At 43.8% G+C, this 510,939-nt stretch overlaps 2 protein-coding genes and 1 long non-coding RNA gene across 10 annotated transcripts; 2 read left to right on the top strand and 1 right to left on the bottom strand.

Moving 5' to 3' along the window:
- Nucleotides 1–76,485: 76,485 nt before the first annotated feature.
- Nucleotides 76,486–81,142, bottom strand: CYTL1 (cytokine like 1). Of its 2 annotated transcripts, XM_053567435.1 has the most exons (5): nucleotides 81,050–81,142; nucleotides 80,686–80,875; nucleotides 79,051–79,095; nucleotides 78,752–78,880; nucleotides 76,486–77,288 (listed from the first exon to the last, which is right to left on the bottom strand). In XM_053567435.1, exons 2-5 carry the CDS (start codon nucleotides 80,842–80,844, stop codon nucleotides 77,205–77,207), a joined length of 417 nt encoding a protein of 138 aa, XP_053423410.1. In that variant the 5' UTR covers nucleotides 80,845–80,875; nucleotides 81,050–81,142; the 3' UTR covers nucleotides 76,486–77,204. The 2 variants fall into 2 exon arrangements, with proteins under 2 accessions (XP_053423410.1, XP_053423409.1); XM_053567434.1 differs by lacking the exon at nucleotides 81,050–81,142 and having other exon boundaries at nucleotides 78,752–78,904; nucleotides 80,686–80,918.
- Nucleotides 81,143–81,245: 103 nt separating this feature from the next.
- On the top strand, nucleotides 81,246–98,317 carry LOC128569280 (uncharacterized). The gene is made up of 3 exons (XR_008375296.1): nucleotides 81,246–81,351; nucleotides 93,992–94,105; nucleotides 97,047–98,317. It is a non-coding gene; the product is annotated as an uncharacterized LOC128569280 (long non-coding RNA).
- Nucleotides 98,318–118,563: 20,246 nt separating this feature from the next.
- Nucleotides 118,564–486,800, top strand: STK32B (serine/threonine kinase 32B). Of its 7 annotated transcripts, none has more exons than XM_053567283.1 (12): nucleotides 118,564–118,766; nucleotides 219,124–219,179; nucleotides 232,367–232,518; nucleotides 346,789–346,962; nucleotides 395,471–395,508; nucleotides 417,781–417,870; nucleotides 436,914–437,017; nucleotides 447,700–447,816; nucleotides 449,805–449,930; nucleotides 455,114–455,245; nucleotides 456,443–456,507; nucleotides 484,925–486,800. In XM_053567283.1, exons 1-12 carry the CDS (start codon nucleotides 118,715–118,717, stop codon nucleotides 485,061–485,063), a joined length of 1,245 nt encoding a protein of 414 aa, XP_053423258.1. In that variant the 5' UTR covers nucleotides 118,564–118,714; the 3' UTR covers nucleotides 485,064–486,800. The 7 variants fall into 7 exon arrangements, with proteins under 7 accessions (XP_053423258.1, XP_053423261.1, XP_053423262.1 ...); XM_053567286.1 differs by lacking the exon at nucleotides 484,925–486,800 and adding an exon at nucleotides 457,878–458,055; XM_053567288.1 differs by lacking the exon at nucleotides 118,564–118,766 and adding an exon at nucleotides 119,035–119,045.
- The last annotated feature ends 24,139 nt before the right edge of the window (nucleotides 486,801–510,939 follow it).

Raw genomic sequence — 510,939 nt, forward strand, 5'->3', positions numbered from 1 at the left:
GAGTGCACCAGATCCTCTAGGCCTCTCTCTTGCTGCTGTTGTTGTCAGATGCTGGTGGAAGTTTAGGAAGCAAGTGAGAAATGTGTCTGTTCTGGGTTAGGTTGAAACTGGGCTGAAGGGCAGGTCGGTCTGGGGCAAGAGCTTGCAGGGCATTGGGGCATTGGCCCCTCTCTTGGAGGCAGGCTCTGGGCTGCAGCCCTGAGCTGTGAGATCCTGACTGTGTTCACAAGCTTCCCCAAACACCAGTGTCCACTCAGGAGGACTGGGTGACAGTGTGCATGGATAGCAGTAGTGGCACAGCCCGGCCCCCCCAGCACACCCTGGCTGTCCTTGGACCTCAATTTCTCCAGTGCTGGCATCGCCCAACCTCCCTGCTCACCCTGGCTGTCCTCAGGGCCTCAGTCTCCCAGGTTGCTTTCTCCTTCCTCTGCCCTCCCCCTCTGCCACCCCATGCACATTTGAAGACATCCGAGTTCTCATAAGGGCCCTCCTGCTCCCAGCCACCATCTCTGGTTCTCCTCTCACCAAACTTTCCCGAATTGTCTAGGCTCCAGCGTCCTGGAACTTTCCTGGTTGTGGTACTCACTCTAGGACAGTGATTTTCAACCTGTCTGCTCAGCACTCTGCTGTGCCACGAGAGGACCTTAAGTATGCCAGAAAAAAATTTTAATGATCATTAATTAAATTATTTTCAAAAGCCGTTCAAATCACAGGGAGTATATTCGTTTTTTACCTCTTTTTTGGATCAACATAATTTAAGTGTGTCACAGAGGTTTAATTATAGGTTTAAATATGCCATGAGATAAAAAATGTTGAAAAACACTGGTCTAACACAAGTGTGTGCCTCTGTTTTCTCAGCCTTCATCATCCTTCCCCACCCCCCTCACCTGGCAGCTCCTCTTCTTCCTCTGTGGCAGGAGATGGCAAGATGAGACTGTGGTCTCCCATCCACCCATGTCATGGCAGTCTCAGCTGGAATCACCTGCTCTGTGAAGCTTTCCAAAGCCTCATCTTCCTGCACCCTCCTCTGTGCCCCCTGGAGAGGTGCACACCCTGCCCCATGCCCCGTCCCCTGCTCTGTACACACCTCTGGCTTCTGCTATGAGCCCCGCACAGCAGAGAACCACCATGCAGGGGTGTCCTCCAGTGCTGTTCCAAAGGCAGATGGACTGACCGTGTCTGGGAGGCGCTAGCCTGGCAGTGAGGAGAGCGAATTTTCCACTGTCCTCCCCCCAATGTTTTGCCCAGACTTTGTCAGACCTTGGCTCTGAGAAGACCCAAATCAAACCCTGCTCAGCTGCCAGCTAAAAACCTTGGACCAAATCTTGAACATTGAACAGGCCTCCTGCAGTAATTTAACATGTAGATCATTATGGTGGGAGATGAGGGATGCAGTCAGGAGGAGACCTGAGAAAGTCACTGTGTTATTTTCACTGATGACAGCTTTTGACAGCTTCTATCTCGCATTGAGGGTGCATTTGCAGGGAGGTGTGGAAGTCACGTGCGTGGGTGGGGTCAGGGAGGCAGTGAGACACCTGAATGCTTATGAACATCTAAGAGTCTTCTGGACTCATTTTAAGTTAATCAAAACACCCCAAAGATTAGATTCCTGCAAATGGGGAAAGGGCTGGGTCCCAGCAACCTTACCACTCAGTAGCTGATTTGTCCAAGCCAGATCCTTATAATTTAGACTCTGCTGGGAGCCTTCAGCCCCTGGCTCCAGGCAGCCTCTGTTTCTTATCTGCATTGTCCTTCAATTGTCCCAGGATCCTTAATGGCTAGGAGGTGCTAGAGGCCTGTCTGGGCTTCTGTTTCCTCTCCTGGGAAATAGAGCAGTGATTTTCAACTGGTGTGCCATGAATATTTTTAAAGATCATTAACTAAATTATTTTCAAAAGAAATTCAAAGCACATTAAGTATATACTTTTTTTTTTTTGCAGTTTTTGGCAGGGGCTGGGTTTGAACCCGCCACCTCCAGACGCTGGCGCCCTACCCCTTTGAGCCACAGGCACCGCCCAAGTATATACTTTTTAAAACTCTCTCTTTTTTAAAATCAACATAAGTGTGGGATACTTATGTTGATTTAAGTGTGCCTATAAGTTTACCTATGGGTTCAAGTGTGCCATGAGATAAAAAGGTAGAAAAACACAGAAATAGAGAAATAGCCTCTCTATCATACTTATAGGGTCACCTTGAAGACGGAACAGGCTCAGACACGAGAAAGAACAATCTTTCTATTAGATATAAAATAGTGAGGAAGGAAAAGACAGTGGCTGGGAACTGGAACTCAGGGAGCTAAGCCCTGGCATCCTCAAGTTCAAGGAGGGCAGACCTTGGGTGAGTCACTCACCTTTCTGGCTCTGGCCTCCCTGATCTATGAATAAGAGTCTTAGACCTGCTGACTTCAGGGGGTTGCCAGCTGCAGCTTCCCAGTAGCCTGCATAACCCATTTCTTGAGTTAATGGCCCTCCTGGGGATGGGAGGTCCTATCAAATGAGGTGTCAGTTTCCTCCTGAAGGATGCAGTGTGGAGAGCTGGTTCAGGGCACAGCAGAGGCTCTGTCCGCAGCCCTCTGTCTACAACATCTCTTGGGCCACGCAGGCAGACTGGGGCAAGAGACCCCTTCTCTGAAACTGACTCGGTTTATGAAAGTTTCTCATCCCTGTTAATGGGGTTGGGCTCCCTGTTTAGAGTAGTTTCTCCCTGGATTGGTTTTTCAGAGCAATGGGTGCTTGCCCCAGTGCCAGGGAGGTGGCTGTGGGGCTGGAACCTGGGGACAGTCATGATATAGATAGGGACTTTCATTCCCCTCCCTTCCGGTCCTGTCACTTCCTAGCCGTGCAGGCTTCCAGAAGTCACGTGACATCTCAAGGCCCTGTGGGCAGAATGGCAGGAGAGAGGCCTCCCTGCCTGTCTCACAAGGTGATGTGAGGCTCAGAGGGCACAAGTGGCAGGCAGGGGCACTCTGATCTGGGCAGGCTTGTGGACTCATGTGAGGGGGTGCTGCTTCCTGGTCAAGGTCACCTGGCCATGATAATGGCCTCTGCTTCAGTGAGTCCTCTATCAACTCAGCCGCTAACAGGGGGAAAGGGGTAGTTACGCCCGGGGGAGCTTTCGTGATGTGGCACGGTGGAGGGAGTTTAGGGGTGGGTGTCAGACCTGCCTTCAGCTCCACTGCCACTCATCACCTCTGTAGCTGTGGAGGCCCCCAAACATGGCTGCCCTATTCGTAAAATAGGGGCAATAACAAGGCTGCCCAATAATTAGATTAGGGTCCCCCAAGGTGGACCCCAACCCATGGATTCAATTGAAGTGGTTTATTTGGGCAACAACCCAGAATACCCAAGGAAGGACAGAGAAGACAAACAGGGAGGGAAGGAGAGTCAGGCACCCGGGATGTGAGCAGAGCTTCAACACAGAACCAGGCTGGACCACTGAGCCTTGGAGGGTATGTGTGAACCCTGCCTCAGAGTTGTTCCAGGGGGGCCAGGAACCCACGATGATAGTGACCCAGGTTGAGGCATGGACTTGGGTGGTCTTTCTGGTCCGTGACACACAGTAGAGTCCCCTCACTCCTGAGAGAGGTTCAGGGAGAGGGTCTGGTGAAAGTGTGGCAAGACACCCACGTGTGTATGAACAGCTCAGGTTCTTCTGGATTGATTTTTTTCAGTTACTCAAAGATGTCTAACAACAGAACGTTTCTGTGTCTGGAGTCACTCCTGGGACTGGTGGCAGCTGTCTCCTCACAAGGTGGCCCAGCTGAGGCAGAGGTAATGTTCTGGTAACTTCTGAAAGCTGGGCCCAGTCTGACAGCTCCTCCCCTAAGATTTAGGGGAGTGCTGGCATAGGTTTGCCACCTGGGTAAGCTTCTAGCAGAGTCAATGTTGGTGTCTTTGCTTCTTTAGGACTTTTTTTAAAGAATGCTCTGGCATTTTTCCTCGTAGGACTGCCTTCCCTGTCTCCAGGGCCTGGAGGGAGGGGCTGGGATGAGGAAGGAGCCCAGAGGGTTGGTTGAAGCTTTTCACATTCTTGCAAATTCACACCTCCTCTGAGCTGTGGTTAGCAGTGCCCTGAGCATTTCAGCTTCTTCTGAGGGCCTGGGAGGCCAGCTGAGATCATTGGGTTATAAAACAATTTGACTTGGAAGGAATGGCAAGTTTTTTCCTTGGACAGAGAAACATCAGCGTGTATCTGGCCTATTTTTTCCCTTGGTAATTAATTTTAGGAAGGACTCTTCAATGCAATCAAGAGGAGGGTGGATAGGGTCATAGTTGGGGTTGTCTCAGAGCTTCTAGGCCAAGCATTGGCCATCATGAAAAAGGTCAAGTGGTCTTGGGGCTGGAGGGAAGCTTCACAACAGACCCAAGGCCTCGCTTGTGCTCACTCAGCTACTTGGGGGCTTCCTCAGCCTCTTCCCAGAGAAATGATGCCCTGGGGAGAAAGCCTTTCAAGTCAGTGGCTTTATAATGGTCTGGCAGGGCTGTGCGGACCCTCCTGGTAAAGTTAGGGCATTGGGTAGAAGACAGAAACACGGGCAGTGAGGGGGAGAAGTTAATAGTGTTATATAAAAAAAATCAACACATTGTACCCCACATATGCATAAATGTATTCATGATCTATGTGTAAATGACTTAATAAAAAAAATAGGATGGCTATTGTATACGTTATTACACCCATTTTTTTCCTGATACGGTTTTATTAGAGTAGGTAACTTATCATTTTTTTTTTTTTTTACAAATACACGTATTTATTTGGTTTCCTTCACAAAATTAAAAACGGTTAAAATTTAATAACAATAACAATGTTTAAGATAAGGACTAGAAACAAAAACCTCATAAAGAACGAACAAAGATAAATACATTCAGAAAAGAAATCAGACAATTGCTGTATCGAAATATTAAGCAATAATAATAATGCAAAGAAAGTAACATTCGCATTGTCAAATAAGAGCATGTCTACTATAGAATGCTCTGACTCTGAGGTTTAGTACGGAGTCATCAGTTAACTTCTTATTTTTTTCCTGAAGTGTCAAAAAATAGACAACCAACATTCACAAATAAAAGTAAAAAATAATTTCAAAAAAACACATCATGCCAAATTTTATTGACAATGGAAAAAGAAGAAATACTTCAAAATCATTCTACTTAATCTGGATACACCTGATATTAAAATTGGAGAAAAAAATATTATTATCAAGGGGAAATTACAAACATATTTCACTTATAAATGAGGATGCAATATCTTAAACAACATATTAACAAGTTGAATTAAAAATTAATATTTAAGTAATGTACTTTGGTCAAAATTAAATCCAATTTACATGAGAATGAGTCTTTTTTTTTTCTTCTTCTTTTCCTTTCCCTCACCCCCTCCCTCCTTCTCTGTCTGGTCTCCCCTTCCCCAATGCCCCACCATGTCATTAATTGTTATTAATTGTCCTCATATCAAAGTTGAATATATAGGATTCATACTTCTCCTTTCCTGTGATGCTTCACTAAGAATAATGTGTCCACCTCCATCCAGATTAGTACAAATGCTGCAGAATCTCCATTTTTTTAATGGCTGAATAACATTCTATGGTATACATATACCACAGCTTGCCAATCCATTCCTGGGTTGAAGAACATTTAGGCTGTTTCCACATTTTAGTGATTGTAAATTGGGCTGCAATAAACAGCCTAGTACAATTGATTATGCCCATTTTTATATGCAAGGAAACTGAGGCTCAGAGAGGTTGAGCAACCTAATGGAACTTGCGTCTGGTAGTACAGTGAGCAGCTGAGCTGGTGGGTCTGGTTTAGTGCATCTCCGCAAACCGTTAGCTCTGAGAAGACTAGATGAAAGCCAGGTTGCCACCCCCCATCCCTGAGACTGTGGCCCTCACCTTACACCACGCCAGCTGCTGCCTTCTGCCTCATGAGTGCCTCCCCTGTAAGGAAAAGATCCTTCACCTAAGGCCGCAGACAGGGGAGGCTGGTGAGGAAGAATTCAAACCTAGGGGCGGCACCTGTAGCTCAAAGAAGTAGGGCGCCAGCCCCATATGCTGGAGGTGGTGGGTTCAAACCCAGCCCCGGCCAAAAACTGCAAAAAAAAAAAAAAAAAAAGAATTCAAACCTAGGACTGTCTTTCTGTAAGGTCTGTGATTTTTTCACCAGGCCACCTCTGCACCTCACTGTTTACATGCATGGGCAGAAGGTTCCAGAATGCCTTTGGCCTTGTGGTGCTGCTGTGGACTGGCAGGCATGCCCAGCGGTTCCTCCCTTTCAGGGGTGGTGCACACACCCCTGAGCAGGAGACGCCTGTGTCTTGGCCACGTCTGCATCCTGGCGTGGTCCGGGCCACGCCTGGTGGGGAGCGGGTGCTCATTGAGCTTCAGGGAGTGTATGAGAGGGGCAATCACACACAGGGCTGCTCTCAGCTAAAGGGAAAACAATGACCAGCTGCTCAGTAATTGGCAGACATAAATACAAACATAAACAGGGACCAGTTTTAAGAGAGCTACAAACATAAGTACAATGTAGTAACTTTCTTCATCAGCATCAACCCCTGTCCCTTGTTATGTGGCAGGATCTGACTCCCATGTCCTTCCAGGGCTGAGGCTCTCTCTCCTTCTCTCTCTCTATACAGACATATACACACATGTAGAAACACAGATATGTGTATTATAACACGTAATGCAATCTATGTTATATGTAATATAATCTACAAATATTCTGTGACCATATTTATACTCACAGACATTTTTCAAGCTGTTTCTCTTTCCTTGAAGCTGTTTTGAATTTATGAGCAAACTGGAGTGGAAAACTTGCCCTCTCATTGTGGCTGGCATTAAACACACATTTAGCTGCTTGTCCTAATTATCCTAAGATTTGTTCCTAGGTTTTGCAACACTCAGCATCCTTGTCTTTCCAATCACCCTGGTTCCAGGGCCCCCATATCCTCATTCCTTGTAGCCAAGCAGAGTCGGATGGAAGGCCGTGTCAGCTGAGTCTGCTCTGAGCGACTCCTGCGCCCCGGCTGTTGGCAGCCTGTTGTGGATTTCAGTACCTGTTCTCCTCACTTTCCGTGGTAATACAAGCCTGACGTTTTGGCTGAGGCATACGTCCATCCTCAAAGTAAAGAATATATTTTTGCAGCATTCTTTACAGCTAGCTGTGGCTACTTGTCAAGGTTTTGGCCAAAGGCTATGAGAGTGGCTCACTGAAGCTCTGTGCCCTTAAAGGGAATGTTGTTCCGTTCCCAGTGCCATGTCTTCCCTTCCTGCTAGTTGGAATACAAGTATGGTGTGGGTGTGCTCCCTGGGAACATGCATTCACTCAACTCACATGAACAGCAAACGAGGAGTGAGACCGTGTAGATTAATGGAGCTGGACCTGCAGGGATACCAGATGTTGAGATTGTCAGAGGCAGGCTATAAATAACATCACAGTGAAGGCAGAATGACAGGCTCAGAGAAACTTAGGTCCCAGATACCAGGGCCCTGCCAGGCCAGCCTGCGTGTGTTAGGGAGGAATCAGTGCTCACATGGGGCCTCTGTGGTGGTAACTGATCCACATCCTAGTAACGTGTGGCTTCTCTGTAGCAACTGCCTGCACTCATAAGTCCTTGTCTCCCCTATGTGAATTACGTCAGGTCATAATATCACACTTTCTAGCTGGGTGTTTGAAATAGCTTAACTCACACACACACAACACCAAATGAAACTTCAGCTTCTAGGACTTCTTTGTTCAGAATGTTGATCAGAAATTGGCCACTCTTTTCTTAAACAGGGAATTAGGGGCAATTGTGGTGGTCCAGAAGGATCTAGAATTAGTTGGAGTCAGTAGAAAAAGAGAGGGGGAGATGACGGTGGAGAAGGCATGATGACATCAGACTTCTATATTGAGTGCCAACTGTATGCTAAGAGCTTTTGTATCTGTGCAGCCCTGTGAGATTCGGACTGTTAGAACGCCCATTTCACAGACAAGGAAACTGAGGCTCTACGTGCCCTCTCACACTGGCCTTCCTGCAGTTTCTGATGCCAAGCTTCTTCCAGTGACCCGCACTTTGCATATGCTGTTCCCTCTGTCCTGAACACTCTCCTACCTTGGGCTGCCACGTACTCAAACTAAACAAAACTAGCCAACAAGCAAACACAGGACCTGCAGCTAATCTGAATATCAGATCAACAGTGAGCAATGTTTGAGGATGAGCATGTCTCATGCAATGTAATAGCTGCCCAAAACATTGTCTGCTATATATCTGAAATTGAAATTTAGCTGGCATCTGGGAAGTGCCCTGGTTTATCTGGTTTTCTCTTACCTTTCCAGTCTCAGCATGGGCGCAACTTCCTCAGGGAAGCTTTCCTTGACACACAGCCCAGATCTGCCCCCTGGCTTCTCCCAGACTCACCCTCACTTCCCTTCTTTTTGACTGTTTGATTGACACCTTCCCCCTCAGTAGACTGCGATGCCCTTGATGGCAGGGTGCACACCTGCTTTTGCTCATCACTGCCTCTCTCTCCAGCTGCAGCACTGTGCCCGGCACATAGGCACACCATAAAAAGTTACGGAATGAAATAAAGTTTAGTGAGTACCTTGTGTAAGACCATCTGCTCAGCAAGTAGAAGGATTGTGGAAGAATTATGATTCAAATCCAAGAAACAATGGAAAGGGATGTTTTAAAGGAAAATATAATTCCTTCACTAGCCCTGTGCAGTCTTCTCCTTTGGAAGGAGCTCAACAGGTTAGGCACAGACCCTGGCTCAGGGCTGCCAGTGATGGAACCCTGGCTTGGCTGCTAATATCCTGGGGGGTCTTGGGATAGCCTGTCTGTGAAATAGTAACGCCCCCCCCAAACCTGCCACGCAAGTGCTCAGTAACTGTGAACGGTGGCCATGCCACTGCCACCTTGCTGGTAGAGTTCCAACCAGACCTGCAGAATTCTTTCCTGCCTCAGGGCCTTTGCACATGCTGTTTCTTCTGCCACTGAAGCACTTCTCATGCTTTTTGCCTGACCAGCTCCTTCCCATTTTCCAGAGCTCATGTCTCTTTTCTGCTGGGCCTTCCTTCCTCCCACCCACTGAAGTTTCCTACTCCTCCCTCTCCATCCCATCCCACAGGAGCCCTGATGCAAGATGTAATTTGCTGTGTGTTTGTTCAGGATTTGTTTTCTTCCACTGGACTCTAAGTTCCCTGAGGACATCTTCTAATTTTCTCACCATGGAATCCACAGAGGCCAGCACAGTACGGTTGTGCAGAAGGCACTCTGTGAGTATTTGCTGAACAAATAAATACATGATGACAAAGTCAGCAGGCGTGGTGGCTGATGACAGAGTAGAGAGGAGACAACAAGGAAAGGGCCTGGGACGTGTGTGGGGATCGACTATGCTTTTAATGGGAGAAGGGTGCAGGGGAGGGCCCCAGATCCCATTTAGTTCAGAAAATGTGTCCTGAGTATCTGGTTGGTGTTCTGCTTCCTTCCCATCAGTTCATCCCACAGGCTGGGACACAGCATGGAAAACATCTCATGAGCCAAATAACGCAGATGAAATTTCTTATGACTTTGGAAGCTACTCCCACAGTGGCTGCCTTGAGATCTCTATGCGTGTTTAGGGATGGATGGAAATAAGAATAATAATCTATGCTCACAATTGCCAATTTAAAAATATAAATTATAGAAAATGATTTTTTTAAATCTCACAATGGAGAGTGTGTGTCTAATTAAATATATGATTACTTGTTTTACATGATGGAGTTTTAGAAGGGAATAGAGATTTGCCCAAAGTCTCAGGAAGTAGCAGAACTGTTAGGATTTGAATTCTTGTTTGGCTCTAAAGCAGCAGTTCTCGACCTGTGGGTTGCAACCTCTTTGGGGGTCGAATGACCCTTTCACAGGGGTCACCTAAGACCATCCTGCATATCATATTTACATTATGATTCATAACAGTAGATGTTATGGCCAACTAGGGCCAGCTTTCCACAGAGGTTCCCATCCAGAAGGAGAATTAAAGGACAGAAGTTTATCAAGTAAGCTGATGGTTTGGAGCTGAGTCATGAGAGAGATCAGCCCATGGGGAGCAGGGTGTCTTAGTTGCTTATATTTTGCCACAGCTGAGACTTCAACCCAGAGTTACTGATTCACTAGGATTGGACAGAGACCAGCTGAAAACAAGACAGAGCTACCTAGCCCCATCACACCAAGCAGGTCCCCAGTGTCTCAGGCTGTAGTACTTGGCAAAGCTGTAAGGGAAAAGCTGCAGTCACTGATCCCAGCTCTTAGGCAAAGGCTGGTTAATCACCAGCCCCCAATCCAATTTCACCTTACCTGCTCATCTAGCCAAATGGTGAAAAATAATCATGGGGTGGAATCAGTGGAAAAACTCTGGCAACATGAATAATCGGAGACAATCACCTCTCCTAAGGAATGACAAGGAAGACACACCAGAAGATCCCATTCATAAACAAATGGCTGATATGCCAGAAATCAAGTTTAGAATTTGGATGACAAATAAGATGAACAGAATGAAAGTAAAGTTAGAATTAGAAATTCTAGGAATAATTCAAAAGTTGTCTCAAGAATTCAATGAATTCAAAGACAAAATCACCAAAGATTTTGACACATTGAGAAAAGAATTTGCAGCCCTCCAAGATATGAGAAATACAGTAGAATCCCTCAGTAATAGAATGAAGCAAGCAGAAAAAAGGATTTCTGACATTGAAGACAAAGATTTTGAAAACTCCCAAATGCTCCAAGAGGAAGAGAAGTGGAGAGCAAAAACAGAACATTCTCTCAGAGAGCTGTGGGATAATTCCAAAAAAACTAATTTTCACTTTATAGAAAATCTTGAAGGTGATGAGGTTGCTTAGAAAGGCACAGATGCTCTACTCCAAGAGATAATAGAAGAGAACATCCTAAACATGGCAAGAGATTCTGAAATTCAGATAGAGACAGTTTCAGAAACTCAGCACGACTCAATCCAAATAAAGCATCTCTCAGACACATTATAATTAACTTTGCCAAAGTTAATAGGAAGGAGAAAATTCTGAAAGCAGCCAGATGGAAGAAAACCATAACCTACAAGGGGAAGAATATTAGAATGACTACAGATCTCTCTGCTGAAACTTTTCTAGCTAGAAGAGGATGGTCGTTGACCTTTAACCTCCTAAAACAAAATAACATTCAACCCAGGATCCCGTATCCAGCGAACCTGAGTTTCATATATGATGGAGAAATTAAATAGTTTAATGACATTCATATGTTGAAGAAATTTGCCATAACTAAACCAGCTCTCCAGGATATTCTCAGACCCACCCTCCACAATGACAAGCACAATGCTCTACCACCAAAGAAAACCTGTGATCAAACTCCAACTTCCATGGTGGTGAAAGGATTAAAAATGTCCACTGGACTTTTGAAAAACTCAATACCCAAAATACTACCAGGCTTATCAATTCTCTCACTTAATGTGAATGGCTAAATTATCCTCTAAAAAGGCACAGATTTGCTTACTGGATACAAAAACTCAGGCCAGATATCTGATGCATACAAGAATCTTATCTTACCTTAAAAGATAAATATAGACTCAGGGTGAAGGGATGGTCATCTGTAATTCAGGCAAATGGAAATCAGAAAAAAAGCAGGTGTTGCAATTTTATTCACAGATACAGTAGGCTTTAAACCAACAAAAGTAAGGAAAAATAAGGATGGTCACTTCGTATTTGTTAAGGGTAAAACTCAACATGATGAGATTTCAATTATTAACATTTATGCACCCAACCAGAATGGGCCTCAATTTATAAGAGAGACTCTAACAGACATGAGCAACTTGATTTCCTCCAGCACCTCCAGACTCTAACAGACATGAGCAACTTGATTTCCTCCAACAATAGTTGGAGATTTTAGCACCCCTTTGGCAGTGTTGGATAGATCCTCCAATAAGAAACTAAGCCTGAAATGTTAGACTTAAACTTAACCATTCAACAATTAGATTTAACATTTACAGAACAGACATCTACAGAACATTTCATCCTAACAAAACTGCATACACATTATTCTCATAAGCCCATGGAACATCCTCCAAAATTGATCACATCTTAGGTTACAAGTCTAACCAGCAAATTTAAAGAATAGAAATTATTCCTTGTATTTTCTTGGACCATGATGGAATAAAATTTGAACTCAGTAACAACAGGAATCTGCATACTCATACAAAATTATAGAAACTAAATAACCTCATGTGGAATGATAGCTGGGTCATGGATGAGATTAAGAAGGAAATTACCAAATTTTTGGAACAAAACAATGATGAAGATAAAATTACGAGAACCTCTGGGATACCGCCAGGGCAGTCCTAAGAGGGAAATTTATAGTGTTGCAAGCCTTCCTCAAAAGAACGGAAAGAGAGGAAGCCAACAAATTAATGGGACATCTCAAGCAACTGGAAAAGGAAGAACATTTCAACCCCAAATCCAGTAGATGAAAAAAAGTAACTAACATTAGAGCAGAATTAAATGAAATTGAAAACAAAAAAATTATACAACAGATCGATCAATCAAAAAGTTGTGTTTTTTGAAAAGGTCAATAAAATAGATAAACCTTTCGCTAACCTAATGAGAAATAAAAGAGTAAAATCCCTAATTTCATCAATCATAAATGATAAAGACCAAATAACAACAGACTCCTCAGAAATTCAAAAAATCCTTAATGACTATTACAAAAAAAATCTATTCTCAGAAGTATGAAAATCCAAAGGAAATAGGCCAATACTTGGAAACACACCACCTTCCTAGACTTAGCCAGAAAGAAGTGAAAATGTTGAACAAGCCTATATCAAGTTCTGAAATAGCATCAACTATAACAAATCTCCCCAAAAAGAAAAGCCCAGGATCAGATGGCTTCACATCAGAATTCTACCAAACCTTTAAAGAGGAACTAGTACCTATATTACTTAACCTTTCCCAAAACATAGAAAAAGAAGGAATACTTCCCAACACATTCTATGAAGCAAATAGCACGCTGATCCCCAAACCAGGAAAACACCCAACAAGAAAAGAAAATTATAGACCAATATTTCTAATGAATATTGATGCAAAAATATTCAATAAGATCCTAGCAAACAGAATCCAGCAAAACATCAAACAAATTATACATCACAACCAGGTGGATTTCATCCCAGGGTCCCAAGGATAGTTCAAGATACGTAAATCTATAAATACAATACATCACATAAACAGAATTAAAAAACAAAGACCATATGATTCTCTCAATTGATGCAGAAAAAGCTTTTGATAATATTCAGCATCCTTGCTTAACCAGAATGCTTAAGAAAATAGGTATAGAAGGAACATTTCTTAAACTGATAGAGGCCATCTACAGCAAACCCACAGCCAATATTGTATTGAATGGAGTAAAATTAAAAACATTTCCATTCAAATCAGGAACCAGGCAAGGTTGCCTATTGTCTCCACTGCTTTTTAACATTGTAATGGAAGTCTTAGCCATCACAATCAGGCAAGAGAGGGAAATCAAGGTATCCAAATAGGATCAGAGGAAATCAAACTGTCACTCTTCACAGATGATACGATTGTATATCTGGAAACCCCCTGGGACTCAACTAGAAAACTCCTAGAAGTGATCAAGGAATACAGCAGCGTCTCAGGATACAAAATCAATACTCACAAATCTGTAGCCTTTATATATGCCAACAATAGTCAAGCTGAAAAAACAGTCAAGGACTCTATTCCCTTTACAATAGTGACAAATAAGAGGAAATATCTGGGAGTGTGCCTAACAAAGGACGTGAAAGATCTCTATAAAGAGAACTATGAAACTCTAAGAAAATAAATAGCTGAAGATGTTAACAAATCATGAAATATATATCATGCTCATGGCTGGGAAGAATCAACATTGTTAAAATGTATATACTACCCAAAGCAAGCTACAGATTTAACGCAATACCTATTAAAGCACCTCTGTCATACTTCAAAGATCTGGAAAAATTAGTACTTTGTTTTATATGAAAACAAACAAACAAAAAATCTCGAATAGCCAAGACATTACTGAGAAATAAAAACAAATCAGGAGGAATCATGCTACCAGACTCGAGACTATACTATAAATCTGTAGTGATCAAAACATGATGGTACTGGCACAAAGTAGAGAGGTAGATATATGGAACAGAATTGAAAACCAAGAGATGAACCCAGACCCTTATCGTCATTTTTGATCTTTGATAAACCTACCAAACATATAAACTGGGGGAAAGATTCCCTATTTAAAAATGGTGCTGGGTGAATTGGCTGGTGACCTGTAGAAGACTGAAACTAGGCCTACACCTTTCTCCTCTAACAAAAATTGACTGTCACTGGTTAAAGGATTTAAACTTAAGGCATGAAACTATAAAAATCTTGGAGAGAGTGCAGGGGAAACACTTGAAAAAATTGTCCAGGAAGGGGCGGCGCCTGTGGGTCAAAGGAGTAGGGCACCAGCCCCATATGCTGGAAATGGCGGGTTCAAACCCAGCTCCAATCAAAAACTGCAAAAAACAAACAAACAAAAAAATTGGCCTGGGAGAATACTTTATGAGAAGGACCCCCCCGGGCAGTTGAAGCAACATCAAAAATACATTACTGGGATCTGATCAAATTAAAAATCTTCTGCATGCCAAGAACACAGTAAGTAAAGCAAATAGATAGCCCTTAGAATGGGAGATGATTTTTGCAGGTTATATTTCTGACAGAGGTTTAATAACCAGAATCCACAGAGAATTCAAACTTATTAATAAGAAAAGAACAAGTGATCCCATTTCGTTGTGGGCAAGAGACATGAACAGAAGCTTCTCTGAAGAAGACAGGTGCACAGTCTACAGACACATGAAAAAAATGCTCATCCTTTTCACTCATCAGAGAAATGCAAACCAAAACCACTTTGAGATATCATCTAACTCCAGTAAGAGTAGCCCACATCACAAAATCCCAAAACTACAGATGTTAGCGTGGATGTGGAGTATAGGGAACACTTCTGCACAGCTGGTGGGAATGTAAGCTAGTATGTTCCTTTTGTAAAGAAGTTTGGAGAACACTCAGGGATCTAAATGTAGACCTGCTGTTTGATCCTGCATTTCCTCTACTATGTGTTTATCCAAAAGACCAAAAATCACTTGGCAACAAAGATATTTGCATCAGATTGTCCATTGCAGGTCAATTCATAATTGCCAAGTCATGGAAGAAGCCCAAGTGCCCATTGACCCATGATGGATTAATAAATTATGGTATATGTATACCATGGAATACTATGCAGCATTAAAAAAGATGGAGACTTTACCTCTTTTATGTTTACATGGATGGAGCTGGAAAATATTCTTCTTAGTAAAGTATCTCAGGAATGGAAAAAAAATCCAATATACTTGTACTACTATGAAACAAATTTATAATCACTCACACTTTCATATGAAAGATATATCACAACTACATCCCAGGATGAAGGAGGGAAGGGGAGGGAAGGGAAGGGAGGGAGGTGGTTTGATAGAGGGAGGGTTAATTGTGGGGCCACACCTATGGAACATATGACAAGGGTACAAGTCAAATCTATCAAGTATAGAACACAAATGTCTTAACAGTGTGATTAAGTAAATGAGGTGAAAGCTATGTTAATTAGTAGAATGTAAGCACTCCAATTTGTATAAATAATCAACACATTGAATCCCACAAAGGCATAAATGTATTCATGATCTATGTATATATGACTTAATAAAAAAGGTAGCTAATTACTCTGCTTCCGATATGAACAAATAAATTAATACTTTTGATCTGCTCAAAAAAAAATATCCAGCATCCTTTCATGATCAGAACACTTAAGAAAATACTATAGAAGGGACATTTCTTAAACTGATAGAGGCCATCTACAGCAAACCCACAGACAATATCGTATTGAATGGAGTAAAATTGAAATCATTTCCATTAAGATCAGGAACCAGGCAAGGTTGCCCATTGTCACCACTGCTTTTTAACATTGTAATGAAAGTCTTAGCCATCACAATCAGGCAAGAGAAGGCAATCAAGTGTATACATATAGGGTCAGAGGAGATCAAACTCTCACTCTTCACTGATGATATAATCCTATACCTGAAAAATCCCAAGGACTCAACTTCAAAACTCTTAGAAGTGATCAAGGAATACACCAACATCTCAGGTTACAAAATTCCTTCAATTCCTCTACTAGGTACATATCCATAAGACCAAAAACTACTTTATAAAAACTTCTCACAAATCTGTAGCCTTTATATATACCAACAATAGTCAAGCTGAAAAAACAGTCAAGGGCTCTATTCCTTTTACAGTATTGCCAAAGAAGATGAAATATTTGAGAGTTTACCTAACAAAGAACGTGAAAGATCTCTATAAAGAGAACTGTGAAACTCTGAGAAAAGAAATAGCTGAAGATGTTAACAAATGGAAAAACATACCATGCTCATGGCTTAGAAGAATCAACATTGTTAAAATGTCCATACTACCCAAGGCAATATACAATTTTAATGCAATCCCTATTAATGCTCCACTGTCATACTCTAAAGATCTCAAAAAAATAATCCTTTGTTTTATATGGCAACATAAAAAACCTCGAATAGCCAAGACATTACTCAGAAATAAAAACAAAGCAGGAGGAATCACGCTACCAGACCTCAGACTATACTGTAAATCAATAGTGATCAAAATAGCATGGTATTGGCACAAAAACAGAGAGGTAGATATATGGATTAGAATAGAGAACCAAGAGATGAGCCTAGCTACTTTCTGTCATTTGACCTTCAATAAGCCAACCAAAAACATTCAGTGGGGAAAAGACTCCCTATTTAACAAATGGTGCTAGGTGAACTAGATGGTGACCTGTAGAAGACTGAAACTGGACTCACACCTTTCACCATTAACAAAGATAGACTCTCACTGGATTTAAAGATTTAAACTTAAGGCATGAAACTATAAAAATACTAGAAGAAAGTGCAGGGAAAACACTTGAAGAAATTGTCCTGGAGGAATATTTTATATGGCAATTGAAACAACACCAAAAATACATTACTGGGATCTGATCAAACTAAAAAGCTTCTGCACAGCCAAGAACAAAGTAAAGCAAGCAGACAGCCCTCAAAATGGGAGAAGATACTAGCAGGTTATGTCTCTGACAAAGGTTTAATAACCAAAATCCACAGAGAACTCAAATGTATTAGCAAGAAAAGAACAAGTAATCCCATCTCAGTGTGGGCAAGGGATTTGACAAGAAACTTCTCTTAAGAAGACAGGAGCATGGCCTACAGACACATGAAAAAGTGCTCATCATCCTAATCATCAGAGAAATGCAAATCAAAACCACTTTGAGATATCATCTAACTCTAGTAAGATTAGCCCACATCACAAAATCCCCAAACTACAGATGTTGGTGTGGCTTTGGAGAAAAGGGAACACTTCTGCACTGCTGGTGGGAATGCAAGCTAATACATTCCTTTTGAAAAGATGTTTGGAGAACACTTAGGGATAGACCTGCCTTCAATTCCTCTACTAGGTATATCCATAAGACCAAAAATCACTTTATAACAAAGACATTTGTACCAGAATGTTTATTGCAGCCCAATTCATAATTTCTAAGTCATGGAAGAAGCCCAAGTGCCCATTGACCGGTGATGGATTAATAAATTGTGGTATATGTACACCATGGAATATTATGCAGCCTTAAACAAAAATGGAGACTTTACCTCTTTTATTTTTACATGGATAGAGCTAAAACATACTCTTCTTAGCAAAGTATCTCAAGAATGGAAGAAAAAATATCCAGTGTACTCAGCCCTACTATGAAACAAATTTATAAGCACCTACACTTCCATGGAAACCCAACTATAGCCCAAGAAGAAGGGGAAAGAGGAAAGGGTGGGGAGAATGGAGGAGGAGGATGGGGGGAGGGTAATTGGTGGTATCACATCTATCATGCATTTTACAAGGGTACATGTTAAATCTACTAAGTGTAGAATATAAATGTCTTAACACAATAACTAAGAAAATGTGGTGAAGGCTATGTTAACCAGTTTGATGAAAGTATTTCAAATTGTATATAAAACCAGCACATTGTACCCTATGATTGCATTAATGTACATAGCTATGATTTAATTAAAAAATTTAACAAACAATACAAAAGAGAAGAAAAAACAGTAGCAAAATTACAGTTATGAAGTAGCAATGAAAATAATTTTATGATTGGGGTCACCACAACATGAGGAACTGTATTAAAGGGTCGGGCATTAGGAAGGTTGAGAACCACTGCTCTAAAGCCTGTACTTTCACCCTCATCTACCCATCAGCCTCTGAGAGCTGAATGTTGACATAGTTGGTGGGGCTGCCAGTCCCAGCTCAGCATGAGGCAATGGGAGTGACAGGACTCACAGTCCCTGTGCTCAACACCAACAAGTCAACATGCCCACCAGGACCTGTTACCAGGGAAGCAGACACAGCAGTCACTGACAGCTCGGGTTTACTACTTTTTCCTTAACCTTTCATCTTTTGATTCATTGATTTACTCAAAAAAATAAATGAATGAATTCATTCATTCACTCAAGAAAATGAATTGCACAGGCAAAAGCATAAATAGCAAAATGCAAAGAGGCATGATTACCTGGGAATCACAATCGGCTCTTGTGCTACCAAGGTTCCTGAGATTGGGAGACCAGACAAGGCTTTGAACCTCCAGGACAGTGTCCAGGAAGGAAACCCACAGGAGATGTCAAGCAAGGAGGCTACTGCCATCTCACTTCTTGTTCTCCCTTCCTTAATTAAAAGCAGTTGCAGTGTGTGTGCATGTGTGCACACGCCTACATGTGTGAGTGAGTGTGTGTCTTTTAAAAGGAATGCCCACAGGGACTTAATTCGACAAAAGCACCCAAAGAACTAAGCATCCATTGGATAAGGATCAATCAATCCACTGGACAAGGGTAAAGAGAAGGCATCAAGTCAAAGGTCATCTGCTCTTTACAGACACTCACTGAGGACTGCTTGGTGCCAAGGCCCAGGTCTCAAGGGCCACAGTCCAGAGAGGGGAGAAGGATACTAAGCAATGATCATGGAGGCAGGAGGGATGCTGCTGAGCTGTGAGGTTGTAACTGTCCACCTCACCTGTGTCATCAGAGCGTGGAAGGAAGAGGATGCCTCTTGTCCATGTCTCTCCCCAGACAAGGCTAGCTAGTGTGCCAAGTGTAAGTGGGGGGCCTTTGTTCAAAAAATGGAAGAAAATGCTATTAGAGCTACTAAAATATAAAGGATATTTTCTCTGGTGGTTTTGCTCTTGCCTTGCCATGGTGTTCTTTAAATTTAGTATTTAATACCAATCTAAGTAAATAAAAACTCAGAATGATTAGCACAAATTTTTACCATTGGTCTTTAAGTTGCATGATGCCAGTCTTTATTATTATTATTATTATTATTTGGGATTCATTGAGGGTACAAAGAATTAGGTTACACTGATTGCATTTGTTTGATAAAGTCCTTCTTGTAATTGTATCCCACCCTCAAGAGGTGTGTCATACACCATAACCCCCATCCCCCACTCTCCAGCTCTCTCCCCACTTGCTCATTCCCCTATCCACCCTTGTATTAGCTCATCTGCTGCCTTCATATTACAGTTAAGTACATTGGATTCTTGCTTCTCCATTCTTGTGATGCTTTACTAATAATAATGTGTTCCAACTCCATCCAGGTTAATACAAAAGATGTAACATCTCCATCTTTTTTAGTGGCTGAAAAGTATTCCATGGTATACATATACCAAAGCTTGTTGATCCATTCCTGGGTTGGTGGGCATTTAGGCTTTTTCCACATTTTGGCAATGTAAATTGAGCTGCGATAAACAGTCTAGAGCAAATGTCCTTATGATAAAATGATTTCTTTTTCTTCTGGGTACATGTCTAGTAATGGGATTGCAGGATCAAATGGGAGGTCTAATTTGAGTTCTTTGAGGGTTCTCCATACTGCCTTCCAAAAGGGTTGTATTAGTTTGCAGTCCCAGCAGCAGGGTAAAAGTGTTCCCTTCTCTCGACATCACACCAGCATCTGCAGCTTTGAGACTTTATGATGTGGGCCATTCTCACTGGGGTTACGAGATGTCTCAGGGTGGTTTTGACATTTCTCTAATGATTAGGGATGATGAGCATTTTTTCATGTTTTTTAGCCATTTATCTGTCTTCTTTAGAGAAGGTTCTTGCTCATCTCACTCATCTCTCTTGCCCAGTGGTAGCCAGAGTTGTTGGGTCTTAAAATGTGGATGTAAGGGCACTGAGCAGATGTGGAGCCTCAGGATTGTGTGTTCCCATCAAATGCTGTAGCTCCTATATGCACGTTTCTTTCTTTTTCGCCAGAACAGTGGAAATGTGGCACAGAGCAGACTTGGCCATTCTTACTCCCCTTCTTGACACGCACACATCCTACCATGTTCTCTCCCTGCTCCATGCTGATGAGCAGAACTTCGAGGAAAGGAGCTGCTGTCTTCCTTTGATGCCATCATTTTCCGTGTCAGTGACTGGCTGACACAGGGAAGTGACAAGAGTAAGAAAGAACCTGGCAGGGTCCTCTGTCACTCATGCTTCTTGGAACATCCATTGCCATTTTTAGGCATTTGACCCAAGTTCTGGTTGTAACAGATATTATGGCCTCTGGGAGGAGCCCTTGCTGCTCAGTACTGGAGGCCACACACTTGCCTTATGGTTGCTTTGGGTCTGGCTGAAACCTTGTGCATCTTGGATCAGAATTCGAAGACTTCTTGGGAATGGGGTGGCAGGGAATAGCGGATGCACACGTAACATGTGTCTCTTCTGCTCACTTGTCCCCTTGGGCTTCGCTTACAAAACACGAGTTCCAAGAAAGCATCCTTAAGCTTTTCAAGATGGTGATTGAAGAACATTAAATCAAGGGTGGGGCCCAGGCTCCAGTTTTGCCAATGTATGAACACTTTCCAAGGATGATCATTTTGGACTTGGGATCAATAGACCATGTGGAAGTCTCCCAGAGGCCTGAAGAGCAGCAGGAGAAGGCCTAGCAGGGCGGGAATTGTGGTCACGTTGGCACAGCTGATGGCTCTTGTGCCAGGGAATGAGGGGTGAGGATGAGGCTGAGTAAGAAAGCTGGAGCCATACTGCAATGGTCTTTGTCTCCTAAACTGAGGGGCTTGGACTTCTACCCACTGGCACTGGGAAAGCACTGAACATGCCATGAGATGTTTGGCTCAGAAAGAGGAATTGGTTGCAGGGGAGACTGGACTGCAGAGAATTGGCAAAGGCTCATGCAAATGCAAGGCCAGGGGCAATGGACCTGGGTCCAAGTAGGGCTGCAGGGCTTGGAGAGGTAGGTGCCCACAGGGGGACATTAAGAGGTACAACCAGTGGAGCTGGGTGGGCAGTCGGGGGAGGTGTGGAAGACAGGTGGAAGCTCCCTGGCTTTCTCGTTTGGGCAGCTGGGTTCTCTAACTCCTTAACTCTGGAGCTTAGAGATACTATGAGTTGCAGGAACCTCTGAAAATTCCTACTTGATACTGCTGCCAGCAAACTCCTCCATTTATTGGTCTCTCCTGCTCAAGACAAGAGCATTTAAGCAAAGGAAAAGAAAACATTGTACAAGGCATGTCATTTTTTAGAAAGCCCACAGCACAAATAAAAATATAATATTTCAAGGCTTCATTTATTTGCAGGGAAGAGACTGTGTCTGCCTCTGGGCTCTGGACAGTGCCTCAAACCCCACTAGCCTCTGCAAACGCCCTGCATGATAGCAGGGCCAGTGTTAGGCCTACTTGTTAGGGTTTGGCAAGAGCATGCCATGAGTTCAGAGGTCCCTCTTGAATTCTCAGAGACAGAACTTAACTGACTGGGGTTTCCAAACAGAGTTATTGCTACAGCAAGGTGGAGAGGCATGTTTAGGCCAACGGACACTTTTTGTTGCTGTTATTGTTATTTATTTACTAGGCCATAAGCATTCTCCATACATTATGTTTGCAATATAAATTCCCTTATATAATTTCCTTCATGCTTCTGGGTTGTATCCTGGGTGACTTTCACAGCTAAGAAAAACAGAGGCACCTCCACTTACCTACAGTCATATCAGTGGAAAACACTAGAACTTTCTCCATGTGCTCCTTAGTCCAAGTTTAAACCTGGGCTTTTCCATGAAAGTCCTTCTGTCAAAGAACTAGGCAGTCTTGGGGGTCATGGGAGGAAAGTTTACAGGGGTCTCTTCAGATGAGGAAAATGTAATTAAAGTCTAATGTTTTATTTTGATTCAAGCATACCTTGCATTTTGCTGTATGTTAAAAGCAAGTATATTTTTAGCATAGAAATAATGCTTTGAATGACTTATCCAGTAAGATAGATGCTCCAAGATTACAAGTTGCATTTATCTTGTGTCTTATCCACTGGGTAAGTCCTTGGGATACTTACTGGTCCATACTGTGGCTGCAACTGTGGCCTAAAACCTGGGTGAGATAATGTGTGTTGCTGCCCAGTGAGCAAGCCCAGGGTCTCCACAGCACAGCACAGCAAGCATGCTCTTATCTTGCAGGCCAGATGAGGGGGACTGGTCTCGACCCCTGCTCCCAGCCAGGCACCCTGGGGCGGCTCAGCCCCACACACCTCTCATCCTCTTCCAGGACTCAGCCCTGACCAGGTATGCTCTTCTCGTGGTGATGGCACAAAGATCCAACTGTCCCGGCATGTCCTGGCCACTGGTCATGTCACTCCAGCCAGCACTCCCCTGACCAAAGCAAGCCATGTAGCAGCACAGAGTCGAAGAATGTCAAAGTAGCCTCTTCTTGAGGGGGAAAACCTAAAAAAAAAATTACATGGCATGTGCATGGATATAAGGAAGGGTGAGGAATTGTGGCTATTAACAAAATCTTCCGTAATTGGTTATCATGAGATAATCAATTGATTATCCATTGATTATCATGAGATAATCAATCAGGTTACTACTTTGGGGGCAGCACAGCCATTTGTTAACCGTGTGACCTCCGAAAAGCCCATTGCTCTCTCTGAGCCTTATTTTCCCCATTTGTATAATGGGAAAATAATTCCTTTTTCCTAGGGGTGTGGCCAGAATGAAGTTAGTGATTTTATGGAGAGGCACTTTACGGGAAGCGTCCTGAAGGTATTCTTACTATTACCATGTTTCATCAGTTTCTTCAGTTTCTGTATTTAGCTCTAAATAACTTTTGACATTAAAAATAATGAAACCCGGGCGGCGCCTGTGGCTCAGTCGGTAAGGCGCCGGCCCCATATACCAAGGGTGGCGGGTTCAAACCCGGCCCCGGCCAAACTGCAGCCAAGGAATGGCCGGGCATTGTGGCGGGCGCCTGTAGTCCTAGCTACTCGGGAGGCTGAGGCAAGAGAATCGCTTAAGCCTAGGAGTTGGAGGTTGCTGTGAGCTGTGTGAGGCCATGGCACTCTACCGAGGGCCATAAAGTGAGACTCTGTCTCTACAAAAAAAATAAAATAAAAAAATAATGAAACCCAAGGCGTGGAATGTTTTAGAACAGGGACAACGTTCTCTAAAATGATGAAAGCAATGACCACAACATCAATGGTAAGATCACAACAACAGTCATGCAGTCTGCCTTTCTGCCCATGGACAGGGGGTGCAGCACTGCCCTGGACACCAAAATCTGAGGCTGCTGGAGCCCCTCGCAGTCAGCTCGCAGTATCTGTGGTTCCCTGTGTGCACAGCGGGCACCCTCTACTGTGAGTTTAGAATTTGTTTCTTAATCATTTCAAAAACACTGAGACATGGTACTTGGATGAGCGTTTGCTGAAGGAATGGATGGATTACCGGCAATAGCGATGTATTTGAAAAACACTTCTCTCTCACTACAGTTGGTTTACAAAGGGGAACTCTAGAACAATATTTAGGGAACAGGGAACCCTGGGACCCTAGAGGGCTACCTGCACTAAAGAGTGATTTCTCGGTCCTGTGGACCCTGTAGGTGTTTTCTTCAGCACTCTTAGAGCCATACTTAGCATCCGTCTTTTCTCTTCAGCAAAATTAATCCTTTAAGCCAAAAGTTCTTGTCTTTATTCTCTGTGGCACAGTCAAGCCTCCAAACCTTGATAATCTGAGGAAAGAGAGATGGGCATATTATTGCTGACTACGGATGTGCCCAACACTTCCAAATGTCAATTCCTTCAGTTCTCACAAGCTCTGGGAGGTGTTTGTATCCACAGAAGGGTCTCTGAGCTCAGAGAGATTGTGGGATTTGAACTCACAGACAAGCATAGGTTGATTCTGGCTTTTTCCATGGCCCACAATGACATTAAATACTTGTGATTTGATTACTTTATCAGTTAACTGAAACTACTCTGAAGGTAATAACAGTTGGGCATGGGTCATAGGACCTCAGCTCTCAGGGCAACATCCTCTACCCTGCCAGGCTCGACAAATGTGAATTTTGACCATAACAATGATTTCTGGAATGGAATGGAATGGAATTCCTTTTTTTTTTTTTAAGGCAGAGTCTCACTAGGTCGCCCTCGGTAGAGTGCCGTGGCGTCACAGCTCATAGCAACCTCAAACTCTTGGACTTAAGCCATTCTCTTGCCTCAGCCTCCCAAGTAGCTGGGACTACAGGTGCCCACCACTACGCCTGGCAATTTTTTGTTTCAGTTGTCATTGTTGTTTAGCAGGCCCAGTCCCAACCCACCTGCCTCAGTGTGTGTGGCTGGTGCCCTAACCACCAAGCTATGGTCGCTGAGCCAGGAATGGAATTCTCTTTTTATCAAGCCCAGGATTTTAATTTAGGCCAATCACGTGAAGAAATTTCTAGAATTCTTCTGGGTTTGAAAATACCGATGTTGTCCAAACCTCTCATTTTTCCAAACTAAGCTTTTAAAATGTGAATGACTTTTTAGAGTCACTCAGGTAGTGAAGTGGAAGAGCTTGAGTTTGCAAGCTAGGGTAAGGTTTGTGAGGTGGGGGTGGGATACTGCCAGCTTCTTACTACAGTGAGTGACCGGGCCATGAAAAATGTTTCTTAGCCCCTCTGCCAGGATGACGTTGCACAGTTGGTGAAGGCTGGAGGCGAAGGGAACCTGTGAATACTTAGCACGTCTAACAGTAAACATTTATGTCAGCTTTCCCTGGGACTGGCTTCCCCCTGCAGGACCCCTACTAAAAGCATTGCTGAGCTCCCAAAGCAGCCTGGTGGGCAGAGGAGGACCATTAAGTGACAGGGTGGACTGTGGAGCTGTCAAAACAAGAAGCTGTTTGGCAATGGTTGTTTCAGGCTGGTTGACTCCGTGCATGAGGGAATAGCCCGTGATGGGACAGCCTGTCTGCTTGGCAGGCTGTGGACAGCTGGGAACTGAGACTGCACTTCTGTCACGTGGGTTTGGGTATTCACATGGTCCAGACAGCTGGCACTTTCTGCCTCTTGGTGAGAATGGCTAGGCTGAGGTGATTCCACTCAAGGACCAACCCGGCTTCCTAAGGGAGCGCTCCGGGCCTGAGTGCCACAACACAGCTGGCTTTACTCTCCTACTGTGCCTCCAATTCCTCCTCTTTAAAATGGGGACAAAATAAGAGGATGTTAAATTTAATGTGTAGTTAAATGACTCATGAACTCATAGTATGGAGATTATTAAGTGATGTGGAGCTTAGAATAACACAAACAATCAAACCTTGGTTGATGGTTCTCACTATTCCTGACCTTGGACCTTCTATCCTGGAGGCCAACGAGAGTGAGTTTTGGCACTTTAGCTCTGTCCCAGGATATCAACCCAGATTTTGTTTGGATCTGAGAATTTCTTCCTAACATTCACACCTATCACTCATCAGACAGCTGTGACACTCCTGGCATTGCTTTGGGCTCTTGCACATAATGCTTCATTTAGTTGAAACAACAAACCTAGGAAATAATAGTACTAAAAATAAAAACATCCACTGAGTGTTACTCGAACATCTGAGGTCCACACTTAAACACTGTGCATGTTATTAACTCTATTCATTCCATTCAGGGCTATTTTCTCACCTTTTGCTAATGGGGAAACCTGAGGCTCAGTCACCCTGAACAGACCAGGCTGACTCCCAGATGCTGAAGATTATGGAGACCCTTAATTTCTTCTGGATAAGAGTGCTCTCTCTCTCTCTTTCACACACACACACACACACACCCCCTCATGCATACCTGCCACTGTGCATGATATGCCACTATGTGAAAGGATGTCCCCCAGGCTAGTTACTACAGCCCTGCTTTGGTGAGCAAGATCCCTCCCCAGAGCCCAATGTAAGCACAGGCGGGCCTGGAGCACCAGGGGCAAGGGCCACACCATGACAGGTGGGCTAGAAACTGGAGCCCCATTGAAAGAAAGAAGACAGCAGGCTGAACATCACAGGAGGACCCGGCTCATTCCGATCAGCCAAACGACAGCCATTTTTCATTACAGCCTTTTCTCACTGGCTCCCTGTGCCCCATGCCCCCCAGACCTGCTCTCTTCCTGTTGCATGAACTCTTATTCAGGCGTCTATTTCCAGGTGGGGGTCTGTGAAGACTTCCCTGATGCCTCAGAAAAATGGTTCCCTGAGCTCCTGCAGCACTGATCGGAGCACCTGCTATAGTCTGAGTTTGCTCTTGATGGAAGGAACCCCCTGGGGCCAGCTCGATTCTGCCCCCAGCCAAGCATAGCCTCTGGGGCCTGATACGAGATGAATAGATGTTGGTTGACTGAAGAAAAAATAGAGTCTGGATAAGGATCCAAAAGGAGTTTTTAATCAAATAAAGAGAGAAAGGGACGCATAAACAATCCTAGTCAGAAGGCTGGGACTCCGTGTTTCCAGGCTGAGCTGTGAACCCCACAGTGCATATGCTGAAGCCCCCAGGACCTCAGAATGTGACAGGCTCTGGAGACAGGACCTTTAAAGGTAACTAAGGGAAAATGAGGTCATTGGGAGACTCTGATCCAATAGGAATGGGGTCTTCACACAAAGGGGGAATTTGGATACAGACATGCACGGAGAGATACTGTGAAGACACAGGGAGAAGATGGCCTTCCAGAAGCCGGGAGAGGCCTCCTGAACTGTGGAGATGCAGTTCAGATGCCGAGGCCACCCAGGCTGCAGCTCACTGACCAGCACAGTGGGCTGTAGTGACTGGCAGAGCTGGGCTTTGAGCCCAGGTACTGTGACTCCAAGGTCCATATGTTGACTTCCACTCTGCGCATCTTGCCCACCAGTTTTGCCATCTCCTTTTAGGGTAGGGACCATTCTTCCATACGCCCTATTTCTCTCTGCTGGCACTCAACTGCAGACGTCTGCAGTTTGGTCAGGAGAAGAGTGGTGACTCTGATGAAGGATGGTGAGTGGAAACCGGGTCAAAGTCCAGGAACATAAGGAGCTTAGTCTTCTGTGCTGGTGAAATTCTCATTGTGAAAACCATAACCCCCCATAGACTTTTTGCGAATCTTCTGATCTCAGGAATGAAAACTTTACTTCTGCATTGGAGCCAATGTGCCTGTACACACCCACCCAGGGTTCCAGCAGACACATAGTGTGGGGTGTCTGGGGCATTCAGATCAGGATGGCTCAGCTGACTGTGAGACAGACCATCTTGGTGGTTCAAATTCCACCTTCATTGCTGCAACCTCGGGCAAGATGTTCGATGTCTCTGCTCAATTCCCTCATCCCTTCGTCTTTGACACACAGACTGAGATATCACCTCCTTCCAACATTTCCTTCATGCTCTCTGGAGGATCAACTGAGGCGGCTAGTACAGACCCTGTGCCTGCAGTAGAGTGGGGTGTTCCCTGGGCAGTCCCCCAGAGCACTTTATTGTTGTTGTGGTTCTTATTAACATTAATATCAGAGGTTCTTGAATGTCTCAACAGGTCAAAAGAGCTAGAATAAATATTAAAATAATTTCAAAATCAATTCTGAGTCCAGCATATAAACACATTTAAAATGTTTGAATTTGGATTTTCCTTCCAAATATTGTTGGTAGAGGAATGCAGACATTTTGCATGGTAGGTATTCGCACTAGAAATGCAAATGCCCTGGGAACTCTGGGGTGGGGACTGGCAACCTGTGTTTCCATAAGCTCTCTAGGGCATACTAAAGCTCACTCAAGTTTGAGAATCTCTGGTTTTGGGAAAACATCTTGAATTAGGGAGCAGGAGAATTGGGATCTAGGCTCCAGCCCTCCTTAGCTGGTTTGGCTTATGCAAAGCACTCACTTTGCATTCTGTTTTCTTCCGTCTAGGGCAATGGTGGAGCCGAGGCTCCCAGAGCCCTGTCCTGCCCTGGTTGGTACCTGCTTCCTCACAGATGGAGGCACCATGCTGGGGGTCCCTCGGCACCATGCCCAGGAACAGGGAGCAGTCAGTGAGAGGAGGCCCAGGATGCTTCTGGTCTAGGCTTCAGCACTGCCGACTCCCTGCCACCCAGCCTGCGGGTCCCCAGCCAAGAACCAATGACACAGCACGTGCTGCCAGTTGGCCTTGCAAAGAGAGGTGGCCCAGAGCCAGCCCCTGCTAATTGCTAATTTGCACTGAAACAGCAAACAAAGCCCCTCATGTGAATGCCCTGATTATTTGGCCAGTTCTCCCCCAGACTCCAATATCACCTCCTGGGGGGCATCCCCTAAATCTGGAGCCATTCACCCCAGGATTCCAAGAGGCTGCTGGGGCCAAGCGCATGCACCACCCCCAGGAAAAACCAGTCTCTCTGTAGCTAATTGGGATGGGGGAGGAGCTTGCTGTTATTCTGTTCTTTTTCTTTCCAATGTTTGTGTTTTACCCTGAAGGAAAGAATATAATGAATGATTCCTCTCTTTTGAGAGAAAGTCGCAGAGAGGTGGCAAGAGCAAGACCCTCAGTGTCGCCTTGCAAGTCCTCAAGGTCTCCTTTCTAGGCCCCTCCTCGACACTGAGCCCTGGGATGAGGGCCTCTAACCGCGATTCCAAGGAACCCCAAATCTCCCCAGAAGTCTGTTATCCCCATTTTATGTCCTTGTTCTCTCATTGTCCCCAGGCACTCTGATGCACACAGCCCAGTGTCTTTACCAAGTCCCCAGGAAGCACCCCAAGCATTCAACAGTGTTGCAGCATAGACAGAAACTGGGTGGGAGGATGGAGGTCCGAGGTGCATCCCATATTCTGGATACCCAGCAGCTGTCCCAACCTTGTCACCCAAAGCTTCCCCAGGTCTCTAAAGTCCTGGAGCCAGTAGTTCTCTCGGGCGCCCTTCAGGACTCCCTGGCCCCAGCTGGTCTCGGCGGGCTGTGCGTCCAGCAAGGAGGACTGTCTTTTTCAGAGGAACTTGGTTCTGAGAGAATGAACTCGTCTTCATCTTGTTGTATGTCATTGATGCAAATGGACCAAGTCCTTGTCTTCCGAAAGCTCAGAGCCCATCGTAGGATCGGATTAGGTGGACGCCTTCATTCCTGCTGTCTGCTCTGAGTGCCACTAGAATGAAAGCTCCACAGGGCAAGACTTTTAAAAACAGCTTTATTGAGTATAACTCATATATGATAAATGGCATATAAAGCATACAGCTGGGTAAGTTTTGACAAATGTATTCACTCATGAAACCATCAACACCAACAAGGTAGTCAGCGGATCTGTCTCCCCAGGTCTCTCCCCCTAAGTTCCTCCCTCTAGCCCTCGGCTGCTTCTTTCTCCTCCTCATTCTGTCCCATCCCCAGACAACCCCCGTCCTTCTGTCACTATGGCGAACTCTGCATCTCCTAGTTTTAAGGAAATGTAATCATATGGGATGTATTCGTGTGTGTCTGCCTGCCCTCTTCACTGTGATTATTTTGATTTTCATCTGTGTTGACACATTCAGCGTAGTTCATTGCTTTTTATTTCTGAGTGCATCTCACTATGTGGACAGGGCACAGTTTGTTCCCCAATTTGCTTGTTGATGGATATTTGGATTGTTCCAACTATTTTTTTTTTTTTTTTGAGACTGTGTCATGCACTGGAGCGTCATGATGCTTAAGTAGCTCACTGCAGCCTAAAGTCCTGCGTTCACCTGATCCTCCTGCCTCAGCCTCCTGAGTACCTGGGGCTACACATACGTGCCACCATGCCCAGCTAATATTTTGTAGCAGTGAGGTCTTGCTGTGTTGTCTAGGCTGGTCTCAAACTCCAGACATCAAAAGATCCTCCTGTCTCCACCTCCCAATGTTCTGGGATTACAGGGGTGAGCCACCATACCCAGCCTCAATTGTTTTTACTATTAAACAAAAAGTTGCTATGAACATTTGTGTCTAAATCTTTGCACAGATGCATATTTAATTTATCATGGTTGAATCCTTAAAAGCGGAATGGCTGAATCTTATGGTAAAGTTATAACTTTTTTAAAATTGCTAAAATGTTTTCCAAAGCATTTGCACCATTTCACATTCCCACTGGTGCTGTATGAAAGTCCCAGTTCCTCCATGTCCTTGCCCAAACTCAGTATTACTGAGCTTACTAATTTTAGCCACTCTAATAGCCATGTAGCAGTATTTCATTTGCACTTCATAATAATGTTCAGCGTCTTTTCCTGTGCGTGTTTACCATCCAGATATCATCTTGGGTGAAGTGTCTGTTCAAATACTTGGTCCATTAAAAGATCTGGATACTCTAGCAGGCTGAGGTGGGTAGATTGCTGGAGTTCAGGGGTCTAGACCAGCCTGAGCAAGAGCAAGATTCCATCTCTACTAAAAATAGCAAAACGAGCTGGGCGTTGTGGTGAGCGCCTGTAGTCCCAGCTACTCAGGCGGCTGCAGGAGGATCACTTGAGCCCAAGAGTTGAGGTTGCTGTGAGCTAGGATGCCATGGCACTCTACTCAAGGCAACAGAGTGAGATTCTGTCTCTAAATAAATAAATAATAAAAATAAAAATAAATAAAAATTGGGTTGATTGTTTTCTTATTATTGAGGCTTGAGAGGAGAGTTCTTTGTATGTTCTAGATATAAGTCCTTTATCAGACACATGCGTTATGAACACATTTTTGGTTGTGGTTTGTCTTTTTTACTCTCCTTAACAGTGTTATTTGACAAGCAGGGGTTTTAAATTTTGATAAAATCCAGTTTATCAATTTTTTCTTTTTTTTTTTTGGCAGTTTTTGGCCGGGGCCAGGTTTGAACCCGCCACCTCTGGTATATGGGGCCGGCACCCTACTCCTTTGAGCCACAGGCACCGCCCTAATTTTTTCTTTTGTGGATCTTGCTTTTGGTATTATCAATAAAAAGTCTTTGGCTAACCCAAGGTCACAAAGAGTGTTCCCAGTGCCTCCTTTTAGCAGCTTACTGGCTTTAGGTATCACAGTCAGGGCTAGGATCCATGTATTTCATTATATTTTGAATCAGGTAGAGGTCAAATTCTGCTGGTTGCCTAAGGAAATCCAGTTTTTCCAGCACCCTTCTGGAATTGTCTTTGCATAGGACCTGCAGATCCGCTAACCACACGCGTGCGCCTCTGGTTCTGGGCTCTGTGTGCTTTGGTTCATTTGTCTTTACAGCCGTAAGGCACTCTCTGGATTAGTGTCTGTTTGTAAGTCTTGAAGCCAATTAGTGTAAGTCCTTCAAATTTATTTCAGCTATTTTAAGTCTTTTTCATTTATGTATGAATTTTAGACTCAGTTGGTCAACTGCTACAAAAAAATCCTGTGGGTAATAGATTAGGAAAAGATTGATTCTAGATCAATTTCGGGAAAATGAGCATCTGAACAATGTAGAGTCTTTTGTGAACAGGGCCAGTGAATCTCAGAGATTCACCTCATTTATCCTTTTATTTATTTAAATTTTCTTTAATTTCTCTTGGCAATGTTTGTGGTTTACATACTTTTGACAGACCTGTCCCCTATGATTATTTATGTTTTTGATGCTATTGTAAATGGTACTTTTTATTTCAATGACTGATTATTAATTCCTAGTATATAGAGATATGACCAACTTTCTATATTGATCTTAAATCCTGAAAAATTGATAAACCCACTGAATAGTTGCAGTAACTTTTTTTTTTTTTTTGGTGTATTCCATTGGATTTTATATAGAGAGGGTCATGTTATCTGTGAATCAAGACTGTTTTACTTCTTCCTTTCCCATCCAATTTATTTACATTTTTTTTTATTTGTTTATTTGCCTTGTTGCCCCGGCTACAACCACCAGTATAAGGTTGAATACAAGGGATAAATCTACGTAGTTTTAATTTCTAGTGCTCTTCACCCCTTTCTTTAGATCCAGACTTTATTGGTTATTGTTTTCTTTTTGTTCAAGGGACTTACTTTAACATTTATTGTTGAGGAAGTCTATTGTTGATGGATTCTTTCAGCTTTTGTATGTTTAAAAATGTTTCTATTTTGCCTTTATGTTTTGAAAGATATTTTTGTTCGGTATAAAACTCTAGGTTGACAGGTTTTTTGAGGGGTACTCAGAGATGTTGCTCCATGACCCTGTGGCTTTATTATTTCTGACCAGCAGCCTGTCCATAATGTCTTTTCTATATGGGACGTGTTTTCTGTCCTCTGTTATCTTCACTACTGGTTTTAAGTAAATAAATTTGTGATATTCTTTTAGATTTTTTGTGCTTAGACTGAGATGAGTTTTCTGTACCTGTGAGTTTATAGTTTTAACCAACTTTAGAAATTGGGGCTACTATTTTTTCCATTTTTTTTCTTCCCATCCTCTCTCTCCTCTTTAATGATTCTAATTACACACCTGATTTTTTTTTTTACTTTGTTCTCTTTTTGTGTCCATTTGGATAGTTTCTTATATCTTAATTTTCGCTAAGCATTTCTTTTATAATATCAAATCTGTCCTTAAGCCCATCCGGTGCAATTTTCATTTTCATCTTAGGGTGGTTTTAATCTCTAGAAATTCAATTTGGGTCTTTTTAATTTTATTTTGTGTTGTTTCTTAATATGCTTAATATTTTGTCTAGATTTTAAATAAGTGAAATATAGCTGTAATAATTATTTTGATGTCCTTGCCCACTAATCCTATTATCCATGTCATTTCTGAATCTGTGCTTATTGATTTATCTTTTTCCTCATTATGTATTCTATCTTCCTGCTTCTTTAAATGCCTGGTAATTTTTTATTTGGTACCAGACATGGTGAATTTTACTTTGTTGGGTGCTGGATATTTTTGTATTCCTACAACTATTATTGGGCTTTCTTTTGGGATACAGGTAAGTTACTTAAGAAGAGTTTAATTGGGTGGGGGAGGTATTTCTTTTAAGCTTTGTGAGGTGGGACCAGAACATCGCTTAGTCTATGGCACATTTCTCCCCATTACTGAAGCAAAAGCTTTCTGAATATCCTACCCGATGTTCCACAAATGGTAAGGTTTCCCACTTGGGATGGTAGAAAGAGGCACACTTGAATGAGCCCCACGTATGTGATTTTCCCCTCTAATCCTTTTCTGGTGATTCTTTCTCTAGCCTCAGGTAGGGTTTTTTTTTTTTTCCCCACATTGCTTACATTTTCTTACTCCTCCTTTGTAGTATTCTTTGTGACTCTAGCTGCTCTAGCCTTGTGGACTCTCCACGGAATCACTTTTGCCCAGGCATATCACTGGGATCATCTGCATTACTGTTTTCCTCGCCAGTTCCTGGGAATTCTCTGCACGGTGGTGTGGTAGGCAGGGAAAAGGCCTCCTAAGGATTTCCATGTCTTAATTCCCACTCCTGAATATGTTACGTTGCATGGCAAAAGAGAATTAAGGTTGCATATGAAACTGCGCTTGTTAATCAGTTGACCTTAGAAAGAGGAGATTATCCTGAATTATTTGAGTGGGACTTCGGTAATCACAATGATTGTTCAAAGCAAAAGAGAGAGGCAGAAGGTAATAGAATCAGAGAGATGGGGATGTAAGAAGGACTTGCACAAATATTATTGACTTTGAAGACAGAGAAATAGGACCATGAGCCAAGAAATGTGGGTAGTCCCTAGAAGTTGGGAAAGGTAATGAAAGGATTCTCCTCTGTGGCATCTAGAAGGGAAGAATATCCTGCCAACACCCCGATTGTAGCCCAGTGAGATCCACTTGGAGTTCTGACCTCTTGAACTGCAAGGTAATAGATTCATATCGTTTAAGCAGCTGATGTTATAGCAATTTGTGACAGCAGCAATGGGAGAGAATAATACAGATGTGGTGCTGCAAGCCAAGTGCTACTATAAGAAATATGCAAAAATGAGGAAATGGCTTTGGGGTCAGGCAATGGGCAGACTGGGAAGAATTTTGAGGAGCATGATAGAAAGGACCTGAACTGTGTTGAACACACTGGCAGGAGAAATATGGACGTTCATAGCTTTGCTGGTGAGGACGCAGGACCAGGTAAGGAGCACCAAAGAAGAAACCTATGGTGTCTCTTGGAGAAAGCTAGATCATCATAAACAGACTGTTGGTAGAAGTATGGATGCAAACTGTGTTGCTGGTGAAGACTCAACAGGAAGAAGCAGCATGCTGTTGGGAGCTGGAGTAAGAGGCTACTGGCTGCACAGTGTGGCAAGACGTCATGTGTCTGTGACCTGCAGTTACTGGAAAGCAGAACTTGCAAACTGTGCAGTGTACAAGGGGACAGTGAGCTGGGGAGAGCTCCAGTCAAGGAGCTGAAAGTCTGAACATTATCCCCTAATACTCCCTTCTCACCCTTTATGGTCAGTCCTTGCCCCCACACTGCTGTAGCCAACCTGTATGTTCCATCACGGATTAGACTTGCCTGTTCTAGAACCTCATATAAATGGAACCATGCATTGTAGAAGTGTGCCCTTTTCTCCACATCCACGCCAACATCTCTGGTTTTGGGATTTTGTGATGTGGGCTAATCTTACTGGAGTTAGATGGTATCTCAAAGTAGTTTTGATTTGCATTTCTCTGATGATTAAGGATGATGAGCATTTTTTCATGTGTCTGTAGGCCATGCACCTGTCAACCCATCAATGGATCAATAAATTGTGGTATATGTACAACATGGAATATTATGCAGCCTTAAAGAAAGATGGAGACTTTACCTCTTACATGTTTACATGGATGGAGCTAGAACATATTCTTTGTAGCAAAGTATCTCAAGAATGGAAGAAAAAGTATCCAATGTACTCAGTCTTATGAAATCAATTTATAGCTTTAAAGCTATAACCCAATTATAGCCCAAGAAGAAGGGGAAAGGGGGGAGGGAGAAGGATGGGTGGAGGGAAGGTTATTGGTGCAACCACACCTATGGTGCATCTTACAAGGGTACATGTGAAATTTACCAGGTGTAGAATATAAATGTCTTAACACAATAACTAAGAAAATGCCAGGAAGGCTATGTTAACCAGTGTGATGAAAACATTTCAAATTGTATATAAAACCAGCACATTGTACCCCATGATTGCATAAGGTACACAGCTATGATTTAATAAAAAATAATAATAAAAATAAATGGAATCATGCAATGCATTTTCTTTTGTGTCGTGGTCCTTCTTCCACATCATATTTTCGGATTACCAGTGTTTGGCGAATGGATCAGTCATTCTTCTTTTCTTAACTGGGAAACGTATCATTGCTTGTATAGCACAGTTTGCTTCTCTGTTTTCCAGTGAATGGACTCTTTCTAGTTTTGGCCATTATGAAAAAAGCTGCAGCCAACATTCATAAGCATATGTTTTTATTTTTATTATTTCACCTTAAAGTCGGCAAAAGAGCAGGAATTGAGAATTGGGATATGGACAGGCTCCAGTGGCAGGAGTTCCCCTCTCTAGGGAGGTTATCGTCTTCTTGCCTAAAACTCCAGTGAGATTTCCTGAGGCTGTTGCTAACCGGGGCACTGCTGAATCTCCTCAAGACCCTTCCAATGACCCCCTCATTACTCCTAAGCCAAAAACTTCCTTCAAATCTTGGTTTTATCCAGTGGGTCAGGGCAAAGTGTGGCCTAGGAAAAAGAACCATACATAACAAAATAAAGTTCAGGATTTTCCCAATATATGTAAGAGAATCAAAACCTGACATATTATTTTTTTCATATTAAAGAATCTGTGTAAATTTAATATTAAGAGAATTTGGTATTTTAGAGTGATGGTGTTTAAAATCCAACTAAATATACAGTGAAATAATTGATCTATGATTTTTTTTTATTAAATCATAACTGTATACATTGATATGATCATGGGGCATCATACACTCGCTTCATAGACCATTTGACACATTTTTATCACAATGGTTAACATAGCCTTCCCGGCGTTATCTCAGTTACTGGGCCAAAACATTTACATTCTACATTTACCAAGTTTCGCAAATACCCCTGTAAGATGCACCACAGGTATGATCCCACCAATCCCCCTCCCTCTACCCACCACCCCCCCCTTTCCCACTTCCCCCTATTGTTAGGTTGTAAATGGGTTATAGCTTTCATGTGAGAGCCCTAAATTAGTTTCATAGTAGGGCTGAGTACATTGGGTACTTTTTCTTCCATTCTTGAGATACTTTACTAAGAAGAATATGTTCCAGCTCCATCCATGTAAACATGAAAGAGGTAAAGTCTCCATCTTTCTTTAAGGCTGCATAGTATTCCATGGTGTACATATACCACAATTTATTAATCCATTCGTGGATCGATGGGCACTTGGGCTTTTTCCATGACTTAGCAATTATGAATTGGGCTGCAATAAACATTCTGGTACAAATATCTTTGTTATGTTGTGATTTTTGGTCTTCTGGGTATATGCCCAGCAGAGGGATTACAGGATTGAATGGCAGATCAATTTTTAGATCTCTGAGTGTTCTACATATATCTTTCCAAAAGGAATGTATTAATTTGCATTCCCACCAGCAGTGCAGAAGTGTTCCCTTTTCTCCGCATCCACGCCAACATCTCTGGTCTTGAGATTTTGTGATATAGGCTAGTCTCAGTGTAGTTAGATGATATCTCAAAGTAGTTTTGATTTGCATTTCTCTGATGATTAAAGATGATGAGCATTTTTTCATATGTCTGAAGGCCGTGCGCCTGTCTTCTTCAGAGAAGTTTCTCTTCAAATCCCTTGCCCAGCCTGCGATGGGGATCCCTTGTTTTTTTCTTGCTGATGCATTTGAGTTCTCTGTGGATTCTGGTTACTAAACCTTTGTCAGAGATATACCCTGCAAATATCTTCTCCCATTCTGAGGGCTGTTTGCTTGCTTTACTTACAGTGTTCTTAGCTGTGCAGAAGCTTTTTAGTTTGATCAAGTCCCAGTAGTGTATTTTTGAAGCTGCTTCAATTGCCCGGGGGGTTCTCCTCATGAAATACTCACCCAGACCAATTTCTTCAAGGGTTTTCCCTGCATTCTCCTCTAGTATTTTTATAGTTTCATGTCTTAAGTTTAAATCTTTAATCCAGTGAGAGTTTATCTTAGTTAATGGTGAAAGGTGTGGGTCCAATTTCAGTCTTCTGCAGGTTGCCAGCCAGTTCACCCAGCACCATTTGTTAAATAGGGAATCTTTTCCCCACTGAATGTTTTTAATTGGCTTGTCAAAAATCAAATATCGGTAAGTAGCTGTATTCATCTCTTGGTTCTCTATTCTGTTCCAGATATCTACTTCTCTGTTTTTGTGCCAATACCATGCTGTTTTGATCACTATCGATTTGTAGTATAGTCTGAGGTCTGGTAGTGTGATTCCTCCTGTTTTGTTTTTATTTCTGAGTAATGTCTTGGCTATTCGAGGTTTTTTTCTGATTCCATATAAAACGAAGTATTGTTTTTTCAAGATCTTTAAAATATGACAGTGGAACTTTAATAGGGAGTGCGTTGAAATTATTTATTGCTTTGGGTAGTATGGACATTTTGATAATGTTGATTCTTCCTAGCCATGAGCATGGTATGTTTTTCCATTTGTTAACATTTTCAGCTATTTCTTTTCTTAGAGTTTCATAGTTCTCTTTATAGAGATCTTTCACGTCCTTTGTTAGGTAAATTCCCAAATATTTCATCTTCTTTGGCACTACTGTGAATGGGATAGAGTCCTTAACTGCTTTTTCAACTTGACTGTTGTTGGTGTATATAAAGGCTACCGATTTATGGATGTTGATTTTGTAACCTGAGACGCTGCTGTATTCCTTGATCACTTCTAAGAGTTTTGTAGTAGAATCCCTAGTGTTTTCCAGATACACAATCATATCATCTGCGAAGAGCGAGAGTTTGATCTCTTCTGACCCTATATGGATACCCTTGATCGCCTTTTCTTCCCTAATTGTGGTGGCTAAAACTTCCATTACAATGTTGAAAAGCAATGGAGACAATGGGTAGCCTTGTCTGGTTCCTGATCTGAGTGGAAATGATTCCAATTTAACTCCATTCAATATGATATTGGCTGTGGGTTTGCTGTAGATAGCCTCTATCAGTTTAAGAAAAGTCCCTTCTAGACCAATTTTCTTGAGTGTTCTGATCATGAAGGGATGCTGGATATTATCAAAAGCTTTTTCTGCATCGATTGAGAGAATCATATTGTCTTTGTTTTTTAATTTGTTTATGTGCTGAATTACATTTATAGATTTACGTATATTGAATCAGCCTTGACACCCTGGGATAAAACCAACTTGGTCATGATGTATAATTTGTTTGATGTGTTGCTGGATTCTGTTTGTTAGGATCTTGTTGAATATTTTTGCATCTATATTCATTAGTGATATTGGTCTATAATTTTCTTTTCTTGTTGGGTCTTTTCCTGGTTTGGGGATCAGGGTGATGTTTGCTTCATAGAATGTGTTGGGTAGTCTTCCTTCTTTTTCTACATTTTGGAACAGGTTGAGTAATGTAGGTACTAATTCCTCTTTAAAGGTTTGGTAGAATTCTGACGTGAAACCATCTGGTCCCGGGCTTTTCTTTTTAGGGAGGTTTTGTATAGTTGATGCTATTTCTGAACTTGATATGGGTCTGTTCAACATTTCCACTTGATTCTGGTTAAGTCTTGGAAGGTGGCGTGCTTCCAGGTATGGGTCAATTTCCTTCAGATTTTCATATTTCTGAGAATAAAGTTTCTTGTAATATTCATTAAGGATTTTTTGGATTTCTGATGAGTCTGTTGTTATTTCGTCTTTGTTGTTTCTGATTGATGATATTAGAGATTTTACTCTTTTTTTTCTGATTAGGTTGGCCAGAGGTTTATCTATTTTATTGACCTTTTCAAAAAACCAGCTTTTTGATTTATTGATCTGTTGTATTATTCTTTTGTTTTCAATTTCATTTAATTCTGCTCTAATTTTGGTTATTTCTTTTCTTCTACTGGGTTTGGGGTTGGAATGTTCTTCCTTTTCCAGTTGCGTGAGATGTCCCATTAAGTTGTTATGTCCCATTGAGTCCCATTAAGTTGTCTCTTTCCGTTCTCTTGAGGAAGGCTTTCAGTGCTATAAATTTCCCTCTTAGAACTGCCTTAGCGGTGTCCCAGAGGTTCTGATAGTTTGTGTCTTCATTGTCGTTTTGTTCCAAAAAATTGGCGATTTCTTTCTTTTTTTTTTTTTTTTTTTTGGCCAGGGCTGGGTTTGAACCCGCTACCTCCGGCATATGGGACTGGCGCCCTACCCCTTGAGCCACAGGCGCCACCCGGCGATTTCTTTCTTAATCTCATCTCTGACCCAGCTATCATTCAGCATAAGGTTATTTAACTTCCATGTTTTTGTATGATTATGCAGATTCCTGTTGTTACTCAGCTCAAGTTTTATTCCATGGTGGTCCGAGAAGATGCATGGAATAATTTCTATTCCTTTAAATTTACTGAGGTTAGACTTGTGACCTAAAATATGGTCAATTTTGGAGTAAGTTCCGTGGGCTGATGAGAAGTATGTGTATTCAGTTTTTTTGGGATGAAATGTTCTGTAGATGTCTGCTAAATCTAAATATTGGATGGTTAGGTTTAAATCTAAGATTTCTTTGCTCAGCTTCTTGCTGGAGGATCGATCCAACACTGCCAAAGGAGTGTTGAAATCTCCGACGATTATGGAGCTGGAGGAAATCAAGTTACTCATGTCTGTTAGAGTTTCTCTTATAAATTGAGGTGCATTCTGGTTGGGTGCATAGATACTAATAATTGAGATCTCATCATTGATCTATGATTTTAAGTGGAGCTATTTCTAAGCATGGTAGAGTGTTTTTATAGTTTTTTTGAGGGGGGTAAGTATTAGTTTAGTGTTGGAAAAGTTTGTCTGACCATTGAAATATTAAAAAACCAAATTGAGTGTAAGCAATTTATAAATTTAATGCAAAGTTTTCAAAGATACTTAATTATTTTATTTGGTTAATGGGACCCAACATTATTTTTGGATCCCTCAGAAGTGATTATTTTGTGCTATCACCTAATTGAGTGCCATCAGCTGATCAAGCATAACAAAGTGTAAGAAAAGATTAAATGTTAGTGAGCAGGTGTGGTGGCGCATACCTGTATTTCTAGCTACTTGTAAATAGACTTTCCTTGGCACAGGAATTACCCTTTGCATTTCACACTGTCAGTGAATTTTTTTTTTTTTTTTTTTTTTTTTTTACAATTTAAGTTCACTTATCTCTTTTTTCCCTTCATTAAGTTATATACACATAGATCATGAATACATTTATGCATTTGTGGGGTACAATATGTTGATTTTTTATATAATTTGGAATGCTTACATAAAACTAATTAATATAGCTTTCACCTCACTTATTGTGTTAAGACATTTATGTTCAATACTTGATAGATTTGACTTGTACCCCTGCCATATGATCCATAGACAGTGAATTTTAGTTGCAGGCTCGTAGATAACAGATCCGCTGGAGAATGTCACCTCTTCCCTTCTTCTCCTGTTTTGGTTCTCCATTTCCTCCCACGACAATTTTAAACCCTGCTATAAAGATCAAGAGTAATGGTGAAGAGGACGTAATAATAAAATCCCTTTCAATTCTTAAAGGTAATATACTTTAAAAGAAAGAACATTTGGAAAACAGAAAAGTGAGAAAAATCATAGTAAGTCAACTATTGCCAATTTTTTAGTACTTAATTTTTCAAGCTATGTTTTGTTTTATGTAGTTGCTATCATATCCGAAAGGTTATTCTTATGTTGCAGTTTGAGGAGCTTTAAGTTTGGAAACTTACATTTGAAAAGAGATTCAGGGGTCAGACAAACCTTTATTCCTGACTCTGCCAAAATAGCTGGAGACTCAGTCCACGGCATGGGCATTCGCCTGGCAGCAAGGGGCAGAACCTGCTTCTGTTCCATCCATGTTTGACTGCTGACAGCTTTTAGGCCTTAGTCCTCTCTCTTCCCTTATTGGGGTGAGTTGACAAGAAAACCTGGGTGCTCAACCCGTTGACCCTGGAGGGAAATTCAGCCATGTGAATCTTAGCACATGCTGGTCCTCCTGATGGTCAGCATTATTATTAGATGACAGCCAGAGTTAGGAACAGCATGTGCTGATAGGTCTCCATCCTCCTTGACATTACTCTTGATCACTATAGCAGGGTTCAGAATTGTCTGGCCAGACAAGAATATGGCCAGGGGGGTTGGGGACCCTTACCAGCCTTCATGCAGCCACAATAAAACCTGAGCCAGTCTCCTTTCTTGCTTCAGAGGCTGGCCCCACTCTGCCTAGAGACATCCATGATGTCCATAATAAATCTTTTTATACCCTTCAGGCCTGTGTGTGACATGACCAGCTTCAACATTTGAGCATCTTCAATGTTTCCTGAGTGGTCTCCATGTGCCAGAGCTACAGAGTTCAGATGACCTCTGCAGATGACCACACATGCCCTCTCATCAGGCAGACATGTCACGTGCATGTGTGTGTGTGTGTGTGTGTGTGTGTGTGGGAGGGTGTGCATACACATGTGTCTATCTTGCTGACACTGTTCTCGACCACGCTGTGCATACAGTCCAAAGGCATCCTTGGACTCAGCTGTGCTCCCACAGGGTGGTTTGTTAGAAGGGGAGTTTGCAGGGAAGGGTCTGACTGTGTTGAGGTTCTTGAGATGTATTGCCCAATAGCTTTTCAAAATGCTTTGTCAAGTCAAGGGAGTCAGACAGTGAGTGTGGAGTCACAGGAATGTGGCTCAAAGACCTCTGATGACAAGGATCTCATGCAGCAGGGACCCCAGCACCACCAGTGGTTGTATTCTGAATGAATTCCATCATGTCTTGGAGAAGCTTAAGTTTTCTGATGCTGATTTTGGCTTGAGAGTCACAAGTGGCGTTGCTGAACCCTCTTTAGACTGTACCATCTGGGGCTCTTCCACCAACAGCCCTTACCTCTCTCCTCCAGGGCAGCCCATGGTGGTGTGGCTCTCTCAGCCTTCCTTCCTCCTCTTGCAGGTGATTTCCATAACAAAGTTTGTTTTTTAGAGGATCTGGCCCCACACAGAGAGAGGAATGAACAGAGGGGCAGCTCAGGAACCTGAGATACCAAGTCACAGGCCCAGCTCTGCCCAGCCCCAGCTGTGAGAATATGGCCTGACCTTCCCTCTCAGTTCCTGCATCTGAAGAATGCTTATTTATGATACATGTATGCATTCGACAGGTTACTATGAAAACTAAGTAAAGCTCTACAAGTTAAAGTCTGACCTATTTAAATATGTGCAACAGAATACACAATGGCGCAGAGGCACCCAGGTACCCAAGATTTAGTTTGAAACTGAACTGTCACTGCAGGGCACTTTTTGATAAGAAACTTCAGGACTTTGCCCTCCCAGTGTTAACCTTGGACCAAGCTTTTGTGACTCATGGGTTCTTGGTCCACACCTGGCTCTGGGCGCCTCATTAGGGTGAGTCAGGAGCAGGAGTCTCAGCCCATGGCCTTTGGCTCAGAGCCTGATGACTGACTCGGGTTGGGGTCTCTAGGAGAGGCTGTTTGGAAGGCAAATTGGCATGGTGGTAAGATTCATGGAGCAGCATAACAAGGTTAACAGAATCTATGCTAAAAGTAGGGCAGAGATCTGTCTAGATCTGTCTAGATTATTCTAGTTCTTCCAAATCTCATGCTCCATAACTTTTGGCAAGTCACTCTCTGAGGCTCAAGTTTTAAATCTGTAGCCTGAGATTTATTCGTTGCTGTCCTCCATTGGACAGCATACATAAGAAGTCCTAGGGTTTGACCTTCAACCAGAGAGAGGAAGGTCATGGATGAAGAGAGTGTTTACCACACCTGCTCCCGCTGGTTTTCCTCTTCCTACTTGGTAAGTACCTGGGATAAGAGATGATAGCCAGCAGAAGGACCAGCGTGTGCTGAGAGGTCTCCATGTGCTGGAGCTGCAGAATTCAGCCCACTTAATTCTCAGCAAACAGGTCCAAGTTTATGGCTCACTGGACCTAGAAGCACTTCTTGGTTTTTTTTTTGTGGGGCTTCAAGCTTCACACAGGGACTGACTGCAGGTGGCTGTGATCTGTTCAGGAGGAGGGCCCTGGACACCTCGGAGAATACACCTTTCCTTTTTTTGTTCTTCATTAAAAATATTCAAACACTAAAAAGTACTGAAAGCAACATAACATACATGCTCCACAACGAGAATTTTCAAATGTTAAAATTTGTCATATTTGCTCAGATTCTTATTTTCCAAAGGTATTAAATGCTACAGATACTATTACAGAGCCCTCCCTCCCCTCTGTGAGCCTGTTTTCTCTCTAGTGTCCCGAGGTGACTATTTTCCAAATATGAGGATAACCCTCCCACCCAGGCTTTCATATTGTAAGTGCATGAGGTCAGACAATTAAGTTCACAAATTCATCCTAGAAAATAATTGTTGAATATTGTCACCAGGTAACCAAGGGGAGCCCTTCAAAGATGACCAAGGTGACATCCAGCAATGAGGTACGCAGCACTTCCTGGACGAGTCCGTGACTTCATACACATGCATTCATAAGCAATACTGTATATAATGCTGCTTTCTGGGCTTCTGGTTTTACAGAAATGGTGTCTTGCTGTGCGTGTCTTTGTGCAACTTGTCTTGCTCCTACCTGGCCTTGTTCTTGCTCTCTAACCTTGCTGATCCAAACACATCTGGCTCAGATATGTTAACTGTTATGCAGTACCCAGTTACACAGATAGCCTGCCACTGGTCTTTCCACTTCCATACTGATGAGTGCCACAGCTCACAGCAACCTCAAACTCTTGGGCTCAAGCGATTCTCCTGCCTCAGCTTCCCAAGTAGCTGGACTACAGGTGCCCCGCCACAATGCCTGGCTATTTTGTTGTTGTTGTTGCAGTTATCATTGTTGTTTAAGTGACCCAGACTGGGTTTGAACCCACCAGCCTTGGTGTATGTGGCTGACGTCCTATCCACCGAGCTACAGGCCCCGCCCATGTCCCTCTCTTTTTCTTACTTCTTACATTAGTGTACAGAGCCAAAATATTTAGAATGCTTGTTTTACAACAAACTCTGATTATTGGTCCATGCATTGCCCACATTTTCATTTATTCTATCTATCTATCTATTAATTATCTGTCTATCCATCTATATGTATTTGGGTCTGAATGTGTGCATTAAAATTTAAATGTTGAAACTTAATCTCCAACGTAGGCATCACATTACCAGACTTCAGTCTATACTACAAGATTACGGTAACCATGAGATTGACACAAAAATAGAGACACAGACCAACAAAACAGCACACAGAACCCAGATAGAAAACTATCTTGTACAGCTACGAAGACAACCTTACACACTGGGGGAAAAGAAGCTGTATTCAATAAATGGTGCTGGGGAAATTGGATAGCAACATTTAGAAGAATGAAACAGGACTCCTATATCTCACCAGTCACAAAATTTAATTTAAGATGGATAAAAGACTTAAATGTCAAGCATGAAATCATAAGATTCCTAGAAGAAAATGTAGGAAAAACTCTTCTATGTATTGGGCGAGGCAAAGAATATGACTGAAACCTCAATGGTCATCACAGCAACAACAAAAATAATAAATGGGGATTGATCAAACTAAAAAGTTTCTGCCCTGCTAGGGAAATAATAAACAGAGCAAATAGACCACCAATAGAATGGGAGAAAATATTTTCATGCTATATATCTGATAAAGAGCTAATAACAAGAATCTACAAAGAACTCAAGCAAAACACCAAGAAAAAACGAACAACCCCATTAAAAAGTGGGCAAACCACGTGAGCAGAAGCTTTCAAAAGAAAATAGACAAATGGTCAGTAAACATATGGAAAAAATGCTCAACATCACTAATCATCAGGTAAATGCAAATTAAAGCCACAATGAGATACCACCTTACCCTAGTTAGAATGGCTTCTATTAAAAAGTCCAAAACACGATGCTGGCATGGATGCAGAGAGAAAAGAATGCTCATACACTGCTGATGGTACCAGAAATTAGCACAACCTCTACGGAAAACAGTGTGGAGATGCCCCAGATAACCAAAAGGAGACCTACTGTTTGATCCAGAAATCCCTCTACAGCATATTATCACTTTATTAAAAAGACATCAGTAATTAAATGTTTACTGCAGCACAGTTCACAATTACAAGATGTGGGATCAACCAAATGCCATCAATTCATGACTGGGTTAATGAAATATAGTATATGTATACCATGGAATACTACTCAGTCATGAAAAAGATGAGTTTGTGCCTTTCACAGCCATTTGGAACAAAAGACCATTCTCCAAGCTTGTTATTAAATCAGTACTAACCAGTGAGCACACATATGCACAGAGGAAAATAGAATGCAGTGGAAATCAAGTGGGATGAGAGGAGGAGAAAGGGTTGAAAACTACCTAACAGGTACCATGGACACTTTCTGGGTGGTGGGTGCACTTACAGCCCTGACTCAGCAAAAATGATCTATGTAACCAAAACCAAACTGCCTATAACATTTTGAAATAAAAATAAACCATCCCCCCAAACAAATAAACAAAAAGAAACTGAATCTCTATTGTGATAGTCTCAAGAGGTGAGACTTTTAGGATAGAATTGAGTTATGAGGGTAGAGTCTTCATGGATGGGATCAAGGCTCTCTAAATCTAGGAATAAACAAACGCAGTTGGGTGGCGCCTGTGGCTCAGTGAGCAGGGCGCCGGCCCCATATACCAAGGGTGGCGGGTTCAAACCCGGCCCCGGCCAACCTGCAACAAAAAAATAGCCGGGCGTTGTGGCGGGCGCCTGTAGTCCCAGCTACTCGGGAGGCTGAGGCAGGAGAATCACCTAGGCCCAGGAGTTGGAGGTTGCTGTGAGCTGTGTGACGCCACGGCACTCTACCAAGGGCCATAAAGTGAAACTCTGTCTCTACAAAAAAAAAAAAAAGAAAGAAAAAACGCAGTTTTTAATGCACTCTTACAACATACTTCTGACATAAGATACGTGGGGTTCTCCCCCTACCACATACCCCAGCAGACACTAGCTGGTGTCCCCTAATTCAATTAAATTCTGATACTACCTACCTGGAGGCAGGGTGAGGGCCCAGTCCCACAAGACTGCCCGCCTTCCCATGCCAAAGGCAAGCCCAGGCTGTTTCACCTGTGCTTCTGACCAATGTGTCATATATCAGGAATCCCACAACCCCCTCCTTAAAGCTTGATTAATTTGCTAGAGCATCTCATAGATCTCAAGAGAAATAACAACTTAGATTACTCAGTTATTATAAAGCATATTGCAAAGTGGGGAAGCATGGGGACAGGGGACAGGTCCCATGCCAGGACCCTCCTCCATGTGTGCAGCTATCCCAAAGCATTCCCAACCCTGTTTGGGGAGGTTTGTATGGAAGCTTCATTCCTAGGCCTGATTGACTCAATCATTGGTCATTAGTGATCAATTTAACCTTCATCCACGCTCCATTTCCTAGTAAAGACCCAACCCTGCAATCCTGCCTTGGTCTTTGCGACTGGTCCCCAGCCTGAAGCTACCTAGAGGCTGACAGCCATGGGTCAACTCATTAGCATACAAAAAAGGCACTTAACCGTTTTGATGATTCCAAGGATTTTAGAAGTTGTACACTAGGACACTGGGACAGGACAAAACCAAATATATATTTCACAGTATTATAAAAGCCCTGATAAAAAGGTACGAGGCCGTGGGCTCATTCCCTTCCCTCTCTTTTGCCTTCTGGGGGTGCGGCAACAGGGTGAAACAGGCATCACCAGACACCAGCACCTTGACCTTGATCTTCCCAGCCTCCAGAACTATGCAAATTAATTTCCACTGTTTACAAATTACCCAGTCTCGGGTATTTTGTGATAATGGCTCAAATGAACTAAAACACTATACTAAAACACTATCATCTATCTTTTAATTATGTAACAAGAAATTGGAAATCTGTCACTGAAACACAATCTCATGTCTTTCTCACAATATGTCTCTGTCTTCTCCCACTTTAAGAATCCATCTAGCCGGAGACAGAGGAGCATCCTGGTTTTCCTGTTGGAGACTTTGGGCTTCAGGAAGAATCAGAGAGTGGCTATGAGGTAGATGGTTTTGTGGGTACTGCTGCAGAGCTCTTCACGTATTTTTGGTACAAGTCCTTTGCCAGTTATGTATATTGCAACTACGTTCTCCAAACTGTGTGCATGCTCCATGTTGCTAGGTCTTGCTGGGTTGCTCCCGAGCAGCTACATCAGCAAACTCCATCATGGGGAAGTTCCCACATCCCAGTATTATTAGACTTAATACTATTTACTGTCACTATTATCTGGTGACAGTAATATGGCATCATCAGTGTTTGATCTTGCACTTTAATAATTCCTAGCAAAAATGAGCATCTTCTTACATGCTTATAGAACATTTGAACTTTTTGTTCTGTGAATTGCACCCTAATATATTTTGTCCATTTATTCTCTATTATGAGACATGGCTTATCTTTTTCTTACTGACTTAAAAACATTTTAATTCATTGCCTATTCTAAAGGTTGCTAATAGTTTCTCTAAGGCTGGGTTTTGTCTTCTAAATTTTAGTCACGCTTTTTGTCAGAGCCATTACGTTTCTGTGTAGTCATAAGTATTCGTATGTTTGTGATTTGTATTACTTGTGTTTTTGAATTGTTATAAAATATACATCACATAACATTTAGCATTTTAAACATGTTGAAGTCTGTAGTTCCATGGCATTAAGGACATACAGATGTTGGTGCAACCACCACCAGCCATCTCTAGAACTTTCTTCCTCTCCTCCAGCTGAAACTTCATCCCCATTAACTCTTCACTCCTGCCTCCTTCAGCCTCCCACCCAGCAATCTATGTGCTGTCTCCGTGGATTCAGTGTTCAGGGATCCTCAGTGGAATTGTGTGCTGTTTACCCTTTGGTGACTGGCTTTTTCCCTTAGCATGACGTCTTCCAGGTTCGTTCATGTGGCAGAATGTTTCAAAATGTCCTTTCCTTCTGGGCTGAGTAATCTTTCGGTGTGCGTGTGTGCAAGTGCATGGGCTGGACCACATTTTGTTTATTCATCTATTCATGGATGGTTGAGTTGTCTTGGATATTGGGAATAATGCTGTGGTGAAGACAGGTACACAAGTATATAGGTATACAGGTATACAAGGTGTCAAAGTCCTTGTTTTAGGGATGTACCCAGAAATGGAACCAATAGATCATATTTTAAAAAAATTTATTTTTTTGAGACAGAGTCTCACCATGTCACCCTCAGTAGAGTACCATGGCATCACAGCTCACAGCAACCTCAAACTCTTGGGCTTAAAAGATTCTCTTGCCTCAGCCTCCTAAGCAGCTGGGACTACAGGCGCCCACCACAACACCAGGCTACATATTTTAAATTTTTTTTAAGCAATTGTCATTCCATCTTCCACAGTGGCTGTACCCTTTTACATTCTTATCAACAATGCACAAGGGCTCTAATTTGCCCATATTCTCACCAACATTTGTTATTTCTGTTTTTTCTAATAGCCATCTTTTTTTTTAGTTTTTTAAATTAAATCATATACACATAGATCATTAATACGTTTATGCATATGTGGGTTACAAGGTGTTGATTTTTTTATACAATCTGACATGCTCACATCAAACCAATCAACATAGCTTTCGCCTCATTCACTTGATTATTATGTTAAGACATTTACGTTCTACACTTGACAGATTTGACTTGTACCCTTGCAATATGCTCCATAGGTGTGGTCCCAGCTTTTACCCTCCCTCTATCCAACCTCCCCCCTCCCATTCCCTCCCACTCCATTTCTCTCCTTCATCCTGGGCTATAGTTGTGTTCCATCTTTCGTAAGAAAGTGTGAGTAAATATAAGTTGGTTTCATAGAAGTACTGAGCACATTGGATACTTTTTCCTCCATTCTGGAGATACTTTCCATAGGAGAATATGTTCCAGGTCCCTCCATGTAAACATAAAAGAGGTAAAGTCTCCATCTTTTTTAAGGCTGCATAGTATTCCATGGTGTACATATACCATAATTTATTAATCCATTCATGGGTCAATGGGCACTTGGGTTTCTTCCATGACTTGGCTATTACAAATTGAGCTGTGATTCTAACAGCCATCTTAATCGGTTTGTAGTGGTATCATATTATGATTTCGATTTGGGTTTCCCTAATGATAAGTAATGTTGAGCATCTTAAGTGTTTATTGCCCATTTGTGTATCTTCTTTTCCAATTTTTGAACTTTGTTGTTCGGGGGTTTTTTGTGGTGTTTGTTTCTGAGTTGTAACAGTTCTTTGTTCTGGATATCAATCCCTTGTCAAGTATATAACCTGCAAACTTTCCTCCCATCACGTGGGTTGCCTTTCTTTGATACAGACTGTATCAGACCTCAACATGGTGAATTTGGGATGCAGCACCCCCATGCCCCAAGGGTCAAGTTTTAAATTTTGATGAATTAAACTTATCTATCTTTTCTTTTGTAGGTTGTACTTTTCAGGCAATGTCCATTGTCAAATCCAATACCATGAACTTTTCCTTTAGTTTTTCTCCTTTTGTTTTTTGATTTTTAAATATCCTTACCCTTACTAAATTTATAATTTACTTAAAACATTTATTTTGGTTTTTATATTATAGTCTTTTGGGGGGAAGTAATATATATATTTTTTATTTTTGTATATACATGTGTTTATTAGGTTTCCATTTTTTTGCCTTCACAAAATTAAAGAGGCTCAAATTTTTTAACAATAACAATGTTTAAGATAAGGACTAGAAACAAAAACATCATAAAGAATGAATGAACATAAATACATTCAGAAGAGAAATCAGAGAATTGCTGCATCAAAATATTAAGCAATAATAATAATGTAAAGAAAGTAACATTCACATGGTCAAATAAGAGTATGTCTATTATAGAATCCTTTGACTCTGAGATTCAGCATGAGTCATCAGTTAACTTCTTATTATTTTTTTAATCTCAAAAAATAGACAACTAATATTTATAAATAAAAGTAAAAATAATTTCATTGGGAAGGAATATATTTTTATAAATGAAATAAGAATGGGATCTAATTTTATTTATTTTCATAAGGCTTGCTGATAGTTACAAAAGCATTTCTTGAATAATACCTTCTTCAATGATTTGTAATGCCAGTTTTGTACCTGTATGTGGGAGTGGGGGAGTCCCCCTCTGGGATTGTCTCTTTTCTTATGTAGGAGCTTCTATCTTGTCCCTGGGTCAACACTACACTCTATTAACACAGTGTTATTAATAGTAAGTTTTGCAATCTGTTCATGTCCCTCCCAAATCCATGTGCTGAGACCTAATTGCCAATATGGTTCTTAGAGGGTGGGATCCTTGGGAGATGATTAGGTCACGAAGGGGGTGGACGAAGCCCCAGAGAGCTGCCTGTCTCCTTTCTCCACCTGTGGACGCAGCAAGAAGGCCTCGTTCATGAACTACAGGGCAGGGCCTCTCCAGACATGCAATCTGCTGGAGCCTTGGTCTTAGGCTTACCAGATTTCATAACCACGAAAAGTAAACTCCAGTTGTTTGTAAGCCACCCAGGCTATGGTATTTTGTTATAGCACCTTGAACCAACTAAACAACACAGCTTATGTGAGTTTTTCCTCCTTCCCTCACTCCTTTTTCCTGCTTACTGAGATCGTCTTCCCTAATGAAAGTCTCATGCCTAAATCCTTGCCTCTGCTTGAAAATGACCCACACTGAGACACACACTCACTTGGGCCACACTGACAATGGTGTTCACCCTCAGCAGGGCATCGGTGGTGCTGAAAAACTATCACCTCTCACCCCCCACATCCCCACAGTGCATCTGTTTTACAAGCAAGGAAACCAAAGCACAGAGACCTGAAATAACTCAGTTAAGGTCAGAAGACATGGGACTGGCAAAGCCTGGTTTCTAGCTGGGACATCTGACACCCATTCTTTGACCTTGTCCCCACAGCTGATTTCAAGGCCCAGGTCCTTCCATGATTGTGTTTTATGACCTTGGCTGTGTCATTTTAAATCTATTAACCCATAGGATCGAACTGGATGATCTCCGAGTTTCTTTCCAGCAGACTGTGATGTGGTGACTCCAGGATACAAGACGCCCCATGCCCTCAGGGGCCCCTCCCCAGTAGTTTACACAGAACTGAGGATTCCATCTGCAGCCCTTCAAATCCACTACCCCTTAGCTGCCCTGTGGATAAAGGCGAGAGCCAAAGTCTGGAAATCCACAATCCAAGCAGAAAGATGGAAGGCGCCTGGAAAGAAGGAATGAGCTCCCTTCCTGAGGCCCAGGGGCACTAGGTGCCCCTTGCCGTCCCCACCCCCACAAGGATGGCTTTCTGCTTCCTTCAGAGGGGCAGCCTTGCAGCCTGCACAAATTAAGTGTGGTTCAGTATTTATTGCCATGCAAAGCCTTGCAAGGACCATTTTATATGTCTCTGTTTGCATGGCGTTAGCATCATATAGGCTGAAATTAATTCCACCAGACGGGCTACTCACAAGCAGAGCCAAGAATTTCCTGGGAAGGGGCTAGTTCTGACTTTGGCAGTCGCTGTGTGCAGTGATAAAGGCCTCTCAGACGGTCTCACACAGCCAGGGGCATCCAAGGGTATTGTATTCTTTGGACTCTGAGGGTCATTTTTCCCTTTTGCAGAAAGCAGGGTGTGGAGTATGGGATTGGTGCCAAGGCAGATCACAGATGGGAGATGGGCCCTGGCACCCTCCCTTTGCCCCCTGCTTCATTTGCTCGATGAACAGGCCAGCTATCGGCCATGTCCCAGAGTGCCAGAGCCACTGGGCCTGGTCCCTTGTCTGGCTCGCCTGTCCTGACCCCACAAAAGATGATTCCCTGAGCCCGATGTCCTTGTTCCTGCCTCGGTTGTGTTGGTCTTAGAATTTCTAATGTGTCATCCTATTTGAGACCTTCCGGAGCCCTGGAAGCAGACTAGATGATGTACTGTTCTAATGGCAAGACCGTCACTTAGCAGGTGTGTCCTCTGGGCCACCTCCTGGAAGCAGCCTCACCCCTGAACGTACTGCTTTGCAGATGAGACTCAGAGGGAAGAATCAAACTACCAGGGAGGACAGAGACACTCCCAGAGCATCTGGTGGGCGCCGGCCACCTCCCCCAGAAATTTCACAATCCAGAGCCCTCAAAGCTTGCCACTTGCCAGACATAATGTGCTAATCTCCATAACTTTGCTGAGGCTCTTCCATTTGTCTAGCATTCCCTGGAAAATGCCTCTCAAAACTCAGCTCAGGAGGCGCCTCCTTCAGCAAGCCCTTTCGGATCACCCTGGACTGATTACATCGTCCACTCAGCATGTATTTATTAGGGAAAATGAGTGAAGCTCCGAGGGAGCTGCACAGGCGCTGTGGTTAGTGGTGGCTGAAGATTGTTGCCTCTCTCTTCAGGATCCTGCCTGCCTGCTTCGGGATGAGGCATCTCATGGTCCCAGCCGTCTCCGGGCCCTCTGCCTCCCAGCAGATCTGTGTGGGGAGAATGAAGATGGGTTTCTCTGTGCTGCAAAAACCTTGTCTTGTATTGTCTGTGTTCTGGGGTTCTGGCCTTCGAAGCCTTGCTTACTCTGGACCAACCACCCCTCCCAGGGCTAGGTGAGCTACAGATGGAAAATGACACTCAGGACCGTGCTCTGCAAGTGCAAACCGACCAGCCCAGAGTCCACACCCTCGGCCACCTCCTCTATGGAGCTCTCACACTCCAGCCACTTCCACCTGCCCTGACCATCCCAGGGCCAGTCACCAGACAACTAGGGACAGATCTATGCTCCAGAGTAGCAGCAATGCTTCAAACCAGCAATCCAAAGTCTGCTTACCCTGCCTTCCCTACAGAAAACACAATGCAGGCCGTGATATTCTCCCTGTCTCCTTACTGACCCTGGGGACACCCCCAGCATGGGGCATCCATCCTTCTGGGAACTGTGAGTGACAAGCAATCTTTTTAGTAGCAGCCTCTCCTTATCTGTTGGCTTTCTCACACCTGAACAATAATGTTCTATACAGTGGCAGGTATGTGGCAGCAGGCTGGCTGCGTCCCTCTCCTGCAGCCCCCAGTCTGGTCTGTGGCCCACGCTCCTGTCTCTGCTCCAGGGACCACACCCTGTTCCCTCTGAGGCCTTCAGGGGGTTCTGTGAGTTCCCTTGTTGGTCACCCAAATCTCCTCCACTCCTTTAGGTGTAGTATTTGTGTTCAAGTCTTCTCAGTTACATTATTGGGCCTCAGATCCAGAGTAGGGGATCATAACCTTTATTCCCTCATCCCCATCAGGCTGGGGAAAGTCTTTCTTTCCAGTGATTTCTCCCTTTTTCACCCTCTGCCCCTCCTCCATTTCTGCTTTAGGTGACCATTCTATGGTTTTGACATGTACCCTTTTATGACAAAATGTGAGCTGCTATTTGCATGGATATATTTTTAATTTTTTGTAAATTGTATTCGGTGTGTATCGGGTCATACATTTCATTTTCTCCCTTTCTTCTTTGCTTCCTTCCTCTCTCTCTCCCTCGCCCCTCCTTCCCTTCCCTCTTTCTTCCTTCTCAGCCCTGCGTGAGGTCTTAAGCTCCACCATGTTGCAATGTGCTGGTGAAATCAGTCCCTTCTTTTTTTTTATTTACTTAATTTTTATGAAATCATAACTGTGAACTTTTATGGGGTTCAATGTGATGATTTTATATACAATGTGGAATGTCTGAATAAAACTAATTAACATAACCATCACCTCACTTATTTATTTTTTGTGGCAAGACATTTTTAATATACTCTTAGTTGTTTTGAAACGTACCCTTGTATTGTGCTCTTTAGATGAGAGTCACCAATCCCCTCCCTTCACTTACCACCCTTCCTTCTCCCCCCTCTTTCTTCCTGGACTATCTTTGTGTTTTATCATTCGTATGAATGTGTAAGTGATTGTATATTGGTTTCATAGTATTATTGAGAACACTGGATACTTACTTTGCCATTCTTGCTATACTTTACTAGGAAGAATATGTTTCAGCTCCATCCAGGTAAACATAAAGGATGTAAAGTCTCCATCTTTTTATGGCTACATAGTATTCCATGCTATACATATTCCACTTTTTTTTTTTTTTAAATCTATTCATGGGTTGATGAGCATTTAGGCTGCTTCCACAACTTGGCTTATTATTAATTAGGCTGCAATAAACATTCTGGTGCAAATGTCTTTGTTGTAAAATGATTTTTTGTTCATCTGGGTAGATACCTAGTGATGGAATTGTAGGATCAAATGGTAGGTCAACTTTTAGTTCCTTGAGAATTCTCCATACTTCTTTCCAAAAAAAGCTGTATTAGTTTACAGTCCCACCAGCAGTGTAGAAGTGTTGCCTTCTCTCCACATCCACACCAACGTCTGCAATTTTGGGGGTTTGTTATATGGGCTACTCTTACTGGAGTTAGATGATATCACAAAGTGGTTTTGATTTGCATCTCTCTGATGACTAAAGATGATGAGCATTTTTTCATGTGTTTGTAGGCCAAGTGCCTGTCTTCTACAGAGAAGTTTCTGTTCAAGTCTCTTTCCCATAAAGAAATGGGGTTGCTTGTTCTTTTTTTTTTTTTTTTTTGTAGAGACAGAGTCTCACTGTACCGCCCTCGGATAGAGTGCCGGGTAGAGTGCCGTGGCGTCACATGGCTCACAGCAACCTCTAACTCTTGGGCTTACGCGATTCTCTTGCCTCAGCCTCCCGAGTAGCTGGGACTACAGGCACCCACCACAACGCCCGGCTATTTTTTGGTTGCAGTTTGGGCGGGGCTGGGTTTGAACCCACCACCCTCGGCCTATGGGGCTGGCGCCCTACTCACTGAGCCACAGGCGCCGCCGGGGGTTGCTTGTTCTTTTCTTATTGATTAGTTTGAGTTCTTTGTGGAGTCTAGTTATCAGACCTTTTTTGGAAACATAACCTGCAAAAATCTTAACTACTGCCCCCTTATGCCCCAGGGCATTGCATCCCTCCCCCTGCCCCTGGTTTAGTTCAGAGTTGGTAAGGGACAGCCAGCACCTTCCAGAACACCCTTCCATTCCACCTGTGAGTTGGAAGGCCAAACTGAGACTAGCTAGTTGCTCTGCCAGCCGACTGGCTGGTATCTCTTCACCAGATTCTCTTTAAAAACTTACCAAATGCTTATTTGGTGGGGTGTAGAGAGGAACTTACTTTTATTAAGAAAAATTACATGCCTCTCTATGTTCAAAATAAGAGATTTATTATGTGCATTTATTATAGGCGATTTTCCAAACCAGACAGCATCTTAGGAGGCATATTAAAGAGTCTAAAACGTAGATAATAAAATAAAGCCCTCATCTGGGGTTAGAAGCCCAACATAATGCTCATTGTTTCTGCTTCTCAGCCGGCTGGGATTTGCGACTTCTTGTTGGCTGGAGCCAAGTGGATGCAGAGCCAGGCACAGAATTACATGGCAGAGGTACATCAGCGGGGACAGCGTGGTTTAGTTTTTGCTCTAGGCAGTGCCAGCGCTCAAGTTCCCATGTTCCAGCCCTTTAAGCTACCCTGTGCATAGCCCTGCACTCACTGGTCAGGCGCGTCCGCCCCGTGCCAGTCATGTTTTCATGCCCTGTGGGCGGTGTGACCTGCAGATGCCTGGCTGACACTCTCAGCACACACCAGCAGCAGCTGCTGTCACCCTCATTCTATAGCCGATGGGACAGAGACTCAGCAGCTAGCAACTCGCTAAGAGCCACACAACTAGTGAGCAATGGGGCTGGGATTTTAACTCAGCTGATGCCACAGAACTATTTTTGCACCGGGTTTTGTGGTGTCTTTGCACGGCCTTTATTTTTCTGTCTCCTGATGCTTTGATGTCCTGGTAGACCTCGGGAGGACTGCTCCTTCCTGGGGCCGGCCAGGAAGTGTTTAGTGTTTAGTGATAGTAAACCCCTCCCCTAAGCACACCTGTCAGGTGCCGACGAACCAATCCACAGCCCACCTCACACCCTTCTCCAGGAGTCTCTCAGTCAGGCCACTGTTCACCTGGACACCCCAGGGCCAGATAATGAAGGACAGCTCCTATGTCCCAGAGACTGCTACAATGATTGGAACCACCTTGTCCCTGGCTGGCTTACCCCACTTTGCCCAGAATGCCCACTCCTCTGCCTCCTGCCAAACCCTGGTGGCCCTGTGAGGCTCTGTGGGGAGTGCTGTGCCGCCTGTCTTGAGATTTGTGACATAAAAGCCGTTCATCCAAGACAGTAACTTCTTGTGTCTGAGCATGGGAGCCTTAACACACACGGATCTCCCACCCGTCACTCTCCTGTGGACACCAGTGCTTGGCTCCTGCCTTGCTGTCTCCTTTTCACATCCAGACACAGACAGTAAAATGCCACATGCCATGTCTCCATCAGTCCTGGCACCATTGTCCCTATTTGCCCACAAACTGGGTGACAGAGGGGCCAATAACTTGTCAGAGACACAGAATGAATCAGCTGCAGAGGAGGAGCTCAGATAACATCCCACCGATCCCCCTCAATCTCTGCCGCCAGAGGGAGACTCTTGCCATGGTGTCCCCTGGTGTCTGCCTCGATGCACCTGGCCACCCCTCTTCTCAAGCCACTTACTCATCTCCCATTCCCTCATGTGTTCCTTCTCCATTGCCAACTCTGTGCCAGGCCTGGTGCGAGACCCCTAGGAGTAGAGAAGTGACCCCAGTGTGGTTCTTGCCCTCAGTCCCTCCAGCCACCGGGGACACACACAGAGCCTGGCCCTCTCAGCACAGGGTAGCTGCCGCTGAGGTGGGGAAGCCAGCCCCGCTATGCCCTTGTGGTCAGAGCCCCCCCATTTCCTCTCTCATTTAACATGCTGGCATCTCCACATCTTCTACCACCTAGAAGGTCCCCCCGCCAGCCCTTCCATCCATTGCTCGCCCTGTCTCCCCAGCGCTGTCTGTCTGTCTCCCCTGGTCATGAGGGCTTGGTCAATGCTGTCTTTCTAAGCCCTTTGTTCTTCTCCCTGGGGCTTTACTGCTGGGGGCTGGGCTTGGCAGTTAGGTTCTCTCCAGGGAGGTCTGGAAAGAGACCCCCAAGACAAGCTATTACCAAGCTTAACCATTTAAACCCATGGCAAGAGGAATGGATAGATATCCCCACTTCACAGACCGGGAAGCTGAGAATAAAGTAGTCACACACCTACCAAGCATCTGAGAGGGGGTCAAACACACAGATCCTGAGGTCTCTGCACGCAGGAGGTGGCAAATGGTTCTGATTTTTTTGGAAGTCAGGTTCCTTCTGGCCCTCCCTGCCATGCTGACTATATTTAAAGGCTTCGCGCAAGTGACAACAGGCAGCTTACTCATGGGGGTGTCCAGCCCAGCCATCCAAATCATGACAAAATATCAAAAGTAATCTGTGTCCAATTTATCTCCTTATATGCAGGGAATATGTTCCAAGACCCCCAAGTGGATGCCCAAAACAGAACCCCAAAAAACCTGTATGTACATATCTACCATAAAGTTTAATTTATAAATTAGGCACAATAAGAGATAAACAACAATAGCTAATAATAAAATAGAACAATTGTAATAATAAACTACAATAAGGGCGGCACCTGTGGCTCAGTAGGTAGGGCGCCGGCCCCATAGGCCGAGGGTGGCGGGTTCAAACCCAGCCCCGGCCAAACTGCAACAAAAAATAGCCGGGCATTGTGGCGGGCGCCTGTAGTCCCAGCTGCTCCGGAGGTTGAGGCAAGAGAATCGCGTAAGCCTAAGAGTTAGAGGTTGCTGTGAGCCGTGTGACGCCACGGCACTCTACCCGAGGGCGGTACAGTGAGACTCTGTCTCTACAAAAAAAAAAATAAATAAATAAACTACAATAAAGTTGTATGAACATGGTCTCTCTCGGTGTCTGTATATACCTACAGACATATACCTTAGTGTACTAACTTACTGTTGGAGCTTGGTTGACTTCAGGTAATTGAAACATAAAACCAAGGAAAGCGCAACTATGGATGTGGGGACCTCTGCAAAGGGAATGGTTAGACAACGTCAATGGCTGCACTCTGGAATTCCCTGTCGTCACTGCAAATGCCACACAGGAATATTGGAGGCAGGCATGGTGGTGTGCAATTATCATCCCAGCTACTCAGGAGGCTGAGGTGAGGACAATTCAAGGTGAGGGGGTAAGGGGTCCAAGGGCGCAGGTCCAAAGGTACAGGGTCTAAGGCTGCACTGATCTATGATCATGGATCATACCACACTATGCTCCAGTCTGGGCAACAGAACCCCACCTCAGCCTTAAAAGAAGAGAAAGGATATTAACTGACACGGAATGTTATCCCTCATCATGACTTATAAAAAAAAAGCAGAACTTGCAGACAATGTAATATGCATCAGGATCCCCTTCGGCATAAATATCTGGAAGTGGATCGACTACATCTGTGGGTTCAGATTCCAGTGATTTTAATTTTCTCTGAACACATCCATGGACTTCCCTATTTCTGTAAAATGTATTATGGAAAATAAACACTTTTCACTGAATGTGTTCCCACCATGCTTTCTTAGCAGGCACAGAGATGGTCTGAGGGTTTGCCCTCCTGTCCCAGGTGATTCTGCAGGCTGGGCTGGGGACTCTGCCGTGCACGTCTGGGTGGTGGCACACGTCCACCCCAGAGTTTCCACAGTAGAGAGTCTATCTGCAAAGTAGAAATAACAGTCTCTGCCATCCTTGCATGAAAGTGGAATGGCTTCGTGCCCAGAAGGCACCAGGCTGAGGCTGGCTGCCTTTTCTCCAATCGGTGGTCTTCCCCGCACCGTCCAGCACATCTCCCTCCTTCTGCCTTCTTTCTGCTCGCTCTGTCTTTTCCCTGTCACAAGTCTTAACACCCCAAATCCCTTCTTCAGGGCACTGTCTAGGCTGAAAGGGAGCAACCCTCCATAGTCACAAACCCCAACATGGACAGAGTCCTTTTTTCCTCATTGAAGCTGCATAACCTGACCATAATATGGACAAGGAAACTGAGGCCCTGCATGATGTGCTGTCTGAGTCCTCAGTGAGCCTGTGAGCTCTGAGGGTAAAGGCCCTGACCCTTTACCATCTGCGTCAATCCCCCCCCTCCCCATTAAACACAGCCCGGGGCTGCAACAGGTGCTGACTGACTGTGTGATGGTGGTGGGAGGGCTTTGACCCAGTGTAGACAGAGCAGTTAGGTTCAGACCTCCTACCCACTGCTCCAGTGGCTTCGAGCATCAAGCCCAGTTCCTTCATCTGGGATAAGGGGATGATGGCGGTGCCCACCCCTACAGGCTTTTGTGATGATTCACTGAGACGTACGCAAAAGCCTCACAGGAGAGCTGGGAGGCCCATGGGTGTGCAGGACAGGCCAGCAGGGCGGCACAGTTCAGGGGCTCTGGACTGGAGGTGGGTGGGGGCCCCTGGCTTCCTCATTTGGAGTGATAACCCCACACCCATGTTTCTGGTCTGGTGCTCTGGGTGCTGCTGGAGGTAGGGAGAGTACTCCCCTGGGTGGGGGGCTTCACAGCAAATTCATTTCTAGCCACCCTGACCATCAACTGCGCCCTTCTTACCAGGACCCATGAAAACCCAGCCACGTTCTCCCTTTGCTCTTGAGGAACCAATAACCTTGAACATTTGAAAATAAAATGTCTACGGCCCTGCAGCCTCCTGAGGTTGTGTGGCTTTGCAGACATCATAAAACATCAAATTAGATGGAAAATTGCCCGGGGTCCCTGTAAACGAAAATTACTCTTTTTTATAGGGGGAAAAATGACTCTTATAATCGCAACAAACAATTTTGGACTCTTCCTTTTATTAACTGGCTCACATGGCAAGCAGTATTTGTTCATTCCACTGCCCTGGCCCCAGCCAATGTTTTTACAACATTTTGCTTTGTATGTTTTCACAGCACTGTAACATGAAAACGAGGCTCTGTCTGTGTCTTTGGTTCCTGTTGAAAGGGGAATTTTTGCCTCCCCCAGATTTTAGCTTCCTGGCTGGTGTCAGCTGGATCCAAGCTTGGTGTGGGGCCGTGAATGCACCCTAAGCAGGGAGCTGGATGACCCGGGCTGACTGTGTGGCTGGTTGTGACTGTGTGGCTGTGACAGTGAGAACTTTCTCCTGTTTAAATGGAAACAACCACCCACACTCCAGCTCTCTGGGCTACACGTTCCCTCTCCATGATAGGAGAGGGCTGGACTGGATCAGGGAGGGCCCCCTTGATGACTCTATGTGCCAGCCAGGTGATGTCCACGTGTGACAGCCATGTGTGAACCACCCCTTACAGAGGCAAGCCAGGGCCTGTGTCTACCCTTTATTGTACACTTTCCAGCGTGACAATGTAGAATGCTTCTCTCTGCACCAGGATCTCAGGAGAATATTTAGGGAACAAGACAAAGAGGGAAGATGCTGTTGACTGCAGCTCAGAGCTTCTCTTCTGGGGGGTGATTTTGCCCTCATTTTGGCAATCTCTGGAGACATTTTGGGTGTGATGCCTGGGTGGTTACACCCCACAATGCCTAGGACAGTTCCATTCACCAGGGATTAACTGCCCCAAATATCCACAGTGCTGAGGCTGAGACACTGCACCAGGGTAGGACGGGATTGGATTTGGGGGCTTAGGCTGCTGTGCATGGCTTGGTCCCTGCCACTAGTTTGATTCCTGTCATGCAAAAGGTGCCAGTGGCTCCCATGACGTGAGTGTTCCATGACACGCACGCAGACAGACCTTAGTTGGGGGCAGGAGATCCTCAGATGCTTGCTACCAAGCACCTGTGTGGAGGGTTGGGGGTGATGTGCCAGTGACAAAGGTGGGCCTGGACAGCTGACTGTGAGGAAGACCAGCCTCTGACCCCTCCCAGTTTAGACATGGTGAGAACTTTCTCCTGTTTATTTATTTATTATTAAATCATAGCTGTGTACATTAATGCAATCATGGGGCACCATACACTGGTTTTATATACCATTTGACATATTTTCATCACACTGGTTAACACAGCTTTCCTGGCATTTTCTTAGTTATTGTGTTGAGACATTTACATTCTACATTTAGTAAGTTTCACATGTACCCTTTTAAGATGCACCGTAGGTGTGGTACCACCAATCACCCTCCCTCTACCCTTCCTCCCCCCACCCTCCCCTCCCTCTCCCCCTATTTAGAAATAGAAACACCTTCCCCACTCCCTCTCATATCCCCCTTTCCTTCTTGCTGACAATAGGAAACAAACTTGACCAAAAATCTAAAGCGAAAACTAGGGAAGCAGAGGGAGTGAGGGCCTGACCATGAGGGGCGGAAGCCCGGGTCCTGGGGGGTGGCGGGAATGAGCTGGAGGCTCTGGGGAACCTACCCTGCATCCCTACCCTATCTCCCAGTCTGCAGTGCAGGGTGGTGAGCAAAGGCTCCTCAGCCCTGCAGCTGTGATAGCTGTGACAGCTGTGGCCTCTCCTGATGCAGACTGTGAATCCAGGGAGGTGGTGGCTCCCCAGTACTGTTCAGGTCACTCAAGTTGGAGTTGCAGATTGGGAATCTGCAATTTGGGGAAGATGTCTAAAGGTTACCTTGTTCAACCTCAAATGCAAAAACACCCTCTGCTTTCTTCTGTAAAGGTGATGGACATCTGGTCTCCTCTTGATCCTGGCTGGGATTGGGGGGCTCACTCCCATGCCCAGGTTAGTCAATGCCATTCCTAGGCAGCTCTGACTGGGGGAAGGTCCTTCACAACAATGTGTGCTCTTAATTCCATATTTTGGGACCAACCAAAACAAAGCTAATAATAACTCCCAAATGGAAAAGAGGCGCACAGCTACAGAGCTCTTGGGTATTTTATTCACTATGATTCTTCCTCTTTTTAGGCTGAACACCCCCATATCCTTCCTCTAACCCTGCTAGTGACTGAGTATTTCGGGGGGGGGTGTAGGAGGCCCTCCTCTCACACACAATATGTCAGCGTCCACTCTGGATGGGTCACATGCTGGGACAGGTGCCTCTAACTGTATCCTGTGGGTATCATCTCCTTTATTCTGGCCACTCTGTTCCTACTGATTTGGCCCATGATGCTGCTACCTTTTATGGCATACCATCCAATGCATTGACAGTGATATTGGAGAAGCTCCCAGGATTATGATGTTTTAAGTAGAACTAGGACCCAATCTCTATGGAGTCAAATCATATGAGTGGCTGATGCTTCAAAGAGTCATGGGCAATGCTACAGATAAAAAGTGATTTAGAGACATGGGAGTAGCTTCTATTCTAATCATTCAAGTCACAACCAGGAGTCATCATTGTCACTGCACTGCCCCTCTGGGGACACATCTGGTCTGTAGGCTTCTTGTCCCCACCTGTCACCTCCTCTCCAGCCCCCTTGCTACAACCCATGGTCTCCAGCCTGGACTGGTGCAGCAACCTGCCCTACACGGCACACTTGAACCTAGAGTTAAATTTCCGTGGTACACTTTAAATTATGGTGATCAAAAAAAAAAAAGAAGAAGAAAGAAAAAGAAAAGAATAGAATATACTTACCATTCTTTGAACTTCTTTCAAAAATAATTTAATTAACAATCTTTAAAAATGTTCTGTGCACAACTAAAGCCTCTCACGGCACACAGGTTGGAAACTACTGGCCTATAGGATAACGCCCAACCTCTAATGCAGGGCTGGAAGCCCCTGGCCAAGCGTCTACCTGCCTTTCTCCTCCTTTCCTCCCTTGGGTTCCTGGACCCCCAAGTCTTTGGGGCTCTGCCCCCTGGCGAGCTGCTGCTCCCTGGTCACCCTCCTGTGACTTTCTCACTTGCCCCTTCCTGTGCCTGGACACCCACCCCACCTGAACACACGCTGTCTTTGCATCCCCTCCCCTTGGGAGGCTGAGATTGGGCGCTTGTGGGCCCTGCAGAGTACAGCACCCCCTCTCTCTCGGTCATTTCACATTTTCTTTAGCCAAGAGCAACAACAGGAGGAGTTCCCATTTGCCCTGCCCAGACTAAGCTCATTTGGTCCTGCTCCAAACCCTGTTCACTCATGCATTTATTGATTTATGAAACAATACATATTTATCAAATTCCTGCAATAGGTTATGTATTATAAGAGATTCTTATAATACACAATGGGCACAGAAAGGGACAAAAAAGAAGTCCCTGTCGCTGCACAGCTGATGTCCTCGTGGTGAAATGTCTATTAACAGCGATAGTGGAAAGCGGGGGACGAGATCAAGGCACCAAAGGAGATGGCGGCAGGCTGGGAGCTGCAGCTGGAAACTCACGTGCCAGCGGGGAGGGCGGCCTGCTGTCCCCAGTGGGGAGGGATGGAGGCCCCGAGGTCCTGGAGGAGTTGCCCAGACCTGCAGGATCTCGGAGGGCTGCGCAGAGGGTTGGGGCAGTGTGACTGCCCTCGGGATCCTCCGGCCAGTGTGTAGAAGGGGCCTCGTGGGGAAGGGCCAGAGCAGGGACACCAGGCCGGGAGGCTGGAGCCCTGGTCCAGGGTGGCAGCGGCCAGTATGATGAGAAAGAACCGAGTTTATGACATAGGTACAGAGGAGGACCAGCTGCAGCTGGGTGTTATTATTCTTTTTTTGTTAAATCATAGCTGTGTACGTTAATGCAATCATGTGGTACAATGTGCTGGTTTTATATACCATTTGAAATATTTTCATCGCACTGGTTAACATAGCCTTCATGGCATTTTCTTAGTTATTGTGTTAAGACATTTATAGTCTACATTTAGTACATTTCACATGTACCCTTGTAAGATGCACCGTAGGAGAGGGGGGAGGGTGGGTGGAGGGGGGTAATTGGCGGGACTACACTTAAGATTTTTTCTTTTTTAAGCCGACTTGGTCACATCGCTACAATGATCTAAGTGTAGTGCCCAGATAGTCCACACAGTTGGAGCCTCCCAAAGTCTAGCATGTCTGGCGGATGCTGCGCCCCTCACCCAGCGCTGGGGGTCCCGCCGCTCAGCAGGCACGGCTGTCAGAGGGGCCTCTCCAGGCATCTGGAGGAGCCCAGGCCCGGCCCGGCGCATTCTGGCGTGCGGCCGCTAGAGGGAAGCCGCGCCTTTCCGTGGGCGCGAAGCTCGCGGGAGAGTCTGCTGGAGCCCCCGCAGTCCCTGGCTGCTCAGGGCCACTGCTTAGGGAAGGAGCTGATGATGAGCTCACTACTGATGAACACCCCTCCGTCGGCCCCACTCCTGCCCCAGCCAGAGGGCCCAGGAGGGAGGCTGGACGTGTCCAGCCCTCAGTGGTCCCCTCTGCGGCCTCCTCTTAAACCTGAGAGTGGGGGGGAGACTCACCCAGGTCACTAGAGGCCTTGCCACCCTGGGACCCTCCATCAATGCGGGGCATCCCGGGAGGCTGTGCTCGCGCTGGGTCAGATCAGTGTCCAGAGAAAGTCCCTCTGGCTTGGCTGGACGGAGGCCCAGCAGAAGTCCTGGGGTTTCATCACCAGAGGAGAGCAATAGTCAATAGTCCTGAAAGGCAAACAGCGTTCAGCTTCAGGGCTTCAGGGACTGGTGGGGTTAGGGAGTGACGATTGGCTCTGAAGCAATTATATACCAGTACAACTTGACCTTGAAGAGCCTCACTCCAGAAGGGCACAAGGAAATGTCACATCAATGCTTTGCCTAACATTCACTAGTTGGGAGCCTTATTTGCATGTGTAAATCTGTTCATAATTACATTTGGCAGGGCTTATCTCCCCTGCTGGCCAGCGTCAGCCAGGGGCACCATCTTTGGTCAGCCTGTCCAGGCTGAGCTTCCAGTCTTCTCTGAGATGCGACAGGTTTCCCTGACCCCTTTCCTGAGAGGCTGTGCCCCTGCAGCCCCTGCAGCCCCTGCTCACCCTCCTGCCACCTCCTGCTGGAGGAGCTGGTCCCAAACCGTCTTGCCCAGCCTACCTGTGCTTCCAGGTGAGTCACTGCACCTTCCAAAGGCTCCTTTTTGTCATCTTTAGGATGAGAGTCATCTGCTGTCTTCTGAATGCATCTCAGGGTTGTTTTGAAACACAAAATGTAACATGGGCCATTCCGCCTACCCATGCTCTGGAAACTGCAGAGCATTAGAGGAGAAACTAGAGGGACAGTGAGGGCAAGTGTGATCTACACCTGTAAGGCTGGACCAGGGATGGGTAGTCTGGGAGAGGTATCCCCTGGCGATGTCTGCTTTGAAGGGGACACTCAAGCCTGGGGCTGGGCCTCCTGGAGGAAGCACCACCTGTGGCCAGAGATACGCAGGGGCCGTGGAACCCTTATACCAGGTCTCAGAGCCCAATGTGCCTCTGTGGGGTCTGCAGCAGGGAGAGCCTGCTGGGTGTGAGGGAAGCTTATCAGCGATTTCAGGTAGTCTGTGACACTCACTGATAAGAGAGACACAGGCCTCATCACTGTTCACAACTCCAGAGCAGCCGTGCTGAGAGCTGGGAGGGACAGGCCAGGAACTGGTGGCCAAGAGCTCAGCAACAATGGAAGGGAGAGGGTGTCCTGTCCCTGGTGACCCATAACCCTTACAGGTGATTCTCTTCAGAATAGGGTTTTCGATTTGTCCATGGTTCCAGGGCTCTAGTGCATTTTCCAGCACCAAAACTGTGCACACAAATTTCTTGGAAAGATAAATGTCTTAACCATGACATCACGCCTTCCAGAAAACGAGTTGCTATATTTGGCTAATTTTACAGTACTGACTCCTTCATTGTCTTCTCAATTTTAATCAAAGTAACTTTTTTTCTTACAAAATATGTTACTAGAGAGTAAGACCTTGCTTCACATCGGACCCTCCCATCTGAGGCTGAGTAGAGGAGAAGTGGTCAGGACAGGAGGGAGAGGTAGGTGCTGGGCATTGGGAAAGTGTAAGAGGCAGAGTCTTGGAGACCCTGGCCACATGGCGTGGGACTCAGATGGATGGTCTAGAAGTACAGCTTTGAAAGGGGAGGGATGGCCAAGGGGTAGTAACACCCCATGAAGCCTGTGAGTTGCAGCACAGAATTCTCACCTGTGGCAATAAAAGATGCCAACAGGAAGGGAAGACACAGGGAAAATATATATGGGACCAGAGGGTTTGTGAGAATGGCAAGATGACCAAGGCTGTGGGAGTCATTTCTAGGCCTAAGACCCTCTGACCTTTATTTTTTCCCTTTTCTCAGGGAGCAGGTAGGATTGGCTGCTGGAACTCATGTCTGATGCAGTTAATGAGGCGATGGGGGTGTCAGGCAGTGAGGCAAGGAGACAGTCTCTTCTGGTACTTTCTAGTAGTTCAGATAAGACTCTTGCTATGGCAGTTTGAGTGGATGGCTGGCAGGGAGGAATGGTACAGAGTAGCATTGGCTACTCCAGACCAGCCTGGGGAGGGGAGGAGGTGCAGGACAGGGGAGGTGGACCCAGGCTTTGGAGGTTCCACATCAAGCAGTTGTGTGGCCTGCTCTCTATCTCTCTGAGCTCCTGCCCAAGGTCCAGCCCTGCCACCTGAATTCCTGCAGGCTCATGTCAGTCCTGAGAAGTCTTCCAAAGGAGTCTGGGTAGGGAATCAGCTATGCAGCTATACAGATGTTACCAGAATTTCTTTCTTCAGTAGGTCCTTGGTCTTGGGGATTTGAAGAATGAGCCCACAGACCACAAATCAGTGATAGGATAGGATTTGATTAGACAGAAAAGAATACAGAAGGAGTAAAAAAGCATCAGAGCTTCTGGCAAGGGGGAGGACCTAAGTTGGAAGTCTCTCACACTTGGGGCCTTTGTCATATCCATTAGGGTTTGCTTTATGAATTGAGAAGATTTCTGGTAGGGTGCATAAACGTTAATTATCGAAATCTGTTCATGTTGGGTGTTTCTCTTCACAAATATGTAGTGATCATCCTTATCTTTCTTTATCTTTGTTTGTTTAAAGCCAATTCCTCTGCAACTAAAATTGCAACCCCTGCCTTTTTCTGGTTTCCATTTGCCTGTATTATAGAAGTCCGTCCCTTCACTCTAAGTCTATTTTTATCCTTTAAGGTAAGGTGAGATTCTTTTATACAGCATATATCTGGTCTGAGTTGATGTATCCAGTCAGCCAGCCTGTACCTTTTTAGAGGAAAATTTAAACCATTCACATTAATTGAGAGAATTGATAAGCTTGGTTGTATTCTGAGGGCTCATGATTTTTGGATATCCAGTGGACATTTTACTCCTTTCACCACTGTGGAAGTTGGGTTTTGCTCAAAAATTTCTGTGTGAGTTTACTTTGGAGGTAGAGCATTGCGCTGGTCATTGTGGAGGTTGGGTCTGAAAATATCCTGGAGAGCTGAATGGTCAACAGGTATAAGAAAAGATGCTCAGCATCACTAATCTTGAGGAAAAAAACCTAAAACCACAATGAGTTATCACTTTACTTGTTAAAATGGCTGTTATCAAAAAGGTGAAAGATAGCAAGTGTTGGTGAGGGAATAGAGGAAAGGGAACCCTTGCACATTGTTGGTGAGAATTGGTTCAATAATTATGGAAAACAATATGGAGTTCTGTTTAATTTTTCCTTGAAAAATTAAAAATAGAACTACTGGGGCGGCGCCTGTGGCTCAGTCAGTAAGGCACCGGCCCCATATACCGAGGGTAGCGGGTTCAAACCCGGCCCCAGCCGAACTGCAACAAAAAAATAGCCGGGCGTTGTGGCGGGCTCCTGTAGTCCCAGCTACTTGGGAGGCTGAGGCAAGAGAATCACTTAAGACCAGGAGTTGGAGGTTGCGGTGAGCTGTGTGATGCCATGGCACTCTACCGAGGGCCATAAAGTAAAACTCTGTCTCTACAAAAAAAAAAAAAAAATAGAACTACTATATGATCCAATAATCCCACCACTTGGGTCATATCCAAAGGAAAGGATGTAAGTATGTCAAAGAGACCCCTGCACTTCGTGTTTCTTTTGTCATTTTTGCTGTTGTTGTAGTTGTCATTGTTTGGCAGGCCCGGGCTAGGTTTGAACCTGCCAGCTCTAGTGTATGTGTCTGGTGCCCTACACACTGAGCCACAGGTGCTCAGCCATGCACTTCGTGTTTCTTACAGCATCATTCACAATAGCCAAGTTATGGAATCAACCTAACTCCACTGATGGATAAACAGACAAAAAAATTAAATGACCAAGGCAAAAAAAACCCTCAATCAATGGAGGTCTATAAGCCAAAGTTGAGGACTGTGCCCAGGAAAAACACAGCCCACTTTCAGTGTTTAAAACAAAAAGCAAGGCTGCAGGGAGCTGATGAGGCAAAATTATTACATTCTCAGGAGATGCAAGAAATCTACATTTTACATAAAATAAGGGAGTGGAGGAAGCATCAATTACATAGATGCCCCGTGGTAGATTGGAGAATGTCTGATTCTGTCCTGTCTCCCGTTACCTGTGAGATAAACCTGTCACTCATTACAGGTGGGATGGGACCTTAGTGTTAGGTGCTAAATGGTAATTACCATTTGCCTGTCCTTGCTTATTGGAGGTCAGCAAGGAATTTCCTGAGCGAGTGATCTGTGGGACCAGCTCGTCAGAGGAATCTGAAGCCTTTACCTTCTATTTTACATGAGGAGTTGAGAGGGTGGTCCTGTGACTTAATTTCCTTTTTAAACACAATGGAATACTATTCCACCATAAAAGGGGAGATTTTGTCATCTGTGACAGCATGAACAAACCTGGTGGGGATGATGTCAAGTGAAATAAGCCAGTGACAGAAAGATAAATAGCACATGACTCACCATGTGGAATCTAGACAAGCTGACTTTGTTGAGCAGAAAGTGGAAAGGTGTCATGAGATGGGGAGCTGGCTGGCCCTGCTCAATAAGCAGTTACAAGACTGGAGCCCCCAGTCTCTGATAAAATAGGAGCCACTGAGAAACCAGCCCAAACCAGCTGGCACCCAGATGGCCATGGAAAAGTGACGTTAGGGCACCCTCACTGATCATTATCTCCTGCTTAGAATGCATCAGGTGCTAAAAGAAATTCCCACCAGCACGAGGACAGTTTACAGATGCCATGACACCTCCCAGAAGTTACCGTCAGAAAAAGAAGAAATGCTTGTTTGGGGGAACTGCCCACTTCTTTCCCAGAAATCTTATGAATAATCCTCCCTCTGCTTCAAATAAAATTAAACAAAAGGCATAAAATAAGGTCCCAGAAACTCACCAGGTGCTACTCTCTGTTGCTCTGAGAGATAGGCAGCTCCTTTTTTCTTTTCTTACTTCAGTAAACTTGCTTTTGCTTTACTCTGTTGTCACACTTTTGAATTCTTTTCTATTCAAAGCCAAGAACCCACTGGGACTTCAAATGGACCCCAGATTTGAGGTCCACATTTCTGTACAAGTTAGTAGAGTCTTGGGTGGGAGGTTGGTAAGATGGCAAAGGATACACAATTTCATTCAGACAAGAGGAATAAATTCAAGAGATCTGTTGTACAACATGGTGAATATGGTTAAAAATGCACTATGTACATGAAAAATTGCTAAAGGAATACATTTTAAATGTTCTCGCTGCAAAATATAACTAATGAGGTAGTGGATATGTTAATGAGTTTGAGTTAGTCTTTCCACAATGTATACATATTTCAAAACACCATAAATATATACAATTTTTATCTGTCAATTAAAACAAATAAAATTTTAAAAAGAATTTATAGCAATTTACTCTCATAAGGACAGCACATGGGAGTTCCTATTTCTCCTCATCTGCACTAACAGTTGGTATTGTCAGACTTTTTTCCCCCATTTGATGAGTATAAAATTTTATTGCATTATTTTAATGTGCCGCTCTCTAGTTACTAGAAAGTTTCAGCATCTTTTCATATACAGATTTTTTTCATATACCTCCATGGTTGACCAGCTCCCTACATTGACCACCTCCCTAAGTTGGCCTAACATGGTCATGGTGTTGACCAGACATGCACCTCATGTACTCAATGGAAGACTGGCCTCTGTATATTGACCACCCAGGTAAGTTGTATCTTGGCCACTTGGACTGTGACACATAATACTAACTTACCCTCTATAACTTGGCCACTTGAGTCCACTCTATACCAAAGAGTAGCAGGTGTGGGCTTTGCCCCTTAACTGTATTATTTTTTCTTTAGTATAAGTTCTCTTTTCATGTTTTATTATTACCACATGTTGGATTAGGCCTCATGTCCTATTGTTTATCACATCTTGTGGAAGATCGTTTTAATGCGAAGGACTAGTTTGAATTGTAGGTATGTCCTACAATTACTGAAAAATTTTACAGTTCATCGAGACATGGTGGCCCGAATGAAAGAACTCAAAGACCTAACACTGAAGGGAAAGGTTGATCTACATTTTCTGGAAAGCAGGAGCCAAAGAAAAACAGCAGAACACTTTGGTATTAGCAAGACCACAGTCAGCAACACCCAAAAATGTAAACATGAGTAGTTGGAGAGATACAGTAAGAAAAGTGGAGATCCATGGCAGAAAAGAAGGAAAACTTCCCTCCATGAGATCAGTGAGGCAGCATTCAGCTGGCTCAAACTAAAGAGGGCAATAAATCCCAGTATTTCAGGCTAATGATCCAAGAAGTTGCTAAAAATTTGCACAGGAGTTTGAGGTGGTAGAATTCTAACCATCAAGTGGTTGACTTGAGAAATTTAAACTACAACATGAGATCTCCCAGAATGTCTTGCATGGTGAATCCAATGAAGTTGTGGAAGAGTTCATCAAAAAGTTCTCTGACTTTGACAGAGGTGTCAAAGATGACAATATTTTTAATTCAATATTGACAAGCTGACAGGTGCAGACTCTATTTCAAGGTAGTGCCTGATAGGAGCCTCATCCTAAAGGGTGACAAATGTAAGAGTAGAAAACTTTCCAAAGAACATTTCACAGTTCTGCTTTGCAATAACTCAACTGGAGAGAAACTAAAGCCCTTGGTGACTGGTTAATCAGCAAAATTCACATTCAAGAACCTGAAGCCCAAAGACCTCCCCATCACTTATAGATCAAACAAATGCACATGGATGACTGGTGCCCTTTTTGAGGAGTGGACAAAGGGTATTGACTAAGAAATGAAGAAGAAATGGTCTATTCCATTGACAGTAGACAGCTGTCCTAGCCACCTGCAAGTGAATCATCTCACAAACATGACACTGAAATTTCTACCTCTCAACACAATCTCAAAAATCCAACCTCTTGACCAGGGCATGATCAAAAACATTTAAAATGCACTACCGAGCCCAGCTCCAGCAGTGGGTTGTTACTAAACACACACCTGTGGTCTGCCTGTGGAAACAAGTGTGCCTGCCGTGTCCGCTGACATTCCACCTGCTGTCCTCATCAGCTCTGCTTGGAATAAAGCTCAGCCAGAAATAATACAGAAGTGTGTAGAGAAAGTTGGATTCATCACAACAAAAGAGCATAATGTTTTGGCCCCATCAGGTAGTCCATCTCCTATGGCAGAATTCAGAGTAGATTTTGAAGGTTTTGTTGCAATGGGTGATGAGGTGGCAATGAATTTGTCATAATAAACCTGACCCAGAAGCAATTTTCCAAGCAATATCGACTGAAGGGCTGACCAGTCCAAAAGTGCAGGAAGTAGCTGATGAAGTGGAAGAAGCAAGTGAGGGCGACACAGAAATTGCAGAGACTCCAAAGGGAGAAGAATATCAGGCATATGAGAATGCGGTTGAGGTTATTTGCTGTGGAAAAGTGCCCAGGTTTGCAGAGTGGTGTAGCCAGCTTTGAGAGGGTTTTCTCCACTTACATTTGTGATAAGAATAAGAAACAGACCAAGATTGACTGTTTTCAGGAAGTGAGATTAAACCATGAGAAAACAGTAAATCTATTGATTTTATATGATACTGTGTGTATGATTTTACTGTGTTTTGATCATGCATGATTTTGTATGATATCCTCTGATAAAAAGCTGTACAAGTCATCTTGGGCCACACATTAAATATACAAACACTAATGAAAGCTGATTAGCAAAGAAAAAAAAAACAGTGTATACATACTTTTCATGATCTCTGAAACCACAGATAAGCGAAATAGTCCTCAGAAAATCAGCATGCAGGTATATTTCAGGGTTAAAATTTGCTGGATCAGGGGCGGCGCCTGTGGCTCAGTGAGTAGGGCGCCAGCCCCATATGCCAAGGGTGGTGGGTTCGGACCCAGCCTCAGCCAAACTGCAACAGAAAAATAGCCGGGCGTTGTGGTGCGCACCTGTACTCCCAGCTGCTCAGGAGGCTGAGGCAAGAGAATCGCGTAAGCCCAAGAGTTAGAGGTTGCTGTGAGCCATGTGACACCACGGCACTCTATCCGAGGGCGGTACAGTGAGACTCTGCCTCTACAAAAAAAAAAAAATTTGGTGGATTATAGGATATGTACATCTTTAAATTTATTAGGTAACACCAAATGGTGTTCTAAGGAGCCATACCGGTAGCAGGACTTCAATGTCCTGGTTACTTTGTGTAGCATTTGCTATTGTCAGATTTTAAAACTTTAAGTATGTTTGTAGGTATAAAAAGACATTTAATTGAAGCTTTATTTTAAAATCTAAAAATAGAAATAAACTGTCCTAACCCACCCACTGTCCAGTTGTTAGCCTAAGAGCTGAAGTTAATAAAAGGAAAAATAGATCTGAAAATATTTTATAAATTGCACAATTCTCCACGTACGGAAGATGTTGTCATCATCAGCAAATAAAGAAGAGCTTGAAGCATTCATAGGCAATGAGAGTTGAATGATTCACAACCGCTCAGGCCAGAGTAAGGGCGTCCTGTGTCAGGGCAGTGCTGACACCTGAACCCACCTTCTCAATGGAGAGATCGGGAGTGGGTTGATGCTGCAGAACTGGGATCAAGACTAAGTGTGATGATTCTGGAACAAGTGCCCTTGTCTTTGTATGTCAATCAGAAAATCATTGAAAAACTCAGAACTGCATTTCAGGAATTTGACTGCAAACATTTCAGAGATGTATATTCAGTGCCCAAGTAATCCCCAGCATGCCTTCACCATGAAGGGACACAAATCTGAGTTACGACTGCTGACTCGACCATTTTCCACATGTCTGTGCTCTATTTTTCTATTTTTTTCTTTCTTTCCTCCAACTTTTAATTGATGTCAGGACAGTCCCTCCCTCCACCCTGTGTGTTCTTGTTTTTTTTTTTTTTTTTTTTTGTAGAGACAGAGTCTCACTTTATGGCCCTCGGTAGAGTGCCATGGCCTCACACAGCTCACAGCAACCTCCAACTCCTGGGCTTAAGCGATTCTCTTGCCTCAGCCTCCCGAGTAGCTGGGACTACAGGCGTCCGCCACAACGCCCGGCTATTTTTGGGTTGCAGTTTGGCCGGGGCCGGGTTTGAACCCGCCACCCTCGGTATATGGGGTCGGCGCCTTACCGACTGAGCCACAGGCGCCGCCCTCACCCTGTGTGTTCTTGATCTGACAATCTATATACCTGAACATTCTGCAAGTGCAGAGGTGATTTTGCATTTTTTGCAAATCAGCTGGGCTTGAACGATGGGGATTTTTGCCTAATAATTCTCAGTTGGTTTAAATCGCCCCTGGGTGTGAAGGTACAATGTTGATTTCAGCAAAGTGCTCCTAGACAGCCAGAACTGGAGATTTAGCTTTGAGATGTACTCAGGAAGAGAAGATAAGGGCTTTGTTCAGGTCTCTGCTGTTGGTATCATCCAGACAGCCAGACAGTCAGTCGTATTTTACAGGAAGAGCTCAGGGCACTGTGTGAATAAATGCATACAAAATTGGATCGGTGCATACGTGGAATGTTGAAGTTAACCCCAAACCAGCAAGTCAGCCGTCCCTGAAACATATATCAGGCTTCTGGAGCTCTACGTGCCTTGGTGTGTGCAAACAGCATGTAGTTCACAAGGAGGCATGGGCATGGACCATGCAGTCTGACTGGAGACTTTTCTTAGTCCTTCACGTATCTGTGAATGTCCCAAAAATACTTATTGAGCATCTATTAAGTGTCAGGCATGGTGCCAAGGACTGGAGATAAAATGGCGAAACAAAATGACCTTGTTCCTGCCTTCCTATAGCATAGCCCTGGAGAGGAGGTATTAGACCAGGGGCATCTGGCGCACCAAGGTCCAGACAGGCTCAGAGATCAATTAAGGTGAGGGCAGAGAGTGACCGTGGATTTGATAGTGTAGAACTCCTGGGTGGCAGTTTCCTGGGTATGGTGGTGTCTGGAGTTACACTGCAGGGTCCCAGAGATGACTGGGAGGCGATATGGTCTGGATTTTCTTCCGAGCAGTGAGGAACCACTGCAGATGGTAAGAGTGTGTCACCTGCTCGGGTCTTGCCATTTACGCAGTACAAGGACAACAGGTTGTGGGGCAGTGAATCAAAAGACACCATGGAGAATCATGAGGCACCACCGCTCAAGATGAGGATGTACCATCACAATAAAAATAAAACAAGAAGTATCAAAGTGAAATGTCAGAGATATCAACTATCAAACTTAGTTTGTAAGGAAATTGGACATTTCCAATACTTATACTTAATAACCTAATAAATCAGGGTTAACTCATCCTGCAGTGTCATTGTGAAGGGTCAGTGGGTGAGTATATGCCACCATGCCTGGCATTTACTATCTGCCAGGAAGTCGTAGATGGCCGTGGTGATAAAAGAAAAAGGCTGTGGCATAATCTTCCTTTGAGAAGGGGTTCTTTCTTTCTTTTTTTCTTTTTAACTTGTAGATTAAAATGAGGGTACAAATGATTAGGTTATGCTGTTTGCATTTTCTAGGTAAAGTTCATGTTGTAGTTGAGTCTTTCACCCAGGGAGTGTGCTATACATTGTGCCCATTAGGTGAGAGCACAGCAATCCTCCCCCCCTCCCCTCTCTTCCTCCCCCCACTTGAACTTAATTGTGTCTTTCTCTTTAGCCATATTGTTGTTTATTTATTGCTTTCAATACATTATTGTAACACTTTACTAAGGAGAATGTTCTCCAATTCTATCCAGGTTAATACAAAAGATGTAAAGTCTGAATCATATTCCATGGTATACATATATCACGGTTTATTAATCCAGTCATGGGTTGATGGGCACTTGGGTTGATTCTACATGTTGGCCACATGAATTGAGCTGTGATATACATTCTAGTGCAAATGATCTAACCTAGTAATGGGAAGGTGAAGTCAAATGGAAGGTGAGAAGGGTTTATTTCTTTAAAAAGTGATTGTTGTGGACTAAATTGGGTCTCCGAAAAAGACCCTTTGTACTTGTGAACATGATCTTATTTGGAGATAGGACTTTTGCAGATGTTAGTTACCAAATTAGGCTGACATCTGTGAGGTTAGAGGGCCCAATCCAGTAATTAGTGTCCTTACGAAAAGAGAGAATTTTCGACACTGAGACACAGACACTTGGAAAACACTAGATGTTGATGGAGAAAGAACAATTTCTGTGAACTTAGTGATGTGTCTAAAAGCTAAGGAAAGCCAAGGATTGCTGCCAACCAGCAAAAGCCAGAAAAAGATAAAGAAGAATCCTGCCCTAAATCCTTCAGAGGGAGCACGGCCCCACTGACACCTCTTAATATATTCCTCTTCTTTCAAGCTACCCAGTTTGTGGTACCTTGTTGTGGTGGCCCTAGGAAACTAAAACAGTGATTGTGTGGCCCTGTGCTTCTAAACAGAAAATAAAAACTCAATAAATCATTTGAGTGCATCATTTGAGAAGCTGGGGGCATCTAAGATGAAGGGGGGAAAACCTGGTCTATATATACAGAAAGAAAGAAAAGAAACAGAAAAATCCCAACAGAACATGTGGAGTGTAGCAAAATCAACATTTGAGATATTTTTCCATCGTGTAGTTACTTAACTGAAATTTTCTTGGGCTTTGGAGTCACGTAGGTTTAGGATTCTGCACTCATCCCTGGAGGCCTCAGGCAAATCACCTAAATCATGTGACCTCAGCCTCCTGGGCGCCCATCTTCGGGTTTGTTGGGCAGAGTCAATGAACCGATTCTTGTGGTAAGTGCAGGGTGCTGCCATGTCTGTGGATATGATGCAATCAGTTCCTCACATCTATTCCCCCAAAGCACAATCTGTCCCCAACAAAATCAGAACACCTCCCAACACTTGAAGAGCAGATGTTCATGCAGGTAGATAAAGCCGACTGAGAGACACCTGAGTTTGATAGAAAGGAGAAAGATGCATCCTGCTCAGAGCAAAAGCAATCCAGGGAGTGTGAAGATGCTCCCCTGGCATCCACCTTGGACAGACACAGCAGGACACGCTTCCCACCATGAAGATATTCTTTATTTGATTTTTATCACCTTTCAAAGAAAGAGTGGTTCCTGTCAGCAAATATATCCTAAAAGGAGTAACTTTTTTTAAATGAAAGACAGGAAAGTTTGCCTTAGGAGAAGGTATAATAGAAGCTTAGTAAAGGATAAGCAGGTTCCTATCAAGAAAGAAAAATAGTACCATTACTTGGTTAAACTAATCATAAAAACACACTATTTTGTTTGTTCTCAACCTAGTTATTTATAAAAGAGAAGCCGGTTAGCCTTTTTCTTTTTAGTGACTAAACTGACACATTTGTGTATCTGACCACCCTGGCAGTACATAACTCAAGGGAGTGAGAAGCAAGGCTTCTGACTCTAGCTCTGAGGAAGGTACTGGGTAGAAGCTCCAGCCTGCGACCCTGGGTAGACAGGGAGTAGCGTCAGGTGCTACAGCCACACAGAAACGGGGGACGTGGCTCCAGCTCTGTCAGGTGCTACAGCCACACAGAAACGGGGGGCGTGGCTCCAGCTCTGTCAGGTGCTACAGCCACACAGAAACGGGGGGCGTGGCTCCAGCTCTGTCAGGTGCTACAGCCACACAGAAACGGGGGGCGTGGCTCCAGCTCTGTCAGGTGCTACAGCCACACAGAAACGGGGGGCGTGGCTCCAGCTCTGTCTGGGCCACCGATGCGACTGCGATTCTTCCAGGGTCCTTCTCTGGTCTGGGCAGCTTTAGCGCTGATGATCTGGCAGGATCGTGGTCACTGGGATTGGGTATTCCAAGGCACCGCAGTCATCTGACAGGAATACCAAATCCTGGAAAAGATGTGCAACATCCGGGGAAGTTCCTGAAGATTGCTATGGCTCACAGAGGCAAATAGAGGATGCCTGTTACGCTTAACGGCCATTCTTATCCCCTTTGCGTGAAAACCTCCCATCTCTCACTCTCCTAAGAAGAGTGAGTCACTTTCTTTACGTTCCCCTAGGGTCTCTTGCTTTATAATTAGTATTATTTCCTGGGTCCATGCATATACCAGTTGACCAGATGGACACACAGATGGATGGGCAAGAAAGTCAGGGAATGAATGAATCTTAATTGCTGAGCAGCAACTCCAGCCAGGCTTTGGGAATGCGGTGAGGAGCAGCAGGGTCCCGCCTTCGGGCACCTCAGAGTCCACACCAGAGTCCACGCCACCAATTACCTCATGATAATGTGATCAACTTCCCATCTCTCCTCCACAGACTGGGGAAGGGAGCAGGGACGGGGCATGGGTCGGAAATGTACAGCTAGTCATTAAAGTTTCTCGGGGACTTATTCTTGGCCAGGTAGGATGCTAGGTATTCTGCTTATCCCTGTTAGGTTTCTTAGGATCAAGGAAGGTAGTACAGTGCCTGGCACAAGATGGCTCCGATTATGTCTCCTGTTTAGGAGTGAGAAAATGTGCCACAAAGCTATAAAGGGTCACTGATATGGTGTGAATGTGTCCCCTGAAAGTTCATGAATTGGAAACTGAATCCCTCTGTCTTCATGATGTAGTAATGTGTGATCTGCCGTAATGAATGGTTTAATGGATTAATGAGGTCCCTGGCTCCTATGAGAGGATTAATGTCACTATCCCTGGAGTAGGATCCTTATTTCAGGGGTGGCTTTGATTTACAAGCAAGCAATCTCTGGCTCTCCTACCCCTCCCCATGCGATGCCTCCACCAAGGCCCTTGGCCAGATGCCAGCACCATGCTTAGACTTCCCAGCCTCCAGAACTGTGAATTAAATAAACTTCTCTTTTAAACTCAATTACCCAGTCTGTGGTATTGTGTTACAGCAGCAGAAAACAGACTAAGACAGCCTTCCCATCTGGGAGGCAGGCTCAGTGCTATGTGAGCTGAAGTCTGCACCTCGTATCACATTAACTCTACTTCCCTCATCTCAACTGCTGCTGATTCTCTCTCTCCCCTCTCCTTCCAGAATCATCCTGTCACAAAGCATAATCCCCACCCCCAGAAATCTCTTCTGACCTGCCCCTCTGGCTCCAAGGGGGTCTGTCTGTGTGGCTGTGTGTGGCCTTGGGGCAGGGCTCCAGCATCAGTGTACGGCCCCTGGAAGTGGGGGGCCTTGTTCCCAACCAACTACGCGACAGGGTGACTGTGGCTGGGAAGGGCTTTGTGAACTGGCAGTTCCTCCCCAACATTCCTGTTCCTCTTTCTGCTTCCCCTCTCTGAAAAGCTCAGAAGATCTCAGCTGACAGCAAGTTCAAAGGAATTCGCAGCGGCATCACTTACCCTCCTGCAGTACAAGTTCATGATGGTGTACAGCTTCCTCACTTTCTCCTTCAGAGCATCAGCCTGGGCCATTTTCCAGCACTGGGGAGAGGCCACAAAATCCCGCAGCTTGGCCAGCACACAGTAGTTCTGGGAGTGGGCAGCAGGAAGGAGCTTGTGGGAGAAGTCAGTAGCCAGGGGACAGGAGCTGGGCTTCACCAGCTTTCTCCCACCCCCATGCCCTGCAACCACAGCAGAGGTTCAGACTGGAGTTCCCTCCACCCCCACCCCAGGACTCCCAGCAGGCAGAACCCTCTTACATGTATGTCCAGATACAGCTTGGGCAGGTATCTCACACATGGCTCCTGTGGAAAGGGATACAGGCTGCCGGGAGGCCTGCAGGACACACCTGGATACTGGAGGCTCCCTGCCCACCCTCTCAACAGCCAGACCAGCCCAGATCCCTGAGATCTTTCTTTCTTAAAGCCACAGCATACACAGTACTTCCTTGTACCCTGTCATGATCTGCCAAAAATAGGCAACTGTTATTATAAAATACAACTTTTAGAGCTCAAACTTTATGTTACTTACTATGAGTTAGGGGACTGTTTTAAACACACACACACACACAAACATATATCCATCCATATATGCATACACATTAAGTTCTATAATTGTAATATATAAATACTATAGTAATATGAAAGTATATGTAGTATATATGAACATATGTAAAACAGTTCTATAACTAGTTATATGATTGTTCTATAAGTTAGTGTTATAGATAATTACATATAAATAAGTATATATCATGTGTAATTATATATATTGGTTATTAGCAGTTCCATAGCTACAATATAGATATGGAAATACACAGTATACAATATAGCAATATAAAATGCACATATATGCATACTTTTATGCATTCACATGTGACAAATTGGGGTATAAGTCTGACCTACGTATGACAAAATGTTAAAAAAGAATGTCGTTTAATGTCATTAAAAAGCTGTAAAACTGCTTGTTTTGTTTGATCTAAATTTTGTTTACACACATATGTATTTTAACACCTATGAGTAGACAGAAAGCTGAAATTCCATCTCCCAGAATGTTACAGCAACAGTTACCTCTAGGTGGTAGCATTACAAGCAATCTTTGTCCTCTGCATCTTTTCCAAACATTCTACAAAGTCATTACTTCTATAATTAGGCAAAAGAACCCAAGTGGAACCCACTTAACTTTTAAGAAGAAAATATAAAGAGGGTGTAAGGATATTGTCAACCCTAACATTTGAGAAACGTTATGTTCTGTCGAGCATCTGCAAGCGGTTAAGACACACTTTTTAAGTTTTTAGCGATGTGGAATGCATTCTGTTCTACAGATGAGCAGTCAGAGCCCCTCTGCAGCCCGGCTCTGAGGCCCCAGGTCTTCCTCTTCAGACATGGCTCACAGCAGCAGCAGCTGCTTGGGGCTGTTCCCTGGCTCAGGCCTCCACTCCTGCAGGCCACCCCATGGGGAGGAGCATTTTTGTCATCTCAGTTTATAGACAAGGAAACTGAGACACAGAGCCTGGGGAATATGTCTCCCCCAGAAGGTAAACAGGGGGAGGCCAGCTCTGGCAGCCACGCCCTCTTGGAAAGTGATGAAGATGGACAGGATTCTTTGGCTCTTTAATTCTGAAGTTATAGACTCTGGGGAAAGCCTTCTTTTTTGTTTTTGTTTTTGTTTTGTTTTTCTTTTGTTACATTTTACAACAGCAGATCATCTGATACAATTAAACAGTATTTGCTAGAAACTTACAAAAATTGTGATGTCTTTGATCACAATACCCTCGAGATTAACATGTACTAGAAAAGAAAAAGAGCCTTTCTTCTTCTTCTTTTCTGGTTCTCAAGGCAAGGTTTTGAAACACTGGGTCCCCTTTGCACCTCCCGTCGGGCGCGGGGGACACTCACCTGGGACTCTGCGGCCAGCAGTCTCTGAAAGTCCCCGGTGACCTCCCGGCTCAGGGACAGCATCCGGGAGTAGCAGGTGGGGGGCGCGGGCCAGGCAGGGGGCGCGGCCAGCAGCAGCAGCAGCAGCGCGGATCTCACCAGCGTCCAGGCCATGCTCATGGTGCCTGCGCGCAGCCCCGCCACCGCGCTCCTTTAAGCAGAGGCTGGGGGTGGTCCGGGGGGGGGCTCCACGCCCCCTTTTCCTGTGCGGGAGGGTGGGGGGGAGGGCCAGCACCGGGCGAGGATAGGAGAGAGCGGCCAAGCGGGAGCACTGGATCCCTTCCCACCCATGTGGACAGGAGGGGCTGTCCCGGGGAGGGGGTACCCTGGCAGAAAGCAGGTTCTGCCTCCCGGGCACTTTCAGCCAGACGTTGCTTTCTCTGCGGGGACTTTTCCTGGAATGGAGAAGGGCTGAGGACACCAGGAAGACAGGCCCCTGGAAGGAATGAGGGCTGTTTGTAAACCTGGCTGATCTTCAGGAGCTGAACTGGGAGCCCAAAGTGACTGGACAGACTGACCAGCTGAGCACCATTCCCTAGAGCCAGCCCAGGGTGGAACAGTGACAGAGAGCTGGGGTCCAGCAGCCACCCAGCAGGCAGGGGAGCCTGGGACAGGGCCAGGCACGTGGTGAGTTTCCAAGCGGTCTGAAATAATAATACAAATATTACTATCCCTCTTAAATCCTGCGAGTGTCCCTGAGAGGTGTATGCCACAGCAAATAGTCCCGTTTTGCAAGTGGGAAGAGTGAGACTCAGTTGCAGCAACTTGAGGTGCACAGGTCCAGACGAACTCCATACCCTGTCCTCCTTCTGTTCATCCATCCACAGTGTGAAACAGGTGAGGAAGGAAGTGCTTACAGTCAAGGACAAGTTTGAGTATCAGTTTGGGTACTTGAGTTGCCTGAGATCAGGGAAAAAGCAAGGAGAAGAGAAAAGCAAAAAAGAGGGGAGGATTCTTTCTTAACACTGAGCATTGCTTGTACCCCAGTAACCACCATCGCAAAAGCCCCAAGCCTCACAGACAGTTGGGTTATTCCCATTTCCCAGGAGAGGAAACTGAGTCTCTGGGGATATGAAGTTGGGGAGGGGTATTGAAGCTCCAGCCCTGTGTCCAGGCCTGCCTGTGTCCAAAGCCTCCTTAGGAGGGCAGAGGAGGGGCCTGGGCCAGCTGAACATTCCTAGAACAAAACAACTGAAGACAAAGCCTGCAGGGAGGAATGAACCAGAGCACAGTGTCCTGGACACAGGCAGGATTAAGGATCAACAACAGCCTGAAACCGAGCTCCAGAACATCCCCGTGGTACTTGCCATGAGCAATTCCTTCCCAGCTCTGGCACCCATTCCCTGTCTGTAAGCAGCATGGCATCACCCTGGGTAATGTCTGAGGTCTCTTCCAGTCCTGGGTTCTGTTTTTCTAGTTTGTGGTGTTAAAAGTTCTGGGCATTAGCCGGGCGTTGTGGCGGGCGCCTGTAGTCCCAGCTGCTCGGGAGGCTGAGGCAAGAGAAACACGTAAGCCCAAGAGTTAGAGGTTGCTGTGAGCCGTGTGACGCCACGACACTCTACCCGAGGGCAGTATAGTGAGACTCTGTCTCTACAAAAAAAAAAAAAAAAAGTAAATAAAAAAAAAAAAAAAAAGTTCTGGGCATGGACCGCAAGCTGTGGCTTCCTGTTTTGTAGGTGAGAATGTGTTTTCTAAACACCTTAGCAAGATGACCTAGGAACCACCTAGGACAGGACAGAACTGTGTGTGCTTTGAGGTGTCAAGCAGAAGCACAGATGTGTTTTTCTTCTGCGTGAAGGAGGCTCTGCACTCCCTCTGTGGTGGGGCCTGGGGCCTGAGTGTCCCTGGAGGACAGCTGGCCCCAGCCAGGGGCTCCAGAGCTGCTTTGAAACGCTCCTGGGCTTCTGGATTTGTCCATCAGATGGGCTCCAATTCAGGACAGGAAAGAAAAACAAGCCCATGCACCACACAAACTTCACACCATTTAGGCCATGGAGACATCACAGTGCTGGAAAACAGGGCTTGCCTGTGTGTTTGAGTTGACGTAAATGTGTTGCTGGAAAATTTGACCTTGTTCAACTCTATTCACTGTGTGCAGGAATTGGGCAAATCAGATAAGGCCAGAGCTGTAAGGAGGCTTATAGTCCTTCACGTTGTGAGTTCACGGCATGTGCTTGTAGAATCAGTGAGTGAGAGGCTGTGACTATCAGCGGCCCCTGGTACCAAAGGAGGCATGATGGGTGTTGGGCTGAGGAGTCACAGTCCAGTGGGGAGAAGACCAGGGGTCAGGCGGTGTGCTCACGACCAGGCCCAAAGGAAGTAGGACCTTTTTAAACTGGCAGAGCAGGAGCGGGGTTATCAGGAAGCTTCCCAGAGGAGAAGGTGCCTCGTACTGATTCCCAGGCAGAGGAAAACAGAAAAGGCAGCCCACACTGACCCCAAGGAGTGCAAGTGTGCCTCCAGGAATTCAGTGTGTATGCCGGTCCTCACCAGCTTCACCTGTGCCCTGAGCATGACGCACCAACTCCATGTCTGACGTGTCACTGACCATGCTCAGGGCAGAAGGCTGGTGATCTTCATCTCTGTTACCACCCACCACCCCTCCAGGCAGAGGGAATGACCAGTAAGGCATGGCTGAGTTGACTTGGTGACTATTCCTGTTATTCAGAGATAAGACACAAGCCCATTATGACGCCCACACAGTACAGCCCAAATCAGCTCTGCCTATGGGGTTGCTGGATGCGGGCGGGTCTTGGTGGAGCCTTGCACACCATGTGTTATTTTCTCAAAGGTCTCCTTTACCTCTCACTCTGCTCTGCAGCCCCTTCGCTGGCCCCTTTAGTGGTTCATTCAGCAGCCAGCTGCTCTGAATGATAAAAATCCAGGCACAAATTTTCCCACAAACCAAGTAAGGCTTTTGTTTTCCCCAAAGATTTTTCCTGGCTTAGTGTGTTAGATCAGGCCTGGACCCCATCCTGGCATGGTGCCTGGTTATGCCAGCAGAGCTAAGCAGTCAGATTTAATGAGGGGGTGACGATTCTCAGCTAGATCTCAGGCATTGTGTCTGGATGGATTCTTCATTCATTCACAGACACATATCTGTCTGCTTACTGAAGGTCTATAGTGTGCCAGGCACAGAGATGGATGGGGAAACAGTGGATGACAGAGATGGTGTTGCTGTCCTCACAGGGGAACAAAATGAGTGCAGTTAACATACTGGGTAAGTGGTGTGATGGCAGAAATCTTGGTGTTTCCAAAACACAAACCTTATCTCCAGCAGCCATGCTGTGTCAGGTAAGACCTGAGAGTTCAGGCAGGCAGTGGGGTGGCTGGTTAAACATGAAAGTGTGTGTGAGTGTTAGAGAGAGAGGCGAGAGAGAGAGAAAGATTGCTAGATGCTAGTTGGAGGAAGAGGCCATAAGCCAAGGAATTCAAGAGACCTCTAAAAGCTGAAAATGCAAAGAAAGATCCTCCCCTACAGACTCCAAAAAGGAACACAGCCCTGCCAACACCTTGTTGGCCCAGTGAGACCCATGTTGGACCTCTGACCTCCAGAACCATAAGATCACAAAGTCATGTTGTTCTGAGCCAGTCTGTGGTGATTTGTTATAGCAGTAGGGGAAAATTAATACACCATCTCCCTGCAGTTCAGTAAAATGACAGAAATTAAAGTTGGAGTGAACCTTAGAAATTATTTAGATCAACCTGCCTGATGTTCACACTTTCTTTACAGAAGAAACATGTTCATCTGGAATCTGCTTGCATACTTCCAGTCTGGATGGGGAACTCTGTGCCCCTTAAGGCTGCCCTCCAGTCTCTGGGAAGCTCGGACTAACACAAATTCCTCCCAGTGTGAGATGTGATGGTCTGATTTTGCATATGCCATCCTTGGCCTAAAAATCCTGAACCTTCTTACACAGAACAGTCCTGTGGTGATTGTAAGCCCCCTTTTATTTCTCCATCTATCTGTGCTTCCACTCATTCCTTCCTCTCAAAACAGAGTTAACTCTTTCACAGAAAACATCCCCCACTTTTGAACCCTTTATCATGGGAAGTGGCTCCAAAACCCTATAACTGCATCATGAGTTATGTCTCTCTGCCCAGAGCCCTTTCTCCTCCCTGCAGCCATTTCTAAAGCAGAAAGTCAGTCTTGCCACTCCCAGCTTCTAACCCCCCTTGGCTTCCAGAGGCCTGGAAGATAAAGTCTGAAGTCTTCAGTTGGTTCTGGCCCAGCTCCCAGCCCCCTCTCTTCCAGGCCTTTCTAGTACTTTGTACTCAAGAGTGTTGATGATGATGAAAGTAGCTAACTCTTAAAGTGCTGCCCTTTACAATTATTATAATTATTTTTTAATGTTTTTATTAAATCATAACTCTATACATTAATGTATTTATGTGGTACAGTACAATGTCCTGATTTTATATACAATGCAGAATGCTTACGTCAAACTGGTTAACATAGCCTTCACCTCACTTACTTAATTATTGTGTTAAGACATTTATACTCTGCTCTTAGTATATTTCACATGTACCCTTGCAATGTACACACAGGTCACCAATTACCCTCCCTCCACTCACCGTCTTCCCTCCCATGCCCCTCTGCTTCTCTCCTTCATCCTGACTATAATTGTGTTTTATTTTTCATATGAAAGTGTGGGTGATTATATATTGGTTTCATAATAGTACTGAATTCATTGGATACTTTTTCTTCCAGTCGTGAGATACTTTACTAAGAGAAATATGTTCCAGCTCCGTTTATATAAACATAAAAGAGGTAAAGTCTCCATCTTTTTTTAAGGCTGCAGAGTATTCCATGGTATACATATACCACAATTTGATAATCCATTCATGAGTCGATGGGCACTTGGGTTGCTTCCATGACTTGGCAATTATGAATTGGGCTGAGATAAACATTCTGGTGCAAATAACATTGTTGTAAAGTGATTTTTCGTCTTCTGATATACCTAGTAGAGGAATTGCAGGATCAAACAGCAGGCCTACTTTTAGTTCCCTAAGTGTTCTCCAAACTTCTTTCCAAAAGGAACGTATTAGCTTGCATTCCCACCAGCAGTGCAGAAGTGTTCCCTTTTCTCCACATCCACATCAACATCTTAGTTTTGGGATTTTGTTATGTGGGCTACTCTTCCTGGAGTTAGATGATATCTCAAAGTGGATTTGATTTGCATTTCTCTGATGATAAAGGATGATGAGCATTTTTTCATGTGTCTATAGGCCATGCACCTGTCCTCTTCAGAGAAGCTTCTGTTCAAGTCTCTTGCCCACAATGAAATGGGATCACTTGTTCTTTCTTTTTAATAAGTTTGAGTTCTCCATGAATTCTGGTTATCAGACCTTTTTCAGAAACATAACCTGCAAATATCCTCTTCCATTCTGAGGGCTGTCTGCTTGCTTTACTTACTGTGTTCTTGGCTGTGCAGAAGCTTTTTAGTTTGATCAGATCCCAGTAATGTGTTTCTGGTGTTGCTTCAATTGCCCTGGGTGTGTGTGGGGGGGTCCTCCTCATAAAATACCCTCCCAGGCCGGTTTCTTCAAGTGTTTCCCCTGCACTCTCTCTCTAAGAATCTTTATAGTTTCATGTCTTACGTTTAAATATTTTATCTAGTGAGAATCAATTTTTGCTAATGGTGAAAGATGTAGGTCCAATTTCAGTCTTCGCCATGTCGCCAGCCAATTCACCCAGCACCATTTGTTAAATATGGAATATTTCTCCTAATTTATGATTTAGATAGGCTTATTGAAGATCAAATGATGAGTAGCTGGGTTCATCTCTTGGTTCTGTATTCTGTTCCATACGTCTAACTCTCTATTTTTGTGCCAGTACCATGCTGCTTTCATCACTATAGATTTATATTACAGCCTGAAGTCTGGTAGTATGATTCCTCCTGATTTGTTTTTGTTTCTGAGTAATGTCTTGGCTATTCAAGGTTTTTTCTGTTTCCATATAAAACGAAGTACTGTTTTTTCCAGATCTTCAAAGTGGTGCTTTCCAGATCTTCTGTCATCAGTGGTGCTTTAATAGGGATCGCATTAAATTTGTAGATTGCTTTGGGTAGTATGGACATTTTAACAATGTTGATTCTTCCCAGCCACGAGCATGGTATGTTTCTCCATTTGTTAACATCTTCAGGTATTTCTTTTCTCAGAGTTTCATAGTTCTCCTTATAGAGATCTTTCACATCCTTTGTTAAGTAAATTCCCAAATGTTACATCTTCTTTGGCACTACTGTAAAAGGAATAGAGTCCTTGACTGTTTTTTTTCAGCTTGTTTAAAAGCTATTGATTTGTGAATATTGATTTTGTATCCTGAAATGCTTCTGTATTCCTTGATCACTTCTAAGAGTTTTGTAGTTGAGTCCCTGGGGTTTTCTTTTTTTTGCAATGCAAATATCTAATTTTATTTTTTTACAAGCCATGTTCAAAAGAAGTAAAAAGAAACTTTTGAAACTAATGTTAAAAATAGATTTGATCTGAGCCAATATAACTTAAGTATTACCATTTCAACATCTTATCAATTAAAATACGATTGATATTCAGATATTTTCCATTCTTTTGTTCATACTCAGTGTTAGATAATCAATGTGTTTTTTACACTCACCACATTTCTTTCTTTTTTTTTTTTTTTAAAAAAAAAGAGTCCCTGGGGTTTTCCAGGTATAAAATCATATTGTCCGCGAAGAGTGAGAGTTCGAGCTCCTCTGACCCTATTTGGATACTCTTGATCACCTTCTCTTGCCTGATTGCAATGGCTAAGACTTCCATTACAATGGTGAAAAGCAATGGAAACGATGGGAATCCTTGTCTGATACCTGATATGAGTGGCAATGTTTTCAGTTTTCTCCATTTAATATCATATTGGCTGTGTATTTGCTGTACATGGCCTCTATAAGTTTAAGAAATGTCCCTTCTTAACCTGTTTTCTTAAGTGTTCTGATCATGAAAGGATACTGGATATTATCAAAAGCTTTTCCTGCATCAATTGAGAAAATCATATGGTCTTTGTCTTTTATTTTGTTTATGTGATGTATTGTATTTATAGATTTATGTGTTGAACCCATCTTGAGACCCTGGGGTAAACTTGATCATGGTGTATAATTTGTTTGATGTGTTGCTGGATTCTGTTTGCTAGGATCTTATTGAATATTTTTGCATCTATCTTCATTAAAGATATTGGTCTATAATTTTCTTTCATTGTTGAGTCTTTTCTGGTTTGGGGATCAGGGTGATACTTGCTTCATAGAATGTATTGGGGAGTATTCCTTCTTTTTCTATGTTTTGGAAAAGGTTATGTAATATGGGTCCTAGTTCCTCTTAAAAGGTTTGGTAGAATTCTGATGTGAAGCCATCTTGTTCCCAGACTTTTCTTTTTTGGGAGATTTCGTATAGTTAATGCTATTTCAGTACTTGATAATAGAGCTATTCAACATTTCCAATTCTTTCTGGCTGAGTCTAGGAAGGTAGCGTGCTTCTAAGTATTGGTCTATTTCCTTCAGATTTTCATATTTCTGAGAATAGAGTTTTTTTGTAGTATTAATTAAGAGTTTTTTGAATTTCTGAAGTGTATGTTGTTATTTAGCCTTTTTCATTTCTGATTGATGATATTAGGAATTTTGCTTTTCTGTTTCTGGTTAGCTTAGCCAAAGGTTTATCAATTTTGTTAATCTTTTCAAAAAAGCAACTTTTTGATTCTTTTGTTTTCAATTTCATTTAATTCTGCTCTAATTTTGGTTATTTCTTTTCTTCTGCTGAGTTTGGGATTGTAATGTTCTTCCACTTCCAGTTGCTTGAGATGTCCCATTCAGTTGTTGACTTCCTGTCTTTCTGTTCTCTTGAGGAAGGCTTGCAACACTATAAATTTCCCTCTTAGTGCTGCCTTTGCATTGTCCCACAGGTTCTAATAATTCATGTCTTCATTGTTATTTTGTTCCAAAAATTTGGTAATTTCCTTCTTTTTTTTTATTAAATCATAGCTGTGTACATTGAGTTAATTTCCTTCTTAATCTCATCCATGACCCAGCTATCCTTCAGCATAAGATAATTTAGTTTTCATATCTTTGTGTAAGTATGAAGATTCCTGTTGTTGTTGAGTTCAACTTTTATTCTGTGATGGTCCGAGAAGATACAAGGAATAATTTCTATTCTTTTAAATTTGCTAAGGTTAGACTTGTGACCTAAGATGTGATCAATTTTAGAGGATGTTCCATGGTGGATGAGAAGAATGTGTATTCAGTTTTATTAGAATGAAATGTTCTATAGATGTCTGTTAAGTCCATCTGTTCTAGGGTCAGGTTTAAGTCCAATATTTCTTTGCTTAGTTTATTGTTTTATTTATTTATTTATTTATTGTAGTTTTGGCCAGGGCCAGGCTTGAACCCACCACCCCCAGTATATGGGATTGGCACCCAACTCCTTGAGCCACAGGCACCACCCTGTTTAGTTTATTCTTGGAGGATATATTCAACACTGCCAAAGGGGTGTTAAAATCTCTGACTGTTATGTTGCCAGAAGATATCAAATTATTTATGTCTGTTAGGGTTTCCTTTATAAACTGAGGAGCATTCTGGTTGGGCACATAAATGTTAATAATTGAAATCTCTTCATGTTGAGTATTTCCCTTGATAAGGATGACGTGACCATCTTTACCTTTCCTTACCTTTGTTGGTTTACAGCCTATTATATCTGCAAATAATGTTGCAACATCTGCTTTTTTCTGATTTCCATTTGTCTGAATTATAGATGTCCATCCCTTCACCCTGAGACTATTTTTATCCTTTAAGGTAAGATAAGATTCTTGTATGCAGCGGATATCTGGTCTGAGTTTATGTATCCAGTCAGCCAACCTGTGCCTCTTTAGAAGACCATTTAAACCATTCACGTTAATTGAGAGAATTGATAAGCTGGTAATGTTTTGGGTGTCAAGTTTTTCGAATGTCCAGTGGACATTTTTAATCCTTTCACCACTGTGGAAGTTGGGTTTTGTTCAAAAATTTCTGAGTGAGTTTACTTTGGTGGTGGGGAGGATGAGTCTGAGAATATCCTGAAGAGCTGGTTTAGTTATGGCAAATTTCTTCAACATGTGTATGTCATTAAAGTGTTTGATTTCTCCATCCCAAATGAAACTCAGTTGAGCTGGATACAGGATCTTGGGCTGAAAGGTGTTTTGTTTTAGAAGCTTGAAGGTTGATGACCATCCTCTTTTGGCTTGAAACATTTCAGCTGAGCGATCTGCTGAAATGTTCATTCTAATACTCTTCCCCTTGTAGGTTATGATTTTCTTACATCTGGCTGCTTGCAGAATTTTCTCCTTCACATTAACTTTGGCAAAGTTAATTACAATGTGTCTAGGAGATATTTTATTTGGATTAAGTCATGTTGGGGTTCTGAAACTGTCTGCTATCTGAATTTCAGTATCTCTTGCCATGCTTGGAAAGTTCTTCTCTATTATATCTTGGAGTAGAGTATCTGTGCCTTTAGGAACATCCTTTTCTCCTTCAGGAATTCCTATAAGGTGAATGTTTGCTCTTTTGGAGTGGTCCCACAACTCTCTCAGGGAATGATCTGTTTTTGCTTTCCACTTCTCTGCCTCTTTCAGCATTTGGGAGTGTTCAAAAGCTTTGTCTTCAATGTCAGAGATGCTTTTTTCAGCTGACTGCATTCTGTTACCGAAGTATTCTACTGTAGTTCTCAGATTTTTGAAGGCTGCAATTTCTTGCTTCATGGTATATAAATATTTGGAGGTTTTATCTTTGAATTCATCGATTTCTTGAGACAACTTTTGAAGTACTCCTTGAATTTCTAATTCCATCTTTATTTCCATGCTATTAATCTTATTTGCCATCTATATTCTTAACTCGACTCTGACATCTCAACCATTTGTTTATGAATGGCATCATCTGTTGAGTCTCCTTTGTTGTTCTTTGGGGGAGTTGATCTACTTTGATTATTCAAGTTGCCAGAGTTTTTCCACTGATTCTGCCCATGATTATTTTTCTCAGTTTGGCTAGAGAAGCTGGTAAGGTGAAATTGGATTGAAGGCTCCTGGAGTTGTAATTAACCAGCCCTTTACCAAAGAGCTGGGACGGGTGACAATGGCTTTTCCCCTACACCAGTGGTTCTCAACCTGTGGGTCACGACCCACAGGAACTGTATTAAAGGTTTGCGGCATTAGGAAGGTTAAGAACCACTGCCCTCCAGCTTTCAAAGGTCCTGTTCAGTTCTTCAGCCTGAGATTCTGGGCCCTGCTTGGTGTGATGGGGCTAGGTGGCTCTGTCTTATATTCAGGTAGTCTCTAACCAATCCTAGTGAATCAGTGGCTTTGGGCTGAAATCTCAGCTGGGGAGAAATACAAGCAACTAAGACACCCCATCCTGACAGGCAACACCTGGAAGAGGAGAATCAGACCTCCCACAAACAACACAACCAGGGCTCAACCTTGCAGGGTCCCTGGGTGACTGGCCCAGGTTAAGAGTTCCAAACCGATTGCCCCAACCAGCACAATCACAGATTAAGTGGGAGAGTTCAAAAGGTGTTCAGCAACTTGACAGCTGGGAGCCATTGGCAGCTCAAGTGTGACTTGCTTGGGTGCTCTGTGAAGTCAGAAAGGCCTGCGCAACAAAAGGTTAGTCCAGGGGGGCTGGCACCTCCTTCCCCACCTTGCACCTCTGGCCATGCCCAATCACTGGTAACCCTGCAGGGCTGTGGCCCAGTTCCCTCCAGTGAGCAAATATGCCAGGGGTTTGCACCTGCCAGGGTCAAAGGGGAGTCAATGCCTCCTTGGTCAGGCTGCCACACTCTGCCACCAGCCAGCTGGGGGAGCTGAAGCCTGACTCCCTCCAGTGCTCAATGGAAACTGGGGAGTGTTCCACCTGAGTTTGTTCCAAGCCAGGGGTTAATGATGCAGCAAATGTTTTTCTCCCTTAGAGACTATGCCTCTGCCCTAGCTACATTGCTCCTCTGGTACCCAGCCAGGGCAAGGTCTGGCTCCCTCTGGTAGTCCGCAGAATTGGGGAGGTGTCTCTCCAAAATTTGACCCTGGTGGGATCACACTACTATCGCTGCTACATGGCAGGTGCCTCTGTGGGGGTTCCCCAGCCTCCACACCCCACCCCAAGGCTTCCTGTACCTCGGCTCTCCACTTATATGAACTTTCATGGTGCTGGGCCAGTTACCCTCCCCCCCACCCCATGCCTCTCTTCCCCCTACTACTCAAGTTACAGTTTCAGTGCAGCTGCACTGCTGTTCCTTCTCATCCTTCCAGACTGAGCCCTTGCAATGCCCAGCCCTCACAAGGTAACTCAGACACTCTGGTCTCTGCAGGGGGTGGGCTTCCAGACTGCCAAAATGGGAAGGGTGGACTGGGAGTTCAAATTGGCAGGGAAGATATTTGTTCAACTTTTATGTGCAAGAGAATCCCCAGGCTCACAGCAGGGTCTCTATGGAGAAGGAGACCCAGCCTCCAGTGACTCTCCTGGGGGGTGAGACAAGAGGTCTTCTGTTCACTGCTCGCTTGTAGAAGTCACATAGCAAGCCATTCTCTTGGGGGAGGGGACAAACTCTCGTCCTCTTTGGGATGGGTTTTGTACCTGAAATTTGCTTCCTTGGAGTTGCAGCTTGCCTCAGCAGAGATGACATGTAGTTATCCCTGATAACGTGTAGTTATCCCTGATAACGTGTAGTTATCAGTCTTGTCTCTCAGGTCAGCTCCAGATATTCAGCTTTATTGGGTTCTTTCTGGCCATTATCTCTCCCTCTGGGCAGGAGCTTCTGTTGAAAGGTAGCTCCAGTTGGCCATCTTCCCCCTCGTCCTAATTATTATAATTATTAATTCATTTATTCTACTATCATTTCACAATTGAGGATACTAAAGCACAAAGATGTTCAGTAACTTCTTCCAAATCACACAGCATTAACAATCCTTAGCATTTGTAGTTGTCAGACCCACATGGCCTTTGCACAAGCCATTTCTTCTTCTTAGAACATCTTACCCTGACCTAGTCTTCCTGGTTTGTTCCTTCTCATCCTTCCAGACTGAGATTAAATGTCACTGCCTCCAGGAAGACTGCCTTGGTCCACAGAGGCTAAATAAGGTCTTCTCCATCCCAACGGGCTTCCAGGGCTGCTGTGCTCTCCTCTGTTCTACCATGGCATTGGTCTGGCCACTGTCTATTTGCTTGTCTGTACTCCTTGGGCAGAGAAAGTATCTTCTGTGTTTGCAGTACAGAGCCCAGGTATAACACAGCATAGATTCTCAGTAAATGACTCCTTACTGAATGAAGTGACCACCCCATTTATCCACCCTGTTGTGTGTCAATGGGTCTCACGCTATGTAGGACCCAGACTAGAACATAACCCCCCTGTAGGGGTGTGTCTGGTCAGAATGAGGCTGTCACCTCCTTGTGTTTTGGGGACCCTACCTGTACCAGTTGCATGTTACAGAAAACCCAGCATGAGATGTCAGAGACTGTATTTTCTGGAAAGTACACTTTGAAAGGACAGAGGTAGCATGGAGTTCTGGAATGGTTGTATCTAGGAACTCAGTGAAGTCACCAAGAAACTGTCTTTCTCTCCATCTATTCTATATCATGATAGCCTTCTGATGTGTCATTTTGAGTAGGCTACAGTCCTAGTTATACAATCAAACACTAATCTGGATGTGACAGCGACAGTGTTTGTAGAGGTGATCAACATCCTTTTTCAGTGGGCTCTAAGTAAGGGAGATTATTTTAGATATTCTGGGTGGGCCTGATCCTATCAGTTGAAAAGTCTTAAGAGTAGAACTGTGGCTTCCCTGATGAAGAGGAAATTCTGCCTGTGGAGCAGTTTTGGCCTGTTCTGGAGAGTTCCAGCCTGCCCTTCCTAACAGCCTGCCCTACAATTTCAGACTTTCTTCACCTATCTCCACAATCATATAGGCCAATTTCTTGCAGCAAATCTGAAAGATTTGTCTTATTGTGTCTCTTCCACTGGTTCCGCTGCTTTAGTTAAACTCTAAATGTCACAAGTACCATTAGCTCCGCCCCAAAGCTGGGTCCCTATGGGGCCACAAAGCGCCCACCAATACAGCCCAAGACATGCTTTCCCACCCCTGTCTAGAGAGGTAGCATCTTCCCTGTAACCCTGAAGAAAGTCTCAAGCTTCACATTGGAAGCAGCCCCTGGCCATGTACTGTCCTCTCAGGCCCAGATCTCAGGGTAGGCAGCTGGACTTCACCTGCCACACTGACCCTCTGCCTTGGGCTTTCCCCTGGCTGTAGGTGCCTGCATTGCTCATGGACCAGAAGTACTGGGGACCCTTCATGCACCCCAGAACCAGCTCTCAACCAGTGCCTGATGCAACGGGAAGGAGTCTGGCTTCTGATTACAGACTGGTGAGTGATTTTTTCAGGCCTGAGGTAGGGAGCTAAGAAGACTTCACCCAGTAGTCCCCACAGGGGCAGGGGAACTGCCCTCCCCACTCCAGACTGAGGGCACAGCCAGAGCTTCTTAGGCAGTGTCTGAAGGACTCAGGCCTCCAAGTCTGGCCTAGCTCTTCATATATTTGCCTGGCACTTTCATTCCTGGGTCTCTTTATCTGAGGCCTTGGGCCAGGTTCCCTCCACATAGGGGAGTGGAAGGGGGATCTCAAAGGTACTTCCTGCCTCTGACTCAGGACCTGGCACCTTCCACTCCGATCTTTCCCCTTCCTTCTTCCCTCGCCCAGGCTCTGTAGGCTCTGCTGGGACTTTTTGTTGGGACTCCTTCAACAGTGAGACAACCCCCACCCCCAAGTCTGTGCTGGCTCCCTGACCTTCCCTGATAGAGTGCCAGGTCCTGGGTCACAGGGAGGGGGATGGAAGGGGGAGGGGGCATCCCCAGTTCACCTCTTCCCTAGACCACTGTGGGAAGTCATGGAAAACTTAGCAAAGTTCCCTGGTGGGATTAAGCTCCAGGGTCACCCTGTGGGAACTTGATTGATAGCACAAGATGGATTAATGGGCTTCCTTCCTTCCTCCATCTCATTTTTCCACTTCTCTACAGGTTTTTTCTGGGGTCACTCCCAAATAAACTGTTTTCACTTAATTCTTCTCTCAGAATCTGCTTTAAGGAAAACCCAAACTGAGACTACGGTACCGGCCCAATATAGGTGTCCACCCCAAACAATAGCAGGATAGATGTGATCGCACACAGGGCCATACTGGCCACAGAACAGGGACACCTGGGGCCTGGGGACAGGTGCAGTGGAATCTAAGAGGTCACCACAGTGCCCACTATGGTTACCATTCTCTGGCCCAGCCCAAGATGGTCCACGTTGCTATGTCCCATGATCGAGGCCTCTCTAAGTCCCCCTTCCACCATGAGTCCCTCCAGCCAGGCCCATCTCAGCTGCTGACATACATGGAACAAAAAAAATCCATCTAGCAAATACCAAATCTCAACAGACCATGGCTTAATTCCTGTGCATCCTGCTTTGTGACCTAGTATTTTCATGGTCCGAGACATTTTTGTGACATTTCTGGAGAAGGTGCATGTAACCCTTTCTCCCCAGCTTTCAGATGGGCATGTTCCAATAAGTGATGAAGATGATTGGGAAAATGGTCTTGGTTCTTATTCCTGAGGGTCTAGGCTGTGGTCCCCAACCCCTGGGCCGAGGACAAGCACTAGTTGTGGCCTGTTGGAACTGGGCAGCACAACAGAAGGTGAGCACCAGGCAAACTAGCTGAGCTTTGCCTGGGTTCACAGCTGCTCCCCAATGCTCGCTTCACTGTCTGAGCTCCACCTCCTGTCAGATCAGCAGCAGCGTCAGATTGTCTTAGCAGCGCGATTCCTACTATAAACTACATATACGGGGATTGAGGTTGCACACTCCTTATGAAAATCTAACACCTGATGATCTGAAGTGGGGCTGAGGCAATGATGCTAGTGCTGGGGAGTGGCTGCAAATACAGACTATTGTTAGCAGAGACGTCTGACTGCACAGAGCCCATCATACATCAGTTGTTTGCAGACTCATATCAAAACCATCTTTCCCCCTCTAGTATGAGGAAAAAATGTCTTCCATGAAACCAATCCCTGGTACCAAAGAGGTTGGAGTTTACTGATCTGTGGGACATCTCTGAGCTGACCGTAAGAAACAGGAACTCATGGTAGGCTCTGGCCTCTGTGTCTTGGCTGGAGCATAGACCAGCACTTCTCCTGACTCTTCCTTGTTCCTGTCCTGGGCCCACTTAGGACAGCAGCCAGGGCCGAAATGGCTGTGGCCCGTCTTGGATCTCCTCTGTCACCCGACCTCCAGCCAAGAGCTGTTGTTGCCAGTGATGGAAGAATCCAGAGGCAGCTTCCATTTTGCTGTCTTCTGTGGAAGATGCTAGCAAAGGCGACACTCATTGGTTTCCCCACTTCTGCTAGCGTTTGAGGTCAGCATATAAGAGCCAGTGGCATCTGGGCTGCCCTGACCCAGCAGTGACAGCCAGGAGGTGCTGGGCAGGGGTGCAGGGTGACCCTCCAGCCAGCGTGCTGCCTGTAGTGTTGGCGTCGATGTCGGTATTCCTTTGGTTAGAAGCAATACATCTCCTGTTGATATGACGTGTTGTTGAGCTTGTTAACTTTTGCTTTTGGCAAACCCAAGTGGAAAATTGGCCCTACTGTCCAGAGTAGAGGAATGAAGACCAACACCAACACAGCTTTGCTTTTGAGCAGGGATTATGAAAGGAGTCCAGTGTTTTAGAACAGAGATCCCTCAATAAGCCCCCAATATGTGGATTTGAGATTTAATGGGAAACAGCATTTGGGAGGAGCTCTGTCTCAAACATTCCCCCTGGGCCTGTTTATGCAGAAAGAACTCAGGAACAGTCTTTCAAGGAGAGTCCCAGCTTGGCTTAGCTGGGAGGGCTCAGGCTTGGAGTAATGCAGACTTCAGTTTACGTCCCACTTTTGTTATGCGAGGCTACAAATCTTGCAGTCTCTCATCTCCCTGATGCATGGGGCTTACAGTGTCTACTGTGCAGGGGATGACCGTGGACAGCTGCAGTGACTGCGGCTTTTGTTTTTTATTTCTGGTCATAGGCTCTGCTGTTACCCCCTGCTGTGGGAGTGGTGAGGGAACATGGCCCAGGGCAGATCAGTCAGAGTCCTTCCCTGGAATTAGTGGATGGGCACAGGACAAAAGCTGCCCTCTCATTCCATTAACCTAAAGTCTCCTGTCCAGGGTGGGCCTCTGCATGGGGAGCAGCAGGAACAGGAGGCACATGGAGGATGTGGGAGGAGGTGGGAAGAGGAGGATGTGAAGGGGCTGCACCAGATCCAGAGGCCCGTCTTTCTTCCCTCTCTCAGCTGCTCCCTCTCTCAGCTGTTGCAGAGCTAAACAGACTTCCTTTGGCTTGTGCTGGGAAGATTGGAGATTTCCTGACAGCAGGAGCTGAGCTGGTCACCTCTGAGTCCCCCTGAACCTAGCATGGACACTGGATGGGTGCTCTGAGGAGAGGTGAGCTGGCATCTGGCAACATTGCAAAGCTGATGAACCTTTTCTGCCAGACTCATCTATCATCTATCCCATCAAGATGATTTGGGTATCAAGAAACAAATGAAAGCTAATGTGGGCACAGCATGGCAGCTGGTTTTCTTTGAGGACTGTCAGTCTGAATTCCCCATTTCCTCGCTGATTGTCAGCCAGGGACCACTATCTGCTTCTAGCAGTCACCACATTCCTTTTCCTTCTCCTTTGTCCCCTCCACCTTCAAGCCAACAAAAGCAAGCTGGACCGTTTCCATACCTGGAATTTCTCTGACTCCCTCATCTGGTACCAGCCTGCTGACACTTTCTGGTTTTAAAGGATTCATGTGATTGGGTTAGGATCACCTGGATTCTCTCTCTTTTGATTAACTTGACCTCTTTTCTTAGGTCATTAGACACTTTACTCAAAGCAATCCTCATAAAACACCCTACCAGGTAGTTGCCGGTATTACCACAGCCCTGGCTTTCAGAAGAGGAACCAGAGGGTGAGACAGTAAGTAACTTGTTCAAAGTCACACCATTAACTGATTGTGGAGCCCAGGTTCAGACCCAGATAGCCTGGCTCAGTCTGTGTCCCTAACCACAACACTATCCTGGCACTTAAGACAGGACGCTCAATATGAATATATATTCTCTGAGGGTAGAGAGAAGACAAGATGGAAACAGCAATTTACACAGATGCTAACAACCTAGTGTTTGCAGTTCCCCAGAGAAACAGAACTGACAGAGTGTGCCTGCGCATACAGAGAGAGGGCTGCAGTTCTATTCCAAAGGCAGAATCCTTTCAGTATTACTGGGTCTCGGTCAACTGATTAGATGAGGCCCACCCACACTGTGGCCTATAATATGTTTCACTCCGAATCTATTCATTTAGATGTAATCTCATCTAAAAATGCCTTCACAGAGACATTTTGAATAATGTTTGACCAAATATTTGGGTACCATGACCCGGTCAAGTTGAGACATGAAATTAACTATCACCTTGTGTGTGACTCAGAGAAAGTCCATACCCTGTCTTTGATCTTTACTTTCCTTGGAAAATGAGGGGTGTCCTTGTTTATACTGATGTCCAGGATTTATTCTCTCTCCCCCCCACCTTTTTTTTTTTTTAGAGACAGAGTCTCACTTTGTCACCCTCCATAGAGTACTATGGCGTCACAGCTCACAGCAAACTCCAGCTTGTGGGCTTAGGCGATTCTCCTGCCTCAGCCTCCCGAGTAGCTGGGACTACAGGCACCTGCCATAATGCCCAGCTATTTTTTTTGTTGCAGTTTGGCGGAGGCTTGGTTTGAACCTGCCACCCTCAGTATATGGAGCTGGTGCCCTACTCACTGAGCCACAGGCACTGCCCCTCTCTCTCCCTTTTAATGAGCCAGTCACTGGACTTTGGGTCCTCTTTCCCTGGGGAAGCACGACGGTGCAGGCACAGTGGTCAGAGCACGGGCCATGGCCAGGTCAGCCTCACATCCGGTGCCAATGTTTTACAGGCCTGTGATGTCTAGAAGGTGCTTGGCCTCAGGTCCTCAGGCTTCCTGCAGAGCTAGAGTTGTGAGTATTTGAGTGGGGTGCCCATTTCAGGCAGAGAGGTGACTGTTCAATGAAGGCTACTTTCTCTTCCCAGACCTGTATGTCCAGACTACTTAGAAAATTCCCCAGCTGGGAGCAGGTACCACCTTGTATTAGAGATTGCACTTAAAGAAATTGTATATTTTTTACTCTTTGTTTGGGTGCTGAAGTAGTCACTTAAATTCTTTCCAACAAATTAACAGAATTGACTTAGCTGAACAAATGTTTGTGGTATCAGTGTTATGCATATATAACCATATATAGGTTATTTTTAATTAGAATCTGAGACCAGTACCTGGTTACAACTCTAGAGTTACAACCCTTCCCCCAACAAACAAATCCCCAAATTGCAGTTTTCATCTTCAATGATTTCTGTTATAATGAAAGATGATCCATTTCTAGAGCTCTACCTTATTCCTATGAACCTATGAAACTTTTTTTCACTGTAATAAAATATGCATAACATAAAATGTATCATGTTAGCCATTTTTATAGTTTAGTGGCCTGAAGTACATTCACTTTGTTGTATAATCACCATCTATCGCCAGAATTTTCTCATCTTCCATCTGAAACTCTGTCCCCATTAAACACTAGCCCTTCACTCTCCCCTGCACCCACCATTCTACTGTCTGTTTTTTAGAGGCCCAGTTTGATTTAAAGGTTTAAGCTCAAGCAGAGAGCAAAATGGTCTGGGCTCCCGGGCCAGCTCTGTCATGTCTTAGCTATGTGACTTTTATCTATCTCTTTGTGAAACAGAGACGACAGGCTTACCTTCCACATAGGCTAAGGGAGGACAAGTGGTCAATATGGACAAAGCCCTGAGACCAGTGCCTGTGGAGGGTTTTATGATCATTATTGATGTAACTTTCAGCCCCATAAACATCACTCCCAGCTGCCAAACATACACACACACACACACACACACAAACATACACACGCCGGGGCCGCGAGAGGCTATCGCAGGACGAAGGCCTTGCAGAAGGAAGAAAACACTGGCAGAATATGTGAATAAGGATGCCCTCTGTTGCCTTTGTATGTATAACATGAGTGGTAACTTGGACTCTGCAGCTGAGGCACTGTCACCATAAACAAGCATTTTCTCCAGCTGGACCCTGGATCCTGGAAACCCTCCTCTCCCTCCAGCTTCTGGAATTTAAGGCTTCCTCCCTCGGGAAGCATTTTGAGTGTTTTGGCCTGTGTCCTGTCAGGAAGCCCTGTAGCCAGCACACACCCAGGGCAGGAAGTGGGAGAGCGTAGCTTACGGATCCAAGGCATTTCAGAAACTGGCTCAGCATTTTCACGATGCTGGCACGAGAAGCTGTGTTAAGTGTTACCTACTTTTTTTTTTTTTTATTTGAATGGTTCCTTTTTCCGTTCATGAGGAGGCCATAGTTTCTGAGAGGGGCTTGTGTGTGGCGTAGAATGAGGAAAGGCAGGAGGGCAGGGACATTCTTGAGCACTTCAGGGGCAGCCCCCAGCCACTTTCTCTTTACAACTGCCAGAGATAAGGATGAAACATGCAGATTTTTTGAAACCCCCAGGCTGGAAGAGGTAACAAGATGGGCTAAAGTTACACTGCTGGTATTCTTTAAGGCATGGAAAGTCTCTAAACCATCTTCAGTTGCTTCATAGAGGATCCTGAGGTGTGGAAACTCACATGGACTGTGTTTACTTATCACACACTTTCCAAAGGTATTTTACAGATTGAGCTAAATTCACTGCTGCACTGGAAATGTAAGGCCCTAACCAGCAGTTCTCAACCTGTATTTTTACATGCCTAATGCTGCAATGTATTTTTTTTTTGTAGAGACAGAGTCTAACTTTATCGCACTTGGTAGAGTGCCGTGGCATTACACAGCTCACAGTAACCTCCAACTCCTGGGCTTAGGCGATTCTCATGCCTCAGCCTTCCGAGTAGCTGGGACTACAGGTGCCTGCTATTTTTTTGTTGCAGCTTGTCGGGGCCAGGTTTGTACCCGCCACCCTCAGTATATGGAGCTGGCGCCCTACCCACTGAGCCACAGGCGCCACCCAAGCTGCAATGTATTTTTAACAATGAAAATACATTGTGGCATTAGGAAGGTTGAGAACCACTGCCCTAAACACATTATAAAATTCGATCATGGAAAAATTTCAAAACAAAGAAGTCAGTGGGGGGAAAGGCAGACGGAGGAACATCAGGAACATGGTATGTAGATTTCATGCTGTGTCGTAAGCTCTCACTCATTCCATTTCACTCACATGGAGCTTTGGGCTCTTATTCATTTGTTTGGCAGAGATTGTTTTAAGCAGCCACTGCAACATTCACCACTACAGAATTGGTCCTTCAGTAAATGAACTGGAAAACGTATGGAAATGAATTCTGTCTTTATCTCCAAACAATGATAACCTCATCATGATGGTCTTGGTTCTTGTGGAGCACACACGGCCATCATGTCTCGGCGTGGTGGGATGCGAAAGCGGGAGCATTCTGAACTTGGTCAGCATTGGGAATGGGGCAGGGCCCCCTTCCGGCTGAAGACCTGGCTGAGATGAACTTGGGGCCTTGGTGGGGCAAGCAAAGTGCCAACAGGCCTACCCAGCAGAGCTGTACACACATCTTCAGCAAGCCAAACAATCTTTGAAAATACTTGTATTTGAAGTCTATGAAATTAGGATGTATTTTCATCATAAAATTCAATTTTTTTAATTTCTATTTTTTTGAGGCAGAATCTAACTCTGTCACCCTGGCTAGAGTGCCATGGCATCATCATAGCTCATAGCAACCGCTGTGTCTTGGGCTCAAGCTATCTTGTAGCCTCAGACTCCTGAATAGCTGGGACTACAGGTGCCCACCCAGCTAGTTTTTCTCTTTTTAGTAGAGACAGGGTCTTGCTCTTGCTCAGGCTGGTCTAGAACTCCTGAGTTCAATCAATCCACCCACTTGGGCCTCCCAGAGTGGAGAAGAGAAATACAAATTAAAGTAATTGTAAAATAATATATATATATATATTTTTGCAGTTTTGGGCCGGGGCTGGGTTTGAACCCACCACCTCCGGTGTATGAGGCTGGCGCCCTACTCCTTTGAGCCACAGGCACCACCCTGTAAAATAATTTTTTTAAATGGTTCTTCATGTATGCTTTCAAAAAGTGTAACCTTCTCAGCTGTAACAAACACCATTCCCACCTGTGTCAAAGTTTGTATAATGACAGATGCTAAAGCTGTCTGAAGCCACTGGGTACCACAAACAGAGGGACTGCATTTGTTTTATTCCCCACCAAGCACCCAGCACTTTGCACAGCCCTGACATGTACTAGGTGCTCAGTTAATGCTGGCTGAGAAAAATGCTGCAATCATCACCATTTGTCCTGGAAATAATCATCAGCATCCATCCCTCCCTCCTCGGCAACACAGCAGGTCCCTTGTGGTTCTGATTATGCAAATTGGGTCCAGGTGTCTCTGAAGTCAGCCCATGCTCCTCACAATTGCAGGCCACGCTGGAAAATGGAGATGTTTCTTGATGACTAATCAAGTAGACCTGAGAAATTAGAATTAGGTTCTGCTGGCAGCAATTCCTGTATGGATAGAAGGAATTAAAGCTTATGTGGCTGGTATTTCAAGGCAAAAGCGTCTAAAAGTCCAATTAACAGTCCTAGAAATACTGTTTTATAATTATATATTAAATACTAAGGCAAGGGTGGCATTTAAAATTGCACACAACAGATCTCTATTGGGAGTTTGAGTCTATCATGTTGAAATTGGCATATTTTTTTCTTTTTGAGACAGAGTCTCATTATGTTGCCCTTGGTAGAGTGCCGTGGTGTCACAGCTCATAGCAACCTCAAACTCTTGGGCTTAAGTGATTCTCCTGCCTCAGCCTCCCAAGTAGCTGGGACTACAGGTGCCTGACACAATGCCTGGCTATTATTTTTCTTGTTGTTGTTGCAGTTGTCATTGTTGTTTAGCTGGCCTGGGCCAGATTTGAACCTGACAGTCTTGGTGCATGTAACCAACATCATAACTACTGTGCTATGGGCACAAAGCCTGAAATTTTTTGAGGGGCCAGAATAGGGCTTCTCAGAACTTACTCTGCTGACACATTGGGAGGGATATTTCTTTGATGAGGACAGCTATTCTGTGCATTGTGGGTATCAAGCAGCGTTCCCTGTCTCTGCACTAGATGCCAGCTGCTCTGCTCAATCACCTTAGTCTGCTACCCTAGTCACGACTGTCAAAAACAGGTCTAGACATTACCAAATGTCCCTTTGGTGGGAGTTCTCCCAGGTTGAGAATTATCAGGCAAAAATAATCCATCCTGAGTACTACCAAATCAGCACCCATCTATATTCATCAAGCGCTGTGTGGATGACAAGCACTCTGCTGGGTACTTTATGAAAGCTCAGAGTAACACTGTGAGGCAGGAAAAGTTATCCTTGTTTTACAAATGAAGGAAGAAGGGAAGTGATATGTTCCAGTGGAATCACTGAATAAATGAATGAATGTCCACCAGCTAGCTCAGACTTGGCATCACAGCCAGCTGTTCTGATTGCCTGGCTCGAGCCCTGACCCCCACAGAAGCCCTGGTTCAGGGCGAGTCAGTGCAGATGGTTCTGCCAGCAAGTGGATCTGACTGGAGATGCCTGGAGAACTCTGAGAATGCTTCCCCCAAGCAAAGCAAGCACACCTAGCCACATTAAAGTCAATGAAGACAAAGGTGGGAGACTCAAAGATTAAAATGTCACTGTGCTTCAGCCTGTTCCAGATTCCACTCAGCACGTCACTGCTTCCATTCACCATTGCTGTTTTCTTCATTTGTTTGTGAGTGTCGTTGGCATGGGGACCTGCTATTCTCTCCGTCCCCGCGGGTGCCTGGCACGTAATAGGAAGTGGGCGTGTGTAACATCTCTTTGCTCCCTCTGAGGCCACCTGCCTCCATGCTTTCTTTGGAAGACACTGGGTCAAGATAATGACAGGCAACTCTGTGTTCTCAAGCGACCCCTAGTTCTGAGAAAGAAAGTAGCAGTAGTTTAGAATTGGAAGAATATTTAGACATGACCTCATCCGCATCCAGGCTGGTTCGTGAATCATCCCCACGGTACTCCCCACATGCCCTTAAAACCATTCAGTTCATTTGTTCCTTTATTCTTCAGTCTTTGCATGCCTCTCCCGTACCTGTGTTGCTCTGGATGGAAGGGAGGAGGGTGACGATGACGACCGTGGCCTCATCTAGTCTGTATTGTTTAGATCCGGACTAAGCTGTTACGCCAGAAAAATCTGCACATTCAGAAGACAGTCTTGCATCACTTTACAGCAGGGATCTGTTTCAGGAAACGTGCTGTGAGGCACTTTCCTTGTGTGAACATCGCAGAGTCCAGGGCACAGCCTACCACACACCTGCGCTGCTGACCTGCCCGGCTTGCACTGTACTGAGCTGTCAGGGCCTGGGACTGGTCAGGTCTTGGGCCCAGCTTAACTAGGTTCCGGATGCTGACCGCTAAGCTACCTTGCTCAGGAACAATTTCTCTTAGGTGTCTGAGGCCTATCTACTTCAGCTGATGGGAAAGAGAGAATCTTAGAGAGAGTAAAGCAGTCTTCCTACAATAGATAGATCTTAGTCTTTAGTAGAGCTTGGTAATCTTCAGCAGAGAGGGGGCAGCAACTGTGGCTCAAAGGGATAGGGCACCGGTCTCATATGCTGGAGGTTGCAGGTTCAAACCCAGCCCCGGCCAAAAATTGCAAAAAAAAAAATAATAATAATCTTCAGCAGAGAGATGCTGTGCTGGTGTTCTGCAGGCAGGAAAGGAGACAGAGTCAGAGTAAGCAGGTCCATGATAGACTGTGGATGCTCCTGACTGCCTTCTCCTCTAGCCTAATATAAGGCTGATCTTGTGCCGCTCAACACCACAGGTGTAGAGACTGCCAATTCACCATTGCTCACATCTCGCGAGCTCTCATGCTTGTTAGGAGAGCTAAATCCCTCTCCATGCCCTTTTCACCAAGGTGTTTCATTATTGAGCTATACAGGTATTTCTTATAACTCTCACTCCTCTTACCCATAGGCTATATGGGCTGCTACACTGAGCACTGTAGGTAACTGCAGCACATTGGCGAATATTTGTGTGTCTGATCATCTCTACATACAGTGTCAGAGATGAACACTGGCACACCTGTGCAGCAACTTACCCTGGATGCAGCTTGCAAGGATGGAGGTGCTCTGGGTAGGTCAGTGAGTGGTGAGTGCATGTGAAGGCCAGGACGCCACTGTGCACCACGGCAGACTTTATGAACTCTGGAAACATAGGCTATATTGCATTTATTGCTAAGCAAAGAAATTTTAGATTTAAACTTAACCATTCAACATCTGGACTTAACAGACATCTACAGAACATTTCATCCCAACAAATCTGAATACATATTCTTCTCATCAGCCCATGGAACATACTCCAAAATTGACCACATTCTAGGCCACAGATCTAACCTCAGCAAATTAAAAAAAATAGAAATTATTCCTTGCATCTTCTCAGACTATCATGGAATAAAAGTTGAACTCAATAACAACAGGAACCTGCATATCCATACAAACATGGCAGCTAAACAACCTTTTGCTGAAGGATAGATGGGTTATAGACGAGATCAAGAAGGAAATCACCAAATTTTTGGAACAAAACAACAATCAAGACATGAATTACCAGAACCTCTGGGATACTGCAAAGGCAATCCTAAGAGGGAAATTTATAGCACTGCAAGCCTTCCTCAAGAAAATGGAAAGAGAGGAAGTTAATAACTTAATGGGATATCTCAAGCAACTGGAGAAGGAAGAACACTCCAACCCCAAAACCAGCAGAAGAAAATAACCAAAATCAGAGCAGAACTAAATGAAATTGAAAACAAAAGAATTATACAACAGATCAATAAATCCAAAAGCTGGTTTTTGGAAAAGATCAATAAAACAGATAAACCTTTGGCCAACCTAACCAGGAAAAAAAAAGAGTAAAATCTCTAATTTCATCAATCAGAAATGGTGACGATGAAATAACAACAGACCCCTCAGAAATTCAAAAAATCCGGGCGGCGGCTGTGGCTCAGTGAGTAGGGCGCCGGCCCCATATGCCGAGGGTGGCGGGTTCAAACCCAGCCCCGGCCAAACTGCAACCAAAAAATAGCCGGGCGTTGTGGCGGGCGCCTGTAGTCCCAGCTGCTCGGGAGGCTGAGGCAAGAGAATCGCTTAAGCCCAGGAGTTGGAGGTTGCTGTGAGCCGTGTGAGGCCACGGCACTCTACCCGAGGGCGGTACAGTGAGACTCTGTCTCTACAAAAAAAAAAAAAAAAAGAAATTCAAAAAATCCTTAACTAATACTACAAGAAACTTTACTCTCAGAAATATGAAAATCTGAAAGAAATCGACCAATACATGGAAATACGCCACCTACCAAGACTTAGCCAGAATGAAGTGGAAATGTTGAACAGGCCTATATCAAGTTCTGAAATAGCATCAACTATACAAAATCTCCCTAAAAAGAAAAGCCCAGGACCAGATGGCTTTACGTCAGAATTCTACCAAACCTTTAAAGAAGAACTAGTACCTATATTACTAAACCTCTTCCAAAATATAGAAAAAGAAGGAATACTACCCAACACATTCTACGAAGCAAACATCACCTTGATCCCCAAACCAGAGAAAGACCCAACGAGAAAAGAAAATTATAGACCAATATCACTAATGAATATTGATGCTAAATACTCAATAAGATCCTAACAAACAGAATCTAACAACGCATCAAAAAAATTATACACCATAACCAAGTGGGATTTATCCCAGGTTCAATATACCTAAATCTATAAATGTAATTCAGCACATAAACAAACTAAAAAATAAGGACTATATGATTCTTTCAATTGATGCAGAAAAAGCTTTTGATAATATCCAGCATCACTTTATGATCAGAACACTTAAGAAAATTGGTATAGAAGGGACATTTCTTAAACTAATCAAGGCCATCTACAGCAAACCCATAGCCAATATTGTATTGAATAGAGTTAAATTGAAATCATTTCCTCTTAGATCAGGAACCAGGCAAGGTTGCCCATTGTCTCCATTGCTCTTTAACATTGTAATGGAAGTTTTAGCCATTGCAATTAGGGAAGAAAAGGCAATCAAGGGTATCCACATAGGGTCAGAAGAGATCAAACTTTCATTCTTCACAGATGATATGATCGTATATCTGGAAAACACTAGGGATTCTACTACGAAACTTTTAGAAGTGATCAAGGAATATAGCAATGTCTCAGGCTACAAAATCAACACCCATAAATCTGTAGCCTTTATATATACCAACAATAACCAAGCCGAAAAAGCAGTCAAGGACTCTATTCCTTTCACAGTAGTGCCAAAGAAGATGAAATATTTGGGAGTATACCTAACAAAGGACGTGAAAGATCTCTACAAAGAGAACCATGAAACTTTAAGAAAAGAAATAGCTGAAGATGTTAACACATGGAAAAACATACCATGCTCATGGCTGGGAAGAATCAACATTGTTAAATTGTCTATGCTACCCAAAGCAATATATAATTTTAATGCAATTCCTATTAAAGCTCCATTGTCATACTTTAAAGATCTTGAAAAAATCATACTTCGTTTTATATGGAATCAGAAAAAAACCTCGAATAGCCAAAACATTACTGAGCAATAAAAACAAAGCAGGAGGAATCACGCTACCAGACCTGAAACTGTACTATAAATCCGTAGTGATCAAAACAGCATGGTATTGGCACAAAAACAGAGATGTAGATGTCTGGAACAGAATAGAGAACCAAGAGATGAATCCAGCTACCTAACGTTATTTGATCTTTGACAAGCCAATTAAAAACATTCAGTGGAGAAAAGATTCCCTATTCAACAAATGGTGCTGGGTGAACTGGCTGGCCACCTGTAGAAGACTGAAACTGGACCCACACCTTTCACCATTAACTAAGATAGACTCTCACTGGATAAAAGATTTAAACTTAAGGCATGAAACTACAAAAATACTTGAAGAAAGTGCAGGGAAAACTCTTGAAGGAATCAGCCTGGGTGAATTATTTTATGAGGAGGACTCCCCAGGCAATTGAACCAGCATCAAAAATACACTACTGGGACCTGATCAAACTAAAAAGCTTCTGCACAGCCAAGAACACAGTAAGTAAAGCAAGCAGACAGCCCTCAGAATGGGAGAAAATATTTGCAGGTTATACCTCCGATAAAGGTCTAATAACCAGAATCCACAGAGAACTCAAACGTATTAGCAGGAAAAGAACATGTGATCCCATCTCAGGGTGGGCAAGGGACTTGAAGAGAAACTTCTCTAAAGAAGACAGACGAACGTTCTACAAACACATGAAAAAAAGCTCATCATCCTTAATCATCAGAGAAATGCAAATCAAAACTACTTTGAACTATCACCTAACCCTAGTAAGAGTAGCCCACATAACAAAATCCCCAAACCAGAGATGTTGGTGTGGATGTGGAGAAAAGGGCACACTTCTACACTGCTGGTGGGAATGCCCACTAATACGTTCCTTCTGGAAGAATGTTTGGAGAATACTTAGAGACCTAAAAATAGACCTGCCATTCGATCCTACAATTCCTTTACTAAGTTTATACCCAGAAGACCAAAAATCACAATATAACAAAGACATCTGTACCAGAATGTTTATTGCAGCCCAATTCATAATTGCTAAGTCATGGAAGAAGCTCAAGTGCCCATCAACCCACAAATGGATTAGCAAATTGTGGTCCATGTACACCATGGAATATTATGCAGCCTTAAAGAAAGGTGGAGACTATACCTCTTTCATGTTTACATGGATGGAGCTGGAACATATTCTTCTTAGCAAAGTATCTCAGGAATGGAAGAAAAAGTATCCAATGTACTCAGCCCTTCTATGAAGCTAAATTATAGCTTTCACATGAAGGCTATAACCCAACTATAGCACAAGACTATGAGGAAAGGGCCAAGGAAGGGGAAGGGAGGGGGGAGGTTTTGGTGGAGGGAGGGTAATGGGTGGGGCCACACCTATGGTGCATCTTAGAATGGGTACAGGCAAAACTTACTAAAGGCAGAATACAAATGTCTACATACAGTAACTAAGAAAATGCCATGAAGGCTATATTGAACAGTTTGATGAGAGTATTTTAGATTGTATATGAAACCAGCACATTGTACCCCTTGATTGCACTAATGTACTCAGCTATGAGTTAACAATAAAAATAAAAAGAAAGAAAATAAATTAACTTTAGCTTACTGTAACTTTTTTCTTTATAAATTTTTTTCAATTTTTTTAAACGTTTTGACTCTCATTATAACCCAGCTTAAAATACAGCTATGCAGAATATTTTCTTCCTTTATATCCTTATTCTATAAGCTTTTTTTTCTATTACTTTTTTTTGCCCTGTAAACATTTTTGCTAAACACAAACAGACCCAGTGAGGTGGCTAACGCCTGTAATCCTAGCACTCTAGGAGGCTGAGGCGTGAGCCACCTAGCATGCTAGTATTGCCTTAGCTCAGAAGTTTGAGACCAGCTTGAGCCAGAGCAAGACCCTGTCTCTAATAATAGCTGGGCATTGTTTGCAGGCACCTCTAGTCCCAGCTACTCGGGAGGCTGAGGCAAGAGGAACACTTGAGCCCAAGAGTTGCTGTGAGCTATGATACCACAGCACTCTATTGAGGGTGACAAAGTGAGACTCTGTCTCAAAAAAAGCCCCCCAAGCACCACAAAGCCCACAAATGTACACCTTAGCCTGGGCCTACACAGGGTCAGGATTACGCTATCACTGTGTTCCATTTACACCTCTCATCCCAGTGGAAGGTCTTCAGGGGCAGTGACAGGCACAGTGCTGTCAGCGCCAGTGGTGGCAATGCACCCTTCTGCAGTGTCTCTTGAAGGACCTGCCTCAGGCTGGAAGGTCTTCAGGGGCAGTGACACGCACAGAGCTGTCAGCCCTGGTGGTTTCTGCAGTATCTCCTGAAAGACCGCCCTGAGGCTGTTTTACACTTGTTTTTTATAAGTAGGAACACACTCTTACAATTAAAAAGTATAGTACATAAGCCAATAACATGGTTGTTTATCATCATTATCAAGTATCGAGTAGTGTATGCAATTGTGTGTGCTAAGCCTTTACACACCGGCAGGGCAGTGGGTGTGTTTGCCTCACATCACCACAAACACAAGAGTGATGTGTTGTACCATGATGTTATGATGCCTGTGCCTTTAGGAGGAGATGGAAACTTTTATTATCATCTTATAGGACTGCCACCACATATATGGTCTGTCTCTGACCAAAATACCACTATGTGGCACACTCCTGTTTAGTCCCATAACTGAGATAATATGTTTTTCTCTCTGAAGAGTCCAAGGTGAGTGGGAGGCCCAAGTCAAGTAGGACATTCTGCTCCTTGTGTTTGTCCTGGCCCACAGCTGCTTCCATCTGCTTGTGCTGCTGCTCCTGAGGGTGCCATCCCCTCCAGTGGAGCTGCAGCTGGCTCTGGTGGTCCCACAGGCACCTGCAGGAGCTGGGCCACACACCTGGGCAGCAGGTTACTGTGCTGAATTCTGTAGGCAGAGGGAAGACAGTGGGAAGTATTTGTGCATCTAAACAGATCTAAACACAGATAAGTGACAGTAAAAATACAGTATTATAATCTCACAGGACCACTGTCTGTCATTGATGGAAGAGTTGTTTTGCAGCACATGACTGTATACAGTGCCGCTTAGTAACTTCTGCTACATGTGGTTCCCGTTTCCAAGAGCAGGATCTCTTCTCCCTGCTGCGGGCCGTTCTTCACATCAGTGTTTCTGAGTCCTTTTGTTCATGGACTCAGTGTTTCTGAGTCCTTGTGAGTTCATGGAGCTGTTTAAGGAAGTGTGAAAGATTTTGACTCTCCATAAACATATTCCAGTGGGTGCCTGTACACAACACATAGGCACTCACAAGTTCAAGTCCAGTTTCAGAGTGTTCATGATGACTCTCTTAAGGCCCTAAGAATCCTTGTAAAACCAGCTCAGTTACAAGGAAACACTTGTATGGGTGTTGCTCTTAGAAGCTGTGGAGCCTTTCTCCTGACCCTGCCTGGTTCACATTACAGCTAGAATTCTCCACAAACATTTAAGTTGAGGTCACTATGGAGCTGCTATGCAAATTGTTTTAATGTAAGAACAAGAAACTCAGAATCACTGGGCTACCAACTCTCAACTACAAAAAATGCCTCTAGGGAAGTTTTATAATGCCAAGAAATGCAGACACACCACATTAGCAGCAGTTTATGGGCCCTTATTTTGAGTGAGCATTGATGCACACACACACACACACACATACACACGAAGACCCACCATAAAAAACTGCTCTCGAAATAATTTTTTAACCATTAGGGATAATTTGCTGAGTGTGATGATTTTTAAAGACACAAGTGGAGTGAAAACTATTTCTTAGCTTGGCTTTATCATTTTTTTCTTTATAATGTACAAGGCTGCCAAACAGAACATATTGAAACAGAGTACAAGCAGACAGTATTTACTCTAAGAAAACCAGACTCAAGTTTTAAATAAAATAGGCTTAACATAAACGATAACAAAACCTGATAAAGTAGATTTGAAAAAAATGGCTTGGCACACAGAAGACACCCTGATTTGGGGAATCACATTAGCTTCTACAGCGGGATCCCATTACATAAAGTTAAATGTAACAGCCATTGGGGGTTATAGCTTCAAATGCAAGCCTGCTGGTTACTTGGTGGTGTCTCAGTAATAAGAAAAGCAGTCACAAGACCCTACTCATGTAAATTTTTTAAGTCAGGAAAAGACTTCCAGTTCATAGTTCTGTACCTACATTTGGGATTTGAAAAGTAACCCATTGAATGTATTCATGTTCGTTCATTCTTTACGAGGTTTTTGTTTCTAGTCCTTATCTTAAATATTGTTATTGTTATTACATTTTAAGCCTCTTGAATTTTGTGAAGGCAAAAATGGAAACCTAATAAACACATGTATATGTAAAAATAAAAAAAATATATATGAAAAGTAACCCAAAACCATATGCTCAGTCCCCTGTCAGGGTCATACAAGGACCCTCAACCATAACTTGCATGATATCCTCACCATGGCCCTTCTAAAAATCTGAGCAGACCTAGTGCAGAGAAGTAGATGTTTTCTATTTTATTTTTTTCTGGACAGTTAGAAGACCTTAAAAAACGTTGTCAGTATGTGAGCCAGGCAAGTGGACAGGCCCTAGAGCTGGCTGGTCTGGAACAGAGTAGACCCCAAGTGCAGCCATTCTCTCTTGAGGAGCCTGCAGGGCACCCAGAGATGTAGAAGAGGAGGGCACTTACTTCAAAATAATTCACCCAGATTGTGTCAGTGTGATGTGAACAACTCCTTCCGCCGTGAAGAATCGTGGCTAGGGTTTCCAGAGGAGGAGACCAGCAGTGGGATAGGTAGAGACCCACCTTGTAATTTGTCCCCACTTGGCACATCTGGAGACTTCCTGATTGAAAAGAGCCTTCATGGTAGTGGGAAGGAGTGACCCCAGCTCAGGGTGGCCAGGTTAATGTGTGATCCTGGGCCCCTGACTAGTGATGTCTTCAGCCAGGCACCAGTACACAGCAGAGGAGAATGTGGCTCTTATCTGCCTTCCTTGGTCAGGAGGCTTCTTTTTTTTTTTTTTTTTGAGACAGAGTCTTACTCTGTCACCCTAGGTAGAGTGCCATGGCATCATAGCTCACAGCAACCTTAAACTCCTGGACACAAGTGATCCTCTTGCCTCAGCCTCTCAAGTAGCTGGGACTGCAGGTGTGTGTCACAATGCTCAGCTATTTTTTCTATTTTGGGTCTCACTCTAGCTGGTCTTGAACTCCAGAGCTCAAGCAATCCACCTGCCTTGGCCTTCCAGATTGCTAGGATTACAGGCATGAGCTGGGGCAGCAGGCTTTTGACTCCAAATGTCCATTGAATCTCTTTGGTATCAGTTCTTCCCAATAATACCTAAAACTTTTCTTTCTGTGGACATTTTACAGAGCTCTGTAAAGTAGGAACAGTTCAGAACTGAACCCTCTATTTGGAATGAAAATACATATTTAATTTTCAAGCACATTTACTATGTATTACAGTTTTGTTTATATCTGTAATGTAGTCCTTGGAATGAATGATTATTTTATATGTGACTAGAGACAGCAGAATTACAAAGCTCCTGCTCTGCCTCCACGGTCCCTGGCAGCCTTCTGTCACAGGAGGTGGTATATAGATTCACTTATCTCTCTCCTTGGGGCTCCCAGCCCCATGTCTGGCTTGTAATACAAGTTCAGGGCGTGTTGGCCAAAGGAAGAAATGACAGTGAGGAAGGTTTTTTGCCAGAAACAACCTAGACATTACCTCTGTCCTTTATCAGGTTTGCTCTCATGCTGTCCTCATAGCCAATAATAACCACGTACTGATGGTTTGCAATATTGAAGGTGCTGGTGTTCTGTGCATTTTGCAGGCGTACCATGTTTAATTCTCACAGCCGCCCTGCAGACAGGCCCTCCTTCAGACGCTCTGCCCCTCCAGGGTGTCTCAGACTCTGGGAGCTCCCGTCCTGGTTGGCTGCCTTCTCCATCACCTCTGTTTGATGCAGCACGGGCTTGCTACTTGCATCTCCAAGATCTTCTGTTCTAATCTTAGAACAGGGCTTTAAACTTATGCTAGGGATTCCTGGGTTTAAATTTCCAGTATCAACTTACCCCTAAACCTCAGACACTGTGCAAGGGATGGATGCTACACACTCAACACAGAATTCTTCATTTTAACATGTTCCATATGGGACTCCCAATTGCCAGCTGCCCTTCCCTTGCCCCACCACATCGAAGCTCAGGGTCCTGCCCTACCCTGTCTTCATATCCTTCTGATTGTTCAAGCCCAAACCTCTAAGTCATCTTCCATTACTTTTTTTCTCTCCTTTGACCAATCCACCAGGAAATCCCACTTGCTCTATCTCTATCCAAAATACATCCAGGACTGATGGCTTCTTACTCCCACCCCTGCCCCCATGGACCGGACAGCACCAGCGTCTCCTGCCTGGGTTACTGTAGTAGACTCACAGGTGGTGCCACTGGCTTGCACCTTAGCCTTGCTTCCATCTGTTCCCCTTTTAAAAGATGTCAGTCACATCACTTCTCTGTTCAAACCCTCTGACGTGTCCCTATTTCATTTAGAAGGAAGACCCCAGTCTGCAAAGCCACTTGCCAGACTTGGCCAGACTTGGCCTGACCGTGTGCTCCGGACCTTTCGGCTTCACTCCTCGGGCTTCACTCCATGCAGCACCACAACCCCGTGCAGCCGCTGGAGCAAGCCAGGTACACTCCTGCCTCAGGTTTTCCCACTGGCTTCTTCCTCTAGCTGTTCCACTTTCATTCCTGCCATCAGCGCAGCCAACTCCTTTGCTGCCTCTTGATTCTCCTGTTTTACCTGCTAATGAGAGACAACCAGGCTTCCCCAACTGCCCTGCTTAAAAACTCAGCGTCCTTCCATTCTTGATCCATTCATGGGTCGGTGGGCACTTGGGCTTCTTCTATGACTTAGCAATTATGAATTGGGCTGCAATAAACATTCCGGTACAAATATCTTTGTTTTGGTCTGACTGACTTTGATTTTTGGTCTTCTGGATATATACCTAGTAGAAGAATTATAGGATTGAATAGCAGGTCTATTTTTAGATCTCTAAGTATTTTCCAAACATCTTTCCAAAAGGACCGTATTAGTTTGCATTCCCACCAGCAATGTAGAAGTGTTCCTTTTTCTCCACATCCATGCCAACATCAGTTTGATGAAAATATTTCAAATTGTATATAAAACCAGCACATTGTACCCCATGATTGCATTAATGTACACAGCTATGATTTAATCAAATAAATAAATCAACAAACAACAACAAAACTCGGAGGCCTGACTGGTGTGAATAGAGATGGGGCTCGAATCACCCAGACTGAGGGCCTATCAAGATCTTGACTTTAGCATATCTGAAACCATCTTCTTTCACTCACTTTGTCAACAAATGTTTGTGAAATGTCAAGTCTGTACCAGGTACTGAGCAAGACCCTGGGGACACCCAGCCCTGGCTACCCTGGAGGGCTCAAAGGTCACAGAAAGCAGGGGAGCAGTCAGAGGACAGTGCAAGGTGGCCGGTCAACACAGTTCAGAGACAGACAGCTTTGCCAGTGGGTGACTGTGAGGGATTGAATGGTGGCATGTGTCTAAGTCCTAACCTCGGGATCCTATAAATGTGATTTTATTTGGAAAAAGTATCTTTGTAGACAGTTAAGGATCTTGAGATGAGATCATCCTGAAATATCCAAGTGGGTCCTAATCTAGTGGACATGTTTATAATGACACAGGGAGACAGAAATGGCCACGTGAAGATGGTGGCAGAAACTGGAGTTCTACAGCCACAACTGAAGACAGTCTGGAGCCACCAGAAAAACTGACCCTTCCTAACAGCCTCCAGAAGTCACCAACCCTATCTTAATTTTACCTTCTGGCTCCCAGAACAGTGAGAAAATAAAGTTTTATTGTTTTAAGCTATCAAGTTTCTGGTAACTTGCTACAGCAGTCCTACGAGTGAATTCAATAATGTGGTATTAAGGTCAAGCCATTTGACTCCTTGCACTTGCTCTCTCCGTCTGTAAGATGGGGACTATTGTACCAACAGCCCCAGGCTAGACACTAATTGTAGTGTCAAACCATGAAACCTATGTACACAATCAGGTGTACCTACTTTAGTGTCTGCAAGATATTTTTTCAAAATAAAAATGCTAATCATTGTTTTTAACGATTACTAAAATAATATGTAAAATAAAGAGAAATCACTTGAAAAAGGAAAATAATAATAATCTGAATTTCACAACTCCAGGAATAGCCACTATTTTGTTTTCCATTATTACACATTTCCTTTCTTTCATATTTAATATATGTGTTTAATTTCTGGATTTAAATCTTAGGTCTATGCTCTTCTCAGCCATTTGACCTTGGTTCAGCCTCTTGGTGCCTCTGTCTCCCTCGGTACAGGAACGGTGACCCATCTGCCTGTCAGTTGTGTGAACCTAAAAAGGGTGGCTCAGGTAAAACACTTGCAATACCAGGGCCTGACCCGTTCTCTATAAATGGAGAGAGGATGAGTAAAGGAGTTACTGGGGGGTCCAAGTAGCCCAGGAAGGGTTTGCACAGAGCTGGGCATGCAGAAAGCTCTCAAACATGGGCGTGCAGTTACCGACCACTCTATACACCAACCCTGACCCAGCCACGTGGAGTTCTGTGAAGTGTCTGTCTGCCTTGGCCTGGGGGGTTTGCACATGCAGCCCCCTTTCTTCTCCCCTGCTGGTTTCTCTCAGCCCTTCCAGTCTAGCTCAAGCACCATCTCTTCCAGGATGCCTTCCTGGACCCTGAGCATGGTTCAGGTGTCATGCTGTCCTAGTTCTGGGCTCACCACCTGCTGCTGCCTGCCATTCCACACTCTGCTCTATACTCTGCTAAACTTCTAAACTTCAAACTCCATGAAAGCAGAGCCTCTCTTACCTCTGTGGTCCCAGAGGAGCCTAGCTCAGAACCTGGCCCTCAATAAGTGTTTGGAAAATGCCTCTCGAGCAAGGGCAAGAGGGAAGGAACAGTTAGATGCTCATCACTCAGGGCTCTCAGGACTGCCACCAGTGCCTCCTCTGCTCTAGGCCCCCCAGGGATTCTTCTACCACTGCACACGTCACAGTGGTAGTCCTCGTTGGCATATGCGCCTGTGAATTTCACACATACACATTCATATATATTTTTGTTGCTTATAGGCTTGCAGCTGCTCCTTCTCTCACTGTGGGAACAGAGGCTACCCAGGGCCAGTTCTGCTTGCAGGACAGCAGAAGTGGTAGGGAGATGAAATGTTGGCTCTGAAGGCCTCGCTGGGTGTGGCTGCACTGCTAACTTCTTTTCACACACTATGGGAAGGACAGGGAGAGATGAATTAATTGTGAGTCAGCAGTACAACGGACACAATAGCTTGTCACTGAAGATCACAGCTAACACAATGTATGCTGTGTTAGCCACTCTGCCACCAATATCAGTTCATTTATTCTTCCTACCAAGATTAAAGAGGGAAAGTAGTATTATTGCAACTGAGGCCAGAAGAGGTTAAGTAATTTATTAACCTGCTAAGGAGTGGCAAAGTGGGTTGAAAGCTGTAATATGCAGTGGTAGAAGGATTCCCAGGGGACCCAGGAGTAGAGGAGGCACTTGGGGCACAGCCCGTGTGCCTTGAGGTGGGGGCTGTCTCCTATATCCTGCATGTAGTAAGTTGCCTGGTGTAGACTGGCCACTGTGTCAATGCTTGCTGGCGGAATGAGAGGCAGGAAATACTTAATCACTCATTACATGCCAGACACTGTTGTCTGCTTTTATAAACATTACTTGATACAATCCTCAGAGAAAACCTGGGGAGTTGATATCCACCACCTCATTCTACAGAGGAGAACTTCAAGGCAGCCCACACAGCCCATAAGGGCAGAGCCAGCTCAGAAATTAGGTATTTGCTTCTGCATTAGTTAGGCCATGCTGGATGGACAGGGTCCAGTCTTCTTTGTTCTTTCCGACTGTGTCTGGGAGGTAGGGGTGTTAGACAGATAACCCCCCCCCCCACACACACACACAGACACATACACACTCCCCAGAAGGAAGACAGGAAAAGACAGAGAGAAGTAGAGAGAGAGGTGGGGTAGGGGACGGAGTGGGGGCGAGACAGGACGGGGAAACTCAGAGTAAGGCTTAAGCCACAAAAGCAGTCAGAGGCTCGAGGCATCCAGCAGATGGCAGGATGTGGCCGAAAATTCTCTGCAGCGGCGCAAGGCAGAACTGCGTGGTTCGGTCCCCGCGACCCTCCAGGAGTGAACTGAGTCCGCACTTGCCCCACTCGCACCGCGTGGGCCTCAGACGCACCTGTAGCTTCCCGGAGCTTAGACGCCCGCAAGGCCGGTGCCTGTCCCCCACCCAGTCTCCCCAGGTCCCGCCGCAGGAGCAGCCCCAGGACCCAGATGAGAACCTCGCCCCTAAAGCCAACACGGGTGAGCCACAGTTTGGGGGGATTACGAGGCCCACGCCCGGCCATTCCCAGGGAGAACGATTTTGGGCCAACCACTGCTCTCTTGGGCCTCAGTTTCTCCAAGTACAAAGAAGGGGTCAGATTAGGCTCTAAAGGGTTGACTTTCATTCATTAAACGTGTAGTTCATTTAAGTATTTCAAATTGTACATTGTACCCCATAATTGCATTAATGTACACAGCTATGATTTAATAAAAATAAACGTGTAGAAAAACACCCAGAGGGAAGGCGTCTGTAGGAGAAACAGCAGACACGCCGGTGCCCGCCCCAGTCCCAACAGACGAAAAGGACAACTAACGAGAGACCCAAGGGCTCCTGCCCCCCGGGCCTCAGTCTACCGCTCTCTGAAATGGGGCCGGATGCTTTCTAGCTGTGGGGTTGTGTGTTGGGTGGGTGCTGCCCAGGGGGCGCTTCACCAGGTGACACAAAGCAGGTGCTCGCACCTCCCTCATTGTTGCCTGGGGCCGTCCTGGGCGAGCTACGTAGGGGGTCCTCCAGGAGGGTCCTCAGCCCAGGGGTGGCCCTTACGCCCCCGCCCGGCCGCGCCCTCTCCTTGCGGCCCGCGCCCGTCCCCTCCTCTCCTCCCTCCTCCTCAAGCTCCCGCGCCGCCTCCCGGCTCCCGCCCGCTGCAGCCGGCGAGGCGCGCGGAGCTCGGGGTTCCCGGGCGGGCACGGCTGGAGGCGCGGCGGCCGGGCGAGTGCAGCCCCGGGGACGCCGTCCCCGCCCCGCCCCGCCCCGCCCCGCTCCGCGCGGCTACGACCCGGGCCGGGCGCGCTCCCCGCACCCGAGCCCACGGCGGAATATGGGCGGGAACCACTCCCACAAGCTCCCGGCGTTTGACGAGAATGAGGAAGGTAAGGGACCCGGGCGCCGCCACTCCCGCTCCGGTGTGGAGGGGGGCGGGCATCCCCGCCTTCGCCGAGCGCTGCCCTGGGGCGCGCGCTGCCAGGGGACCAGCCACAGCCGCGTCGCCGAGCGCCGCCGGTCCCGATCCGTGCCCGGGCGGGGATTCTGCCGCGACAGCTGCCCTGCAGCCAGTGCCCCTTAGGGGCCGGGCGGTGCCAGCGCAGGGCCTGGGCCGCGGATTCTGAGAGAGCTGACCTGAAGCCTGCACTCGGGGTGTGAACGGAGGAGTAAGGCTGTGGCCTGGGTGGGCGGATTGCTCCGCGCGTGTGCGTGTGCCTGTGTGCGTGTGCATGTGTGTATATGTCCACGACGCACTGGGCTCGTGCAAGGCAGGTTGGCTGTAGCTCTCTTTGTTCGCCCAGGACGCCGGCCAAGGGAAACTTCGTGGCTAAACTTCGGGGCTCCCAGGACGGCCGATGGCCACTGCAGCCTCCCCCAGAGCGGTGGTGTAGACTGTCCAGCCTCATCTGAACTCCAGGGCTGAGGGTCCTTGCTGCTTAGGTTGATAGAGCTGGGCATTTGGACTAGCAGAACCCTATTTCCAGCGCTGTGTGTCCGTGGGCAACTTTCTTTTTTGTTATTTTTTAAAACTTAATTCAAATTAATATGAGGGTACAATATTTAGGTTTCGTTGTTCTCACTTACAGGGTAAAGTTGCATTTGTAGAAGAGCCCCTCACTCAAGGGGGAGTGTTACACACCCCCCCCAGTGTGCACATTAGGTGAGATCTCTCCTCAGGCCCACCCTCCTCCCCTACGTCCTCCCCCTCTAACCTCTACCTCTGAACTGGACTACTGTAGTGTTTATTCTTCTTAGAATCGTGTAATTGTTTATATATTGAATTCATATTAGAATGGAGTATATTCGATGTTTATTTTTCTATTCTTGTGATACTTTACGAAGAAGAATGTATTTCAACTCCATCCAGGTAAACGTAAAAGATGTAAAGTCTCCATCTTTTTTAATGGCTGAATAATATTCCATGGTATACATATGCCACAGTTTGTTGATCCATTCATGGGTTGATGGGCACTTAGGTTGCCTTCCAGGACTTGGCAATTATGAATTGAGTTGCAATAAACATTGGAGTGCAGATGTTTTTGTGGTAAAGTAATGTATGTTCTTCTGGGTAGATAATCTAGTAATGGGATTGCAGGGTCAAATGGAAGGTCTACTTTTAGATCTTTGAGGATTCTCCATACTTCTCTCCAAAAGGGCTGTATTAGTGTGCAACCCCACCAGCAGTGTAGAAGTGTTCCTTTCTCTCCACATCCACACCAGCATCTGGTGTTTTGGGACCTTGCGATGTAGATGGGGTTAGGTGATACCCTAGAGTGGTTTTTGTTTGCATTTCTCTGATGATTGAAGACCATGAGCATTTTTTCTTGTGTTTGTCTGGGGCAACTTGCTTAACCTCTCTGAAACCTTAGCTCTCTCACGTGGTTTAAAGCTTAACCACTAGAAATCCATGTGAAAAATGCCTTATGATACAAGCTGAACAGATCTGTCCAAATATTGGTTGTCTGTCTCTGACTGCTAGTTTCCTACTGTGCTGACTCTCCAGTCTCCACTGTGTCCCTAGTAAGAGCTAAGGCCGTTCCTATTCTATCACTGAAGAAAAAGACCTGTTCTAGTCACAGCTAGTAAGAAGCAGAGCTGGCCTTGAGGCTGGACAGTCTGCCTTGGAAGCTGCCATCATCACCCAAGGCACAGACTTGTGTGCACAGATCATAGTTTCTAGAACTCCCAAGGCTGTGGGTGTTGCTCAGATGCCCACCCCGACATCCCTTCTCAACAGGACAGATGAACACAGTCCATGTAAAGTTAAGTGAGCACCTGCTGTGAGTCAGTGTCAGAACCAGTGGGGCGAAGGGGAGTTAACCAGAGTGCAATGGGTGGGGAATGAGAAAAATACAGCACCGGAGAAGACACGGAAACAAAGGATGGGATCGGAAGGGCTGACCAAGCTGACGGCTGCAGCCAGCACAAAGCACACAATCAGCTTTATTTTATAGTATCCGTACACGGTTGTCCGGGGGGAGGCAGCATAGACAATATGGGGAAACAGCATAAACAAAAGACATAGTTTTGGTCTTACAGTGCAATAGGAAAATGTTAATGACTTTAACAAAGATAAACCATCTTGTTAATGGTTTCTACTCAACTTGGTTAACATAGGAAAAGAAGCTAGAAGGTGAGGATCTCAGCATAGTTAACAAAACAAAGGAAGAACATGTGACTTAGTGGTTATCTCAACTTTGTTAGCATATGACAAGGAGAAAGAAGGGGGCGATCTCAAGGATCTCTGCATAGTTAACCAAAGAAAGGGCTAAGTGACTTCTGGCAGAGGGAGCAGGAAGAAAGGAATATGGCTGTTTGGGGAATGGAGAAGCAGTTGGGGATTCGTTCCTTGAATGTTCCTCTGGCTGTGAGGGCCTTGCTATCTCACAGCCTGCTCTCCACAAGTCAGACCCATGCTGTCCTTTCTTAAAAGGGTTCCTAGTCTGGTGGCACTGAATGACTGTCCTTGGTAAGTGCTGTGAAGGCCCTGGGCAGGGCTTTGGGGGGACTGGAAGGCCCAGATCTTCTGGTCGTTAGACTGGAGTACAGGCAGGGGAGGAGTCGGCTGGAAATTGAAGAGGCTCTTGTGTGTCCCAGTAAGTTTGAACACCATGTAGTGTTACCCCCAGCCTGAGGGGTTTGCAGTGCTAGCCTGGGTCAAAGGTCATACGTTTGGTAATTTTCTTAGCATCTTTCTTATTTGCAGAAGAAATTCGTCAGTCTTATATTAACAACTCTTTCTATCCTTTATCTCAGAAAATGTGCTTTATAATATTTGTTGGAAAAATGGTTATCTCATTCTGAAAGCAGATTGGGCCTACCGTAAACTGCCTATTTTAGTGCTTGTTGAAATATACAAGGTTAAGGCTTTTCTCACTTTGCCAGCTTCCAGCTCAGTGAAACATTAACTTGTTGATTTTGCCAGTACATTTCTCATTTGCTTGTGCAGGTAAAACAGCGCTATTTGCCAGCAGCTGATTCATCTCATGGGCATGTATTGATCATATTTTCTCTGCCCACCTCTGTACGGGACAACAGGAGTATGGAAAGATGAGGACAGATGCTAACCCTTGAAGAGCTCCAGAGAAAGAACAGCACTGAGACTAGGGTGTTTAAATTCCCTGATGTGGGCGAGTTCAGGGGACTGTGGCTTCCCAGAGGAGGGTATCTAACCCTGTCAGCGGGGAAGAGGGATTTGTCTAAAAGGACTTGAATTTTGCAGAAATGGCAGGAGAAATAGTTGGTAGGGGGGAAAGACGCTTCGGAGTGGAGGGAAGAAAATGTGCAAAGGCAGGCTTGGTGCCTGTGGCTCAAGCGGCTAAGGCACCAGCCACATACACCTGAGCTGGCAGGTTTGAATCCAGCCTGGGCCCGCAAAACAACAACTACAATTGCAACCAAAAAATAGCTGGCGGTTGTGGTGGGCACCTGTAGTCCCAGCTACTTGGGAGGCTGAGGCAGGAGAATCGCTTGAGCCCAGGAGTTGGAGGTTGCTGTGAGCTGTGATGCCACAGCACTCTACCCAGGGTGACAACTTGAGGCTCTGTCTCCAAAAAAAAAAAAAAAGTATATATATATGTATATTTATATCATTATAAGGGCGGCACCTGTCGCTCAGTGGGTAGGTCACTGGCCCTGGCCCCGGCCCCGGCCAAACTGCAACAAAAAAATAGCCAGGCATTGTGGTGGGCGCCTATAGTCCCAGCTACTCGGGAGGCTGAGGCAGGAGAATTGCTTGAGCCCAGGAGTTGGAGGTTGCTGTGAGCTGTGATGTCACACACTCTACCCAGGGCAACAGCTTGAGCTCCGTCTCAAAAAAAAAAAAAAAAAAAAGAAAAAAAAAAGAAAAGAAAAGAAAAGAAAATGTGTAAAGGCAGATGGTAAAGAATAAGCCTGGCTCACTTAGGGGGCCTGAGGAAGTTTAGTATTCCTACACTGTGGAGTGTGAGGCTGGAAAGTGCCAGAGACGAACTCTGAATTCCAGGCCCAGTGGCCATGTCAAGATGTTTGGACTTGATCTTAGGGGCATTCTGGAGTCACTGAAGGATTTTAAGCAGGGAGTGATATGGTTCAGTGAAGAAGCTTTTGTAAACTATCGTCTTTGGGGTGGTTGAAAATGCAAACATGTACCTGATAACTCTGACTTTCAAGTGATTTTAGGCTAAACCACAGCTGGGATTTACCATTGCATTATTATGCCAAGACCATCCACATTCTCGTGGCAAGAGTTGTTCAACCACGTGCAGGTGGGATAGCTGTTCACGCTCACATGGAAGTCAAGTAGGAACCCCGTTGCGGGTTAGTTGGCAGCATTCTTTTTTCTTCCTGGTGCATGAAACAGTGGTGTTTTTACAGTGAGTGGCATCTGAGATGTGGTGGGGTAGGGAGCATTAACTGAGGCTCCTCCAGCTGCAGAGGAAGGAAAAGCAACCCAAAGTGCTTTTAAGGGAATTAATTGAACGTGGCCATTTCTCATCGATGGTCATGGCTCGTGCTTAGATTATTACTAAAGCTCTTTAACGAGTCTCCTTCCAGTGTCCCTACAGTGCAACGGCCAGAGTGATCTTATTAAAATGTACACTGGGCATGTCATTTTTCTGCACAACTCCACCCAACCCCACCTCTTCCCTCCGAGCACCAGGCACAACTTGCATCCTTAAGAGACTAAAAGCTGAAGTCCTCACAGATACCCGTCAGGCCCTCCCCTCTGGGACTGCTCCTCCTTCCTTCATTCTCTGCCCACCTGGCTCTCTCCTGCTTCTCAGACCCTCACACCTCAGCCCTGGCAGCTGCTCCACTAGCCTGAGAACATTTCACCCACTCCCACCTGCACCTTCCTCAGGTCTCCAGGAAAATGTTACTGTGTCGCGGAGATCCTCGCTGACCACTTGACTTAAAACGTCACTCCCACTCTCCTTCCTTGCTTCATTTTGGTTCATGTCACTTGTCACCATCTACAATACTATTAATTTAACTTATTTTCTTCGTTATTGTCTGTCTTCCTCCATTCAGTTGCAACCTCTTAAAAGCAGAAATTTTATTGGATTGTTTCCTCCTAAGGTATTAGAGGTTCCTTAAAAGTAGAGATTTCGTGTGACTTATTCACTGCTGTATCCTCCAGGTGTAAAACACACCCGGAACATAATAGATGACTGATAAATTTTGGCTGGATAAATGGGAGAATGAACGTGTCCATCTCATCAGCTGTGGCTGGAAACGGGTTCCCTTCCTTCCTGGATTCTCTGCTGTCCTCTGTGTGACCTTCCTCTCAGCGCTCCCACCTCCTCCACGTTCACAGCCTCTCAACCAGAGTTTGGAAAGAGAGGCTCTTTCTCACTGGAGTTGGAAAAATGTCCCAGCTGAGCTCTTCCAATTGGTTCTGAATGAGCTGTGGTCTGTTCTTGGAATCAAGGACTGTGGGCAGGGATAGGTAAGGCTCTAAATGGCCAGGTGCGGTCACGTGACCACCCAGAGAGGGCGCCAGGTGAGGCATTTGGACGAAGGGGGTATGTGAAGAGTCTTCCCAAGGAATATTGGGTATCAGCAGAAGGGCACGTGGTTGCTGGGCAGGTAGTGAAAACAAAACCCATTTGCTCTGCACTCTGATTATCACTCTGTCCTTGGAAGGTGGGTTGGAACACTTATCTAATTTGATTGATTCCATGCCCATCTTCTGCATTACACTGTGACCTCCTAAAGAGCAGCAATTATTTCTTTTTCATGTATCTACAAATGACATTCAGCAGTGCTTTGTTGAATGAAAGATCAGAGCAATCACCTACTGCAGGCCAATGTCTTCCATTTGTCTGGGTTCTGAAGCTATTGAGAAAAACAATATAGAAATTTCAGATTTACTTCTGGTAAAGTTGGTTTAGAGACTGTTACTTGGACTTGAGATTAGAATGGCCTTCCTACTCCTCCCCCTTGGCACTGACTTGGCAGAGAATTAGGTCTGCAGAGTGGACCCTGCACTGCCAGCAGCTTGGTTGCTCTCAACGATGGTGCACAGCTCATCAGCTGCGGCTGGAAATAATAATTAATAATAGTTAATAATTCACAAGAAATTCCTAACGTGATAGGAAATATGTAAATAGCAATGTGTAATGATTAATGGATATCAGACTCTCACATACCATGACTTGGGATATCACTTTTCTTCTTGTTAAGAGAGACGGCAGAGCTTTTACCCATTGTGTTCTGGGTAAGACAGAACTCCTGCTTTATGAGATAGCAAAGCACTGGGGAGAGGAAGTATGAGCTGGAGTGAATAAAATGTTAGGATGGAGGCAGGATTTAAAGGAAGGGTTTAAATGCCTCAAGAGGTAAAAGATTAGTATTTTAGGGAGATCAAACAGCATCAGCTAGCACTGAACTTATGCATTTTCCTGAGAGAATTAAAAGGAAAAAATACTCCTAGCAATACAGTTATGTAAAATACGGGCTTTGAGCAATGGCAGGCAGAGATGAAGAAATTATTCTACAAAGAGCACTGGGGTCCTAACACTCTAAAAGGATATTCCAGTTCACACGGCAGTGAGGACAAATAGGATACCACAGGAGAAGGCCTAGTGCAGGCCAACTTGAACTACTTAAGATGAGAAAAACGGATTGTATTAGACCATGAAGGGAGGCCACACCCTCACCTGGTGTCACCAATAAAAACACAGAGGTCAATGTCATAACCAACCCTGGAATCTTCCTCCTTGGATTGCTCTTACTCAGTGAAGGGTTCGGCCTCTGGTTCATCTTCCAGAAATACTCGACCTATAAAACCATTAATTTAAATGGCCATTCTCTCAATGTAGGACGTTATCACTGCCCACCAATATCCTGTTCTCCTTTTTTTTGGTGCATATAAAAAAGTAAGACCCCTTGAAGTTTTGTGGGGCCATGCAACATGTTTCGGTCAATGTAAGCAGAGATGATGTGTGTCGCATCTTAAGAATAGTGGGTGTTACTTCATATCCCTCTATATTGGGGCAACGACGATGATCTACGGTTGGAATATTTCAGTCTTGTTCCTGGAGGAAGAACAAAATAGATCAGAGGTCACACCCACTACCAGCCAGCCGACAGTGAGACACGGCATGAGTGTTACATATACACCACAGTGAGATGAGGCATGAGAGTAACATGTACACCTGCAGTGAGATATGGTATGAGAGTAACATGTACAACAACAGTGAGACGTGGCATGAGAGTAACATGTACACTGTAGTGAGACGTGGCATGAGAGTAACGTACACTGCAGTGAGACGTGGCATAAGAGTAACATGTACAACAACAGTGAGACGTGGCATGAGAGTAACATGTACACTGCAGTGAGACGTGGCATGAGAATAACATGTACACTGCAGTGAGACGTGGCATAAGAGTAACATGTACACTGCAGTGAGACGTGGCATGAGAGTAACATGTACAACAACAGTGAGACGTGGCATGAGAGTAACATGTACACTGCAGTGAGATGTGGTATGAGAGTAACACGTACACTGCAGTGAGACGTGGCATGAGAGTAACATGTACACTGCAGTGAGACGTGGCATGAGAGTAACATGTACACTGCAGTGAGACGTGGCATGAGAGTAACATGTACAACAACAGTGAGACGTGGCAGGAGAGTAACATGTACACTGCAGTGAGACGTGGTATGAGAGTAACATGTACACTGCAGTGAGACGTGGCATGAGAGTAACATGTACACTGCAGTGATACGTGGCATGAGAGTAACATGTACACTGCAGTGAGACGTGGCATGAGAGTAACATACACTTCAGTGGGACGTTGCATGAGAGTAACGTGTACACTGCAGAGGGACGTGGCATGAGAGTAACGTGTACACTGCAGTGAGACGTGGTATGAGAGTAACATGTACACTGCAGTGAGACGTGGCATGAGAGTAACATGTACACTGCAGTGAGACGTGGCATAAGAGTAACATGTACAACAACAGTGAGATGTGGCATGAGAGTAACATGTACACTGCAGTGAGACGTGGCATAAGAGTAACATGTACACCTGCTGAGAGACGTGGCATGAGAGTAACATGTACACTGCAGTGAGACGTGGCATGAGAGTAACATGTACACTGCAGTGAGACGTGGCATGAGAGTAACATGTACACTGCAGTGAGACGTGGCATGAGAGTAACATGTACAACAACAGTGAGACGTGGCATGAGAGTAACATGTACACTGCAGTGAGACGTGGCATGAGAGTAACGTACACTGCAGTGAGATGTGGCATAAGAGTAACATGTACACTGGAGTGAGACGTGGCATGAGAGTAACATGTACACTGCAGTGAGACGTGGCATAAGAGTAACATGTACACCTGCTGAGATACGTGGCATGAGAGTAACATGTACACTGCAGTGAGACGTGGCATGAGAGTAACATGTACACTGCAGTGAGACGTGGCATGAGAGTAACATACACTTCAGTGGGACGTTGCATGAGAGTAACGTGTACACTGCAGAGGGACGTGGCATGAGAGTAACGTGTACACTGCAGTGAGACGTGGCATGAGAGTAACATACACTGCAGTGAGACGTGGCATGAGTGTAACGTGCACACTGCAGTGAGACGTGGCATGAAAGTAACATGTACACCTGCAGAGAGACGTGGCATGAGAGTAACATGTACACCTGCAGTGAGACGTGGCATGAGAGTAGCACATGCACCTTTGAGTCTTAGGCCACTGGTATTTGGGGTTGGTCATTACCACAGCATAAACCTGCCTATCTGTCAGTCACACTTATGCAAACCAGCCCTCTCTCAAGCATAAAGCAGTCACTGTTTTTCAATTCTTTGTTATGTTGGCTGTATTGTTATTATAGATACTCTTTCTCACATTGCGGAAGTTTTTTTCTATCCCAATTTGGTGAGTTTTTATTACCAATGGGAATCAAATCGAACCAAATTATTTTCCTTCATCTATTGAGATAAGATATGGCTTTTCTCCTTTTTCTAATGAAGTGAAGAATTACACTGATTTTATTTATTTATTTATTTATTTTTTGCAGTTTTTGGGCTGGGCCAGGTTTGAACCCGCCACCTCCGGTATATGGGGCTGTCGCCCTACTCTTTTGAGCCACAGGCGCCACCCTATACTGATTGATTTTTAAAATTTAAATAAACTTTTCAGTCTTGGGATAAACCCAACTTCATGATATGATATATACTTGAATTTGATTTGCTAATATTTTGTTTATAATTTTTTCATAAGAATGAAAAAATATGAATGCTATGACAATACATTTGAAACAGAAAAAATAACTACCCTGTAAAAGCACAACTTACCAATAATAATACAGGGGAAATTTAAGTATTAGAATAGCTCTGTACCTATTAAAGAATTGCATCTGTAATAAAACTTTCCTGTGGAAAACATTCTAGTCCTAGATATCATCATAAGTGTCTTCTTCCTAACATTAGAAATAATATTAATCCTCTGCAAATTCTTCCAGAGAATAGGAGGGAAGAGTACATTTTTAATGGCTTTATTGGGTTTTTGTATTGAGATTATATGGACCTCATTAAAAGAATTTGGAAGTATACCAAACTTGTGAAGGACTATTATTATTTCTAAGTTTCACAGTTATTGGCATAATATGCACATCCTTTTATTACAGGTCCGACTATCCGTAGGATCTGTAATGATGTCTCCTTTCTCAATTCTGATTATGGTAATTTGTTCTTTTTCTTGTTTATATTCCTTAATTGGTCTTGCTTAGTTTATCAGTTTTTAAAGTTTGAAAATAACTTGTGGCTTTAACTTTTGTTTGCTTTTTGATTCACTGACTTATGTGCTCATTATAATTGTCTTCTTGTGTATAATTTTTGTTTCACTTCTCTTTTTTTAGGTTTTTGAGATAGAGTCTTGGATCATTGATTATATTTACTCACATGTTCTAGTCTATTTTGCTTATGGGTTTTCACTGAAATTATTTTTCTTTGACTGAAGTATTTTCTTTAGAATTTCCTTTGGGGTATGCCTTCTGCTGCCAAATTTTCTCACTTTCTATTTGTCTGAAAATGTCTTTGTTTAGACTTTACTCATAAACAGTTATTTTGCTGGTTACCAAATTCTGTGTCAGCGATATTTTCTTCATCGTTGTGAAACTATGATTTTGCTGCCTTTTGGCCTCCATTTTTTCTGATTAAGAAATAGCTGTTGGGCGGCATCTGTGGCTCAGGAGAGTAGGGTGCTGGTCCTATATGCCGGAGGTGGTGTGTTCAAACCCAGCCCCAGCCAAAACTGCAAAAAATAAATAAATAAAAAGGTGTACATTAAAAAAAAAAAAAAGAAATAGCTGTTAGTACAGTTTTTGCTTCTTTGAAGCGTATTGTGTTTCTCTTATCTGGCTGCTTGTAGGATTTTACACACAGGTGCATTTTCTGTCTGCTTTCAGCCTGTGGAGAGTGGTGTTTGAGTTTGTGATGTAGTGGACTTTAGTTTTGGGGTCGTTGCTTCTGACGTTTTCTCTTTCTCCTCACATTATGAATCTCAAATTGCAAAGGCTTTACCTTATCATTCTGACCCATTTGGCTCTGACAGTATTTCTATATTTTTTCCTTAGCCTCTGTTTCTAGTATGAATATTATCTTCTGGCTTATTTCTTTTTTTAATCACGGCAGGGAAGTGTTTCTGCTATTAAGGATGACCATGAAGTTTTTGCAATTATTGTGTTTTTCAGTTCTAGAATTGCCAGCTAGTAGTCTTTAATGGCTTTTAGATCTCAGCTGAAATTTGTAAAATGTAGCTTTTAATTTCTTAAGTATGTTGGTTAAGTTCTTTCAGAAGATGTGTTGGATAAATCCATTATTTGGTGACCCTATAGGCCTATTTCTATCATCTATTATTTCCTTTATACATACTTTGTCTTATAATTTGCCTGTTTCTTATTACATGCTGGACATTATATAGGAAATAGTCTAGAGATCATTTGAAGCTTCGAATGATATTCTATTTCCTCAGAGATGTTTTCTCTTTGCTTTTTGCAGGCAGCTATGCTAGAGATGGTAGGAATCATGTTGTATCTTAAATCCTCACGGAGATTCAGGTAGTTTGAAATACTGAAGGAGCTGATCTAAAACTATTTTACACTTATCATTACAATTTAAACTGTGTTCTTATATAAAGCTTGGGGTGTTTAACCAAGCCTCCTCCTCTTTGGTAGATCCTTTTTGTCCCCTCCCCTAAAACTTTGGAGGCTTCCAAAGCCTCCTTGGTGTCTCAGCTTCTTGGAATCTGCTCCCAGATCCGGTAGGTGCCACTTTAGGGGTCTGTTTCTTTGAGCCTTCATTTCTCCTGAATATTTGGCCTCCAGTTCCTTCTTCTCTTGATAATCCTATAATTCCTTCAAATAGATTTCTTAAAAATAAATTTTATATAGCTATTATATTTTTTCTTGGCAGGCAGGGTAACCAAAAATACTGAAGCTGAACTCCCCTCCTCAGTATTATCTGTACGTAAGAGCGGTCTATTTTAAAAGTAAGCGCTCCTTAATACCTGTGCCACCTTAGCTCCACTACCAAGCTCTCCTCACTTTCACAATGGCAGTTCATGAAAAAACGGGTCCTTACTTGGTCTCTTCACTTTCTCAATGATAACTTATTCTTCAAATTACTATGCCTGGCTTCTTTTCATCATTCTAGCTCTGACTGTGACCCTTTTTGTTTGAAAATAGCAGATAACTGTAAGGTGTCTTTCTGGGACACAAAAAAATTAACTCACTCAGTAACTCACCACCCAGCAAAAGAAATAGAGCATGTCTAGTTCTGTTGAGGCTCCCTGAACATGCCTGCTCCACTCCATCCCCTTTCTCATGCATTTTTATGCCTAAACACCACAATGTTTGGTTTTTATACTTGTTTTTTTTTTTTTTTTTTGAGACAGAGCCTCAAGCTGTCACCCTGGGTAGAGTGCTGTGGCATCACAGCTCACAGCAACCTCCAACGCCTGGGCTCAAGCAATTCTCCTGCCTCTGCCTCCCAAGTAGCTGGGATTACCGGCACCTGCCACAACGCCCGGCTCTTTTTGTTGTTGTTGTTGTTGCAGACATCATTGTTGTTTGGCGGAGCCGGGCTGGATTTGAACCCTCAGGTGTATGTGGCTGGTGCCTTAGCTGCTTGAGCCACAGGTGGGGAGCCTATAGTTTTGAAATTTATAAAAATGGTAGCATATTTTATGTGTTCTTCTGAAGTTTTATGTTTTCGCTCAAGATTGAGTTTCTAAGATTCATCCATGCTGCTGTGAGTAGCTCCATGCTGTTCATTTTTGCTAGTCTTTCATTATGTGACTGTCTTCTGACACTGAACTTTGATACTGTTTCTGAGTTTTTACTATCAGGAGCAATACTGCTGTGAACAATTTTGTATATGGTTTCCTGCTGCACATACTGCAAGATTTTCTTTTTTAATTAATTTTTAAAAAATCAGATTAAGATGAAGGCACCAATGACGAGGTTACATTGCTGGTGATGCAAGATTTTCTCTAGGATATATTCCATGGGAGAGCTGCTGGGTCCTAGAGTGGGTACATGTCCAACTTTATAAGATAATGGAAAATTGCTCACCAGAGGGGTTGTATTGATTCACACTTGGACAATCCACGTTTAAGTTTTCCCATCGCTCTACATCAGCACCGTTCTGTACAAATATGATTTAGTTGATACAAATATAAGCCACACATGCAATTTTAAATTTTCTAGTAGTGACATCATAAAAGTAGAAATAAGTGAACTTAATTTTAATGACATATTTGACTTAACCAGATATACCCCAAATATATCATTTCAGTGTGTAATCATGTTAAAATTATTAATGGGGGTTTTTACATTATCTTATTAACACTAAGTCTTTTGACATTGAGCAAGTATTCTATTCTCATTGCATGTGTTAATTTAGGCTCACTACATTCAAAGTGTTGAAAAGCCACCTGTGGCTAGGAGACACCATCTAGTACGGCATGCATTTATTTCCTTGCCAATTGAAGTCTTTTTTTCCCACCCCCCACCCGATGCCCATTCAGAGAGAGCACCCCAGCCCTCTACCCCTTCTCATCACCTCTCCCCCAAACTTGAAGTGAGTTTTTCTTCTATTCGGGCATGCATTGGATTGTCTACTGCCTTCACAATACGAAGTCTTACTGACTTTTTCATCTTTTCCAATTAAATGAGCATAAAATAGTATTTCATTGTTGTTTTAAATTGCACTTCTTCACTAAGAGGTTAAGCTTTCTTTCTATTATTTACTTACCAGTTATGGTTCTGCTTTTGTGAAGTGCCTGTTTATAGCTTTGGTAATTTCCCTATTTGAAGTCTGTCTTTTTGACTGATGTGTATTTCTTTATATAATTGTGATGACATTTCTTGGTTAGTTCTCTTGTTTTATGATTTCACTTTTTAAGTGCTTTTTATTTCTCTCTATTGATATCATAATTGTCTTCATACTTGTCAGACTATCCTTGTGGTTTATATTTTTGTGTATAAGAAAACCTATTCTACCTTAAGATTTATGTTTATTATTTATCAAAGCAGTATGTTCTCTTTACACTTTTCTAGGCTTCCCTCCACTTTTGCAGCTGTTCCTTGTCAGCTGCTTTACAAGGCTGGCTTCCTTGTGTTTGCAGTAGAGCTTGGAGTTTGTCAGGACTGAGCAATTTGACCTCTTATTTAGCTCTCTGCACCATCTCCCTAGGTGATCTTGTCAACCTCTGTGTGTTCAATCATTCTGTGTTGGGAGCCAGAAACTACACTAGTTTTCAAAAAGGGAAAATGTAATACAAAAGCTTGTCAACCAGTAAAATGTTTAGCTATAAATGGGGTCAGAGAGGACTCTAAAAAATAGAGTCCAACTATTTTGCAACTCTATGTAGCAACTCTAGCAATCAGCTGTTCCATCTAGGGCCAAAGGGGAGCAAGAAGGGAGAAAAGGCTCAGACCTCGAAGGAGGGCGCTTTATACAGAGGCTGTGAGCCTCTGTGATACAGATGTCTTTGGAGAAGGTACTGCTGCCAGAACAGGCAGCCCGCTGGACAGCAGAGACACTTGCTGGAAAGTACTGGTTGCACCTGACCTTTGAGTGCCACAAAGGTGAGGGCTACCAGGCCCCCTGCACATGGATCTACTGGGTGGCAGTTGGAACACAGCTCACTGCAAGAAGGAAGGTAGGTCTCATCCTCGCTCTGCTCTCCCAGCAGTGTCTCCCCTGCTTACCTTGAAGCCCTGTGAAGAAGGAGAAATGTCTACAGGGTTCAGCTCCAGTATCACACATTTGTTTCAGGGCTGAGAGACAGTAAATTAATAACTGCCACTCCATATTCCTATATGGCAGAAACTCAATAATTTATTACCTTAATCCAGATTTTTCACCTGGTTTCCAAACCTCTGGTTTTGTATTCATAATTTCTCTTGGATGTCTCAATAGAATTGGTCAAATTCAACATGATTTGACCAGACTCATTTTTCCTGCAAAGTTTCCTGGTTTAGTGCACAGAATCATTACTTATCCAGTTGCAGAAGTCAAAATATCTCAGGTTTTCCTTGATTCTTCCATCTTCCTCTTCCCCATAAATCCAATGAGGCACCTAGATAGGTTGATTCTGTCCCTTGAATATCTCTCCGGTATGCCCCCATCTTTCTGACCACACTACCAGCACCTCACTCTAAACATCACACCCATTTGCTCCTCCACGGGCCTCCTGACTCATCTGCCTTCACTCCCCACCTGCTCGATGGCTCTCAGGACAAAGATCAGAATCTGCAATTTAGTTTTCTTTCTTTTTTTTTTTTTTTTGTAGAGACAGAGTCTCACCCTATGGCCCTCAGTAGAGTGCCGTGGCCTCACACAGCTCACAGCAACCTCCAACTCCTGGGCCCAAGTGATTCTCCTACCTCAGCCTCCCGAGCAGCTGGGACTACAGGTGCCCGCCACAACGCCCGGCCATTGCAATTTAGTTTTCAAGGCCTTATATGGCCTGAAACCTGCCCACTTTCTCATCTGCATTCTCCTTCACTGTGTGAGTTAAGATCATCAATGTACCTAAAGTTCTTACCCAGACCCTGGCACATGGCAGCTTTCTCATAGTTAGCAATTTCCTTCCTCTTAGATCAATGCTGCTGCTTTGTTCTTCAACCACATGACCATTTTCTTTCAGTCTCTTGGAAGATTATTCCAGCCTCAGGCCTTACCATGAGTTGTGCTCTCTGCCTGAAATACTGTTCTGTACTACCTGATTTGGCTTAGTCACCGCTGTCCCCACTCATTGCTCTAAAGTGCCTCACTTGGCTCTTAGATTGGGTCAAGTCCCCCACGAAGACCCCCTTAAATGACCATATGTCCTTTGTTTTCATTTATCACAGTTATAATTCTGCATTTATCCTTGTGGATATTTTGTTAATGTTGATCTCCCCTATGAGTCTAATGACCCTGAGGACAGGGTCTGTAACCCTTGTGGTGTCTACCATGGGTCCCCTGCTTTAGAAAGCGTCTGTCATGATAGCCTCTTGTCCATGACTGTCAGAAAAGACAAGGAAAATACACTCTGTAAACTTTGAAAGGTTATAGGCCCAGTATTTAAAGGAGAAAGGCGGGTGAAAGGGAAAATAAAATTATATTTGATAAACACCTACTCTGGGCCAAACATTTTTTATACACAACATTATTTGGTCTTTAGCATGACAGTGTGGGAGAGGGATTGCTATCTCCATTTTATACCTGAGAATATTGGGGTTCCAATAGGTTAACTAAATAGTTTCAGGTGATAAAATTGTGGCACTTGGGAAGCCGAGATGGGTGGATTGCTTGAGTTCAGGAGTTCCAGACCAGCCTGAGCAAAAGCGAGACCCTATCTCTACTAACGATAGAAAAAACAAGTGGGACGCTGTGGCATGTGCCTGTAGTCTCAGCTACTGGGGAGGCTGAGGTAAGAGATCACCCGAGCCAAAGAGTTTGAGGTTGCTGTAAGCTATGATGATGCCACCGCACTCTACCCAGGGTGACAGAGTGAGTGCGACTTTGTCTCAAAAAAAAAAAAAAAAAAAGTGGTGTTTGGTCTCACTTATTTCTGTATAACTGTGAAGTTCTTTACCTCACATCAGCCTTTCCAAGGACTCAATAATTTGCATCCCCCCTTGCTGAATTATTTTTTCCCGTATCCATGTAACCTGAACTATTTGATACCTTTGTCTATGTTGATTATTACTTTATAGAGCTTTTTACAGGGGAATTTTTGTATCTCTGCTTTCAATTGAAAATGTATTAAGACTTCTATACATAAGAAAGATAAAGATTAAAAATTAAGTAGGAAGTATACAAAACAGTTGTGTTCAGTGTGGTAAAATTTTTTTCCTAATGAACATATTCCTCTCCTTACATAGTTACTGTGTGTGTGTGTGTGTAGTGAGAACACTTCAAAAGTCTACTCTATGGGCAAATTTCAAGTATGCAGTACACTGTTATTAACTTTTGGAGACCCTCAATTTGTGACTCATTTGTAGATAATTTTGGAATGGATTTTGTGGATGAATGACCAAGCAGTTGTACTGGACGACAGCTGTATGGATGCAGGATGCCGCCGTGCAGAGGTCTGCGGGTGTCAGCTAAGGTGTTATGTGTTAGTTCAAAGAAACAGCAGGTTCTTTTTTTTTTTTTTTTTGGCCGGGGCTGGGTTTGAACCCGCCACCTCCGGCATATGGGACCGGCGCCCTACCCGCTGAGCCACAGGCACCGCCCAGAAACAGCAGGTTCTTAAAGGAGTGTGAGCACCACATGTGCTTCCTGACAGTGGAGCTGCAAGCATGAGCTTCTTCCAAGCACTTCTCCAAAACCACACTCCACCTTCCAGCCTTTCTTGGAGACGGCTGTGGGCCTGGGCTTATGTGTATCTGGGATGTAGCCAGAACCTGCCCAGGTCCATCATGGTGTCTTCCAGTGGGAATGAACCTTTCATAGCACAGTGGGTAAGGGACAGACTGCCTGGGTCTGATGCTGCCTGTGATCCTTACTAGCTGAGTGATCCTGAGTATGTTTCTTCACCTCTCTGATCCTCAGTCTCATCTGTAAAATGGGGGTTAAATGGTATTTACTTCATTAATTGGCGTGAATAGTAAATTGAGTCAATGTATGTAAAATGCTTATGTAATCTGGCAGTAATAAGAGCAGTATAAGGTTTATTAAAATTTTGTGACTGAAGGTTACTACATGGAGGTTAAAAGCACAGCTTTTGGAGTTGCCTGGGTCTCGGTTCAAATCTCGCTTGTTCTATGTATTGGATATGCCACTTTGGGCCAACCTCTTAACCTCCTCAAGCCTCAGTTTCTTCCTTTGGAGAATGGGGTGCCCTTGACATGGGAGAGAAGGGAGAGAGGTGGCCACATGTCCACAGTCTCCTCGTACCATGCCCAGCTCTGAGGACAATGGCAGGCCCAACTTCCAGGGGCACATGACGTGCTGAGAAGTCAGGTGAGGGAATGCTACACCCACAGGTGGCTGTGACTTTCTCGGGCTGCCTCTCGGTCCTGGGGCAGAAGCGTCTGTCTCCTCTCTCTCTTGGGAACAGCCCACTGCATGGACTCTGCTCTCAGAGCCCTTTTGGCTGAATCCTCCTTCTAACCGTCAGCAAGGCCGAGGCCTGTTTGTAGAAGACTCTGCAGGTCGCGTGGAACCCGTGCCTGGAAACTGTTCTCTGTGGCTAGTCGGTGTTGCTGATGTGGCTTGAGCTGACTTATGTGTGGTGGAGTCTTGCTTGTACTAAATTTCTCTGTGGCCTCTGTGATGAGACTGAGGCTAGCATATGGGGCTCAGGGAGGATGGCTGTTGGTCCCTGTCCCTTAGAAATGTCCTTCATTTTAGGTACTTGAGGAGAAAAAAAAAAAAACACCTTGGATGCCTGGTAGTGTGGGTTGAAATGTCTCTTGAAATAAGACATGTTCAAGCCCTGATGCTCCCCACACCCCTTACTTCAGAACAGGACCTTATTTGAAGAAAGGGAGGGAACCAAGTTGAAATGAGGACATTAGGGTAGGCCCTAATACAATAAGATGGTAAGACAGGTATCCTTACAAAGAGGCGAGATCTGGACACAAAAGCAGGCCCATGTGGGAAAGGACAGCTGGGTCTCTGCACTAGCCTCATCTCTCAGAACAGCAGCCTCCCCCTCTCCGTGTGTGAAGCCAGAGAGGTCTGGTGGGAAGAGGACCGCAGCCTGCCAGGTGTCAGTGCCTGGCTCACCCAGCTTAGCCAAAACTGCTGACCATGCGCCCCAGCGGGGTTCTGCTGAACCTGCACGCATCCTGGGTCCGCAGAAGGCTGTGCTCCTTGGGCACTGCAGAGCGTGCATTGGGCATATGAACGAGGTTGGCAACAGCACCTGTGTTTCTGCCTTGTAATCTGCCCAAAGATGAGAGAGCAACAGTGGGCAGTACCCTGGCGCCTGGCCCTGCCGAGCCAGAGTGCCCTAGGACTGAACGGGCGGCCCTCCTTGTGACACCAACTCTATTGGTAGAAGAGGCAGAGAGCTAACAGTTTTAATCTGGGGGAGTGAGGTGGCGGGTTTGCCTATCAGAAGGCTCATGCTAGCTGCAGACTGGAGAACGGATTGGCAGGAGAGGAAACTGGTGGCCAGGGAGGCATTCTAACGCTGATTGCTGCACTGGGGGAAAAATGTTTTTCCTTGGAGCTAATGTGGCTCCTAAGGTAAAGAGATGTGTGAGTTATACATGCTTTGCGGGGCCCAGGGCCCAGACCTGGCCTGAGTTACACAGAACGTCCATGGCTGTTAATGTGTTAATCCAGGGAGGAAGGACGGAGGGCCGTAAATGCACACGTGTGGAATGTGTCTGCATATGTGTCTGGGGTTCTACTTAGTCACTGAACACTGATGTACATATGAACACACCTGCAGATGCTTTATAAATCTTCCAGCCCCTTGATCCTGTAGCAGATGCCAGCGAGCCTCCACTTATCAGCAATATAGTTTATCAAACTCAACAGAATTGTGCTGTATCAAATCGCTCAACCGTTGACTTAAGTGGTATATTTATAAATTCCATTTAAAGTGCAATTATTTTAAGTACACTTTTCCAACAAAATCAAAAAGTCATATTTAATAAGTTTCAACACAGTTTCTTAACCCTCCTCTCTAGAGTATAATTAGGCCATCAATCTCCCTGGAGAATAAAAGGAGCTTAGTAGAATGCACCTTCCATGCGTTAACCAGAATTATGCTTGCTTTGGATTTGCATTTGAAAATGATTTGCTTTGGCGTTTTATTTCTTCTAGAAAATAACAAATGTTTCTGATCTTTCTGAGGTATCATTGTGTTAAACCGTGGTTATGAATTGTTCAGAATTTCTATTTTACCAATTCCTTTAATTTCTGTGATGTGATAGATAGGAAGAAAAACAGAACTAATTTAGGATGATTTTTCTTTCTTAGGAAATAAAACACAAGATCAGGTTCTGGTCTTCAGGCTGGCAATTTGGTTTGTTTTTTGGCTTGTGCCTCTGACTGACCCCTGTGGGAGATACCCTACTCCTGGCCCCTCTGGATGCCTTTATCTGTTTGCCGTTAATGGGGAAACTGTGCTAGATTCTAGTGTAAATGTATGACTAAAGCCTTCGGGGAAGAGTTTGTCAACTACGGTGTTGAGATGAGTTGAAAATAATGTGTATGTTAAAAACCCCTAGTATGTTATATGATTTCAACACCCTCTTTTTTGCTGTTTGTTTGCAGGCTTCGACCTATACCCTGCAGACTCACATTCTTAATTTGCAATCCCAAGTTTTTAACCTGGACATCTAGTAAAATTCCTCATATTCCCTTTGCACCCGAGCTTCTCTTTCCAGTCCCACATTTGCTTCTTCCCCAGTCCTACTAACCTCCATTCTCTCAGTTCATCAGGCTAACACTTGGCTTTCATCCTTGACTTTTCTCTTTTTGGCATGTTGCACATACCCCCTGGCCTGATCTCCTCTTGGTCCTGTTCCTGTCTGTACGCTGATCTTTCACCTGCACCATTTCAATACCAAGACACTGGGAAATCTAGCGCAGGAGTCCAGAAAGGCTCACCTCTCTCATTTGTCTCAGGCTCCCACTCCCAATTCTGTTTCTTTTCAATCCTTTGGAATGTATTGAGGCTCATGACTTAGCATTTGATCTGCCTTGGTAGACGTGCCTCATGCACTTGACCCCTATAGTTATTGGTGTGTGTTCCATAAACATCACTTAGGGTTGTTTGAGTCTCTTACATCTATTATGGAATTTTCTTGCCTTTAAAACAGTTAATTACCAAGACAGGAGTATTTGCATCTTCATGTAGGACTGTGAATTTTTCTATTCTCTTCAGTTTTGTCAGTGATTATGTATTTTCCATTTATGTTAATAGTTATATGCACATTTAGGATTCTTATGTCTTCCCAAATTGAGGCTTTTATTGTTATGGAACGTTCTCTTTATCTCTAGAAACATTCCTTGTTTTGAAATCTACATAGCTGTAAATGTGGCTGCAGCAACTTTTAAATTGAGTTGTAGGTATGAATTTAAATATCACTTTAAACAAGCGATAGTTGGGTCTTCTTTTTGTATTTTGCCTGTAAAACTCTGCCTTTTAATTAGAGTATTTAGTACTATCATTGATGTAGCTGGGTTTAATTGAACCACCTTACTAATTTGTTTCCTCTCTTCTTTGTTTTTCCTTTGTTCATTTTTGTATTTTTTGTTAGTCTAATAGTTTTTGTTTTTCATTCATTTCATTTTAGCTAAATCTCTTTGTATTTTTAAGTGGTTGCCATAGGGATTACAATATACTTGTCACATTCTAACTGGCATTCTTATACCACTATATATGTAATGAAGAAATTTACAGCAGTGTAATTCTGTTCCTCAATGTTTTTGTCATAATTTTTATTTCTACATGTGATATAAAATTTATGGTATGTGGTCATTATCATTTTTTAAATATTAGTTGTTTTTAGGAAAAAAAAAGCTTTCTGTTTACACACATATGTAGTGTTTCCGGTGCTCTTAATTACTTCCTGTAGAGTCAAAGTTTTACCATATACCATTTTCCCTCCAGTCTGAAAAATGTTCTTTATCCTTCTGATAATGCAGGTCTTCTAATTACAGATCATTTCAGCTTGTATTCAATTAAAATATCTTTATTTTACTTTCATTTTTGAAGGGCATGTTCATTGGACATAAAATTCTAAGTTGACGAATATTTTTTAGCACCTTAAAGGTTTCATGTCATTATCTCCTTGACTTTTTTGTCATCATTAAAATAATAATCGTTCTGTATATGATTTTTTTTATCCCAGAAATTTTTGAGGATTTTTCTTTGTTTTGGTTCTTGTCGGTTTGCCTGTGATGGGTAGAGGTGTGGTTTCTTCCCATTTTATTCTTTGCAGTGTTTTCAGACTGTGGATTGATGTTTTAAATCAAATTTGGAAAACTTTCAGACAACCTTTTTTTCTATTTCTAGCCATATTTTTTCTATCTTCTCTTCTTACTTCTTCCCTTTTTCTCTCTCCTTTTAGCATCCCAATAACGTGTATTTCACACCAGTTGATAGCATCCCAGTGTTATTTGAGATTCTGTTTGTGTGTGCCTATGTGTATCTGTGTGTTGAAAGCATTTTCTTACTCTGCTTCAGTTTGGATACTTTTCTATTGCTCTGTTTTCAGGTTCACAGAGACCCTTTCTTCTGGATTATTCAGTCTGCTCTTTCCATCCAATAAATTTTAAAATGTAACATAGTATATTTTTTAGTTTAGTTTCCATTTGTTTCTTTTCCAGGTTTTCCATATCTATCCTGAAATTCCTTGTGTTTCTTTGTCTACATTTATTTATTTTTCCAATAAACTATTTTTTAAAATTTCAGATTAATAGGAGGGTACAGATGATTAGTTTACAAATGTTACAAGCATTTGTTAGGTAAAGTCCAAGTTGGAGTTGGGCCCTTCACCCAGGAGGTGTGCTGTGTACCCCTACTTTGTGCCTGTGAGGTGGGAGTAAACAACAGCCGCCCCGTCCTCCTCCCCTGTTCCCCCCTTCTCCCCTATCCCCCCCCACTTGAATTTAATTGTTTTTCTCTTATGTGGGTGTGTTTTTGTTTATCTACTGGTTTCATATTAGTATTGAGTACACTGGATACTTACTTTTCCATTCTTGTGATACTTTACTAAGGAGAATGTTTTTCAATTTCATCCAGGTTAATACAAAAAATGTAAAGTCTTCATCTTTTTTATGACTGAGTAGTAGTCCATGGTATACATATACCATAGTTTATTAATCCACTCCTGCGTTGATGGGCATTTGGGTTGATTTTACATCTTGGCAATTGTGAATTCTTTCAAGACTCTGTAATTGGAATGAGTCCTATATAAACTCATTTTTTTTTTTTTTATTAAATCATAGCTGTATACAGTAATGCAATCATGGGGTACAATGTGCTGGTTTTGTATACAATTTGAAATATTTTCATCAAACTGGTTAACACGGCCTTTGTGACATTTTCTTAGTTATTGTGTTAAGACATTTATATTCTACACTTAGTAAGTTTCACATGTACCCTTGTAAGATGCACTTGTAGGTGTGATCCCACCAATTGCCCTCCCTCCACCCATCCTCACCCCTTCCTTCCCCTCCCTTTCCCCTTTCCCCTTTCCCCATATTCTTAGGTTATAACTGGGTTATAGCTTTCATATGAAAGCTATAAATTGGTTTCATAGTAGGGCTGAGTACATTGGATACTTTTTCTTCCATTCTTGAGATACTTTGCTAAGAAGAATATGTTCCAGCTCCATCCATGTAAACATGAAAGAAGTAAAGTCCCCATCTTTGTTTAAGGTCGTGCATCGGGCCCTGGGTCTAGTCCATTCGTCTGTGGTTGGTGCGTGGTGGAAAGCACAGGTGGGGGGCAGTGCCAAGCACAAACCAATTTCAGCATTTCAATCATGTTGCATTTATTTCTATGGATGTTTTATTGTGTCGTTTTATTTACTATGGAACACATTCTTCTGTTTCTTCACATATCTAGTTATTTTCTTTGTGTGTTATACGCTGTAGCTGGCACATTGTAGAAGATGGCAGACAAGGCACTAAGCACATGCCTGACACAATAAATATTAACTAGCATTGTTGTTTAAGAATGTTTTTTATGAATGCTACACAATGTAATCCAATAAACGTTCTTTCTTAAAAAATTTTATATATATATATTTTTTATTTTTACACATACATGTGTTTATTAGGTTTCCATTTTTTGCCTTCACAAAATTAAAGAGGCTTAAAATTTAATGACAATGACAATGTTAAAGATAAGGACTAGAAACAAAAACCTCGTAAAGAATGAACAAACAAATACATTCAGAAAAGAAATCAGAATTGCTGCATTGAAATATTAAGCAATAATAATAATGCAAAGAAAGTAACATTCACATTGTCAAATAAGAGTATGTCTATTATAGAATGCTTTGACTCTGAGATTCAGTATGGAGTCCTCAGTTAATGTCTTATTTTTTTTAAGTCTCAGAAAATAGACAACTAATATTTATAAATAAAAGTAAAAGATAATTTTAAAAAACAGATCATGCCAAATCTTATAGACAATAGAAAAAGAAGAAATACTTCAAAATCATTCTACTTGATCTGGGTACACCTGATATTAAAATTGGAGAGAATATATTATTATAAAGGGGAAATTACAAACATATTTCACTTATAAATGAGGACTCAATATCCCAGACAACATATTAACAAGTTGAATTAAAAATTAATGTTGAAGTAATGTACTTTGGTCAAAATTAAATCTAATTTATGTGAGAATTAGTCACTATTTTCTTTGCTTGTCTTTTTTTTCTTCTTCTTCTTTTCCTTTCCCTCACTCACTCCCTCCTTCTCTGTCTGGTCTGCCCTTTCCCCATTACCTCATAACATTAACAAATGGAAGAACATACCATGCTCGTGGCTGGGAAGAATCAACACTGTTAAAATGTCTATACTTCCAGAGCAATTTACCAATTCAATGCCATCCCTATTAAAATACCAACATCCTACTTTCAAGTCTTAGAAAAAAATGATTCTGCATTTTGTATGGAACCAGAAAAAACCTCGCATATCTAAGGCAGTTCTTAGTAATAAAAACAAAGCTGGGGCTATCACCATACCAGATTTCAGGCTGTATTACAAAGCCATAGTGGTCAAGACAGCATGGTATTGGCACAAAAATAGAGACATAGACATTGGAATCAAATAGAAAACCAGGAAATGAAACCAACAACTTACAGCCAACTAATCTTCGATAAAACAAACAAGAGCGTCCACTGGGGGAAAGGCTCCGTATTCAATAAATGGTGCTGGGAGAACTGGATGTCCACATGTAAAAGACTGAAACTGGACCCACACCTTTCTCCACTCACAAAAATTGATTCAAGATGGATAAAGGACTTAAATTTAAGGCATGAAACAATAAAAATCCTCAAAGAAAGCATAGGAAAAACACTGGAAGATATATAAGCCTGGGGAAATACTTTATGAGGAAGACTGCCATGGCAATAGCAACAACAGCGATAATAAACAAATGGGATTTAATTAAACTGAAAAGCTTCTGTACAGCCAAGGAGACAACAACCAAAGCAAATAGACAACCCACCCAATGGGAAAGGATATTTGCATATTTTGAATCAGACAAAAGCTTAATAACTCAGATCTATAGAGAACTTAAATTAATGCACAAGAAAAAACCAACAATCCCATACATCAATGGGGAAGATAGATGAATAGAATCTTCTCTAAAGACGACCGATGAATGGCTAGCAAACATATGAAAAAATGCTCATCATCCCTAATTGTTAGAGAAATGTAAATTAAAACCACCCTGAGATAGCATCTAACCCCAGTGAGAATGGCCTATATCACAAAATCTCAAAACTGCAGGTGTTGGCATGGATGTGGAGAGAAAGAAACACTTTTACACGGATGGTGGGACTGCAAACTAATACAACCTTTTTGGAAGGAAGTATGGAGAAACCTCAAAGAACTCAACCTAGACCTCCCGTTTGATCCTGCAATCCCATTACTGGGCATCTACCCAGAAGGGAAAAACCTTTCATTATAAAGACACTTGTACTAGGCTGTTTATCGCGGCTCAATTCACAATCGCCAATATGTGGAAACAGCCTGAATGTCCTTCAACGCAGGAATGGATTGGCAAGCTGTGGTATATGTATACCATGGAATATTATTCAGCCATAAAAAATGGCGATTTTGCAGCATTGTACTAACCTGGATGGAGGTGGAACTCATTATTCTTAGTGAAGCATCACAGGAATGGAGAAGCATGAATCCTATGTATTCAATTTTGGTATGAGGACAATTAATGACAATTCATGACAGTCCAATAAACTTTCAAGTTCATACATTATATTCTTCATTTGTAGGATTTCCAGTTGTGAGTTTTTCTCTGAAGAAGTTGAATTTTGTTCCATTAGGAAATTAAATTACTGGAAGTTTATTTTGATCCTTAAATCTTTGGTTTCAGGCTTTGTTAGGATCAATATCTTTTGATTTTGCATTTCATTCTAGACTATAGCTTTTGCTTGGTACTTATTCTTACTAGGATTTGGCACTTGGTATTTAATGGGCTTCATTTGAAGTCCAAATTCTGTGTCTCCAACACGCGGGAAGCTGTTGAAACCTTCGTTCAGCCCTTTCAAACTTGATCTGTTGTTTTACTAGGCTTCTTGGAGTTTCATCCCACTAATACCCATTTCAGCAGTCAGCCAAGGATTTGAGGATGGTTTACATGAACATTTTGGGGCGCTGAAATTAATTTTTGTATATTGTTATTTCTTTAGTATGAATCTCCAACAATGTGATGATTGGAACAGAGGGGGTGTCCTTATAATTTATAACTGATGAGACATTGGCGTTCCTAATGTCTGTCTTAAGTTTTGTTGCCACCTGCACAGCACAAGTATAATTCTACCATAACTTCTCTTTAACAAGTGTTAGCGTTGTGGAATATGTTTTCTTAATTTAATGGATTTGGAATGAAACTTCAAAAGTTTTGTTAAATTTCCCTGATACTAATTCTTGGAATGTATCTTTTATTTGCTTCTTAATATGTCCTTTGTGAAAATTGCCTTTTTAATATTTATTTTTTTCTGCTTGGTTTTGATTTTTAAGAAATATATCTAAATAGGCTTTTAGGCTGGGTGCAGTAGCTCACATTCGTAATCCTAGCACTTTGGGAGGCTTAGGTGGGAGGATTGCTTGAGGTCAGGAGTTTGAGACCATCTTGAGTAAGAGCAAGACCCATCTGTACAAAAAGTGGAAAAAGTAGCTGGCCTGGTGGTGCATGCTTGAGGCAGGAGGATCACGTCAGCCTAGAAGTTTGAGGTTGCTGTGACCTCGGATGATACCATTACACCTTAGTAGCCTGGCTAACAGTGAGATCCTGTCTCAATAAGTAAATAAATAAGATTTTAATTCATTTTTGACTACTAACCCTGGTGTTTATTTTGAGACCAATTTTATTTCCTTCTCCTTTTAAGGTTACTTTATCTTTGGATAAATTGAATGCTAGCCAAATTCAGTTCTGCTGCAGTATTTCTTTATGTTGTTAATTCATGCTTGTTATAAAAAAATCGAGAAATTTAGGAAACTTGAAAATTTTGTCAACAATCATCACTTTGATGGACTTCATAGTGTTCTCTTTCCAAGCAGAGATCTTTTTCTCTTTAGTCTCCTTTTCACATAACAATGTCACATAAACATTCTCCTGTTCTTTCAATAAATATTTATTACTCTGTCTCTATTTCACATAGCGCAAGGGTCCATGTAGCTGCACATTTTTTTAACTGTATCAGTCAATTTTTGGTGCATAACAACCCAATTCTCAGTGGAATAGAACAGGAAGCATTTATTTCTTGCTTATACATCATGGGACTGCAGAGACACATTCCACACCTGGGCTGAAGAAAGTCACATCAGGACAACCCAAAGTCAGTATACTCTACTGGCTAAGAGGCCTGACAGCCACTCAAATGCAGAGCCCAGCTATGAGGGAGTGAAGAATTGGGACCAATAATCCAGTCTACAACAGTAATAGATGTTATATTTTATCAACTGAATATCATTCCATCATAAGGACATACTGTAATTTTCTTAACTTGTCCCCTATTTGAGGAGCAGTCAGCTTACTCCAATTTCTTTTTCTTTGCTTGTAATTGGCCATCTTTGCTTATAATTTTTTTCTTACTGTTGTCGGTTACCCAGAGTAGAATTACTGGGCCAAAGCATCAGGGAATTTTTAATAACTTCTGAGTCACAATTATTACAGGATGGATGCGAGATATCAAGACCCAAAGTCAATTAGGAAGTCTTTATTAAAGAAAAGATTGAACGGCCGGCTGTTCCTCCTATATGGAGAGCAGCCCAGGCCACTGGTAGAGTTCAGCTTATATAATGTGGGCTGATGGAATCTTGGGTGAGTTTGCGTGGTTAGAAAATTGCAGAGGCAGGTATTGTTTAAATGCTTACAGGGTATACAATAAAAATAATCACAGACATCCAGTCACCTTGGTTTTAGTCATTCCTTCTAACAATATCCTTCTAGCCACCATGTCTGGTTGGGCTGTCAGTATGATGGGGTCTCGGAGGGTAAATTGGGAAGTGTGGACCAGTTTCTGCAGCTCAGACTTCTCAGCACCGCTACCTCTGCTTCCCCCCTCTTTTTCCTTCTGTCTCCTTTAACATTTCATTAAACAGTAAACAATTTATTGTGATTTCTTACACACTTATACTATACTTCATGGCTAATGCTTTCTCCCGTGTATCATTTATTAATCTTTTTGTTATGTGTTTTACCTACTCCTAAACTATTGTTAAGCTTTAGTAACTTCCCTAAACTACTGCTAAGCAGTCTCCCTTCCCCCCTCCTACTATTGATTGTGTATTGCTGATTTAGCAAGAATTTAAGGGTGAAGCAAAGAGGAAGGCAACAAAAGGTGGGGTGAGAGTGACGGTACTTTTATCCCATCTCACGATATGTTAATTGTGTATCGCTGATGAGTATTTTTCTCTATGTCATTTTTTTTCATTGACCAGTAAATTCTGCAAGGCTGATCTATACTGACATAATTTGCATTTTGCATCTTTTCAGCCAATGCTATGGAAAACATGCTAAAAAGATGTCGCCTTTTAAATGGGTGAACTGTGCACATGGTAATTGCAGGTTTCAGAAGGCTAATGATGCGATAAACCCTGCATGTGTAAATCTCTGCCACAGTTACATGGCCACCCTTATGGGAAGAGATACTGATATCTTAGGGTACTAGGACCTTTTATGTAACTAACTCTCAATCAAAAGAGAAATCTTTATTCGTTCATTGTAAAATTTTGCTGGGTGGGGATTTTTCTTCCTTTGAGTTGTTATGAGAAGCTAGGTCACCAGGGGAAGAAGGTCAAGGAGAGGAGACAAAGAGAAGGTGCTTCCTTGGCTCAGGTCCTCTGCAGGGACAGCTGCAGGACAGCTGTTCTCTTGTGCTGGAGGACTCCAGAGTTTCTAAGCTGCATCCCTGAACTGTGAGCTTGATGTGAGAGGATATGTTTCTCTCTTTACCCTCAGAAACTAGAACAGTGTGCGGCACCCAGGAATCCTTTCATTGTGTTTGTTAGGTGAATAAAGGAGCCTGCGGGAGTTTGTTACACTTTGTGTGGTCTGCTCCACGTCTGCTTACCAATGACAGGACAGCGTCTCCACTACCTTGGCCAGCTCCCTGGTGCACTGAGGCATTTCCTTTTACAGTCCAGCCTTCACGTTAGGGCTTCCTGACCCCCCAGTGTTATCCCAGGCACTCAGACATCATGCCACAGTTTTCCCCAGCCGGCTGTGAGGCAGACAGCCCAGACTCAGGTCAGCTTCAGAATCTTTAAGACTTCTGGGCAGCTCCTCTACCATGGTGAGAGCAGGCCCTTACGGTGAAGCCTCTCCTGGTCTGTCCTGTGCACCTCCCCCGCCCTCTGTCCAAGACCTCTTCTGTTCTCCCTCCCACCCGGGCCAGGATGCTCGGAATGGCTCTTGCTGGTTTCCTAGCCTGAGACACCTGGCAGCTTTACATAGAAACTCAATTTCCTCACAGCCCTTGTGAAACAGGCTGCTGGGAACGCAAAAACCTGGGCCTCCCTCTTAAAACTAGGGGGCTTTTGGGCCCTGGAGCCTCTGACACCCTAATACCTCACACTTGGATGCGTGGTGCTTCTGCCTCATGTGCTTTTCTCCCAGACACTTGCATGACTGGATTCCGGGCTCTCTTGAGGTCTTTTCTGAAGTGCCATTTTCTCCCTGAAGCCTTCCCTGGCCTTCCTACCTCAACTTCTCACCCACGACATTTGTCCACACCCTCATCATATTCAGCTAATGTACATTGTACTTATTTATCTTAATTGTTGTTGGTAACCCTACTAAAATTAAGCTTTATTGAGATGATTAAGAAGTGAAAAATCCTATGTATTTAAGGTATACAATGTGATGTTTTGCTAGACAAATTCGTTGTGAAATGATTACCACAATCGAGGTAACTAACCTGTCACCTCACGTAGTTGTCTTTTGGTGTGTATGTTGTGAGAAAACTTGAGATCTGGTACATTTCAAGTATATGAGACATTATTATTAACTTTAGTCACTGCACTGTACCAGCATGTCTCCAGAACGTTTTCATCTGATTTCTGAAAGTTTATGCCCTTTTTAACCTAGCCCTTGTCCCACCTCCCAGCGCTTGGTAACTGCCGTTTTACTATTCCTGTGAGTTTGATTTATTTAGATTCCACAAGTAAGTGAGATGGTGTTGAGTTTGTTTTTCTTTGTTTGATTTACTGCACTTAGCGTAACATCCTTCAGGTTCATTTATGTTGTAGCAAATGATAGTATTTCCTCCTTTAAAAAAAAAAACAAAACTGAATAATATTTAAGGATGAAAAATATGTATACTTTATATGCACACCACTTTTTTTATTCATTCAGCCATCAGTGGGCACATAGGCTGTGTGCCTGCTTTGGCTACTGTGAGTAATGCTGCAGAGAACCTATGAGTGAAGATGCCTTTCAGCACGGAGATTACTTATATGTATGCCCAGAAGTGGGATTGCTGGATCAAAAGGTAGCTCTCTGTTAATTTTTTGAGGAAGCCTCATACTGTTTTGCATAATTGCTGTACTAATTTATGTTCAGTCAGCAGTCTACAAGGGTTTCCTTTTCTCCACAGCGGCACTTGTTATCTTTGTCTTTTTGGTAACAGCTGTACTAACTAGCGTAAGTCAATTATCTCATTGTGGTTTTAATTTGCACTTCTCTGATGATTACTAATGCTGAACATTTTTGCCTCTACCTGTTGGATATTTGTATGCCTTCCTTGGAAAAATGTCTACTCAAGTCCTTAGCCCATTTTTAAATTGGGTTATTTGGTTTTTTTACTATTGACCTATGGGAGCTACTTATGTGTCTTGAATATTAACCTCTTATCAGAAGCGTTACAGATGTATTTCCCCATCCCCGAGGGTTGCCTTCGCATTTAAAAAATTTTCTCCTTTGCCGAGTAGAAGCTTTTTTGTTCGATGTCCTCCTACTTGCTTAGTTTTGCTTTGGTTACATGCTTCGGGCGTCATATCCAAAAAATCATTGCTGAGACCAATGCCGTGGCATTTCCCCCCTACATTTTCTTGTAGAAGTTTATGGTTTCATGCCTTAAGTTTCAATTTTTAACCCATTTTTTAGATTTTTGTGAAATAAGGTCGAAGTACATTCTGCCTACTCTAGTTTTCCAATAACATTTATTGAAAAGACTATCCTTTCCTCACTGTGTGTCTGTGACGTCCTTGTCAACTATTAGTTGACCGTGTTCCTTGGCCTCCACTTTGGGCGTATTTCTGGCTTTATTTTGTGCCATGACCAGTGTGTCAGTATTTATGCCACACTGCAGTGTCAGGGTCACTGTCATCTGAATCAGGGCGTGCATGCCTCAAGCTTGGCTCTTTTTGCTCAATTTGCTTTAGCAACTCAAGGTCTTTTGTGGTTTCCTATGGATTTTAGGATTTTTTTCCTATTTCTATGAAAAATACTTTTGGAATTTTGACAGGATTAAATCTGTAGGTAGCTTTGAGTAGTATGAACACCTTAGCAGTATTGATTTTTCCAGTCCATAAGCGCGGACTGTCTTTCCACTCAAATCTGTAGGTAGCTTTGAGTAGTATGAACACCTTAGCAGCATTGATTCTTCCAGTCCGTAATCGTGGACTATCTTTCCACTCATTTGTGTCTTAGATTTCTTTTGTCTCTGTTTTCTAGTTTTCGGCGTTGCAAAGCTTTCCCCTCTTTGGTTAAATTTATTCGTATGTGTTTTAATCTTTTTGAACTACTGTCAATGGGTTTATCTTAAATTTCTTTTTTCAGGTAGAAATGCAACTTCTTAATATTATTTTGGTGTACTACAATTTTTTCTAAATTCATTTAGTAGTTTTAACAGTTTTTTTGATGGATTCTTTAGGGTTTTCTATTACATATACTATATATATGTATATATTTTGCAGGAAGACGAGGCCCAACGAAGAGAAAGAGCACCCAAACACCCCGTTTATAAGAGGAGGGGCTTTATTCACCAGACTGGAGCTTATGGCATAGAAGAATTCCAAATGGCCACGCTTTCCAACTGACTTTTTGACTGTCACTCCTTTTTTAATGACAGTCAAAAAGTTCCACCCCACAGGTATCCTTTTCACTGGCCAGTTTGAATCCAGCAGGAGATGCTATTCCAGCCCCTACGGAACTACAGGATTTCACAGAACTTGGAAATTTCCAAGTTCCAGGAAGTTAAGTTAACAAATTCTCAAGAGCTGAGTCACCATGGAGAGGACCCTGCAGGTGTATCCTTGTGGTCTCCTTGAGAAGACCTGTTCTTCTAGACCTCAATCTTCTTGGGTATCCTCTCTCAATATAAAGATGGTAGGATACAGAGACAATTTAATTTTTTTCTTTCCAAATTGGGTGCCTTTTGTTTCTTTTTCTTATCGAATTGGTCTGGCTAAGACTGCCAGTACTAAGTTGAATAACAATGGTGAGTTGAATATCTTTGCCATGTTCCTGCTAAGCTGTGGGTTGCCATGTGTAGACTTTATTATGTTGAGATACCAATTCCTTCTATTCCTAATTGGGTGCTCTTTTACCATAAAAGAATGTTGATTTATAGCAAATGCTTTTCCTGCATCTATAGGGGTGATTGTAAGATTTTTATCCTTTATTCTGTTAATTGGTGGGATCACGGGTTATTGATTTGTGTATGTTGAACCACTCTTATGGCCTGGGGATAAATTCAACTGGATCCTGAAGTATGACCTTTTAATGTGCCCTTGAATTCAGTTTGCTGGTGTTTTTTGGAGAATTTTGCATTTTTTGTTCTTGTAATTTTATTTTCTTGGAGTGCCCCTTTCTGGCTTTGGTATCATCGTAATCCTGACCTTGTAAAATGAGTTTAGAAGTGTTCCTTTCTCTTTAATATTTTTGTAGGAATTTGAGGAGCATTGTTACTAATTCTTTTTTTAATGGTTTGTTAGAAATTCAACTCACACTGGTGAGTGAAGCAATCTGGACTTGGAATATTTTTTGTTGAGAGGTTTTCGGTTACTAGTGGACCCTCCTTATTATTATTGGTGTTTTAAGATTTTATTTCTTCATGACACAGTGTTGGTAGGTTGTATGTTTCTAGGAATTTATCCATTTCTTTGAGGTTTTCTAATTTGTTGGCAGTTAATTTTTCATAGTAATCTCCTAGGATCCTTTGTATTTCAGTGGAATCATTTGTATTATCTCCTCTTTCATTTTTTTTTTCAGCATTATAAGGACACAAGTTTCAATGTAACAAGGAGAAATTTTATTTAAGAACAAAGAGAAAACTTAGAGCTCTTCCAAATAGAGTTGGAAATGGGTCTTATGAATGAGAAGAGATGAGAGAGACCTGGTTTTGTATTTTGTTCGACTCTTTTTACTTATTTTAGGCTAACTAAAGGATTATCAATGTAAAAACATCTTTTTAAAATATAACTTTTGATTTCCTTGATGTTTTCGATTATTTTCCTGGTCTCTATTTTATTGACTTCTGTTCTTAGGTTTATTTTCTTATTTCTGCTAACTTTGGACTTGGTTTGTTTTTGTTTTTCTAGTTCCTTGAGGTGTAAAGTTCTGTTGTTTATTTGAGATCTTTCTTGTTCCTTAATTTATTGCTATGGATTTTTGTCTTAGAACTGCTTTTGCTGCATCCCATAAGTTTTGTTAACATTTCCATTTTAATTTACCTCAGATACTTTTTATGTGCTTTTTGAATTTTTCTTTGATCCATTGGTTGTTTGGGAGTTTGTTGTTCATATATTTGTTAATTGTCAAGCTTTCTCCTATTTTTGATTTCTAGTTTCACAGCATTGTATCAGCAAAGATATCTGAGGTTTCTGTACTCTTAAATTTTTTTTATTATTATTTTTATTTATTTATTAATTATTATTATTATTATTATTATTTGCAGTGTTTGGCCGGGGCTGGGCTTGAACCTGCCACCTCTGGCATATGGCGCCGGCACCCTACTCCTTTGAGCCACAGGCGCCTTCCTAAATTTGTTAATACTTACTCTGTGGACTCACATAGTCCTAGAGAATGTTGCATGGGTGCTTGAGAAAAATGTGTATTTTGCTGCTGTTGATGGGACTGTTCTATAAATGTGTATTGGATCCATTTGGTCTAAAACATGGTTTATTCATAGCTTACATAATTGATTTTCTGTCTCTTTTATTTATCTGTTATTTGAAAGTGAATATTGATGTCCCCAACTATTATTGTATTACAGTCTATGTTTTCCTTCAGATCTGTTAATTTATGCTTTATGTATGTGTATTTGGCTGCACTAATGTTGGGTACAGATATATTTGCAATCCTTGTATCTTCTTGATGAATTAACTCATTTATCATTAGATACTGGCTATCTTTACATCATGGCACAGTTTTTTTTTTTTTTTTGTAGAGACAGAGTTTCACTTTATGGCCCTCGGTAGAGTGCCGTGGCCTCACACAGCTCACAGCAGCCTCCAACTCCTGGGCTTAAGCGATTCTCTTGCCTCAGCCTCCCGAGCAGCTGGGACTACAGGCGCCCGCCACAACACCCGGCTATTTTTTGGTTGCAGTTTGGCCGGGGCCAGGTTTGAACCCGCCACCCTCGGTATATGGGGCCGGCACCTTACCGACTGAGCCACAGGCGCCGCCCATGGCACAGTTTTTAACTTATAGTTTATTTTGCCCGATACAGGTTTCCTTGTTTGCATTTTCTTAGAATATCTTTTTCCATTTGTTCATTTTCAGCCTATACTTAAAGCTTAATTGAGCATCTTGTAGGCAGCATATGATTGGCCATTATTTTTTAGTTCATTTAGCCACTTGATGTCTTGATTGGAGAATTTAATCTATTTACATTTAAAGAAATTATTGCTAGATAAGGATTTACTATTGCTATTTTGTTAATTTTTTTTTCTTTTGCAGTTTTGGCCTGGGCTGGGTTTGCACCTGCCACCCGTATATGGAGCCAGCGCCCTCCTCCTTGAGCCACAGGCGCCACCTATTTTGTTAATTTTTTTTCCTACCTATTTAGTACTTCCTTTTCTCCTTTATTCCTCTCTGACTATTTCCCCTTGTGATTTGATGACCTTCTGGAGTGGCATGTTTTAGATGTCTTTCCCCTCATGTTTTATGTATTCATTATGGGTTTTTGAGTCATTGGTCTTACTTAAATCATAGTTATAACAGTGTATTTTAAGCTGATAAAAACTTAACTTTGATTGCGTATGAAAACTCTACTCTTTCCTCCTTTTGATGCCACAATTTACATCTTTTTATATTGTGTAACCAGTAAAATTATTGTATTCTTTATTGCTTTTCATAGTTTTGCCCTTTAACCTTCATTCTAAACGTGTGTTTCATACACCACCATTACAGTACTATAATATTCTGAATGTGACTGTGTACTTACATTTACCAGTGAGTTTTATACATTCATGTGCTTTTGTGTTACTAATTAGCATCCCTTTCTTTCAGATTGAACAGCTCTCTTTAGCATTTTTTCTAAGGCAATCTGGTAGGGATGAAGTCCGGTAGCTTTTATTTGTCTGGGAAAGTATCTTTCCTTTGTGTCTGAAGACTATCTTTGCCAGGCACTATATTCTTGGTTTCTTTGTTGGCAGTTTCTCCCCCCTCCCCACCCCCTTTAGCACTTTGAATATATCGTCTCACTCTCTCTCACTCTCTCCCCACCTGTAAAGGTTTTGCTTAATGTCTCATGGGGTTCCTTTTGTTTAGTGAGTGTCTTTTCTCTACCTGCTTTCAAACTTTTATCTTTGTTTTTGGTAGTTTTATTATAATATGTCTTGGTAAAGTCTTGTTTGGGACTTTTAAGCTTCATATATCTGTATCTTTTCCCATATTTTGGAAGTTTTCAGCCATTATTTCTTTAAATGAGCTTCTTCTCCTTCTGGTATTCCCACAGTGCTTTTCTGAGTTTTCTTAGTGGTGTTTCATAAATCCTCCTGTAGAATTTCTTTCTTTGAAAAACGTAAAATCTAGTTTTAAAAAATTATGTTTTTCAGGTAATTTTCTTAAACTAGATTTTCCGAAGTAGAAAAAGTGGATGAGTGTTTTAAGGCTGTAACATTTTTTCAACTTTAAGATTCCCTGCAATGATTAGTGGCGATTGGTAAAATTCAGCTTCGGTTAATAGTTCCTTTTCAAAATGCATGTAGAAATTTGTATTCTCTTTGCTTCAAGTGCTTTATGAGATGTTTTCATTTCCCTTGTGGAGTGTGTTGGAGAATGGCCACTTGTTACTGTGAAAGGAAACAAGCTTTTAACTGAATTGTATTCTCAGTTCCGGCTCAGTCACTGGCTGCTAAAAGACCTTGGGCAAAGTACTCAACTTTTAAGCCTAATTTTCTACATTCATCAGTTGTTGATGATCTACTTTGTTATAGAGTTAAATGAGATGGAGTTCAAATAGGCACTCATACACATACTGGCAAATAATGCATGCTCAATAAATGGAAATGGGCATCACTAGTATTTTAAACTCTTACGGAATAGAATTATCATTAGTATTCAGTACATCCGTAAATAATAATTGGAGCACTGTTTATTGAAACAGCAAAAGAAACAGATGACATCTATTTTGATTCCTTGGATATAGAGTGCTCATCTTTTACCCAGTTCATTTCTGTGTCTGTTTCTGCAAGACTGTGCTTTTTAGGGGTTCCTTCAAAAACTGTGTGTAGATACCTATAGTTTTCTTGGCTGTCTCACATTTTAGATATAATTTGCTTGGGTGAATTTGTGATTTTTTTTTTTTTAAGTATTTCCCAAAACTTCTTTGTATTTTGTTTGCCTTATTTTAACTTGACTTCTCTGCATGAGAAAGGTGGCTTCCACATGTACCCTTATCAACCGGCATCCCAGTATGTGTGTGATCCAACTGTGTGGACCAACTCTGTGTTGCAGAGAGATAATAGCAATTTGTGTATCAACCAGAACTGTTTATTGCAGCATTCTTTACAATAGTGAAAGATGGTTAACAACCTAAATTGTCATCATAAGTTGAAAGGCTTAATAAATTGTGATACTTCCCTATAATGGAATGTTTTTTGTATTAAGGGGGTAAAATATTTTAGGTTACATGGATCACTTTTGTACTGCTCGAGTCATGGCTATAGATGTGTCCATCACCCAAATAGTGTTTATCATACCTATAATATAGGTTTTGTCCCTCCTCTTTTCCCTGTTCCCCCTGCCTCTTGATTTTTACTGATTTTGCTTCCCTCTTTGCACATGTGTCTTCATTGGTTGATTCCAATTTCATACTGAGTACATGTTGTGTTTGTTTTTCCATTCTTGAGATTCTTCACTTAGGAGAATAGTTTCCAGCTCCATCAGATTGTTGCAAAAGACATTAATTCACCTTTTTTGTGGGTAAGTAGTGTTCCATTTTATACATATACCACATTTTATTAATCACTCATGAATTGATGGACACTTGGGTTGATTCCTCATCTTTGAAATTTATAAATTGCACTGCAAAAAACATTTGAGGGCAGGTTTTTTTTTGGTAGCAAAAGTTCTTTTCCTTTGGGCGGATATCCAGTTATGGAATTGCTAGGTTGAATGGTAGACCTTCTTCTAGTTCTTTGAGGAATCTCCATACTGTTTTCTGTAGAGGTTGTACTAATTTTTAGTCCCACCAACAGTGTGTAAGCATATCTTTCTGCATCCACATCAGCATCTACTGTTTTTAGACTGTTTAATAAACGCATTCTGTCAGAGCTAAGGCGATAGCTCATTGTGGCTTTAATTTGCATTTCTGTGATGGTTAGTGATCTCGAGCACCTTTTCATATGTTTATTGGCCAGTTATCTTCTTCTGAAAAGCTTCTTTTTATGTCTTTTGCCAATTTTTCAATGGGGTTGTTTATTTTCCTTTTCCTTTTTTTTCTTTTTTTTTACTTAAAATTTTTTTGAAGTAGAATTTTCTATTGCCTTTTTATTTGTTTAATTTTTTTATTAAGTCATTTGTACATAGATCATGAATACATTTATGCCATTATGGGAGTCAATGTGTTGATTATTTGTACAAATTGGAGTGCTTACATCCCACTAATCAACATAGTCCTCACCTCATTTACCCAATTACAGCTCCATACTACTGTGAAACCAATTTATAATCACTTACACTTGCATATGAAAAGTGTTATTTTTCTTGATAATTTGCTTGAATTCTTTGAAGATTCTTGTTATTTTCCCTGTATTGGATTACAGCTTGTGCATATTTTCTCCCATTCCATAGCTTGTTCATTTGTCCTGTTAATTGTTTCCTCAACTAATAGAATATTTTGAAGGGATGAAAAAATGATTCTTATGAAGATTTTGTAATGTAATGAAAAATAATTATAATAGAAACTAAATTGGGGCGGCTCCTGTGGCTCAACGGAGTAGAGCGCTGGCCCCATATGCCAGAGGTCGTGAAAGCCAGCCCCGGCCAAAAACTGCAAAAAACAAAAACAAAAACTAAATTTCTGGCAACATTATGAGGATGAAAAAAAAGTGCTAGAAAAAGATGTGCTGACAGAAACTGGCATTAAATTTTTTATTTTTTATTCTTCTATAAACTTTTGTTTTCACGTTTTTCTATACTAAAAACAAATAACTTTCTTTGTTGGAAAAATTGATTTCTGTAAAAAAATGTAGGAAAAAATATTTGAGATGAACTTAGTCTACTTAGTTCTATTAGAGTTTGACAAATTAAAATTATGTTGTTAGACCTTATATCTAGGGAGAATCCTTTTTTTAAGGGAATCTTTAATGTCTACACCACAGGAGACACTAAAATACAGAAAGTCAGGTGTTTTGGTAATTTGTAGGTTGAAGGACTGTTTCCCACTCTTTAATCAATATTTAATCTTGTAGCAAGGGCCTATGGCATGCTTTATGACAGGAAAAGTGTTGAGAAAAGCACAAAACAGTTCATTTTCTATGCTTTAGCTCAGCATTTTCCAGAATGTAGTCTGAGACACATTAATTCTCAATATTCTCTGTGAACTAATGTTTTTGTGATCAAATTAAATTAGGGAAATTTTGCAGTAGGCGTGTACTGGTTTTGGCTGGAAACTGCTTTGATTAAATTACTGACTCTGGAAATTACTGCTTGTGAAAATTTACTTAAACATTATATACTTCTTTTTCCTTGCTTATAAAATAGGAAATACATTGTATGATGACATGAGTAACAAATGAGATAATAAATATAAAATGTCTAGTCCACAAGTTACCTGCTGTAATAATTTTTTCCTCTGTAGTAATTTTTATGCTCCATCCTCCTCTTGAAGTTACTTAGGATTAATAAAATACGATATCAAGGATTCTGAGAAATCATGCAGCAAGGAAACGCTTTTCCCTTTATTTAAGGAACGTGTCACAAACATTTCACCCTGGGATTTTATACCAGTTATCTTTCCATGAAACTGGTGTTTTGGAGGACACACACTGGAAGCATGGCTCTGGGGAAGCACTCTGTAAGAGCAAGTGCCCTTTGCAGCATGCTCAGAACAAACACCAACAAGGCATTAGTGAAAATGGCAAAGTAAGGAACTCTGAAGTTCCAATTTTCCATAAAGGCAATGAAAAAAATGATAAAATATGCCATAGATAACTTTTTTTAAACTCTGGAAGTTAACTAAAGGCTTAGACAACCCAAGGAGCATTTATTAAAGAAAAGCAGCTGAACCTTGTTAGGAACAGCAAGCTTTCTGGTCTTTTAACTTACTCCAGTTTTATTCTCCGCTTCCTAGCTCATCGATCGCCTTGAAAATAACAGTTCACATTCTTTGTGTTGCAGAGAGCACCTAGACTTTATACATACTGAATTGTAATTATTTTGTATGCATGTTGGCTCCTTGGAAGAAGACTGGCTGGAAAGGCTTCTCTTTACTTCACCTGACTTGGAACTTGCTCACTGTTACCTGGGGGGGAGAGAGAAGCATTTATAGTATGGGTGGCACCTGTGGCTATAAGGAGTAGTGCCCTGGCCCCATATGTCGGAGGTGGTGGGTTCAAGCCCAGCCCCAGCCAAAAACTGCAAAAAAAATACAAAAAAAAAAAAACATTTATGTAAAATGTTTAAATTATTTACGCTGCAGTAAGTGATAAATAATGGTGCAAATAATAATAGACTAAAAATCTCTAGAAGAGAGGCTGGGGAATGAGATGGTTAGGGGAATAGAGTTTCAAAAACTCGCTTCCTATTCTTGGGGAGCAATAGGGCCATGCGGATGCCAAAGACTGTACACATGGTCAAGAAATATTTGAGGAGGCCATAAACTCTCACTTCTGGCTAACCTTGAGGGTCTATGCCAGTAGGAAGTGAAGGCTAAGGCAGAACTGATAACTCTGTAGCTGGGTTTGTAGCTCCATGTACACACAAAGCCATTCTGCAAAAACTAGGAGATTTTTTTTATTTGTTTTGTATGGATCCAGAAAAAAATCCCATATAGCCAAGGCAATTCTTAGTAATAAAAACAAAGCCAGGAGTATCACTCCACCAGACTTTCGGCTATACTACAAGGCTGTAGTGATCAAAACAGCATGGTATTGGCACAAAATGGAGACATTAGATGAAACTAACATCTTTCAGCCACCATATATTTGATAAACCAATCAAGAACATACCCTGGGGCGGGGGGGGGATCTCCCTTTTCAATAAATGTTGTTGGGAGAACTGGATTACCACTTGTAAAAGACTGAAACTGGACTCGCACCTCTTACCACTTACAAAAATTGATTCATGATGAATAAAATACTTAAATCTAAGACATGAAACAATACAAATTCTTGAGGAAAATGTGGGGAAATCATTTGAAGATATCAGCCTGGGGAAAGATTTTATGAAGAAGACTTAGAGCAGCAGTTCTCAACCTGTGGGTCGCGACCCATAGGAACTGTATTAAAGGGCTGCGGCATTAGGAAGGTTGAGAACCACTGCCTTAGAGGGAAAGGGAGATTTATAATGTAAAATAAACATGGAATTGTCAATATTAAAAAAAAAAGAAAGAAAGAAAGTTTCCTCTGGGGCCCTTCATGATGCCTGCGTGACCCTTGCAAGTGATGTCAGCGTTTTTCCTGACCTCTGAGGTCTCATTCTTGATTCTCGCAGTAGACAGGGTGAAAGAGAACCTTTTGCTGTGCTTTTCCTTCTCATGTGTAAGATGGGACATGCTGTAGCTCTGACCTTGCAGGCGTGCTGGGAGAATCGAGTTCACGTATGTGGACAGCGCAGAGGGCGCCTGGCATGCAGCAGGTCTGCGTGTCAGCTTGATGATTTCACTGTATCAGTCTGCGACTCTTGGACAAAACTCCAGACCCTTCCTGGGCTGCAGCCAGACCACACTTTGAGGCCCCACGACCACCCAGGCCTTTCTGGGTGCCCGCCGCCCCCGCCGCCTCAGAGAGTCCATGAGGCAGAGGATAAAGTCTGTCTTGTGACAAAATGTATTGAGGCTCCAGATGAAGACATTGAATTGAATGCATGCGTCTAATTTAAATTTCTAGAGGCAGCACCCCAAGGACACAAAGTGAAAACATTGGCACCTTGGAGACAAAGTAGATGCCCTTAGAGACTGGTAAGCTTCCGTGGCAGCCACACAACTTTATATGCTAGTTGACTAGCGGGTAAGGTGCCAGAATTTCTTTATATGAGGCTCTGGATCAGGAAGCCGAGAGACCTGGCGGGAAGCCGTCTACACGGTGAGCAGGGTGTGCTCAGACTCCTGGCCACAGGCAGGGGAGCTGGAAGGTGCTTATGGATTTGTGGGGGAGGCGAAGCCTCTCATGCTACAGGGGACTAGCAGGACACTAGCTTTGTCTCTTATTTGGGGACACTAGGCCACTGAGTTGGCCTGATCACAAAAAGGTAAAGGATGAAGGAATGTTGGAAAGTTGGAAATAGGCTCTGGTTTCTATATTACCTTTTACTGTTTTCAAATTACTTTTTATTGTGGTAAAAGATGCACAAAATAAAATACCGTCTGAACCATTAAAAAAAAAAAGAAGACTTCCATGGCGATTGCAACAACAACAAAAATAAACAAATGGGACTTAATTAAAGTGAAAAGCTTCTGTACAACTAAGGGCACAATACCCAAAGCGAATAGACCTTCAGAATGGGAAAAGATATTTGCATATTCTGAATTGGACAAAAGCTTGATAACCAGGATCTGCAGAGAACTCAAATTAATCAACAAGAAAAAGAGCCAACGATCCCATATATCACTGGGCAAGAGATATGAATAGAACCTTCTGTACAGAAGGCAGACGAATGGCAGCAAACATGAAAAAATGCTCATCATCCCTAATCATCAGAGAAATGCAAATCAAAAGTACTCTGAGATATCATCTAACCCCAGTGAGAATGGCCCACATCACAAAGTCTCAAAGCTGAAGATGCTGGTGTGGATGTGGAGCAGGTTTTACACTGCTGGTGGGAAGGCAACCTAATACAGCCTTTTGGAAGGAAGTATGGAGAACCCTCAAAGAACTCAAACTAGACCTCGTTTAATCTTGCAATTGAATTACTGAGCATCTACTCAGAAGAAAACAATCCTTTTATCATAAGGACACTTGCACTAGACTGTTTATTGCAGCTTAGTTTACAATCACCAAAAATGGAAACAACCTAAATGCCCACCAACCCAGGAATGGATTAACAAGCTCTCGTATATGTACAGTATGGAATACTATTCAGCCACCCAAAAAGATGGAGACTTTACATCTTTTGTGTTAGCCTGGATGGAGATACAGCACTTTCTTCTTAGTAAAGGTTCACAAGAATGGAGAAGCAAGAATCCAGTGTACTCAATTCTAATATGAAGGCAGTAGATGAGCTAATTCAGGGGTGGGGTAGGGGAATGAGGGAGCAGGGAGAGGAGAGGAGGGAGAGGGATGGGGGGTCACGGTGTATGGCTCATCTCTTGGGGTGGGACACAATTATAAGAGGGAGTTTACCTAACAAATGCAATCAGTGTAACCTAATTCTTTGTACTCTCAATGAATCCCAAAGAATAAAAAAAAAGCCATAAACACAGAACAAAAATACCTCAGTAAAATACTAGCAACCTGAATTCAACAACACATCAAAAAAATAATAATCCACCAGGACCAAGTGGACCTCATCCCAGGAATGCAAGGATGGTTCAACATATATAAATTAGTAAATGTGGTTCCCTACATAAACAATAGCAAAACAAAGACCATATGACCATCTCCATAGATGCAGAAAAAGCAGTTGACAAAACCCCGCACTCTTTCATGATAAAAATCTTCAATAAACTAGGCGTGGAAGGAGTATATCTAAGAATTATAAAAGCCATATATGATAAACCCACAGCCAGAATCATACCGAATAGGGAAAAGTTGAAAGCATTCCCCCTAAGAACTGGAACAAGACAAGGATGCCCACTGTCACCACTTCTATTCAACATAGTGTTAGAAGTTGTAACTACAGCAATTAGGCAAGAGAATGAAATAAAGGCTATCCAGTTCAGGAAAGAGGAGGTTAAACTATCACTCTTCACTGATGATATGATCTTATAACTGAGAAGACCCCAAAGATTCCACCAAGAGTCTTCTGGAATTGATAAATAACTTCAGCAAAGTCTCATGATACAAAATCAATGTGCATAAATTGGTAGCATTTTTATAGAGCAATAACAGTCAAGGTGAGAGTCAAATCAGAGACTTAAGGCCATTCACAATAGTGGCAAAGAAAATAAAATACTTAGGAATATACTTAACCCAAGAGGTGAAAGATCTCCATCAGGAGAGCTACAAAACTCTGAAGAAAGAAATTGCAGAGGATACAAATATATGGAAAAGTGTATCATGTTCATGGACAGCTAGAATCAACATTGATAAAAATCTTCACACTACCCAAAGTTATTTATAAATTCAGTGAAATCTCTATCAAATTACTAGTATCATACTTCATAGATCCAGAAAAAAAATAATTCTGTGCTGCATTTGGACCCAGAAAAGAGCCCAGATAACCAAAGAAATCTTAAGTAAAAAGAACAAGTCTAGAGGAATCACATTACCAGACTTCAAAGTACACTATAGGTCATAGTCACCAAATCAGTGTGGCATTGTTACAAAAATAGAGAGACACAGAACAATGTAAAAGAACAGAGAATACAGATAGAAAACCTACAACCAACTGATCTTTGACAAAACAGACAACATACACTGGGAAAAAAAAAAACTATTCAATAAATAATGATGATAAAATTGGATAGCCACATGCAGAAGAGTGAAACAGGACCCCTTCTTCTCTCACCACTCATAAAAACTGATCAAGATGGATAAAAGACCTAAACATAAGGTATGAAGCCATAAGAATTTTAGAGGAATATGTAGGAAAAACCCTTTTAGGTATCAGCCAAGGCAAAGACTGTATGATTAAGATCCTAGGGACAATCATGCCAACAATAAAAATTAATAAATGGAATTTGATTAAACTAAAAAGCTTCTGCATCTCTTAAGAAATAATTAACAGAGCAAACAGAAAACCTACAGAATGGGAGAAAAAGCTATGCACCCAGTAAAGCGCTATTGTCCAGAATTCACAAAGACCTCAAGCAAATTATCAAGAAAAAAACAAACAAGCCCTATTGAAAAGTGGGCAAAACACACGAGCAGAAGATTCTCAAAAGAAGAAGGACAAATGTTCAATAAATGTTCGAATAAATGCTCAATTGTCACTAATAATCTGGGAAATGCAAATTAAAGCCACAGTGAGATATCACCTTATCTCACTGAGAATGGCTTTTATTTAAAAAGTCCAAAAGCATTAGATGCTGGCATGGACACAGAAATGAATGCTTATGCACTGTTGATGGGACTGAAACGTAGTACAACCCCTATGGAAAACAGTGTGGAGATTCTTCAAAGAACTAATAGTAGACCTACCATTTGATGCAGCTTCCCACTACTGGATATCTACTCAAAGGAATAGAAGACTTTTCATCAAAAAGACACCTCCAGTAGAACGTTTATTGCAGCACAATTTGCAATTGCAAAGATTTGGAATCGACAAGCGCTCATCAATTCATGAGTGATTAATAAAATATGGTATATATACCTTGGAGTACTACTCAGCCAGGCAAAAAGATGACTTAATACTTTTTGCAGCAATTTGGATGGTACTGGAGACCATTCTCCTCAGTGAAGTATCTCAAGAACAGAAAAACAAACACCACATGTCCTCACTATGAAATTGGAATCAACCAATAAGCAGATGTGCACAGAGGGAAGTCAAACTCAGTGAACACCCAGCAGCTGGGGAAGAGGAGAAGCAGAGAGGCAAAAGCCTATCTAATGGACATAGTGAACAGTATTTGGGTGATGGGCATACCTTTAACTGGGACTCAAACATTATGACAGTAAGCTACGTGACTGAAAACATTTGTACTCCATAATATTTTGAAATTAAAAAAAATAACAAGAAGGGGTTGGCTTTGGGGGCTCCTACTTGTAATCCTGTTATTCTGGGAGGCTGAGATGGGAGGATTGCTTGAGATCAGGAGTTTATGATTAGACTGAGCAAGAGTGAGACCCATACATATCTACAAAAAATAGAAAAATTAACCAGATGTGGTGGTGGGTGCCTGTAGCCTCAGCTGCTCGGGAGGCTGAGGGAGGAGGATTTCTTGAGCCCAGGAGTTTGTTGCTGCAGTGAGCTGTGATCACAGCACTGCACCCTAGCCAGTGTGATGGAGTGAGACTCTGTCGCAAACAAACAACAAAAAAAGAACAATCTCTAGTCAATAACTTAACTTTGACTTTAAAAATCTAGACAAGAAAAGTAAACTAAATTGAACACAAGCAAAAGGAAGGAATTAATAAATATCAGAATGGAAATAAATTAGATAGAGGATAGTAAATCAGCAGAGATAATCAACAAAGACAAAAGTTTGTTCTTTGAAAAAATCAACAAGATTGCCAAGTCTTTAGCTAAAATGACTTGAGGGAAAACTCAATACTAGAATTAGGAATGAAAGCAGGAACGTTACTACCGACTTTACAAAAATCAAAAGGTTTATGAGGGAATATTATGAACAATTCTATGGCAATAAATTAGATAACCTAGATTGAATGGACAGTTTCCTTGAAATACAGTGACTGCCAGAACTGATTTAAGAAAAAAATCAAAAATCTAGATCAGCATATAATAAGATGAGATTTTTCTATCAAAAAACTTTCAGGAAAGGAAAAATTCAGGTACTTTTTGGTAAAAACATTAGAGGAGGAAACACTTCCTAACTTATTCTGAGGCCAAAAATACCAAACTGGGCAACTGTTCCTTATAGATGAATCCAAAAACACAAGTAGCCAAAGCAATAGACAAGTTGGATTTCATCAGAATTAAACACTTTGGTGTGTCAAAGGACTCTACCAAGAAAGTGTAAGAAAAAGCCATAAAATGGGAGAAGCTGTTCACAAATTATATATTTGTTAAGAACCCAGTGTACAGAATATATGAAGAACTGTTGTAATTCAATAATTAAAAGACAAATAATGTAATTTTAAAATGGGAAAAGGATTTGAATAAACATCTCCAAGAAGATATATATATAAATAATAAATGATAACATGAAAAGATGCTTAACAAAAAAAAAGAAAGAAAAGATGCTTAACATTATTAGTCATTAGAGAATGGAATGATAATGATAATAATGATAATATTATAATGTTATACAGAGAATAACAAAAGTTAGGAAAAACACGAAGCAATTGGAACTTTGTATATTGTTGATGGTGGTGTAACATGGTGCAGGTGTTGTGGAAACAGTTCGATAGTTCCTCAGAAAATTAAAAGTCAGATTAGAATATAATATGAAAATTCTAGTCCTACACTGAAGGGACCTGAAAACACGTGTGCACACACACGCGCAGGATTATCCACGGTAGTCGAAAAGTGGGGGCCACCTGAATGTTAGATGAGTGGAGAAGCAGAATGTGGTTTACCCAAAAACAGAATATGAGTAAGCCATGAAAAACGAAAGTCCTGGTGCATGCTGCGATGTGGGTGGACTTTGGAAACATCATGCTAAGAGAAGGATGAATGTCAGGAAAAGCCAGATCTGGTGTGATTTCACTTAAATAGACTGTTTAGGATAAATAAGTCCATAGAAACAGAAAGTCGATTAATGTTGGAGGAATGAAGAGGGGTGGAATTTATAGTGATTGTAAACAGGTGCAAAGCTTTTTGTTGGAGTGATGGAAATGTTCTGTAATTTGACAGAGGTATGGTTGTGCAATATTGTAAACATACCTCTATCCTGCGACTTGTCAACTTTAAAATGATGAATTTTTATTATGTGAATTCTATCTCAATAAAAATATTATAAAAAATAATAAAGGGAGAGGGTGGCACCTGTGGCTCAAAGGAGTAGGGCACCGGCCCCATATGCTGAAGGTGGTGGGTTCAAACCCAGACCTGGCCAAAACTGCAAAAATAAATAAATACTAATAATAGAGGACACGAGAAAAACAAACAAGAACAACATAGGTTTGGACTGTGCAGGTTCACCTAGATGCAGATTTTTAAAAAATATATTGTAAATTGTTTCTGGAAATTTGCAACAATTCGAAAAAACTTACAGATGAACCACATAACTTACAAATATTGAAAACTTAAGACAAAGGTATGTTATGATTCATAAATACATGTTGACACCAATGTATTTTATCATTAACCTCCATCATACATAAATCTATTCTAAAATGTTAGAATGTATTAAAACTTACACACAGAGTTACAGACTTATACACTATACCGAAGTTGAGAGAAAAGAAAAAAAGCAAACATGCCATAATAAGTCATAAGTAATGACCTGTTTTGGAAAAAAAATTGCAGAAAGGACATTTATCAGTAAGGAAGAGATGTGAGCACCAGGATTTGGGAAGGAGGGGATATACCAACTCTACTACATTGTGAAAATGCGGTTGGATTAATGATCAGGGCTGTCCTTTCTATAAAGCTACTAACCTGAGCCTTGAAAAGAAAAGATTAACACCAGCTGCCAAGAACATCTGTTGTTTAAGAAGGCCTGGACAGTGAAAACACTTTCTGAATTGGTTCCATTGGTGCATTGTCCTTGGTGTCAGTAGGGACTGTCTTTTTAAGTTCCTTTGATATTGGACAATGCCCTGGGCCACCTGGAACCCCATGAGTTCAACTCTGAAGGTGTTGAACAAACTCATTTTCTTGCCCCCCCCCCACCGAGCATTTCTAATTCAGTCTCTAGATCCCAGAATTATAAGGATCGTGAAGTCTCATTACACTCTAGAAAAGTTTGTCATGCTCTGAAAGAGAAGCCCTATAAAAAAATCATGAAAATCTGGAAGGATTACACGACAGAAGATGCCATCTCTGTTATAGAAACAGCAGGGAAAGCCGTCAAGCCTGAAATAATAAATTTCTGCTGGAGAAAACCGTGTGCAGATGTGTGCATGACTCCACAGGGTGGACAACACAGCCAATCAAGGGAATCATGAAAGGAATTACATGCATGGCAAAAAAGGTGGGAAGTGAAGTGTTTCAAGATATGAATCTTGGAGAAATTGAAGACGCCACACTGGAGGAGTGAGCAGAAGACGGTCCCATGGAGATGAGAGTTCCCAAACCAGTGCCTCATGGTGAGGAAAGGATGTGGAAGAAACAGTGAATTCACACCAGGCCGTCTGGCAGAGGGGCTCGGTGTTCAAGGCTGCTTTTAACTTCCGTTATGACACGGACCCTTCTATCATACAGGAACTGAAGCTAAAGGAAACAGTGGAAGAAGGATTGGTACCACACAGAAGCATCTTTACAGAAATGAAAAATCAAAGCCAAAGGAAAAAAAAGACAGAAATTATGATGTGTTTCTGTGAAGTAACAACCTGCCTTTTGTGCCTCCCCTTCCACCACCTTCACCCCTCCTGCCTCTGCCACTCCGGATTCAGCCCCTCTTCCTCCTCCTCAGCCTCCTCAACGTGAAGACGCTGAGGATGAAGATGTGGATAACGCTGCACGCCACTTCACAAATAGTGAATATATTTTCTCTTCCTAATGATTTTTTAATATCATTTTCTTTTCTCTAGTGTACTTCACTGTAAAAATACAGTATATAATACATATAACATGTAACATGGGTGTCAGTCCATCAAGAGAGTTTATGTTACTGGGAAGGCTTCAGGTCAACAGTAGGCTATTAGTAGTTAAGGTTTTAGGGCATCCAAAGTTAGATGTGGATTTTTGACTGCATGGGAAGTTGATGCCCTTAACTCCTGCAGTATTCAAGGGTGAACTGTATTTTCTGCTCCAAGTTTTTTTTTTTTTTTGGCTGGGGCTGGGTATGAACCCGCCACCTCTGGCATATGGGACCGGCGCCCTACTCCTTGAGCCACAGGCACTGCCCTCCAAGTTTTTTTTTAATTAATTTTTTTATTAAGTCATTTGTACATAGATCATAAATACATTTATGCCATTATGAGATTCAGTGTGTTGATTATTTGTAGAAATTGGAGTGCTTACATCCTACTAATCAACATAGCCTTTACTGCATTTACCAAATTACAGCATTAAGACACTTGTGTTCTACACCTGATAGATCCGACTTGTACTTGCAATGTGCTCCATAGGTGTGGTCCCCTTACTAACCTTCCCTCTATCAACCCATCCCCCTCCCTTCCCCTCTCCCTTCCCTCCTTCATCCTAGGCTATAGTGTGTTTCATTTTTCATATGCAAGTGTGAATGATTATAAATTGGTTTCACAGTAGTACTGAGTACATTGGATATTTTTTTCCATTCCTGAGATACTTTACTAAGAATATTTTCCAGCTCCATCCATGTAAACATAAAGGAGGTAAAGTCTCCATTTTTTTTTTTACTGCTTCATAGTATTCCATGGTATACATATACCACAATTTATTAATCCATTAATGGATCAAAGGGCACTTGGGCTTCTTCCATAATTTGGCAATGACGAATTGAGCTGCAGCGAACAATCTGGTGCAAATATCTTTCTTGTCAAATGATTTTGGGTCCTTTGGATATACCTAGAAGACGCATTGCAGGATCAAATGGCAGGTCTACATTTAGATCCTTGAGTGTTGAGGAGGACACCCCGGGCAATTGAAGCAACATCAAAAATACATTACTGGGATCTGATGAAATTAAGAAGCTTCTGCACTGCCAAGAACATACTAAGTAAAGCAAATAGACAGGCCTCAGAATGGGAGAGGATTTTTGCAAGTTATATTTCTGACAAAGGTGTAATAACCGGAATCCACAGAGAACTTATTAGTAAGAAAAGAACAAGTGATCCCATTTCATTGTGAGCAAGAGACATGAATTGAAGCTTCTCTGAAGAAGACAGGTGCATGGTCTACAGACACATGAAAAAATGTTCATCATCTTTAATCATCAGAGAAATGCAAACCAAAATTACTCTGAGATACCATCTAACTCCAATAAGAGTAGCCCACATCACAAAATCCCAAAACTACAGATGTTGGCGTGGATGTGGAGAAAAGGGAACACTTCTGCACTGCTGGTGGGAATGCAAGCTAGTATGTTCCTTTTGGAAGGAAGTTTGGAGAACACTGCTCCAAGTTTTATCTGAATCAACCGTGCAGTCTTAGGCAAGTGGTGCAATTAATTAATTCATCCAGCCTGCATTTCTTGCTAACCTACTTGCTGCCAGACTCTGAGCTGGGGTCTAGAGTACAGAGAGAAATGAGACTCAGGCCCTTCCTTGAATAGCTCACCATCTGGCAGGTGAGGCGGACATATGGTGGGACTAACAGCCTTGGAACAGCTGCTGCTGGGGGGCTGAACTCAGGGGCAGCACCAGCTCTTCCAGGGAGGGGAGGATTCTAGGAATCAGGGATGGGGACGTCTTCACAAAGATGGACATTTGCATGGTTGGGGTCCATGGAGAGGTGGTGAAGACCAAGCTGGGTCAAGATCACACAGACCCCAGAAGACAGACTGGAGGTTTGGACTGTGACGTAATGCTAGGAGGCTTGAGTGGGTTTGGTTTCAAAATAGTAAGAAAAATTGTGTTCTAAAAATGTAACAGTAGCCGGGCGTTGTGGCGGGCGCCTGTAGTCCCAGCTGCTCGGGAGGCTGAGGCAAGAGAATCGCTTAAGCCCAGGAGTTGGAGGTTGCTGTGAGCCGTGTGGGGCCACGGCACTCTACCGAGGGCCATAGAGTGAGACTCTGTCTCTACAAAAAAAAAAAAAAAGAAAGAAAAAATGTAACAGGATTTGTTTATTGAAATAACACATATCGACTCCAACTGGGTTCCAAGCACTGTCCGTGATTTAGGGTAAATGTTACTGAGTGAAAGAGACACGGTCACTGGCCGTGTGGCGCATCAGTTGCTGCTGCTGTGGCCTTAGTGGCAGTGTGGCCTGTCCTGAGCAGCATGCGTCATACGTCTCAGAACCCAACATCACTGGAATGGTTAAGTCATTTGGGGCCGTAATAGGATGAAATGTTATTAATCATTCAACATAATGTTTGTTCAATAGAGATGTTCAAGATGTGAGTAAGAAGGAGGCATATCCACTGGAAAAAGTTACTGCTGGGAATTACACTGATCATTTCCTGGGGTGGTGGGATTACAAATGGTTTTCATTTTCTTCTATTGATTTTTTGGTATTTTCTAGGTAAAGAAATATTTTCTACACAGTAAAAATCATTGTTTAAAACATCTTTCCAGGAAAGCTAACAAGTTGGGTCTGCCCTAAAATACTCTGTTAGAATTTTCAGACAGCTGGGATGAGGTGTAAAGAGAGTGCTATCTTAGCACTTCAGATTTTCTGCCCTTTCCTGTTTAAAAAAAAAAAAAAAGTCCTCTCCTTTCCCAGCAGGGTTAGCTGTTTGCTGCAGGAACCAGCAGTGGATCCACATTTCTGCATCTCTGCTGTTGGTAGTGTCCACAGGAAAATTGATCTGCAGCTGTTCCTGCCTCCAGGAGGCCTTTTGACAACAAAGAGAAAACATTCCTGCAGTCACAGCACACATTCTGCATCCTCTTGGTACCCTGGATCTAGGTCTTCACTTTGAATTTGAAATGTGACTTTGGGCAGGCTATAAGCCTCCGTGGTGTTTTCTGTTTGGTAGTTTTTAGGAACTTGGCATTTTTGGCACCTGCTGAAGCGAGTTGGGAGTGCTCTCAGTCTGAGCTTGTGGGAGGGGGAAGATGATTTCTTGTTTGTCCTGTGTGTTCAAAGACTACTCCTCTCTCATTGTAGACAGCCACTTCTCTCCTGTCACACAAAGAGCCTAGGTGACTGCCAGTGTACAGAAAGACAGGAGCAAACATTAACACTCATCTAAGTTTGATCTCCACAGTGTTGACATCTGCTAACATTTGTGGTGCTCCTGCAGGGAAGCTCACTCAGTCCTACCCTACTACAGGGTCCCTAGTAGGTAAGTGCTTTTATTTCCACTCTACAGAAGAGGAAGTGGAAGCTGAAAAAGTAAGAAACTTATCCGACCTATAAGTGGCAGAGCTGGAATTTGAACCCAAATCGGTCCAGTTCCAAAGACATTCTTTCTTCTTGTCCCGACTATTGCTTTTTGAGTGTGAAGCATCATTTTTTCAAATTGCCTTTCTTGCCCATGACATTTTTATTGTGGGATGGAAAAGAGAACATAAAAACTGCTATCGTGGGCGGTGCCTGTGGCTCAAAGGGGTAGGGCAATAGCCCCATATGCTGGAGGTGGTGGGTTCAAACCCAGCCCCGGCCAAAAACCTCAAAAAAAAAAAACCCCCAAAACAAACAAAAAAACCCCCTGCTATTGATGGACCAGGGCGGCCTGCCTGGTTCCTGCCGCCGTAAGTGGAAGAAGATGGTGCTTCATCACTCTTTGTTGGATGAATGAGTGATAAGCTTGGAACGCATGTCTTAAAAATGGTACAAATACCACCTCTGGTCATTACCTGTAACCACTTTCACCGTTTGTGACGTGTGAATGAATCCATCCAACTCTTCCCTTGGTGAAGAGGGTGCGTTTGCTTCTTCCACAAGGCTGCTGTTTTGACATTCTCATTGTGAGAAATGTCTACACATGAGCAAAGAAAGAGCCCTTCTTACTCCCTGCAGACTGGTGGGTGTTGCCGGCCGGTCCTGTTCTCACTCAGGTGTTGATCCTGGTGCTCTGGCTTCTGGGCGCTTGCGGATAGTGGAGAAGGGGAGCTCGGAGTGGTCTCCAATCAGACTCTTTTCAGAGGTCATTTTCATAGTTTCTGAAGAACTTAAAATTAACCTTCAAAATGGGACTCTGATCACTCATGCAGAGGTCATGCTGATAGGTGATTTTAATTTTTCTCCAGCTGCTAAGGAAGGAGGGGAGAGTATTGCTGCACCCCAAACCTCCATGGCTTGAAACAATAAGCTGGAGCATTGCTCGTGTGTCTGTAGTTCTGCTAATCTGGGCTCAGGTCTTCTCAGAGGGGTTCGCGGTCATCTGGCTGGTCTAGCATGGCCTTGGCTGGAACAAATCATCTTTGCACAATATGACCGGGACCAGCCTGAGCGTGGTCACAGATGGCGGTAGAGAAACAGCATAACAGTGCAAGTTCTCTCCAGGCCTGTGCCTGGGCCCCGGACTGCTATGACATCACTCTCATTATATTTCATTGGCCACAGCAAGTCTCCGAATCAGCCCAGATGCTAGGGAGGCGGAGATGGACTTCTCTTGATGGGAAGAGCTGAAACGCTGCATTGCAAAGGGTGTTGTGTGGAAAACAGTGAAAATATGAGTGTTAAAGTCAGCTATTTGGAGCAGAGAGAGTTGTTATGTTTACACCAGGGCAGGAGAGGACAAAAGGAGTTAGGATCTACAGGTATTACTTATGTAACAGGAGGGCTTGGGAACAAGTATAGCCCTGGGGCTCACCACCCTGGTATTTCTTGGCTGAGAACCCAGAGCTATTTCCCTGGTTATAAAACCTACTCTTAACAGCAGAATGAGGGTAGAAATGCTGCCCTAGGGGTTTTATCAAATGTGGGGATTATGTGTGTGCATGTGCTTTGCATTTGAAATAAACCTCATGCTCAAGAGTGCAGGGACTAGTAACTTCTCCCAATAACTCTGCAGGGAGGTTCTGCTAGCCCTGCTTTACAGACAAGGAAACGGAAACTTCTCAGAGTGAAGTAACTCACTTAAGGTCCCCGTGACAAGGTCTTGGGACCAGGAGTCTTAACTTCCATCTTCTGATGCCAAAGGTCATGCCCTCTTCTTATGTCTGGCCCTTCTCCCTTTCTAAGCTGGTTTCTTATCAGGAGTGCAGTCGTGTGCCCCCGTAACTCTGCAGAGTGGGTGACATGCAGTATCGCCCTGTTCTGATGGGACTGTGGGACCTAGGGAAAGAAGTAGACACACCTGCCGTGTGAAAGAGGGTGTATTAGTTTCCTATTGCTGCCTCACAAATTACCGTTACCGTCACCAGTGGCTTATAACAACACACATTTATTTTCTTACACCTCTGGAGGGCCAAGTCTGCAGTGGGCTTCACTAAGCTAACATCACAGCAGCATAGCAGCAGGGCCAGTTGCTTCTGGAGGTTCTGGAGGAGGGTCCGCTCAGCCTTCTGCAGCCTCTAGAGCTGCCCGCACTCCTTGGCTTGTGGCCTCCCTCTGTCTTCAAAGCCAGCAATGGGCGACTGAGTCCCTCTCCACATCTCATCACTGACTCAGACCATTACGTTTACACTGGGTCCACCTCTCAAGACCGGACAATCCATCCGGACAATCCATCTCAAGACCATCTGATTTGCAACCAACCTCAGTTCCACCTGGACCCTTACTTCCCCCTTGTCAGGTAATGTAACATTTGCAGTTTCCAGAAAATAGAATAGTAGCATCTCTTGGGGCCTCAGTCTGCCCCCCATGGAGAGATGGTGCTAAATTAGGGAACACAGACAAATTAGGGCCTCAATCCTCAAGACTTCTGCAGTGTGGCATGTACGCTTAGTGTATGTGGGGGTGTGTGTGTGCACACGGGACTTCCTAACTAAGTGGAGGAAAGGGCTTTTCTTCTTCTCTTTCTCCTGCTTCTTTCTTCCCTCCCTCCTTTCCACAGCATGGGAGGACTGTGCCCGGGAGTTAGAGAAGGCAAGAAAAGAAAGATTGCTTCAAATTGGGTGGGATAATGAAAGGTTTGGTGGTGGAGGCAGTCTGTGAACTTGGCCTAGAAGGATGGATAGGATTTCAAAGAGTCAAGCTGGTTGGGAGAACATTGTAGGCAAAGGGAATGGCCCAGAAACACAGGAGGGGTGCTAATCCCCTGCTCAGCTGCCCTCTGGGGACAGCAGTCACAGGAATGAGAGGCGCCCCCTTCCCACTTATAGACCTCTATGTTTCCAAGAGGGGGCTGGTCCAGCCAGAGTGGACAGCCACCACCTGTATCCGGAGATGCTGTTGTCCTGTAGGAACCTGTGCTGGAGGCGGCCAATCGGTTTTCTGAAGAAGCCAGAAGTCTGGTTCTTTATGTGCCATGTTCAGATTTCAAAAGTTTATGTCTGATTCAGTTTTTGTTTTTTAACACTAAATAGATCAAACAGAAATCAGAGACTCTCCATTTGTAGCCTCTGATGCGAGGTGCAGCCGGCAGAGTCAGCAGTCCTGGGCTCTTGACACCAAGCAGATCACATGGCTACCGGGAGTGTCCTGGGGAGAGGTGGACCAGCTCCTGCCCCTGGGTCACAGGAGGTGTTCAAACAGAGGGAAGGCGGCCTCTGGCAAGAGAGGCAGCCTTGAAAGAGCACTGGGGCAGGAAGACAAGATTGCATTCTACCCTACGATGCTGTCACTGCAGGGAAATTTGAGGCGTACACCGTGGCTTACTGTGGCTTCCCAGGAGGGCCCGCACCTCCCTGCAGCATGGATCTGGAGCATCCAGTCCAAGTTTCTGTCCTGCAGGTTTTCCCTGAAGGAGAGGGAGGGAGGGACGAAGAAGCAGGAGAAAGAGAAGAAGAAAAAGAAAGAAAAACTAAAATTCCATTTTTCATCAATGATCAAAGAAAAGGCATTCGGCTCACCAAAAAGGGGGAGTAATTAAGCCTGTCATGGATATGAAAGTTCCTTGGAAACTCTGGTATTTTTTTCAATAATGGAATGATGGAAATATTCTTTTATCATCTTCTCTAATACAATAGAAATTTTATCCCTTCTTGTACCCCAATTACAGAGTATAATGATGGAGGCTTTGAAAAGAGTTTCATTTTCTTTTTTTAAATTCAAAGCATTTCTTTAATTTGCATTTCTACCCTCTGGGGCCGAATGACAGGTTTTGTGATGATAAAACTGCAACCCAAATTCCTCCCCTCTGTGAATTGCTATAGATTACATTTCTGAGCATGATTTTTAAGCAAATACATCCTGTAAGTAAAATCAGGTTTTGCAAATATGCCTTGCCCAGTGTTATGCGGTGGCTAAAAATCCAGGGCTCGAGTGAGACAGCCGTGAGCTCATACATTTAACAGATACTACTGATGAAGTAAGCTCACATGCTGGTTTTCCCAGGACTGTCCTGTTTTTTTAGTGTCCCCTCAAGTTGGTGTCTTCTTTTATTTTCAAATATGTCCTGGTTCAACAAGTAAGTACACAGGCATGTCTTTTAATCTGGGCTAGGGATTGATCTCAGCTCAGGTAAGGGCTGAACAAGACAGTCTCCACCCTATTCTGATACAGCCACCTTATAGTGCTGCAACATTACCGCACCTCAGTTTCCTCATCTGTAAAATGCAGGTACTTGTAGATACAACCTGGAAAAGTTACCATGAGGAGCAGGTGAGCCTGTCCCCCACGAAACGCACTGGAGCGTCCTTGGCCCAGGCAGAACTGGGCAAGCATTACCATCAGTGCCTGCTAGGATTTCTTCTGAATGGAGCAGGGAGCTCCAGGTAGGGTGTGTGTGTCAGAGAGGGGAGCACTCCTAGGTCTGCTGTTCACCAGCAGCAGAGAAAGCAAAAATCCAAAGGTGTTTTTAAATTTGTTTATTTGGCAAATAATTTATATCTTCTCCACAAAATTCCTTCAGGCTCTGAGCTAGGGTCTGGGGGTTCACTGGTAAATGAGAAATACTCCCCACTCTTTGGGAGAGTGGAGGCCTGAGACTTCACCAGTGCGGGCAGGTTGCCTTGCTGGGTCAGCACAGGGGGAAGGCTCCAGTAGGAGCTAGGGAGGCCTTATGTTATGGGTGAATAGTTTCCCCCCAAATTCATATGTCAAAGTCCTAATAGCCAGTGCCTGAGAGTGTGACTACATTTGGCGATCAGGGTAAAATGAGGTCATTAGAGTGAGACTTAATTCGATATATCTGGTGATAATATATCTTATAAAAAGGGTAAATTTGGAGACAGCCATGCACACGGGGAGCATGTCATGTAAAGCTGAAGGCAGAGATCAGGATGATGCCTCTACAAGCCAAGGGATGCCCAGGAAGCCAGAGGAGGGGCATGGAGTGAGAGCTTCCGGAAGGAACTTCTGGCCTCCAAAACTGTGAGGGAGTGCATTTCAGTTATTTAAGCCACTGAGTTCCTGGTACTTCTGTTACAAACAAGTCCTCCTTTCCAGAGGATAGCATGCCGAAGCCCCTGTTTCTGGAGGATCCAGGGTCATCTGCACTGGTGGGTGCATCCCCACTGCGTGGCCAGTGTTCCGTGGGGCTGCCCCACCCCCTTGTCCTCCAGTAGGGATTAGATTCCCATCCCTGAGCTCAATTCCAGCCCACTCACTTAAAGTGCCTTCAAGAAACCAGTGTCCTAGGGTGACAAAGAAGAGAAAAAGCTCCAGAAGCTGCTCTGGGAGAGAAAGTTGGAAACGGTAGCTCTCCGGAGCCAAGTGGTGGTCCTGGAGCCGCTTCAGGAGGGAGGAGCAGAAAGGAGAACCACACATGGGCCTTCTCAGGACGGTTGCTACAGCAGGTGCCTCTACCATAGTCTTTTTTTTTTTTTGTAGAGACAGAGTCTCACTTTATGGCCCTTGGTAGAGTGCCGTGGCCTCACACAGCTCACAGCAACCTCCAACTCCTGGGCCCAAGCAATTCTCTTGCCTCAGCCTCCCGAGTAGCTGGGACTACAGGCGCCCGCCACAACGCCCGGCTATTTTTTGGTTGCAGTTCAGCCGGGGCCGGGTTTGAACCCGCCACCCTCGGTATATGGGGCCGGCACCTTACCGACTGAGCCACAGGCACCGCCCTCTACCATAGTCTGGTTGGAAGGACTAATTCTGGAAGCTAGCATCCACGACTGGCCATCACTCACAGGAGGAGAAATGATCCAATGTACCATCCTGGTCTCTACATTTGTGGGTAAATTGTGAGATGTCAAGTGTGACCAGCTAAAACTGACCTTAACACATGTGCCAGGGAAGTGTCTAAAGTCCTTCATGAATTTGAGAATCCGTGAGCAAGGTCACTGTTTTGTAAACTGCTTTTAAATGAACTGTGTCAAACATATACACAAGTGTGTGTATAAAAATAATATAAATCACACTAGTGTACCCCCCCAGTCTAAAAAATGAAACTCTGTAGATAGAATCAAAGCCCAGGGTCAGTTGCGTCCCAACCCTCCCTGTGCATTTCTTTCTTTCTTTCTTTCTTTTTTTTTTTTTTTTTAAAGAGACAGAGTCTCATTTTATCGCCCTTGGTAGAGTGCCATGGCGTCACACAGCTCACAGCAACCTCCAACTCCTGGGCTTAGGTTATTCTCTTGCCTCAGCCTCCTGAGTAGCTGGGACCACAGTCACCCGCCACAACGCAGGGCTATTTTTTTGTTGCAGTTTGACCAGGGCCAGGTTTGAACCCGCCACCCTAGGTATATGGGGCTGGCGCCGCCCCAGCCTGTGCATTTCTAAGTAGGTTTTTATTCTTTTTTCCTAATATAATGTGCTCCAAGTAATATAGACTTATTTTTAGACTATACCAAAATGAAATGACATCATTATGGACCTTGTTTTTCTCACTCACCATTATTTCTAATGTTTATCTATAGGATGAAGTTCATTTAATTTAAATGCTCTGCAGTATTCCTTATAATTAGACCATGATTTATTGAGCCGTTTCCTTGTTGATGATGGATGGGGACCTTCTCGTCTGGGGAGTTTCTGTAAGGTACATACACAGGGTACATACTGAGACATGCTGGAATTGCTGGGTCATGGAATTTTCACATTCTTCAATTTATAAGATATTGACAGATTACTCCCAGAGGAATAATTTGCACTTCCACCTGTATTTTTTTTTTTTTTTACGATTCCTGTTTGTTCATACCAGGCTACACTTGGCATTATCAGGCTTTAAATTTTTTTTCAGTGTAATGAATATGAAATTATACCTCATTATGTATGTTTTAAATTGAATTTCCTAATATTAGAGTGGTTGAACCTCTTTTGAAATATTCATTGTCTACTCAGATATCACAAATGGCAAAGCTGTGACCATTTTTTCCAACAATCGTCAAGTAATGCAGAGGCCTCCTTAGCCCCCTGGAGGTTTACTGAAAATCACTGACCTTAGTCAGATTGATTAATAGGAGAAAACCCATGCAAATTTATTTATTTAACATGTATGCGCAGATGACTTCAGAATGTTAACCTAACCACCCAATGGGGTGCAGAAGCTTATATATACCATCTTGAGGTTAGAGAAAGAATGAGGGCTTGGATCCTAGCAAAACAGGTTATGGGGAAGGGGTAGGAAAAGGGGAGATGAGGAATTCCATTGGGGGCAATAAATGATGACTAGGGAAACTGAATGGACTCTAAGTACAGACAGTGGTCTGGGGCAAAGCTCGTTGGGCCTGCAGAGTGAACAGTGGTTTGGGACAAAAGTCCGTCTAGGTTAGTTGGCAGATGTTAGTTTCCGTTCCTGCAAAATGGGTTCAGTTAATGAAAACTCAAGGAAGGGAACACAGGTAATTGTTTTTCTTCTTTGGTTGATTTGGACTTTAGGCAGATAAGGGAACTTCAGAGAACAACTCAGGAGAGACAGTGGAGATAGAGGGAAGTCAGAAACCCCCAGGGTTCTGCAGTTTAGTATGTCAAAATGCCATAAGTTGGGGTACCAGTTTCTGAGCTCCAGCATTAGCATTGATAATAGAGGAAATCTTTGTCTTATTCCTGACTTTAATGCATTTCCATGATTTTGGCTCGGCGCCTGTAGCACAGCAGTTAATGGCGCCAGCCACATACCCCAAGGCTGGCGGGTTTGAACCCAGGCCCAGGCGAACTAAACAACAATGACAACTGTAACAAAAAATAGCCAGGCGTTGTGGGCACCTGTAGTCCCAGCTACTTGGGAGGCTGAGGCAAGAGAATTGCTTAAGCCCAAGAGTTGGAGGTTGCTGTGAGCTGTGACACTACAGCACTCTACCAGGGTGACATACTGAGACTCTGTCTCAAAATAAATAAATAAATAAATAATGATGTTTATTGTAGGTTTTCCATCATAGTTAGCCATTTGCAGTTTGATAAATGTCTTTATAAAGAACTACAAATGGGTACTAATTTTAACTTTTTAATTAAAGCATTACACACATGAAAGTGCACAAGACGTAAGTAAAAAGCTTGACATATTTTCAGAAAATGAACGTGTCCACCTGATCAGTGACCAAGCAAAGAATAGATTATTAATGGTAACCCAGAAAACGCCTTCAGGCCTCCACCTTCTGACTTCTTCTCAGAGGTAATTCTTATCACGGTTTATCACACCAGACATTAGTTTGATCACTTTTTCAACTCTCTATAAATAGAATCACAAATATGGACTATTTGTGCCGGGCTTCATTTGCTTAACATGTTCGGAGATCTTCATTGATGTTGCTGCACCAGGCTTTACTCCATTTATTTCCACTGTTGTTATGTTCCATTTGTGACTATACTAAATGACGTTTTCTGTTCTGATCTCAGAGCACATTTGTTGCCAGAGTAGCTCCCATTGTTTACGTATATGCTTAAGACTGATATTTCTTGGTCACAAGATCTGCCTGGGCTCAGTTTCCTAACGCAATTTACACTTCCATCCTTGGCCTAAGAGGAGTCTGTTTCTCCTTATCCTCATGGACAATGGTGATTGTCTGTCATTTCCATTTCAGCAAAACTAGTCGGTGTATAATAATACTTGATTGCCATTTTGATTTACCTTTCCCGTCATTAATTAAGTTGAAAACCTTTTTAGGTGATTATTTGGTTTGAGATTTCCTCTTTTGTGAAATCCTTGTTCAAATCTCTTTGCAAATTTATTTCTAACTAACAAGAGTTTTAGAGTTGGCTGTGTCTTCTGCTGCGCAGGCCTGGTTCTGTGACAGCAGTATCTTGCATGCTCTGCAGTTTTATTCTCTTATGGATATTTTGATGAACAGATATGCTTTGACTTAATCTAATTTAGTGGACTTTTCCTTGATGGTCTCTTTGCTTGCTCTAAGGCTGTGAAAGTATCCCAAACAGCCAGAGTATTGCAGTTTCATATTCTTGTCTCTCTTGCAATAGGTGGAATCATTGAGTAGCATCAGGGTCCTTGTGCGATTCCTGTCTTCAGTGGAAATACTTCAGAAGTTTTAACATTATAAATGGTCTTTGTTCAGAGTTTTCGATTGTTAACTATTACCACTTTAAGGAAGTTAATATTACAACTTTTCCTCTAGAAAACATATGATTCTATCATTCATATTCATAATTGTAACCTACTTGGAATGGATTTTCGCATAAGTATAGCATAGAGGTCTTTATCAGACTTAATAAAATGAACAGTTGTTACTTCATATCATTCAGTCCATATTCATATTTCCTCCAGGTTCTAAAATATGCCTTTCATAGGTTGTTTTTGAGCAACTGAAATCAAGTCCAAAGGAAGACCCATTCGTTCTCTGTTTTTTAGCTGCTATCTCTTAATTTTCTTTCTTTCTTTTTTTTTTTTTCCTGAGACAGAGCCTCAAGCTGTCACCCTGGGTAGAGTGCTGTGGCAACACAGCTCACAGCAACCTCCAACTCCTGGGCTCAAGCGATTCTCCTGCCTCCACCTCCCAAGTAGCTGGGACTACAGGTGGCCACCGCAATGCCTGGCTATTTTTTGGTTGCAGCTGTCATTGTTGTTTGGCAGTCCCAGGCTGGATGCGAACCTGCCAGGTCAGGTGTATGTGGCTGGCTCCTTAGTCGCTTGAGCCACAGGTGCTCAGCCTGTCTCTTAATTTTCATAGTATTCTTTTAACCTGTAATAATTTTTCTTTAAAAATTATTTTTTCATGTTACATACTTGTAAAGGTGGTCAGGTGTCCTGAAAAACACTTCATTACCAGATTACTTACTTGTAGTGTCTCTTAATTTTATCTCCTGGCCCTTACATGTCCTATAGATCCTGAGTTACATATGGTATGGGTCAGATTTAAATCGAATAATTCTTGGCATGAACCCTCCCTTTGGGGCTATGCATGTGTCCACTCCTGGGTTTGCATCACACTTAGTGATGATAAAATTGATCATGGGGTTAAGGGAGGGATAATCTGATGAGGGGAAAATCCCTTATCATCCTTCCACCTCGTAATTTTATCACCCATCACTCCCTTGAAGTGGCTATTAATTGAAGAATACAAAATGGCAAAATTTAATGGTTATTCCTTTTTTATTCAGTTAGAGAAAGAACTCTCCATCATCTTCTGCTATTTGGTTCCAAAATGGCAGAATAAAATGCTTACCTCTTTACATTTTATTCATCACATTTCAAAATAGTAGTTGGTGTCATTGTAAACTACAGTGTCATCCAGAGAATTTCATTTCTCTCTCTCTCCTTTTTTTAATTAAGTTTCGTGTAAACTCATTTTTTTTTGTAAATCCCATGTATTTTCATAAATTGAAGTCTTATTTCTATATAAATTGTACTGAAGTCTAACAATCACAGAGATGACTGCACAGATTATTAACATGCAGCTTGAAGGAGTTTCAGTGTGGACTCCCCTGTGCAGCCACTGCCCAGGTCAGTCAATGCAATGTTACCAGACTCCAAGAAGCCCCTCACCCACTCCCAAAGAGAGCGCTGCCCTGAATTCTTGGTCATCATTTGGTGTCTTCCAGGTTTGGAGCTGTATGTGAATGCAACTCTTCTGTTTCAGGTACTGGTAGATTGTGAGTTCTTGACATTGATTTGTGTTCCACTGGGTTAACATGCTGAAGTCTATCCATTTTTCTGATGGTGAGATTTGGGTTGTTTCTAGTTTGAGGCCAGAATAAGTCTTGCAATTATTTTTTGATGCACCTGCAATTTTGGGCGGTCTGAACTTTGTAGACAATAACTAGGTCCATGTGAAATGCCAGCCTTGGTTGGAACTGTTAAATAGTCTTCCAAAGTGTTATCCTGATGTGTTGGTATCTAGGTTATACTAATCTCATAAAACATGTTGGGAAATGTCCTCCTTTTGTGTTTTCTAGAGGAGTTTCCTCGATTTTGGTGCTCTCTCATACTTGAGTGTAGGAGTTTGCCATTGAGATCACCAGGGCAGCATAGTTAGGTGTCCATTCGTCTTCCTGATGGATATAGCACCGTTAGATTTTCTACTCATTTTTTTGTTAAGTGGTCAAGTGCCTTGCACAGTGGGTGAATCAAGTTCCTATGGCATTCCACTTCTTTGCATCCTGGGCTCCAGGATCACCTGACAACTTGAAGCCTGCCAGTGTTGCGGGTCTGTGGATTTGATGAAGTAGGCTCATTTTTTGTGCTCCTATGAGCACAAGAAGAAATTATGAGGACAAACAGAGAGTGACTAGAACAGTAATTTGGAAAGAATAGTTATGTTTAAGTCTGCAGCACCCATTACTCTTGAAGAATGAAAACCTTAAAAGGCAATTTATATGCAAACATTCCCAAGGCTGTACCGGGCTGCATTCTACTATTGGCCTGCCAAAGATCACTGCTAAGGGAGATTTTTTTCCCCCTCCCTCTTTCTTCCCTTCTAATTGCCATGGTCTCCCCAGCTTCCTTGTCCAATTAATGCACACTGGAGCCACATTCTTATCCAGAGCCTTGATTGACAAAAACACCAATAGCTTCACTATCCTAAGAGCACTGGCAGTTCAGAATCTCAAGATGTAGGATCCGGAAGTAACCTTCCAGGTGCCGAACATAACTGTCTCATTTTCCCAGCAAGGAAGCTGACATAGGGAAAGGGGAAGGCAAAAGTCTAGGGCTGGTTATTCATTCATTTTTTACTCAGAAGGACACAGAGATAGACCTTGTCATCAGACGGTGAGATAGCAAATGAGTATGGAAAGAATTAGGGAATATGACACGTGTGAGGAAGGAAGAATACAGGGTGCTGTGATGAAAAGTGACGAACATCATTCATGGGGATGCTTCAGTTTGGGTTTCTGTAGAAGAAGATGCAGAGACGAGGATTCGCATGTTGGTAGTTTGTTTGAGATGTGGGTCCCAGGAAACACAGGTAGAGAGGAGAGGTGGGTTGAAGAAGGGAAAGCAGTCCACGAAGGGTGCATGATCATGCAGGTGCCACTGTGCGCACCCGTGGACCTTGAGAGCTGTGTAGTGTAGAACAAGGCTCAGATCCTCCCAGCCTATGTGTGATGCAAGTGCCACTGTGCATACCTGTGGACCTTGTAAGCATATGACTGGATGCCACACTGTGCCTGGACATGTAACTGGATGCCACACTGTGCCTGGACGTGTGACTGGACACCACACTGTGCCTGGACATATAGCTGGATGCCACACGGTGCCTGGACATATGGCTGGACCCCACACTGTGCCTGGACATGTGGCTGGATGTCACACTGTGCTTGGACATGTGACTAGACACCACGCTGTTCCTGGACATATGACTGGATGCCGCACTATGCCTGATCCTATGGCTGGATGCCACCCTGTGCCTGGACATTTCACTGGATGCCACACTGTCCTGGTCATATGGCTGGACACCACACTGTGCCTGGACAATACAGATAAATGTGCTACTTCCTAGAAGGAGTGCTCAACAATAACCAAGAGGTGAAATATGTGGTAGATGAGATGGGACCTGTCACCTGGTCCCTGAGAGCTGGTGTGTGAGTGTTTGTGTCCCTCTCAAATTCATTTGGTGAAGCTTCACCCCCAGTGTGATGGTATTAGGAGGTAGGGACTTTCAGATGAAATCATTAAGTCATTAGGTCATGAAGATGGAGCCCTCATGGATGGGATTAGTGCCCTTGAGCCATGTGTGGACACAGCAAGGTCATGGCTTGTGAGAACCTTCATCTTGGACTTCCTGCCTCCAGACTGTGAGGGATAAATGTCTGCTGTGTACAAGCTCCTTAGTTTGTAATGTTTTGTTATAGCAACTCAAATGGACCAAGACCATGAGTGCAGTAAGCAGAGTCCACACTGGCTGACCTGTGTGGATATGTAGTACGAGGGAAAAGTAAAGATTTCTCATAAGCTAGTAAGATTTGGGCTTGGTTTGTAACGCAGTGTAGCTGAGCCATACTGATTGATGAGCTATTTTTTTTTTTTTTTTTTTTTTTGGCCGGGGCTGGGTTTGAACCTGCCACCTCCAACATATGGGACCGGCGCCCTACTCCTTGAGCCACAGGTGCCGCCTGATGAGCTATTTTGTTAAATGGAAAAACAGATCCTTTCCCTCCACTTGTTTAACACACGCACACACACACAAACACACACACACACACTCTTTTATGCTTCCTTTTACCCTCAGAGTTCCCCATTGCCTCTGGATACGGAATAACATCTTTATCAAAGCTCTGTGGCCCAGCATGGGCTGCCCTGCCTCTTCCGTATCATCACTACCACCACCCTACCCTCTCCTGGACCAGGCCCACCTGAATATCCACCCTTGCCCGTCCCTGTGTCTTTGAATGTGCTGTTCCTTCTGCTTGGAATCATCTTCCCTGTTCTCCCAGTTCTGCTCCTCCTGAGAACACCTTCTATTCTCAGAGCTGAGTTCGCTTTCTCACAGGAGCCTCCCTGGCTCCACATACATTGCTTCCCAGGATACATTATTATTATTATTATTTTTTTCCTGGAGACAGAATCTCACTGTGTCACTCTTGGTAGAGTGGCCTGGCATCATAATACCTCACTGCAACCTCGAACTCTTGGGCTCAAGTGATCCTCTTGCCTCAGCCTCTGTAATAGCTGGGACTACAGGTGCCCGCCACCACAATGCCTGGCTAGTTTTTTCCATTTTTAGTAGAGATGGGGTTTTGCCCTTGCTCAGTTGGTCTCCAACTCCTGAGCTCAGGTGATCCACCTGTCTCGGCCTCCCAGAGTGCTGGTGTTACTGGAATTTCTTTCTTTGGTAGGTCCTTGGTCTCAGGGATTCGAAGAATGAACCCACCCACCACAGTTCAGTGGTAAGATAGGATTCACTACCCAGAAAGGAATACAGAAAGAGTAAAAATTAGCACCAGAGGTTCTGGCAAAGGGAAAGACTGAAGTTGGAAAATCTCCACCTGGGTCCTTTGTCTAGGGGTATATATAGACTAACACTCTCACTAAGGGCAAGGTTAATGAGCATGTTAACAAATGAATGGATACAGTCCCTTCCACTGGGGGTAAAATGTCAGAGCATCCCTTCATGAAATCGCCCAGGCCTTGGAAATGGTGGTGGTGGTGGGGGGTCCCTGTTCAGCCCTGAATGGGGTAACCCCGTATCATGGTCATCTTCAGCTTCAGCAGTTGTGTGTGCACTGCAGAGCACAGCTTCACAACGGTGGGTACTGCACTTTGAAATAAGGGGAAACAAGTGGTGGCTCGATCAGCAGCACGGCTGTGCTGTGGTCTCCCTTAACTTCCTAGGGACCCCTGGCTTTGGCTGCGCTCTCCACACAGGCTTGGTTCTCCATCCCTCACTTCCCACGTCCCCCACATTAACAGTCCCAGGACTGCAATGAAGAAGGCTTGGCAGGTCCTCCCCAGTGGCCCTGCATGGCTGGAGCGGGCACCACAGGCCCAGTATCACTGGATCACAGACGTGAGCCACCACGCCAGATCTGGTGATACATCTTCTTAAAGCCTTCAGCGTGTCTCCTCCAAATTCCCGGTGAAGTTCCTATCTAGTGTCAGGCTTCCTGTGAGATTTTAGGCTCCCCCCAGACACCAATGATATCTGCCTTATTTCTTCTGGCATCCCCAGCACATAGCACTGACAATGACAAAGAAGGAGCTTCCAGTAAATACATAGTGAATGGATGAATAAAAGGTCTTTCTGATACTTTCCCCGAGAGTGCTTTTATTAAATGCCAGATTTTCTTTTGAAAGGAGTCTCTAGTTTAGACGTAGAGCTTACTTTGTTCAGTTCCAATCTCTTCAGACAAGTTCTTCCCATCTTCCAGTAAAAGGAGAGACGTGTTCCAAGGAGGTCATCTCCTTTGGAGTGTGCTGTTGTCTTGCATGGCTGCTTGGGAGACTTGGAGCTCTCTACTAGGGAGCAGTGCAGGCTTGTAATTCCACAGGGTGGTGGCATGCCGCATGCCACAGGAGAGCCTGTCATTAGTTCATCATCACTCTGAAGCCTCAGTGTTTTCCTGCACCCCAAGCCCACACGATTAGCCAAGTCAGGGACAGATGACCATCCATGCAGCTTTGTAAGGCTGTGGGCTGCAAGCACGCTGCCTGCCTGGGAGTCCCTGGAAACATTCCTTAGGATTCTATTGTCTATTTGCAAAGATAATAGTGAAGTTATGGCTTTGTTTGTTTGGAGGCTAAAGGATTCAGGCAATTTTCAGCAGGTGTCATGTCTCAAGCCGCCCTGCTCTTGTTGCCCAGCGCTGTGCCGTCAGCACAGCTCACTGCAGCCTCAGACTCTGGGCTCAGCTTCCTGAGCATCTGGACTACAGGCGTGCACCCCGCTGCACTTGGTTCATTTGTTTTATTTTTTGTAGACACAGGGTCTTGCTATTGCCCAGTCTGATCTCAAGCTAATCCTAAGCTCAAGCAATCCTCCCACCTCAGCCTCCAAGAGTGCTAAGATTACAGGTGGGAGCCACTGCTCCTGGCTGTTTTATTTTATTTTTTGAGTTGACATATATGAACTGTATATATTTATAGTATACAATATATACATACCAGACATGCATGTCTTGTATTTCACATATGCATAACTTGTGGAATGGCAAAATCAAGCTAATTATCGTACACATCATCTTGTACACTTATTTTGTTCAAGGATAGAACACTTAGCAACTACTCTGTTAGCAATTTTCAAGTCTACAATGCCTTGTTATAATTATCGTCACTGTAATGTACAATAAATCTCTTGTACCATATCTACCCTCCCCACCACCTTCTCCTCCATCTCTAATAACCGCCATCTACTCTCTGCTTCTTTGACTTCAGCTTTCTGTGAAGATTCACATAAAAGTGAGATCCAGGGTGTTTCTTGTTTTCTTTTTTCTTTCTTTTTTTTTTTTTTTGGCCAGGGCTGGATTTGAACCCACCACCTCTGGCATATGGGGCCAGTGCCCTACTCCTTTGAGCCACAGGCACCGCCGGATCCAGGGTGTTTCTCTTTCTGTGTTTGGTTTATTTAAATTGACATAATGTTCTCTAGGTTCATTCCTGTTGTAAATGTCTTCTAGTTTTCCCCTCCTTGCTTATATTTGTGACTAAGCATTTTATTCTTTTTGATGTTATTTTAAATGGGATTGTTTTCTTAGTTTCTTTCTTGCATAGTCTCTTATTGTATAGAAACACAATTGATTTTTTTTTTTCTTGAGACAGAGTCTCACTCTGTTGCCCTGGGTAGAGTGCCCTGGTGTCATAGTTCAGAGCGACCTCAAACTCTTGGGCCTTCGCAATCCTCTTGCCTCAGCCTCCCAAGTATCTGGGACCACAGGCCTGCACCACTAGGCCTGCCTAGTTTTTCTGTTTTTAGTAGAGACAGGGTCTTGTGCTTGCTCAGGCTGGCTTTGAACTCGTAAGCTCCAATGATCTACTCACCTTGGCCTTCCAGAGTGCTGGGACTGTAGACATGAGCCAATGCTCCTGGCCAACACAGTTGATTTTTGTATGTTGGTTTTATATTTTGCAGATTTACTGGATTCGTTTATTAGTTTTAACAGTTTTTGATGAAGTCATTAGTATTTTCTCTAGATAAGACAGACTCCTTCAAGCAGAGATAATTTAACTTTAAGCTTATTTTCCAATTTGGATGACTTTTTATTTCTTTTTCTTGTCTAATTGCTCCAGCCATGACCTCCAGTCCTATGTTGAATCACAGCAGTGAGAATGGACATCCTTAGAGAAAATACTTTTCTTGGCCTTAGAGAAAATACTTTTAGTTTTTCACCATTGAATGTTATGGTAGCTATGGCTTGTCATACATGGCAGTCTTTATTATGATGAGGAACATTTATTGTATGCATAATTTTAATTCATTCATCCTGTTAATGTGGTGTATCACAATTACTACTTTGTACATATTGAACCGTCCTTGCATCCCAGGGATAAATCCTACCTGATTGTGAGATATGATCCTTTTAATGTGCTGTTTAGTTTGATTTTCTAGGATTTTATTGAGGATTTGTGCCTTTATGCTCCTCAGGGAGATTGGCTTTTAATTTCATTTTCTTGTAGTGTCCTTATGGGACTCTGCTATCAGGATAATGCTGTTCTTATAAAATGAGTTTGGAAGTGTTATTTTCAATTTTAGGGGAGAGAGTTTGAGAAAGAATGGTTTTAATTCTTCTTTAAATGTTCCATAGAATTTGCTTTTGAAGACATCAGATCCTGGGCTTTTCTTCATTCAGAGTTCTGTTGTTTTTGTTACTGATTCAGTCTCCTTACTTATTATTGATTTGTTCAGATTTTTAAATTTTTAATGATTCTGTCTTCATATGTGGCATGTTTCTAGGAATTTATCTATTTCATCGAGGTTAGTCCCACAATTGTTCATAGGTTTCTCTTAGGATCCTTTATTTCTGTGGCGTTGGTTGTTATGCAGACATGCAAGCTTTCGGCAGATTCTCAGAAACACCAGACTCACTCCTGCCCTGGGCCTTTGCATGTGCCTTCCCTGTGTTGAGCATGAAAGAGCTTCTCATTCAGACATGGCCTGGGATTCTCCCCTCTAGGTCTTGTTTTCAAAGGAATTTTCTCAGGGGGGCCTGCTCTGGCTGGGGGACACTTCACTGGGTAAGTTCACCTCTACTGTCTCTCCTGCATGCCACGTGGGGCTTATGTCACCCTTCTTATTTGCTTACTTTTCTGGGTCTTCCTCGTTAAAGGTAATTTCTAGGCGGGGCTGGGGACTTGGTCTCCCCTAGTCACTGCTCTTTCCTGAGCACTTGTGCATCAATGGCTAATGTGACTTTTACAAATGTTTGTCTGAACACCAACAGAGGACTGGGCATTGTGGTGGCCCCCTCACCATACGGGCCTGAACCCTGAAGAGAAGTGATTCTCAACCTTTCTCCCATCACCGCCCAGGAGCCTTTTTTTTTATGTTTTTTGGCCGGGGCTAGGTTTGAACCCGCCACCTCCGGCATATGGGACCGGCGCCCTACTCCTTGAGCCACAGGCGCCGCCCTTGCCCAGGAGCCTTTTTATACCTTGTTTTTCTTTTCTTTCTTTTTTTTTTTTTAATTTTTAATTTTTATTATTTTTTTTTATTATTATTTTTATTGTTAGGGATTCATTGAGGGTACAATAAGCCAGGTTACACTGATTGCATTTGTTAGGTAAAGTCCCTCTTGCAATCATGTCTTGCCTCCCAGAAGGTGTGGCACACACCAAGGCCTTACCCCTCTCCCTCCTTCCCTCTGTCTGCTTTTCCTTCCCCCTATGACCTTAATTGTCATTAATTGTCCTCATATCAAAATTGAGTACATAGGATTCATGCTTCTCCATTCTTGTGATGCTTTACTAAGAATAATGTCTTCCACTTCCATCCAGGTTAATATGAAGGATGTAAAGTCTCCATTTTTTTTAACAGCTGAATAGTATTCCATGGTATACATATACCACAGCTTGTTAATCCATTCCTGGGTTGTTGGGCATTTAGGCTGTTTCCACATTTTGGCGATTGTAAATTGAGCTGCAATAAACAGTCTAGTACAAGTGTTCTTATGATAAAAGGATTTTGTCCTTCTGGGTAGTTGCTGGCGTGCAAACTTGTATGGAGAAACCTCAAAGCACTCAAGCTACATACCTTATTTTTCAAATTGTCTCTGCCACCCCCACCTACGGTGAAATTTGAATGGCACAGGCACCCTGTATTTGTGTGTTTGTTCTCTGCATGTAACAGTAAAGTTGTTTTGCCCCCAGAACCAATCTTCACCTTGCTGCAGATTCAGCAGGCTGGTGGTGTGGTGTCATTTCCACAGAGTTTAGCCATTGCTTTCTGTGCCTTGTCACGTGTGACATTCTGTGGATATTAGACTCCTGCTATCTCCTTAACTGGAAAGGCTCAAGGGCGGGACGAGAGTTCCTCTTATTCCTGGTGCATTGGAAGCATTCGAGTACCAGCCCAGAATGTTTTCCATTTCCATGTGAAAAAAAAGGAAATAGTTTGACCTTTTTCTTAGCAATTTTCTGAAAATGAGAGATTGGGAGCTTGCTTGACAGTGGGAAGCCTGGCAATCCCAGGATGTTTTCATTCCATTTTTTTTCCTCTCTCTCACAAGTATTGTCATTTCTTCAGACTTCTGTTCTCAAGAATTATCTCCTTCTAAGAATCTGACAAAAACCAAGCATATGCTCAGCCATTCGTGCTAAGACTGTTGCAAAATGTTCTACTTTTTTTCTTCTACTGTTAAAATTGATTAAATAAGTACATTTTCAGTTCTGAAGGAATGCGTGCAGCTCATAACTATGAGGAAGGAGCATTTTATGTGAGCAAACCAAAGTTAAAGGGCAGGATTTTACGTTCTGAAGCTGGTGTGCTGGCTACAGTTACTCAAGTTGCTAATATATATATATTTTTGCGTACACTACTATTTTTTACAATGGCAATAATTTTTCTCACATCATGTGATTTCAGTGTGCAGTCATTTTAGAGTCTTTTTGCAGATACCCAGGACGCAGGTCCAATCCCCCCCACACCACGTTCACATCTGTGCTTTCATTTTTCTACATTTTAGTTAACTTCAGTCAACTGCAACCCAAAAGTGTTAAATGGAAAATTTCAGAAATGAACAATTCAGAAGTGTTACATGGTGGTGTCTGAGCAGCGGGATGAGATCCTGTGCTGTCGCACTGTAGCCTGTCTGACATAGTGTGCAAGCTCTCGAGCAGTGTTTTCCACAGCACACTTGAACCTTTACAAAAAGAGCAAAAAGAAAAAAAAAGAATATATTTACTGTGCTTGCAACTTTTTTTGAAAATAATTTAATGATCTTTAAAAGTTTTCACTGCACACCTGAAATCTTCTCATGGCACGCTGCAACTCACCAGCTGAAAATGTCCACTCCAGATGCTGCCCCCTGGCGTCTTCCACATCATTTGCGTGACATCTAGCCATTGACTTTGTCACGGTTTGATGATCCAGGATCACTGAAGCAGTCGGCTCAGGGGACCTGTCCTGGACACCATGTGGCGGCCAGCCCCTATAGAGGGTCCAGGAAGGCTGAGATACAGCCTGGGCCTGTCTGCAGATCTCAGTTGGTGAGGGAGACTGTGAGGAGGGACTGACCCCCCTAGGGGTGGCAGGGATCCTTGTGTTCGGTGTTTTACCATTGACTCACCCTCTCATTCACCTGCCCACCTCTTACCACTGCGTGGGGGGCTTGCATTGGGGACCCTGCTGGCATTTGACTTTGTGGACTCCTCCCTTTCTGCGCTGCCCCCCACCCCCCTCCATGTTGCGTGACCTGAGACGCGAACGAGCAGCAGCTTTGCTGTAGGTGTAAACTCGCTCCTGTAATTATTAAGTCAAGAAACAGACTATACACTGTGGGATGGCATATAGCAAAGTTCTTTATTCCAAGTTTAAGTTTTATACTCTTCCAGTCATGTACATACCTAATCCATTATCTATTAGCTGAATTTTAACTTGGAAGGAAATATTTATCATATCAATGTAACCACTAGTGTAGTAAATCCCTTCCTCTAAACAGTGACTAGTTTTCCGAGCAGGGCACAAAGACGAAAGCAGCTATAGAGGAACAGAGTTAATAGAAGAATATCTTCAAGCATTCACTCAGTTTACTCTGTATGAAGTAATGACTGTGTCTTTCCCTCAGGGCAGAGTACCTATAGACCTCTGACGATATGTTGTTAACATACGTCAACCCTCTGGCCTGTATGTCTGAGGAAGGGCGGCATGCCCTTGGATCTCAGGCTTCATGGGGTGTACTGCTTCAGAGAAAAGGCCTAAGGAATTTTTACAATTCCAAAAAAGCCTAACTCTGTGAGTAACCCAGGGGGGTCCAAGCCTCTTAAGCCTCTGGAAGAAAAGCATGTCATTTTAAACTCACACTGAATTTACTTTGTGTGTTTGATGTAGGATAAGTTTATTTCTAAATATGATCCTACACTCCACGGTTCCTAGTATCTCCCTGGTTGGTTGTCCCCCACCTTCTCCACGTCCTTCCTGCTGTGGACTCTGCACACTCCATCTGCACCAGCTCGTCCTTCCCCCAGCGACTGAGCCCAGGCCCAGCTCTCCTCCTCTGTTCCTCTCACCCTGGGGCCTCCTTCCACGTCTCCACAGGGATCTCAAACTCAGCAGGCCCCAAACCAAACTCGTTACCCTGGCCCACGTGTGCCCATCTTTGCCTGGTGGTCTCTACCCCTCAGGGGCCTTCAATGCCTACATCTTATAGTCCCCCTTGCCATGGAGCCAAAGCTGTGGGCCCAGCCTCCCCCAAACAGGCCCAGTGGTTCCACTCATCAACTTTCTGTGAGTCTCTCAGGTCCTCTCTGTTTCTCCCTCCCATCCCTGGCTCCAGTCCAGGCACTCAGCCTTTCCTGCCTGGACCTCACACACCTGACCACTGTTCTCTGCTCCTGGCCTCCTCTTCCTCAGAGCCTCCCTGTGGCCAGTGTGGATGGGGACTGAAAGTGGGGGTTTTCCTCCATAATCTAGGGTCGCGGTGACACTCAGGCTTTTTTGGCCACAGCACCCACACCAGCACTGCTCTCACATTTGTCCTCTGAGGTGGTCATTGCATGTGCCTCTATCTTGTTTATTATGGATCTCATGATTCTGGAGGCCAGGAGCCTGACATGCACATGTCAGTAGGGCTGGTTCCTTCTGAGGCCTCTCTCCGTAGCTTACAGATGGCCACCCTCTCTTTTTTTTTTTTTTTTGAGACAGTCTCACCCAGTCGCCCTGGGTAGAGTGCTATGGTGTCAGAGCTCAGAGCAATCTCCAACTCTTGGGCTTAAGTGATTCTTTTGCCTCAGCCTCCCAAGTAGCTGGGACTACAGGTGTCTGCCACAATGCGCAGATTTTTTGGTTGCAGTTTTCATTTTTTTTTACTAAATCATAGCTATGTACATTAATGCAATCATTGGGCACCATACAGTGGTTTTATATACTATTTGACATATTTTCATCACACCGGTTAACATAGTCTTCCTGGCATTTTCTTAGTTATTGTGTTAAGACATTTATATTCTACATTTAGTAAGTTTCACATATACCCTTGTAAGATGCACCGCAGGTGTGGTCCCACCAATCACCCTCCCTCTACCCATCCTCCCTCCTCCCCTCCTGTCCCCTCCCTTTTCCCTTTCCCCATATTCTTAGGTTATAACTGGGTTATAGCTTTCATATGAAAGCTATGAATTAGTTTTATAGTAGGGCTGAGTACATTGGATACTTTTTCTTCCATTCTTGAGATACATTGCTAAGACGAATATGTTCCAGCTCTATCCATGTAAGCATGAAGGAGGTAAAGTCTCCATCTTTCTTTAAGGCTGCATAATATTCCATGGTGTACATATACCGCAATTTATTAATCCATTCGTGGGTCGATGGGCAGGAGCCAGGCTCGAACCCACCAGCCTTGGTGTATGTGGCTGGCGCCCAACTCACTGAGCTGTGGGCGCTGAGCTGGCCACCCTCTCCTGTGGCCTCCTATGGTCCTTCCTCTATATGTCTGTGTTCTTATCTCTCATAAGGACACCCGTCAGATTGGGCGAGGGCCCCATGTTTTTGATCCATTTAATAATAGTTATCTCCTTAAAGGTCACATATTCAAATAGTCATATTCCAAAGTACTAAGGATTCAACATAAAAATTTTGGGAGGGTGACACAGTTCAGACCGTAACAATGTAGTTATGCCATCGTCATCATCAACTCCTCACCCTCACTGGTCATTTCTGCTCAATAAAACTGTTTTATCGATCACTTAATGTGTTTGGGGCTCTGACTCAAGCCTTTTGGCCTTTTAATGCATAACCTCAGTTAATTTTCACAGCATACCCGTGATCTGTATTTTACAGGAGTAGAGAAGAGAAGGGCAGTAGATTCCCCACCTCACCTTCTCAGGACAGGAGCCCTCTCGTGCCCTGGTCCAACCAAAGGGTCTTCATTTTTTCACTGTGTAGGCCAGGGGAGCTGCCATGTGCCCCATCAACTTGTAAAATCGCAGTTCCCCAAATTACATGATTTTGCTCTCTGGCTGGAAAAAATGTCATCAAACTTTTGTCTGTTCAGGGTCCAAGTGAACTTGTCCAGAGCTGTGTGATCTCTGCTCCATAAAACCACCAGCATTTCCTCAGCTCGGAAGCCTCCCTGACTCCCTTCTCTGTCCTCAGCCCAGGGCTTCTGGAGCTCCATCCTGTCTTCCATGTCTCATGCAGCATTTGCTCACCTGCTGGATGGGACTGGGTTTGGTTTGTGGATGGTAAGGAAAGAATCACAAAATAAATGACAGATCTTGTAACCCTAAAAGACCACAGATACAAAGGACTGCACCAGCCTTCCCATCTCATCCTTCTAGTTTGTGTAAGGAACAGAGTATGCGTGTGCGTGTGTGTTTTGGAGGATGTCCCTGCTCTTTAGCATTCCATAGCAATGAATTAGTCATTTGTCGGGCCCTACAGGAGGCAGAATTTTCAAATGACCCATGAACTTTGTCCTCTGACCTCACTCCTGTGCTTATGTTGCATTCTACTACGAAGAGATTACCCTCTGACCTGGTCACAGGACTCCTCTGAACGCAGAGACGTTTCTCTGATGGGCAGCATAAGGAAGGTGAGGGAGGTCTGAAGTATTCCATGGTTTCTTGTACCATCACTAGAAAGAGAAGCCTCTAGCAGTGACTTTAAACAGGGTGCTGCAGCAACTGGCTTGCTGTGAGAGGATCTTAGGTGTGCCTCAAAGTTTTTAAAGATCATTAATTAAATTATTTTTAAAAGACGTCCAAAGCACAGGAAGTATATTCTTTTTTTTTTCTAAACTCTTTTTTTTTTTTTTTTTTGGATCAACATACTTTAAGTGAGCTGTGGAATTTTAACTGTAGGTTCAAGTATGCTGTGAGATAAAAACACTGGTCTAGACACCACAGCTCACAGCCAGCAAAGAAGCAGAGACCTCCCTGAACCTTAGGACCCGGGATTCTGGCAATAACCCTCACGAACTGGGAAGCAGATTCTCCCCCAGGATGTCCAGGAGGCACCACATGGTCAGCGTCTGGAGCTGGGCCTCCTGAGACCCGAAGTAGAGAGCCCCCTTGACCCTGCTCTGATTTCTGACCTGCAGAACAGTGAGCTGGTAGATGAGTATTGTTGTAAGCTGCTATGTTTGTGATAATTTATCACGCAGTGTAGAAAACTCATACGAGGCCTTCCTGTGTGTGGCCCTGAGCTAGAAACTGGGGATATGGAAGATGTGGAAAGTTAACATGATAGGCCCCTGCCTAGCCCCTCCTAAGAAGCTTGTGGTCAGAGTTAGGAATCCAGACATTCTGGCCGGAAATCTCAGTTGGAAGTGGCAGGCACGGGTGGCTGCAGCCGCATCCTGTGTGGGTGAGCGTGGGGGCACCAGCCAGTCCCACCCGACCTACACCTGACCCCCCCCCCCACCAAGCTGGGAAGCTGTGCGGCGGCCCCCTGCATACATTGGGGGTCAAGGTTGCTGGAAGGCTTGTCCCCAGCTTTCTTCCTTACCACCTTCCCCACTTGCCTGTTCTCACTTCCCTCTTGCCTTCAGGGGCACAACATGAGGCTGTGCCCCAAGGTCCTCCATATGTTCCTGTCACCCCTCTGCCACCACCACCCAGACTCAGAGTTGGCCTTGGGACTGCCCGGAGGGGCCTCCCGCTGTATTCCTCTTCCACCCTTGCCCCAGGATAGTTCTCGGACCTGTCCTCCTCTCCTTCCCTCCCTACCTCTCCCTCTGATCTCTTGGTCAATAGTGTAACCCAGAAGCTCACCCTGGAGCTCAGCAGCAGCTCCAGTGAGCCTTTGGCCTCACTCTGAGCTCAGCTTGGCTGTCAGGAGTATGGAGATTGGCTGGTTGTCAGGGTCTGTGATGGCCTTGCTTGGGACAGCTGGGCCACTAGGGCTGTCCAATGTCTCTCTGTCCGGCACTACCTGGGCATGTCCCCCAGCAAAGTTAGATGGGCAGGAGAGGAAGTGGACACACACAGCGCTTTCTCAACCTCAGCTTGTCTCAGGGCCGCTGGCATCCCACTGGCCAGGTCAAGCTGTGTGCTAGGACTCAGTGGAGAGTAAGCGGATACAGAAATGCACTCAACCTCTGAGGCATAGGGTCCCACTGCCCAGGGCTTGAAGCCAGGGAGGGAAAAGAATTGGGGCAGTTACTACCGTCTATCCACGTAACCCAGACTCCTCTCTGCCTTTCACCCAGCTGCCAGGCCCTCACATCAGCCCACCCTTACCAGTAGGGTCCCAGAAGTCGGTGTTTAAAGTCCTTAATGTGGTTCATATGGCTGGGGCATTTACATTTTCTAAAACCCTCAATGAAACAGCAGCTGATGGAAGATGTTTGCTTGTGTTTAAAGAGAAGGTAAATCAAAATGGTATCTTCTGCATCAAGAGGCTAGCTTGTCGACTCGGCGCCTGTGGTTCAAGCGGCTAAGGTGCCAGCCACATACACCTGAGTTGGCAGGTCCAAATCCAGCCCGGGCCCACCAAACAACAATGACAGCTGCAACCAAAAAATAGCCGGCGTTGTGGTGGGCGCCTGTGGCCCCAGCTACTTAGGGAGGTGGAGGCAGGAGTTGGAGGTTGCTGTGAGCTGTGATGCGACGGCACTCCACCCTGAATGAAAGCCTAAGCCTCTGTCTCAAAAAAAAAAAAAAAAAAGATGCTAGCTTGTTTATTACTGTCTGGCTAAGCTACCTTCACAGCTCATGAATAAAGCGGTTAGGCAGTGCCAATGTCCAATGTTCAATGCCTTTACCTTAGCACTGAGCTTGTGTAAGTGGTGATGTCATCTGTGCAAAAGAAGAAGGGATATACATTTTCTTAACTGTCACCACCTTCCTGTTCTGCTACATAGTGGGTGAGTTGAAAAATACCAGTAATCTCTAAACCACAAACTAGGTCCTGGATCTTGTACTATTCTTTCCATAAAAACATTAGGAAATCCATTACTTGGTTTCCAGCAGAAATGGCCATGTTTTACATATCTGTGAGCTTCCCTTTGAGTAAGTGGGAAGACTTCCCTTGCTTATGTGGTGTTGTCACTTTCCATCCGTGTGATTTGCGCTGCATAGCCACAGGTTGGCCTGATAAGCAACCAAAGCCTCCCTCATCCAGAGCTGGTTAGCTGCAATTCTACTCTACCAGAATGAAGAAGTGAGTGACGAAATTTTGTTTCCAAAAAATCTTTTTGTTTCTACAAATCAGACAGATACAGGTGTACACACAGGTGTGAACTGACAGGTGCACACGCCTGTGGCTCATTCCTTTGGCCATATAGTCATCCATCTGGTTATAACTGGTTGACCCTCTCCTCTGTGATAGGTGCTGGGTTAAATAGTTTCCCCCCCAAAATTTATGTCCCCCTGGACATAACCATATTTGGAAACAGGCTGTTTGCAGATGTAATTAGTTAAGGATACTGAGGTGAAATTACACTGGATTTAGGGTGGACCCTAGATCCACTGGCTGGTGTTCTCATAAGAGGACAAGGGCGGGCATAGTGGCTTATGCCTGTAATCCCAGCACTCTGAGAGGCTGAGGCAGGTGGATTGCTTGCTCAGGAGTTCAAGAGCAGCCTCAGCAAGAGCAATACCCTGTCTCTATTACAAGTAGAAAAATTAGGCTGGCATTGTGGTGGGCACCTGTAGTCCCAGCGATTGGGAGGCTGAGGCCCGAGGATCACTTGAGCTCAGGAGTTTGAGGCTGCTATGAACTGTAACACCAGGGCACTCTACCATGAGTGACAGAGTAAGACTCTTACCACCACCACCCCCCAAAAAGGAAGAAGAGTTGGACAAGACCCAGACATGCAGGGAGAAGGCCATCTGCACATGGAGATGGGCTGATGCTGAAAAGAGGCTAGGATGCCAAGAACTGCTGGCAACTGCCAGGTGCTGGAAGGGACAAGGGAAGATTGCTCCTGAGAGCCTTAAGAAGGAGCAGAATCCTGCTGACACCTTCACTGTGGACTTCCAGACTCCATCAATGTCTGTTGTTTCAGCCCTCTATTAGGTGATGGTTTGTCGTGGCTGTCCTAGAACACAGATACGCGAGGACGCAGGAAGGAAGTATGGAGAAGGTGGCCTTTGCTTTTGAGGAGTTGAAAGCTTAATTGTCATCTTCTCTCTGAAACGTTCGTTTGGTACTTCTCTTATCACGGATTCCACATTTCTACCAGCATCCAAATCAGCTTCTGTCCTGAGGTTACTGCTGTATAATATTTTCCTGTATGAATTAGGATGCAGTTTCACAAATGCTTATAGATCCAGTGTTTTTGTTGAGAAGAGCGTAGAGTGAGAAAATAAAAGGTTGTGAGGCTTTATGAAATGCATTAATTAACTAGAAAACAAAACAATGTGTTAATGAGGCTGCAAGAAGTGGTTGTAGCTCTATTCAGCAGACAGGGGCTGTGTGCTCTGTGCCAGGTAGTGCCTTGGGCATGGGGGATAAGCAGGGAGCGTCTGAAAAGTTTGTGATGAATGGCTGCTGCAGTCCTGGCCCAGGCTAACCAGAATGGACATTGGCCAGGAGCTGGGTCTCTCTCTGGCTCATATCAGTTCTGGATGTGAACATGAATGAGTCCTGCATGGTGCCCCAGACAAGCTAGAGGGAAGGGAGGAAGACTGTCCCTGTCAGGGCTGCCAGCGCTAGGATCCACCCAGGAACAGAGTGTGGTTGGAGTTCTTGGGGTGAAACTAATCACCTTTGACATTGAGAATGAAGTATCTGTGTGTAGTTCCTTGGTCCAGTGCCTCTGTCTGGGTGGAGCCCTGTCCATTCCAGCCCTGGCTTGTGGCTGTGAACTAAGCAGGTTACCTACTGAGAGAGCCTTCTCTGTGAGTTACGGGGAAGGGAAGTGACTGGTATTTATTGAATGCTTCCCTGGTCAGCCATTGAGCTTTATGATGGTGATGTTATTACACTGAAGCCTGATCCACTCGAGAATTTATCTTGGAGTCTAGTAAAAGAGGCACTAATATGATTTTATTTCTTTCCAAATAAGCTAACCACTTCTCCAGCCCTGCTCAATGAATACCTCTTCTCTTTTGGATTCCCTCCCAGATCTCTTAACCTCCAAAGCTGTGTTCTTCCCTGCACACGTTCCTGACTTTCTTGGACATTTTGTGGTATGGTTTCTGGTAAAATACGCTGCCACAGGGTCTATTCCTTGACCCTCACTGTAACCGCCTTGCATACGATGATTAACTGTTGAGGGAGTGGATAAACTGTATTGCCAATTTGGGGAACAGCCTCGATTATGATTATGTGAAACGGGACCATGAATTTGACAATCTCTTCTTGGGTGCCTTTGCTGTCTGACCTCATTAATTCCTCAACAATCCCACAAGGCAGGTGCCCGTTTTGCAGATGACTGTGGTGAGGTCTTGAGAAGTCAAGGGCTGCCTCCTCCCTGAGGTTATCCTTACTGCCCAGGCAGAAGTCACCCTCTCTTTGCTGCTGTGTATTTCCAGCACCTGCTTGGACTTCTCCCTTCCAGTGTTCATTTGTTTATTCATTATCTTTCACTCTGTAAGTATTTGCTGAGCACCTACTGTAAGACAGGCATTGTTCTAAGTGCTACGGTCACCACGTGAATAAAACAGGCAAAAATCCTTGTCCTAAGGATTTGACATCCAACAGTGGGGCTGCAGACAAAAAATAAGTCACCAGGCTCGGCGCCTATGGCTCAAGCGGCTAATGCGCCAGCCACAAACACCTAAGCTGGCGGGTTCGAATCCAGCCTGAGCCCGCCAAACAACAATGACGGCTGTAACCAAAAAAAAAAAAAAAATAGCCGGGCATTGTGGCAGGCACCTGTAACCCCAGCTACTTTGGAGGTGGAGGCAGGAAAATCACTTGAGCCCAGAAGTTTGAGGTTGCTGTGAGCTGTGATGCCACAGCACTCTACCCAGGGTGATAGCTTGAGGCTCTGTCTCAAAACAAACAAACAAACAAAAAAACCCCAATAAGTCAACAAAAGAGAAACCCCTATTTCAGATCATGATGCTTCCCACAGAGGAAATAGAAATGGCTGTGAGGTGAGGGAGTGCCGAGGGGGAGATGGCCCTGGAAGGGTGGTCAGAAGAGGTCTTGCACTTTCGCCAGGGGGGAGAGCCCCAAGGGGTTGTAAGCAGGGGTTGTTGGGGCATTAGGGTTGGGTGTTCCAGTTCCAGTCAGAGAGACAGCAGGCCTAAGGTTTGGTGGCAGCAGAGTGCCTGGGAGGGTGGGGCCGAGCCAGGATCCCCCACAAGGCAGGGAAGAGTGTGGTGGGGGTGCTGCGAGGGAGCACGACCAAGTTTTAGATTCTTCGGGGCCCTGTTGAGGAAGGTGTTTTATTTCAGACCCAAGGTGATGGTGCTGAAGAACCTGGACAGAAGGAAGGATTCTCTGGGTGTTGGACCTATAGACTAGCACAGCACTAGCAAACCTGGAGCCAGCAGGTTTGCAGGAAAAGTGAATCTTCCGGGGAACTGCAGTGGTCTGATCTCCTGTCCAGAATAATCCCTTTCCTTGTTTATCAGTCATCAGAGAGCGGCCTGGTAAACAAGGGGCCATGAACAGTGTTGTTCCGGGCTCTGCTGAAGCCTGACCCCCCTCATACTGAGGAAATGTTTATAGTCTAGGGGGTCAGCTCTCTGCCTCTCCACTGCACTCACCTCTCCCACTCCTGCCCCAACTGGCTGTTCCCAGAACTTACCCTCTGTCTCATGCCCCAGGGATCTTACCTTTGCTGAGCTTTTCCTGGAATATTTCCTTCTCCTCAGCCCCCAGATAATCCTTATTATTCCTCACATCTGTATTCAGGGTCTTGGGCTTTTCAAAATTTTCCTTGATAGTCTGGACAGGATGGAGAGGATTCCTTTCACCAACCTCTGCTTCTGCTGCCATTGCCCCGTTTTGGTGTCTGCCGGGACCTGGGTGTCTCCCACTTGCAGGTCCTTGGAAGCAAGGCCACAGCACATCTGAAGTCCTCTGCTCCTGCCAGGATTAAAGAAATTGATTAAAGTGGGTGGAGTTTCAGTACTGACAGCTTAACATCTTAAAAAAATAGGAAAAAAATCTTGGAAAAAAATAGGTGAATAAAATCAAAATGAGAAAAACTTCACAGAGAGTGATCAGACATTTGGGGAATGGGTTCCCAATAGCAACTGAAAAATCATTTTTGTGCTACCAGTGGCCTTAAGAAAATATCGAGACTGTATTTAAAGTGGAAACACGCAGGAGTGTGAGGATAACGGGCTGAGGAGAGGAGATGCCCCTGTCCCTGTCTCCCACGTGCAGACAGGCTGGACCAGCGCGGCTGGGTCTGGCTTTGGTCCTCCTTTTCCAGGCTGACATCTGACCATCCACCCCAGCTTTTCAGATCAGAATCCTTCAGCCAGGTAAACCACTGAGGTCCTGAGTCCTTAATAACCTTCATGTGGCAGCTTTATCTCTTTCAGATGTTATCTGAGATCCTTTGGTTGAAGTTTGGGTATGAGGTCTGAAAACTAAGTTTGTGAACTTGTCCTGGAAAAAGTGCTACACACCTTGTTGCTGAATATCACTGTGGTCTCTTTGAAGCACTCCCTTAGGAAGCTGTGCCCTGCTGCCAGTGCCTAAACCACCCTTCAAAGCAGTTTTGGAACTCTGTTTCTGCAATGGCCATCAAAGCTGAGATTTTTTTACCCATGATGTCCTGAATGTCATCAAAATCTCTCCCTTTCAATATTTTCTTTATTTTTAGGTAAAGAAAAAAGGCATGGGGGGCCAAATCAGGTGAGTACGGAGGGTGTTCCAATACAGTTATTTGTTTACTAGCTAAAAACTCCCTCACAGACAGTGCTGGGTGAGCTGGGGCACTGTTGTGATGTAAGAGCCACGAGTTGTTGGCCAAGATTTTCAGTTAAGATTTTCCTGACTGTTTCTCAACGTTTACTTGGTCTGCTATGCTTCTCACAGTCAGCTGATGATTTCAATGCACAATTTGAGAGTTTTTGCAGTGTTTTATTTTTTCAGTTTTGTTTGTTACTGGCCACACTGACCTCTCTCATCAGTGACGCTTTCTCTCCTCCCAGAAAAATGTTTAATCCATTTGTAGACTGTCATTTTCTTCATGACATTATCCGCATACACTTGAACTAACACATCCCTGATTTCACTTCTACTCTGGTCAAGTTAACGAGACATTTATGAATGTTTGTTTGTTGCTCTACTTCAAGCTCTGACATTCTCATGATGGCATAGAAAACCAATGAACACCACTCAGCGAGATACCGCCACACGTTGACCCTGATGTACCAAGGTTATGAAACTTTACTAACTTGTTTCTATAGTGCTACCAACGTATGGTGGCAAGTTTGTGAACGTAATTGTCGGATCTCATATTTCCAAACAGCTTAAACATACATCGACATTTTTCTTTCTCTTCCTCAGAACCCTCCAGCACCTTCTCATGATGTTTAGAAAACTGCCCAGAGCCCGCACCCCACTTCTAGAGCCTTGCTTGGGAGGCTCCTCATCAATGCCCCTCACCCTGGCTCACTTGGTCTCTCTCCTTCCCATATGGCACTCTAGCCATCCTTGCCTGCCTGCTGTTCTGGGGACGATAATGCATGTTCCTGCAATAGCCTTTGCACCTGAAGGTTTTTGTGGTGACCATGCCTCCCTCTCCCCCCTCCCCCCCACCGTATCTGTATGGGGAGTTCTCTCACTTTGTTGGTTCTCTTCTACCAGCCTCTCCTCCTCTTAAATAGCATCACCTGTTCCCAACACAGTCACCATCTATGACCTTGGGTGATGTGACAGGCAGAATAACTGCCCCCCAGAGATAGCCATGTCATAAGTCTTGGAACCTTCGTATGCGTTACATCACATGGCACAGGGACTTTGCAATTGGGACTAAGTGAATGATCTCAAGATGGGAGATTATCAAAGATTATCCAGGTAGGGACTAAATGTAATCACAGAGTCCTTGTAAAAGGGAGGCAGGATGGTCAGAGAAGGAGACAACAGAAGCAGAGGTCAGAGCAATATGGGGTTACAAGCTAAGGGGTGAGGTTGGCCTCTATAAGCTGGAAAAGACAAAGAAATAGATTCTCCCTGGAGCCCCCAGAGAAATGCAGCTGCTCACAGTGAGATCTTAGTCCAGCAAGAAGTCAGACTTCTGACCTCCAGGACTGTAAGACAACACATTTGTATTATTTAAGCTCCTGAGTTTGTGGCTATTTGTTACAGCAGCCCTAGGAAATTCTTATGCTTGGACTGACTTGCTTTGTAAAATTTACCACTTTCTATCATTGCATTGGAGATTTATTTGTCTCCTTACACTGGAAGGTTGGCTTCTGATTGCGGGGTCATCATGTGTCTTGTTCCTAGCACTGAGGATAGGGCCCAGCCCACAGTGCACTCTTGGTCACCGTCTCTGCTAGTGTAGACCCAGTCGCGAGAAACATATTTATTCACTTGATAAACAGAGGGTACCAAAAAAGTGTATACATTTTCAGAAAGGAAAAAACTATATTAAAATTTTAATACTCAGTACATACTGACAGCCTTTTAAATCTTGTATATTGAATCTTGTATCTCTTATAATTGTAGAAGTCAGCTGTGACTCCAGCATTACAATTGTAATACAGTTTTTCTTTTCTTAAATTGTGTATACAGTTTTTTTAGACCATCTGTATTTATTGGATGAGTGACTAATGGAAGCTGTTTATGGTGGACATCTGCCACAGTTGAGTCATCCTCCCTTTCTGTGTAGACGTCAGCAATTTTCTGTAGAGAAGGTGACCTCATTTCCCAGTCCCTGGGAGACCCCAGGGACTCTTGTGTGTCACTTTTCACGCATGCTCTGCATCATGTGGGCTGAGTGCCTGTCAGCCACCTGCGATTCAGTGATGAGCAGAACTGCAGTCCTGTCCTGAAGGAGTCACCTGGACACCTGTATCACATCTGTACTAAGGAGAGATAAACTCAGAAGTGAGTTCTTTCCATCACTATGTGCTAATTATACTTTAGTCATATCGTGAGAAAAAAAATCTTACCAGATGAGTATCATCCCCCTTACATGAAGAACCTGAGAGTCCGAGGTGTTAAGTAACCAGGTTGTGGGTCCATTGCTGGGTGGACCTCATTAGAGGATTGGATGGACACTCTTTGGGGCTGCTGCTGGCTGTGATCCTCGCCCTGACTTGGAGAGGTTGGCATCCCTACCTCCATTTTAGTAGTAGGAACATTAAGGCTCAGAAGTTAATTTATTTTCTCAGGTTCAGTGGTAGGTCTGAGTTTAGATCTAGCTCTGTGGGACACCAAACCCTCCTTCCCACCCCTCACTGCCTCTCTGACAACAGATGGGGCCCCTTCTTGCTGTAGCCCAACCACCAAATCTTCAGATGCTCATGGAGTCAGGCAGGACATGTGCACACTCTGGGCCGGGTGTGAGAGTGGTGCGTCAGAGAGACTATCGTGGAGGGCATTGCAGGCCAGTGTTGGAAAATCTCCTAATTCCTTAAATGATGTCACAGCCACGGAGCATGCCATGGCTTAAATGTGTCCTCCAAAGTTTATGTGTTGAGAATTTAATCCCCGGTGCAGCAGTGTTGGCAGGTGGGGCCAAATAAGTGATGATTAGGCCATGAGGACTGCCCTCATGAATGGATCACTGTCAATACCTTGGAGGTGGGTTCATTGTCCCTTGTCACAAAGCAAGTTCCGTCTTGCTCTCTTGCGCTCTGGCCCTGTGATGACCCAGCAGGAAGGCTCCACCAGATGCCAGCACCCTGATTTTGGCCATCCTAGCATCTAGAACTGTGAAAAATAAATTTCTTTTCTTCTTTTGTTATTTTAACAATTTATCCAGTCTGTGGTATTTTGTTATAGCAACACAAAACAGATTAAAACATGTCAGAAATCAGAATTTCAGGTGCAAATATCTGATTTTTATAGACTGTAACTTAACCAAAACAACTTTAATCACTGACCCAGAGCAAAGACTTGTGTGACCTGCCCACATGCAGCCCTGTGCCTGGTGCCAGTGTTGCAAGGAGGTCGCTCTGGCTTTGGCTTTGTAGGGGCTGCCCCCTGCCCTTGCTTGCTGTGTGCAGTGCTCACATGCATGCGTTTGTGATTTTCCATTGGAGATTGCCATCTTGAAAGTTCACACTTGGCTCTCAGAATAAACTGCCTCACAGATACCACAGTGTTGGAGGAGCGCCACGAAATTCATTAGGAATAACTGGTCTAGAGGAAATGTGACCGGCCCTCCTGGCACTCAAGGCAGGGGACCTAGATTTACCCAGTGTGATCAGTCACCAGCAATAACTAACTGGCAGTAACACACTTCTAGCTTTATCACCTGGGGGATGTCGTGTCTCAATTTAATCAGACTAGCATTGTATCACAAGGGTGAAAAATGAGAACAAGACACTCACTAGGAGCAGTGTGGACAGTGACACCTCATACTTGCAGCCAGTACTACCCTAAATATCTATATTAATTCATGCACTATTTACAAAGGCCGAATGAAGTAGTTACCTTATTGTACTGAGCAGATAAGACAGAAACTGAGGCATAGACAGGGCAAGTGACTTCCCCAACTTCACTGAGCTGCTGAATGGTGGAGACAGAATTTAAATCCAGGCAGCCTGCCCCCTGTGTGGATGCCCCAAACAACCCTTGTTCTTTTGCCGCTCAGTAAAAAAAATCACAATAGGGCTGGAAATTCAACAATAGAATAGTTAGCATTTGCTAAGCCTCTGCATGTGCCTGGGTTTGCATATCAGAAAAGAATGTTTTGGCCCCATGTGGTGGCTCATACCTATAATCCCAGCACTCTGGGAAGCTGAGGTGGGTGGATCTCCTGAGCTCATGAGTTGGAAAACAGCCTAAGCAAGAGCAAGACCTGGTCTCAATAAACAGCCGGGCGTTGTGGCAGGCAGCTGTAGTCCCAGCCACTTGGGAGACTGAGGCAAGAGAATCACTTGAGCCCAAGAGTTTGAGGTTGCTGTGAGCTTTGACACTACGGCACACTACCCAGGGTGACAAAGTGATCCTGTGTCTCAAAAAAAAGGAAAAGAATGTTTCTGGTTTCTAGTAATAGCATACCTGACCCACTGAGCAAATAAAATTGTTTTGTTCTTTTTTCTAACATATTAAGTGCAGAGGTAGGAGGTTGCCATCACAGCTTCAGGACTCACAACAGTGAGTCCCTTCTCACCTCTGTCCTGGACTTTTGATGGTGTTTGTTGCTTTGTAGTCACAATATGGCTGCTGCAGGTCCAGACATCATGTCCACATTCAAGGCAGGAAGAAATGAAAGGGTGAAAGGCCCACTCAGCTTTTCTTTTTTTTCCCCCCACTCAGCTTTGTCTGTCCTTTTCAATCAGGAAGAAATGCTTTCCCAGAAATCCTATATCAATGCTCTGGATGTCTTTGTTTAGACCTGGGTCTTAATGTCACTGCTGAGTGTGCACAGGACTGGGAAAGTGGGGAATGCAATTATCCAGATTAATGAGATCAGTGGTTCTCAAAGTATGGTCCCTGAACCATTAACTTGTTAGAAGTGCACATATTCTAGCTCCTCCTTAGAAACTCAAGAGGTAGAGCCCACCGATCTGTTTGAACAAGGCTCCAGGAGGCTCTAGAAATGCTTTGGCTTTAAATAATTATGATTTTAGTAATGATGAACAAATTGTGATTCATTGCCTAGAGTTGGCTACCCCTAAACAGAGCCAGGGCTTTGTTATCAAGAAAGAAGGGGGAGTTGAGCCTAGCAGAGCAGATAACACAGTATTTGGTGAGGAAATAATGCCCAGCACCTTGTGTATTTCATTGTTGGTATGACAGCTCTCGGGGCGGGCAGTACTATTCTCATGAGTGTGGGTGTTGGGTGAGGTCACTGTCACTCTTTGGCTTTGCTTTTGGTATCATCCCTTATAACTCTAAGTGTCTGGGGGTCCAAAAAGACACTGCTTTTGTACCTCCCAACCCACCCTGTCCCCCCAGCCAGCTCTGGCTGTGCTTGTGTCTTCTTCACCAAGCCTGACCAACTGTCTGGTTTTCTCCAGACTGGGGGATTTCCAGAGACACAAGAATTTTCATGCTAAAACCAGGAAGGTCCCCGGTGAACCCAGACAAGTTCCCCCTAAGAAGTGGCTCTTTGGTCCTCCCACATCCCCAACCAACTCCTCTTGCTCTGAGGAAACAACCCCATGGGACAGTGTGGTTCTGAGACCCATCTTTGACCCGGCATCCTCATTACCTAAAGTCATTTCCGCCAGTTTTCCAACCAGTTGTTAACTTTATTCAGATTGTATTCTTTTAGGCACTGTTATCTAGGTATCAATGTGCCATGTCCCAGGAAGATGCCAAATAAGTAAGAAACACGAGGCCACATGCTCTAAGTCAGTTAAATCCAATCTGGCAGGAAGCATTTGTTATTTCTATTTTGCCCCATATAGCATGTCAGTCTTCCCCAAGGAACCCAGGTCTTTTTTTTTTTTTTTTTTTTAAATCTTAGCCGTGTATAATAATGCAATCATGAGGTACAATGTGCTGCTTTTATATATACAGTCTGAAATATTTTCACCAAACTGGTTAATATAGCCTTCATGGCATTTTCTTAATTATTGTGTTCAAAGCCTTATACTCTACACTTAGTAAAATTCACCTGCACCCTTCCAAGATGCATCCTAGGTGTGGACCCACCAATCACCCTCCCTCCACCCTCACTCACCCTCCCTTCCCCTCCCTTGCCCCCTTTCCCATATTCTTGTACTGAGATTGGGTTGTAGCCTTATTATGAAAGCTATAAATTAGTTTCATATTAGGGCTGAGTACATTGGGTACTTTTTTTCCTGTTCTTTGGATACCCTGCTAAGAAGAATATTTTCCAGTTCCATCCATGTAAACATGAAGGAGGTATAGTCTCCTTTATGGCTGCATAATATTCCATGGTGTACATATACCACAATTTATTAATCCATTCATGAGTTGACGGGCACTTGGGTTTTTTCCATGACTTAGCAATTATGAATTGGGCTGCAATAAACATTCTGGTACAAATATCTTTGTTATAGTGCAATTTTTGGTCTTTTAGATATATACCTAGGAGAGGAATTACAGTATCGAATGGCAGATGTATTTTTAGATCTCTAAGTATTCTCCAAACTTCTTTCGAAAAGGACCATATTAGTTTGCATTCCCACCAGCAGTGCAGAAGTGTTCCCTTTTCTCCACATCCGCACCAGCATCTCTGGTTTTGGGATTTTGTGATGTGGGCTAACCTTACGGGAGTTAGATGATATCTCAAAGTAGTTTTGATTTGCATTTCTCTGATGGTTAAGGATGATGAGCATTTTTTCAGGTGTCTGTAGGCCATGCGCCTGTCTTCTTCAGAGAAGTTTCTCTTCAAGTCCCTTGCCCAGCCCAAGAGATGGGATCACTTGTTCTTTTCTTGCTAATACATTTGAGTTCACTATGGATTCTGGTTATTAAATCTTTGTCAGAGGCATATCCTGCAAATATCTTCTCCCATTCTGAGGGCTGTATGCTTGTTCTAATTTCTGTGTTCTTGGCTGTGCAGAAACTTTTTCGTTTCATCAGGTCCAGTAGTGTATTTTTTATACAGATTCAATTGCCCGGGGGGTCCTCCTCAAAAAAATATTAGCCCAGGCCGATTCCTTCAAGAGTTTTCACTGTGCTTTCTTCTAGTATTTTTATAGTTTCATGTCTTAAGTTTAAATCTTTAATCCAGTGAGAGTCTATCTTAGTTAAAGGTGAAAGGTGTGGGTCTAGTTTCAGTCTTCTAAGGTCGCCAGCCAGTTCACCCAGCACCATTTGTTACATAGGGAATCTTTTCCCCATTGAATGTTTTTAATTGGCTTGTCAAATATCAAATAACTGGAAGTAGCTGGGTTCATTTCTTGGTTTTCTATTCTGTTCCATATATCTACCTCTCTGTTTTTGTGCCAGTACCATGCTGTTTTGATCACTATTGATTTATAGTATAGTCTGAGGTCTGGTAGCATAATTCCTCCTGCTTTGTTTTTATTTCTGAGTAATGTCTTGGCTATTTGAGTTTTTTCTGATTCCATATAATATGATGTATTATTTTATTGAGGTCTTTAAAGTATGACAATGGAGCTTTAATAAGGATTGCATTAAAATTTTGTATTGCTTTGGGTATTATAGACATTTTGACAATGTTGCTTTTTCCCAGCCACAAGCATGGTATGTTTTTCCATTTGTTAACATCCTCAGTTATTTCTTTTCTTAGAGTTCCGTAGTTCTCTTTATAGAGATCTTTCACATTCTTTGTCAGATAAACACCCAAATATTTCATCTTCTTTGGCACTACTGTAAATGGAATAGCATCCTTGATTGTTTTTTTCAGCTTGGCTATTATTGGTATATATAAAGGCTACAGATTTATGGGTGTTGATTTTGTAGCCTGAGACATTGCTGTATTCCTTGATCACTTCTAAGAGTTTTGTAGTAGAATTCCTGGTGTTTTCCAAATATACAATCATATCATCTGCGAAGAGTGAAAGTTTGATCTCTTCTGACCCTATATGGATACCCTTGATCACCTTTTCTTCCCTAATTGCAATGGCTAAAACTTCCATTACTATGTTAAAGAGCAATGGAGACAATGGGCAACCTTGCCTGGCTCCTGATCTGAGTGGAAATGGTTTTGATTTAACTCCATTCAATACGATACTGGCTGTAGGTTTGTTGTAGATGGTCTCTATTAGTTTAAGAAATGTCCCTTCTACCCATTTTCTTAAGTGTTCTGATCATGAAGGGATGCTGGATATTATTAAAAGCTTTTTCTGCATCAATTGAGAGAATCATATGGTCTTTGTTTTTTAATTTATTTATGTGCTGAATTATATTTATAGATTTACGTATATTGAACCAGCCTTGAGACCCTGGGATAGAACCCACTTGGTCATGGTGTATAATTTGATGTGTTGCTGGATTCTGTTTGCTAGGATCTTGTTGAATATTTTTGCATCAATATTCATTAGTGATATTGGTTTATAACTTTCTTTTCTTGTTGTGTCTTTTCCTGGTTTGGGGATCAAGGTGATGTTTGCTTTGTAGAATGTGTTGGGTAGTATTCCTTCTTTTTCTATATTTTGGAAAAGTTTGAGTAATATAGTTACTATTTCCTCTTAAAAAGTTTGGTAGAATTCTGCACCCTCCCCCCCCCCCAATGTGAAGCCATCTGGTTCTGGGCTCTTCTTTTTTAGGGAGATTTTGTGTAGTTGATGCTATTTCAGAACTTGGTTCAACATTTCCACCTCATTCTGGCTAAGTCTTGGGAGGTGGTGTGCTTCCAAGTATTCGTCGATTTTCTTTAGGTTTTCATATCTCTGAGAATAAAGTTTCTTCTAATATTCATTAAGGATTTTTTTAATTTCTGAGGAGTCTTGTTATTTCGTCTTTACCACTTCTGATTGATGAAATTAGAGATTTTACTCTTTTTTTTTCCTGGTTAGGTTAGCTAAAGGTTTATCTGTTTTATTGACCTTTTCAAAAAACCAAGTTTTTGATTTATTGATCTGTTGTATAATTCTTTTGTTTTCAATTTCATTTAATTCTGCTCTAATTTTGGTTATTTCTTTTCTTCTGCTGGGTTTTGGATTGGAATGTTCTTCCTTTTCCCATTGCTTTAGATGTCCCATTAAGTTGTTAACTTCCTCTCTTTCTGTTCTCTTGAGGAAGGCTTGCAGTGCTATAAATTTCCTTCTTAGGACTGCCTTTGTGGTATCCCAGAGGTTCTGACAATTTGTGTCTTCGTTGTTGTTTTGTTCCAAAAATTTGTTTATTTCCTTCTTTTCTTTTCTTTTTTTTTTGTTTATTTCCTTCTTAATCTCGTCTATGACTCAGCTATCTTCAGCATGAGGTTATTCAGTTTCCATGTTTTTGCATGAGTACATAGGTTCTTGTTGTTACTGAGTTCCACTTTTATTCCATGATGGTCTGAGAAGATGCAAGGAATAATTTCTATTCTTTTAAAATTGTTGCGGTTAGATTTGTGACCTAAGATGTGATCAATTTTAGAGTATGTTTCATGAGCTGATGAGAAGAATGTGTATTCAGTTTTGTTAGGATAAAATGTTCTGTAAATATCTGTTAAATCCATCTGTTGGATGGTTAAGTTTAAATCTAAACTTTCTTTGCTTAGCTTCTTTTTGGAAGATCTATCTAACACCACTAAAGGGGTGTTAAAATCTCCGACTACTATGGACTTGGAGGAAATCAAGTTACTCATGTCTGTTAGAGGTTCTCTTATAAATTGAGGTGCATTTTGGTTGGTTGCATAAATATTAATAATTGAAATCTCATCATATCGAGTCTTGCCCTTAACAAATATGTAGTGACCCTCTTTATCTTTCCTTACTTTTATTGGTTTAAAGCCTATTGTATCTGCAAATAAAATTGCAGCACCTGCTTTTTTCTGTTTTCCATTTGCCTGGACTATAGATGACCATCCCTTCACCCTGAGTCTATATTTATCTTTTAAGGTAAGATGAGATTCTTGTATGCAGCAGATATCTGGTCTGAGTTTTTGTATCCAGTCTGCCAGCCTGTGCATCTTTAAGGGACAATTTAATCTGTTCACATTAATTGAGAATATTGATAGGCCTGGTATAGTTTTGGATATCGAGTTTTCCGAAAGACCATTGGACATTTTTAATCCTTTTGCCACTGTGGAATTTGGAATTTGATCAAAAGTTTCAGAGTGAGTTTACTTTTGTGGTGGAGAGTTGCGCTGGTCATTATGGAGAATAGGTCTGAGGATATAGTGGAGAGCTGGTTTAGTTATGGCAAATTTCTTCAACATATGAATGTCATTAAAGTATTTAATTTCTCCATTATAAATGAAACTCAATTTATCTTGGTACAGGATCCTGGGTTGAAAGTTCTTTTGTTTTAGGAGATTAAAAGTTGATGACCACACTCTTCTGGCTTGAAAGGTTTCAGCAGAGAGATTAGCAGTCATTCTAATATTCTTCCCCTTGTAGGTTATTGTTTTTTTACATATACCTGCTTTTAGGATTTTCTCCTTCATATTAAGTTTAGTATAGTTAATTATGATGTGCCTGGTGATATCTTATTTGGGTTGAATCGTGCTGGGGTTCTGAAACTATCTGCTATCTGGATTTCAGGATCTCTTGGCATGTCTGGAAAGTTCTCTTTCATAATCTCATGAAGAAGGGCCTCTGTGCCTTGTGAAGCTACTTCATCACCTTCAGGAATCCCTATTAGGCGAATGTTTATTTTCTTCGTGTTATCCCAGAGCTCTCTGAGAGAATGATCTGTTTTTGCTGTCCATTTCTCTTCCTCTTTGAACATTTGTGATTGTTCAAAAGCTTTGTCTTCAGTGTCGGAAATCCTTTCTTCTGCCTGTTCCATTCTGTTACTGAGGGATTCTACTGTATTGTTCATATCATGTAAGGCTGCAACTTCTTTTCTCAATGTGTCTAAATCTTTGGTGATTTTGTCTTTGAATTCATTGAATTCTTGAGACATCTTCTGAATTAATTCTACAATTTCTACCTCCATCTTTACTTGCATTCTGTTGATCTTGTTTGCAATCCAAATTCTAATTCGATTTCAGACATCTCAGCTATCTGTTTGTAAATGGGATCCTCTGGATTGGCTGTTTTGTCATTCCTTGGGGGAGTTGAACTGTTCTGTTTATTCAGGTTGCCAGAGTTTTTCCGCTGATTCCGCCCTGTGATTGTTTTTCAGTGTTTACTTGATGAGCAGGTAAAGTGAAATTGGACTGGGAATGTCTACGGTTGTGGTTGACCAGCCCTTCACCTAGGAACTGGGTCTGGTGACTGCAGCTTTTCCTGTACAGTTTTGCAAAGGCAGTGCAGTACTACAGTCTGTAACTCTAGAGGCCTGCTTGGTGTAGTGGGGGTAGGTGGCTCTGCCTTGTATTCCTCTGATCTCTGTCCAATCCTAGTGAATCAGTAACTCTAGGTTGCCGTCTCAGCTTTGGTGTAATACAAGCAACTAAGACATCACTTACCCCACCGGTAATATCTGGAAGAGGACAATCAATCCTTCCCACTACAGTAAAACCGGGGTCCCACCTTGGAGGGTCCTCGGATAATTTGTCCAGTTCAAGAGTTCCAGACCAATTGTCCCAGACAGCCCCCACTCTCTAGCTGGAGAGTTGAAGAGGACTCCAGCAACTAGATGTTAGGTGTCTATTGGCAGCTCAAGTGTGATATGAGTGGCTCTGGTGCTCTAAGGGGTTAGAGAGGCCCGTCCAGTGGGAGGTTTAGAGCCAGGGGGTTGATGCCTCTTATCCCACTTTGGTCGCCCCAGTGTCTAGTATTCCCACCGGCAGTCTCTATTAACCCAGTCTCTGTGGCCCTGTTCTGTCCAATAAGCAAATGTGCCAGGGCTATGTGCCTGCCAGAGTCAAAGTGAGGTAGTTGCCTCCTTCTTATGGTTACCACAGTATACCACCATCCAGCAGGGGAAGCTGAGGTCTGCCTGCCTCAGGTGCTTAATGATAGGTGAAGAAAGTTCCACCTGAGCTCAGCCCAAACCTGAGGATATCCAGATAGCAAAAGAATTTCTCCCTCAGCCATTGTACCTTTGTTGCCGCTGTTCTGGAGCTCTGGAATCCCTATAGGGTGAGGTCAGGTTCCCTCTGGCAGGCCACAGAGTTGGAGAGATGACTCTCCAGAGTTAGACCCCAGCAGGATCACTCTACTAATGCTGAAGTTGGGTGGGAGGTGCCTCTTCTTGGGTTTGTGCATCTCAGCAGTTTCCGAGCCTCCTCCTGCAGCCAGGAACCCCAGCCTCCGTCTGCTGCTGAGATACTCTTTTTGGGGCCTTTCCCTCTACGTCTTTCTGTGCAATTACTGGATTCACAGATACAGCACAGCTGTACTGTCACCATGTATGCAATGCCTGATCCTAGCCAAGAAATGCAGACATTCTGGACTGTGGAGGAGTTGGACTTCCAGACTGCCAGGCTGGGGGAGGGCAGGGGGTGTGGGTAGACTGAGGATCAAGGTGGCAAGGCAAATATTTGTTCAAATTTCCTGCCAGACAAAGGAATTCCTAGACTCACTGCAGGGGCTCTCTTGAGAAGGAGTCCCAACTTTCAGCAATTCCCTTCGGTGGGGTGAGGAAGGAGATCCTCAGTTTATCGCTCACCAGTAGAGATCCCACAGCAAGCAAGCAACTCTTTTAGGGGAGGTGACGGCCACACAACCTCTTTGGGATGAGGTCTGTACCTGAAAATAGTTTATTTGGAGTGGAAGCTTGCCTCAGCAGGGAATACGAGCAATTATCTACCTCATCTCTCAGCTCAGCTCCCCTCCTTCGGCTTTGTTGGGTTCTTTCTGGTTGTTATTTCTCCCTCCGGACTGGTGCTTCTATTGAGAGCTGGCTCCAATTAGCCATCATCCCCCATTCCCCCTTGCTCTTGTTGAATGTGAAAATTGGGGTTAGGGAAAATAGCCAACCCGAGGATTTAGCAAAACGCCAAGCACATTGAGAACAAATGAGAAAATAAACAGATAGAAAGGCTACCAGACACACAAGCTCACAGATGCACAAACAATCAGAAACACATAGACATACAGACAACAAAAAAACCAACTACAATAAAAATAGTGATAATCGTAAAATAATTGGGAAAAAGGTAAAAAACAAACAAACAAAGAAACCTCTAAAAATCTGATGTAATCACTGTCAGAAACCATAAGGAGGGAAGAAGCGGAAGAGAGAAGGGAAAAAAAGTGGTGTTCATAAAAAAGTTAAAAAAGAAGAAAGAAAAAATTAAAAATAGAAAAAATAAAAATAAAAAAATTAACAATAGCTCCTCCAAGAAAATGATGAGAGAAAAAAAAGGCACCAACCACAAAAATATTATTTTGTATATATATATGTGTATATATATATACACACACACACACACAGAGAAATATACATCTATATGTATGACATAGGGATCAACTTTCGGAGGAATGTATTTATAATGCAATATACGTTCTGAACACCAGGTGGCGCTGTGAGTCGTTCCCAGTCTTACACCTGATTCACAGTTTACATTATTACCACGTAACCACTGTACCTGGCCCATCGCTATTTTAGAGTTTCTATAAAAGTTTATTTCCTAATTGTTGTCCAACCTGGCTGCTCTGTTCCAGACAGCACTCTTATCCGACTTCCCAACTCAGTGCAGGAGTCCACGCTTCACAAACCTTCCACTCTGCTCCCAAGTTCTCCCACAAACTGGCAACTGCGATTGGCCGTGTGGGAGGGGCTGGCTGCCATGGGCTCCTGCTGCTGCTGTCTCCCGCCTGTGCTGCGCACAGTCTCAATTTTGAATCTGGACTTTGGAGTCCAGCCACCGCCAGTTCGCCGCACAGCCTGAACTGCCATCCCACACCAATATTTCTCACCAGGATTGATCTGGTCTATTTCATGACTCCTGTTGTTCTGGGAGAAGGTATCCACCATTTTGGACAATTCAAAATGTCTATTTCCAGGGCGGGATCCCTTCCCTTCAATTTTCCATTGGGCTGCTTAGCCCCTTGTGGCTCTGAGCGGCACCCCTTTCTGGTCACCAAACTCAGCTCAGGAATAAATTTTCATCAATTGGGTTTTGCCAGGAATTGTGAACTGCTGTCCTCCGTGAGAGAAGGGCTGGCTGCTGGCCAGCGTGGCCAGGCAGGCAAAATCTCTACAACAGAGTCCATGGTTTTAAATTACACCTCATATACAGCAATTCGCCAATTCGCTGCACATCTCCAGCTGTCTGTCCACACCAATAATCCACGTGGGGAAAAGATCCAGACCCCTCCCTTCTCCCCTGATGACTTGGGAGAGGTGGGCTACACGTCCGTCCAGTCTGCCATCATGCTCCGCCTCCCAGGAACCTAGGTCTTTTCAGGTGATATGGATGTGTGGGAACACAGTAATCACTAAAATCGTAATGGTTCCTGGCATTTGACGGTTTGCTCCATAACTATCAGAACCTTTGTGTTAGGAGACAGGACAGTAAGCCGGTCAGTGGGGAACCCAGTCTTCCCTCTCAAGTCCCAAAGCTGGGGTTGGGGAATGGTGCTTAGGACAGCAACCCTGGGCTCCCTGGTGCTGAAGCCCAGGATTAGCTGGTCTCACCGGCCTGGTCAAAGGCAAGTCTAGACCCCACAGACCTCTCCGCATCCTAGCTGGTCCTGAAGAGCTTCCGGTGAGGAGGAACAGAGGAGAGCCTTCCTCCCTAGAGATTGACACTCCAGAGAGAAGGTGGAACCTGTCTCAGGACACCCATGCCTTCCCTCTTCCAGCTCACCACGGGGCTAACAAACACCACCTTGGATGGAGCAAGAGCTACAGATGTGTAGGGCAATATCCCTCCTAGAAGAAGCCAGAAGAGAGGGAGATGTTTGCCTCTCACCCCCAATACTAGTAGCTGCATGTTCTGAGAGACTGCGGTGTGCCAGGCACTGTTTGGAGCTCTTCTGGAAGCCAGACACCACTCCTATATTTTATGGATGGGGTGACTGAGGCACACAGAGGCTAAGTGATGTGTCCATGGGTGCAAAGACTGTGGCAGAGCTGGACTGTGGACCTAAGTGCTCTGACTGCAGGGCACATTCTCCTAAACTATTAGATGCTTGCAGAGGTTCAGAGGGAGCTTTAAGGAGACAGTGGTTGCAACCCCATGAGCTGTGCGTCAAAGACATCCTGTCCACGAGACTTCATGGTCCTGTGAGACCCCTCTCCAGGGAGTAAGGCCCCTGCCCCTCATCCCACCTCCCTTCCCTACTTCTCCTTCTGAGCAGCACTCAATGAGTTTTCTCCAAAATAAGGAGTGTTGGGGTAACAGCCCTCCAGGCAAGGGACACAAAAGCCTGAGCCATGGCAGCATGGGCAGCATGAGCCTTCAGGGCAGCAGTGATTCCTGATTTCAGGGCAAGTGGCAAGTGCCCAGCGGTACCTGCCTCATGGGACTGTGGGGTCTCATGGGATGGGGGGTTCTCACAGGATACGGGGTCTCATGGGACCAGGGGGTCTCACAGGACCGGGGGGGGGTCTCACGGACTAGGGGTTCTCACAGGACTGGGGAGTCTCACAGAACCAGGTGGTCTCACAGGTGGGGGTGGTGTCTCATGGATAGAATATAGACATTTCCTGGCATGCTACTGGTTACCTAACAAGCCACAGTCCAGGGTCGCTGCTTTTTTCCTTTCTTTTGACATTTTATGGGTAGGTAAGAGGTGAAAATATGGAATTTCTTTTATTGAAAAAGGAACTCTGCGAGGAAACAAAGCTAAGCCAAAGAAACAAGATTTTGCCAAGTTGACCACCAACCCCATCTCTCTATTCTAAGCATGCTGGACATTTGAAGGAATGCTGGATTCTGATTGTGGGTTGGCAGGAATACAACTCAACGTAATTATCCCCCATCGTGTAAGTTCAATATACAGGGAATTAATTATATTCATTCACGTGCCCAATCCTTGCTTCCATATGTGGTAAACTAATCAATTCACTTCGTCTTTTATAAATAACTTGTGTTTCCTAGTTATTGGAAACTGGCTGTAATTCAATCTAATTCAAAAATATTTACCGAACACTTGTTATGTACCAGGAGTTGTGTTTGGCACTATGAATATGGAGATTAGTCCATTCAATTATTTCTTTAGTTAATGAATATTTATTGAATACTAACTGTGTGTTAAACGGTGTGCTGAGGGTGCAATAGCAAAAGATAAACATGCCCCTTGACGTCAGGGAACTTAGAGTCTAGTAGAGAAAAGTCAATTTAATGAAATATACAAATACATGTATAATTGTGAAGAATGATACATTTTGGAGTGAAGTCCTGTGAGAGCTTTCATAGGGCGCAAGACTCAGTCTGGAGGGCAAGGGCAGCCTTCCTGGTACGGATGCTGCAGAGGTGACAGGCAGGGCCTGGAGGAGAGTCCCAGGAGGGACTGGGAGTGCCAGCTGTCCTGCTTAGGAAGGAGAGTGGGGAAGGGGAGAGGGAGTGGGATGAGTGGCAGGGGTCTTATTCCCTGGGGAGGGGTCTGCACCTACCACTGACAGCAGTGGAGGGGTGTTGGCCAGGAGCATGCTGGGATGTGCAGGCTACCCTGCTCATCACACGTATCCCAGCCCAGGAGGGTTTGGAGAGGGTACTGGGAGGCCTCTGTAGTGGTGCAGATGATAGAAGATGGTGGAGTGGGGCCACAGGAGGGGCAGATGTGAGGGGCAGTGAAAAGGCAAAGTGGACCTAAGTGATGAAGGACTGGACAGGGGGATGGGAGAGAAAAGAGTCCACGTTGAGTCCCAAGGCTTTGAGTGTGAGCTCTACTTTGTATCTGTTGAGTTCAAGGTGGCTTTGAAACCTCCAGGGGAGCTGTGGGGTGGGCATTGGTATACACAGACTCCAGGCTGAGGATACCTTGGAGATCTGTAGGCAGTTGGGTGGTAATCAACGCCACTGGAGCCCACAGAAGACAATGGTTGTAGGATGGGGTGGGCAGACCTCAGGCCTGGGAGGACAGGCTGAATGTGCACAGGGAGCTGAAGCATGAGGGAAAACTAGAGAGGACATGCTGCCAGGGAGGCCCAGAAGGACTTCACAAAGGAGGGGGTGGTCAGGAAGGCCGGCAGAGAGATGTCTGTGGGTTAAGGGCATGGGGGAGTATTGTTGGCTTGGGAAGAGCTTAGAAGCCAGACAGGTGGTTAGAGAGAGAAAGCAGAAATGGCAGGGACCAGCTCCATCGGGCAGTGTGGTGTGGAGGGAAGTCATGAGATGGAGCAGTGTGTGTGCTGGAGAGAACAGGTTGTGCCAGCAAGGTCCTTACCATGTGCATTTGGGGTGAGTGCTGTGATGGCAAACACCCACATGTCACGTGGTGGAAACCAGGACACTTGCTAGGCCGTGGGTATACACATAGGTAAGGATGTTCAAGAAGCAATACCAGGTTATCAAATCTGACTTCTTTTCTTTTTTTTTCTTCTGCAGTCAACTTTGACCATTTTCAGATTCTGCGGGCCATTGGGAAAGGAAGTTTTGGAAAGGTAAGAATGGTGGATTTTTAAAATACTTGTGAACAAAATATAGAAGTCAAGACCGCTGGGTAAAAGTAGATGTGTGTATTTGTGTGTCTGTTTTTGTGTTGGTGGGGGGCACTGAGAGTTTCCTGTTGGACAGAAAGATTTCGATTTGACAAATTTGAAACAGGAAAGGAAGTCTGAATAGTTTCCTTTGGATCTGGGTTAATTTTATTCTGAAAATTAAATTACCAGAGCAGCCCTGGTTAGGTGAATTACAATGGTAATTATTTCAAGATTGCTAATGCTATTTCTTCCTTGAAATTCTAAATGAGGAAAGTGGGAAAAAACAACCCACAAACTTATCACAAAAGCAGCTCTTTCCAGCAGTGGAGGTGTTTGTTGTTTTGGAAGGTTCGTATTTGTGATCCTTGACTGATTTTGGTAAAAAGCTGCAAAGAACTGAGAGGTAGCTGGGGGTGGAAGTTAGAAAACAAGAAGGTCCCCGCCCCCCCCACCGTATGTTCCCACTTAGAAATTTCCTTTGGCAAGAATGGTTTTGAGGACCTATTGAATGCCAGATCTTGTCTAATATTTTTATAAAGCTCTTATTATTTCCATTTTATAGATGGAAAATCTTAGATGCAAAACTTAGTCTTGGTAACTGATGAAGACAAGGACTTTACCCAGGCAGGCAGTGTCAGAGCTGGGATTTGAACCGAAGGCCCACATACCAGCTGCTTTAGCAACCCCACGCTCTTGATTGAAAACTCACAGAGTTGAACTGGATCATTTGACCTAAGAAGTTGGATCATTTCAAATAGCCTCCTTATTTGAATTCTTACTAGATACAAACTCTGTAGCAGGTGCTAGTTCATCACTAGTAACCAAATCAGACCCAAGTGCCTTTTCTTGTGGGGCTTCCATTTGGAAATGAGAGGTGGCAAACAAGTGTGTCTGTGCCTGGAGCACTAGCTAAGGTTAAGTGTACTCAAAATACAGTCAGATCAGGGAGAATGGACTTCTGTGGAGAGTGGCCGGGAGAAGTTGCTATTTTATGGAGCTGAGCTGTCAGTAGGCTACCCACCAATCACATGTGGGTATTTGAATTCAATGACAACAGTTCAGTCCCTCAGTCGTACTAGCCACATTTCAAGTGCTCACTAGACACGTGTGGTCAGTGCTACCGCATTTGACAGCTCAGATGATTATGGCGTGTTTCCATCACCATAGATGAGTGATGTCAACCGGTGTGCCACAAAAATTTTTAAAGATCATTAATTAAGTTACTTTCAAAAGAAGTTCAAAGCATAGTAAGTATATACGCTTTTTTTTATCAACGTGATTTAAGTGTGCTGTGGAAGTTCAACTACAGGTTCAAGTATGCTGTGAGATAAAAAAAAAAAAGGTTGAAAAATGCTGTCATAGATGGTTCTACTGGACACTGCTCTCAATGGTAAGAAGGTGTGAGATGAGATGAGCTGAGACCTGGAGGAGGAAGACCGGTCCCAGGCAAAAGGACCCGCAAGTGCAAATACCCTGAAAGGGAGTGTGCTGGTGTTTTGAGGAGCATTCAGCAGTGGAGGGTGGGGGGAAGACAGGGTCAGGGAACTCTGCAAGGACCTTGAGGACCATGTGTCTATGGTAGAGACTTTGGCCGCTCTCAGAGTGAGGAGGAAAGGGAGGCTCTGGGGAGTTCTGAGCAAAGCAGCAGCGTGATCTGTTTGGAGAAGTTTGCAGCAGGTCATGTTGGCTGTTGTGTTGAAGGCAGCCTGGGAGGGGCCCTGGCAGAAACAGGGAGACCGGTGAGGAGAGGGGCTGCTGGCTTGGACCAGGTGGCAGTGCTAGGAGTGGTGACAGAGAGTCACAGTTGGGATAGATGTTGAAGGTGCCACCAAAGCAAGTAGTACATGGATAGGGGTCTCCACAGTGGTGTATCAGCTCTCTGATGTCATCATAGGTCTGGACTCTTTCCTTACCCACCTGCTCCACCCTCCTCAGTGGAATAAGATTTTTCTCCTCAGACTTCTTACCTAATAGTGTTAAGGGGTTGCCAAATTTTCCACTCAACTGGTGCTCACTTTTGTGACTTTGCAGAGAAGAGCATCCTTTCAGAATCCAGTCAGCTGACTTCTTCTGTTTCATTGTCTACACCCCAGCTGCTGAGGATGCTGGAAAAATAAGTATCTTCGATTTTCAGGCTGTAGTTGGGAGACAGGTTCTTCTAGACGTGCAGGAGAAGTGCTTCCCTGACCCTGTCTTCCCCCTTTCCCTGGGTGGTCTCACAGAAGTGCCCTTGGAGATGTTCAATATACCAGCCATCTTTGAGCTTGCTGCTTGGGAAGCAAAGGGGAGGAAGATGGGGTCCTTCCTGACCAGGAACTCATCTCCGATGGGGTGGATGGTTATATGGCTAATTCCATTCCTGAGGAAAAGTCACCTGGGGAGTATTTTCTGATGACTTCTGCTTTTCTTTTGCTCATATGGTCTGCCATGGACCTCCCCTCTCTAAACACGGTGTATTTGGATTCATTCACTCAGCAGAAGGTTACTGAGTTGATGCTGAGTTCTCAACTTCAACTAGTCTTTCTTCTCCACACAATCCAGGTCTGGCTGTGGACACCCTGGGGTAGAATAGAGCTTCCTACCTTTGCAGAATCTCATATATGAGGACCTCAACATGCACACTTGAAAGTGTCAGTTATTTATATTATCAAGTGAATTGGGTCACTTGATAATTTAGCAGACAGTCCCTCGGCCACTGAGTATGGCCATATGCTGCCTTAGTCACTGACTTCCTAATAAGACTTGGGGCTTTCTGAGGGCAGAAATCTTGTTTAGAAAGCAAGCATAAAAAACAGTAAATTATGACAAAACATGTGATGGTTTAATTTTGTGTGTCATGTTGGCTGGGCCACAGTACCCAGATATCCATCTACATGTCCCTATGAAGATATTTTTTAGATGCAGTTAACATTTATAGCAGTGGACTAGAGTAAAGAAAGTGGCCTTTTATAATGTGGGTGGGTCTCATCCAAATGGTTGAGAGATAAGGGCTGACCTCCCCTGATGAAGAAGAAAGGCCGTCTCTAGGACTTGGGCTGCAGATTCAACTCTTCCCTGGATTTCCAGCCTTCCAGCTTGCCAGACAACACTGTTATGTGAGCCAGTTCTTTAAAATAAGTCTCTGACTCTCTCTATCCATCCCTCCATTCTCTCACATCCCACTGGTTCTGCTTCTCTGAAAAAGCTTGACTAATACCTGGTGTGATGGCAGGACAGTAAGAACAGGTGTGGTGGGAAGCAGAGGATCTGGGAAGGAGTCGTAGAAACAGTAGAAGAGTAAAGAGCCCACAGGCATAGGAAACTGTTTCCCATGAGTTTACTCTTTTTCCCTTGGGGCTCTTTGAATCCAATCTGACTCTGCAAATGATGATTCAGAAATACTCTTTTATATCTGGTAGGTGCCATTTTGCAAATCCTAGTGAAACCACCAATGTTCACATTTATTCTGGAACCCACTTACCATGCCAGCACCCCACTTGCCTTTCCTCCTGCTTCTAGACTTCTGGAAAGTTTTGGAGGAAGAACTATACTCAGTACTCCAGGCCTGGACTGTAGGACCAGAGTTGGGGAAGTTTTCACCCTGGGGTCTGTGATCAACCAGACTCAAAGGCATTTCTGACAATACCTGTAGCCCATCTTCCTCCACCCCTCTCAGCCGCAGTCCTCCCTGCATGGCATTCCCACACTGGCCGTTGGCATTCCCTGCCTCCACCTTGGATTTCATGAGGACCCAGACTCTGAGTCTCCTTGTTCCCTTCTCTCCTGCACTTCTGCAGTCTAAGAAGTGCCAAGCGAGGCCAGGACCAAGCTCCCAGAATCCTCAGAGCTCCAGGGGCCTCCGGTCACACAGGGCTCTGGCCTTCCTACTGCCCTCTGGCAGGGTGGCCTGGGTCCTTCTGCCACCTTCTGACCTTCCCTTCTGCCTCTGACCTTCCATAGTTCATGCTGGCTCTTCCTCCTTTAAGGCCCTTCCAGAAAAGTGTCTCAAATGAATAACTTGCCTGTTGCACACCCACGTTGGCCCCCACCAGCCAGGATGCTCTGGGGCCAGTGGTGCTTCCCCCTTGAAGCAAGTTCTCCATCTGTACCTCCATCTACTCTCCCCACCTGGATGGCTCAGGTTGTCCCTCAGAGCAACAGTTGTCAACCTGTGGGTCGCGGCCCCTTTGGACTATATTAAAGGTTTGCAGCACTAGGAAGATTGAGAACCACTCCTTAGAGCACTTTCCAGAGGGGATACTGATTAGTTAGTGTTAAAAGCAGTCTTCCATCCTTACACAGCATCTTTGCGCAAATACAAATTTCCCCTGGGGCCGTCATACCACCACTGGGGAGTCAGCTCAACAAGTGTTTATGAGAGAGCACAAGGCAGCCTGTCATGGCACAGAGCTCAGCCACTTCGAGAACCAGACAAGGTTCAAGAGCAGGTGCTCTGAGCCTAGCCTTGAGCTTCTATTTCTTCACCTATAAAATGGGCATGCCAGTGACATCTGCATAGGGCTATTGTGAGAAACAAATGATTCAGGGTAGCAGAGTGCCTAGCACAGAGCCCCAGCTGGTATCAGGATGTGTTGATTCTCTCATTGCTTGAGTTTTTTTTTTTTGCCCTTGGGTGGGCATCAGGGAGTAAGGAAAGGAGACTTAAACTGAATGTGCTTTTTGGAAGTGTGAAGAGCCCCTTGCTTGGAGGGACAACTGTTTGGATGAATCTCTGACAGCCAGAGTGTTGTGTACACTTCTGTTCCTAGAACATTCCACCATGTGGCAGCTGTCATGATTGACAAATGGTGGAACAGGTCCTGGCCAGGCTCATAATCTTGCCTGACACTTAATCTTCTTATAAAATTCATAGCTCTGGTCCCAACAGTGGCCTTGTCATTGCATTTTCTCTAAGTCTATGCCTCCGAGTTGGCATTTTGTGTACAGTTTACATAAAATCATCCAGCTTAGGTTCCTTTGTTCCCATGCACTCCTTCCATCTATCCATCCATCCATTCCGTCCATCCATCCATCAATTCCGTCCATCCATCCATTCATTCCGTCTGTCCGTCTGTCCATCCGTCCATCCATCCAACATATGGAGAGGCTACTTGCTCTGGGCCCTATTCTAGGTTCTAAGGTTACAACATCATATTTCACAGATCTAGAAAAATTAATTATATGCTTCATTTGCAACCAAGAAAGAGCCCAAATAACCAAAGAATCTTAAGCAAAACAAACATATCTGGAGACATCACATTACTAGCCTTCAAATTATACTTCAAAGGTATGGTAACCAAAACAGCATGCTATTGGTAAAATAGATATACATAACAATGGAATAAAACAGAGAACCCAAATATAAAATCAACCACCTATTACATAACCAAGTGATCTTTGACTTACACTGGGGGAAAAATATCCCTGTTCAATAAACGATACTGGGAAAATTGGATAGCCACATACAGAAGAATAGAACAGGATCCCTACCTCTCACCTTATACAAAAATGAATATGAGATGGATAGAAGACTTAAATGTAAAGCATGAAGCCATAAAAATTGTAGATGAAGGGCAGTGCCTGTGGCTCAAAGGAGTAGGGCGCCGGCCCCATATGCCGGAGGTGGTGGGCTCAAACCCAGCCCCAGCCAAAAACTGGGGAAAAAAAAAAAATCTAGATGAAAATGTAGGAAAAAAATTTCTACATATTGGCCTGGCAAAGAGTTTATGACTACGAATCCAGTGACAGTTACAGCAACAGCAAAACCAATAAAGGAGACTTGATTAAATTAAAAGATTTTCCAAAGGAAATCATCAACAGCAAATAGACCACCTACACTTAGGAGAAAATATTCACAAACTATACATGGAATAAAGGGCTAATATCCATAACCTACAAAGAACTCAAACACATCAGCAAGGAAAAAACAAGCACCCTCATTAAAAAGTGGCCATAAGATATGAAGAGAAGCTTTTCAAAAGAAGATATACAAATGGTCAACAAACATATGAAAAAATGCTCAACATGACTAATCATCAGGGAAATGCAAGTTAAAACCACAATGGGATATGACCTTATCCCAGTTGGAAAGGCTTTTGTTAAACAACCCCAAACAATAGATGCTGGTAGGAGAAAGTAACACTTATACACTGTTGGTGAAACTGAAAATTAGTACCACCTCTAGGAAAGATAGTGTGGAAATTTCTCAAAGAATGAAAAGTAGACCTGCCATTAGACCCAGTAATCCCACTAAGGGGTATCTACCCTAAGGAAAAGAAGTTATTTTGTCAAAAAGACGCCTGCTCTAGAATATTTGTTGCAGCACAATTCACAATTCAGGTGCCATCAATTCATAAGTGGATTAAGAAAATGTGGTTATATGTATACCATAGAGTACTACTCAGCTATAAGAAGAAATGAATTAATGTCTTTTACAGCAATTGGATGGAACTGGAAACCATTCTTCAAAGTGAAATATCTCAGGAATGGAAAAACAACCAAAATGTGTACTTTCTAATAATTTCGATCTAATTGATGGGCGCACGTAGGCAAAGAGAGAAATAAAAGGCATTGGAAATCAAGAAGTGTGGTGGGGAGGAGATGTTAAAACCTACCTGACAGGTACCGTGAACACTATTTGGGTGATGGACACACTTACAACCCTAATTAAAGCATTATAAAAGCTATCCATGTAGCAAAAAATCCACAACAATTTGTCCACCCCTAATATTTTGAAATAAAAAAACTATGATGCCCTTGCTACAGAGAGCAGATTTGACTGGATACCCATATGTTCTTTTTTTTCTACCACTTTAGTATGAAAAATTTTAAACATAGAGTGAAGTTGAAAACATTTTCAATAAATACCTATGTTTACCACCCATGTGCTACATTAACCTGTTACCAAACTTATTTTATGAAATGCCTATTCTCCTACCCATCCATTAATTCATCTTAATTTTAATCCATTTCATAGTGAATTGTAAATATCTGTACACTTTCCCTAAATATTTCAACTGGAAATTTGTCTATTGTTTTTCTTCTGATATAAAATGTATGCAACAGATCTTAAGTTTACATTTGCTGAGGTTTTTTTTTTTTTTTTTTTTTTCCAGTTTTTGGCTGGGGTTGGGTTTGAACCCGCCAACTCCGGCATATGGGGACTGTGCCCTACTCCTTTGAGCCACAGGCGCCGCCCCATTTGCTGAGTTTTAAAAAGTGCATGCACCTGGGGTAACCTAAACCCTTACCAAAATACAGAATATGGGCACCATCCATAAGTCTCCTCTTCATTTTTTCTAGTCAAAACCTATCCCTCAGCTTACCACTGCATTCAGCATACATTTTCCTGTTCTAAAATATAATATCAAGTGGAATCTTTACAGTGAGTACTCTTTTCTTTTCTTTTTTTTTTTTTATTGTTGGGGATTCATTGAGGGTACAATAAGCCAGGTTACACTGATTGCAATTGTTAGGTAAAGTCCCTCTTGCAATCATGTCTTGCCCCCAGAAAGTGTGACACACACCAAGGCCCCACCCACCTCCCTCCTTCCCTCTTTCTGTTCTCCCCCCATAACCTTGATTGTCATTAATTGTTCTCATATCAAAATTGAGTACATAGGATTCATGCTTCTCCATTCTTGTGATGCTTTACTAAGAATAATGTCTTCCACGTCCATCCAGGTTAATATGAAGGATGTAAAGTCTCCATTTTTTTTAATGGCTGAATAGTATTCCATGGTATACATATACCACAGCTTGTTAATCCATTCCTGGGTTGTTGGGCATTTAGGCTGTTTCCACATTTTGGCGACTGTAAATTGAGCTGCAATAAACAGTCTAGTACAAATGTCCTTATGATAAAAGGACTTTTTTCCTTTTGGGTAGATGCCCAGTAATGGGATTGCAGGATCAAATGGGAGGTCTAGCTTGAGCGCTTTGAGGTTTCTCCATACTTCCTTCCAGAAAGGTTGTACTAGTTTGCAGTCCCACCAGCAGTGTAAAAGTGTTCCCTTCTCTCCACATCCACGCCAGCATCTGCAGTTTTGAGATTTTGTGATGTGGGCCATTCTCACTGAGGTTAGATGATATCTCAGGATTGTTTTGATTTGCATTTCTCTAATATATAGAGATGACGAACATTTTTTCATGTTTGTTAGCCATTGGTCTGTCATCTTTAGAGAAAGTTCTATTCATGTCTCTTGCCCATTGATATATGGGATTGTTGGCTTTTTTCATGTGGATTAATTTGAGTTCTCTATAGATCCTAGTTACAAGCTTTTGTCTGATTGAATATGCAAATATCCTTTCCCATTGTGTAGGTTGTCTCTTTGCTTTGGTTATTGTCTCCTTAGCTGTACAGAAGCTTTTCAGTTTAATGAAGTCCCATTTGTTTATTTTTGTTGTTGTTGCAATTGCCATGGCAGTCTTCTTCATGAAGACTTTCCCCAGGCCAATATCTTCCAGTGTTTTTCCTGTGCTTTCTTTGAGGATTTTTATTGTTTCATGCCTTAAATTTAAGTCCTTTATCCATTTTGAATCAATTTTTGTGAATGGAGAAAGGTGTGGGTTCAGTTTCAGTCTTTTACATGTACACATCCAGTTCTCCCAACACCATTTATTGAATAGGGAGTGTTTCCCCCAAGGTATGTTCTTGTTTGGTTTATCGAAGATTAGGTGGTTGTAAGATGTTAGTTTCATTTCTTGGTTTTCAATTCTATTCCAAGGGTCTATGTCTCTGTTTTTGTGCCAGTACCATGCTGTCTTGAGCACTATGGCTTTGTAGTACAGACTAAAATCTGGTATGCTGATGCCCCCAGCTTTATTTTTGTTACAGAGAACTTCCTTGTCTATACGGGGTTTTTTTCCGGTTCCATACAAAACACAGAATCATTTTCTCCAAATCTTGAAAGTACGATGTTGGTATTTTGATAGGAATGGCATTGAATAGGTAGATTGCTTTGGGAAGTATAGACATTTTAACAATGTTGATTCTTCCCATCCATGAGCATGGTATGTTCTTCCATTTGCTAATATCCTCTGCTATTTCCTTTCTGAGGATTTCATAATTTTCTTTATAGAGGTCCTTCACTTCCTTCGTTAGGTATATTCCTAGGTATTTCATTTTCTTTGAAACTATGGTGAAGGGAGTTGTGTCCTTAATTAGCTTCTCATCTTGACTGTTATTGGCGTATACAAAGGCTACTGACTTGTGGACATTGATTTTATATCCTGAAACATTACTGTATTTTTTGATGACTTCTAGGAGTCTTGTGGTTGAGTCTTTGGGGTTCTCTAAGTATAAGATCATGTTGTCAGCAAAGAGGGAGAGTTTGACCTCCTCTGCTCCCATTTGGATTCCCTTTATTTCCTTGTCTTACCTAATTGTATTGGCTAGAACTTGCAGCACTATGTTGAATAGTAAAGGTGACAGAGGACAATCTTGTCTGGTTCCAGTTCCAAGAGGAAAAGCTTTCAGTTTTACTCCATTTAGTAAAATATTGGCTGTGGGTTTGTCATAGATAGCTTCAGTCAGTTTCAGAACTGTGCCACCTATGCCTATACTCTTCAGTGTTCTAATTAGAAAAGGATGCTGGATTTTATCAAATGCTTTTTCTGCATCTATTGAGAGGATCATGTGATCTTTATTTTTGCCTCTGTTAATATGGTGGATAACGTTTATGGACTTGCGTATGTTAAACCAGCCTTGCATCCCTGGGATGAAGCCTACTTGATCATGATGAATGACTTTTTTGATGATAAGCTGTTAACTATTGGCTAGGATTTTGTTGAGAATTTTTGCATCTGTATTCATGAGTGAGATTGGTCTGAAATTCTCCTTTTTGTTTGGGTCTTTTCCTGTTTTTGGTATCAGGGTGATGTTTGCTTCATAGAATGAGTTGGGGAAGATTCCTTCTTCCTCAATTTTTTTGGAATAATTTCTGCAGTACAGGAATAAGCTCTTCCTTGAAGGTTTGATAGAATTCTGGTGTGAAGCCATCTGGACCAGGGCATTTTTTGGTTGGAAGATTTTTTATTGTTTCTTTGATCTCAGTGCTTGAAATTGGTCTGTTCAGGAGCTCTATTTCTTCCTGGCTGAGTCTAGGGAGAGGGTGTGATTCCAAATATTGATCCATTTCCTTTACATTGTCAAATTTCTGGGCATAGAGTTTCTGGTAGTATTCAGAGATGATCTCTTGTATCTCTGTGGGATCAGTTGTTATTTCCCCTTTATCATTTCTGATTGAGGTTACTAGAGATTTTACTTTTCTATTTCTCGTTAGTCTGGCCAATGGTTTATCTGTTTTATTTATTTTTTCAAAAAACCAACTCCTTGTTTCATTAATTTTCTGAATGATTCTTTTGTTTTCAATTTCATTGATCTCTGATTTGATTTTGGATATTTCTTTTCTTCTACTGAGTTTAGGCTTAGATTGTTCTTCTTTTTCCAATTCCATAAGATGGCTTGTGAGATGGTTGATGCGCTGTCTTTCTGTTTTTCGAATGTAGGCATCTAATGCGATGAATTTTCCTCTCAAAACTGCTTTTGCAGTATCCCAGAGGTTTTGGTAGCTTGTGTCTTCATTGTTGTTATGCTCAAGGAAGTTAATGATTTCCTGTTTTATTTCTTCGTGCACCCATCTGTTATTCAACAGAAGATTCCATGCCTTTGTGTGTTGTTGAGCGTTTTTGTTAGAGTTGAGTTCCACCTTTAGAAGATGTTTCAATTCTAAATATTTATGCACCCAATTTAAATGCTCCCAGATTCTTGAAACAGGCCGTACTCAGTCTGAGCAATATGATATCTGATAATACCATAATAACAGGGGAGTTTAACACTCCTCTTACAGAGCTGGACAGATCCTCTAAACAGAAATTAAGCATTTTGCATTTTCAAGTTCCCATGAAATGGAAGTTCCATGAGCCTTCAACCTTATACCACTTATTTTACCATGCAGAAAAACATCTTTTTGGTGCTTTTATAAAGTATACTATTTGATACATTGAGATTCAGGTGACAGTTATTAACCACCACTCCCGCCCTGTATTTCCACTTGCTCCCCCTTGTTGAGTTCCACCCCAGTGGTATAGCATAAGTTTTGTTAACTCAGTATGGACAGGTGCTAAGATTGAGGCCCAGAGAGCAGCAAGAACAAAGCTGGAGCTGGAATTCAGGGTTCCTCCACGTCCTGGATCTGTTTGCACAGACCCACAGCATGTCAGGGCTGAAAGTGGTCTGTTTCCAAGAGAAAGCCACCTGTGTTTTCAGGAGAAACCCTGAGCTCCCCAGCTGGGTATCCAGCCCACCATCTTATTATTACTTACTAGCTTTTCCAAAGTTTCTTTTTCTCAGGGAGGCCATGCGTGGGGTGAGCAAGGACAGGTGAGAGGCAGAGAGAGCTGGGGGTTGAGGCTTGAGGCTTGAGGAGGGCCTGGAAGCTGCCTGGGGCTCTCCTTCCTCTGCCTGCAGAGCGGGCACAGTGACATCACGGTAGCTGCGCCAGGTTGAATGGTCAGCCCCTGCCTCCATGTCACGGCCTCCTGGAATCTCAGATGTGACCTTATTTGTAAATAGGATTCTTGCTGATGTAATTAGGTAAGGTGAGATCATATTAAGAGTAGGGTGGGCCCTGAAACCACTGTAACTGGTGTCCTTACCTGAAGATAAAACTGTGGAAACAGTGACGCAGGCATGGGGCAAGGGAGGCAGGGACAGAGGTCCTGCATCTGTGAGCCCAGGAGCACCAGGGGCTCGGGCGGCAGCCTGAAGCTAGAAGAGGGGAGCAGGGATGCTCCCTGGGGCAGCAGAGGGAGCACGGCCCTGATGGCACCTTGATTTTGCATTCCAGACTCCAGAACCATAGACAGTTCTGGTCTTCAAGCTGCCCATTTTGACAGTTTGTTGTAGCAGCTGGAGGAACAGTGAATTATGTCATCCTTGTTGATGTCCCTGTCACGTGCTGCGTCAGCCCTGGAGATATTTTCCCACCATACCTCTCCTCAGACTCAAGTCTTCTGTCCTGGAGTCCCCTTCCCCCAGAAGCCTCTCCCCTTGGCCATTGCTGTCTTCCCATCCCTTAGCGCTCACCCTCTGGCATTGATTCCTGGGGCAGATTTCTCCCAGGGAGCTGCCCTCACCTCTCCACCCCTCTTGCTCCCCAGTGAGGAAGTCACTCAGAAGTCAGACGTGGGTGGGTTCAGTCTTGTCCTGCTATTTAACAGCTAGTTGAACTCTGGGCAAGTTAATTCATACACTCTGGGCTACAACCTCTTGTCCTGTATCCAAAATGCTCTAGTGCGGAATAAGTGAGATAATCGAGGAGATGGTTTGTCCAGTGCGTGGCCTGCAGTAAGTGCGCAGTACACAGGCATTGTCATCACCGCTGCTACAACTCCTGTGTTCCGCCAGAGCCCATGACCCTTTGGGTTTCCCCAAAGGCAGGTTGCAGGGCAAGTATTAGAGTACAGGGAGCTGGACAGGTAAAGAAAACACAAGCAAGTGAGTTGGAAAGTGAGGCAGAGAGGGCGGGAAGGAAAATAGCCAGGAAGAGGTGCGCCATGAAGCTGAGCAAACTCTGGAAACCAGTCAGACTTATTCACCCAGTGGGCAAGGGAGCTGGGGTATTGGTACCCTCATTTCTACCAGTTAGGGTCCAAGGTCCAAGTTGTGGATGCTAATTCTCCAGCTTTGCTTGTCTGTTGTATGGGCCACATAAAACTCAGGCTAACTGATGCAGAGCTGGGGAGTGGAGGTCAGGCAGGTGTGCAGTGAAGTGGGAGGAGAAAAGACCCTCAGGTGGGCAGAGAGGGTCTGTAGCTCTGTGCCAACCACACATCTCAGGGTTCTGGTCACTCGTGCATCAGTTTTGCTAGGCTGTGAGCTCCCTGAGGGCAGGGCAGCTCCTTCCATTTCGTGCATGAGCAATTCCTTTTCCACACTTAGGATGTGGCCGATCCTAGTGCAAACATTCAGTAAGTGGATGAATCTGACCCAACTCCTCCCTTTTACAGATGTGGGGAGGTTGTGGGACTAACTCGGCCAGAGCTGCTCTGCTAGTGAGTTTTTGAGACAGACACTTGAATCCAGGAGGAGAAATGAGGCAGGGGATTGATTTTTCTTCTTCTTTTTAATTGTCGGCCTGAACGTTGTCCCTTGGGTCGTCTCGCAGGTGTGTATTGTGCAGAAGCGCGACACCAAGAAGATGTACGCCATGAAGTACATGAACAAGCAGAAGTGCATTGAGCGTGACGAGGTTGGCAACGTCTTCCGGGAGCTGCAGATCATGCAGGGGCTGGAGCACCCCTTCCTCGTCAACCTGTGGTGAGTGGTCTGTGCGGCTCCTGCGCCTCCCAGTTGCGGTGGGTGCAGACTCGGCTCTGCTGGGAGGAAGGGTCTGCACTGTAAAGAGAAAGGAGTGCACCTCCGGGTTCAGGCTTCCTGAGCGCATGGCAGAATGCAGTTTCTGACGGGATCTGCCTGGATGTGCTTCATTTTAATTCCCTTCTCTTATCTGATGAATGAGAATTGAAAATAAATTCAGGAGAGAAGGCGTTGTGTGTCTCAGAAGATACGTTGTAATATCCTAGGAGAATGCTAAATAGAGGCTATAAGGGGAGCTCAGTGTTTTGCAAAATCACATCCACAGAGCTGATGGCAATAAGGGCCACTTGGAACCTGTGTTTTATTCTACTTAGCGTAGCTGTGCAGCATGGACACGCTAAATTCTGATTCTGAGTGCAGCCCAGAAAGCTTGCCATGATTTGTGTTCCAGAACTTTCTCTGTGTTCTATTGTTGGCTGTTACACCACTTTACATCTGCACCCTAGAAACACCCCTGCCTCTACGCCTTTACACGTGGTGTGTCCCACATCCACCAGCGTCTCCTCACCCACTCTGGCAAGTTCTAGGCACCCGGCATAGGAAGCCCTTAGGCCAGGAGCCTTTGCTGACAGGGTGACCACACCTCTTGCTCTTTGCCTTGCTGTGCACTTGACCCAAACAGCCTTTATCAGAACAAACACAAATTATCAGACTACTCAGAGATTTTTCTCTAAGAAATTACTCGCTGCTTACAAGCAAGTACTGTTTGTCAGTTCTGTTTCTGGGGTCTAACATAGTGTCAGACACATCAGAGGAACTTAGCAAATGTTTCCTAAGTGGGATTTCATTGATGGGGAGGGGACAGGCCATCTAATTCTGACAGTTTCATTTGGCAGCTCTGCTGACTACTGATCTTGAGAGCTACAGCAGCGATTCTGGAAGGGGGAAGAGGGTCTTTGCCCATATTCACTCTTGTCACAGCTAATTTCTGTCTCTGCATATTTAGAAATACTTTGAACATTGAGTGATAGGAGAATAGGAGGAAGATGAATGTTCTGTTTGAGAAAACCAAGGTGTGCATGGCAGATGCACAGATTCAGGCATTTGCATGGGGAAAAAGCAAACTGAATGTTGTACATTTGCATCTGAGTAACACTTGAATGTTCTCTGAGTCTCCCCCCAGCGACATAAACACTTCAGTTGTTAGGGAGAAATATACTCGTTCATGTTTAGATTACTACAAAATAGAATATTTTTAAAATTAAATTTCTAATCAGAAAAGCATCATATGTTCCTTGCAAAACACAAACAGTAAAATACATAAGAAAACAACAATTACCCAGAATCTCATCATGCCCAGATGACATTTTGATATGTAATTCTTTTTGTACTTTTCTTATATTTTTTATATCAATGACATGTATAGTCACAATGATTTTGTCTTCTGCGTCTTCAAATTAATAGTGTTGTAGGAACACTGTCACCTTAAGTTTGCAAACCCTTTCTCAATCGTTTTTAATGGCCTACCCGTCCACTTTAGAAAAGTACATAAGCCATTAAATCTTTATCCTGTCTTCTAGGTTACTTAGGGCTGTTTCTAATTATTTAGCCCATGTAAATACTGCTTAGATGAGTATCTCTGAGCCTAAACATTTCCAGGAGAGACTCCATGGAGTGGACTAGCCAGCAGGTGCATAACTGAGCTTGTATCGGGGTGTTAAAGGTGAAAGCTTAGGTTGGAGCAGCCCTTTGTTGAGCACTGTTTTTTTGGTACTCTATTCATGTTCTCTAAGACACCAGCAGAGTAAGGACCAATATTCTTTGGTTATATGAAAGAGCTGGGTAAACACAAAAATTCTCCACAGGTGTTGGTCTACTAACTAGCATTGTGTTCCCACTATAACCAAGACAGGAGTGAACTATTGCTGGATTATGAGGTCATTTCTAAGCTGTCTGAGACTCAATTTCCTCTTGTTAGTGAACTATTTTTAAAATTTTTTTCCTTTTATTAAGTCATATACACATGGATCATGAATACATTTATGCATTTGTACAACGTGTTGATTTTTTTTTTTACAATTTGGAGTGCTGACATCAAACTAATTAATATAGCTTTCACCTCATTTACTTAATTATTGTGTTAAGACATTTATGTTCTACACTTGATAGATTTGACTTGTACCCTTGCAATATGCTCCATAGGTGTGGTCCCACCATTTACCCTCCCTCTATCAAACCTTCCCTCTCCCCTCCCTTCCCACTTCATTTCTCTCCTTCATCCTGGGTTATAGTTGTGATCTATCTTTCATAAGAACGTGTGAGTAATTATAAATTGGCTTCATAAAAGTACTGAGTGCATTGGATACTTTTTCTTCTGTTCTTGAGATACTTTACTAAGAAGAATATGTTCCAGCTACATTCATGTAAACAAAAAAGAGGTAAAGGCTCCATCTTTTTTTAATGCTGCATAATATTCCATGGTATACATGTACCACAATTTATTAATCCATTCATGGGTCGATGGGCACTTGGGCTTTTTCTGTGACTTGGCAATTACGAATTGAGCTGCAATGAACAATCTGGTGCCAATATCTTTCTTGTAATGTGATTTTTGGTCTTTTGGATATACTCCTAGTAGAGGAATTGCAGGATCAAATGGCAGGTCTACTTTTAGACCCCTGAGTGTTCTCCAAACTTCTTTCCAAAAGGAATGTATTAGCTTCCATTCCCACCAGCAGTGCAGAATAATACCCTGTTTATAACTGTGTCAAGAATTAACTGAAAATGCATGAAAGTATATTTTCTGTAAATAAAAACATTGTTCACTTTAAGAGGTTTACATGTATATGTGTAATATATATATGATAATAGATGGATGATAAGATAAATGGACGGTAGATAGATAGATACAGAGATGATAGATACACAGATGATAGAAAAATGATATACGATAAATGATAGATTAGATAAAGATGATAGATAAAAATAGATGATAGATATAGATGACCGATGACAGATGGAGATAGATAGATAGATAATAGACAGATGGATAGATAGATATAAATAATGGTCCTTCAAGCTACAGGTTAAAAGGAGAAAAGTCACATTCCATTGGTCAGTACTGAGCACTTTATATACTGTATGGGTTGGGAATTATTTAGTTATAGGGAGGAGAAACAAATTTGCCAAAGTACAAAAAGGAATTTCTTGGCTTTTGTAACTTAAAAGTCTAGAGCAGGGGTCCTCAAACTTTTTAAACAGGGGGCCAGTTCACTGACCCTCAGACCGTTGGAGGGCTGGACTATAGTTTAAAAAAAAAAAACTATGAACAAATATGAACACTGCACATATCTCATTTTGAATAAAAAAAAACAAAACGGAAACAAATACAATATTTAAAATGAAGAACAACTAAAGTTAAATCAACAAACTTACCAGTAATTCAATGGGAACTATGGGCCTGCTTTTGGCCAATGAGATGTTCAATGTCTGGTTCCATATTTGTCACTGCTAGTCGTAACAAGTGATACGAGCGTGCATCAGTTAGGCCCTAGACTGAGAGGAGTCATCGAGAGACAGAGAGGAGGGGAGTCGGAGAGTGCCACACACATTCCACACATGCGCACTGTAGCAGGACAGGCAGTGGTGGCAAAAACACCCGGAGGGCCTGATCAGTGTCCTCGGTGGGCCGCATGTGGCCTGTGGGCCATAGTTTGAGGACCCCTGGTCTAGAGTGATAGCTGACTCTGGTCTCTCTCTGTTTCTCCTTCTTTTCAGAGCCATAACTTAAGTCCAGTTGCTCCTGCCAGCTGAACAGCCCTGCAGAGGCTGTAGGTCATGGGCAGTGTTGACCTAGCTTGGGTCACGTGCCCATCCCTAAACAGTGGAGGAAGGGCAGGAGGTTGCACCCACTGAGTCTCATGGGCAAAGAGTGGGAGCAGGGGGCTCTCCAGAGGGAAATTCAGAGCTGTTTCCAGAAGAAGACAAGTAGAGTCTGTTTTGGCCACATGATCGGTAGCCACGACACCTATGCGATATCCTTGTTTGGAGTCTTTGTGACAGCTCTGCCCATGTCTCAGAGATAGAGAGCAGGGTCCCAGATAGCTCAGCCCCTGGCCTGAACCAAGGGACTTTTGATTCAGGCTCAATACCACCCCTCCCCACTGCCATGCCCTAATGTTTTTGGTTCTTACCAGGAAATGACGTCTAGCACTCACTGGGTACTTGTTTGATCCTCCTGATGGCCTCATTAATTTCCTGCTATTATCTTACTATTATTGGTCCCATTTTACAGAAGGGGCAACTGAGTCTCACCACTAGTAAGTGGAGGCTGTCTGGGTTTGTGGCCCACACTTGTCATATGTCTCCCACAGTGCTTGTGATGGGGTCTGGCCCTCCCCTGCTGAGCCCACCGCACCCCACCTCTTCCTGCTGAAGTATCCCTCCCGGGCTTTGTTTTGGCTGCCTCTCTGGTGCCTGTTGGAATAGTACACAGTGTGGCATTATCTGTTGGTTCAAAAGGACCCCCCCGCTTTATATTAATCATATGTAGCCTTTCATCTTGTTACATGGGAGGTGAATTATCATAGCCTTAGAAATCCAGACTGTGCACCTTGTCATTATTCTTTTCACTGGCATGCTCTGTAACTAGCACCAGCTAAGGCCCTGTATTGATTACTTTTCATGATAATTTTGCCTCTATGATTTGTGCTCCCAAGCCTGTGATGACCCAGGCTGAGTTGTCAAGTGCAATATTTTCACCTGTTTTAATGAAAAGCTGTTTCACTCTTGGGGGCTTAAGACAATCCAGGCAAAGGGGACAGAGAAAGAAAAATTACACCTCAGAGAGTGAGGCTGGCTCGTTACCAGGAGCCCTGGTGGGGTGGAGGGTTGGACAGGAGGGAATAGTGGGGGAAAGCTGAGGGAGGAATTTCTAACACACTCTGCTCTGAGAATGACTTCCCAGATTCTTATCCCAGCTCTGCCTCTTGACAGCTACAAGGCTGCTGTGAACAAATTGTGTTATTTGGCTCCAGATGCACATGTTGAAGCTGTACTCTCAAAGCAGCCGTATCTGGAGATGGGGACTTGAAGAGGTAATTACAGAAAAACGAAGTCATAAGAGCAGGGTGCTAATCTGATAGGACCATGTGACCTTGTAAGAAAAGGAAGAGAGAGAGAGAGATCTGATGGTCAGACAGCAGGAAGGTTGCCGTCTGTAGGTTGGGAAGAGAGCCCTCACCAGATCCCCACCATGCCAGCACCACCATCATGGACTTCCAGCCTCCAGAACGATGAGATGTAAAATTTTATCATTTAAGGCCCCCAGTCCGTGGCTTTTTTGTATATCTGTTTGAGCTGAGTAATATGGAGACCTTGAGAGCAAGTTGATTTGCCCCTGTGTGTTTCAGGTTGCTTATTTGCAAAATGGAAACCAAAGGAAAAAGACGTCATAGTGTTGTTCTAAGGATCAAATGGTGTCACACAATGAGCACCCACGTGGTCTTGGACATGTGCTAACCGCTCCATGAAGAATCTTCCTTGTTATTGCCAGTACAGGCATTGATGAAATTGCAGGTTTGATTCCAGACCATAGCCCTGTCTGGCCTGGAATGGGGAAACCCTGTATCAGTGCCACAGGGAAGTTATCCAGTCACCTACTAACGGACATCTTGGCTGCTTTCAGGTGTTCGCCCTTATGAATAAAGATGCTGTAAATATCTGTGGACAGCTAAATACCAAGGAGCGTGAGTGCTGGATCTTATGGTGAGAGTAGGTTTGGTTTTGTTAAACTCCCAGACAGCCTTCGAAAGCTACTGTGCCATTCTGGATTCCCGCAGGCAGTGGCAGGGCGTTCCTGCTGCTCCACATCCCTGCCAGCATGGTCAGCGTTCCGGGCTTTGGCCATTCTAACTGGTGTGGAGCAATATTGCATTGCTGTTTCAATTTGTGTGCTATCTGCACTTTCACACTCAGCACCCAACTTTCCGAGTGTGTCTGGCCTCTAGTGGGCAGTCAGCAAGTGCTTGTTGAATAAATGAATGTAAAGAATGAATGTCCTTTGCCCTGAGTCACATGCAGAGTGAGCCGTATGTGGTCAGCTCACGAACTCTTTGCTCACACCGTCCCACACTGAACTGAAACCCAAACCAAACTAGAACCCTTTAGTCCTCTAAACCCAATATAAATTATTCTGCTAATATGTACATTAACTAAAAAAATATATTTCAGATTCTCTACCTCTGATCCAGAGTAAGTAAAGTCTGTGAGGCTCAGGACAGGAAGTAATCTTCTATATTTGAAGGACAGCAGCAGCAATGACACTCATAGCTGACATTTATCGAGCCCGTGCTGGTGCCTGGCGCTCTGCTGAATTTCGCAGGCATCATCTCCTTCGTTCTGCATGGGGCCCCTGCCAGGCCTGTCCTTCTGTTTCTTCACTTTACGGAGGAGATGACTGAGGCAGAGGAGGACCCACACAGGAGCGGACCATGCACTTGACCGGTGCCATCAGCTGTACCCTGTGCCACCTGACTCGTGCGAGGTCATGAGTTCATTCATTGAACACAGGCTTGTTGAGATTATTAGGCTGAACACTCCTAAATACCGGTGACCCAAGCAGAGCAGAAGAGATGTGGCTTCATTCCATGGAATGTCTGCCTTCCAATCTGGATGGGAAGATGGGCAAAAATCAAATAAATGTGAACAGATGTCTAATTCAGAATTCTGGCCAGTGCTAAGAAGGAAGTACCCAGGGAGCTCTGTGAGAGGAAGTACGTCATCCCTTTGAGATCAGGGAAGGCTCTCAGGGGATGTAGAGCCTTCTGAGTTTCATGATGCTGAATGCCCAGAGCACATCTCCAAGCGTGTGTTGTTACAAAAGAAGAAATTGAGGTTCAGAGAATCTGAGAGATTCTCCGGAGCCACACAGTGAATGGGGGTGGTGCTGGCTGCACCCCACACCGCAGGCACTGCCTGCATCTTCCTTCCTGGAGCAGTAAGAGTTAGAAATTGTTACGGGATTTCAGAGGGAAAGCTGAGCCTGGGTCACTGGGGTTTTGTTCACTAACACAAATTTTGACCCTGTCCTTCTCTGGGCCATGGTTTTCTCAGCTTGAACTGAAGGCCTTAGCCTCTTTCCATTAGTTTCTCCCAGTCCCCGCACAGTCCTAGGGACCAGGAAGCTCTTTGCGCTCACCTGGGAGCTGATGGGGCTGGATCTCTCCCTGCTTCATTCTACATCCCTTTCCTTACAGGTTGGTATTCTGCTTTTGACTTCAATTAAGGAAGGGTTTCTGCTGCTCAAACATTTTGACAGCCTCTGCTCTAGACAGTCTCTCCTGCTCAGTGAGTCTGAGATTTGACAATCCACAGCCTGCCTCATGGGCTGAGAATTGGGCCCAAGCACAACCAAATTCCATAAGCAGAGGTGGATGACTCACGATGTGATCAAATCAAAAGAAGAATTGCACATAGGCTTAATGACAATAAATTTCACCTTGTAAAATCAAAGAGCAGTACATGAATAGTTGAAGAAAGCACCCTGTTCCAAATCCCTATTAACCACTGTGTTCCCAGACCAGCGACAGGCATGACTGTGCCAGTGGTGGGGGACAGAACAGGACATGGCACATGCTCCCAGCCCCACACTCACCCCCCACCCAGCCAGAGTCTCAGGATGTCCAGATTTATGCCCAACTGTGGAAACAAACAGAAAACAGAAGGGGGCCAGCATCTACCAGCAGGGAAGCATGCTCTCCACAGAGTAGCCACTTGGGCTTCCATTGTGGAGAAGAGTTTGAGGACAGACTGTAAATGTATCAGTATAAGGGGTGCAGTACCAATCTTCAGTCCAAAATGGTGACAGTTTCTTAGAAGACCCACCACAAGGGAATGTTCCCGATATGAAACATTCTTCATGCTACCGAATTCTCAGGCAGCCCCTGCTGTGCTCAACATCAGGACATGGTTGTTGATACAGCAATTGCCTGGTCCTCAGGGCCCTGGAAGATCAAGTTGAGCCTTCCCCCCTCCCGCCCCCCCGCCCCACAGTCATAGTGGTGGTTTATTAACAAAATCACGGTGGTAGATGCAATTTATTTAAAAGACATAAATTGTCAGAAATTAAATCACTGAACAAAACAATGAACCTTCCTCAGGAAGTGAAAGTTTAAACATGTCCATCACAATGATCACAATAAGATATTCTCTATTTTTTTCCAGCTACACTGAAGTGTGATTGACAAATAAACAGTACATATTTATGGTGTACAACATTATGCTTCAATATATGTATACACTATGCCACAGTGATCAGCCTGCCCATCACTTCACACAGGCACATTTATTTGGGTGAGAATACTTAAGTTCTACTCTTTTGGAAATTTTCAAGTGTATAGACATTCAAGTATGCATCTTTAACTGAAGGTTTGTTCCCTTTGAAGGACATACCCCACCCCATCTGCCCTGCCCCTGAAGCCTCCAATCTGCCCTCTGTGAGTTGACTGTTGCAGGACCTGTGAGTTGACTGTTGCAGGACCTCACAGAAGAGGAAACAGCAAGCCCAGCCTGGTGACGGCCTTTTCTTCCTCCTCTTGCTGGGGAGGATGGAGCCCCATGCCCTCCCCTCCCCTGTTTTGCCACCCCTGAAGAAGGGGAGCCCTCACACATGTGCTTTCTCCTGAGGGAGGGAGGCCAGAGAGAGGGTGACAGGTGACAGGTGACAGGTGTGGGGCGGGCCTGCTGGCACCATCTCTGAACCTGACTTGAAGGGTGCGTTGGTGGCCAGTCTCCACAGCTATCACTTGTCTGTCAGCCCCTTCTCTGCAGAGGACATGAGCTGTACTCCCCTGCACAAGGGAAGGAAAAGGAGCACGGGAAATAGGCCAGCTGGGGTTAGCAGATGAAAAGAGTGAGGCTTGGAGATGTGGGGCCCTTCCCTGGTGCCCTCCGCTTTCACACACAGGAGCTGCATCTTAGGTCCAGGGAATAACGGGGTGCTGCTGGTTCTCTCAGGGACCTTCTCTGGCTGGGCTTCCAAGTCCTGGGGCCCTGGTGTCATCGTCATGGCCCCGCCCTACGTGGAGCAGCCCGCACCTCCCCCAGGGACTTCTTCACAGAGACGATTGGGTTTTTATTTCAAGCCACACATTTGAAACCGTAAGTAATTATCTTGGAAGGTGGTCACAGGAGGGCCATTGTTCCCAGTAAACAAGCATTTGCTGGATTGTGGACACAGGGAACTGCAAACTTACCCGCTGAGTTCGGAAACCCTTGTCCTTCAGGGTTCCTGAAGGAACCTGTGCTAGGTTCCTCCTGCCAGAAGCAAAGACCTCCCTGCTCCAGCCCCAGGGGCCCTTGGTGTGGCACTTGGTTCAAACTCCTGCATCTTTTCTCACCCTTTGACCTGCAGTTTTTCCTTCTGAGTACCTTGAAAGAGGGTCCACAATTGGTACGTGTGAGGGAAACCATTACAGACCAGCCGGCTGTGTCCACCCCTCGTGTTACACCGCCCTGCTTGCCTTCACCACCACCCTCTCCGTCTCTGATGCCAGGGTGCTTGCTTGTTTCTTTTTATAGACTTTCATCTCCAGAAAATTTGTGAGCTCCCTGAGGCCAGGCGTCCAGTTTATCTTGTTCTTTGCTGTGCTCTCAGGACCTAAAAGGGTCTGGCACATGCGGGCACTTGATAACATATTTATGTTCAATTAGATATTTGCAGCTGGTCTGTGGTTTGGGACCTAGGAGGTTCAGAAGTTTGGAGAAGCATAGAGGAAGGAATGGAGCTGCCTGTTCTCCCAGGGGCCTGTGAGACCCTGGAGGGCAGGACCTTGCCCTTCGCCTGTCCTTACCTCAGTTCCCAGCACAGGGCTATGCTCTTGGCATGGATGATGAATTATCTCATAACATGTTGAGTCTGCTCTGCCAATGTATGTGCTGGAGCAATTGAATGATGAACGTAAATGTGTCTTAATCTCAGAAGTCTGCCTCAGCTTTTATTCTTAATTCTTCTCTTCACACTTGGTAATACAAGTGCAATTTCTTTTTGATTGGCAGGGCATGGACCTCCGATTTGCCAGCACGTTTTGCAAGATAGATCTGTGACTGTGCACACTGAGGCCAAGAAAACAGGCCTTGGTGCATTTCCCTCAGATCCATGCTTGCCATGTTACCTGTGTCTCTCCCTCCCTCTCTCCCTCCCTCCACACCTTGCTTCTCAGCTAGAGACCTGCTAACAAAATGATTAACTCAGGTTCTAGGCAATGAGTGCTTCAGCCCTGGAAAAGGAACGTTACATCAGTTCCACTCGGTCGTGAGCACACCACCTTCCTGTCTAGAACTACCTGCCTACTATGGATTTGACATTTTATAGCAGTTCACTTTTTTTTATTTATATAAACTTGATTTTTAGCCACTGGGATAAAAATGTGTCAAATGGTTTATGAAGTGAGTGTATGATGCCCCATAATCATATCATTGTATATACTTATGATTTAATAAAAAAATTTAAAAAAAAAAAAAAAGAGAATAGAAAGAATACTTGAAGAAATAAAGACTGGAAACTTCCCACAAAAAAAAAAAAAAATAAACTTGATTTTTAAAACTTGATACTACCTCCATAAATAAAAATAGAAAAAAGACCCAGCTTCAATTGTCTTAACTAAAAGGCAACCCTAAAAATATATGTCATAAAACTTGTGGAGTGTCATTAAATTCTAACTACATACTTTCGCCTGCCAAGATTCTGAAGCTGAGATCAGCTCTTTGTTTGAAATGGAGACGGACAAAGGGCAGGACAGTGTCAGAAGCAGATCAGCACCAAACCGACGTTCTCCATGTAATCAGAGTGAGATGCTATTGGAGCAAGAGGACGTGGCGTCCTTGCTCTGGGTCTATGCTTTGCCAAGGCCTCTGAGATCAGCTCCTGGGCAGTGCCCAGTGGCACACAGTCTGCATCCTTCCCCACTGGCACTGAATGTGGAAGGCCTGGGCCACACACCACCTGCAAGGTCCTTTCATTCTCTCTTTGTCCTCCCGCTCTTCCCTTGTCTTTCTTCCACTTCTTTCCTATCCAATAGTTGTGTTTCAAAACTCAGTTAATTTTTTAAAATAATTAAAAATAAGATATTATTGAGTAAGAAAACACAATTAAAGTAATTAAAAATAAGTAATTAAAGTAATTACTTTAAAACAAGTAATTAAAAATAAGATAGTATTGGGTAAGAAGAAGAAAGAACAATTGCTGGGAATGTGGGTGTGAAAATGCACCTAGGAATAAACCCAAGTGCAGATAAGCATAGAATCCTGTGCTCTGGCAGCCAGGGCTTTGCTCTCAACTGTGCTCTGCTGTGACATCAGCAGTGATGGAGGGTGGCACGGCACATCTGGTCCCTCATCTCCCCTTCAAACCTCTTTAGAAGTAGCAGGTACACAGCCTCTGTTGGTCCCTTCCATAAGCAGGTAGACTTGAGAAATGTCTTTACCTTCATGTCTTTGAGGGCTGCACCCAATCAGAGCGCACAAACTCATTCACCTGCAGGGGCAGGCAGATAACAAGTGGATGAAGGGGGATGGGAGGGACATTAGGGAGTGGTGGGGACTGTGGCCAGAGATAGCTCATGTTGCTGATGAGCCTGGGCACATCATCACCCTGAAGGTAAGGGTGCAGGCTGGGGTTTGGGGTGGAGCTGGTAGCAGGTCACCAATTCTCCAGATCACCTTTGGTCATGACTTATCATCCTCCTGGTCTCACTTCGCTACATGGCATGGCTGTAGAGTGACTGCTGGTCTTCCTTCCTTCCTTCCTTCCTTCCCTTTCCCTTTCCCTTTCCTTCTCTCTCTCTCTCTTTTTTTTTTTTTTTTGTTGCAGTTTGGCCGGGGCTGGATTCGAACACACCACCCTTGGTATAGGGGGCTCGCACCCTACCCACTGAGCCACAGGTGCTGCCCTGACTGCTGGTTTTCAAGCTGAAGTCTATGGCCCCTGTGGAAGGAGTGAGGGAGAATGTGCAGCAGGAAGGTGCCAGGGCTTCCCAGACCTTCCAATCTGCTCTCCACTCTTTGTGTCACTTTCTTCAGGGTGAATGTCACCATTAGAAACTGTTCCTGTTGATTTATTTGCTTAGCTATCTGCTTATCTCCACCAAAATGAATGCACCATTTTTGGGCCTGTAGATTTGAACACAGTGAATTCACTCGGGAGATACTGGGGGGTGCTGAGTAACTGAGTGAAGAGTAAACGTGTTTTGTTTTCCCAGTAGCTGTGTCTCTTTACTAGTTCCCTTGTTTGGGGGTGTGGATAATTTTAAGGATGCTATCCTTTCATTCTTGTTCTCTTACGGGATTTTTATCTTTAGAATTGATTTTAAATTTTCTCAGATGCCTTTTGAAGAATCATCAAAATGCTCTGATGTTTAGTTTCCTTCATCTCAAATTATTGTTAATTATATTATTAAATTTCTCAATAGTGCCCTGTCCTACCTAGAATAAATCCCACTGTGTTATGTTTCATGGTGGAGCATGTGGTTTTATTTTCAGCATATGACAATGACAATAATGACAATTTCTGAGACTCCTGCATTCTTTCTGTAGATCTGATCAGAATGCTTGACATCTGCTATCTTGTGTCATCCAAACTGCACCCTATGGTAGACTGTTTCTATTTCCCAAAAGTAGAAACTTTACAAACTCTATATAAAGTGAGGGCATGGTACCCAAAAATGGCTCGTTCACAAAATTATCTTTTATTATTTCCCAATTTTGTCTGTATCCCCGATTCTTTGCTTTGAATATAAATCCCTAGATGTCAGTCAACACTCTGGATCAAAAAGTCTTGAAGCATCCACTGATGATGCATTTCAGCATTTATGCTACTTGACAAGTAATGTGTGGGAACACTTTCTTCAGAGCTTCCTCACCTGCTGATTTGCTAATGTGATGGAGGGGGATGGTACCTTCAAGTTGTGTTAATATACGCTCCTTTGATTCCCAGTAATACTGAGAATGTTTTTCAGGTCACTGGCTGTTTGTTCAATAAATACTTTCTGAAGAAATGAATATTTGAGTTGGGTCCTGATAAGCAAATGGGAGGAAGGCACTACACTACACTGGGGCAGGCGGCTGTCTGGCAGGAGGGGGGGGTAGACATGGACCCTCCCTGCTCCCTCAGTAGCACATTCAGCCACATGGTCCACATTCTACCCTGGCGCCCCGGGAGGTGATCCATTATGCTCTGTCCTAAAGAGGCAGGAAAGAGGAGGGACAAGGCACCAAGCCTGGGTACCCATGTATCCGGGAAGTGTGGCCTCCATGCAGCATCCAAGCCCCATGCCTACTCCTCATTTAGGTGGCCCTGGCTAAGTGACAGGTCCTAGTTAGTGTCAGGCTGGTTGTAATGCTCTGCCATGCACAGCATTTATCCAGAGGTGGCCGATCCTGCCTTTCCCTCCTAAGTCCACACTTCTTTGTGCCGCACCATGAAGGGAATCAGCCTGGACCTCTCTGACAACTTCCTTTTTGACCCCACCCTTCAGCTCTGGACTGGGCGTAATGGAATTCCGGACCAGCCATGAGTGAGTCCCAGGCTTTGTGTCTGGGTGTTCATCACGTGAGAATCGGGCCCTTGCAGCCATCCTTGCAGGAAGTTATAAAGGAGATTGGTGGCCAAGGGTGCCCTTCTCAACCGCAAGTCCAGCTAAAGGCAGAAGCATGAAATGAGTATCATTTTAGTGAAGGATGCAAGGTGGCAAACAGAAGCAACCCAGCAAGGCAGGTCTCAACGCTGTGCAGAAAGTACAAAGTCTAATAAGGTGCAGACTGGGAAGGTACCGTGGGGACCTATGTTAATGAGTATAGTAAGTGCTTGTCATTAGCATATCTTTGTTGCTATGTGAGCAAGTACTCCTGAATGTTTAAAAACCTGTTGGTGTCTTCTGTGGTTTGAACGGCTGCCTCCAATCTTGCTGAAGTCAGCTCTGCAAAGCCTTTTACTTCTCCCAGTCCCTCCACGTTCCAAACTAGTGGAGCCCACTTGTAATAAGATTTAATTCTGCCTCTTTAAATTAAATGTTCTATTCATTTATCTTTGGTTTTCCAACTTGACTAAGCTTCAAAATGTTATTAAAGTAGTTAACCTCACTTTGTGTTCCACAAACCCTGGCCTGCTCATAGTTTCCAACACCAGGTGTTAATTGGGGTAGATGATGAAATGCTCCTTATGTGCTGGTCCATTTTTCTGAATTTCCTCCCCACCCCTCCTCACCTGGTGAGCTTCTATTTATGCCAGAAAACCCTGCTGGCTGTTCCTCTGTGAAGCCTTCCCTGCTTCCATCTGAGATATGCCTTCTTTGAATTGAGTGCTTGCGGGGAAAAAATTGATTTTTCTGGGAACCTGGAATGCTTCCTCCTTTGTGATAGTGAGCATTGTATGCCTGGCTGTGTCATCCTCTTCCTTCTGAATGAAAGGAAGCTTAGAGCTCAGCTACTTGTAGGGCACGGGAGCCGTGGGAACAGAGACCCACAGATGGGCAGGTCTGAACAGAAACCTCAGGTCACTGGTTGCAAGACTTTGAAAAAAATAGCGAGTCTCAGTTTCATCATCTGTAAAATGGGAATCATGTCCAGTTCTCAGATTTGAAATGTGTGTTGTTAAATGCCTCGTCACTCATGATGCCGTGAAGAATGTCCATCCGTGTGAGTTGCTGCTTTGTTTTTGATCTGTTTTCCTTTGCTCTTTCATTACCTTGCTTTCTACTTGACGTTATAATTCCTTGGTCCAAAAATCTGGTTGGGGTTTAGCATTGTTTTGTTTTCTATGTTTACATTGTAAGCCAGTTGTGGGATGGCTGAGAGACACTTTGAAAGTCTTTTAAAGTGGCATAGTTTGCCAAAAACAGGTTTGGAAAACCTGGCTTAGACCCAAGGCCAAAATGCAACCATCTTCCACCAGCTCAAATCTAGTTGCAGGATCCAGGAACTCAGATGTAGCTACAGAAGCAGGAAACCTCGGGGCAAGTAGACCCTGAGTGTATTCACCCTGACAGCCCCTCGGCAGCTCTGACTTCCCTAAGCATCATATCAAGGGGGCCCCTTTACACACTGCAGGTTCTGGGACTCCATTGCTTGGGTTTCTGTTGATCTGTAAAGCCCAGGCATCAGCAGATGCAAGGCACCCGGGTGACCCCCAGGTGACCCTCAGGGGCAGCCACCAAGCCCCTCAGTGTGTGAGTGGCACATATAGAATGGGGACGGTGGTAGAGACCAGGCCTCTTCTGGGGACCCTGAGAAGGAAGGAACAGCCAGCAGGAACACACCCCACCGCTTGCTTTCTGCAGCAAGTGATGCCCTCACCAGCAATCCAAGGCTCAGCAAGTGGCCATCGGGCTCTGATCAACTGTGTAGGGCTCCCCTACCCTTTTAGGGGGATGTGACTGAATGGGGGACAGAGCAGGACTGTGTTCTTCACGGTATTCTGGAGTGAGGAGTCCTAGCTCCTTCCTACACAGACCGGCAGCATTGCCCATGAAGATGCCTGTGTCCTGTCCCTGTGACCATTTCCCCTGTACTCCCATCTAGCCCTGGGACATCTCAGCCCTGGGGGTCTACATGGGCCCCTGGGTTGAGGGGCCCCTTGCCTCTGTGGGGGCGTACCATGGAAGCTTTCAGAGCAGCAGCTTGCTCCAGGAAAGCTCCCTTTCATATCCACACACAGCTCAGTGCTGGGGTGCCAGCTGTACTCCCCGGTTAATTGCACCCTCTCCCTATGGGTGGGGAGGGTAAGAAAGGAGGCAGAGGCTCTTGGGAAGTGGCCATGGGGCTGACCTCCACTGTGCTGCTCCAGTGGCCTGCGGGTCACACACAGCTGCTTCTGACTGGGAGGCTTGTAGTTCCTGAAATGCAGGGACCAGCCTGGAAAGTGACTGCACGTCAGCCCCAGCTATTAAGGGATCCATCCCCTCCTGGTTCTGTCATCTCAGGAGTCCCCTCCAGGGACCTGAGGAGACATATGTTTTGTTCATCTGGGGTGTGGGTGGGTGCTCAGCTCTGGATGCCTCCTGTGGCCAACAGTACCTTGTTTTGGGAAGCAAATTGCGCAGTGCGGAATTGTGGAAAGGGCTTGAGTGCTGGCAGATGGGAAACCTGAATAGAGTCTTGGCTCTTTCACCTGGAAACTGCAGGGCCTTGGGCAAGTTAGCCAACCTCTCTTGCTTCAATTTCGTTCTTCTCCAAAAAGAGGGAGGTATTTATTCTGGCTGTGATGAGTAATAATCTATGAAGTGTATCCTACTAAGGACAGAAGTGTCTGACAAAGGTTCACCCCCCCCCCAATCCTGTTTTTCCCAGTCTGTCTCTTTAGATTATCTTTTGGTGATTTTCCTTCCCGAAAGCTTAAATTACTAGAATTTTCATTTCTGACATTCACTCACTTTTTCATTCCTTCCTCTGCTCACTAATTCACGTAATAAACAACTTGCACATTGTTCTCCCTGTCTGGAAGGCAGCTCTTTCCTCTCCCCTACCCACTCTTCAATGCCAGCTGGCCACTCATTTCCCCACCTTGCCCCTCAAGCGTTCTTCCACCACACCCTTGTCTTCTGTGGTGAGCTCACTAGAGTTGGGCCGTTCTTTCGTTAGTGCTGTTTCTCGTACTGAGTTCTGTGAGGCAGGAATACGTTCCTTTGCTCTTGTTGTTGTATCCTCGGTGCCCAACACACTGCCTGGCACACAGCAGGGACTCGGCCACCACTCACTGCAACCCAGATGTTCCATGTCTTCATTTCTAATTTTTATATTTCCAGCCAAATTTGTTGGTTCTCCACCCAGATCCCTTCAGGTCATTCCTTCTGTTCTGTATGCCCACCTCCCCCAGTTCTGTAGGTCTCACCTCCAAGGGTGCCACCTGCCACCTTCTTCAGGGACCACCTGTGCATTCAGGCAGTCACTTTGGCAGCTCACTGCACACCCTCCCCAGCAGCCCAGCTGGCTCCCCTGTATCCGGGGGCAAGGTCATCACCCACTCCAGGGCTCCCCATTGGGTCAGGCTGAGGCTGGGGCTTCCTGACCCCATCCTATCACTCTTTTGCCCTGCTGATGTCCTGGAAGCCCTCCTTAGCAACTTGCTCGTGGATGCACCCTCATCTTTTCAGGGTTTGCACTGGGAAGAACCCCACCAAGAAAATTGTGTATTTGAAAAGTCAGAGTCCTGGTAGAATTGGAGATGCCCAGACCTGTCTGGAGGAATCCTGCCTGTGAGCTCTGCACAGCTCGTCAGGCAATGGGGTCTCTGTGCTTGACTGTGCTGGGCTGAAGATACACAGGTGGCAGTGACAGGATGACAGCCTGAGTCCCCTGGCTCTGGTTGTTCATCCTCCTCTATGGACCAAGTGTGGCAGGTGTAGAACAGAGGGGTGCTCAAGCCTCCCCCTTCTTTGCTTCTTGTCCTGGCGGATTTTAAGTGTCATCCTGGCTAGGCTAAGGGATGCCTAGGAAGCTGGTGAAACACTCTTTCCGGGTTGTCTGCAAGGGTGTTTCCAGAAGAGACAGCATTCGAATCAGAAGACTGAGTAAAGGTCACCCTCACCTTCAGGGGGCACCTTCTAGTCCCTGGAGGGCCCAGTGGAACAGAAGGAGAGGAAGATGTGAGCAGGGGGATGCACCTTGTCTTGCATCTGGACGTCAGAGCTTCTGGGTCTCAGGCCTTTCCCTCAGACTGAGTTCCCTGCCAGCGTTCCTGATTACTAGCTTGCAGATGACCAGACTCCTTGGCCCCCATAATCCTGTGATCCTATCTCCTCTTATGGCTGTATGTTCTATTTCTCTGGGGATCCCTCACTAATACACGTCTCCTCCCCCTTCTCTCCAAACACAAGGTGACGTCCAGGACCTGAAGACACCAGTGGGGTGGCCAGTAGCCTCCCTAGTTCTGGGTCTGGCAGGTGTGGGTTTTCATCTTAGTTGAGCTGTAATTTCAGAGATAAGGGTGGAGGTGACAGGGGAGTGGACGGTGGCAGCAGGGACAGTGGTAAACCAGGGGAGTGTGTGTCTGCCTGCATGCTTAGGACGACTTCAGTTGCGAAGGCCTGGAACTGTTCACGTCCTCTACTCAGGGCCTCAGAGAGAAATTAACTCCTGCCTTGGAGGCACTCTCTCTCACCTCTGCCCTTTCTCCATCTCTACTGAAGCAAAAGGAATATTTTTAACACCAGGTGGCCCAGCCAAGTTCAGTCAATGCAGGGCCAAGGCGTTCCAGATGGGCCTTGTGGCCTGCCGGCGTGGGAGGGAGGTAATTACCCCCGTGTGCGCAGATATCTTCCCATATCATCATGCCCAGCACAAACTGCCCTCACCACCCCGTGAGAGCTGTGACTTTCTTACCTCATGGTTGCTAACGGCATCTCACTTTGACCCCTGACTTCCCTCCACAGAAGGACAGCTCTAGCGGCAGGGCAGGCAGTGACTTCCCAGGTGAGCATATCTGCAGGAATATCCCACTACATATTCACCTCTCAGCATCTCCTGTTTCCACGGCTCTTCCATGGAGCTGCCACGCTCCTTGGAAACTGTAATGTGGTCAGTAAAATGATTTTTCTCTTCTCGGTAGACGCCTACTAATGGAGTTGTCTGATCTGATAGAAGGTCTATTTTTAACTCTTTAAGGATTCTCCATGCTTCTTTCCAAAAAGGCTGTATTAGTTTGCAGTCCCACCAGCAGTGTTCCCTTCTCTCCACGTCCACACCAGCATCTGCAGCTTTGGGATTTTGTGATGTGAGCCAAAAGCATCATAAGAATGGAAAAGCAATCTTCCAAAGGACTCACTATTAATACGAAACTAGTAGATGAACACCACATACCCACACAAGAGAGAAATACATTTAAATTCAAGGAGTGAGGGGGACTAGTGTGCTCTCACCTGTGATCACAAGGTAGGGGCGTACGGCACTCTCCTGGGAAGAGGGCTGACCTGCAACTTGGACTTTACCTAACAAATGGAAAAATGTAACCTAATTGTGTGTACCCCCCACATTAATCTGATAAAAACAATAGTAATGCCCTCAGTAGTTTGTGGTAGTTGTTGCTCAGAGAGATCACAGCACTTGTCCTATTCTGAGCTAATAACAGAGGCATCCTCTCCCCACAGCAGTGATCTCCTCCCAGCAGGGTTGCTGGGCTGGCACGGGCGCCTGGCAGATGGAGGGGCTGGTGAGTGGAGGTCATTGAAGTGATGGGTGGTGAGTCACGCTCACACCAGCAGAGGGGGAGCAGCTGTGGAGGTGGGAGAAAAGGCCTATCTGCAAAACATTTCCATCAGCACAGACCTCTTTCTGCTGAAATGAGGCAGCATCTGCCAGATGCACCCCAGGAAGGAGGCCGCCCTGGGTCTGAGAGAGGACATGCCCGAGGGTTGGGTGTCTGCTCTTCTGCTACCCCCTACCCTTCTCCCCTTTTCCCCTTTTCCTCTTTAGCTTTTTAACATCAATCCTCTCACCCTGCCCAGCTGGTACCCAGGCCAAAGTGCCACTCCATATTCAACCCATTCCAACTGCTTTGCAAGCTTCCAGGGTCAGCAAACTATGGCTTGTGGGCCCAATTTGGTGTGCCTTCGATCTTCATAAACAAAGTCTTATTGGAACAAATCTCCTGCTTCATCCACACATCTCCTGTGACAGTGTGGACCACAGACCCAGGCTGCTTGCTTTTGTCTCGATGTTCAGGATTCCCCATAACAACTGTGCTGACTCCTCTCATGGACAGCCCTCAATCCCCACTCTCTCTCCATCTCCCCGACATCCTAAAGACCCACTTCCCTCTGGATCTGCTCTGGTCCTGGGACACCTGCCCACCATCTTGTCCCACAGCAGACTAGTTAGTGGCAGTAGACCAGGGAGGGGAGATGGTTGGTGGTGGCCCGCTGGAGCCTTGTTTAGAGAAAGAGTCTGAGGCTGCATCTGAGAATGAGAGGAGCTTCAGCTGGAGGGAGGACCAGGACTGGCCTGCTGCCTGCCCTGAGAATGAGAGGAGCCTCAGCTGGAGGGAGGACCAAGATTGGTCTGCTGCCTGCCCTGGGAGTTGGAGGGAGGACTGGGACTGGCCTTCTGCCTGCCCTGAGAATGAGAGGAGCCTCAGCTGCAGGGAGGATCAAGACTGGCCTGCTGCCTGCCCTGGGAGTTGGAGGGAGGACCGAGACTGGCCTGCTGCCTGCCCTGAGAATGAGAAGAGCCTCAGTGGGAAGAAGGATTAAGACTGGCCTGCTGCCTGCCCTGAGAATGAGAGGAGCTTCAGCTGGAGGGAGGACCGGGACTGGCCTGCTGCCTGCCCTGAGAATGAGAGGAGCCTCAGCTGGAGGGAGGACCAAGAATAGCCTGCTGCCTGCCCTGGGAGTTGGAAGGAGGACTGGGACTGGCCTGCTACCTGCCCTGAGAATGAGAGGAGCCTCAGCTGCAGGGAGGATCAACACTGGCCTGCTTCCTGCCCTGGGAGTTGGAGGGAGGACTGAGACTGACCTGCTGCCTTCCCTGGGAGTAGGAGGGAGGACTGGGGCTGGCCTGCTGCCTGCCCTGGGAGTGCAGAGAAGGGGATTAGGGACCTGTGTCATGTGTTTGTTGTCTCTTTTCTGGACACTTTTATTCCCTTTTGTTCTCTCCCCCATACCCCTCTCCCTTTGCTTTTTAATCCTCACTTCCTTCTTGATACATTTACTTAGAAAGAAAACATCTTCTAGGTTTCCATTATGTTACAGGAACTCCTGTCAGGCAGGATGAGCTCAGCTGTGCTGGGGTAACACACAACCTCTAGTTCTCAACAGCTCAAAACAACCAAGGTCTTGAGAGAGATTAAAGATGGCGGCAGAGTAACAGCTTCCCTGCAGCTGGGAACAGCGAGTCTGGGGAGACAAGACTACAGGCATCTCTGGCCGGTGGGATCTGCCTATAACCATCCCTTTGAGGATACAGGGAGCCAGCAAGGGACTTCTGGACCCCAAGAGGAGGACAAAAACAGTGGAAAACTGGCAAGTGGTTGCGTGTGTTCGATCGACCTAATCACGCCGAAACTGTAAGTACAAGCAGCAGTGAGACTACAAACCGGAAAGGCCTTACCTGTGAACTGTTTTGGTGTTCTTGGACTTGGCACTCAGTCAGACACCCTGGGGAGAGCTTGAGCAGGAGTGTGGAGAACTTTGGGCATTGTCTGGGGCCCCAGACTGAGCCACTGAGCTGGGCGCAGGAAGCCACTGTGAAAGAACTTCCCCGGCAAGCTCCGCCCTCAGGGTCTCAGAGCAAGGATTGGGCGCGTCAAAGTAACCTACTGACTGAGCAGCCTAAAGGCGGGGACTGAGCTGCCTTACAGTCTTAATCCTTAGGGGCAGAGTGAGACGGTTTTGGCACACTGGAGCCTTGGGCTGTTGCCCTGGGTAGAGTGCCGTGATGTCACAGCTCATAGCAACCTCAAACTTCTGGGCTTGGTGCCACCCGGACCTCCATAAGAGCTGTGCAGCAACCCCCGACCGGTGACCCACACCCACGGGGCCTCCGCATTCCCTGACCAGGAACTGTGGGAGCCACGTAACCCTGTGTCCTCCCTCCTGTGTCCTCCCAGCTTCCACACTAGCCCGTTCATCTGGACAAGGACTCTGGCAGCTGTGTGCCCTTTGGAGCCCTCCCTGCCTCTGCACAGAGCTCTTCTCCTGGCCAGAGACTGCTGGAGCTTTGGGCTCTCTGTGCCAAAGTCACTGGGCGCCTGGCACTCCCAGAACCGTGCACACCTCCCCCAGCCCTGTTGCTAGATCTGGGTGTGTCACAAACCGGAGCTGCTTCCACAACCAGAACTCCCTAGCTAGAGCAGCCCCAGAGGAACTACACAGGGTCACTCCCTACAAAGATCCAGCAACAATAGAGTGATCCCGCCGGGGTCTAATCTTGGAGAGACACCTCCCCAACTCTGAGGACAGCCAGAGGCAACAGTGAAAAACAATCATGAGGTGAAATCAACAGAAAAACTCTGGCAATATGAATAATCAGAGTAGATCAACTCCCCCAAGGATCAATGGGGCAGAAACAGCGCAAGACCCCATGCACAAACAAATAGCTGAGATGTCAGAAATTGAATTCAGGATCTGGATAGCAAATAAGATCGAATTAGAATTCCAAAAGTTATCTCAAGAATTCAATGGATTCAAAGACCAAATGACCAAAGATTTTGACACATTGAGACAAGAAGCTGCATCCCTCAAAGATCTGAGAAACACAGTAGAATCCCTCAGTAACAGAATGGAGCAAGCAGAAGAAAGGATTTCTGACATTGAAGACAAAGCTTTTGAACACTCCCAAAGCCTCAAAGAAGAAGAGAAATGGAGAGCAAAAATAGACCACTCTCTCAGAGAGCTCTCGGATAATTTGAAGAAAACCAATCTTGGTCTTATAGGGATCCCCGAAAGTGATGAAGTGGCTTCACAACGCACAGAGTCTCTTCTCCATGAGATTATGAAGGAGAACTTTCCAGATATGCCAAGAGATTCTGAAATTCAGAGAGCAGACAGTTTCAGAACTTCAGCATGACTCAACCCAAATAAGACATCCCCCAGACACATCATAATCAATTTCACTAAAGTTAATATGAAGGAGAAAATTCTGAAAGCTGCCAGACGAAAGAAAACCATTACATACTAGGAGAAGAATATCAGAATAACTGCAGATCTCTCTGCTGAAACCTTTCAAGCTAGAAGAGGATGGTCACCGACTTAATCTCCTAAAACAAAATAACTTTCAACCCAGGATCCTGTACCCAGCTAAACTGAGCTTCATTTATGACGGAGAAATTAAATACTTCAATGACATTCACATGTTGAAGAAATTTGCCACAACTAAACCAGCTCTCCAGGACATTCTTAGACCTATCCTCCATAAAGACCAGTGTAATTCTCCACCACAAAAGTAAACCCACCCCCAAAATTCTTCATCAAATTCCAACTTCCACAGTCGCAAAAGGATTAAAAATGTCCACCGGTCTCTCGCAAGGTTTATCAGTACTCTCAATTAATGTGAATGGTTTAAATTGTCCTCTAAAGAGGCATAGGTTGGCGGACTGGATACAAAAACTCAAGCCAGACACCTGCTGTATCCAAGAATCGCATCTTACATTAAAAGACAAATATAGACTCAAAGTGAAGGGATGGTCATCTATATTCCAGGCAAATGGAAAGCAGAAAAAAGTAGGCGTTGCAATCCTGTTCGCAGACGCAATAGACTTTAAACCAACAAAAATAATTAAGGATAAGGATGGACACTTCATATTTGTTAAAGGTAATACTCAATATGATGAGATCTCAATTATTAATATTTATGCACCCAACCACAACGCACATCAATTTATAAGAGAAACTCTAACAGATATGAGCAACTTGATTTCCTCCAGTTCCACAGTAGTTGGAGATTTTAACACCCCTTTAGCAGTCCTGGATAGATCCTCCAAAAAGAAGCTAAGCAAAGAAATTTTAGATTTAAACTTAACCATTCAACATCTGGACTTAACAGACATCTACAGAACATTTCATCCCAACAAATCTGAATACACATTCTTCTCATCAGCCCACGGAACATACTCCAAAATCGACCACAACCTAGGCCACAAATCTAACCTCAGCAAATTAAAAAAAATAGAAATTATTCCTTGCATTTTCTCAGACCATCATGGAATAAAAGTTGAACTAAACAACAACAGGAACCTGCATACCCATACAAAAACATGGAAGCTAAACAACCTTATGCTGAAGGATAGATGGGTTATAGACGAGATTAAGAAGGAAATCACCATATTTTTGGAAGAAAACAACAATCAAGACACAAATTACCAGAACCTCTGGGATACTGCAAAGGCAGTCCTAAGAGGGAAATTTAAGCACTGCTAGCCTTCCTCAAGAAAATGGAAAGAGAGGAAGTCAATAACTTAATGGAACATCTCAAGCAACTGGAGAAAGAAGAACACTTCAACCCCAAACGCAGCAGAAGAAAAGAAATAACCAAAATCAGAGCAGAATTAAATGAAATTGAAAACAAAAGAATTATACAACAGATCAATAAATCCAAAAGCTGGTTTTTGGAAAAGATCAATAAAATAGATAAAACTTTGCCCAACCTAACCAGGAAAAAAAGAGTAAAATCTCTAATTTCGTCAATCAGAAATGATAATGATGAAATAACAACAGACCCTCAGAAATTCAAAAAATCCTTAACAAATACTACAAGAAACTCTACTCTCACAAATATGAAAATCTGAAAGAAATCGACCAATACCTGGAAGTACGCCACCTACCAAGACTTAGCCAGAACGAAGTGGAAATGTTGAACAGGCCTATATCAAGTTCTGAAATAGCATCAACTATACAAAATCTCCCTAAAAAGAAAAGCCCAGGACCAGATGGCTTTATGTCAGAATTCTACCAATCACTTAAAGAAGAACTAGTACCTATACTACTAAACCTCTTCCAAAATATTGAAAAAGAAGGAATATTACCGAGCACATTCAACGAAGAAAACATCACCTTGATTCCCAAACCAGGGAAAGACCCAACAAGAAAAGAAAATTATAGACCAATATCACTAATGAATATAGATGCTAAAATACTCAATAAGATCCTAACAAACAGAATCCAACAACACATCAAAAAAGTTATACACCGTGACCAAGTCGGATTTATCCCAGGGTCTCAAGGCTGGTTCAATATACGTAAATCTATAAATGTAATTCAACACATAAACAAACTTAAAAATAAAGACCATATGATTCTTTCAATTGATGCATCAAAAGCTTTTGATAATATCCATCATCCCTTCATGATCAGAGCACTTAAGAAAGTTGGTATAGAAGGGACATTTTTTAAACTAATAGGGGCCATCTACAGCAAACCCACATCGTATTGAATGGAGTTAAATTCAAATCATTTCCACTTAGATGAGGAATGAGGCAAGGTTGCCCATTGTCTCTATTGCTCTTTAACATTGTAATGGAAGTTTTAGCCATTACAATTAGGGAAGAAAAGGCGATCAAGGGTATCCACATAGGGTCAGAAGACATCAAACTTTCACTCTTTGCAGATGATATGATCGTATATCTGGAAAACACTAGGGATTCTACTACAAAACTTTTAGAAGTGATCAAGGAATGTAGCAATGTCTCAGGCTACAAAATCAACACCCATAAATCTGCAGCCTTATATACCAACAATAACCAAGCCGAACAAACAGTCAAGGACTCTATTCCTTTCACAGTAGTGCCAAAGAAGATGAAATATTTGGGAGTATACCTAACAAAGGACGTGAAAGATCTCTACGAAGAGAACTATGAAACTCTAAGAAAAGAAATAGCTGAAGATGTTAACAGATGGAAAAACATACCATGCTCATGGCTGGAAAGAATCAACATTGTTAAAATATCCATACTGCTCAAAGCAATATATAATTTTAATGCAATTCCTATTAAAGCTCCATTCTCATACTTTAAAGATCTTGAAAAAATAATACTTCATTTTATATGGAATCAGAAAAAACCTCGAATAGCCAAAACATTACTGAGCAATAAAAACAAAGCAGGAGGAATCATGCTACCAGACCTGAGACTGTACTATAAATCCATAGTGATCAAAACAGCATGGTATTGGCACAAAAGCAGAGATGTTGATGTCTGGAACAGAATAGAGAACCAAGAGATGGATCCAGCTACTTACCATTATTTGATCTTTGACAAGCCAATTAAAAACATTCAGTGGGGAAAAGATTCCCTATTCAACAAATGGTGCTGGGTAAACTGGCTGGCAACGTGTAGAAGATTGAAACTGCACCCACACCTTTCACCATTAACTAAGATAGACTCTCACTGGATAAAAGATTTACACTTAAGACATGAAACTATAAAAATACTTGAAGAAAGTGCAGGGAAAACTCTTGAAGGAATCGGCCTGGGTGAATATTTTATGAGGAGGACTCCCTAGGCAATTGAAGCAGTATCAAAAATGCACGACTGGGACCTGATCAATCTAAAAAGCTTCTGCACAGCCAAGAACATAGTGAGTAAAGCAAGCAGACAGCCCTCAGAATGGGAGAAAATATTTGCAGGTTATACCTCCGATAAAGGTCTCATAACCAGAATCCACAGAGAACTCAAATGTATTAACAAGAAAAGAACATGTGACCCCATCTCAGGGTGGGCAAGGGACCTGAAGAGAAACTTCTCTAAAGACTACCGACGCAAGATCTACAAACACATGAGAAAAAGCTCATCATCCTTAATCATCAGAGAAATGCAAATCAAAACTACTCTGAGAGATCACCTAACCCCAGTAAGAGTAGCCCACATAACAAAATCCCAAAACCAGAGATGTTGGCATGGATGTGGAGGAAAGGGCACACTTCTACACTGCTGGTGGGAATGCCCACTAATACGTTCCTTCTGGAAGGATGTTTGGAGAACACTTAGAGACCTAAAAATAGACCTGCCATTCGATCCTATAATTCCTTTACTAGGTGTATACCCAGAAGACCAAAAGTCACAACATAACAAAGACATCTGTACCAGAATGTTTATTGCAGCCCAATTCATAATTGCTAAGTCATGGAAGAAGCCCAAGTGCCCATTGACCCACGAATGGATTAGCAAATTGTGGTACACGTATACCATGGAATATTATGCAGCCTTAAAGAAAGATGGAGACTTTACCTTTTTCATGTTTACATGGATGGAGCTGGAACATATTCTTCTTAGCAAAGTATCTCAGGAATGGAAGAAAAATTATCCAATGTACTCAGCCCTGCTATGAAGCTAAAGTATAGCTTTCACATGAAGACTATAACCCAACTATAGCACAAGACTATGGGGAAAGGGCCAAGGAAGGGGAAGGGAGGGGGGAGGTTTTGGTGGAGGGAGGGTAATGGGTGGGGCCACATCTATGGTGCATCTTAGAATGGATACATTAGTGTACATTAGTATACATTAGTGCAAAGATGACAGATGAATGGCTAACAAACATATGAAAAAATGTTCATCATCTCTATATATTAGAGAAATGCAAATCAAAACAACCCTGAGATATCATCTAACCCCAGTGAGAATGGCCCACATCACAAAATCTCAAAACTGCAGATGCTGGCGTGGATGTGGAGGGAAGGGAACACTTTTACACTGCTGGTGGGACTGCAAACTAGTACAACCTTTCTGGAAGGAAGTATGGAGAAACCTCAAAGCACTCAACCTAGACCTCCCATTCGATCCTGCAATCCCATTACTGGGCATCTACCCAGAAGGAAAAAAATCCTTTTATCATAAGGACACTTGTACTAGACTGTTTATGGCAGCACTAATGTACACAGCTATGGTTTAACAATAAAAATAAATAAAATTGGCGAACTAATAAAAAAAAAAACAGCCAAGGTCTCTTTCTCCTGTGGCACATCTCCCCGGGGCTGGCAGAGGGCCCTGCTCACCGGCTGCCTCTGGAACCCTGTCCACGTCAGGGCCACAGGGAAAAAGCACTCAGCCCAGGGGTGGTGACTGCCCATTTCTGTGCACAGTTGACGGTTAGTTGTTACAGGGCTCTTCCCAGCACAGAGGGTCAGAGAGTGAACTTCTGCCCCTGCCACATGCCCAGAGGGGAAGGAGAACAGTTATTGTTAAGTAGAACGAGGTATCACCAAACACTGGTGCTGCCGAGACAAGTCAGAACAGAGCAGTCACTGGTCCTTATCCTGCACACAATCTGTGATAGTTGGGATGTTTGATCTTCTCACTAGTCACGAGAAGTTTCCCTGCTTACTTCAGTGTCTTGGAAGAAAACTGAGTCCCAGCAAGACGGAATGACTTTATATTAGAGTCACTTAGCTGGTAGGACCTGCAGGCAGAATTCTGTCTGATGCCCCAACGTCCCCGGCTTTCCCACTGAAGCCGTGGCTTTGGACAGCTTGTAGTGACTGATCAGAGAGGTAATCAGTCCTAGGGCCTATTACAAACCCTGCGTGGGGAAGGGAGGAGATCTACTTAAGAATTTACAGGTCACCCCATGGTGGGGAGGTAGAAGAGAGACCTTAATACCCAGCCAAGCCCATCTGGTAAATAGGATTGCTTTGTCCTAGGCTGGATCAGAATGCCTCACAAGCAACCTTCATTAAATTCCATTCTTTAGAAACCATTTTCTCTCCCCTGTGAGACTCATAGGACTCCCCACTGACCTCAGAAAGAAATCTAAATTCCTTTGTTTGATTTTCAAAGTCCTGCTCAGTTGGGCACTGCCCTCCTTGTTCACAGTGCAGTCTCTGGACTCCTCGTCTGATCTGCCCACCTGCCGAGGTCCCTTGGCAGAGAGTACATCGGGGCTAAGACTGCAGGGTGGTTAGAGAGGGACAGACACTGTGGGGCTGTGTACCACTGGGAGGCAGAGTTTACTTTTCTCTATGTGAGAGGAATGGCAGTGAATGGGGGAACAGCAAGAGAGTAACTTAGTAACCCACTTCTGTCCCTCACCCTCCCCTGCATTCCATGGAAGCAGGGACCAGTCTCCCAGTCTTTTCTTCTTGTCTCTTGTATATGTGACTTTTTAGGGAACCAGTTGTAGCACACATAGCTCATGGAGTCACTCTGTGGACAGCTGGTAAACTGACATGAATGGAACTTATGGTGTTGGGAACATCATAGCTCACCTTTGGTGATCATCTGCTGCCCGTGGTGAACACCTGCTGCCTGTGGTGAGCACCCGCCGCCCGTGGTGAACACCTGCTGCCTGTGGTGAGCACCCACCGCCCGTGGTGAGCACCTGCTGCCTGTGGTGAGCACCCGCCGCCCGTGGTGAGCACCTACTGCCTGTGGTGAGCACCCGCCGCCCGTGGTGAGCACCTGCTGCCTGTGGTGAGCACCCAACGCCCGTGGTGAACACCTGCTGCCTGTGGTGAGCACCCGCCGCCCGTGGTGAGCACCCGCCGCCTGTGGTGAGCACCTGCTGCCCGTCTTGAGGACCCACTGTTTGTGGTGAGCACCCGCTTCCCATGGTGAGCACCTGCTGCCCGTGGTGAGCACCTGCTGTGCACTGTTTCTGTGCTAGGTCCCTGCTCGGCCACCTAATTATTATAAAACACCTGGGCCTGGGAAGCTTGAATAATACCCCTACTGGACATCTAAGGAAATAGTTCCAATACTTGAACAACCTTTTACAAAGTTGCAATGTTGAAAAGAAGCAGAATCAGAATGTGCCCCCAGCTGGCCGCTCCCCAGCCTGTGCCTCAGCCTCTCTGAGGATGTTGTGCTGGATGTTGCTGACGCAGGAATGTAGGTCAGATGTGTGAATTGCTGAGAGCAATAGGTTTCCTGCTACTGACGCAGGAATGTAGGTCAAAAGTGTGGATTTTAGAAGCCAACTGCCAGATTTGGATGTAACAGCACAATTCCTGGAAGGTTTGAATTATGCATCACTGAAGCATTTCCACTACAAAGTGAAAATGTCAGACACCCACGGCTCAGCACATGTGCAGCACAGCAGCCATTTCCTTGAAATTAGCTTTTGTCACAAAGGCATCGAATGTCAAAGACAAGTGTAGCCTGGGTGTAGTGTGAGCCCCCCCTTCCCGTCATCTCCTCCTCCACCTCCTCTAACTCCTCCTCCACCTCCTTTTCTTCTTCCTCTTCCCGGCTCCAGGTTTTGCATGGCCTGGACCCCTCTGGTGGGCTGTGCTCACCTGCCCCGTCTCACCTCCACCTCTGCCCTCCCCTTCAGCCACGCTCAGCACCCTGGCCCGGTCAGTGCTGCGGCTTCTGTCCTCTGCCTCTGCGGGTGCACACTGTGGCCCATCTGACATGAACACTTCCTTTGCCGTGAAGACTTTTCTTACCCTGCTTGCACCTGAAACAAACCTGGACTTTTGTGTTTTTGTGTCCTTTAATGGGATACATTACAAATTCCTTCCCTGTGAGTCATTCCCTTCTTAGACTTGGAGCTCCACGATGGCAGGGTCAAGGTGGTGGAGGCTGTTGCCTGTGCCCTGCCCTACAGCAGGCATTGGCAGGCTTCCAAAAGCAGACAAATGTGCATTTAATATGTTTTAAAATCTCTCCCTTGGAGCACTGACACCACAGCATGCAAAAGTGTTTTCTATCAAGAAGTTGGTGAAGTAGAGTAAGCTTTGGAAGTATTCCTTCCATCTCCCCTCTTGAAGATTCTCATGAGTGGTGGCATGCCAAAGGCTCTGAGAAGTCTTGCAGTAAAGAAGCTCATTTTCATTTTTTAATGCAGTAAAAACCAAACATAATTTGTCCACTGACTTCCTTTTCTGCAAATATTCATTACTCCTCAGAACCCTCCCCTAAGAAGCAAAGGTCTTCTTCCATTAGTCCAAGGCTAATGGAAAGGATTTGTGATTCTTGCCTGTGTGTGTGTGTGTGTGGCCGGGGTGGGTGTGGGTGGGGGGTTGACAGTAGAGCTACCATGTGGGGAGAAAAATCTTCATCAGCAGGCACAGAAGTAGTCTATCAACAATAAATGACCAGGAGAAGCTCTACCCTTCCAGTGACACCCTTCCAAAATCTCAGGAGGTTCCCAGGATGACTGCTGGGAGGAGTCCCTGGGTGCTTTGGCATCTAGGACTGTGTCAGGGGAGACAGAGATGGGTGGTGGGAGTTCCTGGTGGGCGCGTTTCTTATATTTTTTAAACCTCTCCTCCAAGCCAGCCTGTCTCCCGTGTTCACTTACCTGCACCCAGGAGGCAGGCATAATCCACTCCCGGAACTAAAGTCAAACACAAACAAACAATCTTGTTTCATAGTTTAATATGCAAGTTTGGTCGTTTAAAAAGTAAGCAAGCTTGAATTTTGAACTGTGACTCACTCAAGCTCTAAAACAGTCAAGTGACAAGTCTCAGAGTTTGTGCCTACCTCAGTGAAAGGTGTGTGTAGAGCTCATTTTGTAAACTGTCACTGATTGGGCCTTTGCCATAGCATTTCATCTTTGTGACAGCCCTAGGAGTTAATATTTACCAGTGAAAACTGAAGCTTGTAATGGTACTTTATTCAACATTCATGCAGCAAATATTCTCTTAGCCCTTACTGTGTGCTGGGCACTGTGATAGAGCCTGATGTAGATGACTATTTAATGATACTGTTACTTGCTGGTCTTTATTGAACATATATTATGCATCCGACCGTTCTGGTGTTTTAAATAGGCCATTATTTTTAATCCTCACAATTCATAGGCAAGTGGATGTGATTATTGTTGAGACTTAACGGGTGGGTAAGCTGAGGCATGGGACGCAGAAAAACATGCACAGTGTGACACAACTACAAGGGGCTCACAGGAATCCAACCAAGGCCATCGGGTCTGTTTTGCTACTTCACACTCCTATGTGACACCTCATGAAACAAATGATGGCTCCCCCCAGCTTGCGGCTTTGCTGTCAGCCTAATTAAGAGCTATGGAACATAACTCCTGATTCTCTGTACTGTGGTGACGTGAGGGCCACGTGGGTGTGGGTGAGTTCCAGGCCTCACCAAGGTCACTCTATAGAAACCTGTGTTAGCTGCTTCAGAGAAAACTGGCACCCTGTGAAGTCAGGATGCCTTCTACATCTTGTGATTTCTTCCACACTTTCCAATCTTGTCATCTTAGCAAAGACCACCAGGCAATTTCTCCCACATCTGCCATCATCCCTTACAATATGATATCATTGGAAGTCACTGTGCTGGTGAGGATAGGATGACATTTTATGCAATTTGGACATAAATGTCATATTTGCAACAGACTGGGGCTGCTGGCTATAAGAATAAAATGTTCGTAAGTGATGAGTTGACTTGCAGGAGATCACAGAGAGTGAGAAGAAGCCCATTCTTTATGACTCTGGAAGAGCGCAACCAGTGATGGCAGGCAGCAGGCTGGCGTTGTTCTTTTATTTTTACTTATTTTTTTTTTTTTTTTAGCAATGCACAACTTTAATATTTTGGTTGATAACATGCCATGGACTCAGAGTATTTTCCATTTCCTCTTTGTCCCTTTTCCAGCAATTTCAAAGGCCTTTATTAAATCTATGAAAGTCTAAATATGAGTTGTGATGGTATTAATTAGGTGACTTTTTCCCTAACAAACGTGCTAGGACAGTGTAATCATGCATATGAGTACTGTCCTCTTCAAAGTAGTTTCCTGTATGAGACTTAGACTTATTCCAAGTCTTCAGACTCTCCCCAAAACATGCACACACATGCACATGGTCAGTTATCTGTGTGAGAAATTCTTTTGCAATTGCATTCAGCATGGGCACATCATTTTGAATATCCTTCATGGTGATAGACTGTGATTTGTGGGGCAAGTCCAAGGCATTGAGTGCCATGTCTGATTCTTTTAAAAAATAATTGAACTGGAACATACTACAAAACTCTTAGAAGTGATCAAGAAATACAGCAGCATCTCAGGATACAAAATCAATACTTACAAATCAGTAGCTTTTGTATATGCCAACAATAGTCAAGCTGAAAATATAGTCAAGGACTCTATTCCTTTTACAGTAGTGCCAAAGAAGATGAAATACTGGGCATTTATCTAACAAAGGATGTGAATGATCTCTGTAATGAGAACTGTGAAACTCTGAGAAAAGAAATAGCTGAAGATGTTAACAAATGGAAGAACATACCATGCTCGTGGCTGGGAAGAATCAACATTGTTAAAATGTTGATTTATCCTACTATACTACCCTGGCATTGTTCTTTTATTTATTTATTTATTTATTTATTTTTTATTTTTTTAATGTTTTTATTTATTTATTTTTATTTATTTTTATTAAACCATAGCTGTGTACATTAGTATGATCGTGGGGCACCATATACTTGGTTCATAGATCGTTTGACACATTTTCATCACATTAGTTAACATAGCTTTTGTAGCATTTTCTTAGTTATTTTGCCAAGACCTTTACATTCCACATTTACTAGGATTCACATATACCCTTGTAAGATGCACCGCAGGTGTAATCCCATTAATCCCCCTCCTTCCCCCTCCCTCCCGCCTCCCTCCCCTCCCTTGCCCCTTTCTCCCTATTCTTAGGTTGTAACTGGGATATAGCTTTCATGTGAAGGTCTTACATTAGTTTCATAATAAGGGTGAGTACATTGGGTACTTTTTCTTCCATTCTTGAGACACTTTACTAAGAAGAATATGTTCCAGCTCCATCCATGTAAATATGAAAGAGGTACACCATGGAATATTATGCAGCCTTAAAGAAAGATGGAGGCATTGTTCTTTTAAATGCAAGTGTTTTCTCTCTTTGCAGGTTCTTGTTTTATCTCTACATTCATATGCTCTGCATTCTCTGCTGTAAAGCTCGGATAAAACCTATGAGCATGAATTCCCTATATATATATATATATATATATATATATATATATCTCACATAAAAATATATATATATTTTATATCAGTCACCATAGTGCAGAGAATCATGTGTTATGTTTCTATAGCTCTTAACCATCATTTATTTCATGAGGTGTCACATAGGAGTGTGACTTGGCAAATATATATATATAATACATATATAACATATTTATGTATATATATGATATATTAATATATCGTAAGAATATATGATTTTAAGGAGCTGCTGTGCATTAGTAGCACTGTATCTCAAAGACACTTCATATATGTGATTCCCTTTGATGCCTTCCCCTCCCTTGCCAACCAGCCTCATTCAGGACCCTGGCGAATCTTGTCGGCTCTGACAGCTTGTGATCCTTCTGCTCCTGCCACAGAGTGACCGTCATCCCTACCCTGGGTTAGACGAAAGCTGACTGGTGTCTGCTTAGCTCCCTCCTCATCGCCTACTGGCTGCTCTCCACGCATCCCTGGGGCTGGACCTCAAAACAGCCTAAGTCACATCATGTCCTACTTGTCCAAAACCATCCACAGTGAAATCTGAATTTCTTTCTGTTGGATTCGGAGCCTAATAAATAATACCCAATCCTTGAAAGAGGATTGAACAAAGTGTTAAATTTTAAAAGGAAGCAAAAGAACATTTTTATCCTGGGAGAATCAGAGAAGAAATTTGCATCTCTAGACCACTTAGTCACATCGGTCTTTCTTGTTGATAAATGAGCTACAATCAAGCACAGGAAAGGTTGGATCATCTGTTTAAAAATATGACACAAAGACATCTGGAATTGATGGATAAGTTAAAAACCAAAACATCATTTTTATTTATTTTTATTTTTTTGAGACAGAGCCTCAAGCTGTCGCCCTCGGTAGAGTGCTGTGGCGTCACAGCTCACAGCAACCTCCAACTCCTGGGCTTAAGCGATTCTCCTGCCTCTGCCTCCCAAGTGGCTGGGACTACAGGTGCCGACCACAACTCTTGGCTATCTTTTGGTTGCAGCCGTCATTGTTGTTTGGTGGGCCTGGGCTAAATTCAAACCCGCCAGCTCAGATTTGCTATATAGGATCATCATTGAACTATTTATTTCATGAACAATTAGAAAAATACATGGAATCCTTTCAAGAGTTCTGACAAAAGAAGTGTTTTAACCAGATTCTGGTTGGGAGGTGACCTGCTTGGAGTCTGTGAAGACGAAGCATGAACACACTTTCTCAGAGAGCAGTCATGTTGATTGTTGTAGTTTAAAGTAAAGATACTCGTCATTTCAATCAGATCTCACATCTTTCTCTGATCTGACTGCAGGACTTCTGGCATCATCTGCCTGCGGATGGTTACTATTCAGTCAGTCCTAATTAGGACGGGAAGGGTGAAGGCAGAGCAGAGCCCCTTTCCACGGGGAATGGCTCTTTTGATTTCTGATAGAGGTGGCGTCTCCTCTTAAGTCTCCTGGAGGCAGAGTCTTCTTTGTTCTGTCAAAATAGCCTCCTATTTGAATTTAGGGGGATAAATTTACAGTCATTTATAAAATCTTCATTGCTTGGATCCCCATGGTAATATGGGTGTTGTTTTTATTTTTTGTTATCTTTATTTAACATCAGACATTGTTTTAACCTAAGCCAATTGCTTTATTACAATGCTTTGCGTCCTCAGAGCAGGCCAGAGTGTGGTGTCTCTGTGAGACTTGGGGATGAATGGGAGCTGAGAAACAGCTAACTTGACTCAGGAACCTCCTTTCTGCTGTTCAAGAGAACCTGTGTTGAGGTGCTGACTCTGAGCCAGAAAATGGCCTATGTGAGGAAGTGCCTATGGTGGGCTGCTCACGCTTACTCAAGGGCATTTTGTGATGAGACTTTCCTACCCTGTTTCCCCGAAAATAAGACATCCTCCGAAAATAAGACCTACTTACAGGAAAGATAAGATGTCCCCTGAAAATAAGACATAGCACATCTTTGGGAGCACACCTTAATGTAAGACACTGTCTTATTTTCGGGGAAACGGGGTAGTTGTGAGAAAACTCCACCTGTCCTTACCTGGAATCAGCATGGAAAGAATGTCTGTCTGCTCACTGACCCTGCCTGCTAGACTGTGTGTGCCTCCATGTTCTAAACTCCAGAGTGCATTGAATTTGCCTGGGGGGCTTGGTAAAGCTCAGATGCTTGCGCCCCACTTCAGAGTCAGTCTATGCTAGGACTAGAGAATTTGCCTTCCTAAGGAGTATCCAGGAAATGCTGATGCTGCTGGTCAGGGAACCACAGCAGGAGAGCTGCTGTGAAGGACAAGGAGAGTCTCTCTATTGTGGCATTTTGTTAGGTGTGAGGACACAGCAGACAAGACAGACACTTAGCCCCCTGGCGTTCATGGTCCAGGAAGATTTTTTTGAAATATAAATAATACAATGAAGTGTTTGTTACGACAAAGAAAGGTTAAGAAACTGAGAATGTAAACTAGAAGACCTTATTTGGACTAAGACTTAGCGTCAGGGAGGCCTCTTTGCAGAACCCCGAGAAATAGATGGGTTTTTTTTTTTTTTTTTTTTTTTGTAGAGACAGAGTCTCACTTTATGGCCCTCGGTAGAGTGCCGTGGCCTCACACAGCTCACAGCAACCTCCAACTCCTGGGCTTACGCGATTCTCTTGCCTCAGCCTCCCGAGCAGCTGGGACTACAGGCGCCTGCCACAACGTCCGGCTATTTTTTGGTTGCAGTTTGGCCGGGGCCGCGTTTGAACCCGCCACCCTCGGCATATGGGGCCGGCGCCTTACCAACTGAGCCACAGGCACCGCCATAGATGGGGGTTTTAAAGACTGACGAGAGGAGAGTGGGGCAGGGAGACAAAGACGTCCTTGGGAGAGCACGGCCGAATGGGACACAACTGGGCAGGACACAGAGCCTGGTCCGAGAAGATGCAGCAGACACCAGGGTAGTGGACGTGCAGGACGTAGAAGAGGGTTAGCGATGCTTCCTGAACTTGCAGAAGTCACTTGGCAGCCTGAGGTTAGCAGGGAGCCAGTAAAGCCCCGCTGAGTTTTAAACCAGGTGGGGCAGGTTCCACATGAACAAATTGGTTAATTTATAAAATAAAGTCTTACTTGGCTCTATTTCCAGTGCCTATCATCATAGGCATGAGTGCGTGTGACTCTGGAATGCTCTTTGCCTTGTGCGTAGTGAGTACTCCATAAATATTAGTTCCTGGTAGGTGGTGTATGTGTAACACAACAGCATGTCAGGGCATCCGTGTGTGTGTGTGTGTGTAACATGACTGCATGTCAGGGCATCCATCTGTGTGTGTGTGCATACGTGTGCGTAACACAACAGCATGTTAGGGCATGTGTGCATGTGTGTGCCAGGGACACAGCAAATGAACAGCTTCAGCTCTGAGAATGCAGTAGTGTGACCAGCCAGGGCTTGGCTTCCTCTAGGCTGGTGACACATTGCCTGTGATGACAGGGGCTCTGGTCCTGTTACACAGCATATAATTTAAATTATAGATTAAGTTGCTTTGGAGGAGGCACAGTTTTGCATTGCTTCAGACTTAGAGGTAAGATTATGATTGACGGATATGATTTAAAGTTCATAAAATGCCTCTGACCTATAGAGCTGAAATAGTTTTGATTATACCTTGCTGGGAGATCAATCTGAATTTCATGAAGATGGAGGGCTGAGAGGTGAAGGAGGCCGAAGGGGAGTGAGCATTTGGAAACATGACGTTGACCACAGATTTTGCTGTTACTGATGTGATGCGGAATGCCAGGCCCCTTTTTCCTCGTGGGCATGTTTTGAAGAACAAGGGTATTTGCAAGAAGGGAGTGTGCAGGGTATTTAGGGCAGCAGTTGACATATGGTTTCAATTATAATGTTTGGCCCTTATACTTACAAGGAGTTTCTTCGGGCAGAACAGATATTACAGTCACAGAGTGTGGCATCCAAGACCCATCTGACTTACTCTTTGAATAATTTGGAGAAAATATGATCTCATCAACAATTGGACTCGTGTCTGACATGTAATGCTTGAACATGGAGAAGAGCAGTTGTCGTAGTCCCCACATAGAAAGGAAGGAAGAGGTGAGGATTTCCAACCCAGCAAGGGAGGTGGAAGGAGCAAGGACGCAGAGAAGCAGCATTAGTTAGGCCTCTATTTGAATTTGGATCTTGGTTTATCGAGAAAATTGTCTACTAGAGGTATAGTCTTCTCATGAGAAAAATATGGCTTCTCCTCCCAAGCTTACAGGATTAAGACACATAATGGAAATTATATAGAGAGGAAAAACTCAGGAATTCTCAAAATTCTTTTTAAAAGCTGTTGTTACTATAAGTCATTACTGTTGCAAAACTTTTTATCCTGTGTGATGTATCAGTGGGTCAAGTGCCTCATTACCAGCCTTTCAGGGCTCTGGAAGCTACTTGAATCTGTACAACTGTGATTCAAGACCCAGCCCTGGAAGTGACACCGAGACCCCTCTGCTCTGTTTACATGGCTGCAGGGCCAGACACACTCGAAGGGAGGGGAAACGGATTTCACGTCTTGATGGGAATAGTGGCAAAGAATTTGGCATTCATCTTTAATCCACTGAGCTTATTTGTACACGAATTTTCAGAAGGTCAATCTGACTGGTCTGAGAAGCATGGATGGAGATGTGAGAGCAAGCAGCCTATTTAGGAAGCATTTCTGGTGGCCTAGAACAGATTATGGTGTCCTGGGTTAGTCTTGTAACAAAGAAATGGAAAGTAGATATATTGAGACATGTTTTGGCTGTAGATCCAGCAAAAGGACTGAGTCTCAAGCGTAGAGCTGTAGAGGGATTTGAGGGATCCCTGACAATTGAGAGTCCCAAAGAGAAAACGAGATTAACCCCAGTACATGCAGAAATCTTCAGAGCAAAGGTCCTCCTAGGAACTACCCAGGGTCCTGAAGTATTCACTCTGCTTTCATCCACTCAGCTACCCAGCCAAGTCTGGTTTCATGCCAGTCACTGCCAGGTGTACAAAGAATTGTGTGATAGATCTTTTAGTGAGCTCACTGTTCTTCTGTGATGATTGGCAAGAAATGCCAGGACAGTGTGATAGACAAGGGACATGGGGGTCAGCCTGAAGAGGTCAGATAAGCCGTTCTGGGAGAGGTGACCTTTGAGCTGGATAATGAAGAGTGAATGACACATTTCCAGGTGAAAGAGAGACAAGGGGAAGGCTTTTCATGCAGAAACTGCTTGTAGTAACAAAAACATAAAATGCAAAAGGTCAAATGACTAGGGCTTATGCGAGACTTAGGAATCTAGAATTCACCTTGGAGACAAGGAGGAGGCACAGAGGGGTTTTAGGTAGGGAGGAGGCCTGGGACAGTGAATGCCGTGTCTGTGTCTCCATGGGACTGCAGAATTGAATGGAGCAGAAAGAACGGAGGCAGGGGGGTCAGCGAGGTCCCTGTTGCAGCAGTCAACTAAAGTGGTGGCACTGGGGATGGAAAGTTTAAAGAGAACTATCTTTTTCCTCTCTGCTTTATCAAGCTGACTTCTCAGATAAGAATTTCTACTAAAAATTCTATTCTGACTCAATAATGGGAACTTCTTGGAGAAGGAGCTGCTACCATCTCTTCCTACCTCTCAACTCTCATTACTGGATTTGTGAGTGATTGAATATTTAACATCACTTGGGCCTCTGTCATAGAATTGTCATATTGAAAGCAAGTGCCCCTTGAGGGTGTCTGGCCCTCTCTACTCCTTGAAGATGACCTTCCTGGAAGAGGTTGACGTCTTTCTCTCAGTTACTGCCTTCTTCTCCCAGATGTGTTCTCTACACCCAATTCTTAATGTTGACGTTTTCACATCCGCTGCTGGATGGAGGAAATAGGTGGCACCCCTCCTTTTACCAGTTGAATAAGCTATATTATTCTCCCCAATTTTGTAACAATAAAATGCATCCACAACTTTTACTTGGTATGTATTCCTGAGATGTCAGGGAAATAAAATTGACATGAGTTGGTGGCCACAGTCCTATAGGAGATAAGAGAGTAGACAGAGTCTTAGATAATACCTATGTTTAAGACTTGGAAGGAGGTATTATTGTTATTATTATTATTATTTTTGCAGTTTTTGGCTGGGGTTGGGTTTGAACCTGCCACCTCCGGCATATGGGGCCAGTGCCCTACTCCTTTGAGCCACAGGTGCCACCCTGGAAGGAGGTATTCTTTACTGGGATGCATAATACAGATGATAAATAACACAGATGATGTGTCCTCTCAGGGAAGACAGATTTGGGCTAGAGAGAAATAACTTCCCTCAGATGTGAAATTGGGATGTAGTGATGCTGTCGGGGTTCCGTGCCCATGCTCATGCCTCCTTGGATTCCTGGTGTGTTCAGAGTGTGTCCCCTCCAAAGTGCAAGTGTTGTTAGTGTTATAGGGTAAAGAAGTAGGGCCTTTGAGAGATGAAGGCTGTGAGGGCTCCTCCTGCATGAATGGGATTCAGGCTGTTATAAAAGAGGCTTCACACCTCAAAGAGATTTTGCTTGTGTGGGTTATATCTGCCAATATGTACAATTTTAGAAATAAAAACCTACAAATAAGAAGATATCTGTTTACAAACGCATTTTTTTTATTTCTTTTTACTAAGTCATACATACATAGATCATGAAATACATTTATGCCTTTGTGGGATTCAATGTGTTGATTATTTGTACAAACTGAAGTGCTTATATCCTACTAATTCACCTCATTTACTTAATCACAGTGTTAAGACATTTGTGTTCTATACTTGATAGATTTGACTTGTATCCTTGCAATATGTTCCATATGTGTGGTCCCACCATTAACCCTCCCTCTATCGAATCCCCCCCTTCCTTTCCATCCCCCTCCCCTTCGTCCTTCATCCTGGACTATAGTTGTGATTCATCATTCATATGAAAGTGTGAGTGATTATAAATTGGTTTTATAGTAGTACTGAGACATTGGATTTTTTTTCCCATTCCTGAGATACTTTACTAAGAGGAGTATTTTCCAGCTCCATCCATGTAAACATAAAAGAGGTAAAGTCTCCATCTTTTTAAATGCTGCATAGTATTCCATGGTATACATATACCATAATTACTTGGCAACAAAGATATTTGCACCAGATTGTTTATTGCAGCTCAATTCATAATTGCCAAGTCATGGAAGAAGCCAAAGTGCCCATCGACCCATGAATGGATTAATAAATGCATTTTTAAATCCAGTAGTGTCCCTGTATCAGAGCCTTTATCTCTGTGGTCCCAGTTGCCTGTGGCCAACCAATCTGCATCTTCTTCCAGGGAGATCTGCTGTCCGTACCCTGATGCCTGTCAGATTCAGCGCCTCGGCAGGATGGTGCTGGGACACCATTATCACCACATTATTGAGTCGGCACTTTCTATGCCTTGCCCAGGTGTGAAATTCTGTGTGTGTTCCACAGAAGACACATGCTATCCTGTTAGCTGGAAAGGCTGAGGAAGGAGTGAGGGCGCTGAGCATTAGAAGCATTTTAGTTCCAGGCCAGAACATTTTCTATTTCCCATGGAAAAAAGAATTGATTTGGTCTTTCTCTTAGCAACTTTCTGAAAATGAGTGCTTGGGACCTTTACTCAACAATGGGAAGCATGGGAACTCTGGAATGCTTTATTTCATTCAATTTTTTACTTCTCAAATACTGTCAGCTTCTTTAGACTTCTGTTTTCAAAGTTTCTCTCCTCCTAAGAATCTGACAAAACCCAAGCATATGCTCAGCCATTTGTGTTACAATACTAAGATTGTTAAAAAAAAATCCCATTTTTAAAATCAATTAAGTTCTGAAGAAACGCGCTCAGTTTGTAAGTATGAAGACAGAGCATTGTATTAAGCAAAGCAAATGACGGACTTTTATGTTCTAAAGGTAATGTGCTGAATAGCTACAAAATTTGCTAATATTTTGTATAGATTCCATTATTTCCTTAAAATTTTAATACTTTTTCTCTTCTCCATATTGCATTTATTTCAATATCCAATTATTTTATAATCCCTATTTAGAGACATCCAGGACTCAAGTATAGCAGCCCTTTCCTTATCTGCAATTTCCCTTTCCACGGTTTCAGTTACCCTCTTTTAAACAACTGTCTGAAAATATTAAACGAAAAATTCCAGAAATAAGTTTTACATTGCATTCCATTCTGAATACCATGCTTAAATGTTCCACCACCCTCTGGGGCATGACTCTCCCCTTTGTCCAGCGCACATTACCCTCAAGTTCATTAGTCACTTAGAAGTCTTGGTTATGAGACCTACTGCCAACAGTATCACAGTGCTCATGTTCAGTCATCCTTATTTTACTTAATAATGGCCCCAAAGCATTGCTGCCAGAGGCCAAATAAATGTATGCCAAAGAGAGGTTGTTAATCTTTTCTGGTCCTAATTTATAAATTAAGCTTAATCTTATGTATGTATAGGAACAAACATAGGAAAACAGAGAGAGTTGTGTGCTTTCCACGGTTTCAGGCTCACACTGGAGGTCTTGGAACATATGCCCTGCAGATGAAGGGGTCCTATGGTAACAATAATAAAAATTCTACTTCTGGAGGAAGGTAGATGGCCAACTAGAGGCAGCTTTCCCAGAGGCTCCTGTCCAGAGGGAGAGATACTGGACAGAAGTGGACTCAGTGAAGCTGAAAGTGGGAAGCTGAGCTAAGAAAGAAGATAGACTAGTGCTCATAATTTTTGCTGAGACAAGCTGCAATTCCAAGAAAGGATCAAAAAAAAAAAAAACAAACAAAAAAAAAAACAAATTTCAGGTACAAAGCCCATTGCCAAGAGGACCAGAGACCCCTCCCCCAAATGGGAGGCTCACTGTGTGCTCTCTGCAAATGAGCAGGGAATAAAAGACCTCTCATTTTACCCCACAGGAGAGAGCTGCTAAACACCAGGCCTCCTTCTCCAGGGAGGTCCCACTTGTGAGCCTCGGTATCATCCTGGCTGGCATAAAATTGAACAAAAATTTTCCCCACAATTCTGAATTTCCAGTCCACCCTTCGCCTCTCACCTGACAGTCTGAAGGTCTGCCCCGGCAGAGCCCTGAGTGTTTGGCAATTCCCTGAGAGGCCTGGGTATTGTGTGGGCTGCTGGACAGTAGCACAGAAACACTGACTTGAGTGGAAGCTGGGGGTGCAGGGGAGACAGGGACGCTTGGGAGAGGAGGCTGCGTGGTGATGGTGTGTGGTGGGTGGAGGCACAGATGCCCCTGGTCTGTCTTTGGCAGTCTAACTTTTCTGATTCTGTTGCTCACTGTTGGAGACCAGGCTCCAGCCCCTCAGGTTTGCTGGATGGAACTGCCTATGGATTCCTACTATTTGGCTGCTGGAGACCCTTTGAACTTTCCCTGCTGAGCAGTGATTGTGCTGTCTGGGACAATCTGATTAGAACTTTCACCCTGGGGTGTCCACCTGGGGACCCTCTGAGTTTGAGTGGCAGTTGTTTTGTAACAAGGAGGGATTAATTTTCCTTCTCCATCTGTTGATGGTGGGGGGTGGGGTGCCGCAATTGCTTGTATCTCTCCCCAGGTGAGATTTCAGCCTAGTACAGCAACTCATTAGGACTGGGTAGAGGCTGGCTGACTTTACGACAGAGCCAACTTGCACTATCTCAGAAAGCAGGTTCTCAGGGTCTCTGGCTGCAGCTCTGAAACAGACCTTTGTAAGGCTGTAAGGGAAAAGCCACAATCACAAGCCCCAGCTCATTGGTAAAGGGCTGGTTAACTTCACTTCCTGAGGCCCCAAATTCAATCTCAAACTTCCAGTTTTAATTGGCAAATTGCAGAAAATATTCATGGACCGGAATCAGTGGAAGAACTCTAGCAACATGAATAATCAAGAGTAGGCCAACTGCCCCAAGGGATGACAGAGGAGATCCAACAGAAGACGCCATTCATAGACAAATGGCTGAACTGACGGAAATAGAATTCAGAATATGGATGGCAAATAAAATGAACAGAATGGAGGAAAAGATGGAAATAGAAATCCAAAGAGTAGTTCAAAATCTGTCTCAAGAAATTCCAAGGATATGGACATAATGAGAAAAGATATAGTAGAGCTCAAGGAAGTGAAAAAGTTTTTTGAGGAGCTTCAAAATATGGTGGAGTCACTGAGTAATAGAGTTGAGCAGACAGAAGGAAAGATCTCAGAAATTGAAGACAAGGCTTTTGAACAATCCTAAGTATGCAAAGAGGCAGAAAAATGGAAACAAGAATAGAACATTCTTTTTTATTATTATTAAATCATAGGTGTGTACATTAATGCAATCATGGGGTACAATGTGCTGGTTTTATATACAATGCAAAATGTTTTTATCATTAACATAGCCCTCACTGCATTTTCTTAGTTATTGTATTAAGACATTTATATTCTACACCTAGTAAATTTCACATGTACCTTTGTAAGATGCACCAGAACATTCTTAAGAGAGTTGTGGGAACATTCCAAGATATCAAACATCTGACTTACAGGGATTCCTGAAGGAGAAGAGGATGGTCCTAAAGGCACAGATGCTCCTCTCCAAGATATGGAGGAGAACTTCCCAAGCATTGCAAGAGATACAGAAATTCAGTTAATACATAGTTTCAGAACCCTAGCATGACTCAATTCAAATAAAGCATCTCCTAGACACATTGTAATGAACTTTTCCAAATTTAATATGAAGGAGAAAATCCTACAAGGTGTTAGATGTAAGAAAAGCTTTACCTACAAAGGGGGAAATATTAGAATGACTGCAGATCTTTTAGCCCAAACTTTTCAAGATGCAAGAGGATGGTCACTGACCTTCGGTCTTCTAAAACAAAACAACTTTAAGCCCAGGATCCTGTATCCAGTTAAACTGATTTTCATTTGTGATGGAGAAATTAAATAGTTTACTGACATCCAAATGTTGAGGAAATTTGCCATAACTACACTAGCTCTCCAGGAAATACTCAGACCCATTTTCGATAATGACCAGCACAATGGTCTACCACCAAAGTAAATTCACCCAGAATTTATTGAGCAAACCCTACCTTCCACAGTGGTGAAAGGATTAAAAATATGCACTGGACCTTTGAAAAACATGACAGCCAAAACACTACCATACCTATCAATTGTCTCAATGTAAATGGTTAAACTGTCCTCTAAAGAGGCACAGGTTGGCTGATTGGATACAAAACTCAGGCCAGGTATCGGGCTATAGCCGACTCAGCTGACTCCTCATCTTATTTGTAGCTCAGCCTTTCATTCCTGGGGTGACTACACATTGGAGACTGGTTGTGCTGGGATTTCTCTTGCTGGCTTTTTGCCCAGGGTCATGCCAACACTTGGCTTCACCAGCCCAGCCACCCTTTGTGCCCGTCCAGAGAATGTGATGAGATGAGTCACCCTGTGCCGGGCCTTGGTAGCCTTCTCACTTATAGTTTAACAATGTTTGGGCTTTCAAGGAACTTGTTTTGTCTACATTTAACATACAGGGAAACCTTGGAGACACACAGGGTCATTTACAGACCACTGCAATAAAGCAAACATTACAAGAAGGTGGGTCACACGAATATTCTGGTTTCCCAGTGCATGTGAAAGCTACGTTCACACACTGCAGTGGTCTGTTGGTGTGCAATAACATTATTCCTAAGAAAACAATGTGCATACCTTAATTAAAAATACTTTATTGCTAAAATATGCTTTTGGAGAGACTTGCTCAATGCAGAGTTGCCACTAAAAGTCCATCTGTAAAACTGCAACAATAAATCAAAGTGCGATGAACAAGATATGCCTGTATTCAGTTGTGTTTGTTTAAACTCTGAATAGTTGGTCTCAAAATGATGCCACAAAATGATTCCAGAATGCTCTATTCCATAAAACCCACAGACATAAATTATTAATATCTATGAAGGTGGAGGAAGGAAAGTAGTTTTGTTTGTTTTCTGGCCCAGTTTCTTTGGAATCACTTCCTCTGCTCCAGAGCTGAACTATCTGATGTGTCTGTGTCACCTTTTTCAGCATCTTTAGACATAGGTTGTAACAGCTGTGGTCTGAGGAAGTGCATGTTCTAGATTTTCTAAAGCTAGTGAACTATTCGTAAATATAAGAAAAATTACTGTAAATAAATGTTCACTTATTTTAAAGTAAATTACAAATTAAATTATAAAATAAGAATGGTTTTAGGTAAAATATATTTTTATTTTCTAGAAATATTGAAATTACTTTATAAATATTATCATAAAATGAGATGACAAAGTATAGTTAGTTTTTGTGTTTCTGAGTAAGTATAAGGAAAACTTCGATTTCAAATGAACAATTTATTGGGTAGTAAAGAGGTTACAGAGAGTGAGCAAGTATACCAAAGGCAGCTAGTAAGAACTCAGTAGAAGTTTTGAGAACAAACTGAGAAAATCATTGAAAATATACATATTTATTTTCCAAACATACAACCGTAGAAAACACAAGAATACACGTGTGTGCAATCCATGTTTACATGACATCACATATGCCCTGCAGCCTCCGAAAAACTACACTGTACACTCATGAGAGGAAGTTTTGGAAATACAGTCTTAATATTAAGAAAATAGTTTCAACATTGTGCATACCTTTCAAGGACCTTTGAGGTCCCCAAAGGACTACACTCTGCATGCTGGCGTCACACTGAGAGCCAGGGACATGGCATTTAAGAAGCACCTGTGTGCAGAGCACATCACACAGGTGCTTCCAGAGAGAAACACAAACTGCTGTTATGATAGAGGAAGATGAACCCACAGAAACTTTCCCAAGAATAAGACAGCAGAGAATAAGGTGAGAAAGTGCTCAAGATGGAACCCTCAGGAGTGCCAACACTTAAGAAATGAATTGGAAAGAGGTTCCTGGAAGGATAGAGGTCGGAGAATCAAAGAAAGAGCATTTGGATGTCTCAGTGATGAGTGGAAAAACCAACAGATGTATGTGCAGTCAATGGAAAAGGATATGGAAACTTGTGGAGAGAGATACAGGAAAGCAAGAGATAATTCAGCAAGGCTGCAGGTGAAGGCACAGCCCTGTGGGGTTGGGCAGCAGCCAAGGCAACCTGCCAGAGTTGGGACCCTACCAGGTGGAGGGGTCTCCATTGTCACTCTCGTGAGGATTTGATGCCTTCCTTTCGTGTTCTCACACACCTGCTATTCCTGTCTGATGCCTGCCTTCCTGGAGCTCCAAGATGGAAGAGCTCGTAGCTGTCTTCTGACCTGCCCTGGCTGCCCTGCCTGCTACACAGCAGATGTGCAATGAACATGGATTCACCACAGTGGACAGACTTGACCTTAGGAAGAATAGTTCTCAAAGGAGTAAGTGTGGGTGGAAAAGAGAAAACATTACCAAGGGCTGAGGATTGACAGAGGGGAAGCTGGTGTAAACAGATCCTTTTAGAAAGGTGACTGTGAAGAATTGACAAGAAATCAATATCCCCATGAGAGTCTGGGGACAATGGGGTATTGTCTGAGAGGGGAAGGATTAGCAGAATCACAGGCTGAAGACAGAAGATCCACTGAAGAGAGAGAGGACAAAGTCACAAAGGACAGAGGAGCCACGGGGAGGGTGGTAGAAATTCACCCTTTCATTCATGTGTTCTTCATGCAACAAGCACCAAGTGCATGGCTGCCGTGTGTGGGGTCTTATGCTGGTTGCCTGAGGTGTAGCAGCATGAACAGAGACACACGTCCCTTCTGTCACTGAACCTACAGCCCAGAGCCCTTAGCTCTTCCTAAGTAAGTGTGGCCTGGACCTTTGATGGTCCAGCGAGGACTATGGATCCTCTCTCAGAATAATGCTTTTAATTGCATGTAACAGAATGCACAGAATTACAAAGGAAATCAATAACTTTATATTGAGATAATGTTATTGAAATGTCAAAAATAAATTTGCAATTTAATAATAGTGGACTTTAAATAATTTATACATTAAATAAGAAGCTTAAGAACATGGCAAGAGATGACATGTTTAGAGATAGGTTTGTGTGTGATAACTAGGGTGTGATATGAAAATATGTACACTTTGAGCTTATTTTTTTTTTTTTTGAGACAGGGTCTCACTCTGTTGCCCTCCTGTACTGCCCACTACAGTACAGTGGTATCATCATAGCTTACTGCAACCTCAAACTCTTTGGATTCAAGTGATCCTCCTGCCTCAGCCTCCCAAGTAGCTAGGACTATAGGCCCCCACCACCACGGCCTGCTAACTTTTTCCTGTTGTTTCATAGAGACTGAATCTCCCCATGTTGTGCAGGTTGGTCTCTAACACTTGGCCTCAAGAGATTCTTCTGCTTGGCCTCCCAAAGTGCTAGGATTACAGGTGTCAGCTACTGCACCCAGCCATACACTTTCAGTTCCTGCCAGAATCAGAGACACTGCTAATATACCATGTTAATTTCCAGGGGATGTGAAAAAATTCATCTTCATCATCCCTTCTAAATGAAGGGACTCCTTAAATTCTATCTAAATACTCCCTCTAAGGGCCCCAGGTGGAGGACCCCTGGTGGGGTGTGGGATATGCTGAACCTCTTCAGGGGGCCTGGAAGGGAGGGTATCTAGGATGGCTGTGGTGTGGGGCATGGGTAAGTACCAGAGCCGTGAAAGCATTTCCACATGGTGGGCAGGAGGCAGGGATGGCCCCAGTGCTCCATACCTCCTTATGGGTGGGCCAGGCCAGTGGGGCCCCCAGCAGTGGGTTGGAAGTTGGAAGCCAGTGAGGCTTGGGCACTTATTCCCCAACTCCCTGCACCCGAAGTTCCCTGAGCCCTTGAGCCATTCTTCGTCTGCCCCTGTGCCTCTGGCTTCCAGTGACCATGCTCTGTCTGTTCCTAGTCCTGGGGACCTGTGGTTTCCCTATCTCTGCCCACACCTTTGTAAATAGTCCATTTATTTATTTATTGTTAGAGACAGAGTCTTACTTTGTCACCCTCGGTACAGTGCTGTGGCGTCACAGCTCATAGCAACCTCCAACTCCTGGGCTTAGGCGATTCTCTTGCCTCAGCCTCCCGAATAGCTGGGACTACAGGTGCCTGCCTCAATGCCTGGCTATTTTTTTTGCAGTTTGGCTGGGTCTGGGTTCCAACCCATCACCCTCAGTATATGGGGCTGGTGCCCTACCCACTGAGCCACAGGCACCACCCAGTAGTTCTTAAATTTAAAAAACAATGTGATGCATCAATTTTGTGCCTGCCATGACCTTGACTGAGTAGCTGTGGAAAGTTACAGGGCTTGTCAAAGGCCAGGGTACAGCCATGGGGAACAGACAGATCCATGGGCCATGCTGAGGTTTGGAATCAGGGCTGTGGATTTACACTGACACTGGTTGTGTCCTGTGCTCCAGCAGCGTTAACTTCCAAGAGGTCATTAACCAGCACCATGGGGTGGACCTGAGCTGAGGGCATCTGCGTGGCAGGAAATGTAGGGATGAGCACGAGAAAGACTGACAGCATGGGTCAGGGGCCCCACCCTGTGGGAGCGCCTGAAATGCGAGGAGGGGCGAACCATTGGAAGACCGCAGAAGGCTGGCAGACTCTGAATGAGGTTGGAAAGGAGTGGGTGCAGGGGAGATAGAAGGATAGGCACTGTGGTCAGAGAAGGGAGAGTTTGAATAATAGATCAAAATGGATGGTAAACTCCAAAGGGTGGCCACGGTAGGGGATGAGTGGAGCGGAGGAGAGAAGTCACTGGAGAACAGGCAGCAAGCAGCCCAGGCCCGAGTGTTGGCTCAGCAGCGTCTGTACATGGAGGCTGGGCCCACTCACTCTGGAGGAGGACCCAGGGTCAGGCCCATGGGTACACAGAGGAGGTTGGGAAGTGGCACAAACAAGAAGGGCTGCACGTGGAGCAGACGGCTGGTAAGGGCCCCCAAGGAAGGTGGGTGTTTGTTAAGGGGGCGGTAGAGCAACATTTGGGGATGAGGAGATGGTCAGAGTGTGGACAAGCAGCACCCCCCCACCCACCTGACCTGACTTCTGTCTTATTCCCTTAATGCCCCTGAGTCAACTTCTTGCCCTAACCTAGATCTGCCTTAATTGTGGTGTAGTCCCACCTGCCTTGCTTCCCTGGTTTTATCTGGTGAGGCTGGTTCTGAACTATTTGCCAAGTTCTTGACACAGTTCCTTTATAAATGTACATGGCACTCCAGGAGGAGGTGGTTTTGGAAGTGCAGGGTACAGCAAGGGCTGGCTCTTTTGAATCAGTGCTATTGCTCGGTAGCTTATGGAGAAGTGTCTGGTGTTCCTCATCTGCAGGTGGGTGTACTGATAACCTCCCGGAAACAAGCTGTTGCATACAGAGTGCACACAGCACCTCGCCTGGCACATAGGAAGCACTCAATACGTGGCATTTTTAACTCCACATCTTTTATAGATACTAGCCCCTCCAGGAGGACCTGTCTGTCTTGGCCACTGCTCAACTCTTTAGCGCAGTGTCTTACACATAGATGTGCTCAGTGAACATAGGTTGGTTGAATTAGAGCCAATTAAAGCTCATCAAACGGCCTTCTGGGCTTATACATGCTTTCCTTTTTACTTCTGTATTGTAAGTGAAAAAGTAGATACAGAATGAAATGATTCTTTTCACTCTTTGGGGCTTTATTTTTTATTTTTTCACCTGAGCTTCAGTGTTGGCACCACAGTCATCCATACGAAATAGCAGGGAGGATGTTATCACCTTTGAATGGGATAAAACTGGAACAGAAAAGTTTTATTTCTTGCCCAAGGGCACACAAAGCATAAATGGTTGAGTTGGATCCATTTTTCCAAGAAATCTTTATCCCCCAAAGAATTTGAAATGCTTTGGAAATACTTTCAACCCACAGGTTGTAACAGAAGGATGAGTGTTAACAACACATAATCAGAAAGGAAAGAAGTGCCTTGAGAACTTTCTAGAAATCAAGCACAGTGCCAGAAAATTTTATATATGACAGTTGACTTTGTTGTGAATTTAAATAAACCAGGACATTTCATTTCTCACATGCTTTGTCATGGAGTGGGAAGGGCATAGGTTGGAGTATGTAGCAGATATGGCTCCATCCTTGACCCACAGGTCATCTTGTACAAGAAGTTCAATTTCTGTAAACTTCACCTTTCTCATCTGCAAAGGGAGGGCAGTGCTGCCTGCCTGTTACACATGGTTGTTCTGCAAAGTGCTATGTACAATGTCCAGCACTCAGCCGGTGCCAGGCAGCACAGTGCTGTGGCCCAACACACACCATCAGCAACCTGAGCATCTGATTTTGAGTCCCCGCTCCAGTTTCCCAGTTGCCTGGATAAGCCACCTAACCTGCACATGTTGGAGAGGGGACGACAGTGGTGTGACTGTCCTGCTCTGGCGCACTTAGACTCGCACAAGGTACATAGGTCATTCTAGATTGCATGTCTCACTCAACTCAGCAACTTTATCTGAGAATTTCAAACAAAAAGAAGGTCATTCTTTTGCCAAATATATCAGAAATTTGCCCAGATGTAGAATTGCTGGGTGGTAGGGTGCTTCTGTTGAGTTTGAATAGCTACTGTCAAACACTTTGGCAAAGCAGCTGTCCCAGCATCCTGTTCCCTTCACGTGTCACTGAGTGTTTCATGAGAGGCTCCCTGATGAGCTCAGGTTGTAGGAGGAGAAGGGGACACACAACCAAGAAGGAGAAAAATGAAGGCCTGGAACCTCCAGGAGTCAGTTGTCGGGGAGCCCAAATTCTGCACCCCTGGAAGAGGGTCTTCTAGCCACGCCTGGCCATGTGCCCGACCCCGAGCCCTTCTGTGATGAGGGGGTGGGTATCCCACTGGCCTCATGCCGATCCCCACTGGTCTGCCAGGGTGGAGCACTGTGACTGACACCTTCCCGGGACTGGGAGTGACTGGGAGCATCAGATGAGGACTTGAATATGACAATGTTCTGTGGACAGGAAAACACTCTGCAGATGTTCATTATTAGCATTCTGCTTTCATTGCATTACTGCAAAGAATTTTTATACTCAGGAGATTAATAAGAAAGAAACCCGGCTTCTTAAATGAGGTCTTCAGGCCCAGCTGCATTTAATTGATGGCAAATAAAGAATTTGCAGATGTTTTCTCTGAGGCCAGATCAGAACTATGAAGACAACAAATCCAGAGTGAGGGAAAGGACTTATTAAAAAGAAAAAAAGGAAATGTGCGCAGGAAACTTTAATGAGATGGTGTGTGCCTAAGGAGAAGCAGGCAGCCAGCACAGTTTCACCAAGAACACATCGTGCCAAAGTAGCTTTCCCCCATGACCAGCTAGCTCAGGGTGGCGAAGTCCATGCTGGGTGTGTGCTGCCAGCTGCTGTGGGTAGTGCCATGGGAGATTGACATTGGGTTTTCCACATATGGCTTTTTATAATTTTAAACTGTTTCTTCTCTGCCTAGTTAGTTGAGGGTTTTTATCATAAAAGGGTGTAAGATTTTTATCAAATGCCTTTTTCTGCATCTGTTGAGCTGATCATGTGGTCTTTGGTTTTGTTTCTCTTTATGTAGTGAATCATGTTTATTGATTTCTGTATGATAAATTTTCCTTGTATGGCTGGGATGAGCCCACTTGATCATGGTGAATTAGCTCTTTGATGTGCCATTGAATTCAGTTTGCTTATGTTTTGTTGAGTATTTTGTATCTATGTTCATAGAGATGTTGGTCTACAGTTTTCTTTTTTTGTTTTGTCCATTATGGGCTTTGGCATCAAGGTGATATTGACTTCATAAATTGAGTTAGGGAAGATTCCTCTCTTCTTGATGTTATGGGATAATTTCTGAATGATAGGTACCAGTTCTTCTTTGTAGATCTGATAGAATTCAGCCATGAATCCATCTGGTCTGGTAAATTTTTTTTTTTTTGTTTTTTTTTTTTGTTTTTTTTTTTTTTATTGTTGGGGATTCATTGAGGGTACAATAAGCCAGTTACACTGATTGCAATTGTTAGGTAAAGTCCCTCTTGCAATCATGTCTTGCCCCCATAAAATGTGACACACACTAAGGCCCCACCCTCCTCCCTCCATCCCTCTTTCTGCTTCCCCCCCCCATAAACTTAATTGTCATTAATTGTCCTCATATCAAGATTGAGTACATAGGATTCATGCTTCTCCATTTTTGTGATGCTTTACTAAGAATAATGTCTTCCACTTCCATCCAGGTTAATACGAAGGATGTAAAGTCTCCATTTTTTTTAATGGCTGAATAGTATTCCATGGTATACATATACCACAGCTTGTTAATCCATTCCTGGGTTGGTGGGCATTTAGGCTGTTTCCACATTTTGGCAATGGTAAATTGAGCTGCAATAAACAGTCTAGTACAAGTGTCCTTATGATAAAAGGATTTTTTTCCTTCTGGGTAGATGCCCAGTAATGGGATTGCAGGATCGAATGGGAGGTCTAGGTTGAGTGCTTTGAGGTTTCTCCATACTTCCTTCCAGAAAGGTTGTACTAGTTTGCAGTCCCACCAGCAGTGTAAAAGTGTTCCCTTCTCTCCACATCCACGCCAGCATCTGCAGTTTTGAGATTTTGTGATGTGGGCCATTCTCACTGGGGTTAGATGATATCTCAGGGTTGTTTTGATTTGCATTTCTCTAATATATAGAGATGATGAACATTTTTTCATGTGTTTGTTAGCCATTCGTCTGTCGTCTTTAGAGAAAGTTCTATTCATGTCTCTTGCCCATTGATATAAGGGATTGTTGGCTTTTTTCATGTGGATTAATTTGAGTTCTCTATAGATCCTGGTTATCAAGCTTTTGTCTGATTGAAAATATGCAAATATCCTTTCCCATTGTGTAGGTTGTCTCTTTGCTTTGGTTATTGTCTCCTTAGCTGTACAGAAGCTTTTCAGTTTAATGAAGTCCCATTTGTTTATTTTTGTTGTTGTTGCCATTGTCATGGCAGTCTTCTTCATGAAGTCTTCCCCCAAGCCAATATCTTCCAGTGTTTTTCCTATGCTTTCTTTGAGGATTTTTATTGTTTCATGCCTTAAATTTAAGTCCTTTATCCATCTTGAATCAATTTTTGTGAGTGGAGAAAGGTGTGGGTCCAGTTTCAGTCTTTTACATGTAGACATCCAGTTCTCCCAACACCATTTATTGAATAGGGAGTCTTTCCCCCAAGGTAAGTTCTTGTTTGGTTTATCAAAGATTAGGTGGTTGTAAGATGTTAGTTTCATTTCTTGGTGTTCAATTCGATTCCAAGTGTCTATGTCTCTGTTTTTGTGCCAGTACCATGCTGTCTTGACCACTATGGCTTTGTAGTACAGACTAAAATCTGGTATGCTGATGCCCCCAGCTTTATTTTTGTTACTAAGAACTGCCTTAGCTATACGGGGTTTTTTCCGGGTCCATACAAAACGCAGAATCATTTTTTCCAAATCTTGAAAGTACGATGTAGGTACTTTGATAGGAATGGCATTGAATAGGTAGATTGCTTTGGGAAGTATAGACATTTTAACAATGTTGATTCTTCCCATCCATGAGCATGGTATGTTCTTCCATTTGTTAATATCCTCTGCTATTTCCTTTCTGAGGAGTTCATAGTTTTCTTTATAGAGGTCCTTCACCTCCTTCGTTAGGTATATTCCTAGGTATTTCATTTTCTTTGAAACTATGGTGAAGGGAGTTGTGTCCTTAATTAGCTTCTCATCTTGACTGTTATTGGTGTATACAAAGGCTACTGACTTGTGGACATTGATTTTATATCCTGAAACATTACTGTATTTTCTGATGACTTCTAGAAGTCTTGTGGTTGACTCTTTGGGGTTCTCTAAGTATAAGATCATGTCGTCAGCAAAGAGGGAGAGTTTGACCTCCTCTGCTCCCATTTGGATTCCCTTTATTTCCTTGTCTTGCCTAATTGTATTGGCTAGAACTTCCAGCACTATGTTGAATAGTAAAGGTGACAGAGGACAACCTTGTCTGGTTCCAGTTCTAAGAGGAAAAGCTTTCAGTTTTACTCCATTCAGTAAAATATTGGCTGTGGGTTTGTCATAGATAGCTTCAATCAGTTTTAGAAATGTGCCACCTATGCCTATACTCTTCAGTGTTCTAATTAGAAAAGGATGCTGGATTTTATCAAATGCTTTTTCTGCATCTATTGAGAGGATCATGTGATCTTTATTTTTGCCTCTGTTAATATGGTGGATAACGTTTATGGACTTGCGTATGTTAAACCAGCCTTGCATCCCTGGGATGAAGCCTACTTGATCATGATGAATGACTTTTTTGATGATAAGCTGTAATCTATTGGCTAGGATTTTGTTGAGAATTTTTCCATCTATATTCATGAGTGAGATTGGTCTGAAGTTCTCCTTTTTGCTTGGGTCTTTTCCTGGTTTTGGTATCAGGGTGATGTTTGCTTCATAGAATGTGTTGGGGAAGATTCCTTCTTCCTCAATTTTTTGGAATAATTTCTGCAGTACAGGAATAAGCTCTTCCTTGAAGGTTTGATAGAATTCTGGAGTGAAGCCATCTGGACCAGGGCATTTTTTAGTTGGAAGCTTTTTTATTGTTTCTTTGATCTCAGTGCTTGAAATTGGTCTGTTCAGGAGGTCTATTTCTTCCTGGCTAAGTCTAGGGAGAGGGTGTGATTCCAAATATTGATCCATTTCCTTCACATTGTCAAATTTCTGGGCATAGAGTTTCTGGTAGTATTCAGAGATGATCTCTTGTATCTCTGTGGGATCAGTTGTTATTTCCCCTTTATCGTTTCTGATTGAGGCTATTAGAGATTTTACTTTTCTATTTCTAGTTAGTCTGGCCAATGGTTTATCTATTTTATTTATTTTTTCAAAAAACCAACTCCTTGTTTCATTAATTTTCTGAATGATTCTTTTGTTTTCAATTTCATTGATCTCTGATTTGATTTTGGATATTTCTTTTCTTCTACTGGGTTTAGGCTTAGATTGTTCTTCTTTTTCCAATTCCATAAGATCTCTTGTAAGATTGTTGATGTGCTCTCTTTCTGTTTTTCGAATGTAGGCATCTAAAGCGATGAATTTTCCTCTCAAAACTGCTTTTGCAGTATCCCACAGGTTTTGGTAGCTTGTGTCTTCATTGTTGTTATGCTCAAGGAAGTTAATGATTTCCTGTTTTATTTCTTCCTTCACCCATCTGTTATTCAACAGAAGATTGTTTAATTTCCATGCCTTTGGGTGGGGTTGAGCATTTTTGTTAGAGTTGAGTTCCACCTTTAGTGCCTTATGGTCTGAAAAGATACAAGGTAAAATTTCAATTCTTTTGATTCTGTTGATATTTGTTTTGTGTCCCAGGATATGATCAATTTTGGAGAATGTTCCATGGGGTGATGAGAAGAATGTATATTCTTTATCTTTGGGATGGAGTGTTCTATATACGTCTATCAAGCATAGTTGGTCTAGGGTCTCATTTAAATCTCTTACATCTTTGTTTAATTTCTGTTTAGAGGATCTGTCCAGCTCTGTAAGAGGTGTGTTAAAGTCCCCTGTTATGATGGTATTATCAGATATCATATTGCTCACACTGAGTAAGGTCTGCTTCAAGAATCTGGGAGCATTTAAATTGGGTGCATAAATATTTAGAATTGAAATGTCTTCTTGTTGTAGTTTTCCCTTGACCAATATAAAGTGACCATCTTTGTCTTTTTTGACTTTAGTTGCTTTAAATCCACATGTATCTGAAAATAAGATTGCAACTCCTCTTTTCTTCTGAATTCCATTTGCCTGAAAAATTGTCTTCCAACCCTTGACTCGGAGCTTTAATTTGTCTTTTGAAGCCAGGTGTGTTTCTTGCAGACAGCAAATGGATGGCTTGTGTTTTTTAATCCAGTCAGCCAATCTATGTCTCTTCAGTGGGGAATTCAAGCCATTAACATTTATTGAGATAATGGATAAGTGTGGTAGTATTCTATTCGTCTTATTTTGTGAGAGTCCATTGCTTAGTTTTATCTTTTGCATCAGTGTGGAGGTTAGGTTCTGTCCTTTGGTTTCTGAGTTCTTACTTTGCTGCTGATCCATTGTGGTGGTCAGTGTGCAGAACAGGTTGAAGTATTTCCTGTAGAGCTGGTCTTGTTGTGGCGAATTTCCTCAATGTTTGTATATCCGTAAATGATTTGATTTCTCCGTCAATTTTGAAGCTTAGCTTAGCAGGGTACAGAATTCTGGGCTGAAAATTGTTCTGTTTAAGTAGATTAAAGGTAGATGACCATTGTCTTCTTGCTTGGAAAGTTTCATTAGAGAAGTCTGTGGTAACTCTGATGGATTTGCCCCTGTAGGTCAACTGGCGCTTACTCCTGGCAGCTTGCAGAATCTTTTCTTTTGTCTTGACTTTGGACAGGTTCATCACAATGTGTCTTGGAGAAGCTCGGTTAGAGTTGAGGCGACCCGGGGTCCGATATCCCTCTGAAAGCAGTGTGTCAGAATCTTTGGTGATGTTTGGGAAATTTTCTTTTATAATATTCTCTAGTATGGCTTCCATTCCTCTGGGGCATTCTTCTTCCCCTTCTGGAATTCCTATAACTCGTATGTTGGAACGCTTCATAAAGTCCCATAATTCTGACAGTGAACGTTCTGCTTTCTCTCTCTTCTTTTCTGCCTCTTTTACTCTCTGAGTTATCTCAAGAACTTTGTCTTCTACCTCTGAAATTCTTTCTTCTGCCTGGTCTAACCTGTTGCTGATACTTTCCATTGCATCTTTAAGTTCCCTAATTGACTGTTTCAGTTCCTTCAGCTCTGCTATATCCTTTTTATATTCTTCATATCGTTCATCTCTTATTTGATTCTGTTTTTGGATTTCCTTTTGGTTATTTTCCACTTTATTAGCAATTTCCTTCATTGTTTCCATCATTTCTTTCATTGTTTTCAACATGTGTATTCTAAATTCCCTTTCTGTCATTCCTAACATTTCTATACTGGTGGAATCATCTGCAGTAGCTACCTCATGGTCCCTTGGTGGGGTTGTTCTAGACTGGTTCTTCATGTTGCCTGGAGTTTTCTGCTGATTCTTCCTCATGAGTGATTTCTTTTATCTGTTTGCTTGCCCTAATTTTCCTTTCACTTCCTCTTGCTCTTTAAGTTCTTGTGCCTGTGGACTAAAGGTTACAGGACCAGAAGGGTGAGAAGGTTGAAGAGCAAAAAAAAAGGGGATGAAAGAAAGGAGGACCGAGTGATAAGAAAAAAAGAAAGATAGAGAAAGGAGAGGGGGTGGGTATAAGGAATATTGACAAAAAGAAGAGAGGCACAGAAAGAGGGAGACAGGGCAATATAGGTGTACCGTAGGGTACTTTGACACAACCTTAAAAAACCCCACCTTCTGGGGGTGCCCAGTTGCGTGGTTCCCTTGAGGTCAGCAGCTCTTTGCTAACCTGATCATACACAGTACCCCACCTCCACCAAGTAGAGAGGAAAGACAAAAATGCTATAAATCAAACCAAAAGAAGCAAACAGAAAACTTTACAGGGATAAAATTGGGTGAAAAACCAAATTATATCGGTAGAAACACTAGCAAAAATGAAGTTGAAGTTATTAAAAAAAGCAGCAATGGGAAATTATAATTAAACTAGGAAAATTGAGAAAGAAAAAGGGATCTGTGTGGAAAAGATTGAAATTAAAAAAACAAAAGAATATCAGCAACGTCAAAATAAACAAACAAAAAAAACAACCAAGCAAAAAAAGAAAGAAAAAAATACACAACCAAAAACAAAGCAGTTTGTATATGTTATTGAATATTGTCTGGGCAACACGTGGTCTTCTGGGGTATGAGATGTTAGTCACAGTTCAGATACGACTGGAGGCTGCTGATTACTCAAACCCCAGCAGGTAGACACCCTGAATCTCTCTTCAGCCTACTTAAAAGGCACTTCGAACTTGTAAACTTGTTGAGCAGAAGCTTTCCCAGCTTTCTTGCTAGAATCGCTGCTGAAGTGGCTATCCACTTACTCAGTGTGCCAAAACCGGTCTCACTCTGCCCCTGAGGGTTAGGGCTGCAAGGCGGCTCAGACCCCACCCTTAGGCTACTTGGTTGCTGGGTTACCAGCTCCCACCCGTTTCTAGCTCTGCGACCCTGAGGGCGGAGCTTGCCGGGGCAGATCGCTGACAATGGATCCGTGTGACCCACCGCCAAACACTATTAGCTCCGTCTGGCTCAGCGGCTCAGACTGGGGCCCTAGACAACAGCCAAAGTTCTCGCACTCCCGCTCAGGCCTTCCCCAAGGCAGTTCAACTCAGTGCCAAGTCCAAGGACATCAAAACAGTTCACAGGTAAGGCCTTTCTGGTTTGCAGTCTCGCTGCTACTGAACTTACAGTTGTGGGCGGGTTTAGACGGATTGAACACACGCGACCACTTGCCGGTTTTCCACGGATTTAGTCCTCCTCTTGGGGTCCAGAAGTCTCTCCCTGACTCCCTGTATCCTCATAGGAGTGGTGATAGGCAGTTCCCACCAGCCAGAGACGCCTGGAGTCCTATCTCCCCAGACTCACGGTGCCCAGATGCAAGGAAGCTGTTACTCGGCTGCCATCTTGCTCCGCCTCCGGTCTGGTAAATTTTTTGTTACTACTTCAGTTCTTCTGCTCATTTTGGTCTGTTCAAGATTTATATTTCTTCAGGCATCAGAGGTTGTTTATTTCTGGGAAATTATCTATTTCATTTACATTTCCTAGCTTGTGTTCATGGAGATTTTCATAGTAGTCACGGATGGTATTTTGTATTTCTGTGGCATCACTTGTAATATCTCCTTTTGGCCATTTCTTATTGAGCTTATTTGAGTTCTTTTCTTCCTTTTTTAATTTCAAAATAATTAAGGGGGTAAAAATATTATTACATGGATACCTTTTATAAAGCTTCAGTCAGGCATTTATTGTGCTGTCACCCAGATAGTGCTTATCATACCCAATAGGTAAGTTTTAACCCCTCCTTCTGTGTCTGCCCATCCATTAACTCCTGGTTATTAGAAAGTACATGTGTTTCCTTTTTCCATTCTGAGATACTTGTCTCCAGATTCCAGTTCCTTTTCCAAGTTGTTGCTAAAGACATTATTTTATTTTATTCTTTTTTATGGCTGAGTAGTACTCCATGGTATGTGTATATATACCACATCTTATTTATCCACTCATGAATTGATAGGCACTTAGATAGAGTCCACATCTTTGCAGTTGTTAATTGTGGTGCAATGAGCATTTGAATGTAGGTAAAATGACTGATTTTCCTTTGGGTAGATCCCCTGTAGTTGGATTGCTAGATTGAATAGTAAATGTACATTTATTTTTTTTTCTATGGAGTTTTCTATAGAGTTTTGTACTAATTTTCAGTTCCACCAACAGTGTATGAGAATTCCTTTCTCTCTGCATTCATGTCAGCATCTATTGTTTATTGACTTTTTAATACAAAGGTCACTATGAAAGTTTTGAGATAGACTATGTTATGGTCACTTATTTTACTTCCAAGAAATACAGTCAACAGCACCTCACAAATTGATGTGTAGTGTTTTAATTTCATTTAGTTTAAAATATTTTAAAAATGTCCTTGTCATTTCTTATTTATATGATGGTTTGAATAGTTGACAAAAGAATTAGGTCTAGTGCTTAATTTTAAATATTTGGTAATTTTCCAGACAAACATCTATTATTATCTTTTAATTAATTGTGTTGTGACCAAAGAACATAGTCTTCTGGATAAAAAATGTATAAGCCAACTATCTGCTGTCTTCAGCAAACATATCTAACCTCTAAGGACAAAACAAGACTCAGGGTGAAGGACTGGAAAACACTATTTTAGGCAAAATGGAAACAAGAAGAAATCAGGGGGCCACAATTTTATTTGCAGATACAATTGAATTTAGAGCAAAAAAAGAAAAGAAAGATAAAGATGGACACTGTACTGGTCAAGGGAACAATGCAACAAGAAGACATTTCAATCCCAAATATAAATGCACCCAACTTAAATGCTCCCAGATTTATAAAACAGATCCTAATCAGTCTGAATAATATGTATCCTACAACACCATAATAGCTGAGGACTGGTCTCTAAAGAGAAACTAAACAAAGAAACAATGAACTTCAACATGATCCTAGAAAAATTGTGCTTAATAGACACATACAGCACATACCACCCAATATTACTGAGTATATATTATTCTAGTCAGCTCATGGATCATTCTGCAAAATTGATCATATCCCAGGACACAAATCAAACCTTACACACTTAAAAGGATATAAATTATACCTTTTATCTCAACTCCAAGAAAAACCTTAATCTTCACACAAAGTCATGTAAACTAAACAACCTACTGCTGAAAAATAGCTGGGTCATAGAAGAGATAAAGAAAGAAATCAGTAGATTCCTCAAACAAAATGACAAGGAAGCCACAAGCTATCAAAACCCATAGGACACTGCACAAGTAGTCTTCAGAGGGGATTTATCTCATTAGATGCCCCATCCAAAGCCAGAAAGAGGAGGCATCAACAACCTAAAAAGTCATCTCAAGGAATTGGAAAAGGAAGAGCAGTCCAATCCCAAACCCAGCAGAAGAAAATAAATGACCAAAATTAGCCTAGAATTAAATGAATTTGAGAAGAAAAGAACCATTGAGAAGGTTAACAAAATAAAAAGTTGGTTCTTTTTGGAAAAGGTAAAATTGGCAAACATTTGACCAAGCATAGAAAAGTAAGAGCTCTAATATCCTCAATTAGAAATGAAAAGGGGGAGAGAACAACAGATATCACAGAAACACAAAAGACCATCTCTGATTACTAAAAAAAAAATTCTATGCCCAGAAATTTGAAAATGTGGAGGAAATAGACCACTACCTGGAATCATACTACCTCCCTAGACTTAACCAAGAAGAAATACAACTCTTGAGCAGACCAATATACAGCACCAAAATTACAACAACAATAAAAATGCTTCTAGCAAAAGCATCCTGGAACAGACAGTTTTACACCAGAATTCTACTGAACCTTCAAAGAAGAGCTTATACCTATATTGCAGAACCTATTCCAAAACATTGAGAAGGAAGTAACCTTCCCCAACTCATCCTACAAAGCAAAAATCACACTGATACTAAAACCAGGAAAAGACACACCAAAAAAGGAAAGCTACAGACCAATTTCACTAATGAATATCAAAGCAAAAATAATAAAATCCTGGCTAATAGAATACAGCAACAAATTAAAATAATTATATATCACAATCACTTGGGCTTTATCTCTGGGGTGCAAGGTTGTTTCAACATATGCAAACCCATAAACATAATTCACCACATAAATAGAAACAAAAACAAATAATATATGATCCTTTCAATAAATGCAGAAAAATCATTCAACAAAATTTAGCATTCTGTTCTGACAAGAATGGTCAAGAAAATAGGCATAGATGGGACATTTCTTAAACTGATAGAGGCCATCTATAACAAACTCACAGGCAGTATCACATAGAATGAAGTAAAACTGAAAGCATTTCCACTTAGAACTAGAACCAGGCGAGATGTTCACTGTCACCACTACTATTCAACATACTGCTAGACGTTCTGGACAATACAGTCAGGCAAGAGAAGGATACCAAGAGTATCCAAATGGGAAAAGAGGAGGTCAGTTTCATTCTTTATTGATGTGATCTTAAACTTACAAAACCCCAGGGACTCAACCATGAGACTTGTGGAAGTGATCAAGAAATACTTTCTCAGGATATAAAATCAATGTCCACAAATCAGTAGCTTTCATATACACCAATAACAGTTAAGTTGACAATTAATACCCTTCACAGTACCTTCAAAGAAAATGAAATACCTGGGACTATACCTAACAAAGGGTGTGAAGGAACTCTACAAAGAGAACTATGAAACCCTAAGAAAAGAAATAGCAGAGGATGTTAACAAATGGAAGAATCTACCATGTTTATGGTTGGGAAGAATCATCATTGTTAAAATGTCCATACAACCCAAAGCAATCTGATTCAGTACAATCCTCATTAAAACACTAACATCATATTCTGAAGAACGTGAAAAAATAGTTCTTCATTTCATATGGAACCAGAAAAAAAAATAGAAACAATTATTAGAAATATAAACAAATCTGGAGGCATCACATTACCAGTGTTCAGGTTATACTACATGTCTATAGTGATCAAAACAACCTGGTATTGGTACAAAAATAGAGATATAGATCTATGGAACAGAATAGAAAACTTAGAGATCAAACCAGCTTCATACCATCATCTGATCTTTGGTAAACCAAACAAAAGCATACATTGGGGGAAAAAAATCCATTTAATAAATGGTGCTGGGAGAACTTGTTAGCCACATGTAAAAAACTGAAACTGGGCTTGGTGCCTGTAGCTCAGCGACTAGGGCACTAGCCACATACACAGGAGCTGGTGGATTCGAATCCAGCCCGGGCCTGCCAAACAACAATGACAACTACAACCAAAAAATAGGCAGGAGTTCTGGTGGGTGCTTGTAGTCCCAGCTACTTGGGAGGCTGAGGCAAGAAAATCACTTAAGCCCAAGGGTTTGAAGTTGCTGTGAGCTGTGATGCCATGACACTCTACTGAGGACAACAAAGTGAGACTCTGTCTCAAAAAAAAAAAAGAAAATCTGAAACTGGATGTGCATCTCTCACTTACAAAAATTGACTCACAATGGATAAAAGATTTAAATCTAAGACATGAGATGATAAAAACTCTAGAAGAAAGTGTGACAAAAATCTCTTGATATTGTCTTGGGGAAAGGTTTTATGAAGAAGACTCTATTGGCAATCACAGCAACAACAACAAAAAAAATCAGACCTGATCAACCTAAAAAGCTTCTGCACAGCTAAGGGCACAACAATTAAAGCAAATAGACAACTTTCTTAATGGGAGAAGATATTTGCATGTTACAAATCTGAAAAAGGCCTAATAATCAGAATCTACAGAGAACTCTAATCAACAGGAAAAGAGCAACCAACCTTGTTTATCAGTTGACAAGAGATACGAACAGAACCTTCTCCCAATGAGACAGACAAATGGCCTAAAATCACATGAAAGAAAATGCTTATCATCTCTAATCAGAGAAATGCAAATCAAAACCATCCTGACCATAGTGAGAATGGCCCACATCACAAAATCCCAGAGTTGCAGATGCTGCCATGGGTGTGGAGAGAAGGGAACACTTTTGCACTGCTATTGGGATTGCAAACTAAGAAGTTTGGAGAATCCCCAAAGAGCTAAAAGTAGACCTTCCATTTGATCCCACAATCCCATTACTAGGTTTCTACCCAGAAGCAAAACTATAATTTACCATAAGGACATATGCACTAGAATGTTTATCACAACTTAATTCATAATCACCAAGATGTGGAAACAACCCAAGTGCCCATCAAAGCACAAATGGATAAACTATGAAATATGTATACCATGGAATACCATTCAATCATAAAGAAAGAAAGAGACTATACATCTTTTGTAGTTACCTGGAAGGATTTGGAGAATATCTCCTAAGTATTACAAGAATGGAAAAGCAAGTATCCAATGTATTGAATACTACTATTTGAAACCAGTAAATGAGCAACTACATGCCCACATAAGAGAAAAATACAATTAAATTCAAGTAGGGGGCGGTGCCTGTGGCTCAGTCGGTAGGGCGCTGGCCCCATATTCTGAGGGTGGCGGGTTCAAACCCAGCCCCGGCCAAACTGCAACCAAAAAATAGCTGGGCGTTGTGGCGGGCGCCTGTAGTCCTGGCTACTTGGGAGGCTGAGGCAAGAGAATCGCTTAAGCCCAAGAGCTGGAGGTTGCTGTGAGCTAAGTGAGGCCATGGCACTCTACCGAGGGCCATAAAGTGAGACTCTGTCTCTACAAAAAAAAAAAAAAAAGGTAGGGAGGAGAGGAAGAGAGAAGGGCTTGGTGTGCTCTCAGTTAATGGGCACAGTATAGGGCACACCTCCTGGGTGAAGGGCTCAACTACTAATTGCTTTGCCACACAAATGCAAACAATGTAACCTAATAATTTGTACCTTTATATTAGTCTGAAATTTAAAATAATAAAGATATTTTTAAAAAGAATATAGTTTTTATCATTTCCGTTCTTTAATTTCTTTTATATTATATATATTTTTGCTGTTGTTGAGACAGAGTCCCACCCTGTGCCCTGAGCAGAGTACAATGGCATCATAGGTCACTTGAACCTCAGACTCAGGCTGTAGGCATCCCGCTGCCTCAGCCTCCAGAAGATCCTGGGATTACAGGCACTGGCTGTGGCACCCAGCTGGGTTTTTCCATTTTCTTTTTCTTTTTTTTTTTTTTTTTTATGAGTCAGGGTCTCACTCTCGCTCAGGCAAGTCTTGAACTTCAGAGCTCAAGCAATTCTCCATCCTCAGCCTCCCACAGTGCTGGGATTACAGGCGTGAGCCTCCGTGCCTGGCTATATTATACGTATTTTATGGCCTATAATGTGACCCATCCTTGTTGAAATAAGCTGTTGAATAAAGGATTCTGTAAGTGAAAATTAGGTTAAGTTGGTTGATATGTTGTTCATGTCTTCTTAAGCTTTATTACAGATTTACTTGTTTTAAAAACTATTGAAAAAGGACTGTTAAAAATCTTCAATATTTTGTGGATTTATCTATTTTGCCCTATAATTTTGTCAAATCATTTCATGCATTTTGAAGTTCTTTTATTAGATGCATATAGAGTTATAATTGCTATGATTTCTTGAATAATTCATCATTATGAAATGCCCATTTATCACAGGTGATACACTTTATCTTAAAGTCTATTTTGTCTGTTATTATTATAGCCATTTCATATTTTCAAAGGCTAGATTTATGTGGTGTATACGTTTTTATACTTTTGTACTTTAAAACTTTTCTTGGTTTAACATATTAAGTTTCTTATAATCACTATGTAGTTGGGTCATGCTTTGTTGTTCAATCTGACAATTTATGCCTTTTTTATTTATTATTAAATCATAGCTGTGTACATTAATGCAATCATGGGGCACCATACACTGGTTTTATATACCATTTGACATAATTTCTGCCTTTTAATTGGAATGTTTAGTCTGTTTGCATTTGATGTTCTCATTCATAGGGTTGGCTTAAAGTGTCTCATTTTGGTAATTGCTCAATAGTTATCCATTTTTTCATTATTTTTTCTCCTGCTTTCTATTGAGTGAATTACAGTTTTTTAAATTTCACTCTACCTTCATGACTTTTGGTTTTAACTATAGTCCGGCCCTCCAACGGTCTGAGGGACAGTGAACTGGCCCCCTGTCTAAAAAGTTGGAGGACCCCTGAACTATGAATTACATCATGAAAGCATCATAATCTGCCTTCAAATTATAGTATAATCTGATTGAACAATTCAAGACCCTTACAATATTATACATATATTTGGATAGCAAATAAGATCAACAACATGGAGGAAATGATGAAATTAGAATTTAAAGCAGAAATTCAAAAGATGTCTCAAGAATTCAAGGAATTTAAAGACAAAATGACCAAAGATTTTGACACATTAAAACAAGAATTTGCGGCCCTCAAAAATCTAAATAATATAGTAGAATCCCTCAGTAACAGAATGGAGCAGGCAGAAGAAAGGATCTCCGATTTTGAAGACAAAGCTTTTGAATGCTCCCAAACACTCAAAGAGGAAAAAAAAGTGGAGAGCAAAAATGGATCATTCTCTCAGAGAGCTCCGGGATAATTCGAAGAGGTGTAATATTCACCTTATAGGAATACCTGAAAGTAATGAGCTTGCTGCAAAGGATACAGATGCTTTGCTTCATGAAATAATTAAAGAGAATTTTCCAGACATGCCCAGAGATTCTTAAATTCAGATAGCAGACAGTATTAGAGCACCAGCACGACTCAACCCAAATAAAATTCTCATAGACACATTATAATTAATTTCACTAAAGTTAATATGAAGGAGATAATTCTGAAAGCTGTAAGACGGAAGAAAACCGTTAAATACAAAGGGAAGAACATTAGAATGACTGCAGATCTCTCTGCTGAAACCTTTCAAGTTAGAAGAGGATGGTCATCAACCTTTAATCTCCTTAAACAAAATAACTTTCAACCCAGGATCTTGTACCCAGCTAAACTGAGTTGCATCTATGATGGAGAAATTAAATACTTTAATAAAATTCACATGTTGAAAAAATTTGCCATAACTAAACCAGCTCTTCAGCATATTCTCAGACCTATCCTCCATAATGAACAACACAATCCTCCACCACCAAAGTAAAATCACTCAGAAACTTTTGATCAAATTCTAACTTCCTGCGAAAGGATTAAAAATTTCCACTGGACTTACGAAAAACTCGATACCCAAAACTCTGCCTGGTTTATCATTACTCTCAATAAATATGAATGGCTTAAATTGCCCTCTAAAGAGACACAGGTTGGCTGACTGGATAAAAAAAACTCAGGCCAGAGATCTGCTGCATTCAAGAATCTCACCTTATCTTAAAAGATGAACATAGACTCAGGGTGAAGGGATGGTCATTTATAATTTAGGCAAATGGAAATCAGAAAAAAAGCAAGTGTTGCAATTTTATTCACAGATACAATAGGCTTTAAACCAATGAAAGTAAGAAAAGACAATGATGGTCACTTCTTATTTGTTAAGGGCAACGCTCAACATGATGAAATTTCAAATACCAACATTTATGCACCCAACCAGAATGCACCTCAATTTATAAGAGAAACTCTAACTGACTGAGCAACTTGATTGCTGGAGACTTTAATTGCTGGAGACTTTCATACTCCTCTGGCAGTGTTGGATAGATCCTCAAAAAAGAAGCTAAGCAATGAAATTTTAGTATTAAACTTAACTTTTCAACATTTGCATCTACTAGACATCTATAGAACATTTCATCCTAACAAAATCGAATACACATTCTTCTCATCAGCCCACGGATCATCCTCCAAAATCGATCACATCTTAGGTGACAAGTCTAACCTCAGCAAATTTAAAAGAATAGAAATCATTCCTTGTATTTTCTCTAACCACCACAGAATAAAAGTTGAACTCAGTAACAACAGGAGTCTCCACACACATACAAAAACATGGAAACTAAATAACCTCATGCTGAACAGTAGCTGGGCCATAGACAAGATTAAGAAGGAAATTACCAAATTTTTGGAACAAAACTATAATGAAACAAACTATCAGAACCTTTGGAATACAGCAAAGGCAGTCCTAAGAGGAAAATTTATAGCATTACAAGACTTCCTCAAGAGAACGGAAAGAGAGGAAGTCAATAACTTAATGGGACATCTCCAGCAACTGGAAAAGGAAGAACTTTCCAACCCTAAACCCAGCAGAAGAAAAGAAATAACTAAAATTAGAGCAGAAGTAAATGAAATTGAAAACAAAAGAATCATACAACAGATTAACCAATCCAAGAGTTGGTTTTTTTGAAAAGATCAATAAAATAGATAAACCATTGACTAACCTAACCAGAAGTAGAAGAGTAAAATCTCTAATTTCATCAGTCAGAAATGATAAAGGCCAAATAACAACAGACTCCTCAGAAATTAAAAAATTCCTTAATGAATACTACATAAAACTCTACTCTCAGAAGTATGAAAATCTGAAGGAAATAGATCAATACTTGGAAACATGCCACCCTCCTAGACTTAGCCAGAAAGAAGTGGAAATGTTGAATAAGCCAGTAACAAGCTCTGAAATAGCATCAACTATAAGAAATCTCCCCCAGGTGGCGCCTGTGGCTCAGTGAGTAGGGCGCTGGCCCCATATGCTGAGGGTGGTGGGTTCAAACTCAGCCCCTGCCAAACTGCTACAAAAAAATAGCCGGGCGTTGTGGCGGGCGCCTGTGGTTCCAGCTGCTTGGGAGGCTGAGGCAGGAGAATCGCGTAAGCCCAAGAGTTAGAGGTTGCTGTGAGCCGTGTGACCCCATGGCACTCTACCAGAGGGTGGTACAGTGAGACTCTGTCTCTACAAAAAAAGAAAAAAAAGAAATCTCCCCCAAAGCAAAAGCCCAGGACTAGATGGCTTCACATCAGAATTCTACCAAACCTTTAAAGAGGAACTAGTACCTAATTCCAAACATAGAAAAATTACCTAGTTCCAAAACATAGAAAAAGAAGGAATACTTCCCAACTCATTCTATGAAGCAAATATCACCCTGATACCCAAATCAGGAAAAGACACAACAAGAAAAGAAAATTATAGACCAATATCTCTAATGAATATTGATGCAAAAATATTCAATAAGATCCTAGCAAACAGAATCCAACAATACATCAAACAAATTATATACCACGACCAGGTGGGTTTCCTCCCGGGTCCCAAGGATGGTTCAATATATGTAAATTCATAAATATAATATATCCCACAAACAAATTAAAAAACAAAGACCAGATGATTCTCTAAATTGATGCAGAAAAAGCTTTTGACAATATCCAGCACCCTTTCTTGATCAGAACACTTAAGAAAATAGGTATAGATGGAACATTTCTTAAACTGATAGAGGCCATTCCTTGTACAGCAAACCCACAGCCAATATCATAGAGAATGGAGTAAAATGGAATTCATTTCCACTCAGATCAGGAACCAGGCAAGGATGCCCAGTGTCTCTACTGCTTTTTAACATTGTAATGGGAGTCTTACCCACTGCAATCAGGCAAGAGAAGGCAATCAAGGGGATCCAAATAGGACCAGAGGAGATCGAACTGTCACTCTTCACAGACAATATGATTATATATCTGGTAAACCCCAGGGAATCAACTACAAAACTCCTAGAAGTGATCAAGGAATATAGTAACGTCTCAGGATACAAAATTAACACGCATAAATCTGTACCCTTTATATACACCAACAATAGTCAAGGGGAAAAAAGAATCAAAGATTCTATTCCCTTTACAATAGTCCCAAAGAAGATGAAATATCTGGGAGTGTATCTAACTAAGGACGTGAAAGATCTCTATAAGGAGAACTATGAAACTCTGAGAAAAGAGTCACTGAAGATGTTAACAAATGAAAAAATATACCATGCTCATGGCAGGGAAGAATTAACATTGTTAAAATGTCTATACTACCTAAAGCAATTTACAGATTTAACGTTATCCTTATTAAAGCACCACTCTCATACTTTAAAGACCTGGAAAAATTAGTACTTTGTTTTATATGGAAACAGAATAAAACGTGAATAGCCAAGACATTACTCATAAATAAGAACAAATCCGGAGGAATCACGCTTCCAGACTTCAGACTATATTATAAATCGATAATAATCAAAACAGCATGGTACTGGCACAAAAATACAGAGGTAGATGTATGGAACAGAATTGAAGACCAAGAGGTGAACCCAGACACTTATCATCATTTGATTTTTGATAAGACTATTAAAAGTATAAATTGAGGGAAAGATTCCCTATTCAATAAATGGTGTTGGACGAATTGGCTAGCAACTTGTAGAAGACTGAATCTGGACACACACCTTTCTCCTCTTACAAAAATTGACTCTCACTGGTTAAAGGACTTAAAGTTAAGACATGAAACTATAAATATTCTTAGAGAGAGTGCAGGGGAAACGCTTGAAAAAATTGGCCTGGGAGAATACTTCTTGAGGAAGACACCCCAGGCAAATTGAAGCAACATCAAAAATACATTACTGGGATCTGATCAAATTAAAAAGCTTCTGCACTGCCAAGAACACACCAAGTAAAGCAAATAGACAGCCCCCAGAATGGGAGAGGATTTTTACAAGTTATACTTCTGACAAAGGTCTAATAACCAGAATCCAAAGAGAACTCAATCTTATTACTAAGCTAAAAACAAGCGATCCAATTTCATTGTGGGCAAGAGACATGAACAGAAGCTTCTCTGAAGAAGACAGGTGCATGGCCTACAGACACATGAAAAAATGCTTATCATCTTTAATCATCAGAGAAATGCAAACCAAAACCTCTCTGAGATACCATCTATGTCTAGTAAGAATAGCCCACATCACAAAATCCCAAAACAACAGATGTTGGCATGGATGTGGAGGAAAGGGAACACTTCTGCACTGCTGGTGGGAATGCAAGCTAGTACATTCCTTTTGGAAGGAAGTTTGGAGAACTCTCAGGGATCTAAATGTAGACCTGCCTTTTGATCCTGCAATTCCTCTTCTAGGTGTATATCCAAAGGACCAAAAATCATTTGGCAATAAGGATATTTGCACCAGATTGTTCATTGCAGCTCAATTCATAATAGCCAGGTCATGGAAGAAGCCCAAGTGCCCATGGACTCATGAATGGATTAATAAATTGTGGTATATGTATACCATGGAATACTATGGAGCAGTAAGAAAAAATGGAGACTTTGCCTCTTTTATGTTTACATGGATGGAACTGGAAAATATTCTTCTTAGTAAAGTATCTCAAGTGGTCAACAAATGTGGCAGCCATGGATCAGCTTCAACTTGCTTTTCTTTCTTTCTTTTTTTTACTTAATTTTTATTAAATCATAACTGTGTACATTTATCGGCTACAATGTGATGATTTGATATACAACTTGCTTTTCTTATTCTCAAATCTGTCCACATTGTTGGCATCCTCAGATGTGAATGTGTTTTCTCATTCAACATTTGTAGGGTGACATCGTGGGTCTTTTCAGGATGTGTAATCTGCCGTCTTACTGAAAATTCAGGTCCTAATGTTCCCATTTATAGGGGAGAAAGTGAGGCTGAGAGTGCCATTCATCACCCTCCTGAGGGCTGCAAGTCGGTTTCATAGGAAGAAGACTCTGAGGTGGAAATTAGCAAGGAGGAGGTTTGCAGGGTGGAGGCTGATGAGGGAGTGCCCCAGGCATCCCCATCAGTAGGAAGACAGAGGCAAAGTCAAGCAGAGGGGATGTTCGGCCTTGGCACAGGTGCAGTGAAGCTCCTGATGACCCCCCAAGGAGTGCTCTGAAGCTGGACAGCTCTTCACAGTTATCCTGAGTTGGGGTGAAGGTGCCAGGGTTTTATACACCTGTGTTGACCACCCAGTTGCTGTGGGGTGCTCATAAAAGGGGGCATACCTTGGCGAAGGCAGCTTTGTACAGCTGAGGCAGTTCTAAACACAGCTGAGAGTAAGAGCTGTCTGCTGTCAGACACCAAGCCACAGGGGGATGAGCCTGCAGTCGGGCAGGGATGTCCAAGCAGCGCTCACAGCATCCATCACCACAGCCTGGCGTTGCTCATGGAGGCTTTGTGCATCAATGATGAGGCTAGGGATTTGTTTTGAGGCTGCAGGGAGCCATCAAATGTCTATCAACATGAAAAAGACATGTACCCAGACTTGCATTTTAGCATGACTGGCTGTGTTTGGTCTGGAGGAGAGAGGAAAGGGCAGCAAGAGCAGTTAGGAAGCTATTGCATCCATCCAGATGAGTGGTGGTGAGGCCCTGAGCAAAAATTGTGGCAATGGAGATGTACAGAGTTTCTGGGTAAAGGGGAGCAATAAGAGTCACCATTTATTAAGAACCTGCTACACATCAGACTCTTTAACCTATTGTTATTAGTCAGCCCAGTAGTTCTGCAAAGTATCCATTTTTTAAGTGAGGATCAGAAATGTTTAATAACTTGACTAAAATTACACAATAGAAGTCAGTTAGGAATGACCCCCAATGCTATCAAACTTCAAAGTCTGTACTCTCTCCTGTGACCTAGCAGCTGGGACATCTCCCTAAATACATCAAACAGTCAGACCAGTATCATTATTATTACTGTTATTAATACTGTCAGCACCTCTGTTGCCATTATTGTCTGGATAAAATGAGGGCCTGGGTGGCAGACCTGTGCTTCATTACCAGAAGCAGCACTGGGGAATGCTGACAGCTCGTGCTGACCTTGACAGGACTAGCATTTAAATCAAATGCAATTAAAATCTGCAAATATTATAATCAAATGTAAATGAGCAGCAGCCAACAATTACTGGTACATATACAATTAGCACATATGGTAATTTACCAGGAGGCATACCTCACTCCGTTTCATTGCCTTTGACAAATTGCTGATTTCCCGGCCTCGCCCTCCCTTTTACCATACCTCTTTTTTGCTGCTAACAATTTCCACCCATGTTTGTCCACTCTCTCTGTTGGTACACACGGGTCTCATTAACTGGACTCTCAGAGTCAGGATGCATCCAGTTGCAGCTCCGAGGAGCAGGCCCATTGCTTCTCTGGGGCTGGGCGTAGGCACAGTCTGAGAACATACAGTCTTCTCTCTCTCTCTCTCTCTTCTCTCTGAAGAACAACTCTGCTCTTAAAAGGTGTTGATCATTTTCATCCTGGGCAAACACTGGCAAGAACTGTGTACCAGGCCCTTTGCTGGGGACCAGGAGAGGCAGAGATGCGTGTGTTCACCCTTCTTTTATTGATTTGTGAATCATTTACTGAGCACCTGCTGCATGTCAGCACCTGGGCTAGACTCGGAGGACACTAAGAGGAATAAGACCTTGCTTTTAGGCACTTACGGTCTTTTGCAGAAAAGCAGAAACACAAGTAAGTGACTTCCCTTAGAACAAGCCGTGCTGCTGCAGAGGGTAGGTGAGTGCTAGAGTGTGTGTGCAGGGCACCTGCCCAGGACTTGGATCCCACATCATCTTTTTACAAGCTGGGTGACATTGGTGGTTTACCCACTCTGTATGCGTTTCAGGTTATGACACTGACACGCATAACTGACTTATAAAGGTGGTTAAATGTTAAATGAGTCAGTACATGCAAAGCACTTAGCACAGAAACTGGCATGTGGTAAGTGCTCAGTAATGTGAGTTATTCATCCCTATTGCTGTTCTTGGAACTCGTCTTGGGCTGAACCTGTGCATGGATGTTACCAAGCTCAGGAAAAACAAGGGAAAGTCTGGGGGAAAGTGGTTGAGTTGGATGTTTATTGTGAAAGGAGCCTTGTCTGCCACTTACTTGCTGGATGACATCATAACCTCTTTGAGCCCCAGTTTTTGCATCTACAAAGTGTGGTTAAGAATACAGTTGATTGACCAGGTGCCACTGTGGCTCACACCTGTAATCCTAGCACTCTGGGAGGCCAAGGTAGGTGGATCACTTCAGCTCAGAATTTGGAGATTAGACTGAGCAAGATCAAGACTCCTGTCTTGATAAAATCAAGATCTAGTACTTGTAAAAATAGAAAAACGGGCTGGGCATCATGGTGGATGCCTACAGTCCCAGCTACTCAGGAGGCTGAGGCAGGAGGGTTGCATGAGCCTAGGAGTTTGAGTTTGCTATTAGCTAGGCTGGGGCAACAGACTCTGTCTCAAGAAAACAAACAAACAAAAGAATATAGTTGATCCTCATTATTTAAGGATTCTGTGTTTGTGAATTTACCTACTCACTAAATTTTATTTGTAACCTGAAAACCAATGCTAGCATAGTTTGGCAGTCATTTGCAGATATGCATGGAATGGCCTCAAAATAAGAGTCATATAGCATGGGGACTTACAGCTGGAAGGGTATGATGTGCCTTACAGAGAAAATATGTGTCAGGTAAGCTTTGTCTAGACATGAGTTTAGTTCCATTGGCCATGAGTTCCATGTTAATTAATTAATAACAGATTTTATATAAGGTATCTTCTAAGCTCATCAACAAGGTTGTGTATTAACTGGTTGACAAAAATGTGATGAAGGGATCATATCATAGGAACTTAAGCTTGTGTTTCCATTACTAGCAATGGCTGGGTAGCCTTTAATCCGGTGTCCATGATGGGTTTATAGAACAAAATTACCACAAATGATGAGAATTGACTGTATCTTCTCGACAGGGTTGTTATGAGCACACAGCAGACTCTCAGGAGATCTGTTCAAATTGACATTGGTTTTATGCAGGAAGAAACTGAGACCCAAAGATACCTTATTTGAAATCTGTGAATCCCTGTGTTGGGTGACTCAGATTTTTTGGCCACTCCCTGCATGTCTGCAAATGACTGCCAAACTGCCCTCGTATTGATTTTCGGGTAAAAATAAATGTTAGTACAGTAGAAAATGATGTAACATTTTTTAAGTGCAGAAAAAAAGGAACTGTCAACCAACAACTGTACATCTGGTGAAACTATCCTTTTGGAAAAAAAGGGAAATAAAGATATCCTCACATGTAAGAAAATCAAAAGTATTTGTTAATTAGCATTCCTAACCTACTGTTTACAAAGTCCTCCAAACAAAAATAAATAAAAATATATTTGAGCACTGGGAAGGAAAAAGTAATAACAGAAAGAACAAAACTGTAGGTACAGATAATGACTGTCCTTTTCCCTGGGAGTTTTATAAATCATATTTGAAAATTGAAACAAAAGTCTTAACACCTCCTAACATTCACAACAATAATTAAAAAGTGGGGAAGGTAAGAAGAAAACGGAGATTTCATTTAAAGTGGAAAATTTATTGTACCAGTGGACCGTGAAAGTCACATGAGTATGTTGCAATACCCAGAGCAGCCACCAAGAACCTACACAGGAAATAAACTCACAAATGGCATAAATATAAATCAAGATAGAATCTTAAAAAGATGTTCAAGTAACCCCACACAATAGAAATAGAGGATAAGAATAAGAAGCAAACATAAAATGAATAAATGCAGATAAAGTACTAGCATACTGATAATTACCTTAAGTGTAAATAATGGACATATACCAATCAAAAAAAGAATGACAGAGTGGATTAAAAAAAAACTCAATTATATGCTGTTTATAAGAAATTTCAAATCCAGCAACATAGGTTGGTTAAAAGTAAAAAGATAGCGTAGTAAGTACAACACAAACATTAATTTTAAAAGCAGGAGTAGCTATATTAACATTTCCTAAAGCCAATGTTAAAGCAAAGAAAATTACTAGATTTAAGGATATATACTACTTAATTACAAAAGAATCAATCCAGCAGGAATGCATGACGACCTTAAATGTGTATATACCAGAGTCTCAAAACTCATGAAACAAAAGCGAGTAGAGCTAAAAGGAGAAACCAACATGTTGGTACTTCAGTGCCCGTCTCAGAAAATAACTCCCTTACCAGATAGTCAGCTCAGCATAGAAGATGTAAGCAAGGTGGTCACCAAAGGTGGTTACAGCACCATGATCCACAGCTGTTGAATATGCTTTTCCTAAGTACCCATGGAAAATTCACCAGGTTAAATTATATCTATGGCAATAAAACAAACTTTAACAAATATAGAATAATTAAAGTTACTCAGCACATTTTCTCTGACCATAATGGAATCGAATCAGAATCAATAACAGAAAAATGAAAGGAAAATCTCAAACACTTGGAAATTAAACTGCAAACTCCTAAGATAGTTGGTGGATCAAGGAGGAGGTGTTTTTTTTTTAATTATTAAATCATAGCTGTGTACATGAATGCAATCATGGGGCACCATACATTGGTTTTATAGACCATTTGACATATTTTCATCACACTGGTTAACATAGCCTTCCTGGCATTTTCTTAGTTATTGTGTTAAGACATTTATATTCTACATTTACTAAGTTTCACATGTACCCTTGTAAGATGCACCCTAGGTGTGGTCCCCCCAATTACTCTCCCTCCACCCATCCTACACCCCCACCCCAAGGAGGAGTTTTTTAAGGACAAAAACTTAAATGTATTTAGCTGAATGGAAATAAAAGTGCAATATATCAGTACTGCTTTAGTTGTTGGGAAACTACTAAGGCAGTGCTGAGAGGTAAATTTATAGCACTCAATGCTTATATTAGATATAAGAAAAAGTATCAAATTAATAATCTAAGTTCCTAGCTCAAGAAACTAGTGAAAGGAATGCAACCTAAACTCAAAGCAAGCAGAAGGAGGGAAATAATAGAGATAAAAGCAGAAATCGATGACATCAAAATAGGAAAATAGTAGAGAATAACAATAAACAAAAAGCTAGTTTTTTTAAATAATCGATAAAATTGAAAAACTCCTAACAAGACTGAAAAACATAAACTGAAATCAAAAGTATTTGTTAATTAGCATTCCTAACCTACTGTTTACAAAGTCCTCCAAACAAAAATAAATAAAAATATATTTGAGCACTGGGAAGGAAAAAGTAATAACAGAAAGAACAAAACTGTAGGTACAGATAATGACTGTCCTTTTCCCTGGGAGTTTTATAAATCATATTTGAAAATTGAAACAAAAGTCTTAACACCTCCTAACATTCACAACAATAATTAAAAAGTGGGGAAGGTAAGAAGAAAACGGAGATTTCATTTAAAGTGGAAAATTTATTGTACCAGTGGACCGTGAAAGTCACATGAGTATGTTGCAATACCCAGAGCAGCCACCAAGAACCTACACAGGAAATAAACTCACAAATGGCATAAATATAAATCAAGATAGAATCTTAAAAAGATGTTCAAGTAACCCCACACAATAGAAATAGAGGATAAGAATAAGAAGCAAACATAAAATGAATAAATGCAGATAAAGTACTAGCATACTGATAATTACCTTAAGTGTAAATAATGGACATATACCAATCAAAAAAAGAATGACAGAGTGGATTAAAAAAAAACTCAATTATATGCTGTTTATAAGAAATTTCAAATCCAGCAACATAGGTTGGTTAAAAGTAAAAAGATAGCGTAGTAAGTACAACACAAACATTAATTTTAAAAGCAGGAGTAGCTATATTAACATTTCCTAAAGCCAATGTTAAAGCAAAGAAAATTACTAGATTTAAGGATATATACTACTTAATTACAAAAGAATCAATCCAGCAGGAATGCATGACGACCTTAAATGTGTATATACCAGAGTCTCAAAACTCATGAAACAAAAGCGAGTAGAGCTAAAAGGAGAAACCAACATGTTGGTACTTCAGTGCCCGTCTCAGAAAATAACTCCCTTACCAGATAGTCAGCTCAGCATAGAAGATGTAAGCAAGGTGGTCACCAAAGGTGGTTACAGCACCATGATCCACAGCTGTTGAATATGCTTTTCCTAAGTACCCATGGAAAATTCACCAGGTTAAATTATATCTATGGCAATAAAACAAACTTTAACAAATATAGAATAATTAAAGTTACTCAGCACATTTTCTCTGACCATAATGGAATCGAATCAGAATCAATAACAGAAAAATGAAAGGAAAATCTCAAACACTTGGAAATTAAACTGCAAACTCCTAAGATAGTTGGTGGATCAAGGAGGAGGTGTTTTTTTTTTAATTATTAAATCATAGCTGTGTACATGAATGCAATCATGGGGCACCATACATTGGTTTTATAGACCATTTGACATATTTTCATCACACTGGTTAACATAGCCTTCCTGGCATTTTCTTAGTTATTGTGTTAAGACATTTATATTCTACATTTACTAAGTTTCACATGTACCCTTGTAAGATGCACCCTAGGTGTGGTCCCCCCAATTACTCTCCCTCCACCCATCCTACACCCCCACCCCAAGGAGGAGTTTTTTAAGGACAAAAACTTAAATGTATTTAGCTGAATGGAAATAAAAGTGCAATATATCAGTACTGCTTTAGTTGTTGGGAAACTACTAAGGCAGTGCTGAGAGGTAAATTTATAGCACTCAATGCTTATATTAGATATAAGAAAAAGTATCAAATTAATAATCTAAGTTCCTAGCTCAAGAAACTAGTGAAAGGAATGCAACCTAAACTCAAAGCAAGCAGAAGGAGGGAAATAATAGAGATAAAAGCAGAAATCGATGACATCAAAATAGGAAAATAGTAGAGAATAACAATAAACAAAAAGCTAGTTTTTTTAAATAATCGATAAAATTGAAAAACTCCTAACAAGACTGAAAAACATAAACAGAGAAGACACAGATCATCAACATCAGGATTAAAATAGGGTCTGTCACTACGGATCTTGTCAGAGGGTAATAAAGGAATACCAAGGGCAGCCTCACACTCGTAAGACTAGCACCGTAGATGATGTTCAACAATGCTTGAAAAACCACAAAATGTCCAAATTCAGCTAAGATGATATAGATAATCTGAATAGTCCTATTGCCATTGAAGACATTTAATTTGTAATTTTGTATTTCTTTTTTTCCACCTTTTTTATTACAAATTAATACGTGGGTACAGATATTTAGGTTACATTGGTTTTAATTCTAAGGTAAAGTTCAAGTTGTCCTTGAGCCCTTCCCCAGGGGTTGCGCTGAACATCCTCACATTGTGCACAGTAGGTGAGATCCCACCAGTCCCTCCTCTTCTCCCCTCCCTTCTCCCTGCTAGACCTACTCGTGTTTTTCTTTCGTGTGGGCATTTAGTTGTTTATATATTGGTTTCGTATTAGTATTGAGCACATTGGATAGTTGTTTTTTCAGTCTTGCGATACTTTACAAGAAGAGCGTGTTTCAGTTTCATCCAAGTAAATACAAAATATGTTAAAGTCTCCACTTTATGCAGAATAGTACTCCATTGTATACATACACCACAGTTTGTTAATCTGTTCATGGGTTGATGGGAGTCTGGGCTACTTCCATGTCTTGGAAATTGTGAATTGAGCTGCAATAAACATTCTGGTGAAAATGTCCTTCTGGTAAAGTGAAGCACCTCTATAATGAAAATTATGAAACCCTAATAAATAGCAGAGGATATTAACAAATGGAAGAACATACTGTGCTATGTCGCTATGTCTGGGAAGAATCAACATTGTTAAAATGTCTATACTTTCCAAAGCAATCTACAGATTCAATGCCATCCCTATTAAAAGAACAACATCATACTTTTAAGACTTGGAAGAAATAATTCTTTATTTCGTATCGAACCATAAAAAAACCTGTGTAGCTAAGGCAATCCTTTGGAATAAAAACAAAACTGGGGGCATCGGCCTTCCAGACTTTAGGCTGTACTACAAGGCCATAGTGTTCAAAACAGTATTGTCCTGGCACAAAAATACAGAAGTAGAATTGAATAGAAAACCAGGAAATGAAACTAACATCTTGCAGCCACCTAATCTTTTATAAACCAAACAAGAACAAGAAAGAATCCCTATTCAATAAATGGTGCTGGGAGAACTGGATATCCACATGTAAAAGACTGAAACTGGACCTGAGCCTTTCTCCACTCACAAAAATTGATTCAAGATGGATATAAGACCTAAATTTAAGGCATGATGTGATAAAAATCCTCAAAGAAAGTGTAGGAAAAACCCTTGAAGATATCAGCCTGGAGAAAGACCTTATGAAGAAGACTTCCATGGCAATTGCAACAGCAACAAAAATAAACAAATGGGACTTAATTAAACTGAAAAGCTTCTGTACAGCTAAGGAGACAACAACCAAAGCAAATAGACAACCTACCCAATGGGAAAGTATATTTGCATATTTTGAATCTGACAAAAGCTTGATAACTAGGATCTATAGAGAACTCAAATTAATCCACATGAAAAAAGCCAACTATCCCATATGTCAACAGGCAAGAGAGATGAATAGAATCTTCTCTTAAGAAGACAGATGAATGGCTAACAAACATGAAAAAAATGCTCATCATCCCTAATTATTAGAGAAATGCAAATCAAAAACACTCTGAGATAGCATTAACCCCACTGAGAATGGCTCACTTCACAAAGTCTCAAAACTGCAGATGCTGGTATGGATGTGGAGAGAAGGGAACACTTTTACACTGCTGGTGGGAATGCAAACTAATACAACCTTTTTGGAAGGCAGTATGGAGAACCCTCAAAGAACTCTAGCTAGACCTTCCCTTTGATCTTGCAATTCCATTACTGGGCATCTACCCAGAAGGAATAAAATCTTTTACCATAGGGATACTTACACTAGACTGTTTATTGCAGCTCAATTTACAATCACCAAAATGTGTAAACAGCCCTAAAGGCCCACCAACCCAGGAATGGATGAACAAGCTGTGGTATATATATACCATGGTATACTATTCAGGCATTAAAAAAGATGGAGATTTTATGTCCTTTGTACCTGAACTGGAGAGAAGCGGAACACATTATTCTTAGTACAGCATCGCAAGAATGGAGAAGCAAGAATCCTATGTACTCAACTCTTACATGGGGACAGTTGATGACCTAGTACACAGTGAGGGGTGGGAGAAAGGGCTTGCAGAGAGAAGGAGGGAGGAAGGAAGGTGTGGGGGGGGTCGCGGTGTGTGACACACCTTTTGGGGGCAGGCCACACAATTTTAAGAGGGACTTTACCTAACAACTGCAATAAATGTAACCTGGTTCTTTGTACCTCCCAGCAATTAAAAAAAAAAAAAAGAAAAGAAAGAAATGCAGGTAGATATTCAAGAGCAAATGAAACCCAAAATTACTTTAAAAAAGAAATAATAAAGATCAGAACAGAAATAAATGAAACTGAGACCAAAAGTTATAAAAGATTAATAAAACTTAAAGTTGGTTTTATAAAAAACATAAACAAAATTGACAAACCTTTAGCCAGACTAAGGAAAAAAGAGAGAAGACCCAAATAAAGAAAATCTGAAATGCAAAGGAAGACATTACAACTGATACTACAGAAAGTAAAGGATCATTTGAGATTATATGACTAACTGTATGACAATGAATTGGAAAACCTAGAAGAAACGGGGACAAATTCCTAGACACAGGCAACCTAGCAGGATTTAACCATGGAGAATTAGAAAACCAGAATAGACAAATAATAGTAACAATATAGACACAGTAATAAAAAGTCTCCCATCAAGGAAATGTGCAGGACCTAAAGCCCTGTTTGAATTCTATCAAACATTTTAAAGAAGAAGTAATACCAATCCTACTCAAAATAGTCCAAGAAATTAAAGATGAAGGAATACTTCCCAACTCATTCTGTGAGATCAAAATAACCTTGATACCAAAACCAGATGAAGACACAATAGCAACTATAGGCCACCACTATCTGTGATGAGCATATATGCAAAAACCTTCAAGTATCTACTATCAAACCAGATTCAAAAACATATTTAAAAAGATTGTTCAATATGATCAATTGTGAGTCATCTCAGGGGTTTAAGAATGGTTGAACATAGACAAATCAATAAACATGATACATCACATCAGCAAAACAATAGACCATGGGTCCTCAAACTTTTTAAACAGGGGGCCAGTTCACTGTCCCACAGGCTGTTGGAGGGCTGGACTATATATATTTTTTAAAAAACTGAACAAATTCCTATGCACATTGCACATATCTTATTTTGAAGTATAAAAACAAAATGGGAAGAAATACAATGTTTATTTCTTTCTTTATTTTTTTATATTACAACCTTTTATTCCTCTGCAGCTTGGACAAGTGTGTATTCATTTCTACGTTATTACAAAAAAAATCTTACAAAGATTCTGAGCTAAAAACACATTAAATCATCACTTTAATTATATCAAAATAGAACACTGAGATTCTGTCACTAATCTAGTTTAATCTTGGCATCTCAAGCTCATCCAATATTTTATTTCTAGTCAGGTCATATTAGTCCATTGGGCATAAGCTAGCGGTGTTTATATATCTTTTTCTTTCTTTCTTTCTTTATTTATTTTTTATTAAATCATAGCTGTGTACATCAATATGATCATGGGGCACCATACACTTGGTTAATATACCATTTGACACATTTTCATCACATTAGTTGACATAGCCCTCCTGGCATTTTCTTAGTTACTTTGCTAAGACATTTACATTCCACATTTACCAAACCTCACATATACCCTTGTAAGATGCACCACAGGTGTGATCCTTTCAATGTCCCTCCCTCTACCCAGCTCACCCCTCCCTCCCCACCCTTTCCCCCTTCCCTCTATTCTTAGGTTGTAACTGGGTTATAGCTTTCATGTGAAGATCCTAAATTAGTTTCATAGTAGGGGTGAGTACATTGGATACTTTTTATTCCATTCTCAAGATACTTTACTGAGAAGAATATGTTCCAGCTCCATCCATGTAAACATGAAAGAGGTAAAGTCTCTATCTTTCTTCAAGGCTGCATAGTATTCCATGGTGTACATATAACACAATTTATTAATCCATTCGTGGATCGATGGGCATTTGGGTTTTTCCCATGACTTAGCAATTATGAATAGGGCTGCAATAAACATTCTGGTACAAATATCTTTCTTATGATGTACCTTTTGGTATTCTGGGTATATGCCCAGCAGAGGAATTACAGGATTGAATGGCAGATCTATTTTTAGATCTCTAAGTGTTCTCCATATATCTTTCCAAAAGGAATGTATTAATTTGCATTCCCACCAGCAGTGCAAAAGTGTTCCCTTTTCTCCGCATCCACGCCAACATCTCTGGTCTTGGGATGTTGTGATATAGGCTAGTCTCACTGGACTTAGATGATATCTCAAAGTAGTATTGATTTGCATTTCTCTGATGATTAAAGATGATGAGAATTTTTTCATATGTCTGAAGGCCGTGCGCCTGTCTTCTTCAGAGAAGTTTCTCTTCAAATCCCTTGCCCAGCCTGCGATGGTATCACTTGTTTTTTTCTTGCTAATGCGTTTGAGTTCTCTGTGGTTTCTCGTTATTTAACCTTTGTCAGAGACATAATCTGCAAATATCTTCTCCCATTCTGAGGGCTGTCTGCTTGCTTTACTTACTGTGTTCTTGGCTGTGCAGAAGCTTTTTAGTTTGATCAAGTCCCAATAGTGTATTTTTGAAGCTGCTTCAGTTGCCCGGGGGGTCCTTGTCATAAAAAACTCGCCCAACCCAATTTCTTCAAGGGTTTTCCCTGCACGCTCTTCTAGTATTTTTATAGTTTCATGTCTTAAGTTTAAATCTTTAATCCAGTAAGAGTCTATCTTGGTTAATGGTGAAAGGTGTGGGTCCAGTTTCAGTTTTCTACAGGTTGCCAGCCAGTTCACCCAGCACCATTTGTTAAATAGGGAATCTTTTCCCCACTGGATGTTTTTAATTGGCTTGTCAAAGATTAAATAATGGTAAGTAGCTGGATTCATCTCTTGGTTCTCTATTCTGTTCCAGACTTGTACTTCTCTGTTTTTGTGCCAATACCATGCTGTTTTGATCACTATCGATTTGTAGTATAGTCTGAGGTTTGGTAGAGTAATTCCTCCTGCTTTGTTTTTATTTCTGAGTAATGTCTTGGCTATTCGAGGTTTTTTCTGATTCCATATAAAACGAAGTATTGTTTTTTCAAGATCTTTAAAGTATGACAGTGGAACTTTAATAGGAATTGCGTTGAAGTTATATATTGCTTTGGGTAGTATGGACATTTTAACAATGTTGATTCTTCCCAGCCATGAGCATGGTATGTTTTTCCATTTATTAACATTCTCAGCTATCTCTTTTCTTAGAGTTTCATAGTTCTCTTTGTATACGTCTTTCACGTCCTTTGCTAGATAAACTACCAAATATTTCATCTTCTTTGGCATTACTGTGAATGGGATAGTGTCCTTAATTGTTTTTTCAGGTTGACTATTGTTGGTATATATAAAGGCTACCGATTTACGAATGTTGATTTTGTAACCTGAGACGCTGCTGTATTCCTTGATCACTTCTAAGAGTTTTGTAGTAGAGTCCCTAGTATTTTCCAGATATACTATCATATCATCCGCGAAGAGTGAAAGTTTGATCTCTTCTGACCCTATATGGGTACCCTTGATCGCCTTTTCTTCCCTAATTGCAGTGGCTAAAACTTCCATTACAATGTTAAAAAGCAATGTAGACAATGGGCAGCCTTGTCTGGTTCCTGATCTAAGTGGAAATGATTCCAATTTAACTCCGTTCAATATGATATTGGCTGTCAGTTTGCTGTAGACGGCCTCTATCAGTTTAAGAAATGTCCCTTCTATACCAATTTTCTTATGTGTTCTGATCATGAAGGGATGTTGGATGTTATCAAAAGCTTTTTCTGCATCAATTGAGAGAATCATATGGTCTTTGTTTTTTACTCTGTTTATGTGCTGAATTACATTTATAGATTTACATATATTGAACCAGCCTTGAGACCCTGGGATAAAGCCTACTTTATCATGATGTATAATTTGTTTGAAGTGTTGCTGGATTCTGTTTGTTAGGATCTTGTTGAATATTTTTGCATCTATATTCATTAGTGATATCGGTCTATAGTTTACTTTCCTTGTTGGGTCTTTTCTTGGTTTGGGGATCAGGGTGATGTTTGCTTCATAGAACGTGTTTGGTAGTCTTCCTTCTTTTTCTACCTTTTGGAACAGGTTGAGTAGTATAGGTACTAATTCCTCTGTAAAGGTTTGGTAGAATTCTGATGTGAAGCCATCTGGTCCCGTGCTTTTCCTTTTGGGGAGGTTTTGCATGGTTGATTTTATTTCCGAACTTGATATGGGCCTGTTCAACATTTCCACTTGATTCTTGTTAAGTCTTGGAAGGTGACGAGCTTCCAAGTATCGTTCCATTTCCTTCAGATTTTCATATTTCTGAGAGTAAAGTTTCTTGTAATATTCATTAAGGATTTTTTGGATTTCTGAGGAGTCTGTTGTTATTTCGTCTTTGTTGTTTCTGATTGATGAGATTAGAGATTTTACTCCTTTTTTCCTGATTAGGTTGGCTAAAGGTTTATCTATTTTGTTGACCTTTTCAAAAAACCAGCTTTTTGATTTATTGATCTGTTGTATTATTCTTTTGTTTTCAATTTCATTTAGTTCTGCTCTGATTTTGGTTATTTCTTTTCTTCTACTGGGTTTGGGGTTGGAGTGTTCTTCTTTTTCAAGTTGCTTGAGATGTCTCATTAAGTTGCTAACTTCCTCTCTTTCCGTTCTCCTGACGAAGGCTTGCAGTGCTATAAATTTCCCTCTTAGAACTACCTTTGCAGTGTCCCAGAGGTTCTGATAGTTCGTGTCTTCATTGTTGTTTTGTTCCAAAAATTTGGCAGTTTCCTTCTTGATCTCATCTCTGACCCAGCTATCATTCAGCATGAGGTTATTTAGCTTCCATGTTTTTGTATGTGTATGCAGATTCCTGTTGTTACTCAGCTCAAGTTTTATTCCATGATGGTCCGAGAAGATGCATGGAATAACTTGTATTCCTTTAAATTTACTGAGGTTAGACTTGTGACCTAACATGTGATCGATTTTGGAGTATGTTCCATGGGCTGATGAGAAGTGTGTGTTTTCACTTTTGTTAGGATGAATTGTTCTGTAGATGTCTGCTAAATCTAAATGCTGGGTGGTTAGTTTTAAATCTAAAATTTCTTTACTCAGCATTTTGTTGGAGGATCGATCCATCACTGCCAAAGGAATGTTAAAATCTCCGACTATTATGGAGCTGGAGAAAATCAAGTTGCTCATGTCTGTTAGAGTTTCTTTTATAAATTGAGGTGCATTCTGGTTGGGTGCATAGATATTCATAATTGAAATCTCATCATATTGGGTATTACTCTTAAAAATTTGAAGTGACCATTCTTGTCCTTCCTTACTTTTGTTGGTTTAAAGCCTATTGTGTCTACAAATAAAATTGCAACACCTGCTTTTTTCTGATTACCATTTGCCTGAAATATGGATGACCATCCTTTCACCCTGAGTCTGTATTTGTCTTTTAAGTTAAGATGTGACTCTTGTAAGCAGCCATATCTGGTCTGAATTTTTGTATCCAGTCAGCTAACTTATGTCTCTTTAGAGGACAGTTTAAACCATTCACATTGATGGAGACTATTGATAAGTTTGGTGAAATTTTTGGAATCGAGTTTTTCAAAAGTCCAGTGGACATTTTAAATTTTTTCACCATTGTAGAAGTTGGAGTTTGATCAGGAATTTCTGAGTGAGTTTATGTTTGTAATAGAGGATTGGGTTGGTCATTATGGAGGATAGGTCTGAGAATATCCTGAAGAGCTGGTTTGGTTGTGGCAAATTGCTTCAACATATGAATGTCGTTAAAGTATTTAATTTCTCCATCATAGATGAAACTCAGTTTACCTGGGTACAACATACGGGGTTGAAAGTTACTTTGCTTTAGGAGATTCAAAGTCCATGACCACCGTCTTCTGGCTTGAAAAGTTTCAGCAGAGAGATCTGCAGTCATTCTAATGTTCTTACCTTTGTAGGTAATTGCTTTCTTTCACCTGATAACCTTGAGAATTTTCTCCTTCATGTTAACTTTAGTGAAGTTAATTATGATATGCCTGGGGGATGTCTTATTGGGGTTGAGTCGTGCTGGGGTTCTGAAGCTGTCCGCTATCTGAATTTCAGAATCTCTAGGCATGTCTGGAAAATTCTCTTTCATAATTTCATGCAGAAGGGCCTCTGTGCCCATCGATGCCACTTCATCGTTTTCCAGAACTCCTATTATTCGTATATTGACCTTCTTTGAATTATCCCAGAGCTCTCTAAGAGAATGATCCGTTTTTGCTCTCCATTTCTCTTCCTCTTTGAGAGTTTCGGAGCATTCAAAGGCTTTATCTTCCATGTCAGAAATCCTTTCTTCTGCTTGGTCCATTCTGTTGCTGAGGGGATTCTACTGTATTTTTCATATCTTTGAGGGCTTCAAATTCTTGCTTCAGTGTGTCTAAGTCTTTGGTGGTTTTGTCTTTAAATTTGTTAAATTCTTGAGACAACTTTTGAATTTCTCCTCAGATTCCTAATTCTATGTTATCAATCTTGTCTGCAATCCAAATTCTGAATTCGATTTCTGACATGTCTGCCAGTTGTTTATGAATGGGATCTTCAATTACATCCGTCATATCTTTCCTTGGGGTGGGTTGATCTATTCTGGGTATTCATGTTACCACAGTTTTTCCGCTGATTACACCCCATGGTTGTTTTACTCCCTTGGATTTTTCCCCTGGGGTTTAGTTGAGGGCCCATTCAGTGTTGTGGCCTGAGAGACTGGGGCCCTGTCTATTGTGGTGGGGCTAAGTTGTTATGACTTATTTTCAGTTGGCTTCTGTTTGAACCCAGTGAAGCACTTTTTCTGGGTTGAAGTCTCAGTTCTCTGAGTCGTCCCTGCCCTGTAAGTTTCCTGGGTCTGTGAGTCACCTCAGGTAAATCCTATACTCAGGGGTGACCTCCTCTGGTTGCCCAGGGAGGCAGGGGGTGTGGCTTCAGCCGCCTCAGGGAACTGCTGCTCTGATGTGGTTCTCCTCCAGCGTCACTCCTGTGTCCCAGAGTCAGGACCAACCAGCCACAGTTCGGGCTCTGTCCACGCCCTGACAAATCCCCCAAGAATGTGGACTCCCGGGGGACAGGCCTCAAGATCCCAGAGTGAGGGTTGGGTGGGCCACCGGGAGCCCAGAACCCCCAGCAGTGAGCACACCCAGTTTCTCCCAATCTTTAGCTCTGCCGCACCGCCGCAGCCCAAGCCTCCAGGTTTTAGAGTGAGGGCGGGGTGGGGGGAGAAGTGGGAGCCCAGGGCCGCCAGCAGTGAACACACTCAGTTCCACTTAGTTCATTGCCCGGCTGCCCAGCATTCGCTCAGGTCTCCAGATCACAGAGCGATGCGTGGGGAGCACTGGGAGCACAGAGCCCAGAGTCTCTTACTCGCCGCACCACCACAACTCAAGCCTTCATGCTTTAGAGTGAGGGCAGTATGGGGGGAGCAGCTGGAGCCCAGAGCCGCTGGCAACGAACAGACTCAGTTTGACCCAGTTCCTTGCCCAGCCACACAGCAGGCGCTCAGGTCTCCAGACCACAGAGCGAGGGCGGGGGGAGTGCCGGGAGCCCAGAGCCATCGGCAGCAATCATACTCATCTCCTTCCCATTCTCTCACCCGGCTGCACCGCCGCAGCTCAAGCCTTCAGGCTTCAGAGTAAGGGGAGGGTGGGGTGAGCAGCTGGAGCCCAGAGCCGCCAGCAGCGAACAGACTCAGTTCGACCCAGTTCCTTGCCCGGCCACACGGCAGGCACTCAGGTTTCCAGACCACAGAGCAAGGGCAGGGGGAGCGCCAGGAGCCCAAATCCACCGGTAGCTAGGTCACACATTTCCGCTCAGTTTTATGCCTGGTTGTATTGTTGCCCAAGGAGGGCTGCTGCGCCATGCCTCAGGGAAGCGCCGCCCTGGTGAGGGTCGCCTTCTGCTGACTGTCCTCACCTCTCTCCCGTGCCCCAGAATCAGCGCTGACCAGCTGCATCTCGGGGACTGTCCTCTCCCCTCTAGAAGTCACCCAAGAATCCGAACTCCTGGGGGACAGGCTTTCAGACCTCAGAGAGAGTGGAGGGAAGTGTTGTGAGCTCAGAGTTGCAGGCAAAGGATATTTACAGTTTTATGTCTGGTAGGAGAATGCCTAGGCACCCTAGTAAGAGAGGTAGGTCCAGATTTTAGTAGGTCTCTCTCGTGAAGTGTAGTGGGAGGGCCTTTGATTTCTGCCTGTTTGTGCGGTTCTTTAGCCGATCAGTTGGGGGAGGGGGGACTCCCGTCCGCTTGGTGGTGGATTTTGTTTGCATTCTTGTGGTCTCAGCTCTCCTCAGCGGGGTTGATGTGCGTTCTTCAACTTTCTCACTTGGTGCTGCTTGAATCCATGAGGTTACTTGCTAAATTTTCATCCTTTAACTATCCTTCAGGACAAGAGCCTCTGTGGAAAACTGGCTTCAGTTCGCCATCTTGTCTGCACCCCCAGAAATACCATATTGAAAATGAAGAACAAGTAAAGTTAAATAAACAAACTTACCAGTATTTCAATGGGAACTAGGGCCCTGCTTTTGGCTAAATAGATGGTCAATGTTCGGTTCCATTTTTGTCACTGCTAGTCGTAACAAATGATGCAAGTGTGCATCTGTTAGTCTAGATCTGGTTGGAGATTTCACATGTTTCATTCTGGAAAACGTCTGTTCACAGACATAAGTGCTGCCAAAGATGGTTGCCATTTTGAGTGCATGGTTCCTAAAATTAGGATATGTCTCAGAGGGGAGAGATGCATAGAAATTTGGAAGGCTGCTTGACTTGAATGCGTCTTTCAGAGAGTCACAATTCTGCAGTTCAGCCAGATCCATTTGGTAAATTGTATCCACATTTTCAATGTCAGTGGAAAATGGGTTATGGAAAAGCTGTATGTCCTGTTCATGGAGATGAAGCTCTTTAAATTAGAACTCCTTTTGCAACTTTTCCAGTGAATTCACATATGTTTGTTTGGGTATGCAAACAATGGTTTTTCCGCTAACAGATTTTGAGTTGTGGGGAGATGGCAGAATTTTTCCTCCTTCACTTGTTTGATGAGGAGACCTAATTTTACTTCAAATGCTTTCATGTGTGATTGCATATCACAGATGAGTTTCCCCTTTCCTTGAAGTTGCACATTGAAACTGTTGAGTAGCTCTGTTACATCTGTCAGAAAGGCAGGGTGCCATTTCCATTCTGCATCATTGAGCTCTGGTACTTTTTTGTTTTTTGAAAGCAGAAAAGCTGTAAACTGTGGAAGTAAGTGATAGAAATGTTTTAAAACTCTCTCAACTCAGCCAATTGACTTTTGTGTGGTATAGAACATCTTCATTGGCAACATTTTTTAGCTCAGACAGAAATTCCTGAAATTCCAGTTCACACTACCCTGTGCGAACCGCACTGTAATCTGTGAACTTGCACAGGAATACAATCGTATGGATGAGAAGACCCATGTGATCAGATTCCAATGCAGGAAAAAAGAAGGCATGTATGCCTTTTTTCTTCTGAATCTAATGCGAGTTCAGCCATATGCTTGTATGCTTGTACAAGCATATGCTGAACTTAACACTGCTCAGAGATCGCAACATTATGAACCAGGGGTTACACAGTACACAACATACAATATCATACACAACTGAATAGCACTCAGAATACAAATGCACTTACTGTCAATTAAATTGGGTTTCCTACTCCTCGGCTGTCTGCAGATCCGGATTAAGTTCCCATGGGGCCCTAGGCAGATTACCAGTTTGGGGCCCCCATGTGATAACACTGAGCACTGACCATTTGCATTAACATTAACAGCTGACTATTTGCATTAATATTGAGCGCTGACCTTTTGCATTAACACTGAGCACTTACAATTATCATTACCACTGAGCACTATTTGCATTACTTCTGAGCACTGACCATTTGCATTACCTCTGAACACTGACAATTTGCATTAGCACTGAGCTCTGACTATTTGTGTTATCACCGTGATGCAGCCCCCCTAGAAACCACCCCCAACCAACTAACTTTAAAAAAAGGCTCTCCTAACTTAAAAAAAAAAAAAAGGCGGTCCCGTCTGCAAAAAAAAAAAGACCTCCTAACTTCAGAATAAAAAGGTCCCCCTTAACTACAAAATAGGCCCTACTAAGTGCAAAATAAAAAAAAAAATAGACTTCCTAACTTGCTCTTATCTCGGTCCTCAGGCAGCAGTAGGCTCTGCACATGCAAGGTCATGACTCATCTGATCACACCCGAGACTGAGAGAAGGAGTCTAGAGACAGAGATGAGGGAGGTTTGAGAGTTCGGCGCACATTTTACACATGCGCACTGTGGGCCCAGGACGAGTTGGCTGCTAAGCAGGACAGGCAGCGGCAGCAAAAATACCTGGCAGGCCAGATAAATGTCCCCGGCAGGCTGCATGTGGCTCATGGGCCATAGTTGGAGGACCCCTGCAATAGACAAATACACTACAATTATTTCAATAGATGCAAAATAATTCAGTAAAACAACATACATTTATCATTAAAACACGCAACAAACTGGGTGTTGAAGAAACATAGCTGAAAATGATAAAGATCATACACAACCCATAGCTAGTATCATACCAAATGGGGAAAAGTGAAAGCTTTTCCTCTAAGATCTGGAACAAGATAAGAATATTAACTTTCACTACTTTTATTTAATACACATATAGTACTGGAAGTCTTGGGCAGAGAAATTAAACAAGATAACAAAATAAAAGGCATCCAAACTATAAAGGATGATGTCAAATTATCCTTGTTTACACATGATTGGGTATTATATTTAGAAAAATCTAAAAATTCCACCCACAAACTTTCAGAACTGATAAACAAATTAAGCAAAATTTCAGGATACAAAATTAACATACAAAAAATCAGTAGCATTTCTATATAGCAATGCCATGATCTATGGAAAATATACCGAACATTCTTCCCATACACCAAAGGAGTACAAAAACCTTGCCATCCACTTGTGGAATAGTGGGAAATTTTCCTAACTGACATCAAATCTGCAATTCTGCACCAACAAGTTAGAGGGAAAGATTTATACTTTTTCAGAACAATCTGAAAAAGAAACTAAGGTAGCAATCCTACTTATAGCAGCTATATACGTGAGTGAACTTAACCAGAAAAGTGAAAGATTTCTATAATGAAATATATAAAGTACTGGTAAAAGAAATGGAAGGAAAACAAAAAAAGGAAAAACACCCCATGTTTGTGGATTGAAAGAATGAATATTGTTAAATTGTCCACAGTGCCCAAAGCAATCTACAAATTCAATGCAATCTTTATCATAATACCAAAGATATTTCTAATGGAGATAGAAAAAAACAATCCTAAAATTTATTTTGTGGAAACACAAAAGTCCCAGAATAGCCAAAACAATCCTAAACAAAAAGAACAAAGCTGGAGGCATTACAGTCCCTGACCTCAAATTATACACAAAGCTATAGTAACCCAAACAGCTTGGTATTGGCATATAAACAGCCACACAGGCAAAGAGAACAGAATAGAAGACCTGAAGGTAAATCCATGCATTTATGGTCAACTTATTTTTGACAGAGATGCCAATACAAACTTTAGGGAAAGAATAGTCTCTTCAACAAATGGTGCTGGAAAACTGTATGTCTATAGAAGTATGAAATTAGATTCTTTCTCTCACCATACTTAAAAATCAACTTAAAATGGATTAAAGACTTAGGTGTAAGTCTTTAGAGAACTGAAACTATGAAAATATTAGAAGAAAAAAATAGAAAAATGCTTCATGACATTGATCTTGGTAGGCAATCAAAGCAAAAATAGACAAATGGGATCATATCAAACTAAAAAGGTTCTGCACAGCAAGGGAAAACATCAGCAAAGTAAAGAGACAAACTGCATCCTGAGAGATGATATTTGCAAAACTATTCAACTGCCAAAGAATTAGTAAGCAGAGTATCTAAAGAACTCAGCTCAGTGGCAGAAAACCTAAACATGTGATTAAAATGTGGATAAAAACACCGAGTAGACGTTTCTAAAAAGAAGACATACAGATGGCCAACAGGTATGTAAAAAAATGCTCAGCATCACTAATCATAAGAGAAATGCAAATCAGAACCACAATGAAATATCAGCTCTCCCACTTTAAATAACTTCATTGAAAAATAAAAACAGATCTATCAAGGGGGCAGAGAAAGTGGGAACACTGATACACTGTTGGCGGGAATGTAAATTAGTTTCACCACTATGGAAAACAGGACAGAGGTTCTTCAAAAACCCAGAAGTAGAGCTACCATAGGATCCAGCATCCCACTCCTGGGCATAGCCCCAAAAGGAAAGAAATGAGTTTATCAAGGAGATATCTACACTCCCATGTTTATTGCAGCACTGTTCATAGTAGCCTATGTATAGACTCAATGTGGGTGACCATCAGTGAAATGACTGACATATTAGTCTATTTTGTGCTGCTGTGAAGGAATACCTGAAGCTGGGTAATTTTTAAAGATAGAGATTTATTTGGCTTACATTTCTGCAGGCTATACAAGAAGCATTGCACCAGCATCTGCTTCTTCTGAGGGCTTCAAGGAGCTTCCGATCTGGATGAAAGTTGAAGGGGAAGCAGGTGTGTGGCATGGTGGAGAAGGAACAGGAGAGGGAGCAGGAGGTCCAGCCTCCTTAAACAGCCAGGTCTCCCATGAGCTAACAGACTGAGTGCTCACTCACCACTTGAGAGCACCGCCCATTCACAAGGGACCCACCAGCCCCCATGACCCCAAACCGGGGTGGGGGGCCGGCAGTCAAAATTCAACACGGAATTTGGAGGGGCCAAACTTACAAACCATATCAAATGGGAGAGGAAAATGAGGTGCACGCACACACTGACCATTACTCTGCCCATAAAACAATGGGATCCTGCCATTTGCAACAACATGGATGGAACTGAAGAGAATTATAGTAAGTGAGATAAGCAGGCACTGAAACACAAAGATTGCATGTTCTCACTCATGTATGCGAGCTGAAAATTAATTTCATGCTGGTAGAGAGTAGACGGCTGGCCAGAAGGGTAGAGGGGAGATAAAAAATGGGTTGTTTAAGACAGTCGAAATAGATCGAGTGTTCAGTAGCTCAAAAGTGTGACTAAAGTGGATAATTTGTTGTATGATTTAAAATTCTAGAGGAGTGAATTTGGAATGGTCCCAACACAGGAAAGAAGTGAATGTTTGAGACACTGAATGTCCACCCCAGTTACTGTCATCTGATCACTGTGCATTGCATGCTGATATCAAAATAGTGTATGTACCCCACAAATATGTACAGCTATTATGTATCCATAAATATTTTAGAAACAAAAAGGCATACAGATTAGAAAGGAAGAAGTTAATTTGTCTATGTTTATAAATGGCATCATTTTATACACTGAAAACCCTAAGACTCCACAAAAAACTATTGCAATTCATAAACGGGTTCAGCAAATTTTCTGGATGCAAAATCATCATAGAAAAATTAGTTGTTTTTCTGTACATTAGCCATTAACTATACAAAAAAAAAAAAAAGGAAAATAATAACCTGTAAAATAGTACCAAAAAAGAATAAAATACTTAGGAATAAATTCACTAAGGAGGTAAAATATCTGTACATTAAAAACTACAGATGTTGAGGAAGAAACAATATAACGATAGCTCGTGTTAATGGATTGGAAAAATTAATACTGGTAAAATGTGGCTGAAGTTTTTGAGTGATCGCTAGCAGATTTTCTTTTTTTTTCCTGAGCAATTTTCCTCTTTTTTTTTTTTTATTAAATCATAGCTGTGTACATTGATATCATTCACTAGCTTCACAGACCGTTTACCAAGTTTCACATATACCCTTCTAAGATGCACTGCTGGTGTAATCCCACCAGTCCCCTTCCCTCGACCCACCTCCACCCTCCGTCCCCTCCCTTTCCCCGTTCCCCCTATTCTTAGGTTGTAACTGAGTTATAGCTTTCATGTGAAAACCCTAAATTAGTCTCATAGTAGGGCTGAGTACATTGGGTACTTTTTCTTCCATTCTTGAGATACTTTACTAAGAAGAATATGTTCCAGCTCCATCCATGTAAACATGAAAGAGGTAAAGTCTCCATCTTTCTTTAAGGCTGCATAATATTCCATGGTGTACACATACCACAATTTATTCATCCATTTGTGGATCGATGGGCACTTGGGCTTCTTCTAAAACTTAGCAATTATGAATTGGGCTGCAATAAACATTCTGGTACAAATATCTTTGTTATGATGTGATTTTTGGTCTTCTGGGTATATGCCCAGTAGAGGGATTACAGGATTGAATGGCAGATCTATTTTTAGATCTCTAAGTGTTCTCCATATCTCTTTCCGAAAGGAATGTATTAATTTACATTCCCACCAGCAGTGCAAAAGTGTTCCCTTTTGTCCACATCCGCGCCAACATCTCTGGTCTTGAGATTTTGTGATATAGGCTAGTCTCACTGGAGTTAGATGGTATCTCAAAGTAGTTTTGATATGCATTTCTCTGATGATTAAAGATGGTGAGCATTTTTTCATATGTCTGAAGGCCGCACGCCTGTCTTCTTCAGAGAAGTTTCTCTTCAAATCTCTTGCCCAGCCTGCCATGGGATCCCTTGTTCTATTCTTGCTAATGCGTTTGAGTTCTCTGTGGATTCTGGTTATTAAACCTTTGTCAGAGACATAATCTGCAAATATCTTCTCCCATTCTGAGGGCTATCTGCTTGCTTTACTTACTGTGTTCTTGGCTGTGCAGAAGCTTTTTAGTTTGATCAAGTCCCAGTAGTGTATTTTTGAAACTGCTTCAATTGCCTGGGGCGTCCTCATCATAAAATACCCAGACCGATTTCTTCAAGTGTTTTCCCTGCACTCTCCTCTAATATTTTTATAGTTTCATGTCTTAAGTTTAAATCTTTGATCCAGTGAGAGTCTATCTTAGTTAATGGTGAAAGGTGTGGGTCCAGTTTCAGTCTTCTACAGGTTGCCAGCCAGTAAACCCAGCACCATTTGTTAAATAGGTAATCTTTTCCCCACTGAATGTTTTTAATTGGCTTGTCAAAGATTAAATAACGGTAAGTTGGTGGGTTCATCTCTTGGTTCTCTATTCTTTTCCAGACATCTACTTCTCTGTTTTTGTGCCAATACCATGCTGTTTTGATCACTATCGATTTGTAGTATAGTCTGAGGTCTGGTATCGTAATTCCTCCTGCTTTGTTTTTATTTCTCAGTAATGTCTTGGCTATTCATTGTTTTTTGTTATTCCATATAAAATGAAGTATTGTTTTTTCAAGATGTTTAAAGTATAACAGTGGAGCGTTAATAGGGATTGCATTGAAATTATATATTGCTTTGGATAGTATGGACATTTTAACAATGTTGATTCTTCCCAGCCATGCGCATGGTATGTTTTGCATTTGTTAATACTTTCAGCTATTTCTTTTCTTAGAGTTTCATAGTTCTCTTTTTAGAGATCTTGCATGTCCTTTGTTAGATAAATTCCCAAATATTTCATCTTCTTTGGCACTACTGTGAATGGGATAGAGTCCTTAACTGTTTTTTCAACTTGACTGTTGTTGGTATATATAAAGGCTACCGATTTATGAATGTTGATTGTGTAACCTGAGATGCTGCTGTATTCCTTGATCACTTCTAAGAGTTTTGTAGTAGAGTCCCTAGTGTTTTCCAGATACACAATCATATCATCTGCGAAGACTGAAAGTGTGATCTCTTCTGACTTATATGGATACCCTTGATCGCCTTTTCTTCCCTAATTGTGGTGGCTAAAACTTCCATTACAATGTTAAAAAGCAATGGAGACAATGGGCAGCCTTGTCTGGTTCCTGATCTGAGTGGAAATGATTGCAATTTAACTCCATTCAATATGATATTGGCTGTGGGTTTGCTGTAGATGGCCTCTATCAGTTTAAGAAATGTCCCTTCTATACCAATTTTCTTAAGTGTTCTGATCATGAAGGGATGCTGGATATTATTAAAAGCTTTTTCTGCATGAATTGAGAGAATCATATGGTCTTTGTTTTTTATTTGTTTATGTGCTGGATTACATTTATAGATTTACGTATATTGAACCAGCCTTGAGACCCTGGGATAAAACCGACTTGGTCATGATGTATAATTTGTTTGATGTGTTACTGGATTCTGTTTGTTAGGATCTTGTTGAATATTTTTGCATCTATATTCATTAGTGATATTGGTCTATAATTTTCATTTCTTGTTGGGTCTTTTCCTGGTTTGGGGATCAAGGTGATGTTTGCTTCATAGAACGTGTTAGGTAGTCTTCCCTATTTTTCTTCCGTTTGGAACAGGTTGAGTAATATAGGTACTAATTCCTCTTTAAAAGTTTGGTAGAATTCTGACGTGAAACCATCTGGTACCGGGCTTTTCTTTTTAGGGAGGTTTTGTATGGTTGATGCTATTTCCAAACTTGATATGGGTCTGTTCAACATTTCCACTTGATTCTGGTTAAGTCTTAGAAGGTGGCGTGCTTCCAAGTATGGGTCAATTTCCTTGAGATTTTCATATTTCTGAGAATACAGTTTCTTGTAATATTCATTAAGGATTTTTTTGATTTCTGAGGAGTCTGTTGTTATTTCGTCTTTGTTGTTTCTGATTGATGAGATTAGAGATTTTACTCTTTTTTTCCTGATTAGATTTGCCAAAGGTTTATCTATTTTATTGACCTTTTCAAAAAACCAGCTTTTTGATTTATTGATCTGTTGCATTATTCTTTTGTTTTCAATTTCATTTCATTCTGATCTTACTTTGGTTATTTCTTTTCTTCTACTGAGTATGGGGTTGTAATGGTCTTCCTTTTCCAGTTGCTTGAGATGTCCCATTAAGTTGTTAACTTCCTCTCTTTCCGTTCTCTTGAGGAAGGCTTGCAGTGCTATAAATTTCCCTCTTAGAATTGCCTTTGCCGTGTCCCAGAGGTTTTGATATTTCGTGTCTTCGTTGTTGTTTTGTTCCAAAACGTTTGTGATTTCTTTCTTAATCTCATCTCTGACCCAGCTAACATTCAGCATATGGTTATTTAATTTTCTTGTTTTTGTATGATTATGCAGATTCCTGTTGTTACTCAGCTCAAGTTTTATTCCATGGTGGTCCGAGAAGATGCATGGAATAATTTCTATTCCTTTAAATTTACTGAGGTTAGACTTGTGACCTAAGATGTGATCGATTTTGGAATAAGTTCCATGGACTGATGAGAAGTATGTGTATTCAGTTTTGTTGGGATGAAATGTTCTGTAGATATCTGCTAAATCCAAATGTTGGATGGTTAGGTTTAAATCTAAGATTTCTTTGCTCAGCTTCTTGTTGGAGGATCCATCCAACACTGCCAAAGGAGTGTTGAAATCTCCAACGATTATGGAGGTGGAGGAAATCATGTTGCTCATGTCTGTTAGAGTTTCTCTTATAAATTGAGGTGCATTCTGGTTGGGTGCATAGATATTAGTAATTGAGATCTCCTCATATTGAGTATTACCCTTAACAAATATGAAGTGACCATTCTTGTCCTTCACTTTTGTTGGTTTAAAGCCTACTGTATCTGCAAATAAAATTGCAACACCTGCTTTTTTCTGATTACCATTTGCCTGATATATGGATGACCGTCCTTTCACCCTGAGTCTGTATTTGTCTTTTAAGTTAAGATGTGACTCTTGTATGCAACAGATATCTGGCCTAAGTTTTTGTATACAGTCAGCTAACCTATGCCTCTTTAGAGGGCATTTTAAGCCATTCACCTTGATGGAGAATATTGATAAGTCTGGGGAAGTTTTGGGTATCGAGTTTTTCAAAAGTCTAGTGGGCATTTTTAATCCTTTCGCCAGTGTGGAAATTGGAGTTTGAGCCAAAGTTTCTGAGTGAGTTTACTTTTGTGGTATTGCATTGGGCTGGTCAGTATGTAGGATAGGTCTGAGAATATCCTGAAGAGCTGGTTTGGTTATGGCAAATTTCTTCAACTTATGAATGTCATTAAAGTATTTAATTTCTCCATCATAAATGAAACTCAGTTTAGCTGGATACAAGATCCAGGGTTGAAATTTATTTTGCTTTAGGAGATTAAAAGTCGGTGACCACCCTCTTCTGACTTGAAAAGTTTCAGCAGAGAGATGTGTAGTCATCTAATATTCTTCCTTTTGAAGGTAATGGTTTTCTTTCTGCTGGCAGCTTTGAGGATTTTCTCCTTCATATTAACTTTAGTGAAGTTAATTATGATGTGCCTGGGGGATGTCTTATTGGGGTTGAGTCGCGCTGAGGTTCTGAAGCTGTCCGCTATCTGAATTTCAGAATCTCTAGGCATGTCTGGAAAATTCTCTTTCATAATTTAATTTCTGTGCCCAGCTAGGCCAATTCATCTGTTTCTGGAACTCCTATGATTCGGATATTCACCTTCTTCGAATTATCCCAGAGCTCTCTGAGAGAATGATCCGTTTTTGCTCTCCATTTCTCTTCCTCTCTGAGAGTTTGGGAGTGTTCAAAGGCTTTATCTTCGATGTCAGAAATCCTTTCTTCTGCCTGCTCCATTGTGTTGCTGAGGGATTCTACTGTATTTTTCATATCTTTGAGGGCTGCAAATTCTTGCTTCAGTGTGTCTAATCTTTGTTGGTTTTGACTTCAAATTCGTTAAATTCTTGAGACAACTTTTGAATTTCTCCTCGAATTCCTAATTCCACTTTGTTAATCTTGTCTGCAATCCAAATTCTGAATCCGATTTCTGATATCTCAGCCAGTTGTTTATGAATGGGATCTTCAATTGCATCTGCCATATATTTCCTTGGGGGTGGGGGTTGATGTATTTTGGTTATTCATGTTACCAGAGTTTTTCCGCTGATTCCACCCCATGCTTGTTTTACTCCCTCTGATTTTTTCCCCCGGGGGTTTTTTCGAGGGCCTGTACAGTGTTGTGGCCTGAGAAACTGGGGCCCTGTGTGGTGTGGTGGGGCTAAGTGGTTCTGTCTTGTTTTCAGCTGGTTTCTGTTCCACCCTAGTGAAACAGATAGTCTGGATTGAAGTCTCAGCTGTGAAGAAATATCAGCAATTAAGTCACACACACCCCCGGCAAACAATTGGAAAAGAAAAATCAAACCTTCCTACCACCGTGCACCCAGGGCACCACCTGATTTGTCCTCAGGCAATTGGTTCAGTTCAAAAAGTCCAAATCAATTGTCTCAGTCTGTACCTGTTTCTGGTGAGAGACTTTAAGAGGTCTCTGGGATCTGGATCACAGGGGTCTTGTTACTACTCTGACGTGGCTTGCTCCAGTGCTGCGTGGAGTCAGGTGGAGCCACCCAGCCAATAGGTCAGTCTGGGAAGTTTGATGCCTCCTTCCCCACCTTGCATCGCTGTCACACACAGTCACTGATAGCTCTGCAGTTGGCTGACCCAGTTGCCTATAGTGAATCGGTACTCCAGGAGTTTGCACCTGCCTGAATCACAAGGAATTCTTCCAGGCCGCTGTGCTCTGCCTCTGTCTAGCAGGAGGAGGTGAGTTCTGACAACCTCGGGCGCTTGATGAAGGTTGGGGTTTTCACTCAGGTCCAGTCTCGCCCCTGATTAATGTTAGTGGTAGAACAGAACAGAACAACTCTGAGGTTCCCCTGCAGAAGAGATGCGGAATTGAGTTCCAAATCAGCTTGTCTTTGCTCTTGTATTGTCTACAGGCTGACGATCCCCTGAGTAGGGCGCCAGCCCCATATACCGAGGTGGCGGGTTCAAACCCAGCCCCGGCTGAACTGCAACCAAAAAATAGCCAGGCTTTTTGGTAGGCACCTGTAATCCAGCTGCTCGGGAGGCTGAGGCAGGAGAATCGCAGAAGCCCAAGAGCTAGAGTTTGCTGTGATTCCTGTGACGTCATGGCACTCTAGTGAAGGCGGCAAAGTGAGACTCTGTCTCTACAAAAAAAAAAAAAAATTAAAAAAAAATATCCTATGTTACCACTAAAAAAAAAAAAAAAAGAAGAGAGATATTAAAAATGAAAATCCTTCGTTAGGCCATGTAAGGCCCAGTGTGTTTTGGCCCTTTCACCCGTTTTGCCTTCTTTACTGCGCACACACCCTGTGCCCTCGGCTCATGAAATAACTTCATCCCCACGTGCCTGATGCCTTCTCCCTGCCTTTACGTCTGAAGTCTTCTCTTTCTTTTCCCCTCTCTCTTTCATGGAAGCACCTCGTTCTCCAAGGCCAACTTAAACAATTTTACTGTCATGAATAGTCATCGATAACTGAAAATAATGGTAAATGACTCAGGAGAAGTTTGGTTAAATAAAGACATAGCTTCTGGAGCCATTAAAATGGCAATGTGGACTCATTCAGAGGCAAAGAGGTAGCAAAAACATATGCTTAAGTATTAAGCATACTTTTTATGTGTGAGATTGTAAGTACACTCACATAGCAAATTCTCGCTTAACGTCATTGATAGGTCTTGGGAAACTGTGCCTTTAAGTAAAACAGCATATAACAAATCCAACTTCTTTTTCTTCACTTAACATTGTAACAAAACTTGAGTAAAGGGAGATTTCCAGAACCTGCTGTAAGTTGTTTGGGTAGAAGTATCCATGTAACCCACATGCTTATCAATAGAACATTTCTACAAACCCCTAGATGTATTTTATGTACTTTCTTTGTCATTCCCTATAAACCACCTTCCAGGAAACAACTGTGGTTATTTCTATTACCATGAATTATTTTTGCCAATTTCAGAACCTCCAGCAAATGAAAAAATTACACCTGGCTTTTTTATGCAACATAATGATTTCAAGATTCAGGGATATCATTGCATGTGGTGATAATTTATTCCTTTTCACTTTGTGGTATTCTGCGATATAAAAATACCACATTTGATAATTCATTCTCTTATTGTTAGCCATTTAGTGTTATTATGAATAAGGCTGCTATTAACATTCTTATACAGGGTGGACAGAAAGCTCATGTGCAATTTAAAATAGTTTAACATAGTAAATTGCACAAAACTTTATGTCCACTCCATATAAGTCTTTTTGTGAACATATGCTTTCATTTCTCCTGGGTAAACACTTAGGAGTAGAATTGTTGGTTTATAGAGAAAGCATGTGTTAAACTTCAAAGGAAACTGACAGTGTTTCAAAGCTATCATAAAATTTTACACTCCTAATTCTGTAAATTTTACGAGAGTTCTAGCTGCTCCACATCTTCATCAACGTTTGGCATTCTCAGTTTTTCTTACTTACAGCTATTCAAGGCAGTGTGTGTTGTTTTTTCTTTGTTGTTTTAATCTCTTTTTATCTAATGACAAGTGATATTGGGCATTTTTTAAATCTATTTTTTAGTATTTATACATCTTTCTTTATCCAAATATTTTGCCCATTTTCTAAAATAGTTTTTGTAAAATTTGTGAATTGTAAAAGTCTTTTACATATTCCTGATAAAAGTTCTTTGTCAAGGCTGGGTGTGGTGCCTCAGTCCTATAATCCCCACACTCTGGGAGGTCAAGGAGTTATAGACCAGCCTGACCAAGAGTGAGACCTGTCTCTAAAACTAGTCGGGTGATATGGCAGGTGCCTGTAGTCCCAGCTTCTTGGGAGGCTGAGGCAAGAGGATCACTTGAGCTCGAGAATTTGATATTGCTGTGAGCTGTAACACCATGGCCCTCTAACCAGTGTGACAAAGTGAGACTCTGTCTAAAAAAAAAAAAAAAAAGTTCTTGGTCAAGAATATATTCTGTGAATTGCAATCAGTATAACCTGGCTTATTGTACCCTCAATGAAGCCCCAACAATAAAAAAAAAAAGAATATATTCTGTGAATATGTTATCCCAGTCTGTGGATTGTTTGCACTTTATTAATGGTGTCTTGGGGCTGTCATGAGTAAGACTTCAATTTGGATGAATTGCAATTTTCCTTCTTTATGTCTATTGCATACTATCCCCTGTCTTAAGAATTTTTACCTACCCCAATCACAAAGATCATCTTTTACATTCTATAAAATGTTTGATTCATCAATCTATTATCAATATCAAATTATCTTTTATGGTATGAAGTGGCAGTTAATTTTTATGTCCCATATAATCAGTCGTTCCTGTCCTAAATGTTAGAAAACCCTCTCTCTAGTGAATTTATTGGGTCCTCTGTTAGGATCTAAACAATGCTGCAAAACACTCACCTCAGAACTACATTGCCTGAAAGATAAGAAAACTTGAGCATTTCTACACCTCCAGAGAGTAGTTGAAGGCTATTCCCTGGAAAGAGTCAAATCTTTGGTTCTTCAAGAGGCCATCATGCATACAGGGATTTCTGCAGGTCCAGATAAATGTGGTCAGGCACAGATGTGAGTATTGGTAGTTGGAAGTACCTTAGAGCTGACCGAAGTGTGGGATCTCAAGTTTATGGACAGGTACTAACACATTGCTATAGAGAAATACTAGAGCAAATATCCAATGTCACACCATGGACATTCAGACGCTTCCAAAGTACTCAGAGTTACAGTAATCTTGCTTTTATTTGTTGCATATATATTAACTTATAATTAAACATGCAAATAAACCTTTCCATAATCTTGCAATGCTGAATTGACTGTTTTCTTTTTTTCCTGGTCATTTCAGTCTTTGGCCTAGTTTTATGTAATTGTTTGGAAAGAAGTTTGGAGGACACTCAGGGATCTAAATGAACCTGCCATTTGAATCTGCAATTCCTCTACTAGGTGTATATCCAAAAGACAAAAATCACTTGGCAACAAAGATATTTGCACCAGATTGTTCATTGCAGCTCAATTCATAATTGCCAAGTCATGGAAGAAGCCCAAGTGCCCATCGACCCATGAATGGATTAGTAAATTTTGGTATGTGTATACCATGGAATACTATGCAGCATTAAAAAAAGATGGAAACTTTACCTCTTTTATGTTTACATGGATGGAGCTGGAAAATATTCTTCTTAGTAAAGTATCTCAGGAATGGAAAAAAAATATCAAATGTACTCAGTAATACTATGAGTAATACTATGAGTAATACTATGAAACCAATTTATAATCACTCACACTTTCATATGAGAGATGAATCACAACTATAGCCCAGGATGAAGGAGGGAGGGGATAGGAAGAGAAGAGGTGGTTCAATAGAGGGAAGGTTAATGGTGGGACCACACATATGGAGCATATTCAAGGGTACAAGTCAAATCTGTCAAGTATAGAACACAAATGTCTTAACAATGTGATTAAGTAAATGAGGTGAAAGCTATGTTAATTAGTAGGATGTAAGCACTCCAATTTGTACAAATAATCAACACATTGAATCCCACAAAGGCATAAATGTATGGATTATCTATGTATATATGAATTAATAAAAAAATTACTTAAGATTAAAAAAAATTATCCTGTTTATTTTCCACTTGTAATGTGTTTATTTTATTTATTTATTTATTCATTCATTTATTTATTTATTTATTTTGAGACAGAGCCTCAAGCTGTCGTCCTGGGTACAGTGCCATGGCATCACAGCTCACTGCAACCTCCAACTCCTGGGCTCAAGCGATTCTCGTGCCTTTGCCTCCCAAGTAGCTGAGACTACAGGTGCCAGCCACAATGCCTGGCTATTTTTTGTTGCAGCCATCATTGTTGTTTGGCAGGCCCCAGCTGGATTTGAACCTGCCAGCTCAGGTGTATGTGGCTGGCACCTTAGCCACTTGAGCCACAGGCACTGAGCCCATAGTGTTGATTTTAATGGCAGCATAATATGAATATACCAAAATATATTTACTCATTCTCCTATTATCAGATAATAGAATCAGATAGGTTATATATGAAATAATGATCATCTTGGTTCATAAACATTTTCCCTCATTTTGATCCTTTTCCTTAAGGTAACTTTCTAGATGTTGGTTTCCAGCATTAGGAGAGATAATGTATGAGAATTTTTAGTGTCCTGAAATATATGTAGTTTTTTAATAATCCAATACATTAATAGGTTTAGGATTTAAGCCAAGAATGCTGCAGTCAGTTTCAGCAATGGTTTTTCTAATTACCCAGTAATATTGACAACAGCATCAACAGCATTTGGAGGTGATTTCTTGTGTTTTGATTTTGACACAGAAAATTGAGAACTGGCTTACAATCTGCTCCTGAAGAATTTAAGTTTGGGAGATAGTGCAGTTATAAAACTTGCTCTGCAAATGGCGCATGTAGCATGAGATTAAAATGAACAGCTCTCTTCAGAGCTACACAGACATCCTCAGGGGGTGGCTGAGGGGAAAAGGGTGAAGTCTTTTTTATAAGAAGATTTTAATTAATGATTTGGAAGATGTTATGACAGCACCTAGTAAATTAAATTCACAGATGGGTCTTGATTGAGAGGTGGTGTAAACTCTGGGAAAAAGTGAAGAAATGACATAAGAAACTGTTGCAATGCCAATGAACGCAAAGAAAAGGCCTTAAGATTGACTTGCTTAAAGGACCGCTGTCCAGGCTTAGCACCTGTAGCTCAAGCAGCTAAGGCACCAGCCACATACACCAGAGCTGGCTGGTTCGAATCCAGCACGGGCCTGCCAAACGACAACAACCAAAAAATACCAAGGTGCTGTGGCGGGTGCATGTAGTCCCACATACTTGGGAGGCTGATGCAAGATAATCACTTAAACCCAAGAATTTGAGGTTGCTGTAAGCAGTGACACCAGAGCACTCTACCCTTGGCGATAGCTTGAGACTCTTTCTCAAAAAAGCAGGACTGCTGTCTGTGGGCTGGGATTTGGGGTGATCTTTGTGACCTTTAGCAAATCCCCTGACCTCTCTGAGGTCCAGATTTGTCCACTTTTTTTGTTGATTTCAACAAAATCAACTGTGAATAATTTATATATATAATTATATCCTTCATTCTTCTAAGGAATTTGCAGTGGTCTTAGCTGTGTAAAAGCTTTTCAGTTTCATTAAGTACCATTTGTTTATTTTTATCATTGCTGCAATTGCCATGGAAGGAAGTCTTCTTCATAAAATCTTTCACCAGGCCAATATCTTCAAGTGTTTTCACCATATTTTCTTTGAGGATTTTTATTGTTTGATGGCTTACGTTTAAATCTTTTATCCATCTTGAATCAATTTGTGTAAGTGGTGAGAGGTGCGGGTCCAGTGTCACTCTTTTATATGTGGATATCAAGTTCTCCTAGCACCATTTATTGAATAGGGATTCTTTTCCCAATGTATATTCTTGTTTGATTTATCAAAGATCAGGTGGCTGTAAGAGGTTAGTGTCATCTCATGGTCTCCTATTTGGTTCCAAATGTCAGTGTCTCTATTTTTGTGCCAATACCATACTGTTTTGATTGTTATGGACTTATAGTATAGCAGAAAGTCTGATAGGGTGATAGTCCTGGCTTTGTTTTTATGACTAAGAATTGCCTTGGATATATGTTTTATTTCTGGTTACATACAAAATGAAGAGTTATTTTTTACAGTTCTTCAAAGTATGATAATGATATTTTAAGGGGGTTTGCATTGAATCTGTAGATTGCTTTGGGTAGTATAGACATTTTAACAATGTTGACTCTTCCAAGACAAGAGCATGGTATGTTCTTCTGTTGGTTAATGTCTTCTGATATTTCTTTTCTTAAGGTTTCATAATTCTCTTTGTGGAGGTCCTTTACCTCCCTTGCTAACAAATAGACAACCTTCAGAATGAGAAGAGATATTTGCATGTTGCGAATCTGACAAAGATTTGATAACCAGGATCTATAAAGAACTCAAATTAATCAACAAAAAAAGAGCAAAGAATCTCATCTATCACTGGGCAAGAGACATGAACAGGACCTTCTCTGAGGAAGACAGACAAATGGCCAACAAACATGTGAAAAAAGGTTCATCATCCCTAATCATCAGAGAAATGCAAATCAAAACCACCCTGAGATATCACCTAACCCTAGTGAGAATGGCCCACATCACAAAGTCCCAGAGTCGCAGATGGTGGCACAGCTGTGGAGAGGGACACTCTTACACTGCTGGTGGGACTGCAAATTTATACAGCCTCTTTGAAAAGAAGTATAGAGAATCCTCAAAACTCAAATTTGATCTCCCATTTGACATTGCAATCCCACCACTAGGCATCTACGCAGAAGAAAAGAAATCATTTTCTCATAAGGACATTTGCACTAGAATGTTTATCACAGCTCAATTTACAATCGCCAAGATATGGAAACAATCTAAATGCCTATAACTCAAGAATGGGTTAATAAGCTGTGGTATACACATACTATGGAACACTATTCAGCCGTTAAGAAAAGATAGAGACTTTAAATCTTTTGTTTTAACCTGTATGGAGTTGAAACACATTCTTATTAATAAAGTTTCATAAGAATGGAAAAGCAAGTATCCAATGTACTCAATTTTATTATGAAGCCAGTAGATGATCTAACACACACACACACATATTAGAGAAAAGCTTAACTATATTCAAGTTGTGGGGGAAGGTGAATGCCGAGGGAGGGAATTGGTGTGCTCCCACTTAAAGGGCACAGGTAGCGTATGGGACAACTTTGGGGTGAGGACACAACTTCAAAGGGGACTCTACCTAACAAATTCAAAAACTGGGACCTGGTTCGCTGTACCCTGAACAATAACCTGAAATTAAAAAAAAAATGAGTACAGAGTTCCAGTTTGAGACAATGAAAACATTCTGAGAGTAGACAGTAGCAATGTTTGCACGAGAAAGTAAATGTACTTACTGCCACTGAATTATACACTTAAAGGGGTTTAAATGTTAAATTTCATTTTATGTGGCATATTTTTACCACAATGAAAAGTAGTAAACACATTTACAAAAAAGAATTTGCAGTGGCTGTCAAGGGATAAGTAAGACTGGTAGCGGAGAGGAGAGGAATGATGTGGTACTCACAGGACAAACAGGTGGTGAGCATGAGATGGAAGCTCCCTCCACCTCCACAGGGCAACACAAACAAACAAACAGCAGTAACAGCAAAGGGCAATGCAGATCTGACCACCCAGGTCTCAGAGCCAAGCTAGTTCTTTTGGGTTGAGCTCCAAAGAAACATATAGCTTGCATTGAGGAAGGAATGGGAAGGAAGGTTTCTTATTTGTGATCTCCACCATTTCCCTGACAATGTGCAGCACTATTATGAGAAAGTAGTTATAATTCTAGGATAAGAAGATGCAAAAGTGACAATGGTACAAAGCTGTGGAATAGCACCAAACTACAGAGAGACAAATCGGAGGTCATTCTCTGTTCTCCAGTGATAATGTGGCGTCTCTTTGGGAATGTAGTTTCGTGGCCCAGGGCGAGATGTGCATCTGTAGCAGGACAGAGTCACAGTCTGAATTATTGCTTAAATCATTGTTCTCTTTGCATTTTTGTTTTCCTTTTTAGAATTTATTCCAGTGAGCAAATTCCCTCTGAAAATTCATGTTGCTCCTCCAAAGAATTCTGATGAGAATATTGAATTAGATACCCTTTGACAGTTAGCTGGGAATTGAGAGTGCAGAACTTACTAGTTATTAATGTAATGTTTCAATAGTCCATCAACTTTCAGAATGCAAATTGAGCATCTGTAGGAGACATATCATATTTTATTCCTGTGGTTTATTTTTGGGTATCTAACCCTTCTATTCAATAACAAATACAGGAAAAGATGTGTCAAGCAGCTCTTTCAGTTCCAAGTCACAGAAATACAATGTAAAGTATCTTACATCATTGTCCATGCACACATAAAGTTCAGGGATGGAATTTTCTTCTGGCCAGATTGGAGTTAGCACCCCCCAAGAGCACCCCTCTATCTGTATTTAGCCTTCCTGCCCTCTTGACTCCCTGACTTCACTCTACAGATAGGCCTTATTCAGAGTTGGGGCACAAGGACTTCGGTTGGGCACGCTCTTAGTCACAGCCTCTAGCCTAGAAAACTGGAGGCCTTTCAACTAAGGTTGTCTTTCAGCATCTACATTTCAATCCCAGGGAGCACTCCAGATAGTCCAGATGGTCATGGTTCTAGGCCATCACAATACACAAATATTAATAATAAAGCAAGTCACACATAATTTTTGGTGTCTCTGTGCATATAAAATTTATTAGTCTCGGGCGGCGCCTGTGGCTCAGTGAGTAGGGCGCCGGCCCCATATGCCGAGGGTGGCGGGTTCAAACCTCAGCCCCGGCCAAACTGCAACCAAAAAATAGCCGGGCGTTGTGGCGGGCGCCTGTAGTCCCAGCTACTTGGGAGGCTGAGGCAAGAGAATCGCTTAAGCCCAGGAGTTGGAGGTTGCTGTGAGCCGTGTGACGCCACGGCACTCTACCCGAGGGTGGTACAGTGAGACTCTGTCTCTACGAAAAAAAAAAAAAATTTATTAGTCTCTAAGGTATATGATGGCATTATTTCTAAAAAACAATGAAAGCTATAACCCAGCTATAGCACAAGAATATGGGGAAAGGGCCAAGAGAGGGGAGGGGATGGGGGAGGTTGGGGTGGAGGGAGGGTACTGGGTGGGCCACACCTATGGTACATCTTAGAATGGGTACAGGCAAAATTTACTAAATGCAGAATACAAATGTCTACATACAATAACTAAGAAAATGCCATGAAGGCTACTTTGAACAGTTTGATGAAAATATTTCATATTGTATATGAAACCAGTGCATTGTACCCCTTGACTGCACTAATGTACACAGCTATGATTTAATAATAATAATTTAAAAAATCAGGTTTTTTTCTTTTAGAAGATGCAGAAATTTTCTCATACTAAGCAAGCATAAAGCATCAATGGAAAAAGAATGAGAATAATAACTAGGAGATCAGACAAGTTTCTACACAGCATAGGCATGGGCAATTTCAGAGTGCACGTTTACCTTTGCAATGACCATTGAGGAAGCTTTTTTTAAAGAAGACTTGCATTTACAATAGCAATAAAAACTATTTTCAAAATTTTGAAATAAAAATACATACATGCCAAGCCTTGAAGCAGAAAATTGTAGAGCTGTATTAATAATCCAATAAAAAAAATCAGAATAAATATTCCATGTTCATGGTTTAAAATGTCCAATGTTATAAAAATGTTAATTCTCTTTAAATTAATCTGTAAATTGCATATAATTCCAACAAAAGTCAAAGGAGAATTTTTCAGTCTGGTTGTGGCCTGGGCCCAGACACCTTGACCAGATGGTCCAACTAGAAACAATGTTTTGAAAAATGTCAGTGCCTCCAGCCTGGGGGAGGGGAGAAAGGTGGGGCAGCTTCTTAAGACAGCTCTACGTTGTAATCTTTTGGTTGATATTTAGCCATTCCTGCAATGCATCGCTGGAGCAGAGCTCCTGTCCAAAATGGGATTATATTTCCCTGAAACAGAGGACCCTGGGCCACCCAGCAAGACCCCGCCCCCGCATTCTTGCCCAAATAGGCACAAACAAGAGGAAAAAAACTGGTCCAGGTCACCGCCCTTGGATGGACAGTGGCTCAGGCACCAGCCATGGAGAATGGGAGGGGATGTGCCCAAGACCCCCTTAGATTCCTGGCCCCCCAGTGCAGAGGGATGGCCGTGGTGTTGCGCCCCTCCTGGCTTTGCTTCCAGAGGCCTCTCACATCCATTCTCCACCCTGCGTCCAGGAGGTCGTCACACAGAGGAAGGAGCCAGGTCAGTCCTGGCGTGACTCTCAGCTGACTCTGCATCTCCTGGAAATGGAGTCTTGTCTCCTCCCTGGGCCAAGGCCCCAACTCTGACCTTGCTCATCTCACCAGCTCTGCTGTGGCCATGCTGGCTGTGTTCTCCCCTCATCCTCTCTCAGCGTTTTTGTCTTCCAGCCTTTGCATTTGCCCGGGATATTCTGTCCACACCACCTCCCCCACCCCCCCCCTTCTGTGCTGGCTCAGCTCAAGGGGCCTATGCCCAGAGCACCCTCCTAAGCCGGCCCCACCTCCCTGCTGGGCTCCTCCTCCTGCCTTCCTTTCTCCGTGGTTTTTATCACTGAACAAGCTCCTCATCTGGGCCTGGCCCATGCGGCTGGGACCAAGCACAGCACCTGGAGGCTCTTGGTATATGTATGTTGAATGAATGAATGATGTTAGCTTAGTGACTGGCAGAGAGACTGGGGGAACAGAATAGAAATTAGAGCATACTTTTCTGTTTGTTTTTAAATTCTTGATGTAGTAAAATACAAAAAATAGAATTAAAAAATAAAGTTTTCTTGGCAAACAAAAATTTTCTCACTGAAATTTCTACATTTCTACATTCCATTACATGGAAATATTGAAGAAGTCTGTGCCACCCCCAGACATTCCTGGTGGCCTTACCCCGCAGGCTGAGGTAGCCTGAGAAGTGGTGGCTTTAGCCCCTGTCCTCTGCTCTGGGAGTACTTCTGTGGGCCTGCAGCAGGGGACACATCATCCCAACCTATAGGTTTGTTCCTATCTCTTGTTTCCATGTGAGGCCAGGACTGCATCTTACACTGCTCTTGCCCACCCATGTCAATATGGTGACTCCCAAAGGTGGATAACAGGCCATGCTGGTCCCGTTTGAGTCACAGGTGTGCTGTATTCCTGACCCAGGGAACCCTCATCCACAAAGACCTCCTCGATTATTCTCACCCACTTGCACCTGTTGAGCCCTGACTTCTGCTATCCTCATGCCCCCTGCACCTCAGAAAGACTCCTAGAGCACCAGCCCAAATGTCCCCGAATGTCAGGTTGTGCGCCTTCAGGGTGAGGACACTTCCTTTGTCCCTGTGTCCCCAGTACATAGCCCAATGCCTCTCACAAAGAAGGCGTTCTGAAACTGTTTGGTAAATTTGTGATTTTAAGGGCACAGTAAAAGCCCCCTATTCCTTGCCTCAATTCTGAACAATTATACAGTGGGTAAGACAAACAAGGAGGGCGGCGACTGCCAGCCAGCTGTTTCCTGTCTCCTGGATCCCAGTCTCAGTCACTTGGGGCTGGAGTTCCCTGTCCTGTAAGTGTGTGGACCTCTCCTGGGACCAGATCATGCACGAGGCTCCCTCCCTGGGGCCACACACTCAGGCTACAGAAGCACAGGCCACATGCATTCTAGCAACGTCCCAACAGAGTGCGGGCGAGAGCCAGAGTCGGGGATCTGGGTCCTCACCCCAGCCCTGACACTGGCCCACTGGGTCCCTTCTTTCCCCTGGGCCTCAGTTTCCTGTTCTGTCAAGTGAGGCGAATGGCCTGGATGATTCAGATAACGATATGTGAGGATCTAAGACACAGGTCTAAGCTTCCCTGACCACATTCTGAAATTCTGTGATTATATTACATGATTGTGCCATTACATTCCATGAATCTATAAGGAGCTTGACAACAATTTGTAATACAGTGCTATTCAGCAACTGCTTAACAACATTCTGAGATTCTAGATGTGGACCCTTCTGTCCCTAGGAAGCCCAGATATATTTTTTAAAAAATTAATTAAATACAGTATCAGTTTTTTATTGCTTTGGAAGCAAAACAAAACAAAGTATCACCCTAACTTATGTAGCAATAGAAAAGTAAATCTGTGAATCTATGTCCTCTTTTGTATGAATTTCAACAGATAGAAAGAAGGCTGGGACAACACTCCCTTCGTGTTCACACTGGCTGCTTCTTCAGGGTGGGCACGGGGGTGCTGTGACATAAGGAGAGAACGTCGCTGTATATAACCTTCCCACATCCTCCGTATGCTTAAAATCATATCTAGGTTACGTATAATACCTAGTACAATGTAAATGTTATACTGTTTTTTATTTGTATTGAAAAAAAACTTATTGGGATAGTTTTATCATGTCATGTTCTGTGGGGTAACTGGGCTCAGCAGGGCACTTCCTCTGATCAATGTGGCTCCAAGGAGGCTCTCTCCTGTGGCTGTCACTTGTTGCTCAGGTGGGGCTATTGAGCAGAGAGATTTGGTTTTCTTTCTCATGGCCTTTCCTTGTAGGTTGGAATCTAGCCAGGTTCCAAGAAGCAAGAATTATGAACTACTGGTCCCCTTAAGACCTAGGCATGACTATCCCAGAACATCACTGTATACAAAAGCAAGCTCTGTGCACAGAGAAGTGTGCACATGCAGAAAAACAAGGCGTTCAGGAGGAGGGGGTGAAGCTTTGGAGACAAACTTATAAATTCTGATAAACGAGTAATGAAACATTTGTTAGAAATAGTTGGGTTTCAAACTAATACATTCCTTTTAGAAAGATGTTTGGAGATCACTTAGGGATCTAAAAATAGACCTGCATTCGATCCTTCAATTCCTCTACTAAATATGTAGGATAATATTTAGAAATAAATATATCCTACATCAAGCACACAAAGTGAACTCAGTGTGAGTTTAAAACAGCTTGCTATTCTTACAGAGGCTTAAGGGACCTGGGCCCCCCGGGACATGCACAGAGTTAGCTTGCCTGGAGTTAAAATTCCACAAGCCAATTCTCTGAAGTTGTGCACCCTGTTAAGCCTGAGGCCAAAGGGCATGCTGCCCTTCCTCAGAGATACGGGCCAGAAGGTTGACGTACATTAAAAACATATTGTCAGAGGTCTATAGGTGCTCTGCCCCGAGGAGAGACACAGTCGTTACTTCATGCTGAGTAAACTGAGTGAACACTTGAAGGTGCACTTCCATTAACTCTGTTCCCCTGTGGCTGCTTTCTTGTTTGTGATCTTTATTTAGATACCTGCCCAAGAGATTAGTCAGTGTCTAGAAGAGGACATTTACTGCAGAAGTGATTGTGTTGATGTGGTAACAGGATATTTCCTTACAAGTTAATTTCAGATAGGTAAAATGAGGTAATGGTGAAACTAATAGATGACAGATTAAGTGTGTTTGTGACTAGAAGTGTATAAAATCAAATCCCCAAATAAAGAACTTTGCTACATGCCATCCCATACCGTGTAGTCTGTTTCTTGTTTACCCTTAATAATTGCAGGAGCAAGCTTACACCTGTGGCAAAGCTGCTGTTCTTTTATGTCTCCGGTCACGCAACAAGATATATATCCAGAAGACCAAAAATCACTTTATAAAAAATATATTTGCACCAAAATGTTTATTGCAGCCCAATTCATAATTGCTAAGTCATGGAAGAAGCCCAAGTGCCCACTGACCCATGAATGGAATTGTGGTATATGTACATCATGGAATATTAGGCAGCCTTTAAAAAGATGGAGACTTTACCTCTTTCATGTTTACTTGGATGGAGCTGGAACATATTCTTCTTAGCAAAGCATCTCAAGAATGGAAGAAAAAGTATCCGATGTACTCAGCCCTACTATGAAACCAATTTATAAATACCCACACTTCCATATGAATGCTATAACCCAACTACAGCCCAAGAAGAAGGGGAAAGAAAAGAGGGAGGGAAGGGGAGAGTGGAGGATGGGTGGAGGGAGGATAATTGGTGGAAACATACCTGTGGTGCATTTTACAAGAGTACAAGTTAAATCTAAGTGTAGAATATAAATGTCTTAACACAATAACTAAGAAAATGTGGTGAAGCGGGCAGCGCCTGTGGCTCAGAGGAGTAAGGCGCCAGCTCCATATACCAGAGGTGGGGGGTTCAAACCTGGCCCGAGCCAAAAACTGCAAAAAAAAGAAAATTCAGTAAAGGCTATGTTACCCAGTTTGATGAAAGTATTTCAAATTGTATATAAAACCAGCACATTATATCTCACAATTGCATTAATGTACATAACTATGATTTAATAAAAAACAAAAGAAAAAGAAACAGTTGGAGTGACATGTTGGAGTCCAATACTGGTTAGAGTTCCCAGGGCCTGGAACCAGTGCTGGGCACTCCTACTGGCCTTTGCTATACAAGGAATTCAGGACCCTGCTTGGTCCCCACGGTGTGGACGAAGCCTGGAGACTGAGAGCCTCTTGCCCCTGCCCTGGTACTCTCAAATCACCATGGCTCAGCAACATCGTGCCTCTTTCTGAGCTTCAGTTTGCTCTCCTGTAAATGGGCATGTCGGTCTAACCTTCTCTGCTCCTCTGTGCTCCTAGGTACTCCTTCCAGGACGAGGAGGACATGTTCATGGTGGTGGACCTGCTCCTGGGGGGGGACCTGCGCTTCCACCTGCAGCAGAACGTGCATTTCACTGAAGGGGCTGTGAAGCTCTATGTCTGCGAGCTGGCACTGGCCCTGGAGCACCTGCAGAGGTGCCACATCATGCACAGGTAATGGCTGCAGGCGGGATGCCTGGGACGGTGGAGTCCGTGGGGACAGTGTTGGCAGCAGTCCACAGCAGTGGCAGAGTGCATTGTCCCTGATGTTGTTTAGAAGTGGCAGTGCATGAGGTAGTAAAAATCAGGATACCTTTTCATTTCTTAGGCATCCTCTGTGCACGGCATATGGTCTTAGGCCTGAATCTGGTGGATCAACATGGTCTCCTGTTGACTATGGACGCACACCCCTGAATCTCATTGCTAGAGACAGAGCTGGTAGTTGGCCTTTGCTTCTCTGCCCCAGCCTTGGGGAGGCTGGAACATACTGTCCCCCTGTCCCAGGCCAGAGGGGCACAGCAGCATTATTCTACCAATGAGTCAGGCGTGGGAGGGAGTCTGTTCTCTTCCATACTTTGGGATCAGTGCTGTGCACAATGGAAGGTTTCTGTTGGGAAGCCTCGGCTCTGGGCTTTGTGTCAAGCTCTGAGTTTCCACTGCCCTGCAGGGACCTTGCTTCTCCCTGCCCGTGCCCAGCACAGGGCACAGAGTGAGCGTGTCTGTAAGAAGCAGGAGCTCATCGAGAGGCTCTGGGAAGTGAGGGCCTCATTAGCAGATTTGTTCACGTGTGGCTTTGTGCTCTTCTCTAGCTGATTTTTTAACTTAACTACTTTTGGAAGATTTGTGAAAGACAAGAACTTAGACTTCTAAGTAAAGATGACAGATTAAGCACACGCACACACACCTATTTACCTTTTCTCCCTTCTAAAACTCCATTAAATGACAGGAAGGAATGTCTGGAAAATGATAAATGGATGAGAGGGAGAACTCGATAGCAATTATAGCAAAATGTCAAGGGGAGCTGGGAAGAAGATGTAGAGTGATTAATGACGTAGGGGACCAGAAACTCAATTTTATGTAGCCACTGGGGAGAGTTAAGAGCTGACAGGCGCTGAGGAATCCCTGAAGGCTCAGGAACTGGCAGCACCCAGTATCTACAGAATGGGAGGAGGGGCTAAAATAAGAAGAAATGGTTGGAAACTTCTCAAGAACCCCAGACCCACTTACCCACTCTGCAGAGCCAGAGGGATGCCCCTCCATCACCCGGGAAGCAGACAGAGGCTTAGTCCCCTAGGGACGGTAAAACAGTGTCTGGGCTGAAAAACATCAAACCTTCCTGGGTTGGGATACTGCCCCAAACATGGCAGGTGCTAAAATAACACCCTCCCACCCCAACTGGGATCAAAGGATGATGCCTTGGTGCATTCACATTTCACTGGGATTGTGACTGAATGAAGAGAAAAGAGATTGTGGTGTCAGAGGGTGCCCAGGACACCCCCGAGTGTAGTTCATAGTCAACATGCGTCATTCATGGTCAGGTTACTGACAACGTAGATTATAGGCATCCCAGCAAATTTTCTAACATGAACATCAAGATCTAAATAATCAAATAGACAGAACAAAGTTTAGAATAAATAGAAACTCTGAAAACATTGAAATAACTGTATCCGTGTTTTCAGAGGGATACGAAGATGTTTATAACTATAAACCAAGAAATACCATTTTTTTAAATTTGGAGAACCAACCTCAGAGCTCACATAAAATTAAAGGTCTAAAAGCAGAAATGAAAAACTCAAAAGATATGTTGGAAGGTAAGGGACTCTCCTATAAAGCAGGATAAAGAAACCAAAAGAAAATATGACAAAAAAGATAAGAAAATTAAAAGACCATTTCAGAGACATTAACATCAGAAAGAGAGAAAACGCAGAGGAAGAAATCATCAGTGAAATAATGAGACCCCTGAAATACACGAGTTTCCAGATCGAAACCCCCAAAAGGTCCGGAGCGGTGGTTTGAAATGACAGAGACCAAGACAAATTTCAGGTCTGATGAGCTCTCATAGGCTGAAGAATCAGAATAGTTTTGAATTTCTCAAATGCTAGAAGGCAGTGCTCAGTCAATTGTGAGAGTGTGTATTTCCACAGGTTCCAGCTTTCAAAATTGCACGTGCCATGGACTTTTTCTCAAGTATTAGGAAAATGAGGTGGAGGGAAAATGAAGAAATAAATCAGGTAGGAGAGAGACATGGCGCACAGGGGCTGTGGCCCCCACAGGGTGATGGGTACAGGAGATCTGGGGTGCATGCTGAAGGGGTGTCAGCTGCACCTCCTGTGTAGACTTGACTGTTCCAAGCGGAGTGGGTCGTAAGACCCTGGGTGAGACTTCTTCAGGAAGAGTAAAATGCTACAATTCCTGATGTATCCTTGAGAGGTTTATTCAGTTGGTAAAGCATCTGAAGTTAAATTAATGAGAAGTTGAGAAAAACTCTTAATAGAAAAGACATTATTAACTCCAGAGAATGGAGATGTTGTTCAGGACATCATCTGTGCATAGTAAGCCTTACTGCATGGGTCATCTCTCTATGTGATGCCTAATCATAACCACCTAAACCCTGAAAATCGATCTAATAAAAAAAAAAAAAACAGTAATACTCCATGAGGAAATGTGGGAGTGAAACAGATGTGGGGGTCTCTGGGGGACTGGGGAGAAGAAGGACTGCTAGAACCCCTGGAGCGAGAGGTTTACCATTCAGAGACCAGGACTGACATACCAACTTTGTGACCTGAAGGAGGAGAGTGGATGGGGAAGGACAAATGGACAAGAAAGTGGGTGGGATTGTTGGAACAAAACTTGCAGAGCTATTTAGTTCATTGAACTATTTTCTGTATAACTTTGATACAAATAGCAATAACAAGCACAACATGGTCACCATGAAGGAGGAGACGGGAGCAGCAGTAAAGGGACTTAACGTGGCGTACACTGTGCGCGCACCCACCGCTCAGACTGCCCATGTGCTGTGCACTGTGCATTCACCCACCATTCACTAGCCCTTGAATGCAGGCATTCTGCTTCTGGGATCATTGCTGGCAGCACAGTGCTGCAATTGGTGAAGAAGTTCACACCATGGCGGAGCATGCCTCTGCTGGCTGGCTGGCTGCACTTCCGTGAAGGTGCTGAGAAGAGAGAGTTTCTTTACCATCAGTTGTGCATGTGCCATTCATGAATTACTGTGGCCATTCCTGCACTGGTGTATGACAGATGACCCGGTTGCCCAAATTCCCTCACACACTAAGTCATGTGTGCATTGGTGAGATTGATGCCAGCTTCCCCAAGCTGACCCAGGGATAGACAAGGCATAAATGGAAACTGTTGGATTTATAGCATAGCTGGCTGGGAACAATGTCATTAGACTTCAGGACAAGTTTTTAAGTCACTTTCTCAAAGACCCTTCTCTGGTGGAAGTCATCTGCTCTTAGATTGCAGATCTACCCTGGAGAAAAGGAGCTTTCCAGTAATTTAGGGAACTTTTCTTAAAGTCTGGTAATTAACTGTGTGATGATTAATTTTAATGTGCCAGCTTGACTGGGCTAGGGGCTGCCTACATAGCTGGTAAAAGATTACTTCAAAGTATGTCTGTCAGGGTGTTTCCAGAAGAGATCAGTATTTGAATAGGTGGACTGAATAAAGCAGATGGCATTTCCCACTGTGGGTGGCTTCAGCCAATTTGTTAAGGGCCTGGATGGTTGAGGAAGAGAGAAGTCACTATCTATCCCTGCGTGAGCAGAGACACCTGTCTTCTCCTGCCCTTAGACATCATTGCTCCACCAGGACTTACACCATCAACCCCTGTTCTCAGGCCTCCAGATTCAAACTGATCATACCTCCACTGTCCTGGCTCTCCAGCCTGCAGGCAGCAGGTGGCAGAACTTCTCAGCCTCCATAGCCACCTGAGCCAAGCCCCATAATAAATCTCTCTTACATACAATATCTCTCTCTATATCTCCTATTGCTTTTGTTTGTCTGGACAACCCAGACTGCTATAGTTACCTTACCAATTCTAAAATCTCAGAATTGGTAGAGATTTGAATAACACTCTCCACCCTTTCAGATGGCTCATAAATCCCTTTTGCTATGTGCATATGTGTACAAATTTGAAATTCTGGGTCTGTGCACAACTACATACAAGGCTATGTGGTAGTGCTGTGTGGTGTTTTGAATTAATACAGCAACAGAGTTATACCTCCCTGCTGCATAGGTGCCTGGAAATTTTCAATGCCATATTCTATACCTAAGATGAATGTCACTAGTTTCAAAGCAGCCACACTTGGAAGTGGAAGTTTTATTCCACAAATGGAAACCTGGCTGGGTTGCCCAGGACATTTGTCTTCCTCCTTGGTGGGCTGGAGTCACCTAACTCCTTCTGTATAACTTTTTACACTGCAGTTTCCTAATCTGAAACAATGAGCCTGTAGTACCTACCTCGCTGGGCTGTTATGCAGATTTCTCCCTTCCCTTCCTTCCTCTCCCCTCCCCTTCCTTTCCCTCTCCTCTTACTCTGTCACCCTGAGTAGAGTGCTGCAGTGTCACAGCTCACAGCAACCTCCAACTCTTGGGCTCAAGCAATTCTCTTGCCTCAACCTCCCAAGTAACTGGGACTACAGACACCCACCATAGCGCCCAGCTAGTTTTTAGTAGAGATGGGGTGTCACTCATGCTCAGGCAGGCCTCGAACTCTTGAGTTCAAGCAGTCCACCTGCTTCAACCTGGCCCTTTGGTTTCTTTAACAACCATCTTGGCCAAGCAGTAGACCAGCCCCTGGGAGGAATATAATGGATGAGATTCTGCCCTGCATCTGAGCAGCTGTGTAGGTGGAAAAGCTGCTGTTCTAGGGGCCAAACAATTGCACCCAGGATGAGGTGTGACTGAAAATCACAGGGCAGCCTGCAGGAGTGCCAAGTGGAGCTCCCAGCCCAGCCCAAGATGGGGGCTGGGCAGCCACATGGAGTTGGCAAGGCAGCTCTCCTCTGGAATGCTTAGTCTGTGATTTGTGGGCTACGTAGGAATGAGTCTGGCAGGCAACGGGGAGAAGCATGGCAACTTAAGAGAGGCCTGTGGGGGTGAAGCCTGTGTTGCGTCCCTGGTAGGGAGTGTATAGTAAAGGGCTGGGTTTGCTCTTCTTATTGATGGATTGAAACTCGGAAGTGACGGTCCAGTTTGTTATTGAAGGAGACATTTATGAAGGCCCTGGAAGTGCTTTCCAAGAAGATTCTTCATCCAGGGCAGGATTACTGAATCAGGTATACAGAACGGACAGGTCATACAAATTAAATAAATAACAACAAGGAGTCAAGTTTATGAAATTCATATGAGTCAACATTGCTGTAAATACATACATATGTGTGTTTACATATGGATCTATACCTGTGCATGTGTGTGTGTTTACAGACACGCATACATACAATACACACACACACGAAAGTATCTCACTTAATCCCCACAGCAATAAAATGAGCTAGGTATTATAACAATGCCCAGTTTTGCCGTGAGATTGGGTGATTTGCCACACACGCAGCTGGCAGGCCGTGGGGCTGTGACCTTGGACCCTGGCATTCAGACCCCAGATCCCACACCGTGACGACTGAGCCTGCAGCTCCCTTATTGGTAGAATTGCACTGAGCTGTTTACGGAATGTTTCTGTGAGTGAGTGCCTACGTATATTAACACACCAGTAATGCACAACTGCTCACTAACACCTCCCGTGGTGTGGAGAGGGCAGTGGACGTTTCTGGTGTTAAGCCTCTCACCCAAGGTAGCACAGCTAGTAAGTAGTGGAAATGGGGCTCTAAATTGCAGTCTAACTTGTAGTCAAAGGGTTCACCCACTATTCTTGCTGTCTTCCAAGATGCAAAAGAAAAACTGAGGCTGTGTCCTGTCCAAATTCGCATGTGGCTAATTGGTAGAGCCAAAGCAGGAGCAGGAACCCCATTTCTTCACCATTACTGGTGTGTTAATATACGTAGGCACTCACTCACAGAAACATTCCGTAAACAGCTCAGTGCAATTCTACCAATAAGGGAGCTGCAGGCTCAGTCGTCACAGTGTGGGATCTGGGGTCTGAATGCCAGGGTCCAAGGTCACAGCCCCACGGCCTGCCAGCTGCGTGTGTGGCAAATCACCCAATCTCACGGCAAAACTGGGCATTGTTATAATACCTAGCTCATTTTATTGCTGTGGGGATTAAGTGAGATACTTTCGTGTGAGTGTGTGTGTGTGTATTGTATGTATGCGTGTCTGTAAACACACACACATGCACAGGTATAGATCCATATGTAAACACACATATGTATGTATTTACAGCAATTTTGACTCATATGAATTTCACCCATATCCTGTGCTACCTTTCCACCCAAGTATTCCTTGGTAGCTGAGGTGCCAGCTCTTTAAAAGTTTGGGGAGTTCCCAAAAGAGCAGATCACAGCACAAACTTTCTTTGAAGCCTTTTGTGTGGTATTAAACTTTCTCCGAGTTCTTTTGCGCCACTCTGTTAGGTAGGCATGAGTCTTTCACTGCATGGAGTGACACTTCACACTGTTGCTCATCACCAGGTACCGGAGATCACAGGAAGACCGCCCAGAGTGGTCTCGGCCCATGAACAGGTGCTGTTGCATTATTCCTGCCTCCGTGGGAATGCAAACTGAGGTGAAGAGGACTCTCACCTCATGTCTCCAGCTGTTTAAAATCCAAATCCAGAGTTACATAAATATGAAGCTATAAACGGCAACCATTTGTCCAACAGAGCAGTGATCTGCATGCTAACCAAGGCTGGTTTGGTACGACACCTTCAGGCTGCTTTGGGTGAAACTTTTCACCAGTGGATTTATCCACATCAAATTGTGTTCTGAAAATATCTGAAACCCGTTGGGTGGTGTCTCTTACTATCTTGGGAGAAACCTGCTGGTAAGTCTTGATGACCTATTCAATTCAGGTGCATTGAATTTTGCTCCTGACTCTTGAGTTTGCATGATATTCAAGTTAACTAATAGTCTCAGGTCTGACGACCCCCTCCTTGCTGCATCAGACACACAATCTTTTTTTGCCAGTGCAGGAAGCTTGCTGCCATGTCTGGGGAAAGCTCTGCCTTGGAGTTGTTGTCTGAGTGTAGTAACCTTGGAAAAAAACCTGCTCACTGAGTCAAACATTTTGGAAACTTTCTTCATCATTAAAATGAACTATGAATCTTCTCTGAGGTTTTTTCCTTTTGTGGGGGCAGTAAGAAAGATTTGTCACACATCTTTTTTTATCTCTTAATCATCAGGATAACACTAATCCTGAAACACCAGCAAGAACCTTTCTTCAGTTAAACCAGTATCATCTATGTAAGCATTCAAAGACATTTCACACTTCTCCACACAATTGTCTAAAAGTGTACAAATTCTAATTTTTTATGAATTTTATCTTTTTATCCCTTTTTAAAGTTCAGTAAGAAAATTAAAAAGTGAATTCTTTTTTCTTGCTATGACCATATAACTGGGTTTAAGCTCAGATCTTATTTTTATTTTTTAAATTTCAGATTACAATGAAAGTACAAATGATTAGGTTACCTTGTTTGCCTTTGTTAGGTAGAGTTCAAGTTGTAGTTGAGCCCTTCACCCAGGGAGTGTGCTGTATACACTTACTTTGTGCACATTAGGTGAGAGCTCACCAATCCACCACCCTCTTCCCATCTCCCTGTTCCCTCCTCTCCCCGCCCCCTGCTTGAATTTAATTTTGTTTTCCTCTCATCCACATGTGTGGTTGTTTATCCATTAGTTTCATATTAGTACTGAGTACACTGGATACTTGCTTTTCCATTCTTGTGATACTTCACTAAGAAGAATGTCCTTCAACTCCATCCAAGTAAATACAAACGATGTAAAGTCTCCATCTTTTGGGGGGCTGAATGGTACTCCATGGTACACATGTACCACAGTTTATTAGTCCATTCATGAGTTTATGGGCACTTGGGTTGATTCCATGACTTGGCAATTATGAACTGAACTACAATGAACCTTCTACTGAAAATGTCCTTATAGTAAAATGATTTTATTTCTTTTGGGTAGATGCCTAGTAATGGGACTGTGGGATCAAATGGAAGTTCTGTTTTGAGTTCTTTGAGGGTTCTCCATGATTTTTCCTGTGAAGGTTGTATTAGTTTGCAGTCCCACCAACAGTGAAAAAGTGTTTCCTCTCTCCACATCCCCACCAGCATCTGAAGCTTTGAGGCTTTGTGTTGTGGGCTAATCTCACCAGGGTTAGGTGATATCTCAGGGTGGTTTTGATTTGCATTTCTCTGATGATCAGGGACAATGAGCATTTTTTTCATGTGTTTGTTGGCCATTCATCTGTCTTCTTCAGAGAAAGTTCTGTTCATGTCTCTTGCCCACTTATTAATGGGATTGTTTGCTCTCTCCTTGTTGATTACTTTGAGTTCTCTGGATTCTAGTGAACAGTCCTTTGTCAGATTGATAGCATGTAAATGCCTTCTCCCATTCTGAAGGTTATCTGTTTGCTTGTATCTTATTTTTAAAAATAGCATGTGTACATATTATAAAGTTTAAAAGATTCAAAAAATGTGAGCAACAATTTTTCAGCATTTATATAGATTTAAAGTATGTGCTTCAAATGTTCTCTTTAAATTCCCCATTCATGTTCCCCATGGACAACTTAACATTAAGAGGCAGATAAAAACCACTCTAAAAGCACATGCACACACACAAAAAAATTGATATATTTTGTATCTTTGATTAGGAATGAGGTGAGAAAGGCAGGACTTGAACCCAAGCTGTGTTCTTATTTATGTGTAGTGGGAATGTAGACACCTACTTGAAACATGAAATGGGAAATTAGAAAACACATCAAAATGTCTGTGAGATGCAGTGCTGGGCTATCTCAGGAGCTCTGCAGGTGTGACTCTACTGAGGAACAAAACGTCTGTGAGATGCAGTGCTGGGCTGTCTCAGGAGCTCTGCAGGTGTGACTCTACTGAGGAACAAAACGTCTGTGAGTTGCGGTGCTGAGTTATCTCAGGAGCTCTGCAGGTGTGACTCTACCTAGGCACAAAATGTCTGTGAGATGCAGTGCTGGGCTGTCTCAGGAGCTCTGCAGGTGTGACTCTACTGAGGAACAAAACGTCTGTGAGATGCGGTGCTGAGTTATCTCAGGAGCTCTGCAGGTGTGACTCTACCTAGGCACAAAACGTCTGTGAGATGCAGTGCTGGGCTGTCTCAGGAGCTCTGCAGGTGTGACTCTACTGAGGAACAAAACGTCTGTGAGATGCGGTGCTGAGCTATCTCAGGAGCTCTGCAAGTGTGACTCTACCTAGGCACAAAATGTCTGCGAGATGCAGTGCTGGGCTGTCTCAGGAGATCTGCAGGTGTGACTCTACTGAGGAACAAAACGTCTGTGAGATGCGGTGCTGAGCTATCTCAGGAGCTCTGCAGGTGTGACTCTACCTAGGCACAAAATGTCTGTGAGATGCAGTGCTGGGCTGTCTCAGGTGCTCTGCAGGTGTGACTCTACCTAGGCACAAAATGTCTGCGAGATGCAGTGCTGGGCTGTCTCAGGAGCTCTGCAGGTGTGACTCTACCTAGGCACAAAATGTCTGCGAGATGCAGTGCTGGGCTGTCTCAGGAGCTCTGCAGGTGTGACTCTACCTAGGCACAAAATGTCTGCGAGATGCAGTGCTGGGCTGTCTCAGGAGCTCTGCAGGTGTGACTCTACCTAGGCACAAAATGTCTGTGAGATGCAGTGCTGGGCTGTCTCAGGAGCTCTGCAGGTGTGACTCTACCTAGGCACAAAATGTCTGCGAGATGCGGTGCTGAGCTATCTCAGGAGCTCTGCAGGTGTGACTCTACTGAGGAACAAAACCTCTGTGAGATGTGGTGCTGAGCTGTCTCAGGAGCTCTGCAGGTGTGACTCTACTGAGGAACAAAACCTCTGTGAGATGTGGTGCTGAGCTGTCTCAGGAGCTCTGCAGGTGTGACTCTACCTAGGCACAAAATGTCTGCAAGATGCAGTGCTGGGCTGTCTCAGGAGATCTGCAGGTGTGACTCTACTGAGGAACAAAACCTCTGTGAGATGTGGTGCTGAGCTGTCTCAGGAGCTCTGCAGGTGTGACTCTACCTAGGCACAAAATGTCTGCAAGATGCAGTGCTGGGCTGTCTCAGGTGCTTTGCAGGTGTGACTCTACCTAGGCACTAGCTCCTTTTGCAGGTGAGGCCACTCATCTCACACAGGGCAGATAACTTGCTCAAGGCAAACAGGAAGTGGCCACCATCGGTCACTCAACTCATTAGCCCGAGCCTTACTGTCTCTACTCTGTGGGAGTCAAATTCTATTTACCCACAGACTGTCCACTACCTAAGTCTTCATGCAGCAGAAGTCACAAGGATCACTCTCCTGAAAAAGTGAAACTCTTTTGCTTTTGCTTGTGCTTGCAAATAAAAATAGATTTTAAGGGACACTATTCAACTTCCTCCCTCCCTGAAATTCTTTACATTCCCAGCGCTAGTTTCCAGTTGGGGTTGTGTGGACTGATGGGAATGGCTTTTGTGTCCTTACGTGGGAAGGCCTGTGTGTGTGTGGCTGTCATTTTGTGTGTACACATACTCCTTCCTATTTGTACCCCTAAATTTTGGAAAGACAGACTATCTCAATGCTTGATAATTTGGCAAAATTCTCTGTGTGTCTTTCTCAGAAAACTGATTGCAGAATGAGGCTGGGGTAATGGCTCCCATTTGCTGCTGCCACCTTACTGGGGACAGGGATTACACAAAGGTGCGATGTGATCAGGCTGCCAGTCCCATGTCCTCTTCATCACTCATGGAGGGGAAATGTAAGTGACAAAATGAAAGATTTCAGATTTTAGTTGGGTCTTGGGTGGTATTCTGCCCTCTCTGAGTCCCAGTCTGGGTTCCTTTGATGAGCTGTGGAGTTGATAAAAAACAAACCCAAACCTCTCACCTAACTCCCCCCCCCAAAGTAGTGGGGTACAGGGAGCAAGATCATAGACCCAGACTCCATAACTGACAGCAGGGAGGGTGGCAGGCAAGGCCCCAGCCTGGCCACCCACTGAGAAGAGCCATGCTGAGAGCTCTGAGGCCTTGGGTAAGTTTATTACTGCCCCAACTCAGTTTTGCTACTCTACTAACAAGGAAAAGTGAGCACCTCCCATAGTTGTTGGGGGATTGAATAAGATGAAGTGAAGGCCGGGCACAATAGAAAGTGCTCACCAAGCAGCTCATCTGTCCTGGGGAGCTGGAAAGCCCTGTGGTTAAAAACCTGGATTCAGCCGAGGGCAGCCCGGCTTGCTGGATTTGGCTACAGACAGACCAGCTCCCTTGTTGCAAGTTCAGGCACATCATCTATTCTGTGTGAAGCTCTGGTTTATTTTCTATCTATAAAAAGAGTAGCTATGGTGTACAGAAAAATACCCAACCCTCCCAACGATGTCCATATCCTAATCTCTGGGAGCTGAAGACATGTATGTTGTGTGGCAAAGGGGAATTAAGATGCAGGTGGAGTTAAGGTTGCTCCCCTGCTATCCTTCAGATGGGGAAATGATCCCAGATTATCTGAGTAGAACTAAGATAATCTCAAAGGGCCTTAAAGGTGAAAGGAGGAGGCAGAAAAGGGGTCACAGTGATGCAACATGAGAACCTCTGCCCTGCCACTCCTGGCTTAGATGGTAGCCAAAGGGGTCTTGAGCCAAGAAATAGAGGCCCCTCCAGACCCAGAAAAATGTGAGAAACAGTTTCCCCAAGAGCTCCCAGAAGGAGCACAGTCCTGCCAGTTATTCATGTTGGACTTCTGACCTCCAGAACCATAGGATAATCCATTTTGCTATTTTAATCCAAGTTTGTAGTAATTTGTCACCTCAGCAGTAGGAAACTCTGTCTTAGGGACATTGTAAGAACAAGCTGAAATAATGTGCTGCAGGTTTAAACTTGGGGAGAGCCCGATAACCATGCAGTTCTGCTGTGATGATCACTCTGTTAGTATCATAAAACATGAGGGCCTCACATAAGCCTGCCCCACGCCCTCCGCAGCCAGGGCTCTCTCAGTGCCCTCAGACCACAGAGCATGGTGCTCCAACCACAGCCTCAGATGTCCACTCGGCTGGACTCGCTGCTCTCCTCCCAGCACCTTCAGACCACAGAGCACGATGCTCCACCCGCAGCCTCAGACGTCCACTCGACTGGACTAGCTGCCTTCCTCCCAGGACCCTCAGACCACAGAGCACGGTGCTCCACCCGCAGCCTCAGATGTCCACTCGGTTGGACTTGCTGCTCTCCTCCCAGGACCCTCAGACCACAGAGCACAGTGCTCCACCCGCAGCCTCAGATGTCTGCTCGGCTGTACTCGCTGCTCCCCTCCCAGACATGCTGCTCTCCACCTGTGTTCTTCCCCTTGCGTGATGGCCTTTGGAAATGGCAATCCTTACCCCTCTCTTTCTCACCTGTCAGAACTCACAGTGGGATTCTGAAGGCATTAGCAAAATTTCTCAACCTCAACACTAGTCACATTTTGGGCCAGATAATTCTCTGCTGTGGGGTCCTTGCTGTAGAGTGTTGGGCCACATCTGTGGCTTCTCCCGCCAAATGTCCCAAGCACTCCCATCCCCCAAGTCAAGACAATCAAAAATGTCTCCAGATATCATCAAATGTGCCTCACCTCTGGTGGAGGGTCACTGCTTTCAGGGGGGCTATAATGCCTGAATTCCCGCCCCAGACCACAGCTGTGCCACTCCCTCAAGGAATACAATGCTACAGAAACCCCAAGTGCCACTTCAAAGCTAGGCTTGCCCCCCAAACCTCAGTAAAGACATTTTTAGGAACAGTGCTGGCAGACATGGAGCCTCGTCCTGCGTCCTGTGAGCCGACTCTACACCCTCACACTGGAGGCCAGGGCCCTGCACCTCACCCGTCAGTGCTCAGGAGGGCGCCCTTAGGGAGGCAGGCAGGGGGGACGGTTGGCCCCTTGGCAAATGCTGAGCTCATTCCTAAACAGTGCCGCAGAATCAGGGTTCAGATCAGGGAGGAGGCCACTTCATCTCAAGGAGGGAGAGGCAGGTAAGAAAGAGCCAGAGCTGCAGGCTCAGTGTCCAGCACCTAGGGACCAGCCCAGGAGGGACTCTGCCTCAACCCATGCCCTGGAATCTGGCCTCTCATAACAGAGGTCTGGAGAAGACAGGGAAGGAACCTGCAGGGAACTCACCTTGAGTTTTCCACATCACCATGTTAGTTTCTTATGGCTGCTACAGCAAATTCCCATAAACTTGGTGGCTTAAAACAAGAGAAACTCATTCTCTGATGGGGATGGGGGTCGGAAGTCTGAAAAAAGGTGTCAGCAGACCCTGGGAGATGCCTTCCTTGCCTCCTTGTCTTCTGATAGCTTCTTGTTTTTGAGACAGAGTCTCACTCTGTCACCCTTGGGAGACCCATGGCGTCATAGCTCACAGCAAACTCAAATTCTTGGACACGAGTGATCCTCTTGTCTCAGCCTCTCAAGTAGCTGGGACTACAGGTGCCCAATGCCTGGCTACGGTTTTTGGTTTGTTTGTTAGTTTGTTTTTATTTCTTGCTCAGGCTGGCCTTAAACTCCTGAGTGCAGGCAATCCACCCACCTCAGCCTCCCAGAGTGGGGGATTACTGGCCACCACACCCAGACCTCCTTCTGATACCTTCTTCTGGTGTCCCCTGGTGCTCTTTGGCTGGAGGCAGCATCGCTTCAGTTTCTACCTCTATCTTCTCATGGACCTACCCTCCCCGTCTTCCTGCCTCAAATCTCTCCTTTCCGTATAAGGACACCAGCTACTGGATTTAGGGCCCACCTGACATCCAGGATGATCTCATTTCAAGATGCTTAATTTAATCCCATCTTCAAATACTCTATGTCCGAATGAGGTTGCATTCACAGATACGGGGGTTAGGACTTGGAGATAGATTTGGGAAGATGCAATTTAGCCCATTACAATCATGGTCCAGCTCCAGGGCTGCCACTCCTTTGAAGACTCCCCAACTGCTGTGAGGAGAGTGGGGCGGGATGGTCGCCTCCCGAAAGCACCCACGTGAGCCCCACTCACACTTCAGTGGGGCTTCCCCCATTCACACGTCGTGTGTGAAACGAGGCTCCTCCAGAAGATGTTTTCAGGATTATCTCTATTTCCTAGTTACCTATTGCAGGTCCTGGCACACAGCATGTGTTTAATAAATATATATACCTTGACTGAATGCTTGAGGCCCAAGAAATCAAAAGGATATTGCCAAGCAGTGAGATCTGTCTGCCCTGCAGCCTCTGAAGTGAACCAACGGCAAATCCACAATCAGTAAGTATTTAGTTGCCATTTACTGTGTGCCAGGCAGTGTCACTGAAACTATGATATATAACACATAGCCACTTTTTTCAAAACCTGGATGCCCCATAAGTATGCATTAAGCACCTGCTGTGTGCCTGCCATAGGGCTTGCAGTTGGCTTGGAGAGATAGATGAGTGTGTATTGATTATCTCAGTTGGTTTGGGAGGTGCTGGTCAGGGTGTGCTCAGAGTCCTCTGTAGCACAAAGAAGCAAGGACAAGATTTGGCATTAAGGGAAATGATGACATGTAGATGGAGCTTTGCCTTTTGAGGAAAGAGGACATTCCCTAAGAAAACAATCTAGAAAAATGTTCTGCGGGCAGTCTGAATGCATATTTGCTAATGGCAGCAGAAATTGTTATAACCCTTCTAGAAAGATATTCGGAAATAAGAACTGAGTACTTTTTAAATATTCATATACTTTGACCCACTAATTTCACAAGGCTCCAGTGTAAGGGCTCCTTCCTATTTCTTGGCCCTCTGACGTTCACTCAGGGCCCAGCCTGTGTGCAGTTTTCAGCGCAAGGATACCCATTATAGCACTGTTTATGACAACCAATATTTTGAAATAGCCTAAAGGAAAGGAATTGGCTTAGTAAACTGTGAGACTATAATGCATCCAGATATGTATAAATCTTACACAGCAAATCTTGCTACATTGAAAACAGTTATTTTTATAATCTCAAAAGAAAAATCACAGCTTATAAAATTGTAGGACTATGTCAGGAAATGTCTTCCTATTAAACAAACAAAAATAACCTAACTGAGAAGCAGTTTCCCAATGCATTTGGGTTGCAAGGAGATTCCATGTGATTTCCCTTTTCTTTGTTCTATTTTCATATTTTCTTTAATGAGCACATCATCCCTTTAATGAAGAAAATCAAAGCATGGTTAACTTTCTCCCCAAAGAGGTGTTTTTCAAGTACAAACTTTTTATAACTTGGGTTGTAATGGTGCCACCACCATTTTTTAAGCCAGCTGTGAAAGCTCAGAAAAGTTAATCTCATGACTCAGTTTTACCATCTGTAAAATGGACTATGTGAGGATGATAGGAAATGATCTACGGAGAACTCACAGCACAATTTCAGCTACCACATACTGAGCTCTCAATAAAATTGGTAATATTGAAAATTGAACAATAAAATTGAAAAATCATGCTTGATAAACAGAGGCTAAAACTGATAAAGCCTATTTTTGTATCCTGGATATTTCCTCCAACACCCCTCTACCTGCACTGTGCAAAAAAAAAAAAAAAAAAAGAATAATTGCTAATTCTCATCAGGCCAATAATCTTTTTCATTATTAACTCTGTGGTATAGAGGTCATATCAAATAAAAAGAAATAATCAGGTGGAAAATATTTGAAGACATGCAGAAGTCATTTAGGATGAAAATTCCAATTCAGTTTTAGGGATAACCTTGTTATTTCTAAGCGTGGAGCTTTGTTCTGTTACAAGCTGCCAGTTAGAGAATTTACGGCTTTGTGGTGATAAAAAGTGAGATACAAGAGAATCCAATTTATTCCTTACAGGGATTTTTCCATCTCCGAGGTATAAATTGCACCCACAACTGGGTAGAGAGTATTTATGTGTTAGTTAATAAATTTTGGCCATAGGGACCTAAGTCTCAACATCAAAGAAATTAGAATAAAATCTGTGAGCAGAATAAGCAAGCAGAAAACAAATGTCTAAAAGGATCCAATAAATTAGAAACTATCTTACAGAAGATGTTCCAAAGCAAGATGATAAATACGGAGGCAGGAAATTGGGTCAGCATTTCTGGAAATGTCGGCAAGCAGTGAGAACACCACGATTAAAGCCAGACTCCTACGCTCTCCCTACATCTCCCAAAGTGGAATCTTTCATTCATTAATTCTGTCACTGAATGCAACCTAACATGGAAGTTTCAAAGCTTGGGCATTAAGGACAAAGACATTAGGACAAAAAGTACTCTCCCCTTGAGAAGGCTTTATTCTTGTGGGAGGCCAGTGGTTATTAATAATAACAGACACTTTGGGCTCTTACCTCCACGTGCCAGGACAGATGCACACACACATGCACACAATTGCACATATTAGAATCTTATTATGATCCAGTCCAGCACCTCCACATTTTGAAAGTGAGGAAAATACAGGGCTGGGAAGAATATGAATTATGAAAGAGATGTAAAGACTGAGTGGTCTCAGAGTTCCAAGAAGTGAGGCCCCACACATGTTTCTGCTCTGCCTGGGCTCATGGAGGAGCTGGCCTTTGAAATCTGAAGAGAATTTTGACAGGTGCAGATGGCAAAGAGCATTTTTCCAGGAGGAGGAATTAACACAAAAAGGTGTTGGCAAATTCCCTGCCCAGTAAACATTCTACTTGGGCTCCCTTCAGGTCTTCTTGTGCAGGGCCTTGAGTGCAAGGCTACTGACGTGAGCTTTATCTTGTAGCAATAGGATTGTTGTAATAATTCCTTTAAGTCAGCTGGGGGTTGAGATGAGGATGTAGAACAGGAAGGTGGTGTAGATATCCCATATTTACAGGGTGGTGATACTAACCGTGGAACTTGGCATTATCTTCTTGTGCTGGACCTGACAGACCATGCAGGCTTCATTCTACCCCTATCCATCTGTCCGCCCACTCCATGATGCTTTGCCCAGTCCCTATGTCATGCCAGGCTGAGTACTGAGTCTCTGTCTCTTCAGGGTGTGAGTTCTGGTGGTGGGATCCAGACAACAAAAGGCTCTGTGCATATTTGCTGGCTGTGCTGAGTGTGGGGAGGTGCTGCAGAAGCCCAGGGAGCCCCACATGTGGGTGTCCAGTTTTTTGCTGGTTTACTGAGAGCAGAAAAGGACCTCCCTGATACAGGGACGTGTGCGCAGGGAGCTGGAGGGAGTGAGGGGCAAGATGTGGCAACCTGGGGCAGTGTTTCCAGGCAGAGTTTCCAAGATGGGAGTAAGCTCAGTGTGTCTCAGGAACAGCGAGGAACAGCGAGCTTACCAGCACACCCCACACAGCATGGACAGTGGGAGATGGCAGGGACAAGACACAGGGAGAGGTGAGATGTGGAGTAATAGGAATTTATTAGCCTCTGCTTTTGTCCTGAGGGAGGGGGGAGCTCTAATCAGGTTTTCAGCAGAGAAGATATGATTTGATCTATGTTTTCAATAGAGATACACAAGGCTGCACCTTACAAGGTCATTCTGGCTGCAAAGGAAGATGAACTGACTATAGGCAGGAGTGAGGAGGGTGTGGGAGGCAGGCTCTCCTCCTACAGATGAAGAGTCAGAAAGACTCTTGCCAAGGATCAGAGGAACATTCAACCTGAAGCTCAGATAACTTGCCTCTGCCCCTGTAGCTCTTTTAGCCAAACCAGCCACTGTTCAGTTGTCTGGGAAGAAAGACTCAAAGAACACTTCACTATTTGAAAAATTCCACATGAGATGCCAGATCTAATGCCACATTCTGCAGTGACAGAATTGGGGCAGAATCATGCCAACCTGCAAAGCACTTCACACCCAGCAGTAAAAAGATCAGATGTGCTCACAGACTGCAGTGACTGGGAAGAGATTGCTGGTGTCCTGCATCAGGGCAGTGTCCCCAGGGACCAGTCATGAGGGGCCACACAACCCTGTGGGCCTAGTTGGGAGTGTGCTTTGCTGGGAGGGGCTTGCTATGTCCTAATAGTGGCAGGGTGGTACAGGTTGGAGGCATTACTGATGCAAGAGCCCAGGCTGCCTTTGGTGACCTCATAGCTGGGTAGAGAATGAAGCTGAAAAGCTGGGCTAGAGCTTGGGGGTTTTGTAGCTGTGGTAGAATATACCTAATACAAAATCCACCACCTTAACAATTTCAAGTGCACAGCAGTTGAGTGTTAAGTACGTTCACAGTGCTGTGCACCTCATCTCTAGAACTCTCTTTGTTTTGTAAGAATGAAACCCTCTACACTCTAAACATCAGCTCCTCACTCACCAAGCCACCTTTTTACTCTCTGCTCCTGTGGCTTTAACCCTTCTAGGTACTTCACGTAAGTGGAATTATACTGTGTTTATGTTTTTGTGACTGGCTTAAGATAATGTCTTCAATTCTAATCCTTATTGTACCATATATCAAAATTTCCTTCCTTTTTAAGGCTGAATGATGCTCCAGTGTAAGGATGTACCACGTTTTGTTTATCCATTTAAGTGTTGATGTATACTGCAGTTACTTCTACCTTTTGGCTATTGTGAATAATATTGCTATAAACTTGAGACCCTGCTTTCAACTATTTTGGGTATCTACTCAAAGATAGAATTGCTGACTCATGCAGCGATTCTATTTTTAATTTTTTTAAGTGTTTTTGTAGAGACAGGGTTTTGCTATGTTGCCCAGACTTTTCCTGAACTCTTGGCCTCGAGTGATCCACTTGCCTTTCCTGCCTCAGCCTCCCAAAGTATTGAGATTACAGGTATGAGCCAGAACGCCAGGCCCTCTTGATGCTTTTAAGAACAATCTGGGCTACAATTCTATAATGAAGAGCTTAGACTGATAAACTAAAGAAGACAGACTTTATTATACAGGACATACGACAGCACTGGTGTGCTCTGGGAAGATGCATCCAGCCACCACACACAGCAGGTATTCTGAGAGGGGAGAGTTTTAGGTCAGGGCAGCCCATTAAAAGATGCCTACAAATGTTAATGTTGTTCATATAAAATGAAAGTCAAAATAGGCACTGCAATTTGGAGGATGCTAACCATTAGAATTAACCTTTGGCAACTAACTGAGATGCTTCCCTTTGATCATCAGTATGAAAGAGACTTGCAGATCATAACTGTTTTGAGATAGAAACCAGATTTCTCTCTGCTGTAGTAAATAAGCTGTTCTTGATGTCTGAGAGACTCTGTCATCATCAAGACACAGAGAACACTGTGGGGGGTTTTTTCCCCTTTAAGCAGTAAAAATTGTATATTGTGGGAGAGAAGCTTTCTGTCATTCTGAAAGTAGAACATTTCCTTGTATTTGGTCACTTGAGGTTGGAATCGCAGACGTGAAGGCACAAATAAACTGCGGACGGTCGACTAAGATGCATTTCAGTCCTTATGCACTCCCAGTATCTTTGCAAATTGGTAGGTTCCCTGTCTCTTCCTCTCTCCCATTCCTGCATCCGCAAGAGTTCAAAACTCTCCTGGTTCATCCTCTACCTCAGTCCATCCGCATCTCTCCCTCTGGCAAATTCTCTGGACTTTATGTAAGTCAGGATGCAGGCAGAAGACAGAAACCACCTGGAGTCTTTCAAACCAAGCGAACAAAGTGCAGGGGATTCACAGCACAGATGCACTTCTGTATTGAGCAGCAAACCCGGGGAGGATAGAGCAGATATTGGCAGCACCAGGGAGCTGCTATACACCCCAGAGCTGGAGGGCCACAGAGAGGGAGGGAAGGTGTGACCTTGGAGCCAGGAGTGGAAGCTTGGCCTTCAGGAGACCTGCTCAGGAGACCAGCAATGACTCAGGGACAGCATGGTGAAAGCCGTGACAACAGCAGGGGAGGCAGCTGTGGCCGGGCCAGCAACACAATTCAAGAGAGGAGGGTGCCCTGACATCTGCCCAGCTCCCACTTCCTGGCCTCCCACCCATGCCTTCCATGGAGCAAACACACCTAGAAACCAGGAGATGAGGATGCTGGGGAATGCATTTCCCTGTCAGAGAAAGGAGCAAGAAATGGATCTGATCACTGACAGGCACCGGGCAAGTGCGACCTTGGCCATGGTTGTAGAACCCTAGTTCCACCATTCCACTCTGCACACTGCCTGGGAGATTCCCATAAAGCACTGGTATTGTCCTGTCCATGACAGCTGGCATGACCTCAGAGGGCAGCATGCTGGATACCTGGTTGCTTTGCCCCCCGCTGCCAAAGTACCTGGAGCAAACACGCACAGTCACAATGACCATATTCCTATAGCCTTCAGCTAACACATTTCCCCTACAAGGTTTCTTTTCCTAAAAACTTGGAACATTTTCTCATAATCAATATACCCCACAGGGATCTTTGAGGGATAATCATAGAATGTCTGCAATAAAAGTGGACATCTTTTATATAGTTGTTTTGATGGGTTGAATTTTAACAGCAAAGGGTCTTCAATTTGTGCAACTCTTCCGTAGCTTGGGCTTTATTTTATGATTCCACTTATTCCATAGATGGAAAAAGCAGCGCTTCAGAGGCTGAACAACCAAGGGCACAGAGTTAGCCAGAGTTGGTCCCAGATGCTGCCACCAGTTATGTGAGCCAGACTCCAGGGCTTTAGTGCTGTGTCTCCTGTGGGTTCCAGGCAGATTTGGGGCATTCAAGGCAAAATCTAGACTTGGTACCAGGTCCAAGGCCTTGGCTCATTTACTAAGCCTGGCACTGCTTCTTTTAGTAACCATAAAGGTATCAAAGGCCGAGGTTTTAGGGCCAAGACAGACTGACTTCCAGGCCAACACTATGAGGAATGAAATCAGCCAGAGCAGAGCTGCTCTCATCAGCCAAAGAATTACAGGTGGAGGAAACAATTTATGAGCCTCCTTATTATGACTAGATCTTTTGTTCCTTTATTAATCGATGTGCTTATTAATTGTAACACATGTTCTATTACTTATGGGGGTTTTGCCATGTGAGAGATGTTTCTTTGAAGCTTTTACCTTTTATTTACCAAGAAGAACTACTCAATTTTTCATTGCTATTTAAATAATCTTAGTTACTAAGGAGGAAAACTGTCTCCTGGCATAAAATGGGTGGTTTCAAAATAGGCATCCCCTCTCTCTCTCCACTAAGTAAGTTGAGGCTCTGTCAATATTTACATAAACTAATGAATGAAAGGCATACTGGCCCATCCTCCTGCTGGAGATGTCTTTCTGAAACAAAATCAAACCATGGCACTTTGCTTCTTCAAAAATATCCTCTGACTCTTTGTTGCCTACAGGATAAAGTCCAAATGCCAGTGATAGCTCTGTTATTCAAAGCTCATAATGTTCTGACCCTTAGTGGGCAACGTGACAATTTTGATCACTGATGTTTTAAGCTACTGGGGTATAGCTATTTGTCATAGTTGTTTGGATGTAATAGAAAGTTGTTTCAGAGTGATAGAAAGGCAAATCAAACACGTTTAAGAAAAAAGAAAATTAAAAATTTGGAAGTTTAGCATATCTAATATTATTACACCTCAGAGAGAGAGACAGAGAGCTTGCTTCATAGACCTCTGCTAGCTTTATTTGGTGTAAAGACTCTTCAGTATTTTCCAGTGTGCCCAGCGACCCCACAACAATGGAAGGGATCTTCTCTTTCACCAAATTCATTAATCAACCACAGGGAAGCCTATTATTGGTTCTTCTTGAGTCACATGACTGTCCCAGAGAAGCTTCTGATTGGTTCTGCCTGGGTCACATGACTACTTCAGAATGAAATCCTATACCCAAAGGGATGGAATATCACAGTTTCGCCACATTGAACCATGTACCACCTTGTTGGTTGGCTGAGCCCCGTGGACAGCCATATTCAATAGGGAAGGAAATGTTCAATGAGGAAGGGGGTCCTCAAAGGAACCCCTTGTTCTCTGTGTATCTAGCAGAAGTGAGGAAATTGAGCAGTAAGAACCCTAAGATTTCTCTAAATGAAACTCTAAATATAACCTGCTTTCATTCTTATCTTGGAATCCCTTAAGTGTTCTCACCATTCATCCTGCAGTTTTTAAAACTGTCTATCAAGTAACACTCTTTTGTAGCAGTGAAACCAGATGTAGGCTGGAAAAGAAACTTCCATGTTTGAAAACCTTCAACCCCACTAATTGCATAAAAACACAGAATTTCTATCGCGGGTGAAAGTAGGTGGCATTCTTAGCATTTCAGCACACATTTTCCTGTGGAGTATTGAAAAGTTAACTTATGGGCTTGTCTTTGATGTCAATATTACTCATTTTTCAAAAGGGATTCCTCTTGAAAAGGGAAGAGGAAGTTAGCATGTGTGTGCATGTTGCCAAGGTGTGCTGCTAAAATCTAGACCGCCAACAGTGTTCTCATTCAGATACTGTGACTCAGTACTCCTCCCTCAGCAAGGTTTACAGAAGTCTTGAAGAGCTGGTGAGTAACTCACATCATGCAGACTCAGGATATATTCCCCTGCCATGTATTAATTTCTGTAAGATGTGTACCTACCCAGAGGCTGTGTCCACGAAAGCCTGGACTGACCTCTCATGGAAGGAGAGTGTGAGAGTCAGTGACCAGAGAGTCCCCTAAGCGATGGAGTCCCTGATCCTCCCCCTTCTGTCTGTGCTGTCTATGGAAAGTGGCTTCAGTCCCCTAAGCCTTGATACAATCCTCTCCCCTAAAACTGGGCATGGTGGTGAGAGCCTCCGAGTTGCTGTGAGTCGTACAGATAAAAGACAGGTGAGCTAGACTTGGTGTGTGCTGTCACAGGTGTCTATTTGACCCCTCTCCCTCCTCTTACTGTCTCCCAAATGTTCAGCAAGTAAGATATATTAAAACAGAGTGAGATATTTATTAAGTAAAACTGAATTTGGTGCCTGGGTTCAAACTAATCTCTGAGTCACAGGAACAAGCTTACTAATCTCTTGGATCTTCACTTCCATCATCTGTAAGACAAGGTGAGGATGTGGCCTCCCCACCCCCGGTGGCAGTGAAGGTAGGGGAAGCTTTGGAGATGCCAAGGCAACACATAGGCAGAGAAAACATGCAGGGCCATGCCCCCACGGGGGGCAAGAGGCATGAGTGGTCTAGTCACCTGACCCAGGTGGTGACTCAAGTGGCAGTTGATGCACCTGTCTCCTTAGGACCTTTTTGTAATATTTTGCATTGAGTAGAAGCACTTGGCACTTCACATAGATGGACTTGGGTCCAAATCCTGACCTTGTCTTTGTTGAAGTTGATGCCAAATTCCTTGACAACTAAGTCTGAAAGACAAATCTGAGTCAAAATGTCAACCGTGTCCCTATGACAGCTGCCGTCTAATCATGTCTAATGGGTCACAGGGCTCTGTGAGGTGTGCTCCATAAGCACTGTTAGCCTTGTCCCTCCCATTTTGCAGCTATGAGCATTGCAGCCCTTGGGGTTGCATATCCTGAGGAAGATTATGAGGAGAGTACCTGGTGGAGGGAGTTTGAACTTGCATCTGCCAACTCCAGTGTCCCGCATTTCCTCTTCACAACAAGATTTTGATTTTGGAAGAAAGAAAGAAAAACATCCTTATCTCTTAGAAATGACTCATATTTCCCCCCTGGAACTAAGCTGAACTGGAAAGGTAACACGTAGGCTTTTTATAAGACTTTGAGGATGCTCTTGTCAGTGTCCAGAGAAAGGCTGTTCACATCCAGGGTTCAGAGATGCCACAGGCAGCACTGGGATAGCTCTGTAGGTGTTTTCTTTGTCCAGTGGAGGAGGAAAGAAGCTTCTCTGCATGGTCTCAGGGGGCAGAGCTTGGACAAGGGAATGTGACCGGGGGCTGGCTGTTGGACTCAGTATTACTGAAGAAAAATTTGGAGCTGTCCAACCCTGTGGCTGATAGCCTTGTGACAAGTAGTCAGTTGCCTTTCACCAACCCCAGTTTAGTGGAGGCTGGGAGATCACTAAGTCATGCTGGAGAGAGGATGGATATAGGGACAATAGTCCAGAGGACCTCCCGCCTCTGCTGCCTCAACACTGAGGCTTCCCCTGGGATACTGACATCAACACAGCTGAGCTATCTGGGGCTGCTACCCTCAGCTGAGCACATGTCAACTTTAAAACAGAAATGTGAGCATAGCCACTTTATTATGGGATCTCTGATATTGGGCTATTTATTTATTTATTTGAGACAGAGTCTCACTCTGTGCCCTGTTATAGTGCCTCTGGCATCAGAGCTCACAGCAAGCTCAAACTCCTGGGCTCCATCAATCTACCTGTCTCAGCTTCCTGAGTAGCTGGACTGCAGGTTCCCACTACCATGCTCAGCTAGTTTTCTATTTTTAGTAGAGACAAGGTCTTGCTCTAGCTCAGCAAACTCTGGAGCTCAGGCAATCCACCCATCTCAGCCTCTCAGAGTGCTAGGTTTACAGGTGTGAGCCACTGTGCCTGGTCTAAATAAAATAGTTTTTGATTTTGTCTCATCCTTGCTCATTTGTGGTGCGGTGAATTGCAGATGCACATATGAGTACCAAAGGGAAAAGTCATACCTTGATGTGTTTGCATTGCTAGAAATGATGATTTAATAAGCTTAAAACAAATATTCAATTGTTACTTGTAAGTAGGTTAGGAATTGAATTAAGAGAATGATTGCAGGTGATGGGCAAAAGGGAACAGAGACAAGAGAGAAGTGGATCAGAGAAACCCAAAATCTGGTGCAAAATGCACTGGAAGCCTGGCCCTTTAAAACTAGGAGGAGACTACCTTGCTGGAACTTCACCTCTGCCCCAGCGTGATTCCGAGATCACTAGCAGGCTGCCCTCTCAGGGCGAGTAACTGCTTTGGGGGAGGTAGGGAATGCAGAATGTTTAAACCCTGTTAAAGAGAGAAACAGTCTCTCAAGACTAGATAAGGAGAAAAATATCTCCTTTCTTCTGTCACCTCGGTATGGTCAGAAGCACCATCTCGTCTGAACACAAGACTTCTTGAGTGTCAGTTACCACTCCTGAGATCTATGTCTGCTTTGACATCCTGCTACTGGACTGTGTTCCCTATCCGATGCCCTGTTTGTGTTAAGATCATAAATAACTTAGAGCAGTGGTTGTCAACCTTCCTAATGCCTCAGCCCTTTAATACAGTTCCTCTAGGTTGAGAACCACTGACTTAGAGCAATAATAGTAAAAGGTGAGTCAGTTTAATTAACATAGTTATTTAAAGAAATCGTTTGGTTAGAAAATGCAAGCCCAGCAAGAACAATGATATAAGGATTTAGCCTTTAATGGGGTTTCCTATTAAATTGATGATTAAAACATGATGTATACAATAAAAACGGAGCTAGCCTGGAGCAAGGGGCTGTCCATGCCATTCTCATGGAGGTGTCCGAGTGATAACAGCAGTACACTTACCATTTGTCAGGTCTGGTTCTAAGGGCTTAGAATTCAACCACCTCCTGAGTTAAGCCTGTCGTTCTTCCCAACTAGAAATGAGGATGTGTAGACACAGAGGGCTGCAGCAATGTGCCAAGGTCAGACAGGGTGTAAGTCCAGCCCATCTTGGCAGCCCATGGCCTTGTTTCTTATGAGCCAGGAGGGAGTTCTTAGGAGGGCTGAATCCCCAACATGGGAATTCCAGGGTGGACTCTCCTCCAACCCTCCTTTAGTTCTGTCCTCAGAAAAGCACTCTCAAAGCTCACTACTGGCGTTGCCTTGCCTAGGGACATGGTGAAAGCCCAGCTAAATGGTTTTGTTTGCTGCCCAGGGAACTCATGCATCTTTGCAGTACCAGATGCTGGGTGGGAGAGGAGTGGCCTTCCTGCTGTCCCCTTGTTCTTCCCTGCTGTAACAAAGACAGCAGTTGTTCCACCAGCTGACTCGTCTTTGTATCACAACCAGAATGGTGTCTGGGTGTGTGGCTGGGTGGCTGTCTGGACTCACCACACTGCCTGCCTCCCTTGCATCAGCTGTGGACACACAACTGGGTCCTGGCAATGAGGTGTGAGCAGGAAACTGCCAGACAACTTCCAGGAGCTTCCTCCAGACCCAGCTGCCACTTTCTCTTTGCCTCCTCTTCCACCCTTCTTCCATCTGGCTTCATAGATGGATGCCTGAGTCTTGGAGGAGCTGCCTCCAGGGCATGGAGAGCCACACCCTGAGGCTGAGCCTGGTTTTCCCGAAGGATTTATGTGCCCAGCTGCCCTACCAGCTCTGCACTGGCTGCCTCAGATTGCTACATGGAAGAGAAAGAAACTTCCTTCTTTAGGTGAGCTGCGCTTATCTAGGGGCCACACCTGGTTCTTGCTAATCTGTCTGCATCTCGCATGCTCATGCTTTCTCCCATCGTTCGGATCAGCAGAGGCCCCCTGCCTGTGCTGCTGCATCCATGGGCCAGAATTGTGTTTGTCAATTCTTGCAGCAGCTCTAGTGTCAGAGCTATGGGCTCTTAAACCCCTTTCTTGGCCTCAGACGGTAGCGATCACCCCTCCCATCCTCAAGGGTGGGCAAATCACACCTGGTGGTTTGTGTTCCTTGGCTCTCATGGTCTTTTGAGGGTTTGGAGGGGGGATGAATGGCTGTAGTGGTCAGACCAATTGTGCCAGCACATGGAGAGTCCACCCCTTGAGCCTAGTGGCCAGTTCTCAGGCAACTTGAGGTCTCAGTTTCCAGCTGTGGGCCACGCTTGTCCCTGTAGCTGTGAAGTAGCATAGCGAGCAGAATCGTATTCAGCAGCTCACCAGACTGGAGGGTTGTGCAGATGTTCCCGCTGGCTGACGTGCACCTTCCACATGGGGTGAGCCACATTTGTAACTGAATGAACAAGTAAGTGAACACAGTCTTTGGAAACCCTTCCAAGAGTGTTAAATCCTAAACAGTGACTAATAAAACAACAATGAGTGATGATATTGATGAACAGAGTAAGTCAGAGGTTTGTTTAATTTCAGTAGGAAAGAACAATCTTTTATTCAAATAAATGGGACACCAAAATCCAGTGTGTAAAAGGAACTTCTGCATTTAGGTTCTTCCCAGAGAGGCAGGTGACAAAGTCTTCAGACTTTGCTACCACTTCTTGGCCATGGGACCTCAGGCAAGGTATTCATTCTTTAATTCATATTGAATTATTCACTCAACAATTGTTAAAAACAATTATTCTGACACAAGTTAAAATGGTAAGGGAGACTTTATTCTGGACTACAACAATGTGTGTCAAGACTATCACAGCAGCAGAGAGACCTGCTGAACTTGTAAGCAGCAGAGACAACAGGGGGTTTATAGCCAGTGAGGAGAAGGAGGGTTCGGTGGACAGAAAGTGACAGAGAGAAGACATCAGGGGTAAGGGATTCTTGCCAAACTGACTTGCCAGGATTCCTACTAAAAACAGGCCAAGGACCCAGACATCAAAAGCAGGGGAGGAGGAATCTGGTCAATCAGATAGTGAGGGCCAGCACACATCAAAGGTGGAGGATTCTCAGTGGGCTGACTTAGCAGGTGTCTTGATAAAAACAGGGTTTTGGCAGACTGAAGACAGGGCCCAAAGAGGAGGTCTGGGCCAAAAGAGGGCTCTGGAACCTGCTAAAGTTCAATGAAGGAAAGGGCCTTGTCACTCTTGAGCATGATTCTTAACTTCTATCCTGCTCAAGAGTATTGGGAAGATGGCACAAGGCCTTGCCAGCTGCAGGAGCACCATATGGCAGGAACCCAGGCCTGGTCTGCTCTGCACACTATGTGGACATTTTGCCTAAAGGGCCGGAGAGTAAATATTTCAAGCCTGCAGATTATAGGGCCTTTGTTGCAATCACTCAACTCTGCCACTATGGTGTGAAAGCAGACATAATGAGCAATATATGATGAATGAGAAACAGCATTCTAATAAAACTTTATTTACAAAAACAAGATGTGAACTCCAGAACATAGTCTTCTGATCTCTGTCTAAAGAGGGAGGCTTTCTGATTAATGTGAAGGTACAGGGTAGGCTAGTGGTACAACTTTGGCAGGTCTTGTATGCTATCCCCGCCACATTACTCATCACTGTCATCGTCATCACTGACTGTACACTCCAAGGATTAATGCATGTGTAGTGTATTACAAATCATTTTGGAATAAAGTAGATATAAATGTTTTCGCAAATGTTACCTTGTGTGACTTTCACAAGGTTCTGGTCTATGTGGTACTTGGGGCAGGGATATAGGGAGGGACAGTGTCTCTGTTGGTGGCAATACCCCAGGAAGATGAAAAATGCCTCTACACAGAACACACATGGATGATCCCAGAGATGTCCTGGGAAACAAGCCTCTCCTCTCCAGCCCTGGAAACAGAACAGAACTTGGTTGCATTGGCCCTACTCACTCCTGAAGATGGGCAGTTAGACACAGCAGAGAAGAGGAAAACATCACGAAAGTAGCCAAGGGTTGGCCAGCCCCATAGAAGGGAGATGCAGACAGATGGCTGGAAGGTCTCACATTTAAGAAAATAAAGACAAGCCACTGGGGACAAGAGCAATCAGCAACAGAATGAAAAATGTGGGCACACAGGGTCAAATGCAGATTTTGGTGAATTTCTGACCCATGAGTGAGGCAGGAGCTGCATTCTTTGAATTATGCCGCAGCCTTGCTACTCCCTCAGTTCCCTCCACTCCCATGTGGAGGTTTGTTGGATTCACTGCAGCACCACCATGGTGCTAGCATTCTCACTGCAGGAGACCTGAAGCTTTAGGAAGCCACAACTGCTGAGGTCTCTTCCACTTTGCACGCTTCATATTTGAGTCATCACCCAATCTATTCAGTACTGACATCCTATTAAGGAAAGTGCCAGTAATCTAATAGCTCATCCTATCCTAGACCAAAAATTTCAGAATGTTTAAAAAGAAGACAACTCTGCTCCCACCTTTTCTGGGTCAATGGACTATTTTATAAAATGTCAGCTTCATCTCTATCATTACAATAATAACTGCAATGACATGCTTTAAGCTCTTTGCTCAGCCAGAGCTCTTTCAGCACATCATTGCAGTTATTATTGTAATGATAGAGATGAAGCTGACATTTTATAAAATAGTCCATTCCAGATGAATATTTCCAGCTGTTCCTCTCTTCCACACATCTGTATTTCTTTCTTGAATTCAGACTAATTTTTGTATGGGAGCATGAAAGTTCAATCAAGTTTGAGACTGGGTTCAGCACAGGTAAGTAAGCCCCTTGGGTACACAGGGCCTCTGACAGATGGTGAACTCTCATTCCATTCATCTAAGGTCAACAAAGACTAACATTGGGGCTTCTCCCAGGTTACAGAGCCCAAGGCTGGAGGAGCAGTGTAGGGATCCCAGGCCTGCCTGATGTCACAGGCAAATTGCTCCGTACAGTAGTTTGAAGATTAAACGAGATGCCAAATGCAGAACCTTAGCACATTATCTGGCACCTAACAAGCCTTTAGTAAATTAAAAGTCTTCTCAGATCTCACAGGTAGAAGGTGACAGAGCTGGGATTGAGACCTTGGCTTGGATTCTAAAATCCCTCCCATTAACTACAGATTAATCACTGGCCTTTCGCGTTTTGGTTGAGGCCTAAGCAATGTCACAGGGGAAGTATGATGTCCTCTCCACCATGCCCTGCTTAGGGGTGCATTTCATTCTTGGATGCATTAATTCACTCACTCATTACATGTCCATCCATCTACCCATTCATTAATTCTCTCATTCATCCACTTCTTCATTCCTCCATCCTTCCATCTACCTATCCATCCAATAAGCATTCATGGAGCATGATCTTCCAGTGTAAGAAACACACAGTAAACAGCCCTGAAGTGGCCAGACTGGTGCTGAAATGGAGTTAGGAATGGCAGGGATAAGGCACTAGAAATTGTGAGGTAAGAGCACCTGAGTGTCTGATGAGGTGACACAGGATGTACCAGGTTTGGGGACTTGGAGGAGGCAGAGTTCACCAGAGAAGGAAGAGCTGTGGAAATGCACAGATAGCCGTATTCACACAGCACAGAGTTGGGAGGTGCCTGGGAAATGCTCAGCACTCAGGAAAGCCAGAGAGTTAACTGGACAGCTGGGCAGCAGCAAGATCTTTCAAGATGTCAGAGAATGGGCAGAACAGCCGGGCATGTACCCTTTTGTCAATGTTTTCCATGTAGTGGAGCACACGATGCTATACCTATGGAGTTAGACCAAGCAGCAAGGTACCCTCTTTCGTGTCCTCAGAGGCTGAAGGAATTTTCTGCTGAGTAGCTGTGTTTGATCACTCTGCTTCAATCTCTATGTCAAGTGTCATGGAGGCAGATGGGCTCTCAGTTCCTTCCCTCGTACAGTTTCCCTGGATGGGTTCAGAACAAGGTCCCACAGGGCTCCATGCCCTCCATGGTCTCACCCTTCCCAGGGCTGCATGCCCTCCACAGTCTCATCCCTCCTGCTGGTCCAGCCCCATCTCCCACACTCCTTCCACTTAGTTCTAAATCATTCTCACCCCTCCAGCTGGACCAGCCCCGTCTCCCACACTCCTTCCACTTAGTTCTAGATCATTCTGGATTCTTAGGGACACCCTTGTGTCACCCACCATTGTGCCTTTGCAGACTCAGTCCCAGAACTACCTGCAGTCTTTCCCAGGAGCACACAAACCCTACTGCTTTCTCTGCCCTCTTTCTCAGACTCCTCTTAGTTGGTGATAGACTGACAAGACTGACTCCTACTTTTCTTTGTCATTTTTGTCTTATTTTCTATCTTTGTGATTCTTTACTCCACCCTCTGGGAGATTCCTTGACTTCAAACCTTCTCTCTGTGTTTGGCCTCTGTTTTTCATTTTGAAGGTTGTCCTCAAATGCCAACTGATCACTGATGATTATTGGTTCACCCTCAAGAAGAGACAGTGAAAGCAGGTTGGTCAGCCTGGGGAGAGGTGATCTCCACAGTGGAGAGCCCAGCAGCAGGGGACTGGGACCAGGCTCCTCTGTGGAATGACATGGCACCTGCGACCATGTCAGGGTCTGAGAGACTTTACTCTGGGCCTCTAGTCTCAAGAAGGGTGTTGATGTTGGCCTTAGCCTGGCCATTCAAGATGTGGGCATAGGGCATAGGAGGGAATCAAGGTTGGGGACACCATTTGCGATTTAGACCACAGTTGATTCCAACTGCTTTTCAGCTCTTTTCTGTGCACAGCACAGCTGCATGGGGCTGCAGAGTGGGCTTAGGGACCTGATGCTTTGGACGCAGATTGTCCCTGATTCAGCTTCCAGCACTGCCGTTCAGTGGTCCCTGGCCCTCCTAGGTTGGAGATTCCCCACAGTCCTGCGGGGTACACTGTTTTGTGGGGATCCCCTGACATAGGAGATTCCTGCACTCCACTAGTCCAGAACCTCCATCTATTTTTGTCTTTGCAAGGGTACAGGTCAAATCTATCAAGTATTGAACACCAATTTCTTAACATTGTGATTAAGTAAATGAGGTGAAAGCTATGTTAATTAGTAGGATGTAAGCACTCCAATTTGTACAAATAATCAACACATTGAGTCCCACAAAGGCATTAATGTATTCATGATCTATGTATACATGACTTAATAAAAAAAGTAAATAAAAAGAAAAAAAAAAGGTGACGCAAGAGTTCACCCTTCGTTCCTGTGGGTTTAACCATATCTTGCTTAGGACTCAGTCAGTCGCCAAATAAATATCTAGTCTGTGCCAGGTGAACAGCACTGAGCAAAATGCGAAATACCTCTGCCTGCCCAGGGTTTGCATTGTAGCAGTTCTGTGTGGGTTTTGTCAGTTCCATGCAGGAGTTTCAAACCTCCTCTCACCACCACCACCTCACCACCCCACCCCCTGTCTGTCTCTTTCCCCAGCCTCAGCTGCACCTGTCAGACAGCAGGTCAGAGAGGGATCCACACAGGGCACTGGCAGGACACAGGAGCCGGGGACCCTACTTGTCTCAGAAAGGCTGACATTTAGAGACTTCCCTCCTTTCTCCTCCATAAGGACACAGGGATCACTGCCACTGGGGCCATTTGTCAGCCAAGCAGAGCCCCTGGGACATTCCACCCCTTTTCTGGCTGTTGGTCAGAGTCTGCATCCACCTTACACCTTTCCACCCCATTCCCACTCCTTACCCATCCCTGGGTCTGTGCTCTTCCCCACATTCCTTCAGTGCTCACTTCTCTCCCAGTTTAGTGACCCCCCCACTCCCAGGTCTCCCTACCCCCCTCAGGGTGGTCTTTTTCAATTGCTAAATAGATAAGTCACTCCCTAGTAAGAAATTCTCCAATGGAGCAAGTGCCCCCTCCTGCTTCCAGCTGCTTCTGAGCTCCAGGAAGTCCCCTCAGCCTCTCCATTAGGCAGGGCCTCTGCAGTCTCTGAGCTTCCTGAGGACTCCGGTGCTCTATCTGTGACCAAGTGAGTCTCAATTCTAGGTGTCACTGGGCTTTTATCTGGAATGGTGTGATGTATCTAGAAACATCCTCAGATTCAAACATACCTAACTCAATGCTTACAACTTCACTGTTAAAAATTTACTGTTTTAAAATTTAAGCATATCAAAGAATCTCAAATTAAAAATACCTACAAAAGGGATCAGACATTAAGAACTTACCTCCACAGGTTAGCGTCTCCTGTTGTGTTCTAAGCTGCCAGATGACTTAGAGGCATGTTCCCAGGTTCAGATCCTTCATAATACACATTTGTCTGATCCCACCACCAATAAAGTCCTCCTCATTATTATTTTTTTTGTCTACTCCTTTTCTTTCACTTAATGCATTTATTTTTAAAGAAGGACTTTGTATATAGGATCAGTGTCTTAAATGGCAAAACAACATAACCTGTTTTAAGGTAATTGTAAAGAAAAATAAATAAAACCAAAATAGATCAAATTCTGGTTTGACTGAGTGTCTACCAAAAGTTTGAGCTGAGTCCTGCTTTCTCTTTGTATTAACAGGGGGGCTTATAGAGATGTTAAAGACTAAGTGGAAAAGCCTTCTTCCTAAGATCAGGAGGACTGAAGGGAACTGGAAAAGGAGTAACTGTCTCTCCATCTACCTGCATGGCCATCCGTGTCCTATCCCCGGCACCCATTGGTGATGGCAGCCACTTTGCGAGAGATGGGCCTTAGAGAGGATGGAATGGATGGGAGGGGCCAGAGGCAACTCAGTGCCTCTCAGACTCGAGGCTACAGATCAGTCATTCAGAAACTCATGTAAACAACGTGGCAGCTCAGCAACCACGTTCCCCAGACTCGGGTCCTGTGTGTGGGTAGTAGGCCCAGACCTGCCTTTTCACCAGCATGCCTGCCACTGGAAAAGTCTTTGAGAAACACAGGCCTAGCAGACGGCGCTGAGACGGGTGTTTCGTGAAGCCCAACCCTGCAGGCCTAGGGGTCATCACTGCCTCTTGTACCCCTGACTGGGACCCTGGCACATTGCTGCCATCACCTGAGCAACAGAGGCCTCATGTGCAAAAGGGGTGACAGGTCAGCCCTGGCACTGTAAGGGACCCATGGAAATGACTGATGACAAGCCAGGCAGAGCACTAAGGGAAGGAAAGAAACCCTGAGATCAGCCCTGACCCAGGGTCCCTCCTCCCTGCCTTTGCTGGCCAGTGACGACGATGAAGTTGGTGTTCCCTATGATTCAGCACCTGCTGAATTCCTCCGGAGACCACTGGCGGGGCTGGATCTGAATCCAGACCTCTAAAGTGTGCAGCACTGACCTCTGTGCTGGCCCTGGCCATCTCCCCTGACCCCTTTCCTCCCAGAACTTTCACCAGGCCCCTGGTACCCTGGTATCCAACCCTCAGTTCATATTCTCGTGCCCCTGTTTTTGTGCTGACTCCCTGATTTCAGGATTCAGGGACATGGCTCTTCCCGGGCTCCCTGTTCCCTCCCCCAATAACTTGTCCAGAGGACGCACTGCCCAGCCTCGCATGCTGAAGTCTGCAGGGTTTGCATCTTTTCACATAATCCTGTGAGACAGTGCCAAGTACTAAATTATGTTCCCCAAAATTTATGTATTGAAGCCCTAACCCCCAGCACCTGCAAATGTGGCTATACTTGAGAACCAGTCTTTCAGAGGTGATTAAGAAAGGCTGAGGTCCTTAAAATGGGCCCTCGTCCAGTCTGGCTGGTGTCCTTCTAGGAAGAGGTCAGGACACACATGCATGTGGGCAGGGAGAAGACAGCCATTCGCAAGCCAAGGAGAGAACGTCAGGAGAAAGGAAGGCTGCAGGCACCTTGGTCCTGCACCTTTGGCCTGCATAGCTGTGAGGGACAAAACCTGCTGCTGAAGCCTCACCTTGAGGTGTCCATCACTGTGGCTCTGTCCTCCCAGCGCATGTGATAGAACTTTAGGGTCGACATGGAGATGACTTCCATCCTGGGAGTATTCAGAGCAGCTCCAGGGCTGAGGGCATTGTGGCTGCCAGGTTACAGCTGGAGCCATCCTTGGAGACGGGATACAGTGAAACCCCAGAGCTGCCAAGATCTCGCATCTGCCAGGCCCAGTGCTTGTTTCTCAGGGATAATCCGAATGTGTTCATTATTCTGGTGAAGCCGCTCCTAATCAGACCGCCCTGCAGTTGGCTGTGAGCTCATGATCTCTTCACTTAGTACTTGAAAGGGGGCATAGAACTGAACGGGCTGCATCAGAGCCACTCAGGCTGTGGCCACCCCCACCGGATGCCCCCGATCCTGTCCTCACTCTCTTCCTGCCACCCCACCCGTCAGCATCTCCAGGGTTATCCAAGGGAACGCAGAAGCCCGACCTGCATTTGAAATGTGATTCTGAGACAGCGGAGTGCAGCTCTGAAGAGGCACAAGAATGTTACTGATGCCTCTGTCTGCCTTTGTGAACAGACAAAGCGACCTGGGTAAGAATTGTGTCCTAGTCCCTCTGTAATGCCACTTTGAACCAGTGACATCTCACTAAGTCTCCTTAGTGTGTGCAAAGCAAGGAGAGTGACTCCCCTCCCAGGACCAGCACCTACAACACACAAGTGCCTTTTCCAGGGTGGCACAAGACCCTGCTCTGCTTTTGACATTGCATTTTGAATGCATCTTGACATTCTTTTTTTTTTTTGTGGTTTTTGGCCGGGGCTGGGTTTGAACCCGGCACCTCCGGCATATGGGACTGGCGCCCTACTCCTTGAGCTACAGGCGCCGCCCGCATCTTGACATTCTTTAAACTGTTTGAACATGGGTCTTGGATGTTCTTTTTGCACTGAAGCCCACCAATTATGTAGCTGACCCTGCCATCATCCCCAGTCACCCTCTCCCTACACATCTCTTGGCGTGGGGAAGAAAGTGAGGCTCAGAGAGGCTGAGGTACCTGCTCATGGCCCACTGGGGCAATCGGCGACTTTACTGTCTCCATCCTCACCATCATGTCCAGAGCCTGTTCAGGGTCCCACAGTGCAACATAGTCGTCATCATCATCTCCTTCCTGTCCTCTCCATTAGCCCACCCCACCCCAACCCCCTGCTCTGTCCTGTCACCCAGGCTGACTTGACTGCCCATGTGGATCATTTGTTTTCTTTTCATTCCTGTCTTTCTCTCCTGGGGCATAATCTCCATGACAGTGGGGACTTGCTGCAGTTTTGTCCTCTATTCTGAGCAGAGAGCAGCACCTGGCATTTAAAAGCTCTGAATATGGTCAGGTGCAGTGGCTCATGCTTGTAATCCCAGCACTTCGAAGGTCTAGGTGGGTGGATTGCCTGAGCTCACAGGTTCCAGACTAGCCTGAGCCAGAGCAAGACCTCATCTCTAAAACTAGCTGGGCGTTGTGGAGGACACCTGTTGTCCCAGCTACTTGGGAGGCTGAGGCATGAGAATCGCTTAAGCCCAGGAATTGGAGGTTGCTGTGAACTCTGATGCCACAGCACTCTACCAAGGTTGACAATGTGAGACTCTAATCTCAATAATAATAATAATAATAATAAACTCCGAATATGGTGTTGAGTGAATGGAAAAAATGGATGATTTCCCAAGATGCCGCTACTGGGAACTGAGCTGCGAGCCCAGTTCCTTTATCTGAATTATTCTTATGTCTCTCCCAATAGCAAGAAGGGCTCCTGTCCCCACTGACGGAGGGGGAGGCCAGGTTGAATTCCTCATTGCCGCAGGGCCAGGTTGAGAACCAGGGCTGTCTGGCGGAGCAGGTGCCTGTGGTGTCCTTGGCCACATGTGCACCAAGACCAGGTGGCAACAGGCTTCTCATCTGCAGCTTGAGCACTGTGCACTCCCCACCCCCACCCCACAGGGCTTTAGATTAAATGAAATCCCGTGTGTGCAGCAGCCAGTGCAGTGTGGCAGGGAAATGTGGTCAGTGCAAGTTGGGGGGCTGGCCTCATTGTACCCCTGTGCCCCTTGTGTCATCCTGTACAGGGACTCTGCTTGCCTCTTGCTGGTCTGCCCCAAGGGGTGGATTTCAGGAAAGAGTGCATGGACCATTTGCAATAAAATTACTTTTCTGAAAGTGACTGTGCCCATGCCTGCCAACACCTTCCTGCCATCCTGTGTCCTCAGGACCTTGTTAATAAGGTAATGGGTGTGGGCTCTGGAGGAAGCATCTGGGCTTCTAATCCTGACTCCCCCATTGCTCACCTGTTGGGCACAGTAGTCAGGATTCTCCAGGGAAACAGAACCAACAGGGTGTGTGTGTATAGGAGAGAAAGAACTCTAAGGAGCTGGATCATGGGATCGTGGAAGTTCAAGTCTAGAATCAGGTCAACCAGCAGGCTGGAGATCCCAGGAAGAGCCGATGTTGGAGTTCAATTCGAAAGGCAGTCTGCTGGCAGAATTCCCCCTTTCTTCTGTTAAGGCCTCCAATTGACTAGACATGATGGGAAGCAATCTGTTTTACTCAAAGTCTGCTGACCTAAATGTTAAGCCCATCCCAAAATACTCCCACTTCTGAAACATCTAGAATAATGTTTGACCGAATACCTAGGTGCTATGGTCAAGACAAGTTAGCACATAAGATTCACCATCCTACTGGTGATAAAGTTTCACCCCTCCAAGAGCACAGAGTCTTATGCCCAATGAGTCTTTGGTGTAAGACTCGTTGTCTATAAAACAGTTGGCAATATCATCTACCCGGCACAAGTGCTCTGAGAGCTGAGTGAGGTAGAGCATGTGCAGTGCTGTGAGCAGGTCCAGACAACAGGCTGCAGTGTCATCCCATTCCCGCCAGGGCGTGGCTCCTTCCCTCTCACCTGCGTCCTCCTCGCCTTGGGCAGCAGGAATGGAGGGAAATGAGAAATGGTGGCCACGTCCCTTTCCGTAGTCTTCCTGAGAAGCAAAATTCTTAACAGCTTATAGTCAAAAGACCCCAGCTTCCCATGTTCTCAGTTCTACTACTTTCTGTAAGACCCTCTGCCCAGGCAAGGTTTTCTTACTTCGAACTTAAGCATTTTATAGATGGCTGGTGTATGAAGCCCTCATCCTTAGCCAAGCCTGGGCTAATCCTTTCATATGTATCCTTGCATTTAACTCTCACAACCATCCTTTGAGGTGGGCATAGTGTTATCCCACATTACAGATGAGGAAACTGAGGCTTTGAAAAGCTAGAGACCCAAAGCTTGTTTGTTTCGGACAGAGTTAAGGTCTCTGCCGGCATTGGCAATGTAGGACTCTGACTCTTACACATTTTGGCAGCATGCCCCCTTGGATAATGCTCACAGAAAGATTGGCCCTAAAAATAGCAGCTCTTAAAATATTAATTCTCTGTGCCATCACCACATTGATTCTGCTTTCAAACCAAGGCTCCTACATGCCTTGTAACAACTGAGAAAAGGAATTCCTCCCTCTGCCAGGGCCCTGCCATCAGCCGTGTGAGCATCGGGCAGCTGGTTTCCTTTCCAGCTGAGCTGTACCTGCCAGGCTGCCACCCTACATGCATAACCATGCCGTGAGTCCAGGTGGTCCCCTCTCCATGCCCGTCAAACTGAGCATGACAGGCTCTGTGGGACCAGCCAGCTCAAGAATGGTCTTCCTGAGTGGTTCCCAGAGGAATCAGAGCCCACTGCTGGAGCTGGTATTTTAATGAGGTTGGAGCCTAAGAATTCCAAAAACTTCCTTCCTGAGTGAGCCCAGGACTCAACCTCCCACTCCTGTGAATGGGGTTGGGTCCATCAGGAGAGAACATTTGGCCAGAAGCCAAGCTAGTCCTGGGCATGCCACTCGACATGGTTAGGCTCAGGTCCCACCACCTAAAATGAAGAAGATTCTGCTGGCTCCAGGGCTGCCGCGAAGAGAGACTGTGTTTGTGAGCAAGGTGTATCCTTTCCCCCTCAGAGATCTCAGGGACATTTCACAGTACTCAGAACATGGGCCGCGGCTCCCACCCTTCCCATTTTTGCACCCTCTCCAACTCTGGGCCCTGTGCCCTCCTCCTTGCCCAAACCACGGCTTCCACTTCTGTCCGTCCTCCCAGACTCTTCTCAGTCACCTCTGTCACACCGCCCCTGTCACCCTCTTTATTTTCATCATGGAACATGTCACAGTTTTGTCTCTGACTAGTTGTCCCTCCCAGCTAAAATGGAGGCTCTGCTCTGGGGGTTCCTGGGTACGCTCCTGAAGGAGGATAGTTCTCCCCTATGTTCTCAGCACCAGGACGACCCTGGCAGAGGGCTGCACCCAAGCATGGATTGCCTGGAAGGGCCCCATAAGTGTGGATCTGGAGCCTGGTGCACCACAGGGTGGCGGGTGGGGGGCCAGAGGGAGGTGGCCGTAGGATCAGGGCAGGAGGGAAGAGTGACTTCTTACTGGTCAAAAGAGCATGTGGGGAAAATCAACTCAGACCTGAGCCAGCTTTAAAATGAACATATTTGTAATTTGTAATTGAACATCTCTGAGCTTCATTGTCTTCAGTAAGGAGAGAGAACACAATGATTTCTTAATTCCTCAATGACTCAGATAAAACCTGTGCTTTGAGAGGTTTACACCATTCAGGAAAGTGAAGCTCAAATCCCTGTGCTGGTGCTGACTTGCCTGGCCACTCAAGGGAAGCTCTCCTCTCTGAACATTGGCCTCTTTGTCTGGGAATGACCCAGTTACTGCAGGTGGGGGCCTCCACTACCTCCAGGATTCCTGGATTCCAACAGGACAGATTCAGACTAGGTCTTGATATGGACTTGAACTCCTCCCAGCGTTTTGTTCAGAAATCTGGGTTAAGGATGCATGTATAAGGCACTATCTGAGCATCTCAAAGAAAGGGACGCTCACAAAGTGTGACACGGTCTTGCAGGCCTGGCCACCTCACCCAGATGACTGGATCTAGGAGGAAAATCGAAGATCAAATTACTGTGGCAACTTGCACACTGCAGAAAGTGAGCGAAGTAAAAGGAGAGCTATGCCAGGGGCTCTGGGAAAGTCTGGTCTCATGATTCATTGTGTTAACAGAGAGTGTTGGGGGATCCCCTTCCTGGACCACCCACTGGCATCACCTGCCCAGGTCCCAAGCTGGGACCTGACACTAATTGGCTGCACACATGAGCCTGGACTTTTCCTGGGACCTTTGAACGCAAATGTTATGGAACGCTGGCCAGCGTTCACCCAGTGCCTCATGACAAGTTTATATTTGGTAACACCAATGGTGGTTCCTGAATACCTACTGTCTGCTTGGAACTACACAGGACTGAAAATCTAGTCATATGTGGGCCTTGCTTTGCTGGAGCTCAGAGCCAGTTGAGAAAGACAGGCATCCATCAGATGATCACATTAACATACACACCCACACAGTCACTGCCGTGCCAATGAAGGAGGGGGAGTAGAAAAAATGCAATGACCTGGTGCCCAAGCAGAGAGCTCATGGGTGCAGCGGCGTTGGCTGGAGATGAGCACTCGGGCTTGAGGACATTGCGTGCAGACACATTGGTGTATGTCACGCACGCCCAGCTTGGCTGGTGACTCTAATCACCCAAAGGGTGGGAAGGACAGTGTGTGGGTGGTGTCCAGGGAGCTGGGTTCAAATCACCCTTTGGCCACTTTTTAAGTGTGACCATGAAGAAGTCACTTCAACCCTCTAGGCTGCTGTTTTCCTCATCTGAAAAAAAGAAGATAATGCTGGTTCCCAGGGCTGGCAAGTGGATTAAATGAGTTTCAGTATGGGAAGAGGCTTTGTGGACTGGAGAAGTATACACGTGTGAGAAATGCTCATAATCAGGCTTGTGGACTGGTGAATTATACACGTGTGAGAAATGCTCATAATCAGAGGCTTGTGGACTGGAGAATTATACACGTGTGAGAAATGCTCATAATCAGGCTTGTGGACTGGAGAATTATACACGTCTGAGAATGGTCAGCTCCTCCATCATCCTTTCTGCCACTTCTTGTTCCTTCTAAACCGCCTGCTAAATGGGAGTAGTGCAGGGGATGGGAAAAGCAATCACCACTTACTGAGCACCTACTATATGCTAGGACATAGGTGGGTTCTTCATGTTTCATTTTATCCCCATTTTTTAGATAGGGAAAACTGAGACCTTCGCAGTAGTTGAGTAAGGATTAGAACTATTGCTCTTGTGTGAAGGGTGTCTTGCAGTCACTGTCTTCACAAGGTGTCTGGAGTCACTGTGGGCCAGCAACCTGCTCTTCCACACCCCCAGTTGCTCCATATGTTGCTATAGTTGCCCCTGCCTTGAGGAGCTCGTAATCTGGTGGGGCAGGCTGACTCGAGGGCAGCCGCTGCAGGTCAGTGTGCTAAGAGCAACTGGGAAGAACCTGAGCGGGTGGATCTGTGCAGGCCATGTGGACTGGTGAAGTCTGAGCTTCCCGGGAAGGTGACCCTCAGTGTGCCTACAGGGTGTGCTATACGCCTCACCCACCCATGAAGGAATTAATTGAACCAAGCACATCCTTGAACATGTCTGTGAATCCTGAAAGCTTCAACGTGTCCTGCTAGATACACTAGGTGATAACTAGCTGAATGCAATTGCCCTAGTAACCAAGTTAACATCTGAGCCACCCTCTGGAGTAACACATATTTTGAGCTGAATTAATCAATGTCAACCATACTGATGTGTGTTCTTTGCAAGATTAAAGAAAACAACACCCCTGAGCATGGCTTAACCAAAGGCACCTTCTCTCCTTAAAAATAAAGCAAGAGGGAAATTATTTGAGTGGCAACGTGAGGCTTTTTGTTAGATCCAAGACCGCAGTAGACTCTGTGTACCTTTAAAAACTTGCTTCCACGCCTTCAAATTACAGGTCTCTACCTGGTATATTCTGGGTGTACTGTGTACTGAGTCTGCAATGCAGGAAAATGCTTACCACCTCTCAGCCTTAGCACCATCGTCCAGCATAATAGGGGCAATAATATAGTCTGCCTGTGTTACTCTCCTGGAGTTACAACACAAAATATCACAAAATGGGTGGCTTAAACAACAGAAATCATGTCCTGCAGTTTCTGGGGGCTGGAATCCAAGATCCAGGTGCCGGCAGGGCTGGTTTCCTCAGACGCCTCACTCCTTGGCTTGCAGATGGCAGCCCTCTTGCTGGAGCTCGTGTGTCATCCCTCTGCACACAGGCCCCTGCACGTACCCTAATCTCCTCTTGTAAGGACACCAATCAGACCGATTTGAGCCCACCATGGTGTTCTCTTTTCACCTCAATCACCAATTTAAAGACTCTGTCTGCAAATGCAGCCATATCCTAAGGCACTGGGGGTGGGACTTGAGCATATGATTTTGAGGGAACATGATTCTTTCCATAATACCACCTACAAGGGCTGTGTTGAAGAGAATAATGAGCCCCCAAAGGACATCCTAGTCCTCAAAACCTATAACTATGTCACTTCACCTGGCACAAGGGACTTTGCAGGTATGATCGAGTTAAGGATGAGCAAGATTGCCCTGGATGGTCCAGGTGGCCACAAGGCTCCCACAGAAAGTGGGCAGCAGCAGGAGTTGGGATGACAGAAGTGAGGGGTCCCAGTGTTGCGAAAAAGGGACTCTAAGTCAAGGAATGTGAGCAACTTCCAGAAGTTGAGATGACAGAGACACACTGTCCCTGAGAACCTTCAGAAGGAGGGAACGCAGCCCTGCGGACTCTTGATTTTAATCCCCAAAGACTCGTTTGGACTTCTGGCCTCTGTACTGTAAGAGTAAATTTGTGGTGTTTTTTTTTTTGTTGTTTGTTTGTTTGTTTTTAATTTTTTTGGCCATGACCGGATTTGAACCCACCACCTCTGGTATATGGGGCCGGCACCCTACTCCTTGAGCCACAGGCACCACCCAATTTGTGGTGTTTTAAGTCACTGTGATTGTGGTAGTTTGTTAGGCAGCTGTGGGACACTAACATAGGCTGTTATGAAGACTGGATGGGTAATGCATGCAGGTGACTGGCCAGTCATGGGCATAGTGTAAGCACTCAGCAGCAGTCAGCTCTGCAGGCCAGATCCCACCCAGCACCACCCTGATGGCAGTTTGGGCAGAGAGACCACATCCACAGTAGCGGCAAATCTTCCCCATTCATTTTGGTCTTTCCTGCCCTACTTGTCAAGGTAAAGTCATGGTCACAGAGCACTGAGGGCAGTTGTGGCGGGGGGTTGGGGGGGGGAGTTTCTAGTCTTCAAAGTCCAAGGACACATTATGTCCTTACCTAAGGCCAGAACTCTGAAATCGAGGCATCAGCCTGTTTGGGTCCTCTGGAGTCTCTGAGGGACAGAGAGACTCCATCTCTCCCCGCTGCAGTGGTCCCAGGCCATCTGTGCTACTCCGTGGCCTGTAGCTTCATCACTCCTATGTCTGCCTCTGTGTACACTCACCTTCTCTGCACGTACCTGTTTCCTATCTTCTTATAAGGGTACAAGTCACTTGTGTGTGTGTGTGTGGGGGGTGTTAGACCCCCACACAACCTCATTTTAACTCAGATGCAAAAACGAACCACCTCACTGGCAAAGAAATAGCTTGCTGGCAAAGACACTATTTGCTGGCACAAACGGACATGCCTGTCTGCCAAAAACACTATTTCTAAATAACGTCCCATTCAAAGGTACTGGGCACGCATGAACTTTGTGCACACGCTCTTCAACCCACTACAGTGTTCTAGGAGGAGATTGCCACTGAGCTGTGTCCTAAAGCCCTAGTCAGGTGTGCAGCAGAGAGAAGGGCTTGCCGTCAAGAGATAAGGCCAGAGACACCCTCAGGTTCCTGGGTTGTACAAAGCGGCCTGCAACGGCTGGGCCACAGGACAGAGAGGGCCAGGCTGACGGGCCAGAGCAGGAGACACCCTAAAGACTTCAGACTCTGTCATTGGGACCGTGCTTTCTAAACACTTGTCCACAATGGGCTGAGCATGTGACAACTCTGCTTCAGTCTAAAACTATCCTTGAGACTCTCCTGGGTTGAAATGGCTCCCTTGGTTTCCACCTTCATTTGCTTACCATGGTCGTTCTTGGTAGTTAGGTTCAGTGTCCTTAGTTGTCAGATTTAAAAGTTGATAACCACATCTCAGTGTTCACTTTTCATCTCTGAGATTATATTAGAACATAGAATCCCATAGTCTGGCACCAGCAAGCCATTAAGGGGATTTATGTGGACAACGGACAGGGTCAGATTTATGTTTTGGAAAGCCATTTGAGTCCTATTAAAAAGAAAAATGTAACCCTTACATGTGGGTATTGTAATAAAATGAAAACTATCCTGAAATGAGAATAATATAATTTTAAAAAATCAAATCAGGTATTTATTACAAACATGTTCCTCAAATTATTGCTGCCTATTTTAGGGTTCTGGGAACCCTAATTCTTTTATTTCTTTTGTTAGTTCCCACCTATAGGCAGAGAACATTGATCTAGATTTTAACTTGAGACAAGGTCTTAACAGACCTTTGACAAATAGCAAAGAGGAAACTGGCACGTCATTGACCCTCTGTAGATAGTATTTTCTTCATCAATAAAATAGGAGCTGCAATATTTGCCTGTATGCATTGTGTCAGGATTGAATGAAGTGACGCAGAAAGGGCTCCTCTCCATGGTACTCAACACTGAGTAGCCACACTGCACACTGTCAACTCCAGCCACCCTGGCACATAATAAGCGCCCCATAGGGGTCAGCTGTGGGCACTCTGGGTGCTGCCATTAACATGGAGGTGTCCTGTTGAGGGCTGGGACTTGTGCCTGGTCTGCCTCCACAGAAAGCAGGAAACAGGTGAGAAAAACGCAACATTTCCTGAGTGGTGATGACATGTAGTTTCTTACTTGTTACAGTTTCTAGCTGAACAATCTATGCCAATGTGGTGAGAAATTTCAAAACTTGAGAACCAAGTTCCTTAGTGTCCTGGCCCACTTGGGTTTGCTGCTGGATGAGGACAAAGTCTTGTTCAAGCTGAGGTCACATAGTGAACCCTCCGATCACTCTCCAGCCTCAGTAAATGCCCTTGGCCATCCTTGTCCAGTACCTGTGGGTGCAACCTGAGTACGGAAGGAAATAGGTTGCCTCCCTCTCTTATCAATGGCAGTCGTGTCTCCTGTGTGCTGGGTGTTCCCATAAGAACTGTCTCATCAAATCCTCACTGTAACCACATGGAGAGCATATTATTATCCAGTTATGGCTGAGGAAACGGAGGCTCACGGGGACAGTGTCCTCATGTCTACGAGCAATGGGCGGACTCAGGACTGGAATACAGTCTCTCCCATGTGTCTTTTGCCACCCCCACTCCCATGCACATGGGCGGTGTGTACCCTTTGCCAGCAATAAAAGAGCAGTAAATGTTCACTTCCCCAGCCTGACTTGCTTCAGGTTTTTAATTGATTTTATTGCTGCATAAGGTTGCCAGCAAAGAATAATAAGAAACCCCCTGCCAAGGGACACGGGCAGAAATGTCCTCCTGGTCTTCCTCTGTAGCCTGTGCATGGGCTACATGAGGTCAACCTAAAGGTCAGAGGTCAACCTAAAGGTCGGAGGCCTTGCTGACCACCTGCTGAATCCAAGTCCCTTCTTTTCTAGACTTTGATTTGCTTTTTTCAAGCTGAAAATAAAAACAAAATCCTAAGCTCCCCATCTAACTGAACAAAGCCCTCTTGGGCCAAGGGCACCTAGAGAAACCTTAAAAACTGAAATCTCAGCCCTGAGAGGATGAGAGGTTGGACACACCTCTTTATACCCTCTCCTTCACTAATTGCCATGAAGCTTTCTTCTCTAAGGGCTAAACAGGGCCAGCCTTTGGGAAAGCTTGCTTCATGGATGATTGCAACCAACCTCATGACTGCCCCTTCCATTGTGAAGTTTGGGCACAACTGAGCAGCATTCCTCCTGACTGGCGTCCTCTGCTCACCTTTCAATGTCAGAGGGCCGAAAACTCCACCCTCAGATCAGGCTAAACCCACTATCTTTAGGGGCATGAAGCTCAATTGTGCATTTGCGTGTTACTTCTTTCATAAATACATAGTACTCATGACTCCTTCTATAGCTCATTAAATACGTATTATTAAGTCTAAATTCCTGTTCCCTTTACCATTTACTGGGAGTGCTTGTTCTTGGATTCTGCCCAAGGCTATGCTTCCCAGCCTATGCGATGGCCAGTCTGCAGGCCGAAAACCTTTATGAGAAATAAAACTGTCTTTCCAAATTTGTGAACCTTATCACTCTTCCATTGACAAAGCACTTGTCCCATCACGCAATCATGTCATTTATTGCTGTGCTTGTTGGCCTGCCTCTTCTCTGGAAGGCAAGCTCCGTTTGGCTAGATGGGTCCACCTTGTTCACTATGTGACCACAGAGGGGACATCCCTTAAATAATTGAGATTCTGTTTTGGGCTAAGGTTGGCACAGAAGGAACATGTGTTATGTATCAGATATTTAATCCACACAGCAAAGGGACCAGGCACAGACAAGGATCATGCAAGTAGTTGGAGAGGGGGCTGGAGGTGGAACACAGGCTGTATATCTCCTGAACTGGACTCTTCTGGATGGTGCAGCCCCTTTCCTGGGAGCTGTGGGGTCTAATGACCAAGCCGGACACACCTGTGCCCCTATTTTGTTCTTAAGATATGAGGTGCTGTGAGCAGGGCCTGTTTGATGTGGAAGCAGGCACTTGGACAGCTGAGGTGCTTGTCCAAGGCCGTGCTATGGTCATCAGGGACGTTAGCTATCCCTTGCTATTGGCCACCCCCCTCTGCTGGCTCTCCTTCCACTATGCCTGCCATGTTAGCTTCCTGTGGCTGCCACAGCAAACTCACAAAATTGGTGGCTTAAAACAACACCAAAGATGTATTGTCTTCTACTTCTGGCCAGATGTCCAAAATCAAAGCATAGTTAGGACTGAGCGTCCTGTGGAAACTTTTGGGAGAGTTGCTCCTGGCCTGTCCCACCCTCTGGTGGCTCCAGGAGATCCTTGGCTCTGACTGCATCACTCCAGTCTCTGCTTCCATCTTCCCATGGGGTCTTCTGTCTCGCATATCCATGCATCCAAACTGTCATCTCCTTTACCCCATAAAGACATGAGCATTGGATTTAGGACACAGCCTAAATCCATGATGACTTAGATCCTTAACTAATTACATCTGCAAAGATGACATTTCCAAATCAGGTCCCATTCTGTGGTTCTGGGTGAACATGAATTTGGGGGAGATACTGTTGAACCCCGTACACCAGATCACACCTCCTTAGGATCCCCTCACCCTTCCCACCTGTGTCTTAGTCTGTGGCCCCAAAGACATTTCTTGGCTCATATGCCGTGGGCCACAGCCACCTCCCCCCTCATGCCCACACCCCACATGACATCACCCCAGTCCTAGGGAAACCTTAAGGAATGAGCTTGAACATAAGTACTGTGTTTTCATTCTTTTTTGTGTGTCTGTCATTTGCTTTGTTTCAATATTAACTTTATTGTGATGTTCAGAAACTGAGCCTGTAATATCTCTGTGGTATGCCTATGCATCTTTATCTTTATCCAAATAACATATAAAAATATTTGGGCTATGATGTTCGAGTTTTGTATATATATTTTTTCTTGACATATTTTCCCCCCTGTATCACCTTTTCTTAAGAAACCTGCTGGTAACCACCCTGGGCAGGGGCCAAGAGGAGTGTCTGCTGACTTGATCTACAAACACTTGACTGTGGGTCTTCGGCTTTTTGTTCTGTGTAGGTTCTCAAGTTCATCACTCCTAAGCACCTCCACAGCAATCTCATTGTTCATAGTGGATATTTAGTGACCTCAGCAACAGAGCCCACTTACTGAATGCTCATCAAAATCACAGGCTTCAAATCTTTGTCTTTGAAGTAAAAACAAAAACTCACAGACTTAAAAAGTCACAGTAAAAATAAAAATTATAAGATACAAATGAAAAAAAAAAGATACAAATGAGTGTTTCTTCCTTCCTCAAACCAAAAGACATTGTACTGCATTATTACAAATAACTCCAGCGTCTTCAGGATTTGATGACTTCAGGAGCAATGACTCTTTACTTTGAAGAAAGCTATCATTAGTCGCAGTAGATTTGACATTACAAATGAGTGAAAATCTATGTCTTTGTGAAATATTTGTAAAAAACACCATGTTATAATAATGAGCAAATTGGGGGTGAAGTTGACTTCTCTTACTTCACTTTCTCATTCTTGCACCCTGGTGTCACACGTGTGTCTACTAGCAATGAGCACCGTGTTAGGCACAGCCATGCAGGGATGAGGAAACCAAATCCCCGGCCATTAGGAAGTACCTCTTGTGCTGGGAGACACTTTGCTATGATGATGATGTGGAGCAGAACTTTCCAGAAGCTCCCTGACCAGCCTTTGGTAAATGTGTTTCATTGTATTACCCTAAAAAGAGGTTCGCAGACTTTCTTCACAAGAGGCCAGATAATTAATACTTTAGGCTTTGAGGGCCACATTAGTCTCTGTTGTGTATTCCTTTTTGTTTGCGTGTGTGTGTGTGAGTGCAGTGGTGTTTTGTTTTTATAACTTTATAAACTTAAAAGCAATTCTCAGCTCACAGATAGTACAAATCACCTCTTCTTCACAGGCCTACGACTACAGTTTGCCCATGTCTGTGATATATGAGGGGAGCTGAGCCACACCCTCACACCCACGAGTGCCCTGAGGGGAAGGAAATGCCCCCACCTGCTGCCTCCACCTGCCCAGTGAGCATGACAGCTGGAACTGAGAGGCCAACCATGAAGAATATTCAGGAAAAAATATAATAGAACCTTCATAGCTGACCACCTCCCATCATTGACTACCTCCTTAAAGGGACCTAATTTTTATAGACCAGACATGCACCACATGTACCATGGGTCACTATGAAAGTTTTGAAATAGCCTTTGTGTTCTGGTCCATTATTTCACTTCCAAGGAACACACTCCACAGTGTCCTTTCTGATTCACCTGCATAAGTTTCAACTTGTACAGCTTATTGGCGTTTGCTGGGAGGGTTTCATTTGTTTGCATCTATACAGAATTTATGTTTCTTGATTTTTGTGTACCTCGAAACTTTGATAATGATATGTGTGTATCAGTACAGTAGTCTAGTTCCTTATGTTGACCACCTCCGTAAGTTGACCAGTTTCTGACTGTCCCTTGGGTGGTCAACTTACAAAGGTTCTTCTATATATTCAAACAATCTACTTGCAGTTCCAGAGAATACAGGTGCTCCATTGTTATACAAACTATTGTCCTGCCCCGTCAGCCCTTGGGCCAGGGGAGATGTGAGTATGTCCTAAACGTGTATTTGTGGGCTACAGGAATCACATTGCCAGCTTCTTTATTTTCTCTTACAGAGACATAAAACCAGACAACATCCTGCTGGACGAGCACGGTAAGCCTGTTATGAATCTTTCATGCAGACTCTTTCAGCAGAAAGCTTGAGGCGCTGGGAAGTTGGGGGTTCCTGTTGGATTGGGTTTTGGGGTCGACTACCTCCTTCCTCCTCATCATCAGTGAACTTGAACTAGGGCTATGTCAGCCTTCTCCAGATTTCTTTCAGGTGCATGCAGATCCCCGGGGCATCTTCTTGAGCTGATTTATCAGGTCTGACTTGGGGGCCGAGTCTCCACATTTCCAGCAGCTCCCACATGGGCCTCAGTGCTGGTCCATGGGCCACACTTTGAGTGGGAGGCCCCATGTCAATGGCTTTCTGACTTTGGTCTCAACAGAGTCCAGGCCCCAGTCTGCTTCAGCGAGCCTGGGCCTCTGACTTTGGGGCCAGAATTCCAGGGATGAGATGCCCCATGAAGTTTAAGGACCATGAGTGCAGGACAGGCTCAAGAATGCTCAGCGGCCTTGACAATCCACTGCAGTTGATGCCAATATCAGCCTTGCAACCCTGAAAACTAAATTCCCTGGTGTTGCTCCAGGGCCCAGACATCAAGGCCTTTCAGGGGCGGGTTGGAGGGAGCAAGTGGTGACTTTTTCAGAGGTGCCACCGAGACATAAAGGGGTGAATCACCTCTTCTCACAGCTCCCCACCCTTCCCTCCCCATCCCCACAAGCTGAGGTCATGGCTGTGTCTCACAGCTTCTCTAGAACCTTCCATGAGCTGCCAGTGCACCTCTGGATGTGCAACCCTGTGTACGCGAGTGGGGGCTGCAACTGTCTGTACTTCTACGCCACCTGATGATGCCAAGATGAACACTTCAGGGCAGTGGGGTTAAAGCCACAGTGCTCCTGGCCAGGAAAGCCACGGTCTCCAGCTGCAAGGGACACAGGACAGGGCTGAGAATCCAAATGGAGGCTGTAGAGGAGACAAAACTGAGGCAGGTCACTGTGTGTATCTAAAGTCAAGGTCCTCAGATGTTGGGCTTAGCTGAGTCCCCCAGCCAGCAGTGTGACTTTGGGCAAGGGGCTGTGCCTCTGAGCCCTGGGCTTCACAACAGTAGCACAAGAGTGGTCACCCGCCTCAGGGTGGTGAAGGCCTCAGGTGAGACAGCAAGGTTGCCTCCCATCATAGCCCCAGAACACCAGTGCTCTGGAAGGGGCACCGATATGCCCACCCTCTTCCTGTCTTTGTTCTCCATCAGGGCCAGCACAGAGCCTGGCCGGATCACAGAAGGGAGGCAGTGGAGGCGGGAGGCTCTGAAGGCTGCCCAGGAAGCAGGTCTGGAGGTCTGGGTTCTGGGCAGCCTCTTCAGGACCTGCCCTGCTGGTAAGAATGAGCTCTGGCAGAGACAGCCTTCTAAGCCCTGAGAGCTGTCCAGAAGCAAAACTCAGGCAGGAACAAGAATAATTCAGCCACTCCACTGATGCAGAAATGAGACTCAGAGAGCCTGCAGGGTAACCCAGGCCTGTCGGCCCCTCCCGGCCCGTGACCACCGCTGCCCTGCAGCCTTTGCACAGGAGGACACAGAGGGGCAGGCTGCCTGCGTGCTGCCTCTGCTGGATCTCCTCCTTCCTGTGCTCTTGGCTTTCTGTCCATCCTATCCCTTTATTCACCCATCCTCAACTCCACCTCAGCCCTCTCCCACATTCCTTCCAGATCCCACCCTGACCCTCTGAGTGCCCCATCCTTCACCATCTCATCACATAGCTGTCTTGTACCGTGTCCTAGCCCTGCCTTCTGGATTTTCAGGCCCCCACACACTCCCAAGTGCCCCTGTACCCCACCTCTTCTTTTTTCTCCAAGCTCCCACTCCAAGGAGTCTCCACTGGGTGTCCAGAGGGAGCATTGAATGCACTATTTCATACTAACAGGTGAGTGGCTGATATCCCTTCTTTTTAGGTAGTGCAGACAAGAAATTTAGGGGCAAGGCAATTTTCTCAGAAAAAGACAAATCTCTCCTAGGAAGGAAAGAAAAGAGAGGTGCCTGTGCCCACGGCCCCTCCTCCACCTGCTTTTATGAGGAGAAAAGCTGATCAGCTTTTTTAGCAGAAATTGACTCCACGGCCATTGTTACTTCCATTCCTATCTCAGTAAATCCTCCTGGAGCACCTGCTGCGTGTCAGACTATGGGGTAGGACGATGAAGGCAGCATACGAGGTCTTGGCCTGGAGCACCTGGTGTATGTCAGGCTGTGGGATGGGATGATGAAGAAGCACATGAGGTCTTGGTGCTCACGGTGTGGTCAGTGGGTCTTATGGTGTGGTCAGAGGCATTGTGGGAAGCTCAGGGAGGTCAGGAGGCCTGAGGTGGGGAACTGGCATGTGCAGCAGGTCATTTCAGAGGACAGGCCATGGGCAGAGTGGAGCAGAGTTACAGAGCTGAGAGATAAGTAGCTGTCTGAGGACTATGACGGCCATTTATTTTGTGGGTTTTTATTTGTTAACCTTATACTTTCTAATCCTTTGCTATTAAACACGTGCTGTCCATAGGGGAGCAGGACAGTGTGTATCCCTGAGGGGGCCCTAAAGGTGCACCTATGCTGGCACCCACTCCTACCTTTTGCAAACTGCAGTTTGGGGCTCTATCACTGACCACACTGAACGTTTTTTCAGAGAAAAAGGTGGCTAGATGTGCTTCCAGTGAGATGTGGACATTTTAAATTAATGTATTAATATTTTATTTATAACGTTCAAGATCAGCTAGTTACACAAAGTCCAAGAATCTCCCATAAGCTTCTCTGAGACTCGGTGTCTGCTTTTCTCTCTGATCTTTCGGGTGGGTTTTATGTCTTAGGAAGGGCACTTTAATTCTGTGGTGATATTTGGGGTCTCTGGGTTAGCAGCAAAGCAGAGAGACCAGGCATGGAGGTAAGATGGAGTTGAAGGAAGATATAGCTGACTTATGATGAAGTGGGGGAAAGAGCTGGGTGTGTTTCAGGCTGAGGACAAAGGCTCCTCCCCAGGAGGTGGGGAACTTAGAGATGAAGAGAAAAGAAATTGTATTCATGTCCTGTTGAATAATGAAAACCACGTAACTTTAATGGTGTAAGTGAGAGACTGCCAGTGAGCTCACATGCCTGTGGGGTTGAGGGGATATAGGCTGGTCTGGGCTGAATTTGGTAGGCCTCGCTCCTAAGACTGACGCCTTCAGAGACTGGCTGGGCCATGCAGCTGGTGCTAACTAGGCTCACTCATCTGTCTGAGGCTCGTCGGACTGCCTGTTGACCCACGCTGGCCTCAGCCCTGCTCCTCAGGGCTCCTCTTTTGCAGACCTACCTGCTTGGCCTGCTCGTGGCCACAGCAGAAGTGAGAGCCTCCAGCCACTCGAGTTTCTGCCTGTGCTGTGCTTGTCACGATTGCAGCAGGCAGAGCAAGGCAAGTGGACAAGCCCAGTGTCTGAGGAGTCACACGGCAGCAGGAGCAATGCAGAGAGGGTGAAGAACCAAGCTGATTACTTACGGGAGTTGCCCACCGCAAGCACTGATGGGGAGGCCAATTGCAAGAGTGGGTAGGTGTCAGTGTTTACCACACGGGGAGGATGACTCCCCAAGGTGGGAGAGGAGAGAAGCACCAAGGCACCTGCATTCCCTTCAGTTGTCACTGAGGGCCTGATCAAAGCTCACTAAGGAGGAAGGAAGTAGTCCTTGCCCTCTGCTGTCTCCAGGAAAGTGGTTCATTCATTCCTACAGAACTGCCAGAGGCACGCAGTCCTTGTGTTACAGGACCATATGGTTTAGGGTGGTGGCTCTCGGTCACAGAGGTGCACCTCCCAGTGTTTCAGGGCCCCACCTCAAGGGGCCCTCCTTGATTCATCTTGCAGAGCACAGGCTGAATAGGGGGATGTTTTACAGTTCCAGGGGTTCTAACTACACGTAAACTGGTGATGACGATCCAGTGGTGTCAGTGCCAGGACAGTGTAAGAGTGAGACTTGGGGCAGAGGAAGGTAGCTGAGGCCCAGGACCAGTAAGGAAGGGCCTCCTAGAAGAAGGAGCACCTGGGGCATGACATTGCAGAGGAACGCATTGGGGTGGCTACTGTATGGATCATAGCCCTGGCCTGGTCTCCAGCAGCTGATAACACAGCAGCCACACTGTCCTCGTGTATTTGGTTTCCTCATTGCATAAACTGTGTTTTATATTTTCTGTATCCTGAGGCTTTGGACCCTGAGATCTTGCTGAGTGGGAGGGACTGCTCTTCCCAGGGCTAGGCCATCCTAGAGTTGATAGACACCTAGCTCCAGGGCACACTTCTCATGCACACACCAACCAACCCCCAGCCCTACCCCCACCAGGATCTCACAAGTTCACACTCCTGACCACCATCCACCTGCTGGTGGCCCCAGGTACCAGACAACTAGAGACAGCCCCTTGACCCTAGAGTCCACTGAAATTGTTCAGACCACGTCCTAAGCCTGCTCACCGTGCCTTCCCATTCCTTCCCAAGGAAACCACAATAAAGTCTCTGGCCCACATTTCCCCCTCCCTATACTCCTAACCAGCTCTGGTCTTTCACTTGGGCATGGCCTGCCTCTTCCTCTTGGGAACTGTGAGTGATAAACTGTCTTTTCAATGTCAGCCATCTTTGGATCCATTGACCTTACCCTACCTCAAATTTTCTATTAATACACTGTTATTTCATTAACAGGGATCATTTCAAAGATTGCTCTCTATCCGCTGCTAACATATTTCTTGATAAGTGTGATCAGTGCTCCCCCAAATGGCCTTGCCCAGCTGGTCAACATCTGTTCTCCATTTCCTTTTTTTTTTTTTCCTTTTATTGTTGGGGATTCATTGAGGTCACATAGAACCAGGTTATACTGATTACTTTTGTTAGATAAGGACCCTCCAGTAGTTGTGCCCCACCCCACCACCATATACTAGGACCTTAATTGTCCTCGTATCAGAATTGAGTATATAGGATTCTTGCTTCTCAATTCTTGTGATGCTTTACTAAGAATAATATGTTCCACATCCACCCAGGCTAATACAGAAGATGCAAAGTCTCCATCTTTTTTAGTGGCTGAATAGTATTCCATGGTATACACATACCACAGCTTGTTACTTCATTCGTGGGTTAGTGGGCATTTAGACTGTTTCTACATTTTGGCAATTGTAAATTGAGCTGCAGTAAACAGTCTAGTGCAAGTATCCCTGTGGTAGAAGGATTTTTTTTTTCTTCTGGGTAGTTGCTCAGCAGTGGGATTGGAAGATCAAATGGGAGGTCTAGCTCGAGTTCTTTGAGGGTTCTCCATACTGCCTTCCAAAAAGGTTGTATTAGTTTGTAGTCCCACCAGCAGTGTAAAAGTGTTCCCTTCTCTCCACATCCACACCAGCATCTGCAGTTTTGAGACTTTGAGATGTGGGCCATTTTCACTGGGGTTAGATGATATCTCAGGGTGGTTTTGAATTGCATTTCTCTAGTAATTAGGGACGATGAGTATTTTTTCATATGTTTATCAGCCATTTGTCTGTCTTCTTTAGAGAAGGTTCTATTCATCTCTCTTGCCCAGTGATCTAAGGGATTGTTGGATCTTTTTATGTTTATTAATTTGAGTTCTCCTGGTTATCAAGCTTTTGTCTGAATCAAAATACGCAAATATCCTTTCCCAATGTGTGGGATGTCTGTTTGGTTGTTGTCACCTTAGCTGTACAGAAGCTTTTCAGTTTTATCAAGTCCCATTTATTTATTTTTGTTGTTGTGATTGCCACAGAAGTCTTCCTTATAAAGTCCTTCCTCAGGCTGGTAGATTCCAGTGTTTTCCCCACACTTTCTTTGAGGATTTTAAATGTCTTGTGTCTTAGATTTAGGTCTTTTATCCATCTTGAATCAATTTTTGTGAGTGGAGAAAGGTGCAGGTCCAGTTTCATTCTTTTACATTTGGATATCCAGTTCTCCCAGCACCATTTATTGAATAGGGAGTCTTTCCCTCAGTGTATGTTCTTATTTGGTTTATCAAAGATTAGGTGGCTATAAGATGTTTGTTTCGTCTTCTGGTTTTCTATTCGGTTCCACATGTCTATGTCTCTATTTGTGTGCCAATACCAGGATGTTTTGATCACTATGGCTTTGTAGTACAGCCTAAAGCCTAGTAGGCTGATGCTCCCAGCTTTGTTTTTATTATTAAGAATTGCCCAAGAGTTAGAGGTTGCTGTGAGCTGTGACATCACAACACTACTGAGGGCGACAAGTGAGACTCTGTCTCAAAAAAAAAAAAAATTGCCTTGGCTACACAGAATTTTTTCTGGTTCCATACAAAATGAAGAATTATTTTTTCCAAGTCTTGAAAGTATGATGTTGGTAATTTAATAGGGATAGCATTGAATCTGTAGATTGCTTTGGGAAGTATGGACCCTTTGACAATATTAATTCTTCCCAGCCCTGAGCATAGTGTGTTCTTCCACTTGTTAATATCTTCTCCTACTTCCTTTCTTAGGGGTTCATACTTTTCTTTATAAAAGTCCTTCACCTCTTTTGTGAGGTGTATTCCCAGGTATTTCATTTTCTTTGGAGCTACTCAGAAGGGGACTGTGTCCTTGATTTCCTTCTCATCTTGACTGTTCTTGGCTTATACAAAGGCTACTGATTTGTGGACATTGATTTTATATCCTGAGACATTACTATTTTTTTTTGTCACTTTCAGGAGTCTTGTGATTGAGTCTTTGGGGTTCTCTAAGTATAAGATCATATCATCAGCAAAGAGGGAGAATTTCACTTCCTCTGTCCTTATTTGGATGCCCTTTAATTTCCTTATCTTGCCTGATTGTATTGTCTAGAGCTTCCAGCACCGTGTTGAATAGTAATGGCCACAGAGGACAACCTTGTCTTGTTCCAGTCCTGTGTGGAAAAGCTTTCAGTTTTGCTCCATTCAGTATAGTATTAGCTGTGGGTTTGTCATACATGGCTTCGATCAGTTTAAGGATTGTGCTGCTAATAGCCTATATTCTTCAGTGTTCTAATTAGGAAAGGATGTTGTATTTTATCAAATGTTTTTTCTGCATCTATTGAGAGGATCATATAGTCTTTGTTTTTGCTCCTGTTGATAAAGTGAATTATGTTTATGGATTTGTGTATGTTAAACCATCCCTGGGATGAATCCAACTTTGTCATGATGTATGAGTTTTTTAAGGATAGGTTGTAATCTATTCACTAGGCTTTATTGAGAATTTTTTCATCTGTATTCATTAGTGAAATTGGTCTGCAGTTCTCCTTTTTAGTTGGGTCTTTTCCTGGTTTTGGTATCAGGGTGATGTTTGCTTCATAGAATGTGTTGGGGAATATTCTCTCCTTTATCTATGTATGAGCATAGATAAAGGAAAATTAAATGTACTGTTGAATCAAATTAAGGAGAGGGAGGGAGGAGGAAATAAAGAAAGAAGAAAGGCAACCATCCAAGAAAAAGAGGAAGAAAAAACAAGGGACAGGGTCGGGGGAGTATCTTAGCTGATGCCAAAGCACTTTATGTGGGAGAGATGAGATGAGTAGAAGAGTCTCTATCAACTGAGACTATAGCAAAGAAGTATAGTGGAGTGAAAGAATAATTCAAGCTAAAATTGTGCAACCAAAAAAAAAATTTAAAAATTGTTACAATACAGAAGTCTTTGCTCTTGATTAATGTAAAAATGGAACATAGAAGAAGATCCAACCATACAACTTAGCAAAAAGCAAAGCACATTGAAACAAGATAAAAGAAAAAGAAAACAAAAACAAAAAAACACTTAGCCTGATGTAAGCAATCTTAGCAACCAATTGAGGAAGGAAAGAAGAGAAAGAAAATAATAATAATAATAACAATAATAATAATCATATAAGCTAAAATAAAAATAAGAGAAAGGGAGAAAAAGGCATCAACAACCAAAAAAAAATTTTTGTATACACATATGTGACGTAGGGGATTCGATTTTTGTAGGAATATATTTATGCTGCAATATGGTTTCTGGACACCAGGTGGCGCTGCGAATTTTGGGGGACGAACAACACAGCCGTTAACCTCTCTCTGGTTCCCAGGCTTTGAGCAGTTTGCGAGTTTATTTGTTCCTGGTGGTCTACTATTCACCTCAGCGCTCAGCCCCGGAAGATCTGGGATTCCACAGTTCTCAACAGTTCTTCAGACAGCTCTCACAGATTACTCCTGCAACCATTCCCATGGAGAGCAGGGGTCCCTGGGCCTGTCCCAAGTGAAGGACTGCTCCTCACAGGTGGACCTCAGACCCCCGCGCCTTAGGGCCCCAGGAAGAGGCCCGGCCACACAGGCTACTGGCTCCCTGCACCACAGTGCCTTCCACCTGTCAGGGAACTTTCCCTCTATAGATGCTTCATCAGTTGCCAAACCGCGGTAAAGCAGCTCCAGCCGGCACTCCAATCTGACCACCAAATTCCGCCCCTGAGAACACCCAGCTTCCCTGGAGACCCACACGCAAACTGAGAGAGAAGTTCCTTCTGAGACCTCCCATCGCCTGTGCCTGCAGAGGCCTAGGTGTGCTTGCAGGAACTTGCCCAAGTATGTTAGTTATCTGCAGCTCCGGCCAAATCCAGCACTTCCACACCGCACACTCCAAACTACCGCTGTACGTCAATATTCCACACCAGGACTGATCCAGCACTTTCCTTCTGTCCTTTTGCTCTAGGAAGGCTCAACTAAATATTCTCCCCGTCTGCCATCCTGCTCCACCTCTTTTCTTCTCCATTTTCAAATTTAAAATTTGGGCATGTGTTGTAGATGGAATTTCAAGAGGGCTGAAATAAGGCCAAGCATAGAAATGTGGTTTAAAGCTATTCTCTGCATCTGTGGGAGGGTTGTAGTCAGATTGATTTCAGAAAGCTGCCACGAAGGGAGTTGTCTACCACAGTACAGCACCAGGAGAGGGTCTGAAAGTCCCTGAGATCTGGTGTGCAAGACTCTGAGGTTCCCAGCAAATAGACCCCCTCTTTCCAAGGGCTGCCATAACAATGTCTCACAAACCAAAAGGCTTCAGTGACAGAAATGTACTGTCTCATAGCTCTGAAGACTGGAAGTTTGAGAGTGACATGTTGGCTGGGCCATGTCTCTCTGAAGTTGTCAGGGAAGGATCTGCTCCAGACACACCTCCTGGCTTCTGACAGTTTCCTGGCTTGTGGCAGCAGAACTCTGATGTTCACATGTCGTCCTCCCTATGTTCATGTCTATGTCCACATTTCTCTTTTTGTAATGACACCAGTCCTGTTGGATTAAGGCCCACCCTGTCAGTTACAATGACCTCATCTTAACTAATGACATTTCCCAAAGCCCTATTTCCAAATAAGGTTATATTCTGAGGACCTGGGAATTTAGTCATCGATACCTAAATTTGACAGGGATACAATGCAAACCACAAAACCCCCGTCTTCCAATACGGGATTTTAACAAATAAGAAATTAAACAAGAAGGTGGCAGGTAGAAGCCAAGATAGCATCTTCATTGGTGATAAAGCCTTGGATTAGTGTGAGAGCAGGTGGGGCTTCTTATCCTAGGACCTAAACAGCAGCAGGTCCACCACCCTGGCCACCACCTGAGAGAGGTGAGGGATTGCCCAAGAAAGACGAAGAAGCTGGAAGACCAGGACGGGGGTCCTGTTCCTTGAAGGAGGAACCCAAGCAGAGCTAAGCTGAGTGAGGCCAGTCTGTTCACCCTGAATTCACCTATTGCGTGATCACTGTGCCTCCCCTAGGGGCAGTGCTGTGTTTGAACATTTGTGTCCCCTCAAAATTTTCAGGTTGAAACCTGACCCTCACAGTGACAGTATTTGGAATTGGGGCCTTTGGAAGGTGATTAGGGTGTGGGGGTGGAGCTTCAGTTCCCTTATGAAACAGACCCCAGAGCTCTCCTTGCCCTTCCACGATGGGAGGATGCAATAAGAAGGCCCCACCTCTGGAGCAGGAAGCGAGTCCTCCCACACCCGAATGTGCCAGGGCCTTGATCTTGGACTTCCAGCCTCCACAACTGTGAGAAGTAAATGTGTATTGTTAATGAACCACCTGTTTGTGACATTCTGCTACAGCAATGGAGTGGAGTGAAGGTGTACAGAGAGGCTACTGTGTTTTGCCATGTATAATGTGCACTTTTTGCCCAAATTTTTGAGGGGAAAACAAGGATGCACATTGTGCATGGGCAGTGCAGCTAGGGAGCAGGGAGCCCAGATCTCCAGGGCTCCATGATCCCAGATCACCATGTCCTCCCACACACGAGATGGATTCCAGTCCTGGAGGATTCAGGATCCAGAGGTGAGCCAGAGTGGCCTCCCCAAGCACCGCCTTTAGGGGAGAGACTGGTGGTGGGGCTGTAAAGGCAGCCTAAGCCCTGAGGCCCAGCCCCATACAGGGGCCCCATGCAGGCCCCAGGGACCCACCTGGCTGCTTGTGGGCCAACCAGCCTCCAAAGCACCCACCCTGCCAGCCTCATATGTGGCCATCTTGGCCACAGCCCTAGACATTGCAGGGAGGGTAGAGCTGCTGGGAGGGAAGGGGCAGACTTCACAGAATGGGCAGCTGCAGAGCATGTTGTGATCTGCACTTTTACCAGGAAAGTGTTAACCCTCCCCAGACATGTTGGCCACTTTCCCAAGGGGAGTTTTCCTGAAAGTTTGGGCCAAAAATGAGGGTGTGCATTATACATGGGAACACATTATATATGGCAAAATATAATAATAATGTACTCAGGAAATGGAAAGTGGGGGACAGCCCCACCCACCTTGTGCTCTTAACACTGGGAGTCAATTCTAGCTTGGCCTGATAGGAATAGTCTTTTTTTTTTAGCTGTCTGTTTTGTTTTAATAGTGCTTCATTTTATACACAAACTCTCAAATACCCCAAATGATTTGTATGTTAGTTTCCTAAGGCTGGTATAAGAAATTACCAGAATCTAGGTGGTTTAAAACAACAGAAATTTGTTGTCTCCCATTTCTGGAGGCCAGAAGTCCAAAATCAAGGTGTACACAGGGCCGTGCTCGCTCTTGGGCTGTGGTCAGAGTCTGCTCTGGGTCTATCCCCAGCTCCGGGTACTGCCAGGTCCTTCGTGCTCTGTGGCTGGGGGACACGCAGTATGACTGTGTTCTCTCATCCTCTGCCCCTGTCATCACAGGGGCTTCTTCTGGTTTGTGTCTCTGCTTTCTCTGCTTACCCTGGTCCAGTATCATCTCATCGTAACTCCTTACATCTGCAAACCCTTATTTCCAAAGAAAGTCACATTCTGAGGTCCCAGGTAGACATAAAATTTTTTTGAGTGGGGGCTGCTATTCAAATATTCTAACATTAACTGTCCCCCAGCAGGTACTTGAATCACTGATAACATCTGTATTGGCTGTACATTATTGGACTAGAGCCTGATTTAATCGATACAGAGTTGGGCTCAGGTATTTTTTCAATTACTCTGGGTAATTCTTTTTTTTTTTTTTTTATTGTTGGGGATTCATTGAGGGTACAATAAGCCAGGTTACACTGATTGCAATTGTTTGACAGACGAATGGCTAACAAACACATGAAAAAATGTTCATCATCTCTATATATTAGAGAAATGCAAATCAAAACCACCCTGAGATATCATCTAACCCCAGTGAGAATGGCCCACATCACAAAATCTCAAAACTGCAGATGCTGGCGTGGATGTGGAGAGAAGGGAACGCTTTTACACTGCTGGTGGGACTGCAAACTAGTACAACCTTTCTGGAAGGAAGTATGGAGAAACCTCAAAGCACTCAAGCTAGACCTCCCATTTGATCCTGCAATCCCATTACTGGGCATCTACCCGGAAGGAAAAAAATCCTTTTATCATAAGGATACTTGTACTAGACTGTTTATTGCAGCTCAATTTACAATCGCCAAAATGTGGAAACAGCCTAAATGCCCACCAACCCAGGAATGGATTAACAAGCTGTGGTATATGTATACCATGGAATACTATTCAGCCATTAAAAAAACTGGAGACTTTACATCCTTCGTATTAACCTGGATGGAAGTGGAAGACATTATTCTTAGTAAAGCATCACAAGAATGGAGAAGCATGAATCCTATGTACTCAATTTTGATATGAGGACAATTAATGACAATTAAGGTTATGGGGGGGAAGCAGAAAGAGGGAGGGAGAGGGTGGGGCCTTGGTGTGTGTCACACTTTATGGGGCAAGACATGATTGCAAGAGGGACTTTACCTAACGATAGGAATAGTCTTAACTGCTCATTGTTCCCAGAACAGAGTTTGATTGGGCTAGAGACACCTGTAGCCTGGTCCCTGGCTTCACAAAACACACTTGTCTGGAGAGGAATCTTACATGCTAGAATAAATTAGGGACACGGTGGGGACCATGATGCAGGCTGGAGACAGTGCCATCACTGGCAGGCTGCACGGTCTTAGTTCATTTACCAGTTGGTGCTTCATTGCCTACAAGCAAGAGCCGCTTAATGAGGCAGGAAGGCCAGAGGCCTCTTCATGAAGCTGCCTGGAGCTTAGATTCTAGCTCCAGGGTCCTGGGCTGCACAGTCACTTCCTTAGTGGGTCACATTGTGAATGGGATGACACGGGTGCTCGGGGTTCAGAGAGGCCATGTCCCCACAGACTCTGCTGCCTGTGGTGCCTGGGTATTGATGGACTCTGCCTCAGAAAGACATCCTTTGCTTGGCTTCACCAAACTTCCCCTGAACCCAAATCTTGCCCAGAACTCTGGATCCAAGAGTCAGAAGATGTGGGTCTCCCTCTGGCCCTTGTGATACAGGAGTTAGCAAAGATGTGAGTGGGAGAGAAGTCAGAAGTCAGAAGATGGCACTTAGCATGGTGTAGATCATGGTTGGGAAAGAAATTAGGGAATTTCTCCAAAATGATACTCTTTGCATCACATTCATTTGTGAAATCACATGCCCAACACAGTGAGGGGGAAGAGAAGTGTATCAGTCAGGTAGCTTTGGCTCTGGGACAGTGGCTAATTAACCCAGAAACCTTAATAGCTTGATATTAGGGGCCATGAAAATAGAGAAAAGATGAAAGAAACCAGAAGTTTCTGAACTCTCTCAAAAGCCTAGGGCTAAGTGGTTCCCATGAATAGGCTCAAATAGGGGGCAAATTCCAGGCCAGCCTCACCAAATTACAAAGCATCCAGAAGGAAGAGGGTGCTGGAATCAGTCAGGATGGGGGTGTCCCCCCAAACCTCAGTGCAGCAGCTCATTGAGCCGAGGGAGCCCAGAAGAGGTGTGTTTGTTACAACCATGTCCTGTTTCACACTCTGCACCTAGAGCGGACAGTTTGCTCAGGCCCTGTGCTCCCACCCCATGACCAAGGCACAAGAGGAAGCCATGTCAAATGGAAGAGGAAAGACCAAAGGGTCTCCACCTTCTCTATCAGACAACGCAGTCTTCTTACTGCTGTAAGCAAAATGATGCCTGTGTAAGCTTGAGCCCTAGAATTTGAGTTGATAAGTCTGCTATAATCTCAATGAAGATAAGTGGGAGGGAAGAGTAGTTCTAGGGTGTATGATCCTATGTGGAAGATGGGCAGCCAGCATTAGGATCTACACCAATGTCTCAGAAATGTGTTCTTATCAGCAGTGAGTGCAGAGAACATTATGGAAGGAGATCACCTCTCACATGTTCCTTTCCATCCTGACTCCTGCTCTACTATCCGAGGGGCTGCTATCTTTGCATCCACTCCCAGGTATTCCCAAGGAGGCATGGCACACATAAAAATGGGGTCTGGAGGACAGATCTAAGGGGAATTTACTGCACTTAAACAAGACCTGCCCCTTTGAGAAGACACCACCTTCTCCCAAGTTACCTGGCATTTACTAAATACCCATGTGGGGTTGTTCCATGACAGGAGCTGAGCCAGGGAAGAGAATGGAAGAGGCATGGTGGGGCAGAAATCAGGCTGCAGAGCAAGTCCATGGATATGCAGCAAAATGCAGCAAGCTTGGGGGCTTTCTCCTGATTCCGGAGGGAGAGTGCCAGAAATTGGCTCACAAAGTTGAAGTCACTGTTTCTCATATTCTGAGATGATCTAATGCATCAGCAATTATAGTCCCAATGAGAGGACTGTGGTATTTTAGCCCCATAACATCAGTCTCCCTCCCTCAACCCTGTGCCATAGATAACTGGCACATTCTCAGCATCCGCAAGTTCAAGCCCCCAGCCCCATACACACAGGGAGCAGGTGCTCAACTCACACTTGCTGAGTGAAGAAAGGAATGAAGAGTCCTTCCAAGTCACATGGTTCATGTGCTTTCTTAGTCCAAAAATAGCCCAAGTTTTCAAGTCCTTGCAGTGCCAACCTTGACACTTCACCAGTGATTATGAAAACCATGGAGAAGGTGGTCAGTCTCTGCCATCTGAAGTCAGGCTGGGAAAGTGATGCTGCAGCAGTCCTGAAAGTCAAGAGTTGAAGCAGGAAATCGTCAGCTTCTGCGAGTGTCCTAGTTGCTCTACACACAGTGAGGGAGGGAGAGTGGTCATAGGTTCTGCTTGCTCAGCCTCTCTCCTGCAGCCATGTATTTGGCTGGTGAGTTAGTCAGCGGCCACTCAATGAGTCCCTTTTCAAGGCCAGGAAGTGCCAAGGTACTAGGGACACAGAAGTGACAAAGGCAGGATTGCTGGCCTTGAGGAGATAGACAAGATGACAGGAAATGACAGGATGGGAATGACAACGTGAGCAGGGGCATCCATATGGGAGGCCTCACCCCTCTGCTGTGTGGACTGAATGTTTGTGCTTCTTGAAAATCTATATGTTGAAATCCTAACCTCCAGTGCGATGGCATTTGGAAGTGGGGCCTTTGGGAGGTACTTGGATGTGGATGAGGTCACCAGGCAAAGCCCCCAGGGTGGGACTGTTGTCCTGACAAGTGATGAAGGAACCAGAGCGCTCTCCACCACGTGAGGACACAGCAGAAAGCAGCCACTCATAGACCAGGAGGGAGTGTCTGAGCTCATCCCACTGCTGTAACAAAATATTTTAGACAGGGTAGTTTATGAATAATGGAAGCATATTTCTCACAGTTCTGGAGACTGGGAAGTTTATGACCAAGGCACAGGCAGATTTAGTGTCTGGTAAGGGCTGCTGTTGCTTCTGAGAAGGTGGAAGGGTGAATGAATGCTGGGTGAGGCCTCTCTGATATAGTCACTAATCACATTCACAGCATAATCTCTTCCTAAAGGTGCCACCTCCTAACACAGTCAGTCCTCTGTGGACACAGGTTCCACCATCATAGATCCAACCAGCCACAGATCAAAAATATTCAAGAAACAAAACAAAATGAAACCCAAAAATAATGATATGCCAATTAAAAATAATATAAATGTTAAAATAACATTTGCAAATAAAAAATAACTATTTGCATAGCAGTTATGTTGTATTAAGTGTTATAAGTAACTTGGAGATAACTTAAAGTATCTGGGAGAATATACATAGCTTATATGCAAGTACTAAGCCTTTTATATAAGGGACTTGAGCGTCTGCAGATTTTGTTATCCCTGGGGTTTGCTGGAACCAGTTCTCCCTGTGAATACTGAAGGCTGACTGTAAGTATCACATTGGTGATGAAGGGACACATACATTTGAACCAGGCCCTCACCAAGAACCCAACCATACTGTCACCCTGGTCACAGACTTCTGGTCGTCAGAACTGTGGGAAATAAATGTCTTTCATTTAACCCACCTAATCTATGAGATCTTGCTTTAGCAGCCAAAACTGCCTAAGACACAGTCAGAGACACCACCCTCTGTGGCAGTGAGTTCCCTGTGAATGGAAGTAGGTCAGCAAAAGCCAGATGCTCGATAGTATGACTCTTGGACAAGGCACTGAAGAAATAATGAAAGTCTGCCAGGCAGAGGAGAGGAAGAGCAGTCCAAGAGATGTCAAAGGCTTAGAGGTGAAATGAGTTTCTGTGCATTCAGAGAAAGGAGAGGTGCATGTCTGGAAAGCAGGTTATGTAAACAGGACCAGGAGATGTTATTGATTATGGACACTCTCATTAGAATTTGTACCAATGGGTCACACACAAAGTTCTGATATCCTCTTGGAGTTTTGGATGATTTCAGTTCATGGAAAGTAAATAACCCAACACTCAGTTTATAACTTCATAGTTAGTAGTAGTAAATTTCCATTCTCCCAAGAAGGACTCCTAGGAAACCTTGCTCGGCATTAATTTTCACCTTCCTGCATCTTCACTCAACCGCTAGGGGATGCTGACTGGGAAGTGGGGGAGCAGGTACCTGGGACTCCGTGTCCCTCATACAGGTTCTCCTGCTGCACACGCAGCCCTGGTGCAGACACGACTTCTGTTCCACAGCAGCCCCAAGGGCCAGAGGAGGCCAGGCAGGGGCCACCCAACTCAGCTCTGAAAGGGAGAGCAGGGCAGTGGGAAAGCCCCACCCCAGCTTCCATGCTTATCTGCTGTGCCATCTCAGACCACTCACAAGTGTCTGAAGCCCCCGGTTATTTTTCCATTATTCTTCTGAAAAAACAAGGGCAGTAAGACCCTCCTCCCAGGGGCTTAGTAGGAGACTAAACACCTGCCCTATACCTGCTATTAACAGTGTCTTCAACAGCATCTTCTCTCCTCTTTATCAGTTTCCCTGCTTTGGTCCCACATTCACAGCAGCTAAAGTGGTATCAAAATCAAGTCAGATGGAGTCAAAGTCCTCACTGAGCCCTTGCAGGCAGTGCACGCCCATCCCTGCCTTCCTGAGCCCTTCTTCTGCTCACTGCCTCCTCTCCTGGCATCTTTGCTCGTCCCCTGGAGGACCCTTGCATAACAGCCCCAGCCAGAGACCCTCTCCTTCCAAGATCAGTAGCCTACTCCCCACATCTTCAGGTCTTTGCTCAGATTTTATGTTCACAGGCCTCAGCTACCTTGTTCAACCCTTACAGAGTTCTTATTATTAGCTTCACTCTACAGATGAGGCATCTGAGGCTGACGGAGGTTAAACCACCTGCCCAGATCACACAGTCATTAAGTGGCTGCACCAGCTGGGACACTGGTGCTGGCAAGGAACAAAGAACCCCACTCACAGTCCTGAGCAGTGAAGGGCGTCTTAGCTCAGAGAGCTGGAGCCAGTGTAATGACGCTTCAGGCCAGGATTGACCAGGCTCTGGCCCCTTCTCTCTGCTATCCTTGAACTTCTGCTTTCTCCATGCTAGGCTACATTCTCGGGCAGGCTTTCTCTGCGGTAGAAATGACTTCTGTAGTTCTAGAGAATTATATCTTTGCATGACACCGGCCAAAGACAGAGGATATCGTTTTAGGTAGCTCCTGGAAAACAGGCTGTGACATTTTCATGACCTAGAACAGTGATTTTTTTTTTTTTTTTTTTTTTTGTAGAGACAGAGTCTCACTTTATGGCCCTTGGTAGAGTGCCATGGCCTCACACAGCTCACAGCAACCTCCAACTCCTGGGCTTAAGCGATTCTCTTGCCTCAGCCTCCCAAGTAGCTGGGACTACAGACACCCGCCACAACGCCCGGCTATTTTTTTTTGGTTGCAGTTTGGTCAGGGCTGGGTTTGAACCTGCCACCCTCGGTATATGGGGCCGGCGCCTTACTGACTGAGCCACAGGCGCCGCCCCTAGAACAGTGATTTTTAACAAGTTTGTTGCAGCATACTGGTGTGCCACGATAGGATCTTCGGTGTGCCACAGAAACTTTAGAAGATCATTAATTAAATTAATTTCGAAAGAAGTCCAAAGCACAGTAATTACTTTCTTAACTCTTTTTTAAACTAACATAAATGTGCCACCGAAGTTTATATAGGTTCAAGTGTGCCATGGGATAAAAAAGATTGAAAAACACTGCTCTAGAAAATCATTTCTCAACTTCCATTGGCCCCAGTTGTGTCGTATGTCCCACTCTGAGTCAGCTGCCATAGGAAAGGGCAGCCAGAGTGAGTCTGAGCTGGAGCCCCAGGCCCTGCTCCTAAAGTCAGGTGTGTGAGGGCTGAGTAAGTGCCGACACACAGGATCTGAGTGGCCAGAAACAGCATGGGTGCACCACAGTATCACAACCATTTGCTCCTGGGCAGTCTGCCCCTAAGGATGATGTTCTTAACCACTCTGCTGTATGCCTGTACACAGGAGAAATAACAAGACAGTGTGATCATCAGATAATAACAGATAGTGTGACTCTAAGCCTAGAAAGACCAAAAGATTCAATGAAAAAACTATCAAAATGAGGGGTTATAAAAACTAAGAGACAGGTTTGACTGCTTTTCAAAGACACACATACGTAAAGAATTAGACAAAATATTTTTTTCTGCCAAGTAAAAGTCCAATCTGCTCTCCAGAGACATTTACAATGGCTGGGCTCTTTTATCTTGTTGCTCCTCATCTGCGTGACACAAAATGTCTCCCCAGGTCCACAGACAGAAGCCGGGGTGGTGGTGGTGGGGGACACAGGGAAGTAAGGCATTCCCATTCCCTTCCTGGAGTGAAGGAGATAACCTGGAGGGGCCCATTCTGCTCACATCCCATTGGTCAGAACCTGGTCATTTGACCACATCCCACTGTAAGAGAGGCTGGGAAGTGTAGTGTTTAGTTGGGTGGCCGTAAACCCAGCTTAAAAATTCTATTACTGTATGCTGAAGGGAGATGGGATATTGAGAGACAACCAGAAGCTTCTGCCAAGGAAGATTATAGAGTAGTCCAGTAAGAGATAAATAAGCAAAACTCAATAGCTTTTTATATACTGACAACAATTAGGTAGAAAAATAAATGGAAAACATTCCCACTCAAAATGCTGATCAGAACTAGAAAATACCTAGAAATTCACCTAGGAAATCATGAGAGAAGACTAAACGTGTATTGACAGGATAAAGCAACATCTGAAGGAAGGAGTGTGCCCCTAGATGGAAAAATTAAACACCCCCACTTCTCGAATCCATGATAGATGAGTTGAGGTCATTCTTATCAAAATCTTAATGGAGCTGTTTCCCAAAACTGGACACGATTTGTCTCAAGTTCATTTAGACAAGTAAATGTCTGAGAATTACTAAGAAAACATTGAAAAGAAACAATAGTAAAGATGAAGCAACTCTGTCTATTACTCTAATAGACACCTGTCATAATTGACCCAACATATTGTTTACTTTCTTAAAAAGTTTTTATGGCAAAAGGCACTATAAATAAAGTCAAAGGACAAACACTAGGCTAGGAGAAAATATTTCCAATGTATAGCAGAGAAAGGGGTAAATGTATCTTGTAGACAAGGAGCTGTGCTTGAAATCTAGGTACAAATCCAGAGAGGCAGTTCCCAGGGGGCTGGTCACATGGGAACTGGTGGCCTTGCTCTCTGTTCTACCATCGCCCACCATGTGATCTGCAAAACGTGAAATCACACTGATAACCAGTGCTGGTAAAGTGCAGAGAAACCCACACTCTCCTGTTATGTTTGTAGTACCACAAATTACAGCCTTTTGAAACACAATATGCATCCCCTTGTGGCCTGTAGCCCCACTTCTGGGGATTTATATAGTCAGAGTACCAACATATAAATGTTCGTGAATGTGTATTGTTTCATATTTTTTAATAACAAGATAACAATTAAGCAAAAAGAAACTGGACGCAACCTGAATACCCCCGATTAGGAAACTGTTGAATAAAATAGGGTACAACCAGACTATGGGATACTTTGCAACTACAGGTCCACAATTTCTTATCTGAAACCCTTCAGGGCAGGTATGCTTTCGTAATTCAGCATTTTTCAGATTCTAAAGCATATTTATATTAGGTAGCATCAGTAATAATATCAAATAATGTGTCCAACATGTAATATGTAATAACGTTTTAAAATAATATGATCTTCATATTATGTGATACCCCATAGGGGTTGGGAGGAACACCTTGTAGTCAAATAGATTAATATTTCTCTTGAAAAACATTCACCCTAAATGGAATAAATAAAACTAATAAAAAAAGAAGTTTCATGTCAAATATTATCACCAAATTAATTGTGGTAAAAAAATGAATTTCGAATAGAGAATAAGGGATTTTGCATGTCACAGGTAGACCCATGTGTACTAACTTGGAAAGATGTTTCTGTATATGGCAAATGCAGAAGTGACTTCTAGAATATCCCATGGAGTATGAGCTCTTTATTGTAAGAACAAACAAGTCCCAACGTGTGAATATAAGTTAACATGACCAAAGGGAGAAGTAATGGAAGAGGCAGGTGACTCTGTGATTCCACAGGGCTGGGGGAGAGGCATCAGGGGTTAAACAGGGTAACTCAAAAATATATGCTATACTCCTCGACATCAATTATAACAAGCTGGTATCACTTTCATAATTCAAATAATAATCTTTTTAAAGAGGGGGAAAATGAAAGAAATCCAAATAAAAGCCGTATTTACAGGCTCCCGAATGCTCTTGGCGGTGTGTGGAAGCAGCGTGTGCAGAGCTGCTCCCGAATGCTCTTGGCGGTGACTGAAATAGACACCCACTCACGGGCCGCACGGCAATGACAATTTGCTTTTCTGTTAGCACTAGAAATGAGGGAATGTGAGGGGACGAGGAGTTGGCGGGCCCTGGCTGGGGAAATGGGGTTTGAGCCATGCCTTGGAGGGATAATAACGCCAAGTGCAAATACCAGAAAAGTCCCTATGTCCTGCATGTCTGCATCACTCTAACCATTTCATGGGTATTAACTCCCTGGCTCTTACAACAATCCTCTGAGATGGGAATTTCTTATTATCATCCCCATTTTATAGATGAGGAAACTGAGGCCCTTGGAGAGTAAGTCATTTTCCCAAAGTCACACAGCTAATCCCTAAAGAGCTGAGACCTAAACCATGGCAGTTGAGTCTCAGAGTCTGTGCACCAGCCACTGCTCCGCCCTGCCCCCTGCAGACAGGACTGTGGTGACCACAGCGGGGGCAGGGGGACACCAACTCCAGCCACAGGGAGAGGCCTGAGGAAGCCCCAGTGGCTGACGCAGGTTGGACATGAAGCAGGACTGCTACGGGGTGGGAGCACTGTGCTTACCAAAGACCTGGCTGGGTGACTTAGCTTTCATCCAGAAGCACAGAACAGTATTACAGATCGTCACACAATAAGGGCCTTGCTGCTGCACTCACCTAGAATCACACACAGAATACCTGGCCAAGCTGCTTGCTCACACGTCAGTGCTGGCAGCCATGCCTGGGATTAGAGTGTTGTTAGGTGAAACTGCTGGTGCCTTTTTTGTCCACCAAGGCTAATCACATTGGGCAGACCTCTCCCATAGGCAGTCCCCTGGGCCTCTCAGCAGGCTGAGCACACATGCTCTTGGAGGAGTCTACCCACCTCTTGGAGATAAACTCCAAGGCCCCCAGAATCAATTTTGCGAATTCCACTGTCAGTTTTGGCAAAAGTACAACCATTCGTCTTCTCATGATGTGATGACAAATAGAAGTGTGGTTGCACGTCTTATCTACTAATCATGGCTCTCAGAGCTCTTCTCCTTTATGTTCCAAGTTCCCCAGAGGGCGAGTGCCTCTCCTTGTGGCTGGAGTTGGTGTCCCCCTGTGGCCACCCATAGTCCTGTCAGCAGGGGGCGGGGCAGGGCAGTGGCTGGTGCACAGACTCTGAGACTCAATTGCCATGGTTTGAGTCTCAGCTCTGATGGGATTTAGCTGTGTGAATTTGGGGAAATGACTTACTCTCCAAGGGCCTCAGTTTCCTCATCTATAAAATGGGGATGATAATAATGAAATGCCCGTCTCAGAGGGCTATTGTAGGAGCCAAGTTCTCCTCGCCCCTCCCTCCCTTCCTTCCTCTCTTTCTCGCTCTTTGCCATGTGTCTTGAATACCTGGGTACAGGCGCACCCAGCCATCCACGTGCCACCTCCGGTCATCACTTCGGGGATCATGGAAGGTGGTCTTAACCTTCCAGCCCCTTTCTACTAAATTCATCCAGTACAGTACCAAGGGCACCACTGACAAACAGCAGGACAAGCAGTGTCTTCTGGGCAAGAGAATCCTTTTCACCCACCTCTCTGCCGGTCACAGCCCACACACAGTTTTCCTGAGAGCTTTCATTCTGTACATCAATGACTCTGAACTTCTAATGCATGAATTTTTTTATACTGCCCATCAATATAAGCATTCTTACTTGCAAATAATATGCATATGCTATCAAACAAATTCACTTTTGAAAACGTGCACACAAAATAGACACTTCTAAAGTATCAAGTAAAATATTATAAATAGGAGTTTGACTATCTTCTTTCTGTACCCCACCTTGCAGACCACAGCTTTAAATAACTCAGCTACCTACAGCTCTTACTAATGGAGTTTCTGTTTCTGTATTTACAGGTCACGTCCACATTACAGACTTCAACATCGCCACAGTAGTGAAGGGAGCAGAGAAGGCCTTCTCCATGGCTGGCACCAAGCCTTACATGGGTGAGTCTTCCAGGCCCTTTCTTTTGATGTGATCAGGCCCAGCCTAAGACTCAGCATTGCTGTCCTGTTCCATCTGTCACCCCATGACAGATCTCCATGTTCCTTCAAGCTCTGGGCTTTTTCCAAGTTGTCTACCTTGCCAGGAACACCCTGCTTCCCTGAGTTTTCTAGAAAATTCCTACCCAGCCAGAAAGCCTTAAGTTTGGGAGGGGAGCAAACAAAACAGGTATAGTAGAACGAACCCATGTGAATTGAACACCCAAGGGACTGTAACAAACTGGTCAACAAATGGAGGTCGTCACCATAAGGAACTTCCATCGAGTACATGGGGTACTGTACATCTGGCTGGCCTATGAAAATGCGAGGAGGTGGGTCAACCATGGAGGTTCTACCGTATTTCCTTTTTCATTAAAGACCAGTGGTGTTGCGAGAATTTAACTTGGTGCTGGTCATTCTGTGTCTACGTTCTTAATTACAGTTCTTAATTACAGTTTTCTTCAAACTGGTTTTTCTTTAGGAATTTTTGTGGAAGTGTCATCATTTTTACTATGCATTCTATTCTCTTGCTTTAGATTGCTTTGTTAGGGAGGCCTATTATCTGAATGTTGGATCTTCTTTGCCAATCTGCAACATGTTTATTACCTCTGCCTTTATTTCTCCTTGTTATCTTTCTTTCCCTTAAGGCATCATCTGTTGTGTTTATTTGCTTTTTGTGTTTTCTAGTGAAGTCCTTATTTCTGAAGCAATTTTCTCTTTACTTATAATTTTTTTCTTTAGTTCTCTAGCCTGATGTCTGAAATTTTTATTTTAAAATTAGAATTTTTATGTCCTGTACAATATCCTTGACGTCTTAAGTTATTAATTCTGAATGCCTATGTTATTTATCAATTACTGTGTAAAAAACCTGCCAAGGCACATTTCAAAACTTATCAGCTTAGAACAGTGAAACTACATTATTTCTCATAGTTCTGTTGGTTGACAGGATGGTTCTTATCCTGGTTGTGGCTGGGTTCACTGATGCAGATGCTTTTGGCTGGTAGGTCAGCTGGGGACTGGGCTCAGCTGGTGCAGCTGGGATGAACAGGCCTGTCTGTCTATGTGGTTTTTCATCAGCAAGGGGACAAGAGTGAGCTCCCTCACATGCGCTTCCTCACATCACATTTCCTGATGTTCAGCTGGCCCAAGCAAGATGTGTGGCCACCATGTGGAAGGGAGCTGTGTGGGGCATGGGCACGAAGGCCTGGTTCACTGCAGGGGCCTTCAAGGAAGCAACTTGCCACAGTGTCTTTTAACTCTTTAGAAACCATAGGTACAGGTTTCATCTGTTTTATTGGCACATCTTTCCAGAGGGTGTTTTCATTGTAATAGTGTTATTCTGCTCTTTATTCTCTTATTTCTTATAATACTGTTATATGGAATTTGACTTTGATACTTTTATGTTGCTCATTTTTGTGTGAAATTAGTTTTCCTGAACTTGCAGCAGACAGCCTGGTTTGAGAGACTTTCCTCACCAAACAGACCTTTCCCCACTGCTTTTTTTGTGAAGTGTCATAGTCGGAGGCAGCTTTGTGCTGCTGAGGCTTCCTGTTCCTGTTCCCCCACATTTATCTGGACCCCACTTACTTTTTTTTGTCTCTTTTCTCTGCCCTGCCCCCTTTGGTTCCACTCCACACAGTCTTTCCTGGGGGCTTTTCCTCACAGGAGCTGGAGCTGCATGGATGAAAGAGTTTTCCTGTCCCAGATGCCCCACCTCCTTCAGAGCTTATCAAGGGCCCTCTTCACTCCTCTGATGTTGTGTTGGGCAATTTCAGCAGCTGTTCTCAGATTGGTCAGCTGTGCTTCCCAGGGAATAACTGCGGGCTTTATGGAGACCTTTGTTTTCTAGTCCAAAAGATGTCCAACAAGCTGCTTGTTGCTTATCCTGTTTCTTCCTGCATAGAGGTCACTGCCACTGAGATCTTGTCAAGGCTGTGTTTTTCCCCACCCACTTGCATTTTGAGGATTGTCAGGACAATCTACTTCTGAAGTAAATAATATCCGTGGATTTTTAGCTTAGCTATTGATTTTCCTGTGTGGACTTGTGGAGATTCACATCTATGCCACCATCTCCCCAGAATCCACGATTTCTGTCATTGATCTTTAACTTATCACATGAATAAAATCAATGAAGTTTGGTAATAAATACCTGTAATGGTAAAAAATACTAGAAACTAGCTGTTGTCAGGCACTGAGCCAAGTGATTTCCATTCATAGCTTTATTTAACGCTTACAAATATGAAGTAGGCACAATTAATTTGTTCCATTTTAGAGTTAAGGGAATTGAGGCTTACAGAGATTGGCTGACATTGCAGTGTGAGTCAGACCCAGGTCAGTGTGACTTCAGAAACCAAGCTCTGAGGTACTTCTAACCCCGCCTCTGTGATAGAGAGGATCCTTTAGCAAAAACAGCCACAGATATAAATACAAGTGAGTCTACTCAGATGAAAGAAGTCTCCTTGAGCAGCTGAAAAACAGGACAAGGAGACGTTTTGTTAACAACCTTTCTTAAATCCCTTTTCAGAAGGATCCAGAGCTGGGGCAAGTCTGACACAGGAGGGCGACTGCCTTAAGATTCAAGAGAGATCAAATGAGCAGATTCATTGACTGACAAGGGCAGAATGAGTCATTTCCCAGGGCTCTGGGTTGTGCAGCAGTGGAGGCTGTGGTGACGCTTGCTCTGTGGGCAGCATGGCGAGAGCAGCAGGGTTGGGGGGCAGGAGTAGTGAGCTTGCACATGACGTGTCTGTGGGACTTCGGAACATTCCAGTGTTCCCCAGGCATCTGCAGAGTGGTGTCAACAGGCGTGTGGATTCTGAAGCTGCCAGGGCTGAGGTGCAGCACAGCCCAGGGAGAGGGCAGGATGCCCAGGATAGTGCTGGAGGTGGAGGACCACATGTGGGGCCAGGAAGGGAGGTGGGGGGTGGGGGAGACACCCAGGGAGGGCTGCAGGAGCTCCCATGGGGACCTTCCCCTGGGATACTGTGAATTCATTCTGACTGCCTTCAGACTGTTCCAAAAAGCAAATTGATTTCCAGGATTGTAGATCCTGGGCCACTGGAGACATTCGAGGCAGTTTTCTACCAGCTTTGTCCTGTCTTCCCTGCTGTTGACCCAGTGCCTGCCGGACTTCCTGGGCACCACCTCTGAGACTCCACGTGGATGTCCTCAGCCTTGTCCCTGACTTCCAGCTGTCCAAGGCAGCTCTGTCCTGGACTTTCCAAAAACAGAGCAATGGTCCACAGCAGCCTCACCTTCAAAAGGGACTAACATGTGATACTGTCTTGTCCCAGTAGAACTGGGACCCTACTCTCTGCCTGTCTTCACATTTCATCCTCAGAAGACTCATGGAAGATTTCAACATTTCTTTTGTTTTATGTCTGAGGAATCTGAGTTCAGAGAAGTTAATTAGCCTGCCCAGGGTCACACAGCTGGTATATGAAGGAGCCACAATTTGAAGCCAAGTCTATTTGGATCTGAAGTCCTTGTTTTCTCCATGACACCAGGCCGTATTTCTCAGACCAAGAAACAAGTTTACTGTCCTAGCTACACACAAAAGACAGGGCTTCTGTTTTCCCTCCAATTAGAGACTCTTCAGGCATGAATTAATGAACAAATGTACAGGAAAGATTTTTATGGGCTTTAGAAGTCACAACTGATTTTGCAAACGGATGTGTTTTCAGGCACTGTAAGAATAACAGTGCCGGGTGTGGAAGTTTAAAGGGGAAGATAGGATTAAGGAAGCACTCTCTCAATAAAGTTAAACTGCAGTTCCCAGGGCTGGGAACTCCTAATGCCAAGTGGCAGGCTTATTGATGTTATTCACTTGAGATATTCAGTTCAAAGGCCCAAATAACAAGTTCCCAGAATGTTCCAAACATGGATTCAGGGAACAGGCAGATGAGGAAGCTCACAAAGGTTGCTCACAAAGGGTGATCCCAGCAGAAACATTTTTCACAGAACTGAATTTTCATCAATTAAAATTGCAGATGGAATTTGCAATTGGAGGGAAAGAAAATCTCTTTGAAATGTGCCAGATTAGAAGTTGGAAATGTTCCAGCAGCTGCCCACAGCTTATTAATTTAAGGTGAAATGAAGTTTATTAATTTAAGGTGAAATGAAGAGCAGGATGTTCAGCCAGCAAGCACTGACAGTGCATTTGGGTGCCGCAGGGCTCGGGGTCAAGCGCTGGGGCTGTGGAGGGGAATGCCGTCCTCCTGGCACCCAGGAGCTCACTAGCAGGCAGGTGGGCAAACGTGCTGTGCACAGATTCTGGCTGAGGGCGAGTGACAGTGCAGCACCAGGAAGGGGCAGGTTTGGGAATAAAGAGAGGGAGAGGAACTCTTTTTGGACAATTTCCCCAAGACAGATTCCTGGAGAAGGTGGCAATCTGAGTTAGTTTTTGAGGGTGGGCTGACAATAGTAGGGAGAGGGCAGGTAGGCAGAGAGGACAGCCAGCGCAAATGCACAGATGAGTGAAATAGAATTGCATGGGGGAACAGCATAGCAGTTCCGTTGTTCTGTGGCTTATAGCAGTCAGTGGTCCACAACCTTTTTGGCACCAGGGACTGGTTTCATGGAAAACAATTTTTCCATGGGATGAGGGAGTGGGGGAAGAACGGTTTGGGGATGGTTCAAGTGTGTTACGTCCCCACCTCAGGCATTAGATTCTCATATGGAGCACACAACCTAGGTCCCTGCAGGCCAGTTTACAGTAGGGTTCATGCTCCTATGAGACTCTGCTGCCGCTGCCAGTCTGACGGGAGGTGGAGCTCAGGCAGTGATGTGAGCCATGGAGAGCCAGTGTAGACACAAACAAAGCTGCACTCACTTGCCTGCTGCTTACCTTTTGCTATGTGCCTTGTTCCTAACAGGCTGTGGACTGGTACCACCCAAGGATTGGGGACCGTAGACTTATAGAACAAGAGAAGGCAGGAGGGAGAGAAGAGATAGGCCAAGTCATGGGGGTCTTGAGTGCTGTGGCAACAGCCTAGGCAACCAGCAGAAGGTTCAGCACCCGAGACTGTCATGATCAGACTCACAGGATCAGAGCCTCATGGCTGACCTCGGAGAGATGAGTGGGCAGCAGGAAAGCATTAGGACTCGGGCTTGCCAGAGATGGATCCAGGTGACATCTTCCACTTAGTGCCTGTGAACTTGGGTGAATCTCCTTATCAGACCTGATGCACATAAAGTGCTTAGTATCATGAACACCCAACAAGCGTTGGGATTAATGGTTCATGCAGTATGCTTTACTCAGTAGGTGTTTGTGAGGGTTCATCTACTAAGTATGAAGGTACAGAGCATAAGAGATAAATATGTATACATATGTAGTCATTATCATTGTTGTTAATTAAATGATTATTTGTTATATGCTAAGCACTGGGACCTCAAAGCCAAATCTGACATTTCCTGCCTCATGGAGCTCACAGACTAGTGGGGGACACAGACTCTAACTAAACCTTAATTATAGGAGCTGGGTTGGCCAGTGGAAGGTGGGTGCACTGGGGAGATGATGGGGCCTGTGCACCACTGGCACTCATCAAATGTCAGCCTCTTCCCCGAGGATGCCACAGTGAGCACCCAGGACGGCAGTGCAGCCACCACCTGAACCTCACCCCTCCTCATGGAAATGATCGGGGCTGAGGAATGTGAAGTTTGCTACCCACACACTTCCCAGAAAGAGTGGTAGAGCCATCATTCAGCACCAGGGCAGTGAGGCTACATTGCCTCCTGAGAGCCATTCATTCATTCACCAGAGATCTATGAACACCTTCTGTGTGCCAGGCAGTGCTCCACAGGCTGAAATGCGCCTGCAGACAAAGCGGTATTCCTGTCCTTGGTGGCTTGAGTGTTTGTGACAGTCACTTGAATCACCAAATTGATAAATATGTAGTTTGAAGTGTTTATTTTTGAGGAATAATTTTCATGTAATAAAATGTACTTTTTTAGTGTATAGTTCTATAAATTCAGACAAAAACACCACCACTATAAAGATATACAACAGTGCCTTCTGCTGCCCCAAATTCCTTCCTCCCAAGTCCCTGGCAACCAGTGATCAAGTGTCTATCCCTGTGATTTTACCTATTCCGGAAAGTCATGTAAATGAAATCATATGTGCATGTTGTATATAGCCTTTGAATCTGAATTTTTTTCACTTAGAATGATGCATGGAGATTAGTCATGTTGTGTATATTAATACTTTGTTCCTTTCTACTGCTGAAGAGAATGCTGTGTGGCAAATAAATGGATGTACATACATGTGTTTATCTGTTCATCACCTGAAGGGCATTGGAGTGGTTTCCAGTTTTACATAATTATTAATAAAGTCACTATTAACATTTACACACAGTTTTTGGTACAGTTTTTAAGTTTCCTATTCTTTGGAATAACTACCTAGAAGTACAATTGCTCGTTAAGATTATGTTTAACTTTCTATAAAACTGCCAAACTGTTTTCCAGAATGGCTGGGCCATTTCACTTCCCCACAAGCCATGGGCTACGCGGCCTCACTGTCCTACTGTTTACAACCAGGTTCATGAGGAATGATTTCCTTGTAACAACTTTGCATGCTTTTGGTATTAGAGTAATATAAGTTGGGAGTTGGGAAGTGTTCCTTCCACTCTTATTTTCTAGAACAAAGTGTGGAGGATTAGTATTACGTCTATATATGTTTTGTAGAATTGTCTAATAAAGATATTTGGGCTTGGGGTTTTCTTTGCAGGGAAGTTTTTGACTATGAATTAAATTGCTTTGATAGACTGAGGACCAGTCTGTTTGTCTATTTCTTCTTAAGTAAAAAAATTTGGTAGCTTGGGTCTTTCAAGTAATTTGTCTAGTTCGTCTAACTTTTCAAATATTTTGGTATAGAATTATCTCTAATATCCCCTTATTACTCTCTTAACGACGGTGGATTCTGCAGTGATCACCCTTCTTTTAGTCCTGAATTGGCCCTTTGCATCTTCTCTCTGGTCTCCCTGGTCATTAAGACGAGAGGCTTACCTAATTCATTGATCTTTGTAAAGAATCATTTTCTAGCTCATATTTTTCTATTTTCGGTTTACTAAATTCTCTTTTTCTTATTACTTTCTTCCGCTTACTCTAGATTTAAGCTGTTCTTTTTTTTAATTTTATTTTATGATTTTTTTTTTTTTAGAGACCAAATCTGACTTTGTTGCCCTCGGGAGAGTGCTGTGGCATCACAGCTCATAGTAACCTCCAGCTCTTGGGCTTAGGTGATTCTCTTGCCTCAGCCTCCTGAGTAAATGGATCTACAGGCGCTCACCACAATGCCCGGCTATGTTTTTTTGTTGCAATTTGACCGGGTTAGGTTTGAACCTGCCACCCTCGGTATATGGGGCCAGTGCCCTACTCACTGAGCCACAGGAGCCACCAGCTGTTCTTTTTATCATAGTTTCTAAAGATGTAAGTTTAGATGATTGATTGACATTTGTCTTCTTTTCCAACATAAGCTCCAAAGCCAGATTTAGCTGCACCCTACAAATTTTAATATGTTATGTTTTCATTTATAGTAGCTTAAAAATATTTCGAACAACATTTGGGGATTTTTCATGTTACTGATGCTCAGTTTAATTCTGCGGTGATTAGTGAAAATATCTTACGTGATTTCTCTTCTTTTTTATTGGAAAAGTTCATTTCATAGCCCAGAAATGGCCTATGTTGGTGAATATTACACGTATACTTGCAAAAATGTACATTGTCTTGTTTGGTCATTTGTTCTGTAAATGTCAAATAGGTCACATTGTTTGATAGTGTTGTTCAGGTCTTCTATATATTCTTATCAATTTTCTTTCTACTTCTATGTCAATTACTATGATAAAATTCCTGTAATTATGAATTTGTCTATTTTCCTTGCATGTCAGTTTTATCTGATATGCTTTGATACTCTGTTGTAAGATGTGCACACATTTAGGACTGTTACATCTTGTGGGTAAACTACCCCGTTCATCATTATGTGATGGTCTTCTTACCTCTTGTTCTGAAGTCTGCTTTGATACTAGTACAGCTTTCTCTTGGTCAATGTTTGTATGGTATATCCAGCAGTGTACTTTTAAATGTTTAATAACTAGTTTTCTGGGGCGGCGCCTGTGGCTCAGTGAGTAGGGCGCCAGCCCCATATGCTGAGGGTGGCGGGTTCAAGCCCAGCCCCGGCCAAACTGCAACCAAAAAATAGCCGGGCGTTGTGGCGGGCGCCTGTAGTCCCAGCTACTCGGGAGGCTGAGGCAAGAGAATCACGTAAGCCCAAGAGTTAGAGGTTGCTGTGAGCCGTGTGACGCCACGGCACTCTACCCTAGGGCGGTACAGTGAGACTGTCTCTAGAAAAAAAAAAAAAATAAAAAAATAACTAGTTTTCTGATAAAGAAGAAAGGAGCCCTGATTTGTAGATTTTGCTGATTTTCTTTCTTTCCTTCCTTTTTTCCCTCTTCCTTCCTTCCTTCCTTCCCTCCTTCCCTATCTCCCCTCTTTCTTTCTTCTTTCTTTCTTTCTTTTGTTTTTTAGACAGGGTCTCCCTTTGTCACTCTCAGTGGAGTACTGTGGTATTGATACTGGAATTTCGTCTTCAGTAGGTTCTTGGTCTTGGTGAGTTGAAGAATAAATCTGTGAACCACAGATCAGTGGTAAGACAGGATTTATTTACAGAAAAGAATACAAAAACACCGAAGCTCCCAGCAGGGAGAGAAAAACCCAAGTCGGAAGAGAAAAGCTCTCTCTCCCCCTCTCTGTCTCTCTCCCCAGGCTCTTTGTCTAGGGGTGCGAACAGTCTCATGGGGCCCTCTGTAGTCACGTTTAGCTCTCTCTGGTTACATTTAGCATGTCTGGGACATGTCTGGGTCGCAAATGAATGGCTACAATCCCTTTCATTCTTAGGCCTAGGAAATTTACATGAAATTGACCAGGCCTAAGAAATGGGGGTTCTCTGTTCAGCCCTAAGTGCAAGGGGAGGGAAACCTGAGGTGCTGGTGTCTCCCCAGCAGTTGTCTGGCCCCTCCGGCTACTGGAGCCTCCTGTGGGCCCCCACTGCCTACCCACCAGCCTGCTGGTTCCTCTACTCGCTGTCACTGCACTAATACCGCCAAGGCAGAGGCAGCCCGTCCACCCGGCCCCAGCTCCACCCAGCTAGCTGAGATGCCACTTGTCCTGTATCAGTATTATAGCTCACAGCAACCTCAAACTCTTTAAGAGATCCTCTTGCCTCAGCCTCCCAAGTAGCTGGGACTACAGATACCCACCACAATGTTCAGCTATATATATTTCTAGAGATGGAGTCTTGCTTTTGCTTAGGCTGGTCTTGAACTCATTAGCTCAAGCAATCTACCTGCCTCAGCCTCCTAAAGTACTAGGATTATAGGTGTGAGCTACCCTGCCCAGCTACTGATTTTCCTCACCTGAGTTACTCGACCATGACTGATCTCAAATTACCAACGTGATGGCATTAAACACAGAGTTGAGAAAAGATTCTAACCATGTGCTTTTGTGAGCCAGTATTTCTGTGGCATATCCCTGGTAACATCTTTGTCCATCTTTTTATTTTTAACTTAACTCTGTGTTTTTATATTTAAAGTACATTTCTTATAGGCAATATTTTAAATCCAATCTAATAGTCTCTGTCTTTTCATGTATTTAGATCATTTATATAAATATGATATTGATATGGTTGTATTTAAATCTATTATCTTGTTTTTTTCTCTGTTCCACCTATCTTTGTTCCTTTTTTTCTTCCTTATCTTGGTTTAGGTCACCATTATTTGTGATTCCACTTTAACTTCTCTAATACCATAATATTTATACTTCCTTTTAAAATCTTGTAAAAACATCCTTCTAGCAAGGCTCATTCATCTTTTATTTGCTATAAATATATAATTCATTGATTTTATTTATTTATTTATTTTTATTAAATCATAGCTGTGTACATTAATGCAATCATGGGGGACCATGCACTGGTTTTGCTTCAGAAAGTCAACTGTACATTGTAGTTGCTAAAAATAAGAAAAGTAAATTTTAAATTTACTTTGTTTCCATTTTCCTATTACTTATTGTTTATGTAGCTTCAATTTTACTTCTGATATCATATTCATTCTATCTGAAGAACTTCTTTTAACAATTCTTACAGTGAAAGTCTAGTGGTGATAAATTCTTTCACTTTTACAGTTGTTTGTTTGTTTGAAAAACTCTATTTTTCTTACATTGTTAAAAAATATGTTCACTGGGTACAGAGCTCTGACTTCACATTTTTGTGTTTTTCAGCATTTAAATACTGCTTTCAGCTTTCAACAGTCCTGAAACAAATCTGCTCTGCTTCCTGTCCTCTGTAGATGATATTCCTTTTCCTTCAGTTGCCTCTAAGATGATTTTCCCTTTATCTTTGGATTTGGACATGATGTCCCTAAATGTATTTTTTTAAATGATTATTCTGGTTGGTATTTTTGGAGCATTGAGAATATGTGTTTTGGTGACTCATCATTTTTGGAAAATTCTTGGTTGTTATCTCTGCAATTATTTTTCTAGCCCATTTCCTCCCATTCTCTCTTTCTCCCTCCATATCTCTCCTCTTCTTCTAGTATTTCAATTATATGCACGTTAGATCTTTGATATTTTCCTCCACAGTATTTTGATGCTCTATTCTTCTCCCCCTGAAGTGTTTTCTCTTAGTGTCTCACTTTAGGTAATTACTTTTGACCTGTCTTCAAATCTATTCATGAGCCTGTTGGAAGCATCCTTCATCTCTGGCACTATATTTTCTTTGTCTTTTTGCAGTGATTTTTGTTTGTTTGGTTTTTGCTTTGTTATGTGCCCTATAGCTATGAGTTAAAACCTGGACATTGCGTGTAGAGCAAAATCCATGCCTGGAAATTGACACGTGTCTTGTACTGCCGTGTGTTTTGTTTTGTTTGGGGGAGGGAGAGTTGCATCAATATAATCAGGTGTGTAGCTTGATTTGGGTTTTGCTCTTCTAAGGCCACCTTCAGAGTATTCCCTCCACAGTCAGGGTTCCCTGGGCTTCCACCTTCAGCTTTAGTGTTTCCTTGTGGGCCCGTGCCTTAAAGGAGGGTCTCTCTGAGCACTCGTTCTGCTCCCTAGCAGTAGACTTCTGTTTCTGGCTGCTTGACACTTGATAATATAGTGGGCAGTGGGAGGAATGCACATCCTCTTTTGTTGTGGTTCTGCCTCAGTCTTAGATGGGTTCTGTGGTGATGAGTCTTAGGGATATTGATTCTTTCTCTCTTCAGCAATAGGAAACTAGTAATTGCCTTATCCCAGAATAATTTTCTGGCCCTTTCCCAGGGGTAGAGGTTTCATTTTTCTATTTCCTCTCTTACCCTTAACTGTGCCCTTATGGTGCTAGAGCATTAGCTTAAGGCTTTTGTTCCATAAAGGTATGGAAAAGGGATCTAGGGAGCGCTTCATGCCTTTCATGAAGCATAGGCAGCTGTCCTCCTTAAATCCTGCATTAGCAAACCAAATGTTCTATAGTCTCCTGCCCTGCCCTAATATATTTCATGAGTACACAGTGAGGTCTATATAGAATAACTTGTGAATAGATACAAATTTCCTTGTATCTGGACAACCAATGGTTCTATCCTCTCATAACAACATTTCAGCTGAAATCTTCTTGCCTTCTTCTATGGCAGCCTTATTTTTTCCCACATCATTCCCAAGGCAAGCCAATATTCATAGCCCTGTCTATCTCTTCCTGAAGGCATGTGGCTTTCTTTAGATTTCATGCAAGTCAGATTCAAGAAAAGTTATGATTATATAGATCATCTAGCTTTTTCTTACTGTTAGGCTAGGTGTGGCACTCCAATGCCTACATTTTAAGCAGATCAGAATTGTTTGAAATCTTTATAAGAATCATGATGGAAAGGAGAGATGATGATGGTGTAGCTGAACTAGATTGAAGGGTTCAAAAGTAACATTTTATTTGGGTCCCAGTGGGCGTAATTCAGTAAAAAAGGAAGGAAAAGCAGCCAGGGAGATGGAACTGCAATTGTCAAGGCCCTGAGGCAAAATGGAGCTCAGCCCAGAGAAAGAAGCCAAAGAAAATTAGTGTGCCTTGAGCAAGGTCAACATGAAAAAATGAACCAGGAGAGTGAGTGGGGCCAGATAATGCAGACCTGAGTGCCACAGTAGAGTTTTTGGTTCTTATGTCAAGTTCAGTAGGAAATTTTAAAGAGCATTAATTGTCTTGGATAAATAGAGAATTTGGAATCCTTCAAGAGAGTGGTACTGCATGAATGAACTTTTCTATCAGCACAAGATGCTACATAGAAGTTCATCCAGACTATCTCACCACGACTGTAAAATGCACTGATTCTAACTCTGTCCTTCTAGTTAAAATGTCATTCCCCATGAAAACTTTCAAGAGTCTTTTTAAAGAACAAATTATAGTTGAATCTGACATGTTTGGTATGGAGCTGATTTCCCCCACACCTCATCCGAGCTTCCCTATTTACTCCTCAGCCCATTGAACTTCCTCTCCTCTTTCTCTTCCTCTGTAGACCTGCGAAATCCGGACGGCCAACAGCTCAGCAGTTTCTTACATGCTTTAATGAAACGAATTTTTTCTGCTGCTATTAATGCTACTAGCATCTCCCTAGAACTAGAACTATATCAGACAGATGCCATGATTTTGTGTTATCTCAAATTAATGCATAAATGTATGACTTCTGAGTTCATTTGGCTAAGAGCCAAAGAAATACAAATTACCCCCAAAGAGATCCAGAGGGCGTCCGTATGCTGCTTATTCCCGCTCTCCCTGCTGCTCACCAACTGTAATGCAGAGAATTATCACAGAGCTTTGGAATCACTTGGGGTGCGCCTGCAGCTTGTAGCTTGGCTTCCACATCTATGTGCATTTCATTGCCTGTTCAGTTATGAATTGATGTAATAAAAACTAGCTCACATCTGTTGAGAACTTGCTTTGTTTCTGTCCCTGAACTAAATATATCACCTATGTTATCTCATATGTGACATAGAAACTATTTTTATTCCCTAGAATATGGGTTAAATGCTTGCCCAATGACAAATCACCAGCAAGAGTAACTTGAGATTTGAAGTCCAGGACCCTTTGGCTTCAACTTCTTTGCCACTGGGATGCATTGAGCATCTACTTCTAGACTAGCTTCATGCTAATCCCTGGGGATCTGAGGCTGCCTTAGTCCTGTTCCTGTCCTCAGAGAGCCCACCACTGAGCAAGGAAGATGGGCAGGTACACCATGAATTCAAATACAGCATGCTAATGCAGGGAGGAGTGAGAAAGGGTTTGTGAGAATTCAGAGCATGCATTGACATGCTTGTGAAAGAGGGAAACACGGGAATAGCAAGGGACTTGATGAACGGTGTACAGGGAGTGAAATCTGGTCCGGGCCTTGAAGTATGAATAGAAATTTGTGAATATGACAAAAAGGGTAAAGGTTAACAGGCAAGTCATAGACTAAAAATACAGTGTGTCGATGTTGGAATACATTCTTCTTAGTAAAGTGTCACAAGAATGGAGAAGCAAGAATCCAATCTATGCCTTTATAATATGAAGCCAGTAGACAATCTGATACACACCCACATAAGAGAAAAATTCAAACCAATTCAAGGTGAGGGGCAGGGGAACAAGGTAGGGAGAAAGGGGAGGAAAAGGAGATGGGTGTAATTCCACTTAATGGGGGCGATGTTAGGGTATATGGCACACCTCTCGGGAGTGGGACACAGTTATAAGAGGGACTTTACCTAACAAATGCAAACGTTGTAATCTAATTCTTTGTACTCTCAATTAATCTGAAACAACAACAACACAAAAATAGAGTGTGTCCTATTCTTTGAAATAGTTACAATGAATGTAATAAGGACAGTGGCCAAACATGAGGCTGTGAGGGCAGTTGGGGCCTGTTTTTAGGAAATTTTTATGCTAGGAAGTTTGAACTTTATTGTACAGTAAACAGGAAAACTTGGAATGATCTTAAGCAAGTGTTTTGAATAAGCAAATATTAGCACTTATTGAGCACTTACTGTATGTTCAGTAAACATATTGAACAAAACAACTCCATTTTCTCTTCACAATAACATTATGTAGCAGCTATTGTTATTCCTTCTTATGGATGAGGAAACTGGGACACAAATAAAAGGCTAAGCAGCTAACCTGAGGCCACTGTGCCGGTAATGGTTCAGATGCAGGCTGAATAGTCACCCCAGACCCTGAACCACCACGTTCCACTGATCTGACTAATTCAGGGAGGTCTGTCAGGGGTTAAAGAAAGCCGGGCTGAAGGCAGGTGGGCAGGGAAGGGAGCTGGGCAGAGGTGGGAAAGGACCAGAGAAGAAGTTTCAGGAAAGGAAAAAAGATGTGTCTGGGAGGATCAGAAACAGCTGCTAAAGAGGAGTACAGTCCAAGGTGCTTCCCAGATTTCATGCTGTGAAACTGTCTGACAGAACCCAGGAGAAGGGGTAGTTTTGAAAGAGAAGCATTTGGTTTGGACAGGTTGAGCAGTGCCCCTGCGACCATTAGGCAGAGTTGTCCAGGTGCACACTTCTGGCCACCCTGCAACTGGGATGTGCAAGCTAGCTGGAGACATGGTCTTGCCTTGAAGAAAGTATCAGTGGGCAGAAGACCTGAGTCCTAGTCCTGGCTGGGCCAGACCATCATTTAACTTCTCCAATCAGCCATGCCTTCCTTGTCTATAAAGTTTATGGAGGAAGGAATGTCCCCTGAAGGTCCCCTCTAGGCTGTAGCACAGTAATTCTATACTCCTAGTCAAGAAAGGAGCACTTGCCTCTAGGAACAGACCCTGGCAACCTGGCAGCCCCTAGCTTGATGGTCAATAGCATCTCAAAGGCCACTGCTGTTATGGAAACCTCTAGCAACATTCATGGAGCTAAAACACCAAGGCAATAATTATAACATGGGTGTTATTGTATTTTCCCCATATTTTTAGTCTAATAAGGAAGTAAACTCTGTGCAGTTAGGGTACAGGATTGGTAGCAATCCCACCAATTGCTGGTTTACATTTCTGAAGGGAAGAACAGCAAGCGCTTTCATGTAACGCCCCGTGTTCTTGCTTTTCTGGAAGGTCAATTATGTGATGCCCTGATGTCCCTTGAAATCAAAACTCACTTTCCATTTCAAACCTGCATTGGCAGAACTGTTCAGCTTCTAGCAGAGATGGTTAGTGAGGGTGAAGCTGATTTTTCCACACTGCTCGGTCATGTTGGAGGCAGCTGAGGGTCCTGTGGTACCTGGTGTCCACCCCATGCATTCACAGGCCCAAGAGAGAGAGCCTTCTGCATGCAACGGGCAGCCAGCACTGGGACAGGTCCCTGTGGATAGAAGCTTCCTCCCAGAGGACTCATGCAGGAATGGGTCCCAGCCTCAGACCTCAACACCCCTGCTCTGCATGCCTACGGTGGTGAGGTGGTCAGAGTGTCCAACAGAATAGATAAAAAAACTAGTCTGGGAAGTGTCTAGATAGAAATCAACAGCTTAGCAGAAACAGGATATCAATAAAGTTAGAAAGCAGCTGACAATTATCCTCAAGCCCTGGCTATCTAACCTGGAGCTGCCTGCTACCTTAGTATAGGAGAAAGGACCTTGGAGTCAGCAAATAGCTGCCAATCCCAGCACTGTGGTGCCAGCGGGTGACCAGGCAAGTTCCTTAGCCTATATATTCATTTCTTGTGGCTACGAAGAAAAGTAGCCACAAGAAATTTGGCTTGACACAACAGAAAGCATTTTCTCACAGTTCTGGAGGCTGGAAGTCCAATGTCAAGGTGCCAGCAGGGCTGTTTCCCCTGCAAAGGCTTTAGGAGAGGGTCCTCCTGCCTCTCCACTTCTGGAAGTTCCAGGCCTTCCTTGGCTTGTGGCTGCTTCACTTCACTCTCTGCTTCCGTCCTCACAAGGGTCTGAAGGCTTCCTCTCCTTTTCCTTATAAAGATGTCAGTCACTGGGTTTGGGGCTCAGACTAAATCCAGGATGATTTGATTGTGAGATTCTTAACTTGGTTACATCTGCCAAGACACTATTTCCAAATATGGCCCCCTTCACAGGACCAGGGATTAAGACTTGAAGGAATCTTTTATGGGGGGATCATGATTCAACCCTTTGCATCCTCATCTGAAAATCAGAAGGCTTATCTCTGTGGGCAGCTGGGAAGATTAAAGGTGTAATACGTGTCTGCACACAATCCTTAAAGTGGCACTGACAGATTGTGGCTGCTCTTGTTCATTTTTCCCAGTATGAAAGGGTGTCCTCAGGTATGTAGCTCCAGGTCGAAGCCTGCACCAGTCTCTCAAGTCCAAGCACTGCAATTCTGAGCCACCCACAGTCACTTTGGTGTGGAGATTACAACATCAATGTTGTTTGTGTTCTATCATCAACCCCAAGTGTGTGAGGGAGGAGGGAATGTCACTTTCTCTAGGACTGCAGGCACTTGATTGGTTACAACAGCCAGGACAGAATCACTCAGCTACTTCTTTTACCCTGAGTTCCAAATGGGCTCTGGGCTGCCCAGCCTGAGTAGGACTTATGGGGAACATCTGGGCAGTCACAGCCATTCCTGCACTCATGGGCACATCCTGGGCTGTAGAACTCCTGGGCTCAAGTCCCAGGGACAAGCACTGTGTGACTTCCCCTCTCCCAGAACCCTCAGGACAAAGGGATGAGGGACAGGCATGCAGACTGTGATGTCAGGGACAAAGTCTCTGTACGTTCAAGTTCAGCTTTGGGCTCGGTGGTGGGATCCAGATCAGCACAGCTGATGCCCAGCCCACGCTAGGAAGGCAGTAAACACGTGCTCACTAAATACTTCATGAGCTAGTAAGATCACCCACTTCAGAGTCATGTTGGTCTAGGAAAGATGGGAATGGGGAGACAAAGAGATGCTGAAAATACACGGAATCTGGTATAATCCCCATGTTGCTGGTTTGCGTGACTGGGTGGATGGTGAGGTGGCCAAGTGTTCAAAAGGAAGAGGACATCTAGGGACAATTGGACCCCTGGTGGTAATGCCTAAAGTTTCAGAGCACCTGCTACTGGCAGGGCATCCTGCTGAGCTCTTAGCATGCACTGTCTTAATTACAACCCAGTGAACAAACCCTTATTATTATCCACAATTTACAAAACTGAGGCAAAGAGAAGGTAAGGAGCCCATTACTAGGAGGTTACTCCAGCTTCCCCAGCCCTCCTGTTTCCCAATACATCAAGTCAGCTGTTCTGCAAGGGTCAAAAAACCCAAGGAGAGCCGGGCACAGAGGTTCACCCTATAATCCTAGCACTCTGGGAGGCTGAGGAGGGTGGATTACTTGAGCTCAGAAGTTCCCGACCAGCCCGAGCCAGAGCAAGACCCCGCCTCTAAAAAACAGCCAAGTGTTGTGGTGGTCACCTGTAGTTCCAGCTAGTCAGGAGGCTGAGGCAAGAGGATCCCTTTAGCCCAAGAGTCTGAGGTTTCTGTGAGCTAAGATGCCACCACATTACGGCCACAGAGTGAGACTCTGCCAAAAAAAAAAAAAGAGAGAGAAAGAAAGAAAGAAAGAAAAGAAGAAAGGAAGGAAGGAAGGGAGGGAGGGAAAGAAAGAGAAAGAGGGGAGGGGAGGGGAGGGAAGGGGAGAGAAGGGAAGGGTTAACCTAGGGAGACATTTCCTTAGATTCCTAGCTGGGTCATTCCCCAGCACAGCACTGAGCATGTTTTTATACCTAAAGAAACATTGATACAGACGTTATTTCAGACAGGAATTCAGTGGATGCACAGGGTACATCTGTTTTGCACTCCCTGGCTGTGTGACTTCCTGCACACACCAGCCCTTTCTGAACCTCTTTCATCTGTAAAATGTGTAATACGCCCCCTAGAGGGCACATATTTCCTCTGCGAAGAGGAAAGGGGAGTGTCACAGGCGGCAACTGGAATTTGGCCACTGGTCAAACTCCAGCATGAAATTGTAGATCTAGCAGCTCAAGTCAGTTGTCCCCTCGCCTACCTGATGGGCTCCACCTTGCTCACACTGAGCGAATAATAGTCTGGAAACTGAATCGAGACAGCATTCATCTCAGCATGCTGTGGCTCCCCAAGACAGATTTGGGCTGCTCTGACGACTGTAAAGTGGAATTACGCCCACAAATTAATTCACTAGAAATAATAAACATTTCCCAACAATTTCCTGGAAGCCAGTGTGAACAACTAGGCCTTGCAATGTGCTCCAGACCTGATGAGGTAGGGCAAGGCAATGGCACTGACCCACCACTTAGTCCCTTACAACCCCTGCAGGGTCAGGGCCCCAGAACAAAGGCAGGCCCCTGGATCGTACAGGCCCAGCAAACCCTGGCCTCCATCCATCACTTTGTTTCTACTGAGGTAAAACTCACCCAACACAAAATCAGCCATTTCAGAGGGAACATGGCAGTGGCATTTAGAATATTCACAGTGTTATGGAGCCACCACCTTTACCTCGTTCCAGAACAGTGTCATCACCCCCAAAGGAGAGCCTGTGAATAAGCACTTTTCTACTCCCCTGCCAGCTCCTCAGCCCGCGCAGCCTCCCATCTGCTCTCTGCCTCTGCAGATTCACCTACTCTGGGCACTTCATGTTACATTCCACCCTTGCTAAAGTGAAACTGTCCCTGAGATCAGCATCAGCACAAGGAGTATGAGCATCCTGGTTGTTGGGACGCCTGGCGTGGGAAATAGAATGGTATTGATCAAGCTTCTCAACCCCTCAGAGGCTCAGCTCCTCCTCTGGCTGAGTTCACCCACCATTTTCCCAGCAGACCCACCTCCCTGAGGGCACCATCTCTAGTCTGCCCTGGAAGGTTACAGGTGTGTCCTTGATGTCTGCAGCTTGTTCCCCAGCTCACGCCTTACCAAAGCCTGGAGCCATGTGGCATAGCAGAGAAATTACAGGTTTCACTGTCCAAAAAAAGCTGGGTTCATATCCTGGTGTCCCTCTCTAAGGGGTGGTGACGGCATAAACTGTGACGCGCAATGATGTTCTCTTTGTCCTGTCATTGGCAGCCCCAGAAGTGTTCCAGGTGTACGTGGATGGAGGCCCCGGGTACTCTTACCCTGTCGACTGGTGGTCCCTGGGTGTCACAGCCTACGAGCTCCTGCGGGGCTGGGTAAGGCATGTGCCTGTGCCGGGGATGCCGGTGCACAGGCGGGGTGGAGTCTGGCAGGGCCCACAGCCAGGGTGGGGCATGTAGGAGACACCGCCAGCTTTGTGTGTCTCTGGCTTCAGGGCCCAGCACAGGGCCGGCAGACAGCAGGTCCCCTTACTGGCTGCAGCTTCACCAGGTCTCATGGACATTTGTACACTCGCTTATTCATGCCCGCAGAAGGTGCCTTGAGGAGCATTTTATTCATTGTAGGGATCTCCACTGCACAGTGATAAAGGGTGTTGAATGGCTGTTGAACAAATGAATGAATGAATGAAACATGAGAACAGTTGTGAATGTATGTGAGTGAAAACAAGTGTTATTTATCACTGTGTGGTTGTGCTTCAAACAACTATTTTTTGCTCTTAATCTCAATTACTTCTCCTGAATTCATCATAAACATAATTATTGTATGTGGTGTTTTTAGAAGGCAAATAAAATATGAACCTGCTTACTTTCTTAGCACTGAATAAAAAGAATTAATGTCCCACCAGTTTACTTGTTTCTGCCCAATCTGTTTGATACATAAGCTCAGAGAAGGACTGTGTGGGTCTGTGAGATTGTATGAACTAGAGTGCACGGGCGTCCACCAGGGGCCCTTCCTCTTTCCTAATCACTCGTACGAATGACCCAGGTGAGCAGTTGCTCTAAGCATTGACTGGATGCTGCCCAACAGAAAGGACATGGGCCATCGTTCCTCCTGGGTCAGAATAGGCAAAGAGGATAGCTTATGAAAAGCCCCAAGGGTGGAGTGGTCCCTGCCACTTCACAAACTGATTTTTAATTCTTCTGAGTTTTCTGCCTAAAGATCCAATATGCCATTTCAACAGAAATAGTGGGAGCCTTTGGCATGGGGACAAAGTAATTCAACCAAAGAACACCTGTTATGTACCAGTGTAAGAATTTCTCCCAGATATTTTTGCCTGGCTTAATTTTGACCCATAAGGCAACAAGTAGTTTGTATCCCAAAGGATACAAATAATTGATTCTCTCTTTTTCACACTGGAAAAAAATTGATTCAGTCAAAAAGCTATGCTGAAGAACACTCACATTTATCCATGGACTATGTAAATTTAGGAGTTTCCTTCCTCCCAGCAATTCCTCAGTTAAGTCACTGACAGCATCCCTGACAGTTTCCAGTATGTGTCCTAGGATCCAAAAGTAGGGAAGTATCAAAATGATAGGTGGGCAATTGATGGTATAAGTATGGTTTGTTAACAATACGCAGCCCCAGGAATGCTTTCGACCCTGCCTGGAAAGCAGTTATTGCTCCTCATGGGAGTCAGGCTTTCTGCAGGGGGCGCAGAGGGGCTGAGTTGGTCTCACTGGCACCCTTGAGACCCTGTGAGTTAGGGTATAGCCTATAGCCTGGACAAGAGACCTAAGTAGCATCCAACTTCTCTCTGATCCCAAACCAGAATGTTAGCTCTTACCCCTGCAGGCCTGCTGAGTAAAGAAAAAGGCCCAAGCAGATGCCCCAGCCACCCTGGCACCGTGACCATACCCTCCGAAGAGACCACTGTAGGGAGGGGGGAGCTATAAGGAAGCTCCCTTCCCCTGACCACTCTCCTCCCAGCCCAGAAGTCTGACAGGTGATCACCCACCTGCTCATTGATTACTCTCAGGATCCAATGAGTGCCTTACTAGTAAAAGGAATCTATTTCAGTTTGGAACAGCTCTAATAGCTAGAAATTTTCTCCCTTAACTAAACCAAAAGCTATCTCCTTATAACAGAAAGAATCTTAGAGAAATCTCACAGGTTCAAACCCTGGCTCCACCAGGAGCTCCATCTGGGATCTTAAGTGAGGCTTTTAAACATACTGCTCAGAATCCTTCTGTATTATTAAAAAACAATAATTCTATCTACACAACAGGGTCGCTCTGAGAATTAGATGATGTCAATGATGTAAGTTAACCAGTGCCATGACGGGAACATGGTCAGCCTCTTCCTCTTCCCTGAGGTTCCTGTCCTGGCAGGGCCTGCTTGGCGAACCTGTGTCCTCCTCAAATTAGCTCCCTTCAAACACAAAAGACAGGCTCTGAGAGCAAGGCTGGCTCACCCCTGGATGGGCTATCTAAGCAGAGATGGGTTCTCAGCATGTCCTGTGCTTCTTGGTCCTATGATTTCACCTGAGCACCGGCTTCCTTATTCATAGAGAAGGATTATGAGGCACACCTGTGGGTTGCTGTGGGACCAAGTGAGAGACTGTGGCCAAGGCAGGGCAGTGCCTGCACATGGGGACATGCTGACTGTGAAATAAACATGGACAGGTAGGTGGGGGTGATGTTGTGATGGCTGAAGTTTAGGGGAGCAGGGGAGAATTTCTGAGGGAGGGGACATTTCAACTGGGTCCTATATGAATGTCTGGAGGGGACAGTGTGAGTACAGACAGAGAAGAGAAGGCTAAGGCTGCTTCAGCAAACATAGTCAAGGGACAGTCTATAAGGAGCTGCAGGCCAGCCGAGGGAATTTGGCTTTACTCTGCGGGCAGTGCATTGCCATTCATGGTGTTTGAGGAGGGAGGTGACAGCACAGTAGATATATGATCTGTGAAATTGCCTATGTCTGGGTTCAAATCCTGGCTTTGCCACACAGTCTCTGAATGCTCAGTGGTGAGCCTGTTTGGTAGGAAGAGTAGCACAGGCTTGTAGGTCAGAGTTTCTCCCCCCCAGCACTTGTGGACATTGGAGGCCAGGTAATTCTCTGCGGTGAAGGTCCTTCCCCAACATGGAGGCATCACTGGCCTCAACCCACCAATGCCCAGCAGGAACCCCAGCTCAGTTATGACAACCAAAAATGTCTCCAGACATTGCCAGATATCCCCTGGGGGACAAGCTGCCCTGACTGAGAATCACTGCCACAGTGAGAAACCCATATGTGAAGCTATCAGCACTTTGCACTGCAGGGATCCTCTCAATATGGGTGAGGAGTGGGGCCCTATAAACCCACTCGGTGGTGCCAGGGGGACTTCACCCTCTTTGTTGGTTCACTGATCCCCTCCCTGGCCTGTGTTAGCCTGGCCTGGGACCCCAGGCGGCCCTTCACTTAGGGGATGGATGCATGGACAGAGAAGGTGAGGATACAGAAGGCCAGTGAGCAGAGGGAGGCTGCCTGGGGCTCCCCTAGAGATTGGAGCAGAGCACTGAGAACTGCTGGGCCTACAGGGTCGTGCAGCTACATCTGGAGAAAGGGAACTGGGTGGTGAGTCAGCCTGACAAAGGCAGGGGGGTTGACCTCGGGGTAAGTGCTGACTTCTTAGTAAAGCAGATACAGCTCTGTGCCAGGACTCAGAAGCCTGGGAGAATGACAGCGTCCTTGACCTCCATCCAAGGAAGGGGGAAGGACCTTGCTGAATGTTTAGTGGTTCAGGCTGCTTTCATGGGCCCTAGGGCCCTGCGGAAATGATTCCACAGTTCCAGAGGAGGATAATGTTTCTTTAAGCATTGGAAGCTTGAACTGCCTGAGGAACTGTTCTTCACTTTCATCTGTTCTGTGTTTGGGATTTTAAGCAAAAGGATTTTGGGGGAAAAAAGCATTGGATTAGAGAGTCTCCAAGGCCCAGCTCAACTTTGACAGTTAAAACAACAAGTCTACAGCAATTCTTTTCCTCTGTCTTCTATCACTTGGTAAATTGGCATTTTTTGGTAAACTTAGTTTCCTGGAATAGAGACATACGTGTATGTCATAATGAGTATATCCAACATCCTTCTACTAAAAACTCTTTTTATCAGCAGTGCCTATAATTACTTTACCTTGTAAACACTACCTGGTTTTCCACATCAGCACCTCCAAAGACCAGTGATTGAGAAGTGGGAATGGATAAAATTCTTTACCACCATCAGACAGAATATTTATCTTGACACTTGCCCACAATGTTGTAAAGGACGTAGGTTTCTCTACAGCCACCCAAATGGCTGGGGGCTGAAGCTGGATCCGGAAGCTGCAGGGCCTGTTATAGTACCATGTGCTAAACTATCTCTAAATGTTTTTCCTGCCCTGGCCACTGATGTACTGTAGTTGTCATTATCATTGTTACTATAATCAGTCTGGATCCTTCTATCCTGTTTCCCCGAAAATAAGACATCCTCCAAAAGACAGGAAAGATAAGACTTCCCCTGAAAATAAGACCTAGCACGTCTTTGGGAGCACACCTTAAAATAAGACACTGTCTTATTTTCGGGAAAACAGGATAGAAGTGGAGAGAAGGCAGAGATTAGAGAGAGAGCATAGCTCATTTAGAAGTTCAGTGGAAAAGCAGAATTGATGAGTGCCTGGCATGACCAGGAAGGAAATAGAGAATGAAATGGACATGTAAGAGAAGTCTGGACATTTGTTTCTGGATGGCTGTCCGGTGGGTGCTGGGTTCTCAGGCTCTGGTGACACTGTGGGAATGAGAGCCGGGGCTCCCTGGGGGCATTGGGAAAGTCTCTTTTCTTTCCAAATCACCATTTCCTGCTCTTTAAATTGAGGGCAGAGGTGAGAGTGCACCATCTCCTGAGGTGGTTGTGCTGTGGGCAGCTGGGTTTCCAGGTTTCCAGAGGTTAGGGGTAGGGTGGGCAGAATTATTTATTAAAAAGCAAAAAGGGGGGGGAAGAAGTGATCCTAAATCCAGTGATCCTAAATCCTCTCAGCCCAGGCCCATCTCCAGGTTTTCCTGCCTCCACCATTGGAGATTCTAGAGAGCTCCCTCCTGGTGTGTGCCAGGGGCCCTGTCTGCCTCCAGCCCTGACCCTTCACTGCCCATGTCCCTCTCAGAGATGCCCTCTCAGAGGGCAAGCTCGGTGCCGTAGGGACCATGTCTGTCCTGCTCACTTCTGCAGAGGACAAAAGCAGAAGTCAGACGCCCCGTCAGCGTGCTGCACGTCAATGGTTGTTTGTTACATGTGGTTCCACAACTGGGCTGTGGTGTGGGGAGGGAGGCAAAGAAATGTGTCCTCTCCTGGTTCTGGAGGCAGAAGTCCAGGATCTGGTGTTGGCAGAACGGTTCCTACGAGGCTGTGAGGGAGGACGTGCTCCAGGCCCTTCCCTTGGCTACGGGTGGCCGTCCTCTCCCTGTTCCTCCTCCCTGTCTTCTCTAAGCATGTATCTCTGTGTGCCTAAAGTGTCCTCTTTTTACAGTGACACTAGTCACACTGGATCAGGGCCTACTCTAAGGATCTCATGCTTGTCTGCGTACCCCTATCTCTTTGAGGTCACATTTTGAGGTCCTGGGGGTCAGGCTTCACCATATGAATTTCAGAGGACAATTCCACTTGTCACAGTTGTGGTCAGAGGTGCTCCTCAGTGAGTCATGCTGGCCTTTAACCTCAGTGCCAAGCTCCCACTTGTCTCCTGCATAATGGTCACTAGCTCATAAAGACGCTGGGAGTGTTGTGTCCTGCCTTGTGCCCTCACACCTCTAACGGTGGCCATTTCCATTGGGGAAGTGTGAGGGGTCCTGCCAAGGCAACAGGCAGCGCCTTCAGGTGGGAGGAAGCACACCCCACTTCCCATCGGAAGAAAGAATTGTTTGGAGGAATGTTAATACCCGTGCCTAGACCCCATCCTGGACCAATGAGACAGATTCTCTAGGGATGGAACGTCTGTGTTCGTCAAAAGATTTCAAGACAATTCTAAAAAAAAGTCCACTTGTGAAAGCTGCTGGTACATTCATGACTCGCTACTGAGCAGATCATCTGGTCTCTGATAAGTGAGCCCCAAATCTATAAGAAGTGAACATGAACAAAAAGCCCCTGTTGAAAATTGGGCCCAGCACACAGGACACTAGAAGATGGGTCATGTGGAAGAAAGGGAATGAGAGGGCCATGGTCCATGTTGGTCAGGAGGAAGGATGCAAGGAAATGAACCCAGACTGGGCAGGCCTGGGCCTTCATGTGCCGCAGAGCTCCCAGATGCTGGCACAGCACAGCTGGCAGCCAGCAGTGGGTGCTCGTGGTTGAACTCTGCAGCTGCTGCCATTGACATTATAGCCTCAACCATTACCCAAAAACAAAATAAATAGAAATGAAGTAGTTTCTTCTCACTAAAACTTTTAGTTAGCATAAAAGATATGTGAAAGGAATTCCTATCTCCAGAACTCACTGCCTGACTTTGTGCTGTGTAAATGTAAATGCAGGCTTTTATGCTTGTTTTTTAAAAAGAAGAAAAAGGAGTGGTAGTGTACCAAGTTAGCCTCTCTAGAGAGCCCACAGCTTTTGGTTTTGCTCTGTGGACAGGGTGTGCAAATGTCACCACACATAGGGAAATAGGAAATTGTAGCTAAATGTACCTTTATTTATAAAATATTCTCCGCACACTGGTCAGCTCTTTGTAGCTATCATTTCCCACTTTCCCTGTGTATAATGAATGACTTTAGGGGATGACTTCTGGGACACCCTGTACTATAGGGTGAAATGGAGAGTCTCCCATTTAATTAACAGATGAGGGAGGGGGCAGCCAGTCAGATAAAGGCCCCTTCCTGGTGGGCACATGCAAAAGCACCCTGCAGGGTATTCAGGGAGCTTGTCCCCACTCAGGCACCCTTTGGGTTGGCACCTTCTAGCTGCAGCAGCCCCCTGGGGCCTTAAATGCTGTGAGGTCCTAGCATGTTGTCTGATGCACAGTCACTATTCCACGCACATTTGTTCATGGATTGATCCATTCATTGTCACCGTGCTCGGGGACGATGTTCAATGGCATATGTATTAATCATTCTACATTAAAGAAAATAATGGTTCTTACTGGACTGTCTAGGCACGGTACAGTTATTCTTTACCTTGGTCATTGAATTATACCAGCGAAACCCCAAATTTGAAAGGCCTGTACTGCAATTTTATATGTCAAATATTGCCTTTGGCTCTAATATGCACCTCAAGATTTTAAGGACATAATGTTTTTATAGAGAATTTCTGCTTTCACTATAGAATATATACATAAATATAAAATATTAACAAAAGTGGAAGTAGCGTATTTTAACATAAATACACTTCTGTATTTATTTTTCATACTCTATAGTTAGGGTGACTTAAATGAATTACTGGAGTGTGTAGTAAGTGTACTTATTTTAAATGTTTTGATTATGTTATATTTTTCATTAAGTATTTTTAAAAATTAAATTGGATATTAAATTGTTAAAAAAAATCCTAGCAAACAGAATCCAGCAACACATCAAACAAATCATACATATGACCAAGTTGGTTTTATCTCAGGGTCTCAAGGTTGGTTCAACATATGTAACTTTGTAAATATAATACATCATATAAACAAAATAAAAAACAAAGACAGTATTATTCTCTCAATTGATGCAGAAAATCTTTTGATAATGTCCAGCATCCTTTCATGATCCAAACACTAAAGAAAATAGGTATAGAAGGGACATTTCTTAAACTGATAGAGGCCATCTACAGCAAACCCACAGCCAATATCATATTGAATGGAGTAAAATTGAAAACATTTCCACTCAGATCAGGTACTAGGCAAGGATGTCCATTGTCTCCACTGCTTTTTAACATTGTAATGGAAGCCTTAGCCATTGCAATCAGGCAAGAGAAGGCAATCAAGGGTATCCAAATAGGGTTAGAAGAGATCAAACTTTCACTCTTCACAGATGATATAACTTTATACCTGGAAAACCCTAGGGACTCAACTTCAAAACTCTTGGAAGTGACCAAGGAATACATCAGTGTCTCAGGATACAAAATCAAAATTCACAAATCGGTAGCTTTTACATATGCCAACAATAATTAAGCTGAAAAAACAGTCGAGGACTCTATTCCTTTTATAGTAGTGCCAAAGAAGATGAAATATCTGGGAATATACCTAACAAAGGACATGAAAGATCTCTATAAAGAGAACTATGAAACTCTGAGAAAAGAAATCGCTGAAGATGTTAACAAATGGAAAAACAGGAGGGCACCTGTGGCTCAGTTGGTAAGGCGCCGACCCCGTATACCGAGGGTGGCAGGTTCAAACCCGGCCCCTGCCAAACTACAACCAAAAAATAGCCAGGCATTGTGGCAGGCGCCTGTAGTCCCAGCTACTTGGGAGGCTGAGGCAAGAGAATTGCTTAAGCCCAGGAGTTGGAGGTTGCTGTGAGCTGTGTGAGGCCACGGCACTCTACTGAGGGCCATAAAGTGAGACTCTGTCTCTACAAAAAAAAAAAAATACAAAACAAATGGAAAAACATACCATACTCATGGCTGGGAAGAATCAACATTGTTAAAATGTCCATACTATCCAAAGCAATCTGCAAATTTCACACAATCCCTATTAAAGCACCACTGTCATACTTCAAAGATCTGGAAAAAAATAGTACTTCATTTTATATGGAATCAGAAAAAACCTCAAATAGCCAATACATTACTCAGAAATAAAAGCAAATCAAGAGGAATCATGCTACCAGACTTCAGACTATACTATAAATCTACAGTGATCAAAACAGCATGGTACTGGCACAAAAATAGAGAGGTAGACATATGGAATAGAATAGAGAACCAAGAGATGAACCTAGCTACTTATCATCATTTGATCTTTGACAAAGCAATCAAAAATATAAATTGGGGAAAAGACTCCCTACTTAACAAATGGTGCTGGGTGAATTGCTAGTGACTTGTAGAAGACTGAAACTGGACCCCCACCTTTCACCATTAACAAAAATTGATTCTCACTAGATAAAAGATTAAGACATGACACTGTAAAGATACTTGGAGAGAGTGCAGGGGAAACTTGAAGAAATTGGCCTGGGAGAATATTTCATGAGGAGGAACCCCCAGACAATTGAAGCAACACCAAAAATATATTACGGGGACCTGATCAAACTAAAAACCTTCTGCACAGCCAAGAACACAGTAAGTAAAGCAAGCAGACAGCCCTCAGAATGGGAGAGGATATTTGCAGGTTATGTTTCTGATCTGGTTTGATAACCAGAGTCCACAGAGAACTCAAACTTATTAATAAGAAAAGAACAAGTGATCCCATTTCATTGCGGGCAAGAGACTTGAACAGAAGCTTCTCTGAAGAAGACAGGTACATGGTCTACAGACACATGAAAAAATGCTCATCATCCTTAATCATCAGAGAAATGCAAATCAAATCCACTTTGAGATATTATCTAACTCCAGAAAGAGTAGCCCACATAACAAAATCCCCAAACTACAGATGTTGGCATGGATATGGAGAAAAGGGAACACTTCTGCACTGTTGGTGGGAATGCAAGCTAATATATTCCTTTTGGAAAGAAGTTTGGAGAACACTTAGGGAACTAAAAGTAGACTTGCCATTTGATCCTGCAATTCCTCTACTAGGTATATCAGAAGACGAAAAATCACTTTACAACAATGTTATTTGCACCAGAATGTTTATCTCAGCCCAATTCATAATTGCCAAGTCATGGAAGCAACCCAGTGCCCATTGACCCATGAATGGATTAACAAATTGTGGTATATGTACACTATGGAATATTATACAGCCTTAAAAAAGATGGAGATTTTACCTCTTTTATGTTTACATGGATGGAGCTGGAACATATTATTTTTAGTAAAGTATCTCACCAATGGAAGAAAAAGTATCTAATGTACTCAGTACTATTATGAAACCAATATATAATTACCCACACTTTCATATAAAAGACAAATCACAGCTACAGTCCAGCATGAAGGAGAGAAGAGGAGGGAGAGCGGAGGAGAGAGAGTGGGTGGTTGATGGAACCTTACCTGTGGTGCATATTGCAAGGGTACATGTCAAGTCTATTAAGTATAGAGTATAAATGTCATAACACACTAATTAAGTAAGTGAGGTGAAGGCTATGTCATCCAGTTTGATGTAAGCATTCCAAATTATATATAAAATCAACACATCGTACCACATAAATGCATTAATGTATACAGTTATGATTTAATAAAAAAATTTAAGAAAAAGAAAAAAATGTATAGGAGCTTAATGCTCTACCAAGGCAAAAAACTAGGGGACAACAGAGCTTACAGATGTTCGTTGTGGTGTAGAGGAGGGCAGGCAAGGATAGCTGGGGGAGGAATGAGCCCAGACACCTCCCATGTCTCAACTCAGCCACACCCAGGTACTGGCTACCTCGGCCCTGCCCACTCCAGGGATCAGTTCAGCCAAAACAGGGCAAGCAAGGATATTTGCAGGTTATGTTTCTGACCTGGTTTGATAACCAGAGTCCACAGAGAACTCAAACTTATTAATAAGAAAAGAACAAGTGATCACATTTCATTGTGGGCAAGAGACTTGAAAAGAAGCTTCTCTGAAGAAGACAGGTGCATGGTCTACAGACACATGAAAAAATGCTGAGGCCTGCCAGCAGGTAGGGGCTGTGAATGCAGGTGTCTGGGAGCCCATTGGATGGCCAGAGTCAATCTCCCAGCCTTAGTCAGAGCAGTGACTCTGGGGGTGAACCCTGCCTCTACCTCTTATGGGCTGTATGACCTTGGTGACCCTCCTGTGATCATAACAGCAGAATCCACCTGCCAGGTCCTGCATTGCCCCATGGGCATAGTTACTGTGAGCACAAGGGTCTGAGCCACCTGCTCTGCCATAAAAGTGGAACTGCTGCTGCCCCCCTATCCTGTAACCACACAATCTCAGACCCTGCAGCAGCAACTTCCTAGGGGCACTCTCTCTGATTCTGGCTGCTGTCCTTTGGTTACAGAGGCCATATGAAATCCACTCAGCCACACCCATTGATGAGATCCTCAGCATGTTCAAGGTGGAACGAGTCCACTACTCTTCCGTGTGGTGCAGGGGGATGGTGACCCTGCTGAAGAAGGTAAGGGGCGCGGGGAGCCTCTAGCCAGCCAGACCAAGGGCTACAGTCACCCAGTGTAGAAATAGGCAACCAATAGTTGAGAGAATGAGGAAACACGCAGCATGACAGGGATAGAAATTAAGTCAGATGAGCGTCACCATGGAACGAGTACCGTCACAGGAGTGCATGCAGAGTGGCAAGCGCCAGGCTCTCATCACCTGGCTGTAGCATCCCAGTAAACAGAAATATTTAATGCATGTGGACTTTTAAAACCTTTGCTACAAATGCAGGTCTTTTAACCTGCTGAGCTTTGAGTTACCTGGCATCTCCAGACTTTTCTCAGGAACCATTGCTGTTAGAATAAAGCTGTGGTTCTCACCATGTGGTCTTGGGCCTAGCAGCCTTAGTGTTAGCAGTGCACCTCTCCAGGAGCCACCCCAGATCCTCTGTGTCAGGCACCCTGGGGTGGATCCCAGCTGTCTGTCATGACAAGTTCTCTGGGTGCATGTTCTGGTCCAGCACAGGCAGATGGTGATGGCTGGCTTTTGAGGCTGCCTTGGAATCCTCCATGATCCAGAGAGCTGAGTTCTGCAGGTGGTTGGCACCTAATCATTTTTAAAAGGATGCTGATAACAGCAGCCAGCATTGAGGGCCACATTCTGGGCCAGTGGTGGCTCTTCTCCCTTAATCTCCCCAGGCTAGATGGGCAGGGCAGTGTCATTATCCCAACACCTGAGAAGAGACAGCTAAGGTTTAGAGGCTGTTAAAAGGCAGAAGTAGGATTTGAATCCAAGCCCTTCCAAGGCCAGATTCCAGCTTTTAATACCTATGATATGGCTATAATGAATTGTTGAGTTACTAATTAGTTGAATTACTTGAGAGGAAATCTACCACCAGGTTCTTAATACTGACTGCTCTTTAGAATCATCTGGAAGCTAATATTCTGCTGATGTCTGCATCTCACAGTCTACTTGAAGAGTCAGAATCTGGCCCCACAATCAGGGCATCAGCATATTTTCAGAACAGCTGCCCTGAGCAGTGAACTCCCACCTGGCACTGAATTGGAGTCTGTTCAAGCCAGCCCACCTCATTTGGGGTCAGCCCTTAAAGAGTGACCTCTATAACCAGCAGACACGATCCCCACTAGGAGTCCCTGCTATGGTGCCTCTATAGCTCCTGAATGGGCATAGCTGTGAGATTTCTGCAGTGGCAGCAGGGGGCTGTGATCTGCAGCTCCAGCGTGCCACCTTCCTTGGGAGTGCTGGGCTGTTACCAATTCCATGAGCCCATCCTAACCAGCAGCTGGCAGTGGAGGAGTTGCCCTTATTGTTCCTGCTTTCACCAGAGCATTCACAACTAGCCTGAGGTCACTGGCTATTAAGTGGCAGTCCTTTGCTCAGGGCCTCTGTCCTCTCATTTTTAGTCCCTGCTCTTTTCACCTAATAAGCTGAAGTGTTGTGAAACTTTGGAGGCCCCATGGGATGCCAAGTAAAAGCCTTTGGTTGTTTTTGCACTGCAGCACTCCTTTTTAGCTGAAACTGGAGGAAAAGCTAAAAACTGTCCCCTTGGCTAAAAATGAGTCCATGTATTAGGTCGTAGAGGTCACCTCTCCCAGGGATAGAGTTTATTAGTTTGGTTCCTCCCCTTACCACACTGGTAGTCCCGACCTACATGCCCAGGTCTAGGGTTCCAGCCCCAGAAAGGAATACAGGGCCTGTTCCTGACAACGTTCTAGTCCTGACCCCACAGGCTCTGTGTGGATGACCTTGAGAAAGCATCTGACCCCTCAGGGTCTCACTGGCTGGGAAGAGAGGAGTGCAGATGGCAGCAGCGACCCAGACAGGGCACAGTGTTAATGGAGTGTGAAGAGCAGAGACTCCTTAAATGTCCCGGGACTCCTTTCTTCAGAGTATCTGATGACCTTGAGGGGTTATCAGTTAAAGAAATTAATGTACACAGCTATGATTTAATAAAAAAAAAAAAAAATCACCTTTGTCCTCTGACCACAGCTCCTGACCAAGGACCCTGAGAGCCGCCTGTCCAGCCTCCATGATATACAGAGTGTGCCCTACTTGGCTGACATGAACTGGGACGCCGTGTTCAAGAAGGCATTGATGCCTGCCTTTGTGCCCAATGTGAGTGGAGATCTTGGCAGGTGTCATGCCACCCCTCTGCCTGCTCCCCACTTTGGCATAACGCATGGCCCTGGCAGCTGGCCAAGGAGCCCTCTGCTGGCACCAAAGATTTCATCTCTTGCGGGTATGCGGGATGGACTCGGGCCTGAGTGCCAAGGCCCCTGCTGGGCAGCTTCTCTTCTGTGATGGGTCTTTGGGAGGCACTGATCCTCCTTTCATGGAATCATGCCTCCTGTGCACACAGCCCCAGGAGAGAAACAGAAAATGAACTGAGCAGCCAGGGAAGTTAGCACTTAAAGAACCTTGGAGAACAAATTCAGAAGAGGAGGAGACAGTGTGGGAGGTGAGGGAGCAGGAGCCTTTTTTTTGGGACAGAGATCTGAATGAAGTGAGGGGCCGAGCATGCAGGGATGGGCACTGAACCTCCTCAGCCAAGGAATCACCAAGATCACATCCCCCTGAGGCAGCAGAAAACCTGGGCTTCAAAGTCAGCATGGAGACTTTATAGCTAGAAGGGAATAAGCCAGAGGGAAAATAATAGGAAATGGGGTTGGAGGGAATGCATGTCATGCCAGAGAGGGTTCTGGAAGCTGTAGGCAAGGTTTCAGGTTTTGTCCCCTGAAACCTGGACTGTTCCAGGCAAGGAAGTGCAAGTGTTGGATTGCATTCTGAAGGTGGGCCCTGGCAGAAGTGCAGAGGGAGCCAGAGAGGGGAACCAGGGACCAGAGACCAGACAGGAGGCTCCTGACCCTCAAGAGAAACGCTGGGAGTTTGGTCCTGCGTGGAAGACACGTCTGCTGAGCAGTCACATTTCTCCTGGAAGGTTTGCAGAGAGCACCTGCGAATGTTAATAAATGAGAGAAAAATCCAGGAGACCTTGCAGCCCCACCACCTCCACACTCTGGGACCTTGGAGAGTGTAGACCATCTGTGAACAGCAGATTATGTAATGGTCACCCTGCCCCATGGTGGTGTGAGCTGGTCTTCATTGTCACCTAGACTAATGGGACAGAACACAGAAGGGACTCAACAGGGCCCACCAGGATGGTTTCTGGAGAACCCTAGACATCCCAGGGTGGTGATGAACTTAGAGACTTCTGTCCCTCCTTTTGATACAAACATGTTTCCACAAATCAGTTTCCCTAAGAACCCATGGCATTCACTTCCCTGTGCATGTGCGGGCACATTTCTGCATTTAGGGCCCCAAGCCTCCTGGGTCCTGGCAGCCTTGCCTGGCTGTGCCCTGCGCACACTCCTCCTGCTCCCTTCCTAGCTAGCTCCAGTCACATAGCACCATGCCCCTGAGCCCACAACCAGGACTGCCTTCCACCTACCCAGATCTGTGTATCCTTAAGGACACTGCCCAGGGGAGGCCTTCCTTGTCCTGAGGGTGGGCATGGTACTGCCTCTGGATGTAGCTGAGTCCTGCCCCTCACCACTCATCCCAGTGTTGTGAGAGGCAGGCCGTGGGGACAGATGCCTTGGCACACATGGCATCAGGGCTGCTGAGGCAGTGCCCTCCTGTGCCCAACTGTCAGAGCTGTGGATTTCAATGGCCAACTGCAAGTTATCTGTAAAGGGTGTGTGTGTGTGTGTGTGTGTGTGCACGCACATGGATATGCACGCATGCCAGAGTCTGTGTGCCTGTGTTTGTGTCTGTGCGTGTCTGTGTGATTGTGTGTATGCCTGTGTCTGTGTGCCTATGTGTGCCAGTGTGTGTCTGTGTGTGCTGGAGTCTGTGCCAGTGTGTGTCTATGAGTGTGCCTGTGTGTGTGTCTGTGTTCATCCCGGTGTGTGCCATGAGTGTGCCTCTGTGTGTGCCTGTATCCATGCCTGTGTATGTTTGTGTGTGCCTGTGTAAGTGCCAGTGTGTGTCTGTGTGTGCCAGCGTCCATGCCAGTATGTCTCCTTGTGTGCCTCTGTCTGTGCCCATGTAGGTGCTTATGTGCGCAAGTGTGTCTATATACTTCTGTGTGCCTGTGTGCATGCCAGTGTGTGCCTGTGTGTGTCTCTATGTGCTTCTGTGTTTGCCTGTGTCTTTACCAGTGTGTGTCTGTGTCTTTGCCTCTGAGTGTCCCTGTGCCTGTGCCCATGTGTGTCTATGAATGTGCCTGTGTCTGTGCCAGTGTGTGCCTGTATCCGCTTCTGTGTGTGCCTGTGTCCATGGCAGTGTGTGTCAGTGTGTGCCTCTGTGAGCACCAGTGTCATGCCTATGTTGTCTGTGTGTTCCTCTGTGTGTGCCTGTATCCATGCCAGTATGCGTCTCTGGGGTGGAGTGGATGGGAGTATCTCTAGGACAACAGGAGCAGCCACAGGGGTGATGGCTGAACCCAGTGGGCTAAACCACTTCTTCTGCCCATTTTCGCTAGATTTCACTGGCCACTGAAAGTCAGTGACAGGTAAAAGCACAGACTTTTTAGTCCTCTATTCTGTATCCTCCAAGCACCTATAGTTGCCAGCTCTGTGCTGGAGGTGAGGGAGGCCTGATGCAGGTCACAGTCCGGGTGCCAGCTATCAGAGAGACGACAGCAGGGACCTCGACTGCCAGTTGACCCTCACTGCTGGAGAGGGGACTGACCTGACGCTGTGGGATGTTCAGTAGCATCTGATCCTCCACTGACCCTCAGCGGGGTGGGGACTGACCTGACCCTGGGGGATGTTCAGTAGCATCTGATCCTCCAGTGACCCTCTGTGGGTTGGGAACTGACCTGACCCTGTGGGATGTTCAGTAGCATCTGATCTTCCACTGACCACCAGTGGGGTGGGGACTGACCTGACCCTGTGGGATGTTCAGTAGCATCTGATCTTCCACTGACCACCAGTGGGGTGGGGACTGACCTGACCCTGTGGGATGTTCAGTAGCATCTGATCTTCCACTGACCACCAGTGGGGTGGGGACTGACCTGACCCTGTGGGATGTTCAGTAGCATCTGATCTTCCACTGACCACCAGTGGGGTGGGGACTGACCTGACCCTGTGTCATGTTTAGTAGCATCTGATCTGATACTCCACCCAGGAGCTTCCAGCAGCCCTCTCTCTGTTGCAACAACCAAAAGTTTCTGCAAAAGGCCAGCACTGGGCCAGGGAGAGTGGAGGCTGCCGGCAGCAGAGAACCCAGGGATGAATCCCAACAGGTCCCGAGAGAAAGGTGGGGGCCCTGAGAAAACAAGGTGTGAAGGCCGTAGAACACAAGGACAATGACAGGAGCATTCACTGGGCACCTATGGTGTGGCAGGGGCTGGGCTGACGGCTTTTTCCGCACTTCCTCACATCAGCCTCCCTCACAGACACGTATGCTACCCACCTCTTCTAGTTATAGGAACAGAGGCCTATAAAGGTGTAGTCACTTGTTGGTGAGCAGAAAAGCCAGAACTGGTCCCAGCCATGATGGTGCACCTGCTGAAAGCAGCAGGCTGGGCAGCCTGGCCAAGGCAAGTTCACCTGTGAGCAACAAGACCCCCTCTTGTAAGTAGGGTTCAAGGCCAGCAATCCCATGCAAGGTGGGGACTGCAGAGCCACAGAGGGAATGGTCACTAAAGCCTGCCCCAGGCTGGACACTGGGAAAAGCTATCCCAGCTCAGCCCTTGGCAGCCTCTGAGCCTGCTGCACTGTGCATTGATGAAGAAACTGAGGCTTCCAGTCACACCAGTACAGGGTAAGGATGCAGCCTGGCTCAGTGACTGCCTGGCCCTAAGCCCATACCCGGCCTCTCTTCTTAGCCAAGTCACAGTAGGCCCTGGTCTAACAGGCACAGTAACCACTGCATAGAAGTGAGCTGCTTCATGCCCACCCCCACTTGGAGTACTTTATAGATATATTAATCCCTATAAGGAAGGGATCCAGACTCACAGATCTTGAACTGAGCCCCAAGGAAGTCATGAAACTTGTCCATGATCAGAAAGCAGCATAACTAGAGCCACTGCAGAGCTATTGGTGTCATCTGCACCAGAGCCACTGCAGAGCTATTGGTGTCATCTCTATCAGGGCCCCTGCAGAGCTATCGGTGTCATCTCCACCAGAGCCACTGCAGAACTATTGGTGTCATCTCTACCAGAGCCCCTGCAGAGCTATTGGTGTCATCTCTACCAGGGCCACTGCAGAGCTATTGGTGTCATCTCCACCAGAGCCACTGCAGAGCTATTGGTGTCATCTCTACCAAAGCCCCTGCAGAGCTATCGGTGTCATCTCCACCAGGGCCACTGCAGAGCTATTGGTGTTATGTCCACCAGGGCCACTGCAGAGCTATCGGTGTTATGTCCACCAGGGCCACTGCAGAGCTATTGGTGTCATCTCCACAAGGGCCACTGCAGAGCTATCGATGTCATTTCCACCAGAGATCTGGCAGAGCTATTGGTGTCATCTCCACCAGGCTGTGTTGTCTGCAGGACAGATGTTCTGGGTCATCACCAGGTCTAGGGTTTAGGACATAAAATGCCCACGAGGGATCTAGGGTCCAAGACCTGGATGTCAAGGAGACCAAAATTCCTCCTGACTTCCTGGAACAGGATACCAGGAAAGGGAGTCAGGCAGATTTTGACCAGAAATGGCTTTCTTAAATTAAGTTACTTAGAATGGTCTTTATAAAAAAGACAGGAATAGCATTAGAGTGTGTATATAATAAAATAGTTAAGTGAAGAAAAACAGGTTGGGAAACTGAACTCAACTTCATGTACAAAACATGCACTGAAAGAAGACCTAGGTTAACAGGTGCAGGGTTTCTCAGGGGTGAAAGTATCTGTTTAAGTGAAGGATGGATGCAGTGACAATGCATTATTACTCTTGGTTCAGTGAGTAGGGTGCCAGCTACATATACTGAGGCAGGTGGGTTCAAACTCGGCCTGGGCCTGCTAAAAAACAATGAGAACAACAACAAAATAGCCTAGCATTGTTGCCAGAGCCTGTAGTCCCAGCTACTTGGGAAGCAGAGGAAAGAGAATCGCTTGGGCCCAGGAGTTAGAGGTTGCTGTGAGATGTGATGCCATAGCACTCTACTGAGGGGGATATAGTGAAACTCTGTCTCAAAAAAAAAAAAAAAGTTGCTCTTTATCATCAGGAAAATAATGTAACTAATGTGTCCTAGAGGAGTAATTATTTGTCACACTGAATGAATGAATGAATGAAAAGAAAACTCAATAGTTAAGTGGAACTCAGACAGACTATGGTTTCTTTTCTGCTTCCCTGTAGAAAGGGAGATTGAATTGTGATCCTACCTTTGAACTTGAAGAAATGATTCTAGAATCCAAGCCACTTCACAAAAAGAAGAAGAGATTGGCAAAGAATAGGTCCAAAGATGGCACAAAGGACAACTGTCCTCTGGTGAGCATTTCTCACAGGCTCTGGGGAGAGGAATCTTAGACTTGCATGACAGTGGCTGGGCTGGGCTGCTCTGTAGCACAAAGGGAGCCTTTCCCTTCTCCTTTCCCATTGCCTTCTGTGGCAGTAAATAATGCCACCATCAAACAAGTGACCTTTCACAGTACAGAAATGTGGAAGAATTGTCAGGCATGGGGACATTCCCACTCTTCCTACTCCTATTAGCGCTGTTCCTGAGGCAGGAATCTCGTGCAGCTCTAAGCAAGAGGGGAAGAAGTGATGCTGAGATGTGAGCACGGTACAGGGCAGTCCTGAAACACCTTTAGAAAGAGTATTGCACTGATGATGCCTCTGGTAGGCCCTGGGCATTTTGCCTTTATGGCTTCCATATTAGTTTCCTGTAACTGCCATAACAACCACCACAAAGTGGGTGGCTTAGAACAACCAGAATTTATCCTTTCACAGTTATGGAGGCAGAAAGTCTGAATTTCAGGAATTCACAGAGCTGTCCTCTCTACAGAGGCCATCGAGGAGGGGCCCTCCCTGGCTGTCCTGGCTTATGGGATGGCCAGCATCCTTGGTGCTCTTGGGTTATGGCTACATCTTTCCACTGTCTCTCCATTGTCATGTGGCTCCTCTCTGTGTCTCCTTGTGGCCTTACTATAAGGACACCAGTCATTAGATTTAGGGTCCACTCTACATCACTATAGAGCCTCATTTTACCTTGATCACATCTGCAAAAGTTCTATTCCCAATAAGGTCACATTTGCATATACTAGGAGTCAGGATTCAGAATATCATTTTGGGGGACATAGTTCAACCTATGACAGCCCCTTTCTCTATAAAAGTATATTAAGCATCTGTAAGCTGGTATGATGGTCCTGTGTATCTTCACATTATGCCTCTTAAGTGGATCTAATGAACAGTCAGGAAACCAGCCTGATGACTATCAACCCCATACTCCATCTAATGTGACTTTTAAGTTGGATTTAATGGTTTACAGTTGAGAAAAACATCTTTGTCTGTAGGGTTCCTCTTGGACCCAGCCACCCTTGCAATCAGAGCCAGATACTTGGCCTGTCCCTGGTCTCAAATGTCTGAGGTTTCCACCCAGATCAACCTTCTACCCTCCATGGCTACATTACCATGTCTTCCAGGATGTCCTCCATCATTTAGTCACTTCTCTGTGCTCTTTGATAGAATGAACAACTGCAGCAGTGTTTGGAGACCGTACGGAAGGAATTCATCATATTCAACAGAGAGAAGTAAGTGCTCTGGGTGGCATTCCTGAGGCAGAACCTACTCCAAATGAACCAGGGTCCCTTGGCAGAATCAGGGTCCTTGACCCCCTTATGAAGCCAACCAACCCTGACAATGGGAGGGAAGGTGTTGGTGAGGTGGACATAGGGCCCTGGAGGGGAATCAGTGCTGTGTTCTGATCCTGCCTATGCCGTGGTGCTGGCGCCACCTCTGAGCCTCAGGGTGCTCCTGTGCTCTCCTGTGTGGAAAGGCAGATCCCCAGTGCTTAAGAGTCAGAGCCCTAGAGCAAAACTCCCAGGGCCAGGTCCTGGCTCTGCCGCTGCTGGAGTGACCTAAGGCAAGGTACCAAACCCCAGAGAGCCTCCTTCTCAGCATCAGGCAGGGTGGAAGTGGCTTCCTTGCAGTGTGGGGCTGTAAGAATTAAATGAGGCTGTTGGCACAGTCCTGGCATGGTAGGAGTGTTCAGCAAGTGAAAATGATGACCCCCTGTGGCTAGTAACTCAGTTTAGGTGGCGTGGGCAGTAGCACAAAGTAGGAAATGAGGTGTTGCAGAGTCTGGGGTATCAGCTGAGTTGTGCCCTGGCGGTGGAACTGCCCTCACAGGGGCTGGTCAGCAAAGGGAGTAGACAACACAGGCCTGGTACAGCTGACTTGAACATCAGAGCTCACCTGGCTATGGCTGATTTGTCAGAGTTGGGGACTGGAGCAGAGGCAGCGGATCAGCCCCACTGGACCCACACTGACCCTGGCCTGGGGCTGGCAGAGATAAATCAGAGATGCTTCCCACCTGCAGGGAAGGTCAGGTGGGTAGATATTGTGCTGACCCTTATGCAGCCACCAATATTCAACCATATTTAGCTGTTTGCAGATGACAACAGCACTGTGGACAAGAGCTATGGTCTTTGGTGGTCCCGGGAGGTCAGCCTGGGTAGTTATAGAAGCTTTCATGCCTGGCTGAGTCCTGAGAGGTGTGTAAGAGAAAGGCATATTGTTCCGCAGTAGAGTCAATGCTCAGAGAAGGGAGATGGTGTGGCAGAGTAGTGCCTGGCAACTGGTGAAGGAGCCTGAAATATCAGAGCCTGGAGGGAGGTGGAGGGAGGTGAGAACCAGGGTGGGAGGGGCATTTGGGTTTCAGCCATAGCGTGGTGGGCAGGGCAGAGCCCTGTTCCCAGTGCCTGGGGAGGCAGCAGAGGTGCAGCCTGTCATAGGTCCTGGCTGGCTGCAGCTGAGCACCAATAGGGCCAGGTCAACCTAGACTCGCACCAGGCCTGTGTGCCTCAACCACTGGAGATCACAGCTCCTTGGTCCCCCTGACCCAGGCAGCAGAATAGTAGTGGTCCCTGCAACCACAGCCTACTAGACTGTGTCATTCCAGGTCCCCAGAAGTTCCCCCTGCTTAGAGGCACACGATTCCTCCCACACCTAGGGAGGGCACCTAGGCCCAGGAACTTCAGCTCAAGAGACCAACAGTGACCAGCAGTGACCACTGGCCCAGGCTGCCTTCCTCTGTCTGTGCATGGGCCAAGGAGTCTTCTGAGAGCAGCTGCAGCAAATGTGAGCCTGACAGGCTGAGGCACAGAACATGGGCAGACAGCAATCCCATTGCTATGTGCCAGAAGATGCCTCGATTTGGAGTGTAAAGAATCCAAATTGTTTCCTTTTAAAAGAAAATGAGAATGAGACATCTTTTCTTGTGTCATTTAGGTGTTGCGTCTGGCTGCTTTTAGCAGAAACCCAACTATAAATAGCTTCAACCACTGAGATGTTTTCTTTCTCACATGGAAATGTGGATTGATTAGGGAAATGTGGTAGGATTGCCCAGTTAGGCTGGGGACACCTTTGAGATTTGTGGTCATGGATTGTAATTAGATGGCATTGCTTACAGTTGGCAAAATGCAGCAACAGTACCCAGGTCATGTGTTCTAGGTGGGGACTCTAGGGAACAGTACATATAAAAGCCAAGAGCAGGAGAGGACGTGCCACAGGTGCGTTGTATGTGTGGACCCTGAGCTGTGACTCCTGCTTCCTCATCCCACCTTTCTGCTCACCCGGTGTCCCCTTGGAGCCCTGAAGGCTGATAAGCTGCCTGCCAGAGCAGGTCTATAGGCTCAGCCACCATATAAAGGTGTCCAGGTGGGCGTACTGGGGGTGTCCCCCAGGATGTTTTCTGAGCATCACACAGACCCCTGCTTGGAGTGAGAGCCAAGTTCCATTCACCCATGGTCCTCCTCTCTATGGTTTCTCAGCAGTAAAAATGCCTATGAGAGGCCAGGTTTGCTGGCTCATGCCTATAATCCCAGCACTCTGGGAGGCCAAGGTCAGTGGATTGCCTGAGCTCACAGGTTCGAGACCAGCCTCATAAAGAGTGAGACCTGGTCTCTAAAAATAGCCAGGTGTTGTGGCAGGCGCCTATAGTCCTAGCTACTTGGGAGGCTGAGGCAAGAGGATCGCTTGAGTCCAAGAGTTTAAGTTTGCTGTGAGCTATTATGCCACAGCACTCTACTGAGGGTAACCAAGTGAGACTCTGTCTCAAAACAAACAAACAAAAAAGCCTATGAGAAGTCAACTCACAATGCATGATCTTCCCCAGACCAAGAGCTTTTCCTTCAAACTAAGGAAAAAGCTGGCCCTGTTCATCCTCTGCTTCTCTCTGCTATCTTGTGTTTGGGACACCTGCTATGTCACCACTTGAGGAGCTGGGAAATGAAATCGAGCAGCTTCTTCCACACATCTGTAGTGTGGGGATGGGAGGCAACCTGCCTGGCCTGTTGTCCTTCTCTGCCCAGGCCAGGCCCTGCTCTGGCAGTTCTGCCCTTTCCAATATCCGCAGGCCTGTCGCAGGCCACCCCTGCCCAGTGTTTGGGGTGTACAGACCTCATGTGCATGGCAAGGGCTGCAGGGATGGGTCATGGGAGGGCCCTGGTCCTGGGGCACACGTCAGAATCAGCATGGCCTGTGAGCAGCTCAGTCACTGCATTGAGTGGACTATGCCCTGTCACCCTACAAGGGCAGACTGAAGTCCTGACCCCAGTACTTCAAAAGGTGACCTGATTTGGACATGGGGTTTCTGCATATGTCATGAGTTAAGAAAAAGCCCTACTAGAGTAGGTAAGCCCTGGATCCAGCTTGATTGGTGTTCTAATAAGAGGAGAGTGCCCAGAGTGCAGGGAGCAGGCCCCATGCAAACAGAGTGGAAAGCCAGGACACCACCACAGGCTGGGCAGTGCCAAGGGCTGCCGGCCTCTCAGGCACTGGGAGGAGGACTGCAAGGGTTTCTCCTCAGAGCCCTCAGAAGGAACCTACCCTGCCCACAGCTTGTTTTCAAACTCTAGCATCTAGGACCATGAGAGTCTAATTTGTGCTGTGTTAAGCTACCCAGTTGGTGGGTACCCACAGCTACCCTGTGTTAAGCTACCCAGCCGGTACCTTTGTTACCGGCTCCATAGGAAACCAACAAACCCCCCTAATTCCTGATTTCTGAGCCAGCTGAGAGGGAAGGCCTGGGGAATCTGCATTTCAGCATTTTCTTCGAGTCCTTCTGATGCTTGAGAATTTCTATGGGACACTGATGTGCCCAAAGTGCTCATGAGTCACAAGGATGCCCGACTAAAGCTGCAAACACGCCCTGCCTCCATCTCCCCTGCCCTGGGAGATCATGGGCAATTCTGAACCACCCCCACTCCAGCTAAAGAATGTCCCTGCACAGCTAGCTGACTGGTCCTTGCCCAGGACAAGGTTGTTTCCTTAATAGAAAAAGCTCTTGTGCAGCGAGAAGGGCCCACAATCTCACTGCAGCAGAATCCGTCATCTGCGTGAAGCAACAAGTGAGGGCAGAGATGCCAAGGGGACATGAGACTCTTCATTCCATCTTCTGACACGTAAGTCACAATCCTGGACTGGGTCTGTGTCCTCGGGACACCCATATCCAGCAGAAGGACAAGTACTAAACAGTGTGGCATGTGTTGGGAAGGAGACTCACACAGCTCCTTGCAGGCACGTGAGGAGGTGCCCAGAGTCTAACCTCTTTGGACCTTTGTTTCTAAACAGAGAATAAAATTAAAATTAGCCCTGCTTAATTTTCTGGAAATGCAGTTTATTATTGGCTAATGGTCTCAGCTGGCAGAAGGTCTCAGAGCCAGGTGTAGCATCTGTTTTCGGGGTTACTCAGGGCTTTGCTCATGGCAACTGAGCTTCCATTAGTTTAAGAAATACACTCTCAGGCTTGGCCTTCTGTTTTTGTTGAAGATCTGAGCAGAGTTGATTTTTCCAAGAGTCTTTTTGGTAGCGTTTGACAAGGTTTTGAAGAATAAGAAGCTCCCGGTGAGAGAAAGCAATTTAAGGAACTGTAATTTCTAGCCTTCTCATCTCTTGAACAAACAAAAACATTTAAACCACACTTACACTACCTGTGGAGCCCTTGAGAGCATTACACATTAAAAATCAAATGTTGCATTTATTTCACTTTATAATACTATTAATAGTGATCAACATTTGTATATAATTTTGTGGTTTCATGCAGTGTTCCTTTAATCTTGGGCAGCCTTGGCGCTATTGACATGTGAGGACTATTGGTATCAGTTCTCAGTTTCGAGGGCTGTCCTGTTAAGCTGGATCCCAGGCCTCCATCCACTAGATACCAGTAGCACCTTTGTAACGTGACCACCAGAAGCATCTCCAGACATTGCCACATGTTCTCTGGCAGGAAAAATTGACCCCGATAAGAACCACTGCTTCCATCCTTACTTAGTGCGTTTCCTCATGGGACACATCACTAATACATTCAAGGTCTTCCAACTCTTAATTGGAATACAGAGGATTTGAACTGTAATCTTGGATTCCCTAAATCTGGGCTCTTTTTGCTACATGTGCTTTCATCCTGTTCTCAGCAGATGTGTATTCAGCTTCTGCCTGGGGTCAGGCACGGGGGTTCTGGGGGAGAGGGGTCCCTGCTGCCGTGGAGCCCACATTTGGTGCAATGAAGGGTCCCTTTCTGCAAGTGATGGCTTTAAGGTTCTCTCAGTGCATCTGGGACCTAAGGGCTCACTTTTATTGGGCATCCAGTCTACACCCATTTAGTTTATACATCTACTCTGAGTGCCAGTTACTTTTATTTCCCCACTTAATAAGTGAGGAGGTGCAGGCCTGGAGAAGATTGAGGGCACACAGCTAAGAGGTGGTGGAACTGGGTTGTAAGCACTAAATCAAACTATAAAATGGCCTCTTGCCAAGCACATTAGACATTAGGAATTGCCAATCTCCTGATGAGCACCATCTTCTGGGGAACTCTGACATTTCAGGTGCAAGACTCTACACATTAATGTGATCATGATTTTTCCTCTTTGCCCTCCTCAGATCATGGCCACAGTAGCAAACCACAGCCACACTCATCTAGGGACAAAGAGTTCCCAGACTAAGGCCATGATGGAGTAAAGAATCAAAATGTTTTTAATGTTTGCAGACTTTATCCACTCAGGTGGCCTCCCTGGAGGTATCTGGCCTTGGGGGACCCCAACAGTATGACAGAGACCATCCAAAATGGCCTGGAGCCCTGAAGCCAGAGCCAAAAGGGCATGAAGGTTGTGGCTCATCTCAAACTTGGGAGCCCAGACTTGCTACTCATGGTTTAGTGGCTCTGGTGGGGTTCCCAGACTCTCTGAGCCTTGAGTTTTTCAACTGTGCCATTAAGGGGCTGGGCTCAACTTTACCAAGGTCTGTGCCATTGGCAGACCTGCACCTTCTCCCTCTTATCTCTTCAACCACCCCACTAGCAAACAGAGGAAGTATTATTCCCTGTATTTGCAATTTAATCTGTAAAGTGGGGAAAATCCTTCGTGTTCAGCCCCTCCCCCCATTTCTAGGAAGTAGCGAACTCCAAAAATCAAGGCCAACACATTTAGGTTCTCTCCAGTCTTAGGAATTAAACATTGTGATCCAAACTTTGTTGTAAGCATAAATAGTAAAGGCAACTCTCAGTTCAGACACATCTGTGCACTGGGCCCTGGGACAGCATCCCATTGTCCTCCAGATTCTATCAGCAGGCATTTTTATTCTCCTTGCACAGTCAAAAAAACTGATAAAAAACATAATTCTGACTGAAATGTTGTCTCTGAATCTCAAAAGTCTAAAAGACTTACTACCTACCCTGCAAGATGGTGAGAGGGCCAATTTCAAGGTGATACAGACAGGGAGGGCCAGACTCTCTGGAAACCACGACACACAGAGCAGGGCGAATGCCTTTCTTACAGCCAGGGAGAATCAGCTAAGTGACCCAAAACAGCAGTAAGAATTTCCACCTCCTGCTTAGACTGCAGAATCCTGAGTTCCACAGAAACTTGAAATCCAGAAATTGCATAGGAATCAGGGCTCTGTGTCAGTTTTACTCAGGTCTCCATTAAAGGAAATTGCAGTCCAGTTTTAAAGGGTGACTGATCCTGACAAATTAATCTCAGCCAATAAAAGACATGGAAAATTAATTAATTAATATCAAAAAACATAGAAAATACTATTGTTTTTGAGTGTATTAAAAAGCTGTCATGGGGGTGGAGCAGGATGGTGGACCAGAAGATTGTTCAGCTGAGTTATCCTAGAACAACTGGAGAAAAAGAGACAACCCAGCCATTCCTGGCACAAGGACCTACCCAGAGTCATACCTCAGGGAGTACAGTGAGGAAGCAGTGAGCTAGATGTAGTGTATGATCCAGAGAGGTAGAAATATGATGAATTAGGCAAGTGATTGTGACCTGCAGGGATCAGTCAGCTCCCTTACAGAGGTTCAGGACAGGAGGAAGCCTTTTTAGAGTTTTTAGTTGTTGAGGGAAGCTGCATGTTGAGTGGCAAGCTTGGAAAAGTGGGTGGACTCCAATAGTATACAGCAACCAGATTTGAAAGTCAGTGGAAGTAGATTTGCCACAAGTTTGGTGGCTCTCAGCATTCAGGGGACTGCCATTGTGATAAGGTAATGAGAAGGTCTTCACAGGGGCCTAAAGCACAACCATCTTAATTTCTCCTGCTGCAATCATAACTCCACCCTTAGGATAGGCTAAGAGACTCCTGCACCCCATGAGAACTGGACTCAGGGGGTACTGTGAGACCTGCTCCTGAAGGATTCTTGTGAGCTTTCAGATCCCAACCCAGCAGGGCCTGAATGGTGAGGAAACAATCAGGTGATCACTGATGGCAACTAAGTTTGGAATAAGGACCATAGAAGTTGCTGGCTTTGCTCTCTGTCTCATAAGAAAAACACAGCACCACCTGGTGTCCTGGTGATATATTGCAACATATTGTCATCAAGAGCAAGGACTTCTATTTGAAACAAAGGAGGCAGTGAAAAGGAAAAAGGAGGACAAGGAGGTGAACAAGAGGAAATAACACATGAGGAGGAACAACAGAAAATATCAGGCAACATGAAAAAAAAAAGGATAGGAACTCCCCCAAGGGACCATGAGGCAGCTACTATGGAAGACTCTACCTATAAAAATTATTAGACTTGACAGAAAGGGAATTTAAAATATTGATGATAATGAAAATAAAAGAATGGATGCAAAAATGGATAGGTTGGGCCAGAGATATGTAGAATATAGAAAAGGGTATGGAAGAGCTTAAGGAAATGAAAGAGATAATCATGGAAAGTAAAGATGCAATAGAAAGTATCAAAAATATGTTATACCATGGAGAAGAAAGAACTTCAGAGCTAGAGGATAAACTTTTAGAGTTAACCCGGGTAGTTAAAGAGGAAGAAAAGAAGAGAGAGAAAGCAGAACAGGCACTTAAAGAACTATGAGACTCAGTCCCAGCTACTCAGGAGGCTGAGACAGGAGGGTCGCTTGAGTCCAGAAGTTCTGGGCTATAGTGCACTATGCCAATCCGATCAGGTGTCTGCACTAAGTTTGGCATCAATATGGTGACCTACCAGGAGCAAGAGGCCACAAAGTTGCCTAAGGAGGGGTGAACTGGCTCAGGTTGGAAACAGAACAGGTCAAAACTCCAATGCTGATCAGTAGTGAAATCACACCTGTGAATAGCCACTGCACTCCAGCCTGGGCAACATAGCGAGACTCAGTTTCTAAAAAAGGAAAAACAGGGAGAAGGTGGAGGAAGATGGCAGCCGAGTAACAACTTCCCTGCAATTGGGCACGGTGAGTCTGGGGAGATAAGACTTCAGGCATCTTTGGCTGGTGGGATCTGCCTATAATCATCCTTTTGAGGGTACAGGGAGTCAGCAAGGGACTTCTGGACCCCAGGAGGAGGACAAAAACAGTGGAAAACTGGCAAGTGGTTGCGTGTGTTCGATTGACCTAATCCCGACGGCAGCCGTAAGTACAAGTGAGATTGCAAACTGGAAAGGCATTACCTGTGAACTGTTTCAGTGTTTTTGGACTTGGCACTCAGTTGAACTGCCTTGGGGAGAGCTTGAGCAGGAGTGTGGAGAACTTTGGGCATTGTCTAGGACCCCAGACTGAGCTGCTGAGCCAGATGGAGCTAATAGTGTTCAGTTGTGGATTGCAGGGAGCCATTGTGAGAGAACTGCCCCCGCAAGCTCCGCTCTCAAGTTCACAGAGCAAGGATCGGGCGGAAGCTAGTAACCTAGTGACTGAGCAGCCTAAAGGCGGGGACTGAGCTGCCTTACAGCCTTAACCCTCAGGGGCAGCGTGAGACCAGTTTTGGCACACTGGAGCCTCGGGCTGTTGCCCTGGGAGAGTGCTGTGGCATCACAGCTCATAGAAATCTAAAATTCCTGGGCTCGGCACCACCAAGACCTCCATAAGAGCTGCGCTGCGACCCCCAACCTGTGACCCAGGCCTGCCGGGCCCCCGCATGCCCTGACCAGGAACTGCGGGAACCACACAACCCCACGTCCTCCCTTCTGTACCCTCACTGCCTCCACACTGGCCTTCCCATCTGGCCTGGGACTCTGGTAGCTGCATGCCCTCTGGAGCCCTCCCTGCCTCTGTGCAGAGCCCTTCTCCTGGCCAGAGACTGCTGGAGACTTGTGCTCTCTGCCAAAATCACCGGGCACCAGGCACTCCCAGAACCATGTGCACCACCTCCCGCCCTGTTGCTGGATCTGGGTATGTCATACTCTGGAGCTGCTTCCACAACCAGAACTCCCTGTCTGGGGCAGCCCCAAAGGAACTACTATAGGGTGACTACCTACAAAGATCCACCAACAATAGACTGATCCCGCTGGGATCTAATCTTGGAGAGACACCTCCCCAACTCTGAGGATGGCCAGAGGCAACAGTGAAAAACAATCATGAGGCAAAATCAACAGAAAAACTCTGGCAATATGAATAATCAGAGTAGATTAACTTCCCCAGGGATCATTGGGGAAGACACAGCACAAGATCCCATGCACAAAAAAAATAGCTGAGATGTCAGAAATCAAATTCGGAATATGGATAGCAAATAAGATCAAATCAGAATTCAAGCAGTAACCCAAAAGATATCTCAAGAATTCAATGAATTCAAAGACCAAATGACCAAAGATTTTGACACATTGAGACAAGAAGTTGCAGCCCTCAAAGATCTGAGAAACACAGTAGAATCCCTCAGTAACAGAATGGAGCAAGCAGAAGAAAGGATTTCAGACATTGAAGACAAAGCTTTCGAACGCTCCCAAACTCTCAAAGAGGAAGAGAAATGGAGGGCAAAAACAGATCACTCTCTCAGAGAGCCCTGGGATAATTTGAAGAAAACCAATATTCGTCTTATAGGGATTCCTGAAAGCGACAAAGTGGCATCACAAGGCACAGAGTCCCTTCTTCATGAGATAATGAAGGAGAACTTTCCAGACATGCCAAGAGATTCTGATATTCAGATAGCAGACAGTTTCAGAACTCCAGAACGACTCAACCCAAATAAGACATCCCACAGACACATCATAATCAATTTCACTAAAGTTGATATGAAGGAGAAAATTCTGAAAGCAGCCAGATGAAAGAAAACAATCACCTACAAGGGGAAGAATAATAGAATAACTGCAGATCTCTCTGCTGGAACCTTTCAAGCTAGAAGAGGATGGTTATCGACTTTTAATCTCCTAAAACAAAATAACTTTCAACCCAGGATCCTGTACCAAGCTAAACTGAGTTTCATTTATGACGGAGACATTAAACACTTCAATGACATTCACATGTTGAAGAAATTTGCCATAACTAAACCAGCTCTCCAGGATAAGGATGGACACTTCATATTTGTTAAGGTAATACTCAATATGATGAGATCTCAATTATTAATATTTATGCAACCAACCACAACACACCTCAATTTATGAGAGAAACTCTAACAGACATAAGCAACTTGATTTCCTCCAGTTCCATAGCAGTTGGAGATTTTAACACCCCTTTAGCAGTGCTGGATATATCCTCCAAAAAGAAGCTAAGCAAAGAAATTTTTGAATTTAAACTTAACCATTCAACATCTGTACTTAACAGACATCTACAGAACAATTCATCCCAATAAAACTGAATACACATTCTTCTCATCAGCCCACGGTACATACTCCAAAAATCAACCACATCCTAGGCCACAAATTTAACCTCAGCAAATTTTAAAAAATAGAAATCATTCCTTGTTTCTTCTCAGACCATCATGGAATAAAAGTTGAACTCATCAAACTGTTCAACGTAGCCTGTACCCATTCTAAGGCTACATTGAACATTTTGATGAGAATATTTCAGATTGTATATGAAACCAGCACATTGTACCCCTTGATTGCAGTAATGTACACAGCTATGATTTGACAATAAAAAAAAAAATCAGTGGAAAAACAAAGTTGAACTCAATAACAACAGGAACCTGCATTCCCATACAAAAACATGGAAGCTAAACAACCTTATGCTGAAGGACAGATGGGTTATAGATGAGATTAAGAAGGAAATCACCAAATTTTTGGAATAAAACAACACTCAAGACACAAATTATCAGAATCTCTGGGATACTGCAAAGGCAGTTCTAGGAGGGAAATTTATAGCACTGTAAGCCTTCCTCAAGAAAACGGAAAGAGAGGAAGTCAGTAACTTAATGGAACATCTCAAGCAACTGGAGAAAGAAGAACACTTCAACCCCAAACGCAGCAGAAGAAAAGAAATAACCAAAATCAGAGCAGAATTAAATGAAATTGAAAACAAAAGAATTATACAACAGATCAATAAATCCAAAAGCTGGTTTTTTTGAAAAGATCAATAAAATAGATAAACCTTTGGCCAACCTAACCAGGAGAAAAAGAGTAAAATCTCTAATTTCGTCAATCAGAAATGGTAATAATGAAATAACAACAGACCCCTCAGAAATTCAAAAAATCCTTAACGAATACTACAAGAAACTCTACTCTCACAAATATGAAAACCTGAAAGAAATCGACCAATACCTGGAAGTACGCCACCTACCAAGACTTAGCCAGAATGAAGTAGAAATGTTGAACAGGCCTATATCAAGTTCTGAAATAGCATCAACTATACAAAATCTCCCTAAAAAGAAAAGCCCAGGACCAGATGGCTTTACGTCAGAATTCTACCAAACCTTTAAAGAAGAACTACTACCTATATTACTAAAACTCTTCCAAAATATAGAAAAAGAAGGAATATTATCCAGTGCATTCTACAAAGCAAACATCACCTTGATCCCCAAACCAGGGAAAGACTCAACAAGAAAAGAAAATTATAGACTAATATCACTAATGAATATTGATGCAAAAATATTCAACAAGATCCTAGCAAACAGAATCCAGCAACACATCAAACAAATTATATGCCACGACCAAGTGAGTTTCATCCCAGTGTCTCAGGGCTGGTCCAATATACATAAATCTATAAATATTATTCAGCACATAAATAAATTAAAACACAAAGGCCATATGATTCTTTCAATTGATGCAGAAAAAACTTTTGATAATATCCAGCATCCCTTCATGATCAGAGCACTTAAGAAAATTGGTATAGAAGGGACATTTATGAAACTGATAGAGGCCATCTACAACAAACCCACAGCCAATATCGTATTGAATGGCGTTAAATTGAAATCATTTCCACTTAGATCAGGAACCAGGCAAGGTTGCCCATTGTCTCCATTGCTCTTTAACATTGTAATGGAAGTTTTAGCCATTGCAATTAGGGAAGAAAAGGCAATCAAGGGTATCCACATAGGGTCAGAAGAGATCAAACTTTCACTCTTCACAGAAGATACGATCGTATATGTAGAAAACACTAGGGATTCTACTACAAAACTTTTAGAAGCGATAAAGGAATACAGCAATGTCTCAGGCTACAAAATCAACTCCCATAAATCTGTAGCCTTTATATATACCAACAATAACCAAGCTGAAAAAGCAGTCAAGGACTCTATTTCTTTCACAGTAGTGCCAAAGAAGATGAAATATTTGGGAGTATACCTAACAAAGGATGTGAAAGATCTCTATAAAGAGAACTATGAAACTTTAAGAAACGAAATAGCTGAAGATGTTAACAAATGGAAACACATACCATGCTCATGGCTGGGAAAATCAACATTGTTAAAATGTCTGTATTTTCCAAAGCAATCTACAGATTCAATGCAATCCCCATTAAAATACCATCATCATACTTTCAAGATTTGATAAAAATAATTACTTGTTTTGTATAGAACCAGAAAAAATCCTGTGTAGCTAAGGCAATTCCTAGTAATAAAAACAAAGCCAGGAGTATCACACCACCAGACTTTTGGCTATACTACAAGGCCATAGTCATCAAACAGCATGGTATTGGCACAAAAAATGGAGACATTAGATGAAACTAACATCTTTTAGCCACCATATATTTGATAAACCAATCAAGAACATACCCTGGTGGTGGTGGTGGGGGGGGAATCCCTTTTCAATAAATGTTGTTGGAAGAACTGGATAACCACATGTAAAAAGAAACTAGGCTCGCACCTCTCACCACTTACAAAAATTGATTCGAGATGAATAAAAGGCTTAAATATAAGGCATGAAACAATAAAAGTTCTGAGGAAAATGTGGGGAAATCATTTGAAGATATCAGCCTGGGGAAAGATTTTATGAAGAAGACTTCCACAGCAATTGCAACAACAATAAAAATAAGCAAATGGGGCTTAAAGTGAAAGCTTCTGTACAGCTTAGGAAACAACACCCAAAGCAAATAGACCTTCAGAATGGGAAATATATTTGCATATTATGAATTGGACAAAAGCTTGATAACTAGGATCTACAGATAACTCAAATTAATCAACAAGAAAAAGCCAATGATCCCATATATCACTGGGCAAGAGATATGAATAGAACCTTCTGTACAGAAGGCAGACGAATGGCAGCAAACAGGAAAAAATGCTCACCATCCCTAATAATCAGAGAAATGCAAATCAAAACTACTCTGAGATATCACCTAACCCCAGTGAGAATGGCCCACATCACAAAGTCTCAAAGCTGCAGATGCTGCTGTGGATGTGGAGAGAAAGGAATTATACTGCTAGTGGGAAGGCAACCTAATACAGCTTTTTTGGAAGAAAGTATGGAGAACCCTCAAAGAACTCAAACTAGACCTTCCATTTGATCCTGCAATCCCATTAGTGGGCATCTATCCAGAAGAAAAAAATCCTTTTATCATAAGGACACTTGCACTAGACTGTTTGTTGCAGCTCAGTTTACAATCGCCAAAACATGGAAACAGCCTAAATGCCCACCAACCTAGGAATGGATTAATAAGTTGTGGTATATGTATACCATGGAATACTATTCAGCCACTAAAAAAGATGGAGACTTTACATGTTTTGTGTTAACCTGGATGGAGTTGGAACACATTCTTCTTAGTAAAGCATTACAAGAATGGAGAAGCAAAAATTCAATGTATTCAATTCTAATATGAAGGCAGCAGATGAGCCAATACAGGGGTGGAGTAGGGGAATGAGGGAGCGGGCAGAGGGGAGGAGGGAGGGTGATTGGGGTCACGGTGTATGGCACACCTCTAGGAGGCAGGACACAATTATAAGAGGTACTTTAACAAATGCAATCAGTGTAACCTAATTCTTTGTAATCTCAATGAGTCCCAAACAGTAAAAATAACTAACCAAATAGATAAATCTGTCATATACCATGCCCTGTGCTTGGTGGAGCATATTCATTCACATTTGATCTACAGTCACTCCTCACCACACCTTGTAAGTGTAGAGTGAGCAAGTCATTCACCTGAGGTCACTAGCAGAGTATTTTACTTAGAATTGGGATTCCACGTATGTCTGGGGGATTCTCAAATCCATATTCTTTTTCACTTTCCTACTCAGAATCTCACTTTTAATTTTGTATAAATATAATTTTTTAAATTAAAATATACAAGTAAAATAAACAAATGGTACTGCTGGAAATGTATGCAAATTATGGAATATTAACAGTAAGATGTTGTGAAATACACAGCTAAGGGCAATTGGTAACTTCTCTGATGGATCCTTAATGTTGATTTCCACTGCTTAATCTAGCTGTTTTTTACACCCTGGATTCTTCTGAAAAAGCCTTAGGTTCTCTCTTAGAGCCCTCTGTTGTGAGTTGAATTGTGTCCCCAAAAAGGACATGTTGATATCCTAGCCCCCAGTAGCTATGAATGTGACTTTCTTTGGAAACAAAAGTAAGCAAGATTTTCTTTGCAGGAGGAATCAAGATACGATGAGCTTATACTAGATTAATACAATGACAGCCAGGGACAAGGGTCATGTGCAAATGCAGGGTGGGGTCAGAGAAACGCTGCCACACCCAAAGGCTGGATTACCAGCCACCACCCCAGCCACTGAACAGAATGTGGCCCTGCGTGTAGTGTATCTTAACCTGTACCATTGCTCAGCCTAGAAATATTGTGGCTTTAGAAGGTTAAAGAGACAGACACAAACATAAGTGGTAGCTTCTGCGAGATTTCTATAGCTGAAAACATGGAAACAAAAACTTAATCATTTAGCAAAATGGGAACTTATTAGAAGATCCACACAGCCTCAGGAGGGGCGAGAGTGCAATAGGGCTCAAGGCACCTGGAATCCAGGTAGGGAAACTTTATGGTAATCACACCTTCCTTCTCCTAGGTATTTCTCTTTCTCAGCACATTGAAGTCATTTTCTTCAATGGTAAACCAGAGCTTTCCACACAGTGGAACACATACATGTTAAAGAGTATCACAGTCTCCCAGATCTACCACCAACTCAAGAAACAGTGAGCTGAAGAAAGACAAAAGAAATTGGTTCTGATCTCAAATTCAGGTATCCCAAAGAATGGCTCTAATTGGTCCAGCTTGGTCGGTGCCATTCCATGAACCAATCAAATCTGGCCACTGATGGTGGACTGGGTTAGGTGCTACTTGGGTCAGGTGTCTACTCTCAGACTAATAGCTGGCCTGGGAAGTATGGTCTAGGAAAGGGCGGCAGCTCCTGTTTGAACCCAATGTTAGAAAATCAAAATAATAGCAGTCCACTCCACCTGGAAAGAAAAATGATAATGTAGGGCTAACAGCACTGAGGAAAGGAGAGAGTCATGTACGACACACATGGAGGGCTGGGCAAAGAAATTTTAAAAAGGCAGGCAGGTGGTCTCCTCACCCAGCTCTGTAGGAGCTGGCATGGATTGCTGGGGGAGGACATGCAGGGAGGGCCAGCTGCCCAGGTATGGAGGTAGCAACTCCAGGGTGGACCAGCTCAGGCCCCTTGACCATTAGAGCTCATTTCCTCTCTAAAGTCAGGAGGATTTCGTGTTAGAAACTCTGGCTCATAATGGAACTGAGTCCATTAGTCACTAGTAGATGGGCATCTGAACCTCTAGATCCCTTCTCTGAGCCTGTAGCCATGTACTCCTGATTTCAGTGGCTTACAACAGAGTCTGGTTCCTGTCACTCCATGAGCCCACTGCAAGTCAGCTGGGCTGCTGCTGTCACGGCCTCTTCCTCACTCCAGTCAACATCTGGAACATTGTAATGACTGTGACAGACAGAAAGAGACCTCTTGAGAGTCTCATACTGACAATTAAGTGCTCCTGATGGTAATATAGCACCTCTTCCCACACTTACTAGGCAGGACTAGTTTACTGAGTTCCAGGAGAGCCAGGAGGAGAGATCCTGTCCCATGCTGGGAGCAGGTGCCAAAAGCCCACTCAGGAGGCCCTGGGACAGGTCCCTTCTGTCCTCATCACCTGTGTCAAGGAGGACCCATCAAACCTCACCCTTAAGCCAGCTAACCCTTAAACCAGCTAAGACAGACAAACCCAGCATCACCTCTAAATCTGGACAGAAGTCTGCCCTGGAAGGTACAGTGGAAAGAACACTTGTCAGGGAAGATGGGAAAAGCAGAGTCCTGCGTTTGAATCTGGGCTGCTCTCTGGAAAGCCGGCAGGGTCATACATCCTCCTCACCTCCCTTTCTCACCCTCTCAATGGGTATTATTCATGGATGTAGGTATTAAATGAAATGGTGTTAAATAAACACCCAACAAAGACCAGTGTCCCATTGCTGGGAAGACTGAGACTGTCATCCTTCAGCTTCTGCCAGGACTGATTTTATGTGCAAAAGGGTTTAGGGAGGGAGAGGAGACAACATTGAGAGAATACAGAGCATTCTGCTGTATCACACCCATAGTGTGGCTGACTTCATCCCCAAGCTTCCTCAAATATGTCTTCAGGCAACAGCAGATAAAACAGGCTGAATCTTAACGCTTCTGCCAAAGGCTGTTATTGAATTTGTGAGTTAAGAATTGCATACAAAGTGATCTTCCCAACAAGTGAGGAAGTTTGAAAGTGCAACAGCCAGTCACACTGAGTTTTTACTTAAGAAAGAGAAATCTCATGGGAGACTAGAAAGGCGCACCAGGCAGAGTCCCAGAGGAAACATTCAAAGGGGAATTTATTCACAAAGATTGTTTACACAGGATGGCTATAGGACACCACAGAGGCTACAGAGGTGACCTGGGGCTTCACAGAAACTAACAAGTTGTCATCTGGAGGAGAGGGAAGATGAGGGCATTGGGGAGCATGAGCAGCATCCATGGAAGGGCTCCCCGGTTTGAGCAGTGACCACTCAGGTTCCCAGCAGCCAAAGGTGACAGTTCAGGGAGGAAACTGGGGGATCTGTGTTCAGGCCTGACACCCCTTGGTCTTTCTGATCCTGCCAAGTCAGCTGAATAATTCCAGAAAGCAGACTTAAGGCCAGTGTGGGTGGGCGAGCTGGCAGATGGCAGGTTTCTCCGCTTCAACTGTACATGAAGGGAAAGTTTCTAAGGATCTGAGATACTCCCAGGTGGAATGGGCTATCTTGGGAGGTGGAAGTAGAGTTTGGGTGAGACTGGCCAGGTCTCTGCAGTGCGTGCACAGTGGGAAATATGGTTTTTGGCTGATTTTCCCTCTTCAGTATTCACCCTGTATCCTCAAGCAGATAACCATTACTCAATTTGGTATGTGTCTTTCCAAAACTTCCTGGTGTTTTCAATGCTGACTTTTTGCTTTCAGGGCTTTTTGTTGCTCTTGTTGTTGTTTTTGTTTTTTTATTTTTTTATTGTTAAATCATAGCTGTGTACGTTAGTGCAATCACCTGTACCCATTCTAAGATGCACCATAGATGTGGCTGCACCCATTACCCTCCCTCCACCAAAACCTCCCCCCTGCCTTCCCCTTCCTTGGCCCTTTCCCCATAGTCTTGTGCTATAGTTGGGTTATAGTCTTCATGTGAAAATGATAATTTAGCTTCATAGTAGGGCTGAGTACATTGGATACTTTTTCTTCCATTCCTGAGATACTTTGCTAAGAAGAATATGTTCCAGCTCCATCCATGTAAACATGAAAGAGGTAAAGTCTCCATCTTTCTTTAAGGCTGCATAGTATTCCATGGTATACATGTACCACAATTTGCTAGTCCATTCGTGGGTCGATGGACACTTGGGCTTCTTCCATGACTTAGCAATTATGAATTGGGCTGCAATAAACATTCTGGTACAGATGTCTTTGTTATATTGTGACTTTTGGTCTTCTGGGTATAAACCTAGTAAATGAATTATAGGATGGAATGGCAGGTCTATTTTTGGGTCTCTAAGTATTCTCCAAACATCCTTCCAGAAGGAACGTATTAGTGTGCATTCCCACCAGCAGTGTAGAAGTGTGCCCTTTTCTCCACATCCACACCAACATCTCTGGTTTGGGGATTTTGTTATGTGGGCTACTCTTACTAGGGTTAGGTGATAGTTCAAAGTAGTTTTGATTTGCATTTCTCTGATGATTAAGGATGATGAGCTTTTTTTCATGTGTTTGTAGATAGTGCATCTGTCTTCTTTAGAGAAGTTTCTCTTCAAGTCCCTTGCCCACCCTGAGATGGGATCACATGTTCTTTTCTTGCTAATACGTTTGAGTTCTCTGTGGATTCTGGTTATTAGACCTTTATCAGAGGTATAACCTGCAAATATTTTCTCCCATTCTGAGGGCTGTCTGCTTGCTTTACTTACTGTGTTCTTGGCTGTGCAGAAGCTTTTTAGTTTGATCAGGTCCCAGTAGTGTATTTTTGATGCTGGTTCAATTGCCTGGGGAGTCCTCCTCATAAAATAATTCACCCAGGCTGATTCCTTCAAGAGTTTTCCCTGCACTTTCTTCAAGTATTTTTATAGTTTCATGCCTTAAGTTTAAATCTTTTATCCAGTGAGAGTCTATCTTAGTTAATGGTGAAAGGTGTGGGTCCAGTTTCAGTCTTCTACAGGTGGCCAGCCAGTTCACCCAGCACCATTTGTTAAATAGGGAATCTTTTCCCCACTGAATGTTTTTAATTGGCTTGTAAAACATCAAATAACAGTAAGTAGCTGGATCCATCTCTTGGTTCTCTATTCTGTTCCAGACATCTACTTCTCTGCTTTTGTGCCAGTACCATGCTGTTTTGACCACTATGGATTTATAGTACAGTCTCAGGTCTGGTAGCGTGATTCCTCCTGCTTTGTTTTTATTGCCAAACAAACATTGGTAATGTTTTGGCTATTTGAGGTTTTTTCTGATTCCATATAAAATGAAGTATTATTTTTTCAAGATCTTTAAAGTATGACAATGGAGCTTTAATAGGAATTGCATTAAAATTATATATTGCTTTGGGCAGTATGGACATTTTAACAATGTTGATTCTTCCCAGCCATGAGCATAGTATATTTTTCCATCTGTTAACATCTTCAGCTATTTCTTTTCTTAAAGTTTCATAGTTCTCTTTGTAGAGATCTTTCACGTCCTTTGTTAGGTATACTCCCAAATATTTCATCTTCTTTGGCACTACTGTGAAAGGAATAGAGTCCTTGATTGTTTGTTCGGCTTGGTTATTGTTGGTATATAAGGCTGCAGATTTATGGGTGTTGATTTTGTAGCCTGAGACATTGCTATATTGCTTGATCACTTCTAAAAGTTTTGTAGTAGAATCCCTAGTGTTTTCCAGATATACGATCATATCATCTGCGAAGAGTGAAAGTTTGATCTCTTCTGACCCTATGTGGATACCCTTGATCGCCTTTTCTTCCCTAATTGCAATGGCTAAAACTTCCATTACAATGTTAAAGAGCAATGGAAACAATGGGCAACCTTGCCTGGTTCCTGATCTAAGTGGAAATGATTTCAATTTAACTCCATTCAATACGATATTGGCTGTGGGTTTGCTGTAGATGGCCTCTATTAGTTTAAGAGATGTCCCTTCTATACCAATTTTCTTAAGTGCTCTGATCATGAAGGGATGCTGGATATTATCAAAAGCTTTTTCTGCATCAATTGAAAGAATCATATGGTCTTTATTTTTAAGTTTGTTTATGTGTTGAATTACAGCCTTGAGACCCTGGGATAAATCTGACTTGGTCATGGTGTATAATTTTTTGATGTGTTTTTGGATTCTGTTTGTTAGGATCTATTGAGTATTTTAGCATCAATATTTATTAGTGATATTGGTCTATAATTCTCTTTTCTTGTTGGGTCTTTCCCTGTTTTGGGGATCAAGGTGATGTTTGCTTTGTAGAATGTGCTGGGTAATATTCCTTCTTCTTCTATATTTTGGAAGAGGTTTAGTGATATAGGTAGTAGTTCTTCTTTAAAGGTTTGGTAGAATTCTGACATAAAGCCATCTGGTCCTGGGCTTTTCTTTTTAGGGAGATTTTGTATAGTTGATGCTATTTCAGAACTTGATATAGGCCTGTTCAACATTTCCACTTCGTTCTGGCTAAGTCTTGGTAGGTGGTGTACTTCCAGGTATTGGTCGATTTCTTTCAGATTTTCATATTTGTGAGAGTAGAGTTTCTTGTAGCATTCGTTAAGGATTTTTTGAATTTCTGAGGGGTCTGTTGTTATTTCATCATTAGCATTTCTGATTGACGAAATTAGAGATTTTACTCTTTTTTTCCTGGTTAGGTTGGCCAAAGGTTTACTATTTTATTGATCTTTTCCAAAAACCAGCTTTTGGATTTATTGATCTGTTGTATAATTTTTTTGTTTTCAATTTCATTTAATTCTGCTCTGATTTTGGTTATTTCTTTTCTTCTGCTGTGTTTGGGATTGAAGTGTTCTTCTTTCTCCAGTTGCTTGAGATGTTCCATTAAGTTATTGACTTCCTCTCTTTCCATTTTCTTGAGGAAGGCTTGCAGTGCTATAAATTTCCCTCTTAGGACTGCCTTTGCAGTATCCCAGAGGTTCTGGTAATTTGTGTCTTGATTGTTGTTTTGTTCCAAAAATATGGTGATTTCCTTCTTAATCTCGTCTATAACCCATGTATCCTTCAGCATAAGGTTGTTTAGCTTCCATGTTTTTGTATGGGAATGCAGGTTCCTGTTGTTATTTAGTTCAACTTTTATTCCATGATGGTCTGAGAAGATGCAAGGAATAATTTCTATTTTTTTAAATTTGCTGAGGTTAGATTTGTGGCCTAGGATGTGGTCAATTTTGGAGTATGTTCCATGGGCTGATGAGAAGAATGTGTATTCAGTTTTTTGGGGATGAAATGTTCTGTAGATGTCTGTTAAGTCCAGATGTTGAATGGTTGAGTTTAAATCTAAAATTTCTTTGCTTAGCTTCTTTTTTGAGGATCTATCCGTGACTGCTAAAGGGGTGTTAAAATCTCCAACTACTATGGAAGTGGAGGAAATCGAGTTGCTCATGTCTGTTAGAGTTTCTCTTATAAATTGAGGTGTGTTGTGGTTGGGTGCATAAATATTAATAATTGAGATCTCATCATATTGAGTATTACCTTTAACAAATATGAAGTGTCCATCCTTATCCTTAATTATTTTGGTTGGCTTAAAGCCTATTGCATCTGTGAACAGGATTGCAATGCCTGCTTTTTTCTGCTTTCCATTTGCCTGGAATATAGATGACCATCCCTTCACCTTGAGTCTATATCTGTCTTTTAATGTAAGATGCGATTCTTGGATACAGCCAATATCTGGCTTGAGTATTTGTATCCAGTCCGCCAACCTATGCCTCTTTAGAGGACAATTTAAACCATTCACATTAATTGAGAGTATTGATAAGCCTTTTAAGAGACCGGTGGACATTTTTAATCCTTTTGCGACTGTGGAAGTTGGAATTTGATCAAGAATTTTTTGGGTGGGTTTACTTTTGTGGTGGAGAATTACGCTGGTCTTTATGGAGGATAGGTCTAAGAATGTCCTGGAGAGCTGGTTTAGTTGTGGCAAATTTCTTCAACATGTGAATGTCGTTGAAGTATTTAATTTCTCCATCATAAATGAAGCTCAGTTTAGCTGGGTACAGGATCCTGGGTTGAAAGTTATTTTGTTGTAGGAGATTAAAAGTCGATGACCATCCTCTTCTAGCTTGAAAGGTTTCAGCAGAGAGATCTGCAGTTATTCTGATATTCTTCCCCTTGTAGGTAATGGTTTTCTTTTGTCTGGCAGCTTTCAGAATTTTCTCCTTCATATTAACTTTATGATGAAATTGATTATGATGTGTCTGGGGGATGTCTTATTCGGGTCTAGTCGTGCTGGAGTTCTGAAACTGTCTGCTATCTGAATTTCGGAATCTCTTGGCATGTCTGGAAAGGTAATGAGATAATGTCTGAGATAATGTCTCCTTCATTATCTCATGGAGAAGAGACTCTGTGCCTTGTGAAGCCACTTCGTCACTTTCTGGGATCCCTATAAGACCAATATTGGTTTTCTTCCAATTATCCGAGAGCTCTCTGAGAGAGTGGTCTGTTTTTGCTCTCCATTTCTCTACTTCTTTGAGGGTTTGGGAGCATTCGAAAGCTTTGTCTTCAATGTCAGAAATCCTTTCTTCTGCTTGCTCCATTCTGTTACTGAGGGATTCTACTGTGTTTCTCAGATCTTTGAGGGCTGCAACTTCTTGTCTCAATGTGTCAAAATCTTTGGTCATTTGGTCTTTGAATCCATTGAATTCTTGAGATAACTTTTGGAATTCTAATTTGATCTTATTTGCTATCCAGATCCTGAATTCAATTTCTGACATCTCAGCTATTTGTTTGTGCATGGGGTCTTGTGCTGTTTCTGTCCCATTGATCCTTGGGAGAGTTGATCTACTCTGATTATTTGTATTGCCAGAGTTTTTCTGTTGATTTCTCCTCATGATTGTTTTTCACTGTTGCCTCTGGCTATCCTCAGAGTTGGGGAGGTGTCTCTCCAAGATTAGACCCCAGCAGGATCACTCTATTGTTGCTGGATCTTTGTAGGGAGTGACCCTGTGTAGTTCCTCTGGGGCTGCTCTAGCTAGGGAGTTCTGGTTGTGGAAGCAGCTCCGGTTTGTGACACACCCAGATCTAGCAACAGGGCTGGGGGGTGGTGCGCACAGTTCTGGGAGTGCCAGGCGCCCAGCGACTTTGGCACAGAGAGCCCAAAGCTCCAGCAGTCTCTGGCCAGGAGAAGAGCTCTGTGCAGAGGCAGGGAGGGCTCCAAAGGGCACGCAGCTAGCAGAGCCCCTGTCCAGATGAACGGGCTAGTGTGGAAGCTGGGAGGACACAGGAGGGAGGACGCAGGGTTGCATGGCTTCCACAGTTCCTGGTCAGGGAATGCGGAGGCCCAGTGGGTGCAGGTCACCGGTCAGGGGTCGCTGCACAGCTCTTATGGAGGTATGGGTGGCACCAAGCCCAGGAGTTTGAGGTTGCTATGAGCTGTGACGTCACAGCACTCTACCCAGGGCAACAGCCCAAGGCTCAAGTGTGCCAAAACCGTCTCACTCTGCCCCTAAGGATTAAGGCTGTAAGGCAGCTCAGTCCCCGCCTTTAGGCTGCTCAGTCAGTAGGTTACTTTGACCCGCCCAATCCTTGCTCTGAGACCCTGAGTGCGGAGCTTGCCAGGGCAGTTCTTTCACAATGGCTTCCTGCGACCAGCTCAGTGGCTCAGTCTGGGGCCCCAGACAATGCCTAAAGTTCTCCACACTCCTGCTCAAGCTCTTCCCAAGGCAGTTCAACTGAGTGCCAAGTCCAAGAACACCGAAACAGTTCACAGGTAAGGCCTTTCCGGTTTGCAGTCTCACTGCTGCTTGTACTTACCGTTGCTGGCGTGATTAGGTCGATGAAACACACGCAACCACTTGCCAGTTTTCCACTGTTTTTGTCCTCCTCTTGGGGTCCAGAAGTCCCTTGCTGGCTCCCTGTATCCTCAAAGGGATGATTATGGGCAGATCCCACCGGCCAGAGATGCCTGGAGTCTTGTCTCCCCAGACTCGCTGTTCCTAGTTGCAGGGAAGCTGTTAATCATCTTTAATCTCTCCCTCGCTGTTGTTGTTGTTAAACTTAGAGGGGTTGAATGCATAAATGGCTAGGTGCACAGACCCTGCCACTGAACTGGTTTGAATCCTGATCCTTGCTAACTTTGTGACCCTAGACCTCACACTAGTGCCTCAGTTTCCTCCTGTGTAAAATGCAATATTAGTAACTACTTTATAGGGCCATGGTAAGGACCCTTAACACTGTTAGCACTATATGAGTATTTGCTGGTAATGTTAATTATACACAAAATTATCAGACCAATATAGTATCATTCAATTAAGTGCTGTGTCAAACATTATCCTGTCTTATGTATTTATTTATTTATTTATTTATTTATTTATTTACTTATAGGCAGGGTCTCCCTCTGTTGCTGAGCTAAAGTGCAGTGGTACCATGACAGCTCACTGAAATCTTAAACTCCTGGGATCAAGGGATCCTCTTGCCTCAGCCTCCTAAGTAGCTGGGACTAGGGATGCCTGCAACCACACCCAGCTAATTTTTCTACTTTTGTAGAGATGTGGTCTTGGTCTTGCTCAGGCTGGTCTTGAACTCCTGGCCTCAAGCAAGGAAGTTGCTTGAACTCCTGGAAACCAAGGCCCACCTTGGTTTCCCAGATTACAGGCTGGGATTACAGGTGTGATCCACTGTGCCTAGCTTGTGTCCATTTTTAAAATCAATACACATGCATGTGCACACACATGGATGCACAGGAACACACATAAAATAATATCCCAACTCCTCCAGCCACACAAGCAAAAGTGCTGTGCACATTAACTCTTATAAATTGATATCCACCCAGGCTGCCAACTTGCCAGTTCTGCAGATGGCAACCCAATTTTTGTTCCACTACAAAAAAAAATCCACTGAGTTATAACAAGCCTCCTTCCCCCTTGAGATGCTGAGGCAGAGCCTGCCCCCTTGTGCAGGCACCCTGCTAATTAGGGGTAAAATACAGCCTGAGCCATTTATTCCCTATCAACCTACCCATCTATCCAGCACACATTGTGCACCTGTCCCAGGGTGGCCACTGCACTGAGGGCTGTGAAGCGATCAATGACATCCACTGGCCCTTGCCCAGGGAGAAGAGATCCATCCTAGATGAGAGGCTGGTCCATGCCCCAGTCTTCCCCAGCTTATGGGCCTCTATGGACACCCCCCCCCCCCCGTGACTCTCAGAGCAAGTTGTTCCCTCTTCGCTCATCCTGTTCACCCACTTCAGGTCCTGACCCTCAGATGTTCCATATGTACACATCCCAGAACCCTCCATTTCTCTGGGTGTTCTTCCCAGACCCCCAGGATGAGGCCCACAGAACCAGCTGTGCAGCAGGCTCCTCATCAGGAGACATTCACCAGGATGATGGCAGGAAGTTAGCTGTATAGATGCTCAGTTTCTTCCTCTGTAAAATGGGAGTATGTTCAGTCTGCAATCATTGTCACAAAAATAGCTGCTCCCACAGAGCAGACAAATGACACACATTCATTCCTCCTACCCTTTACAGATGTGTCATTGTCTCCATGTTACAGATAAGGAGAGAAAGGCTATAAGTTGAGCAAGTTCTCCCAGGACACGCAGCCAAAACCGGGATTGTGATCTAATTCTGCAGATTGTGAATCCTGCACGCTCCCTGCTGCACCACTCCCAAATTCCATAAGGTCAGGAAGGACAGAGGCAAGAGGGAGTGAAATGGTGTGAATAGGTATGGAAGTACTTTAAAATGTTTTCATTTTTGTTAAACCACATAGGAGGCAGAAGCCAGGTCTCACCATGGTTGGTCAGCTGTGGATTAATGCTGATGTTATACTAACTCCATTCTAGGTGTGTGTAATAGCTCAATTTAGAGTTATTTAACTCCTACATAATGCTTGACCTTTAAAAAAAAAATTCCTCCAGTCCAAGTTATCACATATTTCAATATGTTTCCTATTGATTGAGACTCTGTCATGGAGGACTTCCTCTGGCATCTCACAATCAAGTTCAGGAGATTTGGAGGGCTTTCACCCTCCACTCAGAATTCCAGCCACAAAACTGACAATTAATTTGATAAGTTGGCTGAGAAATTAAATGTTCTGCCATTGCAGATAACTAGCCAATTTGCACCAGTAGAATTGGGATCTGCCTAGCAGTGTATGTGAAATCCTTTTCCATTTCCTCCTGAGTTGTGGACAATGGGGCTTGGGCTAGTCTTGTAGGTGAGCTCTCAGGAAGAACTGTGATGGTTTCATACCTCTGTCTTGCTTTGGGCATTCCTATTTCAGGACTGTGAGCCTTTCTAATTCCTTTGTAACATGCAAACATTATTTCCTGCTCTCTTATTTCCAGTTCAGATTTAATGGTGTGAAATTCAGTGGGGGAAAGCAGGGGTCTTGGAGGCAGACAACCCTGAGTTTAAATCCAGCCTCCCAAAGTCACGTGACTAGTAAATGGCAGACCAGGGCTAGAACAAATAGCCATGCTCCAAGCCTATGCCTTGATGTTTTTGCCACACTGCTTCCCTCCAGCAGAGACTTGGCCATAATGAGTGTTCACTGTTTGCTCCCTGCCCTGATCCCTGACCCATTAAATAGTGAGACTGGCACACAGAGAAGGAGGAAAGGAGGAATGGAAGGATATGGGAAGGAGGATGAGACAAGTGGATGAGGTGGATGGTGAAGGGATAAAAGGGAGGGATGGATGGATAATGAGTAGAGGGATGAGCAGATAGATGGGGTGGTGAACAGATGGGTGATAAGTGGATGAGGTGTATGGTGAAGGTATTAAAGGGGGGATGGATAGTGAGTGGAGTAGGTGGATGAGGGTGATATATAGATGGATGATGGACAGGTGGTGATGAGTGGACAGGTGGATGTGAATGGATGAAAGGGATGGACAGATATTGAGTGGAGGGATGAGTAGAAAGATGGGGGTGGTGGATGGATTGATGATGGGAAGTTGGTGATGAATTGATTAGGTGGACATGTGGGTAGATGAGTGAATATGTGTATGTGTAGGTGAATGGATGAAAGGGATGGACAGATATTGAGTGGAGGGATGAGTAGACAGATGGGGTGATGGATGGATGGATGACGGGCAGGTGGTGATGAATTGATCAGGTGGACACATGGGTAGATGAGTGAATATGTGTATGTGTAGGTGAATGGATAGGTGGATGAGACATGTTCATCTAGTTGGGTGGGAATAGACAGGGTGAGGCTAGATGGATGGATGAGAATGGATGCACAGACAGATGGAATAGATGACTGGGCAGATGGATACATAAGTGGATGGATGAATAGGTGGATAAAGGATGGATGGATGGTAGACGGTAGATGAGTTGTTGGGGAGTGGGTGAGAGTACAGATGTAATAGGAATAACACAGGCTTGGGAGCTGCCCCAGAATTAGATTAGACTCCTAGCATTGTAGGCCTGCAGGTGGGTCAGTAGATGCCCCTAGAAGGATATTCCCTGCTTGATTCTGACTCCTGGCTGACTCTGAACCTGGTGGCAAGTTGTGAGGGACATGGCCCACACCTCATTTAGTCACTGCTGTAGGCTTCCAGGACTCATGGTGACAGTGTTCCATATGTGACCCTCCTTCAGAGAAGTGGGGACCTGAAATAGCCAATTTTACTTAAAACAGCTTTGGGCAAAGTATGAGTCATAGTGGTGGAACTGTCACTCCAGAGAAGACCTGGCCATTATTGCAGTGAGCTTTGCTACCCCCTGCACCTTACCCCACTGGTTCCCCTTCACTTCAACCTTCCGTCTCAACTCTTTCTGACAGACACATATTATACTAATGTAAAATCAAATAAATTCACCTTCCCGTGTCTTTCAGAACATTGTAGAAGTAGTAGTAGTTATTATCACCCCCTGCCCTGTACAAAATACTTTATGTGCATACTCTCTGACCCCCTTCATCTCCTGCAAAGTCTCCGGGTTAAAAGAAGGAAACCGAGGATCAGAAGAAGATAAAGCAACTTGATCAACATAACCCATGGAAGAAGTGTTGAGAGCCAGGGTTTGAGCTAGGTTCTTCCCTGCTCTATAACTTCTCCCTGCCTTCTTAAATGCACCAGTGCCATCTCTTGTCTGCACCATCCACAAGCAGTGACAGCCATGATATAGTGGATGAACCTGAACTTCAATATGAACAACAGATGGATATGGTTATCTTCCAACATGTGGAAGGTGACCAAAGGGCCAGCTGCTAAGAAATGCAATGTTCAGAGCCATACCTTCTCAACACAGTTTGTAATGTGCTCTTTTGTAAGTCTGTATTTAATCATTTAGATGTTTATTTGTGGGTTATTTTATTAGTTCCTGTCTCTGCTTTAGTCAGTAAGCTACCTGCAAACACAGAACCTGACTGTTTTGCTTACCAGAGCATGCCCTGATCCTAGGCATGGTGGCTGGAACATTAGTGGGCATTTAATACTCAAATACTGAATGAATGACATCCGGGGCTCACCATCTTATCTGACTGTATGGACATGGGCAATATAAATATGGGACCTCAAGTAAACTCCACAAGGAGCCATGGGGTAGGAATTATTATCTACAGAGAAATTGAAACTCCATGTATTAACTAACTCACCCATGCGCACATGAGCCAGGCTTGGACTCCAGCCTCGTTTGGCTCCAGAGCATAAAAGGTTTGGGCTGAGGGCTCTCAGTTGCCAGTGTCTCCTGGACATGCTGTCACATCCCCGCTCCCTGTGACTGACTTGGATCTGTGTTGTGCTTGTTTGCAGGCTCCAGAGGCAGGAGAGCCAGGGCAGCCAGCCCTCCCACATAGAAGGCCGAGCTGGGGGCCAGGCCCAGGGCAAGCTCCAGGATGGGGGCAACAACAACATCCTTGGCCACACCTGCTCCCGCAGCTGCAGAAGCTAAGCCCCTGCCTGCAGCTGTCTGATGGGACTGCACACCTCTCTGCCCTTACCACCCAGAGCCCCTCTCTCACCCCTGACAGCATCAAATGCAGAAAGAGTCTTGGCCTTGGAGTTGGGAAGCCTGAGTTCTGGTCCCTATCCCTGACTGATTTAATGTGTGACCTCAGACAAATCATGCCCTCTCTGTGCCTCAGTTTTCTGCAGCTGTCAAAGGGTTGGACATCTCTGCCCCACATCAAATCACAAGAGTATTGTGAGAATCCAATTAGGTAACAGACATGAAAAACCTTTGGTATTTACAAAATCATTTATACTTGCAAAATACAACCTTAACATTGAACGTGCACTCCCATCTCCAAAAGAGTTAGACCATCACAACTTTGAGGTTTTGAAAAATACAGCCCCATGAGCAAAGTAAATGCCTGACACTCTTGCCCCTCCTGTGGGAACACCTGTCTCAAATCCTGTAGCAAAACCTGAAGCATCCTGATTTGCATTCTCTGCTAGACTGCGGTTTTTCTGGCCTTCTAAGACAGCGCAGCATGCAGATAGAAGACTGTCCCTATCTATCAATTCTGGCAGCCTCCACCTCCACCCACCCCTGGAGCTGGGACAGCAGCAGGTGCACATTCAGACTACAGCCGGTCACTGAGCACTGGACACCCTTACATCAGCGCTCCCTGAAAGCCCAGCCCTGCAGCCGGCCTCTCAGCATCTCTCAGGTCTCCTCTCTCGAGAAGGGTGTGTAAAATCAACTTGTCAGTGTCACCTTGCAGAGGGTGCGTGACCACCATTGATGGGGTGTCTCCTTATTTGTAAATTAGAAAGCATAGGTGCTTACAAAGTTTATTTCAGGAGGAAAGTGGTCTCACACAAAAAGCCAATTAGTACTTTCTGATGGTTCAGGGTGAAGCTTGCCTTTGAATTAGGAGACTACCACACAGCGGGTGAGGCTGAGACTTTACAGTTCCGCTGGTGTTCAGAATCCAGCCCTGCTGGGACTCACCAGAAGACCTTGGGCAAGGCATCTGATCACTCTCTTTCCTCAATTTTTTTTTTAGATAAGAATAATAAAACCAACCTTGCAGGGTTGTTACAGGGTTAGCTAGGATTCCTGGACGTGGTGCACTCAGTGCCTTGGACAGCTCTTTGAATAGCAGCCTTTCCTATCAACGGCATTGCCATCATTCTTTGGAGATACTTTGTTATTCCAGCTGTGTAGCAGGTAACTTCTGTGGAAAAAAAATTCATATTTAGGATTCTTTTAACTGTTTTTCCAGGAGTCTTTGATGTCTCTATGTCCTGTTGAAGTTCCATTTTGTTTTGATTTTTTTCATCCAACTACCATTTTTCACTTTTTACTTGATAATCCTTGCAGCTGCCAATGTCATGTTAGATTCTTAAGGGACATTTTAATATACGATGAGGTTTTATTTTTTTTTTTCAAAAAGGAAGTAATCATTTCTTTCCTCCTTTTAACTGAGGCGATTTCTAGATTGTGTTGAACACATAAATCTGCTTGTTTTGCACACATTTTAGTCTTTATTTCCTCAGCAGTACCATCCTGTCCCCACCTACAGGAAATAACAGGGCTTCTCAGCTCCTCACTACTACCCTGGAAGCTTCTAGGATGCCTTACTGGGCTGAGTTCATGAATTAGGGGCAGAAGCTGGAAGCAGCTCCAGGAACACTGGATTTCCTGGCTCTGTTCAAGTTGTTGTTCCTTGTTCAGAATAAACCGTTTGTTGTACATTCCTTCTTACAACTTTGTTCTTAATTGAGGGTTCAGTGAGATGGGCCCATTTTCTCCTAGTGAACAGACTCAAATTTCACTAGAAAAACACTGCTTAGAGGTCTTATGGATACCAAGTCAACGATGTGTTTACTTTGTCAGCACACAGAACAAAGCTTACCTTGGAAATTCAAGGCTCTACCCAACCTGCTCACATTTTGCATTGTTATTTCTTATAAGGGTAAAATCTATTCACTGGGGGAAAAGCACATAAAAATTCTCCACTGAGAGAAAAACATTCTTTAACATTTCCTCAAACTGCTGCTCAATCTTTTATTTAGCATGCACATGAATGAACCAGTGTTTTCTTTTTTATATAGACTTCTCAATTTTCCACTTCCTTGCCTTCAACCATCCTATTGGAGATGCTTTTGAGTTTCCACCTGCACCTTCTGTGTTACATTTTATGTCCGTGCCTCTGGGGGAGCTAGCCCATGGCTTGGAGGGCTCTGGGTGCTGCTAAGGTCCTTCCACTGGCACAGCTGCCCTCCACAATAGGGACACAGGGAGGGGGTCATGTCAGTATGCTCAGTGGAAGCCTCCTTTGTCAGAACCAGCAGGTTGGAAAGAAGCCAGTGATGCAAGAAGATAAGGAATGATGGTGCAAATGGGCAGAGGCCCCAAGGTAGGAATTTCCTATCTTGGGAGAAGGAGGCCCAGGTGGCTGGAACTTGATGTGTGGAGTGAAAGTGGCACAGATGAGGCTATAGAGACAAGCAGGGCCAGACACAGAAGTCCCCGGGAATCACAGGGGCCACTTTGGATTTGTGTGATTGTAGTAGGAATCTAGGCCCAATGGAGGCAAAGAATTACCCGAACACCAGAGATAGAAGAGGAAGCACTTTATTTCAGCATGGTGGACCAAAGTCCGAAAATGGCCTAGCTCCCTGATCAGCTCTGTCCCTATTCTTTTATTGGACTTACAAGTACACAAAGGAATTATTATATTGTCTCCTTGGAGGTGTCAAAGCATGTGCAAGTTTACAAAAGCAGAAGCAAGCGTTAGTTTCAAGGATTCAGGAAGTTCAGCCAGATAGAGTAGTGACAATTAAGAAAGAAAAGCAGCTTCTGTTTCTTTTTTTCCCCCAAGTTTCAAGTGGGTACTGACCTTGGGTTTTCTGCTGAGTGCTGGTACCCGTACCTTATCTCAAGGATACTTATAACATAGCAGCCATAGTTTTTAGCAGGCAAAGAGATAGTTTAACAAACTTTGAATTAACTCTATAATGGTAGATTGAACCTTTGAGTTCTGAACTTTTGATGTATATTCCCAGAAGTCTCTGGAATTCTAGATATGGGTAAATAACTCCCCAGGATGGAGCCTGGGCTTCCTCTCTCATGATGAGATGCTGTTGAACCACTGTGGGGAGAGGAGTGGCTGCTGTGTGGACAACAGACAATGGGTGGAGACAGGAATGAGGGAGGAAGCTGATAGGATATCAGTTGGATGGACTCGATAGCAGCCCAGAAGAGAGACAGCAGGCTTTGTTTCAGGACAGTAACCCTGGAGGTGTAGAAAGGGATATTTCTGAAGAACCTATGGAGGGATTGAACTGGGGGCAGGACTTTGGAGTCAGAGCAACTCTGCTTGTGACCTTGGATGAGTCACTTAAAATCTCTGAGGCCCAGTCATAACACCTTACAGAACCATCATGCAGATTAAATAAAATTATATATTTCAAGTCCCTATTGCTTGGCATGAACATACACTCACTGAGAAGAATCCTCCCCCTCCTCAGTCCTCATTGCGAGAGCAATAAAGTCTCTAGATGCTTTGGGTTAAGCTTTCTTCTCCCATCTGCTTCTCTGCCTAGTAAGATGATTTCCCCCATACCCTGCCTCTTGACACTCACACGAACACACACGCACACTCTCTCTCTCTCTCACACACACACACAGTCTCACACACACTCACATGCACACATACTTAAACACATACACACTATCACACACACACACTGTCTCACACACACTCACACACACATACACACATACTTAAACACATACTCACTCTCTCACACACACACTCACACACTCTCACATATACACTACCTCCCAGGTAAAAGCATCAGTCATGTTGAAAACAGGTCTAAGTAAGAGTCTCGGAGGTATTCTGAAAAATGCCACTTGTTGGGAGAGGATCTTTCCAAAGGTAAAGTATATCTGTTTTGCTTTCTGCTACATATAGCAGTTCTGAACCTGTGGGTTGCAACCCCTTTGTAACAATGAAAATACAACCTACATATCAGATATTTACATTACGATTCATAACAGTAGCAAAATTACAGTTATGAAGTAGCAATGAAAACAATTTTCTGGTTGGGGGTCACCACAACATGAGGAACTGTATTAAAGGGTCGCAGCATTAGGAAGGTTGAGAACCACTGTGCTCAAGCAATGGGAAACCCAGCTCTGCCTGCCTTACAGGAGATCGAGTCTTAGACTGCTTCACAACAGTCCAGGGTAGGGGGATCCTGGGACAGAATGGTCTGCATGTCGGCATCGCCACAGCCATCTTGTCTCCATGCTGCAGAGATGTCCTCAACATGTTGGTTTTGTCCCCAGGCTAATGGCCTGCATGATTGTTAGAGCGGTCACAGTCAGGCACAGTTATAGGAGCACAAGAACAGAAGGGAGCCAACCTTCCCACAGCTCTCTCAAAGGAGAGACGTTTCCCCACCCCCAGAATGCCCTAGATTTTCCCTATGATGCACTGGTCAAAGCTGGGTCACATGCCCACCCTAAAGCAGTCATTGACTTGGGGATGGGGACTGCTGTGATTAGTTTAGACCAATTGTGACCCACCCTTTTTTTTTGAGACAGAGTCTCACTATGTCACCCTTGGTAGAGTGCCGTGATGTCATAGCTCACAGAAACCTCAAAGTCTTGGGCTTAAGTGATTCTCTTGCCTCAGCCTCCTGAGTAGCTGGGACTACAGGTGCCCACCACAACACCCAGCTATTTTTAGAGACAGGGTCTCGCTCTGGCTCAGGCTGGTTTCGAACTCATGAGCTCAGGTGATCTCCCACCTCAGCCTCCCAAGTGCTGGGATCATAGGCGTGAACCACTGGATGTGGCCGTAACTCACCCTCTTAACTATCTTCTCTGTGAGGGGGAGTAAGAGATGCACTTGGCCAGAACTGAACTTCTGTTAGGAAACAGGGAGGGAAATGGATTTTTTAAAAAATGGATTTTGACTAAGCACACAGCTCTTAAAAAAAAGGGTGATGGACTTTATACAGACTTTTCTGGCTTTTATTTACCAAAGAAAAATAGAAGCAGCAGAAATGATAACTCTTGTTTTCTTACTCTTCACCCTAAAATCCTGTCTGTGAAAACAGCTCTTTGTCATCTGTGCTGTGTGGTGACTGTAATTGGAAAGACTTTAAAACAAGGGGTGGGAGGACTTGCAGAGGGGTCAGGCCCTGGGGAGCTGACTTTATTAAGGACCAAGCACATGCTGGGCCCTGGGCCAGGAGCTGTGCTTGGTTTGTGCCATTTGACCCTCAGATCTCTGCAAGGTCATTACAGCCCCTCTCCATGAAGGAAGAAACTGGGACCCGGAGAGGGACACATTCACTCACACCACAGGGACGCTTTCTATGTGTGATGAGTTGGAAAAGTGCCCTCACTGGTCTCTAATTCTAAGAATTAAGCCCCTGGCTGGGGGAGCCTGGCTGCTCTGTGTCCCCAAGCCCAGAGTCCCACAGGACACACTAATGAGCTAGGCTGGTTGGGGTGACAATGCATCAAGAATAGCCGGGGGGCAGACCAGGGAAAAGCCTGGCAGTATCCTGAAACCTGTGGACTTGCTCCTCACAGAGTGTGGGAAAGGAAACCAAGTCATGTCACTGTGGTGAAACACAGCAGACGCTGCTACACCATGGCACGACAACATCGCCAGTGAAAGTCATATTGACCTCATGTGTCCTCTGACAAGATGTGATGGGAAGGGCTCTCAGCACTGCCATGTGCTTCCAGAGCATCCACAACCTCTGTCTAATCATGGGAAGACATCAGAAAAAGCTCAACTGAGGAACATTCTACCAACCACCTGGCTGCCACTCACCAAAAGTATCAAGATTATGAAATTGCACCCATTACAAGAGACTCTGGAGAGCTGGGGTATCCTGTACTGCAGCAGAGAAAGAGCATTAGGGTGCAAACTGGTGACACCAAGACTGACACTGGAAAGTTACATGGAGAACAACAAACCTCCTAATCGCACTATTGGTGGGGCTTATGTGTGGCAGGAGGGGCACCACCCTGTTTGTCTGTCCCAGTAGGTAAGACTGACATCAAGCCTGCTGCTAGACAGACCAGCAGATCCCACTGTGCCCCTGGAGGGGGCAGCCAAGTGACCAGACACAATCACACAGAATGGCGGAAACCCACAGAGCCACCATGTATTCTCAGGTAGTCCTCTGCTAATCAACTGAAAGGACAGGCTGGCATCAACAGGGCTTGTCTGCACAGAATTCCTGCAGCCTCAACCTTCTCATCATTGGTGGTAAGAGTGTTGCTATTTCTCTAGTGCCAAGAAGGCATCCTTGTTTTTGTTTCTCCTGCATAAAATTTAATGACTTATTTCTAGTTAAAATAATATCTTTTAATGTGTTTAAAGAAAATCAACATAAAAATTTATGTATTAGGATTAAACATTAAAGATGTAATGAATATAAAATTTATAATTATTAAATAATGTTTTGTCATCAGAGGAATAGGCATATCAATGATCAAGGATTGACAATACATTGGTCATGGATTTGTTAACACAACAGAAGCTACACAAACCATTGACATGTGATATGGGTTATTAAACAAAGGCTTTGTGGGAGGTCGACCAGTGAAAAGAGCTTAACATCCCACAACACACAGCAATCACTCCAGAGTTACAAAAGCATTGCCTTTTTAGTGAAACTGTCACTACACACTTCAGAAGAAAATATAGAGAAATATTTATTCTATTGATAAGCAGTGCTAGAAGATTTTTCAAGGAAAAAACAATGGCAGTTACAAAAGAAAATATTTATTTGACAACTTGTGGCCACTTAAACTTAGTCAAAATGCAAATATAGGAAACAGCATTAGTATATATAAATAAAATATTTGTGTGTTTACAGTAAAAGAAGTAATAAATGATCAAAGGATACAATCAATCACACATTTCCATCAGTACCAGAAGCTTTCCACGCTTACCTAATAGGACAAGAGTTCAACTTGACCATCTTGCCTGAAGACAACATTTGCTCTCCAGTGTTGTCATAATTTAACTGACTAGGACCATGATATTCTCGGAACTTACAGCTCATCCCATTTACCCATTCTATGGATAACTTCATGCTGCTAGTATTAGGCACATAGAAAGTAGGAGGTAGTTTCAAAGTCTTAGTAAAATTTTCTTTCCTCACTATTTTATAATTTATGTGAAAAAAAGAAATATTTCTGCAGAATTACACACAAATTTAAAATATCACCTGTTATAACATTTAATTTACAAAATATATTGTTAACAATATTATGAATTCTCACAGTGAACAAAAGTTAGATGGATAAAGCAAAATATGTGATTAGGGGTAAGAAGCATAGCCTTATAGTAACATATACTTTTATAGTGTATTTTTTATTTTATTTGTTTATTTATTTTATTTATTTAAGACAGAGTCTCACTCTGTTGCCCTGGTAGAGCTATGTGGCATCATAGCTCCCAGCAGCCTCAAACTCTTGAGCTTGAGTGATCCTCTTGCCTCAGCCTCCCTAGTAGCTGGGACTACAGGTGCCCGCCACAATTCCCAGATAATTTTTTCTATTTTTAGTACAAATGGGAGTCCTTTATTATTATTATTTTTTTGAAATCCTTTACCACTCTGTTTCTTGAATTGCCACTGTGATTTTCTTTCTTCTTTCTGCTTTTCTCTCACTTCTGTCTCTTTCAACATCCAGATCCTAATTTCTAGGAAATTTTTACAGCAGTAACTATCACCTCAGATTTAAGAAAAACAACTGTTTCTTAATATGTATCAGATCAATAGTGCCAAATTGTGGGATTAGAACCTAAAATCATTACTGTGGAGCACAAAAGAGAAAGCAGAGAAGAGAAGCACGTGTAAGTGAAATGTGTCGGCTTATGAACAGTTTGTCAGTGGGAAGGGCAATGAAAGAGAGGCTCTCCCTGGACGCCACTCCCCTCAGAGTCCATATCATCCTTTTTTTCTGTTTGCATTGCAACCACTTCTATTTATATACAGGCCCATTTTCTCAAACACAAAACTACCAGCATTTGATTTGAATGTTTAAGTTCACAGGACAATATAAAAAGAGAAATGTGAGATCTTAAAAATAGAAAATATGATAGATTTTTATTTTTTTTTATTACATGAAACACTCTATCTCATTGTTTTAACTCCAAAAAATTTGCAACTGATTGCTAATGGTATATCAGTTGAACTTAAACACTTCATTAGGTATCTCATAAAGAACACCCAGAAATACCACTTCTTTCCTAGGGGAAAGCAAGGTGATGGTCACCTGTTTTGATTCTATTGTCCCTATGAGGTCACAAAAGTAGTGGAACCTGGGGATTTTTTATGCAAGCATGGTGTGGGAAAGATTTCACATGGTTGTGATTAATGACTAGAAATCATTAAATATCATAAGTTTAATTTGACTTTCTCCATCTTTCCCCCTCCCTGTAAGTCCCTCAACATCCTCTTCTGGTTTTACAATTAAATCTGAAGTCTTTCAGCATTAAAAATAGATACACAAAGGACTCGTGTAACTGTGTATCCCACGAAGTTGAACTGAAAGGGCCTTTCATTTATAACAAATGTGTGCACTATATATCATTGAGAACTAAATGGAAGTGGCTGCCCAAGTAAATACAAAGTACATCTTGTGTGAAGTCAATTCAGACTACCCTAAAGAGTTTCACATACTATGGATCTTAAATTTATCTTTTTATCCACTTGACAGATCTTTCTGTGTGACAGATATTCTGTTATCCTGTCTTACTCTCCTATCTTGTATTTTTTTCTTCTTACAAAGAAATCAGACATTTCTCTATAAGCAGACATTCCACCTATCTTTTGACTGTGATACTCACCAGGACATTTTCAGAGATAAAAAAGGTGCTTAATATTTCTATTCTGTATACATTCTTTTAACCCCCTGCAGAGAGTCTGGCACATCTGTTCAAGGGCTTTGCCTGTTGGTGAGGAAATTAGGAAAATTAACCTACTGCACACCTATTAAAATGTATTAGGTGCCTACTTATAAGCTCTTCCCTTAGCCTTAGAGGGGCAAAGGTGATCCAGATGAGCTTCCCACCAAAACTCATCAGTTGGGAGAGGCAGACATAGGAACATTCACTACAATTATAGTTCTACAACATTTACTACATTTACATTAAACTACAGAACAGCTTAGTACCAAAGTACAACGGACATGCTGGGGAGAGACAGAAAAATCAACCATAAATATACCTTAACAATACAGAACTGGAAGGAAAGACCAAGAGGCATCAGTATAAGGATGTGGATGGACGGGCAAGTAACCAACATGATAACCTCACAGTGACATGAGAGAGAGTGCGACACTAAGTACCCTGCAAGTAATTCCCGAATTTTACCATGATCCTACAAGAATAATCTCAACAGAATAAAAAGGAAGACAAGAGTTCCAGTGAACTAAACGTAGTTACCAGACAGAGATCATCTCTTGTGGTCACTCATTTAGCAATAGTATAGAAAATTTTATTAAACCCATGAATTAGTTCTTCAGTATTAGCAGAATTGTTTTTAACAATGTTTACAGAAAAATAACATGACTAAATTCCATAGTGCAATGAAAAATATCAAAAGATAAATACCAAGACAAGTTTGGTTAAAACAATAAACATAATTTAAATGTGATATACAGTCACATATATCAAATAAATGATTATTGTGATGGAGATTTTGAATATTTTAGATTAAAATTATATGAATGGAATTATATCAACAAAAATTATTCAAACAAAATGTTAATATATGTGTATCTACTATTCTTCACTCAGGATGTAATCAGAGTGCAACCTCATGTCTCACTAACATGTGTTGATTAAATACTCACTTATTCTTCTGCCCACGCTGATATAAAAAGCTGTGGTGTTGCCTTAACTGACAGAGCACTGGAACACACTGCCCAGCTCAATAAACTTATGCACAAGCCCCAAATCAGAGTTAATCAGCAAGGGCATGCAGGCTGGAGGCTGATCACCTGCAGTAAGGAGGAAAGGCAGACACAGCTCTTTTCTTCTTCCCTAATTACTTCTGTACTTTCTCCCTCAGCGTCTAAACATGGTCATGTGTCCTCTAGACCTGCCAGGATCACAGCTGCAGAAAGTGGTTGAGTTCTCACCTGCCTGGTGCTGTTGTCAGATGATTTTGAGCAGTCTGGATATGGCATTTATTCCATAGCTGACTCTCAGGGAAACTTCTGTGCCCATTTCCATCCTCACCTATGTTGCTGTGGCCCTGGTGAAGGAACTCCATTCAGCCTTTCTTTCCTCTTAGTTCTGAAGGTGACCTGAGACCCGCTTTGGATAGCTCTCTTCTGAAGCCTGTTAACACCTTTAACAGGCCCTTTTCCATGGGATCTGCAGTGGTTCTCCCTCCCCACATGATGCTCTTGCTCTTGGCCAGTATCTGGTCCTCTGAAAAAACCAATGCTGAGCATTCAGACTGGTGTCAGCTGAGTGATGGTCCTTCTCCCTTCCCAGCCTATCAGCTCACCAGAGCTTCTCTCAGGCTCCTTTTCCTGGACAAGAGTCAAAGGCCTGCTTCCAGAAATTCAGGGGGACTCATGACAAGCTCCTCAAAGGTTTGATGTGAAAAACAAGAACCCACTCACCCTCCCTACTTGGCAGCTCTGTAATTTTTCTTCATGAAATGCATTTCCAGATTTACAGGAGATTAGCTGCCCATCATATTGCTATGCTAATACAAGCCTGAAATTGTTCAGAAAGCATCACAGCACTTACATGTAACTCGGTTTACAGCACTTACATGTAACTCAGCACAGCACTTACATATAACTCAGGGAAGTTTCTGCAGTGAGAGAGGAGGAAATACCATATTCCTGACTAAAATACAGATTTATCTGTGTCAGGAGACAGAGGAGGGATATAAATAGAAATAAAACCCCTATTTCAACATCAGTTCTCAAAATCTTCATGTTCACTACTAGGGGTTATGTTTTCCAACCTAAGATCATCCATATTCCAACATATTTATTAAAATATTATTCACTGACAGAAAGGAATATGCTGGAGTGAGAGCAAGATGGTGGCTGAGTAACAGCTTCCCTGCAACTGGGCACCGTGAGTCTGGGGAGATAAGACTCCAGGCATCTCTGGCTGATGGGATGTGCCTATAATCATCCCTTTGAAGATATAGGGAGTCAGCGAGAGACTTCTGGACCCCAAGAGGAGGACAAAAACAGTGGAAAACTGGTAAGTGGTTGCCAGTGTTTTATCGGTCTAATCCTGTCAGCAACTGTAAGCACAGCAGCAGTGAGACTGCAAACCAGAAAGGCCTTACCTGTGAACTGTTTTGGTGTTTTTGGACTTGGCACTCAGTTGAACTGCCTTGGGGAGAGCTTGAGCAGGAGTGCGGAGAACTTTGGGCATTGTCTAGGGCCCCAGACTGAGCCACCAAGCCTGATGGCACTAATAGTGTTCAGCTGTGGGCTACAGGGAGCCATTGGAGAGAACTGCCCCAGCAAGCTCCACCCTCAGGGTAGCAGAGCAAGGACTGGGCAGGAGCTAGTAACTGAGCCACCTTATAGCTTTAACCCTCAGGGACAGAGTAAGACCAGTTTTGGCACACTGGGTAAGTGGATAGCCACTTCAACAGTGATCCCAGCGACAAGCACTTTCCTGGGAAAGCTTCTGCTTAGCCAAGTTTAGAAGTTTAAAGTGCCTTTTAAGAGGGCTGAAGAGAGATTTAGGGTGTCTACACTGTGGGGTTTGAGAAATCAGCAGAGGCTTCCAGTCATATCAGCATTATGATTAACATCTCATACCCCAGAAGACCACCTATTGCCCAGACAATATTCAACAAGATATATATACTGCTTTGTTTTTGTTTTCTTGTTTGTTTGTTTGTTTTTTGTTTATTTTTTGGTTGTTGTTCTTTTTAATGTCAACCTTTTCCATACAGATTTTTTCTTTTCTTTCTCCATTTTTCTAGCTTAAATACAATTTCTCATTGTTGCCCTTTTCAATAATTAGAACTTCATTTTTGCTAGTGTTTCTATCCCTATTATTTGGTTTTTCATCCAATTTTATCCCATAAAGTTTTCTGTTTACTTGTTTTGGTTTGATTTATAGCATTTTTGTCTTTCCTCGGTGGAGGTGGGGTACTGTCTCGGATCAGGTTAGCAAAGAGCTGCTGACCTCAAGGGAACCACCCAATAGGGCACCCCTCAGAGGTTAAGGATTTTTTAAGGTTGTGTCAAAGTACCCTACTGTACAACTATATTGCTCTGTCTCCCTCTTTCTGTGCCTCTCTTCTTTTTGTCAATATTCCTTATACCCACCCCCTCTCCTTTCTCTGTCTTTCTTTTTTTTTCTTATCACTCGGTCCTCCTTTCTTTCATCCCTTTTTTGCTCTTCAACCTTCTCACCCTTCTGGTCCTGTAACCCTTAGTCCACAGGCACAAGAACTTAAAGAGCAAGAGGAAGTGAAAGGAAAATTAGGGCAAGGAAACAGATAAAAGAAATCACTCATGAGGAAGAATCAGCAGAAAACTCCTGGCAACATGAAGAACCAGTTCAGAGCAACCCCTCCAAGGGACCATGAGGTAGCTACTGCAGAGGATTCCACCTATAAAGAAATGTTAGGAATGACAGAAAGGGATTTTGAATACAGATGATGAAAACAATGAAGGAAATGATAGAAACAATAAATGAAACTGCTGATGAAGTGGAAAATAACCAAAAGGAAATCCAAAAACAGAATCAAATGAGAGATGAACAATATGAAGAATATAGAAAGGATATAGCAGAGCTGAAGGAACTGAAGCAGTCAATTAGGGAACTTAAAGATGCAATGGAAAGTATCAGCAACAGGTTAGACCATGCAGAAGAAAGAATTTCGGAGGTAGAGGACAAAGTTCTTGAGATAACTCAGATAGTTAAAGAGGCAGAAAATAAGAGAGAGAAGCAGAATGTTCACTGTCAGAATTATGGGACTTCATGAAGCATTCCAACATACAAGTTATAGAAATTCCAGAAGGCGAAGAAGAATGCCCCAGAGGAATGGAAGCCATGCTAGAGAATATTATAAATGAAAATTTCCCAAATATCACCAAAGATTCTGACACACTGCTTTCAGAGGGATATCGGATCCCAGGTCACCTCAACTCTAACTGAGCTTCTTCAAGACACATTGTGATGAACCTGTCCAAAGTCAAGACAAAAGAAAAGATTCTGCAAGTTGCCAGGAGTAAGCACCAGTTGACCTTCAGGGGCAAATCCATCAGAGTGACTGCAGACTTCTCTAATGAAATTTTCCAAGCAAGAAGACAATGGTCATCTACCTTTACTTAAACAGAACAATTTCCAGCCCAGAATTCTGTACCCTGCTAAGCTAAGTTTTAAAATTGACAGAGAAATCAAATCATTTACAGATACACAAACATTGAGGAAATTTGCCACAACAAGACCAGCTCTACAGGAAATACTTCAACCTGTTCTACACACTGACCATCACAATGGATCAGCAGCAAAGTAAGAACTCAGAAATTAAAGGACCAAACCTAACTTCCACACTGATGCAAAAGATAAAACTAAGCAATGGACTCTTACAAAATAAGATGAATAGAATACTACCACACTTATCAGTTATCTCAATAAATGTTAATGGCTTGAATTCCCCACTGATGAGACATAGATTGGCTGACTGGATTAAAAGACATAAGCCATACATTTGCTGTCTGCAGGAAACAAACCTGGCTTCAAAAGACAAATTAAAACTCCGAGTCAAGGTTTGGAAGACAATTTTTCAGGCAAATGGAATTCAGAAGAAAAGAGGAGTTGCAATCTTATTTTCAGATACATGTGGATTTAAAGCAACTAAAGTCAAAAAAGACAAAGATGGTCACTTTATATTGGTCAAGGGAAAAATACAACAAGAAGACATTTCAATTCTAAATATTTATGCACCCAATTTAAATGCTCCCAGATTCTTGAAACAGACCTTACTCAGTCTGAGCAATATGATATCCAATAATACCATAATAACAAGGGACTTTAAAACTCCTCTTTCAGAGCTGGACAGATCCTCTAAACAGAAATTAAACAAGAGATAAGAGATAAGATATAAGAGATGTAAATGAGACCCTAGAACAACTGTCCTTGATAAACGCATATAGAACACTCCATCTCAAAGATAAAAAATATACATTCTTCTCATTACCTCATGGAACATTCTCCAAAATTCATCATATCCTGGGACACAAAACAAGTATCAACAGAATAAAAAGAATTGAAATTTTACCTTGTATCTTCTCAGACCATAAGGCACTAAAGGTGGAACTCAACTCTAACAAAAATGTTCGACCCCACACAAAGGCATGGAAATTAAATAACCTTCTGTTGAATAACAGATAGGTGCAGGAAGAAATAAAACAGGAAATCATTAACTTCCTTGAGCATAACAACAATGAAGACACAAGCTACCAAAACCTGTGGGATACTGCAAAAGCAGTATTGAGAGGAAAATTTATTGCTTTAGATGCCTACTTTCGAAAAACAGAAAGAGAGCGCATCAACAAACTCACAAGCCATCTTATGGAATTGGAAAAAGAAGAACAATCTAAGCCTAAACCCAGTAGAAGAAAAGAAATATCCAAAATGAAACCAGAGATCAATGAAATTGAAAACGAAAGAATCATTCAGAAAATTAATGAAACAAGGAGTTGGTTTTTTAAAAAAATAAAATAAAATAGATAAACCATCAGCCAGACTAACTAGAAATAGAAAAGTAAAATCTCTAGTAACCTCAATCAGAAATGATAGAGGGGAAATAACAACTGATCCCACAGAGATATAAGAGATGATCTCTGAATACTACCAGAAACTCTATGCCCAGAAATTTGACAATGTGAAGGAAATGGATCAATATTTGGAATCACACCCTCTCCCTAGACTCAGCCAGGAAGAAATAGAGCTCCTGAACAGACCAATTTCAAGCACTGAGATTAAAGGAACAATAAAAAAGCTTCCAACCAAAAAATGCCCTGCTCTAGATGGCTTCACACCAGAATTCTATCAAACCTTCAAGGCAGAGCCTATTCCTGTACTGCAGAAATTATTCCAAAAAATTGAGGAAGAAGGAATCTTCCCCAACACGTTCTATGAAGCAAACATCACCCTGATACCCAAACCAGGAAAAGACCCAACCAAACAGGAGAATTTCAGACCAATCTCACTCATGAACATAGATGCAAAAATTCTCAACAAAATCCTAGCCAATAGATTACAGCTTATCATCAAAAAAGTCATACATCATGATCAAGTAGGTTTCATCCCAGGGATGCAACGTTGGTTTAACATACACATGTGCATAAACATTATCCACCGTATTAACAGAGGCAAAAATAAAGATCATATGATCCTCTCAACAGATGCAAAAAAAGCATTTGATAAAATACAGCATCCTTTTCTAATTAGAACCCTGAAGAGTATAGGCATAGGTGGCACATTTCTGAAGCAAACTGTGACAAACCCACAGCTAATATTTTACTGAATAGAGTACAACTGAAAGCTTTTCCTCTTAGAACTGGAACCAGACAAGGTTGTCCTCTGTCATCTTTACTATTCAACATAGTGCTGGAAGTTCTAGCCAATACAATTAGGCAAGACAAGGAAATAAAGGGAATCCAAATGGGAGCAGAGGAGGTCAAACTCTCCCTCTTTGCTGACAACATGATCTTATACTTAGAGAATCCCAAAGACTCAACCACAAGACTCCTAGAAGCCATCAAAAAATACAGTAATGTTTCAGGATATAAAATCAATGTCCACAAGTCAGTAGCCTTTGTATATGCCAATAACAGTCAAAATGAGAAGCTAATTAAAGACACAACTCCCTTCACCATAGTTTCAAAGAAAATGAAATACCTAGGAATATACCTAACGAAGGAGGTGAAGGACCTCTATAAAGAAAATTATGAAATCATCAGAAAGGAAATAGTAGAGGATATTAACAAATGGAAGAACACACCATGCTCATGGATGGGCAGAATCAATATTGTTAAAATGTCTATACTTCCCAAAGCAACCTACCTATTCAATGCCATTCTTATCAAAATACCAGCATCATACTTTCAAGATTTGGAAAAAATGATTCTGTGTTTTGTATGGAACCAGAAAAAATCCCGTATAGCTAAGGCAGTTCTTAGTAATAAAAATAAAGCTGGGGGCATCACCATACCAGATTTTAGGCTGTACTACAAAGCCATAGTGGTCAAGACAGCATGGTACTGGCACAAAAATAAGAGACATAGACTCGGGCGGCGCCTGTGGCTCAAGGAGTGGGGCGCTGGTCCCATATGCCGGAGGTGGCGGTTCAAACCCAGCCCCGGCCAAAAAAAAAAAAAAAAAGACTCTTGGAATCGAATAGAAAACCAAGAAATGAAACTAACATCTTACAACCACCTAATCTTTGATAAACCAAACAAGAACATACCTTGGGATAAAGACTCCCTATTCAATAAATGGTGTTGGGAGAACTGGATATCCACATGTAAAAGACTGAAACTGGACCCACACCTTTCCCCACTCACAAAAATTGATTCAAGATGGATAAAGGACTTAACTTTAAGGCATGGAACAATAAAAATCCTCAAAGAAAGCATAGGAAAAACACTGGAAGATATTGGCCTGGGGAAAGACTTCATGAAGAAGACTGCCATGGCAATTGTAACAACAACAAAAATAAACAAATGGGACTTTGTTTAACTGAAAAGCTTCTGTACAGCTAAGGAGACAACAACCAAAGTAAATAGACAACCTACACAGTGGGAAAGGATATTTTCATATTTTGAATCAGACAAAAGCTTGATAACTAGGATCTATAGAGAACTGAAATTAATCCACATGAAAACAGTCAACAATCCCATATATCAATGGGCAAGAGAGATGAATAGAACCTTTTCTAAAGAAGACAGACGAATGGCTAATAAACATATGAAAAAATGTTCATCATCTCTATATATTAGAGAAATGAAAATCAAAACCACCCTGAGATACCATCTAACCCCAGCAAGAATGGCCCACATCACAAAATCTCAAAACTGCAGATGTGGCATGGATGTGGAGAGAGGGGAGCACTTTTACACTGCTGGTGGGACTGCAAACTAGTACAACCTTTCTGGAAGGAAGTATGGAGAAACCTCAAAGCACTCAAGCTAGACCTCCCATTTGATCCTGCAATCCCATTACTGGGCATCTACCCGGAAGGGAAAAAATCCTTTTATCATAAGGACACTTGTACTAGACTGTTTATTGCAGCTCAATTTACAATCGCCAAAATGTGGAAACAGCCTATATGCCCACCAACCCAGGAATGGATTAATAAGCTGTAGTATATGTATACTATGGACTACTATTCAGCTATTAAAAAAAATGGAGACTTTACATCCTTCGTATTAACCTGGATGGAAGTGGAAGACATTATTCTTAGTAAAGCATCACAAGAATGGAGAAGCATGAATCCTATGTACTCAATTTTGATATGAGGATAATTAATGACAATTAAGGTCATGGTGGGGGTGGGGGAAGGGGAGAGCAGAGAGAGAAAGAAGGAGGGAGGGGTGGGGAAATGAAGAGCAGAGAGAGGGAAGGAGGGAGGGGCCTTGGTGTGTGCCACACCTTCTGGGGGCAAGACACGATTGCAAGAGGGACTTTACCTAAAAAATGCAATCAGTGTAACCTGGCTTATTGTACCCTCAATGAATCCCCAACAATAATAAATAAATAAATAAATACATAAATAAAATAAAAAGAAAGAAAAAGAACATTTAGAGTAATTCTTGTCTGGGAAATTGACACCTGCAGACCCATAAACATTTTGAAAATAATGCAATGTCTAGCAACTACTAAGCCAGAAACAGTGTGGAGGATGGTTTGGTGGGAAGAGACCAGAAAGAAATAAAGTTAGGCCGTGCTGGGATCCAGACGATGCCGTGGGAATGGGGCCTCAAGAGGAGATAGGAATGGAGAGGACAGAGGCAGTGAGTGCCGGGCTGTGACTCTGACTCCTGCCTCTAGCCTCCCTCTTTCCCACCCTGGAGGCTGACAGGCAGAGAGCTATACTCTCAACATAGACCCTGGGCTTTGTCTTGTGAGGGCCAAGGGCTTTGGCCTCCTGGAGGTTCCCTGAAAAGCACTGACAGAAGGCAGATAGAGTAGCTGGAGCAGAGGCTACAAATCTGTGTGACCTGCAAATACAGGAGCCTGCAGAGTAAGACGCCCCCCCCCCAACCCAGTGAGGGGTGGAGGCTTATGTGCCATCCGGAGGCTACAGAAAGGGTGGGGGCCTGGGACCAGGGCCTACGACCGCAGGGAGAAGGGGATTGCGTTGAGGGCAATCATGATTACTGTGCAGAATGTTTGGCTGGGGGACAGAAAGTGACTTGTAAGGAGTTCTCTTTGCAATCTGAATGAATGTGAGGGGTGAGATTTTATCTCATGAGTAAGTCTGGGCAGATGTGGTTAGATTCCTCTTCCTATGGGGAGGGGAAGAAAACAACCATGGTTCTCCAATGGGGTCTGAATTTTATGCAGATCCAGGAACTTCAGCTTCCTTGGCAGAGACAGTGGGGAGGGTGAGGTCAGAAGGTGAGGGGAGACTTCCTCAGTTCAGATGTCAAAGGGCTGTATTTTGGGCATCAGTTTCTGAGCCTCAGTTTCAGAGATAATATCAGAAGTTAGCCCTGGGTGAATGGCCTCTGTGGTTCTTTTTTTTTTTTTTCTCTCTCTCTCTTTTATTAAACAGCCTTAGATGGCGCCATTCATTGAATTAACTCAAAGACCTTCTTAACAAACTCCTCTCAAAACTCAGGGCTGGGAAGAAAAGTTCTCATAGTGATGTATGTAGATGCTTCCTATAACTCAGTAGTAAGGTCTGTCTACATACCGTGTGTTTTCATTTGCTTCCATCACTAGTAATCTCAGAGCTATATATTTGCACTATTTTAAAGTGCAGCCTATTTTTGATACTTTATTTATTCTGGTCTCATGATTTCTTGCTAATTTTTAGTAAATTTTGATTAATTTGCCAGGGCATCTCACTGGGTTCAGGGAAACATTTACTTGCCTTTATTGGTTCATTACAAAGGACATTGCATAATGTCCTTTGTAACATTGTAATGATGGTAACAAACCCCCAGATAAAGAGGCCCCATTGCATGAGGCCTGGAAAGATCCCAGCTTCTGTCCTGTAGAGTTCAGGTGCACCACCCTCCTGACACCTGGATGAATTCTGGTTCACCTCCGGATAAGCCTCCAGCTGTTCAACTACCTGGAGCTCCCCAAACCCTGTCGTTTTGGGCCTTGTAGGGATAGTTGATTGGGTAGGAACTGTGGAAATGTGGAAGTGTGCCTGGACAGAGTGGTGGGATCGAACACTGCTGGACTGAGTGGGGAAGCCCAGCAAGGCCTGTCCATCATCTTCTTGGCCTTTCTGTGCAGCTTCCTGTCCTCCAGTGAAGTGGGCAGGACCCTCCCTGGAATGAGGGTCTTGTCACCCATGAGGAGATTCGAGGCCTGCTGTGGGCAGGTGAAAGGAGGGCAGGAGAAGGTCAGAGAGAGGTTCTGTTTTCTGAGGCTAGAACACCCAACACTATAACAGAAACTGCATCAAGGGCTATGGGAGTTATAAGCCAGAAACCATGGGCAAACCCCTACATATATATATATATATATATATGTATATGTATATGTATGAAATATCATCATATCACAGTGCCCTATTTAGGCATCACTTTTAGTCTTTCAAACCACACCTTTTCTATGTTTGGAAACACAAATACTTACCATTGTGCTCCAGTTGTGAAGAGACACAGATGTGCAGGGACATGGTTACCTCTGACCTTGCACTGCTCGTTACAATTTGGCTCAAAAAAAATTTAAATATAAAATATGAAACACAAAAAGTAAATTTAGCTGGGCAGTGGCATTCTTGCCTGAGTCCAGCTACTCAGGAGGCTTAGGAGGGAGATACCCTTGAGACCAGGACTTCAAAAACAGCCTGGGCAGCAGAGTGAGACCTGAACTTTTAAAAATAAAATGAGAAAAAATATGAGGTGGATATAGTGGATTATGCCTGAGATCCAGCTACTCAGGAGGCTGAGGCAAGAGGACTCCTTGAGGCCGGGTGTTAGAGACCAGCATAGGTAAAATACTGGACCCTGAACTCTTCAATATAAAATGAAAGTGTCTAGGTGGGTGTGGTGGCAGGCACCTGGAGCCCCAGCCACTCAGGAGGCTGAGGTGGGAGATCACTTGACTGCAGATGTTCTGGGTCCAAGCCATGTTAGCACCACCACACTCCAGCATGGGTGATAGAGCAAAATGCTGTCTCTTCAAAGGTAAGAACGATAAAAGGCCTCCTAAGAAGTTAGTTCTGTTTAGAAGCCATTCATGAGTCACTGACTGGAGGTGGTCACTATAGCTTTTATCACTCATTTGCCCAGACGTCAGAGAGACAACCTATGGTCCAAGGAAATGGGCTACTTTGGATTGAGACTGAGCAGGCGGAGTTGGTCTCAGCAGACCCAGAAGGTCTCTGGGGGGTTGGCTGCCGTTGTTGCTCACTGCAGCTTGAACTCCTGCCTCCAGGGGTCCTCCCACCTCAGCCTCCTGAGGAGCTGGGACTCCGGGTGTGTGCCACCGTGCCTGGCCTGAGGTGGACTTCGAGATGATGTTCTGTGTCTCAGCTGGATATGTCGCCTTTCACGTGGAGGGTTCATAACCTTCCTGTGGCGCCACCCGTGAAAGGAATCTCGGAGCTGTTGGCAACAGTTGTTTTGCCCATTCTCGCCCTTTTCTCCTTTGAGGAGATGCATCTTCCTCCTCGGGACTTTTATGCCCATTGTGGTCCTCCTGGGAAGGGGCAACTGGGGGGCTGGATTGCTGTCGACTTCTTCTAGAACTTCTTGGGCCAATGATTTCACAGGTTGGTCCTCATCACTTTCTAGTCTTTCCAGAGCTGAAACAAGGAGGTCAGCTAAGACTCCAGATCCCTCAGGACTGTCGACCAAACCCCATTCTTCTCTCCCTCACACACTGGGTCATCATCACGGTGATTTCATTTAGCATAATTTTTGTTACTATCAAAGCTGTACTTGTTTCATTGTACAAAACATATAAAATAATGATTAGTTTTTTTTAAAGGAAAGGAAGAAATATCACTCTTCCCTAGAGATAACACTGCTAATAGCTTGGTACCTACCTTTGCTGTATTTTTTAAGCACCTAATATAGAGAAAGGTTTTATTTACAAAAATAGCATTAGCACAATTTGCTCCTGTAAAATATTCCTCTGTACAGCATAATATCCCATCAAGGGATTCTCTCATATCTTTATGGATGAGGCCTCTCAAGGAATACTTAGATTGCTTGCAATTTTTCACTGTTATAAGTAATCATGAATTCAGCCAGCAGTTATTTACTTTCTGTCACCAGGCACTGTGCTAGGTGCTGGGGATATAGTGGACCAAGAGACACGGAGTTCCCACCCTCAAGCAGCTAACATTCTGGTGGGGGAAACACAAATTCAGTCCAGAGGAGGAAGCCGAATGGACTAATGAGAGAGAGTAACAGGGAGGGGCCCCTTCAGATAGGCCAGTCAGGGAATGCCTCCCTGAGAAGGTGACACCCCGGCTAAGATCCAAAGCCTGGGCAGCCTGAGAGACGGCCAACTGCAGGGGAGGGCAGAGGCATCCCCAGTAGGGGAGGGGTCTGCTCGTGCTGCAGGGAATTATAGGGTGGCTGCAGCTTCTGGGGAGGGGCAGTGATGCAGGCTGAAGTGGGAGAGGCAGGCAGAGGCAGAGCTCCCAGTGCCAGACTGTGGCCCTCAGAGTAGAGAGAAGCTACTGAAGCAAGGGGGACAAGGTCCAACATCCACGTTTTAATCAGAATCTGGCCGCTTGGTGGAGAATGCCACAGAGGGGAAGAGGGTGCTCGGGGCTGGCTAAAGTGTTGAGCATTACATTAGGATGGGAACACAGAATGGAGTCAGAAAACTCCTAAGCATGAAAAGGATACGACAGTAGGAAGAATCTTGGCTCAGTGAAACTTTTTACTTGGAGACCTTCAGACCCAAGCGTCTATAGCATCCTGTTGCTTTAACTGATACTTAGATCAGAACAGTGGTGCTGGGCTTCAGTTTTAACAGCAAGGCTGGCAGGCATTTGAAAAAGCATTTGTTGACCTGAGGATTTCTTGGGCCCAGAGGGAGCTATAAGTATAATTAGAAGTAACTTCCTAGGAAAAATCTGTCCCTTGCCCAGGGGATTCAGGAAGTCTATCTTGGAGGCCTGGTGGGATGGGAAAGCAAGGGGAAATCTCTGGAGGACTGAGGAGTCTAGGATATGCAGCAGAGACTTCGGTTTTGAAAACAAGGGCAGAAGGCCTCAAAGGTACAAAATGTCAAGCATCAGAACTAAAGCCAAGGTTAGAACCCAAGGAGAACGGACACTGCTGCCTAGTCATCAGAGTTCCTGGGGTAGCACGGCTGCTCTCTAAGAAGCAACTAGCAAACTCACTTTTCCTCCACCACAGCTTTAAGGAGGTTCCCTACCTTCCACTCACACTATCACCCCTTTTCCTGGCTCAGAAGCCTGCAACAATGAAACATGAATGTGTTGTGAGACATCTACATGCCACACAAAGCTCAGTGCTCTATGTCCATTTTTATTCAATACTTAGAACAATGTTTAAGAGCAGCACTATTATCTTTGTGACAAAGATGAGAAACTCAGAGATTAAGTAACTTGCCCACATTCTCTAGGCAGTTACTGATAGAGCTAGAACTTGAAATTTGTCTGGCTGATGTTAGAGTTTATGCTTTCTCATAATATCACTGACTTTGAGGAAAGGAAGTACCTTATGAATCATACAGTTCAATGCTTAATTCTCTGACAAACAGGTGTGAATGTACCATAAAGGAAGTAAGGACTTATCCATCCCCTCTGGCATCCTCTACTAGGCATTTCCTCTGAGATATTACTATGTATTTGCCATTATCTCAAAACAACTTGTTCAAAATATTATCTTTTAGGAACCCCTGGGGTAGCCTAATTGGGTCAAAACTGGAAGACCAACACCCTGAGCACACATATACACAACAAATTGACAACCTGCTGAGCCACCAATCTTTGGTTCAACAGTGACATCAAGATGGAAACCAAATCCTTTAGCCCTGAGTGACAACGGTGACAGAAAACAACCAAATAATGGGATATACTGACAGCAGTGCTGAGAGGAAAGCCCATAGCACCGAACACCTCCATGAGAAAGACAGGAAGAGCTCAAGTTAACAGCCTAATTTCGCACCTTGGGGAACTAGAAAAGCGAGAACAAATGAAACACAAAGCCCACAGAAGACTAGAGAGGAGAAAGATCAGAGCACAAGTTTCTTTCTCTCACACATCTATCAATGAAGGGAAAAGTCCTTCTTTGAAAAGATAATCAAGTGACCACTAGCTAAATTAAGCAATTAAAGAAGGAAGAGAATTCAAGTAAGCTCAGTAATAAATGAAATAGGAGACATTACAACTGATACCATCGAAATATGAAAGACTATCCAAGAGTCTGACAAACACCTCTATGCACACTAACTAGCAAATGCAGAGGAAATGTGTACGTTTTCAAAAATGAAAACCTCTCAAGCTTGAATTAGGGAGGAAATAGAAATTCTGAACAGATCAATATCAGGTAGCAAGACTTAATCAGTGATTTGTGAAAACTTCCAATAAAAAAACAGCCCAGAACTAGATGAATTCACAGCTGAAATCTACCAGATGTACATAAAGGAAAACTGGCACCTATCCTACAAAAACTGTTTTATACCATCAAGAAGGGAGTCCTCCGTAATTCCTTGTACAAACCCAGTATGATACTATAACCAAGAAAAGGAAACAATGACAAACAAAAACTATAGACCAACACCCCTGATGAACACAGATGCAAAAATCTTCAACAAATTACTAGCAAATTGAATGCAACAGCACATCGAAAATAATAATTCACCATCCTCCAGTGGGTTTCATCTCAGGGATCCAACACTGGTTCAATATGTACAAATCAGTAAGTGTGATTCACCACACAAACAGAATTGAAAAAGAAAACCATATGACCATCACAATAGTTTTCAGAGACAGCATGTGATAAAGTCCAGCATTCCTTAAAGCCCTTATCAAACTAGGCACAAAAATAACATACTTCTAAATAGCAAGAGTGGGGCTGCAAGATGGCAGTTTAGAGACATCTCCTCATCAGCTGTTCTCAGTGAGTTTGGGGAGAGGAGTGTCCTACCACCTTCATCTGGATTGCCCCATCCCGAGACAGCATCACAAAGACACACAGAGATAGCATGGGACACCAGGAGCAAAACAGATAAGGATGGGAGGCCTGCATGGAAAGCAGGTGCAGGGGAGTGTGGCAACACAGGGACAGAGCCTGCACGTGGGATCCTGTGGGACTAAGTCTGCCCCGAGGTTCTCCTCCACCCCGCCCCACCCATGGGCCTCCCTGTCCTGGTGAATCAGGGATCAGTCTGAACTCCAGGTGAGCCTATCCTTTTGGCCATGGAGTGTGGTGCTAAATGAGCAAGAATTGAGGTTCCACAAGACTGTCAGGGGCATGAAACCAGCCCTTTGGCAGAGAGCTGAGAGTGCATTCTGCTTCTTTGGGATGGAACCAGAGGCTTGAGTCTGGGCACTCGTGGGAGCAGTGGAGAGTTTGGATGTGCACTGTACTCAACAGGAAACCTGTCTGCTGGGCACCTAGCCATCGTACTCAAGAGAGACACAGGAGTGGAGTGTACGCCACTGACATCTTGAGCCAGCTAGCGTCCTTGGGGACCCAGTGTGGCATGGCTTTACAGGGACCCAGAACATGCCTGGCTATCCACAATCTAGGCTAGGACAGCCATCTCCGTCTGGGCTGACTCCCAAAGAGATGCAAGTTAGAGTCGGGCAGCTCCTCATTCCACACAGACTCCTTGAAACCTGCAAGTACTATCTGGATAGCTGAGGTTCATCCCATAGAAATTTCTATGTAATCTTCAGGACTGTAAAACTCCTTCCCTCTGACCTGGGGCTTCAACTTTCAGACAGGGCGCACCCCCATAATAAAATCAGGAAAACATGACCAGATCTCCAAGGCAACCTACTTGTAACTTCCTGCTCCCAATTTATCTAGAGGAAAAATATTTTGTGCTTTTCCTGATCCTGGAGTGCCACCTAGTGTCCTTATGAAAAATTTTTCCTTTTCCTAATACTGGAGCAACACCTGGCATTTGCAGATTAAAAATATATATATATTAAATTATTTTCTTTTATTATTTTTTTACTTCCTTTTGTGATCTCTTGTGGAGCACCAAAGAGGATCATATTGACCTAAGATATATCAAGATACACAGAAGTTTTCATTTTCACTTTTATTTTTTATTTTATTTTTTTTCTTCTTTTATTTGACAGAGTCTTGTTTTGTGGCCCAAGCTGAAGTGCTGTTGCATCAGCCTGACTCATGGCAGCCTCATGCTCCTAACCTCTGGTGATCCTCCTGCTCTGCTCTGGCCTCCCAGACAGGTGGGATTGCTGGTGTGGGTCACCTTGGCCAGCAAATCAGAGCCCAAAGACGTTCCCAAGGGGTCACAATGCAGTTACCACAGACGATCCCATCTATAAGGAAATCATGCAAATGACAGAAAGGGAATTTTGATTATAGATGGCAAAAAATGATGAAGTGAATTGAAGGAGAAGTGGAAAACCACCAAAAGAAAATTCAAAAATTGACCCAAGTAATGGCTGAA

This window comes from Nycticebus coucang, chromosome 17, assembly GCF_027406575.1.
Source record: "Nycticebus coucang isolate mNycCou1 chromosome 17, mNycCou1.pri, whole genome shotgun sequence".
Lineage (NCBI taxonomy): Eukaryota > Metazoa > Chordata > Mammalia > Primates > Lorisidae > Nycticebus > Nycticebus coucang.

Excerpts from the sequence above, each read along its gene's own strand:
- CYTL1 (XM_053567434.1), bottom strand. The coding sequence starts at position 80,844 with ATGAGCATGGCCTGGACGCTGGTGAGATCCGCGCTGCTGCTGCTGCTG. Across the intron at positions 79,096-80,685 it reads TGCTGGCCGCAGAGTCCCAG|GAGCCATGTGTGAGATACCT; the intron begins GTGAGTGTCCCC and ends CCCTTTCCACAG. Across the intron at positions 77,289-78,751 it reads TGAACTTGTACTGCAGGAGG|GATTTGGTATTCCTGTCAGA; the intron begins GTAAGTGATGCC and ends CATCTTTTCCAG.
- STK32B (XM_053567283.1), top strand. The coding sequence starts at position 118,715 with ATGGGCGGGAACCACTCCCACAAGCTCCCGGCGTTTGACGAGAATGAG. Across the intron at positions 417,871-436,913 it reads TGGCACCAAGCCTTACATGG|CCCCAGAAGTGTTCCAGGTG; the intron begins GTGAGTCTTCCA and ends TGTCATTGGCAG. Across the intron at positions 447,817-449,804 it reads TGGTGACCCTGCTGAAGAAG|CTCCTGACCAAGGACCCTGA; the intron begins GTAAGGGGCGCG and ends CTCTGACCACAG.